This window comes from Rhodnius prolixus, unplaced genomic scaffold (genome assembly GCF_049639745.1).
Source record: "Rhodnius prolixus isolate KJV_2025 unplaced genomic scaffold, Rpr scaffold_10, whole genome shotgun sequence".
NCBI classification, from domain to species: Eukaryota; Metazoa; Arthropoda; class Insecta; order Hemiptera; family Reduviidae; genus Rhodnius; species Rhodnius prolixus.
Genome location: NW_027411615.1, coordinates 19,338,576 through 19,915,291, shown reverse-complemented (window position 1 = coordinate 19,915,291; position 576,716 = coordinate 19,338,576). Strand labels below are relative to the sequence as shown.

The 576,716-nt window shown below is 34.6% G+C and overlaps 2 protein-coding genes and 1 long non-coding RNA gene across 8 annotated transcripts; 1 reads left to right on the top strand and 2 right to left on the bottom strand.

Annotated features, from left to right (window-relative positions):
• Positions 1 to 66,862: 66,862 nt before the first annotated feature.
• Positions 66,863 to 80,981, bottom strand: ThrRS (threonine--tRNA ligase). 4 transcript variants are annotated; one of them, XM_074134209.1, is made up of 17 exons: positions 80,717 to 80,981; positions 79,961 to 80,140; positions 76,150 to 76,224; positions 75,807 to 75,961; positions 74,675 to 74,790; positions 74,434 to 74,567; positions 73,592 to 73,705; positions 73,332 to 73,475; positions 72,465 to 72,611; positions 71,914 to 72,108; positions 71,768 to 71,838; positions 71,054 to 71,216; positions 70,780 to 70,917; positions 69,598 to 69,776; positions 69,189 to 69,363; positions 68,942 to 69,056; positions 66,863 to 67,245 (listed from the first exon to the last, which is right to left on the bottom strand). In XM_074134209.1, exons 2-17 carry the CDS (start codon positions 80,120 to 80,122, stop codon positions 67,100 to 67,102), a joined length of 2,229 nt encoding a protein of 742 aa, XP_073990310.1. In that variant the 5' UTR covers positions 80,123 to 80,140; positions 80,717 to 80,981; the 3' UTR covers positions 66,863 to 67,099. The 4 variants fall into 4 exon arrangements, with proteins under 4 accessions (XP_073990310.1, XP_073990311.1, XP_073990312.1 ...); XM_074134210.1 differs by lacking the exon at positions 79,961 to 80,140 and having other exon boundaries at positions 80,717 to 80,875; XM_074134211.1 differs by lacking the exon at positions 79,961 to 80,140 and having other exon boundaries at positions 80,722 to 80,852.
• A 15,393-nt stretch (positions 80,982 to 96,374) lies between these two features.
• Positions 96,375 to 574,081, top strand: ds (dachsous cadherin-related 1). 2 transcript variants are annotated; one of them, XM_074133009.1, is made up of 20 exons: positions 96,375 to 96,915; positions 165,061 to 165,148; positions 192,707 to 194,487; positions 427,510 to 427,687; positions 447,628 to 448,092; positions 486,487 to 486,665; positions 489,069 to 489,476; positions 519,346 to 519,757; positions 545,178 to 545,456; positions 548,843 to 549,066; positions 555,730 to 556,786; positions 561,058 to 561,375; positions 562,301 to 562,670; positions 565,743 to 566,265; positions 566,658 to 566,978; positions 567,065 to 567,350; positions 567,483 to 567,773; positions 568,463 to 568,769; positions 568,904 to 569,041; positions 569,466 to 574,081. In XM_074133009.1, exons 3-20 carry the CDS (start codon positions 192,754 to 192,756, stop codon positions 571,960 to 571,962), a joined length of 9,987 nt encoding a protein of 3,328 aa, XP_073989110.1. In that variant the 5' UTR covers positions 96,375 to 96,915; positions 165,061 to 165,148; positions 192,707 to 192,753; the 3' UTR covers positions 571,963 to 574,081. The 2 variants fall into 2 exon arrangements, with proteins under 2 accessions (XP_073989110.1, XP_073989111.1); XM_074133010.1 differs by lacking the exons at positions 96,375 to 96,915; positions 165,061 to 165,148; positions 192,707 to 194,487 and adding an exon at positions 196,388 to 196,604.
• Positions 435,313 to 440,573, bottom strand: LOC141456750 (uncharacterized). Of its 2 annotated transcripts, none has more exons than XR_012459948.1 (2): positions 439,833 to 440,573; positions 435,313 to 435,645 (listed from the first exon to the last, which is right to left on the bottom strand). It is a non-coding gene; the product is annotated as an uncharacterized lncRNA (long non-coding RNA). The 2 variants fall into 2 exon arrangements; XR_012459947.1 differs by having other exon boundaries at positions 435,313 to 435,567.
• Positions 574,082 to 576,716: the final 2,635 nt, after the last annotated feature.

Sequence of the window (576,716 nt, the reverse complement as noted above, 5' to 3'; positions counted from 1 at the left end):
GATCTGCTCTTACACTTGTTAAGGGGAAGTATAGCAATCGTTTCAAATTATCGACACGTGAACCGATTTTCATGAATGAAGTGTCATTCGAATCGAAATTTTGTACTGATTTGTACTTTAAAAGTCTCGACGCTATGCCTCATAAGGAGGGGAGTTCGCCCCACCCAAATAAGGCCCTTTCTAAAACTATTATTACCAATATTTCTACAAAGCTTAGTCCGATTTTGATAAAATTTAGCTCAAATAAGTGGTTAAAGCTCCTCTACGTGGCTGTGAAGTGCCATCATGCTCTTACACCTACTAAGAGGAAGTACTGTAATCGTTAAAGTTATCAATGAGTGAACCGATTTACATCAATGAATTGTCGTTCGATTCAAAATCTTTGCCTTTTAGGGAGAAGTACTGTAATCGCAGTTTATTTTTCTTGCTCCTCTTAAAAGGAAGTACTGAAATCGCAGTTTAATTTTGCTATTTACGTACAAATACCTTCCTATTTTATTCAAAACGCTTTCTCAAAAAAATGGTTATTGAGGATGGTTTGGGGACCGCAACTATAATCATTCTTTAAAAAGATCTCTCCAGTGGTAGTTACGGTTCCGATTTAACACCTTATCAGGTTATAATGATAGAATAGCTTATTCCAAATTTTAAAAAATCTGTAAAGCAGACGTAACTTTGCAAATAGACAAAAAGGAAAATCTATCCAAAAGGTACAAAAATCTCCTTAACAAAAACTTACAGTTTTAAAAGTTAAGTATAAGGGTTGATTAAACGCCAAAAGGTACACAAATCAGCAGTTCCCAACATTTTATTAATACTTCATTGATATAATTTAAGTAATTTTACTGCATTAACTTTTCCTTCACATTTTTTAGAATTTATTAGATGTCACAGACCCTTATGCTGGCCAGTTCATTCATAATATTTTTTTATTATAATTATGATAAAATGAGTGATGAATTATTCTGAGTAGTCACATATACATGCATGTTAAAGTAGAAAAAAACAAAGTTAGAGTCGGCCACTTTTTAAATTTCAATCACGGAGGATTCAAAACAATATTTCAGTCTTAAATTCGTCTTACCGAAATATTCGTGAGCACAAATAACATACATTTAATAACAAGTAGATTATTCAACAATATTTACTCATTTCTCAATTGTAATTTAATTTAGTCCCCCTAATTTTACTTATGGTAAAATACTGGAATAATTAGCTGTCCTAAAAATATGCATATCTTTATTTTCTTTATTTTATATTACATATATATAACATTGTGGGAAGAACACCTAGATTGAGAATGTAATTGAAGAAAACTATATTATTTGCGATAAAGCCAGATTATTTATTACTTATTATTACAAACGTTTGACTACAACATAAAATAACAATTACTTTAATCGAAGAATGAACTTAAACCAATGATTTTTATTTAAAAATAAAAATAAATGCATAAAATCATTGATGTAAAAAAAGTTTATGAATTTTTTAGCGTCTTATTTTTTTTATATTTTTTATAACGTTTTCTTTTTCACCTGTGATTAATAGTTTGATTATTATAGATAAATAGATATTACAGTCAATCTAAGTTAAATGGTGTGCTACTTGAGTAAATATTTTGTAGACGAAAATGGCCAGCATAAGGGTCTGTGACATCTAATAAATTCTAAAAAATGTGAAGGAAAAGTTAATGCAGTAAAATTACTTAAATTATATCAATGAAGTATTAATAAAATGTTGGGAACTGCTGATTTGTGTACCTTTTGGCGTTTAATCAACCCTTATACTTAACTTTTAAAACTGTAAGTTTTTGTTAAGGATTAAGGTATGGTTGTATTATGTGTTTATTAAGATAAGAGTTTTTGGTAAAAGTAAGAAAACTAGAATTGAACATTTTGTCATAATCCATGGAAATTAAACTTTCTTTATACTTCTCTAACAGAACTTGGGACTTATTTTTTATAAAGGATACCAAATCGTTTACATTTTCTAGATTTACATTCAGCAATAAATTTGACAGTTGCGAATACCAATTATACTTTAGTTTATTATTAGATTTATCATTAAATAAAACTAACTGAGAAAGACACAATTTAGAAAAGTTCTGAGAACTAAGGTTTACAATTTTTAACATCAGATTAAGAGCAGATTTAACTATAGCATAATGAATCTTTAACCGTCCAATCTCCAATCGTACAAGATAACCTGGCGTGTTACGAGGAAAATAAATTAATAAACTAAAAAACTAATGATATAGAAAAGCAAACTTATACAAAATACAAATTTTAAGAAATACAAATAATTTAACATTATTACTTTTAACTTGACATATTATGTTGTTATACAGGTATGTCTCGTGACTTATGATGACCAGTGTCTGGAAAAATACTAAGAGCATTGCTAACATCCCGACAGAATTCTCTCGTTACTTTATTAACTTACAAACACTGAGGGTATAGAAGTGCATGAGAAAAACGCGCGGACAGTACCACTTTTTTAAATATTTTTTCTACTTGGAATTAGAAAAAGAAAACTGCTGAAATTGGTTCCATATATTTTTGTGTAGTATGCATTAAACTCGTTACTTTTAAAGAAAATTTATAAACTTAGAATAATAGTTCCTTAGCTAATAAGAGTTGTGCAAAAGTGCGGCTCTAGATTGTTAATATTTTACGTTTGATTAAATTTATGTTCATTAACACAAAAAAATCGTTTCCCTTTAATGCTACTTGTCTTGAAATCTACTTGAAGCAAATAGTACCAGCTTAAACTCAGGAATCGTAACAGGCTTAGAAAGCCAATGTAATTACGGTTTGTTTACTTTGTCTATTTGGATTTAGCGGGCAGTAGTTGATTAGTAAGAGTAACAATAATGCATCTTAACTGACTCCAACATTATGTAAACACTATATATCTGTAGAGTATTAGTAAGCGTCCATCAATTATATCGATATTGATTGATAGATTGGTAGTTCCCTATAGATTTAATACCTGCATCACACTATAGAACGCTTCATCCAGGAGTTATGTCATCATCATTAACATCCCCTAGTAATACATTGTGTTCCTCAAGTTATCACTCTCATTCCAGTGGTATAGTACAAACACACTGCTTGGATTTATTCCTAAGTTAAATAGACTGACATGTACTATACTAAATACAGTAGCTATTAAGTCCTTTGGGATTACAAATGAGTTACAGTTAACTAACATACTAACTATCTGTCTCCATAATTTAGCTAACTAAAATCTCCTTCAAATAACTAACTGAACAAATAAAATGTCTTTAAATTAGTTTCCATTTAGATTTCAAGGCTAAGCATACCCAAAATTTTGGGTATCTACTTATTAAGAATGAAAGCATAAGTTATACACTTGTAAAACAAACATTCTGAATTAGGTACCCTACGAATAGCGATGCCTAATCGTTCAAAAATTACACCAAAGGCTGTCGCTCATCGCAGACTTCTGCACTTGCGCAGATCATTCCAGAATAATAATTTCCTATACTTGTATCTTATTTAGGAAACAGAAAAAAGTCATGTGGGGGCAGGTCAGGCGAATAAGGCCTAAAACTGGGATGTTGTACTTGGCTAGAAACGTCTTGTCAGACAATGCAATGTGAGCCGGCGCGTTGTTTTGTTGGAGAACCCATGACTGGTTCTTTCACAAAGCAAGCCGTTTTTCCTTACTGTTTCACGAAGTTAAGCAAGTACCTTACTTCCAAAAGTAAGTATTCTATCCAAAAGGAATCCATTACTATTACTATTACAACTCTTTATGAAGCTATCTCCTTAAACCACCAGACCCTGTGAAGGATCCAGCTAAGTACCTGAAAGAGATCTATGATAGGCCACAAATATGATAACCCTGAACTCCGAACACCAATTACAGCCTATCGTCACCTCAAATGAGCTCATCCTCAGGATGAATGCAGAGAGAGAAATATTTTTGTGGTACGTAATTTCTAAAAGATACAAGACAACCGTTCGTTAGTCGATTTTTAAACCACAATATAACATAATTTGCTCTTGTTTTTAAGGTAAATTAAACGAATTCTTTTACAATAGTTATTGAAAGGCAATCGATAAGTTCTGTAAGAATTTACATCAAGTAAATTTACATAAATAAACATGTGTTAATAAAACGGAAGGTTTTTTTTTAAGAACATTGTTGACTGTTAGAATAAACTTAAACGTAATAAAGGAGAGTAAATCAAAGTGTTGCAAACTCAACAAGTAAATTTGGCTACCTTCCAAATAAAGGGATATTGTTGGGAATTAAAGCCAGCTTTTAACGAATTAGTTTCTCCCTTTAGGCATAAGAACATTTAACGAGTGAAACACTATACATTGCAAGAGGTTGAAAAGAACATTGTTGTCTTTTTGTATTTACATTTAAAACCTGTATCTTATTAACAAATGTCTTGTTTGATTCACTCACCTGTCTTTCTCTTTTAATTAACAAGGTTTTAATTCACAATTTATCTTTTAACTTTCAAAATCATATTACTAACATTACACTGGATGTAAAACCGTACATTGTACTGAAATATATTGTAACTAGGTAACTCGAAAATGACACTTTGAAGGGAATCTATTCAGCCCTTCTTGCAGAAGTACCTTTGATCGAATTTTCTATAAAAAATGTTTTAAATAAAAGTTGTAGATACGTTCGTAGTCTTTTGATATACTCAAAATAAATCTAGGAACTGTTTTTAATTAATAAAAAGCTCAAAATTCAGAAATAAAACAATGTAATGTGGGCAAATTCAATGAGCTGATTTTCCACACATTGGATTATTATTTGATAGGGTTGTCAAGGCTGTACAGTATACAGGGTGAACCAGTAAGTATTGTCTATAGGCCTACTGTGTGAAGTACATCTGAAGTGGACTTCAAAGACGTATTGGCCAACTTCATATTTTCCACTATTCTTGAGTGGTGTCACTTTAATTTTTTTTTTCTAAAATCATTACTTTTTTTTGCAATAAAAATGTTATTACTCAGAAAGTTTTAGTCCGAATTCGATTCTGATGACACGGTTAGAAAGACAGATAAATTTTCTAAAAATTGACACCATTTCGAAGCACAAGGTATTCTCCAAACAACCTCAATCTTCCTCCGGATGCTGGAAAAATAAAAGTAATAGAAATTTTTAAAAAAACTCATTAGGCCCTTACGTGATCAGACCTAGGAGCTGGCACTTTTTATAAAAGTTTCCTTGCCTAATGGCTTTCAAAGGTTATATCATTTTCCAGGATTCCTTTTATCTTCGTATGAGAAATTACGTTTGTTTTGCAAGAAAACGTATTCACGAGCACTCAATAGTGTTAGTTTATCAAGTTGTTTAATTCATTGAAAACTCTTTTAGATGGTAGTCAATTTTTAAAGTAGATTGTTTTAAAATAAGGAAGTCAAAGGTTACAAATTGCACTTTAAACATTTACTTTTGATCTTTCTGAAATATTTGAGAAAATGTTAGGAAATATTTTAAAGTAATTTTTTTTTTTTTTTTTTTAATTTATTTTGTTATTTACAATCTGTATAATACACTATACAATAAGTAAATAGGGAGATTGAAGTATAGAGGCGTGAAAGGCAGGAGGAAAGAAACTGCCCAGCGGCAGCACTTTCTACAGGATATTAATTTTAAGCCTTCAGACTGCGAGGAAGTCGCGGGGCCACTGGCGATTCAGTCGGCGAGGAGGATTGTTAGGAATGTCAGAGGAGGCGAGAGACTGTACTAGAGGATTGGAGCAAGTGGAGAGAGCACTATGGAATTTTTGATATTTAGTCTTGGCTAATTGGTGTACGAAAGGTATGTTGAGGTCGTTGTGTAGAGTGAGGTTAGTTACGTAGAAAGGAGCGTCAGCTATCTGTCGAAGTAGTTTTGATTGAAATGTCTGTACAGTCCGTATGTTTGTAGGTTTGGCTAAACCCCACAGCTCCAGTCCGTAAGTCCACATTGGTTTGATGATAGTACTGTATATTAATCGTTTGAGTTCAATAGGTAATTTGGAGCGTCGTCCAAGAAGTCTGTAAAGTAGTTTCGCACGTTTTGTCATTGCTTGTCTTTTAAGTCTAGTGTGTGGGTTCCACGTGAGTCGCTTGTCTATGTAGAGCCCAAGGTAGCGCACCAGATCTGTATAAGGAAGAGGATTGCTGTTGAAGAGAACAGGTGGACAGGAGCCCCGCCGGAGAGTAAACGTGGCGTGCTGGCATTTCTGTGAGTTCATTTTAATCCGCCACTTCTTGGCCCAGAATTCTATTTTATGTAAGTGTGTCTGTAATTTGTATGAAGCTGATGTAGGATGTGTACTTGTGGCTAGTATGGCTGTATCGTCTGCATATGTACAGAGTAGTGTAGAGAGTTGTACAGGTATGTCTGATGTGTATACTGTGTAGAGAACGGGGCCAAGTATACTCCCCTGCGGCACTCCCGCCCTCACTGTGGATTAAACAAGTACTAAAATCAAAAATCGGCACGATTACAATAATTGACAACAATTAATTACAATAATGGCAACTGGCCTGTTTGTGTTAATGTTTAATTAAAGAAGTTTTGCACTCTGGGGACACATTGCAGAACATTTAGAACACATTTACCATTACAATATAAGTTGATGAACATAAAAATTTTCGGTTAGCCAATCAAGAAGGAATAGAACCCTTTGATACATGCAAAATCTGGTGAGTACCTACTATTTCTTTTACAAGGGTCTATCTCAGATGTGTACAACCGCGAACGGCGTTTGCAGTAAATCCAACTGCAAACAAAGTAAAAAAAAAAAAATGCAAAGAACAAGATATAAGCAAGAAAATTCTGGATCGAATTTAAAATTTAGAAAAAGCTTGAAATGTCGGAATCTGGAATCTATTATCTGGTAAACTTAAATTACTTTCTGATATAAGTTTCAAACTATGCCCATCTAAGGAACAGCCATGGCTTAAAAAACGTTTCAATTTTAGTCAGTTAATCTCCTTCTCTCTCACTTAATAAATTACATAAATTATATCCATTAAAAGTTTAAGGAAAATAAATATTTAATGACTTTATGACTTAATTCTGATTATACATCAATATTTATTATATCGTAGAGCCATATGCTAAGATAAAAAAGGAAGTGGTAATAAACGAATTGAATTTATCATAAAAGGAGGCTTTCGGAATTGCTTGGATTATTGTTACTAACACTAAGAGCAATCCATGTAGAAGAATCAGAGGGCTAGTAGCAAGTTATTGGTCTGCAGTAGCCACGGATGTTGGTTAGTACCTCATTATTGCACTGCAACAGACCTTATCGTCCCCCAGCTTGCACAGCCTCTACTGGCAATAAAAGTAATTCTGTGGATAGCAATAGCACTGTTTACACTTTACTGGGAGGTGGGTTCATTTTCTTTAACTACAATCCAAGCTCTGTATCTACGGCAGACAATACCGTTTAGAACGGTACAATAGATTTTATACAGACTACTTTAAGAACAAGATAAACCAGCGCAAAACTGATAAGTAACATAATTTATACAATTCAATGTAATTCGTATTTCAAATATTTGGCCGTTTCTTTTTACTGTGTGGCCTAGAATGTATAATTGCGAATGTGATTTTTGCCTTAAATAAATAAGTGAACCCCTGAACACAAGAAAGTGGTATTTACAACAAAAAGTGGTGTGCAAATATAGTGTTCAGTAAATCTCAAAAACGGAATGTTACAGAAAGTTAAACATATACGAGGGGGTACCCAAAAAAAACCGGAATTATTTTTTAAAAGCTATTTATTTACAAATTTTTTACAGAACAACCTTATCCCCTTCAAAATACTCTCCATTACAACTAATACATTTGTCCCACCGGTGCTTCCACTGTTCGAAACATTTTTTGTAGTCATCTTTAGAAATGGCTGACAGCTCCTTCTTCGTTTTTTTCTTGACCTCTTCAATGTTGTCAAATCGGTGACCTTTCATGCCCTTTTTCATGCGTGGAAATAAGAAAAAGTCGCACGGAGCCAGGTCAGGCGAGTAAGGTGCGTGGGGCAGCGGAACCATGCCATTTTTAGCCAAAAACTGTGTAACAGAGATGGCTGTGTGTGCAGGTGCATTGTTTTGGTGGAAGAACCAGTCTCCTGTTTGCCACAAATCGGGTCTTTTTTGGCGAACACTATTGCGCAATCTTTTCAAAACTTCCAAATACAAGGTTTGATTGACGGTCTGTCCTGGGGGGAGAAACTCTGAATGGACTACGCCTTTGGCATCAAAAAAGCAAATCAGCATTGTTCTGATGTTTGACTTGACTTGACGACATTTTTTTGGTCGGGGTGAAGATGACGTCTTCCATTGGCTCGACTGTTGCTTTGTTTCTGGGTCATAACCATAGCACCATGACTCATCACCAGTAATGACCTTTGACAGAAAGTCTGGATCAGTTTCAAGCTGTTGTTTCAAAGCACGACATGTTTCAACTCGATGTTCTTTTTGATTGTCAGTCAGAACTCGAGGAACAAACTTGGCAGCAACCCTTTTCATCCCCAAATCTTCCGTTAAAATTCGCTGAACCGAGCTCCAAGATAACCCACTACTCTCTGACAGTTGATCAATTGTCTGTCGACGGTCTGTGAACACCAGCTCTCGAATTTTTTCAACATTTTCGTCGATTCGGGCAGTTGATGGACGTCCAGAACGAGGTTTGTTATCAATCGACATGTCGCCATTTTTAAACCGAGTAAACCACTCGTATACTTGAGTTTTTCCCATAGCGTCATCTTTGTAAGCTGTTTTCAACATTAAAACACTTTCAGCAGCATTTTTGCCGAGTAGAAAACAAAATTTCAGAGCTGCACGTTGTTCACTTAAACTTGCCATCATAAAAAACGAAAAAAGAACAAAACAGCGCTGGTAAAAACAATCACTGCAGATGAACAGAACAAGCCAGGCAGACAACACAGGCAGGACTGAACTGGCAAGGAATTGCGCTATACACGTCTAGCGGCAGAAATGCGTACTACATAAGCTCCATGCGCGGCAACGCAATTCCGGTTATTTTTGGGTACCCCCTCGTATATTGTAACGAAGTTGACCTGAGGAGAGAAGAAAGGCGTAGATTGTTCTGGGAGTTGAGCGACCAAAGTCTGTAACGGTTCACCACTGGGTAAACAAAAGGCCAGACTTTACCTGAGCCGGAGAAGAAAGGGGCTAGATGGTTTAAGAAGTTTAGTGTCCGTAGCCTATAACGGTCCACTGCTGTGTAAAAGCCAGCTAAGGGAGCGGCCTCAGTTGGGGTGGTGGCAGTATGAGTTTTCCCCAACAAGTGAGTGGCAGGTGGGAGTGAGACAGACGGAGTTAAAGTGGGGCAGTCCCAGTTGGAGTGGGGGAGTCTCAGTTGGAGTTTTGAGAGACGGTTTGGAAGTCACGGTTGCAGTCTCGGTCGGAGAGAGTCGGAGTTCGGCAGAGTTAGCCAGTTGGGCTGTTAGCCGGTTAGTCGATGGGTCGGTTAGTTAGTTAGAGTTCGAGAGAGTCATTGTTGCGGAGTGCTTCAGAGTTAGCCAGTTAGGCGGTTAGTCAGTTAGTGAGTAGAGCTTTGTTAGTGCAGCTGAAACTAGTGCAATTCGGTGCAGTGCGGACCAGTAGTCAGTCGTGGATCAGTTTTGTGGTGTTACGTAGTGAGTAAGTAACAGTAAATTGTTGTGACTGTTGTAAAAGGTGACTGTAATGAATAGCGTTAGTTGCTAGTAAATGTTCATGTTAGTTAATGTTAATGTGTTAATAAATCAGGTTATTACTTACAAATGTAGCGAGTTTTGTTATTTATCAAACCCACATATTATTTAAATAAACTAGTGGCAGTCATTAGTTGTAAGTAAAGTTTTTTTAGTAAAAGGACAAAAAAAAACTTTACAATATATTTTATAGTTTTAAAGAATCGTCAGGTTAGTTGACCAAATAGATCACCCTGAAAATATTGGTCCAACCTTATTTTTTTTTCTTCTTAAAAAAAAATAATAAAAAGCGAAAACATCAATTTAATTATCAACTCTCTGCCAAATATTTGTAAAGAGAAAATTCCACTATTTATCGTACAGAGACCGAATCATATAGAAACATGTCCACAGTACAGGATTTCCAAAGAAAGATGGTATATTTCATGATTAAATATGAAAAAGACATCTATTTAGACATCTGGTCCCAGTTAAACATCGATCGACAAATATAACAAGTTTTATGAACTTGTACTATTTTTTTTTCTGTTCAGATATACATACATTAATGATCAGGGCAGAAGTTTTACTGATGTTATTCATCAGTTTTTCCTTTTGTAGTTTTCTCGGAACAGGTTTGTAAACTATTATTATTATTAAATATTTTTATATAAACTTTTATAAATAAAATATAAATTTTCAAAAGTGCGAACAGATAACTTTTACTCTGCTAATTTAGTTCGCTACCTTGGGATGTACATCGACAAAAGATTAACATGGAATCCGCACACTAAACTGAAAAGACTTGAACTCAACCGACGGAACAAATTACTCTTGCGACTAATTGGCAGACAATCAAAATTAGCACTGGAACATTAAAGACTAATATACAACAGCGTTCTCAGACCGATCTGGACTTACGGACTTGAACTGTGGGGTTCAATCAAACTTTCCAATTCACAAAAGATCCAGTCCTTCCAATTGAAAATTCTCCGTCAGATGATTACCGTATTCTCCATTTTATGTCTCTAACTCCTCCCTCCGTAACGACTTCAAAATCTCATACGTAACTGACGAATCTAAATCTAAATATAGAAAATTCTTTGACTCTCTTCCACTCTGTAACAATCCTCTTGTACAAAATCTCGCCTCTAAAACGATTCCAGATCGTCCTCCACGATGGCTGAAACGTTGTTGCTCTCGTGACCAGCTCCAGTAATGTAAAAAACTCCAGTGAGAGGGTTGCCGGTGGGCAGCTTCTCTTCTCAAGCTGATCCAGTCATGAAGTCTTCTTCTATCATATTCACTAATTATATTTTATTCTTTTTGTAGATTGTGAGTAACAAATAAATTTTAAAAAATATATATATAAATTTTAGATTTTCATGGTTTTTTTTGTTTGTTTTTTTTAATTCAGAAGTTCAGAATTGAAGTGGAAAATGTTTATTGACATAAAGTTAAAACAAAAATCTTTTTCCAAACCCTCTACTCTGTGCCAATATCAAATATAAGATCTGTATTTGAAGAACTAGCTGCCAAAGTTGCTGATGAGGATGATGTGTACCAATGAAGTTCTCAAAACGGATTCCTCAACGGACATCGAAGGAGTTGGAGCTAGATCTCTTGTACTTTTGAAAAACCCAATAGTAGCAAACAAAATGCAGGGGTTTAGGAAATGTGATTATAATGTGCTCGTTTTTTCATGTTTTTACTTTTAACGTTCAGATTTTCATGTTTCTTTGTTTGTTTTTTTCTTGAATAATATGTCTAAATCTCTAAGGGTTTCAGCTGCCCTAACCTCCTTATTCGTCGACCCTAATTTGGGAACCACTGAGTTGAAGCCTTGAAAGAATGTCTACTGTGATGACTGCTAGCTCGTTTCGAACGGTTTCTAAATGAAAATATTACTTTAATTTGACTATTTTTCTCTGAAAAAATATTTTTTTTAGGAATTCTTATAGAACTGTATCATAGTGCAAGCTTCTAAAGTGTCACTACTGAACAATGCATAATTAATGTCATCAGTATAAAGTACTTATAAGCATTGATAGAATACCAAAGTAAATTCATTGAATTGAAAGTACGATTTGAGAGAACATTCAATTGACTGAGGTTTTTTTGGATTTCCTCGTTAACCGCTCCTGTAAATTTGAGATATTTAAAACACAGATAACAGAAGAAATTCTGACCTAAACAGCAAATGACACAAACGAGATACTTTTTTTTGGCGTGCTGATCAACATAAAATTTCGAAAATTGTAAAATGAGGAGTACAGTCATTAGATAAAATAAATATTCTTTAACAATTTTTTAAAATCATTAGCAAACTAAATGACAAACTATATGAGTGTTTTGGACACTACTGAACTGCAGACATACCAGCTCTTATTAATATGTATCAACAACTATGGTAAACCAAAACTTTACATAATGTACCCATTAATATACATATAATTATTATATTGCAATATACTAATAATTTATTACCTGATGCTAGATATATATGTATATATACATGCCAAGTAAATAAATTACATATATTATTTGAGTAATAAAGTGGATATGTATTGGTAAATGTATTTAGAAGAGAAGGGACGAGGTAGAACAGTTGTGGTAGTCAGGTTATTATTGTAACAGGTGTTTCTAGATTGCTCACCTATCAGCCAGTGCTAGAACAATCCAGGCTAGAATGCAGCTTGCTGCTGGTACCAAAACCCAGTATTACTCCCGGTCATAGTTAAAATAATAACTTGGACGTTATGTCGTATTAAAATTTCAGTGATTGGTACAAATAAAAAAGATGTGAGCGTTGCAAGAAAGACCAGATATTTTGCGATAGATATTGCTATTTTAGTTTATATCAATCACTAATAATTCAAAAACTAAACTCTCTTTAAATCTACAGCTAAAGAGGTAAATCAATCAAGCTAACTCGAAGATGAGAAGGTATGCTGTACGAACACGATAAAATCGTTTCTATAGGCTTGCTTAAACACTTCATAAAATAAGAAATAAAAAATTGTATTTTTGATAATGCCTGGGAATAATTATATCTTTGACCGCAATAAAAAGTAGTATGGTTGGCTCTAGGTCATGGCAGGAAATGCAGAAGCATCGTACAGTAAGTACAGCTTCATGGAGAAACTTTATTATTCAGTAAATAAGCGTTCCTTGTTCCAGGATCTGCATTAAGACTCATAATATACGTAGCTTCTCTGAAACATTTCCTCGGAAATGTGTACCAGGTGATGACTGACGACAAGATCATCACTTCTGAGATATGTTTAATGACTATGAAACCTGGAATGAACACCTGGAAACACGCAAGAAATGTTTAGAATTGAATAATATGATTCTGTATGAGCAGAAAACAGTTAGAAGGATGTTTACATTTTAAATGAGAATTTCCAATATGAAGAATTTACTTTCTTGGTAATTATTTTAGACTCTAAATTAACTGGATACATCAGATAGATCTCCTGGCAAGCACACTTATCAATACGTATGTATTGCCAGTTGTAGCTTGGATAAATGTTAAACCGACTGAGACAGGTGAGGCTGAGTGCCGGCGTGATTCCCTGCAAACAGCTGCGCGAGATTCCGGATAGAAAAAGGAGAGTTGGGAGAACCAGATTAAGGTTGGCATTACGGAAAGCGACCAATATTATCAGACCACGTAACTGGATGGCGGCCGCTAGAGATAGAGGCGTCTGGCGGAAACATAGAGAGAAGTCCAAGACTTGTTTTGCAGAGTTGTGGAGCGTATATATTAAGAAAAGTAACTAGTAACGTGGACTCCTGTCTAGTTACATCTTTTATTACAGGCCTTCAGGTTCCTTATGACAATCTAAGGATTGGAGTCACCCTGGAGGCCAAAATAACATTTAATCTATAGAAGAAAGCTATAAGAATTACTCTCAAGGCAAGAGTACAAGGACACACCACAAACTAATAGCAATAGAAAAAATAGAATGGGTCAAACTTCTTGTTCAAATACAAATACTTTCTGCTAGTCCAAATGAGTTTACTTGACGAAAGATGGGAATATTATTATTAATTTTCCTTTAAGGAGGCCTCAACATCTGAGGACATTGGTTCCTAGAGCCTTCTCATTGCACTGCCGGCCTACAGACTATGTGCTCTAGATGTAGCCACCACTGTCTGTCACTAGAAAGTTGTTCGTTCGAAAATTCACACAGAAAATACATGTAGACCAAACCATTAATACCTGAGATCATTTCGGTCTACTAATTAGAAATTGATTTCAAAGTAAAGAGAGAATTAGCATAAACTACAGTTGTATTGATTAAGGAATTAAAATACATTTAATTGTGTTGAGTAGGTTGCAATGTTGACAATTCATGCCCACACAGCAGGCTCCAACTTAATTATTCAATTGGAGTTTGCATAATTTTTAACTAAATAAACATGTATTGAATAATATTGATTTTTAAACAAAATAAATAAACAAACAAAAATTACGGGGATAAATTATTTGAGAAGTCAATCAATCTCTGCTAAAACCATTTTGAACTTCAGTGGGCAGCCAAGCATTCCAATATTATAACGCTTTCAATATTTACAGTCTAAAATTCTCATTCTGATAACTAATGCCTGGTACTGTGTCTTCAATAATAACATTCTTAACGACTTTTAGAGACAGACAACTAAAGACTTTAACTCAATTTTTTGTAAAAAATTATTCACTACTTTTGTATTTCAAATTTTGTAATTCATCACCTCTTTCTTTATTCATTCCAAACAACTTAATTCGTAGACTAAAGCAGCGTTGGTTTAGCTCTGATACGAAATTAGGTACTTAGCTAAGACTAAGTTCTGATCTGTTTGTAGAAAGGACTAATATTGCATTTGTACTTTGACAAATATGTAATTTTGATAAATATTCGTTATTTGAATCTTGTATGATTCATATTATGTTTACTCTTATATTTTATAATTGCTGGCATTTCTGTACATTTTTAGAATGTAATATATTTATACAAATGTAATAATAATAATAATTAAATTCATTTATTTAAATGCGCCTACTAAATAAAAATAAATGAAGAAAAATTGAGGTTTCAAGCTCTCAGTAAACTCAGCTGCTATTTGTACAGATTAAAGAAGAACATATTTTTATATATTAAGGAAAAAATATATAAAAATGCCTTAGCTCGATATTGACAATTAAAACAGAATATCTTTGAACCTCGTGTGATATAAACGTTATTTGATTGTAACTGGGTAAATTGTAACTGTACTCTATCGGTAAATAATCACTTGTGATTTGTTTGAATTTTATACATAATTTACTTTTAAAAAATTGTTTTGTTTTTTACAAAAAAATTAAAATATGTGCAACTTACTTCAACAAAGAATAATTTTCTTCGTCTTCGCATACCAATTCTAAAATTCTAGCAAAATTTAAATTTGATTAAATTTCAGTTTATAATAACTTATAATAATGATTTTTTCTGCTGTTAAAAATATATTTAATACATTCATTAGTTACTTCAGAGATAGGAATATTTGACGTTGTAAATGTAAAGTCCTGCGGTTACAAAGTGTAAAACATCAATTTGCCAACAAAGATATGTTGATTTATATTATGGAATAGCTATAGCGTAGTTGGGTTACAAAGTTTCTGTAAATTCAAACAGAGTTAGAGCGAAGCCAATGGTACAGCTGAGAGAAACCATGACGAACGAACGGAGTATATATTTACATTCGATTGTACCGACAGGCCGGGATGTTGTATATGTAGGGGACAGTTAGAATTACTAGAAACAGCCGGATGAGTATGTATAGAAAAGCGGATTGGAACGATGCTTCATCGCCCTTGGTAAATGAGGGTGAGATTGGATACAGTGCCCATGAACGCTATTGAGCACTTAATGGTTGACACAACATCTACTGATGTTTACCTCGACCACAACCGGGGCTGTGTTACTTGAAATATATGAAGCCTTACTGTTTGCAAAACTCTCCAGAAAGGCAAAGTCTATTACTTCAATTACAAATTACTAGATATATACATAAAGTGTAAATACAATAAATATAATCTTGTAACACATTTTGTAACCAACTAAAAATTTATCAGTAAATAATATGCTTTGATAAAACACAGTTTAAACTCAAGAGTCCATCATTTTGTGCATTCTGTATCATGTTAATGTTGTCGCCACCAGAATTGGTGAGTTTCTGAAAGTTATTAACTTTATAATTAGGTAAATAATATGCGAGGAATCATTATAGGAGCAGCTTACCTTCTGATTGTAACAAGGAACCCATTTACTCAATGCTGTGTGCTGAACTATTCCGTAATATTTCGACGAGATGATCAGATGAGAGAACATTCTCTATAACCTTCTTGGAAAAGAGAGAGAAAACTCCAATCTTTAAAAAAATTGACCTGAAAAACCTCAGCCTGAAAAGGCGAAAATCAAAATCAAATATACCCAAATCCCTCCACTTCTGAAACGCCCCAAAAACTCCTATTTCTGCTACCAAACAACAAACGCTCCCTAGCGTTAAAGGTGTACATTATATTTCTCAAAAATTTGAGTAATCTTACGTGAACTCTTTAACAACTATATTTTTAATATTTGGTACAATACACATGACGTTTTTATTCTTATTTTAGTAACCTCCTACGATGACATCTTACACATCTAGATATCCTGAAGGTCGATAAAACATCGATTTAACTGTGCCAAAAACTCTCTCTGCAAAATATCATCGCACTTATAAAAACATTGCAAAGAGTGAACAATACCGATTCGATTTAACTAAAAATATCTCCAAAAAATAAATGGAACATTATCGGTTCCTTTTATTGCAAAATTTGGGAGATTTAAACAAGGATGTTTCAACTTTATTTAAGATATATCTGACTAGAGTGGTTCACTAGATTTTAATAGAATGAGCATTCCAGTTATACCCTTATCATATCGGCACACTCTTCTTCTTCGCAGGCGTCCAGCCTGTTTTAGCTCAGAACCGAACGACTGTGAACTTCATGATGAGAGGTTTAAATGAAGACTCTCAGAATGAAAGAGTTAACTTTACTAAAACTGAATACATGCTGTGGCGGCAGTGATTATAGGGATCTGTAAATAAATCGACCAGCTTATAAGAAATGTAAATAGTTCGAATAACTTTTACACACTGTTGGTTGTGAGCAACTTGTACAAAATAGAAATAGGGCTACCAGAATACTTCAACCCGTACCGTTGATCAATTCACGAACAAAGTGAAATTAAAGAAATATCTTCCACTCCATTTTAAGGGAATTTTAACCTACATAAGTGAAAACTAGACTTCGACAAAAAAGATATCGGTTAAGGATAAACGTTACTGAAATAAGTTTATGGTCAAATATGCACAAGCAAGAGACTCAGTGATATAGTGAGAAAAGAAGATATAAGAAATGAAACGGATGTTCAAGAGAAAGTTTCAAAGAGAATTATAAGAAAAATGTTGACGTGTAATAGTCATGTATGTCGTATGTCTTCGACTGAATGATCAGCGAGGTAGGCAATTGGTTCCATGGCGAAGACCAAGAAGAGATGGCTACGCAAGGACTCCATCCAGGAAACTGGGAGGATGGATGTAGATGAAAGAAAAAAACAAAAGTAAAGTAATCGCCTATTTTTTCAGGCGGGGCTTAACGTCCAACTACCATTTACTAGGTGTCGTGGACGGAGGCGAATAGCAAACGTACTTTACTATTTCTCATTTAACCATTAAATAAAATCCAAGGCCAAGACCGGGAATCGAACCCAGTACCACAATGCATATTAGCTTTGCAGGTCTCGCCTCTTAACCCGCTCGGCTACCGTGGCGCCGGATGTAGATGACTTATGTCAACTCATGAAGTAATAGAATAGCTCAATAATTTTCTTCAATATATCCTGGTAGTAGATGATGGCCCGAAAAACTAGATGATCGCCAAAGAATGAATGAATGCTGTCTACGATCCCAATCAACGCTATAGCGACATCTAATTCGACAGGCCGATTCGTCCTGCTTTAAAATTACTCTTCGGCACACTCTAACAAATATTTCTTATGTTTAACTGATTGTTCTATCAGTTCCAGGGTTCTCTTGAAAACCGTGGATATTTTAAATAATTTGTTTCCTTCTTTCCCTGCTTTTGACCTAACTACACATGTGATCTAAACAAATATTTATATATTATGATATGATATGTTATGAACGTTGAATTATATTATTTGATTCACATACTTCAGATAAACTAAACTACCTGTTCATCTGACATAATCTCTGTTTCATCTCTTCTCTTCTTTTTTTTTTGGTTGGTCTCTGTACTTTCCTGTTACTCTCTCTTCACATCCTAACCTGCTATATCCTTGGGGATCAAGGTAATCCTGATTTAAAGTGTTGGTTTCCAAGTGTGCCACGCCTCTGCAATAAAGCCTGGCCGTTTGTCAGCCAGCAGCGCGCACTACTTTACCACTCAAACACTACATTACACTCAAACACAACTACAAAACTTTACTATTAAAACGTGCAATGGACAAAGCGTTGGAAAAGCTACCCTGAGAAGTACCATATGTACCCGTGTTCCAAGTGATCAACGCCCAGGTATCTTTCTCCTCTTTTTCTATTGGTTTGTATAGATTTTTGGGTTAATTTAATAAAAAAAACTGAAATAGATACTTCAAATATACATTGATATATATAGTATATATAATACATATTAAACTATTACTATTAGGTATACATATTGTATAAAATAATTATATAAATAAAAAATAGTAAACAAAAATTAGAAACCTTTTTTTTCAAGCATGTATTTCATTTATTTATTAAAATAACTCAAAAATTCATTAAAACCAAAATACGTATTCATGAGTATTTTTTCTTAAATATATATATATATATATATATATATATATATATATATATACGTATTCCAAATGCTCCATTATCACTTAAATATAAATATAATTATTATAAGTTAATAGTTTCAAAAGTTTAATTAAGTGGAAAATTTCTATTTATTTGCACAATTTTCATACGATGCACTTCATACACTATAATATATACTTTGATGATTTCGAGACCTGCAAAGCTAATATGCTTTGTGGTACTGGGTTCGATTCCCGGCCTTGGCCTTGGATTTTATTAAATGGTTAAATGGGAAATAGTAGTTTGCTAGTCGCCTCCGTCCACGTCACCTAGTAAATGGAAGTTGAACGTTAAGTCCCGCCTGACAAAATAGGCGATTACTTTACTACTAACTTTGATGATTTGGATTATTATTAAACTGGATTATTTGTATTTTGTTATTTAAAAAACGGACAAATCCAACAATGAATCTGGAGATTTATCAACTCTCGTTTCTCGAGTGGCCAATTTTTTCTGATGTGTTTTGTAGTGATTTATATTAGAACTACTTATTTATAACGCAATTAGGATTAATGAACTTTGCAATAATAACAAAGAGAACAAAATGGGAAGGTCAACGCTAAATTCAAAGGGGTACAAAATAATTTTGAAATTTGGGGGCTACGGAGGCAGAGCTTCCACCCAGTAGCTTTTTTATATTTGTAGTTGCAATATTGAATATATGTAGCGTTGAAGCAAATACTAATTAAAGAGATCAAAGACTAAGGCATGGCAATTCATAACATCCAATTGTAAAACTTTTAATTGTAATACGAATTAGTAGAGGAATTAAAAGAATATTAACTGTTCTAGGTTTACCAGAATCGAAACAAGATAGGGTAAGATTTTTTCGAATTCAAGAGTCACCGTTCATTCTTCAATTTCATAGAAAACAAGTTGACTGATTAAGAATATCAATTCATTTTCTCTTTAAAGTTGTTCAATTAACTATTGAAGTCAAGTTTTTCTAGAAAATTATTTATTAGAATGAAATCTCACAGAATATAATATTAAAAATTCTTGTATTTATTAACTCTTAAAAAACAAAATAAAAGTTAGTATAAATACTCGGGGCTAATATTGCAACCCTAGTTCTTTGTATAATGTAGAAGCAACTTTCATTGTTTATAAGTGTTTTAACATTGTATTTATACAGAGCAATGTTTCGTCTAATTATACAATCAACAAGGGAATGCCTTAAATTTCCCTCTGCAATTAGAAGGAATATATTATATAAGGTAGGTGAGAAGGGTGAAGCAACTGTTTGGGGAATTTCTGGTTTTAGGAACTACAGAGCGAGGCTACCGTTTGCCCTTAATGAAAGCCTATATATGCGAGGTTAAACAAGAGAACAGATAGTTAAGCGAGGTCTAGCTACGCAAGAGGTTAATTCCTTAGCATAATGGCCAATATGTACTTTAAATAAATATAGAAAGAATTTTAATATAGTAGTTATTCCTTTTTATAAAATAATTTTCATTTTCTCGGCTATAAGATTTTGCAGCCTGTCAAAAAACATTCAAAACTGAATTTTTACAAAAAATAAGTGTTTTTTTTTAGAGATAACTAGTTTGATTTATTGACTCTACCGATTATTTCTAGAAAATAAATTATTAAAATTATTTAGAGCAGAATTTATTCAAAATTCCTGGTTTGAACTTTCTGATGAAAACCCTCATACCAAGTGGTCAGAATTACTACAATTTTTAAGGATCTTACATATTATCTTCGATAATCAAATTTTTATTCAAAATGTTCAAAATGGTTATGATGATTCTCCTCAAATTTTGGATTTAGTTCATACACGATTAATATTGGAATGTACAATTAATATTTGGCTGGAGATAAAGCCATATACAGTCGAACCTCTCAATAACGGACACTGGCGGGGGAAAGCAAAGTGGCCGCTGTTTGGAGGTGGCCGTTAGAAGGAGGTAGGCAAGTTTCATAATGAAAAAATATGGGTTTTTTTTCCAAACATCTATTTAAAAATTGTTTACTATTAATAGATTTAAAAACGTACATAATTGCACAAGGGAAGGGATTAGCTATGAGGTTAGCATACTGGACTCCCACGCGGAGGTCCCGGGTTCGAATCCAGCTGCTGACCCTTAGATTTTCTCTTCCTAGGAGCTTCTTACAGCTCACTGTCCGGTGATGGACAGTGTTGTCTGTAACGAGAGAACACTGTCCGGAGGCCGGCAGTGCACTGGGAAAAGCTCCGGGCGCTAATGACCTTAGCTGTTGATGCGCAAAAAAAAAAAAAAAAAAAAAAAAAAAAAAAAAAAAAAAAAAAAAAAAATTGCATAATTATTTTTAGCTATATGATATGCATCAAATTTTTTTTAATTATCCAAAAAAACTACATATTATTTAATACTTTTTATAACAATTTTGTTAATAATCATCACATTTATTTATAACAATAATAATTTATGATAAAATTATCATCATACTAAAAAATAATATTTTATTTAAAACATTTCTCTGATAATTATCATCAAAAAATCATAAATACAAATAGCAATATAAATTTACATAGCATTTTTTATCCACATTTAACTTTTTTTATTACTTTATGAACTGTAAATTTTTGCTAAACTTAATGGACAGACGCACTTTTACTGTATCACTCCCCAACATTGTAAAAATAATCACTAATTTTGTTTTGCAAGCCGTATTGTTTTATCAACGCGTAGATTCCATCTCGGTCCTTCAAAATATTGGTAATCTGCACATTTATTTTCTCTTCTAGATTCAACTACTTTCGTTTGAGAGACATATCGGAAAAAATAATATAGTTCATCCAAAGTAATATTGAAAAATGATTAAAATGGTACAAGATGTATGAGCTTATAGAGGAAACTTTAGAAAAAAAAACAGAAAAAAAAAAAAAAAAACTTGAGAGGGGATAATTATTTTTAACACCGCGTCAAACGAACTTATAATAATAAGGTGGGAGGGAAGGGATTAGCTATGCGGTTAGCGTACTGGACTCCCACGCGGAGGTCCCAGGTTCGAATCCATCTGCTGACCCTTAGGTTTTTCTCTTCCTAGGAGCTTCTTACAGCTCACTTTCAGTGTTGTCTGTAACGAGAGTACACTGTCCGGAGGCCTGCAGTGCACTGAAAAAAAGCTCCGGGCGCCAATAACCTTAGATGTTGACGCGCCTCAAATAAAAAGAAAAAATAAAAAAATAATAAGGTGGTCGTTGGTGGGAGATGAAACATATAATCCGTTCCCCAAAATCCATTGTCCGCGGTCGCGGATTGGAGTGTCCGTTAGACGGAGGATCTTTTATATAGAAAGTGCATTGGGGTAAAACGAGGAAACCCAAAAACTGTCCGTAAATAGAGGTGGCCGCTATGGGAGGCTCGACTGTATTACGCATAAATGATATTTAAAGGAAAGTAACCAATAGCCAGCTCGAGAAGTGTTCAAAAATAATCTTCCTAAAGAAACGTTTGCACAAAATTTAACCTGCACTCGATTGGGAAAAAATATCAGAGCCGTTTCGAGAAAATCTCTCTCTCTCAAAAAAAAAAAAAAAATGACAAATACACTCAGTGAAGTGTGAAGTGAAGTGTAGCAACAATTTAATCCTTCCTTGAGTGATAGAACTGAATATTATGTCAAAAGTATTTGGAAATTTATATTTTGTTGGGACTCATTGCATATTCAAATATTTTACTAATAATATTAAGATGTACATTTCATTATTCCAATGCGCTTAATAAGATTTTTGGGTGAAATGAATTCTCGTCAGAAGATTGTATGAGATGTTTGATACATGATCTACCTGGATCATGAAACCTGAGTTTGATGTATAAGGAGGAAACAAATTTGGTATTTTATGTTGTTAAAGTAAGGATTTTATAATTTTCATCTCCATTTCGAAGTAAAGTGTATGCAACTTTAACTGATGGAAAGAATGTTCAAGAGGCGTTTGCTTGTTTACTTGGAGAGGTCCTGGAAATAAAAAAGAATAAATAATTATTAACATGAAAAACACCCACAATATTCTTAAAAATATACGCAACAAAATTATTGATATTACGTTAAATTTGTTAGTGAACTCCTTTATGTTTGTAATATAGCTATAAATATTCTATACCAGATTCTGTATGTTTACCCACTGTAAAATTAATAATAAAGAATGCATCTAATAAAATCAAGTAACGGCCTTAGTAGAATACAGTAGCCAACCATTATGGTTATAAAATGTCTTATCCAAACCATGCTAATGTTTGGAATAAAATATGGGAATCCTTTTTGCTGAATAAGGGTAGACTTTTTTTCCCCATCCCAAGCCCAAACCGTTTCAGCCATCTAGTTGGACTTAAAGTGCTTTAGTAGGAGATTTAAAATGAAAAAATAAAACCCTCCAGATTTGAATTTCATTTTTATTAACTAATAATGTTTTTAACTAATTTAATTTCTTTTTCCAGAGTTTTTCTACCAGCAAAGTTGGAACACCATATAGAATGTACGAAATTTAGTATGTACTTGTAACTGAATTTATTAAAAGCAAATTGTTACAAGGATATTAATTATTATTATATCTTGAATAGCTATATCTTAAAATACGGAACTGTGACTGCAACTCAATTATATAGTTTTAGCAACAATAAAATATCATCTTTATAACTATAATATTACTAATTATTTTGTTATGGTAAAGGAAATGCCTTATACTCCTTCGGGTACCGCCTTCGCCACGGTTGAGAATCTCATTATTAAGTCTCATCTCATAAATGTTAGAAAATACCTAGCGATAGCTAATGGCATTACATTATGATGCCTTCTATTTGACAGTCAGAATTTATAACCCAAGAAGGTGATGTAGCCGTTGTTAGACTACATGTATAGCAATAGAGTAGCACCATGAACTTGTCGGAAATCAAACGAGGTGCATAACTTGGAGCGCTGATGAGTGACACGCTGAAAACGCATGTTTTTAGGGTCATCGAAGAAAGTGAGCTCAGAAACACTCACAGAAGATAGGAAGGAGCGATATCGGAGAAGCCTTTATTAAGAGAAAGAAGAAAAATTAAAGGAAACATCTTTCAAATAGAAACTTAAGCGTTTCCGTGGTCTTTAAGAAGAGGATGATAGAAGAAAGGAAAGACTGTAAAAGGCTTTCATCGCAGAAATCAGGAGCCTTTAACCGAAGTTGACTTCGAGCATATCCGGGTTTTCACTTTGTAAAGCTATGTTGGAGGTGGACTATGGGTTAGCCTCCTCCGCTGACGATAAACTATGGCCTGAATTTGAGGAATCAAATAAGAACATGTATGTTCATAACTGTTTTAACGATAGAAGTAGAGACAGGACAGCATATCAGCAGTTTCAGCTAAAATACGGAGTGGATTTTCTACTCTTACTGGAACAGACAATTCACGGTAATTGGTAACGGTAAGTGTATTTGTACCAGGTACTTATAATCAGATTTATCGAGACTTTTCAGAATAATGGAAGGGCAGAATGAGGAACTCAGTCCTCTGTACGCGAACCATTAGAATATAACCGAAGGAGAAGATAATCAAAGTGGATCTGCCATTTGACCCTCTCCATCTGTAAGACTGCAGAAGCCAAAAGATTTGAGATCCTGCTTTGAGTTCGTCACAATGGTGACGTTCCAAAAAGCTAGGAATACATCTAACCATCGATGGAGCCAGCTTTCAACTTGCAAATTTATATGCAAAGTTACACATCAGACTTTTCAGAACTTATTAAATGGAGTAAAATTGATTTCAGGAATATAGTAGACTATATTAATAGTCATCATAACACGCCTCCTTAGCATAACTCTCCTAAACAATCAAATGCTGGTTAATATTACTTGATGTTTTTAGGTGTTTTTAAGGCATTTCATTAACTTCAATGATTATAGCACCAACGGAAAATAGGAGCAAAAACTATCTTAGTAGTGAAATCCAAAGTTCAGTAGACAATAAGCCTTTTTGAACTATGAGAAGTTGCTTACGCGGATGCCCTACAAATATTATATAGACGCCACGTTAGCCGAGCGGTTAGAGGCGAGACCTGCGAAGCTGATATGTATTGTGGTACTGGGTCCGATTCCCGGTCTTAGGCCTTGGATTTTATTTAATGATTAATACAAGAAATTTACAGTAAAGTATGTTTGCTAGTCGCCTCCATCCACGACACCTAATTGGTAGTTGGACGTTAAGCCCCGCCTGGAAAAATAGGCGATTACTTTACTTTTTTTACTTTTTACAAATATTATACTCTTGAGTTTTACTTTCCCTAATTCACATTGAAAACTTAAAGTACAAATTTAACAAAGTAAAAAAAAACAAATTTTAAAATAATCTACACCAGAGTCTGGGCACTTGATAGAGCAATTGAAGATTTTTACAATAATTGTCATTTCACTGTCTAAATGAAAATGAAAACTGAAATGCGTTGATAATGATAGATTGTTTATCTTTTACGAAGTGAAAACACAACAATTTCCTCATTAATCACACAGCACAGCCTTGTACAGATTTTCTGTAGTCTAGAGTCTGAGTAGAACTGTGGTACGCTCTAAGTTAGTTAATTCTAATTAAACATCAAATCTGATAACAACAGACTGTTACATTGACCAGATTTAACCACAGCAGCAGCAACAGTTCGGATTCTGTTAAGGTTTAAGAAAGTTTAAGCACAGTTAGGAACTCTGATGCTATTTTGTACTCAAATAGTTAGTCTCTTTCATACCAATAAGAAGTTTGATTTAATAAGATTATGCTTGGGAAGAAGTAGATTTTTTTTTCTTGCTCTGCCTTAGTTTCATAGACTTGAAAAAGTAACCATTGTTGCAATTTTTTTGGACCAACTTTCTTTCCTTATTGAGGAATCTACAAAATAATTATTAACGGCTCAGAGATATTTTTTATCTCCCTCTCTCTCTTTGTTATTGACCTCTTGAGCTAGCAAATCAGCCATTTACATTCTTCTTTCGAAGCTTCTTTAGTATATTGAATATTTACAGAGTTATCTTGTTGTTTGTTATGAACTCAAACAGCTCTGTGTACGAGAGTCGTTTGAAAAGTCCGTGCAAAGTCAGAGAGATAGCACTACTGGCGCGTATCGAGATTATGTTTAGTTAGTAGCATCTCTTGGAAGAACACACCAAGTTTCAGCCAGATCGGTCTATTTCTTTGTGTTTGGCATTCGTTTGAATCGAGGAAGTCGAGTGATTTTCTCACGCTTGACCAAAAACGAAATCGTGTGAAGTGTTGCAAGGACGGTTTGCAGCTGTTCCAGAAGAATCCGCATGACTTTAAGCGTCGTTTCGTCATTTCATGAAACATGGATACATCACTACACTCCTGAGACCAAAGAACAATCTAAACAATGGGTTACCAAGGGGGAATCTGCGCCAAAAAAGGCGAAGACCGTTCCTTCGGCCGGAAAGATTATGGCGACTGTCTTTTGGGATTCGCAAGGAATAATCCTCATCGACTATCTGGAAAAGGGTAAAACTATTACAGGTGCATATTATTCATCGTTACTGGACCGTTTGAAAACCGAGCTGCAAGAAAAACGCCCACGATTGGCCCACAAAAAAGTCTTTTTCCATCACGACAACGCACCAGCTCACACCTCAGCAGTTGTGGTCGCAAAATTAATGGAAATAGGGTTCCAACTCGTTTCACATCCCCCCTATTCTCCAGACTTGGCTCCCTCGGACTACTATTTGTTCCCCAATATGAAGAAATGGCTGGCGGGAAAAAGATTTTATTCAAACGAGGAGGTGATTGCAGAAACGAATGGCTATTTTTCAGACTTGGACAAATCCTATTATTCGGAAGGGATCAACAAACTAGAGCAGCGTTGGACGAAGTGTATAAGCCTAAAAGGAGACTATGTTGAAAAATTAAAAAGGTTTACCCCAAAAAATTAAGTAGTTTTTATTTTTGCACGGACTTTTCAAACGACCCTCGTAAATGCTGTCATCATCAGTTGCCAGAATAGTATTTAAATTGGCAGGTAACGGACATCCAGTCGCTATCCACAAGCCCTCCACAATCGTTCTCTTCCTTTAGTATTGTTAGCACATTCCAGGATTAGATGCTATTATTCCAGAAGTATTAGTCCACTGGTGAGTTGTTTCCACACCAATCCTAGCTGGATGTTGCGGCGAATAATTGTGATTAAACCTTATTCTAATGACTGTGCTAACAAACTTCCTATTGTAGATTTTTTATCTGTAAAACCATGGTCTTTTGGAGTCCACTAGATTGGATGGATGTGTAAAATTAGGCCTTTTCTCGCCTTTGACAATTTGTAAAACCGCTGCCCTTCGGGTATACTCTGCTTTTGCGTAATTTTTAATATCGGAGACTAGCATTGAGTATAGAGATGTATTTTGTAGGGAGATCGCATCCTTGGCTTTACGATCCACAATTTCATTTCCTCTCAGACCTGTGAAGGCCCTTAATCCAGATTAAATGTAATCGATTTGCCTTTTCTTAGAATAGTATTTAATAATACTACTTTATCAGTATAGAGAAAATCTCTGTCGTTTGAGAGAAATGATTGTTAAGGAAATATTTGTCAATATTAGAAAGAGAAGTAAAGAATATAGTAGCTGAAAGAGTTGTTTCAAAAAAAGAATTTATTGGTAAGAACCAAAACTATTAGGATTCAGTAGCTGGGAAAAGAAATCTTAGATTATAATAAATAACTTACAATAACATGTTATGTCCCTGTTTAACAATTTGCTTTAAAACAGCATACATGCAGTTCTGTCCCCTTTACTTGAAACGTTTTTAGAAAAAACAATCAAGGCAAATTCATTTTATGGGTTCTGAGTGAGGAATGGGTTCAGATCCACACCTCCATATTGTAATTTTTGTGTATTTTAAGAAGAGAATAAACTATTCTTACCATAATACTTTTTCTCTAACCGAAACAATTATGGTTTTTTTTTTGTTTTTCAAGAAAGACCAGATATTCATTCAGGGATTTTTTTAAATAAACATAAAAAATATTAAAAAGAAACTATTAGAAGAAGATATTAAAAAACTGTTACTTATTATGGCCAGAAGTTTTTTTTTAAAAAAAGTATTTATTGTTAACTGGTTCGATAAATTCAGTACAACTTAATTCTTCGTTGAGTTTGCAGCCCAATAAAGCTTTTACTATTGATTCATTCTCTAGGCAATATTTTATTCATTATTAAAAATTCCATGGCAACGGATACAGATATGTCTGGCAGGCTGAAAATGTATTAGAACGGTCTGGTAGGACAGTACGAATAAGGATTTCTATAAGTTTTATGAAATTTGCGTGTAAGTTCAGTGTTTATAATTGGCCATTTTCGATTTTTACTAAATAACTAGTATCAAATTATTCACTAAAAAGGACATAACTTCAAAATGGGAAGTACATCTCATAAATAAATGAAATCTCTTCAGATTCAATAAATATAAAAACAGTTTTCGAGTGAGTTGGGAATAAATTTTAGGGATTGTCTCCAATTTTATGTTACCAAGACTTGTTGAATGGTTTAGTATAATACTCTGCTTCATCTACTCTTGGAATACTTTCAACAGGATATCCAGAACATCTGGATCAGGGATCCATTCAGCAATGAAATCCACTTTCCGTTAAATTTCACAACAGAAAAAGAAGAGCGTACAGCTCATTGATTTTTGAATACCAGATCAAGTCCAAGTAACAGACCCAGAATAAATCACAGCATTATTCTGTTGAAATTGTCAACTAAGATAATAAAACAGTTTATGGTTATGAGATACAGTCCAGCCTCCCATAAAGGACCCTCTCACTAGCGAAAGACCACCTCCATTTACGGACAGTTTTTGGATTTCCCCGTTTTACCCCAATACACTTTCTATATAAAAGAAACTCCGTCTAACGGTCACTCTACATAGCGACCGCGGACATTGATTTTGGGGAACAGATTATACGAGTTTCACCTCCCACCAACGACTACCTAATTATTAAAAGTTCGCTTGACGCGGTGATAAAAATAATTATCCCCTCTCAAGTTTTTGTTTTTTTTTTCTGGTTTTTCCTAAAGTTTCCTATGTAAGCTCCATACATCTGGTACCATTTTAATAATTTTTCAATATAACTTTGGACGAACAATATTATTTTTTCCGATATGTCTCTCAATCGAAAGTGGTTATCTCTAGAAAAGAAAATAAATGTTATGTAAGATTTTGCAAAAACCAAATCGAGCCATCGTCAACTTGCCGAAAGGTGTAAATTATTATTGTTATGAATAAATGTGATTATTATTATAAAAATTGTTATAAAAAATATTAATTAAGTCAATAATATGTAGTTTTTTGATAAATTTTTTTTGGATAATTAAGAGAAACTTGATGCATATCATATAGCTAAATAATTATGCAATTATGTACGTTTTTAAATCAATTAATAATAAACAATTTTTAAAAAGATGTTTGAAAAAACCCGATATTTTTTCATAATGAAACTTGCGTACACTCCTTCTAACGACCACCTCCAAACAGTGGCCACTTTGCTTTCCTCCGCCAGTGTCCGTTATTGAGAGGTTCGACTGTAGTTAATATTAACAGCAATTAAATCACCTGTAATTAAGTGTATCCACTAACTTGTACGGGCACAACCTTAATATGTGTTGAAGAGGTTAACTGTGGTCTTTGTTTAAAGGGTATTAAAGTATGTTTAGAAGCATTGCAAGCAAAATCATTGCAAAAAGAATATATGTATGATATATATGATAAAGAGAATGATATATGTATATTCTATAAATTATTATATGATACGTTATTATTAAATGTTATTTTAAATTATATTTCATTGCAACTAGGTGATTGCCCGTCTTGTAAATAAGCAAAAGAAGCAATGGCTCTTGATTGTAGATTCTCACCAAAACTTACGAAATTTTAAACTGAATCTAACTGCAATATTGTATTTAAGTGAGATAATGTAAAATATTTAATAACGATAAAGTTTTATATCAACCTTTCGGTGATACTCTAATCTAAATAACTAAATACGTAATAGCCAACAACAAATTTGTATTTGTATTAATTTATAAAATTTAATATAGTTGTGACTGAAATAAACTGAACTGAATTCCTTTACAAGGTGCCACAGCAATTTTACTGAATTGCTACTTACTTACAGAATATATCTAATCATGTATTTGTATTATAATTAAGAGCAATAAATGGCTTATTATTATTATTATTATTATTATTAATGTAAAATATCCATTCATTCCAAAAATAATAATCATAATATTAATAAACCACTAACTCTTATTAAAACCACAAAGTGAAATACTTTAGCCACAAAAAGGGAGGCACCATTGTACATTAATATGCATTTCAAGGACCAATACTTCTTCTTTGCTATAACATCTCGTTCAATTGTGAATGTAAGAAAAGAAGAATAGCGTCGCTGAAGCCTGCTGCTTGTGATGATATTAGTGAGGTGTACGTGTATATACATATAATATTTGTTGCATGCTTTGCACTCAAGTTGTGTAAGAAGACTAGGTTTGTTTGAGTTCTAAGTTGCTACTAGCCCCCACTCAACAGTACAACTAAAAGCCTTCTTTACCCTACACAGGCTTCCAGTTATTCCACTTACCGTCCTACACTGTCCCAGTAGTACCTTAGACAAATATTTGACTGAAAAGGGCCGCATTCCCTTAACTCTTCTATCTCCTCAACTACATCATAGTTCCCTTAGTTATTGAACCTTACTAACTCGTCACATGCGAGTCCTCACTACCACTGTCACGATTCACTTATTTGGGTTTCTTGAGATATTCGCTGAATCTGAGTAACAAATAAAAAGTTCCTCTTAACCGCTCTGTTTTTAATAGTAACTGTTCGTTAATGTTCAAAATAAATTCGGTACAATTTATTTGATATTTATCTAAAACTCTCAGCCATACTCTCCATTCACACTGACAGAATACAGGGTGTCCCAAGCTATATGGATAACGACTTTTTCTCGGAAACTAAGATAGCTAGAAAAAAACTAAAAAATACGTGTCTCCTTAGTTTTTTTGTTAGGAATCCAAATTTACTTTGTAAATTTTTTTCGGTGCTTCCAGAAGCGAGATACAGGCACCAACTTCATTTTTTCAAATGGTTTTTATTTCAGAAATTGATTCCTCTATTTTTTTAAAGAAACTTTTACTCAAAAGGAGCCACATATGGCTCCCTGAGGACATTTATCCGGCCCAAAGCCGCACTTCCGTAAGGGGCATCTCTTTCATTGGTGGACAGGTGAGAGGAGCAGTATATGTGGCGGTGCCGCAAAGCGCTGCGCCGCTCATATACGGTACTATTTCCGGTGATGTGGGATGGACGCGTCATGGCTTCGAAAAATAACAGCAGAAGTAGGAAGAAAGGCAAAGCACTATAACTAAAACGGACATTGACCATCTCATTAACCAAAAGCAGGAACTCACAGAAATACTGGACAGTTTGGTGATTTAAATTAACTTGTTCTTTATTTTAAATACTCTATTTGTTCCCGTTTTCTTTTCTTTTTTTTACTTTAAAATAGTTTTTTTTTTTATAATTCTGGCCCTCCAACGGTCTGAGGGGCAGTGAACTGGCCCCCTGTGCAAAAAGTTTGGGGACCCCTGCGTGTAGAGTAAGGCGGTGTTCGTTGTCCGTAGCATCATGGAGTGTGCCTCTTAGATATGGAAGCCGCATTGAAGAAAGGATGTTAACTGAATTTAGGCGTTTCAGTTCCCCTATATTAGGGTATTCTGCAAGAAAAAACAAATCCCTATTTATTATAGGGATAATCTACATTACACTTGAATCAAGAAAATTAATGACGGGCTTGTCATTCTTGAGGAAAATATAAAAAGAAAAAAAATTGTACGCCCTGAGCAGTTCATTTTCATAGGATTTCGCAGGCTGCCTTTCGCAGTCCCAAAAGTGTACTTTAGAAACAGCGATTATTCATTTCTAGTATTTGTAGGGAGCAATATGGGGACAGAATGGTGTCTGTTTAAGGTTTATGGTTTGGATTTAGAGGGACAATACCGAACAAGGCAAGGTGTTTCTTCCACAAGATCGGTACTCTGCCCGTGAAATTGATAGTTACGGCTGAATTTGTGGACATTGATTCAATTATTGTACAACATGATCACCACATATTGGTATTATTTATATCATTGAACACTCTTGATGATATTGAATTGTCTTGATTGATTATTTTGTTAACTTTTTGTTCAGGCTTGGCCAAACTGATTGTATTGTCTTGCTACAGATCGGAAGCTGTATTTTTGCTCACCTCAACAAATCAAAGCATTTATTGTTATTCAATAAAGTGTTACTCCCAAGCTGCACCTCTGTTAATTTGAATTTTACTTTCTGATATTCTTTCTGACATTGTTTCTTACATAACCTTTCAAAAGATAAAAAGACGGTATCTTTTTTATTTAATCCTGCCTCAGGTCACATAACTACTTAGTCCTGTATTTCAAGTAAGCTGTCAGACAATCTTCATTCGTTAATACTAACAAAAAGATAAGATAAAAAGTAATGGAAAAAAAGAAAAAGTTGAGCAGTAAAATAACTGAACATGGGTTGGGAAAATTATAAATTAAAATACAAAGTTGGGAATGCTGGAAGGTAGGGTATCCAAAGGGAATATTTGGCCGTGAGACGTTGCTCCTCCAGCGTAGCTTGGTTAAACCTCACTGGGCCTTGTTTTCCGTCCTTCCTTTCTACCTCAATGTGAAATTGCCGACGTGGAATAATTAAGAAACAAAGCGTTTTATTGTCTCCAAACCAGAATGGAATAAAAAAAAAATTAGCTTCAAAGCAAAATAAAACAGACACGGATAGGGGTCCAAGAGTTCTGCGTATTCTTGGAAGTTTTAGGTTTGGTTAAGTTTGCACATTAAACTACTACCATAATTCATTGTTCTTTATTTAAATTTTTTAGTTAGTATACACACAATAAAATTATGTAGCCCATTCCTTTTCTAGAATTGAATAAGTTATTCTTTATAGTCAATGATTCAATGTGAACCATAATACACCTGGATGTCTACGCAATTGTAATTCGTCAACTGAGAATTTCTGCTGAACACGTATTTGACTTCCATTCTTCTCTGGTGCCTACTCTGATAAAAATTCACGGAAGCGACAGTCTAATATACTTTAGATCCAAATAAACCCGCTTCAGAGAGAATCTAGACATGCAGGAATCTCTAAAAAGTGGTAACATATATTCGCAAAACATCTAAATTAGAATTCTGGCCACATAATAATCAATTTGAATTGTTTAAGTGTTAGGATCGAACAATAAAAAGCACTTTAAGAAGAACTTAATTTCACCCCTTCCTCTTTTAAATGACTTTTCGTGGAAAAATAATTAAAATAAAAACAATAGGCCTATGAATGAGTGAAGGTTGAATTTAAAGTTTTAATAAAAACATTAAAATCATTTTCGAAAAAATAGAAAAACTTCAAAAGTCAATTCAGCAAAGAGTGCCTTTAACTTTGAAAACTTCTTAGATTTTGGTAGCCTTTTATAATTGCTACTAATAACTTTAAATTTAAATGGCTCTGTTCCAGATGTAGACCTGAACGTCAGGGAACGCCAGTTTAAAGAAATCGTCGGAGCTCTTATCAACAAAACCCTCTTTTTTATATAACCTTTTACCGAAATTCATAACTGCAACAACTGTTGTAACCAGCAAATGTGATATAAGATAAAACAATATCATGAATCAATATCAGGAGAAGGCGCCGATTGGTGTCACTCCATTAACGTGCTTTGCTACACAGGTCTAAAGTAAAGCAAGTAAGTAAAGTAATTGCCTATTTTTTCAGGCGGGCTTTACGTCCAACTACCAATTAGGTGTCTTGGACGGAGGCGACTAGCAAACATACTTTACTGTAAATTTCTTTTATTAACCAACCAAGGCCTAAGACCGGGAATCGAACCCAGTACCATAATACATATTAGCTTCGCAGGTCTCGCCTCTAACCGCTTGGCTACCGTGGCGCCTTACTGATCTAATGATGAAAGTAAATCACGGGGACTTCTCTTCAATCTTCTTGGAAAATAACCTGGTATTGTCTTTGCCAACTTTGCTGATGATACTACAATCTTATCCTCATTCCGATCCTCTTACCGCTACAAGGGCTCTTCAAATGCATATCAACCATTTACAGGATTGGCATAACAAAGTGCGAATCAAAAATAACAATACGGAATCAAAATATTGTAGCATTTACTCTTAGGCAAAAAATCGTACCTCCCATCTTCATGAACCAAACTTCTGTACCAACTGTGGCCAAAGTACGCTACCTTGGACTGTACCAAGACAAACAGTTGACATGGAATACCCATACTAGACTGAAAAAAGACAAGAAACTAACCAACGCTACAAACTTCTCGCCAGACTACTTGAAAAAACGATCGAATCTCAACCTACATAACAAAAGACTCTTGTATCTTCTGTTACTGTGACCTATTTGGTCACACGGCATCGAAGTATGGGGGGATCGACTGAGCGTTTCAACTCACTACACCTCCAGGCATTACAGTCAAAAATACTTCGAAAACTTCTTAACGCTCCGTTTCTAAAAACCCTTAAAAATGAAACAAATTTTGTCGAAAAAAAAACACTTCGGCTAATCTATAGAATAGCGCCCCGGGGGCGTGGCCTGTTTATTTTTAGGGGGTGGGAAGTACAGCGCACCTACTGGTGAAAATGGAAACTACTTCCCGCGAATGAACTGTTTCGGATTGTGCGAATTTCGTAACGCTTATGTTTCGCACGCATGCGCAGTACACTTACTGCCAAGCAACTGCTTCCTGTTTAATGTATTAATAGTTCCCGCGAGTGCTCTGTATGTGACCTGAGGTGCCGTTTTTTTGTAACTTTATGAGTATGAGCGTTTTAAATTTGCAGTTTTTTTTTTAAATTAAAGCATGAGTGTAGTGTGAATGAGGTTGGAGTTCGACAGGTATACCCTCCTCAGGAAAAGGAATCCACAGAATAAGGTAAGTTTCTTTTGTGTTGTTCTGTGTAATTATTGTAATGAATCTTGTGACACAAATAAAAAAATTGAGGGTGATTAGGTAGGTTAAGAGGGGGTATGAGGGGGCGAAGCCCCTATTAAGAAAAAAATCAGGGGGTGTGGGGGCGAAGCCCCCCATTAAGAAATAAAGAAATAATTCGAAGTGATTCTGATTCGCTGTTACCATATAACCCGCTAGATTTAAGTGTAAATATAAAATAAAGAAATAGTTTTATATTTATATTTGAATATGGCGGGTTCTATAGTAACAGCGAATCAGAATCACTTCGAATTAGGCCACGCCTCTGGGGTGCTATTCTAAAGATTTACCAACACGGCTACTTCTAGTTGGCTGAATTGTCTAGTCTGATGTCAAAATCTTAGCACCTAAATAAGATATGATTACTTAGTCCGATTCTGTATCTGGAGCTGAGTATGCAATCAATATCCTAGATTCGAAATTCTAAACTTCAAAATGACTGACTTCTTTTCAATATTGTAGTCAGCAACCATGGATATTGACAGTACCTCCTAAGAGCCCCCCAATTCGTCCTGCGCCTGCCCTTCAAATGGAACTTCTTGATCTGCTACTGTTGTTACTGAATATGTCATATCTTCAGCTAATTCAATTCTTGCAGCAATTTTTGTAATGTACTTTTTTATTGTACACTTACAGAAAGTACTTAAAAATAAGTTTTAACCATAAAATTTTAAATCAATACAGAAGAATATTGTTCAAAATATTTTTGTCATTTTCCCTGGTTGCCTAGCAACTATCTTAATTCGTAAATTAAAGAATCGCATTCAATTCATGAATAATCTAAACCTTAAAAATTATGTTATTATTTTCAAGTTGTTGTATTTGTTTTACATATAACTAGATAAAATAAATAAAATAAATAGATTACATATAAAATAGATAAAATGGAACGAACTATTTGACGATAGAGAAAAGATGAAATAGATGGAAAACTACTGTAAATAGAATGGTTCGCTACAGTTTTGTGAGTTCTAGTGAATTCTCACTCTCCAAACATTACGACTATAGAAAAAAAGTAACAACCCCTCAGGGAGTTCAATGTTGTAAACGAAAAAATTGGTTATTCTATCTCAACTGTAAAACAATTTGTTTCTCCCACTTCAGTTCAGCTGAAACAAAAATAAACTTCAACTAAACAAAAATCTGTATTTCGATCAAGTTTCGACCAAAGAATATACATTCTTTCAAGATTTTTTTTAGTGGATCTCAGCCTACGTATACTGAAATGGTGAATATCAGGAAATCTTTTTGAACGAGAAACAAGAAGTTTGCAAGGACGCAGGTTATGTTGAAATATTATTAACTAAAAAAGAGATTGCAGTATTTTTTTCCTTCAACTTACTTATTAGTCCTCATCTGTACCCTGCGGTGAAGAGCGTGGACAGAAAGAACGCCATCTGCCTCCATCCAAAGACAACTTCTTAGACTCTACCCATCATAATGTTCAACCGTTCATTGCTCTTTAAAAATTTTTCCAACCAATTGATCCATCTTCTTCCTCTGGGTCACCTGCCAAAGATTCTAGACTCCATCGCCTTCCCTTAGGCAGACAGACGATCCTCCTCCATCCTGCTTACATGTTGAGAAATCAATCTCAGCTGCGCTTTCTCAATTACATATTCGAACAAGCAGTTCATATTTTAATATGGTTCTGATCTAAGTGTTTCTGATACGATCTCTCCAAGTATTACCTTCAATTTTCCGCAGAATCCTCATCTCTGAAGCTAGATGAGAAGCTGTGATCCACATACTTTTAACCTGCAAATCATAAGTAAGCACATGCACCCTGCAAATCAATTTTCACAACACGTTTTTCAATAATATTGCAGCCTCATACAAAAATAGTGGCGAATATTTTAGTAACAAGAAAATTATATAAACAAAGTAAACTACAAATATAACTCAACTGAATTTCTTCAATTCCAGGGTTACAATAACATCAGCATAATCAAAAAATACATGGAATATCCAAGAAACGTAGACTTAGAAATAAGTTGAGTAATTATTTAAGATACTGAAATCAAGACAAAAATAACTTCGAACGTTATCCTAACCTAAAATTACATTTTGATCAATCATTACATTTATGTTAAAAACTTGCTGAATTAAATTTTTGTAGAGTAAAATTTCATATAAAAGTAATTTGAAAAACAAAATGCACCAGAAACCAGTTTAAAAGCGTGCGGTCTCATGAGAATAAACTTTTTATTATTTAGACTTTTCTCAATTTAAACTTCATCCAGAATCATTTCATTTTCGTTACATTTTAATATTTGAAGTTAAACTAGCCATTTTGTTATTTGCTCTTCATGATTGCGACGTAAAAATAATTCAGTTAATTTAAATAAAACATTCCAGTTTAATGCTCGGTTTAAATCAAAACTACTTTTTGAAAGTAAATTTGTTTCTCAGAAAAAAGTTGGGAAGTTCTCAGTGGCTATTAAATAACGTGACTGACGCTGCTACAGAAGAACTATGCATGCGCCAAATCTTAATGACCGACAGCTGTGCAGCGTAAAGGCTTCTCTTTCGATTGCAGCGTCTCACGTGTTTGTAGAGAAATCTGTCTAACCCGAACCGTCGTTTGTGTAAGAGGTTTTAGTATCGTTTTGCCGAAAACATGATACTACTCATGTAGTAGAGCAACAAATTGTCATGAAATTTCACTTGAAACTGGGTAAAACCACTACTGAAACTTATCTTTTATTAAAAGAAGTTTATGGCGATGAATGTTTATCACGTGCGCACAAGTGTTTGAGTGGTTCAAGCGTTTCCAAGATAGCCGAGAAGAAGTCGGAGATTATGACCGCCCGGGTGGCCCTTCCATGTCCAAAACGGATGAAAATATCGATTATAATTAATCAACATTACTATCGTAAGGTGGTTGCTTAACTCCGTGAAAGAGTAAGGAAAAAACGACCAGATTGAAGGAAGAACAAGTCATGGGTTCTCTCCATCAAGATAGCGCGCCGGCTTACACTCATTGTCTGTCAAGACGTTTCTACCATGTGACTTTTATCTGTTTCACAAAGTCAAATATGCATTAAAAGGATCACGATTTCAGTCCGTTGAAGCTGTGAAAGAAAAAGCGGCACGCGTCATGCAGGAACTGACAGAAAAAGACTTCCAGCACTGTTTCGAACCATGGTAAATCCGCATAGAGCGTTGTAGGGATAGGGGAGGGGTGTATATTGAAGGTGATAATAACTAAATATGTTAAAATTTAAAATAAAATGTTTTACAGCAATAGTCTCGTTATTTAATAGCCACACCTCTTATACTGGCCATAACTTTGAGAATTATGTTGAGAGAAAATTGAATAAATTTGTAAAGTGTTCCAATCAGATTTATTAATGCAAGGCTCAAGTACAAAACTTAGCGTTTTAATGTCTTAGGTCGTTTTGTAAACTATTAATGAAAACAATCAGTCTGTTGGTATTTGTAGCAAGACATTTATCGTCAGAAAATAAAGTAAAATAAATAACCGCAGCGTTTTCCTTACTTGTTGAAGGAAAGTATTTCTATCATATTTTCGTATTAATATTTAAAGTATTAATATTTTCGAAATTGAATATTTTTGCTACATTTGAGGTCTACTGAATCCAAAATAATGACTTTTACGTATTCCTCTGTACGTGTAATGTCTATGAAATGTCTGGACTAGCGTAATCCAAAAAAACGAAAACAAGCTGCAAGTAAAGTTAGTAATTTGCTTTAGTTTGTCACTAATTACACACATGTAGATCTGCAAATTACTATAAAATATTTACCTCTGAAAATACTACTTAATTAATTAAGTAATGTAGTTTTGGTACAGAAATGGGTAAAATTTCCTTTTAATATGGCAATTCAAGCATGATAAACTATCTCATCACCTGTGCAATATTGACTTAACTGTCTAATAGTAACTTCTTAGTAAAATCTCAAATTTCGAAGCAATACGAATGTTTGCTTTACTGAACAAATATTATACTGTTCTACAATTTATTTGCATAGAATAATTTTAACAAAAATTGCATTATGTAGGGGAGAGGGGGGCACATTTGAACAGAACTTACATTTTCTGTTACAGAGTGCACAGAATCGTATTATTGAACCTTTTTATTTTGTTTTCTACAACTTTCAAGTCTTCTTAACAGATCTATATCAATAAACAGTTGGTACTTTACATACATATCTATATTTTTATAATTTAAAAATGTTGTGTCCAATGCTAATATCTGCCTCACTGGTGAGGTAGCTTTGAACACATACTCGTATATACTCGTAAAATAGAAAGAAATGATATTACTTTACTCTGAATCTACCTTCTATCAGTTATTTCTCTCACTACTACATTACTTTCTCTTTTAAACCACTGAAATCTAGTTCAAAAATCAAGAATGACTCAGTTCGGGATGTTGTACTCGAAGTGTGATGGGTTTAGGAAGTTTGAACAAAATATTCGGTTTGTTGCGCTTCTTAATGTAGGCTCGGACCACTTTCCCCTTCTCTGCGATTAAACAAAAAAAAAGTCACAAACTTGCAGGTCGGTAGGGCACATTTTAACTGTGATGTTGAAATGTGCCCACTCTCCTTCCATAAAAGAAAATATAATATCCAACACTTTTTGCAAGCAAATAGACTTTTGTAAATACTAGATTTAAGGATACGAATTCCAAATAATAATATGGACTAACAATACTTACACCTTGTCCACTACAATCTTCACAATACACTTCTAAAGATGCAACAAAAATTTTACATCCACCTTACAAAATATTTAACATTCCTCAATTCTAACTTCACAAACAATGAAAACGGAAGGGAAACTCTGTCAATTATACAACAGGTCTACCATAATATATGGAGAAAATTACCAAGCATAAATGTTTTAAATATTTGGCGAGAAATTAAAACTGTTCAAAGGTGCCCCTCTCCACTAAACTGTATCAAAGACCTGCTAGTGTATTAGTATTACCCATCCAAATATCTAATTTGTTGTATATTAAAAACACATTATGTATATTAAAACTGAATGGCTCCCTTTAAGTAGAATACAGAGCATTTCCAATCAAGAATGACCACATGAGAGACTAATATACTAACGATTGAGTTAATTTCTGCTCTTCCTTTTTATCAATTATTAATATTATACCAAAAAAAGTGCATTAGTTTATTGGCAATTAAAATGACTGACAGGCGGAAACAGAATAAACCCGAGGCAGAACTTAACAATTCAAACATTAATAAAACATAAGAAGTCGTAAATAAAATACCTGGACTATTTTTTTCTTAAAATGAAAAAACGCACGGTAGATATAAAGGCCCAACGCCTAGCGGTTACATGCGCCTTTGTATTTAAGCCTCTTTGTTTTTAATGACCGCTCGTTATAAAAACTAACATTTAAGTTTACACCCAGCAAAAAAATAAAGTTACTTATTCATAATTTAAAAAAAACAAAAGAAAAATGTAAAAGATAAGAAACTTAAAAATCGTAAATTATTTACATGAGTGTACGTTGGCCACAAGGACCAAATATTCTCAGACGTTACCGTGCATTGTGGGTACACATTAAGTAATGGCACGCACTACTGATACGCGTAATGACCCTTTCACTCACGCATAAATGTGACACATTAAACAAGAATTTATTAATTAAAGTAAAAAGTTAATCATTTTGCAAAAAACAAGAAAAAGAAAACAAAAAAAAAATCGGTACTTCCAGTGCCTTCGTAATATTTCCAAGTATTATGGAAGTAAAAAGTGGCGATTAGATCAAATTTAAAGTTATGTTCTCTCTCTGGAAAAACAAGGTTTGACATAAATCTGACCGGCCTCAGGTAACTCAGAGAATCTATTGTAACATTTTCTTAAAGTAAATGAATGTTCTAAAAAGGTAAAATGAGAGCGATGATTCCTAAAAGATAGGCGGCAAACGTATTTCCTCTCCTAGAGATAGTACTTTAATACAAACAAGCTTCACAAAGCTTTGTATTTCTTCCGGTACCTGAATATTCTAAACGATCTTCACTCAAAGAGGACTAGGCACACAAACAAGAACAAAAAATATCTGTTAAGCATGAACCATTGTGATCGTACAACAAAAAAATATTTTGTGAAGTATCTGCCAAAAATCTCTGTCTGTCTTTGCTTTAGGTAATTAATCCAGAAAGTCGTCATACTTCTATGGATTACTTAATAAGATAAAAAGTTAACTTTAAAAAAATGTGATTTTGTTAAAAGGTCTTTTTTTCAGAGTTTTTCACGATTTTCTTAAATAAGTCTTCCACTTCTTCTTCTTACGCGGTCCTTAAAAGGATCAAGGGCTCTACCATATCATAAATAAGCCTAAAAGACGAATATTGCAGACTAAATACTTAGTCCTGACATTAGCCTCAATTCGCCATCTTTCTATACCCGAATTATGATTATTTTTATAGAAATTCAAGTAACTGACCATCCAGGAGCGATCAGTAGAAAAGGAGTTTTCATGATAGCTAGTTCTTGTCGAGGAAGTAGGTAGCATCCTTTTCGTTCTTTGAATGGAAAGTAGCATAGGTAATTGTGACCATTGCGGCCTCATTTCTTTCTGAAGTTGGCCAATCTCGTGCTTGTTTTGCTTTAGTATCCCTCCTGTAATTGAACTATTTGCTGCTCAGGTACACCCGGATGTTTAATCGTTCGTTCCCTTGGAAGGGTTTCCAGTGCATACAGTTTAAGACTTCCCAGAAAAAATGAATGAAAACTTTATTTTGAAATATGTATTATATATTTATACAGAATATAGGTGTGTATATTATACGAAAATAATTCATATTATTATTAATGTATAAAATTAATTTAAAATGATGAGTAATTTGATTTCTACTAATTTATCATGGTTACAATTAGAGTAACCTGTTCTTAAACGATTGTCAAACTGTATGTCTGTAGTTTGTTTCGATATTTCGAGTTTAGATATGTCATTTTTGAAAATAATCTTTTTACAGTTTTAAGTAGATAAACAGCAGTTAAAGCCTAAATTCCAATATCTTAATCAACCAAGTTCCAAAACATATCAATTTGGTGAGATTTCAGAATAATTACTGTTTTGAAAGTTCGGATTTTTTTGGTTGAAAATATTCACAAATTATTATTATATATTGTAGTCACATCAACTTCAGTCACATTGACCGGGTTTATTACTTACAAAAATTTTCTAATGCTACAAAATCCACAAATCTAGAAGAAAGTTTAGCAACATCTTTGTATCATATCTATAATTTTTAAAGTAAACTCTTGAGTGGTCGAGTCGATGGTAGTTTTTGTTTGAATGAGTGAGGTCACAATTGAAAGTTAAGGTTGACGACCTTTGTTCTTGGTGAATTAGAAATATCACTAGCTAATCGGACAAAAACACAAGTGAATATTTAGCGTATTGGTTGACCTAATAATTCAAAGTGTTTTGAATAGGAAATTTTTAACCTTCTTAGCCAATAATGAATACTTTTTTTAACCTGCCAACAAAACTTACAAAGTTTATTTATTTTTTTTTTTTTTTAAAGAAACTTTTTGTAAATTCAATTCATGATGCCTGAAGATGTAAAAGTTTGTAAAACTCTAGACCAGCTTCGTCACTGAGAGTTTGATCTAAACAAAAAGAAAAGGAGTTCCCGTCTGTTACAAATTAAAAAAGAAATAACCTATCCTTTTTTACGTGCGATAAAAGGAGGTTAAAAGGCCGTGGGGTGGCGACTACTTGTCAGCAACAACAAAAGCAAAAAAGATCTATGTCAACAACAAAAGCAAAGAGCTACATCAATATTTGTTTAACGCTAGGGATGAAGTCTTTGGCTGCTGCATAATGATACGTCAATCATTCAGCTCGATTATCATTAAAATTCACAAGAGATTTTCACTCGACGATACGACCATCTATATTAAACAAGGTTACACCATGGTTTCGGAAAAAGTAGAGTAACAGTTGCCCTTGGTTATGGTTGATAATTAGGGAACGGATTCGTATGTATTTACATATTTTTTTCTAGGCAATTTACAGACGTTTTTCAACTAGAAGTATTCATACTCACACTTTTTAAGCCGTTTGAGTCTACTTTTATTTCACATATTTCCACATATTTGGATGTTATCGCATATTTATACATATTTGATTAAAATAAATAAATATTTCTACATATTTAATCAAAATATGTACATATTTTTTCATATTTTTCATTTTGGGCATATTTTCATAATTGGGAGGTGGTTGACAGGAACTGTGAACCACAGACTGTAGGGCTGTGAATCACAGTGGGTACAATGGTTATTGTAATTTATACAGAATGCTGCTAAACAGTGACGGGCACTTGTTAGTTCTTCGAAGGTGTCTGACGTTGTCTGTTCTTTCAGTTCGTTCGATCACTTAGTGTATTCTTTTTTGGGTGAAATGCCACGAACATCGGCCTCAAACAAACAACTGGTTGCTAAATATCTTCGCGAGTTTCCAGCAGAACTTTTTCGAAGTGATGGAGACATTTTGTACTGCACAGCTTGTGACAAGCGCGTTTCTTGCTCTCAACGTTCCCAAGTCACCCAACATATTGCCACCGGATCGCACATAGAGAATAAAAACAGAAAGAAAGAGAGGACGTCCTATCAAGTAAGTCTACTCTGAGTACAGATCTGTGTCGGGCTTTGGTTAGAGCAGATATCCCTTTCCACAAACTTAAAAATCCTCATTTCAAAGGATTCTTAGAGACCTATATTGGGAAAAAAATGCCTGACGAGAGCGCTCTGAGGAAAAACTACCTGGAAGATGTCTATAAAGATACACTAACCAAAATTCGAAAACTTATCAAAGATAGACCGATTTGGGTGTCAATTGATGAAACCACTGACGTTGAGGGCAGGTATATTGCCAATGCAGTTATTGGAAAACTTGACAGTGATGCTGATGTGGATTCAAAGCCATTCCTTTTGAACTGCGAGGTTCTCGAAAAATGCAATCATTCCACCATTTCACGATTTTCATAAAAAAAAATGTCCATTTTACTTAAATATTCCAGAAAATATTTTAAGAAAATCACATATTTTCCACATAATTGACGAAAATAAATGCATATTTTAATTAAATATTTGGCATTTTTAAATACATAAAAATCCGTTCCTTATTGATAATTATCGATACAAGAATTTAAGAATAGTCTCTTAATTTGCTAGCTTGCACGGAGTACTAATATTTGGTCGGAATGAGTAATTTTCCCAAACTCATTCTTTATCTTTATTTAACTTAAGATGGAGCCTAAGCAAAAAGGAAAAATCGCAGAAAGCGTAACTTAATACTATTTCCGCTTCCGACACCAAGATTGTACCTAAAATCTGTCAACCATTTCAACTTCTTGTATAAAAAGAAGATAGATCTTTTATAGAAAGAAGATTACCAATTTCAGTCAATATTTTTTGCCATACTTTTGGCCTAGGTACTAGATCATCTTTCGGGGCTTGTGCTTATCAAACCCTTCATCGGGCGCAATATTTTAGTAACACCATCAGGCGCAACTGATCTGTGAGATTAATGACCCAAAAGCTGTTAATTTCATCAAAAAATATTTTGGAAACGTATGAAAAATTTCAGTTTAAGTTTTTCATTAAAAAAAAATAAAAATAAAAAAATAAACTCGTAAAGTGGAACAGAACATTAATGTGAATAGAAAAATCAGTCATCCCTAATTTTGGAGGTGCACATTTATGAATGAATGTGTGAGTTGGTTTATTAGCATTATCCAAGAAATGTTTTACGCATTGATGGCCGCCTATGTTCAGAAGAGCGAAAGAATGACCATGAACCATCTCCGAACCATTTCTGTCGACGTTGTCACCAACTATACCAGACAAACGCCGTAAAATATTATGGCTCCCTCGTCTAACACTAGAAGTAGGTTTTTTATCCGACAATTTGGTTACTTTATCTGTGCATACGCACTCAAATTCATCCACATCATGATCTTCTAAAAATTAAAAAAAAAGCTTGTTTAGTGTCCGAATCCCCTTCTCTTTCTTCTATTCAATATTATTCAACAAAAGACAGTCGTTGCAAAAATAGTCAATAAGTAGAAAAGTGTCTTTTAAATGATAATATGTACTTTGTAACAGTTTTTGATAAGAAAACCTGAAAAATGTCAATAACCAAAGAATAAGACCATCGGGCGCAACCAATCTGACAGATTACGCGGACGCTAAGTAACATCACATAACTCAGAGTAAAACACCGACAGGCCGTTCGGTTAGAAGAAAGTAAAAGAGGAAGCTACTGAGGGCCATGGCTCATTCTAAGAAATACCTGAGTTGCTATCAACAAGAAAATTCCCTCTTCATCTCACAGATTAAATGCGCCCGATGGAGGGTTATAATTTGTTTTACATGGTTAACATCATTAGGTTAACACCAAACTGTTTGGGTTCAGCCAGGATAAATTTTCTCAAAAAAAGCCACTTCAAAATAATTTATTGTTATGTCGCCAGTTAACTTTATATGAAAGGAATTAAATGGATCCAACTAGACTTGCAGCTTTACGCCATAAATTTTAGAGCTTTCGGATATTTCTCGAAAATGATTGCGACCTTAAATGCGAAATTATAGCTGGAACGTTCTCGAAAAAAAACAATTTTTGTCCATAAAATTTTCCAATTCCAAAGATGTTAGGAAGATTAATGGATTGGTGGAAAGAAGGAAAATGAACAGCTTTTTTGATTTGGGAAGCGTACACAAATGATGGCGAATTTCCATAAGGCAATTTGTGGAAAACAGAGGGTTAAAACAATGACAAGTTTATTTAATGAATAAAATTAAACAATCTGGTGTCAACTAAATGTTAGTACTAGATTACGTTTAGTGAATGTGTAAGGTAAATATATGATACAAGACTGAGAACCCTAGTTGGTAGCGCCAGGAAGTCCAATCGCTGTCTTCTCAAAGTGACGCCTTTCCGTTGTAACCTTCATGTAACCTTATTCACCCCTTTCTATCCAGAAGTGCCTTCTGCCGCCCTTCTACATACTGCCAAGCATTTACTTCTTTCCCTCCATGTCTGTGGCCTGCCGGCTGTTTTTACCCCTCCAGATCTTCTCTTAACTTGACAAGTGCTCTCTAAATTAAATTTCTCCTCTACCATATTCTCGTTTTACAGGTGCCACCAATGCTCAGATTTCATACCTTACAATACAACATAGTTCATTATAACACAATAAGGCTTTCAGTTTAGTTAATGCACTAAAATAGTGGCAGTACCTGAATTTCTTTACAAGTATTTAATTAAAAGTGACTGCTTTAATCCATGGCCCTAACAATCGCGACTCTAACAATCTAAGCTGAATTTCTTAAATATAGGCGAGCATTAAATTAGTTGCGAACTCTTATGAAATAAACTCCCCAAAAATACACATTAAACAACCTAAAAATAGGCTCCTAATTCAACATTTTTACTTTATTGATTGAGATCGAACAGTCTCTTTTCAGAGTCTGGAGGGCTAATGAAGACCAGATGATCGAAACAAGAGCGTTCAGGCAACATGTATTGAAAGAATTGATTTGAGCCCAATAAGATTTGCGCCCTTGTGCAAAGGCTTTCGAATCCATACAGCATATTGCAAATGTATATGAGATAATGCACAGAATACCAACAAAAAGACCCAATAATGTTGCTAAAATATGTCATCAAGTTCTATATACCCAGCTTCCGTTTGTGAGTTTCACCTACTATTTTTACCCTTCGCCCTGATTGAAGGAAAGCAAAAGATTCAAAACAAATTGTGACTACACCGGAGCCACAATAAGCCAGATAAACTCGTAATAGACAAACGATCGAAGAAAGCGACTACAATCCACATTGCGGAGTTAATTGATGGACATAGGCTCCTGAAGAACTAAGAATGTTAGGGAATCCTGGAGTTATAGAGCTTCAAACGAGTTGTAGTTTTAAATAGTATCGATTGAGCGGTCTCTCTCTAGAATTGCAGATGCACAGAACGCTGCACGAGTCGGAGTAGACACGAAAATCTTTAACATTATTATAATTATCTGAAAACGTCTCCTGTTGGATGGACCTTTACTTCCCGCCACTTAAGTTCGTCAATACATAAACCTAACAATTTCTACTCTTTCTCAAAGTCTATTTGTGCTAAAATCAGTGCATATGGCGCTATAAGTAACAATAATTACAGTGATTAGAAGAAGTAAACGCGTGGAGAAGTTACCCAGTGGGTAACACTCCATAACACTGAACTATATTAGTCACTCTTCACTTTGGGAGGAGACCACGAAGTCACAGTCTTTTATGGCGTCTTGTCGGTTTTGTCAGGAACAGTTCTAATAGAAAGATTTTGAGCTAGAGTATCTGCGTGCAGTTGCAGGTTAAAGTGGAGTTTACTGTAACGAATTTTGGCGACTTAGATGACATAAGAAATGAATATATAGGTTTCGTGACCGTAAATTGTTGAACTTAGGATTCAAGTTTGGCGAGGAATCGGTCAAATAAAAAACAAACTCGTCTTCTTGCCAACGTTTCGACAAATATATTGTCTTCAAATGAATTGTATCTGTAACTCAACCAACCCTCACAGCCACGCCCTGAAGAAGACAATTATATTTATCGAAACTTTGGCAAAAAGATTATTTGTTTTTGTTTGACCGATTCCTCGCCAATCTTGAATCCTAAGTAGACATAAGAAATGTTAATAATAGTATGTATAGTCCTGTTTAGAGACACAATGGTGCGTTTACTATGGATAGAGGGCGCCACGGTAGCCGCGAGCGGTTAGAGGCGAGACCTGCGAAGCTAATATGTATTGTGGTACTGGGTTCGATTCCCGGTCTTAAGCCTTGGATTTTAAAAAGAAATTTACAGTAAAGTATGCTTGCTAGTCGCCTCCGACCACGACACCTAATTGGTAGTTGGACGTTAAGCCCCGCCTGAAAAATAGGAGATTACTTACTTACTATGGATCGAAGTTTTTTATATAATATAGAATGGATTTTTTGGAGATTGGTGCTTTTGATTCAACTCCACAGTTCTATTTTATATGCCCAGATGGGTTTTAAAATAGCAGTAAATTAGTCTTTTGTTGCTTAGAAACAGATCTATCGTCTAAAGTCTTTAAAGTTGTCGATAGCGTCTGTTTAGTTCTGTTCTTTTAAGTCTAGTGTGAGGAAAAGATTATAATATAATAATAATTTAAATTATTTGCAAAGTATTACCACAAAGTATTATCATACGAGTACTGCATTATAAAAACATCTTTATTAATGCAGCACAATTTTATTTACACGGATAGAATGTAATTTTCTTAGGTTTTCATGTAAAACAGCACGTAGTAGAAAGTGTATACAAAGTAAATAGTAAATGTTAAAGATGAGATGAAGTTATAAAACTTGTAATGAAATGTAGTCCACAGGGCTTGAGTATACACGTGTTATAATTAGTTTGCAAGTTGTTCAGATTGTAGGTCGAAGAAAGGGCATAATGTTCTGGCAGGCCCCCATCACGTTCAAGGAGAGTCTAGAAGAAGGTTTACCAGAGCCACACTTAACTGTGCGATTTCACACACATACTTGCCATACATGTACCTGTGGGAGTACAAGTGTGTATGTGAACCTAACAATTATCAAAACAACAAGAGCTTTCAACGTTACAAACTCCATTACGTGTATCTTCTCTTCCATTCTTTGCAAAAGATTCATTTAAAATGTTCGCTAGTCCATTTCATTTTCTTTGATTGTATTACTTAATTAAAAAAAAAAACTCTCTGATCTAACCACTCACTCACACTACTTGCTCTTTTTAAGGCATCTGCAATTCTAGCGGTGAGAACGCCAAATCCTCTTCTAACGCCTCCACTGTAATTTTAGGGTCCAGACCGTTTTCAATCGATACTATTTAAAACTTCTACCAGTTTGAAGCTATATAACTCCAGGATGTCCTAACTTTCTCCTAGTTAGTAGTTTTCCAAATTAAATTTTCTGTAAACTCGTAATTTGTACTAAAAAGTTGTTAACTTCAATATTATACATAAATGCATTAGAGAAATGCACTTTAGAGATTCCATTTTCAATATAGAAAAACAAAAAACCGCCAGAAACTACTTAACTGCATTCAGCAAAATACACATCTGCTTTTGGTCTGACAATTGTTTTCGAATTTTGCATGTTTCATAAATATTTAATCCTTATTCATATTAATAAGTATAATTTAATAAAACGGCTGCCGGAAGTAGATTAATGTTTGAGCTAAACAATATTCTCACTTAAAAAGATCTCTCCGTAATTTTAAACTGAGAGTTAATAAAACAGTCATGCGGCAAGTAGTTAAGTATGTCTGCGAAACCAGGGCCCTAAATGAGAGCGACAGAAAGCCACTCTAAATATGGGAAAGACGTTTGTTGCGGAAGATTTTTTTGGCCCCAATTGGATAAACGGTGATTGGAAGATAAAAAGTAACTCGAAGCTTATAGAGTTAAACTGATCGCCAGATTTAGTTGCCGAGATTTAAAGCAAGAAGACTGGAATGGCTGGGATATATCGAGAGAATGGATAGGGATCGAGGTGTTATAAAGCTGTATAAGGACCGATCGGAGGGTAGATGGAAAATAGGGGATACCTAGAAGGAGGTGAATTGAGGAAGAGACTTGGGAATCATGGCAATAGGAAAGGAAATTTTAGGGCAGAAACGTTTGGAGAGCCATTACTGTGGAGGTCAGGGCCATACAAGTACGAGGTGTGGCTATTAAATAACGAGATTGATGCTGCTACAGAAGAACTATGCATGCGCCAAATCTTAATGTCCGACAGCTGTGCAGCGTAAAGCCTTCTCTTTCGATTGCAGCGTCTCACGTGTTTGTAGAGAAATCTGTCTGACCGGAACCGTCGTTTTTGTAAGAGGTGTTACTTTCGTTTTGCCGGAAACATGATACTACACATGTAGTAGAGCAACGAATAGTCGTGAAATTTCACTTGAAGCTGGGTAAAACCGCTACTGAAACTTAACTTTTTTTAAAAGCAGTTTATGGCGATGAATGTTTATCACGTTGAGTGGGTCAAGCGTTTTCAAGATGACCGAGAAGACGTCGGAGATGATGACCGCCTGGGTCGCCCTTCCATGTCCATCGATTTTAATTAATCAACATTACTACCGTGAGGTGCTTACTCAACTCCGTGAAAGAGCGAGGAAAAAAACGATCCGATTTGTGGAAGAACAAGTCATGGGTTCACCATCAAGACAACGCGCCGGCTCACACTGCATTGTCTGTCAAGACGTTTCTAGTCAAGTACAACATCCCAGCTTTAGGCCATCCGCCTTATTCGCCTGACCTGGCCCCATGCGACTTTAGATCTGTTCCCCAAAGTCAAATCTGCATTAAAAGGAACACGATTTCAGTTTATTGAAGCTGTGAAAGAAAAAGCGGCACGCGTCATGCAGGAGCTCACAGAAAAAGACTTCCAGCACGGTTTCGAACAATGGTAAATTCGCATGGAGCGCTGTAGTGATAGGGGAGGGGTGTATATTGAAGGTGATAATAACTAAATATGTATAAATTTAAAATAAAATGTTTTACAGCAATAGTCTCGTTATTTAATAGCCACACGTCGTATAATTTCATAAATACATCAAACTGAAATGGTGGAATTTTTGAAAAAAAAAAAAAAAAAAAAAAAAAAACTACATCTAATATCCGTATAACTACCAGATTTCAGAATAAAAAACTGTGTTAAACCATCTAATAATCTAAAATCACAGAGATCTTGTCCCCAACGTCCCCCATATTAAGCCAATATTCTTGTATTAAGACAATAGCGCATTAATATTACGTAATATAAGTTTCAAAATGAGAAATTTTGCATATTCAGTGGTGTTCATATACTGAATATAGTTTCTTTGTGTGCTTCATATAGTGCATGCATGGTACATAGCCATGGTATGAACATTGGTACCGAAGTGGGGAAACCAGTGGTAATATTAGGGAAGTTGTGTAGAGTGTTTTGAATGCACACTACTCCTTCCTATACATGATAGAGCGATTGGCAAAACCGCACGCTAAAGCGAGAGATAAGGACAGGGTAAGTAGAGGTGCCGGCAAGTGAAATGGTGCTTTTCATATATTGGAGAATCGGTTTCAATATCCAAGTACAATAGGCACTGGCTTATAATAGAATAGAATACCTTCTGTAAATCTATAAAGGAAAATATTATTCTCAACGGTTTATTTCTTGAAAAATAATTTTCAAGCATTTTCTTCTCTTTTGAGGAGTTAAGCAAAACTTTAACAACTTTTTATTATAATCTGAAGTTTATAATCTATTGGAAAATAGTGGTTATTCATTTCGCCGAAATTGTAACGGCTTTTCATTAAGTTGTACAATTGCACTACCGCTCTTCCATACCGCACATTGTGCCGGACTCCCTCGCGGCCTACCGGCTAAAACACCTCCCTACTTCCAGGCCTAGTCTGGATTCACTGTGATTTCAGCATTACATCAGGCTAGGCCTCAATCCTGTCCCTACTCAGAGGACCCTGCTTATACCATATCCCATATCTCTTTTTTTTAGAGACGAGTACTTCTATTGCAAAACTAGCCACTAGCGACCAATTAGTTCTGCAAGAGAGCATCGCCTCCACCAACACCTCAGGAGTCAACCGCCCGATTATCAACTCTCCAAATCTCTTCTGGGGTGACCCCACCTTTCACACACGAAAAAGGTGTGGTATGCGTCGTCTCTCACTTTTGGACAATATGTGCAATCTTCTTGTGCCTCCTTACCCATCCTCTTGAGGTATGCTCAGAAAAGGCCATGCCCATTCAAGAGATGGGTAAGGTAGAAGTCTACTTCTCCGAACGGCCGCCTGATCCAGATGCTTATATCTTTGATGAAAATTTAATAATAAGAAGAAGAAGAAAACTAATAATTTTTTTTTTTGAAAGGAGGTGAAATGCTTTTTACGCACGGAGTGCCGGACTCCCAACAAAATGGCCTACCGGCTAAAACACCCCCTTCATCCCTGGACCTAGCCTGGATTCACTTGTGCAGCATTACATCAGGCTAGGTCCCCCAACCTGGCCCTAATTAGGGATTCGCTTCCTCCTCATCCAGCTCCCTTTTTTTACCTATTAAAACTTCTCGGGCAAAAGTTGTGACCGCACTCCAATTCGCTCTGCTTGTGAGCACTATGCTTTGGAATCGGTCAGGAGTCCACCGGCTGACGCTCCCCTCCAAATCCTTTCTGATTTTCCGCAGATAATAATAATAAGGGAAGGGAATAATAATAATAACAATAATAATAAGGGAACGGAATAATAATAATAATAATAATAATAAGGGAAGGGATTAGCTATGCGGTTAGCATACTGGACTCCCACGCGGAGGTCCCGGGTTCGAATCCAGCAGCTGACCCTTAGATTTTCTCTTCCTAGGAGCTTCTTACAGCTCACTGTCCGGTGATGGACAGTGTTGTCTGTAACGAGGGAACACTGTCCGGAGGCCGGCAGTGCACTGGAAAAAGCTCCGGGCGCTAATAACCTCAGCTGTTGATGCGCAAAAAAAAAAAAATAATAAGGGAAGGGAATAATAACAATAATAATACTTTATTTACGAGATAAATAAAAAGAAATACCTAAATAAGTATTACACGGCATAGATAAATCCGTCTGCCGGAAAGACATAACTTGAGATTTTTCTAGAAGTATGGTATGGCTAAGCCATATAACGACCTAGGTACACTTGGACATATCGGACCCTTACACGGAATACCCTTATACGGAAGGGATTAGCTATACGGTTAGCGTATTGGATTCCCACGTGGAGGTCCCGGGTTCGAATCCAGCTGCTGACCTTTAGATTTTCTCTTCCTAGGAGCTTCTTACGGTGTCCAGTGATGGACAGGGTTCTTTGTACCGAGAATATACTGTCAGGAGGCCGGCAGTGCACTGAAATAAGCTCCGGGCGCCAATAACCTCAGAAGTTTAAATCATTTTTTAAAAAACAAAAAAAGGCAGAGTTGTTAGCTACACGCTTATTCTCCAACTGTGAGAGCTAGAAGTTGGTCGTCAAAGTATTTCTTCCCCGTAAATAATTAATTAATAATAGAATTTACGAACAAACACATCTAAACCACACAATATTTTGAAGAAATATAGCAAACTATAATAAAAGATCATAAGCAAAGTCAGCAAAATTGTATTCACATAAAGGCTCTAAACCTTTTGGTTTTGAAAAGAGAATGCATATTGACCTTTGAAGGGTGAGTTAAAAAGGATGGAAATAGAGAGGCGGTAAATGGAATTTAGATCAAAGACCGATCCTGCAGAGTATAATGCAGAAGGACCGTATTAGGAGATAGAAGAGCATTTTACTGACACCACTTTATTGGCTTCACATATTCCACACCACATCCTCCATTAGTCTAACCTTTATTTCATTGCAGCAAATCTTTAATAAATACCGTCTGGTGTGAAGCGGTTGGGTATTTTATATCCAGGCAATTTTACTCCTAACCTATTCGCTGAACTTACAGCGCTCAATCACCTCAATTTTTTTTAAAAGTTAATTGATTTGATATAATGATTTCAACGAATGAATTCTCATTGAACTTTCCATCAAAAATAATTATACTTACATTTATAATATTCTCTCCAAATAGAAACAGGCAGCTCTCGATGTAACTAAATCTGGCGGCCATAGAGAAATTTCTTCAATGTTCTCACAATAATTTTATAACCTCCCAGTTTTCTATCAATTTGATCAAAACATATTCACAATTGGTCGTAAAACATATCTCAGTACAGATAATTTTAGATTATGTTCCGCATTTTTAGCGTGTGTTTCTTCTTCGGCGAAAAATTAATCCTGAAATATTTATCTGTTTCATTCTATGAAGCAGTGTGATCACATTTCGGTGGTGCACATATCGGTTACATTATTCATTTTTACGAAGTTTGACCAAAAATAATGGAGCTTTTGTTCTTTTACTTTGCGGATTTGTAAGGTAATGCTTGAACCTCATTACTGTAGCGTAAAAATGCCTTTCTCCCTTTAGTACTTCGACAAAACCATGGCTTTTTGGGGACCCTAGGCTGTATATGAGCATAATGTTGGCACTAATTTTCGTTTTTCAGATCAAGAAGCTCTTGCCATGCTTCCTTAAAGCATTCAAGAAGTTCCCTAAGACATTCTTTGTATTTACATAAAACAAGTACTGTGCTTCCGTCCTCGACTCCTGCTTTGGACGTAAAAGCCTCTTCATCGAAACAATCGATTATTTAACTTTAATTTACTTTCTTCTGTGCTTCCAACCCAACTTACAGCTTCCACAATCAATGAAAGTTATTCCATTAGATAATTTAAATAAATGTAAACTATACCAGAAACTTTATTGCTAATTTTTCCTTCTGTGTAAGTTTGGGGAAAAGAGATTCGTGAGTTGATTACCAAGAGGGTATTAACGTCTTACGTCTCCTCAGTAGCGGCAACTTATTATTAACCCTTTTAGAAATACTTGCACAAGTAGCTTTAGTACTGCAAGTATAATTTAGTAAAGTAGAAGTACTGTCTGCGCCCCATTGCCTACAAGGCTGCATATTAATGAACTAGACACCTAAGATCATACTGCTTTTTCCAGGCATACGCCTGAAATAAGTTGAAGTTTCAGGAAGATGTTAGAATGAAAAAAAAACGACCCTTCAGTCTGCCTTCTGTTAATAAACCTGAAGTTAATACGTTATTCGAAGAACCAGGAGAGTAGTAAGTAGTTTTCTAACCTTTCTAATAATAACCTACCCTCTACTCGGTGCAAAAATGACGTTTTATTCGTTATAATATAATTTCTAGCACAGTTTCCGTCTAATATTTAAGTAATATTATATACGTTTACTCTCCGGCGGGGCTCCTGTCCACCTGTCCTCTTCAACAGCAATCCTCTTCTTTGTACAGTTCTGGTGCGCTACCTTGGGCTCTACATAGACAAAAGACTCACGTGGAACCCACACAATAGGCTTAAAAGACAAGCAATGGCGAAACTGCTTTACAGACTACTTGGACGACGCTCTAAATTGCCCATTCAACTCAAACGCTTAATTTACAACACTATCCTCAAACCTATATGAATTTACAGACTAAAGCTGTGGGGTTCAGCCAAACCTAAACATACGGACAGTACGAACATTTCAGTCAAAACTACTGCCGACAGATAGTTGACGCTCCTTTCTACGGTGACTAACCTCACTCTTCACACCGACCTCAACATCCCCTTCGTACACCAACTCGCCAAGACTAAATATCAAAAATTCCATACTGCTCTCTCCTCTTGCTCCAATCCTCTAGCACAGTCTCTCGCCTCCTCTGACATTCCTAACAATACGCGCCGACTGAATCGCCAGTAGCCCCGCGACTTCCTCGCAGTCTGAAGAACTAAATCTCTCCTCTCTCCTCTTCGTATTCTCCTCTTCACATTCTCCTCTCTCATATAGAGAGTGCTACCACTGGGTAGCTTCTCTCCTCCTGCTCTTCCCGCTCCAGTTCATCTTATTTACCTCCTATTTACTTATTGTATAGTATATCTAAAAGTGCCATCAGAGGGGGCTGCCGGCAACGCCACACAGCCTGAAGGTTAGGTTATAGTCTAGGAAGGTTTAGCGTCATTTTAGAGTGTTTACGTTACAGTTTTTCATAGTGTTTAACGACGGTGAAATATAACTAGTAATTTAACTATTCTTTATAGGTATTTTATTGTTTTAATTATTTATGTATGTGCGTATTAATGCTTTGTATTAATTTATTTATAAAATTATATTCTTTACAGGATAATAAAATCTGTTTTTGAAAACCGTCTTACATATATTTATACAGATTGTAAATTACAAAATAAATAAATAATAAAAAAAAGAAAAAAGTAATCGGAAAAAAATAAATCATATAAACAGTTTAAAGTAACAGATTTCTAAATAGATAATCTATTCACCAAATTTGGGTAGGCTTCAAAATCATTAATGGCCAGTGAAGGCCAGCATAACCACTCTCGGACGGATATTCCAAAAACAAAGGTTAAAGGTCATAAAACAAGAACAAGTGATATTTAGGGTTGAAAATTTCATTGCGATGGGCAAGCTAGATTCAGATGATGAGTCATATTTGGTGATTCTACGTTTAATGTATGGAAAGACATAAAACAGATCAAAATTACGTCATTCAAAATCATTTCGTGAACATCTCATCCAGATATGATTTTACTGTTGGTTGGAGTTGCAATCTATAGATTTCAAACCCTTGCTTTGTCACCCATTCAATAATGCAAACATGGACTACAACAGTCTGGATAGAGGGATTCCCATTGGAAGAGGTTCAACTGGGGATTATACATGGTGTAATGTATAAATTATTGGGGACAGGCAGGTCAGTCAGTGAAAGTAGCGATTATTTTGGTTGTTACAGAAGTATTTCCATTCGGAAATTATATTTAATGATAAACGTACGAGGATAAAATTCAATTGTGACAAATGTTTAATTCAAAACAAACTGAGCATACAAAATTAAGCTAATATGTCGTTACTTATAATTTCAATATTTATATTCCAAAACATAATCACGCTAGCTGTCCAATTATTAAAATTACTGATGGGGATCACCAATGCGTAGGGCCCCGATTGTGGCCCTTATCTCCCCTCCAACCGTATGGTCCTTCATTCAAAGCTGTCTGGCCGTCTGTAATCAAGTTAGAGTAAGACAGCCCAAATTTCCAAAGTATTCCCGTGTTTGTACACCTCTCCCGAAAACAAACTAACTATTTTTATTGCCAAACGAAAATATTTACCCAAAAGTACACCGTTTTCCCAATGTTCCATAAATAAAGAATTCCAGTATGATTCAAATCAAAAAGGTTTACTTAAAACAATTCTCTGGACCTTTGTTCTGATAAAAGAAACTCTTTTTAATAACTAAGATATTGGTTCAAAATTGTTACTCAAAAATTAAAGAGACGTCGGAGAATCTGTCAGTAAACTGGAGAAGGAATAATTTATAATCGTAAAAGTCTGCCGGTATATGCCTAGTATATACCGCGCCACAAGCAATATAAAGTGACTTGCATCAACTGTCGATTCGTATTCATGTCTCAAGTTCTTCTTTTATTACTTCTTACTTTATATCTTCATTATATTGATAATTTTGACAAAACAGATGTTAAACAAAGTTTATTTTTGGATAGTTTTCATTCGGTTATTTTTTAAAGATTGAATTTTTTTTTTTTTGTTATCCTTTAAATGAAATTTACACCTGTACCTACAGGATACAATAAGTAAATACGAGAAGTGTATAAATAAATAGCGTCATCCAGTGATGGCCGCCATTAGTCACCCAGTTGGTCACGGGGCCAACGGCGCCTCAGTCTTCGAGAATTGGAGGGTAGCGTAGTTGAAGACAAGTTTGCAGCTAAAGGGTTGGGATGAAATGAGAGTTTTAGATGAAAATTTTTATATAGAATTTTGGCAAGTTCGGAGATGAGTGGAATTTGGAGATCTGTATGGATTGTGTGGTTGCTAACATAGAATGGAGCGCCTACTATGCGGCGGAGTATTTTGGATTGGAGTGTTTGCACAGTCTATTTGATGTTGAATTTTTTAGCTGTTCCCTAAAGTTCAAGTCCATATTTTTTGTGAGAAGAGCTGTATAGAGTCGTCGTTTGTTCTGTAGTGAGAGTTTTGAGCGTTTTTCGAGTAGTCTGGCTAGAAGTTTGTATCGTTTATTTAGTTCGGTACGTTTAAGTCTCGTATGGGGGTGTGCCAGGTAAGTCTCTTGCCCTAGGTACATTCCAAGGTACCGCACATGGTCGGCTGGTGGGATAGGTGTACGATGTAAGATGTAAGGTGGTGGAGTTTGAGTGTGAAGACTATGTATTTAGACTTAGTTGGGTTAATTTTTATACGCCAGTTTAAAGTTTAAATGGGTTATCAGGATGTGATGGGTTTCCAACCAAGGTTCTAATGAGTGAAGGTGGGACTGTAGTGAGCGTACCGCGAGAATAGGGTCAGAGAATGGCAGTGTCGTCAGCGAAGGTGTAAATAGAGGTATTAAGGTTAGAAGGTAAGTCGGCAGTGTAAATTGTAGAAAGTAGAGATTGAATTTGAAAGTAATTTTCGACTTTCTAAGTTTCGCTTATTTTAATACCGATGTTTTCGCCGATTTGAGATTTGATTTGTAAACTTTGAAGAAAAAGAAGTAGTTATTTATATAAATTACAAAATCGGATCAGATAGAATTAGAGAAAATTAAGTTCAGGAAATCTATTTGTTATACAACAAATGGACTATCAACAAGGAATATAATTTTATTTACAGCCATACTCATCTTACCTAAGATATTGAATACCTCACTTTACTTTGACTGATATTCGTCATGTAATCAGAATATGATGGGTTAAGGAAAAAAATACAGAATCCCAGGCTGATATCCAGGTTTTACTAGTTTTGGAATCCTAATTGATGAAAAAATCTCGTTATCATCACAAATAACAACATTTTGACACTCCTCGTATCAGAATAAAGGAGAGGACAATCAAACTCCCAAATTAGACAACTATTCGGTATATTTTAATTGAATTTCTATAAAAATAAAGTTAAAAAAAGGACCTTTATTTGTGTGCAGGAAGTAATTTTAATTAAATTCAACAATTTTAAATTTTTTATTTCTATATGGGGTACTACGAATTATAAGATCGATTGAATAGCTCAAAATTGTATCATTCAGATAGATGACATTGCATAAATTTCCGCCAAGACATAATGAAAATTATATTGTTAATATAGATATATATTTTATTTTATTCTTTCTTAAAAAGTATATTTTTTTTTCTTTTTTTTAACCGGCAGTCGCTCAATCAGACGTTTTGTTGAATTTGCATATCAAATCATCGGTCTATTCAAAGCAATGTTCGGTGCAGAATCAAGTGCTTTGTATTGATAATAATAAAAAAAAAAAACCATTCAATTGATGGGATGAACATTTTTCCATTTATATTTCAAATTGTAACCTCTCTATCAAATTTAAAGTTATGTAGTTATATACATGATAATTAGGTTTCCTTTCAGTGAACTGACGGCAAATCTATCTACACCTCTGATTGCACTTTAATACATGTATATACATAATTATATTTACAAGATTAATTAAGGCACGCCAACGTCAGAGGTTATTGACATCTAATTTTGTTCTAGCACAATTTTGCCTTGGAATGGTGTTCTGTCGTTACTAACAACTACCTATGTTCATCACAGGGCAGAAAGCAATATCAGACTCCTAGGAAGGAAAAGTCTTATGGATTGGCAAGATTCGAACCCAGGTATCCTGCAAGGGAGTGCACTAACTACTCATCTAACCCCTAACCTTTCACTTCAATATCATTATGAATATCAAAGTATTTTGGCTATGAATGGTCTACTTACATTCACACGTAGGTACACTTCTCATACTTAATGTCCTTCACCCAAGCGTACTTTATGGAACTGCAGCTGCACTGAAAGAAGTGTTGGATATCCTTTTATTTTAGGATTTCGGCGTTTCTGAAGTGTATCGTAATCTATCAACACATTAGTGGGTGTTAGGTATTAACCTGACAACACAAACACAATTCACAGGTCTGATTTGTGTTACTATATCAGAACACAAACTTAAGCACATTTCTATACAATTTTTAATTTTTCCAATTGTTTTAATAAATGTACATTTTAATATTCTAAATATAAAATTATTTCCGCACAATTAAACTCACCAGATAGTGAAAATGAATTTCCATATGAACAGAGGTAAAACTTTATATTAAGAAAATTAGGTGCTTTATAACAGATATATTGCATAAATAAATTTGTAAGGACAAAATGTAGGGTGACTGTTTTACATTACTGATGAAGAGAAAGTTTCATGAGGGTAAAAGGCTATCTGAAATGTTAATCCTTTAACGATTTGTCAGCGGTAAAGGTTATGCTTGCTTAATGTATGTAGCGACCAATATTTCCATCAAAATAACGTTAGAGATAAATTCCTTTCGATATTATACTATTGTGAATAATTGCGGTTTCATCACTGACCATTTTTTCCAAAATCAAGACTTTAATAAAACAAAATTTGCTTCAAAATAAGTTGTTATTATTATTAAATTGAGCTGCAATTTTAGTATAATTATGCAGGGACACCCAGGCTGAAATTCTTACCGAAAACAATACAAAAAAAAGTTTTCAATAATTTGCTATAAAAAATGAAACTATTATAGACTACACACATTATTTACGAAATTATAGCTTTAGCACAAAATTAAATGGCTTAACTTTCTACATATCTGTATAGAAATGAAAATCCATTTGTCGCCTACATTCTAAAAATCTACTAATTGGACACAAGTTTAGAGTGATTAGATTATTTGGGGTGTTGGTTAGTCAATCTATTCCACCGCAACCCAAGGGATCTGTTAAAGCACCATCTAGTTAGAAGGGTCCAGTCGTAGCTAATTGATTAGATTTAAGAGTTTGGAGAGAAACTTCTAGTTTATGCTTGAAGTGCCTGTTAAGATTTCTTGTTCAAAATGCTGTACCAGCCATAGAAAATACTTTATATGAATAGTGTCGTACTTTTCAGCAGAGATAAACACATTTCTATTCGTTCATAGAAAAAAATTAACGTCCATGATAAAGGAGTTTTCTCTAATAAAATCGTGCAATTAAAAGATACATAACATTTGCCTTCACAAAATACCAACCATTTTCATACAAATATACAGAATACCTAGGTAGAGTTTGTTCATCTATTATTGTTCAAAGATGCGACAGTAAACTTGAAAGCAATTGTAGGCGCGCGTGGCCGCCTACACCCAAATGCTAAGGTGCCCAAGTGGGCGCTGTACGAAATAATAGTAGACAAAGAAGAATAGAAAAAATCAAGAGAAATAAAAGAAAAAGGGGAAGGTACTTACCCTTTGCAAGGAGCGATGTGCGTGAGGTATGTTGATAAGCTGCCTGAGAAGCGATGAGAGGAAAGGAAGCTGTGGAGCGGAAGCGTGTATATATGTTTATGTAAATGTGTGAGTGTGTGTGTGTTGAGCTTTGAGAAAGGGAGGCAATATTTGGGCTCAGGCTCAGAGAAGCGTAGCGGAAGTGGAAATGAGGTAAGCGGAAGAGTAAAGGGGGAATAGTGCAATAAGTGCACTATAAGCGGAGGAATATGCGTGAAGCGATATTCTGGAGAGGCGTTCAGATGCGGATGATGCGTACTGTTAGGTGTCAGCGGTAGTGAAGCGTAGCGGGTTGAGAGGCGTTAAGTTGCTAAAAGCGTGAGCAGAGAAGCGTCTTAAACAAGGACTAGCGGGGAACTGCACAGACTAGAAAGGTGACCACATGGTTCAAAGGAAGTAGTGGGGCAAAGGGTTTAGAATATAGAAAAACAAATAAAGGAAATAGAAGCGGAAACAACAAGTTAATATAGAAAGTTTGAGAGGATAAAAAAGGTGTAAAATAATAACATAATAATGAGCGATAAGAAATATGTAGAAAGAAGGAAATTAAGGCGGATGTGTACATTAGTACGCGCGCGGGCGCGAGGCTGACTCGCGAGAGACGGACGCTAGCCAAACTAGCCGAATGGTCTCGGTCACGACCGAACATCCCGCCCGCCCTGAAGGCTTGGCTTCAGTGAATTTGACATGAGCGAGGAGCGGAGTCTGGCCTAGATGCGGCGGGTGACCCCTGAAGCGGTTGGCGGTAGTACGTGGCTGTTTGAACCACTGCGGAAGCGGGGGAAGGTTCCCGAAGGCCTGCGGGATAAGGTTACGGAGATTCTCCTGGCGGATGCGATCGGGATGGACCGTAGAGGGGGCTCGTCCTTGAGATGCAGTTAGAGAAGGCAACCAGTGTGGTCCTGGAGTCTTGGGTTTAGAAGCGGCTCGATCCGAGGATGGAGCGCTTAGCGGTGGGGAGTTACGGATGGTCTCGACCCTGAACACCATGTTTAACAATCTCTCACATGAGAAGCGGAGATCACTGATAGCGTGCGTGAGGTGTTGCTTCGTGGACTGAGATGGAGCCTCTTTCATGTCGCCCACACTGCAGACTTGCGAGGGATATACCCGCCCGCCATTCACTGTGGCAGAGGGAGTGCACCTCATGGTTAAAGTAAGTTGCGGATGATGGAGGTGATTTCCCAGCTCGCGCAGTGAGTTTTGTGCGTACACGAAATTAGTTTTGATATCGGAACACATCGTGAAGGGTAAGCTACGTGGGGCAACAAAGCGTTGAGAGGCAGCGGTGACAGGGGAGATGAACAGCGCGGAGGCCTTCTTGCTCAGCGAACCTGCGAAGGTGGTGAAGCTGTGAAAAGATCCTGGATGCCCCTTGGATAATGTGTCACTGCGCAATTGCGCGATAAACCTGGCGAAGGGGCCGGTGAGGTTGACACCGGCCACCCTGCAGGCCATAACAGCAAGGATGTGCTTAGGCGAGAGGGCACCCATAGGGGGAGTGATGGAGTGAAGCGTGGCGGGGCAGCACTGGCTGCAGTTGTTAAGGCAGCGCCAGCTACCTCTGCGCCCATCCGGTATGGCGCAGTGGCAGTGGACGAAAGCATTGGGGGCTAAGGCACCAGTGGGAAGCAGACGGTGCAGCGTAGCATCAAGAATGAGCCGGGGGCGATACTGATTCCCGGGCATTCGCATAGAATAGAGAAACGCGCAGGGTAGTGGTGCATCAGTAAGAGGTCCACGTACGCGCAACGGATCCTTGGAGTTCGAGGAGCGGTTTAATTGCAGATCTAAGCAAGGCGGAGAGAAAGGAGTATGAACCTCTAGTAATTTCTTAGCAGGATACTCTTCATGTATGACCCGGATGATATGACTTAAGGCGTTTTGTAGCTCCAAGGATGATAGCTCACCATGGCGAGGCGTGGTGGGGTTCCTGCAGTTGAACCCGAAGCGTAAACAATACGCAGTAATGCGTTGGCGGTGGAGCAATGAAGAGAACTGGGAAATAATATTGTCCTCAGGAGCAGTGGTCACTAGAGCCACCTTGACTGGTGGTTTAGCTTCCTGATACATACACATTGCGGTTGAATCAGGTGATGCGGGGCGTCTAGGCCCATTGTCTAGAGGCTCAGAAAGCCTAGCAGGTCCGCTCGACCCCAGGGTGCATTCCTGAAGATGAGGCGGGGTAAGACTGTGCAAAGCACTATCAATTGGATCATCTGCGGTGGATGTACACACAGAACCTGAGACAGGTTCTGCGTTTACCGTGCAGCATGGCGGAGGGCATTCTGCCCGGATGACATGGAGTGGAGGAGGTGGGCGCACAGCCTCACTGAGTGGAGAGGCACACTTAGCTCCGCTAATGCGAGATGGAGGAGGTGCGGGGCGTGACACCTTAGAGGCAGTGAGTAAAGTTGATTGCGGAGGAAAGGCGTCCTCTGCCTGAGCGGTAAGAGGCGGAAGAGATGCAGGAGACGTAATAGGCGGCTCCTCCGAAGTGGGAAATAAAGGTGATTGCGGGGGAGAAGCGCCCTCAGCCTCAGTGTGATGAGGCGGAGGAGATAAGCATTCAACTTCACTGTTGTACAGTGAAGGAGAAGTGCACTCAACTCCGCTACTATAAGACGGAGGAGATGCGGGGGGCAGCTCCTCAAATAAGGGGAGCGAAGGAGAGACATCCTCAGCCTCAGGAATATGAGGCATAGAAGAGCACTCAGCCCTACTGATAGGAGGCGAAGGAGAAGCGTTCTCAGTTCCAGTGATGTGAAGCGGAGGAGAAGCGCACTTAACTCTGGTAATATAAGACGGAGGAGACGGGTACTCAACCTCACTAATGTGAGGTGAAGGAGATGAGGAGTGTGACTTCTCGGCAGCGGGGCGAACAGATGAGCGCGGAGAACCGGGGCTAGCAGCAGGGATGCCTACGGCCTCATCAGAGACCTTGAGAAGACCTGAAGGCTGCAGGTGCGCTGGAAGTGCAGGAGGGAGTGATGCAGCAAGGCGAGGCGTGGGAGAGGCTGTTGAAGCAGGGGTTGCCGACGGTGGAGAGCTGGCAGGCGTGGATGGCCGCGTAGTGACCAAGGAAGCAGAATTAGCCTTCGCAAAGATATCGATAATTTCGAGGTGTAAATTTTGCACCTGCTGGAACCCGTCTATCAAATGCCATTCCGAGAGGCCCTCAGGAGGCCGGTTCGCATCCAGATACGGCTCAACTCGCTCTCGGAAGGTGGCGAAGTCGGTCTCGACTAATCTCGTCATCGCAGCTATGAGCGTTGAGGACAGAGGAGCGACTCTGAGTCGTTGGACAAAGTCCTCGAGATGGCGATCCAGGGCCAATTTAGTTGCTCTGATTAAGCGAGTGAAGACAACCAACGATAATGCACCTGCAGTGCCTTTCCCTTTTTTAGGCGCCATAGTGGGTTTTATTAAGCGATGCGGAAGAAGTGGACTGTATAACTGTATATGTGCGTATATCCGGCCCGGAGGACCAAAATGTAGGCGCGCGTGGCCGCCTACACCCAAATGCTAAGGTGCCCAAGTGGGCGCTGTACGAAATAATAGTAGACAAAGAAGAATAGAAAAAATCAAGAGAAATAAAAGAAAAAGGGGAAGGTACTTACCCTTTGCAAGGAGCGATGTGCGTGAGGTATGTTGATAAGCTGCCTGAGAAGCGATGAGAGGAAAGGAAGCTGTGGAGCGGAAGCGTGTATATATGTTTATGTAAATGTGTGAGTGTGTGTGTGTTGAGCTTTGAGAAAGGGAGGCAATATTTGGGCTCAGGCTCAGAGAAGCGTAGCGGAAGTGGAAATGAGGTAAGCGGAAGAGTAAAGGGGGAATAGTGCAATAAGTGCACTATAAGCGGAGGAATATGCGTGAAGCGATATTCTGGAGAGGCGTTCAGATGCGGATGATGCGTACTGTTAGGTGTCAGCGGTAGTGAAGCGTAGCGGGTTGAGAGGCGTTAAGTTGCTAAAAGCGTGAGCAGAGAAGCGTCTTAAACAAGGACTAGCGGGGAACTGCACAGACTAGAAAGGTGACCACATGGTTCAAAGGAAGTAGTGGGGCAAAGGGTTTAGAATATAGAAAAACAAATAAAGGAAATAGAAGCGGAAACAACAAGTTAATATAGAAAGTTTGAGAGGATAAAAAAGGTGTAAAATAATAACATAATAATGAGCGATAAGAAATATGTAGAAAGAAGGAAATTAAGGCGGATGTGTACATTAGTACGCGCGCGGGCGCGAGGCTGACTCGCGAGAGACGGACGCTAGCCAAACTAGCCGAATGGTCTCGGTCACGACCGAACAGCAATAAATTCATTATATTTATTAAAATGTCATATATTAAGAATTGAACAGCACTCTAGAAGTTTCAAGTCTTTGTTTAGACTTTAAGCTAATTTATTATACCGTTATTTTAATTGTAACAATAACTAATAATAGGCGCTAATGACCTCAGCAGTCGATGCGCCGGAAAAAAAAAAAATTAATAATAATTTCAGGACAGTTTTTTTCTGATAAAAGATTTCAATTAAAAAGATAGTGGTCCCATTAAATGAATTTCTTTTTTCGTTTGTAATTGTCGTATTGTAATGATTTATTTTTAATTTAATTTTTGTTTACTAGTCATCAAGGGTAGGGAGGCGTTTTCAATTTTAACGAAAACCTGTTTATTTACTATAAGTTCCAGGTTAGCGACACTTTTAACAGGCCAAAAAACCTTAAAACTTCATTTTCTAACCATCTAGCGGCAAAAACTTGAACTACAAATGGCTATTGGTTCTAGAAAATTCTGTTAGGTAGCACTGACATTCAGGTTAATTGTTAAAAATAGTGCAGTAGGCATTTATTTAATCCATCAATTTTTATTATCTTAGATTTATAAATTATTTTAGCTTCCATCCTAATTTTTTACTGAAGGTTAAAGTGTGTAGAATTTTACATTCAGAACTGCATATATCCCCAGATATATTTTAATTCAATTTTGCCTCACTAATAGATTATTTTTAAATAAAAAATCATTTCCAATCAGGATTTTTTTTTATTGCACATTCAATAATTTATAGTTTAAGCACAAGGTTACGCTAGTTATACATTTTCTACTGTTAATAAGTTATATCTTGCCAATGATAGAGAGCAACAATTCAATGTTTTATCAGTATTTAGATGTATACTGAAGATGGCACTATGGAACGAGATGTTTAAGTTACTAACATAAAAAATGGAATAAAAAAATACCAAGTTTGTGCAAAGAAATACCGAAATAAGAAAAATGCTGAAAAGACAAAAAATCACTTAATCAGTGCTTTAAACCAAAGTGGGTATTAATTATTCCAGTAATCTGTTTTATTGATCTATAAGTTCTCTTTAAAGTTGTGAACCATATTTACATCTGAATTGTAATCAATAAAGTAAAGGCATCTAGTTCAACCTAGAATGGCAAATCTATTAGTGAAATGAAAATTAAATTTGCACTTTTACAAATTTGTCATCAGGGCTCTAATCTGCTTTCCGGGCATTCTCGTCTAACTTATTTGGCAACTTTATTTACCAAATATATACTTTAAGAGAAGTTTCAGGTAAAACTATATGTTGGCTCCTCTTAGTTGTTGAACTAAAATTTGGATGAGAGTATTATTTCTAATAATTTATATGTATTTTTAAATTTTTTAAAAATTTTTGCAGTAGTTGAATGCGCTTCCAATGATATTTACCTGCAATAACTGAACAAATGAACTCTGCAGAATCTGCTTCTTAGGTGCATCTTTGCTGCTTAATGGTTAGCAATCTTGGGATTGGACCAACATTCGCCAGTTAGAAGCAGTTTGGTTCTTCTCTTATTATAATAGAATTGAGTTAGGTCTTCAAAATAAAGACTGGGCTATTGTCCCTTAAATGTCCCTGCGCTGCTTGACAATGTCATGAACGTTTGATTTGAATTGCTCACTCCAAGTGAAGAAGCTACGAAGCGGTAACATATATAACTGCTGAGCTAACTGCTCTAGTCATGAGACCACTGTGTCAAGAGATTTCTCATGGAATGAGTATTTTCAAATTTTGTCAGGAGATTTCATGTCGATTCTTTGTATTCAACTGTAAAAAATATTAAATATTGATTTCCCAGCAATGTCTGGGAAATAATAGAGTACGTTGGGATTAAATAAATATTACAAACAAATTTTCAATAAATATTTATACGAATTACTTCCTTCTTAAAAAAAGATATTCTGCTGGGAACAAACATTAATGGAACAGATCATTACTTTTACAGAAAGTTTTAAACTTTTGGTTTAACATTTTTACTTTAAAAATCTAACCATTTTAAATCGCTATTCAAAAATGTATACTTCTAAAAGCCAAATTGTGAAAATTGTGAGCCAGAAGATAAAAAATGTTCAAAAGAAAAAAATGATTCTTAAAATACAGTATTATCTGCCTTTCTGCTTGTCTTAAGGTTGTCAAATTTTTTCATTATATCGTCAAGTGACAACTCTCCATGCACAACATTGTCTCTTGTACGAACGTTTACAGTATTGTTGGTTTGCTCCTTTTCACCAACTACTGTGAAAAAAATTAATTAATCATTCATTTTAATTAAAGAATTTAAAAGATACTTGGAAATATTCTAGGAATAATCGTCAATTAAGTAGGAAATGCAGGAGCAGGTACAAACATGTATCTAATGATGGAACTTTTAATGTTATTTTAAAACTATGGGTCTGGGTACATGACTCTTGTAACAGTAGAAACCAAAATAAACCCAAGAAAAAGATTAAGGATAAGAAAAAAAGATTGATTAAAATGGCACGTTACATAGCTCAATTCTAAACAGTGTTTTTCTCTATTTCTCTTAAGAAAGAGTCTTCTCTTTCTTAGTCATAAAAGCAGCAAGCTGAGATTATGTCATCATGTATGCGATGTAAGAAGACAAATAGGCTGTCAATAACCACAGAAAACTGCAGTTTACAAAATCTCGTAGCTTATGGCGTTTAAGGTTGTAATAATAGCAAAAACTAGTATTTTTTTGTAATTGTAAAAAAAAATTAGAATCTACATGGTAGATTTAAGAAGACTTAGCAGAGTTTCATTTTAAATTAGATTCTAAAAGTAGATTTTTGTGTGGTATTCAGGACGTCCAGCTGTACAAGAAGTCTAAAAACCTCCTCTTCGAAGAGGTCAAGGAGTTCAAATGTTTAGGTTCCGTTTTGATAAGAGAAAAACATATTACACAGAAATCAAGAGCAGAATAACGACAGCTAATTGTGTGTTTTACGACACCTAATAAGTTCTTTTGGGTCCAACAGAAAGTGTTTCAACTTCAAAACACAATCTAGGCAAGCGAAGATGGTAATACAAAAGACCATATTAAGACCAATAGTAGCCAGTTAGCCGAGACATCAGTGATCCCTAGATGGAAACCCATTAAATGCTTGTGAGGGAAACCTGAGGATGAATTTTGAATTTTATAGGGAAGGAGAGAAGCAAAGAATGAGAGAAAGTAGAGGACTGATTGGAGCTGTTAGAATTAGGACCTGGTAGGATGGATCATGAGGGGCCGGATAAAATGATTATAGCATAATAGGTATGGTCACGCTGGAGAGGCTAGGAGAGGAAGGTCGAGGAGACTCAGGATGCGGTAATGTCCCGATTTGAGAAGTCCCTTTATAAGAAGTTGAACAAAGAATTGCTACTGTGCAAGGGTACTTATGGAATCCAAGGTCCTTTGTGGGTTTAGAAGAACAAGATGTATACTCTGCTGCAGTTTAATGATTATTCAATGTTTTTTCTCTTATTTCTAGTAAGATTTTGGAAGTTCTAGGGGGTGACAACCCTCCTAATAGACCGCTACCTGTATGCTTCACGAAAAGTAGACTGAATGGAAATTAAATGTGTAGTACAAAAATTATAGAGGGTAGAAACTTGAAGAAATATGTCCAACCCCATCATTCGATCACAGAAATGAAGGAGAAGAGATTGCTGCCTCTTTTAGAATTCTTGGACAAAACAGGTTGAAACGTAGATATTATGTAAAGGAACTTCGAGCGTGAAGAGTAAACTCAGACCTCCAATCGAACCATCCGATCCCATACCTTACAAATGTTTGTTCAAATTACTGTATAAATTTATATAGCAGCATAGAAGTACTATTACATCAATTTATCTTGATTTCTTCTTAGGTAGGAATTTTTTTTGTTTTTTTTTTTTTTTTCAAGTTATACTATTATTCGTAGCTCATGAATCATATAAGAAATCTTACCAAGTATAAAATTATACTGTGCCAACTGAGCATTACGGATTTTCTTGTTCATTGTATCACCAGCGTCTAAATCGTAATCACACAAGAAATTCTGTGCACATAATTTCTCTTTTACCTAAAATCAGTGAAATTAAATTACAATACAATATAACATCATTAAACAAATAATGGATTTTCTCAAAGTAGTTTCCTAAAATAAGATAAACCTATTTAATGTTTATTAATGAGTAAATAAATAACTGGTTACTTTTACTGCGTAGCCATCGAATTGAGAAGCAACTGGTATAACCATTATCTGTCTGGGAGACAACCAGAACGGCCACTTGCCACCATATGATTCAGTTAAAATGGCTATCATTCTTTCAACAGAGCCAAGTATTGCTCGGTGTATCATAACGGGATGTTTTTTCTCACCGTCCTCCCTGGGAAATAAATTTTTAGATATAAATATAAACTAGTCATAAAGTAAGTTATAAGTACTGGAGCCTGAAGTTATGAAGCGTGTCCGAACGAAGTTTCATGCATCGAAATCTTCGGCAAAATTAATTCATAAAAACCATTATCTTCAGACTGGAAATAGATTGTACAGAATAGTTGTTACATTTCTCCTTATAAAAACACTGATTCTTAGAGATTCACTGCATTAAGTTACCTACCCAATGTAATTTAAGTTAAACCGCATAGGTAAATGAAAGTCCAATTGGATTGTTCCGCACTGATGTGGCCTTCTTAGTGCATCCTTGATGGTAATATCAATTTTTGGACCATAGAAAGCACCATCTCCAGGATTTTTTACCCAGGGAACACCAAAAGCATCCAAACTTTCTTCTAATTGCTTTAAAAAAAGGATAGAAAAAATCTATGTGAATAAAATGTTTATATTTGACTCTATACAACTTAAATCATAATTATTTTCTGACTTGTGTTATGCACACTGAAAATGAATGTACAAAGCAAAATATGGCGCACAGTAAACTAATGAACAAATCTGTCAAGATAAATGAAAATATAACACAAAGAAATGAGTATGCAATGGTGGAGAAAACATTAATATCATTAATAATACTAAGGATTCAAGATTGGCGAGGAATCGGTCAAATAAAAAACAAACTCGTCTTTTTGCCAACGTTTCGACAAATATATTGTCTTCTTCAGGGAGTTATAGTTTCTGTAACTCAACCAACCCGCACAGCCACGCCCTGAAGAAGACAATATATTTGTCGAAACGTTGGCAAAAAGACGAGTTGTTTTTTATTTGACCGATTCCTCGCCAATCTTGAATCCTTAGTTTAATTATTTACGGTCACGAAGCCTATATATTCATCATTAATGCTGCTGATCTAGCTAAATACAGGAAGATATATATATGCTTCTCGATCAAAAATGAATGAATCAAGTCTTATTTTGATACAAAGTTCAATTCTAATCAACTTTTCTAAAGAGGAAGAAAAAAATTAAAGAGTTCGCGCTCTGATTTATGCAATATAAATATTACATTGATCAAAGTACACTAAAATAGTCCAATACCTATGTTTCAGGCATGCTTAACATCTGGCAACCGATTAGAGGCGAATAGCTAACTAGAATTTAACTTGCTTTATTTAATTTTCTAATTTAACACATGAAATAAAAACCAAGGCCGAGTCCGTGTATCGAATCTAATACAATATTTAATCAAATACATAAAATCAAAATTGTCTAACCTTATTTAATATTTTTTCAATGAAAAAAACAACCTCTAACGATACGTTACAACGTGAGTTTTAGATACAAAGTGTTCAGTAATCTTAATTAATATTTGAAAAGAACTTGACTTTCAAGAAGAACATAAAAAATACCTTTTCTGCCTGATCCCATATGGCAATATCACCAAGGAAATTATCAGGTCTGGTTGAAAGACATAAATCAAACGAAAACCCAAACTCATTGTAAACGTACTGGAGGAACTGAAGGGCTCCTGATATTTCTTCACCAATCTAAATACACAAATTTATTTTAAACAAATACTAAAAGTAAATTATTTAAAAAGTATTTTATATTTGAAATAAATATACCCTAAAAGGTAAAACAAAAGAAAATGTTTTTGTTTATTTACAGCAGACTGTAGCCTACCTGAGAGACAGTACAGAAGATATGGGCATCATCTTGTTGGAAACGTCTGACTCTTGTAAGCCCAGAAAGAGCTCCAGATAGTTCATTTCTGTGTAGAACACCAAAATCCGCTAAACGCAAAGGTAACTCACGCCATGATCGGATACGATGGTCAAATATTAAGCTGAAAACATGTTCAATGTAAAAAAAAAAAAAGTAAAGTAATTTCAGGCGGGCTTTACGTCCAACTACCAATTAGGTGTCGTGGACGGAGGCGACTAGCAAACATACTTTATTGTAAATTTCTCATATTAACCATTAAATAAAATCTAAGGCCTAAGACCGGTAATCGAACCCAGTACCATCACAATACATATTAGCTTTAAGGTCTCGCCTCTAACCGCTCGGCTACCGTGGCGCCTAAGTAAAGTAAAGTAATCGCCTATTTCTTCAGGCAGGGCTTAACGTCCATCTACCACATTTAGGTGTCGTGGGCGGAGGCGTCTAGCAAACACACTTTATTGTAAATTTCTTTTTATTAACCATTAAATAAAATCCAAGGCCTACAGACCGGGAATCGAACCCAGTACCACAATACATATTAGGTTTGCGGGCCTCGCCTCTAACCGCTCGGCTACCGTGACTTTACAGTGTAGAGTTTACAATTCGCATAAATATATTTTGTTTTTAATTTCTTCAAAATAAAGATAAAAATATTTTAATAAAGATACATACCAATGGCCAGGGCAATTCATTGGCTTCAAAGCAAACTGCTCTTTTTCAACATCAAAAGAAAACATATTCTCCTAAAATATAGAGAGATTTTGTAATAAGTTACTTAAATATTAGTAAATATATATTAAAAAATGGCTAATACCTACAGCATAATGTTGCCAATGTCCAGAAGTCATCCATAGTTTAGAATTGTAAACATTTGGAGTAACTACTTCTTGAAATCCTCTCACTCTATATTCACTTCTAATAAATTCTATTAATGTATTATATATGTGCGCTCCTTTAGGTTGGAAAAAACAGGATCCTGGAGACAATTCGTGGAAAAAGAAGAGTTCTTGCTCCTAAAATGAAATATATTAAAATATGCAAACTTTAACTCCAAAGTTAAGGTTTGTGGATCCTTTTATAAGGTTTTATTTTAATTTTGAAATTTGAAGTATTGCAAAAAAAGTAAAGTAATTGCCTATTTTTTCAGGCGGGCTTTACGTCTAACTACCAATTTAGGTGTCGTGGACGGAGGCGACTAGCAAACATACTTTATTGTAAATTTCTCATATTAACCATTAAATAAAATCTAAGGCCTAAGACCGGTAATCGAACCCAGTACCATCACAATACATATTAGCTTTAAGGTCTCGCCTCTAACCGCTCGGCTACCGTGGCGCCTAAGTATTGCAATATATTATTGTGTAATTACCTTGCCGATCTTACGATGATCACGCTTAGACGCCTCTTCTTGAAATTTCTCCCATTCCTTCATGCGTTTGGCGTCTGGAAAAGATATTCCATAGACCCTTTGTAGTGATTCTGCTTTAGCATCTCCTTCCCAATAGGTTGCAGAATTCTGTTACATAAATACAGACTGTAATTCAGCAATTTCGTTTTTCTCTTAAAACTGGTGTCATTGTTTAGAGAATTCAACTGTTTTGTAATTTCTTTTTAAATTATATTTTATTATTATTATTTTTGCCTAATTTCTGTTTCAGAAAACTATAAAAGTATGTTGCTATTCTATATTCTACTGTGCTGCCGAGACATTAGTGTAGAAATTGTAGAATTTTCTGAGACATTTATTTAAGAAGAGTTCGAAAGATGTTCAGAGTAAATGGCTCCTACGAGTAGGAGTTGTGTAAATGTCAACTAACCTAACATAACCTAACCTAACCTAACCTAACCTAACCTAAAATAGATGTATCCCACTTTGGAACCATGAAATCTCAGCCACGAGCTTGATATATGTCCTAACATGTACCTTGCTACAGCCGAAACCATAATGTTGAACTTAAATTAAATTAATTAGAGATAATGGTGAACAAAAAGTTAGTGTCTAGAATAAGTGTAGGCCACCGATGAGGATACCTCATCACCACAAGTAGGCATCGCACATTTGGTTTGTGGATTGTTCGCAGGGCACTATCCCGAATTTCATTCAAAGTTGTTCTTCAGGAATTGTGCATTAATCCGAAAACACTTGACTATTTATCATTTTGGTGACACCTTGAGTATATTAAAATACCATGCACAGCTGTATGTACACTAAATTGTGGGTAACATATTCACATACCTTAGTAACTTTGAAACTCTTGACTTTACCAGTATGTCTAACATGAGGTCCTCGACAAAGATCAATCAGAGGTCCACAACGGTAGATAGTGGTAGTAGGAGTCTTCACTTTTTCCTTCAGAATACGAACTTTAAATTCGTTATACTGCAAGTAAATAAACAAATTACATTAATTTATAAAAAAGAAAATATTCACCAGGTGAAGAATTCTTCAAAATCCAAAAGTTATTTTTAGTAAAAAGCCAATTCCAAAAAATTTACCTTAAACATTTCTAATAAATCGTCTACAGAAACTTCTAGTCTTTCAAATGGTTGTTTTTCTTTTACAATTTTCTTCACAACTTGCTCTATCCCTGGATAATCGGTGGAACTTACCTAAAGAAAAGAAAGAAGTTCATTGCAAACCAAAAAAAAAAAAACAGGAAAAGGCAAGTCAAAACGCCAAAAAAACTTAATATAATTACTTATAATTGTAAGGATTAGAATTGTACAGTACTCCGAAAACTTACCAGGAGAACCTAAGTTGTTCTTTACCTGAAACGGATTGCCCTAATTGCTTCAACTAAAAATTTTAGAACATGTACGTATTATGAATACCTACATTTAATAAAATACACAAAAAAGCTGAAACTTTTATCAACTCAGAATTGTGGCATTGAATCCTTTCGACTAATATTTTATTGTCAAGTTCTTTCAAGATAAGCTAAATTATCCCCCGAAACAAATACAAGAAATAATTTCAGTTAGTATGGATGGTTGCTGTTATTGTTATTACGGTAAGTGAGTGTAAAAGAAGTAAAACCAGCAAGGTTTCAAAGTAGAAAGAGAAATTTGTAATTTGAATACTCAAAAGCTTCACTTTTCTTTTTTATTTATATTTTAAATAAATACATAGAAAATCTTGAAAGGAATCAGCATGTATTTAAATTGGACGATAAAAATCATCTAAAAATAATTCAATAAAAGTCATACCAAGGTGATTACCATCGAAAAATTTTTTAATGATTTATTACACCCACGTTTCATATTTGTTTAAATGTTTTTTTCTCTCACACTTCAAATTTTTGATAATCGCATTGTAAATATTAACAGAACCTTGATACCTGCTTAGTTGGGGTGAACATATCGTAATAGAATCCTGAGTGAATTGGGGGACCATAGCACAGATGCCCACCGATAGTTCTCTCCAGAGCCTCTCCTAAGATATGTGCCGAAGAATGCCAGAAGACTGCCTGTGCTACAAAACATACCACTTATCTAAAGAAATTCACAACAAGAGGTACCTATATTTCTCTTATCTGATATGTAAAATTTTTATAAACACAGAATAATGAAAATATTTACCTTCTGGATCATCAAATTTTAGAAGTGACAGTTTGCAATCTTTAACTAAAGGCCTGTCTAGATCCCAGAGTTCGTCATCGACTTTTGCGATCACTGTATTGTCAGCTAGCCCTTGGCTGAAACCATATGCAATAGCCAGTTAAATATATTGTTATCCATATTACTGAAAGGTTATAAATATTTTATTATTACTGTATTAACAAACTGAGTAGATTTCTGAAGTATACTCTTTAAAAAAAAAAAAACACCGTTTAAAAAGTTGAGTACAAGAATTGATTAAATGCCAGGTTTTAAATTTTAAATATGAACCACTTGTAAAACCTCTAAAATTACAAAACTTCAAAACCTCGATAACTGTTATCACTAAAAGATATCTATGTGCACCAGTTATAGAGGTAACTTTTCTCTACAATTTGGTAAAGAATTCATTAAAATCGAAACAATACGAAGAGAGAAATAGAAGTTTGAAATATGAACCACTTCCTAAACCTCCAAAACTTAACCTTCAATATCTCGTTAACTGTTATCTCCAGAATATGGCAATTTGTGCCAGTTATACACCTATGTATTCTCTACAATTCGGTAAAGGTTTCATTAAAATCTGATAAACACGAAAAAAGATATAAACGTTTTAAATTTGAACGCATTCGTAACGAATATGAAAACGTCCAAAAATTTAATCTTAAATATCTCATGAACTATTATCACTAAAACATTGTCATTTATACCACATATAAAGCTAACTTTTCTCTACATTTCGGTAAAAAAATAATTGAAATCTAACGAATACAAAAAGAGATACAAACATTTTAATCGATAAGTATGAAATTATTCTGCCCTCAGACTGGAAAAGTTTTCTTAGACCAAAAATTATGTCCCAGTGGATAAGAGACTGGGAATTAGTTCCTCTAACTAACAAATTGAGGAATATAAAGTCAACACCAATGAAGTGGGTAACATCATGTCGAAACACTCGCCGTGAGGAGGTTATACAACTTTCCCTTATACAACCCTTATACAACTTTCCTAACGCACAGTTTTAATGTTGTGTTTTCATTCGTAGAAAAATAATTTATTAGAGCACACCAATAATTACAACTATTGATCTCCCTCAAAATACACAAATGTATACCTTATTTCAGCTGCAATATCATATGGGGTAGTTTTCCAAGATAAACCTTCCTTGACTGCACCGTCTGGCAATGTTATTGATATTGGATTGTGCTCTTTACTCTCAATTTCAGCGACATACTTCGCCATTAACTTATCCCACAAGTCTAGCCTTTCCTTAACATAAAATGCATTCATTAAAATATATCCTGTTAAATAGATTTTTCTTTAAATGTTAAGTTTCTATGAATTCAATAACTCATAAAAAGATGAATTTCATTAAATTCAGACATCTTAAGCCTTAATGAGAAAAAAAAAAAAAAATATGTATATAAGAATCAATAAAAGACAAGAAGAAAGCATACTTCAATGAAAGGTGGCCAGGGATTCAATTCTGAGGCATCATTTACGTTATTCATGGTTTCTGTATTAGACTTTTTCTGAAAAGAAAAAAAAAAAAATGAAAATAATTAAATGATTTAATATAATCGGTCTCACAAATAGAAAATTAACAAAATTTAAATTATTTCAAAAACACAATTGTATGAATTTGTTTACATTAGGAAAAATGTAAACATCACTGTTAAGATTTATATTTACATTTTTGTTTTTAATGCATTGCAGTATGTACTGTATTTTTGAAATAATGTTCAAGAATCGATAAATGGCGCAATTTACACATTTAAATGACAGTACAATACCGAAATAAGGCGACCAATACACAAATTGGTACTTGTAAATTCACATGCAATTACTGCATATGCAGTGACTCCCATTAATATTGGGACACCTATTACAAAATGATTTAAAAGGAAAATGAAAACAACATACAAAAGTTTAGGATTTTTTTTTTTTTATAAATAACATTAGCAACATCTGTAGAAATTATATATAAGTATAAAACGATGAAATTCCAAACTGTTAGGTAGCACTTTTTGAAAAAGTGTGAAATAAGGCTCTCAAAAATATTGGGACACCAGAAGTGCTAGAGTTTAAATGTTCAATATTTAAAATCTCCTACTATTTAATAATTGGTTGGTAATAATTTAATAATTGCTTTTTGACTTACAATAGCCCTCAAACGATCAGGCATAGGTGAAACAAGTTTTTGGTTAATTCAGGTGGTGTTTTTTTCCCATTCTTCCAGGAAACATCGTTTTAATTCATTTTTGTTAGATATTACTCGTTTACTTAAAGCACTAGCTAAATATTGCCATAAATCTTCAATGGGATTAAGACCTGGAGACTGCGGAGAGGTTTGGAATACTTTTGGGCAATTATATAACAGTCACTGACGTATCACCCAAGCCGTAGGTTTGGGGTCGTTCTCTTGGTGCAATTTAAAAGACCCTAAAATACCCAATTTTTGGGCATTTTTTTTCAAATTATTTTTTAATATATTACTATAAACCATTTTGTCCATCACTCCATCAACAAACATTAATTCTCCAAATCCTGATGCGGACATCCAGCCCCAAACCATAACTGACCCACCTCCACCCGGTGGTGCAGCTTTAAAACCCTTTAAAGTTGGCTGTAAATTCTTCTTTTCGAGTTCAGCATTCGCTTTCCTCCAGACCATATCCCTTCCATCTGGCTAAAAAATATTAAATTTTGATTCATCGCTAGAGTATATCATTCCAAAATTCACTATTTTCATTAAAATATTTTTCGGCAAATTTCACTCTCTTAGCACGATTTATCTTACTAACAAAAGGATTCTTCCAGGCTACTCTACCATGATAGTCGAGTTTTCTTAGCACTCTCCGAACAGTTTCTGCTCCATTTTTGCTCTCTGAACATGTCAAAAATTTCACATAGAAGTTTTGGAGCACTAAATCGGTGATCTTTTCTAATTCTTTTAAAATATAACGCCGCTCTCTCTCTCAGAGAGCAGTTGAGGACGGCCTTTTTGTGGGGTTGAAACAATTCTTTTTTCTTTTTGGTAACGCTGAATGATGTTCCACACAGTAGATGTTTTAGGTCCGATCAGTTTTTCTGTCTCTCTAACACTTTTTATTGTCTTTGTGCAAAGAAATTACAATTTTTCTTTGTTCAATCGTTGTATTTGTATTTTTGCGCGACATGTTATACCTGGCTTGATTTATATAAACTAATTTAATTATTAATTTCATATTGAATATACGTATGCTTAAGGTATATATTTACAAATTGTATAAATATTCGGGCAAAACCTTGGACAAACTATAAATTATAATAGTGTCCCAATATTTATGAGAGGTAGAATTTGCACTTATTATTATATATTTTTTTTAATCTACCAAAACATTTTTATGTACTTAATTAAATAGTTTTTATTTAATTAATAGTAATTATAAAATGAAATGAATTTATAAAAATTTGAATAAATGGGTGCCACTTTTAATTTTCGTCAATTTTGAACTTCTGTATGTACTGTCCCAATATTAATGGGAGTCACTGTATGTTTCAATGTTTATCTAAGGCCAATTAAGAAACAAAAATCAAACATAGAATAAGGCATTCGAACGGCACATTAACATTTTTTGGATTTTTTTTTTTTTTTTAATCGCAAAACAAATTTTTAAAAGACAAAGTAAATAGTTTTAAGATAATCTCTGAAGAAATTCTCTGTCTGTTGGAAGCATACTATTTATTAACACTTTGAAATGAAGATGGCCAATAAGCACAAAATGAAACAAGCCAGTGTTTGTATCTAATGACTATTAGCTTGATGGCTACATCTTGAAAGAATTTTGAACTCTGAAATGACTTTGTAAAAATTGGTATCTTCACCATTTTCTTTACTAAGTATACACTTATACCATAATTTAGACAGAGAACAACATAAAGTTTCTTGATAGTCAAAGTATAACCATCTGAAATACTGTTTATAATTTTATAAAAGGAAAAATTCTTTTAAGAAGGTAGAAGGCAACAGCGGGTCGAATTTATTGTTTTTATTACAATATCACTGATTTTATAAATAAACAATAATGGTTTACCGAGCATTTCGCCAACCATAGGCAGATTCATGTTAGACTGCATGTACAGTTTATCAGCTTTGTAAGCAACAACCCGACATGGAGAATGAATACTATGCACAAAAAAACTACAATAATCTACACTAAAAAAATATTAAAGTATTGGCAAAACGTCTTTGTATTTACTTATCATTGATGTCTAGTAAACCACAACGTATTTGTGTGCTCTGTTCTCGATGTGCGATTTGCCTGCTTCTTATCTAAAGCCAGCCCAAAATACTCATAGGCAATCAGAAAAGCATCCTTTTTCCAAGATATCAAACTCAGCATTGCCTAAATTATTAAAGGGATCGGTAAGTCCACTAATCAATCCTACTGACTTTTTTTTTGGAGCGATGATGATGGGTATTTGGAAGCCAAATTGCTGTAAAGATGGGACTCGCTCAATTATGGAGAGAGAGAAAATCGATGGATTCCTCCAGCTATTAATTATATGTAAATATGGTGGTATCAGTCTCAACTTTAATTTGTTAATCTGCAATGTAATGCACTGAAACGTTTTTTTTTTTAGAATTTATTGCCCGTTAATGAGCAATTAAATAAGTTGAACAATCATGATGAAGTCGCTTTATGAAAATTATATCGAATAATTCGCTTGGCCAACCAGAACGGTTACGTCACAACAAAGTGACTTAAAAAAATGATGCAAGTGTTCGTCTGGTAAAGTAAGAATAGGATGCCCAAGAAAGACGAATTGACGACTTTAAATGTAATTTCAAAGTTTAAACTATCAAAATGTACGAAGTAATTGAACTGTTTTATGTTTAAGAGAGGCTGACAAACACAGGTCAATCGTTTCTAAATTATTTCTAGGCAATTTTTAAAAGAGACGTTTTATATTAAAAAAAAAAAAACATTTCTAATGATCATAAACACAAAAAATATTTCTTCAGAAAGTATTAAGTTTACATTACATAAAATGATGAAACTAACTAAAATCAGTGTGATTTTTTTTTCAAGCATAAAAAAAATCATTCTTGTTAGAATGAAACTAGATGATCAGGTATTATGGTTGATCACTTCAAAGATGATACAAGCAAAATAAAAATCAGAGTTATTTACATTTAATTTTATATGTTAGACGTGGATATTAGTCATTAAACGTCATCAGTAAACACAATAAATATAAAAAGAAAGTGTCATGGCCAACTACCTTCTTCCTTAAAACAGAATAAGATGAGTAGTACAAAAAATGTTGTGGAACCAGCTGTGAAACGTTTAACCTTTGTTTCGTCTCTCTTCTTATTAGGCACCAATTCGAACGAACCAGGCCAGAGAACAGTGTACAGTTTGCTGACACAACAGCTTTCAACATTGTGAAACACTAAGTGTCCTATTTGAATATGAGCACCGAGAACAGACAATTATATGAAATTAAAGTAAAACATTTTCTTCAGAGATTTAGGCTGATCCCTAATCATAGAGTACCTCTATGATAAATTTAATTAATTTTCCTTTAGACACCACGAACTATCACTCTGAACTTAACTATAAAAAATACGTATCAAATAACATATTATAAAAGCTGCTTTAAAAAATCCACTTGAAATGGAAAATGCTGAAACATCACAAAACCTAGGGATCACCTTACACCTCCTGAAGTAAGAAGAAGACTCAGCTATAAACAAGCATAAAGCAAATCTCAAAATATAAATTTTACTAAACGATGATTTTCTAAAAGGTTTCTTTTATTTTAGTATACCATTTAGAGACGCAAATACACTGCTAATTTACCTCTAAGTCTCTTCATCAAAGTCACCTTCACTAAAAGTCCAAAAAATTTTTAATCTAACACTAAATCCCACATTCAAAAGTGCACTTATCAAAAGTGCAAGATGACACGTTCCTTTCTCAATGAGGTGCAAAACATAAATTCATGGTTTACTTCTTGACGGAAAATTAAACTAACCTTACAGTTTTTATTGTATCCATTTTGACCGCTGTTACTCATGACTGCTGATGTTAAGGTAAATCACTTATTACACTAACATATGACTGTTCTCTACCGACATTGAACATGTGTTAGAAGGTAAAGGTAGGTTAAATTAGTATAGCCTTCCTGATGCCTAAGAAGCTTACTTCATTCGAAACAAGTCAAGATTAGTTTGTGAATCATTACCCAACTTTAACGAAGTTTTTTTGCTCAAATTGAAAATGAAAAGTACTATTGCAACATTTACCAATTTATCAACGCGTAGGAATAAAATTACAGTGTGTAAATAAATCGATAGCAATAATGAAAGTATCGATCCTCGTTTATATTTAATTTGGTCCTGCAGCCTGCATCTTGCAGCTTCGTTTATTATATTTAACTGAGCCTGTGATGTGCATAATTATTTCTATTGCGTTATTTTTTAAGGAAAAAAGAACTATGCTGTTTTTTATTTTCTTGAATCAGAATATGATGCAACAAAGTAGTAGATCACCACAGATATGGAATTCACAAAGGTGTAATCTGATTATATTCCTAGATAGAAGTAGACAGTAGGACTGTGTGGCTTTTGGCAACTAATAGACGATTGCTAAAACCCTTCGTGTGCAGCCATAGAGTGTATTTCTGGATGTTTATTTCTGTTAATTGCTAATTAAAAATTTGTTAAGGTTATTTGCTAGAATACCCCAAAAAGTGTGAGAAAGCAAGTATAGGTTTGCATAATTCGGCTTATGAGGACTCCTACTACTCTTCTTTCAGCCCCACATCTCATGTGCATGAATAATTTTTCTTTTTGGCGTTTCAAATTTCTAAAAATTAAGGATACATGAAAATAAATTATCCAGAACTACAAATATTGATCCAACTACAGTAGCCAGTAGGTGCTGGTCTCAAGCGGCCAATTATTGAACTAATGAATAAAATGATTCTTCCGCAACGGTTATAATGGTTTTAATAAAGGTAATACTTTATGCTTGGTACAGTTCATTAGCTGAGAAATTGTAAACTGTGGTTACAGTTCAAGTTTAGATTTATTAGATTTCTCAGATACAATAATGAAATTAATACGACTTTGTTTTTGAAAGGGTAATAATGTACTTCATGGAGAAGAAGTAATCCCCTAAATAACAATGCGTTAAGATTTTTATTATTAAGAAATATTTTTCCTTAAAATTATGCGCTTTTATAAATTTATTTTATTTTATTTACTGAGAATCCATTTCCTACAAGTGTTGAATTGTAGAATTTTTGTTTAGTTATTGCTGACATCTGTAGGAATAAATGTGAACTATTAATAAATTTATGAGAAACTCAAATTTTAATAACAGAGTATTATAGATGATCGAACTAAATTACAATAGTTAATTCTGTATCACTGCCACATTATTGAGCAAAGAAAACATTAAATTATACAATAATCAGGATTTCAATAGTTTCAGAGACCAATTTAATAAAGGTAGAGAATCAAGATAATGTAGCTTTTTTTCAATCAAATTAAATTTTAATTCGACCAAATAAAACTTAGTTTATCCAAGTTAAACTTTTTTCAGTTAAACTGAAACTTACTTCATACAAATTAAACTTTTTTAAAATCTAATTTTGGCCTTTCATTTAATTCATTTTAAACTTTTTTTACTTTTTCTTACACTACCAGCAGATTTTCTATTTAGATTTATTAATTGAAATATCCTTTTTAAGGTTTTCTGATCATGAAATGTGTTTTTTTACAAATCGATCTGGTGTTTTTATCCAATGTAGCATTAAATAAACAGAAAACTGATGAAAGTCTGAATTTTAGATTTCGACTCGTGTCAACAGATAACTTGGTAAGAAGCTTTTGGGTAAAAATTGCCAACCAGATATTCTCAAAAACGGATTTTGTTTAAAACATAGGATTACTCATTGTTTATGAGTATTAGACTTATAACCTTTTTACAAAATATTTTTATTTTGCAGTTCGTGAGGAGAGGTAGATTAAGTGTGATTTAATGTAATGTGCGGCCTTATTACCTTCATTATTTTTTTAATGGCATTAATGGCACGAAAGTAAATCGTGGAGGGTTCTCTCTAGATGTTTTCATCAGATTATCGTTGTAGGGGATTGTAGTCCAATTCTACTTCAAAGCGATTCTAACTAGTGGACTATTGGCGCAGTCGTTTCTTCTTTTTTTAGGCTAGATTGATTTACTTTTGTCTAAATTACTGTTATAGAATGGAAGTAACATAATTTTAAGTCACTGATAGACGTAGACTCGCAGGGTTATAAATGTGTTCCTCTAACTTTATTTTTTGTTTATGTGTATTTTAAAAATTTGTCATTTTAACAAATTTTTAATTATTCTACTTAAATAAAAGCTTATTTGGAGACAAAGAGCCTTTTGTTTATTTTTATTTTTTTAACCTTCCTACATCCACAAAGTATGTTAGGCTAATCAACATAGGTAATACCTCTTTAGGAGCCATTATAACTCTTCCCACTCATGCTTATTCTTGCTTAACCATCTTGGCATTTCATTATGATCAATTAAGATATCTTTTCTTACACACTGAACCTGCTTTTATACCCACTTGGTGCCACTTTTTGAGCAACTAGCATCATTTTGCTCACACTAAACTTACTTGGTATTCTTCACAAGTTGTACATCAATACCGAGTAATTGATACCACGCCTTCACACACACACTGAACCTTATTTTAACCAACTTTGTACGTAATTATGTGCAATTATGATTTTCACAAGCACGTATCCTTGTTTCCACTAACTAAAATAATGTCGACAATCACTTGTAACTCAAGCATTTGATATTTATGTATTAATTTAAATAATTACGGTTGGACAAATTTATTGGCTTACAACTATTACAAAAACTTGAATGACTCACACAAAATATCCCACTAATTTGGATTCAGATCAAAGCATCTATCAAAGTAAAGTAATTGCTCATTTTTTCAGGTGGGCATTACGTACAATTACCAATTAGGTGTCGTGGACGGAGGTGACTAGCAAACATACTTTACTGTAAATTTCTTTGATTAACCATTAAATAAAATCCAAGGCATAAGACCAGGAATCGAACCCAGTACCACAATGCATATTAGCTTTGCAGGTCAAAGCATCTGTCAATAACTTAAACGAGTAACTGAACACATCGTACATAAAGTTGAAAACAAAGTACACATTAGCTACACTTTTTGATTTACCTAATGTATTTGACATTTTTGACAAGCTGGACAAGGAAGGAATAAGTCCAATACTCTTCAGTTTCTACTCTATGGACAGACCTAAACCTGGTATAACGATGTTAGCTACTTACGACACAATGGCATTTACAAAAGACCATACAGACATTAACAAAACTATCACCGGCTTTCTGATATCAACTAATCCTATAACAAACTGGTTCAAAAAAAAAGAAAAGGGAATTTGTATTTAAACCTGTAACAAATATCATAAACATAAGGAAATAAATGTAATATTGTAATATAACAAATATATTGTTGTATTTATAGCATAATCTTCCCTCTAAGAAGGTTACGAAATGAAGATCTAAGATCCCTATGAACTACTAAGAAATATCTTAGAATCAGAAAGTTCTAGGAGTGTGCTAGCTCTACTGCAACAATCATTACCGAATTGAGACAGTTATAGCCACTTTATTAACATAAAAATACTAACAATAACGTACAAAGACACTACTAAAACCTATTCTGACACACCCCTGTCGAATACGGCTAACAGCTAGTAAACAACTGACCAAATCACTAAACAAATTACCAGAAACACACAACTTCATAAAATGGATTTCGTGTAGTGTTAAATAAAAAAAGACTTATAACTGTATACGTTTTGCATTTATATAACCATTATACTTGATAGAAAGTAATATAATTTGGTAACATGGTTAGCAGTGATTGACTTGTAAGTAGTTACTTCGCCTTGTAAAGTTTAAGGTGATGCATTTGATAAAATCACTCGACTTATTACTTAATAGTTTTTTAATACTACAAAAAAGTATAGAATTAAAATTTTAAAAAATTTGGAAAATCAAAGAATCTTAATTATGAATAGGCGTATTATAGTCGTTAAAAAAGAAAATATTAAATAATATACTAAAAAGATTTAAAAAATCAATTCCCCTGAAAAATGTATGGGACAAAGAATAATCAACTTTTAGTCGATTAGCAAGAAAAGATCAAAGAATACATTAAAAAGTTTATAAATCTATTTCAAAAAATCACTTGGGGAAAGCAAAAATGCTAATTTTGAACTTACAGCTGATTAAACAAAAAAAGATTTAAAAATACATAAAAAATGTTATTAAATTCATCCCCCCCTTCAAAGAATGGGGAAAGCGAGAATGTTAATTTTGAACTAATTGTCGATTAACAAGAAAAGATCAAAGAATACATCAAAAAGGATTGGAAAACAATTAGGAGAAACAAAAACGATTAAGGAATAGAAATCCAGTCCAAAAAAAGCAAAGAAAGGTAATTTTTAACTTTTAGTCGATTAAAAAGAAAAGATTAAAGAATACATCAAAAAAGGCTTAGAAATCAATTCCAAAAAGGAATTTGATGAAACAAAGAATGCTACTTTTGTCGATCAAAAAGAAAAAATTAAAGAGAATACTCTAAAAAAGTTTAAAAATCCATTTTTAAGTGGACAGTGGGTAGTGAACTTTTATTGGATTAAAAGGTAAAGTTTTCGCAATACACTAAAAAGGTGTAGAAATCCATTCCAAAAACAAAAAAGGAGAAAGCATGAATGCTAATTTTTATCTTTTATTCAATTAAAAAGAAAAAAATTAAACAGTACATCCAAAAAAGATTTAAAAATCCATTCCAAAAAACGGATTGAGCTAACCAAGAATGCTAATTTTGAACTTATGGTCGATTAAAAAGAAAAGATCAAAGAATACATCAAAAAGGATCAGAAAACAAATTGGAGAAACAAAAACAATTAAAGGAATAGAAATCCAATCCAGAAACACAATTTGGGGAACATAGCAAGGTAATTTTCTATTTTTAGTCGATTAAAAAGAAAAGGTTATAGAATTCATCAAAACAGTTTAGAAATCGATTTAAATACTTTTTGTGCTTAAAGTCTATGATTTGTAGTAATCAAAATTAAAGAATTAACTAACACAGAACGAACTCAGAACGTAGCATTAATATTTTTTTGTAAACAATAATTAAATGATGAAATGTTATTTGGACGCGAGAATAATAAAAATAAGCGAGAATAATTGATAATAAAGTCTTACCTTGTTTAAGGAATATCCATCAGCATCTCAGTAGATCACCAGTCCAATAGCAATTGACACTAGTTACAATAATTCACAACAGTATTTGCACTAAAACTTATACCCCACACTAAGTATTAGCATAAACTCATAAATAAATCGATAAAACAAAAATATCCTTTTGGTAGGGGATTAGCTATGCGGTTAGCGTATTGGATTCCCACGCGGAGGTCTCGGATTCGAATCCAGCTGCTGACCCTTAGATTTTCCGTTCCTAGGAGCTTCTTACGGCTTACCGTCCGGATATGGACAGCGTTGTTTGTAACGAGAGAACACTATCTGGTGGCCGGCAGTGCAATAAAAAAAGCTCCGGGCGCCAATAACCTCAAATGTTAAAGCGCCTTAAATCATTAAAAAAAAGTTTTATTTTGTTGAAAACAAGAATAATTTCAATCCGCACAGTTCAATGAAGATACAAAAAAATTGAAATATGGCAATTTCTATTCACTCATCCCTCTTGTAGCCGTTTTGCCCAAAATATAATATAAACATAATATGAATCAGAAATGTGAAAGTGTCAGAATAAAATTTCGTTAGTAATTATAGAAAACATTCCACACTAGTAGAGGAGAAGGAGGTAATTTTGGCCACCCCTGTTTTTGTGAAACCCTGTAGTGCTATCTGTTAGTTTTTGGTGCCTTACTACTCTTTTTGAGTAAGCTTTGTCTGCTGCAGAAGGCAGCGCGTCAATCGAGTGGCAGCTTTGTCCAAGAGAGGACCGTGTTGATTTTATCAATGCTAAAAAGTTTTCTTAAGGTTGATTTTTCTCTGCTTTGGGATAATACCGAGGAAAGTTAGAATAATCTCCCTTAGACATTAAAAATAGAGTTTTAAATGCCAATATTATGGATTTCAAATATGAATGTATATTGGTAAAAAAATGAGGTTATATTGTACGCGGTGTATGGTGGTATTATGAGATAGCGTTGTCCCTTATAACAACCTCGCTAATCGTCTGCCAAACAAGTGTGAAAAGTGGCACTGAGGACGAAACTAGTGTCTTATAAATATTCTTATCTACAGGATACTAAAAAGGGCCTAAAAAGATATGCCTAGAAAAAAATTAGGACCATCGCCGAAAGGCAAACGTAAAAATTGGGATGAAAAGGACACGGTTGATGCTATTAAAACTGTAAGGGTGAAAAAACTTGGTATTCGAGAAGCTGCACTTCACTTCAAGGTCCCAAAGTCAAAATTGCATCGCCTATTATCAAAACAAATAGATTCTGAAGACGATTCTGATGTTTCAGTTTCATCAGATGAATCGGATTTGTCCACTCCATCCCAAAATTCGACACCAGATAATGAAGATGCTGATTGCATTTTTTGCGTAGAGAAGTTCTAGAACTCAAAGCCCGGAAAAATGTGGACTGAGTGCATTGTCGTTGGGCTCATATGGATTGCACTGCTTGTGAAAAGGAGTCATTTGTTTGTGATTTTAGTGTCCAGTCCACCTAAGAAAACTGATTACACCCTAATTTTTGTCCTTAATGTACGATAATTGTGTAAAATATAGTTTTGTGGCATATTTAAGGCTTATTTTTACAATTCATGGAGAAACGAGAACATTAACTATAATTATTATGTGAGTCCCAATTTACCACCACACGTTCTGAAAACCCAATATTGCACCACTACAGGCTTTTTCAGTGTAACTCCAGACTTCTTGCTGTAATCCACTCAGGACTCCAAATTTTCAAAGACAAATGATGTATGTCTATGATTTTACTTCAGAGTAGATTTTAAATTCAGTAGTGTTCAAAATATGCAAGGTAAAAAAAGACTGTCCCGTATTACCACCTTCTCCTCTAGCTACTTGCAGGAATAATGGGAAACTACTGTCCTTAAGCTGTGAATTCCAAAAAACTTTTGAAAAATAATAATAACCACTTATCCCTCTTGTAGCTAATAGAAAAAAAAACTTTAAAGAGACTGTTGGTATGTTCAAATCTAGTTAATTTATATCAGTATAACGATAATGGGCGCCGATAACGTGAGTTGGTGAGGTGAGTTAATTAAACTATTCTATATAAAGCTAACATCGATTACGTGAGATTACAGGAGGAAACGGTTCAAGTGATCTACACTCGAATAAGGCCTCAACTAAGATAGGTTTAGATTCGGTTATATTCTAAACTAATGTGTGCAATTTAAAAAGAAATCTTTTATCTTGCATCGAAATACTCTTAATATTGATTTAATTTACAGCTAGTTGTAATAAGTTTTGAACATAAATCTAAAACCCTATAATGATGACATGAGAAATATAATTATATATTTTCTAGAAATGGATTCAAAAGAATTAAAATTAAAACATCAAAGCTGTAGCTGATTAATTTGAAGTTGTAATGTAATATTTACATGTTGTACTAGCTTAGAAAAGAACTATTAATAGTTAATTTGTTAGCACTATAGTTGATCAGACTCTACTTGTAGAGAGAGAAATATACAAGAAAATATGTCACTTAAAAGAAAAAAAAATGATCTCACTTTAAACAAAAATTAAATTTATTATTTAGAAAACCAACAAATGTTGCTTCTGTTGAGCAAAAATGAGCTCATCTACATTCTAAACTCAAATCCTTTTACAACAAAACTATTGTTGTGCCTCATCGTCAAACCAAATCGAGGAAGTATTCTTAAAATATTTAAGAGAGACATCTAATTTAAAAAAGCCTAGCACATTAATTCTTTTAGCACTATTGATTTAACTAAAGAATTAAGAGAAGAGTTATTTGGTTTGTATACATCTAAATTGAATAAATACAAGCTACATATGCTAGCCAAATATAAATGTAACATCAAATTTACTTTGAACATAATTACAAATAAATATTTGTATAATCGAATATAGTCGAAAAAACTAAGATAGGTTTAGATTCGATTATTTTCTTAACCAGCCGGTTAAGTTAAGCTCTTTCACTTTATTTGCCATATTTACAACTACAACTAATGTTGCATCAAGTAAATTTGATGAACAAAGTCATATATGTTGGTGAAACTCTTTCTCAGTGGATTGCACTCATATCAATAGATCTCTAGGCCACTTCCACTCCAAACGACGAGGAGGATTGTCGGGAAGGTGTGCTGAGGAGAGTTGTTGGACAAGAGGATTAGGATGGAGAGCTAGGAGGCTGTGAAAATTGCGGTAGCGAGACTTTATTAGGTCAGTGACTAAAGGGATGTGAAGGTCAGTGTGTATGGTAAGGTTAGAAATGTAGAATGGAGCATTCAGGATTTTCCGTAGGATTTTAGATTGTAGGATTTTAGAGAGTTTGGTTGAGCCCCACATTTCTGCTCCGTATATTTTTTTTTTTTTATATCTTTTATTTGAAATTTACAGCTGCACTCGTGCAGTACAATAAGTAAATATGCTGTGCGTACAATAAAAATGGCGTGGCAATCATGAATGATGATCATCCAGTGATGACCATCATTAGTCTACCAGTTGGTCACGGGGCCAACGGCGCCTCAGCCGTCTTCGGGGGTTGGAGGGAAGTGTGGTTGAGAATAGGTTTGCAGCTAAAGGATTAGGGTGAAATGATAGTTTTTGGTGGAATGTGTTTTAACGGGTTTTGGCAAGTTCTGGTATAAATGGAATGTTGAGGTCTGTGTGTATGGAGTGGTTACTGACATAAAAGGGAGCGTTTACAATGCGGCGGAGTATTTTAGATTGGAGTGTTTGTAATCTGTTGATGTTAGATCGTTTAGCTGTCCCGTAAAGTTCAAGTCCGTAAGTCCATATTGGAGCAAGAAGGGAAGTGTACAGTCGACGCTTGTTCTGTAATGTTAGTTTTGAGCGTTTGTCCAGTAGTCTAGCAAGGAGTTTGTATCGTTTGTGTAATTCAGCCCGTTTAAGTCTCGTATGAGGGTTCCAAGTTAGTCTTTTGTCTAGGTACAGTCCAAGGTACCGCACATGGTCGGCTGGTGGGATAGGAGTGTTATATAAGAAGACAGGTCCAAGAGTTGTTCGTTTGAGTGTGAAGACTATGTGTTTGGATTTGTTTGGGTTGATTTTTATTCGCCATTTTTGTAGCCAGGGTTCTAGTGAGTGAAGGTGAGATTGTAGAGAGCGGATAGCGAAGACAGGATCAGTATGTGTGGAGAGAATGGCAGTGTTGTCAGCGAAGGTGTATATGGAGGTGTTGGGATTTGAAGGTAAGTCGGCTGTAAAGATTGTGTAGAGAAGAGGAGCTAAGACGCTACCTTGTGGTACACCAGCAAGGACAGGAAAAATAGATGATCGAGAAGAGCCTTGAGTTACTTCCGTATATTTAAACTCATAATTAAAATTTAAATAAACAAAATCCTGTAATACGTAGAACACAATTTTGGCATATCTTGTAACATCCATTTTGTCCATTATTAATATGACTAATTCAATGTTTAATGCGAAAAATTTACTATTTTTCAAGTTAAATAAAATAATTTAAATTTAGAAGAATATAAAACCTGTGAGAATTTGTTGTTAATACCCAAAGGTCCCTGATTGGAAAACAGTACAAAAGGGCATTCCCACATTATTGCGTTTAAAACATAATCCCTGGATTCCCAATACTTGAAATTTACTTTATTCAATGCCCGCTAAATTTAAACCAAAAATTATTTTTAATCAATTTAATCAATTATATCCAAATGCTCATAATAATCTAAAAGTGCTTACGATCGATATATTGAATCGACAATTTGACGACACCTTTCGCAAACCTAATAGTGAGTGGACTTATCTATGATGATGGCAAGTTCCTAATTGTTGCTGACTTGCTAAGTATAAGGTCGTTGAATTTGCAGCAACAATAGTAAATACTGACTGCTCTGCTTGCTATAATGCAGTGTTTATTTAATCTACTATAATTTAAGGATCTCCATTAGTTTTCTAAAGTTAAAAGGAAATCTCCTACATTTGAAATTCCGAACTTATCTGCAAAGAAGACTGGATACTGAAACATGTCTTTGACATCGAGTAAAACCGCAATTGTCCTGAGGATCTGTACCTATTTTTTGGGTGAGACCTATGCTGGTTGAGTTCCGGTTTCTCTCTATTTGGGTAAGAAATATGAAATGATGGATTATTTGACCGAACAAATCAGCTGTGTTCGTTTAATTTGCTACACTCGTTAAGCTTGGCAGAATGGATCGTGGGTTTCCAATCTTTCTTGCAAATTCGCGACCCAATCTCTTCTCCTTTTTTTCGCATTCAACGAGCTTTGCGATTACTGAATTTATTTTATTTTACAGTTTTGTTGTTTATTTTAGGACTGTAATTATTTAAATAACGTTATCTTTACCTCTTCCTTTTCCCTCTTTGTAACAGATACGTTGACTTTTTTGTTGTTTAATTTTATCTTTGCAGAGAGTGCCATGCGATCATTTCTTACTTTTTACTTTTTTTTATATAATAAACTACTATTACTGCATTATAGTAAAAACTGAGTTCGCAAAAAACAAAAATTAAAAGTGACTTCAGTGATTTTAACGTGTGGTAAGTCAGGTCAGCAAAAGTAACTTTAACTATTGGTTATATTTGGTGTATTTTAAACTCAATTTTGTTAAGTGCAGATCTCGAAAGATTGTTTTTATTTTTACTAGAGTTTTAAACCAGAACTCTGATATGAGAATACCTTCATTAGTGACAATGCGTTTCACAAATAAAACCGAGATTTCGAGACTTCCAACAAAACTTGGTTTAAAACAGAGGTGAATAAAGTACATATCGACAACTAAACAACACGAAGTTAATTTAAGTGATATTTTTTACAATTTTTCACTTTGTAGTAAATAAATCAAGTTCCATTTGATATTGGACGAATGGATTACTAATGAATTGATGACAAAGCAATCGCCGATATTGCTATAAATCGATTCCAAATTGTAGTTAATTTTGCGGGTGTCCAAACATAGATGTAGGTATTTCACTTTTGACATAGATGTATATATTCGTACATCCAATCGACAAAATAGACAAAAATACGTAAATCGTAAATGCAATATTGCTTTTAATTCTTGTGTAGATTTTCTGTTCTACGTATAATACTATCATTAACACATAATAACCGAAATTTTTAGGACGTTACATAAATTGTACCGATTGGAGAAACTTTAAATGTGAGCGATTAGGCGAAAAATTAAACCTTTTTTTGCATTAAAAAAAACTAAGGATTCTAAGTTTGATTCTGTTGGGAGTCACCTAACAAAAATTTGGTTCCTAGATTCCTAAACCTAAATTCGGAACCCGCAAAGAAAATTCACTTTATTCAATGACAAAGGAAATTTGATAAAATTACCAAAACTACAGATTTTGTATTCGAAATTGTTTCAGTGATCTAATTAAGTTGATTAAAAAAGTTCAAGAATATAGAAATGACTTAGTAAAGTAATCTTTTTATTTACAAAATATTTGTCGTTGATCTATTCTAAATCATATCTTTATATTATTGTAGTTCTGTACCTGTCAAACTATCTGGCATTACAGATCTTCACCATGATACATACCCTCATAAAATTAAAGAATGTGAAAATTAAATACAGTCCATTCCTGATGGATGAATTCCATCTTATGCTTTAAAGAATTGTGCGGACATCCTTGCATTTCCTTTGACGTACTTTTATCAGTCAGAAGTATTTCCCCAAATAATCTTTCAATATTCCGATCAATAAAATTATTAGTAAATCATGAATTAATAAGTGACGGAAATGCACCAAAATTATCAGCAATACTTGAAGAATTGGAACGTCTTGTAGTTGATCATTTATCTTATCTAATTAAAAATATCAGTCGAAAACATGAATCGATTGTTTTAAGGTCGGCTGAGATAAACTTTAGTCTTGTCAAGATCATTTTTTTGACCGATCAGGACCATTTTTTGAGTCTGAACTTCAGGTGGGCATCACTTCTGACTTGTCAAAAGCAATTGACCGAGTGATCTTAATTGCTAAATTAAAAGCTTAAGGAATAACTAGCAATGAATGGAATTACCTCTCCTCTCATGGCTTCAAGGAAATTTATTATTACACTTCTGGTACCACTCATTATTTGTTTTATGAATCCATACAAGGGGAAAGAATTGAATCGCTTGTGGCCATGCGAGAAATGTATTCTTGTGCCTTATCTTAACCGCAGTACTAAGATACAGATCAATATTCAGGATCGTCATGAGTGTAATTCTAGAAATATTTAGAAGTTTTCGCTAAATTGCTGCGCTCCAGTTATTGTTTCTACAGCCCGACAGAACACACAGACTCGGAAATATTATGGTTTAGAATTTTTCACCAACCAAATAATTGATAATACAGAAATAATCTTAATAACAACTATAAAATGATTGTATGGTTACGTTTTTATATGTACATTAGTCACTTAAAAATCGTTTATTCAAATATATTTACGAAGTACAACTTCAAATCAACGTTACCATGTTAGTTAGTAAAGATTTGGTTTCTTATGTGTAAATATTTCAGTTTCTTTGAGTAATTTCTACAAATATCTCTGGGTACTTAACATGTATTATTACTTTTTATGTATTCATTATGTATTTTATATTCATTTCTTGTTGTAAAACTCACTTGTAGACATTTACAAATACATAATTGTAAATAAATTGTATCTAATTTCTTTTGTACTTGATTTTTTTCTTTCCTCTGTCAAAATAATTGAACTTTATCTTTGTTTTGAGTAAAATCATAGTGTTATTTCCTGCTATTTCAAATGTTTCATCTTTATAGTACATTCAAAACTTCGTGGGTTTCATTTAATGATATTTTGGTGCTCATTACCACCCAACTATCTAGGACAGTGATGGCGAACCTTTTGAGCTCGGTGTGACAAAAATTTTGAAAAATCGAAACATAATTTTCGTGGCGTGTCGCAACACATCACAAAAGTAAAGACTAAACAAAAAAATAGAAATATTTATAATTTTTTTAAGTTAATTATTTATTTAAAATACAAAAACCAAAATTATGAAACCAATGATTTACTTTTTAGAGACTTGTTTTACATATTTCATTGACACTTAACATAGAAAATCAAGTAATATATTATATAATTGAACAATTCAGAATTAAATTATTAATTATTATTAAAGTAAGTAATGATATTATTATTAATAACCAACTCTGGCCGTTATGAGAGACAAATATTTGAATTATGAAAATTTTTTATCTTTGAAGATGCGTGTCACCAAAAATGAGCTCGCGTGTCAGCACTGACACACGTGTCATAGGTTCGCCATCACTGATCAAGGAATTAGCAGGCAATTTGAGGAACTATTTCATTAGTTAAATTGAAAAAAGATCCGTGATAAAGTAAACTTTGATGGGAAATTGCTGAGAACTATGAATGATGTTTCTAATTCTAGTTTCACGATCAGACTTTGCTTTCTGAGCTTTATCAGTTAACAGCTGTCTCGAGGAGCTTTGTTATAAAGAATTATATTAGACGCTTCTCCCAATAAAAGTTGATGATGGAGATCAGTCTTACATAAGGTAGTTTCGACTTAAGTTCGACTTGGTTTGACGAGAAAGATCGGTAATAAAATTAAGGATATGGTTATGTCCTTAATCCATTAAAAATAAGGAAAATAGAACATTCCTGCTTTTAGCTTATTAAAACAAAAAAAAATGAATAGATGGTAAAAACGAATCTGAAATAGTGAAAAACGTGACCAAGAATGGATGTAAGACCTGGCGAAATGGTTAAAAAATCCTGGTTAAACTTCGATGTAAAGACGATGTCCACGCAGCTTCCGGAATCTATAAAAAAAGAAGCTGGAGTTCTATTCAATTTTGAGACACTTCATTACAGTAAATGAACATATTTGGCACAGTAATGTAAATAAGCCTTTTATTGGAGTGACACTTTCGAATGTAGAGTAGAGCAGTAGAGAAAATAAAATAAATGAATTTTAGCGTTCGGAGTTTTTGAGTTAGCAAGTTTTGATTTAGTTAGTGTACAAGGTTGGGAGGTAGGGTGGACCATTCCGTTTTTCAGTGGATGGGAGGTTCTTTTATTGAAAAAGGGTTATACATTACAGTTGCCTACACTGATTTTTATCCTACACTTGACATGGCTAGACACAAGTGAAGTAAGGTGATTTTGAAGAGAACCATCTCGAGTTCATTTGGTGACAACGGTGAAGGTGGAATCGGTCTTTTTTTTGGCGTTTATTGTGCTACAATCAGCGCGTTAGCGCTATAAGTAACAATGATAACAGTGAACAGTAGAAGTAAATGAGTGGAGAAGTTACCCAGTGGTAACATCCTCCAAAACATTATATGGTTAGTCACTCTCTTCACTTGAGAGGAGATCAAGACGTCTTGTCCGGGTTATCAGGAAGAGTTCTTGAAGAAAGATTTTGAGCTAGAGGATTTATATGAGATTGCAGGCTGAAGTGGAGTTTTCTGTATCATGTTTTCAGCTACTTGGGCGATAAAAGGAATGTTAAGGTCAGTGTGTATAGTCCAGGTTGGAGACTTAAAATGGAGCGTTTACGATAGTTAGAAGTATTTTAGATTGAAGAGATTGAATCCTTTGGAGATTGGAGCGTTTGGTTGAACCCTACAGCTCTATTCCATACGCCCGGATAGGTTTCAAAATAGAAGTATAAATCAGTCTTTTGTTGACCAGAGAAAGTTTTGATCTGTCGTCTAAGAGTCTTTTAAGTAGCCGATAGCGTCTGTTTAGTTCTGTTCTTTTAAGTCTAGTGTGGGGGTTCCAAGAAAGTCTTCGGTCTAAGTAAAGCCCAAGGTAGCGGGCAACGTTCACTACTGGTAGAGGTTTTAGGTTATAGAAGACCCTCCAGTCTTCAATAACTTAAAAGAGTAATGCGACGAAGAGTGAAGGCGATGTTTTGCGACTTAGTTTCATATCGGTCTGTGATAATAAAATAAGCTGTTGCTCTTGAGGAAAAAATCTTTGTAGTGTCCAATTCCTTGATTGAAATTCTGTTTACAAAATTTCAAAAATAAAATGCCGGATTATATATTTATGAATTCTTAGTGTTATTATTATTATTACTTCTTTTTTTTAAAGTAATATCCATTGATCAAATATCTTCTTGCTTAGTTGAGCCTATATGTAGATAACCTTTTAGGAGAACCAGCTGAAGTTGTCAATGTAGCACAGCTGTCACCTAGGTAGTGAGATCGGTGAGGTTAGACATACATAGATTCCTTAACAACTCTTGAATTCCCCACTTCTACCATCTGTCAAAGCCCACCCTGCCGCACTACCCACTAGAAACTGGTTTTCTAGTCTTCTATATCTCTTATAGTCCCGGGCATGAACCAAACATGGTGGGGGTAGATGTACTTCTTGCTGGCTGACACGGCATCCATGTAGCCAGTCAGTGTCGGACATCTACCCGTAATTGTGCACCACACGTATTCGTTGCACCCCGCCATACCGACAGTTTTTTTTTGTTTTTTTTTTTGGTTTTTGGTTTTTTGTTCTTTTTTTAAATTTTTTTGGTAAAGAAAAACAGGAATTTTCCATTAAAAAATATTAAATACTGATAAATTAATTTTTATAGTTAATTTTTGCCCAACACAGTGATCAACAATAGATTTGTTATTTAATTTTGTTTTTGGAGGATTTCATTTAAGAATTTTCACTAAGAAATGGCTACAATAGTGCGAGGCAGCAGACTTGGTGTCTTCAATGAAGATGTAACTTCAAAATTAGATGCTTAAATCTCAACTTTATACCAGTGCAATTTGGTTATTTTTTTAGTTGATTTCTGTTTGTTTAATTGTTCTTATTTGTTTTTTTTGTTATTTTTGGTTTTTGTTTCTTTTAAATAAATCAAACTAAAGTGTGTGTTCTTGTGGGATTCAAAGGAAGAAAGATTGAAGACAGGATATACGCTGATTCAGGTAATTTTCTAGTTTTAAATAAACCTTTCTATCTCACCTATTTAGCGAAGCACTTCTATTAAAGTTGATTGTGCTTATGCTTTGTTTGTTTTTATTGTTCTTTAATTAAAACAAGTGAAATCGTATAAAATTTAATTAAACAATTATTAAAGTTTCTGTACGTTTGCTGAGGAGGTAAACAAGTGGTATTGGCTTTGCTAAAAACATTAGTAGCGCCTTGGTTTTCAGGTAGGCAACCTTGTTTAGAGGTATAACTTCTTTCTGTCTCGTTCCATCCTACAGTTATCGCTATTTCTTTCTTTGTCTTCTGTTATTTTGTTTCTGGTACTTAGTTTTTAATACTACTTACTATTCTTTTCATTACTTTTAACATGCAAAAATTGCTTTTGCTTCAAAGAATGGTATTGTTAAAGATACTTTGAAACCTCCTCCGTTTTTTGGTTTTATTTTTTTTTCTGAAAAAAAACAAAAAATTAGGAAGAAGTAAAACTAATTCATGAGATTCTTGGAGTGTAAGGCAGGATAGTTTGGATTGCTGCTGCAGAGGCAGGTGAAAGGACGCGGTGCTGGCAGCTCCGACCAGCTCGCTGCTTGCTGCTGACCTCAACACTTCTACTCAGTCTTTCTCACTCTCGTACTCTAGCCTTCCTTAAATTCTACCTTTCTCTTAACTTTGGTTTCCAACTTTGCACACCTACGTTCCTCTTTTACAGTTTGATTCATTTATAAAAGTGGCTGGCTACTAAATTTCGCTTCCCTTAAACAGTTCGTTTTTTTTTTTTGCTTCACTCTTTTATAACATTTATTCTATTTTTATATTATATCCTCTAATAACAATTCTGGTCTTATTTTATTGGTTTCTTAACCGTTCATTGCTATTTATTTAAGCCAAAAATAAGTGTGTTCTCTTTTAGTTAACTTTTAATAAATTTCTTGATAATACAAATACCCTGATATTTATCATTTCAGCATAATTATCGCAAAATCCTTGTCTATAAGCCAAGTTTTTTCAGGAAACAATTTAAAGATCAATCTTTTAAGAGATGGTAAACACAATTTGTTTAAAATTCTAGTCTTACAGAGTTTATTTCCGGTATTTGCATGCTTTTTATTTCATATATTATTTTAGCTATAAAAAGTATTTCATATATTTACAGTGCCAAACAAAAGTCTGCATTCACTCTGAAAATTTGTCTTTTATCTCGGTCGGAAAGGATATCTCGCGCTGCTTCTTTGAATAATGTTTGCTATGTTACGATATGAAAATCCTTGATTATTTTAATTTAACTATTAATCCGCGTTCTGACACAGGAATTTCCTTTCTCTGGTGAACCATTTTAAATAATAATAAATTCTTAACTAACTCAGATCCGCCTATATTCACGTTCCAACTAAAACTAATAAATTTGTAAATATTAAGATTTACCCTAACTAGTAAGTATTATTACAATATTGAATTTATCAATTCTGTATGTGGACTTTTGTTCAGGCATGAACTCCGATCTTTTTATTTATATGCAACGGGAGATGGCAGAGGTCTTTTCATCTCTCATTTATATATTTAGTAACAACAGTTACAAATGTTTAAATCACATTTTTTACTCTAATAATTCTTTATTTTGAAAATTTCCGAAATATTGTGGTGTATGTAGACTTTTGTCCGGCACTGTATAAATGTATATTTCATGGATGTTTTGAGGGCCACATGCTTTGGTTTATTTAAAGATAATTCTCTATTTAAAGAGAAATATTTAAAATTTATTGAAAACAACGGACTTTAATGTGGCATAATTTGAAAATTAAAGTATGTGAACAACTATTCTAGCAAAATGACAAGTATGTGAAGTTATGAACCAGAAAACAGAGCCGAGTATCAACTTAACATTATTTCATTACTTATGCTCTTGGTACATTCTAAAAATGAGTAAAAAGATTACCTTTTAAGGCAGAATTCTAACTGATAATTTTTTTCTTTTTCCGTAAAGTAAAATTTACGATATGAAATATTGTTTGTCGTGAAAAGATTATTGTCAATTCCAAAAGTTCATTTTAATAGTTATCAAATTTGAAATTCTGGTGATTTTTCGTTAAATTTTGTTATACGAGGTGTGTTCAAAAAGTAACGGGAATTTTCGTTTTTTGAAAAAAATATTTATTTATTCATCTACATTAATATTGTCGCCTTCAAAGTAGTCCCCTTCGCATACAATACACTTGTGCCAGCGCTTTTTCCAATCCTCGAAACACTTCTGAAACTCGATCTTTGTGATAGCTTTCAGCTCTTTCAGCGATTCGCTTTTAATGTCATCTATGCTTGTAAAACGACGGCCTTTTAATGTTCTCTTTATGTTTGGAAATAGAAAAAAGTCACATGGAGCCATGTCTGGCGAATATGGAGGCTGGGGCATCGTTAAAGTTTTGTTTTTAGCCAAAAATTCACGAACAAGCAATGAAGTGTGAGCAGGTGCATTATCGTGGTGCAAAATCCATGAATTGTTTTGCCACAAATCCGGGCGTTTTTTTCGGATTGCTTCACGCAAACGGCGTTGAACTTGTAAGTAGTACTCCTTATTGATTGTTTGACCATGTGGCAAGAATTCATGATGCACTATGCCATTAAAATCGAAGAACACAGTGAGCATAACCTTCACATTCGACCGCACTTGTCGAGCCTTTTTCGGTCTTGGCGATTCAGAATGCCTCCACTGGGACGATTGAGCCTTAGTTTCGACATCATATCCGTAAACCCATGTTTCGTCACCTGTTATAACACGTTTCAGTAGATCCGCATCGTTGTCGACTTCATTGAGTGACTCTTGAGCAACTTCCATTCTCCGCTGTTTTTGTTCGAAATTCAACAATTTTGGAACAAATTTTGCTGCCACACGTTTCATACCCAAACATCCGAAAAAATTTCATGGCATGAGCCAATTGATATGGCAACATCATTAGCGACTTCTCTGATTGTGATTCGGCGATCGTTCATAACCATTTCTTTCACTTTTTTCACGTTTTCATCGGTTGTTGATGTGCTTGGACGTCCAGGTCGTTCGTCATCTTCAACGTTTTCGCGGCCATCTTGGAAACGCTTATACCACTCGTAAATCCTTGTTTTACTCATAGCAGACTCACCATATGCCTTTATTAACATTTCACACACTTTATTACACTTTATTTCATTTTTTACGCAAAATTTAATACAAATTCTTTGATCCATTTTTTTTAACAAACAAAAATCGCCAAGCTCGAAAAACACGTCTAACCTTAACGGCTGCCACTTAAGAAGTAAACAATGAATATTACTGAAAATTTTATCGTACTTCAGGGGCATGTGTACCAACATAATAAAAAAAAAAAAATTACAATCAGACTCTCCAAACCCGCGAAATTTAAAAATTCCCGTTACTTTTTGAACACACCTCGTATATCTTGACCTTAAACTAGAAATTCGAACATTTTCTTGCAGCACTTCATCTTAATTAGTACAATAGAGAGGAAAGATTGAAAACAATTCAATTAATGGAGATGGAAGAATTTCCCAACTTCTAATTGTGTTCCTAGACCAAAGAAAACTATTTTACCTGAGAATATATGATGAAATTTTTGGCGGCATTCAAAGAGAATGTTGCGGGCAACATTTGATTTCCAAGCCAAATTTTATTCAGTGAACGGATTCCCAAAACGTTTCTATAACCTGTGGAATATAATATAACTTGGTTTGGTTATGAAAGAAATTACAGTTTAATTTTTAAATGTCAAAATGCTAGAACTTGCTATTTACATTCAAGTGCAGTAAAATATTCTATTACAGCAATGGACATTAATAACTGCAGAACTAGACATTAACTTAATTATTTTATAATCTAAATTTAGCCTTATACGGTTCCAATAGTTGTACGGAACCTTAAGTCTGTTGGTAATACTGCAGTTAATATATTTACAGTTAATTATCTGAAATTTTCTAAACTTTTTAAACCGAGATATATCTTGGTGGCAGTGCATAGTCCCGGCAGAGATTCTGCTCTACAGCTCGAGGACTCAACAGTCCCGGGTAGATTCACTGCGATCAGAGAAATACTGCCAGGAGAATTCTACCTATTTTTCTGGAGAAGCTAAACAATATTGATGCAGATAAAAGTAAATATATATTTTGTTTTTATTGTCCAACAACTCGCCGCAGTTTTATGGTCAAAAATTATATCAACTTTGTCGATGAGATTTCTAAAATTTGGTGGCGATATATTTGCAGAAAGACATCAAGAGAATTGCGGAGAAAATCGCTTCAAATTGTAAACCTTAATACCATAAATGAATGCCCTATTTCATCTCTTTATTAGTAGTACAATTTTGTAATTTCCTTTCAAAATCTGTTTATTACAAAATCATCGCCAATTTGTCATTTGTAATATTAAAATAACCAGTTAGGTTACATTAACAGAATTAGAACAGTGACCTTTGGGTAAAATCTTTTAACACCTGCACATTTTGCAAAGCTAATGAATTGAATTTCTTGTGCGTCTGCGATTCAGTTGTCAGTACCAGTAAGTTCCTTCTTAAGCAGTCAAATTTTTGTACTTCAATTTCTTAATCTAAAAATCTCTCTAATAAAAGAGCAAAATAAATGTCTATTTTCTTAGGTAGCCTTTACATCGTGCTAGCAAATTAAGTGACATGGACAGAGGCGACTATACTTTGCTACTAACTTCTACTATTAAGTATTAAATACAATCCAAGTCTTTGTAACTGGGAATCGAACCTGGTACCACAATATGTACCTACTTCTAAAACGGGGCAACTTAATCATGTACGTCAATTGTATTTAATATCTGTAGTACAAATTTTAATATTTCGTTTTTGTGAATTCATAAACTGGTTAACTTAAAAAGAATCACTTTTTCGCTATCGATTTTTTTGAGTTTTTCACGATGTTTTCTACGCTTTTCTCTAAAGTATAAACTTTATAGTTTTCTCATTGCGCAGAAGCTAGTTTTAGAACTTTTATTCGAAACATTTTCGATTAAAACCACTTCTGAGCGAACTCTTGCTTGGACCATTCACTCACAAAGAGGCCATTTTTTTGTGAAACGTAGGACATAACTCTTAAAAAATATTAACAATTTTATGCCACTTTCCTGAATATTGAAAATGATTTTGTCTTAACTTTATTTGTTAATAGCAGACATATAAATCTAACACTTTTGTATGAAACGTTTTCACTAAGCGATGAAGTAGAGCTCTCCTGAAGTATCGATTCTGCATATTGTACGATTCTATCGTGTATTATATCCCAATACAATAATGTTTATTGTATCCCTGAGTGGTTTCAACTATGTTTTCTCCTCTAATACACTCGCTGAATGAAAGCCCGGAAACAAAATGGAAGTCAAATTCTCTACCCAAAACTAACAAATCTTCTCCCAAAATCGATCAGGGATACAATGAACATGCTTGCTTTGACGGGTATAAATCAGTGATATTATCTAGCACTAAGGACCCTAACCAGATTTTCAACATATAAGCGATATATAAGCGCAACTTTTTCACTTACAAAATTATCTGTTTGGATGACTGTTGTTCCACTGCAAGTACATTATTAAAGCAAACAACTTCTTTGCACAAATTGTTAAGCTTCTCTTGGTGAGATCTCTCTTCCTTTTTGCCCTTCTCTTGGGTGAAAGGAAGAATTGTAATCGTATCAGATTTCTGAAAATTACATTTTTCTTCTGATAAGAAAGTAAAATATTTCAAAAACCAAAAAAATCAAAACTATGAAGGATTTGGTCCTAATCCAAATGTGTTTAATGTGAAATTTTCAGCGTTTCCACCTTCCGCACTATTCATACAATTAAACTAATCTATTTATTTTTTCAAATTTGATTTTGCCATATTTTAAAGCAGGAGAATTTTGAAATTCGTGCCGGAAATGGCCCATTATCCTCGTATTGCTCCTGGTTTTTTTAAAAACATAATAAGTGCCCCTAAGTTTGGGCTGTTGTACACCCCTCAGGGAAAGAACAGCTGGGGAATAGAAGAGATATTCATTGAAGTGCTTAAAAAATAAGGAATAGATATAAAAAGTAAATAAAAATTGAAATTTAATTTTCTGATTGCAACGATATTTTATTTTTTTAAAGCGATGAAAGTGGTACGCGATGATTCCATAATTTAGTAAAGATTTGACGCCTAGATGCACTATTGTCTCCGTTGCATTACACTTATAACTCCCTAAAAGCTATATAAATTGCTTTCTACAGGTGTCTATTTGCAACATGACAATGCAAGATCCCTTACTTGTTGCTCAGTATTTACCCAGAAGCTTTGAATGTATTGGTCCACCCCTCTGTACCTGGACCATGAGTGAATTCCATAGATTGGACCATAAGTTCCAAACAAAAATACCACGCAAGGGAAAAAAGTTCTGTTTTTGCGGTTGCATTAGCTTTTTTTGCAAACGACCGCAAGAATTTAGTTTTAAATGAACTCAAGCTTTTTGTAAGAACTAGAGGATAGAATAGTGAAAAATGGAGAGAGATTAAAATATATATATCTTTTAGATTTTCTAATAAAATTAGTACATACAGGGTGTTCAGCCTAAGACTACGGTAACTTCGGGAGGATATTTTGGGCATCATTTGCAACAAAAAATTCCATATAAACTATGGCTCGATTCGGCTCTGTTTTGTAGATATTTTTAATTTTATGTTTTTTCAAGGTATCACTACTTTTTAGCAATCACTTGTCTATATTTCTCAAACTATTATAGCTGCAGCAATTTCAATTAGCTCATTAGAAAGAAGGTTAAATTTCCTTTTAAATAAGCTAATTTATATTTCAAAATAATAATATTAAGTATTTCAAATTGTGGCCCAAACATAAGAAATAGCAAGTTTCTAATTTTTTCCAAAAACTTTGACTTCATTTTTCTCAAAAACATTTTATATGAAAAAACCGTGCACTATTCAGGAAAAACATCTACATACAATCACCTTTCGAAAGGTATACAATGCATTGGGATTATTTTAAAAATTGATGCAGAAATCTGTGATGAATTGCAAAAAAGTAGGCCCCAAAACAGCGTCGGCATTATGAAAGGAATCCACCTACCATAAGAATATAACTGATCAGAATCATCAAATCCAGTACGATTTTTTGCAAACGTGTAATTTAATAATTAATTTATTTAAGAACTATATTCAAAAATACATAATTTACATTATAAATGATAAAATCAAATAAAAAGAAGAAATTGGTGTATGATGTTAAATGAGCGTTAGGTACCAATTCCAAAAGAAAGGATTTTCGTTTAACGAGTTTAGGACTGTGCTACTCTTTAGTTAATTCACATATATGCTAAATAATTTAAATAAAACACAGATTTTTTAAACTACTCAACAAACTTTTGGAACTTGGCGGTTGTGGGGAGCTATAAAGTAATCGATTTGATGTTTCTGATCAGTTATATTCTTATGGTAGGTGGATTCCTTTCATAATGCCGACGCTGTTTTGGGGCCTACTTTTTTGCAATTAATCACAGATTTCTGCATCAATTTTTAAAATAATCCCAATGCATTGTATACCTTTCGAAAGGTGATTGTATGTAGATGTTTTTCCTGAATAGTGCACGGATTTTTCATATAAAATGTTTTTAAGAAAAATGAAGTCAAAGTTTTTGGAAAAAATTAGAAACTTGCTATTTCTTATGTTTGGGCCACAATTTGAAATACTTAATATTATTATTTTGAAATATAAATTAGCTTATTTAAAAGGAAATGTAACCTTCTTTCTAATGAGCTAATTGAAATTGCTGCAGCTATTATAGTTTGAGAAATATAGACAACTGTTTGCTAAAAAGTAATAGTACCTTGAAAAAACATAAAATTAAAAATATCTACAAAACGAAGCCGAATCGAGCCATAGTTTATATGGAATTTTTTGTTGCAAATGATGCCCAGAATCGCCTCCCGAAGTTACCGTAGTCTTATGCTGAACACCCTGTATATATCTTTTCTCTAATAACTTGAGTTAGCCTTGATGCAATGGGCGAAGCTAGTAGCTTCTTTCTAATAATAAGTTTTTTCTATTAAGCTGTATAAGTAGAAAAAGCACAGATAAATCAATAATTGTTGAAAATCAGTTTGCTGAAACAGCGTACTTTTACTTTAAATTTGCTTAAGTTTTTTGGACAGTTCCTGAAATGGTATCAGAAGTATGTGGTTACAGAAGTGTATAATACTGAAGATTTACTGTTTTGTAGACAATTTTAACCTTCTATTTGGATCATATTTTGTTCTTATTGATAAACAAATAAAACTATTCGGCAATTTTTTTTTTTTAAATTTCAAGCAGAATTTGAGGATGAAGTGGTTACTTGTAATAATGTATTAAAACGGAGCACAAAGCTCGTATAGTTATTGTAAAAACTAAGTCATCAAAACAACGAACAATTCATAGTTTTTACTGAATTTAATCTGTAAAATTTCAAAATAATAAGAGTAATTATTTATGAATATTTGAAATTATACAGAAAAATTTGAATGATTTAAAAGACGCCTAAATTATAATTAAACATACAAATTAGCTATTTCTTTTTTTATTCAAACTAAAGAGACGCAATTTCCTTTCGAAAAGTGCAAAATGTTTCTAGCCGGACAATAGTGTAGTCTCTACAATACTACAAGTAATGCTGGAATGCGAAGTAGGTATAGTTGGGTGTAATGCCTGCGTTGGGACCTTTACCTGAGCAGACCCTAGAGTATGATGGGCTACTTAATGGCTCTGGCAAAATTTATTACATTTTTCACTGTAGTTAAAGAAGGCTTCTCCTTAATATGCTGGTATTCATGTTGGTAGCAATTTCTAGCTAAATGTATACATATATGTATATACATACGAGTATATGAATTTTACGATGTCAAATAACTAATTCGTAATTTGTCTTACACCTGAGAGAAGGATCAAAAGAAAATAACCTTATTAATAATCTATGGTTACCTTATAATAACGTGCATATTGAAGATTCAGTTTAAATCAGAGGCCCTACTTAGAAGGACCAATAGAATGATAATATTAAACTTATATAGTGAAAGCAGAAGACTTTGAAAAATAATATTAAATTTGAAGTATAAAGCAAGCAAAGGAATTTGCAATCTGAATTTAAGAATAACGTTCTGAAAATAATTTAAGAGGTCAAGACGACCAACTCCGTGCTTGCAGACTGCAAAGAAAAACATCCGTTTCATGTGATTAATTTTTATGACTGCCATTAGCAGTAATGCACCTAGAAATTATTTGCTTTATGGCCTTCAGGTGTCCCTGAAGGTGACGGTAAGAAGCAGATAGAAGGCAAGTTTTAAATATCACGCCCTTAAAGTAGCTGGAAACTGATTTCTTTAAAAAAAATCAAGATCTTTTCTATCAAAACTGCTTAATTTTGTTTAAACATTAAGTGGTTTTATTTTAGGTCTTTCTACCTTTTTCAGGGTATTATTGTGATATCTTGGAGTATAATTAAGGCTCTCTTGTGATTTATCAAGAAGATGCTGAATCCAAGCGTTCATCCGAAGCTGATCTATAACCAGAAATAAAGCAGATAATATTTCGTAAAGATTTCGAATATTTTTCTGGCATAGTGAAAGTAGCAAACGAAAATAGATACTGTAATTGAAATGAAAATATAATTGTCAATGCTACAGAATGGGATTTACCTGATCTATCCGAATTAATTTATAAATAATGATTCAGTAGCAGAAATTTCAAATGTGCAAAAACTAATTGCAATGAAGTATCAATGGAAAGACGTTGGCTGTGATGTAGGTATCTGTGAAATGGAAGCCAGTAAACCTGTTTTTTTCACAAAAAAAAAGAAACAGCTTAGGAATGCATTTTTATTACCCCTGCATTACCTCTCTACTAAAAACACGTACCAATTGAAATGTTTAACTAAAAAAACTATTTTAATTATTTACTTTCTTTCTTTAATTATAAAAAGAGGAATATTTGAAATTCTAAATCAGTAACAGTATTTATTTCTGTTAATGTATACTTAATTATTATAAAAAGAAATTGAAAGAGGTAACTAACGCTACAGAAGGCCGTGGTGCAGTGTGCGCAGAGTTGGCAAACCGGCTGGAAGTAGCAACAGCCTGTTTATTATGAAAAATAGTCTGGTTTCAGGTTCTCCTTAAAGTTTACTTAAGTTTATAAGTTTAAATTTTATTATATAATGCGATTAAAATTTAAATTTTAAACATTTAAAATTATTTTGAACAAATTCTGTTGTAATACGTTTGCACTTCATTATTGTAGATAAAATTGGCAGTAAGACTTTTTAAAGTTATAATTGAGCCGTTCGCTGCATAAATCTGAAAAATATTAAATTTAATTGTCAAAGCACTTGGTTAGTCATAGTTTTTTATATTTATAATAAATTTACAAAATAATAAAGATTTGTCGCCATTAAACGACAAAAGTTTTTTGGCCATTAAATAATAAATAATTTATTTCAGAAGTCATTTTGATTGACTCCGTGCTCTAACGCAACAATTCAACTCAAATTCAGTAGCTGGCGCTGAATGATGACGGTAAATTTATTTGAATTTATATTATAAACGGAATTTTTGAAAAACATTGTACATTATTTCACAGCATTTCTCCCACTTTTTGTGTTTTGGAGTTAATCGAGTTGTGCAGTTAACGGCACAACGGATATCGTAAGGGGTGCAATGAATAAAAAATTGTATGAGACAAGCTTGCCTGTTCAGTTTTTCGCTCTCGAAAAATCGTTATTTTAAAAAAACTGTATTGAACCTGTTATAGTCTTTGGCTAGACAATTGCAGAAAACTATAAAATAAAACCGTTCCGTGAAGTCGCGCATTCGTCTAAGTGCTCTAATTTTTCCAAACGGAATTTTGGTTATCAATTTTTTTTTTTTTTTTTTTTAATTTATTTAGCCATTTACAATCTGTATAATACACTATACAATAAGTAAATAAGGAGATAGAAGTATAGAGGCGTGAAAGGCAGGAGGAAAGAAACTGCCCAGCGGCAGCATTTTCTACAGGATATTTATTTTAGGCCTTCAGACTGCGAGGAAGTCGCGGGGCCACTGGCGATTCAGTCGGCGAGGAGGATTGTCAGGAATATCAGAGGAGGCGAGAGACTGTACTAGAGAATTGGAGCAAGTGGAGAGAGCACTATGGAATTTTTGATATTTAGTCTTGGCTAACTGGTGTACGAAGGGGATGTTAAGGTCGTTGTGTAGAGTGAGGTTAGTCACGTAGAAAGGAGCGTCAGCTATCTGTCGGAGGAGTTTTGACTGAAATGGTTATCAATTTGATTTTTTTTTTTGTATAGGTAAGAAAATATTGAGGGAAGGGATTAGCTATGAGGTTAGCATACTGGACTCCCACGCGGAGGTCCCGGGTTCGAATCCAGCAGCTGACCCTTAGATTTTCTCTTCCTAGGAGCTTCTTACAGCTCACTGTCCGGTGATGGACAGTGTTGTCTGTAACGAGAGAACACTGTCCGGAGGCCGGCCGTGCACTGGAAAAAGCTCCGGGCGCTAATGACCTCAGCTGTTGATGCGCCAAAAAAAAAAAAAAAAAAAAAAAAAAAAAAATATTGTTAACATTAACTTGCTAGGGAAGGATTCAGCTTAGTGATTAGTGTACATGATTTCTATCCAGAGATCCTGCATGAACCAATTGCTGGTTCTTAGATTTTCCTCTTTGTAGGAGCTGACATTCCAGTTATGGACTGTATTGTCTTTAACGAGAGTACAGTAAGCTGAAAAAAAAAGCTTGGGTCACCTGTGACCTGAGAAGATGTAACCCGCTCTAAATTAAAGAAAATAGAAGCTTCTTCAACGTTGCTGGTAGCGGAAATAGAAGATAGATGTGCATATCAGCTGGCAGAGCTGTTCTATCCAAAAAATAAGAATAAATACACCAAGAATTTACGTATATGCTTTTAGAAAGATGAAAACATTAAAAAGCAGAAAAACGCCTTTCGGCAAAATTAAAAACTGCCATAATCTAAACATTCTTTTAGTTAATTAAGAACCGACAAAAGTCTACCATCAATTAAAATAAATTAATTTATAAAGATGTTAAGAGTTTATCTCTTTTTAAAGGTGTCCTGTCTGATTGTTTTCCTGGAAGAATTATTTCCAATAAACCCTGTTAGCTAGCCAGGTCTTTATCATCTAACCTTATCCAGTTAACTGCTTCTGTCTCTGATTGTACATTACCGTTCCTTTTGATTTGCACCTTTAATTTTTAGCGATAGCCACTGAATTGCTTCTTTTTTTTTGGCTAATTCTCATTTTGGGGAATAATTTTACATGGCAGTTATTATTATTCATGTTTTACTAATTTGGATGCCATCCATTCCTGATGGTTCGTCTTCAAATTCCAAGTCAACAATTTTCAGTTTTGCTCCACACATCTACATGTTGTTCACATAAACTCTTGGCCATTATTATAGATTTGTATTAGTCACTTAAGATTAAGATAGTAGATGGGACGGGACCTATGGCACCGCAGCCACAGAAGACTTATTGTACCATCCCCTTCTTAGTTCTAGTAAGCGCACCCTCCCCTCCTAAAGAGGTTGAGGACTTTCCCTACTAGTTCTTTTTGCGATACTATCTCCTTCGGCCTCAACGTTCCAAAGGTTTCATAGCGCAAACGTTCGATTGCACACAATCGAACAACAGGTGAGAGACTCTTCCTGACAGAATCTGCACAACGGCTCCGAGCTAATAAGCCCCCCTTATTGTAGATGCTTTCTGAACTTACCATGCCACGTGAATAGGCCTGTAATCAGAGTAATCTGATTTCTGCCCAAACACAGGGTCTCTTTGGTTCTTTGCTTACACAGTCAAGGCATCAAGGTCTTGCTGTGTTTAACCCCAGGACACATCACCCAGTTCTTTTCGTGCTCCCTCCAGATCTAATCTCTGAGAGCCGCACGAACTGAACCCCTGGTGATCCCCAGGACAGGCTCTGGACCGATGAAAGGAGTGTTAGCTCCATTCCTGGCCAGATTAATCACTTACTAATCTAGATATCAGAAAAAGTCTCGGCAAATTTTGTGATATTTGGCTCAAGAAATCTTATTTTTTGAATAGAATAAGGCAGATTTGTATCTGTCCCAGTACAATCTAATTCGTCAAATATTTACAAAAATTTAAAATTGTAAAACTCACGAACTTTGTTACCATTAATAGTTAAATTAAAAAGCTATTAGTTCAGGAAATTCTCTGCCTTCAGCAGTTCCAATACTGATATTTAGAGGCCATAAACAAACAGTAATAATAATTAATGATCAATCATTAATAAAACGTTACAAAAGTTGAATAATATAATTTTTAATGCAAATGTTTTATGGTTCATAAAAAAAAATGAACTTTTTTATATCGATTTTGCTTTAAAATATATAAAAGAAATGCAATCGCAGACAATCTTGTGGTCACGCAGACCATCAGATGTGTTGGGTGAGAAAACAATACAACACCAATTGATTACATTAAATTATTTAAAAGGCAGTGGTTGCTTTTTAAATTGTGGAAAGTTAATAATAAACGTTAAATAAATTTAAAGTTTTATATGTGATCATAAAACTTTTACATCGCTTCATCTATGTTTCACTCAATTTAATTCTTATTTCTGTTTTTTGTGGTAAACAAGGAGTAAGTAGAAATACACTGAATTTATTCATGAAAGCTAAGTTTGCTTTCATAGTAACCAAGCACAGAAATATAACTTGGAAACCTCTATGATCCAGTATAATATTTAGAATAAATAATTGATTAATAGATAACTGTTTGTATAAAAATAATTAATTATGTTTCATATTTCTAAAGATTAATATAAGTTTAGTAACGGAAGTTATATACTGTGATGAAAATATGGTTTTTTAAAGTCTTATAAATAATTGAACTATAGAAGTTTTTTTAAACTTTTTTTTTTAAACGGCTGGAAATTTCGAAAAAATAAAAAACACGTATTTAATCATTTTTAGTCTAGTTTATTTTCAGTGATTGACCCATTTTCTTAAACCCCTGTATCTCGAGATACAGCATCCAACTTTTGTTTTTCAAATGGAACGTTATATTTTTTTTTGCATATTTTTATAGTATTTGAGCTCCTAAAAAAAACAAAAAAATTTTTTTTGAAATCGGTTAGGTTTTTCAAAAGTTATGGTAATTTAAAATATGAAAAAGAAAATTCAGTTTAATGTCAAAATTACCATATTTTTTTTTTTAAAGAATCTGTTCAAACTGGGCACAATCAACGGCTAGGCAAGCCAAAACTCTGGACTTCCACGCTTTGCTTGTAGCAGCACTTATGGTGGCGAAGTCAAGATCTAGGCAGGCTACAGTTATTCGACGTTTCACATCATAACTCTAGCTTTAAGACATAGAATTAAGGACATAAATGAATTCATTCGGAGGAAGCAGAGTGGAAAGGAGGTAATCGAACAGAAGGGGTTTAAAGATGAAAAGTAGAGGGGAATGGTGGATAGATGAAGGTAAGGAGTTCCAGAGAGAGGTAGCGCGGATTAGGAAAGATTTGTTAAAGGATGAAGTACGGTGTGAGGGATTATAGAGATCAGAGGAACGAGATCTAGTATTACGAGAATGGATCGAAAGAAGATGATCTTTGAGATTGGATTACTTGGTAAAGGAATGAAGCCAAAAAAATACTGGCGGCTGTAGACAGGGAAAAAGCCACTTCAACTCATCATAGTAGAGCGAAATGCAAGAATCTCTGGGAATGCTGAAAATATCGGGTTGGCCAATAAGTTCGTTCGATTTTTATTTTGGTACAGATTCATTCCGATTTTCTTTTTTTATTTTCGGCGCAAGCGCAGAACTCGATTGTTCATTTGAAAGATTATGTTAAGCTTAACCTTTCTATGGATTTCGGTTTAACAAACTACTATTGCGCTTGCTGCGTAGCTGTAAAGATGGAAGAAAATAAAGTGCATTTTCGTCAAATTTTGCTCTATTATTTTAAATAGGGCAAACGAGCTGTATAGGCTCATAAAAAGATATGCTGTGTATATGGTGATGATGCCCTAACAGAACGCGTGTGCCTAAAGTGGTTTGCCAAATTCCGTTCTGGAGATTTTGACGTTAATGATGCGCCCCTCTCCGGTCGCCCGACTGAGATTAATTCAGATGATGACAAGGGTGTAATCGATAAAGATCCATGCCAATAGGTGAGAGAGATAGCAACAGCACTTAACATATCCAATATGAGCTCCAAAAACCATTTGCGCCGGCTGGGATACGTTTCTCGGCTCAATGTTTGGGTACTGCATGAATTAACCGAGGCCAACTTAGCCACTCGCATATCCATTTGCGATTCGTTGCGGAAACGTAAAAAAAATACCCATTTTTAAAGCGGATGATAACGGGAGATGAAAAATGGATCGTCTACGATATGTAGTGCGTAAAAGATCATGGAAGCACTGCAGTGTGCCGCCGCAAACAAGGTCGAAGGCGGAATTGCATCCGAAGAAGAGTATGTTCTCCATATGGTGGGATTATAAAGGTATTATCTATTACGAGCTGTTACCGTCAGGCAAAACAATTGATTCAACTGCATACTGCTAGTTAATCAAACTGGACCATGCAATCCGCACAAAACGTCCAGAATTGGCAAATCGCAAAGGTGTCGTCTCCCACCACGACAACGCCAGACCGCATGCGTCATTGACTACTCGGAATAAACTGCTGGGATGTTTTTTCTCAGCCTCCGTATCCACCGGACCTGGCAGCTTCTAATTATCATTTATTCTGATAGTTGCAGAACTCCATGAACCGAAAAACTTTCGATAATGAGAAGACTGTCAAAAAACATTTTGATTGGTTTGTCGACATAAGCCACAGACGTTCTACGAACGTGGTATAATGAAGTTGGTGGAAAGATGACAAGAAGTCATCAATAAGAATGGTCCAATATATAATTGATTAAAATTTATTCTGTGTATCAAAAAAATTGTTATTTATTCCACCCTCAAAAACCGAACGAACTTATTTGCCAACCCTATAAATCGTATAGAAGCAGTTCATGAGACGCTTGAGCTTAGTTCTTTTTCATGAACTTACATGTGAGAAAGCAAGTTTTTTTAGATTTAAAATTACCAGCACAATAATAGAGTAGTAAGACTGCCATCTTTTTGAGAACTAGGTAATAGTCCAAAAGCGTTGCTCCATTACCTGGTGCATAATAGTTGATGTTTCAGCGGCTACCCTGGTACTCATCCCCTACCTAAGGATTTTTCTACCCTTGAACATACAGACAAAAAAAAGAAAATGCCTCAGGATTAGAAGTTTTCAACTCTAAAGCATATTTAATAGAATTGTCTACACGCAAACTAATGGCGAAATAACCTTTAACCATTCAATCCATTACCTTCCACAAAGGATAAATGAGCAATGGAGTTTTGTCTCAGACTGTTCTGATTATAGAGCATCTTAGACTCGAGGACTTCAGCGGGGAAAAAAACTTTTTAATTTTATACTTAAAAAAAAAAAGACCTGTCACTTTCTCTTGATAAGGGTTGAAAGGGCAGACTAGGACGAAACGTAGGAAACCCTTAAAGGGCTTACATTATAATTCTGTCTGTTATTTCTTCTCCTTCAAGTTAAAGATAGTAATTCAACCTCTCAAAATATTGAGCTTTCCGGTCTAAATCGGCTTTCTTCGGAACAATTACAATGTTCGCGTCTTCGGTTTATCAAAGAGTGGTTAAATGAGATGAAATTTACTGATTTAAAATCCAGATAATCCAAATATGAAATTTGTCGTCAAGTTGCTTCGAATTCATTTATTTTTTAACTTTGCGTCTAACCTTCTAACCGCTAAATTTTGGTCATTTAAAAGCTTCCTTAAATTCTTTTTCCCAAAACGCTGTCACTTAATGCATCGTAAGCATCGTAGTACATCGTGTACCGATTTTGATGCATGTAATAAATTTGGTAGGCCTAGATGATGTTGTTTCCTTTGCCAACAATTAACTTAGTTCATTTCTTGAACGCGTTTTTTTATTTGAAATCTACAAATCTGGGTTTCGGCACCACAATTTACAATATACATAATTTACGTTTTTACTGAATGCACACAGATCAGTTTCGGATTTATAGGGGTCCTCAAAAACGGATATTTCAGAGGAAAAATTGAAATCAATAATCCACTCAATGGAATGACAATACTTTCCTTCTCTTACTTAGTATTGTCTGGCTGTACTTCCTGCTACCAAATTAGGTGTCGTGGATGCAGCCAACAAACCTACTTCGTATGTATAACTAGGTATAAATTTGTAATAATAACCATTAAATAAAATCCAAGGCCTTGACTTGGGATGACTTTTTCTTAATCAATTCTTGAGTTTAGATTTGTGTTCAATTTTATAAACCGAATTTTAGAACTCATCTAGTTTCTTCGCTTCAGCCCAAAAACAACATTTTCTTAGACAGTAAGATTAAAAATACTTTACTCATTTGTTGAATATGAATTTCTTCATTTATCGTTTATATGCTGCAATAAATCGCTAGCATTTGTATTTGTTAATACAATGTTTGAGGCAATTTTACTTTATTAAAATAGAGATGGGTAGTTGACACTAAATGTTTTAATTTGTAAATAAAATACATAATTTAAAACACTAAAAAATAAAAAGGACGATATTTTAAACGCTTCGAAATTGTGTTAAAATTTACATAATCAGTTTTATCTTGATTTCTGATCGGATTTATTCAGTTTGATGTAAAACGAAAACAAAAACATAATAGAAACAAAAATATTCACACATAACACTCTAAATATGGAATTTAAGACATTAGAATTAAGATTAGATCTCAATATTTAGTAATAATTGAGCTAAAAATAGAAATATTCCCCATATTTTATGGAAGATCTATCTGTGAATATGATATTTCATTCTGTAGTCAACGATCAAAACAACAGAACCCCTATTTTGTTACCAAATTGTCTAAATCTTTCTAATATGAAAATTTCTGACGATACAATCGAGAGTAGATTGCTTAAAACTAATTGTCTTGTAACATTTACAAAGGTTATTATAGTCAGGTAGATATTACTTCAGTTTTTTGTTTGATTGCGTTTTGTTGATATTGATTAAGATTGTCATTAACTTATTCTTTATTTTTCTTATTATTATAATAAGTACAGTGATTAGTGTCTAGTTTAGTCTCAGTATTCTAGAGATTTGAGAAACGTAAATGTTTTTAGAATGCTATTACTTTATTTCATGTATAAGTCATTGTATTATATACGAGGGTTGTTTGAAAAGTCCATGAAAAAATAAAAACTACTTAATTTTTTGGGGTAAACCTTTTTTATTTTTCAACATAGTCTCCTTTTAGGCTTATACACTTGGTCCAACGCTGCTCTGGTTTGTTGATCCCTTCCGAATAATAGAATTTGTCCAAGTCTGAAAAATAGCCATTCGTTTCTGCAATCACCTCCTCGTTTGAATAAAATCTTTTTCCCGCCAGCCATTTCTTCATATTGGGGAACAAATAGTAGTCCGAAGGAGCCAAGTCTGGTGAATAGGGGGGTGTGAAACGAGTTGGAACCCTATTTCCATTAATTTTGCGACCACAACTGCTGAGGTGTGAGCTGGTGCGTTGTCGTGATGGAAAAGGACTTTTTTGTGGGCCAATCGTGGGCGTTTTTCTTGCAGCTCGGTTTTCAAACGGTCCAATAACCGCAGGAGTGTAGTGATGTATTCATGTTTCATCCACAGTGACGAAACGACGCTTAAAGTCCTGCGGATTCTTCTGGAACAGCTGCAAACCGTCCTTGCAACACTTCACACGATTTCGTTTTTGGTCAAGCGTGAGCAATTGCGGCACCCATCTTGCGGATAGCTTTGTCATGTCCAAATGTTGATGCAAAATATTATGTTCCCGTTCATTCGAGATGGCCACAGTACTAGCAATCTCACGCACCTTCACTTTTCTGTCATCCATCACCATATCATGGATTTTATCAATGATTTCTGGATTAGTAACCTCAACAGGGCGTCCAGAACGTTCAGCGTCACTTGTGCCCATATGGCCACTCCGAAAATTTTGAAACCACTTATAAACTGTTCTAATCGAAGGTGCAGAGTCACCATAATGTTTATCAAGCTTCTCTTTAGTCTCTCGAGGCGTTTTGCCTTTCATAAAGTAGTGTTTAATCAACACACGAAATTCTTTTTCGTCCATTTTTTGAAAATCACTCGACTTCCTCGATTCAAACGAATGCCAAACACAAAGAAATAGACCGATCTGGCTGAAACTTGGTGTGTGTTCTTCCAAGAGATGCTACTAGTAACTAAACATAACCTCGATACGCGCCAGTGGTGCTATCTCTCTGACTTTGCACGGACTTTTCAAACGACCCTCGTAGGACTGATCAACATAACGTAGTATAACTGATTCCAAAGAAACCAAATTATCCATCAAATGTTTTAAATATTCTATTTGTATTTATTTTCTATTCCATTTTGGAATGTAGTTTTGAGATGGGTAAGAATATTACGTTCATCTTCGAACGAGAAAAGGGCTTTCAAGTATCGGCCAAAGCGTCAAGTTATTAACCAATTTCTGACCCTTTCTGCGGTAGGCAGATTATTACTATACTTTTAAAATCTTCTTCTTCGATGCAGACTAGAAGAGGAAGATGTCTTTTCGATTCTTTGAAAAGATGCTTCACAAGGTATGTAACCAGCTAACTGCTTCCTACTTAACTTACAGTACCGATGACGCTTCTTTTTGAAGATGTGCTCTTAAACCGTGGTCTATTATTATTATTTAAATCGCGTCAACATCTGAGATAATTGGTTACTGGAGTTTCTTATTAAATGCACTTGGCAGTGCATCTTACAAGTTTTCTACGTACCTGTACAATATTGTTTATCACAGGACTGTAAGCTGTAAGAAACTTCTATGAAGGAAAAAAAAAGTAAGGCTAGCAGCTGGATTCGAACCTGCAATCTCCGTGTGGAAATCCTAATCTTTTCCCTGCCACAGCCTTCTTGGTCATTTTATGGAAGTTAACCTTTTATTGCTGTTATTGTGTTTTGTCTGCTAATTTGCCCTTTAAAACTGCAGAGAACATCTCCCTTTTCCCTTCAATCGGTAGCACACATGACCAGCATGTCTTCACTTTAATGGCTTTAACCTTGCAATCACCTCTAGCCCAAATTAACTGTACCGAGACCCCTCTTCTGCATTCAGGATTGCTAGCTAATTTCTCTAGTAATGTAATTTATACCTGCAGGATATGTATGTAGGCCATTCAAATTATGTATTGCACCCTGGTTGTCACTAATAATAATGTATTTTGTTTTCATATGATGTGTATAATATAATAATTCACTGCTCTGACTCATTATTGCGCTATTTTAGACTGTAGCTGGATGTGCAGCTAATTTTAAGTAATAACGTTATATATTGTAATTGGAAACAGGATCGTATTGGTACTATGTTATTAATTATAGATCCGTTCGAGATAGTGGGCCGAAATATAATCTTTAATGGCCGAATTCCATGCCATCCTAGGGATTCGTTTTCAATTAAAATATGAATTAGCACTGATCTCATTTAATGAATATTCAAATTTAAAGCTGTGGTCAAAGACAATTTATTATTTCTATAAAACCAAATTTTTAGAGCATTTTTTTTTTTTATAAAAGTAAAGATTAGAAAAAATGTGGAAGAGATTTGGGCCAACGTTTCTATGCGATATTAAGACCTCTATGAAGTTCGTTCACCTTAATTCTCTTGAAGATAAAGAAGGAAGAAGAACTGTCCGGCATTCTATTAAGATTTGGTGTTTTAATGCTTTGAAAAGATACATGATATAACAAAAACTTTAAGCAAATCATAAGAATTTACGAGATTATTATCTATAGAATAAATTATAATTCGACAAAAAGAACTATGGGTAAGAAAAGTTTTCTTAATTTGAGGTGACATAATAAATCAGTTTTATTCGCAACTATTAAAACTAGTCAACGTGATTGTATTTTAATTTGGGGAAGTTTCGATTTTCATTTCTGAAGCTCAAGGAGTTGTTTAGTAGAACTATCGAATTATAAAATTTCATTTTTTATAAAAACTAAATTTCACGATAAACATTTTACGTAAAATTATGTGCAGCTATCGTTTTCACCATAAATATTTTGAAAAGTGATTGTTTGGAAATGCGATTTAGATAATTTAACATCATTATATTGCACTATTTGACTAAAACATATAACGAACCATGGAGTGTTATTGCACTTATTATTTGTTAATTGCATTTAATTATTTGAATTATTTCTCGGACAGTGATTTTTTAAGGGTGTTAAAACTGATTTTCGCATAATGCAAATTATTGTTAAAAATTTAACTGCGCGGAGCGGAATGATGTTATTGGTTATAAAGAGTGATTTTGTGAGTTAGAGATCTCCAGTTCGAAAGTACCTTGACTTAAAAAGTCGTTTTATTTAATAAAGATTATTTCCACACTTAAGTAATCGTTTTTTGACAATATCCTAAATAGAAATTGTGCTCAATATCACCCCCTTAAAAAGTATTATAAGAAAACTAATATTCGTTCAACACTGCATTATCCGCAGTCAATTTGACTCGAAAAAAAAGTAGGAATGGTCTCTGTTTCCCCACATCTCATAGCTATCCCAAAATGCTATGAGATGTGCTATCCCCACTCTCTCACCATTTGATAGTCACGAGCTGAAGACCGCGGAATTCTTAGTTTCTTTTTGAAGATTAGTTTATTGAATTACGAGTAAGTAAAAGAGTCACTTTGACTACAGATTGGCATTACACGTACTTATATCGGAGTCATTTCGTCTTCTGATTGGTAATATAAGTAGATTTTCTGTTATTACCTTGACTCCAGATTATTGCCTAAATGCTTATTTGATAAATTTACATAATTTTCATAGAAAGTATCAAGGCACAAAAAAAAGCCTCTTTCTAGAATTGATTTTCTGTCCGAATTGCAGCAAAAACTTGCAGCGAATTGGGTAATTTCCGATCCGGGTCATCAGCGCACAGTAATGGAAAAAATAGTGAATGTAATTAACAAAAATGAAAAAGCTCCTGATCAGAAGGCAGTCAATCAGGGTTCTAGAAAATGCTGAAATTACTGCGATCCTAAGTTGAAGTTAATTCCTTCTGCGTGAAATGTTAAAGCCGATTTGTGGACAAAATTTTGTTTTTTCGTTCTTAATTCCTATTCTTTCTCATCCTTTAATGCAAATTTTATTATTAAAATTGAAATTAATATAAAAGAAAACTATAAAAATAAATTATGGAGTCAATATGACTCCACATTGGCAATAAGTGACTAAGTTCGAGCATTGGCAATGCAGTGTTAATAACTTAAGTTTTTCCTTTAAATGAAAGTGATTCTTAAAATTGAAAATATAACTAACATATACCTTTTCTTTCATCTTTTATCGTTTGATATTATTATGAGTATCTTGTAATTTAAAATTTTGTGACAAATTATAAAAATTGTAATATAAACGCTTGTTGACGCTTGTTGATTCCTAAAAAAAATGAATTTACAATTAGTTGATTTAATTTTATTTGAGGCCCATTAAACGCTGAACTAGAATTTAAGTTATATCTGAAATTTGGAAAAACTGGTAGCATGGATTCAAGTATGAATGGTTTTTAGGTATTCTCAATGAACATTTCTAAAGATCATATAGAGGAGTTTTCAAATTAAGTTTTTTAGAGCGATCGAAAATATTAATTTAAATTTAAAAATGCCATTTCTTCAGAAACGTTACTAAAGAATCTAACATATAAGCAGGTTTGCCTTTGTGGATAAATGTATACATATTTTTTTTTTATTCCGAAAACGAACACAAAAAACTTAAAATATGTGAGCAGAATTTTAAAAACTCGAGCGTAATTTTGGGGAAAAAAATTCATCGGAAGGAAGTTTCGTCCATAGCTGATGCATATAAAAGTAATGCATGTGCAAACAAGGTGAGATGGATAATATTTTATGTAGTACATATATAATTTCTTAAGAATGTTTAAAAGGCAATTGGAATAATAAAAAAATATAAATAAGTACAAAAGAAATTTACGGCAGCGGAAAATGGTAAAGAAGCTATACAAGGACGGGTTGCAACAAGATGAGAAATTATACAGCTGGAAGATGAAGAAGGAGGAAGAGAAATACTGAGAAGAGAAGTGGTTTTGTGTGCAGCAGGGACCTCTGAAGTGTCGGCTGTAAGAGAAGAAGTCTTTGCAGTGGAGGAGAGGTTTTTGTGTACTGGAGGGGAGTAAAGCTCTCTCTTTCTAACCTGAATGGAGAAGTGGAAGGAGACAAGAGTCTGCAGGGCATAACTCCCGATGGCATTCCACCGGCCTCAACAATCCCCTAACTTGAAAACACAACTTTGTGTCCCACTCGGCCTGGCTGGTTTCGTTGTAGAAGTCAATCACATTCAATTTCTACACCGCTCAGCTACAATTATATTTGGGAGCAATTGTTAATACAAAATATCTGTAAGATATTAATGTCCGCATATTTTTTTTTTTTTTTGTAAAGAAATAAGCTGTAAACTTTAGAAAACATCAAATATTTCTGGGTCCTCGAACCTTGACTTTTGTCAAAATTCCCTCAGAATCTTTCTGTTTTTTTAAGAAACATTTTTTTGATTGTTATTACTATGATTCTTTTTTGAATTGCACTTCCAAGCAGCTCATTTACCTTATCTCATTCTTTTAAACTTTTCACAATTTTTTCTCTCTGTACGTTCTAAACTGTTACCATAATTACAAATTAATAAATAATTCTGTAATTTTTCTGTAAATGATAGTTCACACGTACTAATCAGTGTTAAAGTTTATAAATTTCGGATCTTTTCTTATTTAAAGATACACTTTTGTGGAAACCCGAAATCGTAAATCTTTACTAAAAGATCAATTGTACTTAACTCCCTTACAGTTGGATGATCCTATTTTCAAAAAATATTGCACCAGTGTATCTATGTTTCGTCCCAAAGGTTATTCTGGGCTTGAAGAATAAAATATTTCATTTGAGAACAATTTTTTTGTTTTAAATCTTTTATTGTAATTTACCACTGCAACAGTTGTTGCAACAAGCAAATATGGTGAAAGAGAAAAGAAATCAAAGGAAATCATGATTGGAGAAGGCACCCAGTGGTACCACTACAGTAACGTGCTTTGCTCTCACGATAAGAGATCACGAGGCCATCTACTCTTCAATCTCCTTAGAGTATTACCTGGTAATGTGGAGGAAGATAGGTGTTCTATGAGAGGGTTAGGATGAGCTGCTGTAGAGGAATGAAATTTGAGAAAACGAGTGTTAGCAAGATCTGTAATGAAAGGGATTTTCAGGTAATTATGGATGGTGAGGTTAGATACATAGAACAGAGCCTGGTGTTGAATGTAATGCCTGGTGGCGTAGTGAGTTGGATCGCTTAGTCGATCCCCATACTTCGATGCCGTGTGACCAAATGGGTTGCAGTAACAGTAGATATAAGAGTCTTTTGTTATGTAGGTTAAGTTTCGAACGTTTGACAAGTAGTCTGGCGAGAAGTTTGTAGCGTTGGTTAGTTTCTTGACTTTTCAACCTAGTATGGGGATACCATTACAACCGTTTGTCTAGGTGCAGTCCAAGGTAGCGTACTTTGTCCACAGTTAGTATAGGAATTTAGTTCAAGATGATAGGAGGTAGGATTTTCCGTCTGAGAGTAAATACTATAAACTTAGACTTCGTAACGTTGGTTTTGATTCTCCATTTGAAAAGCCAGTCCTGTAAATGGTTGATGTGTGTTTGTAGAGTTCGTGTAGCGATAAGAGGATCGGAATGAGAAGATAAGATTGCAGTATCGTCAGCAAAGGTAGAAAGAATGGTATTTGGATGTTGAGGTATATCTGCTGTATACGAGGGTCGTTTGAAAAGTCCGTGCAAAGTCAGAGAGATAGCACCACTGGCGCGTATCGAGGTTATGTTTAGTTAGTAGCATCTCTTGGAAGAACACACACCAAGTTTCAGCCAGATCGGTCTATTTCTTTGTGTTTGGCATTCGTTTGAATCGAGGAAGTCGAGTGATTTTCAAAAAATGGACGAATAAGAATTTCGTGTGTTGATTAAACACTACTTTATGAAAGGCAAAACGCCTCAGGAGACTAAAGAGAAGCTTGATAAACATTATGGTGACTCTGCAACTTCGATTAGAACAGTTTATAAGTGGTTTCAAAATTTTCGGAGTGGCCATATGGGCACAAGTGACGCTGAACGTTCTGGACGCCCTGTTGAGGTTATCATTGATAAAATCCATGATATGGTGATGGATGACAGAAGAGTCATCAAAACGCCCACGATTGGTCCACAAAAAAGTCCTTTTCTATCACGACAACGCACCAGCTCACACCTCAGCAGTTGTGGTCGCAAAAGTAATGGAAATAGGGTTCCAACTCGTTTCACATCCCCCCTATTCTCCAGACTTGGCTCCCTCGGACTACTATTTGTTCCCCAATATTAAGAAATGGCTGGCGGGAAAAAGATTTTATTCAAACGAGGAGGTGATTGCAGAAACGAATGGCTATTTTTCAGACTTGGACAAATCCTATTATTCGGAAGGGATCAACAAACTAGAGCAGCGTTGGACGAAGTGTATAAGCCTAAAAGGAGACTATGTTGAAAAATAAAAAAGGTTTACCCCAAAAAATTAAGTAGTTTTTATTTTTTCACGGACTTTTCAAACGGCCCTCGTATAAGGAGTAATGAAGAGGACCTAGGACACTGCCCTGAGGAACACCAGCTCGAGCTAGATGGATATCAGAATCTGCTGCTCCACAGTTCATTCTGAAATATCGATTTTTTAGGTAGGATTTGAGGATGAGGTAGTAAGTATGAGGAAGAATCTCCCTCAGCTTAAACAGTAGTCCCTCTTGCCACACCCTGTCGAACGCCTGAGCGACGTCAAGGAAAACAGTGAGAACAATGAGGCTAAATTTTGGTTATTTTTTTGTTAATTTTTATCGAATTTATTTTCAATAGTAAAATAAGAACGGGATGCTTCAATATCATCATTTTTTTCATGCCGGTTAATAAAGAAAAACTTCAACTTTTAAAAAACTTGTTTGAAATGTTTCTCTAAATTTTTCATTTTTACTGGTTCTTCTTTAGAGAATTCCTCATCACTGATGGGTAGCCCAGTACCAAAAACAATACTTATTAACAATAATTATTACCAACATCTTCAACCCTCAATAAAGTTGTGAATTTGCGGATAATTGATGCAAACGACTGCTGTGTTTAGCAAACAAACGGAAGCACTTAAATTTAAGTAATTTTACAATTAACAAAACTATTACATTCTAAATTAATAGATCTTGTAAGTTGCAGTGGATTTTGGGCTTAATAAAGCCAAACTTCAATTTACATCTACCTAACCTAAAAGAAATTCATCATTTTAAACTATATTTATTTAATTAACATACTGTCTATTGACAACAAGTAAATGTGATTACGTAAACATATACACAAAATAAATTGAAAGAATTGAATGAGGACCATCCAACGATGACCATCATGAGTCGGCTAACTCAGGATACCGTTGAAGTGAATTCGAATGTACCATGCGATCAGGTGATCACGAGGCCATCAACGCTTCTTCGTCTTCGGGAAGAGTAGTTTGGGATAGATTGTGAATGAGCGGGTTGAAATGTTTCGAATGAAATTTGGTGTAACAGGATTTAGCTAGGTCAAGGACAAAAGGGATTTTTAAGTCAGTGTGGATAGTATGATTGCTTGCGTAGAAAGGAGCGTTAAGGATGGTGCGTTGAGATTGGAATTCAGTTTTCAGCACCTACCTGAAATGTATGTTTTGAGACCACATTCAGTAAAAAGGAGGAGTAGATTTTAGGTATTATTCTGTGCGATTTACTTTGTGCAAGTAATATGTATGTAACTCCAAAAAAACAAAATGGTAATCATTTATTTAGTTACAATCAACGCATTGCGTTATAAGCAACAAGGGTAACAATAAGCAACATATCACACATATCAGAGTGGAGAAGTTACCCAGCGGTAACACTCCAATAACATTCTAAATTCTACTGACTCTCTTCATCAGAGAGGAGATCGCGAGGCCACTGTCTTTTATGTCGTCAGGAAATGTACTGGAAGATAGATGTTGTACAAGTGGATTGTGATGTGTTTGAATGTTAAGATGGAATTTTCTGTATCATGTTTTTGCAACTTGTGTGCAACGAAAGGAATGTTCAAGTCTGTGTGAATGGTTTGATTGGTGACGTAGAAAGGAGCGTTTACTATAGAGCGAAGAATTTTAGATTGCAAGGACTGGATCCTTTGCAGATTTGAGCGTTTGGTTGAACCCCATAATTTGATGCCATAAGCCCAGGCTGGCTTTAATAAGTCTTTTGTTGTCCAGAGTGAGTTTTGATCTGTTGTCGAGTAGTCTTTTCAGTTGTCGGAAGCGACTGTTATGTTCTGTTCTCTTAAGTCGAGTATGAGGATTCCATGTAAGTCTTCTGTCAAGGTAAAGCCCAAGGTAGCGGACTACGTTGACTACTGGTAAAGGAATTAAAATCTCAAAATTTAAAAAACAGAACGAGGTACATTAATATTTGATTTTTCCTAAAGCTTGGAAAAAAAACAGTTCGCAAGAAGTACCAATAGACAGGGTCCATTTTTAAATTTTTGGTTTCTCATAAATGGTTTCTTTGTTTTTTCCTCAAACTCGAGTTCTAAAACTGGGGTCATGTATATTTATGAACATCTTTTGTTTAAAACATTCAAAATCCCTGGAAACTTTTGAAAAAAGAGGGTCAGTTTTTTGTCCATATATGTTTTTCCTTACAATGATTAGTTCCATCGTTAACAGGAGTTCAAAGTGAACAAAGAAAAATTTTTAATTGGGAAAAAAAGCCACAATTCTGTATGAATTTCTTTAATTTTTATATATTTTTCCGAAACTGCTCTTAAACGTTATTCGCACTACTTACATGAAAATCTGTTGTTACCAACATTAGCAATATTATTTCAGGTGCTTTTATTTAAGCGCGATTCTTAGACAAAAGTGTTAAATAAACACCCTTCCAAAGTGCCGATGATGCAGGGTCTCTTTCGCTACTAAAATTTATTTGATATTTAACTTGATACTATTTTATAAACTTGCCTCCAATAATATTTGACATGTTCATGAAATTGTAAAGTCTGGTACAGATTTTTTTCTGTAATTTGAGGTCTTATTATTGTAATAGATTCTATTCAAACAAAAAATCCTTCATGTATTCAGGCCATTTAAACTAAGTTATTTATAATATCTATAATGTATACCGGAAGAAGTTAATAGAGTATGTGTCAAGAACAGGATGTAAGCAGAATATGTGGGCACTTTTAAATTTACTATTTCTTTGTATTCCATTCTAAAAAGCAACTTTCATAACTTCAATTAAATGCACTAAGATGGATGCTGGGTTATGTGTTCTGTAATTTCATTATTTTTGGAGCTTGAATTTAATTGTATTCACATTAATCTGTCAAAGTTATAATTTTTCAGTGACTGTTAAGTCTTCTTTAAAACGCAGTTACTCGCGCAGTGAATGTTTAAGTAATCATCGCAAGTTAGTTACAAACATAGAGGTCTATTTTGTTTTTATTTCTTGAATTATTTTCCTGTAGATTTTTGAAAAATCGAAGATAACGTTAGTAATCTATTGGAACAAAAAGTTTGATTATTTAACAGCTTTGTTATTCTCTAATTTTTTGTAAATTAACTGGTCACTTGCTAGCTTATACTAGAGATTTTTTCGAGAATTAGTTGAATATGTCCTAACATAAAAATAATCGATACATTTTGACATGTAAATGCCAGAATTGGACATTACTACTTACGTTCCTTGCAGGGATCATATCCCTAAAAAGCCTTGCATACAATTTCTCACTCAGCTATCCATATTTATTGCCGCATAAATTATTAATAAAAGAATTTTTTGGAGGAATTAATCGCCATCTTTAATCAGTTGAATAACTTTCTTTGATTAAAAACTATTTTGATTTCAGGATCTGTTGTAACATCACATTAAAATTGTACTACCATAAATACCTTCACATTGCCATATTCCCTATCTCTGTAGATTTTATTACGGTTTGAATTAAGGTTTAAATGTAGTTCAGTTGATAAATAGTGATAATAAGATTTTTGAGGGATGGGATTAGCTATGAGGTTAGCATACTGGACTCCCACACGGAGGTCCCGGGTTCGAATCCAGCAGCTGACCCTTAGATTTTCTCTTCCTAGGAGCTTCTTACAGCTCACTGTCCGGTGATGGACAGTGTTGTCTGTAACGAGAGAACACTGTCCGGAGGCCGGCAGTGCACTGGAAAAAGCTCCGGGCGCTAATGACCTCAGCTGTTGATGCGCCAAAAAAAAAAGAAAAAAAAAAGAAGATTTTTGTAATATACTAGCTATTCCTTTCCTTCATTGACCTAATATCGTGCAAGATACAAGTAATCAGTTTGCTTCTAAAGTAGTTAATAGTTGTTTAAACTATGAAAACCAGTTAAACTTGATTTTATTATTATATTTACTATATAATGTTGGAATATTCAGTATAGTAATATGATTGCCTGTTTGTGTTTATATGAACGGAAATCAAGCTAGAGTCTGCATCTTTCCTGTTTGTTTGGTAATATTTATTATATTTTCCTAAATTATTATTACAAATAATTTTTCTTTTATTGCCATTTTTACTTTAATTTTTGTAATTATTTTTAACATTATCTGTGCCAGGATTTCTGCAGACTAAAGTACGTAAATCAAAGTTCAATTCGGTTTGATTAGGTTCAAGGGAACTGAATGTTGTAACTAAGCGGTCGAAATCTCTAATCCTTAGAAGTTGTCACTTAACTGTTTCGATATTTTTCTTTTTTGCAGATTTTATTAAAAATTAGTTTAATCTCGATTCTCTTTCTCTCAGAAAAAAATAAAAATCGACTAAGGAACGTTCTCGGAGAGAATATACGGCCCTCAATCTTATTATATTTATAGGATTTGGTGAGGTACTAAAATGGGTGTAATGGAAATTCCTTAAACGCAAGTTGCTGAGAAGGTTTTAAACTTTTATTTCGATATTTTTTAATTTATTTATTTAGTTACAATCAACGCATTGTGTTATAAGCAACAAGGGTAACAATAAGCAACATATCACACATATCAGAGTGGAGAAGTTACCCAGCGGTAACACTCCAATAACATTCTAAATTCTACTGACTCTCTTCATCAGAGAGGAGATCGCAAGGCCACGATCTTTTAAGACGTCTGGAAGTGTTGTCTGGAAATGTTCTGGAAGATAGATGTTGTACAAGTGGATTGTGATGTGATTGTAAGTTAAGATGGAAATTTCTGTAACGTGTTTTAGCAACTTGTGTGCAACGAAAGGAATGTTCAAGTCTGTGTGAATGGTTTGATTGGTGACGTAGAAAGGAGCGTTTACTATAGAGCGAAGAATTTTAGACTGCAAGGACTGGATCCTTTTGCAGATTTGAGCGTTTGGTTGAACCCCATAATTTGATGCCATAAGCCCAGACTGGCTTTAATACTCTTACATAAATAAGTCTTTTGTTGTCCAGAGTGAGTTTTGATCTGTTGTCGAGTAGTCTTTTCAGTTGTCGGAAGCAAGTAGCGGACTACGTTGACTACTGATAAAGGAATAAGATTGTAAAAGACAGGAGGAAGAGTGAAGATAATGTTTTGAGATTTTGTTTCGTTCAGTTTGATAGCCCATTTTTTTGAACCATTTTTCTAAGGAGGTGAGATGAGACTGCCGGTCCCGTTGAGCTATTAATGGATCTTTGTTGGTAGATAAGATGACAGTATCGTCAGCATAGGTGAGAAGAGTAGTTTGAGGATGAGTAGGTATGTATGAGGAATAGATTGTGTACAGAATGGGGCCTAGTATGCTGCCTTGCGGAACTCCAGCGTCAGCATGGCTGAATGGAGAAAGAATAATTCCTACCTTCACTCTAAAATATCTGTCAGTCAAGTATGATTTCAAAATGAGGAAATAGGTGGCTGGAAGGATGGTCTTGATCGAATATCCAAACTTTAGATTTAAATTTAACATAGATCCATAACTATTAATTGAGTATTTTTTATAGGAGCTAGAAAAGAGTGAAAAACAATAAATAGAAACCAATTAAGTGATTTAAAAGTAAAATATGTTTTAGAGAAATCATTTTTTTTTTTTTTTTTTGTTTTCTTTTTTTGGCATTGGCTTCCGCCATACAGCCAGCATCGTCTAGGTGCTTATCACTAGAATATCACTCACTCTCCATTCTTACCTACAAATACATTCGCTTCACACATTCATCATTCTACTATATACCGCTATTTACATAAACTACTGCTAATGGATGGAGCAGCACTCTGTGCTCCTGCCATCCTTCTCGCTTAACCAAAATTAAAATCACGTAATCCTTCTCTAAGCATTTTGTTCCATTCATTCTAATTCGGCTATAGCTTCTAAATACATTCATATTTCATTGCTAGCTCTGCTATCGACTTAAGCACATAAATGTTGGTGGAGAATATAATGTCTTCGTAGCGAAATGGTGCATCTAAATACCTGTATATATCGTCAAACATTCGTTTCCTTTCTACCACATAACGTGGACATATCATTATTACATGTTTGAAATCTTCCTCCTCATTGCAATCTACGCAAAGAGGAGAGGACCTTTTGTTGATCCTGTGTAGATACGATCCGCACACCGCGTGGTTCGCTCAATATATTTTCAATAAGATTTTTTTTATATTACATTAATGACAATTATTTGGAAAAATTTACTCAAGCTTTACCATTATCATCTAAAATTCTGCCTCCATGATCTGTAGCTTTATCTAGAAAGATGCTTAATGAAGCGCTTACACTTTTATGGCTGACATGAAATGTGTATTTAAAGAAAACAAAATATACACTTAACGTATACAATATATATATTTTTTTTTAACCAGAAAATATTTTTGCTAGACATATAATATAAAAATAAGGAACTGTGGCACAACGACATTCCAGTGTTTCTTTTCTTGGTGCTGTTCGTTGGTCTGTTTTCTGTGAGTGTGTGTGCATTTTGGAAAAAAATAAAAACATTCGGTAAATTTCGAGCCGAAGATGCACGAGGTTAGGGCACAGTTATACACAACTACCTCTCAACACCTCGCTCATCCCTCTTTGCCCTGCTTGCATGGGTGATGCAAGCCGAATCTACCACACTCTTAAATAGTCAAGCTTGTACAAGTGTGTGTATTTCTATTCTTTTATTTTTTATTTATTTATTTTTTAATTCTCCTTCTCTTTAACTCCGTACTAACGCACAAATGTATAAAGCCAGAAATCGCTCCCTCTTCGTCAAACCATCCGGCTCTCTTTAGTGAATCCAAACTGACAAACTCTATCGCTACATCTGTTCACAGCCATACACACATTCCATTTTGCCGAATTCCCTGAATATTGATTAATATCTGGCCGTTTTATCGCTCCATAAGTCATTCTTATGAACGCTTTACAAACGGCACGCTACAACTAATCACTTTTTATATGCGTTTTGCACGGTTTTTGAGGCCCAACTAACTAACTTGAGTCTTAAATTCTCTTTAAAGGTCGATTTTTAAGAGTAGCCGAAGAAAGAGGCAACCTGCTTTTAACTTCTCATTTCCTACCCATTTTCACGTTCCCTAATCTTTCTATCTATTCACTGCCACCTGTAGTTAGAAAGGCAGTCTCTTATCGTTATCATTGCTTCCGAAATTCAACCAATTTCATTCCTGCCAAATACTTCTAAGGGTGCGTTCCACTAAGCGCTCAAAATATACCTTCAGCCGTTCCACATGACGACCGTGGTCGTGGCGAAAACCTCACCAATGACATCACTATTTTCGCTCACGCAAAGCTCACAACGCCCCACCTTAAGAGCTGGGTCGAAGTGGGCGTTCAGAAATTTAACGCAATTTTTTAAAAAAAAGATGGCGACCGAAAAAATTATATCATGTAAATGAAAGTAATATCTCATGTAAATAATTGAATGTGTTTCTCGAAAGTCTAAAAAAAAAATAATAAAATGAAAAATTACTTATCCCCTTTACATACTAAATCACTGAATAACGACCAATTACACTTTGATAGTTAATAATACGTAGCCTAAGTTTTCGCTTTTCACCATTGCGATTTTGTATAAAATTGCATTCTACTCTTCATCGGAACTAGTAGATGAAGAACTTTCTAAAGCATTATTACGTTGCATTTATAAATATTCTACCGTTGCCACAAAAGACATTTATTTAAACGTAAGTTTTATAAATACTCCACTAAAATGTAATATAAAAAAATTGAATTATGTATACATTTTTAATATAAGTCAACTTTACAAAGTTTATTATAACTGCTTATAAACGGAGTTAAAAAATTAAAAAACAACCTCTTCAAGCTTCTGACTTATTTTCGAGATCGCCGTTTGTAATGTTTACATGAACGGTTAAAACGCCCCATAGTCCTTTCCACTTGAGTTTTCGATTGTACGAGGGTCGTTTGAAAAGTCCGTGCAAAGTCAGAGAGATAGCACTACTGGCGCTTATCGAGGTTATGTTTAGTTAGTAGCATCTCTTGGAAGAACACACACCAAGTTTCAGCCAGATCGGTCTATTTCTTTGTGTTTGGCATTCGTTTGAATCGAGGAAGTTGAGTGATTTTCAAAAAATGGACGAAAAAGAATTTCGTGTGTTGATTAAACACTACTTTATGAAAGGCAAAACACCTGAGGAGACTAAAGAGAAGCTTGATAAACATTATGGTGACTCTGCACCTTCGATTAGAACAGTTTATAAGTGGTTTCAAAATTTTCGGAGTGGCCATATGGGCACAAGTGACGCTGAACGTTCTGGACGCCCTGTTGAGGTTACTACTCCAGAAATCATTGATAAAATCCATGATATGGTGATGGATGACAGAAGAGTGAAGGTGCGTGAGATTGCTAGTGCTGTGGGCATCTCGAATGAACGGGTACATAATATTTTGCATCAACATGACAAAGCTATCCGCAAGATGGGTGCCGCGATTGCTCACGCTTGACCAAAAACGAAATCGTGTGAAGTGTTGCAAGGACGGTTTGCAGCTGTTCCAGAAGAATCCGCAGGACTTTAAGCGTCGTTTCGTCACTGTGGATGAAACATGGATACATCACTACACTCCTGAGACCAAAGAACAATCTAAACAATGGGTTACCAAGGGGGAATCTGCGCCAAAAAAGGCGAAGACCGTTCCTTCGGCCGGAAAGATTATGGCGACTGTCTTTTGGGATTCGCAAGGAATAATCCTCATCGACTATCTGGAAAAGGGTAAAACTATTACAGGTACATATTATTCATCGTTATTGGACCGTTTGAAAACCGAGCTGCAAGAAAAACGCCCACGATTGGCCCACAAAAAAGTCCTTTTCCATCACGACAACGCACCAGCTCACACCTCAGCAGTTGTGGTCGCAAAATTAATGGAAGTAGGGTTCCAACTCGTTTCACATCCCCCCTATTCTCCAGACTTGGCTCCCTCGGACTACTATTTGTTCCCCAATATGAAGAAATGGCTGGCGGGAAAAAGATTTTATTCAAACGAGGAGGTGATTGCAGAAACGAATGGCTATTTTTCAGACTTGGACAAATCCTATTATTCGGAAGGGATCAACAAACTAGAGCAGCGTTGGACCAAGTGTATAAGCCTAAAAGGAGACTATGTTGAAAAATAAAAAAGGTTTACCCCAAAAAATTAAGTAGTTTTTATTTTTGCACGGACTTTTCAAACGACCCTCGTAACGTTCGCAAGCAAGTGGAACGGGCAAAACTGCGGTCGTGAGCGTTGTGAACGCTTAGCGGAAAGCACCCTAAGAGGTTTTCACAATTGATAGAACATTTTTCCTAAATAAATACTAGATAAGAATTAATCTGTCTCAAGTAAGTAAGAATAAAGAAAACTGCATGTAACCTTCTTTTTATAACCTTCTCTTACCGTTTAAGTCAGAGAAGGAATCATGACAATTTTTGTTTTACTTTAATGGAAATATAACCTAATTAAAAGTCCCCTTAAACTAAATGTTAAACCCATTTCACTTGTGCAGCAAGCTTCTTCAGTTTAATTTAATTTAACAGATCTTGAAATAGATTAACTTTATCAAAGCTTCAACTTATAGATATTAATGGTTCATTTAGAATATTCTATTTTTGCCACAAAACTATTAGAAGCATTTGAAGTTTCACTTAACAAGTAGTACATTATAAATTCAAATCTATCTCAATAGATTATATGTCCTCTACAATTTTGTTACTCATTGTTTTGCTTTGCTTACTTTCAAACTAGGAACTCGTCCAAGTTCTGTTACGAAACCTTTGTTCCTTTCTAACCTTGACTCACTAAATTATTGTGCCCACTTTTTATTACTTTGTTACAACTTAGATAGAATCTTCCCTCGTATTTATTTATTTTTTTCAACAAATTCTCTTCATTTTAAAACTAAAGAGGGTATGGTTTTCTGTTGCATTCTACAGCCTTGCTAGTTGTTCATCCTTGACGTTGCCCTCAATCATGCAGTTATGAAGTGGACAACTAAGCTGGGTTACCTCTGTCAATTATAAACGCACAAGCATAATTTAATGGTTTTTGGTCACCAGTCTTCGACAAGTCCAACCTTTTAAGACTAAGTAAACGCTTGACGTTTGGTTACGCTATATATTTGTACCTTTTTTTAATATGCAGAACCTCTCTCACCATTCTTAAGAGAGGTTCTGCATATTAAACAATTAAAGTAAAATGCTGAGCGAGCATTTTCTTTATATCTTTGACCATCTTAAGTGCTATTTTGTTAAATTTTCGAATTAAGAATGAGTAATAATTTAACAACTCAGTCAATATTGCACCGAATAGACCGTTTGGGCGATTATTAATACTTGAAAACTTTTAGAAACGCAATATTAAATGCATTCTGTGAACATTGGGCTTCAATAGATTGTTTTTAGATTATTGTTCATTTACAATATTTCATTTTGGTTCTTCTTTGTTAGTTAACCTTTTGAAAATTAGTCTAATCAGCTAGTTGAGAGTTTCAGATAAAAATGTCTATAAACTTGCATTCAAAGGTCGAAATTTTTTCTTCACATAATAACAAACATTGCCCGATATACATAATTGTCAAGAGAGACTGACGATCTAACGCATACTTTTTAGATGCACATGTTTTGTGAAATTAAGATCATGTATTCAAACATTTTGTTTAACCTCTGATAATGCGACTGATACTTTTAAGATAGAAAAACGAAGGACATTTTTAATATGTTTTTTTATTATATCAAAGGACCTTTTATGTTGAGAAAATTTGTCTTAGGAGATTAACTCTTATCATATTCTTCTTCTTTCATGGCGCTACAACCCAGTGATGTGGGTCTTGGCCTTCTCAATATGTTTCCGCCAGTCGTCCCTATTTTTAGCAACCGCCATCCAGTTACGAACTCGAAGGATGCTCTTAGCATCTTGAAGCTACACCGTCCTGCCATCGTAACCTGGGCCTTCCATCATATTGGATTGCATAATTTTGTATCCAAAACATCTTTGTTCCATTCTGCGTGCGGGTACAGTTGATTTTAGATTTTCAATTTCACTGTCCGGTGATTATCTGTGCTTTCTGTGGCGAGAAACACTATCTAAAGTCCACGGATTGAAAACAAATCTTCGAGAGCCAAAGATACTGATGATGCCACACACACTTCTTAAACTAAAGATGAACAAGAGGTTAGGTTAATTATTATCTTCTTCTTGGTTAGCTCTACATTCCACGAAGGACTTGCTCTACCCCAACCTGTTCACTTCTAACGATTTTCTATTTCTCTCATCGCTGTCAATCCCCTGAAGTTGGAGACTTCCCACGCGTCTTAGCATCTGCATGAAAGATAGACCATTCTCTTTATTCTAGTCTTTTGATAATCCTCTCTCGTTTCCTATGAGTTCCACATTGATCAGTATTTTGGTATTCTTGTTTTTGGTTGTCCTCTTCTGATACTTTAAACCTCCACCCCGAATCTCTAAAATTTAGCGCTTGTATTGAACAGACATTCCTCATCTTTCGTGAAATCTCACATTTCACTCACACCGGTGACCATAAGTCTTAAAATTGATTTTTAATCAACCACTTAGCCGCTTTATTCAAGGTTTCTCTGGTTCTTGTTACCAGCATTAATCAATCGTTTGTAATTTTGTTTCTGTACTGACTGTACAATCTTCCACAGCAAACTATCCTAAATATTTAAAGCTACTTGATTTATTCATATTCGCGTAAGTTCAGTCTTATATAAATCGAAACGTTTCCGGCATAACCTTTTAACAAAGGTTTTACTTTGTTTACTTTTCGTTCATGCTTGTTATTATTATTTTTGTCTACAATTTTCTTTGCTGATAAAAGAAAACGTTTTCACTTCAAAGTTTCTTTTAATTGTGGTATATGTATTATCTAGAGAAAAAACTACAAATTTAAAGAATAGTATAATCTATCCATTGCTAGAATCTCTGTTTATGAGAATTCCATTTCGAATACAGACGTATGATTATTTCTTGAAGATTTAAAAAAATAAATAATTTCCACATTCCCCAGGAAGACTCTGCAGATAACCCATCAGTGTTTGCATTGCATGTGTGTATTACTTGAAAAGATCGTAGTGGAATTCAGTGCATGCATTGCAGTTAATGCTACTGATTTCTTTTTTTGTGTACATGTGGAGTATGTTGAAGAGGCGTACAACCAGCCGACTGCAAGATAATGGCCTCCATACCCAGCTGTATAATTTGGTAGCTAATCGTAGCTGCCTCTGGCTCTAGTTCTATTTCCTTTTTTTACCAATCTATTCTTTGCCTTACAGCTTCTTGAGCTTTATTTTTTTTTCTCTTTCATTGGTAATGAAAATTCATTGTTTTAATCATAATATTAAACAATAATTCTTTAAGAAACAGATAATTTATTGCCATTTATTGTTATCATTTATTCAACCAGTCATGATTTCGACTCAGTCAACTTCAGCATCTTGGCTTAGTAAATAAAATATAACTGAAACTGGTAATCAATACTCAGTCTTTACTAAAAACACGTCAACAGAAGCGTAAATCCCTTGGTGTATTGTTCGTCAAAGAAAATAAAGAATTACTTCCACATTTATTTTGTATACTTCAGAAAGTCATTTGAAACATATCTGGTTTTTGCTAATATTATACGAGGTGTGGCTATTAAATAACGAGAGTGATGCTGCTACAGAACAACTATGCACGCGCCAAATCCTAACGTCCGACAGCTTTGCAGCGTAAAGCTTTCTCTTTCGATCGCAGCGTCTCACGTGTTTGTAGAGAAATCTGTCTGACCGGAACTGTTGTTGGTGTAAGAGGTGTTAGTTTCGTTTTGCCGAAAACATGATACTACACATGTTGTAGAGCAAAGAATTGTCGTGAAATTTCACATGAAACTGGGTAAAACCGCTACTGAAACTTATCTTTTATTAAAAGAAGTTTTTGGCGATGAATGTTAATCACGTGCGCGAGTTTTTGACTGCTTCAAGTGTTTCCAAGATGTCCGAGAAGACGTCGGAGATGATGACCGCCTGGGTCGCCCTTCCATGCCCAAAAACGGATGAAAATATCTATTATAATTAATCAACATTACTACCGTGAGGTGCTTGCTTAACTTCGTGAAAGAGTAAGGAAAAAAACGAGCCGATTTGTGGAAGAACAAGTCTCCATCAAGACAACGCGCCGGCTCACACTGCATTGTCTGTCTCAAGACGTTTCCAGCCAAGTACAACGTCCCAGTTTTAGGCCAACCGCCGTATTCGCCTGACCTGGCCCCATGTGACTTTTATCTGTTTCCCAAAGTCAAATCTGCATTAAAAGGAACACGATTTCAGTCCGTTGAAGCTGTGAAAGAAAAAGCGGTACGCGTCATGCAGGAGCTCTCTCAGAAAAAGACTTCCAGCACTTGAATATGAAAATGACTTGGCTATAAGTTTACGAAGTTTTTGCATTCATTTTATAATCAACTGGACTACATTACATGATGCTAAAAGCTAGTTTTTTACAATTTACTACATCAATTACTAATTCTATAAGATAGAAGATTGATGTATCACCTGTACCCTGTATATTCATTAACAATTCTCGTCGCATCCAAACATTTAAATCCAAATACCTTCAACTACTCGCTGTCTATTATATTGCACTATTATATTTCATTTCTTACCCTCTACAAATAGCTTAATGTCTATTTCTTTTCCCGATTAGGTTATCAGCTATTTTTCCTCTCTTGCAAATTCCCTTAGCCGATAACCTAATACTTCGCTTGGGTTAACATTTAGTGAATTAAAAAGATACACCACTGGGTTTATACTTCTTCTGATGCTACTTAAGTGTTAGCATTTCTTTGTAATCATTATTGCGGTTACACTATGATACTTGAAACCTGCCTGGACTTACGGAATGGAATTTTGGGGCTCAGCCAAAGCTTCCAATATCTACAAAATCCAATCCTTCCAGTCAAAAACACTCCGTAGAATCGCTAATGCTCCTTACTTTGTATCAAACTCTACCTTGCACCGAGATTTCCTTGTACCTTATGTTTCAGAAGCTGTAAGATCCCGTTAAATTAAATTCCACACATCTATCACCTTACATCCTAATCCTCTAGTAGCTCAACTTACTACTCTAAAAGGAAATACTCCCAGGCGGTTGAAGCGCAGGAGTGGCCACGCGAACTTCTAAATGAAGTAAGAGCCAGCGTAAAATAGGGAACTGTACCACTTTGGGAGTTTCACCAATGGGTGAATTCTTCCTCTCATGCTATTCATGTATTTATTCTATGAATCATGTTGTATCAGCTTCACTTAGTGCAGAAATATACTGCAGTTGTGAAAATATATAAAGTAAAAAAGTTTTTTAATCGAATAGTCAGAAATTAAATTAACTTACCGTTAATCATCTAATAACACAGTTGCCAATTGTAGCATACATTGTAGTTCTAGCCTGCCTCATATTTATTTACACACTGACAGTATCCTGTTCCTTAAAATATATAATAGGTCACGAGAAATTGATCTGTGCGTTTGTTTTTATAATGCAAAAATTAATGTGCGGTACCGAGGAATATCCTGTGAAGAAGGCGAGGCGGGCTAGTTTGGCTGCAGGAGAATGTTCCTAATTCATACGTTCCATTCCCGGTTACCACCTCCACATACGCACACACATGGATATACATGTTGTATATAAATTTAAAAGAGTTGTATATTTCTACCATCTCATCACGAGGCAGAATGTCTACTTTTTTTTTTTTTTCTTTTAGGTTACCAGGTCAAATCGCTGCAGGCAGACAATATTTCAGAAACGTAATTTAACCGATTACAGAGGTCGCAAGTTCTTTGCTTTTAGTATTCTGGTTCTCTAACCATATAACCCCTTCTTTCACCCTAAATCTGGAACGCTGTCTACGATATTCGTACGCTCTGTAAAAAAAATAATCTACATATTTTATGGTTAATTAAATATTACCAGAGTACAGATCTCGTAACCTTATTTTTAAAAATTAATTATTCTCAATCACTTATTCTTTGTATCTTCTGTCGAACAGGTATTGTTAAGTATATATTATTTATCTATTATATAATTATGGGATACTTGTGACTATAATTTGTAGTAAAAAATGATTTATAAATAAGTTTCTCTTTGCAACAAGCCGGTGTACATGTGTATTTTATTCTAATTTATATTCAATCGAAGAATGAAACTCTTAAGCTAGATTTCTGAGTCTGCAGCTTCCAAAATTACAATCCTTTCTGTGTTAAGATAATTTCTTATCTTAGATACCTTAGATAAAGTACCATCTCCTTTTTTTAGTTTTCTTCTCCATCTTCTTCATCCTTTCTTGTGTTCTTCATCCTACTTTCTCCTTTCTCTACATTCGTTGTCTCCTGCCTGCATAGCTCACTCGCTGCAATCTTGTGCACGATATTTCTTCATCTATCCGCTCTAATTCTCCTTTACGTCTTGCTACCTAAAATTTCTTCTAAGTGAATGGATGATAAAACTGTTGAATGGCACCTTCACAAACAGCGTATAAAGGTTTTCTTTTTTGTTAGTTATTTCTTAGCCAGGTTTTATCACAAAAAAAGGTGCTTGATATTTCATTTTAATTGTTTAAGACATTTCTAAAGGGTTAGTAATTGTATAGGGTCTCTGACTACCGATTCCTTAGCATTCAATGCTCTTATTGGACTTATAATTCTTACAAACAACCAATCCCTTCTGCCCCCTCGAACTCACAAACTATTTCTACATAGAGCCACCTTTTTGGGTGCACTCATTTTTATATCACAATAACACTAAATAGATACATTACTGTACAGTATGTACCAAAAGTCCCATTACCTCCCTGAAAACATCCATGTAAAGTGTTCTTTCAACAGCATGTATATGTTGAGAAAAGCTTTTAAGTAGCATAAAGAAATTACAACAAGTAACCATCATTTACTCCAGGCGTTAGAGTGTGCGTACCGTCAGTTTCATGGCACAATATTATTCGCCTCCAGGAGCGATGTGAAATGCGCCCCAGCATTGCTGGAGTGATGGAAGCAAAAGCATTCCGAACAGCGTCTTTGAGGGCTTCAGTTGTCTAATAACGATTCTGGGCGACTTTTTGTTTGATGTATCCCCATATTGCGTTATCACAGGATGTCAGATCAGGACTTCGTGGTGGCCATTTCTGTGGTGCGCGGTAACGCTGGCGATCCTCATCCTATCCATCTGTCTCTGAACACTTCATTTAGGTATTCCCTCAAACGTATTGCGAAATGAGCTAGCACCCCATCTTGTTGAAACCAGATTCGATCACGAAGCCCCAAACGTTCCAATTGCGGTAAAAACCAGTCGCTTAGCACGGCGAGATAAGTGTGCTGATTCATTGACACGGTCACATGAGTCTCGGGGTCTTCGGAATGGTTGATGGTCTTCCAGTTCGCGGTCTGTCCTTAAAGGAACCAGTTTCACAAAGCTTCTTCTTCCAAAGTAAAATTGTTGGTTTCGAAGGTGCTGCCGTATTAAACGTAACGTTAAATTCATTTTGGATCTCTATCAATGTTTTCCCAGTGTGAGGTCTTTCATGAGCCAAGGTACTCATGAGGATTCGTTCTTCAAGGGTATAATTTGATTCATCAGACATTTTTTTCAAGACCCATTATCACCTGGAACACAAAACATCTTATAGCACACAAAGATGGGACTTTTGGTACTTACTGCAGTGTTACGTCGAACAGGTTATTCACCCTCCAAACAGCTTCTATAAATTCATTGGGTTCTTTTCTGTCCATTTATATATAGTATATAACAAAAACATCCGTATATTATTGACAAAATAGCTACAGCTGATATATCGAGAGTGACTATCATACTATTATTAATTTTGTTATGCGTTAAATATTTAGTAAAAGAACCAATCCATTTTAATGCAGAAAATATAATATTTCACGCCTTTTTATCAACGATTCTAGAAATGGAAAACAAAAACAAAAAAATTAGAAAAACGATCACGCGCTGGGCGTGAAGTTCTGTATGGCAGTGAAACCTTCCTTCCGACTGAATGGTTAGACAACTTCGTCACCATCAATACTCACTTCTATTTCTTATCTGCTTCATTGGATCTCTTAATTCTTTTCTCTTCTAAGTTCCAACCTAGTCCCTCATATTGCGTCCAATATTGGCATCGAAGGGGGTCTCTCTCTATCTTTTATCTGTTTATTAAAGGTTTTATGTTTACGTCTTTAGTATATTTGCAAATGGACGCCACCTTCTAGATAATGAACACAGTTTTCGGTTGCGACGTGGCTTTGTAGCTCTTAAGAAGGATATGCAATTTAGGGTTATCAAGTTTGAGTACAAAAATCCACTAATTGTTTTGGTATGAATTACGGTCTATTGTCTAATAAAACTAATTCTTTTGGTTTTCAAATCCTCCGACACATTTTTTCTATTATCGTCCCTTTTGATTGCTTTCGGAAGCGTTTTATTTAATTGTTTGCTTTTCTTAATCTCGTCAACATTTTGTAGCAACTTATTTAACAGTAACAAGAGTTTTTATTGAACTCTTTAGAATTATTATATTTGGAAAAGTAAAAGTTGTTTTACATACTTTTGCATCCAACGTTATTAAATTATATAAATAATTTATTTACTATGTCACAGCAATATTTCTTATATTATGCACAGTAAATAGTTAATTGCTTGCTTTTTAGTGATATATCAACAGAAATAAAAAGTTTTTGTTCGTTTAAAGATTGTATAAGCACAAGCTTATCATTTAAGGAATTATCTATGCAGCAAATTTGTCAAATAGTGAAATACCAGAGTGTTGGCAGATCTCTTTGAGAATCTATATGGGTTAAAGCCTTAGAAGGTGTATAGCCTAACAGATATCGAGTTTTCATTGTGATAACCTCTTTAAAGTTCGCAAAAGATGTTTTTAGAGTTTTGGTGTGAGCCTGTAAATGAAATTTCTATTAATACTAGCTCAAAAATAAAAATCATGAAAGGAAGCGATCAAAATCGACAACAGAAGTTGTACTGTTTCCTTTTAGCAAAGATAGGGTGTTGCCATCTTGTAAATGTTATAAGGAAGTGTTCATCACCCACTTTCTACCTTGCCTGGAAAAGAAAAGTAGACCAAGATTCTAAACCATGAAGTTCTTCGCAGAAGCAATCAGCCCAAATCTATGGAGGTACGATCGATGCTTCTCATGACCACTTAGAGCTTGGGTTAGCATACAATCTAAAGGCAAATATTCTGCATTTTTTGGGCAATCCAGGGCTTGTGTAAAAGATTTCCTTTATAGTACTCCCTTTAGTGGTTCTGCGCCAATATTTCTTCCTTCGTAGATAGCAGCGAAGCCTTAGCATTAGAGACTGTCTAATGGGCTAGCCTCTTTTACCAGTGTCTGCGTGCTCAATCCCCTTCATTTCCACAATATCTTACATCATTATGCACTTTCACTGTGATAATACTGCGGTGTGAACTCCTCACTAATCATCTCCCAGAACTATGCTAGAAAGAACTTTTCCATCATGTTGATTGTAATAATGATTTCCTCGACCTAGAAAGAGGACTGTAATATTCAATATCTTAATTTCCCAAATAATAACTGGCAATATCTTGCAACAGATTGTCTGAAATTTCATGCAGCATCCCTCCCTTTACTTTCTCCTCTGAGCGGGATTAGTTGCTTTTTTGTTTTTAAGTTTAGTAATCATTCTTTAGAGGCAAGAGAAATAGATAAAAGATTGGCTACAAAGCTCGCACTTTACACACAGACCAATAGGCTTGCTGAGCGTCACATACTCGTACAGAACAACCATTGGACATGAAGAGAGAGTTGTTTTATTCAGGTTTCGCTAATTTAATTCAACCTCATTTCCAGTCGTGGTGATGCTGTTGCCAACTACATCTATAAATAACATCTCTCCTGAAATATTTAAATTTTTCATTTAGAATTTATTCAATATTTCATGTCGTATACATTTAAAATATGTATTTACTTAAATATACAAGAAAAAAAAAATGAATATTAAGAAAAACCTTTAAAAACATTTTATGCGACAACATAAACTAACAAATAAAAACAGATGTAATCAGCACATAATTAATTATATATAGAAATAAATTAATAAGAATTACTTAAATGTAGCCACATATTTAGAAGCTAAGAGAAGACAGCTAAATACATTATTTAAATAAAATAACTCCTGAATTTGATATGAAACCCATCGTCCACTTATTATTCTAATTCTAATAAAAAAATTCTCTTCATAATTCTAAAACTGGATTTTGCATAACGTTTAAGTTTATGAATAAAAAATGTATTTACTAAATGCTAAACATATTTGTTAAGAATTAAACAGTTCAGCGCTGTACTCATGACCATGAATTTTGAAATGGTAATTTCTCTGATTTCATTAAAAAAAAATTAAAACTTGTATCTGCTTTTATATTAGCAGTGAAGGCAGCACTATAATGTACTAACAAGACTGCCATTAATTACCGCTGCTTGCTATTGATTCTTCGGCGAATCTTACGAAATTGGACAGGACCCCAAAACTCGAATTTGAGATATAAATCGATCAGAAGAGCCGTTATCTCCTTTTCAGTACAACGAAGAACAAAATGTATGGATCTAACTTCCCCGTTCAGTGTCTCAAAACCCAGATATCCATTCTTGTAAATGCTGGAGTCCTCAGTTTGTTTTAAGAGCTAAATCTGTAAGAAAGGCAATGAATGCTAAAAAATCAAGGATGCTACTGGGAACCCTAATCTTACTAAAACTGTAATAGAAAACGATTTCCAGGATTATGAGCTAGAAATTCTGCCTCTGTAAACATGTTCATGAGTGGTCATCGCGACATGTTTACATTGATGGTTGTTGGCACAGCAGTGGCAGCTGAAGCGGGTTTGCACTGAACTGATTACCAAAATAGCAGAGCCACTTGGTCGAAAGCCTCTAAATTTGTTGGTGATTTTAGGGCATTTTGGTTACTCTTAAGTCATGTTGGAAGTGTGAAGAAGAACTTAGGTTAGAGAACATGATTGAAATTAGTAAATTACGTAAAATATTTTTATAGTAATTGGATTGATTAAATAGATAAACTGAAATTGTGATCAGTGTGATGTTCGGGGCTAACTCTTCTCCCATTGCATGTACAACTTTGAGACTCCCAAGGACATATCTCCAAGGAATTCCATATCGAATTAACAGCTCATTCATGAAAATCGGTCTGCGCGTTTAGGCGCTAGCATTGTTTGTAAAAAAAAAGGTCACAACAAGAACAAAAACAATTTTTGAAATTGACTTTTTTGCTAATTTTTGGCAATTTTTTTTCCCCACTAAATCTATGAGCTGTACATAGTTTACAAATTACTCTTGTAAACGAGGATATGCGCTATATTTCAATAGAAAATTTGTGAATTTTATCTTTTATACAAAAAAGAGAAAATAAAATTGTCAAAGTTGGGTGTTTTTCAATGTTACGCTTTTTTGGGGCAGTTTTTGACGATCAACAATTTTCTCCCGGGCAGTTTTAATAAATATTGAATGTACGTATGTATACTTATGTGAAGAGAAATATTTTTTTCTTTTTATTTTATTTTGAATCGATTAAAGTGTCAGACTTGGTGCTTAGGTATTTTATAAGATGGGGGATCAAACTACCTGAGGGAAACTATCACACAAAAGGTTGAGGCAAAAAAAGAATGGTAGTTATTGCCTCATCAATGACAGTTACACATGTCTACTCAAGCTTAGCTAGCTAGTACCTCTTCCCCTCTTTGCAGTTCGTAACGAAATTTATACGTTTTTTTTTTTATATGACATCTAACTAGTGGCAGGTTTAAGAAGTTAAAGAACTCTGAAAGAATTCCAAGTTCTCTTATTTGGAAATGAATATAATTCTGACAAACAAATAATATTGCTAAAATTTTGTAAGTATAAATAAGCTGCAAATAGAAACAGTTAATGGGAATTATAATTGCAGCTTGCTGGTTTTGTCTTAAGGGGAATCTGAACACATTATGTTGCAAAGACGTATGCTTCTCTTTTAGAAGATCTCACACAGGTAATTTACCAATCCCCATTCTCAAAAATCCTGCCAGAAGTCAATGTATTGTTGAAATTATAATCTGACACTGAATTCAAGTTAGAATCAAGTTAGTCAGGTTTATGAACTGGCCGAAATATAGTATTCCAAGAACAAAGACAATTATTTCAGCCCTCTTTCTTTGGAAATCCCAGAAATACTTAGGGTCCTATTCTAGAAGTTTGGAAATACAGTACAACCACGATTAACCGGCCCTCGGTTAACCGGGATTCGGATTAATCGGGATCATGTTGAGTCATCATAAGTACACCTGGACCGAAACAAAAGTTGATTTTCGTTGGCGACAGGAAAATTTTTTGTCTTCCGATGTAACATAATTGTAGGCGTGGCAGCAACTCTTTTATATCTGATTTTCTTGAAGGGTCATTATTTTTTTGCACGATAAGGACATTCCAACCAGTGACAAAGTTGTGCTTTTTAAATTGTGTACACTCATCAGAGAGTGGTCGTTTGATTAAAAAAAAGAAGCAGACAACACTTGAAAAGTATTTTTCAAAAAGTTGAACGGCAAAAAAATGAAAAATTTTTAAAAAAACAAAAAATAAATAAAAATATGTAGGTATGTAAAAAATAAAAAAAAGATTGCCGTCTAAGATAGGAGTTGATCTCTGGGACGAAACAGTAATGTATTACTATGTATTACTGTGTATTCGGTTCAAACGGGATTTCAGTTTTCCGGGGTGGTTATAGCCGGCAGTCAGCCCGGTTAATCAAGGTTGTGCTGTAAATATTACAGGAAGTCTTCCTTCCTTGATTGATTTTGACGGAAATCTTGGGGCTTGACTCTATTGTTTACTCTTCGCTACAAATTTTTGTTTCTTATTCAGAAGATTACAAAAAAAAAAAAATCATCGAATCAAAGAAAAAACTGAAGACGTCACATGCCGATGTTACACCGTTTTCTGTGACAGCTCCTGCCAAGAATTAGCCCAACTCTTTCCATTACTGTGCGCTATGGTTCTTCTGTCCGGCTTCCCTGGAAACCTGATTGTACGAGGGTCGTTTGAAAAGTCCGTGCAAAAATAAAAACTACTTAATTTTTTGGGGTAAACCTTTTTTATTTTTCAACATAGTCTCCTTTTAGGCTTATACACTTCGTCCAACGCTGCTCTAGTTTGTTGAACCCTTCCGAATAATAGGATTTGTCCAAGTCTGAAAAATAGTCATTCGTTTCTGCAATCACCTCCTCGTTTGAATAAAATCTTTTTCCCGCCAGCCATTTCTTCATATTGGGGAACAAATAGTAGTCCGAGGGAGCCAAGTCTGGAGAATAGGGGGGATGTGAAACGAGTTGGAACCCTATTTCCATTAATTTTGCGACCACAACTGCTGAGGTGTGAGCTGGTGCGTTGTCGTGATGGAAAAGGACTTTTTTGTGGGCCAATCGTGGGCGTTTTTCTTGCAGCTCGGTTTTCAAACGGTCCAATAACGATGAATAATATGCACCTGTAATAGTTTTACCCTTTTCCAGATAGTCGATGAGGATTATTCCTTGCGAATCCCAAAAGACAGTCGCCATAATCTTTCCGGCCAAAGGAAAGGTCTTCGCCTTTTTTGGCTCAGATTCCCCCTTTGTTTAGATTGTAACCCATTGTTTAGATTGATCTTTGGTCTCAGGAGTGTAATGATGTATCCATGTTTCATCCACAGTGACGAAACGACGCTTAAAGTCCTGCGGATTCTTCTGGAACAGCTGCAAACCATCCTTGCAACACTTCACACGATTTCGTTATGGTCAAGCGTGAGCAATCGCGGCACTCATCTTGCGGATAGCTTTGTCATGTCCAAATGTTGATGCAAAATATTATGTACCCGTTCATTCGAGATGCCCACAGCACGAGCAATCTCACGCACCTTCACTCTTCTGTCATCCATCACCATATCATGGATTTTATCAATGATTTCTGGAGTAGTAACCTCAACAGGGCGTCCAGAACGTTCAGCGTCACTTGTGCCCATATGGCCACTCCGAAAATTTTGAAATATACCACTTATAAACTGTTCTAATCGAAGGTGCAGAGTCACCATAATGTTTATCAAGCTTCTCTTTAGTCTCCTGAGGCGTTTTGCCTTTCATAAAGTAGTGTTTAATCAACACACGAAATTCTTTTTCGTCCATTTTTTGAAAATCACTCGACTTCCTCGATTCAAACGAATGCCAAACACAAAGAAATAGACCGATCTGGCTGAAACTTGGTGTGTGTTCTTCCAAGAGATGCTACTAACTAAACATAACCTCGATACGCGCCAGTGGTGCTATCTCTCTGACTTTGCACGGACTTTTCAAACGACCCTCGTATACATCTTCTTGGATAGGATATATTTGTCTCATCTCTTTGAAATCTTGTTCGTGATATTTCCCGGTTACGCAGCTTACTTATTTTTTTTTTAGACTCTTGCAATTATTTGCCTCTCCTTGAAATACGCAAAAGATCTCTGATCTGTAAGGTCTGTGGCTTTAATTTCTCCTGTATTTTGTTATTAAATGTTCTTATCCTTACAAGATACTAACAATTTTTGCTCAAAATAAATGTTCCTTTTGATAAATCCACAAACAAATCCAAACAAAGAATTTAGAACAGGAACAATAAGAAAATAATGTTTCTCCTTTGTTTTTGTTTGATGTATTTCTTTAGGTAGAGTTAAAAAAAGAAAAAGAATAAGATTTATATCAGTAAAGGCGCAAGAAGATTTGACCAGGAAGTAAGTTGGACGTAATGAGGTTATCCAGAAGATATAGGGGTTATTCTAATTGCCTAAGGCATTCTTTATACAAGGCGTGAGTTAAAGACTAAAGCCTGCGTACAGCCCAAGGTTGCAACAGGTGAGAAAAAGAAGTACGAATTTTAATAAGAAAAGAAATGGTTACTAGGGGAAAGCTTTAGCTTTATAATAAATAAATAAATAAAAAATTAACAAGTTATAAATTTATAAATACATTGGGATAGTTTCTTGCCTGGAGCGATTTTTATTATATTATATTTTTAAGTGTTTTAGAGGTGAGCAAAAAAATTAATAATAAGTACAAATTTTCTCTCACTCATTTATTTTTTATCCAACGGTAATCGGCCAAAATTTACTAGCATATGGTCCATTCTTCTTCTTGGGCTTTTGATGAACAGTGTTCATACACCAATTCAGAAAATTCCCTCTCTCCTTTCCTAAAAGATCCAATCTTTTGATTTAAAATTCTTAAAAAATGGAACTCCTTTAAAGTGTGTTAAAAAATCATCCTTTTATGCACATGTTCAGGTGATTGGAGAGTTTTCTTTATATTCAGCAAATAACTTCGTGTACCAAACCCAGCTACTTCAGGTGTCCTCTAAGATGGCAATGAAGGTGAGAAAACTGCCAGAAGGAGTAACTTGTTTTTTTACTCAGGCTAAGGCAGGACTTAAGTTCTATTCTGGTTGTAATTCCTCTAACAGATTAGTGCCTAATTGTCCTAGGATCAGGGCGGTTATCCGGAGCATTGCTGTATAAACTCGATAAGGTCTTGAAACTCACAAAACATTTTCCAGAGTATATAATTTAAACTAATTATGAGATATCAACTAATTCCGTCCAGAAGATTGATTTGATGAACTTGTTCAATTGATCAATAATTGTTTTGTCTTATTTTTATTGGAATCTTGGATAATCCATACGAACTAATTGCAGGAAGTTGGGAAATACTCTAAAGTAAAGGTAATATTTTTTATTTATTACATAATGCTTTTGGGGCTTATCTCCTTAGCATGGAGTTTGACATTGAATGATTTGCAAATAATTAATACATAAATGGTAGATATAAAAATACTCTAAAATATTAAATTTAAATTCATGAAAAGAAAATTATATGAACTTCTCAAGAGCTTTTCTTTTTATTTCTGTCTCACATCAGATCTTAGCTTTCTTAGCTTTTTAAAAAATTACCACTCATTGAGTAAAAAACTTCATTTTTGTAAAGATAATTTGACATAATCACATATAGCATTGATTTGATGTACAGAGTTAATAGAAAATAGGTTTACATAGTTTTCTGAGTCAGGCAATGCTATTACAATATAGTTGTTTAATTTATGTAGTCGGAAAGGCTCGAAGACCTGGCAGGAGAAAAGGATGTGGAGCAAGGAGTCTGAAACGTTATTTTTACATAAAGTGCATATATTGGAGCTATCAAAGGCATAAGAGTTGAAATAGATTTTTGTTTTATTGAGGTTAGTTAATCTAAGCTGGGATATTAAACGAATTTTTTTGATGGAGATAAAGCCAAGATAGATGCAGTTCATTGCTGCCCAGACTACTTATGTGACGGTACAAAATATTGTATTTACATCGGTCAATTTCATAGGCGATATCCCTACTTAAACAGCCATTCCAAAGTTGTTTTTCTAAGTTTTTAATTTGGGATTTGAGAATAACGGGATCTCCCTGCATAAAATCTAAAGCACCTATGGAACTTAAAATTAATTTAAACTGGGTGACACAGTTGTATTGAACTTTATTAAACGTAAGAGTTTCTCTAAAGAGAAGAGAAAAAAAGTAAAGGAAATGGAATAGGTTAACTAGACGCTGAACAAGAAGGGCTAAGTTCCTTAAGAGAAAGGGCTAAATCTACAAAATAAGGGTGACGATTTCAGTTAAAGCTGGTCTCTTCTTATTCTTCTCCATTCACTGTATAATTTGATTGATGTGCCCTTCCACAGTTCAGTAGCTACCCTTCATTCTACTCGCTTGTAACTAACTGTATAAAATGATGTGAAATATCCCTTATTTAACATTAACAATAGAAAACATTGTGAAGAATATATTTACAAGGATTTTTGTTGGCAACTGACACAGTTATAATTGACAATTTTTGTACATTCTCATGCTAGTGCCACTAATTGGAATGTGTACTTCTTTCAAGAATACATTCGAGACTACTTAGTATTCATTCCCATTACTAAGTTTTTTATTTTAAATGTGGCAATTTAGTCCTACGTTTGATTTTTATTAATATTATACTCGTGGCCAGACATTTTGGATCGGCCTAGTGCTAAATATGATAATTCTAGGATGCTTACAAGGTAAACTGAATCTTCTGTGAGCTTTTCTGAGATTTGTATCGATAATTCGCGTAAGATGTAGTTGAAATTATTCCAAGAACTTCTTATTATTTGATTATTTTTTTTTTTTTTCTCAAATATTTTATAGAAATTTATGTGTTTAAATTATGAATGTATCGTTTATTTTTTCCAGTGAAATTAGTTTTACGTCTTGTAAAGGTTCAGGATGATTGTCTTCCTTTTAAACTGCCTTTGTTTTTACAGAGTAGGTTCCAAACCAGGTTATATTATTGAAAAAACGTTATTATTAATTTCAAATTTTAAGAAAAATGATCTTAATTTCCTTGTAATGATGCAGTCTCATGGTTTATATTTATGTGACATTAAGAACGGATACCCTGGCATTTCTCCACAAGAATAATCATGCACTCGCCCGGCTGTTATTATGGTAATTCATTTTTGTGCTGTAAAGGTTCGCGCGTCGGCTTATTATAAGGCAGCCAAAAAAAGCCTGAAGCGGTTAAAGGACAAAGCGGCAGTAACTCCATCACTTTTAGTCTGCCGTTTGCCTTTTAGCCAAACCGCTTGCGCCTAATTACCCCCCTTCTACAATACACTGACGATGACCCTACACAGGTCCTAACAATTTCTTATGGCGCCAGGATCCTTCAGTATTTTCGATTTGACACAGTTTTCTTTTCTTTTTTGTCTCTGATGCCTGCCGATGTCGCCCGCAACAGAAAGGTCTGTCGCTTTCAGAATTGTCAGTTACGACAAAGTTTTGCCAGTTTGTATTAGTCTCGAAGACTAAAAGAGCATGATTCTTTTGAGATTTTATTTTATATTAAACTGTTAGTTTTAATAACTTTGAAGGAGTAAGGAGTTTCAAATATTTGGGTTCAGTGTTAACCTCTAAAAACGATGTAACAGAAGATATTGCTGGACGAATGGCTGCTGGAAATAGTTGCTTATGAGCTCTTCAAACGGTGTTTAGAAGTAAAAATGTGTAAAGAGCAGCAAAAGTAAAGCTTCTTAAGACAGTGCTGAGGGCGATTGTCACCTATGGCTCAGAAACGTGGGTTTAGACCCGAGCAGATAAGCAAAGGATACGCAGGAAGGGAAAGGAAAATATTAAGAAGAATATTTGGGCCTGCGAGAACAGAGGACGGCTTCAGAATCAGGACGAACCAAGAAGTGGCTGAACTGTTTGGTGAGTCCTGATATTGTGTCTTGCATAAAAGGCAGGAAGACTGCGATGGTTGGGACACACACACCGAATGGAGGATATAAGGGCTCCAAAGAGAGCATTGTATGGGTATCCTGGCGGGAGAAGGCCCCGAGGCAGACCAAGGCTGAGATGGCTGAGGGACGTGGAGGATGATGTGGAGGCGTGGAAGGTTGGAGAACGGCTGCGAGGGACCGAGAACGGTGGAAAGCTGTTGTGGCTGAGGTCCAGGTCCTTCATGGGCTCTGATGGCCAGGGAGCAGTAGTAGTAGTTGGTTTTAATATACTAGACATTCTCTCAACAGTATTAACACTATTTTTACTATTTAATCCATTTCAAAATAGATTAGAGGTCGAATACTTAGAACACCCTATTTAATTAATCTCTTTCCACTGCCTTTTAATCAACGCCATCTGAATTCATATTTCAGATTTTATATATCTTGATAATGAGTTTTAAAAAGATATTCTTGTTTAGAGCATCCTAGGAACAAAAAAAAAGTGGTCCTATGAGTCCCGTTTTTGTCCAATTCAAATCAGCCTAACTTAAAACCAGAAAAACGCAAACATTCCAAGTTAAATATTTTGTTTAGATACTTCTAAGTGACCCGAACATACGACGAAGATCCAACTGGTTAGTAATTAGTAAGCTCTAATAGTTTTATTTGAATTTTGTCAGCGATATAAGTAATGTTAGAGTGGTACAAAGCATGTCGCGCTTTTTTCTTCAATCGTTATTTATTGTAGTAAAGTTGCATTCTAAAATTCAAAGTTGTAAAAAACGGAAAAAATTATGTAAGGTGGAATTTAAAAATTGGAATAAGTGAAATTTGTATGAACTTTTTACATCTAATATTTTCAGTGGCGGTTTAGATTGGTAAGGTTTAGGTTTCGGATCTTATAATCTTCTTATAATTTTTTTTTTTTTTTTTTTTTCCATTGCTAAATATCCAACATAACCGAGCCACAGCACCTTTATTGGTTTTCCATAATTTATATCTCTATGTTTATGCCCAATTCTCACTAGCAAACTTTCTGTCAATCATGCATTCTTACGATTAAATACATTCATATTAACTTAAACTCATACCAAATATACTTGCATCCCAATAAATACCTTCATTCTAACCACAGCCGCATTCTAACACAACTAAAATAACGCGTTGGGGTGGAGTACTTGATATTCCTCCAACCCATTAGACTTAAACCTACCAGGAAGCTGTGACTAGATATAAACGAGGTACATCGGACATCAACAATAAATTAATCATTATTATATTTGTAAACAGCTAAAAAAGTTATTAGTTCTTGCAGGACTAATAAATTATCTGAGAATATGATACTTTCATAATTGAACGGGCACTCTAAATATTTTAATATTTTATTGAAAAAAATGTAATATTTTAATATTTTATTGAAAAAATGTAATATTTTAATATTTTATTGAAAAAAATGTAATATTTTAATATTTTATTGAAAAAAATGTAATATTTTATTGAAAAAATGTAATATTTTATTGAAAAAAATGTAATATTTTGATATTTTATTGAATAAAATGTAATATTTTAATATTTTATTGAAAAAAATGTAATATTTTAATATTTTATTGAAAAAAATGTAATATTTTATTGGAAAAAAATGTAATATTTTAATATTTTATTGAAAAAAATGAAATATTTTAATATTTTATTGAAAAAAATGTAATATTTTAATATTTTATTGAAAAAAATGTAATATTTTAATATTTTATTGAAAAAAATGTAATATTTTAATATTTTATTGAAAAAAATGTAATATTTTATTGAAAAAATGTAATATTTTATTGAAAAAAATGTAATATTTTGATATTTTATTGAATAAAATGTAATATTTTAATATTTTATTGAAAAAAATGTAATATTTTATTGAAAAAATGTAATATTTTATTGAAAAAAATGTAATATTTTGATATTTTATTGAATAAAATGTAATATTTTAATATTTTATTGAAAAAAATGTAATATTTTAATATTTTATTGAAAAAAATGTAATATTTTATTGAAAAAATGTAATATTTTATTGAAAAAAATGTAATATTTTGATATTTTATTGAATAAAATGTAATATTTTAATATTTTATTGAAAAAAATGTAATATTTTAATATTTTATTGAAAAAAATGTAATATTTTATTGGAAAAAAATGTAATATTTTATTGAAAAAAATGAAATATTTTAATATTTTATTGAAGAAAATGTAATATTTTAATATTTTATTGAAAAAAATGTAATATTTTAATATTTTATTGGAAAAAATGTAATATTTTAATATTTTATTGAAAAAAATGTAATATTTTAATATTTTATTGAAAAAAATGTTTCTTTCATGTGAATACTTCTTACATGTCATGGTAATATGTCTAAAATCTTCATTCTGTTGACATTGTTCACATAGAGGGGAAGGACACAGCCCCAATCTATTCATGTAGGCCTTACAAACTGCATGATTGGCTCTTAAACGACTTACCATCGTGACCACCTTTTTATACCTTATAATCTAAAATAATTTTAAAAGGAACATTAAAAATAAAGAAATTAGTGACTTTTTTTAAAAAAGAGTTCTTACTTAGAGGCATAGCTGAACCCTAATCTATATTAGGGTTCAGCTATACCTCTAAGTATAACTCTGGGGCTTTATAGCCCCGCATTTCAGAACGATTTCCCAAAATAAGAACAGATTCTTAGCGGTTCTTTCACTCGCAGATAGCATTCAAACAACTGGCCTTCATTCGCCAGCATCTCTCTCATTTTAGTCAGTTTTAGTGCGGGTGTTGATATCCACTATAAATATAAGTATGTACTGTATACTAGTGTTTGTTTACCTCAACTTTTACATTCATAATTTCTAGATATGTCCTAATTCATTTCCATATCTTTTATTCCCTCTTAAAAAAAGGACATCGAGGTCATTGGCTTTTTTCTTTTTCCCAGAGCCTTGGCTATTAGCAAAGTGTTCATTCTAGACAGCAATTTCCAATCACCCAAAATGTTGCTACCATTTGAAGGGAAATTTCTTTAATACCATATAATTAAACTATTAACTACCATACTATATCAGTTTGCTCCCAACAATTGAGGAAAATCTATAATTTATAATTTTGAGAATCGAAGTTATAAGTGTTAAAAAAACATTTTCATTTAAATGATTTTTAACAACTGCATCTTCAACAACCGCTAATTACAAACTGATGTTTATTTTTAAATGAAACTTTTTTATTATTTTTTATAAAGGAGGGGGGAAAATTCACTAAAATGACTACAATGGCTAACCAGCCTTCTCGTTTTAAAATACCTGATGTATTAATTAAAAGTCATCTTGGATACCATTAATTTATTATTTCTTGCTGTAGTAATTTAAACATTAATTAACCTTTATAGCATATTTTTACTACAATATAAAATTTTTTCAACAGAAATTTTTTTTTTTTTTAAATCTTTTCATCATTCATTGTCATTAGACAGTAAGTTGGGATCCATTAGTCATGTCGTATCATTAGTTTGGACATTTCAATCCATTAATTTTCCTCGTCGTACCTTAGTGGGTGGGTAACCTGTATTTTAATGATTTCATTCTACTTATTTATTTATTTATTTTTTTAAATTTATTTTATGTACATTTTTATAAATTTTTTAAACATTTTAATCACTTTTTTTTTTAATATTGTTCATTTATTTTGCAACTGTATCCAATACAACAAGCAAAAGAGATGAGTGCTAAGGATAGTACAAATACACATGCCATGTATATGTCCATACACATACGCGCACATGTACGAGGGTCGTTTGAAAAGTCCGTGCAAAAATAAAAACTACTTAATTTTTTGGGGTAAACCTTTTTTATTTTTCAACATAGTCTCCTTTTAGGCTTATACACTTCGTCCAACGCTGCTCTAGTTTGTTGATCCCTTTCGAATAATAGGATTTGTCCAAGTCTGAAAAATAGCCATTCGTTTCTGCAATCACCTCCTCGTTTGAATAAATTCTTTTTCCCGCCAGCCATTTCTTCATATTGGGGAACAAATAGTAGTCCGAGGGAGCCAAGTCTGGAGAAAAGGGGGGGGGGATGTGAAACCAGTTGGAACCCTATTTCCATTAATTTTGCGACCACAACTGCTGAGGTGTGAGCTGGTGCGTTGTCGTGATGGAAAAGGACTTTTTTGTGGGCCAATCGTGGGCGTTTTTCTTGCAGCTCCGGTTTTCAAACGGTCCAATAACGATGAATAATATGCACCTGTAATAGTTTTACCTTTTTCCAGATAGTCGATGAGGATTATTCCTTGTGAATCACCTTATCATGGATTTTATCAATGATTTCTGGAGTAGTAACCTCAACAGGGCGTCCAGAACGTTCAGCGTCACTTGTGCCCATATGGCCACTCCGAAAATTTTGAAACTACTTATAAACTGTTCTAATCGAAGGTGCAGAGTCACCATAATGTTTATCAAGCTTCTCTTTAGCCTACTGAGGCGTTTTGCCTTTCATAAAGTAGTGTTTAATCAACACACGAAATTCTTTATCGTCCATTTTTTGAAAATCACTCGACTTCCTCGATTCAAACGAATGCCAAACACAAAGAAATAGACCGATCTGGCTGAAACTTGGTGTGTGTTCTTCCAAGAGATGCTACTAACTAAACATAACCTCGATACGCGCCAGTGGTGCTATCTCTCTGACTTTGCACGGACTTTTCAAACGACCCTCGTATGTGCGCCAAGGGCCGTGATTGGAGTGAACGACGACCATCCAGTGATGGAAGCCATTAGTTCGCCGGATTGGCAAGTTTACACAGCAACCATCCTAGGAGATCAGCGTTATATGTTGTTGAGATGATGGCGTCTTTAGTCTGCCGCCGCTTTAGTCTGCGAAGTTGATTTGAAAGAAGTGTTATGGTAGACATGTTGTGGATCAGAGGATTGTAATGATTGTGTAGATTTGAGTGGAGTTTTGTGTACCGAGATTGGGGCTATTTCAGAAACGAGAGGAATATTTAGATCAAAGTGTATTGTGTGATTTATAAGTGCATTTATAAGTATTGATAAGTGCATATTGGGGCAAGTAGAGCGGTATATAGTGTTCGTTTGTCCGTCAGGGTCACTTTTGTTAAAAATACTCGCTTTAGTCGAGATAAAAACTTGCTTTGAAGTTAATCATCTGCTATTATTTATTATGAGATATTTTTGTCTTCGATTAAATTGGCAACCTGAATTCGCTTAGTAGGGCGGCCCATGTATCTATTGTGGCTCCCACTACTCTAGAGCTCGCCCTCCAGTTCCGTCCGTTTAATCAGAATCTTAATTCTGGAGAGCAACTCCTGGGTAAAGCTCTCAGGCCTTGGTTTTTTTACCTCTGCTTCGCAAGTTACTGAGCCTTAGTTCGTGCATTATCTGACCCTCACTTCTCACTGCATTTTGCTTTCAAGTGTAGACTAAACTTTGAAAGTACAATAATTTAGCTCTGCACATTCTGTGGTGATGGGTATGAAATGAAAACACACCCTTCTTTAGCTGCAATAAAATCTTTAACCCAGGATGCAACAACAGCAGCAATAGCGACAAATAAAAACCTTAACGGGTTTTAATAATATCAATGCTGAAAATGTTTTTAAAAATCCAGGTATGTCCGCAGTGTTGGTTAACATTCTTTGATGCACTTTTATTATAGTTCTATTCATTTATTTATTGTTTTGTGGGTCTTGTTTGCACATTAACCATTACTTTATATGAGGGCTGGAAAAAAACATTATATTGGTATGCACAGTTACTGTTGGCTCCTAATGCCTCAATTTAACAATATATTGATGGAAAAACACCAACCCTATCTTTTCCCAATATACAATTTGAGAAATAGCGCAGCCTCTTTCACTTCTTTCTTCATCATGACTGCCGCTCTTCTACTACATTCTGCTTCGTGGCTTCCATGAGATCAGGATATCTTGAGTGCTGCGTACTGTCTTACTCCTTCCTAGAACAACACAATGGTCTCTGAATGTAACTCTCTCTCAAATTCCATAGTTCTGACTAGTTTCGGAATTTCATGTATCATCAGCAGTAGATAATAAATCAGTTTGTTGTAGGGAAATTGACTTCATTTATATTACTATCTTACACTACCATTGCTGATTAAGTCTGCTTTCTTTTGGACCATCCTTCTTTATTGTGAAGAAAATCTTTTTCATAGGCTGGATCTTATTTTCCGTAGGTTACCATTTAAAATTTTCTATTTCTAGAGTTCTTTCAAGCTATGACATTTCATTTCTACTCCCATTTCTCCTTAGAGTTCACTAAAACCACTTTTCCTTGTAAATTATTGAAGAGTTAGAGAGAATAGTAGTTGTATTAATCACGTAGGAGACTTTTTCGTTCTACTTACGTAAATTTACTTCGATCAGAACCATCATAATTTCTTACTTTAACTTAGTCGATTGCTAAAAATAGGCCAAAAATTGTCCAGCTATGTAAAAAAAAAAAATGGTTCATACTTCAACACAGCGCTTACTGTTACCTAATGCACAAGAATTATTATTATACATTGCCCGACACTGGAACTACGAAAACACCAGTGCACTGCTAGTGTTTAAATTTTTGAAAAAGCCGTATTTGCCCATTTTCAGCAACTTTTTTCTCGAAATCTATTTAATCTATGTTGTTACAAAAAATTCCAGTCATAAAGGAGAATTTGCCCTACATTTTAAAGAAAATTTGGGAATTTTATCTTTAATAGAAAGAGAGGAAAAAATTGTCAAATTTGGGTGTTTTTTCAACGTTACGCTTTTTCATGCAGTTTTTGACGATCAACTCTTATACAACTGTCCTACCGTGCAGTTTTAATAAACAGTAATATAAAACAAACAACTCAAATTTGCACTATTGTTAAATTTTTTTTTCAATTGTTTGAATAACCACGCATTATGCGGGGTTAAAATTTCAGAAATATACGAGATTGGTTTTGAAGGCAATATTTGTAGAGTTTCAGTATTTAAAACTTCCTTTTTCATAGGTTTTAATTTAATAATCTCCATCTTTTCTAAATTTCTTATAAATTTAACTACTATTGAGCCAATTGATTAATTTAGTTTTAATGCGGGTAACGTGTCAATTTTGAATTGATCGAAATTGTAACCTATGGCCTCACTAATTCTCCTTACTATGGACATTATCTGCTCATTTTCTTGTTGAGGTTCATGAAAACGCACAAATTGATCAGTTTTAATCTTCTTTAAATTTATTATTATTTTTATTTTATTTAATTTTTTTTTTTTGGCGCATCAACAGCTGAGGTTATTAGCGTCCGGAGCTTTTTCCAGTGCACTGCCGGCCTCCGGACAGTGTTCTCTCGTTACAGACAACACTGTCCATCACCGGCCAGTGAGCTGTAAGAAGCTCCTAGGAAGAGAAAATCTAAGGGTCAGCTGCTGGATTCGAACCCGGGACCTCCGCGTGGGAGTCCAGTATGCTAACCTCATAGCTAATCCCTTCCCTTATTTATTATTATTATTATTTTAAGATCTCGAAAACATTATTAATTTTTTATTTTAAATTATCATAAATTTTGTTATCAACAGAATCGAGATCCTTACGTAAAAGTTCTATTTCATTTGTTAGACTTTCAAGTTGTTTAATTAAAACATTACCATTCAACGAATCAACATTACCAACATGTCCCACTCCAGCTGCTTCTGTATTCATCCCCACTTCTTGCTTAGCACTGCTCTGATAACTTATATACAAAACTTTAAATTATCTTAATTATTTAAAGAGTTATTAAGCCTTTATTAATGAACCAATATTTATAGTAAAAACGCCTTAATAAAGAGTACAAAAAATAAAAGTAAAATAGATAGACTGTTTGAGACAAGATAAAAACTTAGTGAAAGACAGAGCACAAAAGTACGAATGCCAAATGTGAACTAAAGATATTAAATTTAATCCTTTAAAATCCTATTTATAAGTATTTATAATAATGGAATTTGTTTTAAATTACACGGTGAAACAATCAACAATTCAAAGAAAAAAATAAAATCTAAAAATTACGAATAAAAAAAAAAAGATAAAAAAAAAGAGATTAAATAAATCTACGGAATATATATATAGTCCGTGTGCGTAGTAGTTCCGTCTGCGGCCGTCGTGTGCGTAGTAGTTGCGTCTGCGGCCGTACGTAAGTGTGCATATCTAATGAGGTTGGAATGCCCTTGGGTTTGCTAAGTCCAAGTAGCTTCCTTCACACGTCAAATACCCCTGCGGCTGTAACAGTATTATTATTTATTTACATATATAATGTTCGTGTACAAAAATAGTCCAGTGGGGCGCAAATGTGTTCAATTTTTGTTTTTGTTTTTGTATTTCTATTTATTTATTTTATTTTTCTCACTTATTTTTCTTTCTTTAATTTTGTTAAGAAGGTTAGTGAACTTATTATTATTATTTTGCAGTTCTAGTTGATATTAGAAATCAATGGACAGAAGAAATTAGATTTAAGATATCATGGCCATCTTTTGTTGTTGCGATTCTCAAGTTTAAATTTGTTTGTTTTAATTCACGTTTTAATTATTTAATTTTTAATACTTTACACTGATGTTCAAATCAGTGTTCAAAGAACTGTTCTCGAAGTTTAATTACAAACCCAAACTACAATTTTTGATGGAAATCTAGGCTGAAAAATCATTTCAATAACTTTTAGCGTTTTGTTACCAAAAAAAAACTATAATCAGTGACCATAAACTTTCTGCCCTTTAAGCTCTATGTCAAAATATTAGGTACTTACCCAAATTATTTTTAGGAAAAAAAATTTATCATTGCTTTTATTAGTCTCATATAATTTATGCAGATTTTAACAAACAATTGTAATTAAGAATAAAAATAATTTTAATCGAATAAACGAAACCTCAGGGCATTATTAGAACTAGTGAATCGTGAGTTCAACCTTTCGGCTATCTCCGGTAGTTTTCGGAGGAATAAAATGTAAACAAAAAAGAAAATGTTATTTAGTTTTTCCATGCTAAATCAAAAATTTAACAAGTATTTTGCTTGATAGTAAGAATTTTCTTCTATCATTTTCTGTGTTTTATATTATGGTAACGATGCTGTTGAAGTTTTGTACTTAGAGGAGTTCTTTAGGAGTTCTGTTTCTGTAAAACTGAGGAATCGTTACGGCTGCAGACTGCTACATGTATAAATAAACTAACCTGTTTTTGCATTTTCATTTACAGATATCCTGCGTTAATTTGTTTTCAGTTTTTGATGAAAACCAATTTTTGTAAATTTGACATAAACGCAACATTTTTTTTATAATAAAATATAAAAGTATTTAAATTTGATATTAACTGACCAACACTATACAAGGTGACCAGAGTTATATGCTCCACCCACTTTTTTTTAAAAACAGCGGGAAATTTCGAAAAAATAGAAAATCACGTATTTAATCATTTTTAGTCTAGTTTATTTTCAGTGTTTGACCCATTTTTTTTTTAAAACCCCAATATCTGGAATAATAATATCAGTCGAAGATCTGGAAAGTTGAAAACACTCTAGCCTGCCTAGGTCTTGACTTCGCCACCATAAGTGCTGCTACAAGCAAAGCGTGGGAGTCCAGCGTTTTGGCTTGCCTAGCCGTTGGTGGTGCCCAGTTTGAACAACTTCTTTAAAAAAAATAAGGTAATTTTGACATTAAACTGAAATTTGTTTTTCATATTTTAAATTACCAAAACTTTTGAAAAACCTAACCGATTTAAAAAAATATTATTAGTTTTTTTTAGGAGCTCAAGTACTATAAAAATATGCAAAAAAAAATATAACGTTCCATTTGAAAAAAAAAAGTTAGATGCTGTATCTCGAGATATTGGGGTTTAAAAAAATGGGTCAATCACTGAAAATAAACTAGACCAAAAATGATTAAATACGTGTTTTCTATTTTTTCGAAATTTCCCGCTGTTTTTAAAAAAAAGTGGGTGGAGCATATAACTCTGGTCACCCTGTTGTACGAGGGTCGTTTGAAAAGTCCGTGCAAAAATAAAAACTACTTAATTTTTTAGGGTAAACCTTTTTTATTTTTCAACATAGTCTCCTTTTAGGCTTATACACTTGGTCCAACGCTGCTCTAGTTTGTTGATCCCTTCCGAATAATAGGATTTGTCCAAGTCTGAAAATAGCCATTCGTTTCTGCAATCACCTCCTCGTTTGAATAAAATCTTTTTCCCGCCAGCCATTTCTTCATATTGGGGAACAAATAGTAGTCCGAGGGAGCCAAGTCTGGAGAATAGGGGGGATGTGAAACGAGTTGGAACCCTATTTCCATTAATTTTGCGACCACAACTGCTGAGGTGTGAGCTGGTGCGTTGTCGTGATGGAAAAGGACTTTTTTCTGGGCCAATCGTGGGCTTTTTTCTTGCAGCTCGGTTTTCAAACGGTCCAATGACGATGAATAATATGCACCTGTAATAGTTTTACCCTTTTCCAGATAGTCGATGAGGATTATCTCAAAAGACAGTCGCCATAATCTTTCCGGCCGAAGGAATGGTCTTCGCCTTTTTTGGCGCAGATTCCTCCTTGGTAACCCATTGTTTAGATTGTTCTTTGGTCTCAGGAGTGTAGTGATGTATCCATGTTTCATCCACAGTGACGAAACGACGCTTAAAGTCCTGCGGATTCTTCTGGAACAGCCGCAAACCGTCCTTGCAACACTTCACACGATTTCGTTTTTGGTCAAGCGTGAGCAATCGCGGCACCCATCTTGCGGATAGCTTTGTCATGTCCAAATGTTGATGCAAAATATTACGTACCCTTTCATTCGAGATGCCCACAGCACTAGCAATCTCACGCTTATAAACCACTTATAAACTGTTCTAATCGAAGGTGCAGAGTCACTATAATGTTTATCAAGCTTCTCTTTAGTCTCCTGAGGCGTTTTGCCTTTCATAAAGTAGTGTTTAATCAACACACGAAATTCTTTTTCGTCCATTTTTTGAAAATCACTCGACTTCCTCGATTCAAACGAATGCCAAACATAATGAAATAGACCGATCTGGCTGAAACTTGGTGTGTGTACTTCCAAGAGATGCTACTAACTAAACATAACCTCGATACGCGCCAGTGGTGCTATCTCTCTGACTTTGCACGGACTTTTCAAACGACCCTCGTATATTTTTTATTGGTAATGAGGCCATTCATTATACAAAAAATTACTTAAATTTCCGTGGGTTTTCTGTGATGTCCGTCCTCAAATGATCATAACTAAACACTTCATGCTTATAACTTGCGCTTACTTATATCATTAAATAAATAAAATACGATTTATTCTGAAAATTAATTTAGAAATTCATTAGCCATAACTCTGAGTAGCACATCCGGTGATAAGTCTTCCACAGAGACCCACCAGCAACATTAATCTTGTGTTAAAAATCCACATTCTTAATAATTCAAGATAAGATCACCTAAATTCCACGATTTGATATCATTTAAGTTTAGATTATATATTTCAGAAAAGTAATAATTTCACTGGATTAATTTGCATAAATATTTCTGAATTTGGTAGTAAATTATCTCGGTATCTTAAGCTGATCTGTCAACAGATTCATCTAAATATGTTAGATTTTCTTTGGGTAAGATGGTTTGATGCTTAGATGAAATGCCAACATTGTGACCTAATAGGATCTCTCTTTCTCTTTTATCTAGGTAAATGTTGTTGATTTCCAAATCCAGTAATATTTGAATATTTCAGCAGGAGATATTGGACATTGGAAGTGAATCGCATCCAAGTCGAAATCACTTCTGTATAATTTATTTGTTTTATAATTTTTGATATTCTGGTTTAATATTTTCTTCTAATTCTGTTCAGAGGGTTTTTTTTTTGTTTTGTCAAAAATTTAACCTTCAGTCTCAAATTAATTTTTTTAATCAATGAAGAATTTGAAAAAATTATTCTTAGATTTTAATTAAAGCTTTCCTTTTATTCTTTACCTCAAAATGACTATCTGAGACCAATTTTGAACTTGCTATACTATTCGAAAATCTGTAGAGCGACTCAACCATTCTTCATGAACTTAATGTTAATGCCAATTTTACTCGGAATGTTTTCTTTTTCGATAACTTCTTTTTAAATTGATTGGGGTGAAGAACATTTTTAAAATCTTAACTCCTAAAATAGTAACAACAAATTGGGTAATCAACGAGGATAGTGGAAACAATTTGAAAAGGGACAGCACAAAAGATGGAGAACAATCTCACGCTCTCTAAATAAAATGTTGGGAATTTCACTGACCTGCTCTAAAAACAATTTACTCTTACATTATTATGGAATACATATGGCAGCGTTTAATTGTACATATATAAAAGCAATAACATTAAGAACGTTTAACATTCATTTGGAAAAGTAACTTCATTAAGTATTAATTGCCAAGATAATCTTACTGATGCAGATAGATTTTTAATATTTAAGCGAACAAAGTTCAGCGCTTTGACAGAATTTGTCAAACTTCTGTTGATTGAAAAAAAGCGTACAAATGCCATATTAGTGAAATGGAATCCTCCTTCGACTTGGACCTACATTTAAATCGCCGATTTGGCAAACAGTTTAAGCTAGGGTGGATCTTTTACCCGCCAATTTTTAGATCTCTGGTTACCATCAAAATTTTTGAGGAAAAATTGCCACTATAATCATGGGCTGTCGAGCATTAGCAAGTTGCCGTTTTGGTAAACTAAAAGAGTATGTCACAGGCCCTTATGCTGTGTTACAGTGAACTGGCATTCTACCAGACCAACCACCCCTCTCCCCCCAAAAGTGCCCTTAATCGAAGTAATCCAGAAAAATGTTTCCAATAAAAGTTATAGAACTATTTGTGAGCTATCAAGTTTGAAGAAAATCCAAGAAGCAGTTTTTTAAAAAAAGTTAAAAAAGTGGAAAATCTATTCAGTAAAGTGGTACTTTCGGTGCACCTATTTTGACCAAAAATTAATTGTCGCTTCCTCTGGTGGCAACTGAGTGAAATATCAAATTTGAAGTTTCTGTGATTATCCGTCCCCGAGATATAGCGGATAAACTCACTACAGAGCAGTAAAGTCAGTATAAACCTATGCCATCAAAGACCGATGGGTTAGAGAACAGTAAATTCCAGGAATTACTGGATCTCTAACCCATCCAGCCTTAGCCGTATTTTATATCATATTTCTCTCTCCACTCTAACAAGCCGAATGCGATCGGGTTTTGTCGACAATTTTCGGCTCAATTGGCCATGAATATTAACTTTATTTCCAAATTAATATTTCACATCTTATGAGCACACTCACACGACATTCTGTTGCCTCTATGTAGTTAAGTTTTGTGAGTACTTTTTGTAGGTTAATCAATCCTTATACTTAAATTTTTAAAATGTAAGTTTTTGTTATGGAGGTATTTATAGGAAATGACTATGGAATGAAATCGTATGCTCTTACCTGTCTACATAATAATAACGGTCTCGAAATTGAAAGAATGGTGTAAAATTGGACTTAGTTTCATTTGCATAGGAAAATGTTTCATATAAAGTTTTAGATCTACATATAAGCATGTAGTCTTTCGATTTTAATAAAAATCGTAGCTGTCATTTTTGAGAATACCTCTTCAAAAAAATGAAAAATCTATTCGTAACGTATAACCTTAGCTGATATTGCCATAAAAACTTAATGTCGGGCCCCAATGGTTGTAACATTAAAAAATATATACTCGTAATTTATACCAAATATCAAAATGTTTATTAAATTTTAAATATTATCGAGATAGCTACGATTTTTTAGTTATACTGACCAAATTCTTGGAAAAACTAGGAAGGGCTAGGCACGGAACTATTGTAGACATTCCTTAAACGTTAAACTAGCTGAGGTTGTCCATAAAGTTGAACAAATTAAACTTACTTCAAATGAATCTAGGCAGATTGGAAAGCATTCGTCTCAGATGAACTTCGTCCGCTGGCGAGAAAAGTCAAAGAAAGAGTTTTGGAAATGTAAAAAGAATTTCATGGTCCCTGTATACTTTTATTTCCCCACAATTTTGAACAGATTTTGGTCCAGAATTGAGTATTCAGATAGTTAATACACATTAATTGAAGTTTCTGTACCCAGTACTAAGTTTTATAACTTAGTGGAATATTTGGGAACTTAAAAAAAACTGAAAAATTTACAATTTCAAAACATATATCTTACTCGTCGTAAATATAAAGGTTCCAAAAGGGTTCTAACTTCTTTTTTACTGCCGTTTACAGTTAGGAAATATTTTGGGACTTGTTTTATGATGGCCAGGCAATACTTAAACAACAATAAAGTTGCTTTCATATTACTAAAGAATAACCAGTAATTTCTTCTTTTTTTTTAAGCGTGTAATATATAAGCTTTGCAATTACTGTCTTTAAATCATTTAAGTTTATCTTAAACATTTTAAAGCTGAAAATATAAACTTCAATTTATAATTGTTCATTATAAATCAAAATATTTTCTCGTAAGTAACTGGGCAATCCATTTTCTCAGAAATCGTTGCGCCACATCCCAGCCTAGTGGAATGGAAGAAAGAATATTTTACCACTTTCAGTCATAATATTTTATTTTTTGCAAATCTTATAACCTATCAAATAATAAATAATATAATTTTGTTATTGTAAAATATATATTCAACAGCCCTGAAGTTGATTTTGCCCCTAGGTCAAAAGATTGGCAAAAAATAATTACTAATATTAGCAATATTCTTTCTTCCAAACGCATTAATGAAATCACTCTCCAAAAACGGTGAACAATACTTTACAAATAATTGGAAAAATTGGTGTACAGAAACTTACATTCGGTTGTGAAAGTTACCACAAAAGATCAAAACTTCAAGTAGTAAACAAATGCACACTAGAGTGCAGGATCATTAGGATTCTTAATTTATATTAAAATCTTTTTTCCCGATAGAATATTTTAAATTAATATTTAATCAACTCTATAGCTTTCTAATTTTAAATCTTTAAAAGGATAATAAAAAAAAAAAAAAAAAAAAAAATGTAAAATATAAACAAATTGGTTAATTAATTCCTTTATTTCTAGGAAGGACACATTGTGAAAAGTTCTTATCAAGTGAATGCTATTCTAATTGGAAGGATGAATTAAAGTTACCAATCGAGTCTAATTTTAAGTAAGTATTTTTATTTAAAGTTCATTCAAATTAAATAATTAACACTTTATTTTCAAACAAATATTTTCAATCAAACTTCTCTTATTATTTTTTTTTCTTTTTTTTTTTGGCGCATCAACAGCTGAGGTCATTAGCGCCCGGAGCTTTTTCCAGTGCACTGCCGGCCTCCGGACAGTGTTCTCTCGTTACAGACAACACTGTCCATCACCGGACAGTGAGCTGTAAGGAGCTCCTAGGAAGAGAAAAATCAAACTTCTCAATTAATTAAATACTTTCTTTTTTTTGAAAACTTATTTCTTAATAAGTAATAACTTTCTGCTTTTTCTTAAGTTAGAATAAAATGAAGAAAGAAATTTGTATTCAATAAAAATTGTAGATTTATCAACAATATCAATTTCACAATTAGCTGTAAAGGTCATTTGCTTTCTTGTTTATTTTGTTTGCTTCTTAAGTAATTTGAGAAGCCAAAAAGTCTTCCTACGTTCTGGGGATGCTTGTTAGATGAATCACTAGGATTGAATCCGTATTTTATTTTTTAATTATACCCGTCGTAAGTTTTTATGCTTAAGTTGGACACTGTGAGTCTTTCTAGCGAAACTGAATATTGTATATGTTATGATTGTCACAAGATATTAAATATTAAGTAAATTTTATTAGACAAATGTATTAGTCAATAAATGAGTAAAAACAAGCCATATTAATAATTAAATAACAAAACATTACTTTTCCTAATAAAACTAAAATGAAATTTTCTTATCAAAACAATAACACAAATAATTAATTTTTCTTTGAAATAGAAGTTATAAACTGGTTAGAATGTTGATTAATTTTTCTTAGTATTTATTTTCTGGCAACTGTTAGCTAAATATTCTATATGTAACTTTCAATGTAAACATTGCCCACAGACTTGTAACCATTTCTTGCTAATTATGCAAATTAAATGATATTAATCTTGGTCAATTTTCTTTTGGACCTTCCTGACTTTAAGTTAGTTCAACATTATTTCATTAACAGTTTAGTTTCTCTTGAAATATCTCTTGAAGAGTAAGCATAAGATAAAATAAATGCATGGTCGAGTGGAAAATCACTGTTTACCACAAGGTTATGAGTGAGGGAAATCGTGCAATAACATTCTGCTGTACTGCCTTGTTTGACGGAAGGTTAACTTAAGATTATTTCAAGAAAGGTTATTTTTTTTTGGCAAGTCAAGTTGTTACACGGCTAACGCACAACCCTGGCCACAATGAAATTTTCAAAACAACCTTTTTCTTTGTTTTTTCACAGAAAACTAAGAAACAGTCTAACATTTGAAATCAAACCACTAATTTGGAACTACCGTTGTTTCATTTATTACAATGAGTGATACCCTACAGTAATAATTTTATGAGAAAAATCATTTCCGTTTTACGAGGTACTTTCTTTCTAGCCAATACAAACTTAACAAAAGATAAAATTTTTAAGATTTATTCCTGACTCACTGCCATTCCCATATGTGCACGCGAAGTATGCGCACATTATATATGTATTTTATTGAATAACTGTATTACCTCACTTAAACGTTTGCTTTCAGCTTTGAATATGTATAAAAGTACATTATGAATAAATTATGTACAAGTAAACAACTTTGTTATTAGTGTAAAACAAAGCGCGTGCATGTTTTAACATGTACAAAGCTTTTGTCTAATAATCCTTCAATGTATTGCAAATAGGTTTTGTTTCTTGAAAGAGACTTTCAGTTTAATTTTTCGAAAACAACCTTGTTATTATTTATCACGAACTTTAAATATACAAGAATAATGGTTCTGCTTGACCAGTTTACAGAATTTTACTTTAGGTTATGTGCGTTCATCTTACTAACTTGAAGCCCACATACTTGACTGTGAAGACATGAATTAAACAGAAGGTTGTCCTTTTAAGACTGTCTACTTGGATCGAATTCCACTGGAGCTCACTGATACAAAACTTGACTATTTATGGAACACTTCTATGACCCACATGGACTCATTTCGCAGAACTAAGGGAATTCCGCAAATCCTCTGACTAGGAGAAAATACAGTCTACTAAAAAGTAAAGTAATCGCCTATTTTTTCAGGCGGGGCTTAACGTCCAACTACCAATTAGGACGGAGGCGACTTGCAAACATACTTTACTGTAAATTTCTTTTTATTAACCATTAAATAAAATCCAAGGCCTACGACCGGGAATCGTACCCAGTACCACAATACATATTAGCTTCGCAGGTCTTGCCTCTAACCGTTCGGCTACTGTGGCGCCTACAGTCTACTAATCTAAAGAACTAAGAGAAATCGTTATACGAGTATTCCATTTCCCCGTTTCCAATGATAAGCACCATAAGGACTAAAACATCATGTATTTCCGAACTAATTCGCTGTCATTTCTTTTCTACCCACGCTAATCTAATCAGCTTATCTTGGTCGCCCAAACAATCTTTTTTTAACTTACCAATTGGATAACCTACCACGCTGCTTAAGCCTCCGAGATCTCCTCGTGTAATCAATCCTGAACTTAATTTCAGGTGAGTCCCAGTTGAGAATGGGATCTCTCCTTACGTTTGGGTGTGGCGCTTAAAGCTGCATTATGTAAATTATCATCACACTGCAATCAATCACCACGTTGACAGACTTTGTTGCAGAATACTCACGTTGCATTACAGATCATAAGCAGCAGTTTTGTACCTTCAATTTCATATCAGTAAAACCTCTTCGAATATTGGACTAGACCTCCTGGTTATTAAACACAGGTCATGCGAGTTGCTTTCCTGTATCGGAACTTCCATTAAAATTAAGAAATATAATTATTTTCATGAAAAATATTTCGATTGGCTCAGACTTGAAGCTTTGCGACTGGTGCATAAGTAATAACATCAACAATATTCAACTTCATAATGGACTTCAATTGTTTTTTTTTAACCTACGCCTTCACGGCCAATGGCTACTTCGGCCATGCGACGTCTGGCAGCCCAATATAAAATATTATTTTATATGGGGGGTGTGATGTCAGTTGCCTACTCGTGGTGCCCCCTGTTCTCGCTGAACGACTGACAAGTGTCGCCGAATGCAGCCCATGACGATGTTACAAAATAATTTGCGACAATTAGAATAAAATCATAATTATAATCGGCTAACCCTCAAGCAAACGGCCTTTCTCAAGGCCTTGACGACTGCCTGCTCAGAATATTATTCTGGAATGCAGGAGGAATCAGCAAGGACAAGTTCACTGGACTGCAATTGTCGTATGCTGAAACTGAAATTAAAAGCAATACAACCAAATGAATGGTTGGAGAAGTGGGGGATTCCGTGCAAGACAAACGGCTTGTGCATTCCATTCTTTGATTCTATGAATTCTTTATCTGTGACATTTTTTCTTGAATTCGAATTTTGGAGATATCTATTGGGAATTTGATTGCAATAATTCTCATTGGTAATAAGTGTTAGGAACGCCATATTTGTTTAAAAGAAAACTAAGAAAGTTCAAAGTAACCAAATAAAAATAAATTTAGAACTGATAAGTTGTTGGTTATTTAAAAGATGGAGAAAGGCAGTGTGCCAAACTGAACTTAGTTATTAAGTAGCACACTACAAAAAACTTTCAGATGCCTTATGACTCTCTTTAGATAGTATTATTTTGATTTTATTCGGTTTGATTTGAAGGCTTTCATAGTTGTTAGTGAATAAAACAAAAAGACAAAAAACAAAATCTAATGGAATGATATAAATAAAGTTTTTATGTTTATGATTAAGAAAAAGTTACGGCGAGGTTACTATATATACCTGGTTATCTGGGTAAAAGATGCAATGTGATGCCTTTTTCTACATTTAGGTAAGGTTAGACATTGGCTTACATCCTTAATTTCTCCTTCCTTCATTCCAGTTATAATAGCCGAATCGTTTCTCTTTATCTTTGTTGCTTCGCCTTCACCTCTTGTCAAGAGAAAGAGAAGTTGAGTTTTCTCTCACATTGATTTTAAAACTCTTCAAGTATAGAGATCCTTTGGGGTTTTTGGGCGCCTTTCTCTTTCTCTTTGATACTGTCTCCCACTCTGCTTTACCTGTCGCGTCTTTCTACCTCATCCTCGCATACCAAAACACATTCCCTCATACTCATTCTTATTCCTTCTCTTTTGTGTACAACTTCACGCAAGCACCCACCGCTACTTCTTCATTTCTCTCGCGTATCCCCCTCTTATCCAATATATATACACTGCCACCTCTTCTATCATCGTCTTCTCTTACAACAGCCCGCTCATCATCTCTTTCGCATACTTTCTATCAAAATAATGAAAAAAAAAAAGAGAAGGTATTATTACTGTCTTTTTATTCTCTCCTATAAATGCATTGATCTATTGAGAAAAGATGGAGAGAAATAGAAAAATTAACTCAAATCTCACCAGCTAAATAACCTGTCTCTCAATTAGAACGCAAGTTATTTCTCTTAATTGCTTCATCTTTTAATAATATGTGTTAAAATCGTTACATTACACATTAAACACCCGTAACTATTTCTCTCTTCTACGAATTAGAATGATTGAAAATTGATTTGAATCTAATAAACTTGAATTACTTTGATTTCAATTCATACAATTTTGTTTTTAAAGAATTAGTTTTTTTAGGGTCTATTTTAATGCAAGTATATTTTAAATACTATCTAGCCTTCCTTTGCGTGTTCATAAATATTTTCAAGACTTCCGGCTAAAAGGGAATCTAGTAATTATTTCTCAGATGTGCTCGGGTTGGTTAAATTAAAAGATAGTTTAAGAAGGATATTTTTTGTTTTTACTTATTCTTTTCATGTTCTGAGAGTAAGTAAAGGATTGTCTCATTTTTCGAAGCTAGAATGGAATGTGTTTGATGGATTTCAGCGGTGAATTTGAAACAATATTTTGGATGCTAAAAAAATAATTTAGAGCTCAATTTACTTCCAGTTTGCGCACAATTATAGAGGTATAGCAGCCAAAAAAATACGAAAATCCCAGGGCTATTAGAATGCTGACCGGACATGACTACCTTGATAGCCATAGGCACTGCAAAGGAATTAAAAGAGCTACCTGCCTTTTAAGTTCTTCTGCAGTGATGTTAAGCCAAGCATTTACACTTGTCTCCTGCTTTCCAAGAAATTAGGAAAACTTTTAGTGACTTGACAATGGCGCTTGTACCAGAAAAGTGAATCTATACTGGATTACCAATATACCTTTCTTCCAGCAAAGGGAAAGAACATTGAGAAAGTGTATTGACGTCGAAAACTGGGCTCTATTTGCTTAGAAATCACTTCGCCGGAGTTGTTCAGGTTTTAAGAACCAACTTCTAATCAAAAAACTCTGTTTGAAGCTATCTTTGAAACCAGACGATTTGGTCTAGACCTCTTAGCAAATCTCTTAAGCTGTCATTCCTTAAACATTACTATATTTACGGAGGAAGACAACAGTAATTGAGATGACTGGCGGTTATTGACGGAGTCGCCTTATAGGGCTGTTGGTTATATACAAGAACATTTTTGAGTTCACAGTGCTACGAGAACAGCAGAGATCCTTTCTCGGAGCCACTCTTTATGGATGGTGTTTGGTATATCTCTATCTTTAGGAATTCTGAGATTTAATTGCACCAAGTATAGTAGAAAGTAGCTTTATATATGATTTCGCTCCTACTAGGTGATTCTACTGTTCCGTCTTTATGCGAGCAAAGAGATTGAGTTAATCAGAACTAATCAATAGTTAACCAGTTAAGCGTGGAATTTAGTTTTAACGAAATCCCCCACAGTGTATGGAATTAAAATCAGACAATGTCGTGGTATACACGTCGAACGCAGGGCAAAACAACCAAAAGTTTACAATAGTCGTAATAGTCACTGCAAACACTACAATATCTGGGGCTTGAAGAAAAGAGCTTTGAATTCTGTGCAAAATGAAATCATGTTCGTACTGAGGTCTGAACCTCTATCTAAGGTGAAAACGGCATTGCTCAAGGGTTGAGAGCTTCTATTTGTGTGAGGTAATACCCAATCTCTAATGCGGAGACCAAACATAAACCAACCACTTATCATTTGGCTGGCTCCCTCCACCCCCCTCTCCGTATAAAATACTTGGCAGTTCTATTGGTATGATAAAGGAAACATCCCACCAAATAATATTCTTATTGTATCTTATTAAAATTTCGAGTTTTTACAGTTAATGGCAATTTTATGTTTTTCACAACGAGTATACTCGTAGAACGCACCGTAATAGAGATTTGGTTTGACGTGTATAAACGTCAAACGCGCGTAACTGGTTAAATGAGTGGAGAAATCATGAAGATATATTACGCTACAGCTTAATCAGTAGCCTTAGTTACCTTGGCAAGAGAAACGATTTATCTCCTACCTCAAATGATGAGAAACAGCTCCCCTGAAAAAATAAGTGGAGTAGCCCAAGAAAATGTTGGATTGTCGACGTAAGATGAGGGCATTCAATATTTAAAGAATGGAAAGCCCTTAAAGAAAAGTGGAATGTGTAAATTTAAACAACGAAAAAGTACGCATCAAGTATATGATGAGCATCTTTCAAGGGCAAAGAAAGGCAATAAGATGGTTGGGCCACATGAAGGAAGCCCAAGAAAGAGTTCTATTGATGTACAAGAAGAAAAGGCAGGTCAATATTGATGGTATGCCTTGTTGGTAGATAGACTATCGTGAGATCGAAAATAGGAAGACCAATATTGATAGTGTACCCTGTTCTTGGACGGACTATCGTGAAAAAGAGGAAATACAGGCAAATATCCATCCTTAGAAGTACCCTTAATTAAATAATCTAAGAGCATTATTTCAAATAAAAGTTACACATCTGAAAATAAAAAATTGGTAGAGCAAGTTTAATGGCGCCGTTTAAAAAAAAGAAAGTAATTTTGAAAAACTGGAAAAAGATTCACTAAAACAGAACTCTACCGGTCGATCAATTTTTACGAAACCCTTTTTTTGGGGCTAATATGCATTGTGGTACTGGGTTCGATTCCCGGTCTTAGGCCTTGGATTTTATTTAATGGTTAATGAAAGGGATTTACAGTAAAGTATGTTTGCTAGTTGCCTCCGTCCACGACACCTAATTGGTAGTTGGACGTTAAGCCCCGCCTGAAAAAATAGGCTTTACTTTACTTACTTACCCTTTTTTTGGGCATCCACCAAATTACAACAACTCATAAATGAAAACCACTTTTTCAAACTCATGAGCTCTCATACCCCATATTTTTGATGAAATCTCAAAAAATCTATAAAAAAAAAAAAAGTTAGATAAACGATTAGAAAAAAAATAAAAGCTCTACTTAAAATTTAAAATTGGCTCGCATTTCGAGGTGGTCCTTTTTAACCATTCTGATAAATCTCTAGCCTAGATTTACTGATTTATTTATGGCGTACAGATTGTATCATTTAAATTTACTGCGAGAAAGTTTTAAGAGAATGACCTGGATGTTTTATAAAGGTAAAACTGGACGAAAGCAACATTCAATTCGATTAACATCTGCAAAGGTTGGGTTTGCCACTTTATTGGCTCGAGTCTGTACAAGATCTATAATATACTTTTTGGATAGGAATTTTTAATTACTAACAAACAGTTTTAGATTATATAAAAAAGTTAACTAAGCACTACCGGCTCTTGAGGATCCATTTATACCCAGAAATATTGGGTTAACGTATTTGAGTGCATAATTGAAAAAAGGGTATACTTGAAACGAGGCTTTTCTTGGCTTTATTTCTTAGATCCTCTGCAAAATGTTATTTAAATTGAAAATGAGGTTAGATTCGCAATGCTGTATAATATCTTTCAAGTTGATCCTACCCAGCACGCATGTTTATTGCATTCTATGGCCGATTTTGAATTTTTAACATTACTTTGCTCAATTAGTTGAGTTCAAAGCGAGACAGTAACGTAAGTGAAGACAAAAAAATCTCCACAACAAACTGAATAAAAGTAAAGTAAAGTAATCGCCTATTTTTTAAGGCGGGGCTTAACGTCCAACTACCATTTATTAGGTGTCATGGACGGAGGCGACTAGCAAACGTACTTTACTATTTCTCATTTAACCATTAAATAAAAAATCCAAGGCCAAGACCGGGAATCGAACCCAGTACCACAATGCAACAAACTGAATAATCTACCTCTAATGATGATTGAAAGTCCAAAACCAAGGTCAAGGGAATGCAATGGATAAATGCAAGGGAATACGTGCTACAATGGACAAAATCAAAGATATTATTATTTAAACAATTTTTAACGCGCCACGGTAGCCGAGCGGTTAGAGGCGAGACCTGTAAAGCTAATATGCATTCTGGCACTGGGTTCGATTCCTAGTCTGTAGGCCTTGAATTTTATTTAATGGTTAATAAAAAGAAATTTACAGTAAAGTATGTTTGCTAGTCGCCTCCGTCCACGATACCTAATTGGTAGTTGGACGTAAAGCCGGCCTGAAAAAATAGGCAAATTACTTTACTTACTTACTTTAAAAACAATTTTTAAATTTGCAAAAATAAATCCAGAAATTTTCTTTCTTTTAAAACTGGTAGTATTGCTGCTTAACCGTTCCTCGATATTTTCAATTTAAGGAATCGTTATAACCCCTTGAGTCATTAGAAACACCGGGGCCGAGCTCTCCGTACGTACAATTAATGTATACGAGAAGTAATCGGGGAAAAAAAGCTGTCAGTTAATGTAGAGAAAAATTATTTGTACCAAAAAGTTGCTCGAATAAATAATTAGTCGAATAATTAATTAGAATAAAATTGATAATTTCACTCTCAAATTCAACAATCGAATTAAATTACACTATTTTAATGATTTCTCAAACAATCAGGTGCTTATTATAACAACAGTACGAATGAATATATTTTCGTGACAGTACTGGATAACTCGAGTATTCCAATTGTTACGTAAAAACCCACTTTTTCAATAATAAGGAGGCCTCAAATTTCCATTGAAATGCCATATCTTCCCTTATAATTTGGAGTAAGAGAAATTAGATCTTAAATTAATAACCATTTTTATTTATAACTAAATACAGTGAAAGTTTTGTATGACCTCATTTTCACTTGAGATATTTCGCTATTCAAGACTTGCATATTATTTTAAAGTACTCGTTTGCTGGGTTAGCGGTATTCTTTGATGTTAAAAAATTATGTAATTAGGTATAAATTTGTTCTTTTGACGATTTAAAAGACTTCCGTGGAGAGTTGACTCTATTAGGATACCTTAATCGTTTATTTTACTTAATCGTCAATTAGTTTTATTTTAGATAATCTTACTTATTTTTATAGGAACTCTGCTTTTTTGTTGAAATGTTTATTTATATTGATGATTAAAGCTATAATCCTGTTCATTTATTTCATGATGTAAAGCAATATTTTTACATCATAGGGGACATATTAGCTCAGTGATAAGTGTATTCTGGATTCAAATCCAGCTGCTGGCACTTGGATTTTCTCTTCCTTTTTAGAATTAGTATAAAAAAGAAATTTACTGTTAATATTCATACGATTTTTCTCTAAACACCAGTTTACAAAATCAAATTTCTTTGAAAAATAAAATTAGTACTAAAAAAGTTATTCATTTCAAAAGAAACTACTAAAAATTACAAAAATGTATCAAGTGCAATAGTTGTTTTTTACCGAATTACAAAATTTTAGTCCAATTTAGTTTAGGGGAGAGGATAAATAATTCGCTTTTGGTCCTGTTGGTAGTGTTAGGGTACAAAAACCAGTCTGTAATAGCGTCAGGGTCGGCGCTTTTTATTTTTATTTATTTATTTTTTTTACCATTCTCACAAACCCGATGAACGAAGTACTGTAGTAGAGGTTCAGAAGAAGAAGGAGGACGATCTATTATATATAAAAAGTAATTTGAACAGTATTTAATTTAGTTAAATTACTAAGAAAGAAGAAGGTTTCTGTGTGTGTGTGTGTGTGAAGCAAGGCTGTCTTAAGTGATGAGGAGTTCGGTGGGCGAGAGGGGACCGGCTGTATTGTAAAGGTAGTAGTGAGTTTAGAAAAGGCCAGGTTATAACATACACACACAGAGAAACTGTGGAAGTTAATGATAGGGATGTGTAGGCAAAGAAAGCAGGCAACTGGCATTTCATATTCTCCTGGTATCTTAGTCAAGCCGAGCAAGTAGCCATTCTTCTGGTATCTCATCAAGACTAGCGAGTAGCCAGCCATTCTTCTGGTATCTAGTCAATATCAGCGAGTAGCCAGCCATTCTTCTGGCATCTAGTCAAGACCAGCGAGTAGCCAGCCTTTCTTCTGGTATCTAGTCAATATCAGCGAGTAACCAGCCATTCTACTGGCATCTAATCAATACTAGCGAGTAGCCAGCCATTCTTCTGGCATCTAGTCAAGCCCAGCGAGTAGCCATTCTCCTGGTATCTTAGTCAAGACCAGCGAGAAGCCATTTTCCTGCTGTCTTAGTCAAGTCCAGCGAGTAACCAGCCATTCTTCTGGCATCTAGTCAATGCCAGCGAGTTGCCGGTCATTCTTCTGGCATCTAATCAAGACCAGCGAATAGCCATTATCGTTGTATCTAGTTAAGCCCAGCGAGTAGCCATTTTCGTGGTATCTAGTTAAGCCCAGCGAGTAGCCATTTTCGTGGTATCGTATCTAGATAAGCCCAGCGAGTAGTGCATGATCGGACCTAAATCTAATCTAAGCACATCCTAACAAACTAACCCTGAACAAGACTTTACTTAAGCCCATCTGGACTTACACATATTATACATATACATTATACATATTATAGCTGTGGGGCTCAACTAAATCCTCGAACATCTCCCGTCTTATCCAATCCTTTTAATCCATAGTCCTACGCCGTATGCTCCCTATTATATCTCTAACCACTTTGTCACCGAATCTATCCATTCACGGATTCCTCAATTTCCACAGAAGCCTATCCTGCCATTCTAAATCAGTAGCTCGAACTCTATCCTCCATAATTCATTCTGAAAATCAACCACGACATCTAAAACGACGTTGACCTCGTGATCTCCTTATCCTAGACAGTTCCAATCATTTAAATTCCCAGCACTGGCGGGTTTCTCTCCGTCCCCTTCGGTTGAGAAATGCATGACGGGCAGCTTTTGCATCATGTAATTGTAGTTTATTCTCTATCCACACTTTGCGTGATGTTTTATAGTAATTGTAGCAATTAGTAACTTATAGTTATTGCAGCAATAAATAAATAGTGAACATAAAAAATCTTTCCTAAATTATAATGTTTGTAAAACATTATATTGAATCGTTATGGGTAATTTACTCAGAGTACAATATATGTATAGGTATGTTTGTAATGTATATACGAAATTTGACCAAAATGACTTCTTGGAATCTTAAAAAGTGAATTATACCTAGAGAGAAAATGTATTTAATTTTCGTTTATTTATTTTTTATGTGCGAATTATATCAAAATGAGACTTTACTTGGTTAAGCTACCTGATCAGCTATACTTCAGATTGCACTTTGGTGCAATACACGGTTTTATTGCCAGCACTAATGCTATTTTGAAACCGATTGGTTCAAAAACTTCACGAAAAGTACGAGTTTTAGGTTTTTTTTTCCTCTTAAAAACGTCTTCAGTGATTGGATCTAAACTCGAAATTTCGGTTTGAAATTTCTTACTAAGAGACTGATGCCGTGTTATGAAATTAGTATAACTTTAAATTGTCATTATTAGTTTTAGAAGGAAGAAGTCAAGTTATAGATCAAGTTTGGTCCAATCTTAAACTAAAAATCATGTATATTTATGTATAAAGTTTACTTAGTGGGCTAAGGATGTTACTCCTCGGAGAGGAAAAACCAAGACCTGTGAGCTTTAGGCAAGAGTTGCTCTCCAGAATTAAGAGTCTGCTTAAACGGACGAGTCTTGAGGGCGAGTTCTAGAGTAAGGGGAGCCACAATAGATCCAAAGGGGTCGCAGTGGCGTACGCCTTGGGGTCCGCCCTACTAGCATCTTAATCTTACAAGTCTAGTGAGAATTCTGTATTTGAGGAAATCACAATCAAAGAATGACGTTGAGCTTTCCCAAAAAAATTTGCTTTCTTACGTAGGGGTGGGGTTCGTTGACAATGAAATACCAACGTAGAAAAGTGCATAAAATCAGACATCATATTGCGGATGTCTGCTTCACATGTAAATGAAGTTTTAAAATTTACTGCACAATAACAACAAAACCCCAAAACAAAATGTATGTCCTGCACTTTCGTCCAGTGAGAATATAGTCCCTCCAATCGAGGGCATATAAAACACTGGTTAATGGTTCAAGGCCCTCATGAATTGCAAATCTACACCCAGACATACTTTTAGAAAGTACTATAAAAATTGTTAAACAACTCGGGGGGAACCTGTCGTTGACGCATTATTTTATTGCCTTTTTCTTTTACAATCTCCATTTCAATTTGATATTCACCATTTTTATCTCATGTTTGGTGGTATTTAATTCTTCTTCGCCGCGATATTTTTCTTTAAAATGTAAATCACGCAATATTGTTTAAGCAACCTTCATTTTATTTTCTTTGCTTGTGTATTTTTTTTACTAAGGATTTTCGCCTATTTTTGGAGGTTTTCTTCAATTTGAAGACATAATGCATCTTTGTAAGTAGCACGCCACCTGTTCCTCTATCAACCCATATTTTGCTATCGTCTCCTCAACATAATTTATTAATATCCACCCTTGGAAATTCTTCAAACTTATTAAATAATCTTTCCGAACCTCTTTTTTCAACTCCTGCACATTATAAAACCACCATAACCATCCTAAAAGTCATCGTCTCTACTAATTTTCTTCACGAACACCCCAGGTGATCATCACCAAAAAAAGTTTGAAGAGTATTTTTTAGGGCAGAACCCTGCCACCAAGTAATCTGCAACTTTTTTTTTTTTAATTTATTAATCTACAATCTGTATACATTGAATACAATCAGTAAATATGGAGAGAGCGATGAACTGGTGCGGGAGGAGAGCAGGAGGAGAGAAGCTACCCAGCTGTAGCACTCTCTTTAGGAGAGAGGAGATTGTGAGGAGCAGAATACGAGGAGGAGAGAGGAGAGATAGGAGAATAATGGCGTTTAGGCCTTCAGACTACAAGGAAGTCGCGGGGCCCCTGGCGATTCAGTCGACGAGTAGTATTAGGGATGTCAGAGGAGGCGAGAGACTGTACAAGAGGATTAGAGCTAGTCGAGAGAGTAGTATGGAGTTTTTGGTATTTAGTCTTGGCGAGTTGGTCTATGAAGGGGGAATGTTGAGGTCGCTGTGAAGAGTGAGGTTAGCCACCGTAGAAAGGAGCGTCAGCTATCTGTCGGAGGAGTTTTGAGTGAAATCTTTGTACTGTCCGTATGTTTTGTAGGTTTGGCTGAACCCCAAAGCTCTAGTCCGTAAGTCCACATAGGTTTGAGTTCTATGAGCAATTTGGAGCGTCGTCCAAGAGGTCTGTAAAGCAGTTTCGCACGTTTTGTCATTGCTTGTCTTTTTAGTCTACTGTGTGGGTTCCACCGTGAGTCCGTTTTGTCTATGTAGAGCCCAAGGTAGCGCACCAGATCTGTATAAGGAAGAGAGGATTGCTGTTGAAGAGGACAGGTTTGACAGGAGCCCCGCTGGAGAGTAAACGTGAAGTGCTGGCATTTCTGTGGGTTCCATTTTAATCCGCCACTTCTTGGCCCAGGATTCTATAATCTGCTACTTATTATTATAATTCTTTGGAAGATCGGTTTTTTGGCCGATAAGTTATTGCGTCAACATCTGAGGCTGTTGGAGCCCGTAGTTTTCTTTTTTTCAGTGCACAGCCAGCCTCCGGACAGTTTTCTCTCGTTACAAACACCGGACAGTGAGCTGTAAGAAGCTCCTTGAAAGAGAAAAATCTAAGGCCCCGAATTAAAGCCAGGATTTCCGTTTGGGAATCCAGTCTGCTAATCACTGAGCTATCACTTCTCTAACTAATGCTATTTTTTTTTTTTTTTAATTTTGAATGATTTAAGGCGCGTCAACATCTGAGGTTATTAGCGCTCGGAGCTTTTTTCAGTGCACTGCCGGCCTCCGGACAGTGTTCTCTCGTTACAGACAACACTGTCCATCACCGGACAGTGAGCTGTAAGAAGCTCCTAGAAAGAGAAAATCTAAGGGTCAGCTGCTGGATTCGAACCCGGGACCTCCGCGTGGGAGTCCAGTATGCTAACCTCATAGCTAATCCCTTCCCTAACTAATGCTATTTTCCGCCGATTTGTTATAAAAATACTTGTAAATGTAAAAAGAATTTCTCAGCAAATGAACGTTCTCTCAATTCCCCATTAAAAAAAACGCTGTGTGTTTTATAGAATAATAATATTTCTTAGCTCACATCTACTCATTTAATAAGAATTCATATTTACATCGTTAATCTAGTGACAAATAGGGTGCTGAAGTCGGTAAATTTGATTACTAATTTAAAAGACTTCGTAATCACCCGTAATGTGCTTTTAATCTTTTAAATTTATTTAAATTATGCCATAATTATTTGTCATTTTAAATAGCACAAGCAAACTTGAATACGTATTGTGCACACATTTAAAAAAAAACTAAATACTGCAGATATTATATTATTAAATAAATAGATTTACGTATAGCTATTTATTTACTTTTCAGAAATATATTAATCACTACTCTGAATGTATTGTCGGAATATGGCAGATATAATTAGAGGTCTACGGCGGCCAGTAGCTCTCTAGAAGATCCAACCATCTCCGTTCCAAGGCAGTGTTCTCCGTTTCTTATCGCTGTATCTGGCTGAGATGGTGTTGGGATGCTGACCCAATCTTCAATCCTCTTCGCTTTCTTCAACATCATTCCTTCTCACTACCTCATTTTTTTATTTATTCTATTTCTTAATTTTTATTTGTTTTTTTTATTTTATTTATTTTTTGATGTTACACTTTATTTTTATTTTTTATCAATGAAGTCAGTCTTAAGAATGGATTAGCTAGTTTTTTTTATTTAATTTATTTATTTTGGGCGCATCGACTTCTCGGCCTTTAGCTAGATGTTATTAATCTTTTGTTAAAGATAATTTAGTTATTTACATTACTTTTTACAACCAGGTTGTGTGTTTGTCTCAATGGTGTAACTTCCCTTTACCAGGCTTATTTATTAGTTGTTTTTTTTACTTCCGGTTCTTTGACCAAAATATTAATGAGGCATTGTCGGCTGACATCCTAAACTAAATGTCAAATTTGAACATTCTGCGATTTTCTTATTTCGGATTAAAATCTACAGCAAAGACTAATTTGCAAAATACACTTTAAATGCGGACTCAAAATAGAAAAAAATCTGCACGATTAAAATACCTAATAGTAAAAGAAAAGCTATAATAGATTAGTTAAAAACACTTTTAAAATACCCTTTTTTGTAAAATCTCGGACAAATATTTTGACATGTAGAGTAATTAGAAAATACATTTAAAGAAATATATTGTTTTTGAAAAAGGAAAAAATGGATATAGTCAAAGTACCTTGAATGGAATGCATTTTCTGTGGCCATGAAACAGTGAGCTAAATGTGAAGAGCTAATTGCATTCACAAAATTCCTGAACTATCGCTTGCAAAATAATCTAATTTAACAGAATAACCATGCTCAAAGTTAATTAGAAAAAAAAAAAAAAACATTAGTAATTTCAAATTCCTAGTTAACAATCTTGAAACTGAGCTAAATGAAGTAATGATAATGGAGGATCAAAATTAAAGAGTATTTAGGTTGAACTGTGAACAAGTGAAATTAAATTATAAACGAAGGATTCTTTTTTTTTGTTGCACTCTTAAAATGCAATAAATAAAATACCAATCAACCTTAATATGGAAAAAATAAACTCTTGTGACAGATAGTTGTCTTAATTAGGAATCAATAATCTAATGTAAACATTGGAGAACTTGTTCTTTACACAACAGAATAGAGTTTAATTAACATTCTGCTTCTACTACCATATTGTACATTACAATTAAAGCTTTTAATATACGATATATAAGTATAATAAACAATTTGGGAATAGTTGCACATTACAATTAAAGCTTTTAATATACATATTTAAGTATAATAAACAATTAGGGAATAGTTCCACATTAAAATTAAAGCTTTTAATATATTTAAGTATAATAAACAATTAGGGAATAGTTGCACATTAAAATTAAAGCTTTTAATATATTTAAGAATAATAAACAATTAGGGAATAGTTGCACATTAAAATTAAAGCTTTTAATATATTTAAGAATAATAAACAATTAGGGAATAGTTGCACATTAAAATTAAAGCTTTTAATATATTTAAGAATAATAAACAATTAGGGAATAGTTGCACATTAAAATTAAAGCTTTTAATATATTTAAGAATAATAAACAATTAGGGAATAGTTGCACATTAAAATTAAAGCTTTTAATATATTTAAGAATAATAAACAATTAGGGAATAGTTGCACATTAAAATTAAAACTTTTAATATATTTAAGTATAATAAACAATTAGGGAATAGTGGCACTCTGATGCTTTTTTTATTTTGGGTTAACAATTATCAATTGTTTTTATCAAACGAAATTGCAATTTTGATTACGTAAATAAACTGGTGTTAATACAAATAGTTAAGAAGGTTTTTGATTTGTTATACTCTGTGGAATGTTAATTAGGTGCGTTTTTTTTTTTGAGTTTATAAAAAAATCCGTGGATTTACAATCCATTTTGCTGTCTGGCATTTAACGGGAACAGATACGTAGTCTTGGACTAGTTTAAAAGCAGCTATACTTGGGAAAATTTTGCGTTTAAAGATAATTTATCATTTTCTGCTCTATTTTTTATTTTCTTTTACTAGGAAAGGAAAGTACAGTAGTCATTTCAAATTTTCTATTATAATTTTTCATGGGGGAAAAAAGCCATTTTAAGGTCCCCCAAAAATAAAAATTTGTAAACGTAAAAACCACAGTAAACTAAAAACTTGACATTTCGATTAGTGCTTACCAAGGAAGACTTGACCGTAACATAGCGTTCAAAATCTCTTAACCATTTTATAGAACAGATTTTCCTGCATTTTTTTTTTAATTTTCTCGATAAATTGGAGACAGTTTTCTGTATTTAGGATCGCTCATTGTGATCTACAATGTCTGAAACTGTTTCAAAGAAAATTTGAATGAAGGTATTTCTAGGAGAGATCGGTGGTGGTAAAGTCTTTTAAAGTATCATTCCAGTTCTTATAAGATTATAAAAAGTTCATTAATAAAATAGGAAATTTTGGATATTTTTTTTGAGAATAACCTCTATTGTGCTGAAAATTTTATGCTGTAAAATAAAAATTAAAAAATCAAAGAGAAATTTGAGTAAAAATGACAAGAAATCAAGTGACCATAAACAAAGAGAACAGAAAACACAATTGTACGGGTGGTAGTGCTACATTTATTACTTTTACAAGCGTGACGTGTATGTTATGCGAACATCACATTATTAATATTATATACAATATAATATAAACTTTGTTTGTGTACATTTGTAAGTAACGTTTGTTAAATCCAGTTAGTAATGTGTTAGCACCTTGCGTTCTACTTGGCTAGTATTCCAGTTTATAACCGTAACACTTAACGTGATCTACTCTTTTAAACAATAAGAACATTTCTTCTTGGGTAAATTAACAAATGCAAATTAATCATTTAGTTAAATTGAATAGTTACATGGTAAAGTACGAAAAAGGAGATAAATCTAGTGTTTATTTGCACTAGTAAGCATGACAAAGCAGTACTACCAACTTACCATTTAATTGTAATTAATAATCATTTCTGCAACAATAAATTTGTTAAGAGGTAATAAAAAAAAACTCATTGGGGATTAATTAATGTTTCCATTTAATTAGGTGCTTAATTTTTTATTGTTGATTTAAGTGTCTCTGCAGCTCTAGATGGATAAATGCTATTGCTAAATAATGGGCTCATTGTTATATTAAATTTGGCGAAGAAAGTTAAAATTTCAAGCACTTGCGATTGAAAACATTTTAAATAAATCTTTTGTACGGTATTGAGTATCTAAAATATAAAATAGTTCCATTAGAATGTATTGTGTAATAATTTAAAGTAACTACTATTCGGTAAAAAGTCTAGAATACAAGAAAACCCAGCTATACAGGGTGAACCAGTAAGTATTGTCCATAGGCCTACTGTGTGTAGTACATCTAAAGTGGAGTTGAATGACGTATTGGCCAACTTCATATTTTCCACTATTCTTGAGTGACGTCACTTTAAAGTTTTTTTTCTAAAATCATTACTTTTTTTCAGTAAAACTGTTATTACTCAAAAAGTTTTAGTCCGACTTCGATTCTGGTGATACGGTTAGAATGATAGATAAATTTTCTAAAGATTGATACCATTTCAAAGCATAAGTTATTCTCCAATCAGCCTCAATCTTCCTCCGATTGCTGGAAAAATAAAAGTAATCGAAATTTTTAAGAAAACTCATTAGGCCCTTACGTGATCATCATCAGACCTAGGTGCTGGCACTTTTTATAAAAATTTCCTTGCCTAATGGGCTTTCAAACGGTATATCATTTTCCAGGATTCTTTTTATCTTCGTATGAGAAATTACGTTTGTTTTACCAGAAAACGTGTTCACGAGCACTCAATAGTATTATGGTACAATAGAAAATTTTGAAACCAAGTCTAACAGATAAGGGAAGTTTATTTGTAAGGCACCTAGTTGTATTGGTTAATACCTAATTCAGATTATAAAGATTATCTGTTAGTGGGTTCAAAGGGTTGTTAAGGCTTATTCATATTTTTTTCTTTTTCAACAGGGTAGTTGTGTGTGAAATTGTAGTTTGGAGTAAATACAAACTATATGAATTTTTTTTTATAAAAATAGTACTTGTTTAAAATATTTCCTAACATTTTCTCAAATATTTCAGAGTTAAGATTTTTTTTTTTTTTTTAAGTGCAATTTGTAACCTTTGACTTCCTTATTTAAAGACAGCCTACTTTAAAATTGACTATTGGTCTATCTAAAAGAGTTTTCAATGAATTAAACAGCTTGATAACTAACACTCTTGAGTGCTCGTGAACACGTTTTCTTGTAAAACACGTAATTTCACATACGAAGATAAAAGGAATCCTGGAAAATGATATACCGTTTGAAAGCCCATTAAACAAGGAAACTTTTTATAAAAAGTGCCAGCACCTAGGTCTCATAATGATCACGTAAGGGCCTAATGAGTTTTCTTAAAAATTTCGATTACTTTTATTTTTCCAGCAATCGGAGGAAGATTGAGGCTGATTGGAGAATAACTTATGCTTTGAAATGGTATCAATCTTTAGAAAATTTATCTATCATTCTAACCGTATCACCAGAATCGAAGTCGGACTAAAACTTTTTGCGTAATAACATTTTTACTGAAAAAAAGTAATGATTTTAGAAAAAAAAACTTTAAAGTGACGTCACTCAAGAATAGTGGAAAATATGAAGTTGGCCAATACGTCATTGAACTCCACTTTAGATGTACTACACACAGTAGGCCTATGGACAATACTTACTGATTCACCCTGTATAGGTACGGGCAAGAGAAAATCGTGTGAGTGTGCATATTAAAAGTTAAAAATTAAATTGGAAATTAGATTAATAATTATGGTCAATGGAGCCGAAAATTGCCGACAAAAACCGATCGCATTCGGCTTATTAAAGAGAAGTGAGAGAAATGTGATATCAAAAAAATACGGCTAAGGCTGGATGGGTTAGAGATCCAGTAATTCATGGAAGTACTAGTCTCTAATCCAGTGGTTCCCAACCTTTTTAAGACCAGGGACCATTTTAATATTTTTTTGTTAGCAGGGGCCACAGGTTCAAAATCACAATAAACTACTTTTAGGTTTTACAAAATAAACTTCAATTAAACAATATTTAATTTTTTTTTTTACAAATTTTTCCCTCATAGTTATTTGATAAATTATTGAATAATGCAATAAAAATTGATATCGTAAAAATGTCCAAAATAAACATGTTTTGAACATTATATTTCCGGTTTCATACTTCTAATGTAATGCAGAATAAAAAAAGTTAAGGAAATATTTTACTGAAGTAAAAGAAAGTAAAATCTAGATAATTGAATTAAAGTGAAAGAGCACAATTTTATGTACTGGATAACTGTGCTTTTATTGGAGAGGGAGTGGCTTACAGCGTCCTACGTCATCAGCTACACTCCGCCCACTTCACACATCCCGTTCGCCAATGAGATTAGCCAATCGTTTTTGGTATTTATTTCTAGGAAAAACATTATTTAAATTTTTTTTTACTAATTTTTCCCCCATAGGTATTTGATAAATTATCGAATAATGCAATAAAAATTGCTATCGTAAAAATGTCCAAAATAAACATGTTTTGAACATTATATTTCCGGTTTCATACTTCTATTGAAATGCAGAATCAAAAAAGTTAAGGAAATATTTTCCAGATGTAAAAGAAGTAAAATCTAGATAATTGAATGAAAGTGAAAGAGCACCATTTTATGTACTAGATAACTGTGCTTTTATTGGAGAGGGAGTGGCTTACAGCGTCCTACGTCATTAGCTACACTCCGCCCACTTCACACATCCCGTTCGCCAATGAGATCAGCCAATCGTTTTTGGTAATTATTTCTAGGAAAAACACTATTTAAATTTTTTTTACTAATTTTTCCCCCATAGGTATTTGATATATTATCGAATAATGTAATAAAATTTGATGTAAAAATGTCCAAAATAAACATGTTTTGAACATTATATTTCCGGTTTCACACTTCTATTGAAATGCAGAATCAAAAAAGTTAAGGAAATATTTTCCAGATGTAAAAGAAGTAAAATCTAGATAATTGAATGAAAGTGAAAGAGCACCATTTTATGTACTAGATAACTGTGCTTTTATTGGAGAGGGAGTGGCTTACAGCGTCCTACGTCATTAGCTACACTCCGCCCACTTCACACATCCCGTTCGCCAATGAGATCAGCCAATCGTTTTTGGTAATTATTTCTAGGAAAAACACTATTTAAATTTTTTTTACTAATTTTTCCCCCATAGGTATTTGATATATTATCGAATAATGTAATAAAATTTGATGTAAAAATGTCCAAAATAAACATGTTTTGAACATTATATTTCCGGTTTCACACTTCTATTGTAATGCAGAATTAAATATTCTTATGCTTACTTCTAGTCACCTTCATAGTGCCTACCACCCACTAGACCAATGGTTCCCAACCTTTTTAAGACCAGGGACCATTTTCATATTTTTTTATTAGCAGGGGCCTCAGGTACTAAACTACTTTTACATTTTAAAAATACTTAACTTTTTAAACGATAAGTTTTTGTTGAGGAGATTTCTGTACCTTTTAAGTAGTTCTATTTTTTAGTCTCCTAGTTCTATTTCGTACAATAATTACACGTCTCTGAATACGATTTCCTGGCGTATAATTTGCCTTTCTATCGTGCCATATAATGAGCCACTTCAACGGCCCCTCGTCCTGTTGCTACCAGAATTTAGGGCAAAGCTACGCTCCTAAAGTATTAAGAACGGTATAGTGACACCCAAGAGACTCAACTTCATAAGTGATATCGAACCGAATGACACTTCATTCTTCTTAATCTGATAATTTGATACGATTACTATACTTTCTCTTAGTGGATGTAAGTGCAGGATGGCACAGCAATGTAAGGGAAGCCCTCTGCTTCCTGCCAAATTTTATCAAATTCAGGCTCAAGATTTACAGAGTTATTTTAAAAATAATAGTTTTAGAGGGGGCCTTATTTTAGTGAGGAAAACTCCCCTCCTTTAACTATGTAAAGCGACAATACCTTCAACAACCTCATCAACATGAAATTCCGAATCGAATGACACCTCATTCATGAAAATCGGTTCTTGCGTTTAGGTGCTACGTTGTTTACAAAAAAAAAAAGGTTAGAACAGTAAATAGAACAAGAACAATTTTTGAATGAATATGCCGTTTTTGGCCACTTTTGGCATCGTTTTTCTCGAAATCTATTAAATCTGAGTTTTTGCAAAAATTTACAGTTACAAACGAGGATAGGCTCTTTATTTTAAAGTAAAATTGGAAATTTTATCTTTCATAGAAAAAAAGGGATAAAAATTATCAAATTTGGGTGTTTTTCAACGTTACGCTTTTTCGTGCACTTTTTGACGATCAACCCGTTATACGAGGGTCGTTTGAAAAGTCCGTGCAAAGTCAGAGAGATAGCACCACTGGCGCGTATCGAGGTTATGTTTAGTTAGTAGCATCTCTTGGAAGAACACACACCAAGTTTCAGCCAGATCGGTCTATTTCTTTGTGTTTGGCATTCGTTTGAATCGAGGAAGACGAGTGATTTTAAAAAAATGGACGAAAAAGAATTTCGTGTGTTGATTAAACACTACTTTATGAAAGGCAAAACGCCTCAGGAGACTAAAGAGAAGCTTGATAAACATTATGGTGACTCTGCACCTTCGATTAGAACAGTTTATAAGTGGTTTCAAAATTTTCGGAGTAGCCATATGGGCACAAGTGACGCTGAACGTTTTGGACGCCCTGTTGAGGTTACTACTCCAGAAATCATTGATAAAATCCATGATATGGTGATGGATGACAGAAGAGTGAAGGTGCGTGAGATTGCTAGTGCTGTGGGCATCTCGAATGAACGGGTACATAATATTTTGCATCAACATTTGGACATGACAAAGCTATCCGCAAGATGGGTGCCGCGATTGCTCACGCTTGACCAAAAACGAAATCGTGTGAAGTGTTGCAAGGACGGTTTGCGGCTGTTCCAGAAGAATCCGCAGGACTTTAAGCGTCGTTTCGTCACTGTGGATGAAACATGGATACATCACTACACTTCTGAGATCAAAGAACAATCTAAACAATGGGTTACCAAGGGGGAATCTGCGCCAAAAAAGGCGAAGACCGTTCCTTCGGCCGGAAAGATTATGGCGACTGTCTTTTGGGATTCGCAAGGAATAATCCTCATCGACTATCTGGAAAAGGGTAAAACTATTACAGGTGCATATTATTCATCGTTATTGGACCGTTTGAAAACCGAGCTGCAAGAAAAACGCCCACGATTGGCCCACAAAAAGTCCTTTTCCATCACGACAACGCACCAGCTCACACCTCAGCAGTTGTGGTCGCAAAATTAACGGAAATAGGGTTCCAACTCGTTTCACATCCCCCCTATTCTCCAGACTTGGCTCCCTCGGACTACTATTTGTTCCCCAATATGAAGAAATGGCTGGCGGGAAAAAGATTTTATTCAAACGAGGAGGTGATTGCAGAAACGAATGGCTATTTTTCAGACTTGGACAAATCCTATTATTCGGAAGGGATCAACAAACTAGAGCAGTGTTGGACGAAGTGTATAAGCCTAAAAGGAGACTATGTTGAAAAATAAAAAAGGTTTACCCAAAAAAATTATGTAGTTTTTATTTTTGCACGGACTTTTCAAACGACCCTCGTACAACTGTCCTACCGGGCAGTTTTAATTTGGTAGGTATATCACAGATCTTAGCTATTATTGGAACAAAAATTTGACGAATGCTTTAACAGAATCTCCGTTTCCCTACACTTTCTAAAAAATTGTACTCAAAGATCTACTGGTTATGTTTCCTTTTTATAAGGAAATTTAACCATTATTTCCAAAGGAGTATCGTAAGTACAATTTCCTGTATTTCCGTCTAGAAATATTGAAACATTTTTATTTTGAAATATCGGCAAAAATTATAATTTTACAAAGAGTTCTTCCTCTAGATTAAGGCGATCTCTCTTGTTATCATAACCTTTATTTTATAAAATGATAAAAATAAGCCCAATATTTGTAGCAGTTCTTTAAAAATTTTGCTGATATAAAATTACAGCTTACCCAAATAATGTAACCACTCTACGCTACTGTAATTCAGCGTGCCAAATTCTTAAACTAATTCTTTTTTTGGGAGGTTTCCTAAATCAGCTTTAAAAAAGCGGGTTGGGACCCAAGCCCCACGGCACCGCAGCCACAAGAGGCTTATTGTGCCTTCCCCTCTTCTAAGTTTAGTAGGTGAAACCTCCCCTTCTAAGAAGGTTGAGGGCTTTCCCTGCCAGTTCTTTCTGCTCTATAATCTACTTTGATCTCAAGGTACCAAAGATGTCGTTGCGTAGTCTCTCGATTGCAACGCAATCTAATAACAGGCCGTTTATTCCTCTTCCTGGCACAATATGCACAACGGTTCCAAGCTGATAAGCCCTATCTTGTGCAGGTGCTTTCTGAACCTGCTGTGCCCTGTGAATAGGCCAGAGTAATCAGAGTTATCTGATTTCTGCCCAAGCCCAGAGTCTCTTTGGTTCTTTGTTTGCACAACAAGGACATGACGCTCATGCCGTGTTTGACCCCATCAAGTACCCACCCAGTACTTTTCATGTTCTCACCAGATCCAATCTCTGAGAGCCTCACGAACTGCACCCCCTAATGTTCCCGAGGACTGGTTCCGGGCCAATGAAAGGAGTACTAGCTCCATTCCTGGCCAACTGATCAGCTATTTCATTCCCCCTTAATCCCCACATGGCCCGGCACCCATTCCAATCGGAGTTTATTGTGCCGAGCCAGTTGTTCTTGAGCCTTTTTACACTCCCAGACCAGGGAAGAGGTAGTTCTGAAGGAAGAGAGGGCCTTCAGTGCCGCTTGACTGTCTGAAAAAATGCAAATCTCTCTATGTTTAATTGAATAGCTTTTGCCTTAAAAAGAAAATTGTTAAAAATAACCAGAAAGTCAAATTAGGATTTGCCGCTTCTTTTTTTTGTGAACGGAAATGAAGTTTTCTATAAAGGAAATGTAATTTAACAGTTTTTGTTTCTTTCTTCCCAATTTTTGGATTTTCAGCTAGCCCACTCCTGTAAATGGAGGCGCTGGGTCTGTACATGGATTTGTACTGATATTAATGAATAGTGTTGATCTAAAAGTAGTAATTAATTAGTAAAACTACTGAAAGGTAGTTTTTAGAATTCATGAGCGATCACTTATCTGGCCAGTAACAGGTACCATTAATATTGATTTATTGCATAAATGCGACTTGATACATATATCCTGTTTATTTAATCCTTAAAGATATTTGGATACTTTTATTTTTCTTTTTTAATCAGCTATTAGCGAGTTTAATCTTTATTAAATAAAATGTTAAAAATTCGCTTTATACTATTTATATTTTATAAGAATTCTTTAAATATTTCCATTAGTTTCTGATAAAAATTGCACATTATATCTAAATGGAGTGCGAGTCTTTCTTCATCTATTTCTTTATAGCCGTTCTATCTTAGGTTGTTTGAAAGTGCGGTGTTTGTCGGCCAGTTCTTGTGACATCTACCAACACTCTTACCAACTACACACTTGGATGGCTCTCTTTAAAGCTGGTCTACATTCTCAACTCTAGTTCTAATTATTCAGTCACACTCCTTTCTTACCTTCTTAATTGATAGCTTAATTTATATTACCAGTTTTTTTTTTTTTTCAAGTTTTTCTTCAAGTGATTTTTAACATTAATATTGAAATAGTCATTTTGCCCTTTTGTCCCTTTTCAATTTTATTATCAACAAATTTTAAATTGAAGTTAAAAAAAATGTAAAATTTTTTGCATATTCTATTATCAGTTTTTCATTACTGAAATTATAAAATTATTTATAATCAAACAATTTCTTAGGAAATAAAAGCTGTTTCAGCTAATGTTTTTCATTTCGTTGCTGTTGATGAAACAAACAACACCTGACTCGAAACTAAAAGTTGGTATTCCTTTACAAAAAATATATATATATTCTCTCACTACTGGCTCGGCACAATAAAGTTAGGTTGGAATGGGTACCGGGTCATGTGGGGGATTAAGGGGAATGAGACAGCTGATCTACTGGCCAGGAATGGAGCTAGTACTCCTTTCATTAGCCCAGAGCCTGTCCTGGGGATCACCAGAGATTGGATCTGGAGGGAGCAAGAGAAGAACTGGGTGATGTGTCCTAGGGTTAAACTCAGCAACAGTATGATGCCTTAGCTATGTAAGCAAAGAACCAAAGAGACCTGATTACAGGCCTATTCACACGGCACGGTAGGTTCAAGGAGCATTTGCGAAAGGTGGGTCTTATTATATGGAAGAAACGGCCTCTCACCTGTTGTTCGATTGTGTTGCAATCGAGAGATTTGCATTTTTTTCAGACAGTCAAACGGCACTGAAGGCCCTCTCTTCCTTCAGAACTAGCTCTTCCCTGGTCTGGGAATGTAAAAACGCCCTAGATCAACTGGCTCGGCGCAATAAAGTCCGATTGGAATGGGTGCCGGGTCATGTGGGGATTAAGGGGGAATGAAATAGCTGATCAGTTGGCCAGGAATGGAGCTAGCACTCCTTTCATTGGCCTGGAACCAGTCCTGGGGATCACTAGGGGTGCAGTTCGTGAGGCTCTCAGAGACTGGGATCTGGAGAGAACATGAAAAGAACTGGGTGAGGCTTCCTGGGGTCAAACCCAGCAAGGGTGTCCATGCCCTTGTTGTGCAAACAGAGAACCAAAGTGACTCTGGGCTTGGGCAGAAAGCAGATTATTCTGATTACAGGTTCAGAAATCACCTGCACAAGAAAGGGCTTATTGGCTCAGAACTGTTGTGCAGATTGTGTCAGGAAGAGGAAGAGACAGCCTCTTGTCTCCTCACCTGTTGTTCGATTGTGTTGCAATCGAGTGAATGCGCTATGAAACCTTTGGAACTATGAGACCAAAGGAGATAGTAGCGCAAAAATATCTATTAGGGAAAGTCCTCAACCTCCTTAGTAGGGAAGGTTTCGTCTACTAGATCCAAAGGTGAAGGCACAATAAGCCTCTAGTGGCTGCGGTGCCGTTTGCTTAGGTCCCCATCCCAATTTCTAATCTTAATCTTCTCTCACTTTACGAATTTTTCGGCATAAATCAAATCGATTCATTCTTGAATTTAAGCGATTTCGTAAATTAATTTTTCAGTTTGTTTCACGATTTCTTGTAATGCAGTTGTATGCACCGAAATGCTTTTTATTTGAAACAAGAAATAGCATCTCTCTAAAGTGTCATGCCGGAACAAATACGTTATACTTGTTTATACTCACCCTAGTTTAGCTTACTTTATAGTTATTTCTACAACGGAAAAAAAAGTCTGCGATCTGTGTGTAAGTAATGTAAATACGAACTTAAGGGGAAGCTGCAAGAAGTTCGTTGGACAAAGAATGCAAGGGCCAGCAGCTGCAATCGAATCTGGGATCTCCGCGTGGTAATCCAGTAAGCTAATCACCTAGATTAACTGCGTTCCTGATTGGTCTCTTTATTTCCTTTTTATTTATTTACATCTCCACTTATATCCTTTCTAAGCAGTTTCCTTTATACCATTTGTACTTCCTTGCAGCATCAGTATATGCAATTAAAACAATTATCTTTATAAATTTTGAACTGCATTTGTTTTAAGGAAAAATTCAACACACGATTTGTAAAAAAAATTCTCTCATAAAATCTTTAATTTTATTCTGACAGCAAGATTTATTTGATATTTTTTTCTGTTACAGGAGGCCGACGGAGATGTGGAGGCCGGCGGAAGTCAAGTAATCGGAGGATGGGCTGGAGAGAAGTGACACTGGTTGCACTGCTGGTAGCGTGCGGTGGGGGGCGTACGCGTACCGAACAGGTGCGCAATCTAGAAGTATCGGAAGGAGTACCAGCAGGCACCAGAGTCGGCTTCATCGGTGACGGATCTACTGGAATCACTGGACCTCCTTATCTAATTGTACCAGTACCGGGTAGTGCTGTAGATACTGATCTAATTATTGAATCTGACACTGGGGAGATAAAAACTAAAATTGAACTGGATAGAGAAACAAGATCTTCATATTCGTTAGTAGCTATACCTAGAAGTGGTGAAAACATTAGGGTAGTGGTTAGAGTACTGGATGAAAACGATAACGCCCCTACATTCCCTAGTCCGGTCATGGATATAGAATTTCCAGAAAATACGCCTCGAGATGTGAAAAGGACATTGAACCCAGCAAGAGATCAAGATCTTGATCTTTTCAATACCCAAAGGTATAATATTGTTTCTGGAAATCTAAACAACGCATTCAGATTATCCTCTCACAGGGAACGAGATGGAGTACTATATCTGGACTTGCAGATCAATGGCTTCTTGGACAGGGAAACCACTTCTGAATATAGTTTAGTAATTGAAGCTTTAGACGGTGGAAATCCTCCATTGAGAGGTTCTATGACAGTGAACATCTCCATACAGGATGTGAATGATAATCAGCCAATCTTCAATCAGAGTAGATATTTTGCTGCAGTACCGGAAAACGCTACAGTTGGCACCAGTGTGTTGCAAGTATTCGCTACGGATACGGATTTTGATGAAAATGGACATGTTGAGTATTCAATTAACAGAAGGCAAAGTGATCGAGACGGTATGTTTAGAATAGATCCGGCTTCCGGTCTTATTGCTGTTAATCGGCCATTAGATTTCGAAACTAAGGAAGTGCATGAACTGGTTGTGGTAGCTAAAGATAGAGGTGTACAACCATTGGAAACAACAGCTTTTGTGTCCATCAGAGTTACAGACGTAAATGATAATCTACCAACAATAAATGTAATCTTCCTCAGCGATGACGCTACGCCAAAAATTTCAGAAAAAGCACAGAAAGGTGAATTTGTTGCTAGAATTTCGGTGAATGATCCTGACTCAAAGACTGAATATTCCAATGTTAGCGTTACTTTGGAAGGCGGTGAAGGCCATTTTGGGCTGGCCACTCAGGACAATATAATATACCTCGTAATTGTATCTATGCCAATTGATAGAGAATTAAAATCAAACTATACCCTAAGCGTCATAGCTACAGACACTGGGACACCACCACTGCATGCTTCCAGAACCTTTCATGTACGGGTGACCGATGTCAATGATAATCCTCCAGAATTTAGTGAATCTGTATACCATGCAAATGTGTTAGAGGTAGCTGATCCTGGTACTTCTGTTATTAGAATCACAGCTACAGATCGGGATGAAGGGGAGAATTCTGTAATCACATATTCCCTGATAGAAGAAAATCATAGCCATCCACCATGGTTTGAAATTGACTCAAAATCTGGTTTAATAACTACAAAATCGCACATTGACTGTGAAACAGATCCAGTACCGCGTGTGTTAGCCATTGCCACAGATCGTGGAAATCCACCGCTCTCATCATCAGCTACTGTGTTGGTTACTATACACGATGTTAATGACAACGAGCCAATATTCGACCAAAGTTTCTACAATGTCAGCGTGCCGGAGAATGAGCCCAGAGGAAGATGCATTCTTAAGGTCAGTTTTATTTGATTTTTTTTTTGTTCTGCATGTGTTAAGAAGGTGACAGAGGAGGCGCCACGGTAGCCGAGCGGTTAGAGGCGAGACCTGCGAAGCTAATATGTATTGTGGTACTGGGTTCGATTCCCGGTCTTAGGCCTTGGATTTTATTTAATGGTTAATAAAAGAAATTTACAGTAAAGTATGTTTGCTAGTCGCCTCCGTCCACGACATCTAATTGGTTGTTGGACGTTAAGCCCTGCCTTAATAGGCGATTACTTTACTTTACTTAAGAAGGTGACAGAGTCATCTTTGATTAGGTTCGGAACTATTATAGTAGCATTTAGATGCAATTTACCGTGGCAATTTCAAATTCCAGCAATTATTTTACTTTTTATAATAACCATGACCTAGTTCTACCGTCTAACGGTGTCTCTCCGATCATCTATTGAACACCCCAATTTTAAAGCTCTATCCTCTGATTCTATATTTAGACAGCAAACATACCTGAAACCCGCACACCAGTCTCAAAATGATGAAAAATAAACGAAAGATGCAGACTAATTATGTCGTTTTAAAAAACCGTAAGTCCAAATTAAACTAAACGGGAAAAACTCACTTACCAAAACTCTTTTTTTAACCGACAAAAATCCAATAAAATTTTCTTTTTAACATCAACTCCACTTATTTGCCTCAAATCTCACCATTCACAAAACCACAATATCTGATCTAATCCAACATTGGTTCTAAAACTTCCACGATAACGTTATCCGTTCGCCCAAGCCACCATATCTAACCCCAACATGTCCATTCGGTCGCTAGAGTGACAAATGTTCACTAGATTCATTAAAATGAATCTTTGATTTCTGAGAAGAAATAAATAGCTTATAATTCCAATTTTGAAGAAAATGATTTGATCGGATGTACAAATTTCTTGAAAGGTTATTTCAGTGTTATGCGATTTTCTATAAAAACCATTGCAGCTGATTTACTCTAAGATTGGTATACTAGCATAAATAAGACTATAATTATAATTTAATCTTTTTTATTAGTTATAAATTGTTTTCTAGAATAATTTATTTTAGGGGGTCCCGAGATTTGAGTTATTGGAGTGGACATATTATTTCAATGCATTGTACGGTGTTACCTTTCAAATTGTTGATGATATCCAGCGTTTAAATAATATCTCTTGATTGAAAATATGAACTAGATGGGGTATCCCCAAAATTACTTAAAAAAAAGCACAAATAATCATTTAATAAAAATTTTAAATTTAAAGGAATTTCAAACAGTTTCATACCAAATTCTTTAGTTTAATGAAGTATTAAATAATTTTTAATTTAGATAACCGGACTAATCATTAGTTCAATGCACCATAACAATTATTTAATAATTACATAAATATTGGTTCATTTATTAATAACTAAATTGCATCAACTTTTTAGAAAGTAGATAAAAAGATGCTATTGTACCCAAAATAAGAGAATCTTGAAACCCTTTATGAGCATGGGCCAGAAATTAATTTGTTTTAAGTTACATTACATTACAAAGTTAAGTACATAGTAGAAATACTAAAGTTTAGTACAAAAAAAAAGATTTAAGGAATAAATACAAGATTAATATGTCAATAAATAAATGAAATAATAAAAACTTTGCAAAGAATTACCTCGTTTCTTAAGAAGTATATTTTCCTTTAAGTAATAGTAAACATTAGATAACCTTCCTAACTAGACGTTTAAGAAAACATAGGCCACGCCTGCCAGAAGTTTGTTACATTGGTTGTACGTATAACTACTTATATTTGTAGTAGATGACTGGATAATTTTATTATTTGTTAAGTTGGTCACACTGTTCAACCTTTGTGATCAGGCCATCACTTTTCAGCAGAGTTTCTGGCGCCATTTCGGGCACTGTGTCGTTTCACGTAATTTTTTTTTGTATTTCGTAAAAATGATCACGTTTTAAAGTGATACTTTTTAAAATAATTTGTTTTTAAGTTGTTTTTAGTGTTTAGCTTTTTGCAACATTGTACATAGTGTTAACTATTATTAAATTAGTGTTAAAGCTTAACAGACTTAACAGAACAGTAATGGGGCTGGCTATTCAGTGCTAGGAAACTTTACTGCTTAAACAAGGTAGGATTTTATTTAAAAAGAATTCAGTTATAAATGACTATTTTGAAATTTTTTAATTTATACTTTTCATATTATATTTAATGTAATAGTTTTAACTTTAGAAACGGTTTGATGGTTAAGATTCAAATGAATGAAATGATTGATAGACTTATTTTTAAAAGTTGAAGATTTTTAACAAATCGACAAATATTTTAATGAATTCTTTAATATTATCATTATAGTGATTGCTAATTCCATGTTTATTATTCTTTGTTTAATTGATCCCAAATTACTTACATTAAAGATTCTTAATTTTCATCGAAGATTTGTTTCTTATTACTACCGCTAGTAGCGCTAATAACATCCAGGATTTTTTTTGGCGAAAGTAATCCCATTTATACCATTTGAAGCGAAAGAGTTTCTTATTTTGGGCTAATGAAGCCCAATAAGTATGTTACTTTAATAAAATGACTACTAATTGTTGAAAAAAAATATTAGTATTCTCACATATGATTTCACTTAAACCAAAACCAAACTTGTAAGAAGTGTGTCACACGAAAACATTTAGTTTCTGATAAAATTGTGTTAAATGAATCTAAATTAGCTCTCATAATTGGTGGGCATCTCTTGCATTTTTCTGGCAAGATCTAGACATTTTTGACGAGTTTATACTTTCTACTGTATTATGCAGTCTTCTTCGCTAGATTATAAGTAACATGTTGGCAGTAATGCAGTTGCAATGCCTCATTTTTTGTTTAGTTGTCGGTTTTTTTTAAAGTAATAAACCTTGCGGTTATTATGCTCCAATACATATGACGTTTACGATCCTAGTTTGCATTCATCGTTAAAATATTGCTAAAAACTTTTTTCTTCAACTGTACACAATGAAAACTATCCTTAATCCCGTGGCTTCAGTCGATGATCTAAAACGTCGAATAACTCTAACCTGTCTAGATCTTGACTTCGCCACCATAAGTGCTGCTACAAGGAAAGCGTGAGAGTCCAGGGTTTTGGCTTGCCTAGCCGTTGATTGTGCCCAGTTTGAACAGATTCTTTTTTTAAAAAAAAATAACGTAATTTTGACAGTAAACTGAAATTTGTTTTTCATATTTTAAATTACCATAACTTTTGAAAAACCTAACCGATTTCAAAATTTTTTTTTTATTTTTTTTTAGGAGCTCAAATACTATAAAAATATGCAACAAAAAATATAACATTCCATTTGAAAAACAAAAGTTGGATGCTGTATCTCGGAGATACAGGGGTTTAAAAAAATGGATCAATCACTGAAAATAAACTAGACTAAAAATAATTAAATACGTGTTTTTTATTTTTTCGAAATTTCCCGCCGTTTAAAAAAAAAGTGGGTGGAACATATAACTCTGGTCACCCCTGTATATCATTCATTACGGATGTTAAAACAATACTAGTACCAAATTTCTCGAAATTAAGTACCCTACTTTAAAATTTAAAAGCAAAATTTCCTACTTATCTTTTACTTTGGTAGCAATATTAAATAAAATTCATTTTGTCTGGAGGTTGGCCAAAGTAACCTCGCCAATTCACGGTGCTTCATATTGAAGAATTTTTACAACTAAGTTACAGTCAGTTCCTGCAATGGAACTCGAACCAATGTTCGGTTTTTACAAACTATAAAATGGTGGTTTTCAAATATTTCGTGCGAGTGTGTTGCGCCAAATTTTTTACATTCAATTGCATGAAAAGATATATCTATTATTATTCTTTTCCTACCAAACGTTTTTGGTAAAAAGCTTAAAATTTTGGTATAATTTGAAATTCAAATTGTGCAAATAAAGAAAATATTTTGACTTCAATTTGAATTTTTTTTTTATTTATTATTGTGTTTGAAATTGTCAAAATTCAATTTTTTCCTCCCTAACATGTTGCAATAGAGCCTGTAACTAATTTTCATTTGAATCACAGTACTAACTTTTAAAATTCATAATGACGTCTGTAAAAGATAGGAAAAAAAGAAGTAAAACGATGTCGAATGAGAAAACTTTGAATAGTGTGTGTATTGGTAAGGAAATGGAGAGGGGGGTAGAAAAAAAATAATAATATTTTTGGAAGAAGTAGAGTGGTTGACGTCGTAGTCAAAAAATTCTCGCGCGCCTTGCAATGACCAATAAATAATGGGATAAAGTCAATTCATTTTTTTCTTTCCTCTGGATCTTTGGCTACGAAGATGAACACCATAACACCATCTACGTTCCTGCGCTCTCTCAGTCCGAGCCTCTATGACATAAAAAATAAAATAAAATAAAAAAGTTTTCAGAGATTGTACTGGTTTGCCTTTGGCAGGCAAGCAGTTCACTACTCTTCTGGGTCCTGCCTAAACGGCCCCCGCACAGTTCGGACCGTAACGAAATCCAAACACACTCGTCTTTAACCGCCTTGTGATCGTAAACTGGCCAACTTTATGAGCTTTGTTCCCTCTCTCTCTCTTTTCTCACAATTCTACCTCCGAGTCTCGTCCGGCTCATCTCCACATCCATGATCATCGGTCCTTCTATCTCTTTCTCTCTGGCTGCACGTTGTGTAACTCTGTCAACTTAGAAGACCACGTACACTGCAACCAGCCAGGCAATCTCACATATCTTTCATATTATAGCTATTAAAAAACAAGTATGGAAAGTAAAAGTTAAAAGGAAAAAAAAAAAAAACGCAAATCTAAGTTCGTTCCATCTTTGGTTTTGGTGAACTGATTAGGCACACTGTGAACCTATTTTCAAAAGTAGAAAAATATGTGGCTGTAATATATTTTAATCAATATTTAGCAGCCAATTTTAGCTTGCAAATTTTGGAACAGACATAACTATTATTTGCGGGCAAATTTTGCAAATAGTAATAATATGGTACTTTATTTTAAATATTAATGTACATAAAATTATTATTTTAAAGTACAAAAGGCGTGGCTAACGCAGTCTGCCAGAGTTTGGTCAATAAAAACAGAAGAAAGGGAAGGGATTAGCTATGCGGTTAGCGTGCTGGACTCCCACGCGGAATTCCCGAATTCGAATCCAGCTGCTGACAGATTTTCTCTTCCTAGGAGCTTCTTACAGCTCACTGTCCGGTGATGGACAGTGTTGTCTGTAACGAGAGAATACTGCCCAGAGGCCGGCAGTGCACTGAAAAAATCTCCGGGCGCCAATAACCTTTGATGTTGACGCGCCTTAAATCATTAAAAAATAAACAAAAAAAAAAACAAAAGAACAAATTTCCAAAAGTACAAATGAAATGAAAGTAATTTGTATTACTTCATTGTATGAAAATAAAATAAAAATACCTACCGAATCCATCCCAGTAAAGTTAATTATTTTTAATTTGAAACGATTTCAATTCTTCCGCTTAGTACGAGTGAGAGCAGGATAGCGCTCCATCGTTACGTAGGGAAGCTCTAATCCCTTCATTCTTACAAATTTTTGAACAAAATTAGACGTAAGATTTACAGAGTAACAACAGTTTTATAGGGGGCCTCACATACGTGGGGCTAACTCCTCTTCCATTCTATGTAGAACGTCGAGACCCCTAAAAGACTCATCTACATAAAATTCCGAATCAAATGATACCACATTCATGAAAATCGGTTCACGCATTTAGGCGCTACCGTTGTTTACGATAGAAGGTAAAAAGAACAAGAACAATTTTTGAAAATGCCGTTTTTGCTCATTTTTTTTCTCAAAATCTATTAGATCTGGGTTGTTGCAACAAAAATTACAGTTATAAAAGGGGATTGGCCCTGTATTATAAAGAAAATTTGGGAATTTAATCTTTTATATAAAAAGAGAAAAAAAAATTATCAAAGTTGGTCACGCTTTTTCGGGCAGTTTTTGTCGTTCATCTCTTACACAACTGTCCTGTCTGGACAGTTTAATACAAACATTCAGATAACTCAAGGAATCTATAACTAAAAATCCAAGATCTAGGATGGGAATCGAACCTACTACCACCACAATACGTCCTAGCTTTACGAACCTCGCCCTCTAACCGCACGGCTAATGTGGCGCCATTAAAAATAAAGTATTAAACGGGTTTTTAGGAAATTCAGAGTTGAAGAAAAGGTTAGAGTTAGAACCTCAACAATTTCGAAGTAAAAGAAAGTTTCTATCATATCCATTAACCAGTTTAAATGAGATACCAGAAGTTTGTGGATTGATTGAAAATGAGCAGACAAAGAACTAGAAGTGATTGAGAGCAAAGATCTATCAAAGTTGTTTGTTGTAAAATTTTTTTAAGTTAATGATGTATGTGAGTAAGTTGTGCTATTGGGAATAAGAATGTCTTAAAAGAGAAGGACGTTGCTTAAAAGAAAAAAAAAATAAGGATAGATTGTGATGAGATCCACTGGAGAGGATCTGGTTGTTTCAGTGTGTATGTGAGTGTGTTTGTCGGTATACACACGTTGTCGTTAGTATTTGTTCATATTGGAAAGGATAAAGAAGAAATCTAAGCCGTCAAAAAGGTTTGAATAATGAAGTATTGATGAGGAGAGAAGGAGGACGCCCGGTGTAGTGAACCATTTACTCCTTACACGCGCGCTCGCCTTCTAGCGCTGGGGTTTCATAGTTTCCTTGGCTACAGTATGCACTTGATCTGTGGACGGACCCGCTGCTGCGACATCCTACTCCTCACTGCCCAGGGTCTCTCGTCTTCGCCTAATACCCTCCGTTCTCCATCACTTACATCCATTATAGTTACTAGTATAAAACCACATTTTGACAAACTATCTTAAAGATAATATAAAAATACTGTTTCAAATTTATTTTATTTTACTCTAAAACATCATTTTTTATCGATAAGTATTTTCTTATTTTATTTATCGATTATTTAAATCGTAGTTTAAAAAATGTAACCAATAAATAATAATGTTTATTTAACAACAAAAAGACAAAAAAATACTTTATTCATAGAATTGTGTTCCCTATCTTGAATTGGTCACTGTGAAATCACTAAAATTGTGAATTCGTGATATTCGATTCATTTTTATTACCTGCCATTTAATTACAAACAACGGTGGTGATGGATTAGCTCAGTGGTCAAGCGCACTGTATTCTAAACGCATAGATTGCAGGTTCGTATCCCAGCTACTTGGCCCTTAAATTTTCTCTTTATAGAACGTCTGCTTACAGGTCACTGTCCGGGCATAGAGTAGATTAAATTAGGGCGGCCTCAAGGCATACGCCACTTGGATCTATTGTGGCTCCCCGACTTTAGAGCTCGCCCTCCACACCCGTCCGTTTAATCTGACTCTTAATTCTGGAGAGTGACTCCTGGGTAAAGCTCTCAGGTCTTGGTTTTTCCTCCCCGAGAAGTAACATCCTTAGCCATACAAGCCCCTCACACTGACACAACACGAGCATAAACAGTGGCTATCAGTACCCATATAAGAAAATAGCTCTGGCCGCCATTGACTACAAATTTTTGACGCATCTTAAATTATGATATACTGGATTTAATAGAAAATAATTAAACGTATAAAATATACCTAAATTTTGTTAAAAAAAAAAAAATAATGAACATTTGTTTCCTAAAAAATTAAGATCTCAATAAACAAGTAAAAGATTTTGTACATGAACGTATACTTGGGTACAGATTAAGCCAAAACACCGAAGTCATATTTAAACTTAAGCCGTGGTATTATTCCCTGATGAATCCAGAATTGCTTTCTAAGGGTTTGCAACCAAAATCCAAAATAAGTAAAGTGCGTTTTTGAATGTGTAAAAATAATTTATTGTTTGTAAGTGGTATTTTCGTTGTGCTAAGATTTTGGTTTACCTTTTTTTTGGGGGGGCTTTTGAAGGTTCCTATCAACTATAGCGGAACTGTTTATTACTTTTACGTACCATTTTCGGATTATATTGTAAATAGAATGGATTCACGGTTTTATTCTTCGGCTTTTTCGCTTTTCTTAGGAATCTATGTTTCCATGCGCTAGGTGGAAGAATAATTATCAGGTTTTCACGTTTTTCTGTTTTCTGCCAGCCCTACTTATCGTAAATTTAGCCAATAGATCCTTACCCTCTCAACCAATCCTTTATTCTCTCCATTCACACTTTAACAAAATAAAATAAATTAATTCAATAAATAAATAAATAAAATAAATGAAAACGATAGCTTGAATAGAAATGACATTGTTGTCTCTCTAGTTTTAGTTTACATAAATTAAAGTGAAAATTGAGAAAATTTGACCAGACTCCAATAGTTTCTCTTATGCTAATAAGTTATAAATGAAGACAGATATTTCCTAGTAATATTAATTATTATTTATTCAAGTTCCCTAGTTAATCCATTTGGAGAAGCCCTCTCCATAGTGGATATTATGCTGCTATTCATATAATGTACATGTTACTAATGTTTATGATTGATTGTTCTGCGTAGGTAGTTAATATCTCTGTGTGGGTATAAATCAACCTGTGTCCTCAATACGGTTGACCTTGCTTTTGAGACTTTGTTACCTCGTATTGTAATATTTTATAACTGGTTAAAAACATTACCTGCTTTTATTGAAATTTTTTTATTTTTATGGATAATTAATTAGTATTGATAATGAAATGTCTCCTGTAACATGGCTAGGGTAGTCAGACTGCAATTTAGAGGCTTGGTGCCAGTAGGTGCAACAGTGGCAGTTGCATCCGTCTCGGAATATGACTTTTTTGTTTTGTTTTCAATTAATTTCAATATTTGTACTGCCACAAATGTAATTGGTATCTTCGTTTTAACGTTGCTACGGGCGTTCGACAGCTCGCGATTTCCGTCTTTCTCATGCGCTTTCGAGTACCTGCCTTACTCAAGACCTTGCTAAATCATAGACTGCAAGTAGTCAAATTTTCTGCTTATTCAGGGGGCTCGCTATGTCTTCGCCGGCGATTAGTACGAATTTCTGCTTACCCAAGGCCTCGCTAAGCCTTCGACAGCGAGTAGTCTAATTTCTGCTTACCCAAGGTCCCGTTAAAACTTCGACAGCGAGCAGATCGAATTTCTGCTTATTCAAGACCTCGCTAAGCCATCGACAGCTAGTAGTTCAAAATTATGCTAAATCAAAACCTCGCTATGCTTTCATCAGCGAACAGTTCGAATTTCTGCTTACTCAAGGCCTCGCCAAGCCTTCGCCGGTTGAGTAGTTCGAATTTCTGCTTACTCAAGGCCTCGCCAAGCCTTCGCCGGTGAGTAGTTCGAATTTCTGCTTATTGCAGACCTCGCTAAGCCTTTATCAGCGAGCAGTTCGAATTTCTGCTTACTCAAGATCCCTCGCTAAGTCTTCGACAGCGAGTAGTTCGAATTTCAGCTTACTCAAGGCCTCGCCAAGCCTTCGCCGGTGAGTAGTTCGAATTTCTGCTTACCCAATGCCTCGCTAACCCTTCGACAGCTAGTAGTTCAAAATACTGCTTACTCCAAGACCTTGTTAAGCCTTCATCAGCGAGCAGTTCGAATTTCTTCTTATTAAAAGCCTAGACGAGAGTTATTCGACATCCTTGCGCATGGTCAGGCCACCTAGCGTCGGAAGATGAAAACAATGTTCTGGGATTTGGTTGGTTTCATTAAGCTTTCTATTTGCCACATTAAAGTAATAATAATAATTTGTCTCGATTAGAGGTTCTTCAATACTCTTTAAATAGTTGCACCCTTATTATTTTTGTCCCTTTTATTATTGTTCTTTCTGTAAATTTGATTTTTTTATTTTTAAATGATTTAAGGCGCGTCAACATCTTAGGTTATTGGCGCCCGGAGCTTTTTTCAGTGCACTGCCGGCCTCCGAACAGTGTTCTCTCGTTACAGACAACACTGTCCATTACCGGACAGTGAGCTGTAAGAAGCTCCTAGGAAGAGAAAATCTAAGGGCCCGCCGCTGGTAAATGGGATTATTGATCCGTTTTTTATTTAAAAATAAAATAAAATATTTTATTTGGTAGTATTTAACATTAAAAAGAAAAAAATATTTATTTAACAATTTAAATTTGATTTAACCAGCATAATCTTTTTATTTGGTTTCTTGAATTCCAGATTCGAATTATTCTAACTGAAACATATAAATTTCTCTCCAATCAGAACAATTATTTATCTACTTTCATTTGACATGCCATGCACCTTTTACGAGTTTTTCAATATAAAATGGTAAAAAGAGATTTGTTACCAGCTAGTCATGATTAGTTGCAGGCTGTCGGACCCTATGGAATTCACTAAGATGTATATATAAATATATACTCTTTTTTTTTGAAATATATAATTTAGTTAGTCTATCCAGTAGTAACTATGGAGAAAAGGTTCACCACAGCAAAACTTGGCGGCCATTTATTTTTTTGTTTCCAAGAAACCGGGCCTTTTAACTTTGATAGGAAAATCACATTAATTACAGCTAACAAGAAATTACAGTAATTAAAAAGAATAAAAAAAAACCTGAATTTGAGAGCTGTTTCTTTCTCTGTTTTTGAAAGTTTTCCATCTTTATCGTTGTATTATTTCCATCCACTTATCTTACTGTAGACTTTAAATAAAAATTATCCAGTAATTTTGTTGTCCGCTCTGTGCGATGAAAATCTTCTGTAAAAATAAAAAAAATGTTTCTTGCTCTTTTTTAAGCTAATTTTTATGAATTCCGTTACGCCCAATAGCGTGCATAACTTCTCCAGTAGTTTTATTAATTAGGTACCCTAGATTTGAAGTTGATATTCAACTAATGGCGTTTCTTTATCTTTCCCTTATTTTTAGTATAATCTTTGGATCTGTTTATTATTAGTAAATTTTTCACACTTTTTAATTGCAGATTCTAGCGACAGGTGTGAGAGAACGGGTGCAAAATTGGGTGTTATTTTTGGAAAAATGTCTTCTATTATTTTCAAACTTAAATATTAACTAGTTAAGCCTGTTTGAAGTGTATGCACATCAAACCAAATCTCTATTACGGTGTGTATACTCGTTGTGAAAAATATAAAATTGCCATTAACTATAAAAACTCGAAATTTTAATAAAATACAATAAGAACATTATTTGGTGGGATGTTTCCTTTATCTTACCAATAGAACTGCGGTGGGAGTCAGCCAAATGATAAGTGGTTGGTACATGTTTGGTCTCCGCATTAGAGATTGGGGAATTACTCACACAAAGAGAAGCTCTCAACCCTTGTGCAATGCCGTTTTTTTACCTTAGATAGAGATTCAGACCTCAGTACGAGTATGATTTCATTTTGCACAGAATTCAAAGCTCTTTTCTTCCTTGTAAAAAGCTCTTGCGTCCCTAGTTAACTAGAGCAATGCATACGTGAAGCGGTGCTAGATTTTGAAATGAGCACAGAATGCTCTGTAATCTCAAGCCCCAGTGACTATTACGACGTTGTAAACTTTTGGTTGTTTTGCCATGCGTTCGACGTGTATACCACGTCATTGTCTGATTTTAATTCCGCACACTGTGGGTGGGTTTTTAAAATTAAATTCCACGCTTAACTGGTTAAACGATTGATTTATCGATATTTATCGAACCTGGAGGTACTTAAAGGGTAGAATGCACTTCTCCTAATTTAAACTGCTAATTTAAACTGTGAAGTAATGAAAACTGCAGCTAGAATCAATTGAACTCCATTCTACGAGTAATTATCATCTCAATTATTTCTAAATGTTCCAAAATTAGAGTTCTACAACAGCTTGTCGAAATCCAGTTTTTCAAATTTAATATCTCTTGCCCAGAGAATTTGTTCAATGTTTGCATCTTCAGATATTTGTGAGCAGCTTTTTCCAATAATGAAACTTAGAATAAAGCTCAGTTCATTCTTAAGAATAACTACGTCCCAATTTGAACCAAATTATGACGAACTATTAACAAAACATTCGTAGCTTGTTGAATTAAGGGATGATAAATGTGAGTTTATGAATTAAGGGATGGTACCATCGACGAAACCGCATCCCCTCTCGTCGATTAGATCGATGATGTAAGAGGGAAGCGCGGTCCGCATCCGATAGCCTAGGCTCCACCTTGCCTTGCAATGCAAGATATGTGTGTGGCAGCCCGATAGGCCAATAGGCACCATCCCAGCTCTAGGGGCGTTTTTATGAGAAAAGAGAAAATAGACGTCGATGCGCCGGCAGGAAAAAAAAAAATACGAGAACTTTTTATGGAGGGGATTAGCTATGCGGTTATCGTATTGGATTCCCTCGCGGAGGTCCCGGGTTCGAATCCAGCTGCTCGCCCTTAAATATTCTCTTCCTAGGAGCTTCTTACAGTTTACTGGTCGATGATGGACAGTGTTTTCTGTAATGAGAGAACACTGAGAGAGCTGAAAAAAGCTCCAGGCGCCAATAACCTCAAATGTTGACGCGCCTTAAATCATTTTTTAAAAAAAACACGAACTTTTTTTTTTTTTTTGTATCAGTGTTAACTCTATTAACCAATCAACAACTTGTATTTGTGGTAGGTTTTTAAATATTGTAATTTTTACTAAATTCTACCAAAGAAGAATACACATAGATATTATCTCCTTAAAACAGAGGGGAACAGTGCAATATCTTGTGATCTCATTAAAAAACTTTTCCCTTTCTTTTTTTGTAATTAGGGCAAACCAAACTATATTTTCAAAATCCTCCGTCTCATTACATCTCCTACAAAGAGGAGAGATCAATTTACCTATTCTAAACAAATATGACCTACAAATACCATGGTTTGCTCGCAATCTATTTATTATGGTAACAATTCCTTTACCAAAATAACCATAACACGGACTTAAATGAAGGGATAGCGGAGTAGTTAGCGATTCCAACGAGGAATTCGTGGGTTCGGAACTGAGACAATTTAGTCCGGTGGCACTGAAGAAAGATCCTAAACTAGATTCGTTTGTAGGGAATATTTGCTTTTAGTTAGATTTAGTTTTCGTAATAGTTATGTATTATCTTTCAATTAAAGTTATGTACTAAGTTTTCAATTAAAACTTCCCAATTTAATTTCGGCATTGATTTTTATTTTAGGGATGATCAGTATAAGTTCTTTTAGGCGTTTAAAGATTTCTCAGTGCATTGATGATTGCCTACCTCCCAGACCGGTTCACTCGTTACAGACAACATTTTATTTACTTTATAGTCTTAACCTCGAGTGTTAATTAAATCATTAAGTAGTATTATAAAGGTGGTTACAATACGGTAATACCGAAAGGTTTGTAAGTATAGAATGCATAGAACATTTTCTCTTTTTTTTTTTTCTTTGTGCTTTGCATTTGATTTGTACACATTCTGCTAGCACACGGACCCATAGTGCACCGCTGTCTGCAACAATTACTCAAGAACGTCGTATGTGGAGATTCCACACCCTCTGCAGCCAGAGTGCAAGCTCTACAGGTCTCTTGTTCTTTACATTCACTCTCTACAACTTTCACTAATTGCAACTTCGCTTAAATTTCCTAATTACTTATCTTATTAATTGGGTTTTCTTTTACTGGGTTTTACGAATTACAAATACTACGATACTTTTTTTTCTTATTTTATTTAAGGCGCTTCAATAGCTGAGGTCATTAGCGCCCGTAATTTTTTTTTTTGTTAGTGCTGATTTTCTTCCATCGTGGCACCTCTACTCTATTAACGCTTTAAACTTGACACATAACTCTCCGCATACGGTAGTACAAATAAAATCAGAAAAATAGTCATCTTCCAAAAAAAATGCCAAGTTTGACTTTTTGAAACAATAAGGATGGGCAAAGAAAAGAAAAAACCACTAAGTTTTTCATTTTTTAATTCAGAAGTTCTTAAATCCACAAAAAAGTCCAAACAAAAATTTGTCACGATCGCCATACTTCCTATTAGAACCGGTAAGAAAAAGTAAAAAATTACTTTCTGCAAATCCTTTAGAAAAATAAATAAATAAAATTACCAGATAATTAACATAAGTAGGTTATTCTACTTAATCGAGCACCTAGATACATTCAATTGAAAAATTAAACTATTGTAGCAGTATTTAGCCTAGAGTGATTTTAACGGTGGTATACCAACAGTGATTTTGTTGAAATCTCTGAAAATTAACAACCACTGAAATATTAAATTTGAACTATATGGCGATTTGGTTTTTTTATGAGTAAAGGTGGGACATTCACGCATTCAAAGGCCAATTTAAGAAAAAAAAAAAAAAAAAAAAAAAAAAATTGGGGGACTTGAAGGACCCTATACCGGTTGTCGCCGGTGAATACTCGTAATCATACATCTGCACAATTACAAGAAGAATAAGGAGGACTTCCGGTTTATCACTATATTTGTTATACGTTTAATTAAAATTAATATTTAACAGGTGGTAAGTCTATGCGTAACAGTAAATAGAACCTTAGAAGCATTACCAATCAATCCCTTCTCCTCCCCAAATAAAAAGGGCCAAACAGGAAGTTTAAAAAAAAAAAATTCTAAGAAAAGCTATAGAACAGTAGTATAGAACAAAGATATTTTGTAAAGTGGTACATCAGGTGGACCTACTTTGACCAAAAATTTATTGTCGCTACGGAGGATGCTACTTGAACGAAATATCAAATTTGTAATTTCGAAAAATTTGATTTTCCGTTCCGTAGATATTGAGATATTCCTCCTTTAAAAATGCATTGAACAAACTGTATTTTAATTAATTTTTTAAATCTGATAAAAGGCTGTACATATTAAAGAATATTGGCGCCTTCCAGTTTTTTGAGACTAGACCCGCAAAGCTAAGATGTATTGTGGTACTGGGTTCGATTCTCCTGGTCTAGGTCTTGGATTTAATTTTTATTTTATTTTTCCATACTACATTTTTAACCTCACCATACACACTGACCATCACATCCCTTTTGTCACTGATCTAATAAAGTCTCGCTACTTTCACAGCCTCCTAGCTCTCCATCCTAATCCTCTTGTCCAACAACTCTCCTCTCCTCACCTTCCAGACAATTCTCCTTTTCGACTAAAGCGGAAATGGCCTACGGACCTACTGATATGAGTGCAATGCACTGAGAAAGAGTTCCATCAATGGGTGGTTGCTCTAACCGTGACATTACATTACATGAGAACTTAACCAGTTTCATCAAATTTACTTGATGCAACATTTGTTGCAGTTGTAAATGTACAAAAAAAAAGGAAAATTCCTTGGCATCAGTTTACACTATTAGCCAGAAAATTATCTTCATAGAACCTAATTTTTATTTAGGGTAGCCTTAAGGACTGTTAATGAAGTGTTCCAGTTCATCGAAAGCTTTTGTACTTTTTTTGGAATGCTAGGGTATGTTATATTAGCCGGCAATTGATGTCTAAAATTTTTAAAAAGCAGATCTCTGTTGGAGTACATCATGACAATGTGTTCCATGTCTTCTGGACAGTCACTAGTTGTGCAAAGAGAGGATGCCTCTTTACCTATTTTATGGAGATATTTCTTACATACATTTCGCAGTGTATTGACAATGGACACATACTGCTTGGAGCATGATCCATCGCGAAACCAAGGTTTATGACCTACTTTAGGGACTAACGATCTATAAAATTGCCCCTTAAGTGATTCTGAATAAGTTCTTTGCTACTTTTCGTTAATTTTCTTCCTTGGATTTTATTTAATGGGGTTATTAAGACAACTTTTTCGTTAAGTATGTCGCCTCCGGCCGTAACCCCTTTTTTCGCCTAAGAAATATTTGGGGGGTAAAATTGAGTTCATCATTGTTTAAACAATGGAAGAGGGCCTCTGCACTAATAGAACTAATGTAAATTTCACTAAATTTTACAAAGATATTATAAATTTTTATCATCAGACTTTTAAGTAAATATTAAAAATGAAATTACAAAATTTAGCAGCATAATTTTTTAAAAAAAATTATTTAAAAATATAGAAAAAGTATCTTTAATTACTGCAGTGCAAATTTAGGTCAGTGAATTACTTGCGGTACGTATGTATTTGTCTGACATTTAGAAGTACATCTAGGAATCATCAGAAACCTGTTTTTGTGCGGTATATGAATATATATCGAGATTCTAAATATTGCATTAGGCATGCTCAATGTATAAACTACGCTACTGCAGCTCAATTAAAACAATATTCTTTAAATTCGTGCTGAAATTTCACTATTCATATCATTCATTTATTCAATTTCATAAATTTCACTATTAATAATCTAATACTTTGAACTTTGATATTATTTGAATTATATTTTAGAATTTTAGAATTAGTGAATTTGAAAAAAAAGACTATCTATGCACCTAAAAAATATTGCCACAAATTTTCGTTTTTAAGATACACTTTGCCCAAGCATTGATACATAAAAGAGCATTTACTGAGTCAGAAGTTAGAGAAGATCTTCTATTGGTCATTATCATCGCAGCTTGCGAAAATAATCTTTCAGATGGCACTGAAGTTGCACAGATACTAAAAATATCATTTGCCATTCTAGACAAATTTTTGAAGGAATTCTCAAGTGTTTTCCACCATTCTAAAATGTCAACGTCTACTGGTGCTTGGTCTAATTTGGTGTAATTAATTATTTCTGTCTTCCATGCTTCGGTGATATTTGCTGATTTTTGAGCAAATGGTGCAAAAATATTGATGCAGTCGTCGTCGTCGTCAAAAGGTGAATCATCAGATTCTTTATCTTCACCAACAGCCGTAACTAATGGAGCGGGAAGTTTGTTGGGAGGTGTATTTTTTATTTCACGTAAACAAAAATTCAAAAAAACCGAGACCGAGACTTGAGCGACCGAGACCGAGATCGAGACTGCATAAAGTCTCGCCTCGTCTCGGTCTCGTGCAGCACTAGTGGGAAGTCTTATCAATAAAGTGCCTTAGTTGTACAGTCTAACCCAGTGGTCAGCAACGTTTCTTACAAGTGGGACCATTTTTCACCAAAATTTGGATATCTATTTATTTTTTAATGATAAAATTGTAGCAGTTGGCCAAATTCGAAGTGTCTGTCCTAATGTAACTCTACCAACCCGCAGTAAGTTTCAATACTTATAAAGAATTTAGTGTATTTTACTGTTTATTTTTGTATTACTGATTTTTACTGTTTTTTCTATGTTACTGACTCTGTAAATTGTTTTGTATTTGTAATATCCAGGCCCTGAAGAGGACAATATATTTTGTCGAAACGTTGGCAAAAAGACGAATTGTTTTATTTGACTGATTCCACGCAAATCTTCCACCCCAAGTTTCACAATTTGCGGTCACGAAAACTATATATTCAGTATTATTATTATTAGTAGTAGTAGTAGTAAAGTAAAGTAAAGTAATCGCCTATTTTTTCAGCTTAACGTCCAACTACCAATTAGGTGTCATGGACTTAGGTGACTAGCAAACTTTTTTTACTATAAATTTCTTTTATTAACCATTAAATAAAATCCAAGGCCTAAGACCGGGAATCGAACCCAGTACCACAATACATATTAGCTTTGCAGGTCTCGCCTCTAACCGCTCGGCTACCGTGGCGCCTATTATTATTATTAGTAATGAGAAAACCAATTTATAAATAAAAGTATAAAAAATGTTTGTTACAAAATAAGATTTTGATTTTTATAGTTTGTAACCGAACTATTGGTTTGGTATCCAAAAATAAACACGAGAAAACATGTATGTATGTAGTAAGTAGGTTTGTGTTGGCAATGATGTTGAAGCTGATGTTGGTAGTAGAGATGCAAGTGGAAAGATGGTGGGAGGTGAACCATCAAGAGCAGAGTGTCCGAGTAGTAAGTTTAGGGTGAGATAGAGCCAGCAAATGAGCGAGATAATATAAATAGAAAGAAGTAAATTTTCTTTTTTCTTTTTTTTTTGGGTAGTGAAGCACCTTAAAAGCTTTCGGTCATTATGTGACGACTGTGGTAGATTGAAGTGGCCGTGGACGTGGACTTGTTGGGAAGTTTTTTTTTTGTCTATCCGTGTGTGTGTTTAAAAGAGAGAGTTTGTGTGTGTGTGGTTTGTGCGTCTGTACGCGTAATGTATTAGAAGAGAAGGAAGTTAAGAAAGATGAGAATTGGTTCTAATATATAAATGCTTTATACATAGAGGAGAGTGTGGCTATGTGTCTGTAGGAGATAGAGAGACTAATCTAGGGAGAATTAAAAGAGAAAGAGAAATATATAAAAAAGAAATAATTCCCCAAGAAAACACTTTTACAATCCAACCATGTTGACAATCCTTCCAAAAAGTGTTTTGTCCACTAAGATTGTACCACACTGGCGGCAGTTAATGATCTCTTTCAGACGGCATTTCCACAACAATTTATCTGTTCCAATTTAATATAATTGGAGTTGCCACGTAAAAGTGTAGTTGACTGCGTGATCAAGTTGATGAGAATATTTTGAGTTAAGATTATTATTTCCCTTTTGTTTTTTATAAGAATATAAACGGTTAATAAGGGATTTCAACATAACTTCGAGCCTATTTCTGATATAAACATCTTATAATTTGATATTGATTTTTTTCTACTTACTCTTACCACCTTTTAAAAGTAAGTACTGCAATCGAGCTCATTTAAGGTTTCCAATTTTGAAATTAAGTTTCTCTTGGCACAAATAAAATAAAAACTTATTTGATCATTTTATATTTTTGAGTATCACCGTGAAATCCTCAGAGTTTTTAGACAAAATCCTTCTATAAAAGTAAGTAAGTAAAAACGTAAAGTAATTGCCTATTTTTTTCGGGCAGGCTTTACGTCTAATCCAGCGTTTCCCAACCTTTTTTTGGCTCGCGTACCACTTGGTAGTACATCATGCTAAATTGTACCACTTCGTAAAAATGATTGTATTTATATTATAATATTTATTTGTATAGAGATACAATGTATCTGTTACAAAGGAATTTATGTTCACTTTATAAACATTGTAAAGTGTAAGATCTTAGTTTTAAAACTTTTTTTAAATAATTAAAAATTACGTACATATTTTTCTCTTCAAGATTATTAATTAATTTACAAAGTTCTTCTTTAGGATTATTATATTTGTGCCCAAATCTTCTAAATTAATTTCTTTTAAGCATTTCAACTACCTGTAAGTACCAATTAAATTTAATGTTGCTTGGATAGAGCTTACTCATTACAATCCAGTCTCTTTAAGCAGATTTTTGCATAGTTATCATTTAAGTTCTGTCACGTGATAATTCTATTAAATTTCCTTTATCTTTTATCGATAATGATGAAGCTTTTCCTGAATTTTCTTTATAGAAGGGGTTTGAAATCCAATTATCATTTGTGTTTTCGGGTTTTGGAAAATACTTCATGAAAGACAATTTTAATCCTGTTAAATGTGATATTATATTTTCTCGTATATCTTGAGACAGACCAACCTTATTACTGTACATATGAACAACTTTACTGTATAATATTATTAATTAAAATAATTTTCATGATTTGTAGGAAAAAAACCCTTTCTATGATATTTTTATGATTTTTTATTTCTTATATCCGCCATTGTTGATTATTTTTCGCGTACCACCAACCAGCAACTCGCGTACCACAGGTTGGGAAACGCTGGTCTAATCAATTAGGTGTCGTGGACAGAGGCGACTAGCAAACATATTTTACTGTAAATTTCCTTTTATTAACCATTAAATAAAATCGAAGGCCTATAGACCGGGACTCGAACCCAGTACCACACAATACATATTAAGCTTTACAGGTCTCACCTCTTAACCTCTCGGCTAACGTGGCCGCCTTCAAAATCTTACTATACAGATGTACAATTTTAATAATTTTTTTAAACGTTTTAAGGAGCGTCAACATCTATGGTTATTGTCACCTGGAACTTACTTTTTTTAGTACTCGGCCGGCCTCCGGACAGTGTTCTCTCGTTACAAACAACACTGTCGATTACCGGACAGTGAGCTGTAAAAAACTTCTAGGAAGAGAAAAATCTAAGGGGCCAGCAGCTGGATTCGAACCCAGAATCTCCGCGTGGTAATCGAATACGCTAACCGCATAGCTAATCCCTTCCCTGACCATCGTAATTGTTATTTATTGTCTTCTTCATTTTTTATTGGCCATATGTTCCCTGAAAATTAGCCAATTTTTTTTTTTATTTGTCTATCTGTCACATGCTCTTTTTCAATATGGATGAAAATTGATTTTAATTGTATTAGTCTTAATGTAGTTATATAAGCCTGGGTAAATGCTTGGGTAAGTCAGTATTGTGTGTAAGTTGGCCGGAAGTGGGCAGTTCGTCTGTAATACTGCCTTCTACAGCTGATCCCTACCGTACTTACTGCTGGTTAAGGTAATATGGATTGATTAAGTGGTTGATTCATTATTACTAGAGCGTATGAGAGACCCTTTGGATACGAGCTAACTGAAAGGTGAATAATTATGGTTGAATCTCAACATATTCATGATACTCTAAAATGCTCTACTTTGTGAATATTCAGTGAACCATGGTTTTACTGTGATGATGGAGTGTATGGAGCAGTACAATTTTCCTTTGACGGTTTCAGAAATCTTGTAAATTTTAACCCCATTACTGTACCCATTTTATAGGTTTTTTTTTTTTTATATCTGAGGGTGTTTTCGGCGCATCGACTGCCTAGGTCATTAGCGCCAACAAACAATCTTCTTTTCTCATTTCTAATACCACTTGATCTGGGATGACACGTACAGCCCTACAGCTTCCAATCACAACTCCTTGCTGAACAAGGTAGGGTGGTGGTTAGGTGTCTTCAAGCATCCACTATTACTTCGTCGAACTAATCGACGAAGGAGAGTATAAAATATCATTCTGTCAATCCTTAAATACATTAATTTTTACAATAAATGTCTATATAATACATGAGTAATTAATTATAATTATATTCTATTATATTACTTTTAGGCAAAACCAAAAGTATTACTTGGCCCTAATAACTTCTACATTTACTTTTTGCTTGAGCTTTATACTTAGGCGCCACGGTAGCCGAGCGGTTATAGGCGAGACCTGTAAAGCAGCAACATGTATTGTGGTACTCGGTTCGATTCCCGGTCTTAGGCCTTGGATTTTATTTAATGGTTAATAAAAGAAATTTACAGTAAAGTATGTTTGCTAGTCGCCTCCGTCCACGACACCTAATTTGGTAGTTGGACGTAAAACCCCCCTGAAAAAATAGGCATTACTTTATTAGATACTTAATACGAGGAGGCTATTTACTCTATCTAGTAGCTGGGGATACGCAGCTGGGGAACTAATATTCCTGCGCACCCTAAAATAAACCAAAAATTAAATATAATCAATCTAACTGGGAGGAATACTTGGGTACAAAAATTCTTTCATCCTCGGGATCTAAAAAACCTAACCTAAACATAAACTACAACTTTCTGAGGTTTTTAGCGATAAAAAAACAAATTTTTCATACAATTTGAACTCATAATTTAAAATAACCATTTATTTTAATGATTTTGATGCAAACAGATCAGCACATACAGTGACTCCCATTAATATTGGGACACCTATTACAAAATGATTTAAAAGGAAAATGAAAACAACAGACAAAAGTTTGGAATTTTTTTTTTTTAAATTACATTAGCAACATCTGTAGAAATTATAAATAAGTATAAATCGATGAAATTCCAAACTGTTAGGTAGCATTTTTTGAAAAAGTGTAAAATAAGGCTCTCAAAAATATTGGGACACCAGAAGTGCTAGAGTTTAAATGTTCAATATTTAAAATCTCCTACTATTTAATAATTGGTTGGTAATAATTTAATAATTGCTTTTTGACTTACAATAGCCCTCAAACGATCAGGCATAGGTGAAACAAGTTTTTGGTTAATTCAGGTGGTGTTTTTTTCCTATTCTTCCAGGAAACATCGTTTTAATTCATTTTTGTTAGATATTATTCGTTTTTCTTAAAGCACTGGCTAAATATTGCCATAAATGTTCAATGGGATTAAGATCTGGTGACTGCGGAGAGGTTTGGAATACTTTTGGGCAATTGTATAACAGTCACTGACGTATCACCCAAGCCGTAGGTTTGGGTTCGTTATCTTGGTAGAATTTAGAAGACCCTAAAATACCAAATGTTTGGGCACTTTTTTCAAATTATATTTTAATATATTACTATAAACCATTTTGTGGATCATTCCATCAATAAACACTAATTCTCCAAATCCTGATGCGAACATCCAGCCCCAAACCAGAACTGACCCACCTCCACTCGGAGGTGCAGCTTTAAAACCCTTTAAAGTTGGCTGTAAATTCTTCTTTTCGAGTTCAGCATTCGCTTTCCTCCAGACCATAACCCTTCCATCTGACTGGAAAACATTAAATTTTGATTCATCGCTAGAGTATATCATTCCAAAAGTCACTATTTACATTGGAATATTTTTCGGCAAATTTCACTCTCTTAACACTAATTATCTTACTGACAAAAGGATTCTTCCAGGCTACTCTACCATGATAGTCGAGTTTTCTTAGCACTCTCCGAACTGTTTCTGCTCCTTTTTTGCTCTCTGAACATGTCAAAAATTTCACATAGAAGTTTTGGAGCACTAAATCGGTGATCTTTTTTAATTCTTTTAATATATAACGCTGCTCTCTCTCAGAGAGCAGTTGAGGACGGCCTTTTTGTGGGGTTGAAACAATTCTTTTTTCTTTTTGGTAATGCTGAATGATGTTCCACGCAGTAGATGTTTTAGGTCCGATCAGTTTTTCTGTCTCTCTTAACACTTTTTATTGTCTTTGTGCAAAGAAATTATAATATTTCTTTGTTCAATCGTTGTATTTGTATTTTTGCGCGACATGTTACACCTGGCTTGATTTATATAAACTAATTTAATTATTAATTTCATATTGAATATATGCTTAAGGTATATATTTACAAATTGTATAGATATTCGGGCAAAACCTTGGACAAACTATAAATTATAATAGTGTCCCAATATTTATGAGAGGTAGAATTTGCTCTTATTATTATATATATTTTTTTTAATCTACCAAAACATTTTTATGTACTTATTTAAATAGTTTTTATTTAATTAATAGTAATTATAAAATGAAATGAATTTGTAAAAATTTGAATAAATGGGTGCCACTTTTAATTTTCGTCAATTTTTAACTTCTGTATGTACTGTCCCAATATTAATGGGAGTCACTGTATGTACTGTCCCAATATTAATGGGAGTCACTGTATGTACTGTCCCAATATTAATGGGAGTCACTGTATGTACTGTCCCAATATTAATGGGAGTCACTGTATGTACTGTCCCAATATTAATGGGAGTCACTGTATGTACTGTCCCAATATTAATGGGAGTCACTGTATGTACTGTCCCAATATTAATGGGAGTCACTGTATGTACTGTCCCAATATTAATGGGAGTCACTGTATGTATATTGCAGCAAAAAGAAATGCTTTTCGATTCGATCTAAAACCGATATTTTGGTGTGCGTTGAGTAAGAATAATAAATGAAGATTTAGCGTCAGGAATGTGTGTCAGTCACCATAAATATTGTCTAAATTAGAAAAGAACATCAATCGTTAACTAGGTACCCTAAACTATTTAACTTCAAAAGTGTATAGGTTAAAATAATCATTTTACTTATTATTTATGAATATCGGGTCCATAAGTGTCTTGTTTGTTTTGGTACTAATTGGTCTGTTATTGTGTATGTTCGTTGTAAAGAGATGTTTAAATTCTTGCCAGTTCAGTTTGTCTGTATTAACTTCGTATATCTTTTATTTTAGTAATTTTTATTTTATTTTGTTTGCGGTCATTTACATATATGCTGCATATTCCGTGGTGTGCCATATATTCTTTAACAAGAGATCGTGACTTATTATTACATTGGAATGGTTTTTGTATCTATGTGTGTGTTGTATCTAGTCCGTAACCTCTTGTTTTCTATCCCCCCTTTCATCACCAACACACTAATACTTAAATATTTAGAGAACTCAGCTGTATTATATATATATATATATTTCTGGTGGTTGCAAAGAGTAGGCTGCTATCTGTATATTGCTATGATTTACTCAGTTAAAGTACCGTTTACTGAAAAGGCTGCCCAACGCCACTGGAAATTTCTAATTATAAATATATATATTTTTTTTTAAACAAACATTTTTATTAAAAGATATTAAGTAATATTTATTTATTTATTTTGCGGCAGGAAATTGCATTTTCGTTTTAACTGGCAATGTGCACGGTTACTTAAAGCCCTCCGTACACGCAAAAGAAACACTTTTTTGGGGGGCTCAGAGAGCCCCAAAATGGTTATTTTTGGTGAAAAATCAAAATAGATTGCGATACCTTTACTTACCAAAGTAGATTTTTTTTAGGAAATGAAAAAATCTATTCAGATAATAATCGAACTTTTTGAATTCAGCGCCAGCGGGGATATTTAGTGTTATGCGGTTGGCAGCATTGTTTTGCACATAACCTAAGCTGCAACCACATGTTCTTGGATTATTGATATCACGTTTATTATTCGAGATATTGTTATTTGAATTAACTCGGCGCTTTCTGGAATGTGAATTTATTTATTTATTTTTTGAGCAACGTAAAAGTTTGCGTGAAATATTTAAAAAGCTTAAGGAGATGATGCTATCCGGTCCTTTCGCAATGTTTTACAAATAGTTTTCACGATTTAAATGTGGTCACCTGTCCAAATAGATGATCAAATCAAAGAAATTACATAAAAAGTTTAGCATCTCAGTTTAGGATCATATGTCGCAAAACAATTCATGCTTCTTGCACATGACAATGCGTCTCAGTGCACTCAGTTTTGTGCCAAAATACAAAAAAAACATCAGATAACTGTCCTCGCACAGCCTCCTTACTCGATTGACCTAGCGCAATATGATTATTTTCTTATTTTCTCAATTAAAATCAGTGCTGAAAGGACGCCAATTCGTAACTATTGATGCCATTAAAGAAAATTCGGTGCGTAACCCTAAAAGATATCTCAAATGTATCTGTCCAGGAATGCTTTACGAAGTGGGAACACCGCTGGAAATCGTGACTGGAGGAGGAGAGTATTTTGAAGGACACTACAACAAATAATCTTTAAAATTGAAAATTAATCTTTAAAATTGATAAATTAATCTTTAAAATTAATTAATTAATCTTTAAAATTAATTAATTAATCTTTAAAATTAATAAATTAATGTTTAAAATTGATAAATTAATCTTTAAAATTGACAAATTAATCTTTAAAATTAATAAATTAATCTTTAAAATTAATTAATCTTTAAAATTAATTAATTAATCTTTAAAATTGATAAATTAATCTTTAAAATTGACAAATTAATCTTTAAAATTAATAAATTAATCATTAAAAATAATAAATCATTAATTATTTTTATAATTTATGATAAATTAAAATAAAGTTCGTTTATTTTCTGAAAAGGCTTCCAATTATTCACTTGAGGTAATGAAACTTCATGGCAAACCCTATTGTCAGAAGTTTTTGATTAAATGGTCTATTGCTAGGCTTAACGCTTTGATTACTTTTAAGAAAAGTCATATTTACAATGTCACACAATGAAGAACAATTCTTCAGTTTTCTAATACATTATAAGATCTTAAAGTAAACTTGTTAGTTCTGTTGAATCCTCTAAAGAGCTTACAATAAAATGGACTTTTTTTTTTTTTTATTAGTTTGTTATTTTTTGTTTAACAGCACTTATTTTGGACACATTAATGTTAAACCATTTTCAAAAGAGATATAAAATTATAATTTATGAGAGCAAAAACCTTTTGGATAGAGTGGTGGAGTTGAAAAAAAAATAATAAACTCATCCTGCAGGATCCTTCTTTAATAGAGAAGTGTGCGTCATTCTGTTGACTTGGCCATCCGCCAAAATAATGCATATTCTTCAAAAATTAATAAACAGGACCCCCCCCTCTCCTCACCTCTCACACACTTTCTACAATTTTATTTACAATTTACACAAATATTTTGATTTTATTATTTGCATATATATTGATTTGATAAAATATTTATTTCCTCATATTACTGGTTTCTCCGGCATAAATTCTATCACAAAAACTAACTATAGAATACTAGAGAAGATTTTTTTTTGAAATTTTATTCTGTAAAAGGGCATAATTTTTTTTTTGTAATTAGAGCAATGTTGCCTAAACTATACTCCTGTTAACTATCTAGGGCTCATAATGGACAAACACCGCACCTGGGACTCCACATACTACGAGGGTCGTTTGAAAAGTCCGTGCAAAAATAAAAACTACTTAATTTTTTGGGGTAAACCTTTTTTATTTTTCAACATAGTCTCCTTTTAGGCTTATACACTTCGTCCAACGCTGCTCTAGTTTGTTGATCCCTTCCGAATAATGGGATTTGTCCAAGTCTGAAAAATAGCCATTCGTTTCTGCAATCACCTCCTCGTTTGAATAAAATCTTTTTCCCGCCAGTCATTTCTTCATATTGGGGAACAAATAGTAGTCCGAGGGAGCCAAGTCTGGAGAATAGGGGGGATGTGAAACGAGTTGGAACCCTATTTCCATTAATTTTGCGACCACAACTGCTGAGGTGTGAGCTGGTGCGTTGTCGTGATGGAAAAGGACTTTTTTGTGGGCCAATCGTGGGCGTTTTTCTTGCAGCTCGGTTTTTCAAACGGTCCAATAACGATGAATAATATGCACCTGTAATAGTTTTACCCTTTTCCAGATAGTCGATGAGGATTATTTCTTGCGAATCCCAAAAGACAGTCGCCATAATCTTTCCGGCCGAAGGAACGGTCTTCGCCTTTTTTGGCGCAGATTCCCCCTTGGTAACCCATTGTTTAGATTGTTCTTTGGTCTCAGGAGTGTAGTGATGTTTCATCCACAGTGACGAAACGACGCTTAAAGTCCTGCGGATTCTTCTGGAACAGCTGCAAACCGTCCTTGCAACACTTCACACGATTTCGTTTTTGGTCTTGCGTGAGCAATCGCGGCACCCATCTTGCGGATAGCTTTGTCATGTCCAAATGTTGATGCAAAATATTATGTACCCGTTCATTCGAGATGGCCACAGCACTAGCAATCTCACGCACCTTCACTCTTCTGTCATCCATTACCATATCATGGATTTTATCAATGATTTCTGCAGTAGTAACCTCAACAGGGCGTCCAGAACGTTCAGCGTCACTTGTGCCCATATGGTCACTCCGAAAATTTTGAAACCACTTATAAACTGTTCTAATCGAAGGTGCAGAGTCACCATAATGTTTATCAAGCTTCTCTTTAGTTTCCTGAGGCGTTTTGCCTTTCATAAAGTAGTGTTTAATCAACACACGAAATTCTTTTTCGTCCATTTTTTGAAAATCACTCGACTTCCTCGATTCAAACGAATGCCAAACACAAAGAAATAGACCGATCTGGCTGAAACTTGGTGTGTGTTCTTCCAAGAGATGCTACTAACTAAACATAACCTCGATACGCGCCAGTAGTGCTATCTCTCTGACATTGCACGGACTTTTCCGTAGACTTAAACGGAAAGAACTTAACAGACAATTCAAACTTCTCTCCAGGGGCCGCCAAACATTTTTTCGATCATCGACCTCTCAAAATTTGCTAATTCTCTTATCGACCCCCTCTCTTTCTTAAAAGATTTACTTTATTTTGACGAAATCAAATTAATTGCCTAGGCAGTCAGGGGTCGGCAACCTATTTGAAGTTGAGAGCCATTTCTCCTTAAATAATTTTAATAAATCTTACCAAGAGCCGCAAGGATGATAGAGTGTAAACAACTCTGTAGATCATTTGTATTCACAAATTATTATTTTATTATATTCAATAACATTTAAATGTTTTATATATTTATTTTCACATATTGCAAAGTAAGTAAACAAATAAATAATAACTAAACCTGTGTTTGAATGAAAATGGCGGCAGTCCTACATATTACGTACTGTATTTTAATATAATTCTATTGAATTTCAAACCAAATCTCATTTAAAATTCTTTTTGAAAAAATATCTTTACTTTAATAAATGAAGTGTTCATTTGTTTCAATAAAATTGAAATATACAATATATTTTAGACAGGCTGAAGAGCCACACAATTTGGATAAAAGAGCCGCAGGTTGCCGACCAATGTGCTTGATGAAGTTTGGCAAGATAAGCAATGTTTGGTTAGAGAAATTTGGTTAGTTTCAGTCTTAAATGGGCTCGAAGGCTTCTCATTCAGTTCATTTCTTTTGCTTTGTTAAAGCAGAATTAACATGACTGAAAGGGAAGGGATTAGCTATGAGGTTAGCATACTGGACTCCCACGCGGAGGTCCCGGGTTCGAATCCAGCAGCTGACCCTTAGATTTTCTCTTCCTAGGAGCTTCTTACAGCTCACTGTCCGGTGATGGACAGTGTTGTCTGTAACGAGAGAACACTGTCCGGAGGCCGGCAGTGCACTGGAAAAAGCTCCGGGCGCTAATGACCTCAGCTGTTGATGCGCCAAAAAAAAAAAAAAAAAAAAAAAAAAAAAAAAAAAAAAAAAACATGACTGAAGCCAGATTCCAGAGCTTGGGAATGCTATTAAAAAGCAGAAATGCCATATTACAAAGTTTTGGATGTTTTTTGCTTAATATTTCGGATTGTACGGATTGGGTTCGGTTAAGATTGAAAAGCCGAACGGAATTCCTCCATTTAGATCGCTGCAAGGTTTTTACTTAATTGAAAATTTTTCAGATTTTTTTATTTCCATCTCTAAATTTTGGCCTAAAATGTCTAGTTTTAGCACAGTTTTAGGCTATACTTGTTAATTTTTGATAAGAACCTTTTACTATATCGTTAATTCGTAAAGAAAAAATTGAACAAATTGGTAAATTAAATAAAACAAAAAGTGCAAAAAAATAAAGTAAAAAAAAAAAAAGAAAAAATAAATAAATAAAGGTTGGCGTGTGCGCGAAGAGTGAAGCTGGTCGTGTCCAGTAGCATGGCCGAGGGCCACGGTAACCCCTGGCCTGATCCCTTCTTCGGGCGTCACATAGCGGCCTAAATTACACCTCTCTTTCCCTCACTATCTCTCACTTTCTTCATTATACATCTGGAATGGATGTGGAAGATTCTTGGGCCGCTCTCTCCCCTGTAGCAGTCATTGTCTCTCTCTCTCTCTCTCTCTGTCCAGTCTATGTAATGCTGGCGAGTGAGGAGTGTTTGGTGGTGATTTTGGAGGGAGTACTAGCGAGCCGCGGGAACAGTGCATTGTAGAAGAAGACCCAAGTGGTGGTAGAACATAATAATGATAATAATAAGTTAGAAGTATAGATAGGGGGTGAGCTTGGAAGCAAGAGAAGTAGATTAAGTGAGAACTTCGGATGATGCGAGAGAGAAATGGAATTGAGCGCTGGAACTGGAGGACGAGTGTTACGAGCTACCTGGTGGCGCACGCGCTCTCCTTCCGTCAGACAAAGATAGCAACATTATAACCTACCCACCCGTTTCCTAACCTGTACACATTTCCATTAAAGTTGTGGTGCAGGGTATATGTACGAGTTGGCAACACTGCTCAGCCAGAGAGAGAGACTGGCCACTGCCACCACACTACATCATGATATATGGACAGACTTCCCCACTAACCCGCGCGTCTATCAATCGCCACCAATATTATTAAATACCACTTTTTTTTTATTTCCTTTTATTCTTTATTTTTCATTTTATCTCTCCATCTCTTAATTTTTTTAGCCTCCATTTCTGCTCATCTACTGGACATTGTACATGCCACAGTTTACCTATGTACTATTTTCGACACTGCATCTAGCCAACGGCCCCCGCTCCTTAATCCCTTTTAAATTCCTCCAGTCTTCTTCTCCACACCAGTGGCGCCGCTCATCGGCATCAACAAAAAGTAATCCAACTATTTACACACTTATATATGTACCTCAATTGTCATTTTAATGTTTTATTATTATTATTCCCTCTGACCACCTACTGCTCTGCGAATTCACCAATCCCTTAATCGATAAAAGTAAAAATTCTGTCCAATCAACTTATTCAAAATTGTTGTTTAAGAAATAAGATCAAAATGTCGGCATCAGTGCGCTCTTATTTCATTGTTATGCTCTTTCTCCTCGAAAGAGGAAACATTGTGATCTTGCAGATAATCGAAACAGCGTTTAAAGCTCATTATGACCGAAAAAGAAAAATTGGTTTCGATAAATTTGTCTGTGCTTGTTTGACTGTTTATAATACTTACGTAGTTTAACCTGCCCACCTGTTTCCTAACCTGTACACATTTCCTGTATACATTTAATGTATATCACGGTTCGCCTAGAACGATTTTAATTGAAAAGTTCACCAACATGAAAAATTTTTCTTTCTCCTTATTATTTGGGTAAAAACTAACTAAAATCCACTGAAAACCAAATCGGTTTAAGTTGCGGATTTTTTTTTTTTTTAAATTTTTCAAGTCAAAAAAAGGGAAAAACGTTTTTCTTTTTTTGCATTGTTAAGCCTAATAAATGGAAAAACAATACAGTTATTTGCAAAACCAATACATGCATTTTGAAGCTGAGGGAATTTCTGACAGATTGATGTATTTTATAAAGGATAAAAACGAAATTTTGACATTCAAAATCAATAAATCAATAAAAAAGAAAGAGTTTAAAAGAGCCCAAATAATTTTTCTGTCAGAAATTCCCTCAGCTTCAAAATGCATGCATTGGTTTTGCAAATAACTGTATTGTTTTTCCATTTATTAGGCTTTACAATGCAAAAAAAAGCCGTTTTTCCCGCTTTTTGACCTGAAAAATTAAAAAAAAAAAAAAAAATCCGCAACGTAAACCGATTTGGTTTTCAGTGGATTTTGGTTAGTTTTTACCCAAATAATGAGGAGAAAGGAAAATTTTTCATGTTGGTGAACTTTTCAATTAAAATCGTTCTAGGCGAACCGTGATAGAAAAATGTTTTATTAAGTAAAAATAATACATAATTTTATTCATTTATTTTGATGAGTTATTCTGCATTGCTCCCTTTATTAGAATTATTATGCCGGCCATTAGTGCCAGTTGGAACTCTGCAACGTCTTCTAATGATGGATCATCTATCAGTGTAGATTAGGGAGTTGTTAGAAGGGGAAATAGGAGGCAGCAGTTAGGAGCCAACTTTCCCTCCTCCAACATAATCCTTCCAAAATATTTGAAGATAGCTGGCTCTCTCTAGAGGAAAGCCTTCGTAGGTTCTGTCAGGAACAGGTGGAAACGGTACTGCACGTGTTGTGTCAGTGTGAGGGGCTTGTTTGGCTAAGGATGTTTACTTCTCGGTGAGGAAAAACCAAGGACTGAGAGCTTTAACCAAGAGTCGAGAGTCTGATTTAACGGACGGGTCTGGGGGGCGACCTCTAGAGTGGGGGGGGGGGTGATCCACAATAGATTCAAAGGGGTCACAGTGGTGTAGGCCTTGAGGCCGCTTTAGTTGAATCTAATCTAATCTAATCTTTAGAGGAATTTTAGATGGGGTGCATTTTACCTTTATCATTAAGAAATTACCCAGATTTTTCGTAAAACTAGGACCTCCTTTACTTTCGAAACGCTCACTACGTTTTTCCAGAAGTTGTAAGTATCGCTCACCCTGATGATATAAAGAAAGAAGAAATGTTACGGTGCGTTCGACGTGTAAAATTGCCATTAATTATGCATTATCTTACCAATGGAACTGCCAAGTATTTTATAAGGAGGGAGGTGGTGGATGATGGGTCAGCCAAATAATAAGTGGTTGGTCTCCGCATTACAGAGAATTACAGACACAAATAGAAGCTCTCAACCCTTGTGCAATGCCCGTTTTTACCTTAGATAAAGGTTCAGACCTCAGTACGAGCATGATTTCAATGTGCACAGAATTCAAAGCTCTTTTCTTCCTTGTAAAAGCTCTAGCGTCCCTAGTTAACTAGGCAATGCGTACGTGAAGCGGTGCAAGGTTTTTGAAATGAGCAAAGAATGCTCTGTAATCTCAAAGTGCTTGCAGTGACTATTACGACGTTGTAAACTTTTTGTTGTTTTGCCCTGCGTTCGACGTGTATACACGTCATTGTCTGATTTTAATTCCGCACACTGTGGGTTTTTTTTTTTTCTTTTAAACTAAATTCCACGCTTAACTGGTTAAAAGGTTATGTATGTTCTGAGGAAGAAATATAAACCTGAACAACCCTGATAACTGCCCAGATACACTAGGGTGTATTCTGGGATCAGTGAGCCGTCAAATCAGGTATAAAGCATACTCTGGCTTTAATCCCTCTCAAAATTTCGTTTGGAAAGATACATCTTGCATTAACACCTGGAATAATCCATGCTGACCTTCCCAATTCCAAAAAAGAGAGGGGTAGCTAATAGATTTGGTATTACCCCATTCTAAATCACCTTCAAAGTGTATATTTTTCCACTGTCTTAAATTTACGAAGGCTATCTACGGAGAGATGAGAAGCCCGCTTTTATTTGAAGAAACTACTTACTAGGAGTTAGTAGTTTTCTACCTGGTCACCCCTATGACATCCAGTATTCAGCACGGGTCGAGTAGACATCTTGAATGAGGGTAGCCCCAGTCTGGGTCATTTTGCTCCCTAGCTCCTTAAACTCCTTTCCCTTGCCTTCAAACACCTTGCCCCATATGTTCTAAGGATAACTTCTCCCAACTCTCCGCAAGAAGAACAGTTTTGGAATGGTGGGTACACAATCCTGGCTAAGGATCATGTCCCCGAACTGTCTGTGTGGTGTAGTTAAATAGTAATGAGAAACATAATTCCAAAAATTAGCTTTTTTACAAATCTCAAAACTCTGTGAAAAAATGTGAGCAACTTAAAGGTGTCCATAGCTATGTCTAATTGGGCATTGCATTTACTTTTTATAATTTATAAATGATATTTAATAAACGGCTCTTATTATTAATCAACTCCTAATCAGTCTCTAATGAAGGTTGCTTTGCTCGTCATTTCCAAAAGCAGTTTCACCGCTGTTATTCTGCCCTGAAATGAACACATTGTTACGTCGATGTTTTTATTCTATGTTGCTGTACATTTTGAACTCAGTATTTTGATTTTTTATGCTGCTCTTTAGAGTGAATAAGCAATAAAATTGATATCATGATCTAAATTTTTCTTACCGCAGTAAGAGATAGTAAATTGGTTTATAAATGAGATTTTAAATAAATGAGATTTATTTTAATGGTGATAATTTCTGGCCATCAACCTTTGAAATGGACGATCTAATTGGAAGCTTTCTATTATAGTAACATTAACTTTTCTCACGGAATAGAAGCAATCTTTATTATAATTATATAAATTACTAAAATAGAAATATTTTGTAAATAATAGTAGACACAGGTGCCTTTAGCCAGTTGCAACTTGATCTCTTACGAGTGGGGGCAAAACTAGAGAGGCTAGCACAACGTTCAATATATCGAAGGCTCCAATCAATTGATAATTAAAAATTCCAAGGAGCGCGCCTGCTGGAGCGTTGTATAGAGAGAGGAGCAGCAGCAGCAGCAGCAAGAAGACTCCGAGGTTTAGGCACCACGCCCACTAGATAAATAAGATTCGCCTCTTACTCTTGTATAAAAGAAGACTATGTTTCCAACCTATCGAAATACCGGTACATTCTGTTTTATATGTTTCTTGGCGATCTAAGAGGGTAAAAGCGATTAGTTTGATTGCTTTTAGTGAAATAATAACATCCAATGGTGGCCGTCCGTTTTTAGTGAACCTTCATAATCTGGTCAACTTCATTAAACAATGTTTTTATCATCCAATGTTCAAAAAACTATAAAATAAGTTTTAAAAAAATAATAATAATAATGAATTTTTAGCCATAATTTTAAATATTCGAATAAAAGATGAGCTTTAATATTAAACTTTATCTTTTCGCTGATGGGGTGTTCTTTGTTAAGAGAAAAAGTCAGTTTCAATAAAAATTATTAAATTAACTTTACAGCTAAATACAAAACCATTTTCGAAAAAGAACAAGAAAAACCATTAAATAAAATCCAATGGCTAGACCGAGTGATCAAACCCAGAACCAAAAAAACATCTTAGCTTTGAGTGACTCGTCTCTAACCGTTCAGCTACTATGGCGCCTTTGTCTTTAACAGAGAGATCTTTGCTTTAATTGTTAACGCAAATTAAGAAAGTATACTTTAATAGTAACTTTGTCTTTCTGTCCATGTGGAAAATATATATATATCTCCTTAACAAAAACTTACAGTTTTAAAAGTTAAGTATAAGGGTTGATTAAACGCCAAAAGGTACACAAATCAGCAGTTCCCAACATTTCATTAATACTTCATTGATATAATTTAAGTAATTTTACTGCATTAACTTTTCCTTCACATTTTTTAGAATTTATTAGATGTCACAGACCCTTATGCTGGCCATTTTCGTCTACAAAATATTTACTCAAGTAGCACACCATTTAACTTAGATTGACTGTAATATCTATTTATCTATAATAATCAAACTATTAATCACAGGTGAAAAAGAAAACGTTATAAAAAATATAAAAAAAATAAGAGGCTAAAAAATTCATAAACTTTTTTTACATCAATGATTTTATGCATTTATTTTTATTTTTAAATAAAAATCATTGGTTTAAGTTCATTCTTTGATTAAAGTAATTGTTATTTTATGTTGTAGTCAAACGTTTGTAATAATAAGTAATAAATAATCTGGCTTTATCGCAAATAATATAGTTTTCTTCAATTACATTCTCAATCTAGGTGTTCTTCCCACAATGTTATATATATGTAATATAAAATAAAGAAAATAAAGATATGCATATTTTTAGGACAGCTAATTATTCCAGTATTTTACCATAAGTAAAATTAGGGGGACTAAATTAAATTACAATTGAGAAATGAGTAAATATTGTTGAATAATCTACTTGTTATTAAATGTATGTTATTTGTGCTCACGAATATTTCGGTAAGACGAATTTAAGACTGAAATATTGTTTTGAATCCTCCGTGATTGAAATTTAAAAAGTGGCCGACTCTAACTTTGTTTTTTTCTACTTTAACATGCATGTATATGTGACTACTCAGAATAATTCATCACTCATTTTATCATAATTATAATAAAAAAATATTATGAATGAACTGGCCAGCATAAGGGTCTGTGACATCTAATAAATTCTAAAAAATGTGAAGGAAAAGTTAATGCAGTAAAATTACTTAAATTATATCAATGAAGTATTAATGAAATGTTGGGAACTGCTGATTTGTGTACCTTTTGGCGTTTAATCAACCCTTATACTTAACTTTTAAAACTGTAAGTTTTTGTTAAGGAGATTTTTGTACCTTTTGGATAGATTTTCCTTTTTGTCTATTTGCAAAGTTACGTCTGCTTTACAGATTTTTTAAAATTTGGAATAAGCTATTCTATCATTATAACCTGATAAGGTGTTAAATCGGAACCGTAACTACCACTGGAGAGATCTTTTTAAAGAATGATTATAGTTGCGGTCCCCAAACCATCCTCAATAACCATTTTTTTGAGAAAGCGTTTTGAATAAAATAGGAAGGTATTTGTACGTAAATAGCAAAATTAAACTGCGATTTCAGTACTTCCTTTTAAGAGGAGCAAGAAAAATAAACTGCGATTACAGTACTTCTCCCTAAAAGGCAAAGATTTTGAATCGAACGACAATTCATTGATGTAAATCGGTTCACTCATTGATAATTTTAACGATTGCAGTACTTCCTCTTAGTAGGTGTAAGAGCATGATAGCACTTCACAGCCACATAGAGGAGCTTTAATCACTTCTTCGTGCTAAATTTTATCAAAATCGGACTAAGCTTTGTAGAAATATTGGTAATAATAGTTTTAGAAAGGGCCTTATTTGGGTGGGGCGAACTCCCCTCCTTATGAGGCATAGCGTCGAGACTTTTAAAGTACAAATCTGTACAAAATTTCGATTCGAATGACACTTCATTCATGAAAATCGGTTCACGTGTCGATAATTTGAAACGATTGCTATACTTCCCCTTAACAAGTGTAAGAGCAGATCGTCGCTTTATTGTTAGGTAGGGGAGCCCTAACCCTATCATCCTACCAAATTTTATCAAAATCGGGCCAAGATTTACAGAGTAATTAGTAATAATAATTTTGGAGGGGGCCTTACATAAAGGGGGCTAACTCCTCTCCCATTCGATGTACAGGGCCGAGACCCCCAAAAGGCACATCTACATAAAATTCCGAATCGAACGACACCTCATTCATGAAAATCGGTTTGCGCGTTTAGGCGCTACGTTGTTTACAAAAAAGGTAACAACAACAAGAAGAAGAAGAAGAACAACAAGAACAAGAACAACAACAATTTTTGAAAAAGCCGTTTTTGCTCATTTTCAGCAACTTTTTTCTCGAAACCTATTAGATCTGGGTGGTTGCAAAAAAATTACAGTTATAAAGGATGGTTTGGAGTTAGATTTAAAGAAAATTTGGGAATTTTATCTTTTATAGAAAAAGAGAAAAAAATTGTCAAAGTTGGGTGTTTTTCAACGTTACACTTTTTCGTGCAGTTTTTGATGGTCAACCCTTATACAACTGTCCTACCGGACAGTTTTAATTTGTCTTTAAATCACGCACAGATGTTACTTATCTATTTATCAGTATTCATAAGAATGTAATTGGTTACCAAAATTTAGAATTTGGAGAAAGTGGTTTCGCTGAAAGTTCGAATTTCTCGAAAATATTTTTAATTTTCAGCGATTTTCTTGTGAATCGATTTTTCGTTCACTGCATAAATCGATGAATTCCACTTTTTTGAAATATCTTAAATTTAAGTGGCCTAAGCTCTGGGTTCAGTCATAGCTTTTTATATTTATAATAAATTTCCCAAATAATAAATATTAGCACCATTAAACGACAAAATGTTTTGAGGCCATTGAATAATAAATAATTTATTTCAGAAGCCATTCTAATTAACTCCTTGCTCTGATGTAAATCGTAATATAATCATTCAATAATTCAGCAATAATTCAACTTAAATTCAGTAGCAGGCGCTGAATGATATCGTTAAATTTATTTGAACAAAACGCTGTACATTATTTCATTGCATTTCTCTATTTTTTTTTTTTTTTATGGAGTTAATCGAGTTGTACAATGAACGGTTCATTTAGCCTATTTGTTTAGATGTTAGGCTAACTAATCTTATTTTTTATTTATTTTGCTTTTTAAGGCGCGTCAACATCTGAGGTTTTTTTCAGCGCACTGTTAGTTCTCTCGTTACGGACTTTGAGCTGTTAAGAAGCTCCTTAAAAAAAAAAAATCTAACAGCTTGCTGCTGGATTTGAACCCAGGATCTCCGAGTTGAAATCCAGTTAACCACTCAGCTAATTCGTTTCCTAACTAATCTTATTTTTATAACTTTTATTTGTCAAAAATGAATTTTTAATTACTCTCGGGAAGACGGGTGGGTCTTTTTGGTCTTCTTCCTGAATAGCCATTTCCGTTTTATAATCTTCGTATAATTTTTGAGAGTTTAATAAATTTAAAGATGGTAGTTTGAAAAAACATATCTAATAAATAATCTTGAGAATAGTAACTAGAGAATGTCTGTACTCCAAATTTTTATTTTTGTCAATTAAAGAACATTGTATAGAGGTTTGCTAAGATTTCTACCAGGTGTTAGAGGATAGACCCCTTTCTGTGGAGGAGAGAAGTGTATAAGCGCCTGGGAATGGTTATCCAAATCTAACGACTCCCCTCTCTTCGTGAAGCTCTTCCTAGGAGGAACTCTGCGCAGCTACCAGGTGTTAAAGCGGAATATTATCTCCTTCCAGGAGAGGGGCCGCAATCTGTGGAGGGGTATCTGGGCACCATTAAATTCACATTTGCGCTTATATACAAAGGTACTCACCTCCTTAATCTTGAATACAGTGGCGTAACCTGGTTATTTTGCTTTTGCAACCACCTTCTTATAAGAGATTTTGAACAGCGGATACATCAAAGTAACGCTAGCATAACATTTTTTCAATTTTTCTGGTTGAGATGAAATGAGGTAATTGTTTTTGGGGTTGACCAATAAATTTCTCATGAAAGTAGTAAAGTAATTGCCTATTTTTTTCAGGTGGGGCTTAACGTCCAACTACCAATTAGGTGTCGTGGAAGGAGGCGACTAGCAAACATACTTTATTGTAAATTTCTTTTATTAACCATTAAATAAAATCCAAGGCCCTAAGGCCGGTAATCAAACCCAGTACCACAGTATACATGTAAGCTCGCAGGTCTCGCCTCTGCACCGCTCGGCTACCGTGGCGCCTCAAATTTCTCATGAAACTTCGTTAAAGAAAAATTATTAATTCAACTTAAAGGAAAGGGAATTTATTATTTGCTGAGCTTTCGATTAGATAAATAAGTTTAGGGCTGAAATCGACATTGATTTCTTTTCGCTTTTAGAAGGAGCCAATCAGTTTCGAAACTTGAAATAAATAAATAAAAATAAAATAAAGACGAGCAGGAAATGTTGATTTGAAATTATTGCAACGAGGGTATCTCGAGTTAGACTTTTTAATTTTATTTTTTTGTACACTGGGTAGTTCATGTTCGCCAACATGGAGGAATTAAAGTAGATAACGTGTTGATGGATAGAAGCAGGCCAGGTATTGCGGATAGATGAGGGTATGTGAGAAGTCTGGTGAGGTGGAAGGGGAGAAGAAGGAGCAATTTGGTGGTGCCCTCTCTCAGTTGTGATTACTCCGACAAAATAACATGGTAAGACTAGTGACTTACACACAGACATTCACTCCTAAGGTCTACTCTTAGTGGAGACCGACTAGTTAGAAATGGAAGAAGAGGGAAATCAGAATGTAGAAAACCACTGTCAGAACATCCTGTAGTGTGGTGACCACCAGCTTCATCTTTTACTAATAGACTTTCTGGAATGATAGTAAATAACAGAGTGTGACCTCGAACTGGGGAAGGTCTCCTCTACCCGGCTCCTCCTAGCATTACTACCACGCTATTCAACCAGGCCTAACTTAGGTAGAGAAAAATAATGTATAATAAAACAAAGCGAATTGTCCACTTTATAACTCATAAAAAAAAGGTGGCCTCAATGATGAGGGTTTGTGGAATGATTTACAAAGATTCCATGTCATTATAAATACTGATTAGTTCCACGGATCTGTTTAAATAAGAAATCCATTTGATCAAAACTCTTAACCACTTTCTTCTAATGAATTCTTTAAGTTACCTTTTAAGTAAATTTGAATTGTTTTTAAAACTTTTCCAAGTGCCAAATTATGATACTTTAAAAAGTCACAAAATGCTGCCAATTGTTCCCTATTGATGTCTCTAGAGATTAAGGTTATGTACACAATGGATTTGCAACAGCACTGTAGCCAGTGGTGGCTCAAAATTTCAATCCCCCAAAATCAATAGTAAAATCCAAAATTTTTTTTGTATTAAGAGGCGTGTTTAAGACATTACTTTTACATTACGAAAATCTGCGAGTCCACCAGTTCAACTGAACGGTGTAACTATTTAATGGTGTAACTTAGTACGACACTTAGGACTGTACATTGACAAGAGATTCACGTGGAACCCACATACTCGACTGAAACGACAAGACGTGAACAGACGCTACAAGCTACTTACTAGACTACTTGACCGCAGATCCAAACTCGACTTGAATCACAAACTGACTATTTACAAGATACTGTTAAGACCGATATGGACATACGGAGCAGAAGTGCGGGGCTCAACCAAACCTTCTAACACCAAACGCCTGCAGACACTACAGTCTAAAATCCTACGGAAAATCCTGAATGCTCCATACTACATTTCTAACCTTACCATACACACTGTGACCTTCACATCCCTTTTGTAACGGTCTCGCTACCGCAACTTTCACAGCCTCCTAGCCCTCTATCCTAATCCTCCTGTACAACAACTCTCCTCTCCACTCCTCACCTTCCAGACAATCCTCCTCGTCGCTTGAAGCGGAAGTGGCCTAGGGACCTACTGATGTGAGTGTAATATCCACTGAGAAAGAGTTCCATCAATGGGTGGTTGCTCTAGTAACATGACTTTCATGTGAATTTAACCAGTCAAGTAACTTTTTTTTTGTAGTTGTAAATATGGCAAATAAAGTGAAAAAAAGTACCATTTTGAAATTGATCGCAAAAAATTTGATAGTGCTGGTATACTTATTAAATTTTGGAGAATTAACGAAATTCCAGCTGAAAGTATGATGTTTCTGATCAGATTTTTGTGACTTTTCATGGACTTTTTTTGAAAAATTTTCGACTTCTTTTTCCTAAATGCACTTCTTATAAATATCAAATGCTTTTATATAATTACTTTTTCTGAAAAAATGTTTTGTAAAGCATTTTAAGGAAAAAAATTAAGGAATTTTTAAAGGGTTATTTCAAATATAATTTGAATTTAGTTTTAAATCTGGATGTTATAAAAAAAACGAACTGTTTACAACTACACAAAAGAAAACCATCTTGAATAACCAAGGCGAGTCGTTTCTCTAAAGATGGGCCTAATTACCAATTGCGGATCTGGATTGAATTTAATAAAATGTTAAAAGTAGAACTTCTAGAAGTTCCGTTTTTGAAAAAGTCCTCATTCGCAGTACGCTTACCATTTGTACGCTTACCAGATGTTCCTTCCAGTTCTAGCTCAGTAATATGCATATTTTAGCCTCCAGTAATTTGACCATTGGCGAGTGGTTCTTCGGTTAGTTGACATTGCCAATTTAAAGTTAATTGATTTAAATGCATATCCTGCATTTTTGTAATATAATGTAAAATAATAGTATAATTTATACACGTATATTTTATATTTAATATATTATTAATATTAAATTTTTATTTTGTAGCCATTGGCTCTTGCTTTAATATAATAATGTGTGTCCGCTCAGAGATTTATATTAAAAACTGCTTGAGTTGAAAACCAGTTCCTGTGTCATGTTCCACAAACATATCACTGTCCTACTTGTGAATTTTTTTTTTTTTAAATATCAACTCGGCTCAATACTTAAAAAACTACATTCCGGAAACATTATTTTTAAGTCAATCAAAAGTTTTAAACAACAAACTTTATATTACAAGTAGTTTTATTTTTATTAATACTCTGGTGAGTTTGTTGCAATTAATTGCAGCGTTCTTGATTGTTCTTGTTATGTTAATATGTTCTTGATTTAGAGTGTACGGCCACACCATCCATAAATAGATTAACGTTAAATAATTGGTGCTTCCCATCCCTACCTCGAACGTAGTACGCTACCTGGGTTTCTACTTAGACAGTAGACTCACGTGGAATCCACACACGAGACTCAAACGATTACAACTAAACAAAAGGTACGGACAACTAAGACGCATGATGGGACCTAAATCTAAACTAACCACACCTAACAAACTAACTCTCTACAAGACGTTACTTAAACCCATCTGGACTTACGGATCAGAGCTGTGGGGCTCAACTAAACCTTCCAATATCTTCCGCATCCAATCCTTCCAATCAAAAGTCCTCCGCCGTATTGTAAATGCTCCCTATTATGTCACTAACCTCATCCTTCACAAAGACCTAAATATCCCTTTTGTCACTAAAACAATCCATTCACGGAAGCCTATCCTGTCATCCCAATCCAACAGCTCAAACTCTTTCCTCATCATCCCATCCTGATAATCCCCCACGACGCGTGACGCGATGTCTAAAACGACGTTAGCCTCGTGATCTCCAAACCTAGACCTTTCCACAACTAGAATTCCCGAGAGAGTCAGCACTGGCTGATTTTTCTCTTCCTGTGTCCTTACGGTTGCGGTGTGCGTCGGCTATGCCGGGCAGTTTTCGCATCCTATATGTACTTGTACTATTAACAATTTGCCTGGTGTACATTTATTTTTATACAGGTAGAAAATGTAAATTTCAAATGGCCTTTACTAATTTACTTCGTATGTAAATTTTGTACACGTAGGTCTGTCTGTAACTTTTATACGAATATTTTATTTTTTATATTTAAGGCGCCTCATCATCAAAGGGTATTAACGCCCATAGCTTTTTTTTCAGTTTACTGCCGGCCTGCGGATAGTGTTCTCTTGTTACAATAACTCTGCCCGTTACCGGACGGTGAGCTATAAGAAGCTCCTAGGAAGAGAAAATTAAGGGGTGCTAACAGCTGGATTCGAACCTGTGATCTCCGCGTTGGAATGCAGTATTCGCTGACCACTCAGCTAATCCGTCCCCTTCGAATAATTCTTCTATAAAAATTAATTTAGGAACTGTTTTAAGCAAGAATGTGGGTAGACTTACTCCTAATACGGTCACTTAATGACATTATGCGGTTTTTTTAAAAACGGTTTAAAAACTGAGGGTTACTGTAAGAGAAAGACGAGAAAGTGTTCATATCAAATTATTATTTTCAATAAATGTGTTTAAAATTATTTCTTTAAAAAAAAAAATTATTTTGTATTTGCGATGGTATCCATATTTGTACATGCGAACACGAACGTGAACGAAACTCTACATAGCGTAGCAAATTTGAGTAACCGGTCCTGCAAGAAGTAGGGACATTCTAACTGAATGGAGTTGGTAATGTGTACATCACGAAGTTGCGTAAATTCTACATAGTCACGGTGCATTCTCATAATACTATATTAGTTATTTTTTTTTTGCATTTTTTTTTAAGTATTAGATATGCTGTTTACGATTATTAATTATAGACGTTTCATTCTGCTCCCCCGCTGTAACGGCAACTAGTCCAAAGGTAATGGAATATATAAGAATGGAAAGGAGAAAAATGAAACGTCATGGCGTCTGGCTAATTACAAAGTGATATTTCGAGGAAATAATACGAACGAATCTTCGGTAAGCATAAACTGAGCTGTAATTCTGTACCTAGAATAATAATTCAAAATCTGAAATCAAATGAGTACAAAATTCGCAGACTACCTAAAAAATCACCTGGCTACGATCTCATAACCTCAACCATCTTAAACGAACTTCCAAAAGAAAAGCTGTATTAGTCTTCGCACTCCTTTACAACACTGTCCTCAGAACGACTACTGACCAATCTGCTTACTACCAGTTCTTTCCAAAATCCTCGAAAAGCTACAACTTATAAGACTTTTTATCCTTCAGCGTCAGAACAAAATTTGATTCCGGATCACCAGTTCGGATTTCGGAGATAACACTCAACTTCTCACCAGGTGCTTCGCGTTTTAGACACTATCGATACCTCCCTCGAGCGAAAGCAGTATTGCCTGAGTGTTTTTCTTGGCGAACGCTCAGGCACGAGGGACTACTGCTGAGGGAGATTCTTCCTCATACATACTACCTTATCCTCAAATCTTATCTTATCAACTGTGGAGCAGTAGACTCTGGTATCCATCTAGCTCGAGCTGGTGTTCCTCAGGGCATCAACCTATGACCTCTTCTTTACTTCTTATATACAACAGATATACCTCAACATCCAAATACCATTCTTTCCACCTTTGCATAGTTAATCTTCTTTCTTCTCCAGATTGTAGATCTATCATTACCTTTGCTAAACTAGCCTAGAACTGCAGATTAATGCACCTCAATTGCTAATTTTCTTTAGTACACGCGTATATATATATATATATATATATATATATATATATATATATATATATAGTTTATTTTCTTTGTCAGAGAAGAATTGAAAATCTTTTAGTATAACTTACTTTTTATTTATACTCTCAAAGTATCTTTTATTTTTCATTTTATAATTGTATATTATTTCTTTTTTTTCCCTTAATTTTCGTTCTCTTTAGTGTATTAATAACATCCTTTTAAATATCTCTGTAATTCATTTATCTGAATGTATTTTTCCTTTATTTTCTATAAGCAGCTACTCCAGCAGACGGCAATGGCCATGCTGTATACCTTTTGCACTTGTCACTTTTGTGTTAATGTATTCATTCAAATAAAGGTTATAATAATTCCACCCTTGCTGAGGATACTGCAATCTTATCTCCTCTTTCCGATCCTCTTATCGCTATATAGGTTCTTCAAACGCACATCAACCACTTACAGAACTGGCTTAACAAATGGCGAATTGAAACTAACTGTACCAAATCAAAATGTATAGTATTTACACTTAATTGGAAAATTCTACCTTCCATCTTCATTAACCAAACTCCTGTACCAACTGTGGACAAAGTGCGCTTCCAAACGGTTGACATGGAACCCCCATAATAGACTGAAAAGACAAGAAACTAACCAACGCTACAAACTTCTCGCAAGACTACTTGACAAACGATCGAAACTTAACCTTCATAACAAAAGTCATACCTTCTGTTACTGCGACCTATTTGGTCATGCGGCATCGAAGTATGGGGGATCGACTTAACATATCAACTCTCTACGCCTCCAGACGTTACAGACAAAAATACTACGAAAACTTCTGAACGCTCCGTATTATTTCTTTGAAAGAGGGGGAGCTCCAGTTCGAATTTTGCGTGTAGCTACTTTTTAGTTGTTATGAAAAAAGTGTTTGACAGTAAAGTATCTGCGTCCGCTTCTGTCCACGGCATCTTAGATAGTAGTTGGACGTTTAACCTCGCTTGAAAAAGAATAGTCGATTGCTTAACTTCACTAATCTACCTATTCAAACGCAGTCGCCACTTACTGCCTTATATTTATTTGTAAAGTGCAGTGCGATTTAAAGAAAAAAAAATATATATATATAAATAACACTTAATCCACTTCAATCGAATAAGAAATAATTACCAAAGCTAGTGTCCTTCCTTTCACGCAATCAGCCAAAAGTAATAATACTTGAATGGTAGATAATTTGGTGCCGGAACACTGTTAAGATGGAGTTTGGAAAAAAATAAAAAATAAAAACTCCTTCTTTGTGAGCCGACATTTTATTTACCGTATGGTATTAACCTAGAAAGGAAACCGTTTTGGAAGCAATTAGGGTTAAATACCGCCATAGAGCTTGGCTTGGTTAGCAACACGGCCGCCATAAGTACGAATGTGTATGCAGTATTGCATTAAACTGTCCATTACAACTAACTAATTGCTTCTGGAATTGACTTCGTTTTTATCATAATTATTGTTATTTCTTTTTTCTACTCTAAATGTGATTTGGAAAATAAAAAATTTGATTGAAAAAAGAAACTACAGGTAATTGATGTAGTTATTGCTTTATTCTAGTTGAGTTGATGGTGAAATTTTATTACAAAAAGGGTCCATCTAGAGAACTTCTAAGTGTAGAATCAAGAACAAAGTGGATAAATACCAAAGGTATATTAAAATAAATGGGACTCCTCAGCGTAAAAACATACAAATGTGACTGTTTAAAAATGACTTGGTCGTCCGATATGGACTTGCGAAACAGAAAACTAAGATAAAGCTCTAAAATTTCCTAACTTGCAGCGTCCGGTGGACCGCAAAGCTTGCAGATGAAGCGAACATGCTAAATTAATAAATTACAGTGTTAAACCTAGAGCTGATTCAAACAAAATCCTAGAGCTGATTTAGATTAAAAACAAAACAAAAATCTAAACATATCTTTCAACCTTAAGCGAGAGAATTTAAAGATGAAAGTTTACAGGCAGACAAGAGCACTGAAACAGATCAATAGGTTTTGCAACAAATTGAAGATAAGAATTAACGATGACAAGACTGTGGCCATACTCTTTACAAAGCGGAGACCGGTGTTCCGTAACTCAGTTAAAATTAAAAATCTGTTAGTACCCTGGAAAGCAGAGATTAAATATTTAGGTCTAATTATGGATAGGAGGCTGACATTCACAGTACACATAAATGACCGTGTAAGGCGCCACGATAGCCGAGCGGTTAGAGGCGAGACCTGCGAAGCTAATATGTATTGTGGTGCTGGGTTCGATTCCCGGTCTTAGGCCTTGGATTATATTTAATGGTTAATAAAAGAAATTTACAGTAAAGTATGTTTGCTAGTCGCCTCCGTCCACGACACCTAATTGGTTGTTAAACGTTAAGCCCCAACTGAAAAAATAGGCGATTACTTTACTTTACTTTTAATGACCGTGTAAAGTAAAAGGTAAAGCGGCTATCAAGAAATTATTTCCTCTGTTATCAAGGGACTCAGATATTGATACCCCAAACAAGCTATTAATTTACCACGCAAATTGTAAGGCCATTGTTGCTGATGCCTGCCCTGCATGGAACCTAACCTGTAATACCAACCTAAAAAAGCTTCAGATCATACAGAACAAATTCTTAAGACTGGCCACCGGCTCAACCAGGTACACTTACATCAAGACGCTCCACAAAAATACCAACTCTACGTACATTAAAGACATACAGTGTCGAACAAGTCTACATACACCACAATATTTCGGGAATTTTCAAAATAAAGAATTATTAGAGTGAAAATGTGATTTAAACATTTGTAACTGTTGTTACTAAATATATATAAGAGAGATGAAAAGACCTCTGCCATCTCTCATTGCATATAAATAAAAAGATCGGAGTTCATGCCTGAACAAAAGCCCAAATACAGAATTGATAAATTCAATATTATAATAATACTTACTAGTTAGGGTAAATCTTAATATTTACAAATTTATTAGTTTTAGTTGAAACGTGAATATAGGCGGATCTGAGTTAGTTAAGAATTTATTATTACTTAAAATGGTTCACCAAAGAAAGGAAATTCCTGAGTCAGAAAGCAGATTAAGAGTTGAATTAAATAATCAAGGATTTTCATATCGTAACATAGCAAACATTATTCAAAGAAGCCACGCGAGATATCCTTTCCGACCGAGATAAAAGACAAATTTTCAGGGTGTATGCAGACTTTTGTTCGGCACTGTAGTTAGAAATAGTACACTGAGATTTTTCACCAAACTACAAGACAGTGACAAACTCTTTACAGCCAGACAGGAACTTATGATATTAACGTGAAATGTAAACATAAATGAGTTAAACATACACTCAGTCTATAGTTTAATTTAAACTTTAGCATTTTTTTTTTTACATTGTAGAGGTTTTTATGCAATTTTTTCCCTTACTTTTTAGCCTGCGTGTTTATACTAAAACTGTGAAGAAGCTAGAATTACTTTATTGGTACTCCTGTAAATACTTTGTTAATTAAAAGAAAAAAAAAAGACGGAAGTGTATGTATGTGCAATCGTAAATCAACCATAACACAAGTATGTTGAAATTTGATTTATTGTGTCAACAACATTTTGGTCAAAAATCAATCAGCCAAAAGTAACAGTTTAATAAATCAATTATTCAGTTTCTTAGAATGTTCTTGAAAACGACTACAACAATTGGTGTATGTACTAATAGCATTATGTAGATTTTATAACATTTATGTGAAACAATTATTCTCCAAAATGCGATTCACGGAATTGATTCATCACTTCATCTAAAAAGTTCAGCTATTGGCTTATAGAAAATCAATAATTAAACAAAAAACCCAATGAAATAAAGAAATAAAAGTAAAGAAAAAGAAGTGTAACTTTTGAAGAAAATTATTATTCTAAACAATTTTATTCTAAAAAATCTAAAACGGTGAATAGGACCTCCTCCGCTAGCAATCTGTCCTGTAGTTAGCCTTTCCATCTGTTTAATGTCTTTCTAGTCTGTTGTTAAATTTTACTTCATTTCTGAGTATTTCAGTACAACATAATAATCGCTAGAATTCTAACTCATGTAAGATTTGCTTCTTTTCATTTCTGGTAAATATACGAGGTGTGTTCAAAAAATAAGGTGAATTTTCATTTTTCTTAAAAAATATTTATTTATTCATCGATTTTTATTTTGTCTCCTTCAAAGTAGTCCCCCTCAGATATAATAGATTTGTGCCAGCGTTTTTTCCAATCCTCGAAACAGTTCTGATATGCACTTTTTGGTATGTCCTTGAGCTCTCTCAGCGATTCGGTTTTTATCTCCTCAATCGTCGCAAAATGCCGTCCTTTCATGGGTCTCTTCAATCATGGGAACAGGAAAAAGTCGCAGGGCGCCAAATCTGGTGAATACGGTGGCTGAGACATGATAATGTCATTTAACAATTCCTGAGCGATGCTCATGCGACGGTTTTTTTGATCAAAATTCAGCAATTTTGGAACGAACTTCGCTGCCACACGCTTCATGCCCAAAATTTCCGAAAAAATTGCAGGACATGTGCCAACCGATATGCCCACAACCTCAGCAACTTCTCTAATTGTGATTCGACGATTCTTCTCAACATTTTCATCGGTTGTTGATGCGCTGGGGCGTCCAGGGCGAGCGTCGTCATTCACATCTTCTCGACCTTCTGTGAAAAGCTTGTACCACTTGTAAACATTTTTTTGACACAGAGTACTCTCACCGTACGCCACTCTCAACATTTCGAGTGTTTTTGAGCACTTAATTCCATTTTTTACACAAAATTTGATTCAAATTCGTTGATCCATTTTTTCGACAGAAGAAAATCGCCGAACTCGCAAAACACTTGTCTTATTTATGCCTCTAACATACAAACTAAACATGCTATATAGCTACAACTTTGAAAATATGTTCGAGACAAGTGTACCAACATAAAAAAAAAAAACAATCGAAATTCGAATGTACGTAGCCCGCGAAATTTGAAAATTCACCTTATTTTTTGAACATACCTCGTATATTTGCATATAATTAAACTTTTGTTTACTAATTCCTTTAAAACTAACGTTATCTTTAAACACTGCAACTCAATTTATCTAAGAAATATTGATTACATTTATTTATTATTTCAACCCTCTTTTATGTGAAACTGAGAAATATTGATTACATTTATTTATTATTTCAACCCTCTTTTATGTGAAACTGAGAAATATTGATTACATTTATTTATTATTTCAACCCTCTTTTATGTGAAACTGAGAAATATTGATTACATTTATTTATTATTTCAACCCTCTTTTATGTGAAACTGAGAAATATTGATTACATTTATTTATTATTTCAACCCTCTTTTATGTGAAACTGAGAAATATTGATTACATTTATTTATTATTTCAACCCTCTTTTATGTGAAACTGAGAAATATTGATTACATTTATTTATTATTTCAACCCTCTTTTATGTGAAACTGAGAAATATTGATTACATTTATTTATTATTTCAACCCTCTTTTATGTGAAACTGAGAAATATTGATTACATTTATTTATTATTTCAACCCTCTTTTATTTGAAACTGAGAAATATTGATTACATTTATTTATTATTTCAACCCTCTTTTATGTGAAACTGAGAAATATTGATTACATTTATTTATTATTTCAACCCTCTTTTATTTGAAACTGAGAAATATTGATTACATTTATTTATTATTTCAACCCTCTTTTATGTGAAACTGAGAAATATTGATTACATTTATTTATTATTTCAACCCTCTTTTATGTGAAACTGAGAAATATTGATTACATTTATTTATTATTTCAACCCTCTTTTATTTGAAACTGAGAAATATTGATTACATTTATTTATTATTTCAACCCTCTTTTATGTGAAACTGAGAAATATTGATTACATTTATTTATTATTTCAACCCTCTTTTATGTGAAACTGAGAAATATTGATTACATTTATTTATTATTTCAACCCTCTTTTATGTGAAACTGAGAAATATTGATTACATTTATTTATTATTTCAACCCTCTTTTATGTGAAACTGAGAAATATTGATTACATTTATTTATTATTTCAACCCTCTTTTATTTGAAACTGAGAAATATTGATTACATTTATTTATTATTTCAACCCTCTTTTATGTGAAACTGAGAAATATTGATTACATTTATTTATTATTTCAACCCTCTTTTATGTGAAACTGAGAAATATTGATTACATTTATTTATTATTTCAACCCTCTTTTATGTGAAACTGAGAAATATTGATTACATTTATTTATTATTTCAACCCTCTTTTATTTGAAACTGAGAAATATTGATTACATTTATTTATTATTTCAACCCTCTTTTATGTGAAACTGAGAAATATTGATTACATTTATTTATTATTTCAACCCTCTTTTATGTGAAACTGAGAAATATTGATTACATTTAATTATTGTTTCAACCCTCTTTTTTGTGAATCTGAGAAATATTGATTACATTTATTTATTGTTTCATGGATTTATTTTTGTTTCATAATAATAATAACTTTTTTTTTGTTTCTACAGGTAAGAGAGATGTTTTGATTGGAAGAAATTACTAACCTTAGCATTAAGGTAAACTTAATTATTTATTTTATAGCAAAAAATATTTTTAAACATTTCTAATTCTTGCGCCACTCTGCATTTATTTATTTATTTATTTTTGTGTTAAATATTGAAATAGTTCTTATAGCCAAGGCTTTTATCTTCGACTTTTTCCCAGCCTTTCAAACCCACACTTTTCGACTTAACCATTCCAACGAATCTTTTTTTTTTTAATTTAATTAAATTTAAAATGATTTAATTTCAATAGGTATTAGTTTAGTAAGAGTAAAGAAAATTTGTGGAAATAATTTCGAATAAATAAATTATTAGGAAATTCGCATTTTTTCAAGTTTAGTTTTAATTAAAACATTAATATCAATTTCGGTGATGTATCTTAAATGGAATTTTGATTTTAGGTTTAAAATATTTCGAATTTTCGCTATCGCACACACTCATTCCCTCTCTCTCACTTCCCCTACCCCCCTTCCTTCAAACTACACAAATATAATCTATGAATACATTTGTATATTTAGTTTCATAAATAAGACGTAAAAAATTGGTAATGACATGTGTACATTTTGCAGCCTTATCTGCAAGGTCCTAGTATACTTCGCCCTAATGTTCTTGATCTCTGTAGACTCTCCCTTTGAAGCTTCCTTAGAATTAGGCTACAAATTATTTAAATTAAATTTTTGGACTCTAAGTCTGAACTTTTTAAATCCTTTTGCTGTCATGAGTTGCTTCTGGCTACTGTCACACTCGGTTTGAAGAGCAATTGAACTATCTCAATTCTACACGTATCTTGGCCCATATTCGGAGATTTTTTTATTCTTGACCCGTATCAGAGTCTCGAATCACCTTCTTGGTAGAGAATTTAGATTTTACACAGATCATAAGTTTCAATTCAAAAGCAGATTACTAAGCATTGCCTTTTTGGTTTAACTTTTGGTCTTCGTTCTATAAGGTATTCTAATATACTCGTATCTTCTTCTATCTATCATTCCAGTAATGTTATAGAAATATACGTCCTCAAGTTTTCTTTTTTGTTTGACAAAAGATTTATTAGCAATTGTTTTTCTTCTGTTGTGGATTTTGATGGAGGTTTCCTGATCTAGTTGTTTTTTTTGGAAAGTATTCAAGGAAGAAATGATGCTGTGTTACGTATCATTCATCATCTGGATACAAAGTGATCAGAGTTAAGTCGAAGTTATTGAAGATAATGACTTAATTTTCACCAAATGGATGATTAAAGAATACGAGTGGAATATTTGAACAACATTTTCCATTATGCCGCCATTTATTTTACTCAGTAACGTTTTGATTCGTGACCAAAATCTATATGAATAAAAATAAATATTTTGGTATTTCTAATATAAAATAGAAAATTAGCTGTATAATTTTTTGTCTATTCATCAAATAAAAAAAAAAAAAAGCAAAACAAAAATAACTGTAATAATCATGCCAAAACTGTTTATGAAATTGGCTGGATTTTATATTCGTTGAACCATTCTTCTCCGAGGATTCTGTCTTCCCTTATTTGCATGGCCAGGATCGCGCGCGCGCGCGCACGGCTGGCCTTTTGTGCAGTGTATTGTGCTCGTACAGACGCCCCCGCGGCTAAATAATTGACAACTATAAATTGTTGGTCCCCTTACTACAATGCGACCCTCCTCTTTGCTTCAACTAAGACAAAAATAAAGAAAACAAAAACAAAAAAAAGACAAAAACAAAAAACTTGAACAAAAGAAAACAGCATGTTGAGACCTGCTTTAAAGTGCAGTTTACTCAATAAATTCTACACACAATAATATATTTTACCATCCTTAAGTCAGCAATTAAGTTACGAATTCGTTAATAATTCAGGATCTGCGAAGTATTTTATTAAATATTTTTACATTAAACTAACATTAACAAAAAAAATGGATACTTCCAGCACATTGATGATGACAAAATCATTTCCGTTCTTCCCCATTAAGCCCTGATAGGTTTTAAAATAACAGTATAAAGAAGTCTCTTGTCAAAATGCTGTTTAGATCAGTGTTAAGCAAACTTTTCTTAGGAGAATGCCAAACTATAAAGGCAAATTTTGGCGGACCATAATTTTTTTTTATTTAAAAAAAAAAATACAGTCGTTATACATTTTTATAATATCAAAATTAAACTAATGCGATTTTATGAAGCTGAAGCTGCGAGTGTTTTGGTAATAGTTCGTCATAATTTTGTCCTAATTGGGAACGTAGTTGTTCTTAAGAATGAAATGTGGTGTTCAGTCTATTTCTCACACAGCATTTTTTTAAAGTTTCATTATTGAAAAAAAAAAGCTAAATCGTTTTGTTTATCGTAGTATTTAAAAGGATTTGTCATTGAGTTACCAAAATCCTTATATTTCAGATGATAATAAATTTTATTTTGATGAAAAAAATGTATTCAAGGTTAGAGGACAATTCTTAGGATTTAATTTTTACAGTTTGGGAGAAATGAGCGAATGCATTTGGTGCAGTTAGTGCAATCTAGGGTCAAGTAGAGGGATGTTTATCACTGTTTATTGCCGTCTGTCCTGTTTTAGGAGAGTTTAGAATTAGATGTTTTGGGACGAAGCAGTTTAGTAAATCCCAATTTCTTGAGTATCTGAATGATTAGGGATTGGATTCAGCTTAATATGTTTGGTTTATGCGCAGGTAGATACAGGCAGATTATGGTTGGTGAATTTGATTATTAGTTTCTTCTCTTAAAATTCATGTATTTTAGTTTTGTTCTGTATCAAGTTGGAATCTTAGTCAGGTGCTTCTCTGCTGATGGACGAAGTCCATGCATTTGTGTTCTATATTGTAATTTTACTTCAATTTTATGTTTATCATAAATGAAAAATATGCACCTTATTTTTTATTATTATTTTTTTAATGATTTAAGGCGCGTCAACATCTAAGGTTATTGGCGCCCGGAGCTTTTTTCAGTGCACTGCCGGCCTCCGTTACAGACAACACTAAGGAAGAGAAAAATCTAAGGGTCAGCAGCTGGATTCGAACCCGGGACCTCCGCGTGGGAGTCCAGCATGCTAACCGCATAGCTAATCCTTTCCCTATATATTGCAAAGTAAATTAACAAATAAATAATAACTAAACCTGTGTTTGAATGAAAATGGCGCCAGTCCAACATATTACGTACTGTATTTTAATATAATTCTATTCAATTTCAAATCAAATCTCATTTAAAATTCTTTTTGAAAAAATATCTTTACTTTAATAAATGAAGTGTTCATTTGTTTCAATAAAATTGAAATATACAATATATTTTAGACAGGCTGAAGAGCCACACAATTTGGATAAGAGAGCCGCCTGCAGCTAGCCAGCCGCAGGTTGCCGACCCATGTGCTTGATGAAGTTTGGCAAGATAAGCAATGTTTGGTTAGAGAAATTTGGTTAGTTTCAGTCTTAAATGGGCTCGAAGGCTTCTCATTCAGTTTATTTCTTTTGCTTTGTTAAAGCAGAATTAACATGACTGAAGCCAGATTCCAGAGCTTGGGAATGCTATTAAAAAGCAGAAATGCCATATTACAAAGTTTTGGATGTTTTTTGCTTAATATTTCGGATTGTACGGATTGGGTTCGGTTAAGATTGAAAAGCCGAACGGAATTCCTCCATTTAGATCGCTGCAAGGTTTTTACTTAATTGAAAATTTTTCAGATTTTTTATTTCCATGCACTGCCGGCCTCCGTTACAGACAACAATAAGGAAGAGAAAAATCTAAGAGTCAGCAGCTGGATTCGAACCCGGGACCTTCGCGTGGGAGTTCAGCATGCTAACCGCATAGCTAATCCCTTCCCTTTATACACCTTATTATTATTATTATTGAAATAAAGCTGCTCACAAATATACCAAGTTTAATTGTTATTTTAAATCATTATTAAAACTGTCCGGTAGGACAGTTGTATAAGGGTTGACCATCAAAAACTGCACGAAAAAGTGTAACGTTGAAAAACACCCAACTTTGACAATTTTTTTCTATTTTTCTATAAAAGATAAAATTCCCAAATTTTCTTTATAATATAGGGCAAATCCTCCTTTATAACTGTAATTTTTTTGCAACCACCCAGATCTAATAGGTTTCGAGAAAAAAGTTGCCGAAAATGAGCAAAAACGGCTTTTTCAAAAAATGTTCTTGTTCTTCTTCTTCTTCTTCTTCTTGTTGTTGTTCTTGTTACCTTTTTTGTAAACAACGTAGCGCCTAAACGCGTGAACCGATTTTCATGAATGAGGTGTCATTCGATTCGGAATTTTATGTAGATGTGCCTTTTGGGGGTCTCGGCCCTGAACATTGAATGGGAGAGGAGTTAGCCCCCTTTATGTAAGGCCCCCTCCAAAATTATTATTACTAATTACTCTGTAAATCTTGGCCCGATTTTGATAAAATTTGGTAGGATGATAGGGTTAGGGCTCCCCTACCTAACAATAAAGCGACGATCTGCTCTTACACTTGTTAAGGGGAAGTATAGCAATCGTTTCAAATTATCGACACGTGAACCGATTTTCATGAATGAAGTGTCATTCGAATCGAAATTTTGTACAGATTTGTACTTTAAAAGTCTCGACGCTATGCCTCATAAGGAGGGGAGTTCGCCCCACCCAAATAAGGCCCTTTCTAAAACTATTATTACCAATATTTCTACAAAGCTTTGTCCGATTTTGATAAAATTTAGCACGAAGAAGTGATTAAAGCTCCTCTATGTGGCTGTGAAGTACCATCATGCTCTTACACCTACTAAGAGGAAGTACTGCAATCGTTAAAATTATCAATGAGTGAACCGATTTACATCAATGAATTGTCGTTCGATTCAAAATCTTTGCCTTTTAGGGAGAAGTACTGTAATCGCAGTTTATTTTTCTTACTCCTCTTAAAAGGAAGTACCGAAATCGCAGTTTAATTTTGCTATTTACGTACAAATACCTTCCTATTTTATTCAAAACGCTTTCTCAAAAAAATGGTTATTGAGGATGGTTTGGGGACCGCAACTATAATCATTCTTTAAAAAGATCTCTCCAGTGGTAGTTACGGTTCCGATTTAACACCTTATCAGGTTATAATGATAGAATAGCTTATTCCAAATTTTAAAAAATCTGTAAAGCAGACGTAACTTTGCAAATAGACAAAAAGGAAAATCTATCCAAAAGGTACAAAAATCTCCTTAACAAAAACTTACAGTTTTAAAAGTTAAGCATAAGGGTTGATTAAACGCCAAAAGGTACACAAATCAGCAGTTCCCAACATTTCATTAATACTTCATTGATATAATTTAAGTAATTTTACTGCATTAACTTTTCCTTCACATTTTTTAGAATTTATTAGATGTCACAGACCCTTATGCTGGCCAGTTCATTCATAATATTTTTTTATTATAATTATGATAAAATGAGTGATGAATTATTCTGAGTAGTCACATATACATGCATGTTAAAGTAGAAAAAAACAAAGTTAGAGTCGGCCACTTTTTAAATTTCAATCACGGAGGATTCAAAACAATATTTCAGTCTTAAATTCGTCTTACCGAAATATTCGTGAGCACAAATAACATACATTTAATAACAAGTAGATTATTCAACAATATTTACTCATTTCTCAATTGTAATTTAATTTAGTCCCCCTAATTTTACTTATGGTAAAATACTGGAATAATTAGCTGTCCTAAAAATATGCATATCTTTATTTTCTTTATTTTATATTACATATATATAACATTGTGGGAAGAACACCTAGATTGAGAATGTAATTGAAGAAAACTATATTATTTGCGATAAAGCCAGATTATTTATTACTTATTATTACAAACGTTTGACTACAACATAAAATAACAATTACTTTAATCGAAGAATGAACTTAAACCAATGATATTTATTTAAAAATAAAAATAAATGCATAAAATCATTGATGTAAAAAAAGTTTATGAATTTTTTAGCCTCTTATTTTTTTAATATTTTTTATAACGTTTTCTTTTTCACCTGTGATTAATAGTTTGATTATTATAGATAAATAGATATTACAGTCAATCTAAGTTAAATGGTGTGCTACTTGAGTAAATATTTTGTAGACGAAAATGGCCAGCATAAGGGTCTGTGACATCTAATAAATTCTAAAAAATGTGAAGGAAAAGTTAATGCAGTAAAATTACTTAAATAATATCAATGAAGTATTAATGAAATGTTGGGTACTTGCTGATTTGTGTACCTTTTGGCGTTTAATCAACCCTTATACTTAACTTTTAAAACTGTAAGTTTTTGTTAAGGAGTTATAAAATATGTGACCTGCTGGATTGAACCTTTCACTAGGCCGGAGTTGGCCCGCGGACCGTGGTTTGCCCATTACTGGTTTAGATCTTCGTCTAAGGGTTTTTGGGTTGTAAAAGGGTCTGTTTAATTCTGTTCTTTTAAGTCTAGAGTGACCAAGAAAAGTCTTCGGTCTTTCGGTATTTGTATATATGGGCCTGTTCGTGTTATTTGGACGACGATGGGTCTATACTTTCTGTTCCGATTCGTTAATGCGAACTCAAAAAATAAATAAATAAATAAATAAAATAAAGTAATAATAAAATAAAGGGAGGGGATTAGCTATGAGGTTAGCATACTGGACTCCCACGCGGAGGTCCCGGGTTCGAATCCAGCTGCTGACCCTTAGATTTTCTCTTCCTTGGAGCTTCTTACAGCTCACTGTCAGGTGATGGACAGTGTTCTCTCGTTACAGACAACGGAGGCCGGCAGTGCACTGAAAAAAGCTCCCGGCGCCAATAACCTTAGATGTTGACGCGCCTTAAATCATTAAAAAAAATAATTAATAATAATAAAATGAAATAAATAAATAAAAAATAAAAGAATACTTTAGATGACATTGTACAACATTGCAGCAAGATTTAGCTGCTCTAGAAAATTTTATATTTCCATCAAAACTTTGGTATTAAATAAAAATCCCAAATGCGAATCTCTTAGAATGAAGTAGATGGATTTGTTTACGATCCAGACCATATTTCTAGAAATAAAGAACAGAGAGCCATAAAATTTATTATACATAAGGAATTTATAGTTTTTGTTTATAATTGAATATAAAATCTCCTTTATTTTTATTTATTTTTTTAATATAAAAACAATTGTTTGTTACAAATAAAGATTACAACTAATTATCTAGCAAATTATTTGCAGATATATTTTTAAATATAACTTAGTTTTAATAGAGGTTTTAATTAGTATTATTAGTTAGATTTTAAAATGTTAGTGATACAGAGTTATAAATAAGGAGTTAGAGATAACAATCTTCAATATTCTTAATTAAAGTGAGTTAACTGATTGGAAATCTTAAACTGTTTTTAAAAAAAAAGAAACAATTTTTCTAGTTGCTGCCATCACGCTAATGTGTTACATATTCTTTAATAACTGTACACATTTCACTCCTCCCTCGGCTGTAATAATCCTTATTTTTTAAATAATTTATTTTTTATTTTTTAAAGTTGATATTTAACTTTCCATTTTGTGAGTACTGCCATTAAGAGGGTAATAATTACTGATATTTAATTTAGTTTTTTCAATGAATATTCTGATATTTCTATAGATTATTCCTTGTTTTATTTATTTTAGTTCATGAAATTCTTCTTCTTCTACATGAATTATAATAAATAATATCTTCATTTATTTATTTTATTTTGATAAATAGATTTTATCAGGCGCCACGATAGCGGTTAGAGGCGAGACCTGTGAAGCTAATATGTATTTACTGTTCATTATTTTTGGTGACTGAGTCATAGTTTCAATAGGATGAAAAATTAATGCCAGTTTCAGTCATGATAAATTTTATTATGCCGAGCTTTCGACCTTAGGGACTAGGTCATCTTCAGGGCTGTGGAACATATTTACAGTGTGTTAACATAGCACAAGAAAATCATCACACTTTCGATTTTGTTTGAGACACAAAGATACTTTAATCAGAAACCAACACACAAAAAAAGAAAGTGCTAGAAATGATATACATACCTAAGACAGAAAACTGTCTAAATTTCAAAACTGACACCAACAATTTAAACAACATATACGCCAACTTACTGCAAAATTCTTGATAATGGGCAGCACTGACTTCCTTACAACCAAACACAATCACACACAGAACGATCACATTCAGTCCATGAATAGACAACACAGAAGACACTCCAACCCTCTAATGATGTAAAATAGTCCATTGTAAATTAGGTAAATATTTTTGTATATTTTGTTACATTATACATTTTTTTTTGGCATTGGCTTCCGCCAAACAGCCAGCATCGTCTAGGTGCTTATCACTGGAATATCACTCACTCTCCATTCTTACTTATAAATACATTCGCTTCACACATTCATCCCTCTACTATATACAACTATTTACATAAACCTTACAACTAATGTATGGATCAGTACTCTATATTCCTGCCATCCTTATAGCTTAACCGAAATTAAAATCACGTAATCCTTCTGTAATCATTTCCTTGCATTCATTCTATAACTTTTAAATACATTCATATTTCATTGCTAGCTCTGCTATATACTTAAGCACATATATTTTGGTGGAGAATATTATGTCTTCGTAGCGAAATGGTGCATCTAAATACCTGAATAAGTCGTCAAACATTCGTTTCCTTTCTACTACATAACGTGGACATATTATTATTATATGTATGAAATCCTACTCCTCATTGCAATCTACGCAAAGAGGAGAGGACCTTTTGTTGATCCTAACATTATACATATTCATTTTAATACTGTAAATATGTTCCACAGCCCTGAAGATGTCCTAGTCCCTAGGTCGAAAGCTCGGCATAATAAAGTTTATCATGACTCAAAATGGCATTAATTTTTCATCCTACCTAATATATATTGTGGTGCTGAGTTCGATTCCCGGTCTAGGCCCTGGATTTTATTTAATAGTTGATCGAAGGAATTTGCAGTAAAGTATGTTTGCTAGTCGTCTGCGTCCACGTTACCTAATTTGGTAGTTGGACGTTAAGCCCCGCCTGAAAAAATAGGAAATTACTTTACTAAAAAAAGACAGGGTTTTACTATTCGACTGGTTTTGGGTTTAGGATGAGATTTAATTAAGTTTTAGGTATTAAATTTGGCTATAGTCTTCGCACCTATTTTATGTTTGTAAATCCAAGTTTTGTGAAAAGATTTTGGATTTTCTTCGGCCAACTTTGTCATTTTCTTTTTCAATAAAATACTTAGTATGTGTGCTTATCAGTGGAAATGAAAAACTGAAGTGATGTTTTCAACTCTTTGTTTTCAATCGTTTTCTTTTTATTTCTATCTCGAAATTTAAATTCTTTCTCATTACAGACAACACTGTCCATCACCGGACAGAGAACTGTAAGAAGCTCCTAGGAAGAGAAAATCTAAGGGCAATAAACCCGAGATCTGCTCATTGGAATCCAGTATTCGCTAACCCACACAGCTAATCGTTTCCCTAATTAGATAGGTTCTGCAGGTATATAAACGAAATATCAGATTTAGATTCTATGTTTTCCTTTTTCATTGGATTATGATGACTCAAACCACCAAAAAAAGAAAAAATCTGTTTTAAAAAAAGGAGTAAGAGAAGCTAAAAATGAATTATGGAAGTGCGTGTCTTTGGCATTAACTCGGAGCTCCTAATTTCTTCCTCTTGTTCAGGTTTGGGTAGGGTATGAGCTCTTTTTCTTAGGATGAATGTTCCAACTTTATTTTAGATAGTAGCTGTTGAAGAAGTAAGAGAGAATTGCGGTTGGGTCATATCTTAAGTAATTATCTTTCCAACATCCACATTGTGTCTATAAGTTTGTAGAAGTAGCAGAGTTGTAAGTAGTAAGCAGTGTTGAGCAAAGAAGGGAGATGTGGGTATGCTAAACAATGCTAGGTCTCAAAGTCAGGTATCCACCTAATTACGTATACCTTTGGTGCCCACCTTCAATTCTAGGCACCCAGCGTACCCTGTGTTACCAAGCCTTCCTAATTACTGTCCTCAGCCTCCACATGTTCAAGGCTGCTTTTCTATTCCACTTCCTCCAGTTCGAAAAAAAGACCTCCTCCACTCACCCTCATTACCAAGCTCATTACCACCGTCTACTACTTGTGCTTCTCCTACCTCGATCGTTCGATTCTCTGCACAACTACTTGTAATACTGATTTTATCCAACGTTAACTTCACTCGGCTTTATTTAAATCGGCCACAGGGTTAGTGTTTTTGCCTTTCTTACAAACCAACGTTGTGACTTTGTTTCATTTTAGAATCTACAATTCTAAGAAGCTGTCCAACATTGTACGATAACTATTTTTTTCATAAATTTATTGATATTTTTATCTTCAGTTAGCTGTTGCAGGAATAATTGTTACATTCTTCAATTTTATGTGGGCACCGGAAATACATTGGTCAAAAAAAGTATTCATACACTAAGTTTTCTTACTTTATCAACGGAACTTTTGTTTCTAAGATGACTAGTTCTTCAGCACTGAAATCGAAGATAGTAACAATGAATTTAATGCTCTCATTTTCTTTTATAAATATAAAGAATTGATTAAAAAGCAGAAAAATAATTTATTGTATGCAAAATAAGTATTCATACACTCAGTCTGAATGTTATAATTAACGCAAAACTAAAGACCTAATATTTTGAATGCAGTCCCTTTGCATTTGTTATTGCCTGAAGCCTCCTTGGCATAGATTCCACCAGGTTTAGTGTCTCCTGAGATGTGATTTCTGCCCATGATTTCTTAAAATTGGTTATGAGCTCTTTTCTGGAAGAACATTTCAATTTTCGAATTTTCCTCTCCAAATAAGACCGTAAATTTTCAATAGGGTTTATATACGGAGACTGTGGAGAGGTGAGAAGTTGTTTCCGGGCATTATAAAGCAGCCATTCCTTAGTATTTTTGGCTGTATGTTTGGGATCGTTATCCTGTTGAAAGAAGAATGAGCACGCCAACTCTCGGAAAGCCTCGCATCAACTTCAGGGACCCTTGTTACGCCACAGACCATCCGAAATCGCCTATATGCAACGAGTTACAAAGGTAGAACTGCAAGGAAGCAACCATTTATTAGTGAAATCAATGGGATGAAGAGACTGTGGATTTCACTCGAATGTTTGCCAATAAGCAGCTTTTTAATTTTTCCCAAATTCTTTATGTTTATAAAAGAAAATGAGAGCATTAAATTCATTGTTACTATCTTCAGTTTCAGTGCTGAAGAAATAGTCATCCTAGAAACAAAAGTTCAGTAGATATAGTAAAAAAACTTAGTGTGTGAATACTTTTTTTTTGACCACTGTATATGTTTTTGAAGTACGAAAAAATGTCTTTTTTTATTTATTTAAATTGACTTATAAGGTTTGTGAATTGGTCTGTCACTTAGCTGTGTATAGATAGATTAGACTAGGGCGGTCTCAAGACCTACGCCACTGCGACCCCTTTGGATCTATTGTGGCTCTCCTCACTCTAAAGCTCACCCTCCAGACCTGCCCTTTTGATCAGACTCCTAATTCTGGAGAGCGACTCTTGGGTGAAGCACAGGCCTTGGTTTTCTCCTCCCCGAGAAGTAACATCCTTAGCCAGACTAGCCCCTCACACTGACACAACACGTGCAATGCCGTTTCCTCCTCTTCTTGACAGAACCTACAGAGGCTATCATCTACCAGGCCCATGCGATACATGTGTTTTCTGAGCTTGCAGTGGCGAGTTAATAGGTTTTTCACCATTGGACTCGACAAGAATCTTTTGTAAGAAAACAACAGACCGAAGAGTCACTTCAATGAATCAATTTTTCAATTTCCTAGATGTTCTTCAAGTAAAAAATCGATTAAGGGCAGTCTATCTTTGGTTCCGTGCAAAGTCTTTTGTCCAGAAAAAGAAGGCTGAGATATTTCACTTGATTTGCAATGGACACGGAAATTTTGTTGAGATGAAAAGGAGGGTTTAATGTGTTGTTAATTATAGGAAATACTCGTACTAGAATTACCACTTTATTCAATGAATTCTTTATTTATTTAATTACTTTTTTGATATTTTCAAAATAACTTTAGATTTTCAACAAACTTCGTGTGTACATTACATGCACATAGATCTAGAACAGAGGTCGCCAAAGTGGTCTATATAGACCCCCCAGGGGTCTATTTAACAAAAGTAGGGGTCGATCTGAGCCAGGGGGTCGATTGGGGGTCGAAGAAAAAACAATTTCGAACCCAATATAGCGAACCTATCAAAGAAACACCAGGCACACCCATCTCATTAATTAAGAAGCAATACCGTAGTTACTTTTCTTATTACTTTTACTTATAGTTACTTATTATTTAATAAATATTAAGGTATTTAAATTTCAACATTAAGATATTTTATATAGTGTTCGTTTGTTTGTCACTATATACCGCTCTACTTGCCCCAATATGGGCGTACGGAATACAACTCTACGGAAGCGCTAAAAAATCGAACATCAACCGACTTTAAATCTTACAATCTATTATTCTAAGAATAATAGTTAACGCTCCCTTTTACGTCTCCAGTCATACTATACACTCTGATCTAAATATTCCTCTCGTCTCTGAAATAGCCCCAATCTCGGTACACAAAACTCCACTCAAATCTACACAGTCATTACAACCCTCTGATCCACAACATGTCTACTACAACACTTCCTTCAAATCTGCAGTGCAGACTAAAGCGGCGGTGGCCTCGCGATCATCTCAACATATAACGCCGACCTCCTAGGATGGTTGCTGCGTAAGCTTGCTAATCTGGCGTACTAACTGGATGGTCGTCGTTCACTCCACTTACGCCCTTGAGGCTCATGCATGTGTGCGTGTATGTATGTATACACATGCATGTGTATTTGCGCCATCCCTTATCTCTCAATACTTTTGTCTATTGTACCAGGATACAGTTGCAAAATAAATAAACTAATTAAAAAAGAAAAATATATATTTTTAATAAAACTATTGTTACACAATGTAAAATTACTTAAATAAATGTTTAAAATCATTAAATAAATGTACAAACACACTACATAATAGATAGTTTTATTTTAATTAACTGAAAATTACTTTTATGGGGGGGGGGGGGTCGATGGAGATTTCGATAAAATTATATAGGGGTCCATGATCAAAAAAGTTTGGCGACCCCTCATCTAGAACATTTACTTTGATCATTTTTCTAAAAGATATCATTTTGGGGTAGTTCACGTGAGAGGTTTGGTTGTTTTTCATTATCTCAAGATTGGTTTTCTCGACAATCGATGGGAATTCTCTATATCACATCGCCATAAAGAAGGACATCCCAGTTTTCTAGTCTATCTGTACCGTATGTTGTAAATTAAAGAATAAAAAAAAGCCTAAAGCATATTGGTAAGGTTTTGTATGGTTAAGAAAGGCCGTTAAATCTTTTAATAGAAGTCCAGTCACAATATATCTATCCCATAAGACTGGTCAATTGAATTAAATGCAGTATGGTAAGTTGGACATGTTTATTACGTCTACATTGCAAACCGGTATTCAATTATATAAGGTATACTGATGTACCAAGAGATTGTAATTTTAATTGTTCTACTCAAGTATCCTTTTTTTCTAAAATCATACTTTATTAATATTACTTTGATAATGGGTCAATATATTTTTTTATATCGTAATTATTTTCTATTCTTGTGCCAAATATTTCTCGTATTAAGACGTTTACTATTGCTCTAATAAGTATTGTGATGCTGAATCTGATTCCCGGTCTAGGGCTTAGATTTTTCTCAAATTAATCATTAAATATTTAATAATGAAGCATGCTATTCGCCTCTGTAAACGAGACCTGCTTATTGGTCGTAAAGACCCGTCTTGAAAATCTAGGTTCATAAAAATATATGTACCGCAAGAGACGCATCTACATAATTAATATCGAATCGAATGACCATTCATTCATCCAAATCGAAAAAGGTTGGATGTTTTTCAACGTTACAGTTTTTCGGGCAATTTTTGACGGTCAACCTTTAACCAGACAGTTTTGATTCAACTGTCCTACAGGACAGTTTTAATAGATTGTAAATTACTAAATAAATACATGAAAATGTATTCAATATACTTGATTTGGTAGTTTTCACTTCCAATTTCAAAAAAACTTACCGCGCATTGAGTTTTTTATTTTAACAATAATTCAACGGCAACAAAATTTCTAAAACCACAAATAATATATCCTTATTAGAGCGAAATCACTTCAGTACAGATAATAGGAAATACAATACGTGCCTGAAATGACTGGCAACATGGAACTCTATTGCAGTAATAGTACAAGTGGTGAAAAATGGAAGCAACTACCTGGAAATACGCCAGTAATTACCTCAATTAGAATTTGCATTCTTATCCTCAGGGTATACCTTTTCTTGGTAAACTGTTATGATGAAAACAGCCATAAAATATGGTGGCATTTCTTATAAAAATGGTTTTCTAGTCAAAGAAACTTCCTTTCTTATAGATATTGCAATATCTATCAATTAATCTTTTTATTTCATTTTTGGTCTATTGGTCAGAAAAAATAATATTAAGGAGGGTAGAACGGAACTTGCGATGGTTCGTTTTGGCGAGTACTACGCATGCGATGTTGAGATGGATGTGAAGTGTTAGGTTTTTTTGTCTCGTAGAAAGGAGCGTCAACTAAAGTAAAGTAATTGCCTATTTTTTCAGGCGGGCTTGACATCCAACTACTAATTAGGTGTGGTGGACGGAGGCGACTAGCAAACATACTTTACTGTAAATTTCTTTTATTAACCATTAAATAAAATCTAAGGGCTACAGACCGGGAATCGAACCCAGTACCACAATACATATTAGCTTCGCAGGTTTCGCCTCTAACCGCTCGGCTACCGTGGCACCTAGGAGCGTCAACTATCTGTCGACGTAGTTTTCATTGGAATGTTTGTACCGTCCGTATCTTTGTAGGTTTACTAAGATCTTATCTTAGACTTTCATTGATGCTAGCCAGAGAAGCCCTTCCCATCTATCAGATTGGTTCCTATAAACGGGAAATTTCATTATTGTAGCAACCTTTTCCAATTAGTCACTTCACTCATTAAGAGTGCTAAATAAAGGGCTACATAAATCTGTTGATGACACATTCATGTCTAGGGCTCAAAAGTAGTTCGTCTCGCTAGAAAAGCCACCCTCTGTCATACAGCTCAAGGACTCTTGTCCACCTCAGTTTAGTAGTTATGCCATGCTCTAACATTATACTCGTACTTAGTAGTTCAAGTATTTCTAATTAAATATAAGTTTTTCTTAAAGGAGATTTTTCAGATAAAACTTTTCAGAGAAAACACCAGCATTAGTTTACTATTTCTCTAAAGTTTTCTTTATTTTTCCATCACGATGACTCTCTTGTTAGAAATTGCCTTCATTTCGATCTATTTTCAGTGACTCCCAATTCTCAGGTACTGCAGCAGCTGCAGTATTTTTTTGTTTATGCCTGACCCTGTACACTAAATAATTTTTTTTTTTTATTGAAAGGAGGTGAAATGCTTTTTACGCACGGAGTGCCGGACTCCCAACAAAATGGCCTACCGGCTAAAACACCCCCCTTCATCCCTGGACCAAGCCTGGATTCACTTATGCAGCATTACATCAGGCTAGGCCCCCCATCCTGACCCTAATTAGGGATTCGCTTCCTCCTCATCCAACTCCCTTTTTTTATTTATTAAAACCTCTCTTGCAAAAGTTGCGACCGCTCTCCAATTCGCTCTGCTTTTGAGCATTGCACTTTGGAATCGGTCAGGAGTCCACCGGCCGACGCTCCCCTCCAAATCCCTTCTGAGACGACCCCACCTTTCACACTCAAAAAAGGTGTGATGGGCATCGTCCCTCATCCCTATACAATGGGGGCAGTCCCCTCCCGGCCGCTTGCCCATTTTTCGCAGATAGTCTCGGAAGTAGCCGTGACCGGTGAGAAGCTGGGTGAGATAGTAATCTACCTCACCGAACGACCTCACGGTCCAACTGCTCACGTCCGAGACTAACTCCGCAGTCCACCTTCCTCTGGTCTCCTCCAGCCATGCAGTCTGCCATTCCCACATAGTACGCAGCCGCTCCTCTCGAGTGACTGCTGTCTTGTCCACTTCCCTCCTTCACCCGAAGATTCTCTTTCGTTCGGAGGCGAGAAATGCAATGGGAATGACCCCCGCAATCACCATCACAGCTGGCTCGGAAATAGTCCGATATGCAGAGGCTATCCGGAGTACACTAAATAATAATAATAATAATAATAATATAGGGAAGGGATTAGCTATTAGGTTAGCATACTGGACTCCCACGCGGAGGTCCCGGGTTCGAATCCAGCAGCTGACCCTTAGATTTTCTCTTCCTAGGAGCTTCTTACAGCTCACTGTCCGGTGATGAACAGTGTTGTCTGTAACGAGAGAACACTGTCCGGAGGCCGGCAGTGCACTGAAAAAAGCTCCGGGCGCCAATAACCTCAGCTGTTGATGCGCTAAAAAAAAAAAAAAAAAAAAAAAAAAAAAAAAAAAAAAAAAAAAAAAAACAATGCAAATTCGAGGGGCCTTTTTTGATTTTTCTTTTTTCTATATAACTTTTTTGAACTTTAAGATTTCGAGGCCATGTTGCATAGCAGACTATTCTAAATATTATCTAGAAAAACCTGTTGCGAAAACTCACTTGAATTGCTCTAGTTTCTCATTTATACATTTTTCAATTTTCTTTTTTCTTTTAATTTTAAACTATATTTAATTTTGTCTTACATTATATCTATGTTCTCAAAATAGGATATAGGCTTCCCTGTAAGGTTATATCTCAGTATAATGCATGGTTTTACTAACTATAAGAATGTTCTTAAAAGAAATTTCTGAATTATGAAAACAGTAAAAAAAATTAATGCAAAATCAACCTCAAATACTGAACTTAATTTTTAATTTGGCTTGTTTAATTTAGTTTCCAATTTGGCTTGATATTTTTTGGCGTAAAACTGTTCAATAAAGATTTATTAAATCATGCACATTACTATAGTATAACATTCAGAAGTATATCGAGAAGAGCGTTGAGCTGTTCTTTTGCACTTGTTGCGGCCCAGTAGAATTCCGTCTTGACCTCTCTGCTTCACCTAAAAAAGAACCACAAACTTGCGACCGCTAATAATCGAAGGTATATAACATATCCTCATCCTCTTTTACTCACACCAGACCAGGGGGTCCCCAAATTTTTTACACAGGGGGCCAGTTCACTGTCCCTCAGACAGTTGGAGGGCCGGACTATAAAACAAACTATTTTAAAGTAAAAAAAAAAACAAAACGGTAACAAATAGAATATTTTAAACAAAGAACAAGTAAATTTAAATCACCAAACTGCCCAGTATTTCTGTGGGAACTATGGACCTGCTTTTGGCTAATGAGATGGTCCAATGTCCGGTTTAGTTATAGTGCTTTGCGTTTTATTCCTACTTCTGCTGTTATTTTTCGGAGCCCGGGTCACCGGAAGTAGTACTGTACATGAGCGACACAGCGCTTTGCGGCACCGCCACATATAGTGCTCCTCTCACTGACCACCAATGAAAGAGATGCCCCTTTCCGGAAATGCGGCGGGGGCCGGATAAATGTTCTCAGGGGGCTGCATGTGGCCCGCGGGCGTAGATTGGGGACCACGTCACTAGACGAACACCCGCCCCTTAGCAAATATTATTTTATTTAAAGTAAAAGTCGCAGAGCGTGCTTGTAGCAAGTTATTCCCTTTGTGGATAATAATTGAAAGAACTAAAGAACTATTCTAGTTTTAGGTGTGATTTTATGATAAAAAACTTCAAAAGAATTCTTAACCTCGATGCGGTAAAATTGAAAGGAGAACAAATATATATTTTTTGTTACTCCTGACAAAAAAATGTTCAGTATAAATTTCAATCAAGATTCTTATCACCAATTAATGATAAAATCAGTCTAAATTTTTTTTTTAAAGAAACGTTGAAATGGAAAAGAGATAAAGGTTGTCTAAGCGAGATTGCATAATTTTATTTAACGTAGTTAGAGAATGCAGCCTGCAGGTGAGGGTACAGCCAAGCATAACATTTGACCTAAATAGTGGAAAAAAAGTTCGTTTTTTTTTTCTTTTATTAGCGTTAGCGATGTGTGCAAGCCAGCGGCGGCTTCATATTATATTCGCTAAAAAGGTGTATAGATGGGGGAATTGTGTTTAATTGCCAGTTAACGTAATGCCTGAAGGTGCCTGAGGGAGAGAGATATATGTTGCAGTTGTACACCCCAGTGATTAACTGCTCAACTTGATTACGTCATTTTATAAAGTCACTTCTCTCTCTTAGCTGGCTTTAAACAGTATTTGATGCAGTTAAATTGGCAACTAAATGCAATGAAACGCTTATTTCAGACATTGTTATTAATAAATTAATTTAATTTAATTAATGTAATTAATAAATTGATTCAAAAATCTTTTAAATTTGATTAAATTGATTGCTACTTCACATTACATTAATATGTAATTAATTATTTATCTAGTTGATTAATATTGATCACATTGTTAATCTTTCCACAATTTTATATTTACATAATATAAAATATATTAAGATTTGCATATTTTTACGATAGGCAATTATTGTTAAAGTTCTTTGCTAATAATTTGATTATAGAACTTCAGTACAAGTACTCATTTAAAGGTGGCTGCATTTAATTATATTTTAGAAATGAATTATTATTATAATTATTTATTTTTTTATTGTCTGCGTAATTTGTGCTTTCGTATTCTTCTATAAGACGAATTCAGGACTAAAATTTCGTTTTAATACTTTGATTCAAATTACCAACTCTAATTTTCTCTTTTTTAAAGATAAATCAGAAGAATAATTTGGAATATATTTAAAATAAAGTGCCTATTTATGAAGATGTTATATAGATTATATAATTATTTTTACCTAATGACTTTGAAATTATGAATGAAAATGGCCAGCTTAAGGGCCGGTGGCATCTAATTTTTTTTAATAATTTATTAAGTTATCTACAATCTGTACGAGGGTCGTTTGAAAAGTCCGTGCAAAGTCAGAGAGATAGCACCACTGGCGCGTATCGAGGTTATGTTTAGTTAGTAGCATCTCTTGGAAGAAGACACACCAAGTTTCAGCCAGATCGGTCTATTTCTTTGTGTTTGGCATTCGTTTGAATCGAGGAAGTCGAGTAATTTTCAAAAAATGGACGAAAAAGAATTTCGTGTGTTGATTAAACACTATTTTATGAAAGGCAAAACGCCTCAGGAGACTAAAGAGAAGCTTGATAAACATTATGGTGACTCTGCACCTTCCATTAGAACAGTTTATAAGTGGTTTCAAAATTTTCGGAGTGGCCATATGGGCACAAGTGACGCTGAACGTTCTGGACGCCCTGTTGAGGTTACTACTGCAGAAATCATTGATAAAATCCATGATATGGTGATGGATGACAGAAGAGTGAAGGTGCGTGAGATTGCTAGTGCTGTGGGCATCTCAAATGAACGGGTACATAATATTTTGCATCAACATTTGGACATGACAAAGCTATCCGCAAGATGGGTGCCGCGATTGCTCACGCTTGACCAAAAACGAAATCGTGTGAAGTGTTGCAAGGACGGTTTGCAGCTGTTCCAGAAGAATCCGCAGGACTTTAAGCGCCGTTTCGTCACTGTGGATGAAACATGGATACATCACTACACTCCTGAGACCAAAGAACAATCTAAACAATGGGTTACCATCTGGAAAAGGGTAAAACTATTACAGGTGCATATTATTCATCGTTATTGGACCGTTTGAAAACCGAGCTGCAAGAAAAACGCCCACGATTGGCCCACAAAAAAGTCCTTTTCCATCACGACAACGCACCAGCTCACACCTCAGCAGTTGTGGTCGCAAAATTAATGGAAATAGGGTTCCAACTCGTTTCACATCCCCCCTATTCTCCAGACTTGGCTCCCTCGGACTACTATTTGTTCCCCAATATGAAGAAATGGCTGGCGGGAAAAATTTTTTATTCAAACGAGGAGGTGATTGCAGAAACGAATGGCTATTTTTCAGACTTGGACAAATCCTATTATTCGGAAGGGATCAACAAACTAGAGCAGCGTTGGACAAAGTGTATAAGCCTAAAAGGAGACTATGTTGAAAAATAAAAAAGGTTTACCCCAAAAAATTAAGTAGTTTTTATTTTTGCACGGACTTTTCAAACGACCCTCGTATATACATATATACAATAAGTAAATCAGGTAGTACAAGATTAATTGGTACGTGAAGAGCAGGAGGAGAGAAACTACCCAGTGATAGCACTCTCTTCAGGATGTAATGATCCTTAGGTCTTCAGACCTCAAAGGAAGTCGCGGGGCCACTGGTGATTCAGTCTGCGAGGAGGATTATTAGGAGGATTGTCAGAGGAGGCGAGAGACAGTACAAGAGGATTGGAGCAAATGGAGAGAGCAGAATGGAATTTTTGATATTTAGTCTTGGCGAGTTGGTCTATGAAGGGAATGTTGAGGTCGTTGTGAAGAGTGAGGTTAGCCACCGTAGAAAGGAGCGTCAACTATCTGTCGGCAATAGTTTTGACTGAAATGTCTGTACAGTCCGTATGTTTGTAGGTATGGCTGAACCCACAACTCTAGTCCGTAAGTCCACATAGGTTTGAGAATAGTACTGTATATCAAGCGTTTGAGTTCAATTGGTAATTTGGAGCGTCGTCCAAGTAGTCTGTAAAGCAGTTTCACCATTGCTTGGTTTTTAAGTCTGGTGTGTGGGTTCCACGTGAGACTTTTGTCTATGTAGAGCCCCAAGGTAGCGCACCAGATCTGTACAAGGAAGAGGATTGCTGTTGAAGAGGACAGGTGGACAGGAGCCCTGCCGGAGAGTAAACGTATCGTAAGCTTTTTCATACATTTAATCAAAACTAAATGGCTGAAATTTGGAGCTGAAGTATGAATGAAATGTTGGTTACTTACTGTTTTGTTCCCTTTTTTGTCGTTTAATCAACCCTTGTACTTAACTTTTTATACTGCAAGTTTTTTTTAGGAGATAATTTTAAGAATTGAAGATATTTTGGTTCTACTCAAACTGCTTAACGCTGAATAAGTCACAAGTAGAAGGGTAGATTTAAATATGATTTTTTTTTATTATAGTTTAGTCACGGTAAACTATTAACCAGTTAAGCGCGGAATTTAATTTAAAAAAAAAAACCCACAGTGTGCGGAATTACAATCAGACAATGACCTGTATTCACGTCGAACGCAGGGCAAACCAACCAAAAGTTTATAATAGTCGTAATAGTCACTGCAAGCACTTTTTCTGCAATCTCTCTGGGGCTTGAGATTACAGAGCATTCTGTGCTCATTTCAAATTCTTGCACCGCTTCACGTATGCATTTGCCTAGTTAACTAGAGACGCAAGAGCTTTTACAAAGAAGAAAAGTGCTTTGAATTCTGTGCAAAATGAAATCACGCTCGTACTGAGTTCTGAACCACACTCTAAGGTAGAAACGGCATTGCACAAGGGTTGAGAGCTTCTATTTGTGTGCGTAATTCCCAATCTCTAATGCGGAGACCAAACATGTGCCGACCACTTATCATTTGGCTGACTCCCATCGCAGTTCTATTGGTAAGATAAAGGAAACATCCCACCAAATAATATTCTTATTGTATTTTATTAAAATTTCGAGTTTTTATAGTTAATGGCAATTATATATTTTTCACAACGAGGTATACACGACGAACACACCGTAATAGAGATTTGGTTTGACGAGTATTCACGTGAAACACATTTAACTGGTTAATATTTAGGTTTGAACTAGCTAGGGTTCGGTCAAAATAAAATAAAACGAACACCGTCTTTACACCTAGGTTTTGACAAATTTATTGTCTTCCTCAAGGCGTAGATATGTGTGAGTTGGTTGAGTTACAGAAAGAACTGTAGATTTAAATCAAAAATAAATTATTTTTGGAAAATTTGACCCGGCCAAAAAAAAAAAAAAATAAAAAATAAAGAAAACTGTAGATACTAAGATTAGAGTGGGAAATGTTGGAGACAAAAGGTAGACATGTTGCCATTTCTAGAAGTGGGTTCCCTAAGCCCCGCTATCTCGTCCAACAAGAAATACTTGTGCGCGCTGGTCGTTACCAACCTGGACAATTAAGAAATTACCTCTTACAAATTCTCTCAATTGTTTTAACATAGTTTCCAACAACTTCTTTCAACCTTTCTCATTTACTTTTAGTTATTTATGGTAAATTTTAATTTTTTATATAATTTTTTAATGGCCGCATTTTCTTTCAAAATGTGGCGCTTCACCTGAATTTGTCTTAATCGAAATATATTTTTAAAATGGATTATCTGATAGGCGTTAGCCGAGTACTGAGAAATTGTAGTCCCTTAACTTGAATTATCAGTAGCCCAGAGGTCGCCATAGTGTTCTATATAGACCCCCTGGGGTCTATTTAACAAAATTAGGATTCGATCTGTGCTAGGGGTCGATTGGGGGTCGAAGGAAAAACAATTACAAACCCAATATAGCGAACCTTGCAAAGAAACACCAGACACACCCATCTCATTAATTAATAAGCAATACTGTAGTTACTTTACTTATTTATAATTAGAGAGAGAGAGAAACATTTTAATGCAAATATTTGCAAAACAAAGGGTGCTGCCCAAATAGATCGGGTTGCTAGACACACAGCGTACCAATCAGTCAATCAAGATGTATAGATAAAGTGGAAAAAAAAGAAAGAAGTCAACACCAATACTACACCATTGAGAGATCCTCAATTCGTCAGGCAAAAAAAGAAAAACGAAAATCGTTCCTAACACTAATACAATATGTCAACAAAATAAAATAAAATAAAATAAACCAAACCAGCAACAGAAACATCCAAATCAGAATAACTTAATAAATATTAAGTATTTAAATTTCAACATTAAGATATTTTTCATAAAACTATTGTTACACAATGTAAAATTACTTTAATAAATATTTAAAATCATAAAACAAATGTTCAAACACAGTACCTAATAGATAGTCTTATTTTAATTAACTGAAAATTACTTTTATGGGGGTCGATGGAGATTTCGACAAATTATATAGAGGTCCATGATCAAAAAAGTTTGGCGACCCCTATAATAGCCTCTACGCTCCTCTTCGCTGTCTGCAACGGTGACATTGTCCGGAAGCTAGCACTAGGACGATTTTCTCTTACTGTATTGTACTGTCATTCTTATCCCTTCCGGAATTCCGCGAGGGAGCATTCTTGCTCCCCTGCTTTATGCTGTTTATAGGGCTGCCACAGCCATCCGAAACATCCAAAGTCATCTTCAAACTCCTTGAACCTTGACTCCTCTAATGAAGAATCAAGGTAACGGACAAAATCAAAGTACATAGTGTTCATAGTATGGGGCAGCTGAATGATCCAGAAATGTCCTAAGAGTTCTAACTAATTCCAATCCAGAATCCTAAGAATAATAGTAAATACACCTTTTTATTTCTCCAACCATACAATCCACACCGGCCTAATTATTCTTTTCGTATCCAGCCTAGCCTAAACCCGTCATAATAAATTCCATGGCAAATTTTCTGCCTATTTTTATCCCACCCTTTCTTCCAGAACCTCTCCCCACCAACCTTCCTCGAAGACTTGACTTAGGCGCCCATGGCCCAGCGATCTTCTAACTGCTTAACTTCATGCCCCCTAGGTTGGCTGTCTTATAGCTCTCAACTCTAAATAAAGGTTACCAGCATGATTGCTTGAGTGTGAAAATTAAATATATGTACGAGGGTCATTTGAAAAGTCCGTGCAAAAATAAAAACTACTAAATTTTTTGGGGTAAACCTTTTTTATTTTTCAACATAGTCTCCTTTTAGGCTTATACACTTCGTCCAACGCTGCTCTATTTTGTTGATCCCTTCCGAAAAAATAGAATTTGTCCAAGTCTGAAAAATAGCCATTCGTTTCTGCAATCACCTCCTAGTTTGAATAAAATCTTTTTCCCGCAAGCCATTTCTTCATATTGGGGAACAAATAGTAGTCCGAGGGAGCCAAGTCTGGAGAATAGGGGGGATGTGAAACGAGTTGGAACCCTATTTCCATTAATTTTGCGAACACAACTGCTAAGGTGTGAGCTGGTGCGTTGTCGTGATGGAAAAGGACTTTTTTATGGGCCAATCGTGGGCGTTTTTCTTGCAGCTCGGTATCAAACGGTCCAATAACGATGAATAATATGCACCTGTAATAGTTTTACCCTTTTCCAGATAGTCGATGAGGATTATTCCTTGCGAATCCCAAAAGACAGTCGCCATAATCTTTCTGGCCGAAGGAACGGTCTTCGCCTTTTTTAGCGCAGATTTCCCCTTGGTAACCCATTGTTTAGATTGTTCTTTGGTCTCAGGAGTGTAGTGATGTATCCATGTTTCATCCACAGTGACGAAACGACGCTTAAAGTCCTGCGGATTCTTCTGGAACAGCTGCAAACCGTCCTTGCAACACTTCACACGATTTCGTTTTTGGTCAAGCGTGAGCAATCGCGACACTCATCTTGCGGATAGCTTTGTCATGTCCAAATGTTGATGCAAAATATTATGTACCCGTTCATTCGAGATGCCCACAGCACTAGCAATCTCACGCACCTTCACTCTTCTGTCATCCATCACCATATCATGGATTTTATCAATGATTTCTGGAGTAGTAACCTCAACAGGGCGTCCAGAACGTTCAGCGTCACTTGTGCCCATATGGCCACTCCGAAAATTTTGAAACCACTTATAAACTGTTCTAATCGAAGGTGCAGAGTCACCATAATGTTTATCAAGCTTCTCTTTAGTCTCCTGAAGCGTTTTGCCTTTCATAAAGTAGTGTTTAATCAACACACGAAATTCTTTTTCGTCCATTTTTTTAAAATCACTCGACTTCCTCGATTCAAACGAATGCCAAACACAAAGAAATAGACCGATCTGGCTGAAACTTGGTGTGTGTTCTTCCAAGAGATGCTACTAGCTAAACATAACCTCGATACGCGCCAGTAGTGTATCTCTCTGACTTTGCACGGACTTTTCAAACGACCTTCGTATTATCCAGATTATAATTTTTGCTTATTGTATTTTTAAACAGGATTTTTACTCCTAAAAGTTGGATTTTAAGAAAACAGTTTTTGAAAAAAAAAGATATATATACATACACAGTACTCTGGCCCTTTCCTTCAAATTGTTTAAAATTTAGAATTTTCATGAAGAGGATAAGGAAGAACATTACACTGTAATGGCAGAAAATTTAGAAAAAGAACCCACAGGTTTGCATGGACATCAATATTCTTGAAAACACTTCCGGTTCTGTTATAAGAGAAATTGAAAATCCTTTTCCTTGCGTCACTATTTCTAAAATTAGAGTTTCTAAATTTAATTGGACAAGAGTTTAATTTTCTATTCAAAAACCTGTTTCCAAATTATAAACTTTTGTTTTATAACTTTGTGCTTACACCATGTAGTGGTAGGTGTTGAAAAACTAGGTTAGATATGTCAAGATGGCATATAACCAGTCATTAAAACTGAAATGCTCTTTTAACCTATATTCTGCTGAATGAAAGTGGGTCTTCAAATGTTTAATCACTGTAAAAATTAATTTATTTAAACGTAGAAATTAATCTATTAAAATATTTTAATAAATATCAGTTTCAAAGTTATTAAAATGAAGATTTTGTTAAATTACTGTTCATTATTATTTTTTGGTGACTGATTCATTGTTTCAATTGGATGAAAAATATAAATGCCAATTTTAGTCATGATATATTTTTATTATGCCGAGCTTTCGACCTAGGGGATTAGGTCATCTTCAGGGTTAATTGGCAATGTAATATTTTACATAAATAAAGGTCGATGTGTCTTGTGTCTTGTCTACTCATGAAATGATTTTGTTAAAATGGAATTGAATTAAAATTGGGCATATCAGTTCATTTAGTATTCTAAAACAGTTTTGCTAGTCCTTTTTTAATTTTCTGTAGTTCCATTTTTTTTTTTATGATGTCTAGTTAAATTTTAAATACATTTAAGGGCGCTGGAGGACTTCACTACGGCTAGACTTGAATTCTTACTATCGTAATTATTTCTAGTACAGTGATAAGGATATTTATTATCTCCTTTCATTGGATTTTACAAAAAACTGTTGTCGTAAATCCTGGTTGCACAAAATCGATATAGCAACACTCATACCTACATGTTTGCACATATTACAGACAAATATTTAAAAAAAATCAATTATTTTTCAAAATGTTCGGTTCCGGTAATAGCTCGATTGCAAGTCTTTCCCTATTTTTTATGATAGCACATTTGAGCAATAGTCCTTTTTACAAATTTTTGTTATTTGAATAAAAGAACAGCAAAATAAGTTAAAATAAAGCATCACTTAAAAAATTGTAACTTACAAAGTAGTGCTGGATAAATATTAGCTTGAAACCATTCTCTGCCAAATGACGTTCTAGTGGCGTGATAGCCGTCCTGAGCGGGGTACATGGTGCTAGAACGGTTCAGGTGGGGTGCAGTGGTTATGATAGCAGTTCGGGTGACTCTTGGATGTCGCTCTGTGTGAAACTTGGTTGCCGGTTGCTCTTTTCTTTCTTCAGTTTCTGTTTCCATCGATCATCGAGAGATGTCCTTCACGTGGTACTTCAGGGAAGTTTCATTTTCTCATTAATTCCAACAAAGACGTGGGATATTCTTATGCAAGACTTATGTACGAAGGGTTTTGGCCCTTTGAGGCAGGTGATGTTCAGGGTGGTTGCAGTGTCTCCTTCTTCAATGTACTATAAGCTTTTTTTTTTCTAAGGGATTCTGCAAGATGCTCCTGCGCAGAGTACTTGCTAGAAGTCTTCAGGTATACAGGGTGTATACGGAGGAGTGGTCGAAACATCGGGAGGTGATTCAACAGCTCAAATGCAACAAAAAATATTCTATTCACTTTGGCCCGATTCTCAATAGTGTCCAAGATATTTGCATTTTTAACTTTTCCGTCGATATTCGCGTTTTTTACCATAAAAACGGCCGTAACTTTTCTATCCTTTATCCTACAACAAATCTGCTTATTCCAAACGAAAGGGCATTGAATTTCCTATAAATTTGCTTGGTGCAGAGCCTAAAAACGATTCTTATAACAATGAAATTTTTACCTGAATGTCTAAAAATTTCGTTCTCGATGATTTTTGTTAAAATTTTCAACTGTATTTTCTCAATGGTTAATGAATCAAGGAATCACATAATTTCAGAAAAAGTTGCGCATTTATTGAGCTTCAAGATCACATGGATTTTTTTGGTTTTTAATGAAACCGTACCCCGAACAGAGGGGTGTAAATGCAGAAAACTGGGATTTTGCGAACTGACTTTTCATTACTAATTTACACAAATATCAATTTTTACCATTTTTGTAACCATTTTAGTTTAGAACAATTATTATTTTATAAAACGGAAGTAAAATATAAAGTAGCAATAAATCACAGAAGTGAAAAAGTACAATACGCAGGCGCCTTGTTAAAATTGCTACAAAAATCGTTCGAACTATTCAAACAAGGAACTGGGAAAGAATTGTGGCAAATTTTTAGTTTCTTGACTACAATTGTTTGTGCAACATATTTTAACGACATAATGGAGGCTTTTTTTTTATCAAAGTTAATTAATAATAATTCAAAACTAAATTGATATTTGTGTAAATTAGTAATGAAAAGTCAGTTCGCAAAATCCCAGTTTTCTGCATTTACACCCCTCTGTTCGGGGTAGGGTTTTATTAAAAACCAAAAAAACCCATATGATCTTGATGCTCAATAAATGCGCAACTTTTTCTTAAATTGTGTGATTCCTTGATTCGTTAACCATTGAGGAAATTCGAGAACGAAATTTTTAGACATTCAAGTAAAAATTTCATTGTTATAAGAATCGTTTTGAGGCTCTGTACCAAGCAGATTTATAGGAAATTTAATGCTCTTTCGTATGGAATAAGCAGATTTGTTGTAGGATAAAGGATAAAAAAGTTACGGCCATTTTTATGGTGGAAAACGCGAATATCGACGGAAAAGTTAAAAATGCAAATATCTTGGACACTATTGAGAATCGGGCCAAAGTGAATAATATTTTTTGTTGCATTTGAGCTGCTGAATCACCTCCCGAAGTTTCGACTACTCCTCCGTATACACCCTGTATAGGGATACCGCTGATGGCCACTTCTTATCTGTTCTTACTGGTGTAATGAGTTTCTCTGTTCAGTTTTCTTTTGTGTAGCTGCGGACGACTGCTCTCTGCGCTTTATGCTCTCGTTCTGCCCATTGTCCTGTGGAAGATACTCTGTTGACATGGAGCATATCCATCATTCTCTCAATATCAAGAAAATATAACTCTTTTTTTTTTACCCAATTTTGAAATAACATTGTTCTCTAATAAGAAGAAATACACTTTTTTGAAGCAAATTTGTTTGTTCAAGCACTTTAACCCCCTAGAATTCTTTTAATTCTAATTTTGAAAGTGTGATCCAGAAGTCATCAGTCGGTTTACGCCCACACATGTGTTAGTGACTTGGTCTTGTTGACATCCCATGACTTCATGGTTTGATTACTTTGTATTCCGGAACTAACGGGGAATACCCGAATTTTATTATCACTTTTATCTTTATCTCGTTGTACTTCAACTTGGAACACAGCATTTCGTTATTCAGTATTCAAGTGTTCAGTATATCACTGACATATCTACTGATGATAGCATTTTTGATCCAGTTCTTCGTAATAAACGTGCACTCTTGTTGTCAAGTAGCGATGAATTGTTGCGAAATTGATTTTTATTCCTAATTTCAATTTAAATTTTTATAGTGTACTTATGGGACTGAATTTTCACTGTAAACTGTTTCTTGTAATAAAAAAGATTTGCTTTTGTTTTATAAACTTGTAATATGGATTTCATAATTACTTTTTTGAACGTATTTCTAAGGAACGTATCTACCGTGTAAAAAAAGAGTTAGGTGTACATTGTAGACCCCTGCTATTTCCTTAAAAAAAAGAAGTATGAATGAGTAAAATGTGGTTTTGTAGTAAAATATTTCTAGTTTAAATCGAATTTACAATTGAAGTGGTCTTCTTCAGGTTTAAAACTGGTCACAAACTTATTACTTTGGTTTCACGACAGTTCCTTAAGATGCTCCAACCTTATGTTAGATGATGAAGGCATAAAATTGAACCTGTCATTTTTTTATTCGTTTTATGTCTTTTTAAGATTTATGTTAAAAATAAAAGTAGGCATTTCTAAGTAAATACGAGGGGGTACCCAAAAATAACCGGAATTGCGTTGCCGCGCATGGAGCTTATGTAGTACGCATTTCTGCCGCTAGACGTGTATAGCGCAATTCCTTGCCAGTTCAGTCCTGCCTGTGTTGTCTGCCTGGCTTGTTCTGTTCATCTGCAGTGATTGTTTTTACCAGCGCTGTTTTGTTCTTTTTTCGTTTTTTATGATGGCAAGTTTAAGTGAACAACGTGCAGCTCTGAAATTTTGTTTTCTACTCGGCAAAAATGCTGCTGAAAGTGTTTTAATGTTGAAAACAGCTTACAAAGATGACGCTATGGGAAAAACTCAAGTATACGAGTGGTTTACTCGGTTTAAAAATGGCGACATGTCGATTGATGACAAACCTCGTTCTGGACGTCCATCAACTGCCCGAATCGACGAAAATGTTGAAAAAATTCGAGAGCTGGTGTTCACAGACCGTCGACAGACAATTGATCAACTGTCAGAGAGTAGTGGGTTATCTTGGAGCTCGGTTCAGCGAATTTTAACGGAAGATTTGGGGATGAAAAGGGTTGCTGCCAAGTTTGTTCCTCGAGTTCTGACTGACAATCAAAAAGAACATCGAGTTGAAACATGTCGTGCTTAGAAACAACAGCTTGAAACTGATCCAGACTTTCTGTCAAAGGTCATTACTGGTGATGAGTCATGGTGCTATGGTTATGACCCAGAAACAAAGCAACAGTCGAGCCAATGGAAGACATCATCTTCACCCCGACCAAAAAAATGTCGTCAAGTCAAGTCAAACATCAAAACAATGCTGATTTGCTTTTTTGATGCCAAAGGCGTAGTCCATTCAGAGTTTGTCCCCCCAGGTCAGACCGTTAATCAAACCTTGTATTTGGAAGTTTTGAAAAGATTGCGCAATAGTGTTCGCAAAAAAGACCCGATTTGTGGCAAACAGGAGACTGGTTCTTCCACCACGACAATGCACCTGCACACACAGCTATCTCTGTTACACAGTTTTTGGCTAAAAATGGCATGGTTCCGCTGCCCCTCGCACCTTACTCGCCTGACCTGGCTCCGTGCGACTTTTTCTTATTTCCACGCATGAAAAAGGGCATGAAAGGTCACCGATTTGACAACATTGAAGAGGTCAAGAAAAAAACAAAGAAGGAGCTGTCAGCCATTTCTAAAGATGACTACAAAAAATGTTTCGAACAGTGGAAGCACCGGTGGGACAAATGTATTAGTTGTAATGGAGAGTATTTTGAAGGGGATAAGGTTGTTCTGTAAAAAAATTTGTAAATAAATAGCTTTTAAAAAATAATTCCGGTTTTTTTTGGGTACCCCCTCGTATATGTGAAAAAAAAGAAGATATGGCCTTGGTATTAGATCTTTTAAAAGAATTAATGTTTGTGAATAAATTTTTGGCCAGAATAAAATGATAAAATAATATATTAGCAGTCATAATGCACATACGTATTATCCAAATATAAAAAGTCAAAGAGTGGTTTTCTGTGTGGAGGTATATTGGCGGTTATAGGGCATTTTGAGAAAATGTTTACTCCCTGTGGCCAACAGTGGTATCCAACACATCTCTTAAGCCTGTCGTACTGTCCTTAGACGGTCAACACCACTAATGGCTTTCTGTGGTACATGAATTAATTTAGTTACCTTCCTCTTGCCCAGTTCTTCAACATTTTTACTACTTTTAGTTGATAAAAACTTCTCCTTTTTTTTTATCCTTAAATAAAATGAACACATTGTATAGAAGATTCATCTCACCGTCCTGGCAGATGATAAGAATCCGTTTTTCCAACAGCTTTTTTTTTATTCACACGAAAAATGTTCGTAGTGTTATTTTTACTTATTTATTTTATTTTTTTCTTGCGTTTTTTATTTTGTTACATCAACCACCTTAACTCTATTAAGAGGAAACTGGATTCCATTACTTAATCCTTTGAATAAATCATCAACAAAAAAGTTGAGGCTAGCCAAAAATGATGCTGCAACATAGAAGACATCAACATTAAGCATAGAACTTAAGAATGAAAAAAACATCATATATGAGGGTCGTTTGAAAAGTCCGTGCAAAGTCAGAGAGATAGCACTACTGGCGCGTATCGAGGTTATGTTTAGTTAGTAGCATCTCTTGGAAGAACACACACCAAGTTTCAGCCAGATCGGTCTATTTCTTTGTGTTTGGCCTTCGTTTGAATCGAGGAAGTCGAGTGATTTTCAAAAAATGGACGAAAAAGAATTTCGTGTGTTGATTAAACACTACTTTATGAAAGGCAAAACGCCTCAGGAGACTAAAGAGAAGCTTGATAAACATTATGGTGACTCTGCACCTTCGATTAGAACAGTTTATAAGTGGTTTCAAAATTTTCGGAGTGGCCATATGGGCACAAGTGACGCTGAACGTTCTGGACGCCCTGTTGAGGTAACTACTCCAGAAATCATTGATAAAATCCATGATATGGTGATGGATGACAAAAGAGTGAAGGTGCGTGAGATTGCTAGTGCTGTGGACATCTCGAATGAACGGGTACATAATATTTTTCATCAACATTTGGACATGACAAAGCTATCCGCAAGATGGGTGCCGCGATTGCTCACGCTTGACCAAAAAGCGAAATCGTGTGAAGTGTTGCAAGGACGGTTTGCAGCTGTTCCAGAAGAATCCGCAGGACTTTAAGCGTCGTTTCGTCACTGTGGATGAAACATGGATACATCACTACACTCCTGAGACCAAAGAACAATCTAAACAATGGGTTACCAAGGGGGAATCTGCGCCAATAAAGGCGAAGACCGTTCCTTCGGCCGGAAAGATTATAGCGACTGTTTTTTGAGATTCGCAAGGAATAATCCTCATCGACTATCTGGAAAAGGGTAAAACTATTACAGGTGCATATTATTCATCGTTATTGGACCGTTTGAAAACCGAGCTGCAAGAAAAACGCCCACGATTGGCCCACAAAAAAGTCCTTTTCCATCACGAAAACGCACCAGCTCACACCTCAGCAGTTGTGGTCGCAAAATTAATGGAAATAGGGTTCCAACTCGTTTCACATCCCCCCTATTCTCCAGACTTGGCTCCCTCGGACTACTATTTGTTCCCCAATATGAAGCAATGGCTGGCCGGAAAAAGATTTTATTCAAACGAGGAGGTGATTGCAGAAACGAATGGCTATTTTTCAGACTTGGACAAATTCTATTATTCGGAAGGGATCAACAAACTAGAGCAGCGTTGGACGTAGTGTATAAGCCTAAAAGGAGACTATGTTGAAAAATAAAAAGGTTTACCCCAAAAAATTAAGTAGTTTTTATTTTTGCACGGACTTTTCGAACGACCCACGTATTTTGTACTCTCCGTCGTTTGGTAATTAACCTTCCAGCGGGCGCGCCCAAAAAGTTACAAAAACGGGCGCGCGTATCTTACAGATAAACTTTGGTATTTTTAATTTTTTCTATCAATAGAAGAAATGAAATTAATTAAATAACACCTGTAATTATTAATAATGAAATAACAAATAAAAAAAGACTCAGAAAACGGCAGTACTTTTTATTTTTTACAAGCCAATAAGTGTAATTTTACAATCACCATGTTCAGCCACTAGACTGTCTGAAAGTGTTCGCAGTTATTTCCTCCTCGTATCTGAGATATACAATGTCTTTTTCTGTCAGTAGAAAACAATATTCTTATAAACAATGTTGAAAATAGTTCAATTTGATGAACACGTATTAAAGAAAAAATATAAATAATTGATAAGTAAGGAAACTTACTCGAATGGTCGCGAGTATATGTCAGGCACGGATCGGCAATTGCAAAGAAATGTACAACCCCAAACAAGATAAGATTTTTACTGAAGGAAACTAGTCATGAGGGAGTAGCATTACTTAAAGGACAGCACCCTCCGCCGCTCCGTCTCTAAACTGCGATTATTTTAGTCTAAGCTTGTATCTGTGAGATACGCGCGCCCGCAGGAAGGTTTAGATTAGATTAGACTAGGGTGGCCTCAAGGCCTACGCCACTGCGACCCCTTTGGATCTATTGTGGCTCCCCTCACTTTAAAGTTCACTCTCCAGACCTGTCCTTTTAATCAGACTCTTAATGCTGGAGAGCGACTCTTGGGTAAAGCTCACAGGCCTTGGCTTTTCCTCCCCGAGAAGTAACATCCTTAGCCACACGAGCCCCTCACACTGACACAACACGTGCAGTTCCGTTTCCTCCTCTTCCTGACAGAACCTACATAGGCTATCATCTGCCAGGCCCATGCGATGCATGTGTTTCCTGAGCCTACAGTGGCCAATTAATAGGCCTACAATCATCCTTATAGCCCCACGGCCTTGACGGATTAATTCTGCAGTCAGCCTCGGCGAATAGCCTTTAATAAACTCCTTCGCCTGTCCCGCTGGAAGGTTAATTCCATAGGAAGAAGAAATTCAATTGTATGTCACTGAGAAGATGTGGCAAACTAGAAATCAAAAGTGCACCTGCACGAAGATCATGCTAGAGGAAAGACTATGCCAGATGTATGAATTGTTGAACAAGGTTCAAAGTGGTGGAATTAGTTACATAAGGTTGGCAGTATAATACACAGTAGAGGATGTGGAAATGGTAAGAAATAAATTTAAAAAAAGAAGAAGAAGAAGAAATAAAGGGGACGTAGAAAATTGGTAGGCGGTCTATGTCAGTCGAAGCGGAGGACAATAGAAGGCAACATGAAAGATTGGAGGGTAATAGAATGTGTAAAGTACGAAGGTAAAAAAGTCCCTTTGCGTGGCTTCTTGTAAACCACAATAAGGGAAGAAAATCATTTCTCTTGAAATGGACAACCTGCGTCCAGGCTGGTCTAGGTCTAGGACCAATTTCCTTCCAAGATATACCAACATCCTGTTTTACAGACAAATAATCTTAACTTTGTTTTATTTGTTTTGTTTTTTTTTTTAAAAATGTGTTTCCTCTTTTAGTAACCTCTTTCAATCTTTAAACCACAGCCGGCATTATTATTTCCCTTAAAATAAATAACCAAAAATAAAAACTACGAGTAAAAAGAACTTCTAGTAAAAACTATTAGTTTGGCTGCAAGAAGTGAGAATGGGTGCTGAAGAGGAGGAGGAATGGTTGGAAAAAAGGATGTACTCAGATTTTAATGGTAGAATGAAAAAAGGAAGGAGAAAAAGTAAATAGCTTTTCAAGTAATGGTGAGGAACTCTAGAACTTTGGTACTCCATGAAGAGATACGAAGTAATTTTTATCGTCTTAGAAGGGAAGCGAAGTAATGAGGTCCTTACTCTAGGAACGGTGGGTAGTGGAATGTAATTTGCCTTCACTCTTAGGACAAACTTTTAGAAGTCAAAGCGGCAAGCAAGAAAGATTTTACAAACAATACTATCATTTCTTGTACAATATAAAAAAAAAAAAATGTAGAATGATGGAGGTTATTTTGACGAATCATGCTAGGCAGTGTCTCCAAATCTGGCTACTTCGTGTCTCTAGATTGAACTTTGTAAAAAAAGTACCGTAGCGTAGCTTCTCTTTAAGCTCCAAGGCTGAACTTATCTTATTTTTTTAATCTTTTATTGGTATTTACAACTGCAGCAATTGTTGCAACAAGCAAATGTGGTACCTGATAAAAAAAATATCACGTGAAAATATACGCGAGTGGAGAAGGCACCCAAGTAGTGTCACTCCATTATCGTGGACATATGTTAGTCTGCTCTTATGACAGTAGATCGTGAGGCCATCTTCTCTTCTATCTTCTTGGAGGATCACCTGGTATTGCAGAAGAAGATAGTTGTTCTATTTGAGGTTTAGGATGAGCTGCTGTAGTGGAATAAGAAATTTTGTGAAAACGAGTTTTAGCAAGATCTATAATGAAAAGGGATTTTGAGGTCATTATGGATTGTGAGGTTAGATATACATAGAACGGAGCGTTAAGGAGTTTTCGTAGTATTATTGACTGTAATGTCTGGAGGCGTAGAAAGTTTGAACGCTTAGTCGATCCCCATACTTCGATGCCGTATGACCAAATACGTTGTAGTAACAATCTTTGGAAATTTGTAGGTTGAGTTTCGAACGATTGTCAAGTAGTCTGGCGAGAAGTTTTGTAGCGTTGGTTAGTTTCTTGTCTTTTCAGTCTAGTATGGGAGGATTCCATGTCAACCGTTTGTCTAGGTACAGTCCAAGGTTAGCGTACTTTGTCCACAGTTGGTACAGAAGTTTGGTTCATGAAGTTGGGTGGTAGGATTTTTCGTTTAAGAGTAAATACTATATATTTTGATTTCGTAACGTTAGTTTTGATTCGCCATTTGTTAAGCCAGTCCTGTTAGAGATTGATGTGTGTTTGAAGAGTTTGTGTAGCGGTAAGAGGATCGGAATGAGGAGTTAAGATTGTAGTGTCATCAGTAAAGATCGTAAGGATAGTGTTTGGATGCTGAGGAACTTATCTAAAAACATTTTTCTGAAAAAAAAATTCAAATTATCTCAAACGAATCTTTAAAAATGAGTTTAAATGCTAGCGTTTATCGCATCCTAGTGCACTTATGCAGTTCGCCACTGCAATTGTTATTACTCCAGTCTGAAGGCTAGACTTGACTGGTTCGGCCATCTCCGTTAGGTGTCGAAGAGATGAGGCCCATTTTATAGTTACTGCCTTTTTGAACTCAAAAAAATTTTTTTTAATTGCTGTAATACTCTCTTTAGTGTCCAGTTCGTTTGCTAATTTCAAAAACAAATTGTATCACGCACTCTTGCTTTATGACTTCCTTTTTTAATTTTTTTGTTTTTGTTTTTGGTGAGTTTGGTAGAAAATGTAAATTAGTTATCACAAGACCACTGAAGTTCCATTTAAGGGCTCCTAGCCTTGCTAGAGTAAGTTACTGGACGAGTAGTTACTTCTTGCCTAGAACTTCCTCCCGGCGACTCTGATGGCCACGCTGACAAGACCTTTTGCGATTTATGCAAGAAGGGTTCCCGTGAGAACAGCGAAGGATCCTTCTGAGGGCATAGATTTTAACTAGAAAAAAATAATAATTAAAATAAAAAATATTTGCCTACCTCCATTTTGTTGATCAAAATAAACGTTGCATGACGTATCCTATATTTTTTTTTAGCTTACCTTATTTTTATCTAACCAAAATCTTGGTCATATTTTGGAGTTTCGGAATCCATTCACTTCTCATTACTTTATATACTATAATACCATTCAAAAAATTGGCTTCATATAATGGCGAGATTATTAATAACATTATTACGATATTGTGAAGCAGATAAGAGACGAAACTAGCCAACTCTATATACCCAACACTCATTGTAAAACAGGACCAGGTAATACTTTATGAAACAAAATAAAATAAAAAAGTAAAAGAGAGATAGATGCGATATTGAAAGCAATAGAAAGAGTAGAAGATATATTTATGAAATTTATTTATACCCAGTTGAGAGGGAATTACATATATTCAGATCTTCTTTCTCTTGTTAACCTACTCATTCTTCTTCCCGCGCGCGCTAATTAAACTTCTCCAACATGGCCCTCCTTTTAATTTAGATTTAGATTACGAATATTAATGGGTGTAATTAAATGATTTAATTTAATGATAGAACGTTTTCCATTTGCGCGGTTTATAGAAGACTTTTTTAGTGGTTATGAAAAAGAAGAGATGAAACTTTTAAGAATTATTTTTACCCTATACCCAACAGTCCTGCACAACATTCCCTCTTATTATCCTTATATATGCAGGATAGAGGGGTTGGCGGAGAGTCCTGGTGTGAGTACAAGAGGATGAGGATATGTTATATACCTTCAGTTATTAGCGGTCGCAAGTATGTGGTTCTTTTGTAGGTGAAGCAGAGAGGTCAAGACGGAATTCTATTGGGCCGCAACAAGTGCAAAAGAACAGCTCAACGCTCTTCTCGATATACTTCTGAATGTTATACTATAGTAACATGCATGATTTAATAAATCTTTATTCAACAGTTTTACGCCAAAAAATATCCATGGATTTTCTATCAAGCCAAATTGGAAACTAAATTAAACAAGCCAAATTAATTTTTTTTTTAAATTTATCCTTTTGATGAAATTTACAGCTGCACCTACAGGGTACAATAAGTAAATGCGATCCAGTGATGACCGCCATTAGTCACCCAGGTGGTCACGGGGCCAACGGCGTCTCAGACGTCTTCGAGGATTGGAGGGTAGCGTAGTTGAAGACAAGTTTGCAGCTAAAGGGTTGAGATGAAGTGAGAGTTTTTGATGAAAATTTGGATATCGGATTTTGGCAAGTTCGGAGATGAGTGGAATTTGGAAATCTGTATGGATTATGTGGTTGCTAACATAGAATGGAGCGTCTACTTTGCGGCGGAGTATTTTAGATTGGAGTGCAGTCTATTGATGTTTGATTTTTTAGCTGTTCCGTAAAGTTCAAGTCCGTTAGTCCATATCGGTGTGAGAAGAGCTGTATAGAGTCGTCGTTTGTTCTGTAGTGAGAGTTTTGAGCGTTTGTCGAGTAGTCTGGCTAGAAGTTTGTATCGTTTGTTTAGTTCGGTACGTTTAAGTCTCGTATGGGGGTTCCAGGTAAGTCTCTAGTCTAGGTACATTTTCCAAGGTACTTAGATTAATTTTTTTTTACTGATTTTATAATTCAGAAATTTATTTTTATTTTAATCGTACAAATTGTGGCTTGGTGTTTGTTAAGAGCGTGGCTTTGTAAGTGGGAGATCCCCAGTTCGAATTGGGAGTATAGCTACTTTTTATTTGATAGAAAAAAATTGTTCATAGCAAAGTATGATCTTCTGTTCTCCGCCCACGATAACTGATTAGTTGGATGTTGTACTGATTGGGCCTGCAAAAAATAGGCGATTACTTTACTTAGTTTTATTTTACTTAATCGAGCAAATATTTAATATTGAGTGCTTAATTTTGAAATTCACACATTCATCCCTCTACTATATACAACTATTTACATACAAACTTACAACTAATGGATGGATCAGTACTCTATATTCCTGCCATCCTTTTAGCTTAACCGAAATTAAAATCACGTAATCCTTCTCTAATCATTTTCTTGCATTCATTCTAATCGGCTATAACTTTTAAATACACTCATATTTCTTTACTAGCTCTGCTACAGATCTAAACAATAGATGTTGGTGGAGAATATTATGTTTCCATAGCGAAATGGTGTATCTAAATACCTGTATAAGTCGTCAAACATTCGTTTCCTTTCTACCACATAACGTGGACATATCATTATTATATGTTTGAAATCCTCCTCCTCATTGCAATCTACGCAAAGAGGAGAGGATCTTTTGTTGATCCTGTGTAGATACGATCCGCACACCGCGTGGTTCGCTCTCTCAGCCTGCTTATTGTCGTAACAACCCATTTATAGTGACAGTTCCCTTAAACCATGGTTGTCTAGGTAACTGATCTGCCATAGTTTTATAGAATCTCCCTTTATCACTATCATTGTAATCTGTCTGCCATCCCCTTTAATTAAAAAAAAAAGCAGGTTTTTACAAACTTTTTGTGAGTCTGTCTGTACTTTAACCACCCTTATAACAATAATAATAATAGAAAAAATAATAGTAATAAAACTAAAAAGTTGAAATGAGTTCAAATTAGTGAAAAATTAGGGTTTGGTAAAACTCTGTTTTCCAAAATTTACAGAGTAACTTTTTATATTTATTTTTTTTTAAAGAAATTCTCAAAAGTGGCTCCAACGATTTCCTTTAGACTTGCTTCGTCTTGCTTTAAACAAAATTCAATTCTTCAAGAGAAGAGGAATGTTAAGGCTTATCTCTAATGCGCCATTATTGATTTTGCTGCCTTATCACATGTTTAGTAATCGTCAGAATCAACTGTGGAACTAAATTTCCAATTTTTTAAAAAAAATCTGCTGACCAAAAATGGTGTTCCTTTTTAGTTATGAGTCGTGCACTAGTTTTTGCTTTTCCCAAGTCGATAGAGTGGCGACAAAAAAATCCACTTTGGATTATTGAATCAATGAAAACTGTGGACAATTTCTATTATTCATTGTACGCAGATGGATTTATAACATTTAGTTACATTTCAGAATAATGTACGACTTTTCGCCTGTATCAAGAATGGGGTAGCTATCCCTCTAGATCTCCTACACCTCCTTTGCAAAAAAAGGTTCAATTCTTTGACTGCAAGAAGATTGACTGCCTTTTTTCCTGGCCAGGGTGATGCCCATCTCATTTTTTTTCCCTTCGTCGAGACCATTTTCCGGCACAAAGATCAGGGTCACCGTATTTTTCTCTGCCCAGGCATTCCCAAACCATCATCAAGCTGATAATATTCTTAAATTATTTAAACATATTTCTATCTAGGGCGCTACAGCCAAAGTATTGGAAGGATTTAAATGCACTGGAGGGCGGAATCAGTTGAAACATCATTATTCTTGACATTAGTGGAATTCCTTGATAGTAATTATTTCCAAAAGATATCAGTGGTTAAGACCTATCTGAAATAGAAATATTTAATTACATTTTTTAATATACCACAGTACAAATTAATTTAATAGATTTTCAGTAGAAGCAAATCAGTTAATGTCGTATATATTGATAAGAAATTTATATTATAGATAAATTGTTTCTCTCTAAATTGCTTTATTGCTATTCAGATAAGATAACTGTACTTTTGATGTAATTCTCTCGTAGAAAACTGATTATTAATTACATCCCAGTTGGTTTTTATCAAAAATGATTAACATGGAAACTAACTTGTAATAAACAAGCTTTTTATCTAAAAAAAATAAGAAAGAAATTGGTGTGAAATACACGAACGACTTTCCTTTCTGCAATTTTCAAGGTTATTACTAAAAACTTTTCTGCAAACGAGTTCGTACTAAATGTTTAATCTAATAAAATAATACATTAGAATGAATTAATAGGTAAAGCGATTGAAAGAAAACTATTGGTCATTATTTACTTAGTTTTTATTTATAAAAATCCCAAAGGTTAAACAATTCAAATACTTGGGCTCTGTCATCAGTAAGCAAGCTTCAAGTAAAAATGATGTACAGTCGAACCTCTTAATAATGGACACTGGCGGGGGAAAGCAAAGTGGCCGCTGTTTGGAGGTGGTCGTTAGAAGGAGGTAGGCAAGTTTCAGAATGAAAAAATATGGGGTTTTTTCCAAACATCTATTTAAAAATTGTTTATTATTAATAGATTTAAAAACGTACATAATTGCATAATTATTTAGCTATATGATATGCATCAAGTTTTTCTTAATTATCCAAAAAATTTATCAAAAATCTACATATTATTGACTTATTTAATAAGTTTTATAATAATCATCACATTTATTCATAACAATAATAATTTATGGTAAAATTATCATCATACTATCATCTATTATTAGAAAAATAGAACAAACCTTTCGGCAAGTTGACGATGGCTCGATTTGGTTTTTGCAAAATCTTCCAACACATTTATTTTCTCTTCTAGAATTAACCACTTCCGTTTGAGAGACATATCGAAAAAAATAATATTGTTCGACCAAATTTATATTGGAAAATGATTAAAATGGTACAAGATGTATGGAGCTTATATAGGAAAATTTAGGAAAAACCAGAAAAAAAAAACAAAAACTTTAGAGGGGATAATTCTTTTTATCTCCCCGTCAAACGAACTTTTAAGAATAAGGTGGTCGTTGGTGGGAGGTGAAACATTTAGTCCGTTCCCCAAAATCAATGTCCGCGGTCGCTATTTAAAGTGACCGTTAGACGGAGGTTCTTTTATATAGAAAGTGTACCAGGGTTAAAAGGGGGAAATCCCATAAAGGAAATGTCCTCTATGGGAGGCTCGACTGTATTGCAAAGAAAATTTAAGTGCAAAATGAGCAATCGGCATACTGAACCTCGTATTATGGAGCGGCAATATTCTAAATAGTACCAAAAAGGCAATATATAGTGGCTAGGCACATTAGAGTTTGCCGCGGAGACTTGAACCTTGAATAAGACTATGAGGAGAAAGCTTCCAGCCACCGTGATGGATTACTGGAGAACGGCAGCACGAATAACAAGGCTTGAAGGAGTGAGAAACGAAGAAATAAGAAAGTGAGTGAACCTTTCACAGAAATGTGCTACAGAAGTAGGAGGAAATGAAAGTTAGACGGTACGGCCATTTAGAAAGATAGAATAAATGGCTATGGAAATCCTAGACTGGAAAGCCGATGGAAGCTGAAGAAATGGCAGAACCAACGAAAAGTGGATAGATGGTGTCCGAGGTAGCCCCCCACGTTTACGGACTGAGAGAAGAGGTTATTCGGGATAGATCCAGTTGGAAGCTGAAATTAGAAGAAATATTTGGTTGAAGATAACCGCAGTATTGAGCGAACTCCTCTGAATTTAAAATAATTTAAATTTGAATATAAATAAAAATTTAAAATTAAGTAATGGCAAATCAATACTAACATTACCAAATCAAAACATATAGTATTTACTCTAAGACGGAAAATTCTACCTCCCATCTTCATTAACCAAACTCCTATACCAACTGTGGACAAAGCACGCTACCTTGGACCGTACCTAGACAAACGAGTGACATGGAATCCCCATACTAGACTGAAAAGACAAGAAACTAACCAACGCTACGAACTTCTCGCCAGACTACGTGACAAACCATCCAAAAAACAAAACACTCTTATAACTGCTGTTACTGCGACCTATTTGGTCATACGGCATCGAAGTATGGGGATCGACTAAGCGTTCCAACTCACTACGCCTCCAGATATTACAGTCAAAAATACTTCGAAAAACCGCTACGTTCCATGTATCTAACCTCACTATCCATAACGACCTCAAAATCCCTTTCATTAAAGATCTTGCTAAAACTCGTTTCTTTAAATTTAATTCCTCTACTGCAGCTCATCCTAACTCTCTCATAGAACACCTATCTTCCTCCATATTACCTGGTATTCCTCTAAGGAGATTGATGAGAAGTTGGATACATAAAGTAGGTTGTCGAAAATTGGTTCCTCCGCGGTATAGTTTTTGGGCACTTTTCCCTAAGAAGGATCTCCTACAGCTTTAACTTGGGGGTTAAACGAAAAAAACACTACGGTTTAGGTTACACCTCAAAACGGTTGTTTCAGTTCAAAATTTTGCAATATTTCTACTTTAATACTTTTTTTGGAAGCACAGTAAGAGAAAGCGATAATAATAACTAGTGTTAGAATTGCGTGAAAATATTCTGGTCAAAGGTGTTATTGCATGTGCTTTGCTAATGTGGCCCGGCTAACGGTCGAAACCGGTTAGCAATGTTGTTGCATAATCGTATGTTGCACTTTAAGCAGAAAGATACGTAGAGAAAGTATGCACACTTTTCTTTTGCACAATTTTGACACAGTTGAGTCTGTTTACAATAATTTATAGAAATTGTGTTATAACTAAATCTTGAGTGGCTATTTACAAGCGTTCCTTCATTGCTTGAGTGTTAAGGTACCTCAATTATAATCTTTCTTCGCTTTAGATCACTCAGTCGCCCCAAAAAAGATGAACTCGATCTGTTACTGGTATTCTTTCTGTTTTTATTTACAGAAAAAACTTAATCTATTATCTGTTCAATCACAAAATTCGAACAAATTTTAGACAAGCGTAACACTAATTCCTTGTATTGGAGAGTATTTTTTTAAACCAAATTTAAGAGTTACTATCTGGTGTTTGGTGAAAAAGAATCGTTATTGAGTTATTCTTCTTCAATTCGGGCATGGTAAAGATTATGGATTTAATTGAAGGAGGACATTTAAAGATACTTTAATAGAGTCTCCTTTTTACTTCTCTCTATAAAAATAAAAATTAAAGAATTTAATGTTCTCCATTATGGCGCTAACCTTATCTGTCATAAAAAACTAAATATCCCTTCTGTCACCGAATCTATCCATTCACGATTCCTCCATTTCCACAAAAGTCTATCCTGCCATCATCTATTCAACAGCTCAGACTCTTTCCTCATCAACCCATCCTGATAATCCATCACGACGTCTAAAGCGACGTTAGCCTCATGATCTCCGATCCTAGACAATTTTATACCCTCGAATTCCCAAGAGGGTCAGCACTGGCTGATTTCTCTCATCCTGTATCCCTACGGTTGCGTTATACGTCGGCTATGCCGGGCCTTTTTTTTGGTGTAGTTGCTTGGTGTAGTTATATATATTTTTTTAGAGCAGATTAGTGCACTAAACATACACGGGGTGTTCATATAAAAGACGGCTTAAATGCATTTCATGATTAAGCGGTTGATCTGACCAAAAAATGGTAGTGGAAAAATTTGTTGCTCGTCCCCTCTAGTTTCAGAATATGTGACTTGATTTTACATTCCTGCCCGCATACGCGGCCGACGCGCGACCAAAAGTGAGGTTTTGCAGTTGACCCCCATTTTCATTCACACAGTTTTAAAGAGTACAAAAAGTTATGAAAGAAACCGGAAACCGCAATTCGATATCTTTAAAATTAAAGGTGCTAGGACATTTCAAAATCTGGTATTTATTAATCATATTTCAATTTTTTAACTTGTTATCAAAGAGAAAGAAGAGCGATAGGTCATTTTTATGTATTTTTTCATCCCCTTTCTACTAAAAATATTGCCAAGGCAGTAAAGCTAGCATTTTTCTTGATATCGGGAAATAAGTCGTTTTCCGAGTGATTTTTCTAGGAAAAATCAAATGTTAAGAGCTTTAGATGTTCTCAAGCATACACAAAATGGCTAAAAATTAATTTTACATCTGTTACAAACAAGAAGGTTTGGTAATTATTTTTTAATTTTGGGAGAGTTGCGTTTAATTACCAAAAAAATTGGAAACCTCCTGCCACTCATTTAAATGTTCAATATCTTACATTTAATGGTTCAAACCTACCAATTCCTTAATTGATCAAATAATGCACTTTACGCAGCTTGTGCAGCATGTACTGTGTCTTCAAAGGTGCCTCCTCTGGCTCGCAAGCCAGATTAGCCAGGAGATTATCTACTGTTCTCTGTATCTGCTCTGGTGGAATGGCTCTGCAGATCTCAGATATTCTGCCGCTCATCTGATGTCATGGGCGCGCATAAACCTTATTTTCTTAATACTTGCCATAAGAAAAAAAATTAGCGGTGTCAAATCGGGAGTCCGTGGCACGTGATCAGATGAGAGGAAGAATATCTTAGGTCTGCAGAGCTAATCCACCAGATTAGATGCAGTGAGCCATTTGAGAATGCAGATGTGCTTGTGATCCAACATTTTATTTTATGACTGCGGCGCAGAATATTCTAAAATTCAAAGGAGTTCGTTAGAAGATTTTTTACTGACATAAAAATTGAAGGGTCAGCAACGTTACGCTACTGCTTATCAGCATTGAAATAATTCATAGCCTTTATGTGAAAAAAAATGCTGCTTTAACAAATCTGTTTGGGCTATTGGAAAGCTCTACTGGGAAGAGGTGCTGCAACTACAAGAATTCACCACTAGCGCTGATTGCCAAAGTAATTAGCATCAAATAATAGGGTGGCACTAAACTGCCTCTAGAACACAAGTTATACTGAATGCAGTGATTAGGAAAGAGCTAGTTCCAGTTGGTAGAATACATCATCAGTGGACCGATAATACATAGCGTTCTCGCGTAAAACAGGCAAGACGGCTAATGAAGGAGGTTTTGAAATTGATTGGAGTTAGGTTAACTCGATGGTCCTCTCTGGTTGTGTTGGCGGAATGAACACTTTTACCTTGGGCTGCGTTACCAGTAATGACTTTCTAGAGATAATATTGGCCTCTTCATTTTTCAATATCTTATTCGGCTTGCATTTATTGCCAATATAGTTAAAGAATTTGTCAATGACAAATGACTGGTTACAGAGGAACCGTTTTTCTTTAATTACTTCACTATTATACGAGGTGTGGCCATTAAATAACGAGACTATTGCTGTAAAACATTTTATTTTAAATTTATACACATTTAGTTATTATCACCTTCAATATACACCCTTCCCCTATCCCTACAACGCTCCATACGAATTTGCCATTGTTCGAAACAGTGCTGGCAGTCTTTTTCTGTGAGCACCTGCATGACGCGTGCCGCTTTTTCTTTCACAGCTTCAACGGACTGAAATCGTGTTCCTTTTAATGCAGATTTGACTTTGGGGGAACAGATAAAAGTCACATGGGGCCAGGTCAGGCGAATAAGGCGGATGGTCTAAAACTGGGATGTTGTATTTGGCTAGAAACGTCTTGAGACAGACAATGCAGTGTGAGCTGGCGCGTTGTCTTGATGGAGAACCCATGACTTGTTCTTCCATAAATCGGGTCGGTTTTTTCCTTACACTTTCACGGAGTTCAGCAAGCACCTCACGGTAGTAATGTTGATTAATTATAATCGATATTTTCATCCGTTTTGGACGTGGAAAGGCGACCCGGGCGGTCATCATCTCCGACGTCTTCTCGGCCATCTTGGAAACACTTGAACCACTCAAAAATTCGCGCATGTGGTTAACATTCATGACCATAAACTTCTTTTAATAACAGATAAGTTCCAGTAGCGGTTTTACCAAGTTTCGTGTGAAATTTCACGACAGTTCGTTGCTCTACTACATGTGTAGTATCATGTTTTCGGCAAAACGAAACTAACACCTCTTACACAAACGACGGTTCCGGTTTGACAGTTTTCTCTACTAACAAGTGAGACGCTTCAATCGAAAGAGAAGGCTTTACGCTGCACAGCTGTCGGTCGTTAGGATTTGGCGCATGCATAGTTCTTTTGTAGCAGCATCAGTCTCGTTATTTAATACACTTCGTATTAATTGATTTAAAAAAATAAAATGTGCGAATCAAAATTAAGAACAAAATAAAAGGTTTTAAAAGTTGCGGCCGCAGTTTGAGAAATTAGTTAATTAATTAAGGCAGTAATTAATGTTGGCAATTCATGCTGCGATAATGCAATTAGCGAAATTTCAGGGGCACTCCCCTACTGGTAAAGACGCCTGGAAGTTTTCTGTTTAAGGGTCATATTAGGGGACAGTTAGGGTTGCAGATTAATTTGGAATATGCAAACAATAGTCCAAATCAGTTGGCCGGAAGTTGTAAATAATTTTGTTTTTATTTAAAGTGCGTTACCAACTGAGATCGTTAGCGCCCTGAGCTTTTTTCAGTGCATTTCTGGCCCCTAGATAGTGTGTTGCCCATCACCCGACAATTAGCTCTTAGCGTAACTCATAAGGGCAATTTTTTAATATTTTATTCATAATTAATGATTTCAATAATGATTTATTTGTATAAATTGATTAATGAATTTTATTTCTCTTTTTCAGGTAAGGATATTTAATATCAATCAACAAGCTTCATGATCAAGGTAAATTTTATCGTTTGTACGTTAAAACGTTTTTCGACTGAAAATATGATTTTTGTTAACAATGGGACAGATTAGAGCAATCGATTTTCAGTCAATTATTTATTTACTTATTTTTTATTCTACATCGAATAATGTTCCTTCCGTGCTTTTACATTCAAGTTCTGAGATATTAAGTTTCTCTTAACTGCCGCTATGAGCGCTACTGGCTAGTAGCTTCAAGATGTTTTCCATTTTTTTCTTGTGTTTTTTATTTAGTTTATTATTTTTATTTTTACTGACCCTTATTAGTGGTTATAGTAAATCTTACCAGTCCTACAGATCACCAAGGGTGTAGTTCGTGCGGCTCTCAGAGATTGGATCTGGAGAGAGCATGAAAAGAACTGGGTGATGTTTCCTGGGGTCAAACACGGCAAGAGTATTGTGCCCTTGCTGTGTACACGAAGAACCGAAGACACTCTGTGCTTGGGCTGAAATCAGATTACTCTGATTACAGGCCTATTCACAGGGGCTTGGTAGGTTCATGAAGTGTCTGCTCAAGATGGGGCTTATTAGCTCGGAATTGTTGTGTAGACTGTGTCGGGAAGAGGAGGAGACGGCCTCTCACCTGTTGTTCGATTGCGCTATGAAACTTTTGGCTCTTTGAGACCAAAGGAGATAGTAGCGCAAAAAGAACTAGTAGGGAAAGTCCTCAACCTCCTTAGTAGGGGAGGTTTCGTCTACTAGATCCAAAAAAAACTGTGGCTGTGTCATGGACACGGTCGTGTGTTGTACGTGAATACGTTTACGTAACGGGTGATATTTTTTATATAAAATATTTTTATTTAGGTATTTAGGATGAAATCAAGGAAACAAATCGACGATCGAACATAATCTACACCTATACAGTCCGTTGTCGATGTAGAAGCGATTTTCATCATCCACTTGCATAATTTCAACCGCCCCAGCTGCAGATGTACTGACACCGTCGTTGATCCGCTCGGCCGCATTCATTCTTTTACGTTCCCGGTACAGCTTGACTCGGTCACATGGTGTTTTACTATTACCATTCGATTGTTCTTGAGAAGCCCTTTCCAACCGTATACGATCTTTGTATTTGGTTTTGGCTTTTCGACGCGTATAGGCCGACATTATATATTTCTGATATTTTTTTATTCTAACACCTTACTATATTCACTGTCACTATTTTACACTAATGTTTTATATACAATCGATAGATTGTGACGACAGCTCGATTAAAACTTAAACGAATATCGTAGCTTCTCCGAGTCAAAAGTTATACTAATTGCAAATCTCGATACGCAGCAAAATGATCTCAAAATGGCGGCGCTTCCCCCTCCACCGCACGCGATGCGTCACAGTCCTCGCTTATCGCAATGAATTCTTTGATCCTTTAGCTATCCAGTGGTCTAATTTAATTTTGGATGTAGATGATAGATTCGATGATAGCAAATTTAAAGACGTATTCACGTCAAAAAGGGGAAGGCACAATAAGCCTCTTGTGGCTGTGATGCCTTGGGGCATAGTTCCGTTCCCGCTTTCTAATCTAATCTAGTAAATCTTGCTATAGTGCCAAGTTTTAAAATTTCTTTGCTGAATAAAAAAAAGCCATCTTTTTTTGAGGTTGCTTTTTAGAAATTACTCGTCATTCATAAAATTAAAACAGAAAGATATATCTACTAAATTAATATTATATATGGAATTCCCCTATAGACTGGGCCATTTCTCAGCATGTACTTATGGACCTGTACATTATGACCACGATTCTGGTATGTCCGTAATTCGAAGGAATTCGTTGGTAGTTTTAATGCACTAATATTTACTCACTCCACGAGACTGCACCATTATATACACTCCTATATCCAAAATCGTCTGCTCAAACTCCCTTCCATCCTGGACTGCCTTCCTAATCCACTCTGCCGCGACATAGCCTCTTACAGATGCTTCTATTCCCTACAGGCACAAAAGAAAACATCTATCTCTCTATCTACGGCTTCTTTCTCCTAGCTACACGTTTTTCCTCTTTTTCCCTGCATTCTTATCCTACACCTTAAACTTTCTTGTTATCCTGAGGATTTATCCTTATTTGTTATAAAGGGTACAATATTTTGGACTTTGACACTTCATGTATTTATTTTGTTGAACATATTTATACTGTAAGACTTACTGATATAAAATTTCAAAGATTTATCCCGTGGCTATCCAAATATCCACGCTAGGCTACTTCTCTATTTGGTTCTTCCTTCATCCTAAGATTGATGATGAAACTATTCATACACTCACTTCGCTCGTGTTACAGAATCATGCGCGATAAACGCAAAAAAGTGAACCATGTAATACACCTTCTTCCCAAGTCCTTATTGTGATAAATTGAAGACTCTTCAGTATGGAAGAGTAAAGTTCTAAGATTGCGTGGGCGGTCACATTCCTGGTTGACCTGCAGCCAGCGCTATTCAAACAACTTCCACACCATCCTCTACAGATACGTATATAGAGAATTATGTCTGGCTTCATTAGTAGACAACTGTGAAAAGCTGGTCGTATAATCTTTTACTTTTTTTTTATTTTTATGAAACTATAAAACTACTACATTTATGATACTTTTCATTGTTTACCTAACTACAAAAGAAACGTAACTACTACCGACTGTAAAAGAAGTATTGCAATATGTTTGTTTTCATTTCTTTTTATTATCCTGTATTGTCGGTTCGCCTCTGCTAGTAGGCAATAATAATAATAAAAATTAATGTAACTTTAATTTTAATTTTTTAATATTTAATAATAAAAACTATGAAACATAAAATCATGACAGTCAGTCGTTTTTTAATCATCTTTAAATTCTCTTAAAAGAAGCACTCAACTTTTCGCTCCTAACTTTGTATCTACATTAGTTTCCCATCCGTAAATCAATAATTTTGATTTAAATTATTTTATAAACACCATATACCGCTCTACTTGCCCCAATATGGACGAACGGAATACAGCTCTTCGGAAGCGCTAAAAAATCGAACATCAACCGACTTCAAACCTTGCAATATAAAATTCTAAGAACAATAGTTAACGCTCCATTCTACGACTCCAATCACACAATTCACTCTGATCTAAATATTCCTCTCGTCTCTGAAATAGCCCCAATTTCGATCCACTAAACTCCACTCAAATCTATACAGTCATTACAACTCTCTGATCAATACAATATGTCTACTACAAGCACTTCCTTCAAATCCACAGCGCAGACTAAAGCGACAATCTCAACACATCTCCTAGGATGGTTGTTGTGTAAGGTCGCCAATGTGGCGAACTAACAGCTTTCATCACTGGATGGTCGTCGTTCACTCCACTCAAGCCTCTCTTGGTGCACATACATGTGCACGTGTATGTATGTATACAGGGTGTACACGGAGGAGTGGTCGAAACTTCGGGAGGTGATTCTGCTGCACAATTGCAACAAAAAAATATTCTCTTCACTTTGGCCCGATTCTCAATAGTGTCCCAAGATATTTGCATTTTTAATTTTTCCGTTGATATTCGCGTTTTTCACCATAAAAACGGCCGTAACTTTTCTGTCCTTTATCCTACAACAAATCTGCTTATTTCAAACAAAAGAGCATTAAATTTCCTATAAATTTGCTCAATACACAGCCTCAAAACGATTCTTATAACAATGAAACGTACATTTACACCCCTCTGTTCGGGGTAGGGTTTTATTAAAAACCAAAAAAAATCCATATGGTCTTGAAGCTCAATAAATGCGCAACTTTTTCTGAAATTATGTGACTCCTTGATTCATTAATCATTGAAGTTGAAGTTGAAATTATGCAATTGAAAATTTTAACAAAAATCTGTGAGTACGAATTTTTTAGACAATAAAGTAAACATTCCATTGTTATAAGAAACGTTTTGAGGCACTGCGTTAAGCAGATAGGAAATTTATTGCTCTGTCGTTTGGAATAAGCAGATTTGTTGTAGCATAAAGGATTGAAAAGTTACGGCCGTTTTTATGGCGAAAAACGCGAATATCGACGGAAAAGTTAAAAATGCAAATATCTTGGACACTATTGAGAATTGGGCCATAGTGAATAGAATATTTTTTGTTGCATTTGAGCTGCTGAATCACCTCCCTAAGTTTCGATCACTCCTCCGCATACACCCTGTATATACGTGCATGTGTACTTGCGCAGTCCTTCTCATCAAAAAAAAATAATAATAATTGAATAGTATTCTGTTAGTAAAAATTAAGTTTGCTTCAAAATTCGGTGTTAAAGGCACACAACTCTTGAAATTTCGAATCAAAGTACCATTCCATTTAAGAAAATCGGTTAACGCGTTTATGAGCACATAAAGCAACGTTTGTTTTGTATAATAACAAATGCCGTTTTTTTTTTGGCAACGATTTTATCGAAATCTTTTCACCTGCTTCAGATATCAAATTATCAAAGTTTGATTTTATTTTTCTAATCAGTTCTGCGTGCTCATTCATTAAATAATTTTGTTGATTTTTGACATTATCTACATTGCTGTCAGATAAAGGCGTGTGTGTCGCTCATGATGTTTTCACATACATTTAACGTCATCAACTTAATGCCAATCAATAGATGTGTACGAATCATGCGCTCCAGTTAATAGCTAATGCAAGTTTTGTCTGTTTAAATAAATTACTGATTTAAATGAAGTCTTCCAGACATAAATATTGCCTGATTACCTGACTTTCTTAAGTAGTACACAATTTTTATTTAATTGCACATTTTTAGCGGTCATTATAATTGAATGGTGTTTTTTGTTCTATGATGTTATTACCATTAACCGAAAGAAAAATATGTCTGTCAAATTACTGGGCAGCAGTTTAATTTTTCCAGTTCTTTGTTTTGTAGAAACGCAAAGACAATTAGACAAGTAAAAATCTTTCAAAAAAAAAATAATGTCCAATTACGCACAACATGTCGATCTGTGAAGGGGTATCAAACACTTATTTTTTTTTCTCATTTTAAGAGATTCAAATAAAAGCAAAGCGAAGAACTAGAAATGGAACACAGTATCGCCAAATCCTACTCAAACATAGCAGTTGATCTCACGAGATTTCTCTTGCAACTATAAGAGAAAATAAAATAAAAAAATAAGAAGGAGAAGAAGAAGAAGGCTACAGATAGATTTAATCAACAATCTAATCAAATCTAATAATGACTACAAATATATAACAAAACTTCGCGGAAGGCAGTGCCACCTTGAAACTCTTTGTAGGTTGTGCGACTTAAATCATTCCTGTTTGATATGTTCAGTTTGTATTGGCAAACAGATCTCGTTAGAGTTTAGTTTATTTATGTAAATGAATTTTAGGACAGTCAGTGGTAGAAAGAGAGAGACGAACTTATTCACCAACACACACAGATATGATGATGGTTATAGAAGTCAATTAAAGAAAAAAATTTAAATCATTTTCTTGATCAATGATAAATTTAGCATTCATTATGAAGCTATGGCGATTTGAAATTCTCGGTTGTTATTTATTTGTCATATTCGTGTTATTTATGGATTGATAATTGAAAAAAATAGAATTTTATTTAATTTCTGATATTTATATATTTTAGGCGCATTTATAATGATCTGCAAATTATTTTTTTTATCATTATATCTATATTGGCAATATTTTTAATTATAGTTTGTTTGTTTTTTTGTGAGTTCGAAATATTGCGAAATGAGCCGAAGTGACTATATCTACCATAAAGATTAAGTCCATATACTCGTACGTATTACAGTGAACTGGCATTCAACCGGACTGACCAACCACCCCAGCCCCAAAAGTGCCCTTAATCGAATTATTTCAGAAAAATGTTTCGAATAAAAGCTATAGAGCTATTTGAGAGCTATAATTTTACCAAATTTGAAGAACATCCAAAAAGCGGTTTTTGAAAAAATTAAAAAAAAGTGGAAAATCTATTCAGTAAAGTGGTACTTTCGGTGAACGTTTTTTGACCAAAAATTTATTGTCGCTTCCTCTGGTGTCACCTGAACGAAATATCAAATTTGAAGTTTCTACGACTTCCCGTTCCTGAGCTATAGTGGATAAACTCACTACAGAGCAGTAAAGTCAGTCTAAACCTACGCCATCAAAAACCGATGGGTTAGACACGAGTGAATTCCATGAATTACTGGATCTCTAACCCATCCAGCCTTAGCCGTACTTTTAAATATCATATTTCTCTCTCTTCTCCCTAACAAGCCGAATGCGATCGGTTTTTGTCGTCAATTTTCGGCTCAGTTGACAACTTTATTTCCAATTTAATTAATATTTAACTTCTAATATGCATACTCACACGACTTTTTTTTTTTAATTACATGTACTTAGTTTAGTTTTCTTGAAAACTGGAATCTGTACCTAATAGTTTTTGGCTTATATTACAAAGTGCACATAAATGGAACTAATTTACAAAAAAAAATAATGATTTATAATTAATAACACTATATTTTATATACATACATATTATATTATTATAATGATAAAAATTATCATATATCATTATTATATTATCATTAACATTATCAAATTATCATATCAGCAATTTTAATTTTTAAATTTTTAAAGCTCGAGTTAATCAATATTCTAAATTGGATAACCTATCCAATTGTCAGCGGATACCATTGATGCTTAAGTTTGTAGTTTTTATTCTGAATTATTAAAATGGTTGTTGAACAAATTTAACACTGAATACTTGAGGGAATTGTCTTCATACCTGAGTCCTGGATGAGTTAGAAAGGATAGTGCGTTGGAGGAAGCATCGTTGAAATCGAAATTGCTTTTGATTATTCATCTTCTGATAATGAATGAAAGGCTACAACGACCAGACATGTTATACAATAAACATGCGTACTTCAGCAGGGAAAAAAATCGACGATGTTGTCCAAGACTGCTGGACCTGGCCATATTTTCAATAATGTTAACATGTAAAAACATGAAATTAGATGGAAAAGTTTGCACTGTGCAGTGTTTTTTTTAAAAAACATTTTATTGTATAATAAAAATGAATTATTCATAATTTAGAAGGTGTTGGTTTTATTAACGTTGTAACATTGATAGAGGCTAGTTGTTCAACTGGGGCCGGTAATACCAGGGTGGTTGTCAGTGGGTCACGAATACGGGCATACAGATAGCCCCCGCACGGTCCTGTGGCTATCTCCAGGACGTGTATCTTGTTATCACAGGCTGGCCATTCTATACTGGTGGTCTCCACTTTTCTAACTACTTGTCGCCAGCTATTATATTTTATTCATTTACTTTGGTTCTTCACTTTAAATATTCACGCCTGGAATATGTGGTGAATTTCCAAAATGGAGATTGTGGTCTCATGTGTGAGGAGTGACAACTCATGAACTTTGTGTGAATGATGTATTTGTAAATGTCACACATTTGGGCACTGAAGTTGACGTTTAAATTAAAAATTTTCTTAAACGTAAGCCAGGCCTTCGATCGTGTTTGGCATCCTGGATTACTGTTCAAACTAAAAAAGAATCTTCCCTCAACAAACTACCTCATCCTACGATCCTATCTCTCAGATAGATTCTTTCAAGTCAGTACTGGCTCCGCAATCTCTTCATTCTCGACAGTGGGGGCGGGAGCGCCGCAGGGGAGTGTACTTGGCCCCGTTCTCTACACAGTTAACATCAGACATACACCTGTACAACCCTCTACACTACTCTGTACATATGCAGACGACACAGCCATACAAGTACACATCCTTCATCAGCTTCATACAAGTTACAGACACACTTACATAAAATAGAATCCTGGGCAAAGAGAAGTGGCGGATTAAAATGAACCCACAGAATTGCCAGCATGCCACGTTTACTCTCCGGCAGGGCTCCTGTCTATATGCCATCTTCTTCAGAAATCCTCTTCCTTGTACAGATCTGGTGCGCTACCTTGGGCTCTACAAGACGAAAGACTCACGTGGAACCCACACACTAGACTTAAAAGACAAGCACTGACAAAACGTGCGAAACTGCTTTACAGACTATTTGGACGACGCTCCGAATTGTCTATTGAACTCAAACGCTTAGTATACAACACTATTCTCAAACCTATGTGGACTTAGGGACTAGAACTGTAGGGTTCAGCCAAACCTACAAACGTACGAACAGTACAAACATTTCAGTCAAAACTACTTCGACAGATAGTTGATGCTCCTTTCTACTTGACTAACCTCACTCTTCACAACGACCTCAACATTCCATTCGTACACCAACGCGCCAAGACGAAATATCATAAGTTCCATACTGCTCTCTCTACTTACTCAAATCCTTTTATGCAGTCTCTCGCCTCCTCCGACATTCCTGACAATCGTTCTCGCAGACTAAATCGTCAATGGTACCGAGACCTCCTTGCAGTATGAAGACCATGAACATCATTCATATCCTGTAGAGAGTGCTACCGCTGGGTAGTTTCTCTCTTCCTGCTCATCACGCACCAATATATCTCATCCACCTTCTAATTTACTTATTGTATATGTTTTTTCGGAGATAAGAAGCAGAAAAATAAATGAATTGCATATTTTTCAATTGTGTATCTGAAAACAGTTATTTATTGTACAAGTATGAGTAATGGACTTTTCTCACACTTACTTTGGGCATAACGTGTGTTGCGTCTTGAACTATGCAATCGTTTCAACATTTTAGATGACAGATTCTAAACTTAGACGAAAGGCAACCTGCTGAAATTTGGGTTGGTTTTTGAATTTAGAAAATTGCATTAACTTGAGCTTTAAAACTGCATAAAATTTAAATTGGTAGTTATAATTAAAAATATTAATTTTTACTGGTGTTTATTGTTGTTACAAGTTTCTACAAACGTCAGTGCAGGCAATTTTTCTATTGATTACCTGCTACGATTTATATTAGCAAGTTTTAAGTGAATTATCTATTTAGTTTTCTGCAATTGATTTAATTTTAGGCGCAGCATTTTCACGTTAAATATTCATCTCTATCGCTAGTCGCAGCATCATCATGTTAGACAAAATATTTCTTTTAGTTTCCAAAACAATGGGTGTCGATAAATTCAAACATGCATTGTTTAAAAGGTATATTTAAGTTTAAAATTGCATTTACTAATGCTGTATTAACCTCCCTGTTAATAATTTTGTACGATTTATCGAATTAATGGTGACTTTATCAATTAGCATACACAAGCAATAGTTGCATACAACATGATAGTTTGTTTTATTATATTTTATTATATTTATTGGCTTCAAATCAAATTATGAAATGTACATATTTACAGGAATAAAGAGGTTTCAGGCGATAGTGCCTAATACACTCAACAGAGCTTAAAATAACACAAAGTAAGAAAAATTAATATTAAATACTAAGGAAAAAAGAAGAAGAAGAAGAAAAAAAAAAAACCTTAACTACAAATAAACAGTACTAAAACAAAATATGTTTTAGTCTCTTATGTTTGTATTTTTTGTATGCAAGAGATGTTAGATCGTAATTAACTATATTGGATACATACAAGTGTGTGCTGGCTTCACACAAGCTGACAAATTTTTCTGAAAGAAGGTACACTTGCGTAGAGACACTGGCCACATCAAGTGTGGCATGCATGTAGTCGATTGGTGTCCAGCGAGGGTAGGACCCAATCAATCTCAAACATTTATTCTGCACGCGTTGTAATTTTTTATAGTTTGTGGGGCAAGTATTAGACCAGACTGGGGCCGCATATAGCAATACAGACCGAATATACAGGTAGTAAATTAACTTTTTATTTACAAAATTCAAGTTTGAAGTTTTATTGAACAGAGGAAATAAGCTACACAAAATACCAAGCGATTTGTTGCAAATTGAATTGATGTGTTTTGTAAACGTCAGCTTTGAGTCCAACTTGAGTAATAGTTTGTTAAATTCATTCTTCATAAGTGGAATTCTTAATTTTAAGTTGATTTATAATTATTATTATTTTCAACCCGGCGAACAGGGACAGAAACATTTATTAACTTATTGTTTATCTTAAAAAATATTTTTGTATTTAAGGTGTTTTTGCTCGATGTCCATAGGCTTGTACTTAATAAAGTAGATTGGAAACATATAAATGGAAAGTGTATGAAAAAATAAAGGACAATTTTAATAATACTTTTACCGTCAATTTTATATTTTATTATATTTATGAGATTTCCTAAACAATTTAAGTAAATTAGATTTTTTTTTTAAACAACTCGTAAAAGCTGTTGTTAAGGTCAGCCTTAATTTTTTACAAGGAAATGATAGGTGCGTGTTGAAGTTTACTAACAAAGTGAGAGGGCCCTTTGTAGGACAAAGGGAAAGATACCACATGTTACCTGATTCTCCGCTTGTAGAATTGGAAATAAACAAATTACAAAAAAAAAAAATATCATTGTTCCATCTTAGCCTCTAAATTCTAACAAAAGAACGAAAATATATATACAGAAAAATCATAACAAAAAAATTGGTAGAATATAATTTAGATTCGTGTTCTTGTAAGTACTTCAGTCCACTTCAGCGCCTCTTACAAAGGAAATCTTCTGGGAAAACGGGCCCTTTATAAGGGTTGAAAGGGATGGGGGAAAAAAAAGGAAATTAGGTCTCGTTAAGCATCTATTATGTGAACTCCTCTTTCTACTTCTGTCATCTGTTTTGTTCAATTATATGTGATTTTAAAATCACTAATCAATAATTTGATGTATCTTTTATTAAAATTATAACAGTTGCAAAGCTTGGTATTTTATGAAAATTATAATCAATTAATACATAAAACTAAAAATGGATAATTTATTTTGTTATTCGAAGGCGTATCAACAACTGAGGTCTTTGGCGGTGCCCAGACTTTTTCCAGAGCAATGCCTGCCTCAGTTGATTGTTCTCGCGTTATTGTCCAACACAGAACAGATAGGTGTCGAAAGCTCTTAGAAAGAGAGAAAATCTAAGGGCTGGAAAATGGGTTCGTACTCCAAGATCTTCTCGGGACAATTCTGTTCGCTAAACCTTTGAATTTATATCTTCTCTTGACATTTTGACACAGTAACAAATTTTTTTTTGAGCAAACCCATTGAAAAATAACAATTGTTCAAAGACTGTCATGTACTAAGAATGTTAAAACAAACCAGTAAAAATAACCCAAAAGGTCCTGAGAAATATGGCCAGTGGAGGATTAGGAAAAAATGAAGAATTGTATCAGATGTACAAGGAAGAAGAAGACGCCACGGTAGCTGAGCGGTTGGAGGCGTGACCTGCAAAGCTAATTTGTATTGTGGTACTGGGTTCGATTGCCGGTCTTAGGCCTTGGATTTTATTTAATGGTTAATAAAAGAAATTTACAGTAAAGTATGTTTGCTATTCGCCTCCGTCCACGACACCTAATTGGTAGTTGGACGTTAAGCCCCGCCTGAAAAAAATAGGCGATTACTTTACTTTACTACAAGGAAGAAGACATCGAGACCTTTAAAAAGAAAGGTCGCCTCCGCTTGTTTAGGTCATGTGGAGAGAATAGAGGAGGACACACTGCCTAAAAAGCTCCTCTATAGTCGATCCCAGGTGGAGTTCGCCGAAGAGTTAGTACCTCGCTTGTGCAGGCTGGACGATCTCCAAAATGACCTCACCTCAACGGGTGTTAGGCGGTGGAGATTGAAGGCCAAAGACCAATGGTGTTTGGCAGAAGCTTGTGGACGAGGCCCGGGTCTTTTAGGGCTGTTGCGCCATGGATAGATAGATAGTAAAAGTACCCCCAGCATTGGTCAGGATTATAGCCCCTTGTCTGCAGCCTCATTAGTAGCTAATTAATTCGTGATCCCCCCTTTGTCTCTTTTTAATAATTTATTTATTTAAATTAGGGAATCATTGTTCTTTAATAACTTGAGCTTTAGATTGACATTTCTGAGAATGACAATTCAATTTCATTGGTGTGACTTTGCTACGTAGTTTACAATGAATATTGGTGAAATACTAAGAAGTAGGAATTTTCCTTAATGTGAAAACTTGCCAAATGAAGTTTATCCATTTAGCAAAGGACCTTTGAGGTTATTAAGGAGCAATTAAATGATGTGCCGCTATAGAGTACGCCAGAGGTGACAAACTCAATTTAAACAGGGGGCAATTGGGGCTACAGGCAAGATTCACGCGGGCCACATCGCATTTACAATTTTTTGTTTGTTTTGAGGTTGGTTTGTTCGAGTGAGCATTCTAGAATATGGGATAGGATAATTAAAACACTATATAATTGTATTTATAAAACGAAAATTATTCTTTTTCACCTCAAAAACTTGGCCAGCGATTTCCTCGTACAAGTTTTGTTATATCTGGATTCAAATACTGAAGAACGTTAGAATATATTTTGGGAATTCCTACCTCTTTTTTACCTTTTAAAACCAAATCATTCTATAATTCCATTTTTAGTGGCAGACATATCGATTCCAAACGTCGCCGGATCTAAGTCGGCGTGTTTATATAAGCCCTCAGGGCTTCAGGTAAGACACTGGGGCCACGTATTTACTCATCTTCAGTAGCTAAAGGGTTAACGAGGGAGGAAATGGTGTGACCCCGACTCCCCTAAGCGATATTTTCTTCATAACAATTTTTTTCTATTTTCATTTTTTTTTTTCAGAACAAATGTGGGCCACAAAAATTACCTCGATGGCCTCCTGTTAGACACCCCGGGTGTACACTATAGTGATCCTTTAATATCATCAAAAAAAAAATTGCTTATTTGCGCTCGGCATTATTACAACTCTATTTTACAAGGTTATCAGTTTGATTTTAATCCTTTTAAAAGTATAACATTGCAATTCCTTTATGTCAACCCAACCATAAGCCGGCGTTAGCAGTGTCCTCCATTCTCTTTTTGTAATCTTACTCCTCTGCCACCAGTCCAGATTTGCCGTCTTATAAAAAGTTATGAATCTCTTGGCTGATGATAGTTTCTCTGTGACATCACTGTAGATCTTTTATACTCTTTGTCACACATATGTATATTAATATACTAATACATGGCCGAAATGTATGCTTAACGCTTTATTATAAGACCTAATGCGTGTCCATCCACTAGATCATTCTCTTATTCACTCTTTCCTCTACGAATAAAGCTTTAATTTCTCCACACCATCCATCTGTTCTATTCTAGATTCTACGTACGTACGATTTTTTTTTTTTTTTTTTTTAAATGACCTCGCTCGTATGTTAGATAGAATAAGATTTGTAAAGCTTGCAATGTGACCGCTGCTGTTCATGTAAGTGTATTGGTGTGTGTTTATGAGGGCTTCTTAAGTAAAAGAAGAAGAAAAAAAAAGGTGATGACAACTCCACTAGGCAAGCGGCAGTCTTAAGGAGGTAGCAAAAAATAAAAATAAATACAACTAGTAATAGTGTTAAGGTGGTTGCCAAGGATAAAGCAGGAAGAAGAGATAAACTGTGGTAAGAAGAAGAATAGAATTGTAATCCTGGAATTAGTTTGCCGCACCTTGTGATGTTCTCCTGGTAACTTCTGGGTAGCTCTTGCAAGAGAATTTCGGCTTTGCTCTCTTTATATATAGGAACTTTACAGACTAAGAGCCGTGTGAAAAGATTACGCTGATCCTAAACTTAAATGCAGCTCCTACATAAAGATCTTTTATTTAACCTGGAAGAAGTGTGCGGACACTTTTATACTTTATCCGATCTTCCAGTAAGCATTTTCTTTACGTAATCGTTTCTCTTAATTTTTTAATACTTTTTATTTGCCAATTTTTACATTTAATACTCATAGCTTTGCCATGGGTAAATATATATAAAGTAAAGTAATTGCCTATTTTTTCAGGCAGGGCTTAACGTCCAACTACGAATCAGGTGTTGTGGACGGAGGCGACTAGCAAACACTTAACTGTAAATTTCTTGTTTTAACCATTAAATAAAATTCAAGGCTTAAGACCGGGAATCGAACCCAGTACCACAATTCATCTTAGCTTTGCAGACCACGTCCCTAACCGCTCGGCTACCGTGGCGCCTCTATATATAAAATATATATATATATTTTAATAAAAATATTTTCTTAGTTATTTACCACACCATCCACACCGACTTAAAAATCCCTTTTGTGCTTAACCTAGCCAAATTCCGTTACACCGAATTTCATTCGAAACTTTCCCAACACTTCAAACCCGCTCATAAACAATCTATCCCTCAATCTACTCTTCCCTCAAATCCTCGCCGAAGACTGAAGCGTCGATGGCCTCGCGGTCACCTGATCGCATGATACAAAAAGGGCATCCTTCGAATTCACTTCAACGGCATCCTATGTTAGTCGACCCATGATGGTTATCGTTGGATGGCCCTCATTCAAATCTTTCAAGCCATTTTTATCTCTGTATTTAATCCGATTTACTTGTTGCCAATAGGCAGTTGTAAATTAAATAAAGAAAGTTAAAAAAAAAGAAGAAGTTATTTACAATACTAAACACTTAGTAATTACTAGGGCACCTGCTCGTTTTTTGCTACATCTATTATTCAATCTAAATATTCCTTAAGTATTTTATTGTTCCTTAAAATAGGCAAAAAAAAAGGCGCAACATTTAACACGAGGTCATTGGTTAGTGGCAAAAATGTAAATAGGAAAGCAGTTAAGGATATATTGGTGCGTGAAGAGCAGGAGGAGAGAAACTACCCAGCGGTAGCACTGTCTACATGATGTTTATGTTCTTCAAAGAGGTCTTGGGGCCATTGATGATTCATTCGGCGAGGAGGATCGTCAGGAATGACAGAGGAGGCGAGAGACAGTACGAGAGGATTAAAGCAATTAGAGAGAGTGCAGTATGGAACTTTTGATATTTAGTCTTGGCGAATTGGTGTACGATATTTAACCGGATTTTTTTAAATTTAAATTAAAAATGGTCACACTTAGAAATGTCACTTAATATTATTTATGCAATAATTAAATTTTGTACAAAAACGTTTTGCCAATAACCAATTATCTCATGTAAAATGTGGCTCCTTTTTGATCTATTCCAAGGAACAATAAAATCCTTAAGGAATACTTAGATTTACTAATAAATTTTGAAAAAACGAGCAAATGCCCTAATAATTACTATACCAAAACTATAGAACTAGTTCTTGTTTGCCCATCATGTGTTAGAATTTACCCGGACAGCTACGTGACAGTTTTAAGAAATCACATAATTAGTTATTATTTATTGAAAATATTCCTGTGATAATTAGGATTAGCTGGAATGAAAAAGGAGCAGATATTTGAATAGAATGGGTAACATCGCTCGCAGGATTTACTTGGTACAAGTGGTACAGCGTCCATATCTCAGCGGCCTCAAAAAAAAGAAGTCTAAAACCTACAAAAACCCAAAATCTCATCATTAATCTTAATTTTTAAATGATTATTTTTTGTGTAAAATAAAAAAAAAGTCCATAATTATTAAACATTTTACGATTTGAAAGACATAAACCTATAGAACAAGTAATTCTATAAAGTTAAATAGATAAATAGAAAACTAAGAACAATTTTAAAACAAGATAATAATCTGGACATCTCGGTAAAAGGTCAATCCTATAGCTAGGGCTATGTGCATTATGTGCAATGTTAGAAAGTAATTTTAGCTTCTTAATCTTGTCTGAAAATGGGCAAACAATCTTTGGAATTTACAGTTGAGTAATATTTTTAGTTTTAATTAATTCTTCTCAATCTGACGAGTTATTTGAATGTAACCATTCTTCTTTCACATAAAAGCATTCAGTGAAAAATTGTAAATAGGTCTTCACAGATAGCTTTTGGTATTGGATTTAAATTTAGGAAGAATATTTTCTTTCTGTGGGAAGGGATTAGCTGAGTGGTTAGCGTATATTGGATTCCAACGCGCGGATACCAGGGTCATATCCAGCAGATGGCCAATAGATTTTCTCTTCCTTGGAGCTTCTTACAGCTTACTTTCCGGTGATGGTGTCTTATACGGTCTTGGAGCTCCACATTCAGTTTTGTAGTAAATAATCGCCTATTTTTTTCAGGCGGGGTTTAACGTCCAACTACTAACTTAGATGCCATGGACGGAAGCGGACGCACATACTCTACTGTCAAACACTTTTTCATAACAACTAAAAAGTAGCTACACGCAAGATTCGAACTGGAGATCTCCCTCTTTCAAAGATATAAAACGGAGCGTTCAGAAGTTTTCGTAGTATGTTTTGACTATAACATCTGGAGGCATAGAGAGTTGGAACGTTAAGTCAATCCCCATACTTCGATGTACGACCAAATAGGTTGCAGCAACAGTAGATATTGTCTTTTGTAAAAAAAAAAAGAAGTAAAGTAATCGCCTATTTTATCAGGCGGGGTTTAACGTCCAACTACCAATTAGGTGTCGTGGGCGAAAGCGACTAGCAAACATACTTTACTGTAAATTTTTTTTTATTAACCATTAAATAAAATCCAAGGCCTAAAGACCGGGAATCGAACCCAGTACCACTATACATATTAGCTTCGCAGGTCTCGCCTTTATCCGCTCTTTTGTTATTTATGTTGAGTTTCGATGGTTTGCCAAGTAGTCTGGCCGAGAAGTTTTGTAGCGTTGAAGTCAGATTCAAGCATTTTCCTGCTTGAGAATTCAATTTAAAAAAAGTTAAATGCCGCATTACAAAATTTTGAATATTTTTGTGTAATATTTATATACGGCCATAATTTACTTATGGTTTAATTATTGAATTAATAAATGCATAAAAATGACGTCGCGTCAGCTAAACTATACTAACTATAATGACAAATGACATTCCAAACGAAAATCTGCGTATATACTGCGTTGCTGTCATTAAATTTGCGATTGAATAGTATTGGTATTCATTGACGCCTGATTATATTATATCAACCTCCAGAGGCCGATATCCCTGATGATCCCTGAACTACTCAGTTACTCTAGATGGTATGTGTCGATTTTTAGAAAATGTATATTGAAGATAGAAAAAAAAAAAATTAGAAATGTTGGACAAGTAACTATCTCTAGACCGATTGTGTACTTTTCCGCAACAGAAATTAAAGCAGATCTTAATTATGAAGCCAACAGATGAATAGCAGTAATTTGACTAGCCTCATAATTTCGCCTATGACGTGAACAAATCTTACTGAGCAAAATTGGATAGTTGTTTGAGGTAATAATATTATTATTAAGGGAGGAAGATAGAATAACGGTATACGGGTAACATTTATGTCTTTTAATCATAGAAAAATATTCCTTATTCCCTATGTATAAAGAAATAAGCGAGGATGGATATTACTTCCTTTAATAGCGGAAGGGGATTATAAAAAAAAAAATATTCTTTAAGACTGTTATTAGTGATTTCGCTGATCGGGATTGAGGGTAAAAATGTCTGTGTAAGATGGAAGCGGACGTGACTTGATGGGCTAGTGAAACAAGATATATATTAATAATAATATTCTATCTTTATTTCTTGAGACTTTAAAAAAAAAAAAAAAAACGAACTGTAGCAGAGATACACACACGGATACTTCTCAATCTGAGACCTTTATTCCAAACAGAGACGAAAAGGAGTCTGGAGTGTGGACCAGATTTCTGTAGAAGTAACTACTACAGGCCTTCATACTACCGCTGATTACTGATAATCGTTTCAATATTACCCCAAGTAATTTAAAAGGCCGGTTCAGGGAAGTAGAAGGAATATTTTTTTGGGGAGGTGAGGGCAGGAAGAGGGGGCCAGTTGAGACTGTGCGGTGGACGCGACGTTAGATTTTTTTTTTCCCTTCTTCCTTTAAAACAGAATTAATAACTGTAAGAGCTTAATAGAGAAGTGGGAGACAAGGATAGAAGATCAGGAGGGGCTATAGTGGCGACTAAGGGGCTAAAGGAGTGGTTTCCACTTTATTACCAATATTACTAATAACAATAATGACTCCCCGCTACGAGCCGCCATTACGCTGCAACCGTTTCTCCACTCTCTTCTCCTATCCAAGCTTCACTTCTTGGACAATTTTACCTTCCAGAATGCGTACACAAAACTATTACAAAATCCATCTATAAGAAAGTTTTTTATTTTATTTTTTTTTTTTCCTAGATTATTGTAACTAATTTAACAATATTGTATTCCGAATATGTCCAGTTCATTATAAAACCTGATTCTCCATCATCTTCTATACTTAAATCTTTGGATAGCTAAATCGTCTAATAGCGATTTAAAATATTTATTTTCAAGTTGATGCCCTAAGGCAGGGGTCTTCAACCTTGGGTTCCCGGGGAACGTTGACAGGGGTTCCGCAAGTGATCACTATTTTGTTCAGCCGTAACGCACGTAAAATGGAAATCATCTATACAAGGAATTAAACAGTGGACTGTCTTATTATTATTATTTTTTTGTTTTTATAATGAGGCGCGTCAACATCTAAGGTTTTTGGCGCTCGGAGCTTTTTTCAGTGCACTGCCGGCCTCCGGACAGTGTTCTCTTGTTACAGACAACACTGTCCATCAGCGGACAGTCAGCTGTAAAAAGCTCCTAGGAAGAGAAAATCTAAGGGTCAGCAGCTGGATTAGAACCCGGGACCTCCGCGTGGGAATCCAATACACTAACCGCATAGCTAATCCCTTCCCTAAAACTATCTTATTATAATATATTATATTAATATAATATTAAAGAAAAAATTACAATATTAATATAAAATATGTATAAAAAGGTAGTTGATTATAAAAAAATAAATATAAATAAATATTTTCTAGATAAAATAAAATCCTGAAATTCGCCAAAAATTTACGTGCTTCAAAATACAGCAATCAAGGACGCATTAACTAATAATTTTGAAGTTAATTATTCATAAAATGTATTCCAGAAAATAAATACAGTAGAACCTCGATTAACCGGGCTGACCTCCGGCTATACCCACCCCGGAAAACTGAAATCCCGGTTAAACCAGAATACACAGTATTATATAGTACATTTGTACCTATGAATGAACATATGTGTATAAGTATGTATGTATGTATTATACGCGGAAGTGAAATAAAAATTCGACCGAAAGGGCAAACGAAAGATGTTTCTGTAGGACGAACTGTAGAACACTGAAGACTAGCTTGAGATTAGGCTGTTCTCTGGGAAGATTAATAAAATGCTGGTAATTTTCCATAAAAATATTACATATAACCGTTGAAGTTGAAAATCAACCATTTACGATACGTCAATCCCATGGTTTTTTGTAAGATCTTTTGTAAGACCGTGGTAAATCCCAAGAAATTCAGTATTAATTGCACCATATTTTGGGTTTTTACATACATACATATGGTACATACATAATGACCCTTCAAGAAATTCAGGTATAAAAAGTGTTGCTGTCACGCCTACAATTATGTTACATCGGAAGACAAAAAAATTTCCTGTCGCCACCGAAAATTAACTTTTGTTTCGGCGCCGATCCAGGTGTTCTTATGATATGCTCAACATGATCCCGGTTAACCGAGGTCCGGTTAATTGAGGTTGTACTGTTAAATAAAACCTCGTGATTCGCTATCTCCACTATTCATTGTCTTATTTTAAGATATTTTGTATTAAGATTAATTTAAATTCAACCTGGGTTCTTGAACCAGTAAATCATGAGCTCCGAAGGGTTCCTAAAAGTGTAAAAGGTTAAACACCCCACTGCTCTAAGGGCATAACATCTAGTATCTCATTTATTATTCATTTTCTCCTGCTCAATTTCAGTAAATTTACGACAAATTTATTGCTCATTCTTAAGAATTTAAATTAAAATAATTTACGATTAAATGAAGTATTTGATTACGCCAAATTTTGTTTTTAGTCTTTTGTTAAGATTAGATATTTTTATCGCTGTTCTCAAATTTAAGTATCTCTAAATGACTTTAATCAGTAAATAAATGGAGGCGTCAAATTTAAACTTAATTAATAAACATATTTTTCACTCTATATTATAAGTAAATAAATAACAGCTGCCATATATATTTGTAGTGATATATAATATAACATAATTGTAAATGATTCTTATTATAATTAATTCAAAAGAAATATCTTATTGGAATGCAGTAGTAGATCATTAACATTTCATATCATTTTGAAATCCCTTCCTTTCATTCTTCAGTAAAATAAAACCTGAATTAGTATAAAATATATGTTTATTTTTTTTTAATTTAGTCTAAAAAATCTGGTATTGAAATTGTACTAGAATTTCTGCAGATTTCATTATTTAGGGAATCAGTGAAATAAGGGCAATCAAATTTAAATTTTTGAGGAATTCTCACAGTGAGGGATAAGTTTTCTCATTTTTCCTATTTGTCTACAAGCTTCAAAGTTGCGTTAGATCCAGTATTGTGATGCTAATGAAAACTCGCCTCTTGTCTACGTATAGCAAAATAGCTGGTTGTTGTTATTATAAGTTCTGTATATTCAGCACAACTGGAGTAATCAGCAATTCGGCAGTTTTTTTCAAATCAAGAAGGTGATACATTTTATAAAAAAAATTCTTGAACGTGAACGCGCTTTTTTTGACTTTTAATTGTACCGTTGCGTGTCCATCTTCTTTCATGGTGTTAAAAAGCCATTTATTCTGGTCTTTCTTCTTAAAGAATGGTGAAAATACTTCTTTTTTTATATATTTGCCCTTTTCTTTTACAATGAAAGGTTGTCTACTAGAATGGATTGGTTAACGATGGGTTCGTATTGTGGTGTATTACCTGAAAATTATTCGAAATCTTAGAACAGGTAGTTCCAGGTAGCGTAGAATAGATCTAAAAGGGTGTTTCACTTTAGTTCTGGGATCACCTAGTGATGCCTCTTGACAAGAGAAGTCGGATATTATGTTAAACAAGATTTTCTTACTTAGTTTGAATTTACATATCACTAATAGGAGGAAAAACTGCGCTGTCTAATAACTCTACTGCCAATACCAGCGTTTTTTTCACAGAATGTAAAGTATAAAATCGTCTGCTAAGTGAACAACTTGAATATTAGTGTAAATGATTCATTTTTGAAGATAAGCTGGAATTGGGCTATGCGTATGCCAAAAAACCGTATTAGTGGCACGCTTCAACTACTTGGAATGTAGGAACCTCAGGGTTGAGAATAAATACTCCAAAAAATGTACTTCACATTTCTTCAATGATCTTATCCCATCCTTGACAAAAACCTAACAACTGGTATCTACTGCACACATATTATAAAAACACATGTCTCAAAAAATATTGCTGAGTGAAATCGCTTTGGTTTAACAAATGAACCACACACAAATTGGAGATTTTTCTAGATCGTCATTGTCAAACCAATATCTGCTATGTGCACTTTTTGGAGATTTCGACATTTCTTTGACTATTATGACTAGTTTACTAACCAAATTTTCGTTTAAAAAGACTGCTATGTGACTCTAAGCATTATACTGTGGTCACTAAATATGCTATGTGCATCAGCCAGAATATTGTCCAAATAAAAACTAAGAAAACTAACTTAATTAAGATTACGGAGCATCTAACCACCAATTTTCAGTCTATCAGAGCTGGTAAAAAGGGTGATCCCACGGTGAATGATATCAGAGGATTTTTATATAGGTCTATTAGTGAAATGTGCTTTTAACTTCGCCATCCACATGATTATATAATACTTCCTCATCGAAGACGTCTTCCTTGAAAGTATCTTGAACCTTCAACATTGTATGACGGCCCATTGGAAATAACTCGATCTAAGTTCAATCAGTTACAGGAACTTAAACCGTTTATTGACCGGGACTACCATCCATTTTATGATTGTTTAAGTTTAAAGTATAAGTCTGATTAATGCCCGTATTTTTAGTATTTCATTCAATAATAATAAAATACTAATGTAAATTAGACATGTTTTACCACTTATACCTGCTATTTGCCAATAAAATTGGTCATTTATAATCAATACGTGGGTCGTTTGAAAAGTCCGTGCAAAAATAAAAACTACTTAATTTTTTGGGGTAAACCTTTTTTATTTTTCAACATAGTCTCCTTTTAGGCTTATACACTTGGTTCAACGCTGCTCTAGTTTGTTGATCCCTTCCGAATAATAGGATTTGTCCAAGTCTGAAAAATAGCCATTCGTTTCTGCAATCACCTCCTCGTTTGAATAAAATCTTTTTCCCGCCAGCCATTTCTTCATATTGGGGAACAAATAGTAGTCCGAGGGAGCCAAGTCTGGTGAATAGGGGGGTGTGAAACGAGTTGGAACCCTATTTCCATTAATTTTGCGACCACAACTGCTGAGGTGTGAGCTGGTGCGTTGTCGTGATGGAAAAGGACTTTTTTGTGGGCCAATCGTGGGCGTTTTTCTTGCAGCTCTGTTTTCAAACGGTCCAATAACGATGAATAATATGCACCTGTAATAGTTTTACCCTTTTCCAGATAGTCGATGAGGATTATTCCTTGCGAATCCCAAAAGACAGTCGCCATAATCTTTCCGGCCGAAGGAACGGTCTTCGCATTTTTTGGCGCAGATTCCCCCTTGGTAACCCATTGTTTAGATTGTTCTTTGGTCTCAGGAGTGTAGTGATGTATCCATGTTTCATCCACAGTGACGAAACAACGCTTAAAGTCCTGCGGATTCTTCTGGAACAGCTGCAAACCGTCCTTGCAACACTTCACACGATTTCGTTTTTGGTCAAGCGTGAGCAATCGCGGCACCCATCTTGCGGGATAGCTTTGTCATGTCCAAATGTTGATGCAAAATATTATGTACCCGTTCATTCGAGATGCCCACAGCACTAGCAATCTCACGCACCTTCACTCTTCTGTCATCCATCACCATATCATGGATTTTATCAATGATTTCTGGAGTAGTAACCTCAACAGGGCGGCCAGAACGTTCAGCGTCACTTGTGCCCATATGGCCACTCCGAAAATTTTGAAACCACTTATAAACTGTTCTAATCGAAGGTGCAGAGTCACCATAATGTTTATCAAGCTTCTCTTTAGTCTCCTGAGGCGTTTTGCCTTTCATAAAGTGGTGTTTAATCAGCACACGAAATTCTTTTTCGTCCATTTTTTGAAAATCACTCGACTTCCTCGATTCAAACGAATGCCAAACACAAAGAAATAGACCGATCTGGCTGAAACTTGGTGTGTGTTCTTCCAAGAGATGCTACTAACTAAACATAACCTCGATACGCGCCAGTGGTGCTATCTCTCTGACTTTGCACGGACTTTTCAAACGACCCTCGTATGTGCGCAAATTAGTCTAATTTGGTAATAATAAGTAAATTATTACATTTGAATACCTTAAAATCAAATCAAATAACTTATAACTCGTATAACTTTAATTTAAATTTGTTGTCAAAACTCTGCTTCATATAAAATTTTACAGGAGAACGTTTTTATTCAATATCTAATAGTTATACTTTTTGCACGTAGCAAATATTGGCGTGACAATGACGATATAAAACTCATTTTAGTGGTACATATTTAAAAAAAAAACTATGAAAATTAAAATAACTACAGCTACAGTTGACTCAGGGTTTGATTTTAGTGCAGATCTTTACGTAAACATAATCCATGACGTAAAGATACCTGAAGAAATTGCTTAACCACCTTTAAGTTTTCAGTATTTGTCAATGTAGAAGGTAATATTTTTCAAAATACCCAAATGGATTAAATCATTCTCCAAAATTATAACCACGAAAAAGACGAAAATTATAATTTCGAGTGGCGAGCACAACATTCCACTGCCAGAAGTTAGAAACAAGAAAAATCAAGTAAAAATAACTAAAAACTCAAAACAATAAAATCTCAGCAAAGAAATCTGTTGCATTAAACAATACCATAAAATAAGTTGAAAAAAAAAAATTGACATTGACTGGTTTTCATTGTTAGAGAAATGGTTAAAGGCTCTATTTATTTATTTTCTTCTTATTCTATTTGTTTTGTTTTTTGCTAAACTACTAAGTGATGGTTACGATCAGTGTTGGAAACAGTTGATAACCTGACAGTTGATTAATGACCAGTTACCAGTTTTTAGATAACACAAACATATATATATATATATATATATATTTACACTTACATTCCATAATTTAGTTTCTATTATTTTATTTTTATTTTACATTATTATTCCATAAATCCATATTTGTTTAATATTTTATTTTTATTTTGCATTATTACTCCATAAATCCATATTTGTTTAATATTTTATTTTTATTTTGCATTATTACTCCATAAATCCATATTTGTTTAATATTTTATTTTTTGTTACTCGTGAAGGAGTTAATTTTATTGAATCAAAATACAAAATAAAATAATTTTAACCATTTCATTTACTGTCACTACCAAGTCTTAATTGACATCTCTTTTTTACTTAGTTTTTTGTTCACAAATTCAATTAAAATAACTGGTTAACTGATAAATCCTTTCTTGTTACTGCCAACACTGCCTGTCATTGAACACTGAGCTCTAAATGGCTTCCAAGAGAAGGAAAAAAAATGAAAATGCTGCGATGGCACAAATCTGGAATCTTTGCGTGAGAATCCAGTGCTGCCAATCTAACTCTTCTTAGATCAAGAAGGTCCACGAACGTTACGTTGTCAAAAATGACTTGACGTATGCATTTCTTGCAAATGAATGTATTGCATTCACTTTTCATGTAATTCGCTTATTTCTTTTTGATATATTGTAACACTTTGTCTTGATTTGAACCTTGTATCTTCACTGCGTTGGTAACTGGCTTAATATACGGGGTTAAGGCTATCAGTATTATTGTTCAATTTTGAAAATACTTTTCATATATTTAATTTATTTTAATTGATCACAAATAACGTTAATTTTCACCAGTTCTTTGTAGTAGGCGAACTTAAATTGGGAGAATAACTAAATATGTAAGTTTTTACCAATTCATCAGATGGTAGACAAGCACATGGACTTTTTTTCAACACTATCGATGGAGATTTTATACGCAACTGCACTTTAGAAATGAAAAAAAAAACTTACGAGTAAATCGACTAAAATTTGGAAGTAGCCACAATACTTCACGGACAGAACTACAAACTTATATTTTCTAGTGAACCTCTACGAACTACAAAGACTGAATTTTCCCTCTAAGGAAAACAAAAAACCAGCTAAAAATTAAACTACCGTAACCTTAAATTTAAGTCAAAACTGATCTTGAATGGGCTACTTTGTTTGTTTGCATAATATTTTATTTAATTTGTAAGGAGGAACAAACTAAATAATTCAAATCCATGGATCTTAAGACAATAATTTAACTAAAATTAATATTTTTTGAGAAGTGTTAAGAAAAAAAAGAGTAAAATTAAATTTTAATGTTATAGAACAAAAGTCCCGCAAGGTGAATCATTAATTACACTTTCCTTAACAGCAGGTCCAGTTTGAAGACCTTTTACTCATTTGTAAAGCCTTTAATAAGGCTGGGGTAATTTCAGATTTTTTTTTTTTCCTTTACTTTACCCTGACAAAAAAATGATCTTATTTACATGAATATATGAATAATAATTTAGAAGATGCGATAAGTATTACGAATATTGGAGAAGGATTAAAAGAGGCAGGTTGTTATTTTTATGAAATCTTTTTATCGTTATTATGAATTTAGATAATTATTTATTGAATTAATAACTTATTGGTTATTTTGAGAAAAACTAGATTAATTCTGAAATAGAATTAATAAAATCCACATCTTAGCGCTGTAGGATATGCAAAACAGGAAAAATAAGAAATTAGCTATTTCCTTTCTGATGATGCTATGCGAATACCTCTTAAGACACCATTGGTCGCAGTCGAACTGACAATTAATAGAAGTGCCTTAATTGTCTATAATCAGGAGAGATACGGCAATTTTTGGATTTTGTTTTTTAATTTTTAGGAGCGTCAAGATTTGTGGTTTGAAACTGGCGCACAGAGTTTATTCAGTGCAATAGCGGCTTTTTGGGCAAGGTTATTTCTGTTCAAATTTTTCAAATTATTGCTAGTTGAACTCAATGTTATTTCTATTTTAAATATACTCTTTATGATCTGAATAATTACAATTGAATTTACTGTAATGTACGTTTTGTTCGTTTTCTTGTCGCTTTTTTGTTTATATTACGTTACTCTTTTACTTCAATATACTGAATATACAATATAGTATACTGAACAATGTGTATGGCTTGCTCAAGATTCTGACAGGTTTCTCTTGTTCAAAAAACTCAGTTATAATGTTAAACTTTTTTGTCTTGAGGCTGAGTGCCATTTAGCTCTTAAACTGCTCCTGAAATGGTTGTTTAAGCTCAGATGTGAGCTCTTACATTTAAATTTCATGCCATGGCTCGACCCGTCCTGATGCTAACTGCCCTCTTTGTGATCCCTTTGTGTGGGAGGATTTGTATCATTTTTCTGTGCGAATGTTCTGCCCTTAGCGAACTACGGATGCGGTACCTTGGCTTTAGCTCTTTTCCTGCATCAGCACTGATACCCTTTCTTAACGCTTCTTTTGAGAAAGATTGTAAAACGTTAATTAATTTTGCGCGACATGCTTGGCATTTTAATCGAGTATCTCTCAAAGCCCTTAGATTCTACACCGATTTAATTCCCTTCTGTTCTATCATGTTTCCCCATTAATAAGGATTTCTCATTTTGTACTTTTTTGTTACAGGTATGTTGGGAATTCTTACATTACTTGGATTGGTGCAGGTAAATTAATTTAAATTCTAATTTGATGCCACCAAAACTCGTTAGAAATTATTCGTACATGTCTCAGAATAAATAATAATTAAATAAATAAGCTATTTATGGAGCTATAGTGAATTTAACTAGCTCAAATTAGCCAGTAAGACTGAGGCCTCTTCTTAAAGAAGAGAAACGCTTAAATTTAGAAACTAAATTAACAAATTCGTAGTAAATTCAATATTATATACCCTTTTTTTAATTATTTATTAATTTAGTATTGTTATTATTACTTTAATACAATATTATTATTGTTTTAAGAGATTAACCTGGGAATTGTCCTACTAGTAACACTTTTATTAAATTGGTATTTTTGTTGTGAATAGAACCATTTTATTAATTATTAATATTCGATCAATCATTTTTATTTTTTTTTAATTTAAGTCGTGTTAATATCTGAGATTATTGCCGCCCAGGACTTTTTCCAGTACTCTGCTGGCCTATGGACAGTGTTCTCTCGTTACACACAACTATGTCCATCACCGGAAAGTGAGGTGTAAGAAGCTCCTAGGCAAAGGGAATAGTAAAATCCAGCAGCTAGATTCAAATCCGGGATCTCCTCAAGAGTACATTAAGATAATACCTTTCCTTGATTTTATACTTATTTGTATTCTCAGAGAATTGAACGTAAGCTCTTACCTCGCCCTTTTTGTTATAGCCAAGTATTTCTGAATAACATTTGCTTTTAGCATCTCTCTTTCTCTATAATCCATTCGCAGGGGTGTCAATTTTCTTTTAACAATTAAGACTGAATTGTTTTGATAGAAATTGTTGCGTGCATTAACAGAAAATTGATTCATGTTCTCATCATCACAGCACACGTGATTCCTCAATTTTTACAAAATGGTCTTACTGTAAGATCCGATTTGGGATCGGCATAAGGGTTTTGTATTAAATAAAACAATACTTCGGAATAACGGATTTGATTGCTGGCTTGTAGTCAGATTTCTGTTGATTTTGGAGATTCGAACGTACAGTTATTCTCCGAAAAAAAACCACTTCTTCCAGCTCAGAGAACGGATGTTTCCAATGAAATTTCAAAATTCAGAATTTAACATGAATGGCAACACTTTGTAAAAAATCTAAAAATTGAAGCTACAAAATAAAAATAAAAAACAGCACAAATAAATAAGTCTCAACTTGGCTAGTCCTCTTGCGCATATATTTTCTTTCATTCATGGTTAACAATGATTAGATGTTGGCTGTTTTGCTATTCACATTGCAGCCAATATATGTATATACACAGATGAGGAGACTTTGTTTATTGGTAAAAGTTATTTTTGCACGTTGGCAATCCTGTTTGTTGAGTCTAGCCCTTAAATAAATCGTCCGTCTTGGTCACGTATCGTCGCCAATATTGTCCATTACTAACACGATATATGTATACATATTATACATATTATGTATACCTGTATGTGGACCTTATATCTTTCAATTGGTTAGAGCCTTTTTTACTATACTAATTTTTTGTTTATTTCATTTTAATATTTTTTACATTGTACGTTCTTAAAACTAGAGAGTATTTAATCTAAGTTCTTGTATGTCTAGCGTATTTATTTTAAACTTATATGAAGGCTTTATCGAAAAGATTGTTACAATAGGAAGTATCGATAAGTCTAATTATGATCTTCCGATAAATTCATTCGATAATTTCAATTATAAACTCAAACCTCCAAAATTTTCACCATATCTTCGATACTTTTACAATGTAACGAGAGTTAGAAACGCATTTTTAATTTGTACTTTAAGATTGTGACAACCCTCTACACTACTCTGTACATATGCAGACAGCAAGGCCATACTAGCTACAAGAACACATCCTTCATCAGCTTCATACAAGTTACAGACACACCTTACATAAAATAGAATCCTAGGCAAAGAAGTGGCGTATTAAAATGGAATCCACAGAAATGCCAGCATGCCACGTGTACTCTCCGGCGGGGCTCCTGTCCACCTGTCCCCTTGAACAGCAATCCTCTTCCTTGTACACAGAACTGGTGCGCTACCTTGGGGCTCTAAATAGACAAGCGACTCACGTGGAACCCACACACTAGACTTAAAAGACAAGCAATAATGAAACGTGCGAAACTGCTTTACAGACTTCTTGGACTACGTTCCAAATTATCCGTTGAACTCAAACGTTTAATATACAGTACCTATGTGGACCTACGGACTAGAGCTGTAGGGTAGCCAAACCTACAAACATACGGACAGTACAGACATTTCAGTCAAAACTCCTCCGATAGATAGTTGACGCTCCTTTCTACGTGACTAACCTCACTCTTCACAACGACCTCAACATTTCCTTCGTACACCAACTCTCCAAGACTAAATATCAAAAATTCCATACTGTTATCTCTCTCTATTTACTCAAATCCTCTTGTGCGGTCTCTCGCCTCCTCGGACATCCCTAACAAATTTTGGGTTGTAATTTTGACTGAAGGAATAGGCTTTTATTGAGCTGAATTTGTGCGAATCAGATGAAAAGCTGAGAATTTGAAATAGGATTTCAGAAACTGATAATCATTTAAAAATGAAAAGTAAGCGCGTAATTAAAATCAGAGGTAAAAGTTACCCCATCAGCCCTTAGAGATTTTTCTAGGAGTAACCACACGAAGAAAGCTTGTATAAATGCTTCTTTCACCTGCAGAAAGAAGTGTTTCATTTTGAAAAGTTAACCATGCTGTGCCTGCGTCAGTTTGTCTAGCATTATAATTTGTCTTGCTTTTAAGTTGATAAATTGTTCTTGAACTTAATTTATTTCAATAATTAAAAAATATTGTTAAAGTCTATATTCCTAATCCTCCATTTTCGCAGATATGTTGGTTGTTCTGAAGTACATCAAGTATCACAGAATTAGCGCAACTTCTATGATCTAAAATCTAAACGTTTTCCTCGGTGTTGCTCTTAATTTCGAAAGATTTCATCCCAGAAAAGATCTTTCCAAGTTTTTGGCATTGTTTCTTTACAAAATATTTTTCTTTTTTGATGGAAACAAAATGATCCATGATTGGTGGAATAAGTTTTTTATTTCAAATAAAATTTGTAAAAATGAAGCAATAAACAGACAGTTGATTGACTCGTCCGGATAATTTTGAGCGAGTGCATGATGTGGAAATGCAAGTTACATTATAATCTTACGGTTCTAAAAGAAGATTGGCTTTCCTGATTGCAATTGTTCATTTAATTTTCCCTTTACTGTTAAATATGCAGATAAATAGTAATGTGTACATAAAAAAAACTAAAAAAATCTAATTCCATTCCTGGTGATTGTATATATTTTTGTAATGATGCACGTTCTCCCTCCATTACTTAATATCTTATTATTAATAATAGAATGATAGAGCAAATGCAATAGATAAAAAGTTTGCAGTATTATTTTGCCTTCAGTTGGTATGCCTTGTCAATAATTCTGTTCAAAATATATGTTATACATATATATATATATATATATACAAACTGACGGACAAACAGTATTGAGTATTGGGATAATAAGAGAATATACCCCTAACATGTAATCTTACACGTAATTAGTTTTCTATTCTTTCTTTATTTTTTAGATTATAATTTTCCTTTAGCTATTTCTTCTATAACTCTCTAGCTTTACGAATACTTTATTTCTTCTCTTATTACATACTTATTACTTAATAATTACAGATATAAAATAGTAATGAACAGAAATAGATTGGTTACATAGATATTTTTATCTTATAGTCTTGATTTATACTTCATCCTAATCATCGTAGAATAATGTAAAATAGCAGGTCCAATGCTATATATTTAAATCAAATTTAATGTTCAATTATTTGCAGATTTGATTTGCGCATATATATTTTTTTCTGAGCTGATTCTTTGATGGATATTTGTAATTTTTAATAATTATCGCAAATATCATCATAATTTTGATGTTTTTTTATGATCTATTTTGTCAATATAATTTAAGATAATTAAGAAATTATTAAGAGAAACATATCAAATACAATTCAGCCACTAAGCTAAAATTGTTGCACAATTCTTTTATTTTCTCCTATCTTTTGGAGCGAGATGGTGTAGATGAGAAGGTGGTAATTTGGGAGGGGTTGGAATTTGGGCCACTTTTGTGAAACCAGTAGTGCTATCTGTTAGTTTTTGGTGCCTTACTACTCTTTTTGGGTAGGCTTTGTCTGCTGCAGAAGGCTGCGCCGTTAATCGAGTGACAGTTTTGTCCAAGAGAGGACCGTGTTGATTTTGTCAATGCTAAAAAGTTTTCTTAAGGTTGATTTTCCTCTGCTTTTGGTTAATACCGAGGAAAGTTAGAATAATTTCCCTTAGACATTAAAAATGTAGAAAGTAGAGAGTTTTAATTGCCAGTATTATGGATTTCAAATATGAATGTATATTTGGAAAAACGTTATATTGTACGCGGTGTATGGTAGTATTATGGGACAGCGTTGTCCCATATAACAACCTCGTTAATCGTCTGCTGAACAAGTGTGAAAAGTGGCACTGAGGACGAAACTAGTGTCTTATAAATTTTTATTTTTTTCTACAGGGTACTATAAAGGGCCTAAAAGGATATATTTTTGTAATGATGCACGTTCTCCCACCATTACTTAATATTTTATTATTAATAATAGAATGATAGAGCAAATGCAATAGATAAAAAGTTTGCAGTAATGATTTCTTGACATTTCTCTAAGAAAACTGATTTCACCCTAATTTTTATCCTTAATGTACGATAATTGTGTAAAATATAGTTTTGTGGCATATTTAAGGCTTATTTTTACAACTCATGGAGAAACGAGAACATTAACTATTATTATGTGTGTCCTATATTACGGATCACAATTTCTGAAAACCCAATATGGCACCACGACCAACTTTTTCAGTGTAACTCCAGACTCTTAGCTGTAATCCACTCAGGACTCCAAATTTACAAAGACAAATTCATGTATGTCTATGATTTTACTTCAGAGTAGACTTTAAATTCTGTAGTATCCAAAATATGCAAGGTAAAAAAAAAAGCCTGTCCCATATTACCACCTTCTCATCTAACACCCGTAGTGCAGGGCTCCTCCAATTTGAGGTTCTTCAATTACAGAAAGCAAACTTTGGACTTTGAGTAGTGTCTGAGTGTGGCCAACATATCTTAGAAACGAACCCAACGGGTCTTCTTATTCGGTTTTTCAATTTTCTTTTTGAATGCACCTCACTTTTACCCATTAGAAGTCATTTTCTTAACTCGTATCAGTCTGTACATGATTATATAAATCCTAAGTTTGTCAAGTTGTTAAACATAAATCATGTGAACCAAATTAATGAAATTTACAATTTTATCTAGCAAGCTCTGAAGCTCAGAGTTTTCTGCTCTGTTTATGAGTAAATAAGCTTATAAATAAATAATTAATAATTATATTTGTACTTTATAATACAGATTTCTGTTTATTTTATTTATTTTTACAAACAGCTTTAACAATTTTCAAAAACTTGGCGGTTAACTGTTTAAATAATACAAAATTACTATAATTTGAAACACTTTGTTGAATAAGAATTTTTATAAGATTTTGGAGCGGTAGTTTTACTTGTAAAAATTTGAAAACATTCTTAAAAATTTGATTATAGCTCTGCTCATGAGTTTTAGAGCAGCCATTCACTTGCATGCTAGTGATTATTATAGCTGGCCTTATAGTTAAATGACTGAAATAGTTTCAATGAAAGCTTTACTAGAGAATTTATCGCTGACCATAGTTTATGCTTGACTTGAGTGAGTTACACCATTAAATTTTCTAAATTTAACTTAACGCATTTCAAAAGGAGGTACTTTAATATTTTTAAAGTTTCTAAATGAAGTAGATAGTATTTTTGTTTTTTCTAATCAAAGATTAATGAGCATTTCTGATGCTGTTTTCTCTTCTTCTAACTGGAGAAATTGTTTATTTTTTTGTATTCCATGTAACAGAATTACTGTAGATAGTGTTCTAATGAAGAAATGACAGACCTATTTGTCTACTGAGCTAGAAAGAGGCCCTACAATTTTTTTTAAAATGAGTTGTTATCTAGAAGGCAAGGTGAATTGGTAGTTGTCTTGGGCCAGGTTATATACTGGACCCGATGGAGTTCTACATGCAACTTAGTAGTTCCGCTCTCCGCCGTCTCCATTTCTCGTCACTAACTATATGTATAGGACATCTCTTACCTCAGGCTTCAACATACCTTTCTTTATGCGTTCTTGTACATTAAAAATTTTCTTCTAATTTCTTAGAAAAACCTGTTTTATTATTATTACTACTTTCTCGCCTAGGTAGCCGAACGGTTAGAGGCGAGACCTGCGAAGCTAATATTTATTGTAGTACTGGGTTTGATTCCCGGTCTTAGGCCTTGGAATTTATTTAATGGTTAATGAAAGAAATTTACAGTAAAGTATGTTTGCTAGTCGCCTCCGTCCACGACACCTAATTGGTAGTTGGACGTTAAGCCCCGCCTGAAAAAATAGGCGATTACTTTCTTTACTTTACTTATTATTACTCTAGGAGGCCCTTCTCCTGTACCAACTGAGGACAAAGTACGATACCTTGGACTGTACCTAGACAAACGTTTGACATGGAATCCCCACACTAGACTGAAAAGGCAAGAAACTAACCAACGCTACAAAACTTCTCGCCAGACTACTTGACAAAAGATCTGAACTCAACCTACAAAACAAAAGACTCTTATTATATCTACTGTTACTGCAACCTTTTTGATCGTACGGCATCGAAGTATGGGGATCGACTAAGCGTTCCAACTCTCTATGTCACCAGTCAAAAATACTACGAAAACTACTTAACGCCTCGTTCTATCTTTCTAACCTCACCATCCATAATGATCTCAAAATCCTTTTTCGTTAAAGATCTTGCTAAAACTCGTTTTCTCAAATTTCATTCCTCTACCGCAGCTCATCCTAACCCTTTCATAGGACACCTATCTTCTTCCACATTACCAGGTAATCCTCCAAGGAGATTGAAGAGAAGATGACCCCACAATCTACTCTCAGCATAAGATCAGTATAGCAAGAGCATGTTAATGGAGTGTCGCCATTGGGTGCCTTCTCCTATCCTTATTCATGATATAGTTATCTTATATCACATTTGCTTCTTGCAACAGTTGTTACAGTTGTGAATTTCAATAAAATATTTTAAAAAAAATTGTAACACTGTTTGGTCTAACAATTCTGTTGAAAATTATACTTTCATTAATAAATTATAATATTTATTTAGTCAATAGCTTATGATTTGGTACAGTTAAATAAATGAGTGGATATAATGGCAGAAAGAGGTAATAGGTTTCAAATAAAAGACTATAACCTGATGGGAACTGTTCAAGGCAGAACGAGAATTTTGTGGTTATAATAATAGATAAAAATAAATACAAAAAAAAATATATAAAGGATACAAAAAAAAAAACCATTCCGAGTAGATAAGAAGATTTCTGTGGTAAATTTATGTGGCCGAACGAGAGCTATTAGAGTCCTCTCGGCTAGACCACATACTCTTAGTTCTTCCATTTGTATTGTTTTTATGTATTCCTCGGTTAGTCTGTTTAGTCCTTGAGACTGCAACCCCATCAGGAATATATCGTGGTCGGTCTTCTTCTTCTTCATTCAACTCTTCTCCACTTAACTATTATGCCCAAATAGGAAATTCATTGTTCCATTTCAATGACCTAGAACATTCAGAATAGTTTTTTACTATGGTTCAGTTAACTTCGTATTGATTTTTGTCTATCATTTTTAAAAATTCTTTTCCATTTTGAAGGCATGCAAAGAAAGATTGCAATCTGGAGTTAAGCTTCAGTAATGCACAACCATTCTTATAAACTACTGCAGTCTCTTTTCCTTCCTTATACTCTCCATTTAAGGGAAACTTTGGTTATTTGTTTAACTTTATTTATGAAGGGAAACTGATGCTACGTGGTTCATATTAATATTATTACTGCTACATGAGGGTAGAATTCACCCAATGAATTTAACCCATTGGTGAAACTCTCTAAGAAGAGCATTATTATGCACTGGCACTTACTTAACTTAGAAGATCACGTGGCCACTCAATCGTCTTGGCGGGTTTCGTGGCAGAGCAATAAGCAGGGAAAGCTAAGTTCTTGCAGCTTCAGAAACATAGGGAACAAGGAGATCTCAGTGCAAGGTAGAGTTAGAAATAAAGTAAGGAGCATTAACCTATTAGACAGGAACGCTTTTGATTGGAAGGACTGAATTCCGTAGATATTGCAAGCTTTTCTATTGTGTTCCTCTTTCTGGTGCTATGTGATTCTCTGTAGCATTACCTTTAGTCAGCCAGTGACGAATAACACCTAGAGTCTGAGTGCGTTTTAAAGAGGGTATATCCTCCTCCAGTACTTGGTAATTGCACAGGTGCCTGAATCTACCATTAATAATATCTGGAGGTGTATTGTTTTTTTTTCTATCTCCTAACAAAATCCCATTCTAGACCCAACTACATTAGGTGCCCGAAAAGTCGTCGTGAGGAAACTCGTCAGTTTGTGGAATTTATCTTCATTCTGACTGAGGCACGCCTCAGATCTTTTACGATTATAACTTGCCCTAAAATTGCGCTTCCTGTATCTCCTTCTGTAAACAACATATGAAACTATGTTCTCTTAAACACTATACTTTTCTGTTATAGGCTATAGTTTCATGAATACTGATCCATAAGTTGAAAAGATATTGAGGGTTGAAATTTTTTTGGGTCATAACTTGTTCTGAAATTGTGATTCCTGTATCTCTCTCTGTAAATAACATATTATTTTGAAATTTTGTGCTTTTATACTTTACTCAATTGTAAGCTATTGTTTTCTTGTGCATAGATCAATAGATTCAGGAGATATTGAGAGTTAAAAATTTTTTGGATCATAACTCGCTCTGAAATTGCGCCCACTAGATCTCTCTCTCTGTAAACCACATATTAGTATGATATTTTGTTCTCTTATACACTATACTTTACTCAGTTATGGGCTGTAGTTTCATGTTTACAGATCCATAAGTTGAAAAGACATTGAGAGTTGAATTTTTTTTGGGTGATAACTTGCTCTAAAGTTGCGCCTTTTATATAGCTTAAACAACCTATTGTATGAAATTTTGTTGTTCATTCTTTTTGGTGACTGATTCATAGTTTCAATAGGATGAAAAAATAATTGCCATTTCAGTCGTGATACATTTATTCTGCCGAGCTTTCGACCTAGGGACTAGGTCATCTTCAGGGCTAGTTTACAAAGTAATTATACAAAGTATATTTGTCGAAAAGTTGGCAAAAAGACGAGTTGTTTTATTTGACCGATTCCTCGCAAATCTTCCATCCTAAGTTTAACAATTTGCGGTCACGAAAACTATATATTCATATTACAAAGTAATATTTTTACATTACAGGGTTGGTGTGTCTTCTGTCTTGGCTGTTCATGGACTGTAAGCTATAGTTCAGTCAGAGGTGACACGCGTCTCTCATTTTAGGTTTCACGCATCGATACAGACTAAAAATTATTAAATAATATAGCGATTTGTGGAATACTTTTAAGTAATTACGGTATTTATTGAGAATAATGTTCTGGTAAACTTTCTTCACATCAATGATCATAAAGTGGGGTCATTTAATAAATCTTTTTTTTTTTTCTACTTTGCAAATATCAAAAAATCATGAATATTTCTATATGTGCCACGGCACCAGAGAGTTAAGTTAGGGTTTTTCCAAAATTTTGACACGCCTAGCTCAAAAGATTCGCCATCACTACCCTAGTTCATTAAATTTTCTCAACCATCTCCATACTAACTTTGAATTGCCTATACATGAATTCACCGCTTTGATGGCCGCCTGGCTTTCTAATAGGATGATAATCTCCCGTTTTTGGGATAGCCCCTTTTAAGACTAACCCGAACGCTTCTTACAATTGCGTGTATTTCCGCTTGGTTCTTGAGAGCGTTTCCTTCAGTTTAGAATGCCTAGAAACTCCAGCCCCGGTTCTCGAAAAATCTATATGTTGCTATAGTTCTGTTCTAAAAGTCGACTATTTACTACATGATTGCTGAAAATATGGTATTTATCCTGCACAAAACCAGCAGAACTTTCTTTTTATCCTAATAATTTTGGAGACAAATTATTTATGCTAAGTGAAAGTGATTTGCGTTCAGACTAGATTATTCTCCTTTTAAAAGAATTTTAAGAAATAAAATGAAGTAGCGGCTGGTAAAGAGGACGATATTTAAAGTGCTCTGACCTCCAGCACTAGAATGGGCAGGTGCTTAATTTATGGGTCGTAAAGTAGGAAGATGTCCTCTGTCCTGCCGTCACTTTCTTTCTTCTCCTCGTCCTCTTTCAGAGTAGATTAATAAATTTTTGTCACACTGCCAGTAAGATGCGTGTCGTAACAAGAATTCATCGATAGTGAGGTCGATTGTTGAAATATTTGTTTATATTAGAAATATCCTTTTAGATAATTAAATGCAATATTTAAGTAATTATTCCTTTTTATCAATATTATTTTATTTTCAAATAAAAGATAAATTTATACTTTTATCTGTATAATACAGTATTTATTCTTTCATTTATACATTCCTATTACATATTCCTCTTTGCACCATTTGACTACGTTATAAAAAACTTTGTTTTCTTGTCACGTCCATCTTTGGCTTCTTCATCTTAACTAAACTTCTATCTTATCCAAACCTACTCATTATAGAGCAGTATAAAATGAGTTAACAGGATTCAAAGTTGTTTTGCCCTAAATTTTTATGTATTCCACATTTTTTTCCCCCCCTTTTTTCAATTTATTATTATGTTTTACCTTTACATATAATTTTCTAACAATAATTTTTTAATAAAATTAAATTCTATGGAGAAAAATTATATTAAATTTCAGCTGTGAAACATTCATCCGACATTCTTTTTCAGCAGTTTACGTAATAAAAAGGTTCTAGAATCGATTTTGTAAAAAAAATAAATAAATAAATAAAAGCTTAAAACCACAAGATTGTCTGTAAATTTAGAATATATTCTATTATATTTAATATGTTAAATGTATTTAGTACCTTATTAATATTGAATAGATGAATGAAACGAGGGAACGGATTAGCTATGCGGTTAGCGCATTCGATTCCCACGCGGAGATCCCGGATTCGAATCCAGCTGCTGGCCCTTAGATTTTCTCTTCCTAGGAGCTTCTTACAGTTTACTGCCCGGTGATGGACAATGAAGGAAAGGATACTGTCCGGCAGTGCACTGAAAAATGCTCCGGGCGCCATAAAACCTCTGATGATGACGCCCCTTATATCATTAATTAAAAGATCATGTAACCTCAATGTCGCTTTTCAGGGAAGTTTAACCTTAAACCCCCAGAATTGCCTTAAGGGAGCATTTTCCTTAAAAAAATATTTCAGATAAAAATTATTGTAGAGTTTTGATTCATCGCTTTATGAATCTAAAAAGTAAGAAAGAATATTGCCAATTTCAGTCATAATGTTTTGTCAAATTTTTGGCCAAGCTTTTGAGCTTGGGGCTAGGCCATCTTCAAGGCTTGTGCTTTTACTTTCTTATGTATTTGTTTTTACATTTCTGCGTTTAAAATTGAAGTGTCCTCTGTCCTGTCTATTCCGATACTGAGTGTAGTTTGGTTCTGGATTGTTTAAGATGGTGTGTTCTTGATGATGTATCCAGAACATTTAAAACCGACCAAACTTAATGTATTGGCGATTGCCTTGACGTTCGAAAAGATTGTAAATGCTGCCAAAAGACTAGCTGATATCATTAAGGCGGGTAAGGAGATGGGATTGCATTGGGTTCTTGATGAATGGTACAAGGAACAAGCAAAAAACTCTTGATGTTCCCAATTCCAGCCCAAATTGCCTCGAAGTATTTTCTCCCGTTCTAGCAAGGAAGATTTCCTTGAGGAAATGAGGATGGCTCTGCGATCGGCTCACCTTCTTCAATCATAGAAACTACTACCATTGAATCTGTGAAGAGCCCGTAACAATAGCACGCTTTTGACTCATCACTGATAATAAATATTCTTTAACATCATCGCCACAGATGATTCACCCGAAATACCGTTGTGCACTGTTCAGGATATGACAGCGTAACATCTAGAGCACGTTACAGTACATTCTTCTTGACGACAGCTATCCTGATGGGGTGAATATGTCATTTGGGCTGTGCCGTAGTATGCCTTTAGTGGCGTTCAGAAAATACTTCAATTAATTTAATTGCTCAAAACTCAATGTTTTACATTTTAATATCAGAAAAATATATTCTTTATTTATTTTAATATGATACTTAATTCGGGCATGCCGGTTTTTCAGTGGACACTTATTGTTTCTCTTATCTATTGACGCCCCTTGCTTATTTTAACGCCCTAAAGAGACTTCTATGAAATATTTATAAGATTAGGACTTCTTTGTTCTAATAAAAAAGATTTTGGGTAAAAGCTACGTGCTCCTTAGTATATTTATAGTTTTTTTAACTCTTTATTTTATTTAATTTTTATTATTCAGGCAAGTCAGTGTTTGAGATCATTATGGTCCAGAGCAATCTTTCTCAAAGTGGGGCGATAACGCCCCCTTGTGGGCGCTGAAGGGCTACAGTGGAGGGCGATAAAGGGACCAGAGAAAATTGGGGGAATTGATGGGGTTTGGGGGGGGCAGATGGATGATTTGTGCTTTTCTAATATTTTAAACTAAAATCAAAACCTACCTACTACAACTACATCGATTATTTCACTGCTTTTTATTTCGTTTTTTGGTTAACTTTGGGTACAAAAGCCTATCCCGTAGTTGTACCCTTGTTTGTAATCCACGATTTTTTGAAAGCATGCCCATCGTCGTATTTGTGTGAACGTGGATTTAGTGCTGAGGCAACGCTGCTCACCTAGAAAGAGAAATCGGCTTGCATGTTACCGAACGCGGTGACTATTTTTTTTGAGTAAATTCGAGCCTGTTATTAACCAAACTTGTTTAAAAATCATCAGATTCATCCTTCACACTAGATTAGTTTTCATTTAAAATGTAAGTTTGAACTCAGAAACTATAATTAAATCAAAGTAATGATTGCGACTGTGATTTTTTTAAGATCTGGTAAAGTTAAAAAAATTTTGGGGGGCTCTCGAAAATCAATTGATTCCCAAAATGGGGGGCGGTAGATAAAATAAATTTGTGAATCACTGGTCCAGAGCCTTCACCAAAACACCACTAGACTCTAGAGAGTATTACCCTCGTGGCAGACACACTGTCCATTACTGGACATTGAGCTGTAAGAAGCTCTTTGGAAGAGACCAGTTCAGGACCAAAAAAAGTCTAATCTTCAGCCATTCCTCTAGATTAATATGTAACCAATAAATTGTCCTTCAATTAACATTTATTTAAAAAGATTATTTTTTTTTTGAAATGAAATATTTTTGAGATTAATTATCATTTTTTTCCTTAATTAATATTTCGTGGCTTCTAAGCTACTCTCTTTTGTTGGTAGCAATGGCAAAATTTTTATTTTATTATTTATAATTTAAATTTTAAAATGTATTAGAATTTTGTAAAATATGTAATTAACGAACCATCAAATTTTTTTTTTTTTCAAGTGTATCGGAGTGGGGAGATAATAGTACCATCAGCGGTTTTAGAGTGGGAGAAATAAGATAACAGGTTTAGGAGGCTAATTTCCTAGATTGAATCTTACTTGGTATAGGCATGGAATGTGTGTTTGTTCATTTATTTTATATATATATATAATATACAAGGGGGACTTCCGTATATTGTAGAGGGGATAATGACTGGCACTCCTTGACTATTCATGAACGAGAGCAGACAAAATGGCGTCCAGACGCCATGAGCGCCACTTCACTTAGGCGGAATGCAGTTTATTTTTACCAAAAAATAAAAATTTTCTTTTCAGAATAAATATTTTATATTCCCTCATTCTGATAAAATAAAAAAAAAATAGGGAATTTTTGGTTTCATATATGTTTTTTGGTTTTGCATGCAGTTTAGATTTTGGGTGAACCATATCCCATAAGCCTACATTTGTTTATATACATTTATAATAATGTATGCATGTATATATCTTCCTAATTTTTTGATAACTATTAAAACTGCTCCATAAGTTTGGTTTTAAATGAGAAAAAAGCAATTTTAAGAGAAGGGATAAAGACTTCGCTTAACTTTTTTTCTACGCTGATGACAAGGTTATGACACAAGCCTTTTTTTGTAAAAAAAAAAATAAATATATGTACAAAAAACTAATTTTGGTGGGGAAACGTCACTAAAAATGATTGGCCAGTGTAAGAGTTGATTGCTCCGCCTACCTTGGCTCCCATTCGCTGTTATGTAGCCGTCACATAAAAATCATGATAATGAGAACTAGATGCCCCTTTAAAAAAAACCTTTACTGAAGTCTACATTAAGATCTTGCCTGTGGTGGGGGTACGGTTACTTCCTTCGTTCTCTATTTTGGAACTGCACTGCCGGTAATTGTTTTGACCAATTTTTTTTGTTTTTTTTTAAGTTGTTTTAATTTACGCGCTCTCTGACTCTTTCGCTTCCTTTCTCTCAGAGTGTATTTTATTAATATCGGTTAGGAGCAGCAGATTGTAATAAACGCACTTTCTAATCTTCATCGATATTCCGCAATGTAATTACTAATTTATTTATTTGCTAATCTATTTTATTTACTTTGTACATCTCGGTTCGGAGAATACATTTAGGGAAAACTGAATATTTTTATGGCATTCAAATGTTCGGATTTTATTTGAGTTTGAATTAGTTCCTGTTTTACAATAATTTATAAATAATATTCGAGTCCATTTCGTAGATTTTTTTTACTTCCCAACCTCCTCTCACAGCTTAATTACCAGAGAATACTGCCCGAAATAAGGCAGACAGATGAAAGCCTCCATCAGATGTTAAAAAATAATAATAATGACTATGTTCTGTGTGAAGCTTAGTATGTAAATAATACGAGGGGCACTACTTATATTTTGTGCCTTGGCAACACAAGTGGAGTTTCCAAAGTTTGACATTTTTGACCACAACCTTCTTCAGAACGTTTTGTTATTTGAGCGCGATTTGTGATGTTTACAGCCACTTGTAAAATTGTGTCTCAGCGAAAAAAATGGAATTAACTCGTGAAAATTTTCGTGCAATGATTTATTACGACTTTCGATTATCAAGACAGGAGTGCGTCGATCAACTTACTTCCACTTTTGGCAATAAAGCCCCTATCCTTTGCCACTGTGAAACGCTGGTATAACGAATTTAATCGTGGTCGTCGTTCGCTCACCGACGAAAATTGTGAAAGTCGTCCAAAATCAGTTGTTGTGTCAGAAAACATTGATGCTGTGCAAAAACTAATAATGCAAGATCGTCATGTGACATACTGTGAGATTGAGGCAACCTTAAGCATTAGTTCCACCAGCTTATATAAAATATTGTATGATCATTTAGCTGTGAAAAAGGTTTGTTCTCGTTGGATCCCACATAATCTGACAAAATCTCAAAAGATGCTCGTGTCGATTGGTGCAAACAAATGCTTAAGAAATACAATGGCGGTGCTTCAAAAGACGTGTATAAGATTGTAACAGGTGACGAATCATGGATATATGCGTATGAGCCGGAAACTAAACAGCAGTCGACTGTATGGGTGTTTCAAGATGAACTAAATCCAGCAAAAGTTGTTCGCGCTCGAAGCACTTCGAAACAAATGGTCGCCTGTTTTTTTGGAAAAACTGGTCATGTGGCAACAGTGCCTTTAGAGGAACGTAGAACGGTCAATTCTGAATGGTACATAACCATTTGTTTGCCGGAAGTCTTCGATGAAATAAGGAAAACGAACAAGCGCCGTCAGATCATTCTTCATCAAGACAATGCCAGCTGTCACACATTTCGTCTAACAACCGACTATTTGAGCACTCAAAAAATCGAATTAATGGGTCATCTGCCGTACAGTCCTGATTTGGCACCAAAATACTTCTTTTTGTTTCCGAACGTCAAGAATAAATTACGTGGACAACAATTTTCGTCGGCAGAAGAAGCCGTTGATGCATTCAAAAACCATGTTTTGGAGGTGTCCCAAGCGGAATGGAAAAAATGCTTTGGCAAGTGGTTCGAACGCATGCAGAAGTGTATAGATCATAAAGGAGAATATTTTGAAAAACAATAAACTCATTTTCAATTTATTAGGCTCAAAATATAAATAGTGCCCCTAGTAGCGGCATAGTCGCGGAAAATTCCGAACAAGAGACCGAGTACTTCCAATATAGATCAAGAATTCCAAAATTTTCTTAAGAGTAATGGGAATAAACGAAGCAGTCCTGGACACTTCTCCATTGATGGTCAAGCAGAAAAGTATGTTAAAACGTTCAAGAAAGGTGAGAGAGATGCTGGTGATATTTTGTAAAAGTGCATTTACAATCCAGAAAAGGTTGTTAATGCAGCCACCAATGAAAAGATTCTAGCTGGAGAGTTAATGCTGAACAGGCCAACGGAACTGAACCCAAAAATTGAACTGATGAATCCAAAAGAGAAAGGCAATTCAAAAAGTAAACTTTGTTCGACCAAAAATAACAAAACACTTCCAGCTCCTGGTGGATTTTTGGCACAATGACAGCCTCAGATTGGGATCCTTCCATTATTGGGTGAATTTGTTACGTTATCAAATGAATACTTGCTAATTAGCGGAAGAAGGCTATGGTATTCAGGAAATAAACATCGCATTCTTTATAAAATTAATATGATATATAAAAATATTTGAAGAGACTTTACTAATTTAGAAATATTCAAACTCAAAACCTGATTGGCTCTAGCAGATCACTGAGGGCAAATTTTTCTGCTTAAAAGAAAATTATTGCAGAGATCTCTAGCAGACGGCTCATGCTATGCCTTTTTAATAAATATTTTAATTAGTTTGTTACATTGGCTTTGTTTAACCAGTTAAGCGTGTTTGACGTGTATACTCGTTGTGAAAAATATAAAATTGCCATTAACTATAAAAACTCGAAATTTTAATAAAATACAATAAGAATATTATTTGGTGGGATGTTTCCTTTATCTTACCAATAGAACTGCGGTGGGGGCCAGCCAAATGATAAGTGGTTGGTACATGTTTGGTCTCCGCATTAGAGATTGGGAATTAAGCACACAAATAGAAGCTCTCAACCCTTGTGCAATGCCGTTTTTACCTTAGATAGAGATCCAGACCTCTATGATTTGATTTTGCACGGAATTCAAAGCTCTTTTCTTCTTGCGGTGCAAGATTTAGAAATACACAGAATGCTCTGGTAATCTCAAGCCCCAGAAATTGCCGAAAAAGTGCTTGCAGTGACTATTACGATGTTGTAAACTTTTGGTTGTTTTGCCCTGCGTTCGACGTGTATACACGTCATTGTCTGATTTTAATTCCAAACACTGTGGGGGTGTTTTAAAACTAAATTCCACGCTTAACTGGTTAATAAATGTGTATTATTATTATTATAATTATTATTATTATTAGATGTTGGCATAGCAATAAATCAATAAAATCATTAAAATTCACTCTTTACTACCTTAAAATACCAGCTATCTTCACTAATCTGTCGTTAGGTATTAAAAGACCAGCTATAAACTCTGATAAATTATTATACTGTTTCAGAAAAAAAATAGAAAAACATTTTACTCATCAAATTAGAAATTTTTTCTTTTCTTTGAATTGTATTCTTGCAATTGGTTAGGAAAATAATAGCATTTCTTAATTAGTGTAAGTTTGAAAAACTAGTTTATTATAATTATTTCTGCATTACAAAGGATGTGAAAGGATGAAAAAAGAGGTTGATTAGAAAAGTCTAGCTTTATCTTAGAATACGATAAATAAAAGAAATTTGCAGGAGAAAAAAATATATATTATATTGCTGTTAAATGTTTTCAAGATAATTAACTGCCCTACCTAGTGCGCATGACAGTCAAAGATGACTAAATAATACTGTTTTTTATATTGAAAAAAAGAACCCAGAACACTTATAGCTAGAAAACAAATTAACTGAAGACTAAATTAAACTGCAAAAATCAAAATTCAGCTGTAAATTCCTTTATTAAAGACTTTTATTAACTTAATAAAAAGTAAATTCTTGTATGTAACATCATTATTTTTTACAAGTTTACATGTGCAAGGCTAGCAGATTTAAGGAAGCAGGTATTACAGGAAAAACTCATACCACACGTTGTCTTACTGCTAACTTACGAATTTTCTTCACATTCTTAAACGTATTTAATTGTTACCAACATTAAAAAAAAAAAAACGTCACCAAACACAGAGTAAGCCTCCCACAGTCGTACCTCAGGAACTAAAACGAAATTCCTTTATAAAAATATATATAAAATGTATGCGTTATTTATTAATTATTATTTGTAAAAGATGCTGCTAAGAACGATTCCGAATAAAACTGTTTTAAAAAAATGAACAACCCACTAAGACTTAATTTTCGTGTAATCAGAAATTATAATCAATAAATTCAACCCTCCTTTATAGTAAACTAGAGGTAGGACCGTACATGACACAAAAATGACACTTTAGGAAGATAAATCTAACCCAATTCTATTCTCAAAAGCCAGGAAAATTTTTTCAATTAACTATAGATTCGTTCTTTTACTTAGCGATGTTTCAGTAAAATTATTTTAATTGTTTGTGAGAAAATCTAAAAAAATTGACGAAATCAGTAAATAGAGGCAATTTTGGGTAACTTTAAATTTGGAAATTTAGTGCCACGTTAAATTCTTATTGACGTTATTTAGGTGGCACGGCAAATATATCAGAAATGGTGCTTTTAGTCTAATATTAGCACGCTAACCACTTCTAAATGTCCTTAATAGAATTTTAAATAAATTTTATAGATTTACTTAGATTTATTTAGATTTATAGATATTAGATTTAGATTTTTAGTTTTCGAGAAAACTTTTGGTTTTCTGTTATTGAACAAAACTATATTACGACGTTTTCTGTTGGCATCTAAGCGAAATATCAAATTTGTATTAGCCGCGATATACAGTTTTTGAATTACGGTTACAAACAGATACACAAAGAGACCAATTTATAAAAAAAAAAACCACTCAGGGGACATTAAAACCGATATTAATGGTGAAAAATCAAAACCCCAAAATTTACACGATTGTAATAACTTCCTTACTTAGTGTGAGATAAAGTTAAAAATAAAAAAAATATGTAATAATCTAATTGAACGCAGAGATTATTAAATAGGAAAATGGCGCATGCTTTGTCTTCAAATCTCTTTCTAGATTATTGGCTTAAATCGATCAGATTTTTTAAAAACAGCAATGATTTTCATCGTTTACAGTTTCGCTATCTATTAAAAGAATCTATTTCATTTCAGATCTTACTTTAGAAAATTATATTTTCCTAAAAATTTTCCATATTTTACCATTGAATGATTTTAACGAGCGAATTTACATATAGTTTACACATCTTTAAAGTATTGTACCAGAAAAGAAGGCTCTGAAGCTGTAAGACTTCAGGTTTACAGCAAAATTTTGAAGTATAGGATTCTTAAAAGAGCTATTGGATTTTATGCACGTTCTAGTGTAGAATAATTCAATGAACATCTATACCATAAAAAAGAAACATGGAGTCCTCTGCTATTAAATTTATTTAAGTTCAACTAAATTTTGGCTATGAATAAAACTATTTGAATATAATTGTTTAAAATTATGGTAATTATATGGAACTAGAAAAATCCAATTTGGGAACCCTCGATGTGATCATACATTTGCAACACTTCCAAAATTTATGTGGGCAATTTTGTGGACGCTATGCTACGTCCCAAAATTAATTTTCTTCTCTTGAAGAAACATTTACTGGAGTATAATCGTTGTAGAAGGAGCCGAACGATTGAAGTAGAGGCTCGCAAAGGTTAGATGCATTGCTTGTTGTTTGGATCGATTTCCCCATTGTGGTCTTGCTTAATTTTATTTAAAGGAATAAAATAAGATATTGAGGTAATTTCTTTGATTTTATCCATCCTAACACGCATTCTTATTGTATTCCTGGCCGGATTTTCGGATATTCATCTATCACCAGAGGTACTCGTAGATTAGGCAGTTTTGTGTTGAGATTTCACCTTCACTCATGTTTCCATCTCGCTCTGCACTTCCTGACCATTTAAGCAATGTTTAGCCAGCAGTTTCTTAACTACCGGTATCGCGTCCGCCTTCTTGTTTACAATAACTTGTTACGACTCCTATTTTAAGCAAATCCTGATTTATATGTGCATTTTATTTTGCAACCACACGTAGGAAATCTTTACCTGCTTAGTCATTAAATAACTTTGTGACTTCCTTTTCCTGAACACGTTGGTCTGATCATTCTTGTCTGCGATCCAGCTCTTTGGTTTTATCTGAAGGAACTTACTGTTGTAAACGCTCTGGATTTATTGTGTATTTTTAAATTTAAAAGAACGATTGAGTAAGCAATTATTGATTATTTGGTCAATAAACCCTATTATGCACATAGATCCCTTTTTTGGTATGTGAGAAACTAGCAACTCGCTGGTATTGTTTTTTATGATTTAAGGCGCGTCAACATTTGAGGTTATTGGCGCCCAGAGCTTTTTTCAGTGTACTATTTGCCTCCGGACAGTGCTCTCCATCAACGGACAGTGAGCTGTAAGAAGCTCCTAGGAAGAGAAAATCTAAGGGCCAGCAGCAGTTGGATTCGAACCCGGATCCTCCACGTGGGAATCCAATACGCTAATTGCATAGCTAATCCCTTCCCTCCTAATTAATTATTCTGTGTAAAAGGAATTTCAGGTGCGCCTATAATATTTAAGAATTCCGCTAAAACTGTAAAATTCAAACTTTTTCCATTAAGAAACGAACGTTTTTGCTGAGAAACTCTTCGTTAATGTAACATAACTTACTAACACACTTATTTAGCATTTACTAGATATTTACAGAGCCTGCTGGTTGATAGTTGCAACTGCAAGTGTTTACAATTCCCCAATCGCAGCTTATCAGCACACATTTCTCACCACATATACACATCCTACGTATTATTGATGCTTACTCAATCACCAACATTGAAATTAAGGTATCCGCAACAGATCTTTTAGGTCGCAATGCTTAACTTTCACTGTACGCAATGCTTAGTGTACAAGTGTGAAGTTTGAGTAAATAATTATTGAAAAGTACAAACTTATTTTCTACTTTTGATTGAATAATTAATTCTAACATTATTAAGTTTATAAAGGATGGGTTATACTGGATTCCAACGTGGGTTCAGCTGCGGGTTAAATCTGTCCTGTAGGACAGTTGTATAAGGGTTGATCATCAAAAACTGCACGAAAAAGCGTAACGTTGAAAAACACCCAACTTTGACAATTTTTTTCTCTTTTCCTATAAAAGATAAAATTCCCAAATTTTCCTTAAAAAAATAAGGCAAATCTTCCTTTACACTGTAATTTTTTTTTTCTTTTGCAACAACATAGATTAAATAGATTTCGAGAAATACGTTGTTGAAAATGGGCAAAAACGGCATTTTCAGAAAATGTTCTTCTTCTTGTTACCTTTTTTTGTAAACTGCGTAGTGCCTAAACGCGTGAACCGATTTTCATGAATGGAATGTCATTCGATTCGGAATTTTATGTAGATATGCTTTTGGGGGGGTCTCGACGCTGTGTATCGAACGGGTGAGGAGTTAGCCCCATGTGCGTGAGGCACCCTCCAAAATTATTATTAACTCTGTAAATCTTACCCCGATTTTGAAAAATACATAGAAGTTCTTATCTTACCGCTCACTATCCGGAGATGGAATAGTGTTGTTTGTAAGGTAAGAACACTGTCCCGAAGACCGGCAATGCACTGAAAAAAAGCTCCGGGCGCCAATAACCCCAGATGTGGATGCGCCTTTAAAAAAATAAAAGTAAATAAATATTTCAACTGGTTCTGGTGCCAGGAAAACGTTATTTCATTTTGTCATCACTTTTTGTTCATTATGGTTTCTATATTTCAAGACTAAAAACCACTGAAGCACCTGACTGCTTCCATTGTAACTATACAGTAAAAACTATACACTGTCCCCTCTACATTCGTGTGTTCTTATGTTCTTGAAGATGGTACCTCCCGTCATGGTAGGGTAAGTTAAAGATTTTTTTTTTTTGTAGGAATGCCATTCAAGTATAAGGACCGTCTCCTTTCTCTGTACATCAGTTTGTAATTTTTTTGTTTTGTTTTTATATAGCTATATAATTTTCTTTGAATTCATCTCTGTTAGCCGGAATTATATGACGGATGTGGGCAGTATCTATACTGAAATGGGAATCATCATGATCTCGAATTGTAACATTATTGTTACCTTTCATGTGGAATGAAAGAGATCTCTGACTCTTTTAACATCTTATTATTATTTTTGTAATTATTTATTATATTCAAGGTCTTAAGTCTTTGTGCTACTATCCAAGTTCTGCTGCTGTTTGTGTCGTACCTAAACTACTTTTCTATTAAATTTCTAGGTAAGTTCAACGTCTTAGTGATATTCCTAACTTCCGCCTAAATGCTTCGTATGATTCACCAATTTTTATTTAGTACTTTAACCCCAAGTTTTAAGTTCACACTGATCAGTATCATTCTTTTAACCTTCGGATAGACGCGCATGAGCAGAATATTCACGGCGCTGATTTTTTGCACGACGTCAAGATTATTACCATCTTAACGACAACTTAACATAACACTTCTTGACACGATATATTTTGATGGATCGTACTATAGTGGGCAAGGAACGGTTTAAGTTTATAAAAAATATGATTATACTAGAGGTTAGCTTATATTGAATCCAGCTTCTGGTCTATTGATGTTAAAATAATACTAGTAAGGTGTTAGTAACGAGAGTCAGAGTTCTCTTTTAATCAACATGAAAGGTAACAATAATGTTATTCTTCGAGACCATGACGATTCCCATTTCAGTATAGATCCGTCATATAATTCCAGCTAACAGAGATAAACGGATCCAGTACAAGCATCGCGTCACAGCCAACTCGATCTCACAATAACTTCTTTTTAAAGAAAGATTATTACCAAATTCAGTAATAATATTTATTTATTTATTCGCCAAGTTTTCCACTTATGGACTAGGGTAATCTTCAGGGCTATTCTCATTTCTTATTTCTGTCCTGACTGTTTAAGGAACAGAAGATACAGCAACAATGTGAAACGAATTTCAATTGATAATGAGTAAATTCCTTGAAGAAGACTTGATCCTTAGGTTGAGACCTTGGCACAAAAATATGTAGAAAAATTATTACTGAAATTAGAAATAATAATTCATCTTTAACATAAGTCGATTTTATGCAGAGGTTTAATGATTATTTCATTTTGATCGATTTGATAACCCGCTTCCGTTTCCGTAAGATTGAAATTTTAATCTGATAAGTACTCAAATTTATTGTAAAATATTGTATTCTTATTAATAATATAAAGGCAATGAGACCTTGTATTAGATCTTAATTGTTCTTTAAAGGAGTCCTTGTCCTAGAACAGCCTTAAGAGCGCATCTTCCACAATAAATATTTCAAATATTAGTTATTTATCTCAGTGTGTGCAGTGAAGTTGAAAGAGTACTGAAAGATTGATTCCAATGAACTGATACTTCCAGTTGATTGATTCTGTTCGATTGTGTTACCGATTCGATTACCAAATTTGGAACTTCTTTGCTCATTTTTTGCTTTATGCTGTACACAATTTGTGAAAACCACTGTTTTTGAATGCAGGGGACTTCATAAAGCAGATATTTTAGTAGAAAACTTAAAATGGAAAAAAAATCAGCTCTTTCCTTTTTCACTAAGTGCTAAGGAAATTTAAAAAAATCGAAACAAAATCGTTTCTTTTTATCAGGGCGATGAACAAACGCTTGTGCCTAATTCACATCATCGCTACACTATTCAAGCTTCTCCCTGCCACATTCCACTGACCAAACTCTCTACACTTACTCCCAGATAATCTGCCTTCAATTATATCTGATAACTGAAATATTATTATTATTATTTTATTAACTGTTATCTATTTTTTATTCATGACTACTTTTAGAACAATACAAAAAAAAATTTAATTTTTAAAAACATGGAAGTTTAAATTAAAACTAAGTATTGTATATAGAGATAATAGAAATCTAGCGCTGAGAAAGAATGACTGGAAGTAATAAAAGAATTCTTTATTTCCCCATAACTATGGGAAAATATGTTTTCATTTTTCTATTATTATTAGCATAATTACAAGAGAGGGGAATGCAGGCAGATGAGGGTCAGAATTGGTCTACAACAATGGGTAAACTGGCGCAGTCTGAGGGTGTGGAGTTCTTCTTGCCCACGGTAGTTCGGTCCATCAAAGTGTATCGTACCAAGAAGCATATCTTAGTGTTATGGAAGTTGTTGATGAGATGGTTAATAATCTTGACGTCGTTAAAACCTCTGGCACTCTATTATTCTGGATAATATTCTTGAATAGTAAACCCTTCAAAACGTAATTTGAAATATAAAAAGTAATTTATTAATTAAATTTGTTTGTATTATTATCTCTTATTCTAGTAATAGAAAGATATCGTGCGGCTCTCAGAGACTGGATCTGGAGAGAGCATGAAAAGAACTGGGTGATGTATGTCCTGGGGTCAAACACGGCAAGACTATGATGCCTTAGCCGAAGAGACTCTGTGCTTGGGCAGAAAGCAGATTACTGTGATCACAGGCCTATTTACAGGGCATGGTAGGCTCAGGAAGTGTCTGTTCCAGGCGGGGCTTATCAGCTTGGAACCGTTGTGTAGATTGTGCCAAGAAGAGGAGGAAACGGCCTCTCACTTGTTGTTCGATTGCGCTGCAAGCGAGTGGTTGCGCTATGAAACCTTAGAGACCAATGGAGATAGTAGCGCAAAAAGAACTAGTAGCGAAAGTCCTCAACCTTCTTTCGTAGGGGAGGTTTCGTCTACTAGACCCAAAAAAGGGTCGGCTTTTGCCTGCGGTGCCGTGGGACATAGGTCCCATCCCGTATCCCGTTTTCTATTATACGAGAAAGGTATCTTAAAGTGTAGGCTTTCGACTTAGAGATTTTACCTGAAATATTGGCATAAATTGATTCAATTAAATTGATTCCCCTGAGTTCAAAAAAATGATCACTTTATCGTTAATTATTAATTAATCTCATTCTCAATGTGTTATTCTCTCTCGATATTGGATGATTGCCACTCACGTTTCTCAGATTGTGTATATGTTCTAACATATTTATTAGTTGGCAGATCTTACGCAGTTATAAATATTGAAACTTCTACCCCAAATCGATTCGTAAATTATTATCACAATAGCTTACACCATTAATGGATGTCAGAAAGGATAGTATTGGTTGTAGCCATTCCTTAATGTGCCTTTAGTGGTTTTGAAAACCCTAAATTAACCTAATATTCGCCTCTTCTTCTTTCTACAAATTCTTTACCTTTTCATAACCTAACTCATTTCTTATTCTTTGCACAACATGATTGCTAGTAGGACTGCCTTACTTCGCTTAATTGGTGGTGAACATCTTTCAAGAATTATTCCTTCTTTTATCTCAAGTTTTGCTAAAGATTATTAGGTTATTACACCCTCGAATACATAAACATTCTAGGTAGATGTGGTTGCCCTTAGAGGAACAAGTGCATCATCCTTCTTGATATTTAATAGTTTAATCTTCCAGCTCAAAACTGTGCCTACATTCTACTCATTTTCCTTACTGAAACAGCAAATATCTAACAATTTTCTACTACCAGATATTCTCCACATTTAAGAAGCTTTTACTGAAGTAAAAATATTATAAATAGAGCTACACTCGGAAATCTTATTTAATACAACTTGTAGACATACTCTAGCCTCCAGACATGATCATCTGACTAACACAGCATACATTTTTTAGTAGTAAGTGTACTGACATTCGCCAAAGACGCATTATACTTTTGAAGTTCTTAATCTTTTCCTTTTCTGATCCTAATTTATTGATTCTCTTAAGAAAAAAAATATTATAGTTTGACTTTGCTATTTTCAATCGTTTCTTAGGAAATTATTTCAATATTTTGTTGTGCACTTTTTTTTTTCTAAATTACTAACAACACAAATATTTAACTTAAACAAAAAAACCGAATATTAAATGTTAAAAATGTTATTTCAAACTACGTGTTATTTACTACGAAGTTTGTGGTTATATTCGTGTGTTATAAAACTGTTTGGATGAGCTTTACAAAGATGTTATACAGAAATATCTTTACGATCTTAAAAGTAGACAATATAAGACCAACTGCATAACAACGGAAACATGATAGGTTAAAGAGTCCGGCAAAAAGTACCTTATTTAATATTATGGTTTTATTTATTTCTTAGTCAAAAGGCTTCTGCCAACATAATTTTCTTTTCTTGTGAATGTATATACATATTATTTTTCCTACGTTGTAGATATAATATTCTGGCCAGCTATAAAACAAAGGGTTTTAACTTTAGATTATAAATAAGTTACTTCTTTCAACTTTTCCTTCTTTTTTTCGGTTTTTTGTCCAGTATTTAATTTATTAGTTGTAGAATAAGTTGGGATATTTATTTGATTGTGAAACTTTACTTTATTAAATTAATTCATGGATCTTTCGTTAATAAATTTTCATAAAATATTGAATTTCACTGCTTAAGAAATAAAGTTTTATTCAAAAAGTACGCGTAACAGAACTCGACTCAAAAACAGAATTTGTTTACATGATGATGGCATTTCATGCACCAATTTTTAATAGATACTATTTTTGAAAAAGTGATTACATCTGCTTTGCTGGATAATATCTTTGATTTTTGATTGATTCGGATTTTTTTCATCTGTCGTCAAAGGTAGTTTAATGAATTTGATATTGAGATCTCAACTTCACTTTACATTACTGCCTCGCATTACACCTGTTGACTGACTATACTTACATTTTCTGTTTTATAATTTATGTTAATTACATACGTAAACGCGAATTTATTTAAAAAATATATATATATATATATACAGGGTGTTCATTTTAAGACGGCTCAAATGCATTTCATTTGGTCATTAAACGTAACTCTTCAAAAATTACCAAAAAATTATTAAACCTTCTTGTTTGAAACAGATGTAAACTTATTTTTTAGCCATTTTCTGTATGCTTGAGAACATCTAAAGCTCTTAGCATTTGATTTTTCTTAGAAAATCACTCGGAAAACTTCTTATTTCCCGATATTAAGAAAAATACTAGCTTTACTGCCTTGGCAATATTTTTATTAGAAAGGGGATGAAAAAAACAACATAAAAATGACCTATCGCCGTGCTCTTCTTTCTCTTTGATAATAAGTTAAAAAATTGAAATATGATTAATAAATACCAGATTTTGAAATGGCCTAGCACCTTTAATTTTAAAGATATCGAATTGCGGTTTCCGGTTTCTTTCATAACTTTGTATACTCTTTAAAAGTGTGTATATGAAAATGGGGGGGTCAACTGCGAACCCTCACTTTTGGTGGCGCGTCAGCCGCGTATACGGGCAGGAATCTAAAATCAAGCCATATATTCTGAAACTAGAGGTGACGGGCAACAAATTTTTCCTCTATCATTTTTCGCTCAGATTAACCATTTAAGCATGAAATGCATTTGAGCCGTCTTAAAATGAACACCCTGTATATTTTAACAGACCAAGACATAATTGAAAATCTGCACTACAGCAATTCTTACTTACTAAAGAAATAAAGGATGAGGCAAAAATAATAATTAAAAATTAAAATAACATTTTTTAAGTAGAATTCTAATTAATAGAAATGATTAAATAGAATGGGCACGCTAAATAGATAAAGAAATAATATTATAATAAAAATCATAATAATAATAATAAGAAGCAAAAAAATACCTGCGAAGCTTGGAGTTGTACATATCCTCTTATATATTTGTTTAAAGTAGATAATCTTGAAAAGAGTATATATACGATGTAAGTTGCTGTTGGTATGGCAAACCCTGGGGTAATTAGCACCAAATAGAAATATAAATCAAGAGAGTTAATTAAATATAAAAATAATGGTCCAAGTTTTTTAATATGGCCGTCTCGAAATTAATAGGTTATGACCTTTCTGAAGTGTGTGGCGTAATTTTCTTATTTTTTGTTTCTCTCTAAAATTCTTTTATATTTACTTGGTATATATATATATCACCCGGTACGTGTGCTGCTCATATATTCCTAAGCTAGTAATGTAATTTTTATATTATATAAAATCTTGACTATTATTATTATTTATAAGGCGTTAAAATAAAAAATATGATTTAATAAAACTTAGAATTATGGTTGGCCCTAAGCAGGAGTATTTACTGAACTTTGTTCTGAAAAAAATTAAAAATAAAAGAAGATATTGTTGCGAGTTTTATTTGAAAAATGGTGCATCCAGATCTCTTAATTTCATTTGATACTGTAGATGTAAAAGGCGTGTTACTCTGAGATATTAGTAAAACAGAATGTAGTAAATTTGCTTGCACATAGTAGCACATCTTCACGTACCAATTTTATTACAACAAACTATTGCATTGCCACTATCATTGCAAATAAAATAAAACTTAAACTAATTCCGTTTAAGCTCCGAGCATTAGATACATATTAATTCGCCCCCAACGTTATTCGTTTTGTAAAACCTTTATTTTTTTTAATTTAAAATTGAAACGTAACTTACTAGTTGGGCAGCTTAACCCAACCCCGTCTTCGAAACTGGCTCTAAAGTGAATTTTTATAGAAATATGCAAAAAAAAATACTAGCTAATCTATCTGAATGTAATTTTACATACAAAATTTATTTCTATGTTTGAGCTCGACTACTCGACAACAGATCAAAACTCACTCTGAACAACAAAAGACTTATATATGTAAATATATTAAAGCCAGTCTGGGCTAATGGCATCGAATGGTGGGGTTCAACCAAACGCTCAAATCTGCTAAGGATTCAGTCCTTTGAATTCTTCTTCTCTATTGTAAAAGCTCCTTTCTACGACACCAATCAAACCATTCACACAGACTTGAACATTCCTTTCGTCACACAAGTAGCTGAAACACGATACATTCCATCTTAACATTCAATCTCATCACAATCCACTTGTACAACATCTATCTTCCAGTACATTTCCAGACAACACTTCCTGACGTCTTAAAAGACAGTGGGCCTCGCGATCTCCTCTCTGGTGAAGAGAATCAGTAGAATTTAGAATGATTTTGGAGTGTTACCGCTGGGTAACTTCTCCACTCTGATATGTGTTAATGTTGCTTATTGTTACCCTTGTTGCCTATAATGCAATGCGTAGATTGTTACTAAATAAATGATTAAAAAAAAAAAAAAAAAATTGAGCTTGACAAAAATATTGAGAAATTAATACACAAAAAGTTGATGGTAGCGGCATATAACGAGATAAATCAGATCAATGAACACCTGGAAAGCCTCTTATTACCTAGATTTACTCAGGATTCGCTCCACAAGGTAAACATCCATCTTTCCTCTGACTCATTTGGCTCAGGAACATAGACCGATAGATTAAGACCAATGAGCAGAAATATGGTAATGGTCGTTTAAAAGAAGTATGGTGAGAAAGAGATTTTCTTTAAATACCCATCACGCTCAAATATTGTCTTCTGGGTCTGCAGAAGCAGATTAGTAAACCCAGTATAACTTTTATACTCACCCAGACTTTATGAAGTAGGTCAGTTTTTGAGTTATATAACTCCGCTTGTCTTTGATCATTGATATTATAATCTCCCTGGATCTCGTTGTTGAACTGTGAATCTACTACTTTGGGAGACTACTTTCTTCACAGCCTTGGATGGAGAGCAGAATGATTCCAGGCCTATAAAAGATTGACTAGAATCTACCCTGTGGCAATTCTTCCGCCTTATCATCGCCCTAATCATCTGCTTCCCCCTAACTATAGTATAGAGTTCTTTGTTCAACACAGTCTAGTACCCACATCAGCCTAGAAGTGTCCTTAATAAGTCTTGATTGTCGGCATGATTGACATTCTTTTTGCCACGATGATTTCGTTAGCTGCGACCAAATGCCTATTTTCCTACTTAATTTTTTTTTGTGCAGATCTTTAGTGAAATGTAGGTTAAGGAATTAGGAACTTGAAATGGGTTCTAATTCGGTTTATCAGCCTCTTAATTTCCTTGCTGTTCTCCATTATTACGTGTTAGTATTCTTATTTCCCAAACAAAATCCTTCGACGGTTCGACTTCATCCTTCGTCCTTAAGGAAGTGTTGTTAATTATAATTAAAACTTTTCATTTATGATAAATAATGATGATAACAGTAATAAAAGAGGATAATATTTTGCCTTATGAAGAAATGTTATGGGTTGTAGATATTATTTTCTGCTTGTACTGGTAGCCATAAAAAGACGTAACTCTCTCTCGCGCTGTAATTTTACTTTTCTTGTAAAGAGATGCTGTAGAAGAGAGTACGCCTGTATCGCGCTCCTTCTAAACTCCTTCTTCATACAATCTTTTTAACTAGTGACTTTTACGGTCCTGTCCACAATTCTCTGGAAGAGTTTGAAACACTAAAATGACCGGGGTCCCTTATGTGTGCAATTTTTATAACTTTCAGTCTCCCATCTTACTATTTATTCTCCTTCTTGTGCAGGATAATTATAAAGGAGAGAACGGAATTTTTTACCAATAACTTCTTCTTCTTCATCTTAGTCTTGTTCCTTTTTATTTTTCTTCCAATTGGATATTGTCTTCCTTGCCTTTAATACTTCAGATCATTTCAGTTCCATTCCAAACCTGGGCATAGAATTATAGGAACAGCCTTCTATTTTAACTTTCAGACGAAGAAGATCTCTTTTCGCTTCATTCCTATATATCTGCACGATCTTCCTTAAAGATCATAATTGCTTCTGACACCCCAATTTTTTTTTTTTCCTTTAAATATTCTTCCCTCACTTGTTTTAAAGGATATCGTCTCATAATCCTCAAATTTACAAGTCTTTAAAATATTTACGACTTTTTTAATTCTTCGTCTTTTTTATGTACAATATTTTTTAACGACCAAAGCACATTCCTCCTTTACCTGATTAACCTTGATTAAATTAAATGGCTACAACACTTTATCCATTAGTTGTAAGTTTGTATGTAAATAGTTGTTTATAGTGGAGGGATGAATGTATTTATAAGTAAGAATGGAGAGTGAGTGATATTCTAGTGATAAGCACCTAGACGATGCTGGCTATATGGCGAAAGCCCATGCCAAAACACACTAAGTTTAGATAGAGTTTATTTTCTATAAAGAAACTGATATTAAGTCAATTATAAAAACATTCACAAATTTTACATACGCAATTAGGTATGTGTGATTTACACATTAAGAATTGTTTTTCCTTCGACCCCCTGGCTCAGATCGACTCCTAATTTTGTTAAATAGACCCCTGGGAGTCCATACAGACCACTTTGGCGACCTCTGACCTAGTCGTTAGTTCGAAAGCTTAGCAAAATAAAAAATAATAATGACAGATTTTGGCATTATTCTTTATTTCTTTGGGATTAAGGAATCAGTCACCCAAAAACAAGGAACATTTACCATATTTTTTTTTAGCGATTTTTATGAAAATCTTATTTTAATTACTAATATTTTATTTACTTAAAGTTTAGTCACTAAAGCTTCTGCAAGAAGAAAGTAAGTTGACAACAGAAATCTAAAAGCAGTGATAAATAAGGAATATTTATTTATTTAAACAGGGGCGAGTGTTGGTCTAGTGCAGGGGACCCCAAACTTTTTACCCAGGGGCCCAGTTCACTGTCCCTCAGACCGTTGGAGCTATAAAACAAACTATTTTTAAAGTAAAAAAAACAAAAACAAAACGGGAACAAATAGAATATTTCAAATAAAGAGCAAGTAAATTTAAATCACCAAACTGTCCAGTAACTCAATGGGGAACTATGGGCCTGCTTTTGGCTAATGAGATGATCAATGTCCGGTTTAGTTATAGTGCTTTGCCTTTCTTCCTACTTCTGCTGTTATTTTACACTGTTTTCGGGGCCGTAACGCGTCCGTCTCTCGTCACCGGAAGTAGTACTGTACATGAGCGACGCAGCGCTTTGCTGCATCGCCACATATAGTGCTTCTCTCACTGACCACCAATGAAAGAGATGCCCCTTCCGGAAGTGCGGCGGGGGACGGATAAATCTCCTCAGGGGGCCGCAAGTGGCCTGCGGGCTGTAGTTTCGGGACCCCTGGTTTAGTGGATATGAGCGTGTTCTTTGTAAGATGGAGATCCCCAGTTCGAATCCCGCATATACCTACTATTTTTTTGTTTGGTAGGAAAAATGTTACTAATCAAGTATGTGCTTCCATCCCAGTCCACTACACCTAATTAGTAGTTAGACGTTAAGCTTCGCAAGGAAAAATTGGCGATTTCTTTGATGTATTTAGACAAGTTAGTATAAATTATAAGTTTCCAAAAAATTTATTAAAATAATAAAGAACAAATTTACTTTAAATCCTTAGATTTCACTACATAATTTTCAGAAAGGAAATATAATAAAGGCATCTGTGGACGCACATGTTGCAAGCTGCTAGCGGTCTGCACAACTTGTTCATATGGCGCCACTCTCCTTGGGTAGGACAAAAAAAAAAATATTAGAGAAAGATACATTACCAAGTCGGGGTGGCCGTGGATGTACAAAGGTCTAATTTCTGTAAGTGCAAGTTGCAGTGTCACTTGTAGTTTATACTACCGTAGCTTCATTAGTCCCATCCGGTAGTTTGCCATGTAATTTTCCTAGAAGGAACCATCAAATTGCCGTCTCCCACTTATCTCTTTTTACTCTTAAAAAAAAAGAAGAAGAAAAAGAAATGTTCTGCTCAATATATCCATTGGGTCTTCTTCTCACTACTTGTTAACTGGGAGTCTTGTGATCGTATACTGGAGTTTTCTAGTTTTTCTGGACATCTTAGTCCAAAAGAGGGTGTTCTTGGTGGCTGGTTAATGACGTTCTTCAAGTCTACGTGCTCGGAAGTATGTTGATTTCAGGCAAAGAAGAGGTAGGCAGGCTGGCCTGGAGCGGGAGTCTCCTCTTCGCTGTCAAAGCTGCAGTTCGGCACATAGTCATATCTGGCTTCCGGCGTGCAAAGCCCCGCAGTCATTCCAGTTTGCGGATGAGCTCCTTTGTTGGCTATCCCCAAAATGTTGATTCTTGAATGTTAATGAGACTGTGAAGTTCTCTTAAGCAAGGCGCCACGGTAGCCGAACGGGCTACGGAATGTATTGTTGAACTGGGTTCGATTCCCGGTCTGTAGGCCTTGGATTTTATTTAATGGTTAATAAAAGAAATTTACAGTAAAGTATGTTTGCTAGTCGCCTCTATCCACAACACCTAATTGGCAGTTGGACGTAAAGCACGCCTGAAAAAATAGGCATTACTTCTCTCCACGCACTTGGATTGGTTCTCTCCACTGCACGTTGTGGTTTAAAAACACATCTTTACAAAGTAGGGCCCAGTTCCAATTATTTGTGTGGTGTTCAAGTGACTGAGATGGTACCGGTCTTACTACCTTAGCAAGTTAGTTTGTTAGCTTCATACTACCCGTTTTCGTGAACTTTACAAGAAAATCCCATCTTGTTATGGATTAGAATATTTTTTATTGTAACTAATCACATGAAATTTAGGGTTAAAGTTATAGTTGAGAAGTATAACTTTCTAGTTTTGTGCATTTTTTATTCATACTTGTGGATGAATTAAATTTTAAATAAATAATTACGAAGGATTAACTATCCTTCGGCTCATTCTGCTCACGATCACGTAATTAAAAATATTAATGGCATTCATCACGTTATATCTATTTAATATAATGTTTAAGTATTTGTACAACCAATATTTTTAGGATGTACTACCATCCGTTGGAAATTAGGTTAGTTGCGGAGGCACTCAGGCAGTTTCACCTTAGAATAGATTAGACTAGGGCGGCCTCAAGCCAACGCCGCTGCGACCCTTTTGGATCTATTGTAGCTCCCCTCACTCTACAGCTCGCCCTCCAGAACCGTCCTTTTGATCAGACTCTTATTGCTGGAGAGTCTCACAAGCGTTGGTTTTTCCTCCCCGGGAAGTAACTTCCTTAGCCAGACAAGCCTCTCACACTGACACAACACGTGCAGTGGCGTTTCCTCCTCCTCCTGACAGAACCTATAGAGGTTATCATCTGCCAGGCCCATGCGATCCATGGATTTTCTGAGCCTGCAGTGGCCGGGTTAATAGACCTACAATTATCCTTATAGCCCCACGGCCTTGACGGATTAATTCTGCAGTCAGCCTCGGCGAATAGCCCCTAATGAACTCCTTCGCCTGTCTCTGCCCAGTGGTGGCGAGCCACCACTCCTGAGACCTATTCTGCACCCATAAGTTAATGGCCGCAGACTTAACATACTGCCAAACCCCAAAACAGAGCTCCGGGCCAACGAAGTGTCCCGCAGAGCCTTCCTTGGCCAATAAATCTGCCACTTCGTTTCCCTTATATCCTGAATGACCAGGTACCCACACTAGAAAGAGCTTATTTTGGTCACTAATTTCCTTCAGGGCACCCAGACAGTCCCAAACCAGTCTTGAGTTGACCTGGTAGGAACTAATTGCCTGTAGAGCAGCCTGACTATCCGAGAAAATTACGACCTTAGAATTAATAATTCCTCGCCCTTTAATCTCGGTAGCACAGAACCTAATTGCAGCGAGCTCAGCCTGAAAGACTGAAGCTAGTTTTCCTAGGCTAACCGAAAAGCTAAATTTCGGCTTCGCCCTGTACACTCCCGCTCCTACACCCTCCTCCATCTTGGAGCCATCAGTGTACCACATTGAATCTCTCACCACTGGGGGTCCACGTCTCCCCGGTCCCCAATACAGACTTTGAAAGGCTTGTCGAAGCAGTTTCACTTTAAGTTTACTGCCAGATTTGTCTGGACTTTAAGTAAATCTTAGGTTTTTCTTTCTAGATTGGGCCAGTTGTCGGATTCACTTAATTAGGATACAGCAAGAGTCAGTTAGAAAGGCTTTAGCATACGAATTATTACAAAATGAACAAATAATTTGCTTTCCACATCATTTTTACTCAGTACAAATGATCGAATACACTGAGAGGCCAAAAAAGTGGCCACCCTTCAGTATGTGTTCTGATTTCCAATCAATTTCTTATTGACGTCTCCACATACTTTTAGAATAAATAACAGGCCACTTGTAACTTACTGAGGAATATTAAAGGTAAATAATAACAAGTGGTATTTTTAAAAAAAGAAAAATTATTAAGTACTTTGAAATTATCAAAATTTCATTTTCCAATTAATAGGGTGTGTTTCCGCCTCTTGCGTTTATTATGGCTTGCATTTGGACGGGGCATTGACCTAATATGATTTTGACTAATTTCCTGAGGGTTATTTTCATATTCTACCGATTGTGCAATCCTTAACTCCTGAAGCGAATCTGTTAATGTTGGACGTCTCTTAATTCGTCTTGACAACTCATCCCATAGATTTTCAATAGGGTTTAAATCTGGACTACATGCTGGCCACTCTAAACATCGGATTGAAGCGTTTTCCAGGTGGCGGGAAACAATCTGCTGTATGTGGCTGTGCATTGTCGTGCATAAACGAAAATTCCTCGCCAAAGTATGGTACGAATGGTGCAACAGCCTCCGAAAGAATGTCGTCTATGTAGCCAGCAGCTGTTATAGAGGTCACACTATAAAAATTAATCCAGTACGAGCTTCAAATTAATCCTGGTCCAAACCACATCACAGTGAATTTTAAGGGTTAGAGATCAAAGTTTACAAAAACAAACGGTGGACTAGTGAGTTGTGTTATTTTTTGTTTTTTTTTTGGTTTTTCCATATTTCTTTATTTCCCTATTTTGAATTTCCTTATCATTTCTTAAAGCTACCATACGTTTATCAATAATGCATGCTAAAATATTTTATTTTCGCAATAACGAATGGTTAAATACATTTTTCTGCAACCATGTAGGGAAGTTCTCATTACTCAATTAAAATCAGCTGTGTAATGCCCAACTTCCCACACTAGTGGGGAAAAATTCCCATTGGTGTCACTTTCCTCACTAGTGAGTGGAAAAACTTTATTGTGCTTCCTTGATATAAGAAGTTTTGTTATTAACATAAATATTTTCTGTAAAACTTTAATAAGCTTATTTAACGTAACTAAATAATTAAAAAACGAATATTAAAAAATAAAATAAAAATTGAAAGGAATATAGAAATAAAAATAATACTTTAATAAATAATTAGATATTTTTAATTATAACAGTTAAAAAGGTTATAGTGTTACCTTATAGAAATTTAAAATGGATTCTAGTGATTCCTGTTTAGAAAACACTCCTCCATCAATAAAAGAAACAGCAGAAAATGTAATAAGTAATGTAAATACGTAAGTAATGTAAATAATTGTAATATAACAATAAATGTTTATAATAAATAAATTACTTTTTGTAGACTGTAAAAATGAAATTTTTAATTTTTTTAGTTAATAAATCTAATGGTTGCAGAAAAAATATAATATTTAACTCGAGTGTTAAGTATTTTCCACACTTTTTAAATAAATAACTATTTTTTAAGGGTGGCCACATTTTTCTGCCGCTCGGTGTATTTTTAAAAATTTCATAAATAAAAAAAAAAAGACATGAAAGTTGTGAAAAATAAGGAAGAATAATTTGAAGTTATGTTTTAAAGGAATGTCAGCTATTTGATAACAGTTTTTTATCCTCCAAACATTATTAGCGCTAGCCTGGGTACACATTAGGGCCGGTAATCATTTTCTCATTAGGCTCAAAAAAATAAACCGTGAGTCTTCTAGTAGCGAGGCTTAAGAAAAGCACGGCGCTCGTACGACAGTGGCTCGTCTCTAGTTGTAATGCAGTGCGCACTTCTCCCAACTATTCTAACAAACTATACACATCAACGAATAATACTATCAAAACTTTTGTTTGCCCACATTGCACATTCTATTTTTTCTGTATTTTTCTGTTTGCTTTATTGTCTTTATAACTTCAAGCCGCTCTCTCACAACTTTATTTCTTATTTTTGCTTCATTTTTTGTTTTCTTTCACTTCTTTTGCTACAATTATCCATGGTTTGCCTCATCAGATCATGCCATCAGTGTTCACTGAAAAGACAAAAATTTTCTTTAAAAAAACTATGAAAGTAATGATAATTTTATGTCTTTGTAAGAAAGATACTTGAAAATTTAACCCTCAAACCACAAGATGAATTTTCCTGACACGGACACTAAGGTAGGGTCGGATCCAACCCGATACTATATTTTCTTGCTTACAGTGAAAAACTCAAATATAACTCAAAATAACACATTTATTTCTATATAAAATGTATAAATTTTTTAATTTTTTTTTTTTTTTAATAAGAGCCCTGGTTACGATCTAATTACTGCCAACATCCTACTCCAACTACCCAAAAAAGCAACAGTCTTCCTCACTACCATTTACAACTCTATTCTCAGAACTACTTACTACCCTATACTCTGGAAATTTTCTACAGTTCGAATGATACCCAAGCCCAACAAACCGACTCAACTACCTTCTTCCTATCGACCGATAAGCCTACTGCCTCTCTTGGGCAAAATATTCGAGAGACTTCTGTTACCACGCCTCTACGAAATTACAGAATCTCTCGAAATTATACCGGACCATCAGTTTGGTTTCAGAAGCTGCCACTCGACGATCCAGCAGGCCCATCGTGTTGTAGACACCATCGCTTCTTCACTCGAGCGAAAACAGTACTGCGCTGGAGTATTCCTCGATGTTTCGCAAGCCTTTGACCGAGTCTGGCACGAAGGTCTACTGTGGAAACTAAAACGCATCCTTCCTAGCACTTATTACCTCATACTCAGCTCTTACCTCTCTGACAGATTCTTTCAAGTTCTTCAAGGCACTACTCACTCTTCCATCTATCCCGTCCTTGCTGGTGTGCCACAGGGAAGTATCTTAGCTCCTCTTCTTTACACAATCTACACTGCCGACTTACCTTCTAACCTTAATACCTCTATTTACACCTTCGCTGACGACACTGCCATTCTCTCCACACACTCTGACCCTATCCTCGCAGTACGCTCACTACAGTCCCACCTTCACTCAATAGAACCTTGGTTAGAAAACTGGCGTATAAAAATTAACCCAACTAAATCTAAATACATAGTCTTCACACTCAAACGTCAAACTCCGCCACCTGTCTTCTTACATCACACACCTATCTCACCAGCCGACCATGTGCGGTACCTTGGAATGTACCTAGACAAGAGACTTACCTGGAACCCCCATACGAGACTTAAACGTACCGAACTAAACAAACGATACAAACTTTTAGCCAGGCTACTCGAAAAACGCTCAAAACTCTCACTACAGAACAAACGACGACTCTATACAGCCCTTCTCACACCAATATGTACTTACGGACTCGAACTTTACGGTACAGCTAAAAAATCCAACCTCAATAGACTACAAACACTGCAATCCAAAATTCTCCGCCGCATACTAGACGCTCCATTCTACGTAAGCAACCACTCTATACATACAGATCTCCTAATTCCACTTATCTCCGAACTTGCCAAAATTCGATACAAAAATTTTCACCAAAAACTCTCACTGCATCCCAACCCTTTAGCTGCAAACCTGTCTACAACTACGCTACCCTCCAATCCTCGAAGACGGCTGAGGCGCCGTTGGCCCCGTGACCAACTGGGTGACTAACGGCGGCCATCAATGGATGACCGTCATTCACGTCTGCCACGCTATTCACATACATTCATCGCATTTACCTATTGTACCTGTAGGTACAGGTGTAAATTTAATTAAAAGGATAATAATAAAAAATAAAAATTTTAATAAATTGTATAATTTTATGGCACAATTAACTTAGAATCGACTAATACATGAAGAAATGAACTTGAAAAAGGAACTTTGTCTCAATAAAAATAAAACAGTTTACAAAAAGCTTGAGTGAAAATTAAAGTAAAATAGTGGTGTGGTAACAAAATTATCGCATCGTAATGGAAAAAAAATCATTTGATTGTTCGCCATTATCAGTGGGAACAAGTAGGACATATTTTCCAATCGGAAGGAGTAATTCCTTTGGAAAACGCAACGTCGAACGTGCATCTCCAGAGTGACTTTCTTCATTTTTGTTCCACTTGTACAGGACGAAACGTATAACGTTAATACCAAGGTCGGGTCGGATCCGACCTAGAATCTGACTTACTGACAAAAATAAGAACCTAGAGAGCGGAGTGACACTTACCGAATCGTCGGAAACAGTGTGGGCTCTTCCTAAGGACTCGCAGAAAGGGTATACCGAATCTAATCGCTAAGAGTTAGTTGTGGGGGGGAACAATGGAAATATATTTTCGCCTCGGGTCGGATCCGACCCGCATCTTGTGGTTTGAGGGTTAAAACAGTGTTTCTTTATTTAGAAGAATTAAAATATTTTACGAAGAAATATTTTACCAATTATTCTACGAATTTCCACTGTACATATCAGAAAACTTCGATCAAAACCTATCTTGGAAAAAAACCATGTTTCCCAAATCTCTCGTCGTTCCATCCACATCCTGAAGCGGTTTAATAGTTCCCGTCACCAATTAAGACCCGGCAACTCCTAGTTTCCTCTCTTATTTTCCCCCCATTTCCACATTGGTTGCTTAGTGTATGGCGCGGTCTTTCTGGTGATATTAAAGCTAAGCTCAAGCACCTCCATGAACTGCTTCATAAGATTTATTTTCAGCATTTCCAGAGACTCCCGCGTTTCGCCACTGCTACGATGAGTTGAAGTGGTTTTTTTCAAGTCATCCAGTCTCAAAGGCCTTCCTATATATTTCAACTCCTTAAGTTTAAATCCTCCATCCATTCCCATAATACTAGATCTCGCTCATCTGATCTCTATATTCCCTCTCACCGTACCTCATCCTTTGACAAGTCCTTCCTGATACGTGCTAACCTCTCTCTGGAACTCCTGGCCATCATCTGACCCACCATGCTCCTACCCTATCCATCTTTAAATCTCTTCTATTCAGTTTCCTCCGAAATTCTAATTGTTTTAATTTATTTCCTTAATTTCTGCTGTTATTTTTATTTTTCACTTTTTTGTAAATACTTATTTATTTATTTATTTTCTGTTTAATCACAGGCCAAACTATTATGGCCTCTATTTGTTCCTGTATTTATTCTTAGGGGACAATTGTCTCAGAATAATAAATTTCTTTTCTATTTCTATTTCTATTTCTAAAAAACTTAACACAATGGAAGGAATCTGCTAGAGATAAATGATGAAAGATATTGAACAATATATAATATATTTGTTGTGATTAATTGTCTAAATTTAAGCAAATTCTTAATCGAATAGCGATGTTTTGTTGCTTGTTCATCCTGATAATTTTAATGCTTCTCTATAATATATGTAGGTAAATATGTTAACATAAGAATAACCTGATGATTTGTGATTGTGTATAAATTTATAAACATTTTCGATTCTATAAAAAAGATTTCTTTTATTTTTGTTTTATTTTTTGTATAGACTAAACTGTGTATTATGTTTTAAATAATATATTGTCAAACTCTTGCTTATAACACGCAAGTCTTATATACGAGGGTCGTTTGAAAAGTCCGTGCAAAAATAAAAACTACTTAATTTTTTGGGGTAAACCTTTTTTATTTTTCAACATAGTCTCCTTTTAGGCTTATACACTTCGTCCAACGCTGCTCTAGTTTGTTGATCCCTTCCGAATAATAGGATTTGTCCAAGTCTGAAAAATAGCCATTCGTTTCTGCAATCACCTCCTCGTTTGAATAAAATCTTTTTCCCGCCAGCCATTTCTTCATATTGGGGAACAAATAGGAGTCCGAGGGAGCCAAGTCTGGAGAATAGGGGGGATGTGAAACGAGTTGGAACCCTATTTCCATTAATTTTGCGACCACAACTGCTGAGGTGTGAGCTGGTGCGTTGTCGTGATGGAAAAGGACTTTTTTGTGGGCCAATCGTGGGCGTTTTTCTTGCAGCTCGGTTTTCAAACGGTCCAATAACGATGAATAATAAGCACCTGTAATAGTTTTACCCTTTTCCAGATAGTCGATGAGGATTATTCCTTGCGAATCCCAAAAGACAGTCGCCATAATCTTTCCGGCCGAAGGAACGGTCTTCGCCTTTTTTGGCGCAGATTCCCCCTTGGTAACCCATTGTTTAGATTGTTCTTTGCTCTCAGGAGTGTAGTGATGTATCCATGTTTCACCCACAGTGACGAAACGACCCATCTTGCGGATAGCTTTGTCATGTCCAAATGTTGATGCAAAATATTATGTACCCGTTTATTCGAGATGCCCACAGCACTAGCAATCTCACGCACCTTCACTCTTCTGTCATCCATCACCATATCATGGATTTTATCAATGATTTCTGGGAGTAGTAACCTCATCAGGGCGTCCAGAACGTTCAGCGTCACTTGTGCCCATATGGCCACTCTGAAAATTTTGAAACCACTTATAAACTGTTCTAATCGAAGGTGCAGAGTCACCATAATGTTTATCAAGCTTCTCTTTAGTCTCCTGAGGCGTTTTGCCTTTCATAAAGTAGTGTTTAATCAACACACGAAATTCTTTTTCGTCCATTTTTTGAAAATCACTCGACTTCCTCGATTCAAACGAATGCCAAACACAAAGAAATAGACCGATCTGGCTGAAACTTGGTGTGTGTTCTTCTAAGAGATGCTACTAACTAAACATAACCTCGATACGCGCCAGTGGTGCTATCTCTCTGACTTTGCACGGACTTTTCAAACGACCCTCGTACAATTCAATAATCAGAAAACTTTACGGTCACATCAGACACAATGAAATATAGAATTTTTTTGTGCTGTAGATAGTTTAAGTTGGCAGAATTGTTGTAAACTGTTCCTCGGAAAATTCCTTCTAGTCTTATACGACCATTTTGTTTTTTATTTTAAAGGAAAGTATTTTAATTTATTTTTCCTCCCTGAAGGGGGGGGGGGAATTACTTCTAAAATGGTTTTTATTTGTCCGAAGAATTAAAAAAAAGAAAACCCTTCGGATGAAATCTCGCCTATTTAGATAAAACATTTGTTTTATTATCCTGATCACTTTGGGAGTGATTCGAATGATTGTCTTAATGTATTTGAACTATTATGATTATTCAACTTGAGATACAGACGGATGTGTGAAGATTTAAAAAAAAGAGTAAAGTATTCTAATAAATGAGAAAGTTTGGCCCTCCATTTAAATGAAGATAATGAAATAACAATTTTATCTTCAATAAAAAAGGTTTTATTTTATTTATTTACTTTTCAAAAAATTATTCTAATATAAATCTCATTGTTTGAAGAACTTTAAAAAACACAACTATATCATAATATATATTATATACTCACTATCTTAGAGAGTAAATTGAGCTATGAACACGTTTTAAAATGGGCTACATTAAAAAATGTGTTACATAGCGCTTTGTAAATATTATCAACTGAACACTATTTATAGAACAGTGTCACCTGTAAATATTGCCTTTAACCTCTATATTGCGGCCTTTATCTTATTCCATTAAAACCCAGTCTTGCCCACTTATTTTTTTAAAGTTTTAATACATTCCTCTTTATCTTTTATTATTATATTTTTAGAAATTGTCCCTTAGAAGTCTTACTAAATTTAAAGTCCTGTGAAAAACAGAATTTTAATGTACAATTTTTGTTTTTACGCTGTTTCTAGTGATATTTGTGTTTTCCTCCATGGTTGAAGTAATTACTTTAAACTACTGATTATTATTATTATCATTTTTTTGTTTGTTTCGTAATTTCCATCAAGGTATGACGATGAAGAAAATTATATTTGTGTTGGATATAAGTACTTGTCAGAAATTTTAAACAAGTCCCACACTGTTTACTAAGGTTTAATTAACAATGAGTTGATAAACGTTATCACACTGTTATCACAATTTATCACACTGTTTACTTAACAAGGAGTTGATAAAGAATTATGCCTTTTTAGGAGCGACTCTTGGTTACAAGTTTCCAGGAGATATCACAAAGATTACACTTTATAGTTCATATGATCGTAAGCTATTTGGCACGCTAGTCTTTTCGAGTTATCACTCAGTAAGCTTCAATTTGGGACGTCTATCTTTATTGTAATTTCTTCTAAAAGAAAGACAAAATGAAGCCTAGACAATGCTATACTTTGTATTTCTAACCTAGAAGATAATATCTACTAGTTATGATTAATGAGTTTCGAAATAGTGCTTCAGACTTTGCAAAATAAAGTACTACGAATTGCACTGTTTGGTTGACTAGGAACACCTAAAAAATGCTCAGATAACTGGACATTCTAGCCACATCCATATTTACACGGCCAAACTAACGGACAATTTCTTGCTCATCCACATCTTATTACCCAGCTTGGTGCAATCCTCACAACTTCTGAAAGATTGTGTCATTGCCATTGATGAACTCAAATTGAAATATATATCTCTTTAACAAAAACTTACAGTTTAAAATGTTAAGTATAAGGGTTGATTAAACGCCAAAAGGTACACAAATCAGCAAGCACTCAAAATTTCATTAATTCTTCATTAATATTTAAGTAATTTTACTGCATTAATATTCATTAATATTTTTTAGAATTTATTAGATGTCACAGACCCTTATGCTGGCCATTTTCGTCTACAAAATATTTGTTCAAGTAGCACTGTAGATTGACTGTAATATCTAGTTATATATAATAATCAAACTATTAAATACAGGTTAAAAAGAAAAACGTTATAAAAAATAAAAAAAAATTATGAGGCTAAAAAATTCAAAACTTTTTTTTATAAAAAAAAATGTAATATGTAAAATAAAGTAAATAAGATATGTATATTTTTAGGACAGCTAATTATTCCAGTATTTTACTATAAGTAAAATTAAATTAAAATAGAGAAATCAATAATTGTTGTTGAATAATCTACTTGTTATAACTGTGTGTTATTTGTGCTCTCGAATATTTCGGTAAGACGAATTCAAGACAGTAGCCTACTCTAACTTTGTCTTTTTCTACTTTAACATTCATGTACATATGTGTGATTTATCATAATTATAACAAAAAAATATTATAAATGAAGTGGCCAGCATAAGGGTCTGTGACATCTAATAAATTCTAAAAAATATTAATGAATATTAATGCAGTAAAATTACTTAAATATTAATGAAGAATTAATGAAATTTTGAGTGCTTGCTGATTTGTGTACCTTTTGGCGTTTAATCAACCCTTATACTTAACATTTTAAACTGTAAGTTTTTGTTAAAGAGATTTTTGTACCTTTTGGATAGATTTTCCTTTTTGTCTATTTTACAAAGTTACATATCTGCTTTACAGATTTTTTAAATTTGGAATAAGCAATTCTATCATTATAACCTGATAAGATGGTAAGTCGGAACCGTAACTACCACTAGAGAGATCTTTTTAAACAATGATTATCGTTAAGGTCCCCCAAACCATCCTCAGTAACAACTTTTCTTGAAAAAGCGTTTTGAATAACATAGGAAGGTATTTGTGCGTGAATAGCAAAATTAAACTGCGATTTCATTACTTCCTTTTAAGAGGAGTAAGAAAAATAAACTGCGATTGCAGAACTTCTAGGCAAAGAGGCAAAGATTTTTTAATCGAACGACAATTCATTGATTTAAATCGGTTCACTCATTGATAATTTAAACGATTGCAGTACTTCCTCTTAGTAGATGCAAGAGCATCAGCAATGTAGAGGAGCTTTAACCACTTATTCGAGCTGAATTTTATCAAAATCGGACTAAGCGTTATAGAAATATTGGTAATAATAGTTTTAGAAAGGGCCTTATTTGGGTGGGGCAAACTCCCCTCCTTATGAGGCACGGCGTCGAGACTTTTAAAGTGCAAATCTGTACAAAATTTCGATTCGAATGACATTTCATTCATGAAAATCGGTTCACGTGTCGATAATTTGAAACGATTCCTATACTTCCCCTTAACAAGTGTAAGAGCTGATCGCCGCTTTAATGTTACGTAGGGGAGCCCTAACCCTATCATCCTACCAAATTTTATCAAAATCGGGCCAAGATTTACAGAGTAATTAGTAATAATAATTTTGGAGGGGGCCTTACATAAAGGGGGCTAACTCCTCTCCCATACGATGTACAGGGTCGAGACCCCCAAAAGGCACATCTACATAAAATTCCGAATCGAATGACACCTCATTCATGAAAATCGGTTCACGCGTTTAGGCGCTACGTTGTTTACAAAAAAGGTAACAACAAGAACAAGAACAAGAAGAAGAACAAGAACAAGAACATTTTTTGAAAAAGCGGTTTTTGCTCATTTTCGGCAACTTTTTTCTCGAAACCTATTAGATCTGGGTGGTTGCAAAAAAATTACAGTTATGAAGGAGGGTTTGGAGTAAGATTTAAAGAAAATTTGGGAATTTTATCTTTTATAGAAAAAGAGAAAAAAATTGTCAAAGTTGGGTGTTTTTCAACGTTACGCTTTTTCGTGCAGTTTTTGATGGTCAACCCTTATACAACTGTCCTACCGGACAGTTTTAATGTGTAAATCTGGAGCTCCACCATGCCTTACTGGTTGTGATATTGGTTAGACGCAAATCAGGTAGAGAGAGACATGTGCCATCCCAGTAGTGCAATTAACGAAAAATTAATTTGTATAGATATATACAGGTATGAATGATGGATCAAATATACAGTCGAACCTCTCAATAGCGGACACTGGCGGGGAAAGCAAAGTGGCCGCTGTTTGGAGGTGGCCGTTAGAAGGAGGTTGGCAAGTTTCTTAATGAAAAAATATGGGTTCTTTTTCCAAACATCTATTTAAAAATTGTTTATTATTAATAGATTTAAAAACGTACATAATTGCATAATTATTTAGCTACATGATATGCATCAAATTTCTCTTAATTATCCAAAAAAAATTATCAAAAATCTACATATTATTGACTTAATTAATAATTTTTATAATAATCATCACATTTTGCAAAATCTTCCAACACATTCATTTTCTCTTCTAGAGTTAAACACTTTCGTTTGAGAGACATATCGGTAAAAAAAATAATATTGTTCGTCCAAAGTTATATTGAAAAATGATTAAAATGGTACAAGATGTATGAGCTTTTATAGGAAACTTTAGGAAAAACAGAAAAAAACAAAAACTTGAGAGGGGATAATTATTTTTATCACCGCGTCAAGCGAACTTTTAATAATAAGGTGGTCGTTGGTGGGAGGTGAAACATATAATCCGTTCCCCAAAATCAATGTCCGCGATCGCTATGTAGAGTGTCCGTTAGACGGAGGTTCTTTTATATAGAAAGTGTATAGGGGTAAAACGGGGAAATCGAAAAACTGTCCGTAAATGGAGGTGGTCGCTAGTGAGATTGTCCTTTATGGTGACAGTTTCACCAACTGCTGGCCACAAAAATTTCTCTTTTTAGGAGCTTGTTACAGTCCAGTGATGGGCAGTATTGTCAGCAACGATAGAACATTGTTCACAGGCTAGTAGTACACTATGGAAATGGCTGCGAGCAATTTTGGGATTAGATATTAAATTTAAATTTTAAAAAAAGAAAAATTAAATCCAAAATGGAATCAAATTTCTGTTCTTTAGGAAGTGTTCTTCCTCAATTTCTTCCTTAAAAATTTGTTGCCATTGCGTAGCAGCCTATTTTACACCGTTTTGCAGTAATACAAACCTCCATCTTGTTCATTATTACAAGATTTGTTTGTTTTTTGCCTCATCTCTTGGCCATAGCCGTTCGCTAAACTCTTCGATCACTTAGAGGCCCACACCTAGATTGAATAGAAAAAAGTTACTATTGTCTATCCTTAGAAGTATAAGAAACATCGCCAAGCAGCGTATTCATGGAACAACCAGACACTTGTACTTCTCACAGGAAGTAAGTATAATTGCCAGGTGGAATTGTTTAAAGAATTTCACATCTCCACTTAAAGGAATTCTCTTCTGAGAAACGTAATTGTCGTGATAAAGAAAAATCAGAGTTAATATTACTAGATTTTAGTTTGTCATTGTTGTACATTATATAGTCGAATGCTTTGTGGATTGTCCCTTTAATTATATGATAATGACCACTTTGACAACTCCGAATTTTGAAGATATTATTTTAAAAAAAAAAAACATTATAGCATTCAGTGTATGTGCTTAAATTAGCAAAAAATTAAACAGCTGATGGCGGTAATAGCTCGAAAACTTCATTAAAAGTGTTCCACGAAATAGTTTAAGTTGATTTCCGCGTAAAATTCGTGAAATGCGACATTGTTCTGGCAACATTTACACACATGAATACCAAATTGCAACCAGCACATTTTGCTTAATTTCACCTTTCATCGCAATAAATTCTCTGTTATTATAAAGACAAATTAAATATGGGTTCCAAGTCAAACAAGGTTCTTCTTCTCTTATCCTTCCAATACTCGCTGGAGTTCCTCAAGGAAGCATTCTAGCCCCTTTACTTTATATTCTCTATACTGCCGACTTACCAACTCACCCGACTACAATTACTTTCACATTCGCCGACGACACTGCAATTCTATCACCTCATCTGGATCCTGTAACAACAAGCCGTACGGAATACAGCTCTACGGAAGCGCTAAAAAATCGAACATCAACCGACTTCAAACCTTATAGTCTAAAATCCTGAGAACAATATTTAACGCTCCTTTCTACGTCTCCAATCATACTATACACTCTGATCTAAATATTCCCCTCGTCTCTGAAATAGCTCCAATCTCGCTACACAAAACTCCACTCAAATCTAGGCAGTCATTACAACCTACCATCCACAACATGTCTGCTACAACACTCCCTTCAAATCCACAGCGCTGACTAAAGCGACGGTGGCCACGCGATCATCTCAACATATAATGCCGACCTCCTAGGATGGTTGCTGCGTAAGCTTGCCAATCTAGCGAACTAACGGCTTCCATCACTAGATGGTCGTCGATTAGCCAATCTGATTAGCGTCAACCAATATCTCAACCAGTGAGGCATGGTGGAGCCCCAGCATTACACATATTGTTATAATATTTCAATTAGAGTTCTTCAATGGCCATGACACAGTCTTCCAGAAGTTGTGAGGCTTGCACCAAGCTGGATAATAAGATGTGGATGGCACAGAAGGATGTGCAAGAAATTGTCCATTAGTTTGGTCATGAGAATATGGCTAGAATGTCCAATTCTTTGAGCATTTTTTTGTGTGTTCCTAGTCAATCATTCACGGCAATGCGTATTACTTTATTTTGCAAAATTTGTAGTATTTCTGTCTTGTCTGTGATCCACAGATTAGGAAGACATAAAAGTGGTCTAAGGAGTTGTCAATCGTCTTTGATTATTCTCGTGACGTTATATCAACTAAATCTTTTGCCATCAGAACTTGATTTCCTAAGAAAAGTACGCAGTCTGTTTTGTATTCAGCAATTAGTGTTCCAATTTGACTCCAGTTTTAGCTGACTCTATTTTATTAGATTGAAAAATATTCTCGTAGCAACACTTTACTCGTAAGAAACTCTAGCAAAACCTACGCTACGAAAACCTCGTATTATACGTATTTATTATCTAAAGAAATGAATATATTTTAGATTACTTGTTCGTGTTAATATTATTACAAATATTTTTAACAATACTTTTTCATATTTATGAATGAAACAACCTTTGAAGAGATAATGGAATTCTGCAATTGTTACATTTAATGCAAAGACCCAAAGTTAAAATAGTATTAAAATAGAGTATTTCCTAAAGATTATGGAAATCATTTGAACATATACTATTTGCATAAGTATATATTTGAAATTTGACCTGATAACCTCAGAATAAGGTTCCTATTTAACAAGGTTATTTTGATCGTATATTGTGAACAGGTTTCTTTCATTTTTTTTTTTCTCCATTTAATTAATGAATTATAATAATACATTATTAATGACTACCATTTTTATGTTAACAATTTTTTTTTATTTACACCAATATTTTATATTTGATAGAAATGTAAAGTGATTTAAATTTGATTATTGATCTTGCTAATTAATTGGGTGCAGCAACTTGTTTATTGTGCCTACTCATGATTTATTTAATTATTACTTTTTGTTTTTTAATATTTTGTTTTGTTCCCTTTCTCTCTAAACATTGGTTTGTTCATTCTTTTAATTTGTCAGCAGTATTCTTTCAGTAATTAGTTTGTAAGTTTTGTAGCTTTGCAATTAGTCAACAGATAAAATATGACACTTTTTTACTAGAGCATTTCTATTTTTAGTAAACTTGTTTGTTTGTTTTGTATTTTCGGTATTGAACCCAAAATTATTAATTTAAAAGGGTTCAATGAATACGAGGTCTGTAAATTAAGTAATGAGACTGATTTTATTAAATTTTTTTATACAAAAAGAATTACAATTCTATATTGTCACCTTCAAAATAACTCCTCATAGCAGTGGTCGAACTCCGATACTGGAATAGCCTTCAGCTGGTCGGTTACAGCCGTTTGAATGTTTTTGGCTGTCCCAAAATGAGTTCACTTGAGGTGATTTTTCAACTCCGGGAAGAGAAAAAAGTCACAAGGACTCAAGTCAGGCTGGAATAAGGAGTCTGAGGAGCCACAGTAATGTTTTTACTGGCCAAAAACTCGTTTATTGAAATTGCTGTGTGACAAGGAGCATTATCGTGATGCAACACCCACTTGTTCATGATGCTTGGTCTCACACGAATGACCCCTTTTTCGAAGTTTTTCAAACGGTCAATCAACACTTTTACCGAGAGGTTCTTGAAAAGTTAATGCAGAATTTTGGGAGAATTTTTTCTACTCATTGAAAAAAAATAACTCAAACCTTCAAATAAAACAGTTCTTTCAGTGTTAACCGCTTCTTTGTTAACGCTCCTTGCTATTGTATATCAACCAAACTACGCTCATAAACCTTAAAAACATTCCTTCCATCTAGCAAGTTGCTAAAACACGTTTAAAATAATTCCAATACTCTTAGACTGTATTAAAAAGACAGCGGCTTGAAATCTCCACTCTTGATGACGAGAATCACTCTAGTCACCGAAGTGTTGTAGTGTTATGACTGGGTTAGTTTTCTATTCTAAGTAGGTTACGTTGTAAACTGTTCATATTTACGCTGTCGCTTACAGCGCAATGATGTACTGATTGTAATTAAGTAAAAAAAAAATATATAATTAAAATAGATACATAAAAACTGAGGGTTTTTATAATCCATTACTTTAAAAAAGTACTAATTTACATCAAAAGGTAACACGTGCCTACAAAATTTTGTTTACCTGCCAACTGTAGCACCCCTGTTGTAAAGAATATTAATAATAATAATATATATTATTTGCCTAAAGGAAGATACATCTTGTGGCAAGGAGACTGTCCTGCTCATGTACAACAATTTACAAGAATTAAGTAATATCAAATTAAAACTATTATATCCTGTATTACTCGAAAATAATTAAAATATACAATAATGTTTTATAAAGAACAGATACATATAATTTAAAGTAAAAAGAACATCTCTTTAAATCAGGGGGTCCCCAAACTACGGCCCGCGGGCCACATGCGGCCCCCCTGAGGACATTTACCCGGCCCCCGCCGCACATCCGGAAGGGGCATCTCTTTCATTGGTGGTCAGTGAGAGGAGCACTATATGTGGCGGTGCCGCAAAGCGCTGTGTCGCTCATGTACAGTACTACTTCCGATGACGCGGGATGCACGCGTCAGGGCTCCGAAAAATAACAGCAGAAGTAGGAAGAAAGGCAAAGCACTATAACTAAACCGGACATTGACCATCTCATTAGCGAAAAGCAGGCCCATAGTTCCCACAAGATATACTGGGCAGTTTGGTGATTTAAATTTACTTGTTCTTTGTTTTAAATATTCTATTTGTTCCGGTTTTTTTTTTTTTACCTTAAAATAGTTTGTTTTATAGTCAGGCCCTCCAACGGTCTGAGCGACAGTGAACCTAGGGCCCGCTGTGAAAAAGTTTGGGGATCCCTGACTTAGATACAGCTTACTCTGATAAAATAAACTAGAAATTTTCGAATATCTGAAATTAACACTACAGACAAAGAACATTTAGTTCAACAACCAATTTATTGAATATATACATATACTAAGATCACACGTTTTCACCTACTATTCTAGCCTTTGTAAAGAAATATTAAATGTTTGCTTTAATTTAAACCAATCGTTTCGTAAAGTATATTTTGAATTTTCAGCTTAAGTTCAGTAGATTCATGATTTTTTAAGTCGAATTGTCCATGGATAATACCCGTTTCTTTAATTGTTTCAAGTCTACTTTTGAATCCTCGTCTCCCATCAGAGATTCGATGATCTGTTAAATATAGCAGTGTCAAACTGGTAGTCCGTGGGCCGCTAGATATTTTTTTTGTGGCCTACAATGTTTTGAAATGAAAATGGCGCTTACGGGAGATCGATACAATACCGTACACACGAAGTCCTCGGTAACCCATTTCACTACTGAAGACAAGTATACACAAGGCCCTGGGAGCCAGATAAGCCTGTATAATAAACGTGATGACTAGTTTCGGCAAAGTTTTGGAAGCAATATGTCAGCCACTCCCCGGTATTAAGTAATTTTAAATTTACCCCAATAGCGAAAAGGTTAAAAAAAAAGAAAGAAGAGGATTCTGGGTGGTAATGTAATGAATCAAATCTATCAAAACATTGTAAATGTGATATGGCCCGCATGAGCGTGAATCTTGCCTGTTGCAACAAATGGACCGTGTTTTAATTCAGTTTGACACCCTTGAGTTATAACGTTTCTGTCAAACTCAACGATTGGACTAAAAAAAAAAAAAGTTGAAGTCAGGTTTTTATACAATAAAATGGACCTAAAATAGGTAATCTCCAGTTTATTGAGGTTACCTTAAGGGGCAAAAAAACAGATGGGGTTGTAATCGTAATTTTATTTTATTTTTTTGAGAAATTATAAAAACATGAACCAGGTTCACCAGCTGCAACTCAGTTAATTTGATTAAAAATTAGATTACCCTATATAATATTAACAATTTAATTAGTTTGTAATTAATGTTTTTATTGTCTGTTGCAGGTACGTTGGAATTGATTAGTATTCAACTAGATACTTGTTGGAGGTAGAATCTATTAATACTTTTTATGCATGACTTAGTAACTTAATTCTTTAAAGTAATTTAGTAACAATGATCTTTTTGAATGTGCCGCCATATTTCTTTTGATTTTCTCGTTCATACTCTTCTGTAATAAGATAAGTTACCAGATTTTCTATTTAGAGGGTTTCCTGCGTCTGAAAAAGTGTATTCAAATTGATTTGTTGTGTATATATATCTGATACCATGAAAGGCCGAAAGTGGAGAATGTCTAGAATCACTTGGTGAATGTTGAGATTCACGTAGTCGCTTGGTGTATGCCCGAAATATTTGCTTAATATCATTATTTCTGATTGATTCACCATGAACTGGTAGTGTGAGTAATGATTAAAAATATTTGTTTTGTGTTTTTATATCATACTTTAGGTTAGATTAGATGATAGATGGGACCACGGCACCGCAGCCACAAAAGACTTACTGTCCCAGCCCCTTCTTAGGTCTAGTAAGCGAACCCTCCCCTCCTAAAGAGGTTGAGGAATTTCTCTACTAGTTCTTTTTGCGCTATTTCCTTCGGCCTCAACGTTCCAATGGTTTCATAGCGCAAACGCACGATTGCAACACAATCGAACAGTAGGTGAGAGGCCGTCTCCTCCTCTTCCTGACATAATCTGCATAACAACGGCTCCGAGCTGATTAGCCCCCACCTTGCGCAGATGCTTCTTGAACCTACCGTGCCCCTGTGAATAGGCCTGTAATCAGAGTAATCTGATTTCTGCCCAAACACAGGGTCTCTTTGGTTCTTTGCTTACACAGCCAAAGCATCATGGTCTTACTGTGTTTAACCCCAGGACACATCACCCAGTTCTTTTCGTGCTCCCTCCAGATTCCAATCTCTGAGAGCCTCACGAACCGAACCACTGGTGATCCCCAAGACCGATGAAAGGAGTTTAGCTCCATTCCTGGCCAGATGATCAGCCATCTCATTCCCTTCAATCCCTACATAACCCGGCACCCATTCCAGTCGAACTTTGTTGTGGCGCGCCAGTAGTTCTAGGGCCTTGCTGCATTCCCAAACCAAGGAAGAGGTCATTCTGAAGGATACAAGAGCCTTCAGTGCAGCCTGGCTGTCCGAAAAGGTACGAATCTCCCTATTTCTTGGTTCCATCCGCAGGTTTTCCTCAGCACATATTTTCATAGCAAAAACTACTTTAGGTTAAGTAACAGAATATGTAAATAAACTGTTGAACTTAAAACTAACACTACATTCTAAATGAGAAAAGAAAAATTATACCAATAATAAATTTAATTATGTGATTGACGTTATAAAATCATATTGCAACAACTTAAACCAAATACTCGGTCTTTCACCAAGCGACTAAATAAATCTCAACATTCACCAAGCGAATCCTGTGAATTCTCCAACTTCGGTCTTTCACTGCAACATATTCATCGCAACTCAAAAAAAACAAATAACTTACTGGAAGTTTACAATCAACATTTCAGTTAGTTTTTAGTGATAATAAATAATTTTTGAAAACCGTTTTTCTCTCCCAAAAGTGTTCTAAATATAAAAGTTTTTTGAAAAAGTTATACAAAAGCACTTTTAAAATAAATTTACTTAATTTAGGAAAAGTATACTTAGAAAATATAAAAAAAAAATTACTTTAAAATCTTAAAATTGTTTAAAAAAAATCCACTCATTTAAGTGATAATGCAGACTGTGGAATTTTTATCTCAACAGAATGCAGTTTTTTAAAATAATTTTCGAATTACTGTCGATCCAGTGGTGTTGAAATATGTTGACTTATCTTCATGTAATAGTTGCATGGAAAGAAAAATATCCATCATATCACTTCTTTTGACAACCACTTTTAACTTTCCCCCTTGGGACAGGATTGCGTTAGCTCTCATTATATTTGTTTCCGGTAACAGCTCTATTTTCATGTTAAATTGCCCGTTTGTAATGAAGCAAGTATCGGGGGACATTTGTTATTTCTTAAATATCTTTTCATTCTCGTTAGTTAACAAATTAAAAATACATGTAATCATCGGAAGGTATTTAGATTTACAAATTGGTGTTACTTGACTTTGTTTTTTTAAAAAATTAAAGGTTTATTTTGCTTTAATGCTCCCTATTATTTGTGTTTTTTATTTTTATTGTCTAAGAGCTTCATTTGTCCATTGATGGTAAGACTAGATAAGTTAATTACACTTGGTTCATTAAGATCAAAGGTGTGCTCATGCTTTCTCTTTCTAAGTTCTCACGATAAAAGTTTCTTGACGATCAATAAGGCTGTGGGTTCTCCACAACAGACAGATGAAGCGTAGGGTTTTGATTTCTTCAAAGAAAATCTCTGAAATTAATTATTACTTTGTGCGAGAGAGTATAAAAGCCTGTTTAGGATGATTATTATACCAATATAATGAAATCATCGGGAACACTCCCCTAAATCATCTTTAGGATTAAGATAATTAGAATTATTTCTCTTCAGAAAAGAGAAAATTGTGAAGCCACTTGCGTATTAAACACCTTGGCCAGCGTTTCGCGTACGCGAGTTGCTGGTTGGTGGTACGCGAAGAATAACCAATAATGGCGGACATAAAAATTAAAATCATAAAAATACCGTAGAAACGTTTTTTTCCTATAATTCATAAAAAATTATTTTAATTAATAATATTATAACAGTAAATTTGTAAATACGTACAGTAATAAGGTTAGTCTGTCTCAAGTTATATGAGAAAATATAATAGCACATTTAACGGGATTAAAATTGTCTTTCATGCAGTATTTTCCCAAAACCCGAAAACACAAATGATAATTGGATTTTAAACCTTCTTCTATAAAGAAAATTTAGGAAAAGCTACATCATTATCGATAAAAGATAAAGACAATTGAATAGAATTATCACGTGACAGAACTTAAATGATAACTATTTAAAAATCTGCTTAAAGAGACTGATTGTAATGAGTAAGTTCTATCCAAGCAACATTAAATTTAGTTGGTACTTACAGTTGAATGCTTTAAAGAAATTAATTTAGAAGATTTGGACAGAAATATAATAATCCTAAAGTAGAACTTTGTAAATTAATTAATAATTTTGAAGAGAAAAAATATGTACGCAATTTTTAATTGTTTAGAAAGATGTTAAATCTAAGATCTTACACTTTACAATGTTTATAAAGTGAACATGAACTGGAACTCCATTGTAACAGATATCGTACATTGTATCTCTATACAAATAAAGATAATAATAATAAAATAAGTCACTCGGAATAACAAATTTCACGAAATACAATCATTTTTACGAAGTAGTACAATGTACAAGTAGTACATGATGTACTACCAAGTGGTACGCGAGCCAAAAAAGGTTAGGGAAACGCTGGCCTAGGCAGATGATCTAGAATTTAACCAGATTATAATGGCGGACAAGAAGATTGAAACAAGACTGCAAATTCTGGCAGAAGTGAATTCGAACATCCTGTCTTACAGACTGAATCTTTAAGTCTTTGTACATTGTTAGACTTGAAATCTAAAATTGAGTGTTAAACCTATAGTGCAAGTTCTCGTAAGACTGAAGAGATTGAATTGTTTGGAGCATTTCGTTGAACCCCACAGTTCAATATACTCAATGATACACTTCCAGGGAGGGTTTTTAGTGTATAAGGGGTAAAAATCAGTCGTTTATTGAGTGTAAGATTAGATCGTTGGTCTAGTAGTCTTTCAGTACAGTTCTTTCAAGTCGTGTGAACGGGTTCCAAGTCTTTTGTCTAAATATTATAGCCCAAGATAACGGATAACATTGCCTGTAAGAATAGAAATTGAGTGCACGAATATTATGTCAATTTTGAAATCGCGCGGGTTCGTTTATTATTATTTTTTTGTATGAATGAAACATATGTTTTATTGAAAGCTTATTATGTTTTAAGATACTTTGAAGATATTTTGAATAAATGTTTTGTAGGGAAGGGATTAGCTATGAGGTTAGCATACTGGACTCCCACGCGGAGGTCCCGGGTTCGAGTCCAGCTACTGACCCTTAGATTTTCTCTTCCTAGGAGCTTCTTACAGCTCACTGTCCGGTGATGGACAGTGTTGTCTGTAACGAGAGAACACTGTCCGGAGGCCGGCAGTGCACTGGAAAAAGCTCCGGGCGCTAATGACCTTAGCTGTTGATGCGCCAAAAAAAAAAAAAAAAAAAAAAAAAAAAAAAAAAAAAATGTTTTGTACCTTGTTAAATTCAAATAACATTAATTATTCATTAAAATTTTTCATTTTTTTTTTCCGCATAGTTGGTAGAAAGATTATAGCCAGAAGATAAATAAATCCTTTCTCTAAGAAGTAACAATGTTTCACATTTTGGTTGTTAACATTAATACATTATAGCGGCGGAAATCACCAAGGCCGTTTGGTTTTGCATCACGTTAGACGAGTAGGGTGCGTTCGTGTATGCTCTAACACCTTTTTAAATGGGCCCCCTTCTGCTAGTCTAGATATTATTGTCCCCTGCCACCATTACTATATTCATAGTGTTTAAATATACGCCCATTTGACACAATTTTATTTTCGCAGCATGTCACGGTCATGCGCAGGTGTTGTACTCTATGAGGAGGATGTAAGGCACCTGTTCCTGATCATTGTATATTTACTTCTTCATTTTATCCCTCTGTTTTTTAAATAGCGATATTGAATAGATAGTTGTTTGCTTTTTAGATTCTCTTACTCTACTATAAAGTAAAGTAATCGCCTATTTTTTCAGGCAGGGCTTAACGTCCAACTACCAACTACCAATTCAGGAGCGGAAGCTCATATTTACTATAAACAATTTTTTTCTAACAAATAAAAAAGTAGTCATACACGGGATTCTAACTGGGGATCTTCCACATACAAAGCCACGCTCTTGACCACTAGACCAACACTCTGGCAAGATATTCTTACCGTAATGTTACGTCAAGTAGTCTTGCATACGGGGTACTTTAAAATGATGTAATGGTTGCTTTTATTTGATGACAAAATCTTCAATTATCATTATTTTTTGTTCGTTGTGTCACAAATAACTTTTCTTTTTTTTTGCAGTCAGAGGGCCTTCCAAAACATGTACAGTGGTACCACGGTTCTCGACCACAATTCTTTCCGGAAGTGCGGTCGAGAACCGAAACAATTTATTCCATAAGAAATAATGTAAACTATGTAGTTTATTTCGTTTCTAAGCCCCAGAAATATGCCGTTTTACTGGTCTAATTTTTATATTTTATGCTGCCATACTCGACAGATAGATCTGAGATACGTGTGCCCATTTCATAATTAGTAATTATTCATTTCTTGAGTTCAATAGATATTCTTGCAGCTTTTCTCTTACCTGTATCTTTACTATCACTGCTGGATTTCTTTGGCCCCATGTCTAAGGGTTAAAATAAGTGTAATTTAAAGGAAAACAGTAAACACTAAGCGTGAATCTTCCTCCGATCGCAGATTGACTCGTACTGATGCTGTGGGCAAGGCGCGCCGGGCCGTACGAACGCCATTCGGCTCAACTCGGTGGTGTTCGAGTTCCAAATGTTTGTTCGGATTTCAGGACAATATTTTCTCGAATTACTTGGTCGAATAACGATTTGTTCGAAAGTCAAGTCGTTCGAAAAACCGAGGTACCACTGTATTAGAGATGGAAAATTAATTTTGAAAACCGTTCACGAATAGATAAAAGTGTAACTTTGATCTTAAATATCTCAACAAGTATTAGGGATATCGAAACGTGGTCAACGTCATTTTTCACAATTTTTATATGTAGTTTTCATAATCATGGTCAAAACCAGTGGTTCTTATAAAACCGTGATCAGTTTTTTTTTGGGCCGCAACTTCGCCAAAACTGAAGATACTGCATCAGGGGTGGAAAATTTAAAAAACTAGCCCAAAAAAAACGTAGTTTATTTAATGAGTTTTTCCAGATTTCCGCTTTCCTAAAAAGTTATTAACGATTGGTTCGTTTTCCCTGTATATGTATCCACCTGAACTCAAAAAAGAAAAATTAATATATGTCGTATTTAATAATCAAAAATAATATAAATGCTAATGGCATTATATGAGCCGCTCACTGCACAACTAGATTCAACTCCATAAAACCAAAAAAGTGGAGAAATGCGATGAAATAATGTACATTGTTTTGCTAAAATTCCGTTTATAATATAAATTCAAAAAATTTGCGGTTATCATTCAGCACCTGCAACTGAATTTGAGTTTAATTATTGTGAAACGATTTACATTAAAGGCCGGAGTTAATCAAAATGGCTTCTGAAATAAATTATTTATTATTCAATAGTCAAATAAAGTTTATCGTTTATTGGTGTTAATCTTTATTATTTGGGAAATTTATTATAAATATAAAAAGCTATGATTGAACCTGGTGCTTCGGCACTTAAATTTAAGAAATTTAAAAAAAAAGTGGAATTAATCGATTTGCTATGTGAACGGCTCAATTATTTTTCTACTCTCTCGGCCAATATACTATTAATTTTTAGTACAATATCGAATTATTAATAAAGTTTAATTACTAAAGTGCGTAATAGAATGATTACATAATTAAAGTATAAATGCTAATGAGTTGTAGAAAAATAAAGTAGAACTCTTTACTTCTGTTTTTTGAATGGACTTATGGAATAGTTATTCTGCTTTACGGTTATCACTCAGAAATGCATGCTTATCTTTTATTAGGGTTTATTATTAATAGATTTATTTTGATTTCAAGAGATGTGGAGGTCAGTAATATAGAAAATTAGGAAACGCTGGAATGATATGTCCGTTAACGGTGCTATTGGTTCTCGATCCTCTTTCATAACTGTATATTACATGTTTGTAGGAGATGGAAATATCCGAGGCGAATGTTAGAGGGCGCTCCAATGAGGGTGGTGCATACACACACACACTATTGCACTTATATATATATATATATATATATATAATGTAAATAGGGAAAGGTTGGGGCGTACAAGAGTCACGTAGTTGTGTGATCTGTCATTAGAGGGATCTGGGCACACCGACTATTCTCTCCTTCCTCTGGCTTCAGCATCCTTAGCGTCCCCCATCATACCGAATTATCCACATTCCTGCAGGCTTCCTCCTTCGACCTGCGGCATTCTGCCTCCACACTATATTCCTTCGCCACCTTCCTCCTTTTGCTTCTCCCGCTATATCGTTCCTTCTTTCACCTTCTATCGGCCCTGTGTAAACATACTACTCACACAACAACAAACAAGTATACAAAAATTCTACATGCCAGCGAACTCCCTAACTTTTACAAATAATACAACAACTCCATCTATCTATCTGTTGTTTGTAGTAAAGAAACAAAAAAATTCATCATGCAATTCACTCGCCCCTAAAATTCAGTCTTTCATGTATTTCTGTTTTTGTAGTGTTATTATTATTATTCATTACATATATATCGCAACCCAGAAGAGCCTAGTGATTACCTGCGTATTACCTCTAACTTGGCCAGACAAAATAATACAAAGTACGCGTCTTTGTAGCGGTAATCAAATATTACTATAGTAGTTACAGTGTAATTGTCTAGTAAGTTTTGTTTTTTTTGTAAACCTGCGTGACCAAATTGATAGATTACGGCCGTGCTAGTGAAGAGAAAGTACCAAATGAAATCTAATTGGAATAACAACTAAACTAAGCACAGATAAGATAAGATTCTAGCAAGGCGCCCCAAGGCCTACGCCACTGGGACCACTTTGGATCTATTGTGGCTCCCATTACTCTAGAGCTCGCCCTCCACACCCTTCCGTTTAAATCTGGCCTTAAATGAGGCCTTGGTTTTTCCTCCCCAAGAAGTAACATCCTTAGCCAGACGACAAGCCCCTCGCACTGACACAACACATGCAGTGCCGTTTCCTCCTCTTCATGACAGAACCTAAAAAAGGCTATCAATCTGCCAGGCCCATGCGATGCATCTGTTTTCTGAGCTTGCAGTGGCCGGTTAATAGGCCTTCAATTATCCTTATAGCCCCACGGCCTTCAAGGATTACTTCTGCAGTCAGCCAAAAACAGATACCAGTAAACATAAGTTTCATGCTTCATGGTGCTGTATTTTTCCCACTCAAAATAAATATTTTTTAATTTATCCTACTGTACTAAGGCATCAAAAAAGTGTTGTGATAGTAGCATATATCGAGTTTGCACCGTAAATATCCGGTCTGAGGTTCCCAAAAGTAAACTAATGCCTATTTTTACGTCAAACTACCCAAATTAGGTGTCATGGCCGGAAGCTACTACCCACCATTTTTGACATTATATAAATATAAATAAATAAGCCATTTATTGAGCTATACACAAAATTTATTCGATGATCAATCCTTTTGTTAATCATTAAATAAAATCCAAGGCTTAGGGCGGAAATCGAACTTAGAACCATAATTCTCCTATCATTGTGGGCCTCGACTCTAACTGCTGCACGGCCATCTGAATAGCTAGACTACGTCGACTTAAGAGAATCAGTGGCACTACCTCTTATTGCGGCTGTCATCACTGGAGGACCGCCATTTGTGAAACCAAGCGAGTGTATGTGTATATTTTATAGTACAGTTGTAAAATTCTTAAATAAAAAGAAAAAAAAAAGATTCTTATTTGGTTCTAGGCAGTAAAACTCTCAGAAATTGACACTTTTTAGACTAGCCCAGGGATGGCGAACCTTTTTGAGACGTGGGTCAAATTTTGTTCATTTTTTTTTTTTTTTAATTTTAAACTGAATATTTTCAAAACTAAACATCTTTAAAATTCAAATTGGCTTAACGGGTAAAACGGGACGAAACAAGTGCTATGGAAGTCTCTTTTTACAAACATAATTGTACAAAACCTTACATAAACGTGTTTTATCTGAAGAAAAATCTAAATATGGTTATTTGCTTTGGGTTGTCCAATTTTTTTTAACAAAGTATGAGTAAAATTATACATTTTATTTGATATTTTGTAAACACTTTTGCTTTATTTCAAATACTACAAAAACATTTGTCGTCATTTGCGTTTTAGAACTGTAATGATCAAACTAAAGGTTATAGATAGCATTTAAATTGCTTTTTGTGTCAATGCGTGATTGAAAAAAATACAGATAAAATATAAATTATCCACACAATTAGAAAATCTAAATCAACCCGCGTAAACAAACAAATGGTTGCCTAGCAATTGTGGGTCAGTGAAAAAGTTTGCGCGGGTCAGTGTCTGACCCGCGGGTCATAGATTCGCCATCACTGGACTAGCCTAACCATCTCCTCCCAAACACTTTTAGGTGCACTCACCCAATAGAATTTCTCTTAAAAAAATGTCTCAAATAAATGTAAAGCACCGTTGGTACTATTGGTAAGAAGTTTACAGAAAAACGTTAGAGCCATTTGGGTGAAATTCTTTATAAAGTGGAAAATCCATTTTCAAAAACATCTTTCTAATTAATTCTTTGCAACACTCGTCTTAAAATTAAGTTGACATTAAAGCGAAATCCACGATGAAAAATTGATTTCGATAATTTGCTTTTACCTCAGAAGTATTTTCATTATCTGTTGTGAAAGAGGTACCCCCAAAAATAAAAAAGAAAAATAATAATAATTTTCATGTAAGTTAGCTGGGATGCTACTGTTTGGGAGCTTAAGAGACTTGATAATAGTGTTTGATACTGATGCCGGCCCCAGATGAAAGTTATGGCTAGCAAGGTGCCCTCGGGCCTCTGAGTCTACGATCTTCATGCCTCCCTCCCGCCCCCTTTGTTGAACTTAACGCTAGCCACCCGGCTGCTCTCTATGACGTCATTTTTAATTAACTTTTTTGTTACCTATCTCCTCCTTTTGTACCTTTACCTTACTTTATCACCATTACCACAGCATCCCTTCTTATATACTCTGCTTTTACATGAAGACGAATGCGTTCTTTTTTATCTCGTGCATCTTTTGCAGTAATTAATGACGGGCGGTTTAGTACCAAAAGAAAATATACCTCGTTTTTAACGTTTTCCGCATTGAGGTTTCAAAATTTGGAAAAGCAGTTCGAATTGATTAGGAAATTTAGTTAGATCCGAAGTAATTGCTTGATTTTATCCATCTTAAGATGCAAGTTTATTGTATCTCTGACCGGTTTAGGGCTTACATCCTACATTACAGATAAACTAATCACTTTAGTGTAGATATTTATACTTCACTTATGTTTTCGGTCTCGCACTAACCAGTAAATGAAGTCACGATCAGGTTTGTGACAGAACGGGACACACATCAACTAAATACTTGTTGAAGTATCATAGATTGAAATTTCTGTATTGTCCTTGTGATTGTTTGTATCGTCAATAAAAAGTCTAGTGCTTTGTTTTCGTTGTTAGTCGTATCAAAATATTTTTCAAAAAAGTAAAGAATTGTTTTTATGTCTTTTTTTTTGACAGTTATTCTTCTCCAAAGAACTCCAATTGTTTTTTGTTTTGTCGAATCCAACATTTTGCATTCTTTTATTACACTTAAACCAAAAGTTTATTGTAAAAATGACTGCCCTATACCTATAAATCCTAATACCATATTATTATATAAGCCGTTCACACTGCATCCTCGACTAACTCCATAAAAGTAAAATTGGAGAAATGCGATGTACAGTCTTTTTTAAACAATTCCCTTTATAATATAAATTCAAATAAATAGTGGAGAATGGATACAGCTTTCATCTAACAATACGTATTTAGAATTAACAAGATAAAATACTTTTTGGCTAAGTAGTCGTCAGTAATGGTACAATTTTTATGTGACTTTGGGAGTTAATCGATTTGGCGAGGGATGATGGTATCATATTTTTAAAAAAATCTTTTTGAATTCATAAAAAAAACGGAATAACTTTGTAAAATTATACCCAAAAGTACACAGTATATTCAATCCGTATACAAAATTTTGCACATAATCCAGACAGATAAAGGATTAACTATTATAATCTAATTAATAATCTAAATAATAAATATATTAAAAATAAAAAACAAACTCTATTTTTTAATATAGTAATTGAGATCACATGAAACTATAACTAACATTGGTAATCTCTTCGTTCTAATACTGAACATTTTATTGGTTCAGCGTTTCCTAACCTTTTTTTGGCTCGCGTACCACTTGGTAGGACATCATGCTAAATTGTACCACTTCGTAAAAATGATTGTATTTCGTGAATTTTGTTATTCCAAGTTGCTTATTTTATTATTATTATCTTTATTTGTAAAGAGGTACAACGTATCTGTTACAACGGAGTTCCAGTTCATGTTCACTTTATAAACTTTGTAAAGAGTAAGATCTTAGTTTTAACATTTTTCTAAACAATTAAAAATTGCGTACATATTTTTCTCTTCAAAATTATTAATTAATTTACAAAGTTCTTCTTTAGGATTATTATATTTGTGCCCAAATCTTCTAAATTAATATCTTTTAAACATTCAACTACCTGTAAGTACCAATTAAATTTAATGTTGCTAGGATAGAGCTTACTCATTACAATCCAGTCTCTTTAAGCAGATCTTTGCATAGTTATCATTTAAGTTCTGCCAATTGATAATTCTATTAAATTTTCTTTATAGAAGAAGGTTTAAAATCCAATTATCATTTGTATTTTCGGGTTTTGGAAAATACTCCATGAAAGACAATTTTAATCCCGTTAAATGTGCTATTTTTTTTTTTTTTGCGCATCAACAGCTGAGGTTATTAGCGCCCGGAGCTTTTTCCAGTGCACTGCCGGCCTCCGGACAGTGTTCTCTCGTCACAGACAACACTGTCCATCACCGGACAGTGAGCTGTAAGAAGCTCCTAGGAAGAGAAAATCTAAGGGTCAGCTGCTGGATTCGAACCCGGGACCTCCGCGTGGGAGTCCAGTATGCTAACCTCATAGCTAATCCCTTCCCTCTAAATGTGCTATTATATTTTCTTGTATATCTTGAGTCAGACCAACCTTATTACTGAACATATTAACAACTTTACTGTATAATATTATTAATTAAAATAATGTTTATGAATTATAGGAAAAAAACCCTTTCTATGATATTTTTATGATTTTTTTTTGTTTTGTTGTCCGCCATTATTGATTATTTTTTGCGTACCACCAACCAGCAGCTCGCCTACCACAGGTTTGGAAACGCTGGCTTAGTTTAAGAATCCTCTCTTTCCAAAAAATCCCAATTCTCAAAAATGTTGATTGCTTTAAAGAGATAAACACTAACCAAACAAAAAACAAATAACTACCGAATTTCAGATCAACAAAACGTTCTGCCTAATTTGATATAAAACACCCTGGTACATGACGTTATTATTGTTTTAGTTTAGTAGAAGCTTTCAGAAACAATATACTTTTTAACAACATAGTAAAGACTTGCAATTGGTAAATTAAAGTGATCTACTTAGCGTAAATATAATGACGGTTAGACAGAAAAGAATGTAAATTTTAATATAATGAGCAAATAGGAATATCAGCGATTGCAATAAGTTGAAGACGTTTGGAAGTTGAAAGGTTGAAGTTCTAAGGCCAATGGCTGAAGGCATGAAAGGAGTTTAGTTGTGTTCGTTCTGTTTTGGTGATACCAGAATTTTTGTTTTTGAAAATAAGAATTGAAATATAGTCCACCTAAAATAAATATATGCTATAAGTTTTGCATTTCTAGGATAGTTTATTAGACAAAAATAACTAGGAGAAATAATTTATTTTTTATATCTATTCCTGTGAGGACGTAAATCATAAAATGAACATACCACTGTGACAAGGAAATCTTTTTTTAACGTGGACAACCAGGATGATTGTAACGATGCTGATGACTGGAGACTGTAATGTAAAGATAAAACCTCCTCCTGGCTGATGAAGTTCAGCGAAGGATATGATAAAGGAAAAAGAAGTACATTGCTGAAAGTTTCAGGCGCTATTGCTTCTCCCTCACCACTTGTATGACCAAACCAGTTCTCATTCCTTGCCTCTGCTGTTCTTTTTCTCCATCGAGTTTATGAATGGTAAAACGCCAACAAGTAAATCTTTACTATAATTTATGACGTTAGCGTATCCTTAACAACTGGAAGTCCTTCTTAACTGTGGCCCATCCATGGTTCTCCCACTTACTATACTATTTTAATACTACCACATTGATACTGCTCGCACAAATATAAACCCTACTTTTTAACTACTTAGTTTACAACCAACCTTTTCAATTTAGTAGCGTTAGTAATAATATTATTAGCCAATCCTACTTTTTCTTATCCATAAGAAAAAAGATTGCAAAATATATATCTACGTATTAATACTATGAAAGTAAATAAATGCAAATGTTTACTCTCTATTAATTGATATAAAAAATATTTTGTCACTACATAGAATACGTTCAAGATTAACATGATGCTTTTCTCACAATGGTTCCAACCACCCCTCCCCCAAAAGTGCCCTCAATCGAAGTATTCGTGAAAAATGTTTCTTATAAAATTTATAGAACTATTTGTGAGCTATAACTGTACCAAGTTTGAAGAAAATCCAAGAAGCAGTTTTTTAAAAAGAGTTAAAAAAGTGAAAAATCTATTCAGTAAAGTGGTACTTTCGGTGGACCTATTTTGACCAAAAATTAATTGTCGCTTCCCCTGGTGGCAACTGAGTGAAATATCAAATTTGAAGTTTCTGTGATTATGTGTTCCTGAGATACAGCGGGTAAACTCGCTACAGAGCAGTAAAGTCAGTTTAAACCTATACCATCAAAGACCGATGGGTTAGACGGTTAGAGAACAGTAAATTCCTGGAATTACTTGATCTCTAACCCATTCAGCCTTACCCGAATTTTTTAATATACATTTTTCTATGCAATTATCGCTGACAAGCCTAATGCGATCGGTTTGTCGGCAATTTTTCGGCTCAGTGAACCTTGATTTATCAACTTAATTTCCATTCTAATATCTAACATTTAATATGCCACTCGCACGACTTTTTTTTTTTCACTTATACGTACATTGTGATGTGTTTTTGTTAACTTAAATTATTACCGAATAGTTGCAGGCTTATTATTACAATACATTCTACACGTACATTAAGCCCTAGGATGACGCTCTGGATCTATAAAAGTGTGGTTAGACCCATGGTGTCACATGGGGCGGTGGCGTTGTGGGCGAAAACCTTGCAGGTGGGGGGAATCCGAGCACTCAGTGGTATTCAAAGGCTGGTTTGCCTGAGTGTCACTGGGGCCATGAGGACTTCCCCTACTGCGGCCTTGGAGGTTTTATTAAATTTGCCCCCATTGCACATATATATTCAAGGCGTTGCAAAGGCCGTTGTCATTAGGCTTATGACAGGACAAGCCCCCATTACCGTTAGGCATGGAGGAGCGTATCAAGAGTTATATGAGGAGCTGGAGGCCGACTCAATTCTGGGCCTGTCCTCGGACTTTATGACTCCCAAATATAACTTCAACAAGCCTTTCAAAGTCTGTATTGGGGCAATTGGCAATTGGCAATTAGTTCCTACCAGGTCAATTCAAGGATGGTTTGGGACTGTCTGGGTGCCCTGAAGGAAATTAGTGACCAGAATATGGTCTTTCTAGTTTGGGTACCTGGTCATTCAGGACACAAGGGGAACGAAGTAGCAGATTAATTGGCCCGGGAAGGCTCTGCGGGACACTTCGTTGGCCCGGAGCCCTGTTTTGGGGTTTCGAAATGTGTTAAGTCTGCGGCCATCAATGCATGGGTGCAGAGTAAGGCTCAGGAGTGGTGGCTTGCCACCACTGGGCTGTGACAGGCGAAGGAGTTCATCAGAGGCTAATCGCCAAGGCTGACCGCAGAATTAATCCGTCAAGGCCGTGGGGCTATAAGGATAATTGTAGGCCTATTAACGGGCCACTGCAGGCTCAGAAAGCACATGCATCGCATGGGCCTGGCAGATGATAGCCTTTGTAGGTTCTGTCAGGAAGAGGAAGAAACGGCACTGCACGTGTTGTGTCAGTGTGAGGGGCTCGTATGGCTAAGGATGTTACTTCTCGGGGAGGAAAAACCAAGGCCTGAGAGCTTTACCCAGGAGCCACTCTCCAGAATTAAGAGTCTGATTAAACGGACGGGTCTGGAGGGTGAGCTCTAAAGCCGGGGAGCCACAATAGATCCATAGGGGTCGCGGTGGCGCAGGCCTTGAGGCCACCCTAATTTAATCTAATCTACACGTACATTAATAAAAATTAGAAATCAATTCCAAAAACCCCATGTGGAAAAAAAATGCTAATTTGAAACTAGTAGTTAATTAACAAAATAATAATAAAGAATATTTAAAAAATTTGGCACACAAAGAGTAATAGTTTCTAGTTTTTAGTCGATTTAAAAAAGAAAAAAGTCAAGGAGTGCTTCAAAAAAGCTAGGATAACAATTTTAGAAAATGAAAACGCTAATTTAAAACATATAGTGGATTAAAAAGAAAATTTTAAAGAATACATTAAAAAAGTTTAGAAATCAATTGCAAAAAACCGCTTGAGTAAACAAAGAATACTTATTTGGAACTTATATTCGAGTAAAAAGAAAATATCAAAGAATTCGTAAAAAAATAAAAATTAATTCTACAGTTACTCTTACGATTCCCTCAGCGTTATTCTCCCATCAAATTGTATTTACTTTGCCGCTGGTAAAAGGGCAACAGCTACCTGCTAAATCTTTTTGCCACTCTTTAGCCAGCTAAGCGTGGAATTTACTTTTTTAAAAAAACCCACAGTGTGCGGAATTAAAATCTGACAATGACGTGTATACACGTCGAACGCAGGGCTAAACAACCAAAAGTTTACAACGTCGTAATAGTCACTGCAAGAGACTTTTCCTGCAATTTCTACAGAGCATTCTGTGCTCATTCAAAATCTTGCACCGCTTCACATTGCCTAGTTAACTAGGGACGCAAGAGCTTTTACAAGGAAGAAAAGAGCTTTGAATTCTGTGCAAAATGAAATCTTGCTCGTACAGAGGTCTGAATCTCTATCTAAGGTAAAAAACGATTTGCACAAGTGTTGAGAGCTTCTATTTGTGTGCCTAATTTCCAGTCTCTAATGCGGAGACCAAACTTGTACCAACCCACTAATCATTTTGCTGATTCCCACTGCAGTTCTATTGGTAAGATAAAGGAAACATCCCACCAAATAATATTCTTATTGTATTCTATTAAAATTTCGAGTTTTTATAGTTAATGGCAATTTTATATTTTTCACAACGAGTATACACGTCGAACGCACCATAATAGAGATTTGGTTTGACGTGTATACACGTCAAACACGCTTAACTGGTTAAACCCAAATTCCTAGATACTATTTCTATTGCTACATGTTTGGACTATCTATTATCTGGAAAATTTAGAATTTTGTAAATCTAATTTCTTAAACTTAATAATAACTGAAGTCCAGATTAGCGAAATTAAATTAATTTAAAAAACACTCCATTTTAAAAAGTTCTATCAGGAGAAGTATTGCTTATTTTCGAATTAACATCTGGATTTTAGTACTACCTGAAACATAACACATTTACTCAAAAGCACCATTTCATTATCAGGTAAAATTTAATCCAAATTCGAGGAAATTTCACGTCACTCTAAGTTAGAAAAGGAAACGAGTGAAATTAAGTGATGTTGCAGGAATGAAGTAAAACTCGAAGAGAAATGATTGAGCTAGATCATTAGAGAGTTCACGACAGAATTTTAGTTTTGTTTATCAATGATTACAAATATGGAAAATAATTTTTTAACAATTTGAATCATAAAAAAGTTGGTAACAACCTGTGAGGCGGTTACTAACCTAAACCTATGAAGGCGTCCATATATAAAAAGGAAAATACCGTAAGTTCAATTAAACTTAATACTTTAGACAGTTTGATTCGGTGAGGTACCTCCTAGACTGGGTAGATTGTATGTATATTTAGATATGTCGTATAAGGTGATTGAATGTGTAACTAAAGATAGTTTCAATCTATTAAATGAGTGGAAGGAATACCTTATAAACTATTGCTGTTGTCTACTATAGATAGATACCCGTCTAATGGAACATATAACAGTAAGGTCGACCACCCTTGTCACAAACTATTCCCACCTATTCCTTCAGCTTTATAAATAATAAAATAAAGTTTAAAAAAATTTATGGTGGACAATCTTATGGCTTCACCAAAGATGTTTAGGTTAAAAATTATGGATTTTCTTCAATTATGAATTGAAAGAATAGAAGAATACTGCTGGCTAACAGAACATACTTCGGCTTGCATCATTTTAAAAGTCAGTTAGTCTCCGGGTCGATTAAGATAAGACTTTACAATACCCTTATTCCTACCCGTCTTAGCATATGCCTCAGAGTGCTGGCTCACCACCGGAAATGACGAGCTTGTTCTCCTTGGGTTCTAAAAAAAAAAAATTTTCGAAAGATCTATGGACCCATTTTGGATGGGGAAACATGGAGACGGAGAAGTTACGTGGAACTATACAGGGACTTCGATTTGGTGAGTTGGATAAAGCTTGGGATGCCTTCGTTGGGCAGGACATGTAGGCAGAATGAATCTCGAGAAAGTACCATATAAGATAATTACAGAAAATATAAGTATATGGCACGCGTTGAATGGGTAGACAGACCGACATCGCAATGGAGTGATGGTGTTTCTAAGTATTCGAGAACTCTTCTTGGTGTCCAAAACTGGATATTGGTAACGGTATTGGACCGAGACAGCTGGCAAACTAGAGATAGAGAAGTTCTTTAGGTTCAAAATTATAGATTTTTCTTCAATTTTTTTTTTTTTTTTTTTGCGTTTATTTATGCTACAATCAGCGCGTTAGCGCTATAAGTAACAGTGACAACCGAGTAACAAATGATAAGGTAACGAGTGGAGAAGTTACCCAGTGGTAACACTTCCAAATATTAGATGGTTAGTCACTCTCTTCACTAGAGAGGAGATCACGAGGCCACTGTCTTTTAAGGCGTCTTGTCGGGTTGACAGGAAGAGTTCTAGAAGAAAGATTTTTAGCTAGAGGATTTATAAGAGATTATGATTCTTCAAATTATGAATTCCAAAAAAGTTTTATTTTTATAACATCTACATTCTACTAGTAAAAGGAAGAATTTAAATCGTGCGGATTTTCAATTTTATTTCTTTTCACCTGAAGTATTCCTTTTGAGAGATCCTCAGAGTATGATTTTTTCGAAGTGTTAATAAGTACTGTCAAATAAAACATCAATTTCGCCAATGGTGTCTTAACACTTTTAAGCCATCTTTTTGAAAGTATCCAATACTTTTACCTAAATATTGTAAGATAAGTGGGGGGAAGATGTCACACTAACACTTATTTCCGTTTTGTAGGAAACTGGGTTATCGAAAAACAACACCAAATGTATCAACGTTCAGGTTGTTTTTTATTCTTTAATTACAAATATATATTACTATATTTAATTAAATGCAAAACCTGCTGGGTCAATATGACCCGAGGTGGCGGCTTATGGCACTTCACATAAGGTGACGGCTCAAGGGTTAATAATATTAATGTATTATACAAAAACTATATTTCGTGTGTCAGTAATAGTTTTATATTGATTTTATATTATAAAATATATCATTATAATGTAATTATGAATGAGAATCAATATGAAATTGAAACACTTCAATAGGTGGCATCTTACCCCAAGCACTGGAGGAAGACGCCACATAGGTTTATTTTTGTACTAAGGCTTCAATCATGTTGTTTCAAGCTAACACGTATTCACCAAGATGTACACGACACAAATATCACGGAATTATTACGTTTAATCTAGTCAATCCATTACCAAACCTTAAGTATCGACAACGAAATATTATAACATTGGTACTCACCAAGTTCAAAGAGTTGAATTTTCAGTTTAACGACGATTAAACTAGATATAAATAGAAATACTCACAAGCACGGTATTCACAGTTGTAGGAATTGCTGTCATCCAGTTGTAGATATGCAAAGTCTGACGATACTTGCATCTTCCCCCAACTGGCATCTTCCCCCCACTTACCTTATATGAGCTTTAAATGTATAGAAATGTAGAAATAATAAGTTAGATAAGGCTGTGAGATGAAGATGTAGGTTCGCTAAACACATTTATTTACACAGAATAGAACATATTTCTGTAATTGGGTTCATGTCGGGTAAGGTTAGTCAAGTGATATAGTCTATGAATTATTTGTGATAAAATTACTCAAAATAATAGTTAGCCACACGTATTGCCAAATAAAGATCTGAGTAAAACTCTTTAAAGAGTTTTATATAAGATTTAAAAATTAGTTTTAAACATATAAGGACGGATATTCCCATAGAATGGGATGTTCCTACGTGGTAGAAGTTTAATTGGTCCAGACTTCTCTATCCCTTACCAAGCTAAATCTATCCCCCTTTCAGCTTTAAATATATTATATAAATTGCAATATTTATTTAAAAATATGTATATATATATATATGAATTACCAAGTAAAATAGATTATTACACATTAATTGATTAGAACGAAATCCCGTATTTTATTGTTTATGCTTTAATAAACTCTTTTACTCAGTTTCTAGTAGTTTATTTTATTTATTTTTTTAACACAGAATAGGAGAAATGAATATTTGATTTGTAAGAATGCTTGGACCACACATGATGGTCACTTTATCATCTTACAAAGATATATGTTATATTCTTATAACACGAAATATGTTCATCACAGAAGTAATAATAAAATTTCAAATATATATCTCTTAGCTGGTAACAGGTGTTCAAGCGATCTATAAAGCTTTATATTAGGAAAGAATTTAGCTTATACTTAATAGATAAATACTTTATACTTATATATAATCTAATGTACGTTTATTCTCACATATTAATTTGAGTTAAAAAAAATAAGTAACAAGTAGAAATTTTCTTGCTTAATTATTTTAACTTATATTTCAAGATACATATATTCAAGCTCTAAGGCATTTTGTTGCAAAATCACCGGAGTTAACCTACTTTTCGTTTATTTAAGTCTATAACCTGAATGATGGAGGTAATTTGTTTTTAGTGTTAGCGAGACTGATTCACAATATTTTGTTACCGAATGAAAAAGGTCAATGGCGCACTTACAGCTTAGAAATCCATAACTGCAGGACTTCACTCTTTCTGTCCGTGTTTTGGATGGACTCAACCCGTTTTCTCTGTGTATACCAAATATTCATCTGGCTAGGACTCTCGAGACTAAAACCATTACATACAACTATAGGACTCTCGAGACTAAAACCATTACATACAACTAAGTTGACCCATCTGAAAGGCATTTAAGAACCAGTTAACTGTTTCGACCTTGTTGGAAAATGTGTCCCCCAACATGCGTCTTACAAATTAAGCGATGACGAATGTATTCGTTAAACCCAGAGTATGTTTGATATGAAATTGGGTTGCTACAATTATCCCGGGTAGGTGGCAACATTACAGACTGGTATTTATGGAAATGAATCCCTGACCAGAGGATAAAATGCAAACAATTATGCAGGGAAATATCTTGGCAGGTTAGTAGCTCACGACGCAATTTGGATGATCGCTAAATCTTGAACCCCGCACATGAGCCAAAAAAAAAAGCTCCGCCTCTTGATTACAGGTAAATAGGGAACAAAAGGATCCTCATCCCGTTTTTTATTACCAGGCGCGCCACTTACTGCCATAGTCTAGCCCAGTGATGGCGAATCTATGCCCGCGCAAGCTTTTTCACTGACCCACAATTGCTAGGCAACCATTTGTTTGTTTACGCGGGTTGATTTAGATTTCCTAATTGTGTGGATAATTTATATTCTATCTGTTTTTTTTCAATCATGCATTGTCGCAAAAGCAATTTAAATGCTATCTATAACCTTTAGTTTGATCATTACAGTTCTAAAACGCAAATGACGACAAATGTTTTTGTAGTATTTGAAATAAAGCAAAAGTGTTTACAAAATATCAAATAAAATGTATAATTTTACTCATATTTTGTTTGTTAAAAAAAATCGGCAACCCAAAGCAAATAACCGTATTTAGATTTTTCTTCAGATAAAACACACTTTTGTGAGGGTTTTGTTCAGTTATGTTTGTTAAAAAGAGATTTCCATAGCACTTGTTTCGTCCCGTTTTACCCGTTAAGCCAACTGAATTTTAAAGATGTTTAGTTTTGAAAATATTCAATTTAAAATTTTTAAACTTAACTCTTGTGCAAATGGGCATTAGTGACCCAAGAGCTAGTACTAAAAAAAAAAAAAAAAATGAACAAAATTTGACCCACGTCTCAAAAAGGTTCGCCATCCCTAGTCTAGCCTAACACAATATATGAATTCGTTATTGATTCAGTGATGACTAATAAAAGACAAGGATAAATTTACGAAGACTAATTCTTACTACATCTTCTATTAGTTCTTTTTATTTCGACATGGCCTCAAAATATTCCAAACTTCTTGCAGTTTACGAATATATTTTAGTTTTAACTAAAATAGCAAAATCAACTGCCGATGGTCACTACTGAAAACGCATGACGAATATACTCGTCATAAACAGTTAACTGGTTAAATTGAATAAGTTAGTAATATTGCGCATCCATGAATGTTGGTATTTATCAGTTGGATAGTTGATGGGCGATGAGGTGATAATGGTGGGGATATTTATAGAACAATGGTTTGTTGTAATTAGATTACTCAGGAAGTAAAGAATGGTATGTTGGTTGTGTATATTGTGTGCACTTGTTGTAGCAGGAGGTATTAGTGAGTTTGAGGTGGATACTTAACTACGGAGCGCTCTCAGAGTAGCGAGAAGGCAATCTGGGTGGAGAAAAGTAAGAGATATTGTTGAGTTTAGACTGGGGTAGGGCGAGCTATATTCAAATAGCGCGGTGTACGATAAATCAGCCGCACTTGTCCGCGGCCGTGTGTACGCACCAGTGAAGGAGAGAGGACAAGCTATAGCTAGCAAGTTGGGCCTGAGCTGGGATTTAGCGTTGTTGAGGGGACAGCTACATTGCCCCACAGAGCCTGGTGGTGGCCATGTGTGTGTGTGTGTTTGTCCGTGTGTTTCCCAAACGGCATTGCTATTTTGTGTCTCAGTTGTAGTGCACAGAACAATGTCTCTTCGTAGTGGTCAATTTAAGTAAAAAATGCCGCTGCCCCTCTTCTTTCTTTGCAATGCTTCCTCCAATCCCTTAACTGCATAATTAAAGAACCTCTTGCGTTGCCCCGGGTTGAGCGAAATCCCCCTGGCTCCTCGGCCTAGGAGAACTCCCAGATGCCTTCTTCAGATAGCACCATGTCTTTCCGCTCTTCAGTTCTCTTGCTCTGCACCGCGCTATATACTCCACCGACTGTTCCTTTCTAAAAAGCTCCTCTTCTCCTACTGGTACCCTCTCGCATATATCGGACAAAAAGTTACTAAATCAATCTTCTACATTGCAATGAATATTTAAAGAATGTTTTTACCACCTTTTCACAAAAAAAAGAAAAAAGAGATCTAATAAACAATACTTTCCGCAGAGGTGTTAACGAGAATACAAAAATTTAAAACAGCAAGCATTCTGGTGAATTAATAAAATTGTATGGGCTCGGATAATTTTTTTATTTTTTTTTATTTTTGTAAATTCTTAACCATTTCAACGTATTCTCACAATTGTATGTGAACAACCAGCCAGGTAAGGCTTCTTCTTAAAAATATAATATCGAAGTGTATAAATAAAGTCGCACTTTTGGTTTGTTTCTGTTCTCTTTTTGTTCTTATTTTTTTGGAGGGAAATAGAAATGTTGAATTCACAACCGAGTGAAAAGGTCACACATTCCTGCGAATAGCTGCTATATTTTCTATAATCTTTCGTGTTAAATTGTTTTATCGTTACAAGTTGAATTATTTCACAGAAAATTTCCTTTTAGCCAGAAATTCATATAAGTCTTTTATTTTAATTAAGAGCCTTCCAGCAGGGAACAATAAATAAATAAATAAATAAAATATTAATATAATAAGGAGATGTGCACAGAAATACATTCAATAAGTGAAACAGAGCCATTGACCTAGGATGCATTGACAGAGGTCGCCAAAGTGGTCTGTATAGACCTCCCCAGGGGTCTATTTCACAAAAGTAGGGGTCTTTCTGAACCAGGGGGTCGAAGGAAAAACCATTTCGAACCCAATATAGCGAACCTTGCAAAGAAACACCAGTCACACCCATCTCATTAATTAAGAAGCAATATTGTAGTTAATTTACTTAATTATAATTACCTATTATTTAATAAATTTCTTAATGGAAGAGATCTAATCTATAATACTTTATTAAATTACTTTAATAAATGTTTAAAACCATAAAATAAATGTACAAACACAGTACCTAATAGATAGTTTTATTTTCAATTAACTGAAAATTACTTTTATGGGGTCGATGGAGATTTCGAAAAATTATATATTTTACATGATCAAAAAAGTTTGGCGATCCCTACATTAAGATTTTGGAATGAATGGATTGGATGCGACAAAGGTTTTTGAATGTTTGGCTGTTCTTAAGAGTTTTTTAAAAAGTTTATTTCTGTTACTTGACTCAGTTCGTTTTAGTCGAGTATGAGGATCCCAGGTTAGTCGTTTGTCGAGGTGAAGTCCAAGGTAACGAATTTTTGAAGCAGTAGGAAGAGTTGAAATGTATGGAAGTGGGGGGTTATCGATTTAACGTGAAGAATATGTGTTTAGTTGCTGTGTAAACACGAGACCGAAGAGACTCTGTGCTTGGGAAGAGATCAGATTACTCTGTTCACAGGTCTATTCACAGGGGCGTGGTAGGTTCAGGTAGCATCTGCTCAAGGTAGGGCTGCATTAGCTCGGAACCATTGTGCAGATTGTGTCAGGAAGAGGAGGAGACGGCCTCTTACTTGATGGTCGATTGGATCGAGTGATTGCGCTATGAAAACTTTGGATCTTTGAGACCAAAGGAGATAGGAGCGCACAAAGAACTAGTAGGGAAAGTCCTCAACCTTCTTAGTAGGGCAGGTTTCGTCTACTAGAAGGGCCAAAGGGAAGGCACAATCAGTCTTTTGTCGCTGTGGTTCCGTTGAGTTCTAATTCTACTTCCAATATGTTTTGGTTGATTAACCTTAATTCTCCACGTTCTTAGGCAAGGTTCTAGGATACTGAGAATTAAGAATGCTGTCTTAATGGAATTATTCTAGGAAAATGTTTCCATTAATAGTTATAGTTCTACCACAAAGGAAATTAGCAGCGTAAATTTGAAGATAATATTAAGAGCCGTTTTCGAAAAATTAAAAAAAAAAAATATTAAGTAGTGTTTCTTATGTTGACTTAAACCTTATTATGGCATCCTCAGCTACACCTTTGTGGTTTTTTATTTTTATTTTTTGAGTTACGACGACCTTCTATTACTTAGAAAGTAGGTTAATAGTTAGTCAAAAAACTCCGACGATGCGAAGTTACTAGATGTAACGGAGGAATTTGGAAGTAAAGTCCGAAGCGGTTTTTAACTTCTAATAAGTAAAACGATTAACGATTACAATAGCGGGACAAGAGCTATACATACCCCTTCGCCGTCTTTGGTCTCAAAGACCCAAAGGTTTCATAGCGCAACCACTCGATTGAAGGGCAATCGTACAACAGGTGAGAGGCCGTTTCCTCCTCTTCCTGACACAATCTGCACAATGGTTCCGAGCTAGTAAGCCCTATTTTGTACAGGTGCTTTGGTGAAGGCCATTTCGAGCATGATCTGTAATATTAATGAGGAGTAAAATTTATAATAAAATAGTACTTTTCTTCTTATTTAATCAAAAAACCGTTAAAATATTATCATTTTGACGTTTATTATAAGAATCATGTTTTCATTCATAACTTCTAAAATATCGCTCACAGAAAAAAACCGTTCAAGTAAATTTTTCTTTAAAAAATTAGAGGAATCTATTGCTGAAATAAAAACCGCACCTTCCCATTTTAAAAAATGAAGTTGGTGCCTGTATCTCGCTTCTGACAGCACCAAAAAAAATTTACAAAGTAAATTTGGATTCCTTACAAAAAACTAAGGGAACACGTATTTTTTAGTTTTTTTCTAGCTATCTTAGTTTCCAAGAAAAAGTCGTTATCCATATAGCTTGGGACACCCTGTATATGTACCTTAACTAAATAAGTATTTAAATGTATTAAATAAATTTTATTTTAGATGATCTTTATCTTTTTAGTTAATCATATTACTGCAAATAATAATAATAATCATTTATTTATTTATTAAAGCTCCTCTAAATTCAAGGTCTTAACGCAAAAAAATCGTACTACCGTCCTGTAGGCAGTGTTTCAATGATTTTATTTTTTGTTAACGAAATGCAAAGTACGTATGTTACAATTTACAGACTGTACTGCCCACTAATACATATTCGAGTAATGACGGTAAAGAGCTCAATAAATTTCGATACCAACACTAGAATAAGAAGAACAAAAAAACAAAATTACGTACAGAGGAAAGATAGAATGGAGTTGTTGATGAACGAGGCGGTGTACGGACTGGAGGCCGATGATTAAATAAGTAAAAGAAACACGGTATATAATAGTGTTACATATATACATATATGTATATATATGAAGTATGGAAGAGGAAAAGGCAATTTGGAATTGCACTTAGTCCGGTAAGAGAGCAGAGGCTGGCTGTAAATCAAACTGTTCAGAGTGAACTGTTGGGGACCGACCCAACCTTATCAGCAAACTGGTACCATACTGGTATGATAACTAGCCATGCCTCCATCATTTCTGTACCACTTACTTTCAGGACTCTCTCTTTATCTTTCCATTCCTGTGAAAAATATTCTTGTCGTCTTCCTTACAGTTCAAATTGATTATCAAAACGATTTCAACAGGATTTCTCTAATCCAATCTTAAAATAGTCTTCAGGCATTCTACTGCGGCTGTCAGCTGTGACAAGTAGGTAGTCCAATTTTATGTGTTTCTTTTTTAAAATTTATGAATTTTGGTTTTGTTTTTGTTCTTTACATAAATTTTACTTGGGGACTGGTGTTGCTGTAGTGGTTGTGAAGCGTGGATTTGGGAGTGAAAGATACCTGGTTCGAATCCCGTGTATCGCTAGTAAAAAATAATGTTAACACTAAAGCAGCTTTTCCCAACCTGTGGTACGCGAGTTGCTGGTTGGTGGGACACGAAAAATAATCAATAATGGCGGACATAAAAAAAATTAAATCATAAAAATATCATAGAAACGTTTTTTTCCTATAATTCATAAAAAATATTTTAATTAATAATATTATACAGTACAGTTGTTAATATGTACAGTAATAAGGTTAGTCTGTCACAAGATATACGAGAAAATATAATATTACATTTAACAGGATTAAAATTGTCTTTCATGAACTATTTTCTAAAGCCCGAAGACACAAAAGAATTAGAATTGCTCAATAGAAGGCTTCGTATATCACAAACCTAATATTTCTACAATAAAACAGGGAACATTTGCACTTAACTGACTTAAATAAAGTAAATAACATTATGTTTAATATATTTTGGAATTCTCAAAACTTATTTTAAAAAATCTTGGTCAACAATATTTAGCTAAATTCATTTCTTTTCAAATTATAAGTATTCTTTCTGAAATAAAATTGGGTGGCCCTTATATTATTAAATTTAAAATCAATAATGTAATTTTGTACAATCAAACCCAAAGGTCATTGTTTAATGTGTAAAAAGAACGAGCCGGAAACATTATTTGTTTATCAGCTGCCCAGTCTATGAAAGTTTTAGAATCCCAGAGAAAAATATGGACTTCTTAACTGGCGCTTCAACTCGCTTGTGCGAATCTTGGCCTCCTCTATCAAAGTTTGCCAGTTGTCCCGGTCCAATGCTGCCAACATCCAGTTTCGGACACCAAGGAGAGTTCTTGAATCCTTCGAAACTCCATCGCGACCTCGGTCTGCCCACTCGTCGCGTGCCATTTATATTTTCTTTTATTATCTTGTGTGGTATTTCCTCGGGATTCATTCTGCCTACGTGTCCTGCCCAACGAAGGCGTCCAAGCTTCGCTACACTCACCACACTCACCACGTCGACGTCCCTGTACAAACTCCTTACTTCTCCGTCTCCATGTTTCGCCATCCAAAATGGCTCCATAGATCCGTCGAAGAATTTTTCTTTCGAACCTAAGGAGAACAAGCTCGTCATTTCTGGTGGTGAGCCAGCACTCTGAGGCGTACGTTAAGACGGGTCGGATAAGGGTCTTATAAAGCCTTATCTTAGTCGACCTGGAGAGTAACTGACTTCTAAAATATGGAGAAAAATATGGACGCAATTTTTAATTTTTTAAAAAAAGTTTTAAAACTAAGATCTTACACTTTACAAATTTTATAAAGTGAACATGAACTTGAACTTCTTTGTAACAGATTCATTGTACGTATCTCTATACCAAGAAAGATAATAATAATAAAATAACACACTCGGAATAACAAATTTTCACGAAATACAATCATTTTTACGAAGTGGCACAATTTAGCGCAATGTACTACCAAGTAGTACGCGAGCCAAAAAAGGTTGGGAAACGCTGCACTAAGGTATGTGTTTCCGCTTCCGACTACAAATAAATGATTGGTAGATTGACCTCTTAGCCCCTCTTACAAAATAAAAAAAAATATGCGCTTTACTTTCTTTACACATATTAGAAGCTCATGTCGAGTGTTGGCACCAAATTTTTTTCTGATGCATTTAAAATAATAATGAAAATACGAGGTGTGTTCAAAAAGTAACGGGAATTTTTAAATTTCGCGGGTCTCGAGAGTCTGATTGTAAAATTTTTTTTTTTATTATGTTGGTACACATGCCCCTGAAGTACGATAAAATTTTCAGTAATATTCATTGTTTACATCTTAAGTGGCAGCCGTTAAGGTTAGACGTGTTTTTCGAGCTTGGCGATTTTTGTTTGTTAAAAAAAATGGATCAAAGAATTTGTATTAAATTTTGCGTAAAAAATGAAATAAAGTGTAATAAAGTGTGTGAAATGTTAATAAAGGCATATGGTGAGTCTGCTATGAGTAAAACAAGGATTTACGAGTGGTATAAGCGTTTCCAAGATGGCCGCGAAAACGTTGAAGATGACGAACGATCTGGACGTCCAAGCACATCAACAACCGATGAAAACGTGAGAAAAGTGAAAGAAATGGTTATGAACGATCGCCGAATCACAATCAGAGAAGTCGCTGATGATGTTATCATTTGGCTCATGCCATGAAATTTTTTCGGATGTTTTGGGTATGAAACGTGTGGCAGAAAAATTTGTTCCAAAATTGTTGAATTTCGAACAAAAACAGCGGAGAATGGAAGTTGCTCAATAGTCACTCAATGAAGTCGACAACGATGCGGATCTACTGAAACGTGTTATAACAGGTGAAGAAACATGGGTTTACGGATATGATGTCGAAACTAAGGCTCAATCGTCCCAGTGGAGGCATTCTGGATCGCCAAGACCGAAAAAGGCTCGACAAGTGCGGTCGAATGTGAAGGTTATGCTCACTGTGTTCTTCGATTTTAATGGCATAGTGCATCATGAATTCTTGCCACAAGGTCAAACAATCAATAAGGAGTACTACCTACAAGTTCAACGCCCGGAAGCAATCCGAAAAAAACGCCCGGATTTGTGGCAAAACAATTCATGGATTTTGCACCACGATAATGCACCTGCTCACACTTCATTGCTTGTTCGTGAATTTTTGGCCAAAAACAAAACTTTACCGATGCCCCAGCCTCCATATTCGCCAGACATGGCTCCATGTGACTTTTTTCTATTTCCAAACATAAAGAGAACATTAAAAGGCCGTCGTTTTACAAGCATAGATGACATTAAAAGCGAATCGCTGAAAGAGCTGAAAGCTATCACAAAGATCGAGTTTCAGAAGTGTTTCGAGGATTGGAAAAAGCGCTGGCACAAGTGTATTGTATGCGAAGGGGACTACTTTGAAGGCGACAATATTAATGTAGATGAATAAATAAATATTTTTTTCAAAAAACGAAAATTCCCGTTACTTTTTGAACACACCTCGTATTAATAAACATACTCCGTACGCACTAATTTAGAAGTTAAAATAATACAATAAAGAATTGGAAACACTCTGCCAAGCCAGCAATGGAAAATGTAAGAGAGTTATGGACAGTACTGCCGGCCGAAATTAAAATTTCAGACCGCTATATATGCTGATGATATTACACATAATGGAAGGTTTGAAAGCAATATGTGGGAGTACGGCCCATTGATTCGGCCACTAAGCGAAATTAATTTAGGAAGAATTATAACTAGCTGAGATGGTCAGCCCCAATCTTGCTAGCCTCAGTGCCACCAATGCTTTAACCTGCTCCTGCTTGACGCCTAAGATAAAGAAATTTTTATAAATGAAGCAGATTGTCATCTTTAAAAAAAAAAAAAAATCAAAATTTTAAAAGGCAAGAAGAAAGGAGTTATCAATGTTAAAGAATTTTAAAAAAATAACTAATTAATTGACTACTAAATTTCACTGAGATTACTCCAAAAAAATTGTTCAAAATTAAATTTCAAAATTACTTTTGCCCATGTTTTGAACAAATTCTTACTCATCCTGGGTACGTTATGATTCATACCTTTAATGACTAATAAGGCAAAAAAAAAATTCCCATATTTTTGAAGTTTCAGACCTGGGTGGCCTAAATCCAGACCAGAAATGGCCATTGAACTATATTTCGAGAAAATGTCTCGATACTCGCAATACATTCATTTAATCTAATCAGTAGCTTCAGCAGAAGTTCGTCTGTACAAAACTGGTTTCGGATGTCTACAATTTTTCTATCTTGCTTTCAAATTAAGATTCTAGTAGGGCAACCCTTGGCCTACGCCACTGCGACCCCTTTGAATCTATTGTGGCTCCCCCCACTCTAAAGCGCGCCCTTCAGACCCGTCCGTTTAATCAGACTCTTAATTCTAGAGAGCGACTCTTGGGTAAAGCTCACAGGCCTTGGTTTTTCCTCCCCGAGAAGTAACATCCTTAGCCCAGACAAGCCCTTCACACTGACACAACACGTGCAGTGCCGTTTCCTCCTCCTCTTCCTGACAGAACCTACAAAGGCTATCAATCTGCCAGGCCCATGCGATGCATGTGTTTTCTGAGCCTGCAGTGGCCGGTTAATAGGCCTACAATTTTATCCTTATAGCCTCACGGCCTTGACGGATTAATTCTGCAGTCAGCCTTGGCGAATAGCCTGTGAAGAACTCCTTCGCCTGTCTCTGCCCAGTGGTGGCAAGCCACCAAACTTGAGACGTACACTGTAAGTTAATGGCCGCAGACTTAACACTCTTCGAAACCCCAAAATAGGGCTCCAGGCCAACGAAGTGTCCCGCAGAGCCTTCACGGGCCAATAAATCTGCCACTTTGTTTCCCTTATGTCCTGAATGACCAGGCACCCAAACCAGAAAGACCTTATTTTGGTCACTAATTTTCTTCAGGCCACCCAGACAGTCCCAAACCAGCCTTGAGTTGACCGAGTAGGAACTAACAGCTCGTAGAGCAGCCTGACTATCTGAGAAAATCACGTCCTTTGAATTTGAATTGAATGGAAGTAGTTATTACTCGTCCAACAATCTCGGCAGCACAGAACCTAATTTGCAACTAGCTCAGCCTAAAAAACTGTAGCTAGTTTCCCTAGGCTAACCGAAAAGCTACATTTCGGCTTCACCCCGTACACTCCTGTTCCCACACCTTCCTCTGTTCTGGAGCCATCCGTATACCATATTGAGTCCCCCCACAACTGCGGGCCTTCCAATGAGTTGCTTTTGAACTGGGAAAATAATGTTTATTCTATTTCTTTGTTCAAAACCTCTTTTAAAAAATAAATAGTAATAATCAAAGAAGTGCATTGAGTTTAGTGGAGTACTGAGTGGAGCTGTGATGTCCGCATCTTGAAATATATTATCATTTCATCACGTAACTCGTAACTGTATAATAATTTATTACATTGAATAGTGTACTATTAAAGCCAACTATATTTGCATTAGAAATGCAAAGTTTCATAAAAAAATCAATCAAGAAAATTGCATTAAACGAAAGTTGCTTGAATTTTTTTTAAATTTCCTTAAAATTTAAATATTTCCTAATTAGTAGCTACGTAGATAGTTAGTTTTTTCTTTCTTTAGAACGTATAAATATAGAAGGAAAAGAAGTTATTGTTTAAAAAGAGATGGTGCACATGTGGTTGCATTCTGGCAGTAAATCAGTTGATTCTGTTGGAAGGTCGCCTTAAAGAAGACACGATCTTGGTGTTCTGCACGACACCAAGTGCCGGCTTTGCAACTATAGAACACCTTAATATAATAAACTTTTAGTAAAAAAAACTGTTCAAATTTAAAATTTCCCTTACTATACAATAGTTTAATTTAAAGTGAATAAATTTCCATCTCTTGAAATTTGTCGCAGAATGGACATTTTGTCTGTCGTTCATCAAAAGGAAAATGCTAAGGAAATAATAAACAAAAAAGGTAATAAACCCAGCAGATATGTACGTTCCTTCCTCACCTTTATCCCTTTATATACATTAAACACCATTAAGACATGTCACGCCCTTGTACGGTCGTAGATGAAGGCAAGGTTAACTGGCAAATGATCATGTTAACTTCCCAGCTAATGTCCCCCTTTACAATTATAGAACACTCGTGATCAAGTCTTGACATGCACGATTAACGTTTAGCACGTACCTTACACATAATAATACCATTTCGATTATGATTCTAAAACTAAAAATTACGATTATATTTAAATTGTATTTAGACGTGAATTTCCTTTTAAAGCTAAAGGAGCTATAAAACCAAAAAATATATATAAACTATGTATGTTTGTATGTGTATTTTAATGTAAAGTTTATTTTATAGACCTGATCGTGGTGGCACTTCTTGCGAAGTATAACTTCGTACGAGTTGAAAAATTTTGTAACTAACCATAATTGTGAAGCCAATTTAACTTTCTGATTCGTAAAATTTAGGGCTTGAACTAATTATTTTGGAATGATAAAAAAAATAACTAACCATGTGCCGCCATTTTTGGTGCAGGTTGCACTTTATTACACTTAATTATCAAATTAAAACTGTCCGGTAGGACAGTTGTACAACGGGTTGATCGTCAAAAACTGCACGAAAAAGCGTACCGTTGAAAAACACCCTTTGATAATTTTTATCTCTTTTTCTATTGAAGTTAAAATTCCCAAATTTTCTTTAAAATATAGGGCAAATTAACCTCCATTATAACTGTAATTTTGTTGCAACAACCCAGATTTTGTAGATTTTGAGAAAATAATTGCTGAAAATGAGCAAAAACAGCGTTTTCAGAAAATGTTCTTCTTTTTTGTATAATATTTCAGTTTAATATCGGAAGTCTTGGAAATTGTTGTTACCTCACAGATGAGATTAAGTCATAGAAAGAGATGGCCTATAATTTAAGAAGTACTCAGTTGAGTGAACTATTAATTTTTGAATTTTAAGATTAACAAGAATTAGTTGTGGATATTTTATTTAACATATGGATTAATTGGATTAGTCTAATATCCAGGCGTTTGCAATGACTTGCCGCGCATGTGACATTTTTGTACATCGAGCGGTACGCAATTGAATTTAATATCTATTAACATGCTTGAGTACATTTAAATAATTTATTTAAATTAATTATCCCATTTTTGTAAAGCAACCTTTCGCCAAAATTACATTTTAATATAATCACAAACTGACAATCTACAAGACACTGTTAAGACCCATATGGACATACGGAGCAGAAGTGTGGGACTCAGCCAAACCTTCTAACTCCAAACGCCTGCAGACACTACAGTCTAAAATCCTACGGAAAATCCTGAATGTTCCATACTACATTTCAAATCCTACTAGCTCTCCATCCTAATCCTCTTGTCCAACAACTCTTCTCTTCTCCGACAATCCTCCTCGTCGTTTGAAGCGGAAGTGGCCTAGAGATGTACGGATATGAGTGCAATCCACTGAGAAAGAGTTTCACCAGTGGGTGATTGCTCTAACCAAGTGAACTGAACCACTAAGATCAAATTTACTTGACGCAACAATTGTTGAAGTTGTAAATATACAAATAAAATGAAAATATATATATACGAGGGGGTACCCAAAAATAACCGGAATTGCGTTGCCGCGCATGGAGCTTATGTAGTACGCATTTCTGTTGCTAGACGTGTATAGCGCAATTCCTTGCCAGTTCAGTCCTGCCTGTGTTGTCTGCCTGGCTTGTTCTGTTCATCTGCAGTGATTGTTTTTACCAGCGCTGTTTTGTTCTTTTTTCGTTTTTTATGATGGCAAGTTTAAGTGAACAACGTGCAGCTCTGAAATTTTGTTTTCTACTCGGCAAAAATGCTGCTGAAAGTGTTTTAATGTTGAAAACAGCTTACAAAGATGACGCTATGGGAAAAACTCAAGTATACTCGGTTTAAAAATGGCGACATGTCGATTGATGACAAACCTCGTTCTGGACGTCCATCAACTGCCCGAATCGACGAAAATGTTGAAAAAATTCGAGAGCTGGTGTTCACAGACCGTCGACAGACAATTGATCAACTGTCAGAGTAGTGGGTTATCTTGGAGCTCGATTCAGCGAATTTTAACGGAAGATTTGGGGATGAAAAGGGTGCTGCCAAGTTTGTTCCTCGAGTTCTGACTGACAATCAAAAAGAACATCGAGTTGAAACATGTCGTGCTTTGAAACAACAGCTTGAAACTGATCCATACTTTCTGTCAAAGGTCATTACTGGTGATGAGTCATGGTGCTATGGTTATGACCCAGAAACAAAGCAACAGTCGAGCCAATGGAAGACGTCATCTTCACCCCGACCAAAAAAATGTCGTCAAGTCAAGTCAAACATCAAAACAATGCTGATTTGCTTTTTTGATGCCAAAGGCGTAGTCCATTCAGAGTTTGTCCCCCCAGGTCAGATCGTCAATCAAACCTTGTATTTGGAAGTTTTGAAAAGATTGCGCAATAGTGTTCGCCAAAAAAGACCCGATTTGTGGCAAACAGGAGACTGGTTCTTCCACCACGACAATGCACCTGCACACACAGCCATCTCTGTTACACCGTTTTTGGCTAAAAATGGCATGGTTCCGCTGCCCCACGCACCTTACTCGCCTGACCTGGCTCCGTGCGACTTTTTCTTATTTCCACGCATGAAAAAGGGCATGAAAGGTCACCGATTTGACAACATTGAAGAGGTCAAGAAAAAAACGAAGAAGGAGCTGTCAGCCATTTCTAAAGATGACTACAAAAAATGTTTCGAACAGTGGAAGCACCGGTGGGACAAATGTATTAGTTGTAATGGAGAGTATTTTGAAGGGGATAAGGTTGTTCTGTAAAAAATTTGTAAATAAATAGCTTTTAAAAAATAATTCCGGTTTTTTTTGGGTACCCCCTCGTATATATATATATACACTCATAATGTATGTACATATACAACCTATTAAATATTAAAGTAATTGTAATAATATTAATTATTATTATTATCATTAAATAAAACAGTGAACGGATTAGCTTTGAGCTTGTTGCACTCCCACGAGGAGATCTCTGGTTCGAATCCAGCTGCTGGTCCTTAGATTTTTCTCTTCCTAGGAGCAACTTACAGCTCGCTGTCCGGTGATGGGCAGTCTGTAATGAGAGTACTTTGTCCGGAGTTCGGCAGTGCACTGAAAAAAAACTCAGGACGTCAATGTCCTATGATATTAACGCGCCTTTAAAATAAAAATAAAAAAATTAACTAAAATCTTAACGTGCTTCAGTCCATTTGAGTTATATGTCTTCGTATTCCGTTTGGTGAAGGTTATAATTAGTGGTAGGATCAGCAACATCTAGCACAGTGTACACATGGTCAATCGGTGTCCATCTGGTAAAGGTACCGCAAAAATTTATTTTGTACCTATTGCAGTTTTTGGTAGTTGGTAGCCTATTGAGATAAAAATCAAAGTTTATAATCAGAATTCCAAATTTGCAGAAAATTGGTTGAATTTAAGAGCCAATTTCACTGAATAGTTTTAAATCGTAAAATGGTCTCCTTAAAGTGAGTTACTATAATTTTAAAGAAAAATTTCTTTTTAGTATAAATTATAAGTTTTTTTTTGGAAAATTCGGTTGAGTAAACTACGATAAGACAAATTCGTGGGCGTTCACTCTAGATTTGAGGTTGAGGGTAATTTTCTTTGTAACCTTGGTTTAGACATCATAACAGGTTTTAAAAAACGCGATGGTCCTATTTTTTCCTTCTAAAATTGCGTTAGAAGAATAAACGACCGAACTCTTTTATAATTATTAGTGCTATTACAGTTAGTGATCAACGGGTAAGATAAAAACAAAATAATAACAATAAAAATGGTGCTTTTTTTTTTGGAGGAGAAAATGATGAAATACTAGCGCACGGAAGAAAGAAAGTAAATGGGCTGTATGAGGTCAGAGGTGATGGTGTAGATCGGGGAAGAAGTTTTAAGAGTATGTGGCGGCTAGAGCAGTTCTCTGGTCTGGTTGTATGGAGTAGGTACAGTTAGCCAATGCGGCAAGGTTGGCTGCTGCTACTTCGGCACTAAGTCTGCTGTGGCTATCTCACATCGCGGACCGTGAGCCTGCCTAGCACCGTTACCAACCCACTCTTCGAGAAAAAAAACTAACACCCAACGTCCTTCCTTTATGTACACAAACTCAGATCTAAATATTATTATACCCTGCTGATTCGTTCGTTATTTTTAACGTCTAATGTTACCATACAATAATTAACTAACCAAAGGATTCGTTCATCACTATTCCACTATTAAATCGAATAGTTTAAGGCGAACAATATTCTTTATAATTCATGGCCTAATAAATTTTTAATCTATGATATTAACTTTTATTCTAAAATATACTATACTTTGCTGAAAAGTTAATAAAACAAGACCAAAAAATGCGCACTTTCGAGCAGAAAAAAAGGTGAGGCAAATTGTTCTTCTTAGCTAACTGAAACGCCGCTATACGAGACAAGTCTCAAGACAGTTAACCCGTAGAAGTTTTTTCTATTGTCAGGTAGTATTCTGCATCAAGCATTTGCTCGATGACTTTGGGCAGAACTGTTGGTCGCCCAATATTTCTATTTACCATATCCTCTGGTTCTAATGAGGATTTGACTTAATCCTTCAGCGTTGCTCTTTGGAATTTGGAATGTCTTTGCTGCCGTTTTGTATCCTATTTCTTTTTTTCTCACCGCCTTTACTGCTTCTACCATTGCCTTAGCATTCCATTGCTTACGTTTGCCATCTAAATCGAAAGCAAATAATCAACTGTTTTCTATAACTTTTTCAAATATGAAATAAAAACGAAATTTAGACTACTCAAGGGGACGGAATTAGGAACAATTACATTTTTAAAGATGGCTACCACTATAGAAACAACATATGAATGAACTGGCGGCGTTTCGTTGAAGAATTTCAAAATAAAGGCAATATGTGACATGCCCTAAGCAACATCAATATTTTAACGAACCTTAAAAGACTGGAATACGTTTTGAAACACTACCAAATATAAACAACTTATTATTACTAAAAATATAACACCTCAAAACTCGGCTGGACCTGAACTGTACCCCAAACGATTACTGTTGCCTCAATGTAGCTTTCTTAAAATTGCCATTAGTGTGCAATACTTAGCGATTGTTTTAAAATAGGGGGACAAAATTAGGCGCAGGGAAGAAATTTGGGCACTTTACCCTTACCTAAATTTCAAATACCATAGTTTATGCGCAGATTCTTGATTAAAGATGATAGTGACAAGAAGTATAGTGCCGAAATAAGATTAGAGAACAAAGCCGGAAATGAACCAGCCTTTTAAATATGGTTATCATTATTTTTATTTTTTGTTTTTAATAAAAAGGAATTGATATTATTTATGTCTCCGGTGACTCCATTCAGTTTATACTCTCCGTCAGAGAAGTGTTGGGAGTCGAGATGGTGGTGAAGAGGTACAGTACACCAATTAGGAGGACCTGTTATTTCTTTGACATATAGGCGCCTTTTCACTCAGACATCACAGAACCAAGTGTCCAAGATGGCGTGTACTCCAGCGGCACCATTCGGAAATTACAACTCCAAATGGGTTTATAAATTATTGAATTAATGTTTTGAAATCTCCTGTACCCTTTTCATTCCATTTTTTTATTTATCTAAGTTTCTTTTTTGGTTTTTTGAGTGAACGGCACAATTATCTTTGTAATAGTTTTTTAAAACGCTCTTTGCGCATAGTGACATTTGTCTTTAACAGAGAAAACAAGAGTTAAAATTGAAATTGCTTCTTCTTTTCTTAAATATTTCTCTGATTCATTAAGAATCTCTCTTGGCGAGTTGCTACTTATTTCTTAAACCGTCTTCCCTCAAACTAAGAACCTTTCATTTACTTCTACCGCCTTTTCTTTTACATCCATTTCTTAACCTTACCTCTCCTACTTAACTTGGTTAACAACTCCCTTAATCCTGGAGGTTAAAAAAGTGTCTTACAACTATTTCTTTTTTTTTTTTTTTTTGTCTTACCAACGTACCCAGTACCTGGAAATGAAAATTGCTTTTATAATAGCCTTCTTACTGTGCTCACCAGTTGAAATCATTTTTGTAAAAAGTCCATTTCCTTTTTCTGATTCTCACAAACAAAAATAATAAGTGAAATCATTTTAAACACTCGTTTATTGCTGGTGAGGCAATAAATCTGTATTTTTTTATTTTATTTTATAAGAATTAAGTTATTAAACAACGTTCTTTTGAATACTCTCGCAAACTAGAACAAGGTTTAAAACTATGACAGATATGTGTAACTATGTTAGAAATAGAGTCTAGCAATTTTTTTTTTATTTTATCTCACTTTGTAAAGTTTTGTTTTAATTAAAGTTGCATCGAAATCTGAGCTCATTGGCGCCAGTATTTTCTTTTCAGTGCAGTGTCAGCCTCCAGAGCCTTATTTCAGAGAAAAATGGCCATTATAGGATTATTAGCTGTAAAAAACTCTTTAAAAGGGAAAAATCTATGAGACGGTAGCTGGATTCGAACTCAGGATCTCTGCATGAGAATCAAGTTCGCTAACCACTATGCTAATTCATGCCTTTCCTTTCATTTTGTAATTTAGTTTGATTATTATTTTATTTTCCACTTACTCCATTACGTATAAGAAAGGAGTTACTTGTGAAGATTTTAGGTGCATCAGAAATATTTAATTGGGATCCCAAATTAACTTGGCTCATCAATTATGTATTAATTTGAAACGTTTCATCGGGTAAATCTTATTATGGTCCCTTTTTTGGGAATGGTTTTCCTGAACTGCCACCTGCATAGTTTTAATAAAAATAAAGTGCCAGATTTAATTATTTTTTTAATTTATTTGTTAAGTTACACCAGCGCTAGATACACTACAAGTAACAATGGCAATAACTGATACCACTACAAACTCCACTAATTGAGGGGAGAAGTTAACCAGTGATGATAACACTCCTTAAGTCGTCTCTAGGATTAGCTACTCTTTCTTCAGAAGAGAGAAAATCGCGAGGCCACTGGTGTTTTTATCGTCTGGGAGGATGATCTGGATGGTGATGAGATGATAAATGGCGGACAAGAGGATTGGAATGAGAGTGCAAGTTCTGATGAAAACTTTTTGTAGCGAGTTCGTGCAACCTGGGCCTACAAACCAGGAATTTCCAGGTCTGTGTGGATGGTTAGATTTGAAACGTAAAATGGAGCCGTTAACGATAGTGCGAAGAATTTTAGGCTGAAGCGATTGAATTCGTTGAAGATTGGAGCGTTTCGTTAAACTTTAAGTGTTATCGCTCGGTAACTTCTCTATTCTGAGTGCGATATGTTGTATATTGTTATCATTGTTGCTTATAACGCAACAAATTGCGTTGATTGTAACTAAATAAATGATTAACCCTCAACTGGTATCGTCGGGTCAAATTTGACTCGCGCGTTTTTTTCTTTTGTGTGGCATTTTGTGAGGAATTAACTATAAACATCTCCCATTTCTCTGAATTCTCCTCTTTCATCCTCACCAACAATCCACCATACAAATCAGTCGTTCTTGACCATTGCAAGTAAATAAAACATAGCTTTTGGGTCACATTGACCCGACAATACCATTTACGTTATAACTTTTTTCTTAATATTTTTTATTTTTATGTTTTCGAGTTTGTTTTCTGTTCTATTTTTTAATATTATTCTATAATATTAAATATTATACAGTAAATATTATTGCTGATAACTGGTTCTGTTCAGTTAAGCTGGTCCATGAACTAGGAAAGCTAAATTTGTCTTACTCGGGGACATTACGAAAAAAATAAAAAAGAAAACCCCTCTTATATAATTCCAAATAAAGAAAACTACCGTCGGAACTTCATTGATTGTTTTTACTGGCAACAAAACGGTGGTTTTTTGTACCAAAACAAAACAAGTATGTTTTACTCGCATCATGATAATTCAGTACTTGCAGAATTATGGAGGAAAAAAAATTTCTTTGTTCTTTAGGACTTTTCTTTTCTTGGAATGAACATCTAACTTTAGGAAAATAACGTTTTTCAGTAAATATTATTTTTTGTTTTTGTAACTTAAAAATAATGTAAAATAAAAATGCAATTTTCTCAGTTTTTGCAGTTTTTCTTAATCTTATGAAACAAATTTATCAAAATATTCATCATTTTCGTTTGCTAAATAAATTTTCTAAGAAAAACTAAATCGACTTTAATTATATCTGTGACTTTTTAAAAGTAATTGTGCATTTAAAGTTTCGGGTCAAAGCTGACCCGACGATACCAGTTGAAGTTGTTTAGAGGATACCAGTTAAGGGTTAAAAAGAAAAACTTTAAAAGTAGTTGTAAGAAAAAATTCGTATAAGTGTTCACACCAGAATATTAAATTTTTGAACAGCACTTCTAACTGAATTTGAACAATAGTTTATACGCATACGGATGTCATAATAGCTACCTACCTAAAAGAAAAATTATAGATTAAAAGAAAGACAATACACTGGTTAAAATAAATGCATCTGTTCAACTCTGGACTGGAGTGCATAATGTCATTACCCTGGCGTTTTTTCTCTCTGTTTTATTCCTTGTACTGGTTATATTAGGAACTTAGTACTGCCGGTTTTGTAATGAATTTGCATAAGTTCGTGCAACAAGTTAAAGAACAACTTTAAAATATCGGCTGAAGAAAATAAAATACAGAGAACGAAAACAGGGACCTAGAGTATGTTTTCAAATACGTGTTAATGAGATGAAGAGTATTACTAGGATCTAGGCAAAAAGATGTAAACTTGCTGCTAACATTTTTTTAAATAGTTATTGTTCCAAAAATAACATATCCTGATTGCAGGAAAATCTTACCATCATCGTCAGTATTTTTTTGGGATCCTTTCATTGGATTTATCCCAAGCAATGTGCATGTATTATTTATGCCACTGGGAGTTCGTGGCAGGAGTTCATGAAAGGTACCTCTTAATTCCCTCTATTCTCTTTCAATCTAAATATTCTTACAATATCTGTGTAATTTATCTTTTATATTTTAATTAGATCGTGAGCTTTTATGTTTTAATTGGCATAGAATCACAATTGTCCTTTTTAATGAGTCTCTGTATATGTCGCTAGTCTCTCTCTCTAATTTATGTGGTCATACTTATAAAACGTCTTTATACGTTCCTTAGCCACACTATCATTTAGGATCGTCTCGGGCGTTTATTTCTTTTTTTTATTTTATCTTTCCCCATTGTTGTTTCGCCTTTCTCTAAATCTTTTATAAACTTAATGTGTGTCATTTTTTGTTTTGTCTTTAATACTGTTAAATGTTTTTCAAATACGGTTCAAGGAACAAAATTTAGCTTTTCTCAATGCAAGAATGATTTGTGCCCTTTTTCATCTGCCAAAACGATAAAATTCACACTAAATTTATGTATACTGGTTTTAAATTGTTGGTTAGCACATTGGCCGTGGTTTAATCCTTCACTACAAACTCTTTTGATGGGACAATGAGTCCCTAAGCACTTTTCATGGAAATTTCTGTCCAGGTAACCTCGAACAACTCTCGCACTATGTGCCGGGCAACCAACTTGGTGAAAATACATATCTAGCCGACGTTGTAGATGAACATCTTCAAGCAGAAGTGGCAAAATGTCTCTTAAAAAAAGTTAGATACCTTGCACCAGCTAAGTTCTCTCTGTAGAAGTATAGGCCGATTAGGTGATTTCCTAAAACTCCACACCAAACGTTTGTAGAAAAAACATCCTGAACGTCGAATAACTCTAGTCTGCCTAGATCTTGACTTCGCCACCATAAGTGCTGCTACAAGCAAAGCGTGGGAGTCCAGAGTTTTGGCTTGCCTATCCGTTGATTGTGCCCAGTTTGAACAGATTCTTTAAAAAAAATAACGTAATTTTGACAATAAAGTGAAATTTATTTTTCATATTTTAAATTACCATAACTTTTGAAAAACCTAACCGATTTCAAAAAAATTTTTTTTGTTTATTTTAGGAGCTCAAATACTATAAAAATATGCAACAAAAAATATAACGTTCCATTTGAAAAACAAAAGTTAGATGCTGTATCTCGAGATACAGGGGTTTAAAAAAGTGGGTCAATCACTGAAAATAAACTAGACTAAAAATGATTAAATATGTGTTTTTTATTTTTTCGAAATTTCCCGCCGTTAAAAAAAAAAGTGGGTGGAGCATATAACTTTGGTCACCCTGTATATTGTGCCATCAACTGTCGACAACTTAAACGAATCATCAAATTTGATGTTTCTGCTACTTTTTCGTTTTTGAGTTAACGATGGGACACCCACCAACACATATTTGTAAGAAAAACTTCGTATTGAGGGGACTTTGAAGCAATATATTCCCAAAACAGAAGGAATTAAAACTGTCCGGTAGAACAGTTGTCAAAAAAAGGGGTTGATCGTCAAAAAAGTGCACGAAAAAGTGTAACGTTGAAAAAATACCGAACATGGACAATTTTCTTTAATTTATTAGCGTTTAGACATAGTTTTGCCGAGGAGAAGTTACATTGTATGAAATGAAAATAATGCTGAACATTATATATTTCAAAAATTAAAATAAAATAGCAAGAAAAAATGTTATCAAACTTAAAAAATATTACAAAACTAATTGAAAAGTCCTAAAAAATAAATATTACAATCAAATAATTTGCTTTTTAAAACTTTTATATATTTAGAAATTTAAAAAAAAATCAGTTTTTCGAAATAGAATTCCTGGCAATAATGAACGCTTATTGATTGGTAATTTAATTCTACGGAGTTCTCGTGTTGCTAATTCAGTCGAGACTTGAAAAACGATTGATTTAGCATGAGGCAAAGGTTCCCAGTGTTGACAAGAATGTAGAACATTATGCCCCAAAAAGTATCTACTGTTTTATACTTTAGCGATTCAACTATTGGAGAGATAATGGATATAAAAAAAAAATGTGCTCCTTCCTGATATCAAAAATGTAAATCTAACGCGTGAATTTATGACTCTTTGAAGTTGATTATTCTGTTCAGCAGTTGTTCTTCAGACAGCAGTATTCTAGATTATGCATCTTGAGGGTTAAAAATAAGCATGCTCTCTCTTAGGAGATAATGCCGAAACTCTTAGTATGTTGGTAGAGAGTGTTGTAGATTCTGTTAGAAGTATAATAATATTATCCGTAAAGAAAGCGAATCCCAAATAATCAGAGGCAAATCGCGGCAGAATTAACATACGGAAGGTTGTTGGGCCCTAAATGGTGCAATTTTATTTAGTTAATTCTATTTATAAATAATTCTTAGTGCCTCAGTTATAGAAATAGCTAATCTTAGATGATGATGATGATTATTATTATTTTTTAATTTATTAAGTTATCTACAATCTGTATGTGCGTATACACAATAAGTAAATCAGGAAGTACAAGATTAATTGGTACGTGAAGAGCAGGAGGAGAGAAACTACCCAGTGGTAGCACTCATTACGGGATATAATGATTTTTAGGTCTTCAGACCTCAAGGAAGTCGCGGGGCCACTGGCGATTCAGACTGCGAGGTAGGTTGTTAGGAAGATTGTCAGAGGAGGCGAGAGACAGTACGTACAAGAGGATTGGAACAAGTGGAGAGAGCAGTATGGAATGTTTTATATTTAATCTTGGTGAGTTGGTCTATGAAGGGAATGTTGAGGTCGGTGTGAAGAGTGAGGTTAGTCACGTAGAAAGGAGCGTCAGTTATCTGTCGGAGGAGTTTTGACTGAAATGTTTGTACAGTCCCCGTATGTTTGTAGGTTTGACTGAACCCCAAAGCTCTAGTCCGTAGGTCCACATAGGTACTGTATATTAAGCGTTTGAGTTCAATGGGTAATTTGGAGCGTCGCGTCGTCCAAGTAGTCTGTAAAGCAGTTTCGCACGTTTTGTCATTGCTTGTCTTTTAAGTCTAGTATGTGGGCTCCACTTGAGTCGTTTTTCTATAAAGAGCCCAAGGTAGAGATGATTAATTTAGATTCACTAATATTTAAATTAACATTTTTTTTTCTCACGTTCAGAGAATTGTACACAAATTTATTTTTTAAGCTAACTTAAATTTGGAATATCTGTCCCTAACACTCCTTCATGGTAAAGAAGTTGTAAACAACATGAGTTGATGCACTTTTTCATTCATAGTCAGAAATAGAAATTGTTCTCTTTAGAATGCCAAGAGAAAGTGCATTAAAAAGCACAATATACCTTTTGATTTCTGCCCCTACGCGGATAGAATGCACACTTGTTATGGTGCATCACTTTATGTTAATTTCTCACTCTTTTACAACTAGGCGGCCAGCACTTTGAAAGACATTGCTTAGAATCCGTTGCAGTTTATGACTGCACTTTTCCAGTTTTGATCACCCAGAATTAAACCCTTTTATATATAATTATATGAATATATTTCAGTTTTTATAATTATTAGAGTTGCATTCTTCGGTATAGCCAAGGTTTATTTGTTTTAAATGGGCGTCAAACTGGAAGAATTTAATACTAAAATTGATTTAACTTAATTAGTCCGTAATAGTTGAGGTTAAATGTTATTGAAACTAATATACGACATTCCCAGACAGAGTTCTTAAACTAATGAACGGTCATATCAATAACTTAGTGTAACCTTATACTGCAGAAGTTTGACGCAGACAAGTCGGTGAAACTCGGCAAAAAGAACCACATTGAATGGAATGAAAAAGAAACTTTTAAAAATTCGAAATGGAAATTAAAAGAGCATTTGAACATCATAGAAGGCTTCAGTCATAACCACTTCTCTGAATGCACAATTGCTTGGTTAAGATTATATATATATTTTTACAATAAAACCTGAAAAGAGAGACACTGCTAGATGTGTTAAAGAGAAGAAATACCACAAAACTTCATATTGGGAGAGAACGCGAGTCTGGCTATTTGTAAGGTTAACGAACCACCCTGACGCATTAAAACTTCTCTGAGAAATAAAAGACTATTTCGCAACATATATATATATATTGCCTTTTTTGTTTTGTTTTTAATAAAATAGCCAAGTACTAATATTTACAGTTAGTCTATTTCATCATTAGTATTAAAATTTTTATTACTTCAACAGCCATTACTCTCTCATGTTTTACTTTCGCAGCTACTTTTAACTATTTCTTTTTTATACATTTTTTATTTTTCTCCTTTTCCCTCACAAACTATTTTTTGTCCAGTTCTTTCTTTAAACGATTCTGTTTTACTCTTACAATATTAAATACAAAATTCTTTATATTTTCTTTAGTAATCTACAAATAATCTCCATAAAGACTTACATGTTTGTTGCCTGCTACCTCCCGATAGTTTATAACTAAAACAATTTTTTTCTTTAAAAAATAAATACCATCATCAATATCACAATGAGCTCACTATTTAGTATCTTGATGATCCCACCACCAATATATTAAGTCTTAATCACCTATAAAAAAAAACACTAATAACTCAAAAAGACAACTTTTTTCGAATCTAAAAGACCGGACTGAAAAAGACAATCAAATTTTATATACGAAATTGAATGTAAAGACTGTCACAAAAAATATACAGGCGAAACATCACAGTATTTAAAAAAAAAATACTGTACCAACACTCTTAAGACACAAAACTAAAAAAGAACACCAAAGCACTTTCCTTACACAGCACACAGAAAATCATCACAATTTCGATTTCCCCAAACACAAAGATACTTAAATCAGAAACCAACGCACAAAAAAGGAAAGTGCTAGAAATGATATACAGGGTGATCCATTTAAAACGCACCAATCGCTAATAACTTTTTAGAAAAGCGGAATTTCGAAAAAACCCACGAAGTAAACTATATGTTTTTCTCGGTCTAGTTTTCAGATTTTCCACCCACGATGCTGTACCTTCATTTTTGGCGGAGTTACGGTCAAAAACCCGATTGGGGTTTCATAAGGACCACTGGTTTTGACAATGATTATGAAAACTACATAAATAACTGTGATAAATGACGTTAACCCCGTTTCGATATACCTAATATTGGTCGAGATATTTAAGATCAAAGTTACAATTTTATCTATTCGTGAACGGTTTTCGATATTAATTTCCCACCAGAAATACACGTTTTGGGAGGTCCTCTGACTGCAAAAAATATTATTTGAGACTCAAAGAACAAAAATAATAATAATTGAAGATTTTAAAGAATGTAGTGTAATGTAATGGTTATGGGTGAATCAGAATAAATTTGTTTTATCATCAAATAATAGCAACCATAACATCATCATAATGTATCCCGTATGCAAGACTTCTTGTCCTATGATTACGGCAAGAATATCTTGCCTGGGTGTTGGTCTAGTGGTCAAGAGCGTGGCTTTGTAAGTGGGAGGTCCCCATTTCAAATCCCGCATTTGCAGTCATTCTTATTACTCCTTACAACCAAATACAATCACACACAGACCGATCACATTCAGTCCATGAATAGACAAGACAGAAGACACACCAACCCTCTAATGATGTAAAACAGTATATTGTAAATTAGGTATATATTTTTGTAAATTTCGTTACATTATACATATTCATTGTAATATAATTAACTGGTAATATACGTACTGTAAATATGTTCCACAGCCCTGAAGATGACCTAGTCCCTAGGTCGAAAGCTCGGTATAATAAAGTTTATCATGACTGAAACTGGCATTAATTTTTCATCTTACTGAAACTATGATTCAGTCACCAAAAATAATGAACAGTAAAATTTTTTTGTTGTTTAATGGTTTTTAATCTTTATTATTTGAGAAATTTATTATAAATCTAAAAAGCTGTGACTGAACCAAATGTTTTGACCCTTGAATTTAAGATGTTGGCAGTGAATTTCTTGATTATTTTTCTGATTATTGATTAACTTTTAATTATTGATTATACGAAAAAACGTTAATGCCAGTTATTTGACCAATTTTTCTTACCAACAAATCAGAATTTGTCCCCAAAAATAAGCTCGACAGACGGACAAATATTGTCACCTCCACTGGCCCTTGATATTGTACAATTCTAAGTGCATAATACAGTAAATTGTAACTAAATTTAGAGTAAATTTTAGTAAATTTGTCTCACACACACCTCTCTATCTCTCATCCTTGTTCTTGTAGATAAATATATGTTTTTTTTAAGAATGCGGTTAAAAATTCTTACGGGACTTTGCGGTTTAAGAAAACATTATTGACCCGCATTCTACTGTTACTTAAGCGGCTATACAAGTAATTACTCTTCATCATAACTGACAGATTTCTTATTTGTTTGAAGAAAATAAGCATTTTTTTTTAACCAGAACTCTTTATTAATTATATTTCAGTCCGGCAGAGCCAAATTTATTTGGAGATTTTTTTTTAAACTAGCCATTCCACAAAGAGCCAATCCGAATCATTCAATAATCAATTAGATTTTTTTGATATAATGTTTTAGTTTAAGACGAAAAATCAAAGTAAAGTTCTAAACTTCATTTCGTCCAATAAAGTGCTGAAATTTTCTTTGGTAGATATTGTTGTGTCATTTTTCTACGTCTAAGTGAAATCGCTTTTTCATTTTGTCATAACTGTGTTTTCACTAGGAAGATTAGTTTTGAGTTTTCCGGAATCAGAAAATGTAGTTTTTAGTTTACCTTTATATCGTGCAGTATAATGAATACACTCCGACGGTCCTTCGCCCTTTTTCAACCAGGGTTTCGAGGAGGCCCCACACTTAGGGTAAACTATGTTCCTAAAGTATTGCATAGTGACACCCAAGAGACGCATCTACATAATTAATATCGAATCGAATGACACTTCATTCATCTAAATCGTTGCACGCATCGATAATTTGAAAACCAATGCAATAATCTACTTTAGTGGATGTAAGAGTAGGATGGTACTGCAATGTTATGTAGGGAACTTTTAATATCTGCTTCTTGCTAAATTTTATCAAATTCAGGCACTGATTTACAGAGTTATTAGAGTAAGAAATGTTTAGGAAGAAGGTTATACAATAAATATCCCCTCTCATTGGAGAGGTACAGCATCGAAACCCCCCAAAAAGGCACATCTGCATAAAATTTCAAATCGAATGACACCTCATTCATGAAAATCGGTTCGCGCGTTTAGGCGCTACGCAGATTAAAAAAAAGTTGACAAGAACAAGAACATTTTCTGAAAAAGCCGTTTTTGCTCATTTTCAGCAACGTATTTCTCGAAATCTATTTAATCTATGTTGTTGCAAAAAAATTACAGTTATAAAAAGGAGGATTTGCCCTATATTTTAAAGAAAATTGGGAAATTTTATCTTTTATAGAAGAAGAGAAAAAAATTGACAAAGTTGGGTGTTTTTCAACGTTACGCTTTTTCCTGCACTATTTGACGATCAACCCTTATACAACTGTCCTACCGGACAGTTTTAATGATTTTTTCAAAGAAAAACATTTTTTAAGACGATTTCTGGTAGATGAATGGGATTGGCTTTTCTCTAATGTGTCATTTCAGTTTAATTTACGTTTTTACAAACTTTATAGCGTTAATATATTTTTAAATTCCTAAAGATAAAAGCACAACTTAAGATTTAATCAATCTTATCTTATTAATCAACCGTGAATCACATACTGACAACTTACAACACACTGTTAAGACCCATATGGACGACATACGGAGCAAAAGTGTGGAGCTCAACCAAACCCTCTAACTCCAAACGCCTGCAGTCACTACAGTCTAAAATCCTATGGAAAATCCTGAATGCTCCATACTACATTTCTAACCTTACCATACACACTGACCTTCACATCCCTTTAGTCACTGACCTAATAAAGTCTCGCAACTACAAATTTCACAGCCTCCTAGCTCTCCATCCTAATTCTCTTGTCCAACAACTCTGCTCTTCTCACCTTTCAGACAATCCTCCTCGTCGTTTGAAGCGGAAGTGGCCTAGAGATCTATTGTGATTAAATCATTGTGAGAGAGTTTCACCAGTGGGTGATTGCACTAACCATGACATTACAAGTGAACTGAACCACTAAGATCAAACTTATTTGACGCAACATTTGTTGCAGTTGTAAATATACAAATAAAGTGAAAAAAAAAAAAAAAAGATTAATCAAATGTGATTGATGCCGGAGATGAACCCCCATCTTAAAAAAATATAAGCGTTACATTACCTTACTTTATCAGGTTTTATTGTCCACGTAAATTAATGTGACAAAACATCATCGAATTAAATGTGACTCTGAATTTGGATGGAGTATTTAATAGAATGAGACTGGAGGGATTGTTGTAAAGCGGATTGTTTCAATTATAGGAAGTAATTCTGTAAAATCCAGTGCAGTAAATATTATATTACTACGCCTGTATTTATTTATATAAAATGCATTTGAAAGTGCAATGGGATCTTGTTGGCTGTGGTGACACTGTTCAAGGACGTATAGTTAAAGGTAGTCACTGATGAAGTGCCGAGTGGGTGGATTTGCGCGTTCGTAAGTAGAAAAAAATAAAAATAAAATTCTAACCGCGCTGTTTGCAGATATATTAATCAGTTTCAATGGCTAATTTATTCCAGTCCAGTTCTCACTAGAGTATTTTTATTTCTCGCTAATCGACCAATTTTATTTTAACTAGGAATTTATACTGTAATAAGGAAGGACCTCCATGTTATCTGTCGATTAAAGAGAGGGGGTTTTTTAAAGCAAAATAATGCCCAGATTAGCTTAGTGCAAGGGGTTGATCCGGTTCCGCAAGTATCGCAACTTACAACAGTCTTCGGCTGACTCTTTATGGTCTAGACTGGTCCTTCCTTTTTACTAATTTACATTACTTTTTCCCAATATTATCTCCTTGGGTCTTAAAATTGAGAGATCTCTTACCAGTAATTGCGATGCAATTGTACATGAACATAAGGGTCCGACTTTAAATAATTCGCCCTTTAGCAGACCATGCTACTCTCCGCCTTAGATTAGATTAGGGCGGCCTCCGAGGCCTACGCCACTGCGACCCCTTTAGATCTATTGTGGCTCCCCAACTTTAGAGCTCGCCCTCCAGACCCGTCCGTTTAATCAGACTCTTAATTCTGGAGAGCGACTCCTGCGTAAAGATCGCAGGCTTTGGTTTTTCCTCCCCGAGAAGTAACATCCTTAGCCAGACAAGTTTAGACATAACACGAGCAGTGCCGTTTCCTCCTCTTCCTGACAGAACCTACAAAGGCTGTCATCTGCCAGGCCCATGCGTTGCATGTGTTTTCTGAGCCTGCAGTGGCCAGTTAATAGGCCTTCAATCATCCTTATAGGTCCACGGCCTTGACGGATTAATTCTGCAAAAATCAAACTCTCTCTCCGCCTTCCATTTTATGGACCTGGCTTATCAACTTCTTCTCTTAAGTATCTCTTAAGCAGTTGGGGCGGGTATGAGCTAGCGCTCGGGGACCGCCCCTAAAAAAAAAAAATCTCTTAAGCAGTGCCTTCTTAGGTATATTTGTTTTATTATCGTTCTAGCAGTCCAAACATACAAGTGACTATTGTTTATAGAACCAAAAACATGTCCAAAAGTTAATTTTTAAATTTTATAACCTCAAATCAAGTTTTTCCACAGCTTCCTTATCTTGTAAGAACTATTTTGAAAATTGCATCTAAATTGCACTAGGACTTAGCTGACAATCAAGTTAAAGAAAAAGCTATCAAAAATTTTAATGAACATTTATTTTACTTTTAACAATAAAAGTACAAACATATAAACTGTAAAGCAGGATATTCCAATCCAAACTACTCCTACAGATAACTGATGCTCCTTTCTACGTGATGAACCTTACTCTTCACAAAGACCTCAACATCCCAATCGTTTCCCCTGGCTACGACAAAATATGTATATCGCAAAGTTTCATGCTGCACTCCTTACATGCAGTAATCCTTTTGTTCAGTATCTCGCCTCCGCTGTCATTCCTGACAATCTACGGCGCCAACTTAACCTACAATGGCCTCGACATTTTCTTGATGTCAGAAGAGCGACATTATTATTATCTTCATCATCGCTATCCTGAAGGAAGTGCTACCACTGGGTAGTTTCTACCCTCCTCCTTATCGTGCACCAGTTATATCTTCACATATATTTATTTATTGTGTATATATTCAAATATAGGTTGTAATAAATTTCTGATGTATTTATTAAATTGCCAGAAGTGAATAACTACATCTTTAAATTTGGTTGCAATATTTAAATCGAAAATTGGTTTACTTGAATGCGAGACTTATCGCAACTTATCGAGGTAGTATTCATTTTTTCTGTAAGAAATCACATTATATAGGCCCCTTAAAACACAGCAATAAATTATAAGCTCAGTTATGAATGGATCACTGTATCCTTTAGATTAACCACAAGAAGTTGAGTACAAGGACCTATTTCAGAGCCCATGACACATGAAGGCTAGGATTTATCTGCGGTGGTCCTTGGTGCTCCAGAAGCTTTATTTCCTTTGAAGGTACCGTTGTATTATCCATGCTTCTACACTCGTGTCAGTGTACGGGCGTGAGTGAGGTAGACTTGGGGATCGCGGGTTAGCCAAGAACTCTGAAGAAAAGGCTATGACCTCTTACATTTTTTGAAGAACCCACAGATAATTTTATAATCTTAATTTATCCTTAAAAGGTGTTTCAATTAAAAGCAATTATTTTATTGATTTAACGCTATCATTCGATTTAACAAATAAACAGAAAAAAAAAAATCGTTGACCTATTAAAGTTTGTAATAAAGAAAGAAATTATCTCTAATTTTTCGGCTTCATGAACTCCAAATAACTTACGGAAACACATAGTAGCTGCATATTTCGTAACTCAATTTATCGTATTAGAAGTAACAGAAGACTTCTTTTAAACTTACAAATTAGCCAGATTTTACTAAATCGTATCTTTTCATAGTGGTGATGATTTATGCATTATTAATTTGATAAACTGCTACAATTACTGAAAACGAATGAAATTGAGCTATTTTTGTAATATATATCATACGATATCTTCCCGAAGGCATGTTCAAGATATCTATCTCTATCTTCAAGATGTTTATAAAGATGTCTTAATAACTTATCTCCCCCTCTACAGTCAAATTTATTGCTTATCTTCCACAGTTCATATTCTGTTCTCAGTGAAAACATTCACGATCTTACAAAGTTATTTGCTTTAATATTACTAGTAAAATAACATCTTTAATGACTTGAATGCAATTTCTAGTGAATTGAGCTATGTTTTGTAGAATGCGTTTATTTAGAGATATTTTAATCCGTATTAATAATCACTAGAATTAGGGCTTCCAATCATTTAAACATGCCTAATCATCTAACAGATTTGTGTTTAATTTTGGTTTCATTATGAAATAGACAGTTCGACGTGAATGCTTCTTGCTGTTCAAGTGACCAGTATGACCAGAAGCAGCAGCTGTTTTGCTTGAATTTTCATCAAAAAATCATGAGGTATTTCTGCCCCTCTAAAAAAAAGGTTTTAGATGAATATATTAAACGCAAAAAAGTCAAAATCCGTTTTGAAACTATTGACTATTTTGAAGGATATCATTAAAAACAAGTCTTTAAATTTCTTCCTTAAAATACGTCCAAAGATTGTTGCAAAAATTGTCTTTTTTTTTTTATCTTTCGAAGAACTCTCCGAGAATCATCAAGTTAAATTTACCTCTAATGGGTCTCCTCTGAACAATTCACTCTTAAACGTAGCCTAAAATTGGAATGCTCAAATGTTAAAAAAAATCAGTCGCACCATTGTATTGTCAGACGATAGACTAGAAGTCAATTCTTGTAGAAGATTCTCCTTCCAATTTTCTAGGACCATTCAGCCCAACTTTCTGTTGAAGTCAGATGAATGTTTTTGATTTCAGCATAGTACGACAATTTCAGCTATGTGATATACTATACATCCCTCCGAAAATTGTGAGTTCATTTTAATTATAAAAATTACAGTTTAAAGCTCATACTAGAAACGAGTTGTTATATTCGCTTTTGAGACTTGGTTAAGGGACCTCACATCTCAAAATGACTTCATCTTTGTAATGAGATAATTGTCAAGCATCATGCCAGATGGAGCTATCAATAACCAGCCCTCTAGTAGGTAAAAGGTCGCTATAAGAGTGATTACAGAAAAAGAATACAAAGAGGCGTGTTATTGCCATTCTGTCAGAAGGAAAAGTAGGTATTTTGAGTTCTATAAAACATTCAATCCGGATTGAGTTCATTTAAAGTTCGATCTCCATAACTTTCGAACTTTTTTTTTTTATTAAGTCGTTATGTTCGAAATTTGTTGAATAGACATCTAATAAACTTCGAAATCGCCTCTCAGTTTTGATGTATTAATTTTAAATAGTTTAAATAACCATTTTCAAAGTAATTATTGTATTTAGAACCCCAAATTTCCTCTTCCCAACATGAAATAATAGATAATTTTAGTGTACTTTAATTGGCACAATCGTTCTGATATGATTTCAAAAAGGCACAAACATTAGCAGACATACAATAAAAGATATTTAGGAGAATTGAGGGCAAAAATGGCTGTTATTGTTCAACTATCCCCTTTTACTCATCCATTTATTATCCACTTTAGGCTTTAAGGACAGTTTCACTGACAGTGGTATAAGCGGAGTTTTAGCCAACATTTGTGTGAAGTAACCATTTCGAGTCTTCTATACGTTTTGCAAAGAGTGAGTAAGGTAAAGTTGTTACAATAATCTTTGAAAATTCTAAGGCATTATCTGCTATCAGATTTCTACCCTTAAGAAATACCGTAGCCGATTGGCATTATGCACATTCCTAAGTCTTGTAGTACGGTCCGTGAAAGCCTTAGTCGCATAAACCTCCCTACACAATTCTACTCTACCCTCAGCCAATCTCCTCTTTCATCTTAGCCTAAGCACCTGTAAATCTTATTCTAAATCATCGCACCACCTCCAAGGGTGGTCATCCCGCTTTTCCCATTCATCTTAAGCAACTGGGAAACAGCTTTCTCTTACTATGAGATTTCTCCGTCCATTCTGATAAGGCGCACCTTCATCTACTACATACTAAAGTATGTATCTACCCTTAAGAAATACCGTAGCCGATTGGCATTATGCACATTCCTAAATCTTGTACTACGGTCCGTGAAAGCCTTAGTCGCATAAACCTCCCTACACAATTCTACTCTACCCTCAGCCAATCTCCTCTTTCATCTTAGCCTAAGCACCTGTAAATCTTATTCTAAATCATCGCACCACCATAAATGGTGGATCATGATATTCGTACAAACAAGGCATCCTGTTGGGGCTAATCTTTCTCTCTTATTGGTCCAAAGGTCTTCCTCAAGATCTTCTTTCACAGACATTTAAGAGAGTATTCAACCTCATTGGTAAAAATTATCTTTCTCGGACATACTTAAAAATGGGCTTGAGAACCGATTTTACATTAAAATTGTAATATTTCACTTCTCTTGATATCACACAAAACCCCATAAGTTACGGCACACACTAAATCCTAATAATTAACCTAATGAAAGTATAAATTTATTATCGAATAAACTGATGAGTTATTCACAATCTTGAGTAAATATTTTACAAATTTTATATTTCATTTAGAAATGAATGCAAAACTACAGTAATTTGCGCCGGAGATATATAAATTTCCAAAGTAACATTTGCCTAGTTATTAGTGGCTGTAACTTCTTGGGATGACCAGACAGCCGTTTGCTCCGTCAATGTCGGAGATTTCTGTAACAGATATAAATAATAAAAAGTAAATACATGCCTCGTAAATAACTTTTTATTACTTTATATTAAAGTAATCATTAAGTAAAAACAAATAAATAAAATTTTAATCAAAGATTTCTGTAAAATGATTGTGTAATAAAATTTCTTTTTTCCTTTCTTTAAATTTTATTTTCTGCATATTAGAAGTTTGATGTCGGCTGCAAAGAATCCAAATTTTGCTATTCAAAACATTCTTTAAACATTTTTCTGTTGCCTAGCAAATTTCTTCTGCCTTTTTTTCTGACAAGATAGCTAGAGATTTAATGGCTGATGAATGAGTTCATTCTGAAGCTGCAGTATTTTAATTATTCCCATAGTTATTTAATATATTTGTACTATTACTAGCTAGTTGAAATTTATTTAATAATGCCTTAATTTAACAATACGAGGGTCGTTTGAAAAGTCCGTGCAAAGTCAGAGAGATAGCACCACTGGCGCGTATCGAGGTTATGTTTAGTTAGTAGCATCTCTTGGAAGAACACACACCAAGTTTCAGCCAGATCGGTCTATTTCTTTGTGTTTGGCATTCGTTTGAATCGAGGAAGTCGAGTGATTTTCAAAAAATGGACGAAAAAGAATTTCGTCTGTTGATTAAACACTACTTTATGAAAGGCAAAACGCCTCAGGAGACTAAAGAGAAGCTTGATAAACATTATGGTGACTCTGCACCTTCGATTAGAAAAGTTTATAAGTGGTTTCAAAATTTTCGGAGTGGCCATATGGGCACAAGTGACGCTGAACGTTCTGGACGCCCTGTTGAGGTTACTACTCCAGAAATCATTGATAAAATCCATGATATGGTGATGGATGACAGAAGAGTGAAGGTGCGTGAGATTGCTAGTGCTGTGGGCATCTCGAATGAACGGGTACATAATATTTTGCATCAACATTTGGACATGACAAAGCAATCCGCAAGATGGGTGCCGCGATTGCTCACGTTTGACCAAAAACGAAATCGTGTGAAGTGTTGCAAGGACGGTTTGCAGCTGTTCCAGAAGAATCCGCAGGACTTTAAGCGTCGTTTCGTCAGTGTGGATGAAACATGGATACATCACTACACTCCTGAGACCAAAGAACAATCTAAACAATGGGTTACCAAGGGGGAATCTGCGCCAAAAAAGGCGAAGACTGTTCCTTCGGCCGGAAAGATTATGGCGACTGTCTTTTGGGATTCGCAAGGAATAATCCTCATCGATTATCTGGAAAAGGGTAAAACTATTACAGGTGCATATTATTCATCGTTATTGGACCGTTTGAAAACCGAGCTGCAAGAAAAACGCCCACGATTGGCCCAGGAAAAAGTCCTTTTCCATCACGACAACGCACCAGCTCACACCTCAGCAGTTGTGGTCGCAAAATTAATGGAAATAGGGTTCCAACTCGTTTCACATCCCCCCTATTCTCCAGACTTGGCTCCCTCGGACTACTATTTGTTCCCCAATATGAAGAAATGGCTGGCGGGAAAAAGATTTTATTCAAACAAGGTGGTGATTGCAGAAACGAATGGCTATTTTTCAGACTTGGACAAATCCTATTATTCGGAAGGGATCAACAAACTAGAGCAGCGTTGGACGAAGTGTATAAGCCTAAAAGGAGACTATGTTGAAAAATAAAAAAGGTTTACCCCAAAAAATTAAGTAGTTTTTATTTTTGCACGGACTTTTCAAACTACCCTCGTATATTGGTGGAAAAACACCAGCCCTATCTTTTCCCAATATTCAATTTGAGAAATAGCGCAGCCTCTTTCGCTTCTTTCTTCATCATGACTTCCACTCTTCTACTACATTCTGCTTCGTGGCTTCCGTGAGATCAGGATATCTTGAGCGCTGCGTACTGACATTCCTTTCTAAAACAACACTATGGTATCTGAATGTGACTTCGTTATTTGTTGTGCGCTTAGAGTGGAGTATATAATATTGTAGTTATTGTAGTGTTTGTGTAAGTAAATAAAAACTAAAGTAGAAACTATGGAGTCTCTCTGCATCCTATATTTTTATTTTATTCCCTCTAATGAATTTGTAAATACTTCGTAGCGCTTCAGGATTCATTATGGCTAAAATACTTTTAGCGCTACATGGAAATCGTACATGAGTTGCCAATTCCTGTAGGAACTTGTCTCTATTTCTGTTATATCTGCTGCATCTAAAGAGGAGATGAGGTCTCTATCCTCCCCGCTACTGCAGTCACATTTAGGACTATCTAATAACTTGATTTTATGCAGGTACGGTTTTTAATGTAGCTTTTGTGTTTTGCGTTAATAAGGCCAAAGAATAATTAAAATAGGATATCGATTGTTGCTGAGAAGTGGGTTTATTTTTAGAGGATACAAAATTAAGGAATATTGTAATCGAAATTATAAAGTTGTTAATATAAAGGAGATAATGGCTGATTTGTGAAATCTTTAAAAAGTTGATGGAGAGGTATGTTATAATAATCTATATAAATAATCACCTACAAATAATCACGCCCTTTTTTTTAAGGAATCACGCTTGATTTGTTCTGATTGCGGTGGATATCTCACTTTGTGGAAGTAGATCTGCTTGTGAAAAAGGATGTCCCAGTAAGGAGTCCCCAGTGTTTATTTGGTTACTGACTAGCACTCAGCATGTCTTTTGATCCAGGGTCAGTTACTTGTGTGAACTCTGGAAGGAAGTATTAATGGGATAATCTAACGACAGTGATACAACGTGTTTTTTGTTGTTTCCGTTTAGAGTGAAGCAAATTCTGTAGAGATCTTAAAAGCCTTTTCTAGGTCTTTCCTTCTGGCCTGAAAGACGCTCCTAGAAAGAAAAACTCCAAGGTTTTCATAGCTCTTTTAAAGATGCCTACATTTTAGCCTACGAATGTAGCTTCCATAAAAAAAAAAATAATAATAATAATAGTTTTGAAATACTTGTACTACAAACAAAAAAGTGAATCCTGAACGTCCAAGTCTAGGACGTTCCGAAGGCTAGCCTTTCGGCTACTTTCAGGAATGATCGAAGAGATGAAACTCGCTTTAATGGCACTTAATTTAGAACTAAATGTGAATAGAAATGTACATTATCTAATAGGGAATCAACAGCGATTCTGGAAAATATGATAACCTGCTTTCTTGCCTTTTATAACCTTATATTATATGGATGACTTAAAGAAATTAATTTAGGCTTTAGATATGATCAGTTGGAAAGTGAAAATGAGCCCTTACTGAATAATTTTCTTTGCCTGTAGTTTTAATATTTCGGTTAACTGTAAACTGCTCAATTAGAATTTTTCATTTACATAGTTTTTATTTGATTTTTTACAGGTTTCTGCTACGGATCCAGATTGCGGTGTGAATGCAATGGTAAACTATACGGTGGGTGGTGGAGCCAAGATACCACAATTCACCATAAGATCTGGTTCTGGTGAAGTTTGCATTTCTGGACAGTTGGACTATGAAAAAAGGCCAGCGTATGAATTCCCAGTTATTGCCACAGATAGAGGTGAGTCAATTTGAAGAAAAACGCTTGGCAGGGAGGAAAATTTCGAATTCTTCTTAAGGTTTTTCATTGTTTTTTGGTTTTGTGTATTTATCTATTTTTTGAAATTTAATCAAAATGGTCCTGTAGGACAGTTGTATAAGGGTTGATCGTCAAAAAGTGCACGAAAAAGCGTAACGTTAAAAAAACACCCAACTTTGACAATTTTTTTCTCTTTTTCTATAAAAGATAAAATTCCCAAATTTTCTTTAAAATATAGGGCAAATCCTCCATTATAATATATTAATTGCTTTCAAAGTTTAATATCGGGAGAAAATATTCTAAATTTGAAAAACTTAATCTTTCTGGATTAAGAGCGAGTAATGGGATTTTTTTAAAAAAATGTATTTTTAGCAATGTTCTATAAGTGTCTATAAATTAAATATATTTCATCCACATCTAATACGTCAAATAATAAAAAAATAAGGGGCCAATGACCTTAGATGTTGACGTGCCTTAAATTAAAAAGTGAAAAAAAGAAGAAAAAATCTCGAGTTTTTTAGAACAGATACGCAGGTGTTTTGATTGGGTCAGCAATGCTGGGAGCCTCGAGAGTTTTTTTTAAATAATTTCCAAACAAAAAATGAAATGAAAAACAACACATACCTACTTATAAAACTTAAGTAAATAAATGGTGAAGGGAAAAAATAGATTCGTAATGTTAATTTCCCTCTATATGGCACCCTGCTGTTTTAAAAAGTTGGCATTGATTAATGAAGATATTTAGAGAAAAATGATGTTGTTCCACCTATCTGGACTTTATTCTTAAAAGTTCTTTCAAGTTATAGTTTAGAAATATTAATAAACAGAAACTGAATATTGGACCTTGGGAGAATTTAAAATAAATAGATGAAACAAATAATATTCTTTGATAAATCTAATTCACATATAGTTTGATACGCGAGTTTTTTTTTTTTATTAAATATTCAGTTAACCTTTAATGTTGCTTAAAATAATAGTTTTAATATTTTGCAAAAATTTAAATAATTCAACAGAACGCTTTAAGCATTTTTAAAAGAAGTTATACAAACGGACAGAACCATAGATCAACCTGTTGTCCCATCAATGATTTTTCAGAAACTGCTTTTTTTAGAATGATTTAGTACAGATGTTCATCTGACCAGATAAATGGCCTTAAAATTCTCTGCAATTTTGTGAAACAAAATCAAATTATATTTTACTTAAAAGTTACTGTAAAACTTTATTTTTTCTTTCTCTTTTTTGGGTTTAAAGGGCAATCACCTCCTCGTTTGAATAAAATCTTTTTCCCGCCAGCCATTTCTTCATATTGGGGAACAAATAGTAGTCCGAGGGAGCCAAGTCTGGAGAATAGGGGGGATGTGAAACGAGTTGGAACCCTATTTCCATTAATTTTGCGACCACAACTGCTGAGGTGTGAGCTGGTGCGTTGTCGTGATGGAAAAGGACTTTTTTTTGGGCCAATCGTGGGCGTTTTTCTTGCAGCTCGGTTTTCAAACGGTCCAATAACGATGAATAATATGCACCTGTAATAGTTTTACCCTTTTCCAGATAGTCGATGAGGATTATTCCTTGCGAATCCCAAAAGACAGTCGCCATAATCTTTCCGGCCGAAGGAACGGTCTTCGCCTTTTTTGGCGCAGATTCCCCCTTGGTAACCCATTGTTTAGATTGTTCTTTGGTCTCAGGAGTGTAGTGATGTATCCATGTTTCATCCACAGTGACGAAACGACGCTTAAAGTCCTGCGGATTCTTCTAGAACAGCTGCAAACCGTCCTTGCAACACTTCACACGATTTAGTTTTTGGTCAAGCGTGAGCAATCGCGGCACCCATCTTGCGGATAGCTTTGTCATGTCCAAATGTTGATGCAAAATATTATGTACCCGTTCATTCGAGATGCCCACAGCACTAGCAATCTCACGCACCTTCACTCTTCTGTCATCCATCACCATATCATGGATTTTATCAATGATTTCTGGAGTAGTAACCTCAACAGGGCGTCCAGAACGTTCAGCGTCACTTGTGCCCATATGGCCACTCCGAAAATTTTGAAACCACTTATAAACTGTTCTAATCGAAGGTGCAGAGTCACCATAATGTTTATCAAGCTTCTCTTTAGTCTCCTGAGGCGTTTTGCCTTTCATAAAGTAGTGTTTAATCAACATACGAAATTCTTTTTCGTCCATTTTTTGAAAATCACTCGACTTCCTCGATTCAAACGAATGCCAAACACAAAGAAATAGACCGATCTTGCTGAAACTTAGTGTGTGTTCTTCCAAGAGATGCTACTAACTAAACATAACCTCGATACGCGCCAGTGGTGCTATCTCTCTGACTTTGCACAGACTTTTCAAACGACCCTCGTATGTACTTATTATAGAATGATATCCAATTAAATATTAATTAGGTAAATAATAAAAAATGTAAAAATAAATAAAAATAACAAAAAAATTCCAAATTACTTCTCAAGTAATATAAATTTCGTATCTTACACAATGGCTCGTAGGCCGTCTGTCCAGTAGTTCTGTTTACGTTTATAGAAATGATAACTTCGGAAATGATGTGTAAACTATAAGAGCAATAATATTCCCAATATGCAACAAGCGATGAGGGGCTAAAAAATATTAATAATATTTTCCTGTAACGATATGCATCGCGGACATATTTATATAAATTATCTAAACTATTAACATTATTATTACCACTTATAATATCAATATATTCCTGCCAATCCAATCACTTTTTCCCAAAAAACTATCTCGTAAATGTAAAAGAGTATCTCGAAAATGAAAAGTAGCAAAGTGCAATAACTCCATTTTTTTGTAACGTAAAAAGTAATGGCCAATTATTTTCAGGCCATGAAATACCAATTTCGTGGTCGTGGACGGAGACTTCTAGCGAACATACTTTACTAAAAAATTTCTTTTATTAACCATTAAATAAAATCCAAGGCCTAAGAACGGGGAATCGAACCCAGTACAATGCATATTAGCTTTGCAGGTCTCGCCTCAAACAGCTCGGCTACCGTGGCGCTTCCTCCATTTTTGTTTTATAACTATTTCCGTTAATCAAATTTCTACAGAAATCCGTCAACTTTAACTACCAAAAATGGGATCAATTGAAGGATGTTTAAATTCCTGACTATTAAAGAGGGATATCTCAAGTAATTTGACTGGGTCTTATACCCCCCCTAGTCCAGGGGTCGGCAACCCGCGGCTCGCGAGCCGCATGTGGCTCTTTTATCCCAATTGTGTGGCTCTTCAGCCTGCCCAAAATATATTGTATATTTTAATTTTATTGAAACGAATGAAAATTCCATTTATTAATAGTTATTTATTTAACAAGTGTGGAAAGTAGTACTTTTCCTCACACGAGGCAGGGTTTGCACGCACGAGCGAGCGAAGGGAGGCGAGAGCAAGTGCAAATTGCCGAGTGTGAGGAAAATACTTTACACTCGAGTTAAATATTATATTTTTTCTGCAACCATTAGGGTTATTAACTAAAATAAAAAATTAAACAGGATTCACTAGAATCCATTTTAAATTTCTATAAGGTAACACTATAACCTTTTTAATTGTTATAATTAAAAATATCTAATTATTTATTAAAATATTATTTTTATTTCTATATTCCTTTCAATTTTTATTTTATTTTTTAATATTCGTTTTTTAATTATTTAGTTACGTTAAATAAGCTTATTAAAGTTTTACAGAAAATATTTATGTTAATAACAAAACTTCTTATATCAAGGAAGCACAATAAAGTTTTTCCACTCACTAGTGAGGAAAGTGACACTAATGGGAATTTTTCCCCACTAGTGAGGTAAAGTTGGGCATTACACAGCTGATTTTAATTGAGTAATGAGAACATTCCTACATGGTTGCAGAAAAAGGTATTTTTTCAAAAATAATTTTAAATGTGATAGGTTCGTATTTGATTAGAATTATACAATATCAAAATAAAGTGCTTGATTCATTTTGTAAGACTCCCGCCTTTTCATTCGTTATTATTTATTTGTTTACTTACTTGGCAATATGTGAAAATAAATATATAAAACATTTAAATGTTATTGAATATCATAAAATAATAATTTGCGAATACAAATGATCTACCGAGTTTTTTACACTACCATCCTTGCGGCTCTTGGTAAAATTATTAAAAATATTTAAGGAAAAATGGCTCTCTACTTAAAATAGGTTGCCGACTCCTGCCCTAGTCCAATGAGCATCATTTTCTTCTGATATAATCTGTACTAGAACCTCTGAGTTGATTTAAATCCACCTTGAAGAAAATGTTTTCTGTATACAAAAAAGGGATTCAAACGCTATTCCTTGTTATTAATACTTTGTGGCACATCTTTTCTCAGACATGGAAATGAAAGCTGGTGATTTCAGCACAGGAAAAGACTTAGTTTATTTTCGCAATGTTACCAACTTAGTGCATACAGTGTTTACAGTTAGTTTTGCCCTTTCAAAAAGTACGTTGCATTTTGATTTCCACATTGTACATTAATATTATCAAAATGCATTAGTAAAACTAACAAGTGAACTGCGAACTAATAATTTATGTCTATTAAAAAGTGTAAATAAATTGATTTTTTCCTCTCTCGCAAAACACAGTTATGAAAATAAACAAAGTTAATACAAAAAAAAATAAATAAAATAAAAATAATGGGGCTATCCTATAACGAATTGAGAATGCACCATTTGAAATACCTGCAGTGCAAAATCCTTGACATTTTGCACAACTGGGCACACTCTAACTAGTGAAGTATACATCTACACACCTGAGTATTATCTCTAACACTTTCTTCCATACAACTACATACCTGTCTCATAAACTATTTACATTTGTCTTGTTTAAAATATTATTATAATATTTCTAAAGATAACTTCACTTATTAGTAATGATAAACAAAGCAAAAAAAGAAAAGAATTCGAAAAGCAAATGCTGCAAAGTTAATAAATTACCAGCCATAGTTACTTCTTTATTTTTTTTCATTTTATTTTAATTTTTACTTTTATTTTTTTTAATCTGAGCGCTAAGTGCTAATTAAAAGACCAACCTGGAAATAACTGGATTTAACGTAATTTTTCGTGCCAAGCTTTTGATAAGATAGATATGGTAGTTGACTTGTAATAAAACTTGCCGGGAGAATTTATTTTGAAAAAGAAGTGTTTAGTTGAGTAGGAAGAGGCAAAAGTCTGCTCTTGGTTTGCTGACGCTTCTTAGGTGGTCTGCTGTATTCATTTTATAGTTTCAAGCTAGGCGACAAAATGCCTAGGATTGCTAGGTTGCCTAACTAAAAACTATATACAAAGTTTTGTATAATTACATCATGACAGTGTAAACAAAAAACATAAAATGCATTCTGTTCAGTTAGCACAGTTGTTTAAAGAGTTGTGGTCGTCAAAAACTGCAAGAAAAAAACGTAACGTTAAAAAACACTAAACTTTGACCATTTTGTTGTTCATTCTTTTTGGTGACTGATTCATGGTTTCAATAGGATGAAAAAATAATTGCCATTTCAGTCATGATACATTTTGCCGCGGGCTTTCGACCTAGGGACTAGGTCATCTTCAGGGCTGTGAAACATGTTTACAGATAGTTAACAATGATTCTATTAAAATGAATATGTATAATAAAAACGAAATTTACAAAAATTATTTAAAATAGTTTAGAAAGTAATACTTTTACATTACAGGGTTGGTATGTCTTCTGTCTTGTCTGTTCATGGACTGAGTGTGATCGGTCTGTGTATGATATCATTTATAACTGTAATTTTTTGCAACAGCCCAGGTCAAATAGATTTCGAGATACGATAGCTTTAATGTAACCTAACACATATCACACACAGACCGATCACACTCAGTCCATGAACAGACAAGACAGAAGACACACCAACCCTGTAATGTAAAAGTATTACTTTGTAAACTAGGTAAATAATTTTTGTAAATTTCGTTACATTATACATATTCATTTTAATAGAATCATTGTTAACAATCTGTAAACATGTTCCACAGCCTTGAACATGAATTAGTCCCTAGGTCGAAAGCTCGGCAGGATAATTGTATCACGACTGAAATGGCAATTATTTTCTCATCCTATTTGACCATTTTTTTTTCTATTATTCTATAAAAAAATAAAATTCCCAAGTTTTCTTTATAATATAGTGAAAATCCTCATTTATAACTGTAATTTTTTGCAACAGCCCAGTTCAAATAGATTTCGAGATACGATGGCTTTAATGTAATGGATCATAGTTCACATTGTTAAGAATACAATCAAATTATACGGAGAAAATTTAAATTTTGAATTAAACGGCCTAAAGGTTGGTACACAACAAACGCTCTACTCCGTTCTAAACAGTTCGCAGAGGAACAGAGCTGTGCAGAAAAGGCATATTGTGATATTCTTTTACTGAAATCCTCAATCTTCTTTTTATATTGGTACATCAAAGAAAAACGTTCTTTCGAGTTCGCCCGGTTTGTACACTGAGCTGCCTTAGCGTGCTCACTTTAGTTTCAGATACTCGCGATATAACCGCTATTCCGCTCTCTAGATAACCACGAACATACCGCTCTTCAATGCTCTGTGTGAGCTTTGTTCTAATCAAGTAATCAAGAGCGATTCAGCTTTACACGGAGCGTTTGGTATAGGCTCGCCCACCTTAATGGAATTCTGCGCGAAAACTTTTTTTATTTTACTGTTGTCATAGTAATTTCATTTTTAATTTTGCAATCGCCTGGTTCGCAATGTAATTGCAATCAATCCTAACTCGTGTAATTCCGTTTGAATTCGCTTAAAGTACTTTTTACTAGGAATTCCGCCAAACTTCTCTCCGCGTTCAGTAAAGATTCAGGTGCAATGTTTTTGAAATCATTACTGATTTATTTTGATTCACAAACTGGCATAACAGGAAATTATAACCTAATTTTTTTTAAAGAAAAGTAAGGTTATTTTTTAATTTTATTCTTAAATAAGAAGATCATTTCTACTTCGTGTGAACTTAATTTTTTTTACCCAATTTACCACTTAGTTTGAGCATACTAGTGTCATTTATTACATTTTCAGTGACTAGAACATTGAAAAGAATTTAAGCAGCTTCATATTTAAAGTTTAATTCTCTAGCATAACGAGATATCTGTAACTTTTATTTGTTTTAAGTCTTAAAAAACTCTGATGTCACAAGAAATACTACCACTTTGCAGAGATCTCATCAAAATCCTTACAAAGACAAATGATTCTCTCTTCAAAAAGGGGTTACATCGAACTAGGAGTGCTTTAAAGTTCAACTTAATAATCTGGCCTCTCTAACACTAACATTCAGTTGCGGTATAGGCCGTGTTAGATCATCAATAAAGCTGCAACCTCTGTATTTTTATAGCTCTTAGCCGCAACTAGTTCCAAGCCCAAAATATGTAGATTATCTACGACGAATGAGATTAACTGCATTGTTGAACGATATATAGCTTACATTGCTTCTAGTTGTGCAGTAATTTCTTGCAAATAAGCGTTTGGTATAAATTTGACATTTACCGCATTGAGAATTAAATTGTAAGCAATAAGGGAATTTTACACTTTAGTTCACAGCTGATTGTAAAGGGAATTCTTAAAAGTTTTTTTATTAGTAACAAACGTATCTTCTTGTGAAAAACGCATAATTTTGTGTGAATCACGATTTTGAAATATGGCGTATGACCTCTGGAACAACCTGTTGCATCGGTAACCTTGTAATAAGATCCTTCCAATTCTTGGTCTTCTTCTTTAACTCCGAAGCTGCTGGCTTTGAAGTCAAAATTGACCACCATACTTCTCCACCATACTTTTCTGAGAGCACTCCTTGAATTCGAACCACTTCATTCTATTTCAGCCATAGAAAATCAAACTATTTGTTAATTATCTTCCTTTTTAGATATATATATACATATATATAAAACACCTATAAACATAAATTCGTTTTAATGCCAACAGCATTTACGCAACATATTAATGAATGTAATAATTATTAAATTATGTGATTACGCAAGTGTTGGTAATGCAAGCATGTTTGTAAATGAATGTACTGCATTTGTGTGAAGCGGGCACTCATTCGCATATAGACGCAGTTTCACAGAGATAGTGTAGGTATAATGTATAAGACAGAGATATATCTCGAAGAAAGTTCTCACTTTGTATACATACTTACATAAATTTAATATATTTCAACATTGCTAAACTGTACATACATAAAACTAACTAGATATTCAATACATTTATTAATATTGACTACGTGTACAAATATTTAATATTAATTTGTGTAATAAAAGATATTAAATATCGCATTCACAACTACAAATTTGTCTGTTAATTTTATTCATAAATAAAACATAATATGTCCGTTTTATCTTTTCGAATTTTAGCTCAAAATTTAATTTTTTACTTTTCCATAATGCTTAAAAAAATTTGCAAGTATTTTAAACTAGTCAAATGTTTAAAATTAATTGTCTGAATTGATTAGCATCTTTAACATCTTCAACTAGCTCTTGTGGTCCTAACCCTGCAATTGCCATCTCGAAGTAATTTTTGACCAAGGGCAAGGAAGAGTAGATTGTACGACGCTAACCCGAGGAATTTTACCCTAGTAAACTTAGGAAAACTGGACATCTTCCTTTGTACAAATCTAGTTGTTTGAAATTTTAAGAGAATTAATTTCTAAGTTGCATTCCAGACTAAATTATGCTATCAGTTCCTAGAATGTTAATCCAAGACAGTATGTGACTGTCTGGATCTGGATAAGTATTGTTGTCTAGATGCTCAGGTAAAACGAAACAACAGCTTGTCTGGATCATAAGGGTTCTGTCGTACCCTTTTAAGAATCAGAGACAATCACGGCTCTAGTTAAATGCTGCCGAAGTGAAGCCAAAAAAAGTAAAATAAAATGAATGGGTATACTCTTAAGGTCACCAATTAAGGGTCACATCAAAAATTTACTTAGGCTAGATGCGAAAAAGTTTATTAATAGTCCCTCGCGTACGTTTACTACGGCTTTACTGCACCCGACACTGAGGCCATTCGGACGATCATAGATTCCTTAACGGATCACTGCAGATGGGTGCATGCAGGTCCTAGCCTGGGTAGGTTTTATAGAAAGAAGAAGAAATGCACCTATTGAGTATTTCGGGTCAATGTGAAGACGAGTTTAGGCTAAGAGTTCAGCTTTTTGAAGAAGAAAATGTTTTGCTTTATTCAGTCCCTTTCAGAATTCTTCTCTTATTTGAATTCGTGCGCGAATATGGCCTTAAATTAATTACTTAATCATTTATGGCTGTGAATTATTATTGTTCACCTTATTGCTTGAAGAAATAATGTTTTCAAAAAATTTTATGAAGATTTTCTTACCAGAAAATTGATTATGTTGTATCTTAAACAATACTAGAGTTTTTTAAAAAAATTAATGCATTTCTTCTCAGACTCTATAATCCAAAATGAATCCCTAAAAGTTCCTTTACCAATCCTCAGGTCTCAATGCAACAACTGAGAATAGTATAACCTTTAACTGGCCGAGTTCTTTTCTTATTATCTAAATACCTATTCCTGGTCTACAAGAAGCGAAGACAGTGAGATAAAATAATGGTACAAGGTCGTATCCTTAAGATTGTATTCAGTTGACCAGCTACATTGACCATTACCATGCTTAGTCATCATCTACACCAGAACTATCAAATGCTTCTCTCCCAGATCCAAGTATCCAGATTAATTCCTTCTTTAAATCTCTTTGCCTGTTGGTCTCTAACCTCCGTCCAGAGCCACCTAAATTCCATCAGCCTCCACTTCCTGATATAATCATACCATTTATAACGTCTCGTGATTACCAGGACAGGCTTCGGGTCCACAAAAAATATACCACACTCTTTTCTTGCAATTTCATCACCTGTTTTTTCGTTGCCTTCAATCTCTGAATGCCGAGATATCCAGAAAGTCTAACTATACTTTCTTGGGCAACAAGATCCAAGCGCCTTTTTTCTCCTACTAGCTTGAAGTGCCTTCTAGATTTCGCTAATGCTTTAAAGCTGCTTATTGACTATCAGAAAATGTACTCTCTCCTTTTTTATTTTAACACCATCAACTCCAATGTGATTTTTAGATGTTAGGGTTTATTTGAGAATATTATATACAGTACGATATACTATATTATATACTCATTAAATCATTGGCTCCTTTTCCTAATATTTTCCTTTATAATATCCCAATAAAATATTGTTCCTCTGTGAAAAACCTTGGTATCACTTTCGATCAAAACCTATCTTGGAAAAACCATGTTTCCCAAATCTCTCGACGTTCCATCCATATCCTTAAGCAGTTTAATAGTTCCCGTCACCTTTTTCCAATTAAGACCCGGCAACTCCTAGTTTCCTCTCTTATATTCCCCCATTTCGACTATGGTTGCCTTAGTGTACGGCGGTCTTTCTGTTGATATTGAAGCTAAGCTCAAGCGCCTCATGAACTGCTTCATAAGATTTATTTTCAGAGTTGAAGTGGCTTTTTCCTGTCTATCGCCGCCAATATTTTTTGGCTTCTTTCTTTTTTCAAGCCATCCAGTCTCAAAAGCCTTCCTATATTTTTCAACTCCTTAAGTTTAAATCCTTGGTACATTCCCGTAATACCAGATCTCGCTCATCCGATCTCTATATTCCCTCTCACCGTACCTCATCCTTTGACAAATCCTTCCTAATATCTGTCTTACCATCATCTGTCCGCCATGCTCCTACCCTATCTATCTTTAAATCCCGTCTATTCAGTTATCTCCTTTCTATTCAGCTTCCTCCGAAATTTTAATTGTTTTAATTTATTTCCTTAATTTCTATTGTTATTTTGATTTTCACTTTTTGTAAATACTTATTTATTTATTTATTTTCTTTCTATCACAAGCCAAACTATTAAGGCCTCTATTTGTACCTGTGTTTATTCTTAGGAGACAATTGTCCCAGAATAATAAATTTCTTTTCTATTCTATTCTATATTGAAAAGAAATTTTCGAGAGACCGAGAAATGAGGCTCATTTCCTCTCATACAAGAAAGTATATCGGTTCGTGTGTCCGGAATTACTCACTTCGTAATGAATTGTGCTATAAATACATAGATAAAACTCTAATTTGCGTTTCTGAGCCACTGATTACGTTCTCAAATGAACACAAATGTTCGAGTGAATAGCATTAGATCATTAGAACTGTTAGGTAAACCAATGGAATCGAAATCAGTTAATATTTATAGCTAAGTTATGGCTGTAAGCTGTTAGAAAAGTTATACATTAAGATACACTCGCCTTTTAATATTTTAGCAAAACAAATAAATGGAACTTTTGTTTTTAGAATAAAAACAATATTTGTATTCTGATTCCACGCAGTCTGTAGCGTTTTAAACAGCAAATGTGGGCGAATATGAAAAACAAACGTACGCGCCAGTAATGTAGAATGTAGAAAATAAAAACTTTCGAGGACAACAGCTGACCGCCTACATTCTTCAACAAATCTAATTAACATTGTCTTTTTATAGTCATCCGATAGTCTTTCCAGTGAGGTTTTTAATAATTATTTCAAAAAATTAGTATTTATTTTATTAAAAATAAAAGAAAAATTGCGGTGCACTGCAATTTGTCCGTTTGCGACGGATTATTAACTATTATGGCTTTAAATTATTCTAAAAATTTAGCCCTTTATCATTGTTGCAGACTTGATTTCTGTCACCTTTTACGAGCCCTCACTGAAACCCATTTCTGGGATGGGAACAAAGTTTTAAATTTCCACGTTTCGTAAAACTGCTTAATTTATTTCAAAATGTTCTCTATGAAAGCTAAAGTTGTGTAAGTTATCATTTTCTACGAGTAAAACGACGTAAAAGCGATAGGCAAGCTTGTCATTTAAATATTGTTACCTTCATAAGAAATGTACGTAAAGTACCAACTGTTTATTGAAGAAGACTTAAAAGTTGTAGAAAACAAGATAAAAAGGTTCAATAATACGATTCTGTGCACTCTGCAACAGAAAATGTAAATTCTGTTCAAATGTGCCCTCTCTCCAATTATGGACTGCTTTTAATGCCAGTTTACTTCGTCCTTTTTACAAAATTTTAGCAGTGAGGTAGCCTTACTTGTTGATGGTCGTTTACTCCCTGGTAGTCAGAGATCACCTATCCAATGTGGCGTGATTTTTGGGCTGTAACTATTGGCTGTTTTGCGGCAATGCATTGAAGTTTACATCGCTTCTTAGTGTATATCTTACTTATGCTTGCTCCTTACCAATTCCCTCATAAACTCGTGAGAAATTTCTAAATTCTGAAGGTTATCCACATATTAGAGAAATGCAGGAAGTTACGTAAAATGCCGCTTGTTATGTTGTGATTTATCTTTTTTCTTTTTTTGCTTTTATTTTTTTTATTTCTAATCTTTTTTTTTTTTAATTAAACTTTTGAATATAAAATACATGTGTATTAATAAAGAAAAAACCTCTGAACTCTCTATAACAAATTTACAATACGTGACATAGTAAGCAATATGAAATCGCATACACCTGTAAATAGATAATGGTTTGACTTTTACAAGTAACTATGTGTGGATTACGTCATCGGCACTGCTTACATAATCATTACTTTAACATTATTAGTATATGTTTATATTCATGTAATTCATAATAATGTTTAATGAGATAAGTATTTTATATTAAAATAGAAATCTTATACTTGCATGGCGTTAAAGAACAAAAGCTAGAATTTATTGCAGTTATTCTTTACTTAAATTTATTAAATCAAATCTCAAAATTTAAGTTTTTGGAGAAATTTCTTGTTTGAGTAGTAGAAGTAGACATTTACTTTGGGCCTGGCAGAAGACGACATCCTGTGTGGGTTCTGTCCAGGAAGATAAATGAGTACTCTGCATGTTTTGTGCAAGTGTGAAAATGGTTCGGCTCTTCAGAGTCGCTCTTCATACTTGGCCCAATAGCCTCTCACTAGACTTCTGAGTCTAGTAAAAGAGAAAAGTCTCGAGGGAGTGCTCTAGTTAGTGGGAGCCACAGTAGACTCACTGGCTCACAATGGCTTTCTGAACAACCTCCATAGAATCTATCTGTCTAGTAGTAATAATAACAATAAGGGAAGGGATTAGCTATGAGGTTAGCATACTGGACTCCCACGCGGAGATCCCGGGTTCGAATCCAGCAGCTGACCCTTAGATTTTCTCTTCCTAGGAGCTTCTTACAGCTCACTGTCCGGTGATGGACAGTGTTGTCTGTAACGAGAGAACCCTGTCCGGAGGCCGGCAGTGCACTGGAAAAAGCTCCGGGCGCTAATAACCTCAGCTGTTGATGCGCCAAAAAAAAAAAATAATAATAATAATTTGGAGGTACCGAAACGAAGAACAATTGTATAAAAGCTATCTTTCAATGATCCAATCTTAATAGATTTGTTTCATTCATTAGAATCTTTAGGTTTTTATATTTTGACCCCTTTTTTCTAAAACTAATCCTTAAAACTTTTATATAGTTGGCGTGCAGGAACATTTATTGATTATGATGAATCAACGTAGCTAAAGAATTACAAAAAATGTACAAAACCAAATAAAACCATGAATTTTTAAACCACAAATACCTTTTCATGTTCTCCAATATGTTTGAATAGAAATTTGTCCCACATTTGTGATTGCAGATTAAAAAATAAATTATTTTTATTAAAATTACTAAATACACTATTGCCAATTTAAGCACGAGGAGCCTCTAGCGTGAGAGAAAAATTTTTACAAAGATAACAAAAAAGGTATCGTATCTTTTTTTGCTCATGAATTTTAATTACATTAACTATAATAATCCTTAATGCTTAAAAATAAAAAAAGACATTTGTAGAAGAAAATCAAAGTGAAAGAAACAGAAAAAAAGTCAGTACAGTCAGTGTAGCTTATCAAAAAAGAGGGTAACCTGTTTGAAGTTCTAGGGGGTTAGGAGGAAAAAGTATTCCTAGTCTTCAGCTCAAGTAACAATTTACCCAAGAGTATCTACTTATGAGTGCCAGTTTTAACACTTAAGTAAATACTCAGTTCTCTCCTCTCTTAGTTACATCTTTTTCACATTGTATAATTACCAACTGTGACACGCATATAGAATTACTAATTGATAAGTTCGCCAATGACCAAAAAAAAATAAATATCGTTTAACCATTTTCCTTGGTGTAAAGTACAGTAGTCGTTTGATTATCTGAATAGTAATTTATTGCGGTCCGGTATTTCAACTATATTACAACCAAACTCCTCTCCCAAGCTCTGATGTTATCCGCCACCTTGGGCTGTTCATCGATAAAAGACTAAAATGGAACCCTCACACTCGACTAAAGCGACAAGAAATGAACACACGATATAGTCAACTCAAAGAACTATTGGACAAAAGATTACGGCTATCGTTAGAGAAAGAAGCAACTCTTTCGAAGCACTTTTTATTTCTAGCGTTGTTAGAATGCAATCCCTTCAATAGAGAATCCTTCTCACTTTCGTCAATGCTTCCCTTCTAAGTATCCAAACGAAACAATTGGCCTCAATATTCCTTTCCTTCTCGACGTAACATCAATCCAAGAAATTCCACACCATCTTATCGGCACATTATAATTCGCTATCGCTAATTATTCGTTGTCTCTGTTCCTGAACAATTACTGACGATCTTTCCAGTAGTGTTTTGTTCGAATGAATCTAAGGGCATCAAAATAATTAAATCTCTTAAGCTACCTCATTCTACCGACTTCTATTCTAATTAATTATTAATGAAGAAACAGGTGATTACTTATGGCAAATTTCAGCAGTTAAAATTAGTATTTTTTAAATGATTTTGAAATTACTGTTCATTGTTTTTGATGGCTGATTTTTTGTATTTTTTTATATTGTGCCGATCTTCAGGGCTAATTGACAATGTAATTACACCATTAAAGGGTTGGTATGTTTTCTGTCTTGCTGTTCATGGACTGACTTCTTTTTCAGTGGTGAGCTTCTTGTGTGATTCTAAGTCCCTTTCTGTTGTTTTCTTCGTGGTATATCCAAAGGTGTGCTCCACTACAGTGAAAATGTTGGTGCGATTGCCTTTCATCTTGTAATAACTGTCCATTATTTTTGGTGACTGATTCATTGTTATCAATAGGATAAAAAAATAACTCATTGAGACTATTGAGCAGACAAGACAGAAGACATAACCAACCCTTTAATGGTGTAAAATATTACATTGTCAATTAGCCCTGAAGATGATCTAGTCCCTAGGTCGAAAGCTCGGCATAATAATAAAAAAATACAAAATATGACTGAACTTGGCAGTTATTTTTTCGTCCTAATGATTTTGAAAGTTATACCAGCGCTAGCTAGCTTCACTATTAGTAATAATGACAATAATACTGACACTGTAGTGCAGACTAACTGAGCAGGGGAATTAAGCAGCCGAAACAATCTATCAGTAATTTCTAGGAGTAACTACTGTGAGTGATGTTTTGATAATCAAGGAACAAGAGGATTGGAATGAGACTGTAAGTTCTGATGAAAGTCTTTATAGTGAGTTCAAGCAACCAGGACTTACAAAATGGAATTTCTAAGTATATGTGGATTTTGATTTGAAACATGAAATGGAGTGTTAACGATAGGACGAGCTCCAAGACTGAGGAAATTGAATCTGTTGAACATAAGAGGTTTCTTTAAGTCCCACAATTAATACCTGGACGTCCAGGTGGCTTTTATTGAAGGAAGTGTTTTTAAGAGAGACGTCGTTCATTATTTAGTGAAAGATTAGATCTTTGGTCGAATAAATAGTCTTTTAAGTAGTCGATAGAGCCGCCTGTTAACTTCAGTTCTTTTAAGTCGTTTGTGCTGATACCAAGCCTAAGTTTGCCTAAATACAGCTCAAGGTAACGGACTACATTGGCAGGAGGAATATGAATTGAGTCATAGTAAATTGGAGAAAGAGTGATAATAATTAAATAATATATTTATTTAATAATTTATAAAGTGTATATTTTTCATTTATAATAAACATAGCAATGAAAACAAAAAATTACTATATAGAACACAAATGCATGGACTTGGTCCATCAGCAGAGAAGCACCTGACTAAGATTCCAACTTGATACAGAACAAAACTAAAATACATGAATTTTAAGAGAAGAAACTAATAATCAAATTCACCAACCATAATCTGCCTGTATCTACCTGCGCATAAACCAAACATATTAAGCTGAATCCAATCCCTAATCATTCAAATACTCAAAAAATTGGGGTTCACTTAACGGCTTCGTCCCGAAATATCTACTTCTAAACTCTCCTAAAACTGGACAGCCGGCAATAAACAGTGATAAACATCCCTCTACTTGACCCTAGATTGCACAAACTGCACCAAATGCACTCGCTCATTTCTCCCATGCCGTAAAATTCAATCCTACGAACTGTCTTCTAGCCTTGAATACATTTTTCATCAAAATAAAGTTATTAACATCGGAAATAAAATTTTGTAAATTTAATGACAAATCCTTATTTATATTCTGATAAAAAATAGAACCATTTGCTTTTGTCAGTAAACTACATTTAAATTCTGGTTTTAATTTTTATCCAATAAATTAACTGTATTAGATGTATTTCAATAATTTATCTCGCAATCATATTTTTTACATAAATTTAAAAAATTCTCATGCCAAAATTAGTTTTATATTAATGATTTCTTGAGCAAGTAACTTGGTCAACCTGGAATTATCTAGTGATAATACTTTATGAATACGAGGGTCGTTTGAAAAGTCCGTGCAAAGTCAGAGAGATAGCACTACTGGCGCGTATCGAGGTTATGTTTAGTTAGTAGCATCTCTTGGAAGAACACACACCAAGTTTCAGCCAGATCGGTCCATTTCTTTGTGTTTGGCATTCGTTTGAATCGAGGAAGTCGAGTGATTTTAAAAAAATGGACGAAAAAGAATTTCGTGTGTTGATTAAACACTACTTTATGAAAGGCAAAACGCCTCAGGAGACTAAAGAGAAGCTTGATAAACATTATGGTGACTCTTCACCTTCGATTGAACAGTTTATAAGTGGTTTCAAAATTTTCGGAGTGGCTGTATGGGCACAAGTGACGCTGAACGTTCTGGACGCCCTGTTGAGGTTACTACTCCAGAAATCATTGATAAAATCCATGATATGGTGATGGATGACAGAAGAGTGAAGGTGCGTGAGATTGCTAGTGCTGTGGGCAGCTGTTCCAGAAGAATCCGCAGGACTTTAAGCGTCGTTTCGTCACTGTGGATGAAACATGGATACATCATTACACTCCTGAGACCAAAGAACAATCTAAACAATGGGTTACCAAGGGGGAATCTGCGCCAAAAAAGGCGAAGACCGTTCCTTCGGCCGGAAAGATTATGGCGACTGTCTTTTGGGATTCGCAAGGAATAATCCTCATCGACTATCTGGAAAAGGGTAAAACTATTACAGGTGCATATTATTCATCGTTATTGGACCGTTTGAAAACCGAGCTGCAAGAAAAACGCCCACGATTGGCCCACAAAAAAGTCCTTTTCCATCACGCACCAGCTCACACCTCAGCAGTTGTGGTCGCAAAATTAATGGAAATAGGGTTCCAACTCGTTGCACATCCCCCTATTCTCCAGACTTGGCTCCCTCGGACTACTATTTGTTCCCCAATATGAAGAAATGGCTGGCGGGAAAAAGATTTTATTCAAACGAGGAGGTGATTGCAGAAACGAATGGCTATTTTTCAGACTTGGACAAATCCTATTATTCGGAAGGGATCAACAAACTAGAGCAGCGTTGGACGAAGTGTATAAGCCTAAAAGGAGACTATGTTGAAAAATAAAAAAGGTTTACCCCAAGAAATTAAGTAGTTTTTATTTTTGCACGGACTTTTCAAACGACCCTCGTATATGTACTTATTTTTTAAATATAATTTGTTAGAAGTTAAGGATTTCTTCACAATATTGGAGTCGAAATTTGGTGCTTTCTTATAGTGGAATATTGACCTTTTAATTTCTGATTTAAGTCCGTTAAATGTTAGTTTAAATACGTTAAATCTTGTTGTTTGGAACTAACACCAGTATTTTAGTAATATATCCCCTTAACGGTCTATTAATCTTTCCCGTTGCATCACTAGTTCCAAAGAATCAAAGTCGGTTTCGTTTGATTTGTATAAAGTCTTCAACAAAGAATGTTTTCAATAGTTTGCCATATATATATATAATAGTGACGACCTTCCTTTTGCATTTCTGTTGGACTATCCAGACAACCTAGTGACCTTTGTCCAGCTAAACTAAAAGGAATGTTCCCCAACCAACTCTTTACAATACTTATTCCAACTCCTAAGAGTTACTCACACTTATATCCATATAACTAGTGTCTTACATACACGTTTTACCACTGAGCAAACTTCGCTTATCCCTTCCCTACCATTAACTTCTTTAGTTTTCTTATTTCTATGTCAATACTCATTAACGACCCCCCGCCCAGTCTCTTTCCAACTACCGTCCTAGCATGTTACATTCGTTTGTAATTCCTTTAATTGTCAACTAGAATTAACATTCCATTATCATTTAAGAGATAACCAAAAATTTCCATTTGCACTCTTTTTTGTTTGTTTTAGATTCCCTTTATTTCTTATCGGTAAAGTTCTTTTTAGTTCTAGATGAACACAAGCCTTCTTAGCTTTGCATTCATGGCAGAACTTTATTTAATTCTTAGTGCAACTGTGCAAGAACTTCATAGACTATTTAATAATAAAAGCCCATCGCATCTTAAATATATTTGCATCTTTTAAAAATATATTATAATCTTTCTTTATTAAATTCGTATTAGTCGTTAGAAAATTTGAAACACTTTTTTTGTGGTGCTTCAACAGCTTGACCGATAGGAATGTTCGAATCTGTATGGGATTGCCGAATGAATGAACACATATCGCATTCAATCCCTACAATCCGAAATCCTAGCACCATAGTCAAAGCTTCTTTTTACGTATCCTGACCTCACCATTAACACTGTCAGAAAACTATCTTCTTGATCTGACTTACCGACTTAGCCAAATCCCATTACATTAGAAATTCCATTTCTAATTACCTGCTCATTTAATACAAATTATAATTCTACTTTATTATATATTTTACTTTATCTTATTGCTACTTTACTTTTTACTTCCGTTTCATTAAATAATAATTGTAAAAACTAAAATGGTTACTTTTCTTTTTCTTCCTTCTCCAAAAATTGACATTTGGGTAAATTAGTAGTGAAAAGTCGGTGACGCAAAATCCCAGTTTCTCTATTCGGGGTAGGGTTTTATTAAAAACCAAAAAAATCCATATGGTCTTGAAGATTAATAAATGCGCAACGTTGAGTCATTAATCATTGAAAAAATGCAGTTGAAAATTTTAACAAAAAATCATCGAGAAAGAATTTTTTAGGCATTAAAGTAAAAATTTCATTGTTATAAGAAACATTTTGAAGCTCTGTATTGAGCAAATTTCTAGGAAATTTAATGCTCTTTCGTTTGGAATAAGTAGATTTGTTGTAGGATAAAGGATAGAAAAGTTACGACCGTTTTTATGGTGAAAAACGCGAATATCAACGAAAAAATTAAAAATGCAAATATCTTGGACACTATTGAGAATCGGGCCAAAGTGAAGAGAATATTTTTTGTTACATCTGAGCTGCTGAATCACCTCCCGAAGTTTCGACCTCTCCTCCGTATACATCCTTTATATTAATGAAATTGTGTTGTTAAAAAATTATACATTATTTAAAATCAAAGGGTTACATAACATTTTATGTTAATATTTTACATTTATTTTCAACAGATTTGATTCAATTTTATAATTTATCAAAAACCTTGCTAACATTCTCATTAAATTTGAGTTAATCTTTTAATTAATTTTTTCTTTATTTGTTGCAGGAGGCCTGAGTACGCTGGCTATAGTTAAAATCCAACTAACCGACGTAAATGACAATTCACCAGTATTCTATCCACGCGAATACAACGTATCTTTAGGCGAAGGTGCAACTGCTGGACCTATAGTAGCCGTGGCCGCCACAGATCGCGATTCCGGACGTTACGGTCGTTTAGCCTATTCAATATCGTCAGGCAATCAAGGTGGCACGTTTAGAATTGATAGAGAAACTGGTGAAATCTCATTGGCTAGACCAGAACGTTTACCACCGACAGCGGTTTATCGTTTGAACGTTACCGCAACGGATGGTGGTGGTTTAAGAGCTGTACAAGATGCTGAAGTGTATATAAGTGTTACTGATGCTGGAGCAAGACCGCCGCAGTTTCTACGTCCGAGATATTCAATGACTGTCAGAGAAGATGCACCATTGAATACAGTTATTGGATCTGTTAAAGCCAATTCACCGCAAGGTAAGATTTTAGTTGATTATTTTATTTTTATTTAAATTATTGATTCGTCTGAAACATCTGAAGGAAAACTATATCTGCGACAAAACTACTTCTTTTTTGCTAAATTTACTGTAGTACTTAATTTAGGTTGCTTTTAATTTCATTTTTCTCGGCAATTCATTTTATTTTTGATTCATGAAACGGTCCAGTCATAGACAGATTTTTCTCACGAGAGTACACTAATCAAAGACTTTGTAAGTGGCACCCTCTTGGAGGGAAGTAACAGTTCTTGGAATGCTCTGCTAGTAAATCAGTTGAGGCATGATACAAGAGACATCTTTATGTAATTTTGTAGTTCTATGCAATTCAACATAGCCGGCTTGTACGAGTTGTGGCTATTGAATATCGAGACTGATGCTGCTACTGGCTGTGCAGTTATCGTATGGAGCGTTTGTTCAAGTTTCTTTAACATTCTACATCTGTGATTCAGTTCAGTTCGTCGAGTCGAGTATGAGGGTTCAACGTCAACCGTTTGCCAATGTGGAGTCTAAGATAACGGACAGATAAATCTGCTAAGAGGGAACTGTGATTGAAATGAATAGCAAAAAAAGGATTTGACGGTTTAAGGTGAAAATAGTGTGTTTGGATTTTCAGCATCCTGAACTTCGGTTTCTGTAATCCTTTTCCACTTCAATTCAGGTTCCAATTTAGTTGGCCTTTCATTAATATACTTACAGATATCTGCCATCAATCTTTCTTTTATTTGAAAATAATTCATGTTATTTCTAGCGGTGTTCTTTTATATTACGGACAACAATAAACCTCTTTCCTTAACGTCTTTTTTATTTGGTAGGCATCAGCCGCCTGTCTATGCATATCCAGTCTTATCCTACTTAGAGATCCATATTAATTTGTTTTCTTTATTGCGTTACCTCATGTAACACACATACACTAATAGAAACGCCTAATAATTAGTATAAGAACACTGTTATCAGATAGATTGGAGCATCTATCTCTGTGACCTAGGTATCATATGCCTGGTACAGCTTGGCAGGACGTCTTTTAAAAAACTCTATTGTTATTATTATATATTACAATGCGATGCGCTAGAAGTACTGTTTAACTGGATACTATAACCTGAATAGAACAGAATTCTATACATTTATCTGGCCCCATTAATCAAATTAACTTTATAAACTCAGATCAATATTTTGTAACAATTCAAACTTGCAATTCGTACTCAATATTTTCTTTCTCGTACTTAAGTTGAATGTGTTACTCAAATACCTCTCTCACTTTTTCCGGGGGGACTTAATATCGAAATAACGATACAAAATTCGGTAAATTATAAACCAGGGCGAACGCTCATTTTAAGAAGTTAATAGGAGCATTTTAACGTCAGCATTTTATGCCATTCTAAATCAATAAAAAGTACAGTAATTACTAATGGTTTCAACTATTTGTTCGACTCCTAGAAGAAGAAGGTTCATTCGCTGTTATTCGATTTTCCCCCTAATACCGAACTCTGCAACTACCAGTTCATTAATGAATACACTTAGATAACAAACAGTTCTTAAGACTAAGAAGGCTTCAGGCGCCAATGACCTCGGTAGTTGAAGCGCCTTAAATTAAACAAAACTCCTGTTTTTCAATAAGAGAAAATCTTATAATACTTGTAATATTGGAATTACAAAAAAAATTAATAAAATATCTACATTTATTCCTAATAACACCTTTTAAAAGGAATAAGTAGTCCAATCATTAAATGTGCATGTTCTTCTAAAGCAGTATATGCAACTTAAATCATATATTAGTACTCTCCTCCTGCATTCTAAAAGAACTGTTAAAATTATATATATTTAGATTCAATATAAAAAGATCATTTTAATATCGTAATAATTTTATAAATTTCTATTATTATCAATTCATTTTATATATTACGTTCTTTTTAAGTAAAATTTTATGAATGTATTACTGCATCTTTCTTAATTTATCTCAAGTAACTGTAGATGAATGAAGACTAGCTCTTTTGAAAATAAAAAATACAAATCTTTTAAAATTATGAACTTATGGAAAGCATTACTTAGAGTAAAAGCTTATTGCTTGGCATTTAACTAGAACTTAAAGTTGATGCCATACATGCGAGCAAATGTAATTATTAAAAAAATAACTCATTCCTGTAGCAAAATTTATACAGGGTGATCCATTTAAAATGCACCAATCGCTAATAACTTTTTAGGAAAGAGGAATTTCGAAAAAACTTGCGAAGTAAACTATACGAGGGTCGTTTGAAAAGTCCGTGCAAAAATAAAAACTACTTAATTTTTTGGGGTAAACCATTTTTATTTTTCAACATAGTCTCCTTTTAGGCTTATACACTTCGTCCAACGCTGCTCTAGTTTGTTGATCCCTTCCGAATAATAGGATTTGTCCAGGTCTGAAAAATAGCCATTCGTTTCTGCAATCACCTCCTCGTTTGAATAAAATCTTTTTCCCGCCAGCCATTTCTTCATATTGGGGAACAAATAGTAGTCCGAGGGAGCCAAGTCTGGAGAATAGGGGGGATGTGAAACGAGTTGGAACTCTATTTCCATTAATTTTGCGACCACAACTGCTGAGGTGTGAGCTAGTGCGTTGTCGTGATGGAAAAGGACTTTTTTGTGGGCCAATCGTGGGCGTTTTTCTTGCAGCTCGGTTTTCAAACGGTCCAATAACGATGAATAATATGCACCTGTAATAGTTTTATCCTTTTCCAGATAGCCGATGAGGATTATTCCTTGCGAATCCCAAAAGACAGTCGCCATAATCTTTCCGGCCGAAGGAACGGTCTTCGTCTTTCTTGGCGCAGATTCCCCCTTGGTAACCCATTGTTTAGATTGTTCTTTGGTCTCAGGAGTGTAGTGATGTATCCATGTTTCATCCACAGTGACGAAACGACGCTTAAAGTCCTGCGGATTCTTCTGGAACAGCTGCAAACCGTCCTTGCAACACTTCACACGATTTCGTTTTTGGTCAAGTGTGAGCAATCGCGGCACCCATCTTGCGGATAGCTTTGTCATGTCCAGTTGTTGATGCAAAATATTATGTACCCGTTCATTCGAGATGCCCACAGCACTAGCAATCTCACGCACCTTCACTCTTCTGTCATCCATCACCATATCACGGATTTTATCAATGATTTCTGGAGTAGTAACCTCAACAGGGCGTCCAGAACGTTCAGCGCCACTTGTGCCCAAAAGGCCACTCCGAAAATTTTGAAAACACTTATAAACTGTTCTAATCGAAGGTTTTGAGTCACCATAATGTTTATCAAGTTTCTCTTTAGTCTCCTGAAGCGTTTTGCCTTTCATAAAGTAGTGTTTAATCAACACACGAAATTCTTTTTCGTCCATTTTTTGAAAATCACTCGACTTCCTCGATTCAAACGAATGCCAAACACAAAGAAATAGACCGATCTGACTGAAACTTGGTGTGTGTTCTTCCAAGAGATGCTACTAACTAAACATAACCTCGATACGCGCCAGTGGTGCTATCTCTCTGACTTTGCACGGACTTTTCAAACGACCCTCGTATTCATAAAGTATTATCACTAGATAATTCCAGGTTGACCAAGTTACTTGCTCAAGAAATCATTAATATAAAACTAATTTTGGCATGAGAATTTTATAAATTTATGTAAAAAATATGATTGCGAGATATGATTTATGTAATGGTTATGGGTGAGTCAGAATAAATTTGTTTTATCATCAAATGAAAGGAGCCATAACATCATGATAATGTATCCCGTATGCAAGACTTCTTGTCCTATGATTTACTTTTAAATAAAATTTCTCTCAATTTATGGCCTAATTTGCGTTAAGATAAATGATTTCTAGAAGAACCACGGTTTTTTCCTCTTTTTTTTCATTTTAATAAATCCATATTTATTTTCATGTTTGCAATAAACTTCTGCAACTAGTAAAATTGCTGTTACAACATGGTACAAATAAATAATATACATGAGTAACGTGAGGGGAGAATTCACCCATTGGTGGAACTCCCAAAGAAAAACAGTTTACTGGCACTTACTTCATTGAGAAGATCGCATGGCCACCTGCGCTTCAACCGTCGTGGAGGATAATCCAAGCAATGCAATAAGATGGGAAACTAGAAGATTAGGTGGTAAGGAAATTGAGGCAACACCCAACTAGCTCCAACATGGACATATGGACTTCCAACTATACGGGAGTGCCAAACGCACAAACCTGTCAATCATAATCACTCATTACAATGCCTGACGTCGATTATCTAGAGTGGCAGTAGCACTCCCAAACGTCTAAAGGGCCTATTACGGCTGCCACCACAGAAATCAAGCCAGTCTATGTCTCTATGTCTTTAAAATTCTGAATTGAAATTAATACAAACTACTTAGAAAAGCATCCCAACGTATCGTGTGAATTGGATCGAACGATATTCTGATCGATACAGAATTTTCTGAATTGAAAATGACTCTCACTTTGTTAAGAGGCTCAATTAAACTGTGATTAATTTTTTTTTTTTTTTAAATTTATTTTGTAATTTACAATCTGTTAACACTGTATACAATCAGTAAACACGAAGAGTATGATGAACTGGTGCGGGAGGAGAGCAGGAGGAGAGAAGCTACCCAGCGGTAGCACTCTCTATAGGAGAAGGATGACGTTTAGGTCTTCCGACTGCGAGGAAGTCGTGGGGCCACTGGCGAGTATTGTTAGGGATGTCAGAGGAGGCGAGAGAATGTACTTGAGGATTGGAGCAAGTGGAGAGAGCAGTATGGAATTTTTAATATTTAGTCTTGGCAAGTTGGTGTACGAATGGAATGTTGAGGTCGTTGTGAAGAGTGAGGTTAGTCACGTAGAAAGGAGCGTCAACTATCTGTCGGCAGTAGTTTTGACTGAAAAGTTTGTACAGTCCCCGTATGTTTGTAGGTTTGACTGAACCCCAAAGCTCTAGTCCGTTGGTCCACATAGGTTTGAGAATAGTGTTGTATACGTATTAAGCGTTTGAGTTCTATGGACAATTTGGAGCGTCGTCCAAGTAGTCTGTAAAGCAGTTTCGCACGTTTTTTTGTTATTGCTTGTCTTTTAAGTCTAGTATGTGGGTTCCACGTGAGTCGTTTGTCTATTTAGAGCCCAAGGTAGCCCACCAGATCTGTACAAGGAAGAGGATTGCTGTTGAAGAGTACAGGTGGACAGGAGCCCCGCCCGGAGAGTATGTTTAAGAAATAAAAAAATGAACAAATGAAATTGGGACAAATTCAGAAACCCGCCCCTTAAGTATGGTTGCCACTTGATCAGAAATTTCAGTCGAAATAATAAAATATCTCGTAAAATCCTTAAGTTCAGTAAAATCCTCCATTGTAACAGTAAGAAGAGTATGGATTACGAAATAGTTATCAAAACATATTGTCTAACCCGTGGACCCAATTTTTTAAAGAAACTACACCCCAGTTATTTCCTTTGTAGAGAAGAGGCGTTAATTTAGCGGCACCATTCGCTTAAGAGATATTAGATTCTCTGGAGTTATCCTAGTTTAGGCTTATTATTTATGGTGATGTTTCAATTTACCCGTTTACGCTTATTTAACGAGCACTAAATAATACCATTTGAAATATCCTCATTAAAACTTAACTGTAAACCGGACTATTTATTGTCGACGTAATCTTTCACCACAATTAATTTTAAAATTGAATGTTAGTCTATGTAACTTTCTCAATTTGATGGTTACGTCTTTATACGCACATTTCTAGTGATAACTTTATTTCATTTTATAAAAATAACTGGTGAAAAAAATGCTTAAAGCTATTAGAAATTACAATTCTAATTAATATTTTCTTTAAGCAGTCTTCTACTACCCGGCTAATGGCTCCTTTACCTAATTAAGGAGTCACACTTTAGCTTTTTTAGACGAAGCAGCTAAATGATTCTGAATCGCCTTCGTCAAACCTAAAAGAAAAGTAGCTTAAAATTTAAACTATGTCTTAGAACTCACTATAAAAATATGATAAATATCGTATAACGCTGTAACTTGGACCCTTTGTGTGGCGACTGTGAATCAGTTAAGAATATTTGAAAGAAAGATTTTAAGAAAGATATACGGTGCTACATTGGTGATGGGAGAGTGGAAAATAAGGACGAACAATAAGCTTTATGAGATGTATCAGGAAAATGACGTAGTACAATTCATAAAGGCAAGAAGAATTGAATGGTTGGGACATGTGGTGCGAATGCCGGACAATCGGATGCCAAAAAAAAGGGTACAAGAGGTAGAGGGCGCCCAAGAAGGCGTTGGATGCAGGATGTGGAGGCTGACTTGCGGAAGCTGGGCGGGACTGATTAGAGGAGGAAGGCCCAGCGCAGAGAGAGGTGGTTCGAGGTTTTCAGGGAGCTCGATCAGAGCTGTAGAGCTATTTAGTAAAGTAAAGTAAAGATAAATATCGTACAATCCATTACATCAAATTGATCGTTCTTGTACTTACCAAACTTCATGAGAATTACACAAAATATAAGAATTATTGCCAGAAACTTAAAGGTTAGGTAATTGATAAAAACTATCACATCAGGTGAAGGTGTTACAGATAAGAAAGATGTAGTTGGTGAAGATCAACAAGATCAGACAGTAAAATACAAGAACTATCCGGGGTGAAGCGGGTTATCACGGGTTGTGGAGGGGATAATCACGAAGTTGTAGTGACAATCTTCAGTAAACTGCACTTTATTTTCTTTACATTATCGCTGAATAAAAGTTGGCCAACTATTAACTGAACGCCAAACATTATACACAACCATGCACTTTTACAACTAATGAACAGCGGCGTGACCATTTAGAATATTAGAATAGATATAAATTACAGGGAAATTCGTCACCAACGTTTGTCCTAAATATTGGTATTTTTTAGCTTTAAAAGAAAAAGAAGCTTTTTGTCTAAATTTTGGTTTCCTGTAAAAAAAGAGTAAATACAAATTGTGAGATGATTTTTTTTGTTTTCCTTGTTATTTGCCTCTTGAACTTAGCAAATCAGCCATTTAAATTCTTCTTTCGAAGCTTCTTTAGTATTTTGAATATTTACAGAGTTATCTTGTTTTTTTATGGACTCAAAGAGTTCTGTGTAAATTCTGCCTTCATCAGATGCAAGTTTAGTGTCGTGGTTAGAGCACAGCCCTCCACAATCGTTCTCTTCCTTTAGAGTTGTTAGCACATTCCAGGACTAGATAGTTGGCGTCTGCTACTATTCCAGAAGTACTCGAACATTTGTGCGTGGTTTCCACCCCAATCCTGGCTAGATGGTGCGGCGAATAATAGTGATTAAAATGCTTTCTAATAAGTGTGCTTCTTAAACTTCCTATTGTTGTTCCACGATAGCCGAGCGAGATGATTTTGGGAAGTGTAAAAAACTAAAATTAAAAATGTGAGTTTTATAAAATTAAACTAAAAAAAAGGAATAAAAAAAGATTTGTTTTCTTTTTACCAAACAACTATTTCCTTTCATGAACAACACCTGATTGTGTGGCAAATATTGAAAAACGTGATTGCTTGGATAGAGTTGTGATGTTCTAACCACGATTCTAGCTTACCAACTCTTCGAAGCTTTTGTCTTCTATCTTATACTTCTACTTTGTTAACAAAACCTTCCTTCTTTAATGTTACCTACCATCTTCTCCTGCAGTTCGTATAGTTAACCATTTCTGTCAGTAATATCTTTTCCCATTATTACTTTATTAGAAAGGTCATGAACTAGGGCACTGGATTAGCAGCCTTTTATAATTTTTATTTTTAAAATTTATGGTTGTTTCTACTCAGCAGGGAACCGCTTATTGTACACCGTTAAAGGTGATTCAGTGACCGCATTACTTCATCTTTTTTTAATTGAACTTTTGCCTGAAAAAAAACAACTAAAAGCTGTATTTAAAAAAAAAACATTCTCATAATGTAAATAAATTTTTAGTTTAGTTAGGATACGTGGTATAAATTTTATAAATTACGCAAAATCCAAATTACAAAATGAATAGATTTTTCATAAATAAAAATTATTTGTATACAGTAAGGCTCAGAAGATAATCTTGAAGCTCGAAACTTTGGGGAGGAAAAACATAACTAAAAAAAAAATTGAAATGTCGCCAAAAGTGAAATAAGATTTCCTTATCTAAAATTATATGGTATACAAAATTAAACTATTTATCACCAAAGTGACTATTAAATAACGAGACTGATGCTGAAGAAATATGCATGCGCCAAATCTTAACGATCGGCAGCTGTGCAGCGTAAAGTCTTCTCTTTCGATTGTAGCGTCTCACATGTTTGTAGAGAAATCTGTCTGACCGGAACCGTCGTTTGTGCAAGAGGTGTTAGTTTCGTTTTGCCGAAAACATGATACTACAAATGTAGTAGAGCAACGAATTATCGTGAAATTTCATACGATATTTGGTAAAACCGCTACTGCAACTTATCTTTTATTAAAAGAAGTTTATGGCGATGAATGTTAATCACGTGCGCAAGTTTTTTGAGTGATTCAAGCGTTTCAAAGATGGCCGAGAAAACGTCGGAGAAGATGACCGCCCGGGTCGTCCTTCCAAGTCCAAAACGGATGAAAATATCGATTATAATTAATCAACATTGCTACCGTGTGGTGCATGCTCAACTCGACCCGATTTGTGGAAGAACAAGTCATGGGTTCTTCATCAAGACAACGCGCCGGCTCACACTACATTGTCTGTCAAGTCGTTTCCAGCCAAGTACAACATCCCAGTTTTAGGCCCCATGTGACTTTTATCTGTTCCCCAAAGTCAAATCAGCATTAAAAAGAACACGATTTCAGTCCTGTGAAGCTGTGAAAGAAAAAGCGGCACGCGTCATGCAGGAGCTCTCAGAAAAAGACTTCCAGCACTGTTTCGAACAATGGTAAATTTCGAGCTGCTGTATCTTCTGTTTTATAATGGTAATCTCTGCGAAAATATAAAAAATTGTAGTACTTGTTTGCCTCTAAGATTGTGCTGAATTGCAGTTTTCTAGCGGTTTTCGTAAAGGAGAAATAAGGTGTTAAGTTTTGTGAGTTTTGCATTTCCTTCATATTTCGAGATGCTGTACCTCCAATCGGTATAGGAAATACAGCCACTCTTCTTATCGTGATCCAGGGTTGTACCTACTAGTCATTTCCTGTGACATTATTTCGTCTGGTCTTATTAGACTGCAATGTGCTGGGCCTTTTTACTCTTCTTTCTGTATGCCTGCCATTCGTTTAAAGAAAAGATGCTTATTATATCGAACTCTTATGTTTCTAGTTAGCAAAACCTCTCCTTTTTACTAGTTCTAGTGTTTCTCACCAGTCCTAATCCAGATCAAGTTCTGTACCTGCCGGACAATTACGTGTATTGTGGTTTAAAATTGACCAACAGAGTGGGATGAACTAGTTATCAAATTTGCTGGCCTTAAATGACTCCAATTGTCGGTGGAAAATGATCGGTTACCCGAGGAAACTCGAGCATAGATCCTCTACATCGGGTGTATTGCACATCTTTGCCCAAGTTTATACGCTGAATGATCTTCTAAAAGACCTTTCAGAAGTATCTCTCTAGAAATCTGTCAGCTATAAATACTATTCCAGCTAACTTTTCAAGATACCATCAACGCCACGGAAATAAAGGGGGAAACCCGAGCAAGAGGTAGTACTTCTCCCTTCAGGAAAGTCAGTGGAGGTGAAATATCCATTCCGTCGTCTCGATATGAAAGAGGAAATGAAGCCATAAGCGAACTTCATTCCAAGTATAAATGTAACAATGATATCATTCTTAGAGTTGGATACCCTTTCTTTTGAGATCTGCAGTACAACTCTTCTGATGATACCTAACTACTATACAATGGAGGAGCATCAGTATTAAGGTTAATTGCGGTACTCATTGTGGACTACAACACCGTTACATCCACAATAAATACACTATTCGTCTCTCACTTCCACTAAACTATCTAACAACTTCATCCAATCTTTTTACCATCTAATATTTCTCTTTTGTCTTGCACACTCATCAATAGAATTCAGCTAATTAATAATTAGTTGGAAGAGGAATTTATTGCGGTCATATAAGAGAGCTACCATTTAGACAATAGGAACTATTCTCTGAATTAATCTCTTATAACGTTACCATTATTTTCTCTTTTAGAAAAAAAAGAGAATATTATTGGTTAATTAATTTCCTATTTAAATAACGTATTTAGTATTTAAATAACGAACAAGTATTTCAATTTCTGTTTTGGTTTCTTGTCTAAGTACGAGGTGTGGCTATTAAATAACGAGACTATTGCTGTAAAACATTTTATTTTAAATTTATACATACACTGCTCCACAAAAAAAGTGGCGCACTTTAAAAATGCGTTATTTTTTTTCTCTGTAACTTTTTTGTTCTACATTTTATTTTAGTTAGCAAATATAAGAAGTATAAAGTTACGGGAGGGCTAAAATTAAATAAAAAATGATCTAAAAGAAATGAAAACCTTTAATTTAACAAAAAAGTACTTCTCAGCAAAAAATGAGTTTGGAAAAAAAAGTATTTCTTCCGATTAAAAAAAGAGAAAAAGAATTTTAGTAACGTGTATTGCTCGGCTTACTGCATCCAATCTCCTCGGCATACTCCTTATTAAATTTCTCACGAAATCTTGTGTTAATTCCTCCCATATCTCCACCAGAGCACCTCGCAACTCTTCTAAGCTCCTGGGAGGATTATTTCTCCATCTTAATCGCCTACCCAGCTCATCCCAAAGATGTTCAATTGGATTTAAATCCGGGCTGCGTGCTGGTCATCACCACGAATGCCAGTATCGTGGAGATATTGAACAACACAGGCGGCAGTGTGTGGTCGGGCATTATCTTGCATAAAAATAAATTTTCCCCAATAAATGGTGCATAGGGTATCACATATTGCTGCAAAATTTCCCTCACATACAAATCTGCATTCAAGATTGCCCTGTTGAACACGTGGAGCTCAGTATAAGCCCCCCATAGAAATCCCAGCCCACACCATCACTGAACCACCTCCGAATGGTAGTCTACCAGAAATATTGCACGGAGCGTAGCGCTCCCCAGGCCTTCGGTAAACTCGTCGCTTCCCATCAGGTGCGTAGAGAGCAAAACGGGGCTCGTCTGAAAAGAGAACGTTTCTCCAATCGTTCTCAGACCAGTTGCGGTGTTCCCTAGCGAACTCTAGACGGGCTCTCCGATGGTCTGCGGTGAGCAATGGTCCTGTGGCTTGCTTCCTAGAGCGTAAATTCATTTCAGCGAGCCATCTTCGTACATTTTCGGCACTGACTGAAACTCCACGAACAGTAAGCAGTGTTTGAGCTGTTTCTGAAGCAGTTGATGTTCGATTTCTTAGAGTGTGAATTCTAATAAATCGGTCATCTAGTGCTTCTGTGGCTTTTGGTCGACCCGAACCTTGTCTGCGAGTGCTGAGGCCTGTCTCCCGGTAATGATGGATGGGTCTACGGACTGTGGTCTCAGGCAACCCTAACGTTCGTGCTGCGTACCGCTGACTCCGTCCATCCTCAACTAATGCAATAATACGGGCCACTTGCTCTGCTGTAATTGAGAGTTTGCAATGCTTTCAGCTTGAAAAAAGTCGAAACGCGACTGTAGAGGTCAATAAATTTATTTACTGTTGAGGTAAAGTTCATGTTGTTGTTTACACAAAAAGACCGAAGGGGATTTAACGAGGAATTGCTTCTCTATTTACAAGAAACTTTGGGCCTTGATTCGATTAATTGTTCCCTGACAGTTTATGAAAATAATTAAAACTAATAATCTTTCCCCAAAATGTGATAAAATAAACGCTTTTTTCAAAGTGCGCCACTTTTTTTGTGGAGCAGTTTATTTAGTTATTATCACCTTCAATATACACCCCTCCCCTATCCCTACAACGCTCCGTGCGAATTTACCATTGTTCTAAACAGAGCTGGAAGTCTTTTTCTGAGAGCTCCTGCATGACGTGTGCCGCTTTTTCTTTCTCAGCTTCAACGAAACTGAAATCGTGTTCCCTTTAATGCCGATTTGACTTTGGGGAACAGATAAAAGTCACATGAGGCCAGATCAGGCGAATAAGGCAGATGGCCTAAAACTGGGATGTTGTACTTGGCTAGAAACGTCTTGACAGACAATGCAGTGTGAGCCGGCGCGTTGTCTTGATGGAGAACCCATGACTTGTTCTTCCACAAATCGGGTCGTTTTTTCCTTACTCTTTCACGGAGTTGAGCAAGCATCTCACGGTAGTAATGTTGATTAATTATAATCGATATTTTCATCCATTTTGGACGGGGAAAGGCGACCCAGGCGGTCATCATCTCCGACGTCTTTTCGGCCATCTTGGAAACGCTTTAATCACTCAAAAATTTGCGCACGTGATAAACATTCATCGCCATAAACCTCTTTTAATATAAGATAAGTTTCAGTAGCGGTTTTACCGAGTTTTGATGTGAAATTTCACGACAATTCGTTGCTCTACTACATGTGTAGTATCATGTTTTCGGCAAAACGTAACTAACATCTCTTACACAAACGACCGGTCAGACAGATTTCTCTACAAACACATGAGACGCTGCAATCGAAAGAGAAGGTTTTACGCTGCACAGCTGTCGGTCGTGAAGATTTAGCAAATGCATAGTTCTTCTGTAGCAGCATCAGTCTCGTTATTTAATAGCCTCGTGTACAATATTATTTTGGTTTCTTGGATTATAGCGAGGCGTTCGACTCACGTTAAATCACCAAACTAGCTTCAAAGAAAAGACAAAACACAAGACTACGTTTACTCAGCAAATATTCCAAACTAGCTCTACAAAACAAAAGAATGATTTATTTTAGACCAATTCGGACTTATAGGAGCTAAACTTTGGGGTTCAACCAAGCCTTCCAATTCCCATCGCATCCAAAGACATCCGCCGAATTCTTGATGCTCCAAATTCCATAATGGCCTCAATATCTTTTCCGTTTCTTATCTTTTTGTTACTACTAGAATACAGGTAATACCACTCCAACCACATCACCCAATCCAATTTCTTGATATCCGCACCATTATCATCTACCACTATTCTCAAAATCCCTATGCGACTTCTGAAGCTCAATTAGCCTAAAGAGAGACTTTAAATAATGTAAATTTGTAGTTAGGACCCATGTGAGATGGGTGTATACTTCATTTAGTGCCAAATTTGTGTGTTTGTATCGCTGGGAACAATTTTTTACAAGGTACGACGGTTGTGCTGCACAAATCGATTTGTGCTTTTTGAAATATCTTAAATTTAAATATCAAAGCACTTGGTTCAATCATAGCTTTTTTAAATTTATAATAAATTTCTAAAATAATAAATATTAACATCATTAAACGGCAAATATTTTTTTGGCCAATAAATAATTAATAATTTATTTCAGAAGCTATTTTAATAAACTCGACGTCGGGCTTCCCAGTACACAAATGCTTTTTTTTCTGTAGACATCTTCCTTTAAAATTTCTTATGTCTTCGATAGAAGGACATACGTCAAGGTGTTCGGGGGACATGTCCTCTCTCTTCCACATAGAGTGCAGGTCGGATCCGCCGCCAACCCGCCTGCAAATAATCATGGCCCGTGAGCAGTCTGAAGCTGTTCCTTCTTGTCAGGTTAGGAACTCATCCACCTGGTTCGACCAATACTTGCCACCGTTTTCCATCCGCTTTTGCTTTTTGTCTGCACTTCACTTCAAGATAGGCAGCAGTTATCCTTTTAAAAGGATAGAGATTGGTTGCTCAGGTTGATCCATTTGCGCACTTCTTTTTGCCAATTCATCGGCCCTCACGTTTCCAAGCAGCCCACAGTGCCCTGGAATCCATTGGAGCGCTATAGTCTTATAGCTTTCATTGGCAGCCTCAATCGCTGTTGTATATGTACAAAGGTAGTAAGTAAGAGAAGTAGTGGGGATCACTACTAGACATGTATGTCAGTTAATAAAGGTATGTGAACTGGTGAACTACTTATTAAATGAACCTGCCCAATAATAAGTTTTTGAAAATAATACAATCGCTGCTCTGCATTTCGCTATGACTGCCGACTCTGCACAGCTCGCGAGTCAACAAAGACCACAATACGGCACCAAGGACCCCGCTTCACTTTACCAAGAGCTAATAATATTGCGGCAAGCTCGCCATCATAATTAGTGGATATTTTCCTCACAGGTGCTGTGAAATATGAAAGGCTTCAGAGTACACACCGGCTCCCGCATTATGTCTTGCTTCTAGGGCTAAACCGTCAGTCTAGACATGAAACCAATCGGGTGAAGGATATCGATTAATAATGGTTTCTAGAGCTATTGCCATTAGCTCCCATTCAGGCGTTATTTCTTTTTTAACAGCTCTAGTTAACTGAAGGTTACATTGTATCTGCACTTGTTAGGGGGCTTTTTGGGTATATAAATGCCTCTCGGTTTGTGCAGTCTAGCTGCAGGCGCTCCATTACTTCTCCAATATGTTTTGGCTCTTCAGTCTTTGTGTTGATGCCTGATATTGAGACCAATAATCTCAGTGGGAGATGTAAATCGTTGCAATAATTCAACTCAAATTCAGTAGCAGGCGCTGAATGATAACGGTAAATTTATTTGAATTGATATTATAAACGGAATTTTTAAAAAAAGCAATGTACATTATTTCATCGCGGGGCGGATGTTGGTTTAGTGGTCAAGAGTGGTCAAGAGCTTAGTACGTGAGAGGTCCCCAGTTCGAATCCCGCGTATGACTACTTTTTATTTGTTAAAAAAAATTGTTTATAGTAAAGTATGAGCTTCTGTCCCCGTCCGCGACACCCAACTGGTAGTAATAGACGATTACTTTACTTACTTTTTTACTTTTATTTAATATCATTTCTCCACATTTTTTTTGTTTTATGGAGTTAATCGAGTTGTGCAGTGAACGGCTCAATTGTAATCTGTCTTTTTCGATTTAAATCCGTCTTGGTTGAAGACAAAAAAGGCATTTCGAGGATAAAGTTGAGGAGAGGAAAAACACATTTTTTTGTTAAATCCCAGGGGTGCTTCGCAATTCGTTGACTTATTTTACTAAAAATTTCTTAAGATGAACAAATTTATTTAGAGACTTTATGGTAGATGGTTGTCGTTCGTGACCAGTGATTTCTTAGTTTTATTTATTTTTTATTTTTATATATTGTAATATAATCGCGTTTAAGTAAGGGATATTTACTGAAGCGGACAAGTAGTATTGTACAGCCAACACCGAGCGCTCTGGGTGAAAGTGTATCGCCTCCAAGTGTACACAGACAAATCTGCATATCTCTTAGGCTTTAAACTATAGGAGCCAAGCTATTATAGCTAACTTTCTGGAATAATCAACACGGTACTTGCTATGTATATGTGTGTAGTCCATGTGATCACGGCACTCTTGGTTGAGTGTATGTGTGAGGCGCGCGGGCTGTAGAGAAGGGCATTTGAAATTCCAATAGGTCGGAGCACTCGGCGTCGTGCCGCGTACTCCTACGCCCAACCATTGTCCTTTTCCACTACTTCATCTTACTATACATATATATATATATATATATATATATATATCCGTTTATCCAAGCTGGCGACGACCAGCCTCACTGCAATTTACACAGAATCGTGTAAAGTGGCCAAGCACGAATGTACGCTGCTAAAGTAAAGGACATATCCTTCCACAATGTTTACTTTACTCTTGTTTAACTATAGTTCAAAAAATAAAAAGGTGATAAGCATTGTAGGTACGGTTCCCGTGTAAATGTGCTGTATAATTTTAGCGTCTTTTCCATTGTGGCAAAGTGTTTTTAGGTTAATAAATAATATTTTTTTAAAAACTGCAAGTATTGAATGGAAATCTCTCATATCCATGTGGCAAGTTATCTTTAAAGAAGAAATTGTCTTTAAATCTGCACATAACCTAGTTTTACTTGAATTAGACTAATTAGTAGGTAGACAAATGCCAAGACGTCACAAGGATCATTTACTAAACTGTGTAATAAAAAAATAAATTTAAATTAAATATTAAATGAAAGATTAATCTCAGTAGTTTTCTTAGCATCTTTTCTTCAAAATGCCCAATTTTAACAGTAAATTTATTTAACCTTCAAAAAGTGTAACAAGCTTAAAAAGTACCCCTTAACTTAATTAGAACAATCAAATCTAAGTAAAAGAAACAAAATGGTAAAGTAGGCGCCTCGGTAGCCGAGCGGTTAGAGGCGATACCTGTAAACCTACTATGAATTGTGGTACTGGGTTCGATTCCAGGTCTTAGGCCTTGGATTTCATTTAATGGTTAATGAAAGAAATTTACAGTAAAGTATGCTTGCTAGTCGCCTCCGTCCATGACACGTAATTGGTAGTTAGACGTAAAGCCTGCCTGAAAAAAGAGGAATTACTTACTTATTATTACATAATGGTAAATTAAGGCTAATAAACAGAAGGAAAGAGATTAAATATATAGTTATTGCACTGAATTCGCTCGCAGAGATCCTGGGTTCGAATCCAGCTGATGCTTCTTATAATTCTTACAGCTTCTTACATTTCTCTGTCCATCAATGTAATCTGTAATATTTTCTGAAGAACGACAGTACACTGAAAAAAGCTGTATACTTCAATGACCCCAGTTGTTGTAAGATTTTTAAAAATAAATGCTAAACGGAAAGAACTCTTATATCTCACTAATCTAGCTGGAGATTCAAAGAGGAAAAACGCTCAACCTTAAGCGCTTTGGTTTGTTGCTTATATTGATGAGCTATGGATAATTGTGGTTGCTAAGAAATACTAGGATCTTAGTTGGATATTGACAAATTGTACTAGTAAGATTGTTAGGTAGTTCAAAGAAGCCACACCAGTTGGCAGTCATAGAGTGGCAGCGAGAGGACATTTTGTTATCAACACGTCTAAGAGCAGAGTAATGTACTTTAGTAGCAAAGAAGAATCGCCAATCCGTATTAAATGAAATATAATAGTTCTTCAGATGGATTTCTATTTTTGAGGTCATTGATCAGTTGGAGCAAAAATAACGCATAAAATATTGAATAGATTAAAGAAGGCTAACGGCTTATTTTACATAAGCGTCACTCTGATTATCTTGCAGGAGTTGACACTAAGCTGATGGTGTACAAGCCGGGTTCCGATGGATTCAGCTGCGTAAATGTAATTATAGTGTATCATGGATGAGATTAGAAGAGATTCGGAAGAGTACATGATTTACACATAACTTGTATTATTAGGATTAAAGAAGATTCTGGACACCCATCTGGTTAGTCAAGTTTCCGGTCAATGGTAAATAGAAACAAGGCCATAGTTGCCTAGTGGCATCTGAGCAAGAAGGAGTATGTGCTCTACAATGTTATCTCTCACCTCTTACAGAGGAATAGAATCTTCACCGCAGCTTCAAAATGCTATCTTACCATCTCTTGTTGCGAAGCGAAATCTCAACCTTCGCTTCAAAATGCTATTTGCGATCTCTTATGGAGGAGCAGAATCTTAATCTCAACGATCAAAAAATAAAATTCACCAATCTTAAATTCTCAGTTATAAGTATTAATGAAACAAATGTACTGATCATATTTGAATTATTTATTAAGTTCTTTATAGGCATCCGAAAGTTATTGATGTAAACTTAAGAATAAGTAAACTGCTTTCCTGTAATTTTATAAACCTACATAAAGTATTCTTGAATTCAAATGGACAATACCTTAAAGTAAGTGTAATTCAGATTTAATTCTATTTGCTACACCTTCATTGTTTCTTTATAGAATGTGGTAAAGTTGGTAGTGCTGTTTAATTTCCTATAGTTTAATACACCTTATTGTATTCAAAAAGGGGGGTTAGGCTGTAGTTAATTGTGAATATTGGCCATTACTTTAGAATCGGCGCCACCATTATTCCGAGTCTATTTCATACACAATGTAATGCTAATCACTATCATCTTCGTATTAGTAATAAATATATAAAAATAATAGTAATAATAGTAAACAACCAACGCAGCTAGATGCTCAAAGCTCTAGGTTGTTAATTTTTAATTGTTTGTACCGTTAAGTTTTTAAATTTAACAATAGTACGCTGTACAACTAAAGAGGCCTGCAAAGCAACTTTGTGTACTGTGAAGCGGAATTTCTGGTCATCTCCTTGATTTTAATGTGTTTAAATGAGAAAATTAAGTAGAGTTTGTAAGTTATCCGCTTCCGTTCGCGGCACTTGTAGTTGGACGTAATGGCCGCTTGAAAAGCATTATTTTATTGCGGAACTAAGAAATATTTTTTGTAATTTGAATGAAAGTTTTTCTAAATATTACGAGTACATACAGCAAAAAATTACAAGGGCCACCGGAAGAAGCCTCGCAGTTCAACCTGTTTAGAAGAATAAGGTTGGCAACACTTTGTTCTTAGTGAAGAGAGGAGTGTTAGTAGTGATGAGGGAAAGAAGTTATGAGATAAACTTTTACAAAAGACAAAATTTATTAAATTTGTACAAAAATTCAAAAAAAAAAAGTTAATACAAAAAAAATTGAAATACCTTTTGATTGCGTGCTCAGTACCTCTTATTGCCACCGTGAGCTTGAATAACAGCATGCATACGTCTTGGCATGCTCATTATTAGGCGCCCGATGTTTTGTTGTGGAATTCTTTCCCATTCTTCTCTTAGGACTTGTTCCAACTCTGGTAATGTCCGTGGCAGGTCATGTCGATTGCGAATGTTTTGCCCCAGCTGGTCCCATAAGTGTTTAATCGGATTCAAATCCGAGCTACAAAAGGTGGCCAATTCAGTCTTCTGAATTGGAATTCATGAACTCACGTACCACATTTGCAGTATGAGGGGCGGGCTCCAACATGCATGAAAATGAATTGATCTCCACCAATAAGTGCTCTTCCGCGGACGTGAATTCCGTAACACTTCATTGATGTACCGCTGAACTGTCAAACTTACATTCGCGAACACAACCAAGTCACTTTTGACGGTGAAGTGAAATTCCTGCCCAAACCAAAATGGATCCGCTGCCAAATGGTGATGTTGCTTGTACTGTACAAGGGAGAAAACGTTCGTTTCCTCGTCTCCATACTCTCATTCGTCCATCATTTCTGTAAAAAGTAAATTTGGACTCATCAGAGAAGAAAACTTTCCTCTATTGCCCGACGGCCAATTGCGATGGTCCCAGGCAAACAGATGTCTGGCAATTTTGTGCCTTCTGGTCAACCGTGGCACTTTTATCGGGTACCTGGAACGCAGACCACCTTCTTCGAACCGAATACGAACGAAACAATAGCCTCTTGAGACAGGTCTGAAGGTTTATCTTAATCCTAAACACAATTACGAGGGTCGTTTGAAAAGTCCGTGCAAAAATAAAAACTACTTAATTTTTGGGGGTAAAACCTTTTTTATTTTTCAACATAGTCTCCTTTTAGGCTTATACACTTCGTCCAACGCTGCTCTAGTTTGTAGATCCCTTCCGAATAATAGGATTTGTCCAAGTCTGAAAAATAGCCATTCGTTTCTGCAATCACCTCCTCGTTTGAATAAAATCTTTTTCCCGCCAGCCATTTCTTCATATTGGGGAACAAATAGTAGTCCGAGGGAGCCAAGTCTGGAGAATAGGGGGGATGTGAAACGAGTTGAAACCCTATTTCCATTAATTTTGCGACCACAGCTGCTGAGGTGTGAGCTGGTGCGTTGTCGTGATGGAAAAGGACTTTTTTGTGGGCCAATCGTGGGCGTTTTTCTTGCAGCTCGGTTTTCAAACGGTCCAATAACGATGAATAATATGCACCTGTAATAGTTTTACCCTTTTCCAGATAGTCGATGAGGATTATTCCTTGCGAATCTCAAAAGACTGTCGCCATAATCTTTCCGGCCGAAGGAACGGTCTTCGCCTTTTTTGGCGCAGATTCCCCCTTGGTAACCCATTGTTTAGATTGTTCTTTGGTCTCAGGAGTGTAGTGATGTATCCATGTTTCATCCACAGTGACGAAACGACGCTTAAAGTCCTGCGGATTCTTCTGGAACAGCTGCAAACCGTCCTTGCAACACTTCACACGATTTCGTTTTTGGTCAAGCGTGAGCAATCACGGCACCCATCTTGCGGATAGCTTTGTCGTGTCCAAATGTTGATGCAAAATATTATGTACCCGTTCATTCGAGATGCCCACAGCACTAGCAATCTCACGCACCTTCACTCTTCTGTCATCCATCACCATATCATGGATTTTATCAATGATTTCTGGAGTAGTAACCTCAACAGGGCGTCCAGAACGTTCAGCGTCACTTGTGCCCATACAGCCACTCCGAAAATTTTGAAACCACTTATAAACTGTTCTAATCGAAGGTGCAGAGTCACCATAATGTTTATCAAGCTTCTCTTTAGTCTCCTGAGGCGTTTTGCCTTTCATAAAGCAGTGTTTAATCAACACACGAAATTCTTTTTCGTCCATTTTTTGAAAATCACTTGACTTCCTTGATTCAAACGAATGCCAAACACAAAGAAATAGACCGATCTGGCTGAAGCTTGGTGTGTGTTCTTCCAAGAGATGCTACTAACTAAACATAACTTCGATACGCGCCAGTGGTGCTATCTCTCTGACTTTGCACGGACTTTTCAAACGACCCTCGTATATCTCTTCAAAACATGTTCCAGAGTGCAGTCATTTATTTGGAAGAACGAAAATACAAAGTAGCCCTTTAATATTTTTGTCGTATGTATTTATAAAGTTGCATTTCATTGCTCTCATTAGAACAGCCTCATTTAAACTCAGAAACAGTGTAAGACTCATATGGCACGCTATAATTAAATTAAAGTAAAGATTGCGATTGTGAATTTTAAGATGTGGTAAAGTTAAAAATTTTAGGGGGCGCTAAAAAATAATTGATTCTCAAAGTGGGGCGGACGAAATAAGTTTGAGACCCACTGGTCTAAAAGTTCAGCTTAGTATTTTCTTTAATCTGCTAGCCCCGATTCTGTCGGGTTTAAGGTTTTTTATTTTTTTAATACGTGCCCTCTTAATGTATATTTTAATTTGATCACAAACATATTCCCAATTATTCGTATTTTCTTCTGCAATTATCTAATTAAAAGTAAAACAAAGTAAGATTATTCCTATTTTTTACAGGCAGACTTTACGTCCAACTTTCAAATTAGGCGCCGTGAACGGAGACGATTAGTTAATATACTTAACTATAAATTTCTTTGAATAAACTATAAATAAAAATCCATGGTCTAAACTGGGAATCGAATCCACCAACCAACAATACAAGTTAGCTTCGCATGTCTGGCCATCAATTTTCTATTTAACTTGTAATAGTTTTCTTTAATTTAAGGCACGTCAACATCCTGAGGTTATTGACGCTCTGAACCTCTTTATTTTAGTGCACTGCCGCCAAATTTCAAGAAATCTATATGCATCCCTTGTGGCAAGCCATTTGGGCGGTAAATTTTTCGTTTGGTGTCTTCATTTCACCAATAATTTATTTTTTGTCGCTTTCTTGCCCCTTTGTCATACTGTGTAGAAATACTGTTCGCATTCATAAGTAGCTCTTTGTAAGTAGGTCTGAAAGGCGAGTTCTGGAGTGGTGGGAACCACAATAGATCCATATGAGTCGCAGTGGCGTAGGCTTTAAAGCCACCATACAAGAATCTAATCTAATCTAAGTATTTCTCTTATTAGAGAAGAACTTTTTCGTAAATTTTCTCCAATCTGTAGCGATCTATTTTATAATGTTGTCTGAATTATATCAGTGCTTTGTTTGTTAGATTATTATTGTTCTTATTTTGCCACTTTTAAAACGCTTAAAGTTCATTGTAATTTTGCTGTCCTAGTAATGGATTCATTTGATAAGCGTTCTTACAAAAGAATACAATGTAACTTTTGTATTTAGTAAATTAGATATTACATTACCACATGTATGTATACATCTACAGAAACATATCTTCATCGTAAAGCAATTACATACTAGTGGGATGCACTTAAATAAAGATGGTTGTTGAATTGTGCGTGTTAACAATAAGTTAAAATGGTAAACTTGTAAGTTACATTGGTCTTGAACAAAAACAACTACAGAAGAAATATACAGCAACACTGAAAGTATTGGCTACAATGTAATCGATTTATTTACCACATACAATGTGACAGGTATATAGTTGTAAATATGTTATATGTTTAAAGGAGAACAGTATTGCGTTACAATAGTATAATATGGATCGAAATCTATAGAGTTCGATCGATAGTATTTATGGTGGACTCCTACCATCTTTTTTATTTCTATCCTTTTAAAAGAACTGATTTATGTAGGATAAAGCTGTAAAATGAAAATAGGAGATCAATTTCTTCATTGACGAGAGGACGTATACATATTTGATTTACAGATCGTATAATATTTCTTAAAAGCAAGCAAGTTATGTTTTTTTTTTTTTCTTTTAACGGAAGACTATAATAAAATATGTGAATTTATTTGCCGTAATACATTTTTATGAGGATAACCTGTCGGATTATCTGTATCTAACGATAATAATGTCAAGGATTACAAAGATTGCCATTTTATTTAGAAATGAACAATCATTATTAAAGTGGTTAATATTTGGAATGGTAAATTAGAATTTTACTTAAATTTATGTATCTTAAACAATGTCTAATGATATGAGAAGATGAAAGAATATAATACTGATTTGAACGCACACTATTGTCTTGCAATACTTTAATATTCATTTGTTAAAAAAACGTAATATGTATTTATGTTTTACGGATATATATTCTGAAAGATGTTGATGATATAGTTCATTATGAAAATAAGTGATAGAAAGGTTTCATTTTCTTTTTCTGTGCCTTATAAATTATGCTGACTGCAACAAGCGGAAATTAGTATTTTTATATGATTCATTTATTTAGCAAAATTATTCTTGGAAGGTTCTTTTAAAATTAAAAAAAAAAAGTTAATAATGCTTGCATAGTTATTTATTGTACAGTGAATTTCACACTGAGTTCAAGTAATGATCATACGTAAAGTTGATTCTCTGAAGATCATAAAGGAGGCTGTGAAAACGCTTCTCTCAATATTAGGTTTTAATAATTGAGGCTATCTCTTTTTGAGCAGGATAATGAACTTGAAAGTATTGGATCAAGTCTTTAAACACAGAACGCGATCATAACTTTCCTAATTTGTATTGTTTTGAAATGATCTGTGCCTACACATATATTTGCACATTGGCACATTTTGTAATTAAAAGAGCATAAAGTTTGCCTCTTTTCGCTAGCGAGGATGTTTTGCATTCTATTGGGGTTCACCCAGTCATGAAAGAATTTAGGTAGAGATTAAGTTGCTTTGACAGAAAGAAATTTGATGAAAATGAGTTGTTAAAACCTTAACATCCAACATTGGTATGTACTATGCAAATTTTTTAAATTAAGCTTCGAAATATAGAATTTTTTCAATATGACAAATTGTTGTCTAGAAATACTAATAATAATATAAGTCAGGGAAGGGATTAGCTATGAGGTTAGCATACTGGAGGTCCCGGGTTCGAATCCTGCTGCTGACCTTTAGATTTTCTCTTCCTAGGTAGGAGCTTCTTACAGCTCACTGTCCGGTGATGGACAGTGTTGTCTGTAACGAGAGAACACTGCCCGGAGGCCATCAGTGCATTGAAAAAAGCTCCGGGCGCCATTAACCTTAGATGTTGACGCGCCTTAAATCATTAAAAAAATAATAATAATAATAATATAAGTCATGATTATTACAAGAAAATCATTTATGAATTTGTTGCAAGTGCAGATTAATTGAGGACATTGAATGCAACTAATTTGGTATTTACAAATTGAATTTATAACATCGGATATTAGCTAAAGCTATTTTATAGTGAAACTCCTAACTAAATCATATAATTTAACATTATAACAAGGCATGTAATTAAAAAGGAAGGTAGGGTTGTAAAAAGAATTTCATCCAATCTTCTTACAAAGATTGGCGACCAAGAACTGTTTAATGCTAGTAGGATGCAAATCAGGCCTAAAGGGACATGGCAGCCGGCAGCATGAAGATGACAATGGCCGTAGTTGAGATAGCCGACTAGCGATAACAAGAAGTATGGGAGAGGTAAAGGGGCTCTGTAAGGACGAGTTTCTGGGCTGTCCATACTCTCCCCACCCCCTCTTACTTCTTAACTAAAAGATTCTTCTTCTTCTTCTTCTTCTTCTTATATGTGTGCAAAGAGTTGAACCTTGCTTACTAGCCGATGTAATGTTGGACGACCAACCATATCCAGTAGACATGAGTGTACGCCACGTATTTATTGAATGGACCCACTGTTATATGTTATGAATAGATTATTGGGTTAAGAAAGAAAAAGGCTCAAAGAGAAGAAGAAATGGAAGGAATATTGCGGTACTGCTGGGACCGGTGAACAGGATGGTGTCAGGAGACGGAAGGGGCGATAGGCGGCCGGCCAGTAGAAGAACTGGCCAGCGGTGGACAATGTGCGGCAGGGGTTCTTGCTAAATGTGTTCACCACTCTCATTACTAATTCACCTGCATAATTTATGTACCGCTGGTTGTTACCGCAAGTGTCCTGCACAAGAACAGCACAAACACACTGCTAACGTTTTGCTTTGGCCAGCCAGTAATCTCAAATATAAACGAATTGTACTTCTTTTTATTTATTTTTTTTTTTTTTTAATTTCTTACCCCCCAAAAAAAACATGTCGGGCGGAAATCGTGTTTAATTTTTGGAAAATAAATGTTTCTGATCTTTTGAACTTGAGAAAGAGATGCTGTAGTCAATCGAGATGCAGTGTCTTATTTGAGAGAGAAGCTTCAAGTACTGAAATTCACCCAAAAACCAACCACCCAGAAATGTGACTTCGCTATAACGTAGTTGTCGTCACATACGATGAGCTCTGAAGTACTTCACGTTTTGTTTCTTGAATCATTTGCAAAAAGATCTGTTGATTTGCGCATAAATACAGTCGAGCCTCCCATAAAGGACACTCTCACTAGCGACCACATCTCTTTTGGATTTCCCCGTTTTACCCCTATACACTTACTATATAAAAGAACCTCCGTCTAACGTACACTCAACATAGCGACCGCGGACATTGATTTTGGGGAACGGATTAAATGTTTCACCTCCCACCAACGACCACTTTATTAAAAGTTTGTTTGACGCGGTGATCAAAAAAATTACCCCCTCTCAAGTTTTTGTTTTTTTCTGGTTTTTCCTAAAGTTTCCTATATAAGCTCCATACATCTTGTAACATTTTAATCAATTTTCAATATTACTTTGGACGAACAATATTATTTTTTCCGATATGTCTCTCAAACGAAAATGGTTGACTCTAGAAGAGAAAATGAATGTGTTGGAAGATTTTGCAAAAACCAAATCGAGCCATCGTCAACTTGCCGAAAGGTTTGTCCTATTTTTCTAATAATAGATGATAGTATGATGATGATAATTTTACCATAAATTATTATTGTTATGAATAAATGTGATGATTATTATAAAACTTATTAAATAAGTCAATAATATGTAGATTTTTGATAAATTTTTTGGATAATTAAGAAAAACTTGATGCATATCATATAGCTAAATAATTATGCAATTATGTACATTTTTAAATCTATTAATAGTAAACAATTTTTAAATAGATGTTTGGAAAAAGAACCCATATTTTTTCATTATGAAACTTGCCTACCTCCTTCTAACGGCCACCTCCAAACAGCGGCCACTTTGCTTTCACCCGCCAGTGTCCGTTGTTGAGAGGTTCGACTGTATAATGATTTCTTTACTTTTCACTGATGTTCTAAATAGTAGTAGTAATTGCCTAGTTTTTCAGGCGGGCTTTACCTCCAACTACCAATTAAGTGTCGTGGACGGAGGCGACTAGCAAACATACTTTACTGTAAATTTCTTTTATTAACCATTAAATAAAATCCAAGGCCTAAGGACCGGGAATCGAACCCAGTACCACAATACATATTAGCTGTACAGGTCTCGCCTCTAACCGCTCGGCTACCGTGGCGCTTTAATGTTCTAAATATAGTTCATTTAGGTAAAAATTTTAAATTTGACCATAATCTAAATGGTCAAATGATATTATAAAGAAGCCTTAATTTTTGTAATTAAAAGAACAAAAAGTTTGCCTCTGTTAGCTTCGCAATCTCATCGTTAGCGATGATGTTTTGCTTTTCTATTGGGGTTCACCCAGTCATGAAAGAGTTTAGGTAAGGGGTAAGTTGCTTGGACAGAAAGAAATTTGATGTAAATGAGTTGTAAAAATCTTAACATCCAACATTGGTATGTACTATGCAAAGTTTTTGAATTAAGCTTCGAAATATCGTAATTATTTTATAGACCGATTTAACTTAGAATCGCAACTAAAGCGTTGAAAGGAATGACCGCCCCTTTATAAGCAATCGTTTGTTTTTAATTTTGTTTTTATTAAAAAACTACTTTTATCTGACAGGAAGTTAGTATTTTAGCGTCCATTTATTTATTTTCTTCTAACTTTTAGGTATCAAATCTCTTTTTTAAGTATTTTTTTTTTAATGTAGGTTACTTAATTTTTGCTTATACGAGGGTCGTTTGAAAAGTCCGTGCAAAGTCAGAGAGATAGCACTACTGGCGCGTATCGAGGTTATGTTTAGTTAGTAGCATCACTTGGAAGAACACACACCAAGTTTCAGCCAGATCGGTCTATTTCTTTGTGTTTGGCATTCGTTTGAATCGAGGAAGTCGAGTGATTTTCAAAAAATGGACGAAAAAGAATTTCGTGTGTTGGTTAAACACTACTTTATGAAAGGCAAAACGCCTCAGGAGACTAAAAAGAAGCTTGATAAACATTATGGTGACTCTGCACCTTCGATTAGAACAGTTTATAAGTGGTTTCAAAATTTTCGGAGTGGCCATATGGGCACAAGTGACGCTGAACGTTCTGGACGCCCTGTTGAGGTTACTACTCCAGAAATCATTGATAAAATCCATGATATGGTGATGGATGACAGAAGAGTGAAGGTGCGTGAGATTGCTAGTGCTGTGGGCATCTCGAATGAACGGGTACATAATATTTTGCATCAACATTTGGACATGACAAAGCTATCCGCAAGATGGGTGCCGCGATCGCTCACGTTTGACCAAAAACGAAATCGTGTGAAGTGTTGCAAGGACGGTTTGCAGTTGTTCCAGAAGAATCCGCAGGACTTTAAGCGTCGTTTCGTCACTGTGGATGAAACATGGATACATGAGTACACTCCTGAGACCAAAGAACAATCTAAACAATGGGTTACCAAGAGGGAATCTGCGCCAAAAAAGGCGAAGACCGTTCCTTCGGCCGGAAAGATTATGGCGACTGTCTTTTGGGATTCGCAAGGAATAATCCTCGTCGACTATCTGGAAAAGGGTAAAACTATTACAGGTACATATTATTCATCGTTATTGGACCGTTTGAAAACCGAGCTGCAAGAAAAACGCCCACGATTGACCCACAAAAAAGTCCTTTTCCATCACGACAACGCACCAGTTCACACCTCAGCAGTTGTGGTCGCAAAATTAATGGAAATAGGGTTCCAACTCGTTTCACATCTTCCCCTATTCTCCAGACTTGGCTCCCTCGGACTACTATTTGTTCCCCAATATGAAGAAATGGCTGGCGGGAAAAAGATTTTATTCAAACGAGGAGGTGATTGCAGAAACGAATGGCTATTTTTCAGACTTGGACAAATCCTATTATTCGGAAGGGATCAACAAACTAGAGCAGCGTTGGACGAAGTGTATAAACCTAAAAGGAGACTATGTTGAAAAATAAAAAAGGTTTACCCCAAAAAATGAAGTAGTTTTTATTTTTGCACGGACTTTTCAAACGACCCTCGTATTTAGATCAATTAAAGTAAATTTGTTATTAGCTCTATTAAAATTAGTTCCCTAATTTCTCTAATTTTTACTTTTACTATACCAGTAAGAAGAAATGTTACTGTCGCTATAAATTTTCGAAATATTTAAAAAAAAATAGTTTTACAAATTCATTTGAATCAATTCTCATGTGTAAGCAAGATGTAAAAATTTGATGTCTATTTTAGGTTCAATATCTGGTCTGACGATAAATCTTTTGCTATAAAATCAACCAACCAGGAGTCTCACCTTTACAGAATCAATTTTCCTAATTCAAATTTCCTTTAAATCTGATGTACGTAATTATTTGCAAAATTAGTTCTACAACTTTAATTAGAAATATTCGATTACGGTAGGGGCAATTTTGGGCCAAGGAGTTGGTTAAGCTTGAAGTATTTGAACAAATCGCGATGAGTTTTAAATAACGTAAAATGTTTTTCTAGTTGTAAAGTATTTTTATTTGAAAATTTTACCATTAACAGTCATTTTTGGTAAAACAGCAAGATTTAAGCATCTTTCTAAGTTGTTCTGATACAGCAGTCTTTTTTGTTAGATTTAAGTGATGAGTACTAATTCCAAGGTAGTAAAAATTGTCTATTGAAATAATAAAATGAATATAGTTCACTTCCAATCGTAAGATCATCAACCTTGCTCTTAAAAGAGTTCTTTCTAAAAGAAAGACGAGGTAAAAGCGGAGCATTCAAATTCAAAATTCATCTGTAACAATATTAATCTGTACGACAAGTGTTTAATTACGAAACCATTAATAATTTATTAAATATCAAATAGTTGTACATTACATGAAAGAAACTGGATTGACTAATACTAATTTAAAAATCTACGTCTTCCTAATAGTAAAAACAAAAATAGAATAAAGTTACTTTTACTGAAGATGTCATTAAATGCGATTTATAAAAGGTTTTTATAGTAAACTGTCCACCTACTCACAAATCATCTTTTTATCCTATCTATTACTTTTGTAATCCATACTCCGAAAGGAAATAACCTAACCTTCTCTTGGAGGTTACAGATAAAATATTCAAAACACAGATATAAGTGAATGTTATGGCCAAAAATAACTAACTAAAATATGTTTATAGCACCAAAATATACCTTCTTTATCTTATGATTGTGTACCAAACTTACTGAGTGGTTAGTGAAGAGGCTGGGATATTGCGTCTAAGAGTTAGACGCTACGTCTTTGGATATTCTTCTTTCATTCAGATTAGCTCGAAGCATTCTAGTCATTTTTCTTAGTATTTATTGTCATTCATCTATTTTTTTTTTCTCTCTCTTCAGACCTAAATATTACATCATCTGCTCTTTCTCCCCGATGTCAACAAAGTTGCAAGCATTCTACCTCACAGATCGGTATCTTCCCAGCTCTTCTGGGTTACAACCACTTCTGCTCCCAATCTGTTAAAGGCTGGAGTTCCCAAGAGTCGCTCACTGCACGTGCTGTGTCAGTGTGAGGGGCTCGTGTGGCTAAGGATGTTACTTCTCGGGGAGGAGAAAACCAAGGCCTGTGGAGCTTTACTCAAGAGTCGCTCTCCAGCATTAGGAGTCTGATCACAAGTACAGTTCTGGAGGGTGAGCTTTAGAGTAAGGGGAGCCACAATAGATCCAAAGGGGTCGCAGTGGCGTAGGCCTTGAGGCTGCCCCAGTCTAATCTATCTATCTATCTACTTAAAAGGGTAAAAAAATAATACCAAATTAAAAAACTTTTACCTCTTTTAGTGCAAATTTTGGGTTGCCCTCAAAACCTGATAATTCTTTCAATTCTCAGAGAATGTTGAATGTGTGAGGTACAGATAGAGAGCTGGACGTGCAGTTATTACTAGCTAGTAGCTGCTAAATTGTACTGAGAAACAGTACCGACTTCCGTACCATTGAATTTTATCCAGAGCTATAAGACGACGAGCAAAGTAAGGAACTATTGTAAAATTATGGGAAAAGAGAATCGTTTCGAGTAGTACTACCTAAATGAAAAAGGCATTTACTCGATCTGTTCAATAGCAGTGTGGATTCTTTGACTCCAATATGTCCGTCTAATGTAGCTTCACTGATGTAGAGAAGCTCCTGATAAAAGAAACTAATGGGCCACAAAACATAGAGCAACAAAAACAATTTATTTATAAAAAGACTTCCTCTGGCCATTACCGAAAAAAACAACAGTCTTCCCCTCATTTCGCTGGAAATATTACAATGCGATAAAATTAAGTGGTTGTTAAATAAAATAAATTAATATAATTAAAAGGTATAAAGCTTTATTTATTTGGTTATTTACAACAAAGCTCGGCCAATTAAGCAAATTAAAGAACAATTGAAAAGGCGTAGGTAGGTTTGAGAAAGCCAACTGGTTAGAATTATACAGTAAGAGTTTTGTTATAGGCCCGGCAGCGGGACATTGCGTACCGAAACAGAGTACATGGTCGTCTGGAATTTGTTGCCGAGTATTAAGTACAGCAACGTGAGAGTCTGCAAAGCAGAGCTTTTGCCTTTTCTCTCTCTAACTTCTCCATCTTCTTATTTTGTCTTGTTTTTTTTTTTTTTTAACTTCTTTTCTCCCTCCACCAGGTTTACCAACAGATATAAATCTGGTACAATTACTGAAAGACAATGATTAGGACATCAGAGAGTTTTAAGCTTTTACATTCGCAGATTTCGTTATATGTTTTGTGTGCATGTTTGTGCATGCATACCCCCACTTCAGCTAACCTGTGCTCTCCATGTTTAACCACTAATTAACTGATATCCCTTCTCTTTGTGCTGTTTAACGTACAAATACTTGTAAACTGTCTTGAAATTTCTACCATTCTATGCTGATGATAATAAATCTGCAGTTTTGTTCTTATTTCTCTACCATTTTGTATGTTTAGGTCTTTCTAAGTTATTATCTATCCTTTTTCTTTCTTCTTTGAACTTTTTCCCCGATAGCGTTTAACATACCTCCAAATTCCCTTAATTAACTATGCAAATAACTTCCAAAATGTTATCTCCTGCTGACTATATAATACCAATTTCTTTTACCAAAAACAAATCCCTTTGATTTCTATCCTGAGAAGACGAGTTGCATTTTTCATTAGAGGCTTTTGGTCCAATCTAATTGATCATGCTTAATAGCACTATTCTTGAAAAGATATTCCAAAAATCTTCAGCATTACTTCATGGTAGTCAGTTTTACGTAATAAACGATGAAGCAGACTTAATCTTGGAGGCAAAATCGAGCCAGAAGCGAAAACATGTAACCCAATCACATTTTGTAAAACAAATACTTTTTATTTTGCATTTATTTGTGCTACAATCAGCGCGTTAGCGCTATAAGTAACAATGATAACAGAGTAAAAAATGAAGCTAACGAGTGGAGAATTTACCCAGTGGTAACACTCCAAAACTTCAGACTGTTAGTCACTCTTTTCACTTGAGAGGAGATCACGAGGCTATTATCTCTTAAGGTGTCTGATCGGGTTATCAGAAAGAGTTCTTGAAGAAAGATTTTGATCTAGAGGATTTATATGAGATTGCAGGTTAAAATGAAGTTTTCTGTATTGTGTTTTAGCGACTTGGGTAATAAAAAGAATTGTTAAGGAAGTGATAAGGTAATTGTGGAGACGTAGAATGGAGCGTTTACAATAGTTCCAAGTATTTTAGGTTGAAGAGATTGAATCCTTGGGAATTTTGTGCGTTTGGTTGAACCCCACAGATCGATTCCATAAGCCCAGATAGGTTTCAAAATAGTAGAATAAATCAGTCTTTTGTGGTCTAGAGAGAGAGTTTTGATCAATCGTCTAAGAGTCTTTTAAGTAGTCGATAGCGTCTGTTTAGTTCTGTTCTTTTTAGTCTAGTGTAGAGGGAAATACATTTAAATATTATTCTAAACACCTTGGACTCCACATTCACGTAGGATTGACGTAAAATCCACATAAACGAACACAACTGAATAAACGTACTTGTTAGCTCGACTATTGACCGAAGCTTAGAGTGCTAAGCAAGTAAGGATGTAGCACGCACCACCGAAACCGAAGAATTTGTGTTGAAGACTCGGAATACGGAAGAATTGGAAGCAATCCAATATTCTATTGCCTCCAATCATTACAGACTCAAATTCTTCGCCTTAACTAAGTCCCATATTTCATCTCCAACTATACCATCATCCATAATGACCTTGACATTCCATTTATCAATGACTTCATATCAAATATCTCCCTACCAAACAGTTTAGTCTCATCATCAATCTGGTCATCTTAACCCAAGAATTCCATAGCTCTCGTCTTTGAACTCGACAAACCCACTAGACGTCTAAGCGACGCTGGCCGCGCAATTTCTCGGGCGAGATGATTATTCTATTATTCTATAAGTAATGGTTATTTTGAGGGCATCATTCTTTCTCTTGCCTCTACAGTCAGCTTATTTACTTGTTTGTAGGTCTTTTAAAGTAGGAAATATCGAGTAAAAGTTAAACAACTATGTTCTATCAAATATTGATTTTACAATGATAGTTTTGGTTTTCGACCATTGTTAATTGATGGTTTTGGGGAATTTTGAGGTGCGGTCATTAAATTCAAATACAAATTTTGTTTCTATATACCAACGTTTCTATATAAATATATTAACTTCTTCAGGATATTGTAAAATTTTTGGAGTTTAACGTTAAGCAATATCATCATAACTCAGTTATGATCTTAATTAGTTAAAATATTAACTCAGTTATAATGATGTAGCTTAACAGCAAACTGTAATTGACACAAAATGATTGACAAATCAAATTTTACCTGATCTATAGCGACTATTTTAAGAAAAATAATAGGTCGATTGATCTGAGAACGCTGGCTTTATTCGGTTTAAAACATTAATTTTATGTTTTTATAACCTCAACAACACCTTCGAAATTATTCTTGCTGATAATCGGAGATCGTTCTTACCTTACTCACATAAAGCATCCTTGAAAATCCTGAGGGTTCTCTCTTAGCAGCAGCCTTCCTCCAGTATCTTAAGATATTTTGAGCCGTGAAGACTTGATTGCAATAGATGACACTAGCTTTTTCTAGGCAGGCGAGTGGATGACTTACAAAAGGGTCACACACTGCTGGACTGTATAGAGAGTTTACTAAGTTGACGATGGTTTTTAGTGGTGCATTGTCTTAGATAGTAATGCATCGAATCACCAGCTCCCTCATTGCAACTTTCAAGGCACAGAACTCGTCGCATGTTGCTTACTTCATGTCAGAAAGGTTAACATTATCCCCAAAAGTTCATACTTATTTTCTTGTGCAACAATAGGCTCTCTGTATCAAATTGGCGTAGGCTTCATGGCCGACTCCCACGGAATCTTCTCCATTCATGTTTTTTTGAGATAGATCTTTAGCAATTGTGTGTGCATCTACCATAAAGTTTCTTTTATATGGAATCTTTAATTTTAATGATTACTTTGTGGATTTAGGTGTATATATATCTGATTAAAAGATCTTTTGAATATTAATCAAATCATCACTTTTCTACATAGACGTAAACAATAAACATGTAATAGTTATGTTAAAATGGCCCTAAGAAGGTCAATTTGTTGAAAAGATATTGTCTGGGAGAAATTGTCTAGCTGTCTATGTGTGGGTGAAGGTTTTTTTTTTTTAGAAAAAAAAAGGTTTAGTACAAAAAGGGCGGACGTCCCGTAGGGTTGGGCTAATCAACTCGGACAACTGCCATACAATAGCTACGTGTGATAATTAATAACATGAATACTTGTATATGTGGACAAGCATTGTGCCTAAAGGACTAAACGCGACCCACGCCTACCAAACGTTCACCAGACTATGCCTTACACGTCATCATTCAATTCTCTTGCTTTCAAGATTCTCTATTGTTGTTAATTATCTTCTTTTATTTTTATTTTTTAATTTGACTTAAGTATTAGTTAACAATACAACTTCGGTTTGGGTAAACTTTTAGAAACCGGAAATACTTTGAAAATATCTGGCTAAAAAAGAGAAAAGAAAATGGTTTTCACTTATTATAGGAGCCGTTTATTTTGAAAGTGGGGAAAGTTCTTTTTTTGAAAAAAATGAAGATAATGGTTATTATAGATAAAACTTAATATGCTCTTTTTATCTGTAAACAATTTAGAGTAAAAAAATTCAGAATCCTAATATTTGGGAGATGGAAGTTTTAGCTCTTAACAATATTGTAAATATGTTTAATTTGAAAATGGTGCAAGTCCATCTTAGGTTGAAATTATTTAACCGTACAGCAAAATTTAACTCCGGTTGCTGTATGGTGAAGCAAATGTGATGGTTTAACATCATGTCTTATCTATCTATCTTTGATATTGGTAATCGGTGATTGTACAATATTTCATAAAATTTATTATTATTTAATAATAATAAGTACATCTTAATTTTATGTTTCGATAATAACACCAACATCGGGAAATTTTAATGCTATTGGCTCTGAAAAACTGTAAATTGTATAACATTGGACTTACACGTAAGTTGTGTTGTTTGTGCTCGGTGTACGAAAAAAGTTTCATTATTTGAAAATTAATAACGGATTGTGGTTTATTTTATAAAAAGAAAAAATGGCTGAAACCGATTACAACGGTAATTGTAACTCTGATGCATCTGAAAGTGAATTTGGTAGGTAACAAAAATAAAATAAAAATACTCTTCTGGGTAATAACGCGATTTCAATAAAATCATCAAGTAATTTTATTATGTTTGTAGCAATAAGACCCATGACAATCGGTAGTAAAAGAAGAATCTTGGAATCAAAATCTGAATACGAAGGCAATTCGGACCAAAATGATTCAAAAAAAGAAGAAGAATAGTTGAACTATTGATTAGTATTTTGTTTTTATTGTTAAAACAAGACTGATACGACTGAAATATTATCCATTTAAATCAACGATTACAATAATTCATTAATTTTGAAAGTGAGGCAAGTCCATTTAGTTATAATAAAACCTTAATCTTTCTTAGCCAGCACTATAAACACTATTGGATTATAAACTTACATTATCTAACACCACAAAATACGAAAAATATGCCTATTAATATTTACCAATATTTTTAAATTTATTGAACTGCAAAGCCTTAAATATCTCGAAATAACAAAAAATGGACTTGCCCCACTTTCAAAATAAACGGCACATATGAGCATGTTAGCATATTTGTTTTAACCACAAAAATTCAGCTTTGGTTCGAAATATTGAATTGTGCCTAAGCGTTAGAATTAATCTAAAAGGTGGCTATATTCGCAGCCTTCCTGCACATGCGCTGTTATCCTTTCATAATTTTTGATTTGTACTTGATAGTCTTTGAGATCGAAGGCTAGCCTATCGAAAGTATACTTCAGGTTGACAGTTTTTTATCGCTAAGTTTCAGTTCAGTCCTTTTTGGCTCAATCTAAATTTAATGTTTCTGCTTCCTGCACTTTTTTAAAAATTTTCGAGTCATTTTGAGTCACAAAAAAAAAATCTACAGCTTCAATTTTTTGTATTTTTTTAAGAAAACATCTAAGATAGATTGAAATGTTTCAAATATTGTTCTATATTTATCTAGATCGCACTTTCTACTTAATTTGCATATTACAACTTCACATAGCACTTATAATTTTCTAAACTATGATTTTGGAGAAATTATTACAAAGTATTTAATAAATATGAATTTGACTTGATGTATAATAATTATCTGAATAAAATAATAGGTTAGTATATCTTAAAGCACTGGTTCTGTACGGTTTAAAATGTTAATTGTTAGTTTCGATAGAAAGTATTTCTAACGTCATCAAATTGCAAGTTTTGTCATTAATTTTGTTTCAACTTCCGCAATTAGTACAAAAATGCATATTTAAATGGTAGATTTCTTTCTCTTTTGTAAATATAATGGGTCTTGTCCAATTTACTTTCATTTAGTAGAAATGGCCATTCTATTTCGCCAAAAGTCTTTACATTTAATACCTTCGTAGAATTTTACGTAATTAAATTAAGTGAAGCAAGTTCAAATTGCATTTGTTGCACAGTAATTGCAAATGCAAATATTGCTAAGTGCTTAATTAGTGAGATTTGATTTTTACATTAATCCTACAAACGAAATATATATTTATTTATTTTTTTCACTTTATTAGTACTTTTACAACTGCAACAAATGTTACAACAAGTAAATTTGATGAAACTGGTTAAGTTCTCATTTAATGTAATGTCAAGTAAGAGCAATCACCCATTGGTAAAACACTTTCTCAGTGGATTGCACTTATATCAGTAGGTCCCTAGGCCACTTCCGCTTCAAGCGACGAGGAGGATTGTCTGGAAGGTGAGGAGATGCGGTAGCGAGACTTTATTAGATCGGTTACAAAAGAGATGTGAAGGTCAGTGTGTATTGTGAGGTTAGAGATGTAGTAACTATGGAGCATTCAGGATTTTCCGTAAGATTTTAGACTGTAGTGTCTGTAGGCGTTTGGAGTTAGAGGGTTTGGTTGAGCACCACACTTCTGCTCCGTATGACGAAATAATTTAAAATTATAAATCTAATAGATTGTTAAAATTTGAAGGAATAGTAATAGCAACCTTCAAAGTTTTATGTAAAATTTTAGGCAACCCCAGGAGACAAACCTGACCACGACTCTTATCACACCATTCCTGGTCTGATGATGGTAAATGTGTGGTCCTTGAGGACAACTCGGTCCCAGACTCTGTTCACTTTGTACCACTTGGCGTTGACCTGGTCCCGCGATTTGGTTGCCCTCCGTTTCCGGATATTATTATTATTTCTTTTCCAACCTCAGATATTCTGGTATGTAATTAAGAATGTGTGGGTGACTAGCCAAGTACTTCTAGTTAAGTCGGCTAGAAATTTTGTGGAGAAGACGGCATGTGTTTTCATTGGCACCATCTTTACTATGGGTCACCGCTTTTTGCAGTTGAATGTCATTATATTCTGGCTCAATCTCAGGGCTGTTGTCAATACAGTTTTCTCGTTCCAATGGATTTATGGCAGTTAATGTAAAGACTGCAGCCGACTTCACGAACAGTCTCTGTTTCTTTCTCCTGAAACTTGAAGGAGGTTGTTTAGTGCTCGGCAAGCAATTTCCTCTATCATTACATCATGTGTGGTCGAAGCATACATGTATCTGTTACACTCAAGCACAATTTGTGGCTCATATTGGTTTCCTAGGCTCACTTCTATTTTTCTTTCTTTTTTTTTTTTCATCAGAGGTCATTAGCGCATGGAGATTTTTTTCAGGTCTCGGACAGTGTTCTCTCGTCACTGACAACACTGTCCGTCACCAGACAGTGAGCTGTAAACTCCTAGAATTGGAAAATCTAAACAGCTGGATTTGAACCTGGGATCTCCGCTTGGGAACCCAGTATGCTAATCTCTTCCCTATATTATTATTATTGCGATATTCGGCCTTCAGTTAAATTCGTTATTGAAATAATATCCGCAGTACGAATGTACGAGCAGATTACAATATCAGAATAGTGCTCGTTTGTTATTTTTCTGCCTTCAGAAGGTCAAATAAATTTTTTATTAAAAGTTAGGACTTCTTAAGTAGAATACTGTGTGGAAGTTGGTAATAAGTAAAAGAAGGAAATGGTCGTGGACCTGGGAAAGAGACAAGTCGTTAGTAAGGGAATGTAGAAGATAAAGAAAGGTTAAAAAATGAAAGCAAATAAAACATTCACACCAAGAAAAAAATAAAATAATCTGAATCAAGTAGAAGTTAGCAGGGGAACGAGTTTTCTTCTCTTAAGCTAGGGGGATACCTAACTTGTTGCTTTGAATACCTAATTGAGTGATAATGCACTCCGCCGGTACCTATTAATATATGAAGAAAGAATAATCCTGTATTTATATATTTGTATATGTTACGTGTTTATTCGTGTTTGTGTATTATCTCCTTAAATTATTAATTATATATTCTTGGACGTAATATGCAATATATTGTACTTCTTTCCACTAAATGGAGCCTTTTTCAGTGGTATCGTATCAAAATTAATATTTTAATGAAGTACAACTCTAGAAGGCGTTCTTTTTTTTTATATCTCCATCGTAATGCGTTCACGTAGTTTAAAGAGAATCAATTTTTGGTTTTTGTTTCTTTTTTGGTGAAAAACTCAAAAAAACTAAAAACTTCGTTTAATGAAGTGGTAATTTCGGTTGAGAAGTTTGATTACTTAGTTACCGGATAACAAATTGAAATATAACGCTTCAGCTCCTTAGGATTTTTAATATTTTAGATATAGGGTTTCAAGTGCAATCACCTTTTTTGAACCCAGAAGACTTCAAAGACTGTGAAAATTCAAATTCAAACATTTAAAACGATTTCAGTATTTTTCTTATACTAATATTGAGACAGAAAATTTGAAAGGACATCATCCTTTACTGGATAAAAGTTTAATTTTTGCTCTCTTCTAAGTTCTCAGTTTCCATAAACTTTAAGAATATAAATTGTATTGATTATGGAAACTTTTGATAATCAAAAAAAGTAAAATTTCTTCTTATTTTCAATTTTTAACGTTTTTCTTTATTTAATTTGTTGCAGGTTCTAAGTCTGGTGTAAGATACTCAATATATTCAGGCGATCCTGATGGCTACTTGACAATAGATCCTGTATCTGGCACCTTAAGAACTTCAGCAAGGCTAGATCATGAAACCCATTCTAGTCTTCTGTTAAATGTACAAGCTACTGCCGGATCTCCGCCAGCCTATGGTCATGCACAGGTAATTTGGTTACTGTCTCATATTTATTTTTTTTTGTGTTTTTGTCGCAGGTATTTTATGGAATGGATTACCTCTGCTTTTTAAGCCTTTTGTATTTGAAAGGGCTGAAGGTGGTCTGAAAGAACGGAAATTCGAATGGTCTGCCTAGTAGAACCAACCGCGTTGATTATTTCTTCTCTTTCCGTTTAATTTTAGATGAAATTATGTTCAGATACTTGAATCAAGCAGTTTAGAGAAACTTCTCCTATTAATGAGTTGTAATTATCTTTTTTGATTGCTTACTTTATCATGATTCTATGATAATAGAGAGTAACCGAAGTCCGTACCCTTATTACTAAAAGCTTTGTTTACCTACCTCCTAGTTTAGTTTACGCTTATCCCTCCAATTACAGTTAAGGGCTTAAACTTGTCTGTAAACCAACATTACAATGTCCTTCCGATATTAGGAGCTCTCGGCGTAAACTCACCTTCATATCTTAAAAAAAAAAGTTGGCCGTGGACGAAAATAGATTGAAATCAAAGTATACTTAAGCTAGTTGAGAGAGAAGTGCAAATTTGATTACCTATAGCTTATAAAGTGCCAAAAGGTCCTTGCGTTGTCTTGTTAAAAGAGTATTGTTTGGTATAATACTAATAGGGATATTTTTGAAAACGAATTATGTGCGTTCAGGTTAAGTAGAATTAATTCGGATATAATCACCTGATTTGAGGCCTGCAAAGCTAATATGTATCGTGGTACTAGGAGTTCGATTCCCGGTCTAGGTCTTGGATGTTATTTAATGTTTAATATGAGAACTTTGAAGTAAAGTATATTACTAGTCGCCTAAGTTCATGATAGAAGTTAGACATAAAACCCGGCTTAAAAAAGTAGGATTACTTTAATCACTTGGACTCACGCAAGATGAATTTTGCGTTGGTGGTCTCAGGTAGATGGTTTTTTTTTCTGATTCCATTGGCTCTTTTTATTTTAAATAATTGATTTTTTCATCTCAATTAAACAATTTGTTTAGTGAAAAGGAAATTGTTTTGGTTTTGAAAAAGGGTTTATTAAACTTTAAATGCCTGGATATCTTTCTGGGGCGTAAGTAAGTGGTACGTTTTAGCAGCTTTTGCTGATATGCCGATTGCATGCTCGTGGTGATTTAAATAAGGTTATCAAAGAAATGGTAAAAGAGGCACCTTATGAGAAATTATTGGTAATAACAGTACATAACAGCATAACAATTAAAGAGCGTAGAGTTTCGTTACTCTGAAAATATTCTAGACCAGAGGTGTCAAACTTAATTAAACCACGGGCCACTTGGTGCAACAGGCAAGATCCACGCCGGCCACAACATATTTACAAATTTTTCCTAGTTTCCATTATCTGAGTTCTCAGAGACTGAGAACAGACAATCTTCATTGAGGTAGGTAGATGTTTATCAGGCAATCTTGATCTGTATGCCGTTTTATTTGATTTTGTGGATAAAAATAGTTGCCGACATAAGTACGTACTCCCAAAATAACATTAGATTTATGAAGCAAACTTTGTGATTTCTCATCTAAATAAGAATATATTTTGGGAATTCCTACTTCTTCTTTTAAAACCGAATCATTCTAGAATTCCACTGAGAGTGGCAGACATATGGCTTCCAAACGTCTCTGGAACTAAGTCACCGCGTTTATACACACTGGCCTCCCAGGAAAGGACCCCTGGGCTACGTGTATAAGATAAGATAAGATTCTAATAGGGCGGCCCTTAAAGCCTACGCCACTGCGACCCATTTGGATCTATTGTGGTTCCCCTCACTCTACAGCTCGCCCTCCAGACCCGTCCTTTTGATCAGACTCTTAATTCTGGAGAGCGACTCCTGGGTAAAGCTCACAGGCCTTGGCTTTTTCCTCCCCGAGAAGTAACATCCTTAGCCAGGAAAAGCCCCTCACACTGACACAACACTTGCAGTGCCGTTTCCTCCTCTTCCTAACAAAACCTAGAAAGGCTATCATCCGTCAGGTCATGCAATGCATGTGTTTTCTGAGCCTGCAGTGGCCAGTTTACTAGTCCTACAATTATCCTTATAGCCCCACGACCTTGGCGGATTAATTCTGCAGTTGGCCTCGGCAAATAGCCTCTAATGGACTCCTTCGCCTGTCTCTGCCCTGTGGTGGCTTGGGCCACATGTATACTCGTCTTCAGTAGTTAACGGAAACTGGGAATTGTGTGTACGATATTACCACGATCCTCTCTTAAGCGCTATTTCCTTCACAAAAACTTTTTCTATTATCATTTTATTTCAGTACATCGTGGGCCACAAGAAATTACCTCGGGGGCCTCCAGTTTGACACCCCTGTTCTAGACTTATTATAAGGTCCAATGTTCATAAAGAAGCGCTACTATGATAACCTTCTTAATGCTTGTTTCAGGTTCACATCCTTATAGAAGATGTAAATGATAATGCCCCAGAATTCGCTTCATCAAAAGTGAGGATTTCAGTTAGAGAAAGTGAACCACCAGGATCGCCACTCTATACAGCCCATGCTGTTGATAAAGACAGTGGCCTTGCTGGCACGGTAACCTATCGCCTACTGACTGATGGAGCATTGTTTCGTGTAGAGCCTAAAACTGGCGACCTTTCGCTAAGAAGCCCACTTGATTATGAAACTGCTCAAAGGCATTCGTTGGTGGTGTCGGCTACTGATGGAGGTTCACCACCGCTAGCATCAAATCTAACAGTACTCTTGGAAGTGCAAGATGTTAATGACAATCCTCCAGTGTTTGAAAGGACAGAATATTCTGTTCCGGTATCTGAAGCGCTTCCCGTTAACTCTCAGGTAAGTCAGTTTTCCTCAATTTTTTATAAAGAGATAGTTTCTTTGTGACATTAACTGACTTTTCGCACTGTTATCGATTATAATACTCGCCTATTTTTTTTTTTTATATGATCTAGTTACAGGTAAGTTCGATAGTCGGAGGAGTTCATTGGTAGTCTTTTTACTGACATATGCAGCGTACCCCGATATAACTTGATACTAACTCAAATTTAATACAATGTAAGCCGGTTTTGTTTGCTCGTTTTTATTTTTACAATATTACGCTACTGATTATGTTGTTTTTTCATATTTAAATTAGAAGAGATATTTGAATTTAAAGGTGTTGTTTTACATTCCAGTATAACCATAGCAAACGCTTATTTCTGGTTTGGTGTATATTTCAAATTATTACATTCATCACTATCGAATATCGTTATCACACTATTTACACGGATATCTTTTACTTTCATTTTCCCAGACGCTTAATTTTATACTTTATTCTATGTATATTACACGTATATTTTTATCTAAATATTTTTTTTTATATAGTTGGCCGTGGATATTTACTACTGGCTGCATATTTACTATTTATGAGCTACTGTTAACAACATAGTTGCTAAGGTTATAATAATCAAGTTAGTGCTGAGGTTATAAACAAACAGTTTACTAAATATCTATCTCTTTTAAATTTTATTATTTTTTTTTTTTCGAAATCTAGAAAAAGCAAAATAGAAACTTCAGTAATAAATGTAGTTAGGAGCACATTCAACTTAATACTATGTAAGCAGGTTTTATTTTAGCTAGCTAAGAAAATAAATGACGTTTTACTCGTATAAACGCTATTTATTTTGCAATTTCTTCTTTCTCTGCTAGTTCGCTGATCATAGAATTTATTCACTGCCTCTATCATCTAGACTTGTATACATATAGAATGTGTTATGCCACAATTTAAAAACAAATAAGTACTCCTTTCCACTCTTTTATGTACCTACCAGAAAGGATGTTAAAGAAAGAAACGCTTAATAGAACAGAAATTGAATTTAATGTTCAAGAAATGTAAATAAATAAAAAATTCTTCTGAAGACATACGACTTTATAAAAATGCAATTCACTTTAAAGTCCCTCTACTTCTTCTAGAGATTTGAAGGAGTAGCTTTGCTATGGCAAGTTAGAGCTTAATCTAGATTTAAAGGCTTTTGCTGTAGTCCAGGATGTATCATTATTTATACAACTTTAGCAAACTGTTTCTTCATAGTCATTAGAGTAGTTGAAACTTTAGAGTCCATGAACTTATTTACGAACTTTATTTTGTGATCTTGTCATAAATAGTAACAAAATTGCAGAATTAATAGCCTTGGAACTATGAATTTTATAAATATAAGATTATGAGCAGTATGAATATATAGTTTTCGTGACCGCAAATTGTTAAACTTAGGATGGAAGATTTGCGAGGAATCGGTCAAACATAACAACTCGTCTTTTTGCCAACGTTTCGACAAATTTATTGTCCTCTTCAGGGCCTTGATATTACAAATACAAAACAATTTACAGAGTCAGTAACATAGAAAAAAACAGTAAAAATCAGTAATACAAAAATAAACAGTAAAATACAATAAATTCTTTATAATAATTGAAACTTACGTGGCTCTGCGGGTTGGTTGAGTTGCAGAAACTAAGAGCCACAAATGGAGAAGCAGGTATATATAAAATATACAGATATAGCGGAACTTACACGGGAATTTTGGTAATTACAATTGAACAGATACAATAGACTAGTTACAACAAAATAGTAAATACAATAAATATTGGTAAATTTCTTTAAACAACAAAACACAGGGTTTTTATTTATCGTTGATTTATATTAATTTCATGACCCAAAAAATTTTCAACCCTTTATATCTTCTACATTTATAGATCTGTACACAAAATAACTATAGCTTATAACCTGAGGATGACCTGCCTCAGGTGCTTGAGGGTGGCGTGCGTATTGGGGGTCGTCGTATTAGTGTATTGATGTACGCGGATGATATTGTTCTTCTCGCGGAGGACCGTGTTACTTTGCAGCGAAACATTAATCTGTTGGCGATCTATTGTGAACAGTGGAGTTTGACTGTTAATCTCGACAAGTCGAAAATTGTTGTTTTTCGAAGGGGGGGTAGGCTGGCTGTTGCAGATCGGTGGAGGTACAGGGGTGAGCCAGTGGAGGTGGTTAATTCTTACAAGTATCTTGGCGTTACGCTCTCTTCTCGCCTTTCCCTGGAATACCACCTGAAAGAAAGAATTTCAGCAGCAAAATTAGCTCTTAATAGGAATTGGTCGAATTTCATCGCTCAGCAACTGATCCCTCTTCATGCAAAGAAACAAGTGTTCGATGCCGTTTTACGTTCCATTGTTTGCTATGGGGCCCAGGTCTGGGGTTTTCAGAGGTATGAGCAGTTGGAGAAGTTTCAGCGGTTTTTCGTGAAGAAGTTGTTTTCGTTACCTTCCTCCACACCTAACTATATGATTTACTTGGAAACTTCTTTAGATCTTCTTAAAGTGTTTACTTTAAATTTACATTTTAGATATTGTCTTAGGGCTATAAATCTTCCCTCTCATCGTTTACCACGTATTCTGGCAATCGAGGTAATCAATCAGAATGCTTTTTGGTTCAGGCACTGGTGCGAGCTGGCGCTAAGATACACCTGTAGGTTTGATAGTTCTCTGGATCAGGTTTCTCTCTGGCAAGGGCAGCTCAGGTCTTTGTTAGATACTATTAAGGTTCGGCATACAGAACAATGTGTACGGCTTGCTCAGGATTCTGACAGGTTTCTCTTGTATAAAGAACTCAATTACGATGTTAAACTTTTCTGTCTTGAGGTTGAGTGCCGTTTAGCTCTTAATCTGTACGATTTGAAATGGTTATTTAAGCTCAGATGTGAGCTTTTACATTTAAATTTCATCCCATGGCTTGACCGTCCTAATTCTAACTGCCCTCTTTGTGCCCCGATTGTGAGGGAGGATTTGCATCATTTTCTGTGCGAGTGTACTGCCCTTAGCGAACTGCGGGTGCGGTGCCTTGGCTTTAGCCCTTTTCCTGCATCAGCGCTGATACCCTTTCTAAACGCCTCTTCTGAGAATGATTGCAAACGCTTAATAGACTTTGCGCGACTGGCTTGGCATTATCGCCGTCGTATGATTTGGCCATCATAGTATTATTCCCTTCAAGGCTTGTGTGAATTTCATCCAAATATATTAACTTCAATATTTATATTAAATTCTTTATGTTTTTATTTTTGCCATCTTGTAGGTATTTCTCATTTTCTATTTTTCTATTTATGTATTTTCTTTCCTTTTTCCAGAATACTATAATTTTCTTTTTTTTCCTATTCTATTTATTGATGAATGTATTTTACTTTCTTTTTTTTCAAAGTATGTATTATATAATTTTCTTTAGATTAGCATGAATCAGATATTCTGTTTTATTTCTTTTTCATTTTTTATTGTTATTATTTTTATTATTTTTTTTTAAGCTGTTAATTTTTATTTATTATTATTATTATTATTTATTTATTTTTCTGTCTAATTTAATTTTTCTACTGTCTGTTTATGTAGTGCTTATTTTGCTTTATTAATTTTGTGCAACCCTCCGGCAGACGGAACTTCCATGCCGTAGAATGTTTATTTTTTTATTTAATTGTATTTACTTTCTTTTTATTACAAATAAAACATTATTATTATTATTATTATTATTGAGAAAAACAAAGTGTACAAAAGAACAAAATTTCATACGAATACGTGGTTCGCAGTGGAAGATATAGAAAGGCCACAATTTTACAGAATTTCATGACCCAAAAAATAATCAACACTATATATCTTCTACATTTATAATCTGTTCACAAAATAACTATAGCTTATAATTGAGAAAAACAAAGTGTACAGGAGAACAAAATTTCATACGTATACGTGGTTCGCAGTGGAAGATATAGAACGGCCACAATTTTACAAAATTTCATGACCCAAAAAATTTTCAACCCTTTATATCTTCTACACTTATAGATCTTTGCACAAAATAACTATAGCTTATAATTGAGAAAAATAAAGTGTACAAGAGAACTAAATTTCATACGAATACGTGGTTCGCAGTGGAAGATATAGAACGGCCATAATTTTACAGAATTTCATGACCCAAAAAATTTTCAACCCTTTATATCGTTTGCATTTATAGATCTGTTCACAAAATAACTATAGCTTATAATTGAGAAAAACAAAGTGTACAAGAGAACAAAATTTCATACGAATACGTGGTTTGCAGTGGAAGATATAGAAAGGCCACAATTTTACAAAATTTCATGACCCAAAAAATTTTCAACCCTTTATATCTCCTACATTTATAGATCTGTGCCCAAAATAACTATAGCTTATAATTGAGAAAAACAAAGTGTACAAGAGAACAAAATTTCATACGAATACGTGGTTCGCAGTGGAAGATATAGAACGGCCACAATTTTACAGAATTTCATGACCCAAAAAATTTTCAACCCTTTATATCTTCTGCATTTATAGATCTGTGCACAAAATAACTATAGCTTATAATTGAGAAAAACAAAGTGTACAAGAGAACAAAATTTCATACGAATATGTGGTTCGCAGTGGAAGATATAGAACGGCCACAATTTTACAAAATTTCATGACCCAAAAAATTTTCAACCCTTTATATCTTCTACATTTATAGATCTGTGCACAAAATAACTATAGGTTATAATTGAGAAAAACAAAGTGTACAAGAGAACAAAATTTCATACGAACACGTGGTTCACAGTGGGAGATATAGAACGGCCACAATTTTACAAAATTTCATGACCCAAAAAATTTTCAACCCATTATATCTTCTACATTTATAGATCTGTGCACAAAATAACTATAGGTTATAATTGAGAAAAACAAAGTGTACAAGAGAACAAAATTTCATACGAACACGTGGTTCACAGTGGGAGATATAGAGCGGCCACAATTTTACAAAATTTCATGACCCAAAAAATTTTCAACCCATTATATCTTCTACATTTATAGATCTGTGCACAAAATAACTATAGGTTATAATTGAGAAAAACAAAGTGTACAAGAGAACAAAATTTCATACGAACACGTGGTTCACAGTGGGAGATATAGAGCGGCCACAATTTTACAAAATTTCATGACCCAAAAAATTTTCAACCCATTATATCTTCTACATTTATAGATCTGTGCACAAAATAACTATAGCTTATAATTAAGAAAAACAAAGTGTACAAGAGAACAAAATTTCATACGAATACGTGGTTCGCAGTGGAAGATATAGAACGGCCACAATTTTACAGAATTTCATGACCTAAAAAATTTTCAACCCTTTATATCTTCTGCATTTATAGATCTGTTCACAAAATAACTATAGCTTATAATTGAGAAAAACAAAGTGTACAAAAAAACAAAATTTTATACGAATACGTGGTTCGCAGTGGAAGATATAGAACGGCCACAATTTTACAGAATTTCATGACCCAAAAAATAATCAACATTATATATCTTCTACATTTATAAATCTGTGCACAAAATAACTATAACTTATAATTGAGAAAAACAAAGTGTACAAGAGACTAAAATTTCATACGAATACGTGGTTCGTAGTGGAAGATATAGAACGGCCACAATTTTACAGAATTTCATGACCCAAAAAATTTTCAACCCTTTATATCATCTGCATTTATAGATCTGTTCACAAAATAGCTATAGCTTATAATTGAGAAATACAAAGTGTACAAGAGAACAAAATTTCATACGAATACGTGGTTCGCAGTGGAAGATATAGAACGGCCACAATTTTACAGAATTTCATGACCCCAAAAATTTTCAACCCTTTATATCGTTTGCATTTGCAGATCTGTTCACAAAATAACTATAGCTTATAATTGAGAAAAACAAAGTGTACTAGAGAACAAAATTTCATACGAATACGTGGTTCGCAGTGGGAGATATAAAACGGCCATAATTTTACAGAATTTCATGACCCAGAAAATTTTCAACCCTTTATATCTTCTACAATAATAGATCTGGTCATAAAATAACTATAGCTTATAATTGAGAAAAAAAAACTGTACAAGAGAACAAAATTTCATACGAATACGTAGTTTACAGTGGAAGATATACAACGGCCCCAATTTTACAAAATTTCATGACCCAAAAAATTTTCAACCTATTATATCTTCTACATTTATAGATCTGTGCACAAAATAACTATAGCTTATAATTGAGAAAAACAAAGTGTACAAGAGAACAAAATTTCATACGAATACGTGGTTCGCAGTGGAAGATATAGAACGGCCACAATTTTACAGAATTTCATGACCCAAATAATTTTCAACCCTTTATATCTTCTGCATTTATAGATCTGTTCACAAAATAACTATAGCTTATAATTGAGAAAAACAAAGTGTACAAAAAAACAAAATTTCATACGAATACGTGGTTCGCAGTGGAAGATATAGAACGGCCACAATTTTGCAGAATTTCATGACCCAAAAAATAATCAACACTATAAATCTTCTACATTTATAATCTGTTCACAAAATAACTATAACTTATAATTGAGAAAAACAAAGTGTACAAGAGAAGAACATTTCATACGAATACGTGGTTCGCAGTGGAAGATATTGAACGGCCACAATTTTACAGAATTTCATGACCCAAAAAATTTTCAACCCTTTATATCTTCTACATTTATAGATCTTTGCACAAAATATCTATAGCTTATAATTGAGAAAAACAAAGTGTACAAGAGAACAAAATTTCAAACGAATACGTGGTTCGCAGTGGAAGATATAGAACGGCCACAATTTTACAGAATTTCATGACCCTAAATATTTTCAACCCTTTATATCGTTTGCATTTGCAGATCTGTTCACAAAATAACTATAGCTTATAATTGAGAAAAACAATGTGTACAAGAGAACAAAATTTCATACGAATACGTGGTTCGCAGTGGGAGATATAAAACGGCCATAATTTTACAGAATTTCATGACCCAGAAAATTTTCAACCCTTTATATCTTCTACATTAATAAATCTGGTCATAAAATAACTATAGCTTATAATTGAGAAAAACAAAGTGTACAAGAGAACAAAATTTCATACGAATACGTGGTTTGCAGTGGGAGATATAAAACGGCCATAATTTTACAGAATTTCATGACCCAGAAAATTTTCAACCCTTTACATCTTCTACAATAATAGATCTGGTCATAAAATAACTATAGCTTATAATTGAGAAAAAAAAACTGTACAAGAGAACAAAATTTCATACGAATACGTAGTTTACAGTGGAAGATATACAACGGCCCCAATTTTACAAAATTTCATGACCCAAAAAATTTTCAACCTATTATATCTTCTACATTTATAGATCTGTGCACAAAATAACTATAGCTTATAATTGAGAAAAACAAAGTGTACAAGAGAACAAAATTTCATACGAATACGTGGTTCGCAGTGGAAGATATAGAACGGCCACAATTTTACAGAATTTCATGACCCAAATAATTTTCAACCCTTTATATCTTCTGCATTTATAGATCTGTTCACAAAATAACTATAGCTTATAATTGAGAAAAACAAAGTGTACAAAAAAACAAAATTTCATACGAATACGTGGTTCGCAGTGGAAGATATAGAACGGCCACAATTTTGCAGAATTTCATGACCCAAAAAATAATCAACACTATAAATCTTCTACATTTATAATCTGTGCACAAAATAACTATAACTTATAATTGAGAAAAACAAAGTGTACAAGAGAACAACATTTCATACGAATACGTGGTTCGCAGTGGAAGATATTGAACGGCCACAATTTTACAGAATTTCATGACCCAGAAAATTTTCAACCCTTTATATCTTCTACATTAATAAATCTGGTCATAAAATAACTATAGCTTATAATTGAGAAAAACAAAGTGTACAAGAGAACAAAATTTCATACGAATACGTGGTTTGCAGTGGGAGATATAAAACGGCCATAATTTTACAGAATTTCATGACCCAAAAAATTTTCAACCTTATACATCTTCTACATTTATAGATCTGTGCACAAAATAACTACAGCTTATAATTGAGAAAAACAAAGTGTACAAGAGAACAAAATTTCATACGAATATGTGGTTCGCCGTGGAAGATATAGAAAGGCCACAATATTACAGAATTTCATGACCCAAAAAATTTTCAACCCATTATATCTTCTGCATTTATAGATCTGTTCACAAAATAACTATAGCTTATAATTGAGAAAAACAAAATGTACAAGAGAACAAAATTTCATACGAATACGTGGTTCGCAGTGGAAGATATAGAACGGCCACAATTTTACAGTATTTCATGACCCAAAAAATTTTCAACCCTTTATATCTTCTGCATTTATAAATCTGTTCACAAAATAACTATAGCTTATAATTGAGAAAAACAAAGTGTACAGGAGAACAAAATTTCATACGTATACGTGGTTCGCAGTGGAAGATATAGAACGGCCACAATTTTACAGAATTTCATGACCCAAAAAATTTTCAACCCTTTATATCTTCTACATTTATAGATCTGTGCACAAAAGAACTATAGCTTATAATTGAGAAAAACAAAGTGTACAAGAGAACAAATTTTCATACGAATACTTGGTTTGCAGTGGAAGATATAGAAAGGCCACAATTTTACAGAATTTCATGACCCAGAAAATTTGCAAACCTTTATATCTTCTGCATTTATAGATCTGTTCACAAAATAACTATAGCTTATAATTGTGAAAAACAAAGTGTACAAGAGAACAAAATTACATACGAATACGTGGTTCGCAGTGGAAGATATAGAACGGCCACAATTTTACAGAATTTCATGACCCAAAAAATTTTCAACCCTTTATATCTTCTGCATTTATAGATCTGTTCACAAAATAACTATAGCTTATAATTGAGAAAAACAAAGTGTACAAGAGAACAAAATTTCATACGAATACGTAGTTTACAGTGGAAGATATACAACGGCCACAATTTTACAAAATTTCATGACCCAAATAATTTTCAACCCTTATATCTTCTGCATTTATAGATCTGTTCACAAAATAACTATAGCTTATAATTGAGAAAAACAAAGTGTACAAAAGAACAAAATTTCATACGAATACGTGGTTCGCAGTAGAAGATATAGAACGGCCACAATTTTACAGAATTTCATGACCCAAAAAATAATCAACACTATATATCTTCTACATTTATAATCTGTGCACAAAATAACTATAACTTATAATTGAGAAAAACAAAGTGTACAAGAGAACAAAATTTCATACGAATACGTGGTTCGCAGTGGAAGATATAGAACGGCCACAATTTTACAGAATTTAATGACCCAAAAAATTTTCAACCCTTTATATCTTTTGCATTTATAGATCTTTTCACAAAATAACTATAGCTTATAATTGAGAAAAATAAAGTGTACAAGAGAACAAATTTTCATACGAATACGTGGTTCGCAGTGGAAGATATAGAACGGCCACAATTTTACAGAATTTCATGACCCAAAAAATTTACAACTCTTTATATCTTCTGCATTTATAGATCTGTTCATAAAATAACTATAGCTTATAATTGAGAAAAACAAAGTGTACAAGAGAACAAAATTTTATACGAATACGTGGTTTGCAGTGGAAGATATAGAACGGCCTCAATTTTACAGAATTTAATGACCCAAAAAATTTTCATCCCTTTATATCTTCTGCATTTATAGATCTTTTCACAAAATAACTATAGCTTATAATTGAGAAAAATAAAGTGTACAAGAGAACAAAATTTCATACGAATACGTGGTTCGCAGTGGAAGATATAGAACGGCCACAATTTTACAGAATTTCATGACCCAAAAAATTTACAACTCTTTATATCTTTTGCATTTATAGATCTGTGCACAAAATAACTATAGCTTATAATTGAGAAAAACAAAGTGTACAAGAGAACTAAATTTCATACGAATACGTGGTTTGCAGTGGAAGATATAGAACGGCCACAATTTTACAGAATTTCATGACCCAAAAAATTTTCAACCCATTATATCTTCTGCATTTATAGATCTGTTCACAAAATAACTATAGCTTATAATTGAGAAAAACAGAGTGTACATGAGAGCAAAATTTCATACGAATACGTGGTTCGCAGTTGAAGATATAGAACGGCCACAATTTTACAAAATTTCATGGCCCAAAAAATTTTCAACCCTTTATTTCTTCTACATTTATAGATCTGTGCACAAAATAACTATAGCTTATAATTGAGAAAAACAAAGTGTACAAGAGAACTAAATTTCATACGAATACGTGGTTCGCAGTGGAAGATATAGAACGGCCACAATTTTACAGAATTTCATGACCCAAAAAATTTTCAACCCTTTATATCTTCTGCATTTATAGATCTGTTCACAAATAACTATAGCTTGTGATTGAGAAAAACAAAGTGTACAAGAGAACAAAATTTCATACGAATACGTGGTTTACAGTGGGATATATAGAACGGCCATAATTTTACAGAATTTCATGACCTACAAAATTTTCTACCCTTTATATTTTCTACATTTATAGGTCTGTTCATAAAATAACTATAGCTTATAATTGAGAGAAACAAAGCGTACAAGAGGACAAAATTTCATACGAATACGTGGTTCACAGTGGGAGACATAGAACGGCCTTAATTTTACAGAATTTCATGACCCAAAAAATGGTCTACCCTTTATATCAGTGGTTCTTAACCTTTTGAAAGACGCGGTACACAATTGTATGTGTATATTTTTCTCGCGGAATACTCATATTAAATAATTTGAAATTTGGTATTTACAAGAACTTAAAATTAAATTCAAATTAAAAAAAAGGAACAATTTTTGGTTTTCGTATCTTTTCTAAGTTTCTAAATTTCAATACATTTAAAATTGAAATTTCGCGGAAAACTTGGACCATATTCGCGGAACACCGGTTAAGAACCACTGCACTAAGCGTTCATAAAGATCACGCTCACGGCCGCGGTCGTGGTCGCGAAAGTTACAATCGGAAACACAAGTGGAATGGACTATGGGGCGTTTTAACCGTTGGCGACCTCGAAAATAAGTCAGAAGTTTGAAGAGGTGGTTTTTTTAATTTTAACCCCATTTATACGCAGTTACAATAAACTTCATTAATTATTGGTAAAGTTGACTTATATTAAAAAAATATATATAATTCAATTTTTATATTACATTTTCGTGGAGTATTTACAAAATTTACGTTTAAATAAAATTAAAATGTCTTTTCTGGCCACAGTAGGATATTTATATGCAACGTAATAATGCTTTAGAAAGTTCTTGATCTAGTTTCGATGAAGAGTGGATACAATTTTACAAAATAGTGAAAAGCGAAAACTTAAGCCACCACGTATTATTAACTATCAAAGTGTAATTGATCGTTATTCAGTGATTTAGTATGTAAAGGGATAAGTAATTTTTCATTTTATTATTTTTTTTGGACTTTCGAGAAACACATTCTCACTCCCACTTCGACCCAGCTCTTAAGGTGAGGCGTTGTGAGCTTCGCGAGAGCGAAAATAATGACGTCATTATTGACCGCGGTCGTCATGTGGAACGGCTGAAGGTACATTTTGATCGTTGTGAGCGCTTAGTGGAACGCACCCTTTGTAGTCACTTAGTGATGGACAAATCAGCTTTCATATCCTGAGTACTACCAGTGTCTTAAAGATAACTTTTTGCTGCGGAGTTACCCGTTCTAAATTCGTGAATACTTCATTTTTGAGAAGGGCATGACTAAATTTGATTGGTAATAGTTATTTTCATTTATTTAATAATTTCTAAAACTGAACGGACAATATAATAAGGAATATGTATACTAAATAATCAATGTAAGAGTCAATAACTCTTAAATTTTTTAAATTTTGTTGGTTGATTTACTGTAACTACGCGCCCACGTGCGGCTCGCAAGTCGCACACGACATAGTGTGTTTTCTGCGGCCCGCCAATACATTAACCGGGATCAATATTTTAAAATTCAAGAGTTTCTTAGAAAAATTATTTCCTAATTTAAGCAAGTTATGAGATGGTGTCAAAATTTTCAAAATTAAAATTTCATTGTGAATTGCAAGTAGATGCGAGCCACCATAATCATCATTACCGTTAAGTTCATTGGATTGTCGTTGCAATCGAAATGCTTTTTTTTTTTAATTGTATAAAAAGCTAGAAAAAGAAGCTACGCCCTTTTCTTAGGGAATTCCATTGGCTGCTAGTAATAATATTTTCTAAAATAAATATTTTTTGACATAATTTACTACCGAGCGTCAGACACCTTTTTTTAAATATGTTTTTCTCTTTTATTAAGGGTAGTTCTAGGATAGGATTTCTACAGATTCCTTCTAAAATTTGTCTTTATTATATTGTTTTTAACGCTTGCGTTCTGTTAAGAAACGTTAAATGAGTAACTTAAATTCTGAGTTAGAAGATATTTCTTTAATCCGAAGTACTATGTATCTCTTTATGGATTTTTCACTTATTGTATATCTTCACGAAAATTGCTGCTTCGATTTTCTATAATCTTCGAACTACGTACATATAGACTAATCATTTCTACGGGAAAACTCGATGGGATAGGCAATCCGGTTTGCTTGGATTTCAGCAATATTATAATACATTTACGAGTATTACAAACTATATTGTACATTTACGAGTACTACAAACTATATACCATTTCGTATTACAAACTATAATGTTCGGAATGAAAATGACCCAGATATTTGGATTTTTCTTACTTACCTAAACACAATTTGGACATACGAGGGTCGTTTGAAAAGTCCGTGCAAAGTCAGAGAGATAGCACCAGTGGCGCGTATCGAGGTTATGTTTAGTTAGTAGCATCTCTTGGAAGAACACACACCAAGTTTCAGCCAGATCGGTCTATTTCTTTGTGTTTGGCATTCGTTTGAATCGAGTGATTTTCAAAAAATGGACGGAAAAGAATTTCGTGTGTTGATTAAACACTACTTTATGAAAGGCAAAACGCCTCAGGAGACTAAAGAGAAGCTTGATAAACATTATGGTGACTCTTCACCTTCGATTAGAACAGTTTATAAGTGGTTTCAAAATTTTCGGAGTGGCCATATGGGCACAAGTGACGCTGAACGTTCTGGACGCCCTGTTGAGGTTACTACTCCAGAAATCATTGATAAATTCCATGATATGGTGATGGATGACAGAAGAGTGAAGGTGCGTGTGATTGCTGGTGCTGTAGGCATCTCGAATGAACGGGTACATAATATTTTGCATCAACATTTGGACATGACAAAGCTATCCGCAAGATGGGTGCCGCGATTGCTCAAGCTTGACCAAAAACGAAATCGTGTGAAGTGTTGCAAGGACGGTTTGCAACTGTTCCAGAAGAATCCGCAGGACTTTAAGCGTCGTTTCGTCACTGTGGATGAAACATGGATACATCACTACACTCCTGAGACCAAAGAACAATCTAAACAATGGGTTACCAAGGGGGAATCTGCGCCAAAAAAGGCGAAGACCGTTCCTTCGGCCGGAAAGATTATGGCGACTGTCTTTTGGGATTCGCAAGGAATAATCCTCATCGACTATCTGGAAAAGGGTAAAACTATTACAGGTGCATATTATTCATCGTTATTGGACCGTTTGAAAACCGAGCTGCAAGAAAAACGCCCACGATTGGCCCACAAAAAAGTCCTTTTCCATCACGACAACGCACCAGTTCACACCTCAGCAGTTGTGGTCGCAAAATTAATGGAAATAGGGTTCCAACTCGTTTCACATCCCCCCTATTCTCCAGACTTGGCTCCCTCGGACTACTATTTGTTCCCCAATATGAAGAAATGGCTGGCGGGATAAAGATTTTATTCAAACGAGGAGGTGATTGCAGAAACGAATGGCTATTTTTCAGACTTGGACAAATCCTATTATTCGGAAGGGATCAACAAACTAGTGCAGCGTTGGACGAAGTGGATAAGCCTAAAAGGAGACTATGTTGAAAAATAAAAAAGGTTTACCCCAAAAAATTAAGTAGTTTTTATTTTTGCACGGACTTTTCAAACGACCCTCGTACTTGTGGCTACAAATTCTCTTTTAAGTGACTGCGTAATGCTAAACAGTTTGTTTATTTTATTTCCGTTCAAAGTATTTAAATTGGGTGTTGAAAATATGAACGGTTATGATTTGATCAATAATAATTGTTAAGCAAACGCGCGCGTCCCGCGTGTGCATGTTACAAAGTTCATGTTGTGCGTACATGAGAAGGGACGATAGAGTAAAAGACTGCGCCCCGCTGGTGTAAGCATCCCTACTTCACAAATACCATGGGGCCGCCTACGTCACCTTTGTACCATCAATCAAAATCTAGCACCTCTAAAAGTAATTACTCCATAGGTACGGGACAACAATGGGCCAACATTATCTCAACGGTTCATGTACCCCGATGTCTGTCTAATTCCCTCATTCTAACTTATCTACTTCTCTTTTGCTTTTATACACACATACTCAATCCTCCCCCTTGCTTTAACACTGCTCTCTAGTTCAATTTAGATAACTATCTGTAGGACCTTCGCCGCTAGCATGTCGGCAAAATATTTAACGTGGCAGACCTCCCTCTTAGAGGATGCTGCTATCTCTCTGCTAAATGTTTCTATCTAGCAATTCCCTATTTTCTTATTGAACAAAAAAATTAAGTGCAACACAATGCGCGTATAATGAAAATAAATCAGCAGTTTACTACATTCTCCAGTTTTTGAGATCGACGTTTGATTTTCAAAGGAGAAAAACACGCTAAATTTCTCCGTGTGTAGTAAATTTTTTTAAATATTTTTAAATTTCCAATTTGTGTTTAATATAATTTATTTATCACTTCTTTTCAGAAAATGTTTTGATTAAAATTTAAGATTAGATTTAGCATTTATTTTGCAAAAGACAGGACGGGATAGGGGAAACATTTGAACAGAATTTACATTTTCTGTTACCGAGTGCACAGAATCGTATTATTGAACCTTTTTATTTTGTTTTCTACAACTTTTAAGTCTTCTGAACAGATCTATATCAATAAACAGTTGGTACTTTACACACATATCTATATTTTTTTAATTTAAAAATTGTTGTGTCAAATGTTAATATCTGCCCCACTGGTGGGATAGCTTTGAACACAATATAAAATAGAAAGAAATGATATTAATTTACTCTGAATCTATCTTCTATCAGTTATTTCTCTCACTACTACATTACTTTCTCTTTTAAACCACTGAAATCTAGTTCAAAAATCAAGAATTACTCTGTTCGAGATGTTGTACCCGAAGTGTGACGGGTTTAGGAAGTTTGAACAAAATATTCAGTTTGTTGCACTTCTTAATGTAGGTTCGGACCACTTTACCCCTTCTCTGCGATTAAACAAAAAAAAAGTCACAAACTTGCAGGTCGGTAGGGCACATTTTAACTGAGATGTTGAAATGTGCTCCCTCTCCTTCTATAAAATAGTATACAACAATTTTTTGCAAGCAAATAGACTTTTGTAAATGCTAGATTTAAAAATACGAATTCCAAATGTTAATATGGACTAACAATACTTACACCTTGTCCACTACAATCTTCACAATACACATCTGAAGCTGCAACAAAAATTTTACTTCCACCTTACAAAATAAAACATTCCTCAATTCTGGACAAACAATGAAAACGAAGGGAAACTCTGCCCAATTATACAACAGGTCTACCACAAAATTTGGAGAAAATTACCAATCATAAATGTTTAAAATATTTGGCGAGAAATTAAAACTGTTCAAAGATGTCCCCCTCTCCACTATTTTCAATTTTTTTGTTGAACTTTTTTATGGACGCTTAGCCCTGTCTGAAAATATTGGCAATCACTACTTGATTTATAGAAATATCTTGTTATTATGTTGAGAAGTAAATTATTAGTGAACAAATCAATGGTTGCTGGTTGTATGGCCGAGACATTGCAGTCGCTTAGTGGTTTTCCTTGGTTGTTCCTTGTTCATTCCTTTTCTTGTGGGTCTGTCTCGTGTAGAAACTGAGACCAAGTATCTTACACTGATCACACAATCCATGGCATTATCTCTGTGTGTCTATGTAAGCGAACGATTGGTTGTATTAGTATAGGAAAGACCTTGCGTACTTCCATCAATCAATCCATCAAGATAGGGCTCCTGCCCGTTCTAACAATACCAGCTGTCATTAACCTAAAGTCAATGACAGCCTCATCCACCTAGACATTCTCTCTCACCCTGGGTTTTGCCATGAGTGCACCAAGACAATGAATGGCACCGCCTAGATGTCAGAAAATATCCCTTATCTCTAGAACTAAAAGTATAAAAAGAAGTGATTATTACAAATGACTCTAGACATATCAAATATTTTTGTTTTCTATTTTTAGCTGCAGTTCTCATGGTTTTGATTGTGATCGTGAAGTGCAAAGTTAGGCCCAGATTGCATCGTATAACCCTAGATGTTCAAATAACTTTACATAGACTGCATGCACCACCTAATTTTATGTTTTGATGTTGCCCGCATCATGATTTCTCCAGATAACCGAGCATATAAAAAGGAATGTCATCTAGTCAAATTCAAATTTCGCTAGTAAATGTGGCTACCAAGATCGGAGTATATGTTTAAATAGAAGCTGACACAGCATTGCTCTTTGTGGCAGTGCCAGAAGAATTGTTCATATTTATTTAAATTTAAATAACCGACATAAAGAGGTAACTGAACTCATGCACATACGTCTTGTCTATATGACTATTCTTTCACCGACATCAAGAACGGGACAAAAATTCCTTTGCACGAATGCTGATCTAGGTTGGAGTTGCATCAAGAAACTCACATAGATTAAGTAATCATAAATTCCTAAAAGATGAAGATTTGATGAGCATTTCATTTTAAAAAGAATTGTGAATTTCAGTCCTAAGTTTTAATTTCTTTTTTTGTCTAGCTTTTGCCCTAGGGATTAGATCAATTTCAGGGCTTTTACTTATTAACAGTTAGAATTTGTTTTACATTTTTAACATTTAAAGTTTTTTGTGTCTTCTTTCCGGCTGTTTAGGTAATGTCTATGTAGTAATTTTGCCAGAATAATTCGTTTTAGGGTATTTTGAGGTGAGATGGTTAAAAGAGTTGGTTAAAAAGGACTAAAGATGAGAAGTTTTACAATTTATGTTTGTAAATATTACAAATAATTTGTCAATTGCTTTAAAAAATAGTCGTATGAATGATGACTATATATATATTTTTTTAATAATGACTGCAAAGGGAAGGGAATAGCTATGCAGCTAGCGTATTGGATTCCCACGCGGAGGTTCCGGGTTCAAATTCAGCTGCTGGACCCCTAGATTTTCTCTTTCTAGGAGCTTCTTACAGCTCACTGTTCGGAGGCCGGCAGTGCACTGAAAAAAGCTCTGGGCACCAATAACCTCAGATGTTTACACGCCTTGAATCACAAAATAAAAAAAAATAGACCTGCCTTAAAGCTAACCGAACAAAACCTACTTTTAAAATGAAAAATGAAAAAATCTTATGAGGAGAAAATAAGAAAAAACAGACATAAATTAGTTAATAGTTGAAATGGCTCACTAAAAACTTCCCATAATTCCTCGCCATTTTTACAAATAAACACAATTTTCCCCAGTCTTTTTTTTAGAATCCATTTACTTCTTCTTGTGTTAGGTTAGTCTCATTGAAAGCGTATTTTCTAAATTCATTCAACACCGGGCAGCTATCTGTGAATTAGTACGTATCCTCATTCTGGTTTAAATCACTAAGTCACTTGTTTTATTGACTTAGATTAGTCGCTTGTTCAGAGAGCTTGGCACCCCTGGTTAGCCTAGGCCAAAGATACGTTGACAGTCAATAATTCACGCAATATTCGGATTTAACCAATCTCCAGACAGACTTAAGATCATCATCGCACCACAACTCACGTGAACACATTAGCTAGCTCTAAAAGGAATAAGGTTTCTTTGCATAGGGTTTATCTCTTCTCTTCTCCAACAATACGTTAATAACGATTTTTTTTTCTAGTCATGTTACGACCTCAACTTCGCTCTAAAATATTATTTTATGGCTTCTCTCACTTCAATAACATCACATTTTTTCACATTCAATGATAATTGTTAACGTTTAAGATTAAGTCGTATAACATACTGAGCTTCATTGTTCAGCACTCTTGAAGATGAACTCTTTCTCTTACAACTAATGTCTTTTGATTTTCTCCTTGATGTCTTGTGAGAAGTAAATTGGAGTACTACTCCTTCATTTGGTTGCCTTATAGTCTGAAGGATCTTGTTCGACCCTTCGTCGAATTCAAAATAAGTTTCTCAAGCATTTGAAATAAAAATTAGAACCACTTCATATTAAACTCAATACTGACGAATGTAGACATTATATCCGATTCCCATCTGTTCTTCTCGACGTAAATAAGCTGATCAGGTTTTTCATTTCACAACATCTCCGTAACATGGCTGACTGTCCCAATCTTCTTTCTCTTCTGAACTCCCTCGTTCCTTCTCATTTCACGCGTTATTCCCTAACGTTTAGTCTTCTATTCCATGGATTAAATTATCTTAAACACTGAGCCTTATGATGGTGAACTCTTTTACGGAAAATATATTCCATTTCTCTTTTTATATGCAAAAATTTCCAACTTCTCTACAGTATCTTATATTTATTCTCATTTCCTATAAAACAAAAATAATTCCAAGCAACTTATTTTAAATTTTTGGTTATGTAATACATTTTAAGTTTTGTTTTACAATAATTAAGGTACATTCTTTATGAACAAATAATGATTTAAAGAGTAAACATTTCTCCTTGAATTCGTAAAATTCACGTGGAACTCACACATAGACTTAAAAGACAAGCAATGACAAAATGTGCGAAACTACTTTACATTCTTGGATGACGCTCCAAATTGCCCAAAGAACTCTAACGCTTAATATACAACACTATTCTCAAACCTATGTGGACTTACGGACTAAAGCTGTGGGGTTCAGCCAAACCTACAAACATTCGGACAGTACAAATATTTCAGTCAAAACTCCTCCGACAGATAGCTGACGCTCCTTTCTGCGGTGACTAACCTCACTCTTCACTACGACCTCAAAATTCCCTTTATAGACCAACTCGCCAAGACTAAATACCAAAAATTCCATACTACTCTCTCGACTAGCTCTAATCCTCTTGTACTGTCTCTCGCTTCCTCTGACATCCCTAATACTCCTCGCCGACTGTATCGCCAGTGGCCCCGCGACTTCCTTGAGGTCTGAAGGCCTAAACGCCATTTTTCTCCTATCCCTCCTCTCTCCTCCTCACATTCTCCTCTCTCCTATAGAGAGTGCTACCGCTGGGTAGTTTCTCTCCTCCTGTTCTCCTCCGGCACCAGTTCATCATGCTCTTCATATTTACTGATTGTGTACAATGTATACAGATTGTAAATTACGAAATAAATAAAAAAAATGCACAAAATAGTTGAATAATTTCTTCCAAAACTAAAAGTAGATCGTTATCGGCGCAAATCTGTTTAATTTTTCTGTCCGATAGAACAATCACGCGATAAAAGTCCAGTCCTGCCCCTGAATGGTAGCAATAGTTTTACAGTTAGTTGTAGAGATGAAGAAGAAAAAAACTAAAAACAAAAAAGATGGTGATGTGATGGAGGCGGAAGGCAAAGTTCGATAATCTGCTCGGGTGTCGATCAACCCTTCGGTTCCACGTCTTGGCCACTTTATTTTTTTCGAAGGGGCTTAATTGCAGGTGCCTGGTACTAGCTGCTAGAGGAAACTGGCTGCCAACTATAACAGAAAGCCATTATTGAAATTGTTTCGTCTAATGCCGGTACGTGCCTGCGTGGGGCCAGACGGCTATGTCCCACAATTAGAACCTCCGACCGCTAATTACAATAGGTATACCTATTTTATAATAATAATAATGTTCTCTTACTAACGCGCACAAAAACGTGGCTCCTTTTTACATACGCACGCACACTTAACATAAAATAAAATTAAAAATAAGAAATAAACCTTCATCTCTCAACACGTTAAAAAGTACTTGTACCGGATTACACCACGATATCCCGGCGCAAAGCACGCGATATCTCTTCACATAAATTTATACTCAATAATTAGTTTTTAATACAAACTACATTTTCTTAAACAAGTTTGGTCTTTTCTTCTTTCAAGTTTACTTTAAAAAGTAAAAAACTAAGAAATAATAATAGTTGATAATAATAATAACGTTTTATTTATGTTAATGGAGTAACCAAAATTGTAGGAGCTTTACTATCTTAAATAAAATATAATTCCATATTCTGGATCATTTCGTTGGCTTTAATTGAGCTCACTTTAATGGAATATTGTTATTTCCCATCTACACAGCAGACCTCATTTGTCTTGTAAACAGAACATCTCGGTCTGATCGTCTAGAACGGAATGATCACTTTCATCAACCAACAAGCTTATCTACATGAGGCGGAACCTTGTTCAAATTTAGTTCAATAATTGTGGACTTTGATAGCAATACAAACATGTGCATTTGCAGTTATATGCCAAGTCAAAGATGGATCAAAGGTTCTGCAATTTCATCTAATAACAAAGATCCATTAATGTTGCAAATATATCTTCAGTCTCACCTCACCTCCACAGAAAAATGGTTCAAAAAATAGGCTATAAAACTGAATGAGGCAAAATCTCAAAATATTACCTACACTCTTCGACGCATCACTCTTCCTCTTGTATTTGATAATTTAACTCCTTAACAGTAGTTATAGTCTGCTACCTTGGGCTCTATCTCGACAAAAGACTTAGACGGAATCCTCATACACGACTTAAGGAGGACAGAACTCAATAGACGCTTCTACAACAACAGATCAAAACTCTCTCTGGACATCAAAAGACTTATTTATGTATTACATTAAAGCCAATCTGGGCTTATGGCATCGAACTGTGGGGTTCAACCAAACGCTCAAACCTTCAAAGGATCCAGTCCTTGCAGTCTAAAATTCTTCGCTCTATAGTAAACGCTGCTTTCTACGTCACCAATCAAACCATTCACACAGACTTAAACATTCCTTTCGTCACCCAAGTTACTAAAACACGATACAGAAAATTCCATCTTAACATTCAATCTCATCACAATCCACTCATACAACATCGTATCTTCCACAACATTTCTAAACAATACTTCTAGACGTCTTAAAAGACAGTGGCCTCGTGATCTCCACTCTTGTCTTTACGAGAGTCAATACATAAAATGGAATATTGTTGAAGTGTTACCATTTCTTCTTCACGCAGAGTATGTTGTGGTCTTTGTAAATTATTATCGTTTGTTGCTAATAATATAATAAATGCTTTGATTGTAACTAAATAAACGATTAAAATATGTTATAATAATTTAGGGCGCGACTACATCAGAGGTCATTAGCGCCTGGAACTGTTTTTTTTTTTTTTTGAGCCAGGCAGCGTTCTCTCAGGTCTTGCTAATATAATTTTTTTTTTTAATGGTCTTTTATTATAAGTAATTTTTTTGGGGGTAATTTCATTGAGCTTAATGTATGTTTGGTCTCTAGCAGCTGTATACTTTCTCTAACGGTTGATTTTAATGGGTTTCCAGAGAGCTGTAAGACGTCACGCTTTCTGCTTCAGTATTCTGTTATTTTAGTTACAATTTTAATATTTAAGTTAGCAATTTTTTTTGAATTCGAAATCTCTTAAGTCTGGGAAAGGCAATTTTGCTTTTCAGTTTGCTTTGAGTTTCTCAAAAGTGCTTCGCCATTTTTTTTATTTTTTTTATTTTGACTTCTGATAGCTGCACATTTCATAATTATGTAGCAGTTTCCTTTATTTGGAATAATTTTCTGGAAAGATTCATTTTGCAGGTATTAGTCAGCATTCCCTTCAAAGTTTTCTTGATTGATCCCAAACCTGGTGTATACTTGTCATTGATTAAAAGAGAGGATATCATGGTATGTGAAAAAAATCAGGTGTGTGTTTCTTGTCTGACTTGTTTCTTGCCTGTAGTAGATAATGAGTTACGTGTGAAAGGGTAATGACCATAAATATTGATAGTTTCACGTATGCGCAAGATGGAATGCCAAACTGCTTGTAAGTATTATCACTGATTCATTGGCTCTTGATGGCACCCCAATGGACCAATGTATTACCAAACGTTTTACAATCATCTACCAAACACATCCTCTCATCATTTTTTAAACTATCATCCTCTTCCACTTCAATACTGATGAGCTCTCCACTAAACTCTAATTACTCTTAACTAGAAATATTTCTACCTCATCCTGCTTCTCCCTTTAATTGCCAGTTAGTAAAATTAGGGTGCGAGGGAATGAAGAAACTTTTGTACAGAATGAATACGTTTCGGAAATTAACCAATCAACAATTCTGTATTAGTTATTTGAAATAAGAATTAAAAATAAATTAAAGGAATTAGTTGGAAAAGGATCGATTATATAGTTGAGGGTAATAGACTTTTTTTAAAAAAGAAAAAAAACTAGCTTCGTCAGTGAGGCTGTACGCATCCGCGGTGTAGGTGATGCAAAAACCCTGAAATGAAAGCATGTACATAACCTTCTCTCTTTTCTTATTTCTTATTTTATCCACTTCTCGCTTCATTGCATTCGAAACCATTATCCTGTTTCTGAAGTCTCCTTGTCTCCTTCGTTAAGACGATCTTTGAACCTCTCTCATCCGCTGGTTGCTCCTCCTTCAAGCCTTTTTTCTTACTGCAATTTATTGTATCTATTTAATTTTTTTGCGCTAATGATTTGGAATTGTCTGTTGAAGGAAGCTTGACTTTACAACACTCATGGAACCTAATTAATAGTTGCAAAAAAAACTGTCCTGTAGAACAGTTGTGTATAGTGTTTATCACCAAAAAATTGCACGAAAAAGCGTAATGTTGAAAAACACCTAGCTTTGAAATTTACGTTTTTTTTTTTTTTAAGACGGGTTAAAAACATTTCCATCAAGTGTTGAATATTTTATTTGTTACCGCAAACGTTACAATAATTTGATTGAACAGGCTGCCCGCTGATTTTTAGAATATTTAATTAAAATTGAGCTTTATATTGCTAAAATTTTATATTCATTAACCTATAATTGTATCTTATTAAGTGCATCGATGATTGAGAAATTATCTATTACTTTTCTGCAATTGATTAAATTTTGGGGAAGAATATTTTTAAAAGAAATATTGAGCGCCATCGGGTGAAATTAGCTACAGCATCGTGATGTTTTATGCCATTGTGTAAGGTTACGTTATGTTACGTTACTGTTAGGGTTTGTCCTAAATTTTTATATAATATTTAAGAGGTGTTGCTAATTTAAAATATTATTCTTTTACCATCTAGCCTGTGACATTTACTCATATCTCTGAGTACCTTCTACGAGGTCTGTAAATTAAGTAATGAGACTGATTTTTTTTAAATTTTTCTATTCAAAAAGAATTACAATTCTATATTGTCACCTTCAAAACAACTTCCTTCTGAAGCCACACAGCGCTGGAGACGTTTCTTCCACTCCTCATAGCAGTGCTCGAACTCCGATACTGGAATAGCCTTCAGCTGGTCGGTTACAGCCGTTTGAATGTTTTCGACTGCACCCAAAATGAGTTCCCTTGAGGTGATTTTTCAACTTCGAGAAGAGAAAAAAGTCACAAAGACTCAAGTCAGGCGAATAAGGAGGCTGAGGAGCCACAGGAATGTTTTTACTGGCCAAAAACTCGTTTATTGAAATTGCGGTGACAATATAGAATGGTAATTCTTTTTGAATAAATTTTTTTAAAAAAATCAGTCTCATTACTTAATTTACAGACCTCCTATTTACATATACTCATCCTAAACATATTTACAACACACGAAGTACTCTCTATTAGCTCCCGCAGTGGCTACATTCAACTTTATTGCCTTCATAACCTCTAGTCGCAAAAGAATCATAAAGGTGGGAATGAATTTATAAATTTGAAGAGTTAATTTGCTAAAATTCCATAATTAAAGAAAAAGGGAACTGACAGTGAAAAATTTGATATTTTTTTTCAGTTTTTCGCAGTTTTCTCAAAAATAATTTTTATTACAGTCATTCCAACTTTTATATAAATCATGTTTTTCCAGTTTCGAAATATCGGCTAACAGGTATTGCAAGTATTCTGAATAATTTTTATTTAATTTTTGTGATTTTCACGAAAACAGTTTTACAACTTTGTATGCTAAATACAATTAACATAATTGAGTCTAAATTGTTCTTTTATCGTTTATCCCTAAAAATTAGATTAAGAAGACTTTATTAAATAGAGGTTGAATAGATAGTTTTCTTTCTTTGATGCATTTTTGATAATTAGTCATTTTAGGGCAGTTCTCTCAGGTAGTAGTTGGTGTAGGCTTTCCTGTAAGATTACGTTACAGTGAATTTTACAGCACTTAAATACAGTAAAAATTAATTATGACTCAAATATTCGGAGTTCGAAGTAAGTTTGTGAATTACCTTTTGAGAATATGATAAGTGAAAACCATGTGACTGTTCACACAGATATTTTTAAACGAATAAAATTGCGAAACGACCAAACGAAAAGGACAAATAAGAATGTTAAGACATAACATATATAATCATCAATATTATCCAGATGGCCGTTCCAAACACGTGTCAAATACAAATGTGAGTAAATTGATTGTGTTTACTACAAGTTCTCACGATAACCAACTGAAACATTTGCTCCCAACAAATGAAGAAGAAAAAAAAAATAATTAATTGTATTTTTTACAAATAACGTGTAACTAAAGATTAGATTTAAGCGAATACTATGTGGATATTAAAAACCGATTTTAACTCAATATTCAACGTGATGAACGTCTATAATTACAAAAGCATTTAAATAGCAAATTGAACAACCAATTCGATTTTCTCATTAAGCAAATAACTAATTACTTTCAGGTAATTAAAAAAAGGTTCCTATTCCTTAACGGAAATATAAATACCACGTACAGAGTGCAAGAGCATTATAGTACTGGTACGTCATATATAATTTTTAATGCTCCGAAAGATATATTCGCTTTCTGTACTATTACGTCACTAAAAAAATTTTCCAAAACACGTAGTTACAGTAAATGATTGTTTAATAAGATTCCCAGAGGCAATTACAGTACTACAATTTGGGAAATTAAAAGTAAGGGAAAATAGTTTGAGATTTTCTTAAAAATTTTCCAATTTTTACGAATTCCGCCGAAAACCTATTTGTGTTGTTTTCATTTAAAACATTTTATCAGGAAAAAAAATTCATCTGTTTAGTGTTTTGGAGGATCTAGCACAACACTATACTATCCAAATAGAAATCCACAGTGAATACGAGTAAGTAGGACATTAAAAACATATAATGTTTAGCAAAATTAGAGGAGAAGGTGGTAATTTGGGATGGGGTTGGAATTTGGGACACCCCTGTTTTTGTGAAACCAGTAGTGCTATCTGATAGTTTTTGGCGCCTTACTACCCTTTAGGGTAGGCTTTGTCTGCTGCAGAAGGCAGTGCGTCAATCGAGTGGCAGCTTTGGTCAATAAAGGACCGTACTGATTTTGTCAGTGCTAAAAAGTTTTCTTAAGGTTGATTTTCCCCTGCTTTTGGTTAATACCGAGGGAAGTTAGAATAATTTCCCTTAGACATTAAAAATGTAGAAAGTAGAGAGTTTTAATTGCCAGTATTATGGATTTCAAAAATGAATGTAACATATATTGGGGAAAAATGAGGTTATATTGTACGCGGTGTATGGTGGTACGTATATGGGACAGCGTTGTCCCATATAACAACCTCGTTAATCGTCTGCCGAACAAGTGTGAAAAGTGGCACTGAGGACGAAACTAGTGTCTTATAAATTTTTGTTTTTATACATGATACTATAAAGGGCTTAAAAAGATCATTTCAAAGATTTCTTGACATTTCTCTAAGAAAACTGATTACACCCTAATTTTTATCCTTAATGTACGATAATTGTGTAAAATATAGTTTTGTGGCATATTTAAGGCTTATTTTTACAATTCATGGAGAAACGAGAACATTAACTATAATTATTATGTGTGTCACACTTTCTGAAAACCCAATATCGCACCACTTGCTGTGATCCACTCCAAGGACTCCAAATTTACAAAGACAAATAATGTATGTCTATGATTTTACTTCAGAATAGATTTTAAATTCAGTAGTGTTCAAAATATGCAAGGTAAAAAAAGACTGTCCCATATTACCACCTTCTCATCTATCGAGTCTAAGTATTGCAATAAGACAAAGATGTTACTGTATCTCATCAGATCTTTTTCTTATTGCAATATTGATAGTTACCATTCACATTTCTTCCTTCTTCGGGCTTAGTTTGCTGTAGCCACTATCTGTTAGATTAAAGTGGCAGCAATATTAATACCGTACTGTTGGTTTTAGTCACTATCTGTCAGATTAAAGTGGCTGCAATATTAACACCAGACAGTTAGTTTTAGTCACTATCTGTCAGATTAAAGTGGCTGCAATATTAACACTATACTGTTTAGTTTTAGCCACTATCTGTCAGATTAAAGTGGCTGCAATATTAATACCATTCTGTTTAGTTTTAGCCACTATCTGTTAGATTAAAGTGGCTGCAATATTAATACCGTACTGTTGGTTTTAGTCAATATCTATTTGAAAACATTCAAAATCTTCTTCTCTCATTCTTCCAAATCGGCGCAATGTTAACACCAGACAGTTAGTTTTAGCCACTACCTGTCAGATTAAAGTGGCTGCAATATTAACACCATACTGTTTAGTTTTAGCCACTATCTGTCAGATTAAAGTGGCTGCAATATTAATACCATACTGTTTAGTTTTAGCCACTATCTATTTGAAAACATTCAAAATCATCTTCTCTCAATTCTTCTAGATCGGTTACATCACGTCATCAGTACCGAAACTCCTTTATCCATAATGAATATCGTTATTAAATCGCGCGCTATTGGCTGGTGGTACGTATATTTGTTGGTTTGTCTGTATGTGTGTGATGGCAGGAGGAGATTGGCTTGTTTATGGGGGTCGTTTAAAAAGGAGATTGATTCCTCTACTCTTCTCGCCTATAACCAAAACACCAATTGCATTTCACCTCCTCCTCCTCCTGCTCTTCCGCACCCTCTTGCCACCATATCCTCTTACTGTCTCACCTAATACTAACCGTTTCAACCGTCATAAACGTCACGTCTCATTGCCCGAAGATTGGTTTGAAAAGGTTTTTATTATTATTATTTTTTTTCATCATATTCTTCCATTCTTTTTAACGTCCAAGCGTTACAGAGCTGCTTGCTCCGAAAAGCAAGGTTACGATAAGACTTCCAGTTTTGTATATATATATATATATATATATATATATATATATATATACACCATAAGGAATATAAAACTATTATATTGAAGAGGCTATGGATAAAGAAGAGAGGGATTGGTGGTTTCCAATATATATATATATATATATATAATAAGAAGGTTATGATAGTTTCAGAACTGTTATAAAGAAAATATTCAACTTGCAACCTACAAGCTCTTGCTAGATAATTACCAAAAATATTCCACCAATACATATACATATAATGTACATGTGTGAGTTCATTCAAGTTTAATTTCAAAGATATAGCAGTTTCCGTTTCCACCCGCATCATATTATCTCTATACTAATTTAGTTTCTCTTTTCTTTTATGTCAGAAAATTAGAGTATTATAATATGTGGCGATGGTTATAATAATTAACTTCTTCTTTTTAAATGAAGTTCAGAACTTTATCTCTAACACTTACTACAAGAGTGCTCACGCTTCACTGCGGACAGCGTCAATTTGGGAAAGTGTTTATAAAACTCTGGTTAGTAAAAAAAGAAACAAAAAATCCCCTCTACAAGACTGCTATCTAAAAGTAATATGAATTCTTTTGTAATAAAATCACAATGCTCTTCTTAAAATATAAACTCGTATGAACATTTTATATGTTCTCTGGTTACTGGAAAAGGAATTTTTATAATCTAGGTTTTCTCGTTTTTATAATATGCCTTTGTTCAAATTGAGCAGATTTTAATAAAAATGATTTAACCAAAATTAAACTTAAAGCCAGTAGTGTGCTGTTTGCCGATGGCACTTCCTTTTTCATAACTTCCTTCAGAATCGGCACTATAGCCAATCACTAAACAGTAGCTCTCGCTAAAAGTTTTAAAAAAGTGGAGAATCAAACCTAACAACACTAAAATGGAGCTGATTCTATTCTCTCATAGAAGTCTCGTGATCGACAATAATGTTTCTCTACCATTGCAAAAAGAAGTTAACTTAGGCTTAACTTTAGACTCAAAACTAACTTAAACAAAGCATGTGAATGATGTATGCAATAAAGCGCTAGGCGTTATGTGCAGTCTGTTCTCCTTGCTTAATAGTAACTCATCCTCGGATTTCCAAAATAAGAGATTAATATACCTCTCTTTATATTGGACCAATACTCCTGTATACAGCCCCTGTCTGATCTCTCAAGTGTGCTACCAATTACAGTAAAGTACAGAGTATTCTCTGTATTCAGAGTATTTTGTATACAAAATAAATGCCTCAGATTGATTGGTTCATTTCCCAGATGGACGCCCATAGACTACATGCACGCAGTATTTAGCATCTCCACTAATGATTATTGTCTTCTGGAAACATTTGCATTTGTTACAATACTTGTAGTTCGTACCCTCATATAGCATTGATATTGTAAATTATATTATAAGTTCTATAGGTCATAAAAAATATAAATAAGCGCTTTAACACTGCATTACCAATGCACGAACTTAGTCAGTTATTGCCAATGTGGATATTGACTCCATAATTTATTTTTATATTTTTTTACATTGATTTCAATTTTAATAATAAAATTTGCTTTAAAGGATGAGAAAGAATAGGAATTAAGAACGAAAAAACAAATTTGGGCGCTGTCCTCAAATCGGCTTTTTCATTTTACGCAGAAGGGATTAACAAGTAAATAACAGAAAATCTACATTATACATTACCAATCAGGAGACAAAATGACTCCGATATATTTACGTGTAATGCCAATCTGGAGTCAAAATGACTCTTTATGATTCAAGTAAACTAATCTGCAAAAAGAAACTAAGAATTCCGCGGTCTTCAGCTCGTGACTAGCAAATGGTGAAACTGTGGGGATAGCATATCTAAGAGCATTTTAGGATAGCTATGAGATTTGGGGAAACAGAGACCATTCCTACTTTTTTGGAGTCAAATTGACTTCGGATTGGCAATGCGGTGTTAAACATATTTTGTCTTAAATATCTGTATCAAACTAAGGTTTTTTGTTACTTTTTTCCGTTTATATGAAACTATGTGCCCTTTTAATCTGTACTAATATTATCTGATGAGTGTATATAGGCGCTAAGCTTGAAAACTCTATTTCTAGGTTCTTTCATTTTGATGCACAAAAGTAAAATTTTGTAAATAAATAAATAATATTATTATTAAAATGCAAGTTGAAAATCGTAGAATTTGTTTATGAGTGCTTCAAAAATATTTGATTTTTTTAAAGTTAGTATGATTTTGACTGCAATTCGCTTGTATATTTAAGTCTAATTGTCCCCTACTGGAGTACTTAAAATTGAGGGCAGGCGTTTGTTTAGATAGCTGATTAGAGTGATTTCGTTATATCTCTTCAAGAATTTGAAATAGCAATTTATTTCTAAAATTGGTACATTTTCTTATTGTTCCAAATAAAATTTAATTTACCCAAATTTGTACTTAGTTTTTCATATATTTATTTATTTTGTACAGGTGGTACAAGTGACAGCTGTAGATCTGGACACTGGCAACAATGCACGACTCACCTATCGTCTACTCTCTGGACAAGATGCTTTCGGCATGTTTCCAAATAGTGGATGGTTGTATTTAAAGCGGCCATTAGATCGAGAGACTAGAGATAGATACAGTTTAAGAGTAGCCGCACAAGATAATGGCAGTCCAGTGTCTACGGCCACCGCTTTAGTTACAGTGGTGGTCACTGATGCTAATGATAATGATCCAGCGTTTGCGGCAACAACTTATCAGTTCACCGTAGAAGAGAATTTACCAAGAGGTGCTCGTGTTGGAAGACTGGCCGCTACTGATGCGGATCTTGGAGCGAATGCTGCACTCTCTTATAGCCTTATTCCAGCTAATTCCAGTTTCCATGTCAATCATGTATCAGGTGAGTTATTTATTTCTTAAACTTAGTTGCCATTATGACCATTATGATTTATTATGAAGGGTCACTTTATTACTAAGCAGGCAAAGTTGATCGCTGCCATTTTCAACAAACTCTTAAAAATTAAAAAATAGGGTGTCGGAATTGTAACCAGGAAATGTTCATAACTATTTCGAAACCGTGGTAACTAATCTACAAGCACTTTAAGTTTTAATTTCAAAATTATTATTTAATTTTTTGAAAATTTACAACTGCTGATCCGTTGGTGCAACTAATTTAGATGTAACATTGGCGTAGGTAAAATAACCTTTACCACTTCACACTGTATTCATTGGTGCAACAATCTAATCTAGTCTTTGAAATGGGGCTCCATAAAATATATAATATGGTACACGCCATCTCAAGCAGGAAGTTGGCCACCTGGGAGATGCCAACTCCCACTAGCATTCAAGAATCTTCATTCAGAGACAAGGCGAGCAAAGATATCGTCCTTCCTCTGTTCGGTGACTAATTGCAGGCGCTAAACGTTCACCAAGAAGACTGAACAGAGTCCTGGGCGCATTTCCTGTAATGTGATTCCACAGTTTGGTTCCATAGTTTATCCACAATTATAAGGCAAAACCTGTTGGATAGTATTTTCCTTGGCTCCACACAGAGTTACCGGGATATATAATCATCACTTCATGAGTGGATGATGTCTGAAAATACTGTGCGCTGTAAGGATGGTACTCAACAGATTAATCTGGTTCCTACAGGATAAAGCTATCTCTTTGACGGATCTGAGAAGTTACTGTAAACAAGACAGGATAGGATTATTGACTTTGAAAGCGAATATGAGGGTTTTCTATTGAATAGGTTATGGATCCTCTCATAACCTAGCTCCTAAGTCTTCAGCCACCCTTCTGGGTCCTATTTAATCAGTTTCAGATTTTCTAGATCTGCTTTTTATTTTAACAGATCGGACTTTTGTAAGCTTTTTCGGCTCTATTTGATTTCCAACCCAGATTTACAAGATTTATTGCGTGCTCTCTCCAAAGTGAATACCTAATAACCATTCACATGGTACCTTTGCAGCCATGAACTGGACCAACTGAGTTAGCTGGTCATGAAATTCATTACTCCTAATGCCAGTATTATGCCTTAAAAGTAAAGTAATCGCCTATTTTTTTCAGGCAGGGCTTAACGTCCAACTACCAATTAGGTGTCATGGACGGTGGCGACTAGCAAACTTTACTGTAAATTTCTTTTATTAACCATTAAATAAAATCCAAGGCCTAAGGCCGGGAATCGAACCCAGTACCAACAATACATATTAGCTTCACAGGTCTCGCCTCTAACCGCAGAGCCTACCGTGGCGCCCTCATATTCCCAAACAAATAACTTGAAATTTTGTGATTTTTTTTTTAAAGTCTAGAAAATGAATTTTCAATACAAATACTCACTTTTCAGGTTTTCTGTTTGTGAAAACATAAATTTTTTGCTAATAAGATCCGTATACTTTTTTAATTTTGTAATGCTCAATAAATAATATTTCTGACTAGATTACGCTTATTGTAAACTAGAATTATGAATAATGGCTTAATGAAAGGCATTTTAAAATGTTCTTAAGGAAGTAGAAGCGATTTAAACAAAGGTAATAAATATAGGAGAAGGTCTTCCATTTTGATAATGTATATAAATGGTAAAGAAATTAAAACGGCCGTACCAGAATGATGGGGATTGTACATGTACATATTTATATCTATACATAGTAAAAGTGGAATGTTCGTTTTATTTAATGTTTAATAACAGAAATAAAAGACTCTTTTCTTTTTTTTAAGGCTAGCCGCTTTTAATACAGACTGTAGGTTCGCACGCCATACTGTCGGTACACATAGATCCGCCTTTTTCTACATCTCCTCCATTTCCCTTTACTAGTCTCGGCGAAATTCTCTTTTAGTTTTTATCCACTCAGATTTAATTTATCCACAGGCATATTATCACTTTTAATACTCCCTTTTTTTCCTACATTTGCTCGTATACCCTCGGCAGACATTCTTCCACCCTTTACTTCTTTCACATCTTTCTCCTCTAACTTTATTTTATTTTTATTTTACACTCTCACATGTACACATATATGTACCATCCCTTTTTTTATTAGTCCTCTTTCCCATAAAAATTACCAGCAGTTTTATTACAGAACGACAAAGATTTTTACTGAAACAGAAAAACATTATTAATACCTTTTCTTGTTTCTCCTTTACACGATTTCATTATTTTTTCTTTTTCTGCTTGCCTCCTCTAATAACACCCGTGTAGGGGCGAACAAAATAAATATATCTATTTCCTAATTAGATTTTATAAAAAAAGAAGAAATGATGGTTTCTGTTGAGGAAAAAAACTGGTTTGAAAACGGCCAAGAAACTTCGGTTCTCCACTTTTCTCACAGATTTTATTCGAAATTCCGTAAAATTTAACATTATTAAGTTTTTTTTTTGACATTGGTTTTCGCCATACAGCCAGCATCGTCTAGGTGCTTAACACTAGAATATCACTCACTCTCCATTCTTACTTATAAATACATTCGCTTCACTCATTCATCCCTCTACTATATAATACAACTATTTACATAAACTACAGCTAATGGATAGATCAGTACTCTATATTCCTGCCATCCTTATAGCTTAACCGAAATTAAAATCACGTAATCCTCCTCTAATCATTTTCTTCCATTCATTCTATAACTTTTAAATACATTCATATTTCTTAGCCAGCTCTGCTATAGACTTAAGCACATATATGTTGGTGGAGAATATTTTGTCTTCGTAGCGAAATGGTGCATCTAAATACCTGTATATGTCGTCAAACATTCGTTTCATTTCTACCACATAACTTGGAAATATCCTTATTATACGAGGTGTGTTCAAAAAGTAACGGGAATTTTCGTTTTTTGAAAAAAATATTTATTTATTCATCTACATTAATATTTCGCCTTCAAAGTAGTCCCCTTCGCATACAATACACTTGTGCCAGCGCTTTTTCCAATCCTCGAAACACTTCTGAAACTCGATCTTTGTGATAGCTTTCAGCTCTTTCAGCGATTCGCTTTTAATGTCATCTATGCTTGTAAAACGACGGCCTTTTAATGTTCTCTTTATGTTTGGAAATAGAAAAAAGTCACATGGAGCCATGTCTGGCGAATATGGAGGCTGGGGCATCGTTAAAGTTTTGTTTTTGGCCAAAAATTCACGAACAACCAATGAAGTGTGAGCAGGTGCATTATCGTGGTGCAAAATCCATGAATTGTTTTGCCACAAATCCGGGCGTTTTTTTCGGATTGCTTCACGCAAACGGCGTTGAACTTGTAGGTAGTACTCCTTATTGATTGTTTGACCTTGTGGCAAGAATTCATGATGCACTATGCCATTAAAATCGAAGAACACAGTGAGCATAACCTTCACATTCGACCGCACTTGTCTAGCCTTTTTCGGTCTTGGCGATCCAGAATGCCTCCACTGGGACGATTGAGCCTTAGTTTCGACATCATATCCGTAAACCATGTTTCGTCACCTGTTATAACACGTTTCAGTAGATCCGCATCGTTGTCGACTTCATTGAGTGACTCTTGAGCAACTTCCATTCTCCGCTGTTTTTGTTCGAAATTCAACAATTTTGGAACAAATTTTGCTGCCACACGTTTCATACCCAAAACATCCGAAAAAATTTCATGGCATGAGCCAATTGATATGGCAACATCATCAGCGACTTCTCTGATTGTGATTCGGCGATCGTTCATAACCATTTCTTTCACTTTTTTCACGTTTTCATCGGTTGTTGATGTGCTTGGACGTCCAGGTCGTTCGTCATCTTCAACGTTTTCGCGGCCATCTTGGAAACGCTTATACCACTCGTAAATCCTTGTTTTACTCATAGCAGACTCACCATATGCCTTTATTAACATTTCACACACTTTATTTCATTTTTTACACAAAATTTAATACAAATTCTTTGATCCATTTTTTTTAACAAACAAAAATCGCCAAGCTCGAAAAACACGTCTAACCTTAACGGCTGCCACTTAAGAAGTAAACAATGAATATTACTGAAAATTTTATCGTACTTCAGGGGCATGTGTACCAACATAATAAAAAAAAAAAATTTACAATCAGACTCTCCAAACCCGCGAAATTTAAAAATTCCCGTTACTTTTTGAACACACCTCGTATGTTTGAAATCCTCCTCCTCATTGCAATCTACGCAAAGAGGAGAGGACGGCCTTTTGTTGATCCTGTGAAGATACGATCCGCACACAGCGTGGTTCGCTCCTCAGCCTGCTTATTTTCGTAACAACCCATTTATTAGTGACAGTTCCCTTGGTTGTCTAGGTAACTGATCTGCCATAGTTTTATAGAATCTCCCTTTATTACCATTACTGTAATCTGTCTGCCATTTTTGTAGTTTAAAAACCATAAATTACACCTAAATATGATAGCCGATCTCTCCCCAAAAAACCGCTCTAAAACGATCTTTTTTTTATAGAAAATGATGAAATAAATTATCACAAAAGAACATGCATTTTTTTTTCAAACATTGTTTATTCAGGGTAAGGTTATAAAGTTATTTCCATTTCTATTTTTATGATTATTAGAATAGAAATGGAAAAGAGGACGAAGAAGCAAACCAAAAAAAAACAAAAACTGTCCAACCACTCCTTCGAGCTTTTCATACCGCAAATTTTGTTCTTAATTAAGATTTGTTTGAAAACAGTAAATCGCCAACGATATTTTGTAACAACAAACAAAACTAATAATTAGTTCTAGGGATAAAGTTTAATGAGTTCAGCTTAATTTTTTCTAAATAAGTAACAATACGCATCTAGTCACTTTTTTTCCACCAAACTGGAAAATTTGAAGGACTCATATTTCAGCCATGTTTTTTAAGAAAGTGCTAGGTTAGACATTCCACCAAAATTACATATTAAAAATAGCCCTAATTTATCGCAGAACTGCCCTTAATTTTTTGAATTTCCGAATTAAACTATTTAATAAAAGGTACAAATAGTTTAACCATTCCGAATCCTGGTTAAGGGATTTTTATCTTGCAAAGTTATTATCAGGTACTTTTCACGAAAGATAAGATTAAGCAGTTACCTGCCATTTTGTTTTTTTTTGTTTTTTTTTTTAGCTAGAGTTTACGCACAAAACAATGTTTTAAAAAAATACAATTTGTTTGTATATTTGTATTCACGGCGAAAACTAGATATGAAACCTTTCATACGAGGGTCGTTTGAAAAGTCCGTGCAAAGTCAGAGAGATAACACCACTGGCGCGTATCGAGGTTATGTTTAGTTAGTAGCATCTCTTGGAAGAACACACACCAAGTTTCAGCCAGATCTATTTCTTTGTGTTTGGCATTCGTTTGAATCGGGGAAGTCGAGTGATTTTCAAAAAATGGACGAAAAAGAATTTCGTGTGTTGATTAAACACTACTTTATGAAAGGCAAAACGCCTGAGGAGACTAAAGAGAAGCTTGATAAACATTATGGTGACTCTGCACCTTCGATTAGAACAGTTTATAAGTGGTTTCAAAATTTTCGGAGTGGCCATATGGGCACAAGTGACGCTGAACGTTCTGGATGCCCTGTTGAGGTTACTACTCCAGAAATCATTGATAAAAATCCATGATATGGTGATGGATGACAGAAGAGTGAAGGTGCGTGAGATTGCTAGTGCTGTGGGCATCTCGAATGAACGGGTACATAATATTTTGCATCAACATTTGGACATGACAAAGCTATCCGCAAGATGGGTGCCGCGATTGCTCACGCTTGACCAAAAACGAAATCGTGTGAAGTGTTGCAAGGACGGTTTGCAGCTGTTCCAGAAGAATCCGCAAGACTTTAAGCCTCGTTTCGTCACTGTGGATGAAACATGGATACATCACTACACTCCTGAGACCAAAGAACAATCTAAACAATGGGTTACCAAGGGGGAATCTGCGCCAAAAAAGGCGAAGACCGTTTCTTCGGCCGGAAAGATTATGGCGACTGTCTTTTGGGATTCGTAAGGAATAATCCTCATCGACTATCTGGAAAAGGGTAAAACTATTACAGGTGCATATTATTCATCATTATTGGACCGTTTGAAAACCGAGCTGCAAGAAAAACGCCCACGATTGGCCCACAAAAAAGTCCTTTTCCATCACGACAACTCCTCAGCAGTTGTGGTCGCAAAATTAATGGAAATAGGGTTCCAACTCGTTTCACATCCCCCCTATTCTCCAGACTTGGCTCCCTCGGACTACTATTTGTTCCCCAATATGAAGAAATGGCTGGCTGAAAAAGATTTTATTCAAACGAGGAGGTGATTGCAGAAACGAATGGTTATTTTTCAGTCTTGGACAAATCCTATTATTCGAAAGGGATCAACAAACTAGAGCAGCGTTGGACGAAGTGTATAAGCCTAAAAGGAGACAATGTTGAAAAATAAAAAAGGTTTACCCCAAAAAATTAAGTAGTTTTTATTTTTGCACGGACTTTTCAAACGACCCTCGTAGTTGTAGTAATATGATTTGATTATTTTATGAACGTTATCAAAGATAAATATATTAATAATTAATATTAATAAATTCCTTGATTCTTAACTACTAGATGAATTGTAATATCAGTCAATTTAATCAAAGCATGAACTTAAACCAACGATCTCTCATCACTTCATCAAACTTGTACTGAACTTACACTTAAATCTGATGTCCAAAATATAATTTCGTTAGTAATGTTTGTTTAAAAAAATTGTATAAAATTTTTTTAGCAGCATTGTTATTTTAGTAGTTCAATACCGTTTCAATCAAAAGTCTGTCCATTAATAGTTTTGATAATTCATGTTGCAATCAATCGTCATCTAACATGAAGATCGTTCGTTACTCATAAAACTGAATAAAAAGTATATCTGTAGATCGGTGCTTCTTAAACTATGGGACGCGACCCATAGTGTCTACTGATAAATTAATTCACTTATTAATATTTTAGTAACAAATAAATAGAAAATACAAGTTTTTTTAGTTTGCTTCAGTAACTCGCGGAAGTTCAGCAAATAGTGGGGATGTATGTTGTAGTGATCCTATCAAAGATACCATGCAAATGAAGTATAAGTTTGTTGTTCTGTGGCAGTACACTTTTCAATGGAGTTTAGGTTTTGGCCAATTGCACGGTGTCCATTAATCTTTCAAATACATGGTAAATGTTAATGGCTATAAAGTTCTACGTTTCATACAAATTAAAAACATCCTTACTTATTTACGTTTTGTTTTAGTTGAATTTGTAATCTAAAATGGAGTAAGTGGCTAAATCGAGCCAAGAAATGTGAATCCGAAAAACGAAAAAACCAAAACGACTTCGAATACATCAGAAAATAATTCGAATATACAAGAAAAGGGCCAGGATTCGTCCAAAAAAAAAAGAACATACAATGAATCATTTCTGTGAATACGGGTTTACTTTTCACGATAAACAGCAACCACTTTGTTTAATCTGCAACGAAACTTTGGTCTAATGAAATGCATGAAGCCCACAAAATTAAAAAAAAGGATTTTGAAACGAAGCATCGTACTCACTCAAATAAAACTTAACTCGATTTTATTTATAATTTAGATTATTTGCTTACTGCTAAACCTAAAGTATTTGCAAAAGTTATTGTCGACGGATTGCAATTCAATGTGCCCCGCACAAAATGTTACGGATCTTTTATTTATTTTTTTGTTGCATAAAAGTATTCGAGTATATTAGTTTGACATATTTGTAAAGGAATTGTAGCCAATATGACAAACATTGTTTACTCAGACGATAGGTATAACAAACAAAACATTAGAGAAGTTCGACTGCACTCCCGCCTTAGGTGGTCTTACGAAAATATTTATCTACCAAGGGGCTCCCCTCTCTTACTCTCTGGAAGAACGGTCCATATTGACACAAGAGCCCACACCCTACCTTTATTTCTTTCTACTTGTGTATCAATATTTGTTAGCAAATGCCATTGATCCTGTGCCGCCTTCCATTCAATGTGAACTTTACACACTATCCTCTATTTCTTCAGCATTAACTTGTCACGTCCACACTTAACACCGTGTCCTACTTTAAGTGCCCATCTCACACCCTCCACTCACCTTTTATTATTATATAAACAGTACATTGACTATATCTTCACGCTTCACCACTTTCAGTTAAAGGCAGTTTATTTTTTATATAACTAACCAGGTAAACATTACAAATAGGTTGGAAAATTTTCATTCACCCTGATTTCATTATCTCTTTTTCTAGATGGAATTCCCTTGTCTAAAATTGGTCTAGATAAATAGATAAATTACTTTTCTTTTATTTATTTAGTAATTTACAATCTATATAAATACATACAATAAGTAAATAGGAGGTAAATAAGATGAACTAGTGCGTGAAGAGCAGGAGGAGATAAGCTTACTCAGCAGTTGCACTCCTCTTTAGGATTAATAATGATGTTTAGGTTTACAAATTGTAAGGAATCGCGAGGCCATTGGCGATTTAGTCGGCGAGGAGGGTTGTTAGGAAAGTCAGAGGAAGCGAGAGACAGTACAAGAGGATTTGAGCAAGTAGAGAGAGCAGTATGGAACTTTTGATATTTAGTCTTGGCGAGTTGATCTGTGAAGGGAATGTTGAGGTCGCTGTGAAGAGTGAGGTTAGTCACCGTAGAAAAGAGCGTCAACTGTCTGTCGGGGGAGTTTTGACTGAAATATCTGTACAGTCCATAGGTTTGTAGGTTTGAGAATAGTGTTGTATATTAAGCGTTTCGAGTTCTATGGGTAATTAGGAGCGTTGCCTAAGTAGTCTGTAAAGCAGTTTCGCACGTTTTGTCATTGTTTGTCTTTTAAGTCTAGTATGTTGGTTCCACGAGAGTCGTTTGTCTATGTAGATCCCCAAGGTAGCGCACCAGATCTGTTCAAGGAAGAGGATTGCTGTTGAAGAGGACAGGTGGACAGGAGCCCCGCCTGAGAGTAAACGTGGCATGCTGGCATTTCTCTGGATTCAAGATAAATTACTTAATTTTTGAAAATACACACACTTACGATATGATTACAATATATGAATTAAGCATTTTTCTGGCATGGATTTATCCGTCTGCCAGGAGCTGTTGCTAACAAATAAAATCACGTCTCTAAAATTAATTTTTAAAATGAATTAATAAAAAATAAAAATAATAGATCTACTCAGGGAGGGGATTAGCTATGAAATTAGCAAATTGCATTAGCTTGCTGTGAATTGGTACGAATCCACATTCTGGTTTTAAATCACACAAAGATAATCAATATGCTATACTTACCATTAACATGTCTTATATGTAAGTAAGATTCAGTAGCTCGCCTCTACACTTCTTTACAATAATCTTTTAATTTTTAATTTGAATTCAGGTAAATAATATTAAATTCAATTGGTTGTAAAGACCCTGATAAATGCTTTTTGTAGCATGTTCAATACATTTCTCCATAGACCCAGAAGCGAACCTGGCTACAGTTGTATTTACAATTTCTTTCATTTCTTTTGTTTCGGCTGGGCGACATCTACGAGGGGCGTTTGAAATGTCCGTGCAAAAATAAAAACTACTTAATTTTTTGAGGTAAACCTTTTTTATTTTTCAACATAGTCTCCTTTTAGGCTTATACACTTCGTCCAACGCTGCTCTAGTTTGTTGATCCCTTCCGAATAATAGGATTTGTCTAAGTCTGAAAAATAGCCATTCGTTTCTGCAATCACCTCCTCATTTGAATAAAATCTTTTTCCCGCCAGCCATTTCTTCATATTGGGGAACAAATAGTAGTCCGAGGGAGCCAAGTCTGGAGAATAGGGGGGATGTGAAACGAGTTGGAACTTTATTACCATTAATTTTGCGACCACAACTGCTGAGGTGTGAGCTGGTGCGTTGTCGTGATGGAAAAGGACTTTTTTGTGGGCCAATCGTGGGCGTTTTTCTTGCAGCTCGGTTTTCAAACGGTCCAATAACGATGAATAATATGCACCTGTAATAGTTTTACCCTTTTCCAGATAGTCGATGAGGATTATTCCTTCCGAATCCCAAAAGACAGTCGCCATAATCTTTCCGGCCAAAGGAACGGTCTTCGCCTTTTTTGGCGCAGATTCCCCCTTGGTAACCCATTGTTTAGATTGTTCTTTGGTCTCAGGAGTGTAGTGATGTATCCATGTTTCATCCACAGTGACGAAACGACGCTTAAAGTCCTGCGGATTCTTCTGGAACAGCTGCAAACCGTCCTTACACGATTTCGTTTTTGGTCAAGCGTGAGCAATCGCGGCACTCATCTTGCGGATAGCTTTGTCATGTCCAAATGTTGATGCAAAATATTATGTACCCGTTCATTCGAGATGCCCACAGCACTAGCAATCTCACGCACCTTCACTCTTCTGTCATCCATCACCATATCATGGATTTTATCAATGATTTCTGGAGTAGTAACCTCAACAGGGCGTCCAGAACGTTCAGCGTCACTTGTGCCCATATGGCCACTCCGAAAATTTTGAAACCACTTATAAACTGTTCTAATCGAAGGTGCAGAGTCACCATAATGTTTATCAAGCTTCTCTTTAGTCTCCTCAGGCGTTTTGCCTTTCATAAAGTAGTGTTTAATCAACACACGAAATTCTTTTTCGTCCATTTTTTGAAAATCACTCAACTTCCTCGATTCAAACGAATGCCAAACACAAAGAAATAGACCGATCTGGCTGTAACTTGGTGTTCTTCCAAGAGATGCTACTAACTAAACATAACCTCGATACGCGCCAGTGGTGCTATCTCTCTGACTTTGCACGGACTTTTCAAACGACCCTCGTAGATCTTCCCAGTTCTTGAACCAACCTATTTTATTATTCACTACTTCCATCGTTATCAGTTTACAGAATCTATTTTCCGAATAGTATAGGTTTATTGATTAATCAGATTTGCAAAGTACTCGTATATGTTTCGGCAGAATAGGCATGTTTGGCCTTTTTCTCCAATGCCTAGTTTTTTTTTCTTTATAAATCTAATAAATTGCCTAAAAATTATAGGTTATCATGCATATTATTCGTTTAAAAACTAAAACAAAGCGATTTAATATTCAGAGTTTATACCTAATTCACTTATTTCGTCATTTTGGTAACATTACCTACGACTCCAGTTCTCAGTTGAACTAACTTTTTAAAAGGTTCACACATCGTTTACAATGATACTAGTTATTTAAAAAAAGAGAATTCGCATCAAAATTTTTTGGAGTTAATCCTTCCATATTTCTCCGCCAATGTAAATATTATATAATATTAAATAAAACAAAAAAGAAATCTACTAAATTAAAACAATCTTTTCATAAGAATTACAAAATAAGTATTTTGTTACGGGCCATTTATCGAAAATGAAATAGCTATATTGAAATTGCGTGCGTTGCGTGTTTAATAAAGGGTTTATAATAATTTAGATATTCTAGCTGCGTTTGAATAACTTCTTGTACTCCTTCAACCTTAATCGTATTGTTTTTTTATTTTCACTATATGCCGCCATTATATTAATGACGAGCCCTCATCATTTTATATAAATGTTTTTAAACTGAACGATTTTTCAATCTAATTTTTTCTTTCCTTTAAACTCTACTGTTGTAATAGTTTAGTTTTATATAATAATAATAATAATAATAATAATAAAAATGAATGTAGAAGAAAGTTATATTCAAGGTTTTATTTTCAAAATGCTATTTAAAGTTTTATAATCTTCCCTCCAAAAAAGTAGAAATTAAAACACAAAGAGATTAAAAGAATGAGTAAGAAGGATAGTCGCTTTTGGAGGAAGTGAGGAGTGAAAGACGGGTTCAGACCCATCATTATATTGACCATAAGACTAAAGAAAACTACTTCACGTTTCTAAAATTAACTTTGTAATAATATTTTCAAAAAAGAAAGTATATACGAGGTGTGTTCAAAAAGTAACGGGAATTTTTAAATTTCGCGGGTTTGGAGAGTCTGATTGTAAATTTTTTTTTTTTATTATGTTGGTACACATGCCCCTGAAGTACGATAAAATTTTCAGTAATATTCATTGTTTACTTCTTAAGTGGCAGCCGTTAAGGTTAGACGTGTTTTTCGAGCTTGGCGATTTTTGTTTGTTAAAAAAAATGGATCAAAGAATTTGTATTAAATTTTGTGTAAAAAATGAAATAAAGTGTGTGAAATGTTAATAAAGGCATATGGTGAGTCTGCTATGAGTAAAACAAGGATTTACGAGTGGTATAAGCGTTTCCAAGATGGCCGCGAAAACGTTGAAGATGACGAACGACCTGGACGTCCAAGCACATCAACAACCGATGAAAACGTGAAAAAAGTGAAAGAAATGGTTATGAACGATCGCCGAATCACAATCAGAGAAGTCGCTGATGATGTTGCCATATCAATTGGCTCATGCCATGAAATTTTTTCGGATGTTTTGGGTATGAAACGTGTGGCAGCAAAATTTGTTCCAAAATTGTTGAATTTCGAACAAAAACAGCGGAGAATGGAAGTTGCTCAAGAGTCCCTCAATGAAGTCGACAACGATGCGGATCTACTGAAACGTGTTATAACAGGTGACGAAACATGGGTTTACGGATATGATGTCGAAACTAAGGCTCAATCGTCCAAGTGGAGGCATTCTGGATCGCCAAGACCCGAAAAGGCTCGACAAGTGCGGTCGAATGTGAAGGTTACGCTCACTGTGTTCTTCGATTTTAATGGCATAGTGCATCATGAATTCTTGCCACAAGGTCAAACAATCAATAAGGAGTACTACCTACAAGTTCAACGCCGTTTGCGTGAAGCAATCCGAAAAAAACGCCCGGATTTGTGGCAAAAAAATTATGGATTTTGCACCACGATAATGCACCTGCTCACACTTCATTGGTTGTTCGTGAATTTTTGGCCAAAAACAAAACTTTAACGATGCCCCAGCCTCCATATTCGCCAGACATGGCTCCATGTGACTTTTTTTTATTTCCAAACATAAAGAGAACATTAAAAGGCCGTCGTTTTACAAGCATAGATGACATTAAAAGCGAATCGCTGAAAGAGCTGAAAGCTATCACAAAGATCGAGTTTCAGAAGTGTTTCGAGGATTGGAAAAAGCGCTGGCACAAGTGTATTGTATGCGAAGGGGACTACTTTGAAGGCGACAATATTAATGTAGATGAATAAATAAATATTTTTTTCAAAAAACGAAAATTCCCGTTACTTTTTGAACACACCTCGTATATAATAAAGATTTTATGGTGCCATTTTGACGTCATTATAATATTGATTTAATAATATTTGGAGCTCTAGTCCAAACTATGAAAAGTATCTTTTTCTTTCAATTTTATTAAATTTTTTGTTTATTTGTTTCCAAAATATTAATTCGAATATCTTTGCAAACTAAATTAGAAGTATAGAGCTATTATACGTAGAATGTTACAATCAACTATTTATCGTAAATACTTTTTCATTTTAAAGCTTTTAAGTGGCACATTTCAATAAATATATTTCAAAATTCCGCTATTTTCTCACTTACCTAAGTACACAATTGTTACGAGTCCACGGAATTCTATTTTATTTTACTAATATCTCTTTCATCGATGATGCCCTTCGATTAGTTTGATTGGGTAAACGCTAACCAGTATTTTAATTCCTATTTACAGAAGAGCAAGCACAAAAATAAATTATTACTTTATACAGGGTGAACCAGTAAGTAATGTCCATAGACCTACTGTGTGTAGCACATCTAAAGTGGACTTCAAAGACGTATTGGGCAATTCTCATATTTTCCACTGTTCTTGAGTGACGTCACTTAATTTTTTTTTTTTTTTTTCTAAAAACATTACTTTTTTTTGCAATAAAAATGTTTTTACTCAGATAGTTCCCCAGGGAAGTGTCCTTGGGCCTGTACTCTACACCATATACACTGCTGATATTCCTACCAATCCTCGTACCTTCCTTTTTATTTATGCCGATGATACGGCCATCCTCTCTCCTCATAAAGACCCGGTCCTTGCCTACCGCTTCCTCCAATCCCATATAGAATCTCTTGAGCCTTGGCTAAAGAAATGGAGAATTAAAATTAATGAAAATAAATGTAATTACATTACATTCTCCCTAAGGCGAACTATCCTTCCACCCGTTTACCTAAACCTCACTCCTCTTCCCACAACAGATTGTGTTAAGTACCTAGGACTCTTCATGGACAAACGCCTAACCTGGAATCCACATACTAGACTCAAACGGAAAGAACTGAACAGACGATACAAACTTCTCTCTAGACTTCTCGACAAGCGATCTAAACTCTCTCTACAGAATAAACGACTTATCTACACTATGATACTGAAACCTGCCTGGACTTACGGAATGGAACTTTGGGGCTCAGCCAATGCTTCCAATATCTACAGAATCCAATCCTTCCAGTCAAAAACTCTCCGTCGAATCGCTAATGCTCCTTACTTTGTTTCCAATCATACCTTGCACCGAGATTTCCTTGTTCCTTATGTTTCAGAAGCTGTAAGATCCCGTTACTTTAAATTCCACACATCAATCACCTCACATCCCAATCCTCTAGTAGCTCAACTTACCACTCTACCAGGAAATCCTCCCAGGCGGTTGAAGCGCAGGTGGCCACGCGATCTTCTAAATGAAGTAAGAGCCAATGTACAGTACTGAACTGTACCACTTTGGGAGTTTCACCAATGGGTGAATTCTCCCCTCATGTATTCATGTATCTATTCCATTATCATGTTGTATCAGCTTCACTTGATGCAGAATTTTTTTGCAGTTGTGAAAATAAATAAATTAAAAAAAAAAAAAAAAAAACTCAGATAGTTCTAGTCCGAATTCGATTTTGATGACACGGTTAGAAAGGCAGATAAATTTTAAAAAATTGACACCATTTTGAAGCATAAGCCATTCTCCAAACAGCCTCAATCTTCCTCCGAATGCTGGAAAAATAAAAGTAATCGAAGTTTTTAAGAAAACTCATTCGGCCCTTATGTGATCATTATCAGACCCTAGGTGCTGGCACTTTTTATAAAAGTTTCCTTGTCTAAATGGGCTTTCAACGGTATATCATTTTCCAGGATTCCTTTTATCTTCGTACGAGAAATTACGTTTGTTTTTGCAAGAAAACGTATTCACGAGCACACAACAGTGTTAGTTTATCAAGTTGTTTAATTCATTGAAAACTCTTTTAAGTGGACCAGTAGTCAAGTTTTAAATTGGCTGTCTTAAAATAAGGAAGTCCAAAGGTTACCAATTGCACTTTAAACATTTACTTCTGATCTCACTGAAATATTTGGGAAATTGTCATCAGAATCAAATTCGGACTAAAACTTTCTGAGTAATAACATTTTTATTGGTGGTCCATCTAAAAGAGTTTTCAATGAATTAAATAACTTTATAAACTAACACTGTTGAGTGCTCGTGAACACGTATTCTTTTGTAAAACAAACGTAATTTCTCATACGAAGATAAAAGGAATTCTGGAAAATGATATACCGTTTGATGAAAGCCCATTTAGACAAGGAAACATTTATAAAAAGTGCCAGGACCTATGTTTGATAATGATCACATAAGGGCCTATTGAGTTTTCTTAAAAATTTCGATTACTTTTATTTTCCCAGCATTCGGAGGAAGATTGAGACTGTTTAGAGAATAAGTTATGCTTCGAAATGGTGTCAATTTTTAGGAAATTTATCTGTCTTTCTAACCGTGTGATCAGAATCCGAATTCGGACTAAAACTTTCTGAGTAATAACAGTTTTATTGAAAAAAAAAGTAATGTTTATAGAAAAAAAAATTAATGTGACGTCACTCAAGAACAGTGGAAAATATGAAGTTGGCCAATACGTCGTTAAACTCCACTGTAGATGTACTACACACAGTAGGCCTATGGACAATACTTACTGGTTCACCCTGTATAGTCTCTTACATCTAGTATGATTGAAGATTTTTGGAATTTTAATTCGAGTACAGTTTTTTAAGGCTCGGTCTGCCGAGCTTAGACGTATTGCTTACCGAATTCGCTTCCTGCATTCAGACTTTGAAAAGCCAGTCTCGAACTTGTGCCGACTAAAATTCAAGTTCAATACAACCTCGATTAACAGGGCTGACCTACCTCGGAAAACTGAAATCCTGGGTGAACCGAATACACAGTACATTTGTACCTATGAATGTACATATGTATGTAAGTATATATGTATCATAAGGGTGCATAGGTAGACTCATCAGTAAGATGCCTATGTAAAAATAAATGTAAATTAAAAAGCCGTTTCGTCCTCTGGATCTCTGGATCAACTCCTATCTTAGACGGCAATCCTTTTAATGATTAACACTGAAGACTAGCTTGAGATTAGGCTACTCTCTGGGAAGATTAAAATAATGCCTGTAATTTTCCATAAAAATATTACATATAACCGTGAAGTTGAAAATCAACCATTTACGCCTCGTAAATCCCATGGTCTTTGTAAGATTTTTTGTAAGACCGTGGTAAATCCCAAGAAATTCAGTACTAATTGTACCATATTTTGGGTTTTTACATACATACACAATTCAAGAAAATCAGGTATAAAAGAGTTGCTTCCACGCCTACAATTATGTTACATCGGAAGACAAAAAAAATTTTCTGTCGCCACCGAAAATTAACTTTTGTTTCGGCGCCGATCCAGGTGTTCTTATGATGACTCAACATGATCCCGGTTAACCGAGGGCCGGTTAATCGAGGTTGTACTGTATTATTATTATTATTTAAACACTTGTTCAAAAGCCCACAGCCACCTAGAGAAGAACAAATTTCAAGAATGCCAGCACTTGATAGAAACATTTGAATTTGTACCTTCGAACTCTTTATGAAAAAAAGAATCTGCAATCAAAAGACATTTTTTGAAAATTTGATATGATCAGAATAGTTGACAGCAGCAAGGGAAAGTAACACATTTAAAAAAAAAAGAATAGAAATTGTGTGCGAAAGAGTGATTTAGGTGGAAGTTGTTTGAGTGGACGTTGACAAGAAGTAAAGAGAAATGGAGACAAGATAGAAAAGTAGAAGGTAATGGAAGAACATCCGAATGGTAATGAGCAGCCTCTAGTTGCCTTTATATATATCTGAAGGAGTGCAACTCTTGTATACAGCAAAACCTGCTCTCATACTTTTTATACACATTCCTGAAGGATCTCTTTCTCTCGTTTCCACACTTAGTCCTCCAGAGAGATAGCAGTAGCCAAGATTACTCTCAATTCTCCTCACATACACACACTAATACACGATCAAACACCCTCTCTGCTACCTTCTACCTTTCTAATAATGGAAACTATACTAAATTATTGTCATGCTTTTTTATTATTGTTTTTAATTACAATATTAAATCCTTGTTCATTTTTGTAATTATTTATTTTTATTTCAATGATTTCATTTTTTGTTTTAGTTGTCCACTTTTTATTCCGACATGTACATCAAATAATATTGATCGCCATTTTTTTTTATTTCAGTTCAGATCAGAATAATCTTGTAATTATTTATTGTTTTACCACTAATTTAAATGATATGGAAAAGCGCAAAATGTATTCTTATTACAAAACCATGGTCCAATAAAAATATCTCGGTTTGCCTGTGTGACAATAGTTCCGTTTTAGTTCAATGAACTTTGTCCAAGGTTTTTCGAATGAATGGTTTCAATACCTGAAGTGTTATTTAATGATAGCTTTTCTTTAACCTGTTACTTAAGTGTGTTTGATGTGTATACACTTCAAAACCAAATCTCTATTACGGTGCGTTCGACGGGTATACTCGTTGTGAAAAAATATAAAATTGCCATTAACTCGAAATTTTAATAAAATACAATAAGAATATTATTTGATGGGATGTTTCCTTTATCTTACCAATAGAACTGCGGTGAGAGCCAGCCAAATGATGAGTGGTTGGTACATGTTTGGTCTCCGCATTAGAGATTGGGAATTACGAGGGTCGTTTGAAAAGTTCGTGCAAAGTCAGAGAGATAGCACCACTGGCGCGTATCGAGGTTATGTTTAGTTAGTAGCATCTCTTGGAAGAACACACACCAAGTTTCAGCCAGATCGGTCTATTTCTTTGTGTTTGGCATTCGTTTGAATCGAGGAAGTCGAGTGATTTTCAAAAAATGGACGAAAAAGAATTTCGTGTGTTGATTAAACACTACTTTATGAAAGGCAAAACGCCTCAGGAGACTAAAGAGAAGCTTGATAAACATTATGGTGACTCTGCACCTTCGATTAGAACAGTTTATAAGTGGTTTCAAAATTTTCGGAGTGGCCATATGGGCACAAGTGACGCTGAACGTTCTGGACGCCCTGTTGAGGTTACTAATCCAGAAATCATTGATAAAATCCATGATATGGTGATGGATGACAGAAGAGTGAAGGTGCGTGAGATTGCTAGTGCTCTGGGCATCTCGAATGAACGGGTACATAATATTTTGCATCAACATTTGGACATGACAAAGCTATCCGCAAGATGGGTGCCGCGATTGCTCACGCTTGACCAAAAATGAAATCGTGTGAAGTGTTGCAAGGACGGTTTGCAGCTGTTACAGAAGAATCCGCAGGACTTTAAGCGTCGTTTCGTCACTGTGGATGAAACATGAATACATCACTACACTCCTGAGACCAAAGAACAATCTAAACAATGGGTTACCAAAGGGGAATCTGCGCCAAAAAAGGCGAAGACCGTTCCTTCGGCCGGAAAGATTATAGCGACTGTCTTTTGGGATTCGGAAGGAATAATCCTCATCGACTATCTGGAAAAGGGTAAAACTATTACAGGTGCATATTATTCCTCGTTATTGGACCGTTTGAAAACCGAGTTGCAAGAAAAACGCCCACGATTGGCCCACAAAAAAGTCCTTTTCCATCACGACAACTCCTCAGCAGTTGTGGTCGCAAAATTAATGGCAATAGGGTTCCAACTCGTTTCACATCCCCCCTATTCTCCAGACTTGGCTCCCTCGGACTACTATTTGTTCCCCAATATGAAGAAATGGCTGGCGGGAAAAAGATTTTATTCAAACGAGGAGGTGATTGCAGAAACGAATGGCTATTTTTCAGACTTGGACAAATCCTATTATTCGGAAGGGATCAACAAACTAGAGCAGCGTTGGACGAAGTGTATAAGCCTAAAAGGAGACTATGTTGAAAAATAAAAATGGTTTACCCCAAAAAATTAAGTAGTTTTTATTTTAGCACGGACTTTTCAAACGACCCTCGTACCTCACACAAATAGAAGCTCTCAACCCTTGTGCAATACCCGTTTTTACCTTAGATAAAGATTCAGACCTCAGTACGAGCATTATTTCATTTTATACAGAATTCAAAGCTCTTTTCTTCCTTGTAAAAGCTCTTGCGTCCCTAGTTAACTAGGAGCAATGCATACGTGAAGCGGTGCAAGATTTTTTGAATGAGCACAGAATGCTATGTAATCTCATGCCCCAAAGAGATTGCAGAAAAAGTGCACTGCAATGATTATTACGACTATTGTAAACTTTTGGTTGTTTTGCCCTGCGTTCGACGTGAATACACGTCATTGTCTGATTTTAATTCCGCACACTGTTTTTTTTGGGGGGGGGGGGTAAAAACTAAATTCCAAGATTAACTGGTTAATAAGCTCATAAGTTTTTTTTTTTTTTTTTTAACACTGATCTTTCAGAAGAAACAAAAAACTTTTGTAAAAACGTTTGTAATTTTGTGTCACTCATTTGTCAAATTTGTGTTGTAAACAAAAGAAACATCTTAATCTCAATTTTTCTTTGGCGTTCAGGCGTACAAGATTTTTGAAAGAATGTCAACGTACTTATCAATATGTGCTAACACTTTTTATTTCATTCTAAATCAGTGTAGTGAGCGCGAACGACAAAATGATATGCTATTAAATATGCCATGTACTGATGAATATGAAAGGTAAAAGTGACTATGTTACAGTTTTAGACACTAAACTGTAATCGGATATAAAATTACAACTATTGAGCTAACTTAATGTATCTTTTAATGTATGAATGTTTAAATAAATATGAATTGTCTTGATTGTTTGTATAGATACAGGACTATGTCGCGATGAATTGGTAATTCTTTATGATTTTTGAGGTGCCCACTTATTTAAAGAATTTTTTCGATTCCCTTCTTACTTATTGCAAGGTAATCTTTTACGCGCTCTAAAAGAATAAATAAAATAAACAAAAAATTATATAATACAATTAGAAGACATATTTATTTACAATAAATTAATAATTATTTAAATTTGATTTAATTAAAGATAAAAATCTGCGGCAGAATAATTTTCGTACCCATTTTTATTCAATAATAAATGAATTCACCATGTTTTGTGGCTCATTGTGGAGAGGACATTAAGAAGTTCTCATCTGCAACATTCCTGAAGGCCTGCAATTCTTGCGGCTGTAACACCTCCTTACCAGCTAACAAAGATTCTTGTAATCTTCTCTCCTGAAGTTGTGTCACCTTTTTTTTTTCTGTAAAACTTTTTTTTCTTCTTCTGCTTTAAATGCAGTTAATCTATCTTTTTATCTTTATTTCGAATTTAATTCAAATATAAGTACAGTTTTAATATTATGAATTGCTACAATTTTGTTTCTACCGATGTGATAATTGTTATTTTCTCTCTTTGTCAATATTTTTGAATCTGTAAGTTCAGAATTCTTCAAATTTACGAAGTCAACTTTTATATGAAGTAAGCAGGAAGCGAAATATAAATAAATAAAAGCTATATAATTCTAGTTAATTATATTAAGAATAGCTATTAAGGACGACTATCTGTTGAGTGATTGGCAGGATTGCTACTTAGTTACTTCAGGTGTACCCTGTACGTCACAAAATTGAATTTCAAAAATCTATACCCTTAAATGTTTTCTAATTACTACAACTAGCACCATTATAAATGTCTAATTGTCTTCTAGATCCTTCTAGACCACTTAACAGATGTAATCTTCAAATTCTCCACATTTTAGGGAAAAAAACCTCTAGTAGGTGCAAACCTATTATTATTACTATTTTATTTAGAAGTCATATATATAACCAAAATAAATTAACCAATGGCAAAGCCGTCAGTTTGAGAACACTGCTTAAATATATATTAAAAGATACAAAATATTCAATAAAATAAACAGTAAATAACTTAATAATTTTCTTTCCATTTCATCGAGATATAAGATACAATTTTATATTTAATTCAATTTAATCACTACACGAGCTCCACAAGCACACATCAACCACTTACAGGACTGGTTTATCAAATGGCGAATCAAAACTAATGTTACGAAATCAAAATATATAGTATTTACTCTCAGACGGAAAATCCTAACTCCCATCTTCATGATCCAAACTTCTGTACCAACTGTGGACAAAGTAAGCTACCTTGGACTGTACCTAGACAAACGGTTGACATGGAATCCCCCATACTAGACTGAAGAGATAAGAAACTAACCGACGCTACAAAACTTCTCGCCAGACTACTTGACAAACGATCTAAACTCAACCTAGATAACAAAAGACTCTTATACCTAGCTATTACTGTGACCTATTTGCTCATACGGCATCGAAGTATGGGGATCGAAAAAGCGTTCCAACTCACAACGCCTCTAGACATTACAGTCAAAAATACTTCGAAAACTTCTTAACGCTTCGTTCTATGTATCTAACCTCACTGTCCATAATGACCTCAAAATCCCTTTCATTCAGATCTTGCTAACACTCGTTTTCTCAAATTTCATATTCCTCTACAGCAGCTCATCCTAAACCTCTTCTGCAATACCAGGCGGATCCTCCAAGAAGATTGAAGAGAAGATTGCCTCACGATCTACTATCATAAGTGCTTATATATGTCCAAGATAATGGAATGGCACTGCTGGATGACTTCTCCAATCTTATATTTTCACGTTATTATTTTTTTTAATCATGTACCACATTTACTTGTTGCAACAATCTTGTTGCAGTTGTAAATTCAATAAAAGATTTAAAAAAACGAAAAATTCAATTTAATCAAATGTGAAAAAGAAGAAAGAGAGAGACGGAAAATGAACTAAATTAAATGTCAGAAATGGAGTTCACTGCTGTGATCGGTACAGTTAACATCGCTGTTGCTTTGACTGACTTTGAAATCTTGGAACAAATCTAAAGAAATACATTGTTTTCTGAAATATTTTTAATAAAAATTATACGTATTCAGGTATGTGAATAATATGCGAAGTTTAAAGGCAATTCGATGAAACTCTAGTCCTGAAAGTTTCTAAAATTATCATTGAACAGGTTAGTGAAGAGTAAATATTTTTGAAAACTACTTTTGAGGAATAACTGGGGACGTTGCAGTTTCCTGAAAACAAAGAAAAGATCGTCTTTGAATAACTCATTAGAAACGTGCAAAATTTGGCTACCTTATCTCCATAAATTTACTAAAAAGATTCTGTACCATCTAAAGTTGAAATATATGGTTATAATATTGAATAAAAAACTTCCAATATACAATATAAAGGAATAATTAATATAGAAATCAACACAATAATGAAGGGTATTAAGGCGTACATTTATTGCATCAAGGTTACACTTGTGTGACACACCTTTCTTATGACACATGCGCACAACACTTCACAACTCATTTCCTACACTTTATTAAATATGTTTATAATAAAATGTATTTTTTTTAAATATTATATTCTCTTTAAATATAGCATATCTGTCACATTCAATTCAAGTGACATGTCAATTAGTGTGATAATCGTTATATTTTCTGTAAGTTTTGGTAGGCGTCGGCTTCAAATTCATTTTTTTAATTTTAATTTCTTTTATTTTTAAAAAAAAATATTAAATTTCTTTTGTTTTTTATTATTAAGTATAGATAATCTTTTAGAATTAATAAGCCGAACATTTAGCTTATAATGTGGGACTTCCTATATATCTCAATCTAGTGTTGCTACACCTGCCGAATATTGAATCACGGCTTCCGGTTCAGCTAACCTTCAAGCTGCACTTCCAACTCTCTGCATCCTGGCTAACTGCGCTTTTAACCATTTAACCCCGCTGGCTCTATAAAGCAAACAACTGTATGTAAAAAAAGATTATTTTGGGCAAGCTTTAGGTCTAAACGTGTGTATCGTAAACGGAGACGGATAGCTAATTTTTTGTGTACTTAATTTAAGTTTACTTAATTTTTCATACTAATATTAAATAAAATACAAGGCTTAGACCATTACAGTGATTGGAACGTAGTACCCCAATATATCTCAACTTTACGGTTCACGCCTCTAACTTCTTGGCCCGAACGTGGCGCCTAAGAACAATTAGTATAATTACTAAAAAAATAATATTTCATATCAGGAATTTTTTAATTGTTTTCAATAGATATTTTTTTTTTTTTACTTACGTTATAACACAGGGCGTGTCTGCTATGTTAATGTGACTTCAGAAATCGTGGTAACAGTAAAACACGATTAACAAAAAATAGTGTGAAAACACGTTAATTTTTACCTTTTTTTATCCTTTCAAAATAAAGTCTTAATTTTATTTTGTAATTTACAATCTGTATAAATATATACAATAAGTAAATAGGAGGTGAATGAGATGAACTGATGCGGGAAGAGCAGTAGGAGAGAAACTACCCAGCGGTAGCACTCTCTATAGGAGAGAGGAGAATGTGAGGAGGAGAATATGAGTAGGAGAGAGGAGAGATTTAGGTCTTCAGACTATAAGGAAGTCGCGGGGCCACTGGCGATTCAGTCGGCGAGGAGTATTAGGGATGTCAGAGGAGGCGAGAGACTATACAAGAGGATTTGAGCAAGTAGAGAGAGTAGTATGGAACTTTTGGTATTTCGTCTTGGCGTGTTGGTCTATGAAGGGAATCTGTGAAGGGAAAGGTCGCTGTGAAGAGTGAGGTTAGTCACCGTAGAAAAGAGCGTCAACTCTCTTTCGGGGGAGTTTTGACTGAAATATCTGTACAGTCCGTAGGTTTGTAGGTTTGGCTGAACCTCACAGCTCTAGTCCGTAAGTCCACATAGGTTTGAGGATAGTGCTGTATATTAAGCGTTTGAGTTCAATGGGCAATTTAGAGCGTCGTCCAAGTAGTGTGTAGAGCAGTTTTGTACGTTTTGTCATTGCTTGTCTTTTAAGTCTAGTGTGTGAGTTCCACCGTGAGTCGCTTGTCTATGTAGAGCCCAAGATAGTGCACAAAATAGAGTCTAAAATTTAAAAACAAGTATAAAATTATTGTAGTGTTTCATTTAGTAAGCAAGTGCTCTTCAGTGATTTTTTCGATTGCCTTATATTTTGAAATGGCCATCGTCTGATCTTTCGAATTTTCACAACAATTTAAAGAACTAGGTATTTTCTTTAGGGGAGGCCACTTCTGAAAATAATGTAAATGTTATATTTTGTTCATTTTGCGCGGGCAAGAATTAAATAACACTTTTTCCTTTTTGGGAATATAATTTTGTATTTCTGTTTGTGAATTCAATTTTTCAATTGTAAATCCTGCTGCATATCCTTCCCTCTCAACAGGAAAATATTCCCTCCAGTATATCTGAATCACATTCCGATTCCTGTAGCGGATACCGTTTGTTATCTTGGAATATACCTTGACAAGCGACTCACGTGGAATCCACATACGTACTTGAACTAAACCAATGATATCGAATGCTCAAGAGACTACTTGACAAACGGTCAAAACTGACTCTTACAAACAAGAGACGACTATACTCAGCCCTACTCGCTCATGTCTGGACTTACGGACTTGAACTGTTCGGAACAGCTAAACATTCGAACCTAAACAGAATCCAAACCCTCCAGTCAAAAATCCTTTAAACCATAACTGATGCACCCTTCTACGTGAGCAACCATACCATCCACACCGACCTGCGAATCCCATTTGTTTCTGACCTTTCCCTGGCCCCGCTACATCAAATTCCACTCCAAACTTTACCAACATCATAATCACCTTAATCAGCAACCTGTCCTGCATTAACCTTCCGTAAAATCCTCCTCGCAGACTGAGGCGCCGACGGCCTCGCGATCACCTGGTCGAACTTTAAAATGGTCATCCTTCGCATTCAATCCATTCGGTATTTTATTTTAACCGACTTATGATGGTCATCGTTGGATGGCCCTCATTCAAGCCCTTCCTGTGATTTTATTTTATTTACTTATTTATTTATTATTTTATTTTGTTTTTACTTTATATATTACTTTATTTTTATTTTATTTTTTGTTCTATATTTCGCATTTATGATGTACTATACGCTATCATATTTACTTGTTGCATTTATGTGTTACGCAGTTGCGAATTTAAGAATAAAGGAAAAAATAAATAAATTAAATTCAAGTTAATCTATAATTTTCTACATAAATCTTGTATTTTTTTTGTTTTCAGGAGAGATAACAACAAGGGAAATGTTGGATAGAGAAACTAGATCAGTTTATGAACTAGTAGCTGAAGCTAGAGATCGTGGGGTACCCTCACGGACAGCAAGAGTATCTGTAAGAATAATAGTTACCGATGTAAATGATAACCCACCAGAAATAGTTGATCCTCAAGAGGATGTAGTCAGCATTAGAGAAGAACAACCTCCTGGCACGGAAGTGGTCAAAGTTAGAGCCGTCGATCGAGATAATGGTCCAAACGCCACTGTCACATATTCCATTCTTAAAGGTAAATATTATTTATTATTTGTCCACTTCTAATGTTCACCTTTTTAAATCATAATATTTTGTAGAATGATGTCATCATCTATTAGGAAGGTTTATTCTGAAAACTTGTTTTTCTCTCGTTTATTTGAGCTGCAATCAGCGCATTGGCGGCTATAAGTAACAATGATAGCACTGATTAGTAGACGCAAACGAGTAAAGAAATCACATTCCAAAACATTAGACTATTTGTCCAATCTCTTTACTGGAGAGGAGATCGAGAGGTCTCTTTCTTTTAAGACGTCTTGTCCGGGTTATCAGGAAAAGTTCTAGAAGAAAGATATTTTGAGCTAGAGAATTTACGTGAGATTGCAGGTTGAAATGGAGTTTCCTGTATCGTGTTTTTTGGCGACTTGGGTGATAAAAGGCATGTTAAGATCAGGTTGTACATTACGGTGAGAGACGTAAAAAGGAGCTTTGATTGTGGATCCAAGTATTTTAGACAGTAGACATTGAATTCTTTAGAGATTGGTGCGTTTGGTTGAACCACACAGCTCTAATCCATCCTGTAAACTTAAATCGAAAAATATTTCAGTCTTCTCAGAGCGATCAGATCAATGAACGTACTGGTTCTGTTTGATATTCTTCACAAACTTCAGATCGCTGCAGATGCTCTTCATAGGAGAGCATGTGTATGGCTCACTATCCGACTTTGATTGGACGTGAGGATGTTGAAATTTTCTAAAACCTACTTTAGTTTCCTCTACTAACATTTCTTACATTCAGTATCCCCCTAATTCTGAACACTTAAGCGGGCTAGTCGATGTGAAGTAATTGTTTCCACTTCCATTGCCTCTTCGGTTTGTTGAAATCAAGTAATTTTTTCGATGGAGATCCTTCCTCAGGTTCCCACACAAATAGTGAGTTTTATTGTGAAAAGCGATCGGATTCGTATTTCTGAAACAGTTTTTCTTTTCGCAGTTTTACTAAGCGGTAATTTGCAGCCCCACCATCCTAGCCTTAAAAAACCTCTATTATTTATCCGATAAATTTTAATCATATCTTGGATTGTTTCAAAAACTGGAGACTTAGAATTGTCTTCAGTTAGTACAAGTTTCACCATTTCCTATTACAAATCTGTAAGTCTCAGCTTTGCAATATCATAAAATTAAAAAACATCTTTAAAACATGAACAGTACTGTTAACCTTTCATCAGTACACTTTTAGTTCTATTTTTACCTTTATCAAATTTTATTTTATTTATTTACTTTTATTATTATTTTGCATCGGCTTTCACTCGATAAATTTTGTAACATATAAAATCAATAATAAAAATATAAATTCTCTCACAGTTACATACATTTTGTCTCATTAATTAGCATAAAATAAACACTACATTTAATATTGATTATGTAACTGAAAGTTCTCGTAGCAGTGGGCGATTTATATATAAAAACACACAAGGTTTATTTCTTAGCTATTGTCCTTAAACCAGGGACACATCATATATTTTTGATCACCTTATATGATTTACTTTAATTATACTTTTAAATTAATGTTTTATTAGTACTTTGAAATGGTGATAAGAAATTAATTAATTTAAAAATATTATACTAGGTGTTATTGCATTTTATTTTATTGGTGATAGTTTTATGAGTACCAATTACGCCTTGAATTTCAAAAGTAGGTAATTCGTTGTTTATTAATTACGTGCATTACAGCTGGAAGTGGGTTAAGGTGTCCTTATTCCAAGAAGAATAATGCCCTTAATATCTAATTGTCGGAATTGTGTTTACATTAGATAATTGTAGATTTCCTAAAGTTACAAAGTACCTCATTGTCGGAATTGTGTTTACATTAGATGTTTGTAGATTTCCCAAAGTTACAAAGCACCTAATTGTCGGAATTGTGTTTACATTAGGATGTTTGTAGATTTCCCAAAGTTACAAAGTACCTAATTGTCGGAATTGTGTTTACATTAAGATGTTTGTAGATTTCCCAAAGTTACAAAGTACCTAATTGTCGGAATTGTGTTTACATTAGATGTTTGTAGATTTCCCAAAGTTACAAAGTACCTAATTGTCGGAATTGTGTTTACATTAAGATGTTTGTAGATTTCCCAAAGTTACAAAATACCTAATTGTCAAAATTGTGTTTACATTAGATGTTTGTAGTTTTCCCAAAGTTACAAAATACATAATTTAATGGCACATTTTTTTTGTTGCGTTCAGAGAGAGTTACAGAAAATAAAAGAATAATGTGAGAAGAATACTGCAGTGGTAGATAAATAGTTTACTTATATTTCCAGTTTTTATGTCCTTTTACGTTAGATTAGATTAAATTAGGGTGGCCTCAAGGCCTGCGCCACCACGACCCCTATGGATCTATTGTGGCTCCCCGGCTTTAGAGCTCACCCTCCAGACCCATCCGCTTAATCAGACTATCCTTTTACGTTAATAGATAACGCTCGCCTCCGAGTCGTCTCTTCTGCTCCTTGGTGGGGCGATTCTGTTGTACCCACTAATACAACTTCATAGGAGCCAATGTCCAGAGATAACAATTGCTCCATTTTCCTCTAGGTTCTCTCCGAAATGTATCCACATTCTTCATTCTCTTGTCAACAGGGTATCCTAGATTTCTCCTTTTTGAGAATGGGCTTACATTTTTTTTGCCCTTAAATTTGGATTTAATTTATCCTCTTTGCCATCATCAGGGGTTCAGAATTCACGCACAACGTTTATGTTTATATTTATTCTTAAGCATTAAATTTAGGCCTTGCTGTCATTGTTTTCTCTTATCTGACGTTTCAAATACTACTCCTTTGGAGGCGGAGAGAATATTTGTTCGATAAGAATCCTGAAAATGCAGTCGGGATTATGTTTTATTTTATTTATAATTTAATAATTCACCGGGAATGTTGCGTTTTTCATTTTCCAAGTTATTCGCAGTTTCTTTTATCTTTGTTCGGTAAGATAGGCGATATATTTCATACTTAGTGCTCAGTTCTCCTTCATTATTTTATGCTTTTTAAATTGCTCTATTTTATTTTTACATAAGTTGAAAAGTGATTTCTTTCTTCATCCTTTTGATATCTTTCAGTATTACTTTTTTTGCGCACCTGCTAATTATAGCCTGAGTATTTCCCATACTTCTCGGTCTGCGAGTAACTAAAAAGTTACTTTCGGCGCATCCAGATGTACTTATCCGTCCCAGAATTAGATCTATAATGAAATATTGATGGAAATATCTTGAGGATTTTGTAGTAATTGAAACTATTTAAAGCTTACATACTGATGGTAAAGATGTTTCTTCAATTGAAGTGAAATGATACATTATTTTAAGAAAACAGACATTTAATAATTCTTGCAATAAAAATAAATAAATAACATGGTTTTTTTTTATTCAATTTAGGTCGAGAAGGCGAAGGCTGGCGAGTATTCTCCGTGGATCCTGTATCAGGTGTACTAAGGACAAGAGTTGTACTTGAGGCTGGCGAAAAGGATATCTACCGAGTGACTGTTGCTGCCACAGATTCAGGAACTCCGCCTAGACAAAGTGTTCGAACTCTTAGTGTAGAAGTGTTGGCATTATATGACCATCGACCTACTTTCTCTAGTTCTAGTCTTAATTTCAAGGTTGGTTCGCCATCTTTACTCTGTTTTTAATATTTTAAATACCTTTTTATTTGTCCTATTTTATTTTTTACAAAACTAGCTTTTGTTATTTACTTTTTCTACGGCCAAATTACTGCATATTTTATCGAATATAAAACGTCTCGAATTTAAAAAGCACATACATACAATATTTAATATAAATAATAGAATTTAAACGTATAATACATTATTATTATTCAGTTATTAGAATTTTAAAATTAATAAATAAAAAGCTAAACAATTATTGGTCGTGATTTGAAGGATGTGTTTTTTATCTTTCAAACATTTTTTAAATAGAGGGCCTACTAAAATTATAAGTAATTAAGGTATCGCAGTGTTCATCTATTTGGATGATGGGCTATCAAAAGTCCAAATTATTCAGGCCCGTCTGGTTGTGAGATATAGTGGAGTCTGTCACGAATCTCTCACGAGGCTACCTGGTTGGGAAATTGAGCAAATACTTCTGCAGTTCATGAGGCGTCGGAAGAGGAAACAAAACCTCTTCATTTTGTGAATGAATTGTTTAGGATTAAGTTTATGCTCTTTGGACACAATAGATTGACGGTGTAAGGGGCTAAGGCTGTTTCTCCTTTTAAGATTATCATTAGATTTGTCCGTTTGTGAGACTTAGATGGTCTGATCTGGGACTAGATTTTCATCCTGGACTAGTTGATGTTTTTGTCTTCATGTGGGATGATTATAAGTGCCCCCAGAGGTGCTTTGAATAGCGTAATCTAGCTTAAGGGGAAAGAGATCTGGATTTTTATAGATCAAATCTGCAGGATCAATAACTTGCTGAGCTAAATCCTGAGGCTTTAATTAGATTTGTGGTAGCAAAAATACTGAGTGAAACATCCACACCACCCTTCGTTACCAGAAATTGGATTCTTTTAAGATCTAATACTTTCGCTCCAAAATCAAAATAGAGCTCTTATCAGCCAGCTAATGTTAAACTATACAAAACATTTCCTAAGGATTTTTCTGTTAATTTCCTGTTGAACCCTGTATCATGATCCATCATGATAAACAAAACAACGCATAATTTTTAACCATTTTAGAGGTTAGGATTCATTAATGTATACTGTACTTACCTAATATGTAGAAAACCACACTAAAATTTCGACATATATTCGCTGCAGCACGCAATATGCAACTATCATAAAATTTTTTGTTGAGACGATAATGTTTTTATTCTCTGAGATAATTAATAACGCTTTGACGCAGACCAAAATGAACACACTGTAGTCAGACATGAAGGTTCATCACTGGAGAGGTCACGCAGCGCTGTCGGACGACATTTCGGTTAAATTTCGGCTGTTGGCCATCTCTCCCGATTGGCCATCTCATCCGACTTTACCCTACATGTTAATGATGTAAAACGTATAACATGATTTTTCATATTTTGGAATTTTGAGTATACGAGGTGTGTTCAAAAAGTAACGGGAATTTTCGTTTTTTGAAAAAAATATTTATTTATTCATCTACATTAATATTGTCGCCTTCAAAGTAGTCCCCTTCGCATACAATACACTTGTGCCAGCGCTTTTTCCAATCCTCGAAACACTTCTGAAACTCGATCTTTGTGATAGCTTTCAGCTCTTTCAGCGATTCGCTTTTAATGTCATCTATGCTTGTAAAACGACGGCCTTTTAATGTTCTCTTTATGTTTGGAAATAGAAAAAAGTCACATGGAGCCATGTCTGGCGAATATGGAGGCTGGGGGGGCATCGTTAAAGTTTTGTTTTTGGCCAAAAATTCACGAACAAGCAATGAAGTGTGAGCAGGTGCATTATCGTGGTGCAAAATCCATGAATTTTTTTTGCCACAAATCCGGGCGTTTTATTCGGATTGCTTCACGCAAACGGCGTTGAACTTGTAGGTAGTACTCCTTATTGATTGTTTGACCTTGTGGCAAGAATTCATGATGCACTATGCCATTAAAATCGAAGAACACAGTGAGCATAACCTTCACATTCGACCGCACTTGTCGAGCCTTTTTCGGTCTTGGCGATCCAGAATGCCTCCACTGGGACGATTGAGCCTTAGTTTCGACATCATATCCGTATACCCATGTTTCGTCACCTGTTATAACACGTTTCAGTAGATCCGCATCGTTGTCGACTTCATTGAGTGACTCTTGAGCAACTTCCATTCTCCGCTGTTTTTGTTCGAAATTCAACAATTTTGGAACAAATTTTGCTGCCACACGTTTCATACCCAAAACATCTGAAAAAATTTCATGGCATGAGCCAATTGATATGGCAACATCATCAGCGACTTCTCTGATTGTGATTCGGCGATCGTTCATAACCATTTCTTTCACTTTTTTCACGTTTTCATCGGTTGTTGATGTGCTTGGACGTCCAGGTCGTTCGTCATCTTCAACGTTTTCGCGGCCATCTTGGAAACGCTTATACCACTCGTAAATCCTTGTTTTACTCATAGCAGACTCACCATATGCCTTTATTAACATTTCACACACTTTATTACACTTTATTTCATTTTCTACGCAAAATTTAATACAAATTCTTTGATCCATTTTTTTTAACAAACAAAAATCGCCAAGCTCGAAAAACACGTCTAACCTTAACGGCTGCCACTTAAGAAGTAAACAATGAATATTACTGAAAATTTTATCGTACTTCAGGGGCATGTGTACCAACATAATAAAAAAAATAATTTTACAATCAGACTCTCCAAACCCGCGAAATTTAAAAATTCCCGTTACTTTTTGAACACACCTCGTATGCACCCATTTTCTTTTAAAAAATGAATAAAATCACTTGTTGAACTCAAGGAGATCTGTTCATGAATTTTCTACTGAAAATAAATAAAATAAAGACCACCCTTCTAATTCAATATGAGAAATTAAAAAATTTTTGATAGAATTGTTTAAAATTTAAATTAGCTTTTAGAGAGCAAGGTTACTTACAAGAATTTAAAAAACAACAAACAAAAACATTCATAAACACAATAACAAAAGACAATAAAAAAAGAAACCTACAAAGAGAAATAGTGGTGCACTCGCTTGACCATTCGTACAGAATCACACCTGACAGAAAGGACAAAATTTATGCGACTCGCCAAAAATTCCTATAAGAAAAAATAAATAAATAAAAGCCCCAAAAAAAGGAAGAAATAAAGAATAAAAAATAAAATGTAAAGTCAGTAAGAGAAACAGGTATACATTCTCTTTATCAGTTGCAGTGTCACTATAACTGTATTATGTTTAGTCCTGTATATAAGAGAGAGGAATTTTGAAAGAGAAGATGTCCGTACTGATCGTGGTCTTCTTTTTACATTTTACCAGACTTTTACCAAAACCTTCTCTTTGTTAGCTTATCTCCATTTTCTTTTCTCTACTTCTTCTTACCAATAAATATATTTAACTTCAAACAAACTCAGAAGCAAAAGAATAACGACTATCTATGTTTGTCCATTTGTATGTGAATTTGTGTAATAATATATATAATCTCTTCCCTTATATTATTTATTTATTCTTTTCTTCTCATTTCTTCTTCTCTTCCTATCCAAATCCATTAAATAAGAAGTATCCTTCTTTTTATTTTATTGTTATGTTAAATTCGACATTATAAATATATTTTATATGAACAGATTCAGGTTTATATTTGCAAAAAATAAGAAAATGTAATATATATCTATATATATTGGTAACCCATTCAAAAAAGCAACCTTTTAACTGAAAAAAAACAAAAAATGTATAAAAATTTGGCGGTAAATTCGTAATGTTTATCTTACACCTTGTTACTCTAAAACGAAATATTGGAAATCGTATCAAAATCCAATAATACTGTAGGGAAAGTCCCAGTAATAATATAATAATAATAGGGAAGGGATTAGCTATGAGGTTAGCATACTGGACTCCCATGCGGAGGTCCCGGGTTCGTAGTGTTGTCCATAGGAATGTTATTCCCATGGGAAACGTCCCATGGGATGGGATGGGACAGCAAACATTTGTATTTCCCATGGTAGTCGATACTTGATATTGTAAAATAAATTTAGGCTGAAATTTGCAGTTGCGTAAGTGCAACAAAATTGATAGGAAATTGATAGTGTGCTGAATGAGCAGAGCGACTCAGAAATAGAATGAGAGTGTCAGAATGATACTAAATTGTCATACTTAGATTATACTTTTGAGTGTTAAAGTTAATAAATTTTGTCATTTTGCATGTCTCTTTGTACATGTAGTCCTATTTAGTAGACACTAAACGTAATCTTTCATAAATTTAATAATTTTATTTGAACTGTATTCCATATTAATATTATAATGGGAATCCCGTGGGATGGGATGGGATGGGACAGGCATAAATTGCCATGGGATGGGATGGGATGGGACAGAAAAATATGTCCCATGGACAAGCCTGCGGGTTCGAATCCAGCAGCTGACCCTTAGATTTTCTCTTCCTAGGAGCTTCTTACAGCTCACTGTCCGGTGATGGACAGTGTTGTCTGTAACGAGAGAACACTGTCCGGAGGCCGGCAGTGCACTGAAAAAAAAACTCCGGGCGCCAATAACCTTAGATGTTGACGCGCCTTAAATCATAAAAAAAAAAATAATAATAATGCATTTATCCAGAAAAAGAATACATTGTACCAAAAAAACATTTAAGCACCTATCAACATGAATAGAATCGGTCTGCCGAGTTGCTAATATAAGTATAATCACAAACGAAATTTATAAGTCCCAGTATTTACTATTTCTTCGTATTTCAAATAAACTAATTTATAAATGAACAAGATGCCATTACTGAAAATATACAGAGAATTTTCCTAGTTGGCTTCAAAATCCATTTAGATTGCTTTAGACGGGCGGTTCCACCAAAAAGGAGAAGGAACGCAGGCAATCCCCAAAATGCCCATTGTTCCCCGCCCACCACTCATCTCATAAGAGATACCGGGGCTTTAAAACAACAAATCCGGCTAAGAGTTTCCGGATAGCAGTACTATAAACCAATAAAGTGGTAACAGGACACTAGGGAGCATGGCGACTCAATCGCCCAGTGCACTGAATAAACCTAGAAAGTTTGACAAGATTACCAGTTGCCACAATCTCCGGTAAGGAAACATTTAACCTCCCGAAGATGAGGAATCTGGTTTTAGAATAAACGAGACACACTTCTATAGAGTGCCGCACAGTCTCATTGGACTCACCACAGCCAGCGCAAATTGGCGACTGGGTAAGGCCGCATTTGAAAAGATGGTACGCTAAATTCGCATCTCCACCCAACACCTGAACCAACTGGCGGATCTGGGACCTGCTAAAACCAACCATATCCTTTTTTGACAGGCCAAGGAATTTTCTTAGCCTGACGGCAGTCAGCTTGGGATCTCCACCATGTTTCAGATGTTCCTTCAAAATCCACTGCTCCTAACTGTTCTACAACGTCGATAGGATACAGGGATAATGGGCTGAGGAGTCATTGTAATCAATGCAGCTCCTTCCTTTGCTGTTTCATCAGCAAGTTCGTTACCCGGAATCCCGGATTGACCAGGGGACGAAGCAATCGAAACAGTATTCAGAGCTCCTAACAAATTGAGTGCAACATGATAAGAATTGACCGAGATTTGGTTTCAAAATCCATCTATCGAACTACTTTCATCTCGGCCATTCTCGGGTTCATTCGAATTTCTTCTCTTTTTTTAAGCTCAGTATATCCCCAAAATAAAATTTTATCAACGCAGGTTTTTTTTAAACCGCTAAGCATGCATATCTCCTTGTAAGTTCAAATAAAATGCTTATAGAAGACCGCGTTGTCAATCTGAAATAAGGCCTCCTCTATCTAAAAAGGACGAATGCTCTGACTGACTATCAGTCCGGCAGGCACCAGTAAATTTAGTCATTTTTCTTTAGTTAGTCCTTCAAACTCTGCAGCCTCTATCTTTCAGTTGAGTTCGAGGTTGATTAGAATTCATGCTAAAGAACCAATTTAGGTAATGAAGGTTATACCATGCGAAAATCTGTTTAGGCAATGATAACTTTTACAGTTCACAGGCCTGCCTCGGTCTGAATATAAAGATAAATCCTGCTATTGAGAGGGCTCCTGAAGAAGTTAGGGGGTCTAAAACGCGATGTTGCTTGCAGATTCTTTGGGGGAGATGGAGAAAACTCTAATAAATCTTAAGAAACTACTTGCGTTGCTATTGTTGAAGGAAGATACCGGACACTTGGGTGATCACCAAGTGTTGGTGGAGGATATACCTCTTTTAGAATTCACTCAGATTCTAGGATTTATTCGTCACTTTGCGGTTGCTATAGGGATTCATCTGACAGCGGAAAGAGTGGCACAATAGATTTTTTGGATTACGCAGGCTATTCTAACAATGATTGTTTTTTACCCTTTTTTGAGTATTTCTCTAAAATGGTTTCACGTTTTCTTATTTGTTTATATCTTACAATCATGATGCTCTTTAAACTTACAGCAATAAATTTGCTAGAAAAGTTAGAGGGAAGTAGTGGAGCTCTGAAGTAAGGTTTCAGTGAGATATGTGGTGTTAATAACAACACAAAATTCAGAAGAAAACTAAATATGTTACAATTTATTGAGTTTTGCTTATATCCTTAGTATTTTAGTTTCACTAGTTATTTATTTTCAATAATTTGATTATTTGTTTCTCTTTGCGCAGGTACAAGAGGATGTTCCTGTAGGTTACGTGGTTGGTAATGTTGTCGGCACAGAAGGAACCCAATCAAATCTGGTCTCTGGACGTGCAAGAGCCGGTCATCTTATGTACACATTATCGACTATATCACCAACCGATATGGAAACAGCTTTCGATTTGGATCGTAGTTCTGGATCATTAGTAGTGACTAGAAGATTAGATAGGGAAGCTTGTTCTGAATATCGTTTAGAAGTGAGAGCATTAGATACTAGTACAACAATAAATCATCAAAGTTCAGCCGTCATTGTCAAAGTGGAAGTAGCAGATGTTAATGATAATACGCCAGTATGGGAGAAAGATTTAGTGGAAATAGAAGCTTCTGAAGATGCATCTGTTGGTTCAAGTTTATGGAATTTTAGCGCAAGCGATGCTGATAGTTCACCAAATGGTGACATCAAGTATATTTTAGTGGAGAGTTTCCCAGAAGAGGGTAAATTTTCTGTTGATCCATTGACGGGCACATTACTCTTATTGTCGCCATTAGATTACGAAGAAGTAAGAATGTATACTTTAGTGATCAGAGCTACAGATCAATCACCAAATATCACGGATAGACTCAGTTCAACATTAACTGCGCGGCTGAAAGTGAAAGATGTAAACGATAATGCACCAATATTTGTATCAACAAATCCTCTAACAGTATTCGCAGATGAAGGTGCCACGGGTGGTGATAGATTAACTAGAGTGCTGGCTGTGGATAAAGATTCTGGAGATTATGGCCGCGTGACCTACGTAATATCCGGCGGTGATGGTGAAGGAAGGTTTAGCGTTGGTTATGACAGTGGTGAAGTTATGTTGACTAGAAGTATGGATCCCACAGCCAAGTATAGAGTTAATATAACGGCCAGTGATCGTGGTCTGCCACCAAAACAAAGAGCATTAACCTTATTAATTTCTACTAAAGGTGTTACCGAATCTCCGCCAAAATTTACCAACAGTTTCTATCAAGCTAATGTAACTGAAGATGCAACTGTTGGTACATACGTTGTTAGAGTCGAGGCGAAATCATTTATCAATGACGGTGAGTGAAACATAAATAACAGTAATATTTTAATAATCAGTCAATATTTAAGTCATAAATTACAACTAAAATACTAAAAATTGAATTAATGATTCAGTTGCAAAATAATGCTAATTTAATAATTAAATCAATCATTCAAGTAAAATATTAAAGTATATTAAATTAAATATAAAGATTCTGTTTGAAATTAATGATGGCTGATTTCAAGCCTACATAGCTACTATTAAAATTATAAAATTAACTACAACCTTAACCCCGATGTAGTAACTTTACTAAACAAATAAAATGAAATAATTAATTTCTATAAGAAAACCCTGAATTAAATTCACTTTTTTGAAAACAATATATGCTATTTAAGAATGACTAACTCCTCAGTACCAAAATAAAATTATAAATAATTATGAAACATTGTCACTTAATTTCATATCTTTAATTTCGAGATATTATATAAATATTTTAATTTGACTAACGCTGATACAAAAGGCACATTTAATTAAAATTATTTCTAATTAATTTTATGAATGTCCTTTACAATACTTCAAACTATATCATTAAAACTATATATTTTTTCATTAAACAGTACTGAAACTGTAACTTATTTCTAATAACACCTTAATATTAAATTAAATAATAATTATATAATTTCAAGTTATGTTGAATTACACAACTAAACTATTAATGTAAATAATAATAATGCTTCTAAAAAGTCTGATAACCTGATAAAACTTTCCAGGCTCATCTTCCGATAAGCCTACTTTCTTACGACTTATCTAATCTTAAATAATGAGTGCGACGGGCGATGTCAATTTTGTGAATATACTTAATTAATTCTTGAAGCATATTTGAGGTTCCTTAAGGTTTTAAGATGTAGTACTAATTTTACTCGATGGATTTTTTGTTTAAATATTCTTTAAATCTCAAGTGGCAGGCCTGATTAGCGTTGGGCATCAATGTTTTATCAAATGATAACCTTATCTAAAAAATAAAGAAATATGTGGACAGATAGAACCATCCATAATAACCTAGGGCTTTACCAATCTTATTGAGCAAAGAAAGTGCATGGTACTCATGATCATGTTGGTACTGTTGTCCATTAAATGGGCCCTATGATTGTTGTGTACTTATGTCCGCCGAAGATTATATGATTAATAGTTCCTCATTGATTTTAATGTAAATAAGGGAAAAGGGACCATAACCTTGGAGTTAAAATGATCAAAAACAAGGTGTGTGCAGTTCAGTAAAATAAAATAAGGCATTTTACATTATCACACTGAATGAAGTGGTGTATTAAATAAATATATATATGCGACTGTAAAGTCCTTGAGCTGATTCCGCGTAAAAATAAAAAAAAAATATTCCAACCAGGTATTTCTATCATCTTATTTAAGTTGGCAAACTTCAGGCAATTGTTTATTTATTTTATGTTAACCTCTGATTAATAGATGCGAAGTTTTTTCAAGAAACATTTTTTTCTCCATGTATGATGTAGTTCCCCTTGCTTTTAAATAAAAATGGTGTATGTGACAACTGATTTCAGGCAAAACAGCAGCAGTATTTTGTAGAAATATTTAGGCTTAAAAAGTGTGCCGGAAGTAGATTAATTTGTATTCACGCCCGATTGAGTTTCATAGAACAATTCATTTCTAAGATCTTTATAAACCTAACCTTTTAACAGCTTAGCATTCGTAAAATGTATTTTAAAGTTCAAAAATCTGTGCTTTGTTATCGTAAAAAAACAAATGCGCTAAAAGAGACCCATTCCTTAAACGGTTAAAAATCTACTAACATAAAGATTTCTTTCAATAGTCACTTGTAGTTGTTTTAATTCCACCATAATGAAGTAATAAAATATGCAAGAATCATAGAAATATATTAGTGGTTATAATGAGCCTGTGCGGCATGAATAGAATGCTAGTGCGATAAAAGCTTTGTATAACAGATGAGATTTACTAGTGACTGAGAGGGAGTTTTAAATGCTCACAAACTCACTACGCATGCTTATCCGTAAATTATTACTACAGAAAAGACTTTACACAAGTGCTATCTGAATAATTACAATAGCCAACATAACCCTTACTACTTGAATTAATAATAGTTGATTCTCTTTGGCTAACCCTTCTCTTAACCTACTAGTCATGCTAAGTATTTTGCGTCACTAAAAAGAGTACGCACGCGCACAATTTCCCCCCTCTTTATCAGGGACACGACACAATGCTGCCATTCATCATGACCGTCCACCTCTACTGCTCTTTCTGCCTTTTCTGCTTTAGACTTTTTGTTTTTTTTGTATACTATCCTGCTTCTTATATTCTTGTATCATTCCTTTTTCGATTCAACCGTTTAACTACACCTTTTGCAAAAGCCCTTTTGCCATGGCAACCTGCAGTGACATAACTTGTACTTGGTTCCTCGAACATGATCAAATTTCTAGAAACAGTATCTTCTGCAAAGCATTTCACTACGAATTCTAACTTTTTTGTAAAAAATTTTCAGTTTACAATGTTTTATTTCAGAAAATCTGTAAATCTGGTATTACACAATTATTTCTGTCACTTATCACTTGCAGGAAGTTGATAATTCTATTGTTTCTTTGTATATTTTCTCATTTGTGAATCTAAATCCCCATCTTTCTCAGACTCGTAGGCACCTTGCTTCTCCGCGAATCATCACCATATTTTATTTCATCTTCTTCACGCTGGCATTTCACATTAATTTAATCGTTTAGAACAGCGTTTCCCAACCTGTGAAAAATAATCAATAATGGTGGACATAAAAATTTAAAAAAATTAAATCATAAAAATATCATAGAAACATTTTTTTCCTATATAATATTATACAGTAAAGTTGTTAATATGTACAGTTAGTCTGCACTAATAATGTTAGTCCTGTCACAAGATATATACAAGAAAATATAATAGCACATTTAACATGGATTAAAATTGTCTGACTATTTTCCAAAAACCGAAAACACAAATGATAATTGGATTTCAAACCCCCTTCTATAAAGAAAATTTAGGAAAAGCTACATCATTATCGATAAAAGATAAAGAAAATTTAATAGAATTATCATGCGACAGAAATTTAATGATAACTGTGTAAAAGTCTGCTTAAAGAGACTAGATTGTAATGAGTAAGCTCTATCCAGCAACATTAAATTTAATTGGTATTTACAGGTAGTTGAATGCTTAAAAGATATTAATTTAGAAGATGTTGGTACAATTATAATAATCCTAAAGAAGAAATTTGTAAAATAAATAATAATTTTGAAGGGAAAAATATGTACGCAATTTTTAATTATTAAAAAAAGGTTTTAAAAAGTTTATAAAGTGAACATGAACTTCTTTTTAACAGATACACTCTTTAAAAATAAAGATGATAATAATAATAAAATTACTTACTCGGAATAACAAAGTTCACGAAATACAGTCATTTTTACGAAGTGGTACAATTTAGCATCATGTACTACTAAGTGGTACGCGAGCCAAAAAAGGTTGGGGAACCGCTGGTTTAAAACATTAGTTTCCTAGCAGAACGAACTTGGCATTTTATTTATTTTTTAAATAATTTGGTCTTGAAGAAGCGGACTTCCTGACAATTCTAGTGTAAATTCCCTAAAGACTTCCCCGTTATTTTTCCTCAAGAGCTCAGTATTCAATCAATCACTTTATTTGCACAAAAGAAATACATCTTTATGTCAAGGAGTTGAGGTCACTTTACTAACAAAAGGTAAAACATAAATAAGATGAGAACACAAAAAATAAAAACCAAATAAAGATTTGGGAATTAAATTAACGACATAAATAAGTATGTAAAAAATTAAACTTACTATTTAAATAAACTTTCTACTACGAATAATTTAAAATCCAAGAAATTGAAATGATACATTCATCTTATAATTAAAGACCTAAGCATTCTCATCTTTCCAATTAATCCAGTAATGCTCTGCAGTCTAGACAACTAATGTGTTAGGCGTATAAATAATAATAGTAATATCTCATTTCTGCATTGTTTTGAATTTGGCAAAAACTTTTCAGAAGGCTTTCCACAACAAATCTGAGTTTTGAAAATGTTTCATTAGGAGAAGAATCTTCTATTTTCAATATTTTTTTAATCATCAGCTTCGACAAAACCATTTGCTTAACAGTTACAATTAAAATTTCAATTCATTTTCTAAATAGATTAATGAATTTTAACTCAAGAATTTAATTTACAAAAACCCATAATGCAACCATTTCTCACGCTGTCATACTGAAATTTAATTTCACTTTCAGGTGCGAGCAATGTGTCTTACTGGCTAGGAAGTGATAAGTTTCATGTGGATCAATTATCTGGAATAGTAACAGTTTCTGGTGCACTCGATAGAGAAACTAAACAATTATATAAATTGGTAGTTTACGCTGCAGAAGGTTTACATTATTCTACAGTCAGCTTACACGTTAATGTGCTTGATGTGAACGATCATCCGCCAAAATTTCCAGCTTGTTACTCATTATCAGTACCAGAGAATAATGATTTCGGAGTTATACACAGATTACAAGCTTATGATCCAGATTCTGGGCCTAACGCTGAAATAACCTACACCATTACTGGTAATTTACTTATTTCTCAATTCATTTATACCTATTTTATTTTCAAATTACATCTTCAATAATTTTAAATGTTAAAGTTAGAAAACTGTCCACCCATAGTGCTCTGAAAAAATAAAAAGTTTTACTACGAACGATATTTCATCTTTATTTAAAAAATAAAATAAATAATAATAAAGCCAAATATTGCGGTTTACAATAAATTTTGTTTTTAAACTAGTGTGTTTGAAATTACGATATTATTATTATCGATTGATAAACGAGAGAAATATTGGTATTTAGCAGAGTTATTTTTTTTTTTTAAATTTTTACGAGTTCAAGAATAAGTTCAAAAATGAACGATTTCTGCTTGAATTTGTTTGTTATTGTGTAATATTAAAATATTAATTGCAGCGGAAAGCATTATAAGATGTCCATTAAATTGCCTTGAATACTGATGAGAGGTAACTAAACCTAGTACCTAAGGCACCTAACCTATATTGAACATAATAAAAACAAGTCGCCAATTCGAATTTTCCTTGATTCCTCATAATCTATTGATTACCTATTACCAGTTACCAATGAATCGTCATTTGGTACTCTCATTCAAGGTTTGTGACTAAAAATATCCCTTACTTTGGCTTACTGACACTCAATTGGTTCTGGTATTATACTTCACTCTATTCTAAGTATCTACGATTAGCTTTTAGTAGTTAGAATTCCATAGTTCTCGTTAAAGATTGATTATTTTATTCAATTAAAACTTAACGAAGTCAAAAATGTTTGTTTTGCCAAACTGACATTGCATCAAGACCTCTTAACAGTATAATTCGTTTAGAATATTTCACAGAGCACTTGGGATGGTGGCATTCTTTTATTATTATTTTGAGTTTAGTAAGAAAAAAAAATGTTTGAAATCATTGATGTGATTTATTTGTATCTGTTTCAGCTGGTAATACAGGAAACCGATTCAGCATTGATCTACACAGTGGTGAATTAAGTGCTAGATCATTGGACAGAGAATCACAACACCGTTATCGTCTAACAATCATGGCACAGGATAAGGGTAGTCCGCCATTGATTGGTATTTGCAATCTAACAGTGAGTGTGGAAGATCAAAATGATAATGATCCTGTATTTTCACAAACCATGTATTCTGGTCGTTTGAGTGAAGATGCACCTTTGGGCACGTTAGTGTTGAACGTATCAGCTGCTGACAGGGATCAACATCTTAATGCAAGGATTGTGTACTCGTTGGCTAATGAAAGTCAAGCACAATTCAGAATTGATCCAAACACTGGGCATATATTTACAGCTGGGTATGTACATGTTTTAATTTGTATATAATACGGTATAGTTCAAAGTTTGTTTTGGAACAAGACTGCTTGCAACTAGAGATTACATCTAAACGCAGAAACGGTTTTTAAAACATTTCATTAAAAGATATTACGGCATTGGTTTGTTTGAAACAAACCCATATCTGCTAGAATGAGGTGTGCAAAACATGAGGTCCGAGTTATCTTACATCTGTTTTGCAAAACATTAGCTCGTCTATTTATTGTATTTGGAAATTAGTATTGTTAAAACCAAAGTGATTCAGTGGATTATTGAGCTATTCTGGAAATTTATGCTGTAAAATAGAGTTTGTATCCACCATAGTAATTAATAAAAGCAATAATTATAAACTATGACTCTTCTAAAGAAATAATATTTTTCCATTTATTTCTATTAACTAATAGAAATTATTAGCTAATAATTAATTTGTTGCACAATATGCTCTATAACACACATTATTTTAACAATTTTTATTTATTGATGGAACGAATTTTATGTTAAGATTGTGCTCCAAGAAATTCTTAACTTGTTGTGGGGTATGGCTTCAGTAAAAGGCCAAGTTCCAAAAACGGAAATTTTGAAAAACTATTATAAGTGAATGTTTTGAGCCCTAAAATTTTTATTACAGATGCATTTATTACTGTTAAACATGCTAGGCTTGCATCCATGTATAACTGAATAGGTGGTAAATAAGTTAGTCTATTATCATTTTGACTTTACGCTGAATTGTATTTTAAAAAAAAAAAAAAAAGTATCATTCCCTACCTGCGTAATTATTCTTGAGTAAATTTAGGGATTATATAGATAATCCTAATCCTAATTAAGCTAAACGACTAACTAAACTTGATGATAAAAGAAAACATCCTACAAAAGTTTTTGAAAATGTTTTGTTTATTTGATCATTGAAATTGTACCTAGCATCATTATTAAAATCACAGACAGTCAGTCAAATGATTTCTGATAAACAATTTTTGCCTTCCTCTTTGTATACAAATTTTGGTTTATATGTCGAAAAAATCACTCGTAATTTAAACTAACAATTCCATATAGAGAAATAACATTTTCTAGTTTTTTGATTTTTATTTTCTTTCCTTTAAAGTTGCGAATATAGAATGTTTGAATTTTAAACTCTTTTTTTTCCCTACAGATCTCAAAATATACTAGTCAGAGAAATTAAGATAAAAACTGCTGCAGAGCATTAGTTAAATATTTTCTTTTTAATATCTTACTATTTAAAAAACAGCTAGAAGTGAAAGTAAACAATGTAATTATATTTATATTAAAGTTGCCATTCCAAAACAAGGTTCAGATTTATTAAAGTTTTTATACTTATGCTCAGATAGATTATTATATATAAATACATATCATTAGGAAAAATAAATAATGTTTCAAAAGAAGCTGTCTGCGTGAAATAATGAGGTTGAATTATATATAAAACGGTATATGACAATAGCCCGTTTGGTTTAGATTAAGAGCTAGCTTTATACCATCAACTCTAAAAACGGTCAATATGATCTCACGGCTAACTTAATATTATTATTTTGACAAGATATCTCATTATCTTTTTTGCGTCTTCATTGACATTATACTTGCTTTAAACTTTCTAAATTTATAGACATATCAATGGATCCATAATAAAACCTAAGTCTAAGACAACGGTATCTATCTTCTTTTTTATTTTTTTTTACTTACCTTATTTGGCTTACTTGTTTATAGTTCCGCTGTATTCAAATAACATTCAATACTGTAATGCTTATATAGACTGGTTGTTTGAAGGGACGCCTTATTATTATTAATTTTAGTTACAGGAGTATCACAATTTAAAGATATAAATTAAAAAAAAAAACATTCAAGTTCATTTCCAATCTTAACTTTTATCTTAGGAAGTCACTGCATGAAACAATTTAATACAATGAAAAAATTAATGACCAATATGTCTTAATATGATTATTATTTATTTTTTCTGCTTAAAGCATCCACAAAGTAAATTCAAAGCGATAGAAAAAAACACATTATCTCTCGGAGTTGTCCATTGAACCAAAAGAAAATGAAGCAGTATAAATCAGGACAAAAAAACAAACAAATAAAATGCAATGTGCATTGTCCAATAAGTTGTTTAGTTTGGCTTAACTTAATTCTAAGCTGTCATCTCTGATTTTTATTTTATTTATTTTTTGTCAGAATGCAGAATGCAGTTGTACTTTATACGAATTATCTTTATTATTTTAAAGAAGTGGCGGATTAAAATGGAACCCAGAGAAATGCCAGCATGCCACGTTTACTCTCCGGCGGGGCTCCTGTCCACCTGTCCTCTTCAACAGCAATCCTCTTCCTTATACAGATCTGGTGCGCTACCTTGGGCTCTACATAGACAAGCGACTCACGTGGAACCCACACACTAGACTTAAAAGACAAGCAATGACAAAACGTGCGAAACTGCTTTACAGACTTCCTGGACTACGCTCCAAATTACCCATTGAACTCAATCGATTAATATACAGTACTATCCTCAAACCAATGTGGACTTACAGACTAGAGCTGTGGGATTCAGCCAAACCTACAAACGTACGGACTGTACAGACATTTCAATCAAAAGTACTTCGACAGATAGTTGACGCTCCTTTTTACGTGACTATCCTCACTCTTCACAACGACCTCAACCTTCGTACACCCTTCCCCTTCGTACACCAATTAGCCAAGACTAAATACCAAAAATTCCATGGTGCTCTCTCCACTTGCTCCAATCCTCTAGCCTCCTCTGACATCCCTAACAATCCTACTCGCCGACTGAATCGCCAGTGGCCCCGCGACTTCCTCGCAGTCTGAAGATCTAAAAATCATATCCTGTAGAAAGTGCTGCCGCTGGGCAGTTTCTTTCCTCCTGCCTTTCACGCCTCTATACTTCTATTTCCCTATTTACTTATTGTATAGTGTATTATACGGATTGTAAATAACAAAATAAATTTAAAAAAAAAATCTTTATTATTTTATTTGGAGACAAAATATTTATTGCATCTTAAATTTATTTTCTGATTATTGATTTTTTTTGGTTACAGATTGTTCGACCGAGAACGCCAAAGTGCTTACGTTTTCCAGGTGGTAGCTACAGATAGTGGACGATATGATGCTAGATCGTCCAAAGTACCAGTGCAAGTTACAATAGAAGATGTTAATGACAATAAGCCAGTATTTTCACATTACCCTTTTATAGCTGAAATGCCTTCATATACTCCATCAGGTAGAGAGTTACTCAGAGTAACTGCAACAGATGCTGATCTAGGCACAAATGCAGATATTGTATATAGTTTAGCAGAACCAGCTGCTGCTGGTGGTAAATTTCGCATGGATCCAAAAACTGGAGTAGTTACAGCTGTGTCTTCATTAGCTATGGAGACTGGACGAGTTTATTATTTAGGTGTAATAGCTACGGACAGGGGAAATCCGCCACATAGTGTCACAGGTTTAGCTGAGATTCGAATTGGCGAGCCAACAGACAATTCTCCAACGCTTCGATTTCAAAATTCCTCTTATGCGACCACTATTGCAGAGAATTCACCAGTCGGCACTGAAGTTTTACAGGTTGGAATTAAGTCATTTTTAATTAACCTATAGTTTGTCATAGAATTTTTGTTTATATTTAGTTATCCATAATTACTAAGAAAGAAAATTAATTTCTTGTACATTATAACTCTTGATCTTCCTTGCTAAGCGGCTAAAACTCAAACCCAAATGATTGCCTTTAGTAACACAAGGTCTGATCCTTTACGTTCATTATCGTTTTTCGATGATTTGGGACTATAATATATTATTACCCTTTAATGATTATAAAATAATAAAGTATAGCACTGAATTATCATGTATCTTCTTCTTAAAAAAAAAAAAAGAAAAAAAAAGTCTTTAAAAATTTTTCTGTTAATTTTACGCAAAAATTGATTAAAAATTAATTAAAATTGATACTTTTCTTTAAATAGGTGAGCGCGGTGCGCACAGATGGACGACGTCAACGTATCTCTTATAGCTTGGTGTCTGGAAACGATGACAACAGATTCGATATTAATTCACAAACTGGTATGATCAGGGTTGCTAATCCTACTGCATTAGACTTTGAGACTAATTCAAAAATTATATTAACTGTACAAGCAACGTTACAAAGTGGCCTTGGACAATTATATGGACATGCAACTGTAATCGTATCGTTAACTGATCAAAATGATAATCCTCCAAAATTTACACAATCTGAATATTCTACATCTGTGTGGGAAGGAAATAATAAAGGCACATTTGTAATGCAGGTGTGTATTTGTATGGTAACAAACATTTATTTGAAGATTCAATGTAGATATTCTTTAATTAAACTTTTTTTGATTTGTTATTGTAGGTATCCGCCACAGACCAAGATCATGGTTCTAATTCCCGTCTCCTATATCATATTGTTGATGGCAATCATGATAATGCATTTATAATAGAACCTACATCTTCGGGTATAGTCAAGATGAACATAGTTTTAGATCGAGAAATTAGGGATAATTATAAGCTTACAGTCATTGCCACAGATGAAGGCGTTCCACAGTTAACTGGTACTTCAACGATTCTAGTTAATATTGTGGACGTGAATGATAATCAGCCAACATTCCCTCCTCATAGTGTTATCACTGTTAGCGAAGGTATTTATTTATTTATTTTTCCAATTTTATTAATTTATAAAGTAAAGCTCTTCAAAGAATGTAATTATGAAATAATTAACTTAATGTAATTAATTTAAAAAAAAATACTTAACTAATTACATAAATTTTCAGGCAAAGAAATTGGAAGCGTTTTGACATCAATAACCGCAAACGATGTAGATACTAATCCTGCTTTAACATATAATTTATCCGAAACAAATGGGAAATTCGCTATTGATAGGTTCAGTGGTAAAATTACTCTATGTCATCAACTGGATTATGAAACTGAAAAAGAATATCGACTTGGTATAACTGCTTCAGATACAGCTCATACTGCACATACTACTTTGACTATAATCGTTACAGATGATAACGATAATGCACCTGAATTTGCTCAACCCGCTTATCAAGCTTCTGTGCCAGGTAATATCTTTACTTATACTGTTTGTTATTCGCTTGCTCAAATCGTGGGTACCTTTACGAAGTGTTCACAGACCATGATGATTAAAATTTAGTCATTACATTTGTTAACTAATTACCTTCTCCTCTGCGATAATGGTATGTTCATCACACAATAAATGATTAGTCTCACTTCGAATCCATACATACACGACGAAAAAGACCGGAATTAAGCGAACGGAATAAACTGCTACTGCGATTAATAAATAGGTAGACGATAGAAATTACCTTTTGGAACACTATAAATCTATAATGAATTTATGGACTTTAACTCTGGTCTTCACCCAAACGTTCAGAGCCGTCATATTTTTCCATCTCTAACCTCCATGAAAATATCATCACATACCTATGTAACGCTCTCCTTTGCGCTCTAACCCTATCAGATAAAACCTCGCCTCTAATTCATTTTCAGACAATACTCACTGGACTTGTGACCTTCTAATCAGTCTCATATCCAGCGACAGTAATACCATAGGGTAGTATCTCTTTCTGAAAACACTCCAGCTGATTTACAGATTATATTTTACTGTATAGATCGTAATTTAAGACAAATTAAAAAAAAAAAAAAATGTTATTCTTAAACATGTAAACTCGAAAATAATTGTGCACTTTATAAGCTTTTTTATTTTGATTTTGTATTTTTTTATTTTTAGATAACGCTGATTCAGCATTTTCTGTTGTCACGGTTTACGCCACAGATTCGGATTCAGAAAAGAATTCACGTATAACATATTCTTTAGTGGAACCAGCACCTAGAGGTTTTATTGTGGATGAAGTTACTGGAGTTGTTACAGCAAATCGCTCGGCCATGGATGTACTGCCTGGACAAGTTCGTTCATTAGATTTGAAAATCCGAGCAAAAGATTCAGGAAAAAAACCGTTATCTACTACTGTATCTGTTAGAATAAATGTTGGCAGCCCTGCTGGAGCAAAAACAGTATTCTCTCAAAGAGAATTCAGGTATGTTCAAAAATTATCAGGCAACTGAAGTGTAATGAAAATAAGAAATTATTTTAAAATAATAATAAAGAAAAATTACTTGATTTTTTTTAATCATATCATTGAATTATGACAGAATTTAAATACTTTTCCAGGATAACAACCAAAGAAAATACACCAATTGGTACTGTGCTATTAAAGATGGCTCCACCAATATCATCAGGAGATAATTTGTATAGATCTTCATTCAATATCATTGAAGGAAATATAAATTCTACGTTTCAAGTATTAAGGTGATTGTAGCTGATTAATAAATCAATTTAAATTAAAAAAGACAAAGTTGCCAGGGTATTCGGTTCCGTTATAGTAAAGGACATAAATATATTTGAAAAAAAGAATAACAAAAATTGCTCAGTTGATTTAATTTTGCATTCAGACCACCAATCAACACAAAATAGGTGCACCGGTCTCTTGTATACATCTCGTCGCTATAGGTACAGAAGCTATTTTACAGCAATTACAGTTGACTTTGACCTGTTTAAGTCGATGCCTCCTTCTAATTATTATCTCGTCAATGTTGTCTGATCGGGCAAGTAATAAGCGAAAGAATAATATTTGGCAAAATTTTTATCTTTGTCTCAAAATCTCTACAACCTACTCAAAATGAAGAGTGGATTTCATGTAACTAATTTTCTTCTTTTGTACTCTCTGTTTCAGTCCATTTGCTGATTTGGTATTGGTAAAACCGTTAGACCGAGAAGAATTGGATACTTATACTTTAAAAGTAATCCAAGGAAGGGAGAATTCTTCAGCAGTGACCGTGTATATCACAGTAGAAGACTCAAATGATAATGCCCCAAGATTTTCTCCTATTGAAAATTTGGTTACAGTATCGGAAACGGCACCAATTGGACAATCTATTGTTCAGCTCAGATGTTCTGACGATGATTTACCACCAAATTCGGATATTCGTTACGATATTCTTTCCGGTAACGATGAACGTTTATTTAGAGTAGATTCAAGCTCAGGAGTTGTTAGTATAGCCAGAGAATTAGATTTTGATAAAGGATTCTCAGCATATTCATTAGTAGTGAGTGCTAGAGATGGTGCTAAACCACCAGACATAACATTACAGACAGTGACAACATTGAAGATAGTTTTAGAGGATGAAAATGATAATGTACCTAATTTTCCTGTGGTAGAATATTTAGAATTTGTTGGAGAAAATGAGCCAGTAGGTTCAACTGTTTTTACAGCCAGAGCAACTGATGCAGATCGAGGTATTTTCGGCCGGTTAAATTATTCTATAGAAAGTGCGGCTGTATCTCGTTATAATGATATAGATGAATCGTGGAAATTGTTTAAAGTAGATTCGGCTACAGGTCTTGTAACCACTAACGCAGCATTCGATTATGAAACTAGAAGTCGTTACGCATTTACTTTGGCAGCAACAGATAGTGGTTCAAAAACAGCCCGTGTTAGAGTCAGAATTGAAATTGAAAGCAGAGACGAATTTTATCCACAATTTACGGAAAGGACTTATAGATTCGTTATAAGTGGAAATGATCTTCCAGTAGGTTATGTGGTTGGTAACGTTGTAGCAACGGACAGAGATAAGGGCCCTGATGGAAGAATTGTTTACCAGTTAACAAATCAGCACGCTTACTTTAAAGTAAATAGAACCACAGGAGCAGTCATGATAAAGAAAAAAATTGATGGTAACTTCAATAATAAGCAGGAAGTTAGTTTTGTAGTTAGGGCTAGTTCTGGTAGGCAAGAATCTCTCACGAACATGACCGTAGTAGAAATTAGTTTCGATCCTGTTGCAGGTCATGAAACAAATCTAGTTAATGCAGAAGAAGGTTCTAACAATACAGCACTCGCTGCTTCAACAAGCAAGGTTGCGGACTGGGCTATAGGTTTACTTGTATCTCTTATTATAGTTATTTTGTGTTTTGGAGCTGTTTTTTTATTTTTGCACATGAAAAATCGGCGTCAGAAAAACGTCAACAAACCGGGTCTGGGAGCAGGGCCCGGAAATACCGACAGTTTTGTAGATCCCAGCGCCTTCGATACAATACCAGTAAGGGGAGGCATTGCTGGCCCAGCCAGTCAATTCGGGCCGCCGAAATACGAAGAGATACCAACTTACAGAAACAACAAATCGAACAGTTCGAACTCAGGTGGCGCGGCCACAACATCACAAATATCTGGCGGTTCCGACCAATCAGGATCCAGTGGCAGGGGTTCTGCGGAAGACGACGTGGAAGACGAGGAAATTAGAATGATTAACGAAGGTATTCAAAGAGAAGGAGGATTGCGACGGCCTTCTGATGACAATATATCTGATGTCTCTGTACAAAATACACAGGAATATTTAGCAAGGTTAGGCATAGTGAATACTAATGGTTCTTCAAGGAGAAGAACTGATAGTGTAGGCGCTGGAAGTAGCAAGGACATAATGCTTCATGCGGGCGTACCTATAGATGGCTTAAGAATGTTTGATGAAGATGCAACTGCTGAAGCGGATATCACCAATCTTATTTATGCCAAGCTTACTGATGTGAGTGGCAGCGAAAGGGCTAGCAGTGCAGAGGAAGGTAATGGTTCCACTGCTGGAACGTTAGGTGCAGCGGTGGATCACGTAATTGGTATAGGTGCTTATGGTACGGTTGTGCCAGGTACTCACCAACCGTCTATGACTGGATCGTTGAGTTCAATTGTGCATAGTGAAGAAGAACTTACCGGCAGTTATAATTGGGACTACCTTTTGGATTGGGGACCACAGTATCAACCGTTAGCCCATGTATTTTCTGAAATAGCTAGATTAAAAGATGATGCAGCAAGCGTAAAAAGCGGCACTAGTGGTACATCTAGTGGCAAGGGTAAGTGTCCACCTTCTGTTAAAAGTGTACCTCCTCCTTTACTCACTTCAGTGGCCCCACGTTCGATAGCAGCACCCGTATTATCCGCACGAACGTCCCACCATCCGGCAGCACTGCAAACATCTAAAATACATTTACTCCCTCGATCACCAATAAATCACGATGCTAATGGTGCTGTATATGGTACGTCTGCTGCTATGTCGCCAAGTTTTTCCCCAGCCTTGTCACCATTAGCTACCTCTCCTTCACTTTCACCTATAGTAACTCCACGTCATCCCAGTTCGCATCATGTCAGACAAAGAACTACGGACACTGAATTAAGGATATAGCGAAGTTTTAGTATTTACATTTTTTTACTTAGTTTATTATTGTCAAAACTGTACAGTCCTCTTTGTATTATTTATTCAGTTTGTTAGATTTCTACTTAGCGGAGTAGTGTGACCGAACAATGCCGGTGTAGTACTGAACTAATGTGCAGGCTCGCGATTTTTTATTTGTGTTTTTATTTCTAATTAAACGTTGTGCCAATCAGTATATTAACAATTTTATAAAACAGTTATTATTACCAATATAGTTCCAACAATTACTGTTACAAAACTAAGTTCCAACGCGAGTACAGCAGTAACCTTCAAGCAAATATATATTAGAATTGTACCAATTTTATATATATAATATGAAAAATTATAAATTAAATGAACGATTGTTTTAGTTTTCATTTTTTATGATATTTTTGTAAATATATTTTATAAATATATATATGTAAGTAATAACACGAATTTTTGTGTAAATTTAAAAAAGCGAATTGTCTTATATAAAAAAAAAATCGTATAAAAAGGCAATAAAAACACCGTTTGTAGTATTTCGATGTAAATATGTTTAAAGAAATTAATCAAAACTAAATAGTTATCGGTAATAATCAATAGTTTATGTTCAAATTGTAGATAAAAGTAAAATGTAAATGAATTTAAAATTGGGCCACTTGGATCTCAACAAGTGTAATTAAAAAAAAAAAAAATCAATTTTATAAGTACATGAGCAGTACAAAGTACCTCCAAAAGGCATTCATTAAGCGATAATAATTTTTTGCTTCAACAATTTTATTAAAAAATAATTTAAAAGAAAGAAAGAAAGTTAATTAATCAGGTTGGTTTTTTATTTAAATAATAGTTAAAATTCTTCGCTGCTGTTTAAAATTGTAAATATCACTTTTTCCTGCAGTTCATGATTTTGTAAAAATATTAATAATCAATTAGTAATAATAAACAAAGAAGGTAATTATAAATACAGAGAGATTTTTTTTTACAAAAAAAAAAAGTAAGTTCATTAAGTTAATAACAAACATTAGTTACTTTAAGAAATAAATATTATTTTAACGGTGATACAATCCTTAATATGTTCTGGCCGAGTCATTTGTTACACTCACTAATCTCCGTACTTTTTGAGCAAGCTAGCTTCCCATTTCTCTCGTAGGTAAAACTGCAACGATCTGTGTACATGACCTATACTAACCTTTTGAAGAAACAGTTTCTTCTTCAGCAAATGTGCACTTCTATGTATGTAATAAGGTACCAAATCTAGGGAATACTTTTATTTTTTTGATAAAAAATAATACGATAAACTTCAACAATTTTGTTGAAAAATTGTTGTACATGAGATTTGATTTGTAAACTGTCCAGTTTTTTTCTAGATACCAACTGAACTAAGTATCAGGCCCAAAATCTAAAATTCTCTATTAGTCCCGACGGTAGATAACCTGATTGTATTTTCTTCTGCACAATAAGTGCCCCTTACTTTCAGATAGTACACATATTTGATCGACGCTATCACCCACCAAGGATGCTGTTTTTTTTTTCTTTGTTTTCACTTTATTTTTATTTTTAGAGATAGAAAGTCCATGTTCATACGGTAGATTTCGGTCTATGATGGCCACATTTGCCAGCATGTACGCCTTTTTTACCCAGTTTTAAATATCACATAAGTTTTCATTTTAATAGCTGATTTTCTCATTTTTAATATCTGATTATGAAAAATTAAAAATTCAAAAGTGTATTCAATTGTAAATGTTGAAATAACTGTGATATTATTTTAGAGATTATGAAACTCAATTTTTTTTTTAAATTGAAACTCTAATAAGCCAATTGATATGATTTATTTATTTACTTTTTTCTACAAATTTTGGCACCTTGGCCTCAAAAATATAATTTATTGTGCCATTCTATTTGTTTAATATCAAAATATTGCTTTAAAAATTATTACCCAATTTGAGTACTTTAAGATCAAAGATCAAAATGAATGCACTACAAAAAAAAATTATGATTTTTTTTTTTCTTCCCACATAATGTTACTCACTTATAAAGTAAAAATAAAATGTAAAAAAAATTGTACATATATAAGTTAATTATGTTGTTTATAAAGTAGATAATAGGAAAATAAATTTTGTAATGAAAAGTTCTTATTATTTAATAAGCATCCCACCCTTAAGATAATTAATTGAATCTTCTTCAGGATGTCTTGACATGATATGTACGATATGTGTGATGATAAAGATCATCTTAACTTTCCAATCCACTGGACTAAAAAAAAAGCAGATAGTTTCTGGTAAAATAATACCTAAGCAATGAGAAAGTCACAGGAATAATAATTCTTAAAATTATCAACAATTATCAAATTTTTTAGAAATATACAATCATCTCTTAAACGACGTTGCCAGTTACTAAACATCTTTCACAATGTCTTTTTCCAAATTATATTAGAGAATTAATTTTTTGCTTTTTATTTCAGAATAAAAAAGTATTGTTGTGAGGTAGTACAAAAACTATTCTAATTGAATTTATATAATTAGTGGCCAATGTGATAGTGACAGCTGTTTAACTTGACGTTTAATTTTGTCACTGCTAACTAATTGGCATATCATTTTTTTTCTCAAGATGATGGGTGACACCGAAACTTTTTCTTTTTCTTTTATTGCAACCGAGCATCCGAACCCCGGACTTTTCGCATTTGAATGCATGGAGGTCATTATATTAAATTGATCGTAAAATACATTATTGCTGAGAATAATAAGTATTTACGCAAAAATAAATAATTTTTCGGCATACAGCCTTGCGGAATATTGGTATAAATTTCAGATGAAATCAAAAACCCCATATGAAAGCCATTTTGGATCGAATTGCTGCCAGAATCAATCTAATTAGGAACGTTTTACCATTTCCTGCTGGCGCATCTAAGAAGATTTCTCCAACCCCGTTGTTGACAGTATGCATTATTTGACCGTAAATGCCTTTTTGCTCAAGCGTTAGCTTAGTAATATTTGATTGCACATACGACAAAAGATACCCGTGTTGTAATTTGTTTCACGACGTAATTCTACATCGAACGAAGCAGCAGCAGATAGATTCGGCGATGACATTCCCGATTGATAGAGAATTTTGTTCGTGATTTCTGAGCACAAATTTTCAATCATTAACGACGCTAAGTTGTAGATTTCAGCTGTGAAAACCATGCTCATATTTAAATTTTTCCGCAGAAAAAAATCTTCAGCCACATCAATTTATATTTCTCTAATAATTCTGTCAATACGATTACAAACATTGCACGAATTTGATTTGGCTGGGGATTTTTCACTTTTTTCTGAATCTGTACAAACAAAAACAACCGACCTAATGTGTAAACATACGCTCGTCCTAAAAATGCAATTTTAGAAGTAAAAATTAATAAATTTTGTTTCCTTTGGTTTAGTTGTGGTCTTTTGAGTCTAGGGTCTAGGTTCCAAGATAATCTACTGGCCAAGTAGAAACCCAGATAGAGCACTACTTCAAGATAGGAATGGGGGATTGTTAAGAAAGAACCCATTTGGGTACATTTGACTCCTAAGCATGAAATTTATGTGGACTATTGTTTCATTAGATTTTACGCGCCAATGGGTGCAACAGCTTTTTATTACAGATTGAGGTGCTCTAGAAAGAATTTAGAAGTTTCGAATGTTCTGAGGGGGTAGAGAGAATGGAGGTGACGTCAGCGTAAGTAGTGTTTAAAGTGTTTGGGTGGTAGGAATATCTGCATTGTGTACGGTTCCAAGGACGGGACCAACGATGCTGCCTTGAGGATCTCCAGTAGAAATAGATTTAACTGGGGAATATTTGGAGCCCACTCGTACAATCCGTTAAAAAGAATCGTTGAATCAAAAAATAAGTGCTTGGTAGGAATTTTTCAAGTTTGTACAGAAGACCAAAGTGCCATACATGATCAATGTTCTTAGCGATGTCCAGGAAGACACACTAGGAAGGCTTAAGGTAGTAAAGCAGTAAAAAATTAAGTAACTAGGATCAAGAAGTTAGATATTGAAAAAATAAATTCAGTTTAATTTTGTTTTTAAAAATTTTGTTTATTAACTAGCAATAGTTTAATGTACACACAAAAATGACCTACATCTACATACAAAACAAAAATCAAAATATATTTACAACGAGAGGTTAATATATTAAAAATATGAAAGCCAACCAAACATTTTAGAAAAATATTTGTAAAAGAATATTTATAAATTCTGTCTTAATTTTCTTAGCAAAAAAACGAATTAAATAATATAAATATCGAGATAATAATATTCTGTCCTACTTTAATAGTAATACAACATAGTGAATATAAAGATAAGTAATATATCACAGTTCTCATCATTGAGAGAAAAACTAAGGAGAAGTGTACTAATAAATTTTTCTCATAGAAATATTTATAGAGAACCCCTTATCCTAAATTTAAAATAATTAATCATTTAAATCATTTTTATACAAATGCAGATAAATGCAATAATTTTTGTTTCTAACTAATAAAATTATGAAAGTTATTTTTATACAATACAGTTTATCCCCATAATTTATTTATTCAGGCTACTTGTATAATACTATTAACAATATATTATTTAAAGAGCTTATACTTAAATAATAATAAATTTTGGAAATTAAAATAATGACTTTGCACAACTTTACCAAATAAATCATTACAATTTTCGCCTGATTCCATAAAAAAAAAAATCTTGCAATGGTACATTAGATAAAAATAAAACTAATCAAAAGTCTATCTATACTTG

Coding starts and splice junctions, on each gene's coding strand:
- ThrRS (XM_074134209.1), bottom strand. CDS start 80,122: ATGTTGAAAGCTGTTGTGTCAGCAAACTGTACACTGTTCTCTGGCCTG. Junction 74,791..75,806: donor GATATTGCAGCTGAAATAAG/GTATACATTTGT, acceptor ATATGGTTTCAG/CCAAGGGCTAGCTGACAATA. Junction 69,364..69,597: donor TTTAACTTAAATTACATTGG/GTAGGTAACTTA, acceptor TTTATTTCCCAG/GGAGGACGGTGAGAAAAAAC.
- ds (XM_074133009.1), top strand. CDS start 192,754: ATGGGCTGGAGAGAAGTGACACTGGTTGCACTGCTGGTAGCGTGCGGT. Junction 194,488..427,509: donor GAGGAAGATGCATTCTTAAG/GTCAGTTTTATT, acceptor GATTTTTTACAG/GTTTCTGCTACGGATCCAGA. Junction 566,266..566,657: donor TCGGCACTGAAGTTTTACAG/GTTGGAATTAAG, acceptor TTCTTTAAATAG/GTGAGCGCGGTGCGCACAGA.